The 550700-nt window shown below is 43.8% G+C and overlaps 2 protein-coding genes and 2 non-coding genes across 9 annotated transcripts; 2 read left to right on the top strand and 2 right to left on the bottom strand.

Annotated features, from left to right (window-relative positions):
• Positions 1–175407: 175407 nt before the first annotated feature.
• kcnj15 (potassium inwardly rectifying channel subfamily J member 15) lies at positions 175408–206193 on the top strand. Of its 2 annotated transcripts, XM_080203723.1 has the most exons (3): positions 175408–175461; positions 176649–176827; positions 204610–206192. In XM_080203723.1, exon 3 carries the CDS (start codon positions 204626–204628, stop codon positions 205730–205732), a length of 1107 nt encoding a protein of 368 aa, XP_080059849.1. In that variant the 5' UTR covers positions 175408–175461; positions 176649–176827; positions 204610–204625; the 3' UTR covers positions 205733–206192. The 2 variants fall into 2 exon arrangements, with proteins under 2 accessions (XP_080059849.1, XP_080059848.1); XM_080203722.1 differs by lacking the exons at positions 175408–175461; positions 176649–176827 and adding an exon at positions 188114–188498 and having other exon boundaries at positions 204610–206193.
• A 10015-nt stretch (positions 206194–216208) lies between these two features.
• Positions 216209–216397, top strand: LOC145353564 (U2 spliceosomal RNA). The gene has a single exon (XR_013888735.1). It is a non-coding gene; the product is annotated as a U2 spliceosomal RNA (small nuclear RNA).
• A 26327-nt stretch (positions 216398–242724) lies between these two features.
• Positions 242725–499220, bottom strand: erg (ETS transcription factor ERG). Of its 5 annotated transcripts, XM_080203717.1 has the most exons (12): positions 499152–499220; positions 448937–449025; positions 400151–400253; positions 329412–329629; positions 272802–272953; positions 269211–269414; positions 262707–262787; positions 258884–258955; positions 255531–255593; positions 249959–250018; positions 245113–245160; positions 242725–244777 (listed from the first exon to the last, which is right to left on the bottom strand). In XM_080203717.1, exons 3-12 carry the CDS (start codon positions 400205–400207, stop codon positions 244257–244259), a joined length of 1476 nt encoding a protein of 491 aa, XP_080059843.1. In that variant the 5' UTR covers positions 400208–400253; positions 448937–449025; positions 499152–499220; the 3' UTR covers positions 242725–244256. The 5 variants fall into 5 exon arrangements, with proteins under 5 accessions (XP_080059843.1, XP_080059844.1, XP_080059845.1 ...); XM_080203718.1 differs by lacking the exon at positions 448937–449025 and having other exon boundaries at positions 499152–499206; XM_080203719.1 differs by lacking the exons at positions 448937–449025; positions 499152–499220 and adding an exon at positions 425588–425659.
• Positions 499221–538581: 39361 nt separating this feature from the next.
• LOC145353558 (U2 spliceosomal RNA) lies at positions 538582–538773 on the bottom strand. Its single transcript, XR_013888730.1, has one exon. It is a non-coding gene; the product is annotated as a U2 spliceosomal RNA (small nuclear RNA).
• Between the last annotated feature and the right edge of the window lie 11927 nt (positions 538774–550700).

Genomic DNA, 550700 nt, shown 5'->3' with positions numbered 1-550700 from the left:
ACAGTGCTGACTCCAAGAACAAAGCATAATTCTCTGTGAAATCTGCTAGACAAGCTTAAAACTAACAATCGCTGCATCACAGAATCACAGAATTATTAAGGTGCACAAACAGGCCTCTTAACCCATCATCTCTGTATGAGATTTCCGAATAAGAAGTGATACATTTCAGACCTTAACCCCTCATTGCATCAGCAACATTCTCTTCATGTCATCTTTGTTTCTTTTGTGAAATCGTAGAATCATAGAATTCCCTACAGTACAGAGGAGGCCATTCAGCCTGTTGAATCTGTACTGACCACGATCTCCCCCAGCCCTATTCTCACAACCCTCATTTACCCTGTTAATCCCCCTGATACTAGGGCCAATTTAGCACAGCCAATCAACCTAACCCGCAATTCTTTGGAATTACTTTCAATCTGTGCCCTCGTACCTTGAATTATTTTATGAGTGGGAGCACTTTCTCCCTATTACTCTGTCCAGACCCATCATGATCCTGAAAACCTCTCTCAAATTTTTATCAAATGCAATACTAGTTTTTTTTAAGATACCATTAATGGCTACTATTACTAAGCAAGAATGAACGTTCATTCATTTAATAGCTTTTTGTGTGACCTTCACCATTTCAAACTAATTACCGAGAAAAGGCTCTGATGGTTTGAAACTGTTTTGTAATCATGATAGTGTAGAAATGAAAAATGGGGAGATGAATGAGTTCTTCATTGCTTTCCATTTTCCTCCTGGTGTTTAACAAAACAAACAAATTTTCCGAAACTCGCTTTCCCAGCCATATTTTCTTCCTCAGCGACAGTCTCCGTCTCTGATTCACTCCATGTGGATTCCTTCATCATCACCATTTACATTTGCTTTGTCCAATTACAGTCCCCTCCCTCATAGAATAAATCTTGCCAGTTCTCCTTTGTTTTCAGCTGGGTCAAAGGGTCATCCTCTCTCTCTCACCACAGACGCTGTCAGTCCTGCTGAGATTTTCTAGTATTTTCTGCTTTTGTTTCAGATTCCAGCGTGCACAGTATTTTGCCTTTATCTCAGGATTCTAACATTATCTTGTTTTTCTTCAGTGGATTTATTGATTTGGCTGTGTGGAGAGTGGACATGAAGCACTGTCTCATTCACTCTTCAATCTTGTCCTTCAGATGAGAAGTCAATAACATCCTAATGCCACCAGCAAAGATAATGGGCCTCTAATGATACCCACAAGATTATGGGGAGGTGGTGGCCTCAGTGGTATTGTCAATAACCTGATAATAGAGACTCAGGGCAAGCTATGGGGACCCGGGTTCGAATCCTACCATGGCAGATGGTGAAATCTATATCTGGATTAAAAGTTTAATGATAATCATGAAACCATTGCCGATTGTTATATAAACCCATCTGGAAATCTGCTGTCCTTATCTGGTCTGGCCTATGTGTGACCCCAGATCCACAGCAATGTGGTTGACTCTCAAAATGCCCACTGAAATGGTTCAAGGGCAATTAGGGATGGACAATAAATGAATGCTGGTCCAGCCAGTGATGCCTACATCCCCTGAACAAATTTAAAAAAAAAGTGATGATAAGAAGCAACTTTGGATTGTGTTTGCTTCTTTGAAGTTTTTATTTGAAGTGCTGTGACCAAATATCAAAGCACGTTATTGTCAGTGGCTTACTGTTCACACTCTATGAGGTAAAACATTCTCCTTGTACAGAAACATCAGCTTCATTGTGAGAGACAAACCTCCCAAAGCCCTCCCAACAAGGTGGGTGAAGGGGAGGGGGGGAGGTGATGGTCCAGGACTTGGTTTGCAGAGGATTGTTCACCCTTCTGAATCACCAAGAGTTAAAGCATCTCAGATTGGTTAGTTTGCCTGAAGAGGCCAGTGGACTATTGAGCATGACTTCTTGTTAGAATGTAACCAGTGACAACTTTGTATTGGATGTAATGTGACCAATGGTAACAAGATGTAAGAGTCAGCTGGCCCAGTAAACCATGGAACCAATTACAGAGTGATGTAATAATCAGCTGACTCACTATAAATAAAAACCTGTGTAGAATTGTGTAGAACTTGGATTGGTCCAGGGCAAGGCCCCAAGTTTGGAGTAATGATGTTTCCTTATTAAATCCTTTCTTTGATTTATAAGTTGGAGTAAGTTTTGTTCTATTTTTATTGTCTGCATTTGAAGAGTTACTTCTGATGAAATAATTGTAAGAGTAGATTGCCCTTGACTGTGGCCATAACATAAAGTTTCACGTGCTGCTGGTGCTTTTGAGATACAATTCCAGACCTTTTCCCATAGGATCTTCTGTTCTTAGCTTTAATGGGAAGAAATGTCTGCAGGCCAACTGAGCTTTGAACCTGGATTCCCAGCACCCGCAAAGCTCCTCATTCTGAATATAAACCACGGAATCTCCAGTTTGGACATGTTCTTGATTCTCTTCCCGCAGTTAGAGATGCACAGGCAAACAAAGCATTTGTTCTTTCCGCAGCTAGTATTTTTTTTCCTGGTACAGGTCAGTAGCCTGTAGCTTGAAGTAATAGCTTGAGGGGCACCATTCTACATTAAGCATGACTGACCTGGACACTCTCCCACTCCTTGCCACCTGACATATGTATAGTGGAAGGATTTTAGAATCCCTGCAGTGCAGAAGAGGCCATTGAGTCTGCAATGACTCTCACAGAATAACTTATCCAGACCCTCTCCCCCAACCTATTCCCATAACTCCACACATTTACTATGGCTAATCCATTTAACTTATATATCTTTGGACACTGAGGGGCAATTTTGCATGGCCAATCCAACTAACCTATATGGTTACATGGGTATGATGGGTGTAGAGGGATATGGGCCAAATGTGGGCAATTGGGATTAGCTTAGGTGTTTTTTTAAAACAGGGCATCATGGACTTGGGCTGAAGGGCCTGTTTCCATGCTGTGAACTTCTATGACTCTAACCTATATATCTTTGGATACCAAGGGACAATTTAGCATGGCCAATCAACCTAACCTGCACATCTTTGGAGTGTGGGAGGAAACTGGAGTACAGAGAAGAAACCCATGCAGACGCGGGGAGAATGTGCAAACTCCGCACAGACAGTGAGTGACCCAAGACTGGAACTGAACCTGTGTCCTTGGCACTGTGAGGCAGCAATGCTAACCATTGATAAAACAATTTACAGGTTTAACCTGTTTTGCCATGTTATAAATGTGCGTTCCATGGTCGTCAAGTCCTGGGATGGGACTCGAACCCAGAGCTCCTGACTTATTGGCAGGGCCTCCACCCACTGTGCCACAGGACCTCTTCATTGCATATAATACTTTGCTCGTGTTCTTTAGAGAAAGTACTGAGTTGTGATAGTCATTATGAGCTTTCCTGTTCCGATACTCACTTGACTACCGTGCTTTTCCTGGTGATGCAGACAGGGTGTTAATTATTCTCTAGACAGTAACACATATGCTAAAAACATAACTGAGAATTGAGAAAACTCATCATTTTCCGAGGTGTACAATTTCCCATGTTAGTTCATGCAAAGGTGGAGCTCACATTGAAAGTGGCAAGGCAAGTGGAGTGCTAATTATTTTTTTATTTTTACAATGACCCTGTGAGTTTTATTGAAAGGTTGAATAATGTGAAATGTTAATACAAATTCATAATCAGTCATAAATAATGTTGAACGACCATCTGGGTGAAAGGCAGTAGAGCAAAGTTCATATAAAATGTAAAATGGTGAGAACCATAATTATCTGAAAGGAGAATTGGCAGACTAGTGTGCTGCATAGAAACCCTTCATCAGAATGTAAAACATTGATTTTCTTTTGTTTTCTCTCAGGGTGTTGCTGGGTCAGAGTTCTGGAACTTCTTCCCTAACAGCACCTTGGGGTGTACCCGCACCACATGGGCTACAGCTGTTCAAGAAGGCAGGTCCCCACCTTCTCAAGGGCAATTATGGATGGGCAGCAAATATTGGCAAGGACGTTCAAGTCCTGTGGAAAAAATAAACAAAAACGGTACTGGTAAAGTTGCATTTCACTAGCTATCTCCAGCTGCCGTCGAATTCTGTCACCAGTAATAAACTCACACCAAGTCCTGTTCGCCCATCATCCCTGTTTTCGATGATCGACATTGGCTCCTGCTTTGGCAACACCCTGAGCGGATTTTACAGCTTCTCTTGGGTGAGATTGTAAAATCCTGCCCGGGGCCAATGGAGATTTCCGTTCTGGGAACCTCACCCATTCTGGAATCGGGGCAGGCGAGGTGGTAAGTTTTCAGCCCTTGACTTTGAAATTCTCAGCCTTATTTTAACATCTCTTCAATGCCGCTCCCTTATTTTTCCCTAATCTCTTCCGAGCCTACAGCCCTCTGAAATCTCTATGCTCCTCCAATACCTTCAGCTGTCTAGACCCTATGCTCTGGTGTTGGTTTAGCTCAGTTGGCAGGGCAGCTGGTTTGTGATGCAGACTAATACCAATAGTGTGGGTTCAATTCCAGTACCAGCTGTGGTTATTGATGAAGGTCCTGTCTTCTCAACCTTGTTGCTGCCTGAGCTGTGGTGATCCTCAGGTTAAATCACCACCAGTCAGCTCTCCCCCTCAAAGGGGAGCAGAGCCTACAGTCACCTGGACAATGGCAACTTTACCTGTAATTCTCTTACTAAACTTATCCACTAATCTCTTGATCTCACTCTCCTCCTACAAGAAACTCTTTGACCAGGTTTTTGACTTCATGCCATATTAACTCTTTACGTGTCTGTTTGTTAAATTTGATAATCACTTGAATAATGGAAATTGGAAACAGTTCTTTGTTTTTATCTGGAAAGGGCAATGCTGACAAGTTGGAATTTATTAGCTACCCTTAGCTATCCTGAGGGCAAGTACGAATTAAAAATCTATTGCTAGAGTCATGTAAGGACCAGGCAGGATAATGGGTGACAGGTTCCTTTCCTTGAAAGCAATTAGTAAACTAGTTGAGTTTTTATAGCTATTGTAATGTAAGGATTTGGCACATATAAGGTTAATCTGGGGCAGAATACAGTGCCAACCACACAGTGATGTTAGAAAACATATGACCCACACTTAGGCGTCAGTCTAGTGTTGGACAGAGCTGTGTGTACAAGCAAGCATGGAGACAGCTTCGAGCTTGAATCCTTTGCTTTATATAGTACGTATGTACGTAGTCCTTGTCGATAGTAAATATAGACAGTTAAGGGACTTAAGCCTGCAGAGATTGCATTAAAACCTACTAAAGGATATCCAACACCTGACAACTGACATTTTATCCAATGCCATCTCCAATAGTGTACCAGGAAGAGAGCTATGATGAGGCGAAATGACAGGAAGTTTAGGTGGAGTTACAAAAGCAATTAGGAATGCAAAGAGGGAGCATGAGAAAGCTCTGGCTAGTAAAAGTAGGGACAATCCCAAGATATTCTATAAGTATATCAATGGGAAGAGGATAACCAGGGAAAGGTTAGGGACTAAGGGAGCAATCTGTGGGTGGAGCCAGAGGACATTGTAGAGTGTTGAATGAATACTTCACATCTGTCTTCACCCAAGAAAATGAGGAGAATTGTATAGAATTCAGACAGAGAGACTATGAGGTTCTTGTGCAAATTGACATAGGGAAGGACAAGGTAATGGGGGTTTTGGCAGCCTTAAAAGTGAATAAGTCCACATGAATTGTGCCTTTGGCTGCTATGAGGTCATAGAGGTTTACAGCATGGAAACAGACCCTTCAGCCCAACTCGTCCATGCTGCCCTTTTTTCTAAAACCCCTAAGCTAATCTCAATTGCCTGCATTTGGCCCATATCCCTCTATACCCATCTTACCCCTGTAACTATCTAAATGCTTTTTAAAAGAAAAAATTGTACCCGCCTCTACTACTACCTCTGGCAGCTTGTTCCAGGCGCTCACCATCCTCTATGAAAAAATTGCCCCTCCGGGCACTTTTGTATCTCTTAGAGATAAACCAGGGAACTACGGACCAGTGAATCCCATGTCAGTGGTAGGGAAACTATTAGAGAAACTTCTGAAGAAGATTATATATCTCCACTTAGAGAGGCAAAGCTTGGTCAGGGATAGTCAACATGGCTTCATCAAAGGGAAGTCATACCTAACAGATTTGATTGAATTTTTTTAGGAGATGACCAGGTGTGTAGATTAGGGTAGTGCTGCAGATATGGTTGATATGGATTTGAGCAACGCCTTTCACAAGGTCCCACATGGGAGATTTGTAAAAAAGATAAATTCACATGGGATACAGAGTAATTTCATAAAGCGGATTCAAGATTGGCTCAGTTGTAGGAGACAAAGGATGATGACAGAAGGCTGCTTTAGTGACTGGAAGCCAGTGTCCAGTGGCATACTACATGGATCTGTGTTGGGCCTCCTATTATATAAATTACATTGATGACTATGTGGGGGGCAGAATTAGTAAGTTTTTGGATGACACAAAGATTGGATGGGTGGTTAACAGCGAGGTACAGTGTCTTGGCCTACAAGAAGATGTAGCTGGAATGGTCAAATGGGTAGATAAGTAGCAGATGGAAATTAACTCTGAAAAATGTGAGGTGATACACTTTGGAAGGAGTAATTTGACAAGAAAAGTATTAAAAGAATGGTATGACACTAAGAAGCTCTGTGGAGTAAAGGGAGCTTGACGTGTTTGCCTACAGATCTCTGAAGGCGGAAAGGCACATTAGTAGGGTGGTGAGAAAGGCATATGGGACACTTGCTTTTATTAATCAAAGCATAGTTGACAAAAGTAGGGGAGTCATGTTGGAGTTGTATAGAAATTTGGCGAGGCCACAGTTAAAGTACTGTATGCAACTCTGGTCATCACATTATCAGAAGGATGTGATTGTACTGAAAGGGGGGGCAGAGGAGATTCATCAAGGATGGAACATTTAAGTTATGAAGAGAGGTTGGGTAGGCTTGGATTATTTTCATTGGAGCAGAGAGGAGGCAGAGAGTGGGGGTCAATGGGTGCTATTCGGATTGGCGGTTGGTGACTAGTGGGGTGCCCCAGGGGTCGGTGCTGGGGCCTCAGCTATTTACCATTTATATAGATGATCTGGAGGAGGGAACCGAGTGCAGGGTGTCGAAATTTGCTGATGACACCAAGATTGGGGGAAAGGCAAATTGTGCGGAGGGTGTGGAGAGTCTGCAGAAGGATCTAGATAGGCTGGGCGAATGGGCCAGGAAATGGCAAATGGAATTTAATGTTGGCAAGTGTGAGGTGGTCCACTTTGGTAGGAAGAATGGTAGGAAGGACTATTACTTACGTGGCGAAAAACTGCAGCAGGCGACGGTGCAGAGGGACCTCGGGGTCCTTGTGCATGAGTCGCAAAAACCCAGCTTGCAGGTGCAGCAGGTGGTCAGGAAGGCAAATGGGATGCTGGCCTTCATAGCGAGGGGGATTGAATATAAAAGTAGGGAGGTCTTGCTGCAGCTGTATAGGGCATTGGTGAGGCCGCAGCTGGAGTACTGTGTGCAGTTTTGGGCGCCGCACCTGCGCAAGGATATTTTGGCCCTGGAGGGAGTGCAGAGGAGGTTTACTAGGCTGATACCGGAGTTGAGGGGATTGAGCTATGAGGAGAGGCTGAATAAACTAGGCTTGTACTCGTTAGAGTTTAGAAGAATGAGGGGAGATCTCATTGAGACGTATAAGATGATGAATGGGATGGATAGGATAGAGGTGGAGAGACTCTTCCCGCTCAAAAAAGACAGTAGGACTAGGGGGCACAGCCTCAAGATAAAGGGGAGGCGGTTTAGAACGGAGTTGAGGAGGAACTTCTTCACTCAAAGGGTGGTGAATCTCTGGAATTCTCTGCCCGTTGAAGTGGTGGAGGCTGCCTCGCTAAATATTTTTAAGAAGCGGGTTGATGGGTTTTTGATAAGAGAGGGGATTAAGGGTTATGGGGAGAGGGCGGGAAAGTGGAACTGAGCCACAACAGATCAGCCATGATCTTATTGAATGGCGGGGCAGGCTCGAAGGGCTAGATGGCCTACTCCTGCTCCTATTTCTTATGTTCTTATGTTCTTATGTAGAAGACTGAGGAGGTGTACAAAATTATGAGAGACATGGACAGAATGGATAAGGAGCTGCTTAGTTGAAGGGTCAGTCCCAAGGGAACACAGGTTCAAGGTGAGGGGCACAAGGTTTAGGGAGGATATGAGGAAAAACTTCTTTACCCAGAGCGTGGTGAAGGTTTGGAATGCGCTGCCTGGGAGGATGGTAGAGGCGGGTTGTCTCACATCCTTTAAAAATTATTTGGATGAGCATTTGGAACATTCAGAGCTATGGATCAAGTGCTGGCAGATGAGATTAGTTGGGAGTTCAGGTGTTTCTAAGGTGTTGGTATGAACTCGATGGGCTGAAGAGCCTCTTCTGCACTGTATGATTCTATGATTCTATAAGAGGGCCAGTGATGTAGTGGGGTAGGAGTGTGAGGAGAATGGAATGGGATGCAGCTAAGATCAGCAAGAGAGTGTTTGGGAAAGCAATAGAAGGAGATGCTAAACGAGTGAGAAAATATGACATTAGAAGGCAGAAACACAGGAAGGATACACAATTTTAAGATTAAGTTTATCTATTAGTATCATAAATAGGCTTACATTAACACTGCAATGAAGTGACTGTGAAAATCCTCTGGTTACCATACTCTGGCCCCTGTTTGGATACACTGAGAGAGAATTTAGCATGGCCAATGCACCTAACCTGCATATCTTTCAGGCTGTGGGAGGAGCACCCGGAGGAAACCCATGTAGACATGTGGAGAACGAGCAGACTCAGCATAGAGAGTAACCCAAGCCAGGAATCGAATCAGGGTCCCTGATGCAGTACTAACCATTGCCAAGGGCAATGGGGAATGGGCACAGAGAAGATGCAGGGTTGGTAGCAGTGGATAGTTCATTAAGAAAAGATGGTGAGAGCAGGCTGATTGTGATGAGAAAAAGAATGAGAAGAGGGATAGAAAAGGTAGGGTAGCAAGGGAAGGGTTCCATAGGAGAGCAGTTGCCAAACCCTGAATAAATCCACTGGACATTAATGAATGAAATGAGTAATGGCAAATAATAATTTTGGTCACTATGTACAGACAAATCCCTGATTAGTCCCCCATCTATGCTTCAAATGTTAACTTTATTGAGAGTGACAGCTAGCGTGACACAATGGTTAGCACTGCTGCTTCACAGCACCAGGGACCCGGGTTTGATCCCCAGCTTGGGTCACTGACTGTGTGGAGTTTCATATTCTCCCTGTGTCTGCGTGGGTTTCCTCCGGCTGCTCCAGTTTCCTCCCACATCTGAGAGACATGCTGGTTAGGCGCATTGGCCCGAACAGGCATCAGAGTGTGGCAACCAGGGGAATTTCACTGTAACTTCATTGCAGTGTTAATGTAAGCCTTACTTGTGGCTAATACATAAATAAACTCTTTCCCTCTCTTCCTGCAGTAGGCTTACACTTACTTCAATATTAAGCACAGAATCTGAATGTGGTCAATTGAGCAGGCCACACGCTGCATACAATATGGTCAGAACCTGTGTCTTGTGGTGCATTAGACTTAACAAAGAGAACACTGATTGGAAATGACCTGCATGTTTCCTCAGTATATGGGCAGATGGTGAAGCATATGTGAAGATAGTGATAAACTGGCAGGGATTCATTCAACAAATGCACCAGAGAGTGCTAGTTAAGTGGTTTCCTCAGAATTGGTGATGGGTATTACCATTGTCACTAACGAAAACATGTTAAATGGAAGTTTGTATTATGAATTTGCCATTTTTATCAGAAACTGTAACAAATGAATTTGTGGTTCAATAAAAGTGCACCAGCAGTCAATTGGAAAGTAGTGGAGATTTGCGCTCCCATAAAACAGCTGAGATCCCATCAGGAGTTCCATGGCACAGTGCACCTGGAATTTTATCAGCATTACAAGCAGATGTCACCTCCTCGATTCAATTACAATTAAAGGGACAATGGGGATGAAATCGGTCTGCGGGGAATTGGGCTCATTGCAAATCAACAATGTGTTTTACACCCTCTCCATTGAGGTCTTGCCTAATTTCAAGAAGAAATTAGGTATAGGTCTTGGGGTTAAAGGGATCAAGGGATAAGGAGAGGGGGGAATAAGGATATTGAATTTGATGATCAACCTTGATGATAATGAATGGCAGAGCAGGCTCAAATGGTCTTCTCCTGCTTCTAGTCTCAATGTTTCTATGTTAAGTCAATGGAAAAGATAGTGGAGCATGGGGTCAAATGAGCTGCCAATTCGGTTCAAACACATTTTGTAATTGTAGACCTATCTTAAACCTTATTTTTTTGATGGGTTGTGTTTCAAACAGCTATGGCACAGAGTAAAACCCAGCGGTGTCTTAGCAGCAACAATTTACATTTATATAGCGCCTTTAACGGAATAAAACATCCCGGGGGGACTTTTCCCATTCTGTCCACCACAGGAATTGTAGCATGTGGGGATGGACCATGCAAAGGTCTGTTGACCTCGGGCGGGCTTTTCCGGTTTTGGGATGAGTGTGGCCGGAAAATCCCATCCTCCCCGAGATGCTTTTCTGCACCATTATAAAACACAATATAACCATGAGCTACATAAAGAGATAGAAAGACAGATGACCCAAAGATTGGAAAAACAAGTAGGTTTTAATTGTGATTTCCACAGCATTAGTTTATTATTATGTCAGAGGCGTATCTGAAACACAAATGTGATGTACAATAGGTAATGTGTAAGTTTTGGAATGACCTTAACTATCCAAATCCCATCAAGGCCAGTTATGAAATTTGGTAATTCATATACACTGGTTGTCAATTTACACAAAACAATTTTAGAGATTTTTGATATGTTTCTTCTCTCTTTCCTTCCAGAGTTGACAACCCAGAAGTCATATGTTCAAAGTGCATCATTGCATGTTGTGAAGCCAGATTCAATGTTTGGGATTTTTTAGCCGTGCTCACCCCAAGACCGGAAAATCCCGAGGTTTGTAGACCTTTGCAAAATTCATGTCCTATCTGCTACGTCTCCCGTGGTGGACAGGATGGGAAAATTCTGCACTATGGGTCTGATTATTCATTTTAAAGTTTATTTATTAGCGTCAGTAGTAGGCTTAGATTAACACTGCAATGAAGTCACTGTGAAAATCCCCTAGTCGCCAGACTCCGGCGTCTGTTCGGGTACACTGAGGGAGAATTTAGAATGGCCATTACTCCTAACCAGCATGTCTTTCAGACTGTGGGAAGAAACCAGAGCATTGGAGGAAACCCACGCAGACACAGAGAGAACGTGTAGACTCTGCACAGACAGTGACCCAAACTGGGAATTCGATCCCGGGCCCTGGCACAGTGAGGCAGCAGTGTTAACCACTGTGCTGCCCATTATTTGTGACCAAACACTGAAAAAAGTGCCTGTGAAAACTGCCAGATTGTCGTCAGAGCCCAACCGGTTCATTAACACTCTGCAGGGCATGAACATACTATCCCTACCAAACTAGCCTGCCCATTACTCACTATGGCCTGGACCTCTGCCTGATTGTACTGTTTTTCTCAGTGCAGTTTCCCCCCAATGTAACCAGCACAAAACGTTGTGGAATTTTAATTGCAAAGTACATTCAGCACAACTCAATCCGTGTCCATGATCTTTTGCGTTAGATTTAGATGCTAGAAGTAGGCCCTACCAGAAAACTGGGCACATTCCAAGAATGAATATTGTATCCAGTTCTGAGTGCCAAACCTTAGGAAGGATGTGAACACTTGCAGAAAATATATCCAAGAATGGTTCCAGGGATGGGAAACTTCAGTTGTGAGGACAGATTGAAGATGTTGAGACTGTTCTTCTTAGAGAGAAGAAGGCTAAGAGGAGATTTGATAGAGATGTTCAAAATCATGAGGGAGCTGAATGGAGGGGGATTGTTCCTGGTTATAAAAGAATCAAGAAGAAGAAGGCACAGAATTAATGTGAATCACAAAAGAAGCAAATATGATGTGAGAATAAACCTTTTCACCCAGCGAGTGGTTCAGGTCTGGAATGCTCTGCCTGGAAATGTGGTAGAGACAGGTTCAATCAGGCATTCAAGAGGGATTAGGTAGCTATTTAAATAGAAACAATTTGACGAGTTACAGAGAAAGGGCAGGGCAGCGGCAGTAAGTGATGATGCTCGTTTAGAGAACTGGAACAGACACAAAGGGCCAAATGGCCTCCTTCTGTGACATAACAATTCTGTGATTCTGTGCAGTTTCTGTGAATTAAGTTTATCTATAGGTCTTCCAAGAGGCTCCAAAAATTAAACTGGATCTTATGAATGCAAGGACACTAATAGGTATATTTTGAATGAAATTGTTAAGAAGAATCACTACAGAACAGGCTTCTGTACTCCAATTTAAATAGAACATAGTTAGTATATTTTTTAGAAGTAACAGTCATTTTAAATGGCCTTCATTAGTACGTGATGGATTGACATTGCAACTTAAAGTGCTTTTTCTGCGATAAACCCATTTTTAGCTGCATTAATCAAAACACACCGAGTTACCACTCTTAAATATATAAAACATCACTTTTTAAAGCAAAACTTGTTTGAAAAAAAGTGTTTTAAAGTGCTGCCTGACTGTTTTGGAGTCAGTGTTTGTCGATGCACAAATGAATTTGCACGAACAATTTTTGGAATGGGTAAAATTTCGGGGCACAATTTACACCAAGATTTTTGATTACACCCAAAAATGGAAGCGCTAGCCTTGGGTTTGACTTACAATCCCTCTGCAGTAGCATAGCGAAACAGTCAGCTGGAAAGACAATTGCTTAGAAAGGTTTATCATCTTCTCAGGGCAACTGGGAATGGACAATAAAAAAATCCACATCCCAAGAACAAACCAATCAAATAAAACAAAAACAGACCATATCCTTAATCAGTTCAAAAAAGACATTTCCAGTGCTGGTTCTAACTCTGAAGCAGGATAAATTATGTGATTTGACATAATGATAACACTAAGGGATGGTCTCAGTGAACTAATTATGGAGCTTATAGAGAATGTCAAGCCAACAGTGCTGCCCTAGAAATTATTTAAGTTTTATTGGGTGAAAAAAGTCACACATTAAATAATACAAGCTTATTAAAGGACATGTTGATTTCATACCCACCTGTGCTAAAGACTGGGATTCCCACGGGGATGAATAAATATGGTGGGCTTGGACTGTGATTGCGGTCCTCAGCAGAGGTCAGTTCCGTGGGTAAGTGGCAATGGGTGAATGCGTATGGGCCATCTGTGGCTTTCTCTTTAGTTTTGTTTTCACTGAATACTGACCTTTATTCTCCAATGTTTCCATCCCAACTGCCATGGGAATCATAGCAGGTAAGAACGGACCATGCAAACGTCCATTGACCTTGGGCGGGAATTTCCCGCCTTGGGACAAGCGTGGCCGGGGAATCCTGCTCTCTGCTCATAAATTAACTACACTTTTAGTCACAATAGAAAGCTAAAATAGGAAAAAACTTTTATTGATTTACACCTTTCACAACCTCAGGAAGTCCCAAAACATTTTATACCCATGTACTTCTTCAAGTGTGGTGACTGTTGTAATGTAGATAATGTGACATTAAAGTTGTGCACAGCAAGATCCATGAAAAGTAGTATGTCAACAACTTCAGTTACAAAGAAAATGGGGCTGTTCTGCTTGGAGAAGTGAAGATTAAGTGGCAATTTGACAGATGTGTTCAAAATGAACCATAGAATTCCTACAACATAGAAGGAGGTCTATTGAGTCTGCACCAACTCTCTGAAAGAGCAGCTTACCCAGAATGTCACCAACCCCATACCATTCCCGTAACCCCACACATTTATCATGGCTAATTCATCTAACCTATGCATCTTTGGACTATGGAAGGAAACATATACAGATACGGGGAAAACATGCAAATTTCACGCAGTCACCCAAAACTGGAATTGAACCCGGGTCTATGGCACTGTGAGGCAGCAGTGGTAACAAACCATAAGGGATCTGGACAAACTAGATAGGGAGAAACTGTCCCCTTTTGCAGGAGGATCAAGAACCCGAGGGCACCAATTTAAGGTGATTTGCAAGATAAGTAATGTTGACCTGAGGAAAAACCTTCTCACACAGCGAATGATTAGAATGGGTAATGAACACTGGCTTAGCCAGCAAAGCTCACATCCCGTGAATGAATAAAACAAAAGGATATGAATTGCATTTCCTGAGAGTGTGGTGGAGGAAGATTCGATTGTAACTTTCAACAGGGAATTGGATAATTATCTGAAGAGAAACTAATTGCAGAGTTTTGGGGGAAGACCAGGCATTGGCACACAGTGAGTTGCACTTCAGAGAACTGGCAATGACTCCTGCTGCATTGTAAAAATTTTACAACTCTGCGACATGGTAAACGTATGGGATAGTACAGGGTGGTGGTGAGGTTCTGGGGTAAGCTACTCTTTCAGAGAGTTGGTGCAGATTCAGTGGGCCTCTTTCTGTGCTGTAGGGTTCATTTTGAATATGTCTGTCAAATTGCCACTTAATCTTCAGTTCTCCAAACAAAACAGCCCCATGTTCTTTGTAACCGCAGTTGTTATCACTTCTCGCAGTGGTGTGGGTTGACAAGTAAATGTTCATCAGATACCAGAATAATTCCCAATCCTTTTTAAAAATCATGCAAAGGAGCCTTTTGTGTGAAGAGGCTTGGCAGGATTTGACTTAATACCTTATTAAAAAAAATTCTTAATAATAATGTAACTCTCCCTCAGTACTGCATTGACAGTGAGAATTTGTGCTCAAGTCTTGGGAGTAAGAATGAACTCTAATTCATAGTTGAGAGTATTCTCACCTACAGTTGAAAAAAGCTTTTGGCTAATCAACTCATCATCTTCTCTTACTAAAAATCCACTGCGACTTTCTTTCACGTAAGGCATTTCATGATTTCCGTATTCTTTCTAAATAAAAATTGCTTCACAAGTTTCTCAGAATTTTTGCAGAAGGAGGTAAGAACTAAAATATTGCCATTCAGTTGCTCAAGTCTTTTTGTTTCCATCTCTTTTGCTTGGTTCATATTTTATTCATTTGTGAGACATGGGTGTTGCTGGCTGGCCAGCATTTATTGCCCATCTCTAGTTGCCCGAGAGCAGTTGAGAATCAACCACATTGCTGTGGGTCCGGAGTCACACATAGGCCAGACCAGGTAAGGACGACAGATTTTCCTTCCCTTAAGGACATTAGTGAATCAGATGGGTTTTTACGACAATTGACAATGGTTTCATGGTCATCAGTAGATTCTTAATTCCAGATACTTTTATTGAATTCAAATTCTAGCATCTGTTGTGGTGGGATTCAAACCCAGATTCCCAGAACATTAGCTGAGTTTCTGAATTAGTAGTCCAGCAATAACACCATTAGGCCGTCGCCTCCCCCATAATAACTAGTTTGATTCAGAATCTGTACATTTCCTTTATGTTTGAGTGCTTAACCAGGTTCCCCTAGATGGCAGGCCATACCATAATTTTACTGAATAAAGTAAAACTTTTGGAAGGCTGCGCTACAATATAAATGAAGTGGTGTAAAGGGACAGGGAACTGCCATCATACAAATTGTGTTTGTTAGCTCTTGCAGTGGTAAAAAGTGAGCAGTGGCAATGCTAAATGGCTGCCACTAGTACCTTTACCATTTGGTCCATAATTTCTTTGTTTTTGGCTGGGAATAAACTTATCTCTCAGCCTGTTCATTCAAACCATTTGGATGCTTCTCAGTGAAGATGTGAAAGTCAGAGTTATAACCCTAGTAATGTATGATTTTTCATCCTGTATTATTTTGCTCCAACATAAATGAGGAAGTTTAAGGGAATGAGAATGGACAGTTTGGCACCCCTTAATTCTTTGATTGATAATCCTGTCTCTACATTCCCTTTTCCTTCTGAACGCAAAAGGGCTATCTTGTGACCTTCTTCTCTCGATTTATTTCATTATTTTTATGATTGATTTCTCTCGGTGTGTTCCCGTCAGTCATTAGCTAGAGAGCCAACAATGCCTTGCAGGTCTTTGAATCCTTTCTAGCCTCCCTTATTATCAGTGCTATGCTAAAAGCAAATACAATAATCCTTCAGGTAATGCTGTGTGGATCTCTTAATCCACTGTGGAGAAACTGCTTATCTTGCTTAATGTCATGTATTTAAACACTGATTATTTTTGAGGGAAATGCCACATTATTGAACATCAGCGGATTGCAAATCCTATTCTAATTCGGTAAAAAGGACGAATTATCAATATAGACCGGAACATTTCAGCCGTTCATGCAGAAGGATTTTCCAGTCCCGCCAATGGCGCACCCCCGCCACCGGTTTACAGTGGGGGCAGGGTGCATTCAATGGGGAACTCTGTTGACAACGATGGGGCCAGAAGATCCCGCCACCAGCCAAAGCAGGCCATCTCCTGTCACCATGGATCACGTGGTGGGTTGGGTGGTAAATCCCGTCCTTTATATTTAGAAATATTGAATTAAGGATAGTATTCTGGACATGATCTTGGCATTATCAACAGTTAAACGCTGAGTTAGGCTAATTTTTATTTGACAAAAGAGTCAACTCAGGTTAGGTAGGGCAGGGAGGAAAGTGGAACTAAAGCTACAAAAAAGATTAGCCATGATCTTATTAACTGATGGAGCAGGCTCGAGGGGCAAAATGGCCCACTCCTGTTCCTATTTCTTATATTCTTGCCTCCTCAATGGGCTCTTTTCTCAGTGATTCTTTTGATAATCCAGTAGCTGAAATGGGCGTTACTAATTTGCTAATGGAAGTGGGAGGGGTGGGCCCATTAGGAACCGAAAGACCATTGCCTTATTGAATAGTATGTGTTGGACTAGAGGTGGGTAGCTTGCTAGTGCACCATGCTGAAATGTGCAGCTTCAGTCGATGATGCTCCAGGTGTATTTGACATGCACCTGAGTTCCCCTATGGCTTTGACTCAACCAACCTACACCTAAACCCTCTGGACTTAGGAAACTGGGATAGAGTGCTAAACATGTAAATGACCATGGTGCGTATCTCAGTAGTCATGTCTGGAGAGCCTTTCTCATGGCAACAAACCTCTGCCTGACACCCCATCTGATCAAAAGAAACATGGACTAAAAGATATGATTATTAGTCTTAATCAGCTGTTTCTCAAGGTTTTGATTTGATTTGATTTGTTATCGTCATATGTATTAGTATGCAGTGAAAAGTATTGTTCCTTGCACACTATACAGACAAAGCATGCCATGCATAGAGAAGGAAGGAGAGGATGCAGAATGTAGTGTTACAATCATAGCTAGGGTGTAGAGAAAGATCAACTTAATGCGAGGCAGGTCTATTCAGAAGTCTGCTTGCAGCAGGGAAAAAGCTGTTTTTGAGTCGGTTGGTACGTGACCTCAGACTTTTGCATCTTTTTCCCAATGGAAGAAGGTGAAAGAGAGAATGTCTGGGGTACGTGGGGTCTTTGATTATGCTGACTGCTTTTCCGAGGCAGCAGGAAGTGTCAACAATGTCAGTATCAGTATGGCATTAAAAATGACCTGGAGTCTCTTGCATAAATAAGACAAATAATTTTTCAAATATAATTCCCTGTTAATACATTCATTATTTCTATGCATTGCTGCTCTCCATTACCATGCTAAAATGTAGGCGACTGTTAACCGCCCCACTGCATCATAAATAAAGTTTATTGGAAGGAAGGGTTAAATCTGTGCATTTGAATTTGGCTCAAGACATCTCAAGTGGAATGCAGTTAGAGATTGTGCAATTCCTGCTCTGACAAAGCGGATGGAGGCAGAGTTAGAGAAATATACGAATTAAATGAAAGATGAAGATTAAATTAAAGCTAGCTCAGAACCATGCCTTGCTGCAATACCTTGTGAATGTACTGCAGAAAAAGCCAGTGGTTTCCTCACAATCTCAGTGCTGTAAAGAGAAGCAACAAGCAGAAATCATCCATGCTTTCCTACAGTGAAGGAGACAAAATCTCATCCTGTCATGACATTGTCGGAGATCTGTAAGAAGGTCAGCCACTTGCCGCTGACCTGAATTGTCTATGGTTCAAGAGGTCATTGGATAAGGAAAGGAAGACAAATATAGTACAATGGGGAGAGGAAGGGGGCCTCTCAGAATTGATGTAGAAAAACAAGCCTTGAACATCAATATCAGAGAATTGTTTCTCTGTAATGTCTTTCATGATTTCAGGACATCCCAAAGTGCACAAATGAAGCACTTTTGAAGTGTAGTCACTGTATCAATAGAGAACATTCAGCAGTCAATGTCCACACAGCATGGCTCCGTCAGTGTCAAATGTAAGTGTTGATTTAGGGACAGATTATAGTCAGGATACTGGAGAAAACTTCGCTGGTTTCCTTCGAAATAGTGACTTGGAATCTTTTGCATCCATATGAAAGGGAAGACAGGCCTGATAAATTGTAAACTTTGGACCTACCTTAACATGGCATTGGAGGACATGACAACAGTGAAGTCTTCATTACCCTGCACAGCTCAACATGATAACTTGCTGTTACACATAAAACGGCAGCTAAAAAAGTGTATTGAAACTCCTAGTATTGTATTGCGCTCCCTGTATAGTACAAAGATTGAAATCTTGCAGAATTTACTTTAATCTTTATTTATGAATCCTAGAATATCCCTCTTCTACACATTTTTAAGGGTTTCAGCAACAGCAGCATGAGCACAACCTCCAACACCTCAAGGAAAAATGCAAAATGCCATGAAGTTTAAAAAAGTCACAGCTCGCAGACGTAAGCACAGGCAGTATCATATATAGCTCAATACCTTATTCAGAAATCAGTCTCTACTCATTTCTCCTTCCCTGTATGTCTGAGCTAGTCTCAGATTGTAAAGATAAACAAGTTGCTCAAGATAATTAAATTGACTCCAGTCATTTTCTTCACAATAGAAAACAGCTGAGCACTCAGTCAAAGAGAGACAAGTTGCTGTTGCGTACCATAGAATCATAGAATTCTACAGTGCAGAAGAAAGCCATTCGGCCCATCGAGTCTGCACCAACCATGATCCCATCCAGGCCCTAACCCCAATAAATCCATGTATTTACCCTAGCTAGTCCCCCTACACTCAGGGGCAATTTAGCATGGCCTAACCCGCACATCTTTGGACACTATAGGGGAAGCTTTCCCATCATACCCACCATAGGAATCGTCACACCCACACAGTTGTTTCTTTCAGCCTTTGGGGAGTGGTGGGTGAAGTGGCAGAAGAGTTTCCAAGCTGCTTAGCCATGTTAAACACTCTTTCCATGGCCAATAGGTCCTGGCATTGGACTCAAACACAGACTTGAACTCAAACCCAGAGCTTCTGGTGCAGTGGAGAGCACAAGGACTCAATGCACAAGGCAGCACGGTAGCACAGTGGTTAGCACTGCTGCTTCACAGCTCCAGGGACCTGGGTTTGATTCCCGGCTCGGGGCACTGTCTGTGTGGAGTTTGCACATTCTTCTCGTGTCTGCATAGGTTTCCTCTGGGTGCTGGGGTTTCCTCCCACAGTCCAAAGATGTGCGGGTTAGGTTGATTGGCCATGCTAAATTAACCGTAGATGCATAGGTTAGAGGGTTAGTGGATAAAGTACGTATGGATATGGGGGTAGGGTTTGGGTGGGATTGTGGTCGGTGCAGACTCGACGGGCCAAATGGCCTCTTTCTGTACTGTAGGGTTTCTATGATTTCTATGATATACAAGTAAGAATAGAAATCAGAGGAAAGTTTTCCCTCCAGGAGGGTAACAAATTTTCATTTAAATCATGAGGAAGGAAAGTATAAATGGTCCAAGGAACTCTTGGTTCTGTCTACGGAGAGAGAAACTATCGAGGATTAAAGGGAGAGGTAGGTGGATAAGGTTAACCATGACAGAAATGTTTGTTTGTTTATTTATTAGTGACACAAGCAGGCTTACATTAACAGTGCAAGACAGTTAGCTCTGTTCCAATAAAATGATGTTCTGGTATTGCTGTATAGAGTGGAGCAATGCATGAGGGGACAGCTTTTAATCTGTTCTCAGTGATGAAAATTGTGATTGAGAAGAAATTAAGAGGGTAGGGGAATTTTAAAGGCTATTTATTAGTATCATAAGTAGGCTGACCTTAATACTGCATTGAAGGTACTGTGAAAATCCCCCGGTCGCCACATTCCAATGCTTATTTGGATACAATGAGGGAGAATTTAGTGCGTCTTTCGGACTGTGGGAGGAGACCAGTGCACCCAGAGGAAAGCCACACAAATACGGGGAGCACATGCAGAGTCCGCACAGATAGTCACCAAAACTGGGAATCTATCCCCTGTCCCTGGCGCTGTGAGGCAGCAGCGTTAACGAATATGCCATCACACCATAGGGGAAAGGGAAAGAATGATTAGCCCACTGAAGCTCATAACCTTTGCTGCCTTACCTGACCATCGTAGCAACCAACTGTATTTCTGAGTGGCCTCAATATTTTAGCCTTAACTATTCCTTTCAGCAACTTATCCTGAGCACTTAACATTCTCTGAGATGAGGAAGTTCTGCCACATGCTTGTTTTAAATTTTCCACAACTTCAGATTTTTGTCCTTTCGACCTTCTCATCTAAATGACTGTGAAGTCGGACTATTTGATATCTTGGTGAGCTCCCCTAATTTGTGTTGGACCAAAGGGCATTATCAGGTGGAAGCACAAATGCAAAGTTTGTCAAGCATGAAGTGTGCTGCTTTTATAGTGCAAGGCAGAAAAATCACAGCGGGATAGAATTCGCCCTGAAAATTTCCAGCAATTAAATAGATAAGTAGGCCCCAGATTTTATATCACCAAGAATTTGTAGTGAACCAGCTCTATTTGGCCCAATTCCAAATTTCTATTTCTTAAAAAAACAAATCCCAACCGTGCATATTTAGAACCCTGCGGTCTACCATATCACATGGATGGAGGCTTGTTCATGCTTAAAACAGCCCAAACAATTCACATTGGGTTATATAATCTTTATATTTTCTCCTACATTAACTGGTGTTGCTAGAATGAAAAATGTGGACTATTATCCACATAGCTTTGAATCCATTTCTCTCTTCATATCACATAGTGCACGCTTATTTGTTATTGTTGCTTGTTATTATAAAACTATGACAATTCAGAAGGACGAACAACAATGAAACCTATTCTATCGTGAAGCACCAAAAACAACTTGCTGTTGGTTATGGGGGACAGTGACACAGTGGTTAGCCCTGCTGCCTCACTGCACCAGACTACTGGCTTCAATTCTGGCCTCCGGTCACCGTTTGTGTGAAGGTTGCACACTCTCCTGTGTTTGTGTGGGTTTCCTCCGAGAGCTCTGGTTTTCACCTGCAGTTCAAAGATATGCAGGTTAGGTGGATTAGGCATACTAAATTGTCCCTTAAGCTCACCCTTAAACTGGAAAATTCTGCCCGACTCAACGGACCTTTGCATGATCCGACCCTCACCCGCTATGATTCCCATAGTGGGCAGGGTGGGAAAATTCCCCCCAATACTGTCCAAAGATGTGTCACTTAGATGGATTTGCCATGGTAAATGTGTGGGGTTGTGGGGATAGGGTAGGGGAGAGAGACTGACTGACATACTTTGTCAGAGAGTCAGTATAGACTCGATGGGCCGAATGGTCTTTTTCTGTACTGTAGAGATTCTATCACTTCTACTTCCAGCGTGTTTTAGGTACATATGCCATTTATGCCATTCAAAAGCTACTTGACGCAGAAATGTTATGACAAAAATCAGCAGGCAATCAGCTTAGATACTAATTTTTTTTACTATCTTTAGATAAAGAAATGTCTCAATTCTGCTAAGCAATCGTAGTCTGAATCTAAATGGCTTCTTGGTGCAACATGCCAAAATGACCGAAAAAAAGACCAGGAAACATGCACAAACTGGTTTTATGAAATTTATTATGTGGAGATACCGGCGTAAACACAGTAAGGAGTCTCACAACACCAGGTTAAAGTCCACCTCCAGACACTGAAAGATGCCCTCATAAGAACAGGATATGGCACTCGACTCATCGATCGACAGTTCCGATGTGCCACAGTGAAAAACCGCACCGACCACCTCAGAAGACAAACACAGGACACAGTGGACGGAGTACCCTTCGTCGTCCATTACTTCCCTGGAGTGGAGAAGCTACGACATCTTCTTTGGAGTCTTCAACATGTCATTGATGAAGACGAACATCTCGCCAAGGCCATCCCCGCACCCCCACTCCTTGCCTTCAAACAACCACACAGCCTCAAACAGACCATTGTCCGCAGCAAACATCCCAGCCTTCAGGAGAACAGTGACTACGACACCACACAACCCTGCCACAGCAACCTCTGCAAGACATGCCGGATCATCGACATGGATGCCACCATCTCACGTGAGAACACCATCCACCAGGTACACGGCACATATTCTTGCAACTCAGCCAGCATTGTCTACCTGATACGCTGCAAGAAAGGATGTCCCGAGGCCTGGTACATTGGGGAGACCACGCAGACCATGCAGACGCTACAACAACGGATGAATGAACACCGCTCGACAAACACCAGGCAAGACTGTTCCCTTCCTGTTGGTGAGCACTTCAGTGGTCATGGGCATTCAGCCTCTGATCTTCGGGTAAACATTCTCCAAGGTGGTCTTCACGACATACAACAGCACAGAGTCGCTGAGCAGAAACTGATAGCCAAGTTCCGCACACACGAGGATGGCCTCAACCGGGATCTTGGGTTCATGTCACACTATCTGTAACCCCCATTACTTGCCTGGGCTTGCAAAATCTCACTTACTGTCCTGTCTGGAGACAATACACACCTCTTTAACCTATGCTTAACGCTATCTCCACTCACATTGTCTGCACCTTTAAGACTTGATTAGCTGGAAGGACTCACATTCTAATCAGTATTCTGTAAACTGTGTGTGCCTTTATATGCTCTGTTTGAGGCCAGAACTCTCCACTCACCTGACGAAGGGACAAACCCTGAAAACGTGTGGGTTTAATATCAAATAAACTTTATGAAATTTAGCCAGCCTCTCTATTGATGTTACATTACTAACTTTACACTGGAGAATTATTTCTATAGTGAAATGCAAGTTGATCCCAACCAGTTAAATGTGGAATATATGGAGAAAATAAAAATCTGGGAGGGGATACATACCTGGAGACAAGCACAGTTGCTTTACCTGCTACTACCTGCAATGTTAACGGGATGTTTCTTTTCTGAAACAGGTTACGAGGAATGGAAAGCTGTTCTACATACCAAGTGTAGGCTAATATTGTATGAAGGAAGATGAGGAAAGAGGGAATTGCAATTGAACGCTCAATAAGGTTAATGAAAAGCGTTGTGTTAACCACTTGAGAGAAGCACTGTGTATGAGATTTAATACCTGTTCAAAGCAAATATGTGGAAATGTTCAATGTTGATGGAACTGTCAAGTCAAGTTAATCAGTGGGGCATCTCGTAAAGGCTGAGGGAGCATTCAGAAAGAAAGGAATGGGACATTAAATAGCTTATGCTTTATTAAACCAATTACCTTTACTGAACAGTTACATTGTGTGAATCCACATGTTATGATATATGTTATGTTCAAGGGGGGAAAGGGGGCCAGTGTTATGTTCAGAGGACTCCAATTGTGATATATGTTTTGTACACGGGCATCCAGTTGTGATATATGTTATGTATCGGGGGATCCAATTGTGATATATGTTATGTACAGGGGTGTATATATGTTATGTATAGGGGGCTCCGGTTGTGATATATATTAGGTACAGGGGGACTCCAGTTGTGATATATATCATGTAGAGGGGGCTTCAGTTGTGATATGTGTTATGTATAGGGGCATCCAGTTGTGATATATATTGTGTACAGGGGGCTCCAGTTATGATATATATTGTGTACAGGGGACTCCAATTGTGATATGTGTTACGCACAGGGGGCACCAGTTGTGATATATGTTATGTACAGGGGGCTCCAGCTGTGATATATGTTATGTACAGGAGGCTCCAGTTGTGATATATGTTATCTATAGGGGATTCCAGCTGTGATATGTGAAATGCACAGGGGGCTCCAGTTGTGATGTATGTTACGTACATGGGGCTCCAGCTGTGATATATGTTATGTGCAGGGGGCTCCAGCTGTGATATATGTTATGTACAGGGGGCTCCAGCTGTGATATATGTTATGTACAGGGGGCTCCAGCTGTGATATATATTATGTACAGGGGGCTCCAGCTGTGATATATATTATGTACAGGGGGCTCCAGCTGTGATATATGTTATGTACAGGGGGCTCCAGCTGTGATATATGTTATGTACAGGGGGCTCCAGCTGTGATATATGTTATGTACAGGGGACTCCAGCTGTGATATATATTATGTACAGGGGGCTCCAGCTGTGATATATATTATGTACAGGGGGCTCCAGCTGTGATATATGTTATGTACAGGGGGCTCCAGCTGTGATATATGTTATGTACAGGGGGCTCCAGCTGTGATATATATTACGTACAGGGGGCTCCAGCTGTGATATATATTACGTACAGGGGGCTCCAGCTGTGATATATGTTATGTACAGGGGGCTCCAGCTGTGATATATGTTATGTACAGGGGGCTCCAGCTGTGATATATATTACGTACAGGGGGCTCCAGCTGTGATATATGTTATGTACAGGGGGCTCCAGCTGTGATATATGTTATGTACAGGGGGCTCCAGCTGTGATATATGTTATGTACAGGGGGCTCCAGCTGTGATATATATTATGTACAGGGGGCTCCAGCTGTGATATATATTATGTACAGGGGGCTCCAGCTGTGATATATGCTATTTTCACATTGTGAAAAAATGCGTCATATCAATAAATGGATATTTTAATAATTTTTTTATTTGTTAGTGTTCCTCATCAATATCCCTCCTGCATTTCTGAATGAAGGAAGACAAAGAGCGGAATTTTATCATCAGTCGTCAGCATCAGGCTCTGGCTGAAAACAGACCTACTTCTCTCCAATTTTCACACAAGATTTTCTGGCGCTTAGTGCAATATAATCTGGGGGCGTGGTTTGCACCATCATTCTGATGGGCCAGGGCCTGAAAGGCCCACAGCAAAGCTGAGCCCATAGAGATTGAGGTGTCCTGATCAGTGCTGGAAATAAACTCCTCTACCCTTCACGGATGCTGTGGAGTACCCCCATAAGCTTCAGAGTGACCCCCACCATGGTATCAGGGACTCTCTTCCCCCACCCTACCACTGTGGCAATATTGACAACCATCTCCCCCCACCACCCTTACTGCCATCACCGCCCCCTTTCACATGCAAATACTCCACCCCTTCACAGTCATTGGAGCTCCATCCCACCACACAGAAGGGGAATCCTCTCAATGGGGCTTCTGAGAAAGCCCGGCCAGCAGTGTCAACCTGAACCAGGGGCAACGCCAACCTGTGTCAAAGCTGGAGCAGAGCCAACCTGTGTAAGGGCCAATGCTGGAGCAATGCCCACCTGTGCCAAGGGCAGTGCCAATCTGTGCTGGATGCAGTGCCAACCTGTGTTAAGTGGCAATGCCAGGGGCAGTGTCAACCTGTGCCAAGTGCAGTGCCAATCTGTACAAAGTGGCAGTGCCGGGGCAGTGCCAATCTTGCCAAAGGTCAATGCCAACCTGTGCCAAGTGCAATGTGAACCTATGCTAAGAGGCAGTGCCAGGGGACAGTGCCAATCTGGACCAGGGGTCAGTGCTAACTTGTGCTAAGAGGCAATGCCAGGGACCCTCTCCTGTGGTCTATACTTAGCTTGGCCATCCTCAGCTGAATCCCTCAACTGAATCCTGTTTTTATACAGCTGCTGTAAATCTGCCCGACATGATGTCACATCAGTGAGATATAAATATTCACTGAGGGGGGATGATGTTGTGGGTGGGGGTATTATAATATTAAAATATATTTAAGTGTAGGGTCCTGGCCACACCACCATTTATGCTCGTGATGGCTGTGGGGTCCAAAATTCCTACCAAAGGGGGAAATTTTCCAGCCCTTCCTGCTAGTGGCATCTTCTGGTCCTGCTGAAAGTGATTCCACCCCGCCATGGCAGGAAACCAGCGGCAGGACTGACAAGCCACTCAAAACACTGCAGACATCGGTGGGACTGGAAGATCCTGCTGACAACCAATGGTGAGCTGCCTCCACTGGAAAAGATGCTGTGGGGGTGGTGGTGGAAAATCCCAACCAGAGTTTCTCTTTTCAGGCTAAACCTCACTTCTAATCTCTCTTGAAATCATTATTTCCTTCGTTCTTTCAAAACCCAAGCTTGATATCAGCCAACACCACTTCCTGATTGAGCTCATCAGCCTTTCTGAATCTGTGTGAATACACACAAGCTAGAACATTACAGCCAGATGTGAGAGTTACTGCTGACTGCACTTGCCTGCCCATTGAACCTTAAGCTTCAGATCCACTGAGGCTTCTGAAGGGAGTACTTGTTCACTAGTAGCTGACGATAATTTAAAGGACTCTGGCAGCCATTTACATGCTGTATTCTCACCTGCAAGACATGGAAAATGGGTTTTAAGTGGACAACAAGGTGGAAGGTGGTGTAAAATTTGGGAAGTGTGAAATTATACACTTTGGCAGTAAGAATAAAAAAGCAGAGTATTGCTTAAAGATGCGTTAAACTTTCAAACGTTAATAGCGAGAAAGCCCACCAATGCCTCTACTTTCTCAGAAGACTAAGGAAATTTGGCACGTCAGCTATGATTCTCATCAACTCTTACAGATGCACCACAGAAAGCATTCTTTCCAGTTGTATCACAGTTTGGTATGGCTTCTGCCCTGCCCAACACCGCAAGGAACTACAAAAGGTCGTGAATGTAGCCCAATCCATCACACAAACCAACCTCCCATCCATTGACTCTGTCTACACTTCCCGCTGCCTCAGCAAAGCAGCCAGCATAATAAAGGACTCAACGTACCCAGACATTCTCTCTTTCACCTTCTTCTTTCAGGAGAAAGATACAAAAGCCTGAGGTCATGTATCGGCCAACTCAAGAACAGCTTCTTCCCTGCTACCATCAGACTTTTGAATGAACCTACATTGCATTAAGTTGATATTTCTCTACACTTTAGCTATGACTGTAATACTACATTCTGCACTGTCTCCTTTCCTTCTCTATGAATGGTACGCTTTGCCTGTATAGCACGCAAGAAACAATACTTTTCACTGTATGTTAATACATGTGACAACAATAAATCAAATCTAATCAAATCAAAACTTGGGTATACTCAGCTAAGGAACACAGAAAATTAGCATGCATATCCAGTAAGCAATTGAAAGGGCAAATGGAATACCCAAGCTGATTCCTGGGCTGGCATGCCTGTCATTTGAGGAGAGATTAAATTGGTTAGGATTGTATTCACTGAAGTTTATAGAACTATGAGAATCTCATAGAAACTTATAATATTCTAACAGTGTTAGACAGGGTAGATTCAGAAAGAATGTTTCCAATGGTGAGGGAGTTCAGAACTAGGGGTCATAGTTTGAGGATAAGGGGTGAACCTTTTAGAACTGAGGTGAGGAGAAATTTCTTTACCGGGAGGGTGGCAAATGTATGGAATTCACAACTACAGAAAGTGGTTGAGTCCAAAATGTTGTCTAATTTCAAGCAGCAATTAGATATAGCTCTTAGGGTTAAAGGGATCAAGGGATGGGGGAGGGCAAGGGGGGGATCAGAATATTGAATTTGATGGTCAGCCATAATCAAAATGAATGACAGAGCAGGCTTGAAGAGTCAAATGGCCTACTCCTGCTTCTAGTTTCTATGTTCATTGAAAGGGTATTAGTATACAATGGGTTCCCTCCCACAGTCCAAAGATATGCAGTTAGGTGGCTAGGCCATGCTCAATTACACCTTAGTGCCCAGAGGTATGGAAGTTAGGGGGACCAGTGGGGTAAATACAGGTGGTTACGGGGATAGGGCCCTGGTCAGATGTTCTGCTGGAGAGTTGGTGCAGACTCGATGGCCAAATGGCCTTCTGCACTGTAGCAGTTCTATGGCTCTATAAGTCTTGCTACAGTTGTATTGGGTTTTGGTGAGACCATCCGTAGAGTACTGTGCAAAGCCTTTGGGGCAGAAATTTCAATTCTGGACAGAGCAGTTGCAGGCTGGAAAGATGGTATGATTCCCACTGGGCAATCAGGCAAATGTTTGTGCTCGATTTTCCATTTTTCAGCTCATTCATTATGCATCGACAAGGACACTGTCGAATCTCGTGGTGGGACAGTCAGGGATGTATCCTCCCAAACGTTACCTCAAATGGTCAAAGGCCCTGGCGCCATATTTAAATATTATCCACACAGGCATTTGCTTACTGTAGCCTGGTTCAGTGGTGATCTTCGACATTATCCTGGCAACCAAACACAACAAGCCCTCAGCTCCATGGCCTTGCTGGGGATTATCCTCCGAGCTTGCCTAGAAAGACAGGAGATCCTCCTTCCTTGGGTTGGGAAGATGAGGTTCCCCCACCTGACCACACTGGCCTGGCGAGATGTTTCTAAGGAGCCCTGGACCTGTGGTACCTGGACCACCTTGCAGTGCTGGAAACCAATGAAGATCTGATGTACCTGACCAGGGTCAGTGAACTCTCTCCTCATTCCAAACTCTCCCTGTCAGGCTAAGGGTTAGAGTCCATAAGGGTGTCAGACATTACCAGCAGATGGGACATCAGCACTGAATGTAAAGTAAAAGGAAAGTTTATTTATTAGTCGTAAGTAAGGCTTACATTAACACTACAATGAAGTTACTGTGAAGTTCTCCTAATTGCCACACTCCGGCACCTGTTCAAGTCAATGCACCTAACCCAGCATGTCTTTCAGGCTGTGGGAGGAAACCAGAGCCCCTGGAGGAAACCCACACAGACATGGGGAGAATGTGCAGACTCCACACAGGCAATGACCCAAGCTGGGAATTGAACCTGTGTCCCTGGTGCTGTGAGGCAGCAATGCCAATCACTGTGCCACTGTACTGCCCATGTCTGCCAGTCACTTCAAGATCATTATCTCATGTACAGCCCTGCACAAATGGCATTTTGACCCAGGGCTCAGCACACACAGCAGCCATGCATGCTTCTGGAATGTTCTTTAATTCATAGTGTTCACAGTCAACCAGCCTGCCTTTATCCATGATGAGACTGCCCACAGCCAATGAGAGGCAGTGAAGACAAGAGGGAGGTTGGAGGGAATCCCCAAAGCTCAGAACACCCTCCTCCCACGAGGAATAGAGCTCCTGGAGAGGACAGAGATCCGTCCTGCATGGAAGATATTATCGGCCTGCTCAACAAACCAAAATCCATCCAGTGTACATCAGCCCAGGTGGACAATGACCCAGAGTATTAGAGTCTGTCTTGTTGACCAGTATTATCTCTGATCTCTATTCCAGCTACCAGCAAGCAAAGGCAGGGAAAGATGCCAAGCAAACGCCTAGCACCAGCCCCAAAGCATCTCAGATGAGGAAACATAGAAGATAGTTGCAGGAGGAGGCCATTTGGCCCTTCGAGCCTGCTCTGCCATTCATCATGATCATGGCTGATCATCCAACTCAATAGTCTAATCCAGCTTTCTCCCCATAACCGTTGATCCCATTTGCCCCAAATGCTCTGTCTAGCCACCTTTTGAATACATTCAATGTTTTGGCATCAATTACTTCCTGCGGAAATAAATTCCACAGCTCATCACTCTTTGTCACAACACACATTGTCTCCTCATCTCTGTCCTAAATGATCTACCCTGAATCCACAATGAAGCTGAATAAGCATCGAAAGGAGACTTGTCACCTTGTTCACCTGCGCTGCAAATACACACACACACACACACACACACACACACACACACACACACACACACACACACACACACACACACACACACACACACACACACCTTGCAGTAGGCTCAGGATCACAATAATCTGGTGATAACCTTGTGAATACATGTCCACAGCAGGTGGAGGCAGCAGCAGCCAAGTTCTCTGACACTCAGAGGACTGCTGGAGACCAGGCCCCGGCTGAGTGTGGGTCCAATGACTAACTGACCCTGAGAGAGAAGTTGGAGATGCAAAGGCTGGCAGGGGAACATCCGGCAGAGTTGTCAGAGGCAGTCAACAAATTAGAATGAAGGATGGAGGAGACCATTAATTCTCCCAGATGTCATACCTCGGATATGTGAGCACTTGGAGACCCAGGGTCCAGCAGTCTTTGCCAGGCTTACCCTGCACACCATTGCTCAAACCATGGGCACATTCCAGCAGTGGCTAGGCAACTGACCTCTCTCAAGGAGTCACGGTGGGGCCTTCATGCACCCAAAGTGAGGAGGAGCACCAGCCAGATGCCCTGTGTGCATCCACCTAGCAAACTGCAGGAGTGTCCTTTCACTCCGACTCCCTGTCTGTCTGTGGCCCCATCAACTCCAGCAGCTCAGGCCCAGGAAGGTTCACCTGCCCCAGAGCAGGAGACCAACAGTAGACTGGCACCATTCAGGCATCAGACCATCTGAGGGCACCTGCCAAAGTAATCTCAGATAGCAGGGCATTGAAGCTCAGGCTGCATCCACCTTTGCTGTGGATGTGGAGGAGGCTGCACCTAGGCATGGTGATGGACTTTGGAAAATTGAGTAATCCTGAATGCACAATGGTAGCATGGGTGTAGAATCTGCATGATTGTGAATATATTTTAAATTCATCCCTCTTCAAGTCTTACATATTGAACAGCTAATTGATGTGATGCAAGGTCCCCATATTGACTCAAGAGTACCAAATGACACACACCTTGGGGTAGGCTGAGGCTCTGTGAGGCAGAGTGTGCCATCATGCTGCGGATATGGTGGGTAAAGCCACCTTTGCCAATGGTGGGCGCAAGGCTGCTTCTTTTGCCCGACATTGTTCTTCGCCAAAATTGGAGAAAATCCCACGCCAAAAGTTGAATGATCTCAGCCTTAAAATACATCCAGCAATGAATCACCATGGAAAGCTCTACAGGTAATCTGCAGCCTGTGCCAGCAGGCTGCGATAAATAAGAACTTCTTCAACCAATCAGATTGAAGAGTTGTTACGGAGCTGAACTCCAGGGAGAAGGCCGATCAGGAAATTGGAAGGAATCTCCAATTCATGATCTCCCCCACTCTCCCCCCACTGTGCCCTACTTTCCCACCTCCACTCCACCACCCGCACTGTGGTGTTTTACCCCTGCAGCATGTCAATGGTATCAGTGATTGGTGCCTCGCTGGGAGGCCCCAGCTCATTGAGAGTTAGGCCCCCAGCTGAGCAGGGTGCAGTCAGTGAGGACTACAGCAGCAGGTAACTAGGAACATGGGTAGGCCATTCAGCCCTCCAAGACTGCCCTGCCATTTATTATGATCATGGCTGATCATCCAAGTCAATAATCTGACCTCATCTCTACCCCCGACCCCCCATATCCTTTGATCCCTTTGCCCCAAGAGTTAGATCTAACTCATATTAGTCACAAATAAGGCTTACATTAACACTGCAATGAAGCTACTGTGAAATTCCCCTAGTCACCACACTCCAGTGCCTGTTAGGGTCAATGCATCTAAACAGCACGTCTTTCAGAATGTGGGAGGAAACCAGAGTACCCAGAGGAAACCCACGCAAACATGGGGAGAATATGCAGACTCCACATGGACAATGACCCAAGCCGGGAATCAAACCTGAGTCCCTGGCACAGTAAGGCAGCAGTGCTAATCACTGTGCCAGCATGCCACCTTCTTTCTTGAAAACATACAGTGTTTTGGCCTCAACTGTTTTCTCTGGTAATGGATTCCATAGGTTTTCCAATCTCTGGGTGAAGTAATTTCTCTTCATCTCTGTCCTAAATGATTTACTCCGTATCCTTAGGCTGTGACCCCTGGTTCTGGACACCCCTGCCTTCGGGGACATCCTTCCTGCATTTACCCTGTCTAGACCTGTTTGAATTTTATAGGTTCCTACAAGATCCTCCCTTATTGTTTTGAACTCCAGCGGAGATAATCCTAATTGACTCAATCTCTCCTCATCAGTCTCACCATCCCAGGAATCAGTGTGGCAAACCTTCTCTTGACTTGCTGGCTGAATAATGGCTGGAGTGTCAGCCAAGTCATACAAGGAAACCTCCAGGAATAAATTTAATGCACTTGGCAACCCTAGTTAGTGGCAACTGGTAGTGGTGTTGGCATGGTTTTGGGGGTAGAATTCAGTATAGCCAACCACCCACCGGTGATTGCCACCCTGAGGAAGTTATGGACCCATAGGTATGAGTACTCCAATTTACTCTCTAACATCAGCTTCACTATTAGCGTCAAGGCAAAATCTGGGACATGAAAACCCCAAAGGCATAAAATATAAGCAGTTAGTGAAAGGTCAGTGAATTTGTCCAATTCCACAAAATATATACAGTTGCATGCAATAATGTCTGAATTGTGAGGGTTGACAAATGGTCGTTCAGCTATTAGTCAGTTCATTAGTTCAGCCCTTCAGTCTCCAACAGCTGTGGAAGTAAGTCTTTGCTAACTCGTTGATCAGAAGGATGGTCTGGATCTTTACCATCCCGCCTGCCACAGGAATCAGAGCGGGTGAGGGGCGGACAATGGGAAGGTCCATTAATCAGGACTTTATGGTTTTGGGATGAGCAAGGCTGTAAAATCCCGCCCCATATCTTCCTCTCCCCAAAGGAAGAATGAGTGAAAAGGCTGTCTTTCTTTATAACTTACAAAATTGAATTCTGACAAATAATTCCTATTCACTCAATCTGGCAACGATATTGTATTTTGGCCAACTGTTGGCCAACTCCAACTGACGCTGAAAGTTGAGGATAGGGAGTGAACATTTTCGGACAACTAAATGGGGGTTGGTTAGTGGGGTGCAGCACCAAAGGAAGTGGCCAACAAGTAGGTATTTAAAAATACCTACTGTAGCAAATCAAAGTCTCAATATAGGTTTTTGTTCCAATTTGGAGGTTATGGAGACCTCTGGTGTTGCTATGTCTGCCACACAATTTGTTTTAACCCTTATAAGGTGGACAAAGAATTGCGAATAGACTTCTTGTTAGTGCAATAATATTTATTTACACACCCCCATTAATCACCCCCCAAATCAACAACAAGTTATCTTATAAAATACTAAAGTTCAAGTCCAATACTAGACCTTGACTTAATTTTTACGTGACTGGCAAGTACGCAGGCAGATATTGGCCTTTATCCGTGTGTTGGCTTCCGTAGTCCTCTGTGTAGCCTGGTTCTTCAGTCTGGTCTGATACTCTGGCTCTGATCTTCCTTCCTTTTTGGGTGTGGTGGCTCTCCTTGTGCTGGTCATTGCTGGTGGTGGTCACCGTTGTTGTCTTTCGTTTGTTGGGAGAAAGAGAGAGTGAGAGATTCTTTTGTTGCGCAGCACCCTTTATACCTTGTTGGTTTTCGTGCCCTTTTTGGCCATTGCCAATCAATCGATCAGGACTTGATCACCCTGATCGATAAGGTCCAATTAGGTGCTGCTACACCAATCTGTGGGTATGTACCCAACGGCCATGCCTGTAAGTGCTGGAGGCGCATAGGTCACATACCTCCCTCCCAAATAAGGAGTTGAGGCGCTCCTATGTCTGGTAAATAACCCAGATTGACCAGAAAGCATCCTTTACCCTGGAGATGGCCCACATCCTGTGTATTCCAGTTCTTGCAACTGCAGCCAGCTTCTCTCTGTCCAATTTTTTTTGAGACTGTTTCAGTGCTTGTCCAATTATCCCAGCATACTCTTGCAAACTACCATCTTAGGTGGCCTGTTTGGCCACATCTAACACCATAACAGGTACCATTTCCCACTCACAGATTCCTGTTTTCTGGTGAATTTAGTGCTATTGGCAATGGGTGCTGGCCTGAATGAGAGATCGAGTTGCACTTGGGAAAATAACTTGAGCTTCCACATGTTTTGCTTTGATGGCTGTGCACAAAACAAGGAGCTTAGCAGAAAATCATGGACTATAAGCCACCAACTGTTTGCCAAGTCCTGTGGAGCTTATTTCAATACATTTTACAAATAGTCTAATTTCCATATTGGCAATTCTCCCCTTAACAATCAATGAGATATACTCATTGTCCAAGTGCTCTTTGAGGAATCGTTTTACATGTTAACTCTTCCAGTCTGCAGCCTTGTTCACTGAAATTGGGGATCGTACAATCACCATGGATTCTTGGCATTGGCAAGTTTCCAGTTTATAATCAAATATTCAGGATGGTAGTTAATTGGATCAATTATCTATGTTTAATCTACTCCACTGTAAAAATGACTGTACTCCAGGGGAATTAGGTCGTAAGAGCTAGCCCATATTATAATAGTGGGGAGGGGGGGTCAGGGAGGTCCTCAAGAGCAAAGATCATCCTCTGCCCTCATTTATCACACTGCTGTTTAAGCAACCTTCATATATGTCAGCTGACTGGCAGGGATGGGACAGTGGCATGATGGTTAGCACTGCTGCTTCACAACGCCAGGGACCCAGGTTCGATTCCTGGCTTGAATCACTGTCTGTGGAGTTTGCACGTTCTCCCTGTGTCTGCATGGGTTTCCTCAGGGTGTTCCGCATTCCTCCCACAGTCTGAAAGATGTGCTCATCAAGTGCATTGGCCACGTTAAATTCTCTCTCAGTGTACCCGAACAGGTGCCAAAGTATGAGCGACTAGGGGATTTTCACAGTAACTTCTTTGCAGTATGAATGTAAGCCTACTTATGACAATATTAAATAAACACTTCCCTGCATTACAATAGCGACTACACTTCTAAAGTACTGAATAGGCTGAAGGAATTTGGGATGTCCTGTTATGAAGGACACTCTATCCAATGTTTGTTTCTTTACAGTCATTCAATGCACAAAACATGACACTGAGTTATGAGAATATTATGATGGATGATGCCTTAAATCAGGATGCAGTGGGCTGATACCAGGATAGATTCAAAGGAGAGGGAAAGTTAACAGGAAATCTGCAACTTTAAATTGATGGCACAGTTCTACAGAAGCAGCAACTTTTAGGCAAATTACTTCGAGTTGTAAAAGGACTTCTCAAAATTGACTCTAATATACTTACAGGACAGTCCTTGCATAATGCAATGTGCTGACTTATTGGGTCTCTTCAATGTTGATGGTAGTGAAAGATGATAATAAAATGCACTGGTGGCCTGGTCCAGGGCCACGTAAAGGCAGCCTTTAAATGTAATAATCACAGACGGTGTTTCTACTTAGCACATAGAATTCCTACAGTGTAGAAGGAGGGCACCTGACTCATCAAATCTGCACTGACCAGAATCCCACCCAGGCCCAATCCCCATAACACAATGTATTTACCTTGCTAATCCTCCTGACACTAAGAGTTAATTTAGCACAGCTGATCAACCTAACCTGCACATCTTTGGACTGTAGCAGGAAACCGGAGCACCTGGAGGAAACCCACGCAGACATGAAGAGAATGTGCAAACTCCATATAGACAGCGACCCAAGCTGGGAATTGAATCAGGGTCCCTGGAGCTGTGAGGCAGTGCTAACCACTGTGCTACTGTGCTGCCCACCTAAACTAGCAAAAGCAAAGCTTTTCACCATTATGGATGCAAAGAATTGCGTTTTGCATTGGGTGAAGAATTACAGATGCTATCTATCCAGCACCAATGGGAAGATACAGAAAGCTGCAGAGCTTTTCAGAACCTCACTCAGAAGCTTCACTATCCACTTGAAAAAAGTTGCTGTCATGGTAGATGACGTTGTACTTTTCAGTCCAGATGAACAGAACCAAAACTGGAATCACAATTGAAACAATGGCAACAAAAATCCATCAAGCTGAATAAATAAAAGAATGAAAGAGAAGTGAAATATTTGATTCATTGACATCTTGAAGATGACCCAAAAACCGGGCCATCCCCTCCATAAAGAGAAGAAAGGTTCCCACTCCACCTGGCCAAATTTCAGTGTCTGTTTTTCAAGTAGCAGTGACAATTATTTCATTTTAAAGTGAATATCTATAGATTGTAAAGATGATTCTTCAGAGACCAAGGCTGCTCATTCCTGACCAAAGACATGATTGCAGCAATCATGAATGAACAATGAGGTACATAGAGCTATGAGGTTTAGTTGATGTTTATTTATTAGTGTGGCAAGTAGCCTTATATTAATACTGCAATGAAATTACTGTCAGAATCACCTTGTCGCCACTATCTGATGCCTATTCAGGTACACTGAGGGAGATTTTACCATGGACAATGCGCCTAACCAGCATGCCTCTCACACTGTGGGAGGAAACCGGAGCACCTGGAGAAACCCACACAAACATGGGGAGAACATGCAGACTCCACACGGGCGGTGACCCAAGCTGGGAATCAAACCTGGGTCTCTACATATTATCCATACAAATCAGAAGCAGCCAAATCTCCGTTCACTGCAGCGGGATCAGAAAATTCCATCATGGTGAACGGTCGGAGATTGTGCCCGACGTTTTGAATATAACTCTTCTTCAGAACTACTCGCACCTTCCCTCCCACCCCTTTTTGCTGACCCCAACCCCTTCCACACCCTCCACCCCACTGCCCTCTGACTTGGCTTTGATTTTGGGAGGGGTTTGTTCTGATTTAGGAAAGGCTAGGTTGAAATTTCCTTTCGTAGTTTGAGTGAGTTCTTGTTGTGATGTTGCTCTCATCCCTGGCCATTTCATATCAACATGTCTTCACTGCTTTGTAAATGTTTTCTTTGATGAGTCTCCACTGTTTAAGTGTGTTATGTAAGATAGGTGGGTCGCATCTGACAAGTCCCTTGTCAGGCTCACTTACTGGTCGCCTCTGCTTAATTTTCACATTCTCCATTAGTGTCTCCTACTTTCCAACATTTACATTTTGATTCAAGGTCACAGTGCATTACATCTACACTGGTCTTTTCTCCCATCTTTCCATTAGCATTCCTTCTTCCCCTACTGCAGACGAGAAGGAGCCAAGCTTCTCTCAGATCTCTGCCAACCCTCCTCTGCAACAATCTGTTTAGCCGTGACCTTGGGTAGCTCACCTGCTGCTTCCCACCTCTTGCCTGATGGTGACTTGCGGCTCATCCAACAATCTAGCTTGAAATGTTTTACTTAACGTGACAGGCTTCATTAGCATGCACTTGCTTTGCACCGCTCTGCTGCGCACTGTCTGACTACACCCACCTACTGTGTAGCTCCAGAGCTGAAACTGTTTGATTGTAAAGCAGTTGGTATCCTGTAATTATATTTAGCAACATCTTTGCCTTTTTTGTTCAATTTACTGTTATGGTTGTGTCACGTGGCTATGTAGATCAGCATCTGTCATCCCGATCAGAAGATGGAATCAAGCCAATCTGTGGAAATTTGGGCCACTGCCTGCACTCCAGGGCAGTATTCAGTGTTACAGACATCAAGGTAGAAATCGGCATTGCTGCTGTTTTATACAACCATTTCCACATCATTCCTCTCTCTGCTATGTTTAACAAAGGTATTAACCTATTCAATAATGGTTACCTTTAAATAACAGAGAGGAATTTGACATGTTCAGGTCAGGCACTAATTGGAATTTCTGCCTTCCAGCTCTCAAGATGAAATGTTAAATTAAAAGAATTTTTCTTGTTACGGCACTAACTACAGCACTAGCAATTAAAGATAAAGTCAGCAAGTCCCAAACCCATGACTTCTACCATCTAGTAGAACAAAGACAGTAGAAGTATAGGAACCCCACCTCCTCCAAGTCCCACACTATTCTGAACTGGACTTGTTTCACGGTTGATAGAAACATTGAAGAAAGGAGCAGCAGGAGGCCATTTGGCCCCTCAAACCTGCATTCATTACGATCATGGTTGATCATCCAACTCAATAGTCTCATCCTGCTTTCTCCCCATAACCTTTGATCCCATTCGCCACAAGTGCTATATTTAGCTGCCTCTTGAATACATTCAGTATTTTGGCATTAACTACTTCCTGTGGTAATGAATTCCACAGCCTCACCACACTTTGGGTGAAGAAATGTCTCCTCACCTCTGGATCAAACTCCCAGTTGGTATACCTTTCCTGCATATGGTTTGAAGAAAGAAACTCATCACTAACAGCTCTGACGAAGGGTCATCCAGACTCAAAGCGTTGGCTCTATTCTCTCTCCACAGATGCTGTTAGACCTGCTGAGATTTTTCCAGAATTTTCTAGCTTTTGTTTCAGATTCTGGCATCTGTAGTATTTTGCCTTTATCATCACCACCTTTTCCTGGGCAATTTGGAACGGCAATGAACACTAGCCTTGCCCATCATACCCATATCCTGAGAATAAATTAAAAGAAAACAAGAGCTAGTGCCCAATATTTGACCGGACTCTGTCCAGGCCTCCTCAGCAACCCAGTATAAACAAAATGTTGGCCACAATTCTCCCATCTCGCTGTGCTAATTTTTTGAGTGCAGTGGGCTGGAAGGTTCTTGCACGGCTGATTCGCAGGGTTCATGCATGTTCCCACCGCAATAGCATCTCCCAGCACCGGATTTCCAGCAGTGTCAGCTCCATGCCGGAAATCGGTGGCTGATCATCCAACTTAATCGTCTAATCCTGCTTTCTCCCCATAACCTTTGATTCCATTTGTCCCCATTAAATATGACTTAAATTTAATTAGCGGGTCCAGGACTGAAATCTTCGGGTCTGCTAGCATCTCCTCTGGCCAGAGGGGTCCATCCAGTGGGGATTACAGTAGCTCCCCACTTTCGGGGACCTAGCGGCCCGACCCCACAGGGGTGAAGTATGGCAATGGCCAGATGGCAGAAGTAGGGCCTGATGGGGAGGGGCCTGCTGGGTCAGTTGGTGGGGTTGAGAGGGTCTGCTGCCTCTCTATAGACACGATCAATGGAGGAGGAGGGAGGCCAGCGATCAGGGCGGGCTGGGGGGGTTCAGCCTGCTTGGGTTGTCAGGACTGCTGGGGGGCTGTGAGGGTTGTTGAAACTCCAGGGGGATCAGGACTACGGGGGTGTGGAATGGTGGGAGGAACTGGAGATTGGTGCAGGCCAGGAGGAGGGTTTTGGGACTGGCTTGGGATTGGTCGGGAGTGGGAGGGCAGCGATTGAGCTGTGGGGTATTGAATGATTTTTGGGAGAATCCCGGCCGTGGACTCTGTGCTGTACCTCATTTAGGTGCAGAATGTCTCTGAGCAGAATATTACATTTTCTCATTCCACACGTGTTTTGAGTGCCATTGTGAAAATTTGCCAGAGTGTTGAAGACTTTCTGGAAACACAGTGACATACAGTTGCGACCAACCTTCTCAGATTCAGTCTCAAAGCTCATGTGTGTGATATAAAGATAATTTGCCTGAGTTTTGCAGATTCCACATTCAGGATGAGCAGAAAACCTAATTCTGAAGCCTAATTTGAGGCTTATTTCCATTCTATTTTCCATTGCAATTACCCAATGTTAGCATGAAGGCTACTACCAATTGATCTATTAGCCTTGATATTGTACAATACTGAGTTGCAGGCACCAGTTGCAAGTCTCAGAGGCAGCCTGCCAATCAGGGGGAAATCAGAGGGAGAGGTGAGTGGCCCGCCAGCACGGTACCTTGATGTTAAGAAGAAACAATTGCCTCATGCCATCCATAGAATCCATAGAATCCCTACAGTGCAAAAGAGGCCATTCGGTCCAATAAGCCTGCATTGACTCTCTGACAGAGTATGTTACTCAGGTCCCTTCCTCCCCTCCAGACCCCACAACCCCACACACTTGTCATGGCTAATCAATCTAACCTATACATTTTGGGGCTGTAAGGGGCTCTTTAGAGTGGCCACCTGACCTGCACATCTGTGGGAGGAAACCGGAGCGCCCGGAGGAAACCCACGCAGATACAAGGAGAACATACAAATGCCACACAGACAGTGACCCAAGGCTGGAATTGAAGTCCAGTCCTTGGTGCTGTGAGGCAGCAGTGCTAACCACTGTGCCACAAAGCCCTGTTCTCTCTGTTGGCCATCTGACAACTTTCACTGGTTTCTGGTGCACGATGTAGAGTGGGGACCAAGGAGTTAAAATCTTTGCTGGCCTCACTCCTGCATTGTGCAATGTGAGCTTGCTGCCTGACCTGGCCCCCACAGGTCATAGTCGCTACCCCCAAGCAAGAGTTATTCATGTAACAGGAACTGATTTTACATTTATGCAGCTAATTAATGGGAGCACAATTCATAAGACTGAACTGATGTTTAAATAAGCAGAAAGAACACATGTCTTCTGTCTGATTATTTATTACTTTGATTCATCAGCACAGCAGCCTAATTTTTAAATCCAAAAGCCTGTAAATGATGGATGGGTGCATGTGATTCAGCTCCTAACACTCTATAATCTTCTGCTATACCTGCTGAATTCAGATAACAGTGTTCATTTTAACTTGACAGGTAAGTCATTAATGAGCCTAAAAACATTCTGAGCCACTGACAAGTTGACTAAAACTGTGAGTGTGAAGCTTGCTGGTTTGGAAAGATCCAGCAATCCAAGAAGACAGATAGATTTACTGTGAAGTTCCCTCAACGACATGGACATACTGGCTGTATAAAATGTTGAATCAGGACATATTAAAATAATTTTTCTTGGAATGTCAGTGTATTTGCCGAGTAACCATTCTCACTTAAAACCACAATCTCATTGTGATTAAGTTGCACAACGTGTGTCGAAGACAGCCGGTGTTCACTTGGGCAGGATTTCTGACACTGAAGCAACTCTGAAACCACTTGCAAAGTCATTGGAGACTCGTAAACAGGACTTCAAAACAACTGCACCATGAACTTGTGTATGAATGATTTCTTAGTAGTCATGTTTGGGTTTGAAGATTCTGGTTGAGTATATTCCCTAAAGCTCAGGGTTCCAGGGGTCAGCACTGTGTAAAGCACGTTGTTGCCATATGCAGATATGTTGATAACAGCTCTGAACACGCATTCATTGAAAATGGAATAATACAGACTCCATGTTGGCTTGAGTCAGCCTTAGCTCAGTGGTAGCACTTATTCCTCGAGCCCAAAGGCTGTACATTCCAGTTCTACATAGAATCCTTGCAGTGCAGAAGAAGGCCATTTGGCCCATCGAGCCTGAACTGACCACAGTCCCACCCAGGCCCCACTCCCATAACCCCCATCTATACCCTACTAATCCCCTGACACTAAGGGCAATTTAGCATGGTCAATCAGCCTAACCCAAATATCTTTGGACTGTGGGAGGAAACTGGAGCACCCAGAGGAAACCCACACAGACATAGGGGGAATGTGTAAAATCCACACAGACTGTCACCTGAGGCTGGAATTGAACCCGTGTCATAGAGTCACAAAGGTTTACAGCATAGAAATAGGTCCTTTGGCCCAACTTGTCCATGCCACCTTTTTTTTAAACCCCTGAGCTAATCCCAATTACCTGATTTTGGCCCACATCCCTCTATACCCATCATATCCATGTAACTGTCTAAATGCTTTTTAAAAGATAAAATTGCACCCATCTACTACCTCTGACAGCTTATTCCAGACACCCTCTGTGTGAAAAAATTGCCCCTCTGGACAATTTTGTACCTCTCCCCTCTCACCTTAAACCTATGCCCTCTAGTTTTAGACTCCCCTATCTTTGGCAAAAGATATTGACTATCTAGTTGATCTGTGCCTCTCATTATTTTATAGACATCTATAGGATCACACCTCAGCCTCCTATGCTCCAGAGAAAAAAGTGCCAGTCCATCCAGTCTCTCTTAGAACTCAAACCATCAAGTCCCAGTAATATCCTAGTAAATCTTTTCTGCACTCTTTCCAATTTAATAATATCCATTCTATAATAGGGTGACCAGAACTATACACAGTATTCCAAGTGTGGCCTTAACAATGTCTTGTACAACTCCAATAAGCCGTCCCAACTCCTGTATTCAATGTTCTGATCAATGAAACCAAGCATGCTGAATGCTTTCTTCACTACTCTGTCCACGTGAGACTCCACTTTCAAGGAGTTATGTATATGTACCCCTAGACCTCTTTGTTCTGTAACTCTCCCCAATGCCCTACCATCCCTGACAATTCAAAACCTTGAGCACAAAATCTAAGCTGACACTTCACTGTGGTGCTGAGAGAATGCTGCACAGTCAGAGGTCCTGCCTTTCAGATGAAATGTTAGACTGAGATCCTGGGTGGGATTTTACCACACCTTTGCATTAATTAAGTAGCAATATCCTTGGATGGGGGTGGGGGTGGAATTGACAATTCTTCCAGTACACTGTATACATTTGTACACAGTGATCTCCCAATATACTGTACACAGTAGACTGGGAGATCAGGACACATGCACAATAGCGCAACTAGCAGTCTGCAGCCAGCTTCCTGGCATGATTAGGCTCTGTCCGCTCCCCCCGCTGGCAGGATTCAGATTACGGCCTCTCAATTGTACAAAGTGCCATAAATTGATGAGACTCAGCTCGCTGGACCAGAAAACTTCTGTTTTCTTGCCTGTTTGACAATAAGAATTTTTCTGAGAAAACTCTGGCCCTGTCAGTCCAATGTAAAAGACCCCACATATGTTACAATTTTCATGAACTGAAGCAACATTATTTATTCTCAGCAATCTCACCCGTCACCTCTCAATCAGATCACAAAAATTGGCTATGTGGTCATTATCTCGTTGCTTTAGTGGAAGCTTGCTGCATGCAAACTAGTTGCCGTGTTTCCTACTTTACAACAGTGTGTTCACTTAAAAATTCACTTTAGAAATACTTTCTGGCTGTAAAGGACCTCTGGATAGTTTGTGAAAGGTGCTATGTAAGTGCAAGTTTTTCTTTCTGGCCAAAAGACCCATCCAGTTGCTGGATGAATTAAAATGGGTTCCTTGGCTTTCCTGTCTGTGCCTGTCTTACCAAGTCTGTTTTGTTTGGTGCTGTTGTACTTCACCAATTCTCATCAAATAGAATACTTTTTGATAATCATAGCTCATTTTCATAGAATCATTGAATCCCTACAGTGTAGAAAGAGGCCATTTGGCCCATTGAGCCTGTATGGACAACAATCCCACCCAGACCCTATCCCTGTAACCCCAGACATTTACCCTGCTTGTGTCCCTGACACGAAGGAGCAATAGAGCATGGCCAATCCATCTAACCCATACATCTTTAGATTGTGGGAGGAAACCGGAGCACCCAGAGGAAACCCACACAAACATAGGGAGAACATACAAACCCCATACAGAGAGTGAACCGAGGCCAGAATTGAACCCGGGTGCCTGGCGCCGTGAAGCATCAGTGTTAACCACTGTGCCACCCATTTTAAAAGATGGTTTCACTGGTGCACACTGCTCATGTTATAAAGAAGAATCCTTGACGTGTTTCAAGGAATTGTTTAGTTAAAATAATCATTTTTATTTTTGATTTGAACCTCACCAATTCTGAGGTACCGTTCATTAGAATTTGTAAGTCTGTGCAAAAGACTAAATGCCTTCTGATTGGGTGTTTTAACTTTAAATCAGTTGAATTTCTTTTGCATGGTGAAGATAGAATGCATTTAGCAAAGAAAGAATTTAGCAGCCAATAATTTAGTAGCCCATAATGAAACAGAGCGAGATGTGCAGCTAAGGTGGTTGGCCATGCAAAATTGCTGCTTATTGTCAGGGGGATCAGCAGGGTAAATGTATGGGGATACAGGGATTGGGCCTGGATGGGATTGTTGTTGGTGAAAACTCGATGGGCTGAATGGCTCCCTCCTGCACTGTAGGATTCTATGATTCTAACTTCAAGCACCTTCAGCAACTCTATCATTTGCCCTTCTTCGGCCAACATCAATGTGAACTAAGTCTTCCAACATGACTATTTTCTTCTTTACAATCATAAAAAAGCTCTCTGAGCAAAATTCAAAGGTACGACAACAAATTTATTCACTTACTTTGTATCATGCTTCAGTAGTAGGTGGCACGGTGACACAATGGCTAGCACTGCTGACTCACAGTGTCAGGAACTTGTGTTTGATTCCCAGCTTGGGTGGCTATCTGTGCGGAGTCTGCACATTCTCCCCATGTCTACGTGGGTTTCCTTTGGATGCTCAAGTTTCTTCCAACAGTCCAAAGATGTGTGGGTTAAGTAGATTGGCCATGCTAGATTGACCCTTAGGGTGGTATTTTACCATTTTATGTCTAAGTGCTGGGCGGACTTGAAACTGGGAGAGTTTCAGATCCATCTTTTGAGCCTGTTTTTAAGCATCCCCTGTGCCCCCCCCACCCCGCCACCATAAACACTCTGCCTACAAAATTTTCAATGAATCTGATTCTTGCTGCAGAAGCCTGTGGGTGGGGCTTACTGCGCCTGAAACCCTGCAGCTCCAAACGGAGCTTCCAACTGCGCATGCGCAGAAAGAAAATTAATGCTGCTCCCCTGCCACATCCCTCTGGGGAAGGATGATGCCTCCTTCTGACCCCCATGGACATTGGAACCTCCCAACATTACTGACCTCCTTATGCCCCCACGCCTTCCCTGCCATCTAGACAGATCGTGATACCCAATCCCTCAGGAACACTGCCCCGCCATGAACACACACCCAGAACTCATGCAGTAGTGAGCACAAACACTGCTGCTTGAAAAGTCCTCAGGCTGCAGCACTGCCATTTCCAAGAGTTTCCAACACATAATCCAGCTGGAGAAGTGCTGCATGCACTAGAACCCAGCAGCATCCCCAGGACAATGCAGAGACCAGGATCCATGCTGTAAATCGGACATTCTGCTGAGTAACAGCTTCCCTGCCCCTCCCCCACACTTGCAGAGCCCTTCAGATCCAAAACGCAACATGGCCACCAAGAAAGAGCCCCCCACTGTGAGCAGCACAGAGCCATCCGAATGTAAGCATTTACTTCCTCACTAATCCTCAATGCTGGAGCTCCAGAATTGGACTTTTATTGAGCATGTCTGTTCCAGGCTGATTCTGGATTGGGCAAATGGGGTGGTTATGGCAGGCATGCTGGTAAAGTGGGGTGTGCAGCTTGTTAAGTGGATTAAAGTACATGCAGAATTATTTAAATTGATGTCTTGCCCATTTTGGGCCAGTTCCCGATTTTGCTGCGTTTTTGGCCTTGATAAAGGGGGAACCGGCACGGAGGCAATTGCGGTTCGCAGTATTCGCCTCATGCCCAACTTTACCAAATTTTTGTGCTCGAAAATGGGCGCAACGCAATGATAAAAAGCCGTCCTTAGTGTCAGGAGGTGTTAGCAGGGTAAATACATGGGATTACAGGGATAGGGCCGAGGCTGGATTGTTGTCAGTACAGGCTTGATGGGCTGAATGGCCTTCTTCTGCACTGTCAGAATTCTATAATTCTATGGAAGGGAGAAGGAGCTTTCCACACACATATGCTCTCATATTATTAAGTTGTTCACACTGCTAACAGGTGAACTTGTGTCTCCACTTGTCTCCACAAGACTCTTGATGCCTGACTCTGCCTTTAGCTACTAATTGCTCTCACAGGGATGATCGTCTGAAACTCTGAACTCCTCTGTACACCATCCAATGAGAATTGTCGCACATTCATGCAAGAAAAGAGCAGCTGGGGAGTGAGCGAAACCCTGTAATTTGCGAGTGGTAGCACACACAGTTCTGACTGTCACAGTTGTTATAGCAGATTAGGTTTGTGAAGAGCAGAATTGACAATGTGATGTGCCAGTCAGGAACAGCTACTTTCCAGTGAAGACCAGTTTGAACGCAGGCCAATCAGAGCAAGCAGGGACTTCCAAGATAGCCACGCTGTTGAGGCTGTTGCTTGCTCATATGTTATTCCAAATTCCTCAGAAATGTTAATGAGAGGAAATGGGAAGTAAATTCACATGACATTGATGCATACAATGAAAGGAAGGGGACTGACGGTGTGGTGGAGCATCGCTGCACGCTGCTATTCCACTGGGACAACTCGGGCTTCATTCTTTTGCTTCACTGAATGACTGATCCTGGTCCTGTTGCTGTAAGGAGATCTGATTTGTCTCCACAAGGGAGAAGGGAAATTCAGTGGGTGACTCATCTTTGGACTGGTCTGACTCTCATCTCCGCTGTTTTAAGTGAGAGAGACGTGGACATTCATTGTGCTGGATAACATAAAGCATTATTGGGTCTAGCTCTGGTCTGCCAAACAGATGTCCATTCCTACTTCTAAAGTTTATTTTATTAGTGTCACAAGTAGGTTTACAATAACAATGCAACGAAGTTACTGTGAAAATCCCCTAGTTGCCACATTCCGGCACCTGTTCGGGTACACTGAGGGAGAATTTAGCATGGCCAATGCAGCTAACCAGCACGCCTTTGGGGTGCGGAAAGAAACCCACGCAGACATGAGGAGAATGTGCAAAGTCTGCACAGACAGTCACTCAAGCCAGGAATCGAACCCGGATCCCTGGCACGCCATGAGGCAGCATTACCAACCACGTTGCCACCTTGCCACCCATATTATCCTGGAATGCAAAGATACACGGCTACTTTTCTTTACGGCAAACCTTCTTCTTAAGTCACTGCCCCCTACCTACTCCACTCTCACCTCCAACAGCATGCGCAAGGGCCTGATAAACTTTTTTATAACATCGATGAATACAAATTAAGGACTCCACACACCCCGGACATACAATCTTCCATCTTCTTCTGTCGGGAAAAAGAATCAGAAGTTGAAGATCACACACCAACCGACTCAAGAACAGCTTCTTCCCCACTGCCATCAGACTTTTCAATCGACCTGCCCTATATTAGGCTGATCTTTCTTTTTACCCTAGCTATGACTCTTATGCCATATTCTGCACCTCTCCTTTCCTTCTCCTGCATGTAATTTATGAACAGTATGTGCTCACAGAAACAATACTTTTCATTGTATACAAATACACGTGACAATAATAAATCAAATCAAAATTTCATGTGAGCCTCTAAGTGAGCCTCCTGACATTATACACTCATCCCTCTGATATCAGAATACAGTGAGGACTTACTCTCTCCTGGGCAATCACAGTCAAATTGCTGCTGTTTCTCAATTTTTCCTCTCAGATGTCACTCACTGTTAAGTTGCTCAGCTAGATGCTCCATCATCTGACCTCAATAAAATTTTAAAATACCCACAGCAGGAAATCCTACATATAGTTACACAGAATGAAAAATACATGGAAGTGGTTTCCAAGGCTGCAAACATCACAGGTTCAGATGACGTTCATGGCCCCACTTGAGATTTGCTTTGCTTAAGCAATGCGTATCTGAGTATCTGTTGCTGTATGCATTACGCTGCGGAGAGGAAGCACAGACTGATGAGATGCGGGCATTGCTGGTAAGGCTGGTTATTGCCGACCCCTAACTGTCCCTGAGACAGTGGTGGTGTGCCATCTTCTCAAATACTGAATGGCTCACTGGGCTATTTCAGAGAGTGGTTAAATGTCATCACATTTCTGTGGGTCGAGAGTCTCAACTAATGTATTCAAATATTCAATTAGTATTCAATTAGTATTCAATACTAATGTATTCTAAGACAGCTAGGTACAGCACTTGGGGCAAATGGGATCAAAAGTTATGGGGAGAAAGGAGGATCAGTTAGACGATCAGCAATGAACATGGTGAATGGTGGAGCAGGCTCAAAAGACCAAACGGCCTTTTCCTGCTCCAATCTTTTATGTTTCTCTGTTTCTAATCAGAGCAGATGAGGATGACAGGTTTTCTTCCCACAGTAAGGACGCTAATGGGCATTAACAAACCAGCAGAGTTTTAATCGCAACCTCGTCATTTCACTTTCTGATGCATTTCATTAACTGAATTTAAAGTCTGCGTTTGAAATCATGGCCGTGGTTCTCCCATTGCGACCCACAACCTTTCTATCGGGTCAGGCCGGGAGATTTGTGTGACGGCCATTTCGCAGGTTCCCCGATAGCTTTTACAATCCGCGCGCATCTCCCAGCCAGAGAAGAATGGCGTCGCTGGGAACCCGCTGAAAATCGGCAGGCCGCTGTCTAGCATGAGTTCACATATCTTTGCATACCATTATCGGATTCCACACAGCAATCTCCGCCCACTCTGCATCTCCCGCCCCTTTGGCGTGATGTAATTTTGGCGCGAATCAGAATAGGTATTTAAAAGTTGCAACCTGGTGTGGCAGCCTTGAACTGGTGAGAGGAGGTAAGTGCTGCGAGCAGAGTGTGGGGGATGTTGCAGGCTGGCCCTGGAGACGCCTGGTGGCCTTCCTCCTGCTGCCTTCAGGTTTTGGCCCATGGACCAGTGATATGTTAGGGTTCTATTCTTCACAGCTCTCTGGGTGTGGTTCTGTCAGAGAGTCCCATAATCTGTGCCAGCATTTGTCATGATGGGACTCTCACACAACCCTAATCAGGCCACATATGGCCCCATGGATTGTGTGGGGACTGGGGAGGTGCTGGGTCTGTCATTCTATACTCTTTCCAAACTGCACTGTGGAGATGGATCTTGGTTTGCTCGATTTGGAGTTGGCCATGTTGGTGGCAGCAGGGGTAGAGGAGGAGGAGAAGGAGGAGGAGGCAGTTCAGGAGGTTGGGTGCGTGGAGAGACCACCACAGGAACAGCCACTACAGATCCTCAAGAAGGAGGGCAGGGAGCTGCCGCTAAGGACCAGGAGGTGCGTGGGCAGGCTCCTGAGAAGTGCACAGGAGGCGGAGGGTACTGATGCCAAGGGGGTGCAGGCCCCACAATTCCTTCGAAGCCCTCTCAGAGGAGTTGTGCTGTTGCTAGCTGCGCCTGTCTAAGACCACAGTGCGACACCTTTGTGAGGTCCCCGGCACCTCGGGGGAGTGGCAGCCACTCGATCCCTGTGGGTGTGAAGGTGATGGCAACCCTCAATTTCTATACCCCCGGATCATTCCATGCTCCCAGTTGGGATCTCCCAGGCCTCTGAGCACAGATCTGTGCGGCAGGTCACAGATGCCCTGTATGCTCGGGCAGGGCAGTTCATTAATTTCAATGTGGGCTGTGCACAACAGGAGGCCCCAGCTCTCAGCTTCACATCCATTGCCAGGATTCTGAATGTTCAGGGTGCAGTGGATGGCACACACATCGCTTTGTGGGCCCCCCATGCAGGACCACAGCAATTTTTGAATTGGAAAGTGCTCCACTCCCTGAACGTCCAAATTGCCTGCGACCATTGGCTGAAGATCATGCAAATCGATGCACGCCATCCAGGGAGTGCCCATGACAGCTTTGTCCTCAGGCAGTCGGACATCCCTGGGCTCTTTGAAGACCAGCCCAGGCTCCCGGGATGGCTACTGGGTGACAAGGTTTATCCGCTAAGGTCATGGCTGGTAACGTCTGTACAGAGACCCGAGACTGAGGAGGAGACCCGCTACAACGAGGCCCATGCAATCGCCCGGTCCATCATATAGCAGTGCATCGGCCTGCTGAAGATGCGGTTCTGCTGCTTGGACCACTCTGCAGGGGGCCCTCCAGTATGACCCTGTGCATACTTCACCCATCATTATCGTTGCTGCGCTCTTCACAACATCACCCAGCAGCGGGGAGACCAGCTGGAGTAGGAGGAGGAGGGGAAGGTGGACGTCCCACCATATGACGAGCTGGAGGAAAGATGGCTTGCAGCAATGGCAGGGGTCTAGCGGGGAAGGACAGTGAGGGACACCTTGATTGCAGCCGGCTTCACTGAGCTGGTGCTGTGCAGGGAGGGGACTGCAACCACCACACCCCAGGAGCAAGTGCAGCTGCGATTCGCCCTCCAAACCGACCTGGGCCCTGAGACCACCACATCACCCTTCCCCAGCATCTCTCATCCCACCATCCTATCCCCCAGAAACATCCAAACCTGTTAATGTGGCTGGGCTGGCAATGGTTGTGAGTCTTGGTTGAAGGCTGGAGGATGATGATGACTTGTTGTTGTGCACACTGGGATCTTGCCCCTGGTGCCACTCATGTCTGACTCCTACCTGTACTCCGAATGCACGCTGCCACCCTGGCCCATGTAGCTGTAAGGGTTGGGGACACATGTTTTTGGCCAATCGAGAGAAAGGAGGCGGGCACGTACACCAAGGGTCTGGTGGATGTTGGGGAAGGTAGGGCAGGCACTCTGAAACATGTGGCTGAGTCCACAAGACTCAACAGACTGTACCACTATGTTTGGGAGTTGGGAACACTGAGCTCTGGAAGGGGTGGGGGAAGAGAATCAGAGACACATTAGCCACAGCATGATGTGCAATTAACAGTTTATTGTGTTCTTAACATAAATGATTACCAAAGCCTGACTAATGCTGACCTTCACCTGTGCCATCTAGTGAACTACAACTTTCTAACGTTGTGCTGTCTATGCTTTTTCTAGGTGCTACCCCAGGATGCACATCGAAGGTGGAGGTATCCATGCCCCATTGCCTGTGATACCCTTGGCAGATGTCCCCTGGGAGGCCAGGATCTTGAGGGCCCCAGCTGACATGCAGGTGGCACTGTTTTGGTGCCACTCTGTTCATCTCACTGGCCTTGAGATGCCCCGGTGTGAGGAAGGGGGGAATTGGAAGGTCTCTGGATGTCCGGGATCTCCTGGGTGGAAGACCCCGACATGGACTCAAAGCCCTTCCTCCTCCCTTGGGGTGCCCAGAGGCCCCGGGGGCACTCCATGGGATGCCAGGGTAGCTGGACTGAGCTCCAGAAGCTCCGGTGTCACCTGGCTCTGCCAGTCCTGGAGACCTAGATACCCCATGATGTGTGATACCTCAGCCCTGGACCTCTGAGACTTGGCCAAATTTTGGAGCCCCTTCGCTACAGCATTCTGTGAGCGAGCCAGACTCTGGAGCCCCTCAGCAGTAGCTCTCTGAGCCTGGCTAAGTTGTCAAGGCTCACAGCCACAGCCTACCTTGTCTCCAGAATGCCAGTGAGAGTCCCAGACATGGCCAGCAGTGTCTCCCACATACCTCTGATAACCATGGCCATTGAATGCGGTGCCTCCTGAATGCTGGAAACACACTCGCCTGTGGCCCGTGGTGTCTCTAGGATGGCCCAGACCCTGTTAGCCATGAGAACAGACCTCTGAGCCAGACTTTCCACTGTGATCACCATCCTTGCAGTGTTGGCCTGAGTTTCTCACTGTGTCAGCATCACCTCCTGCAAAAGCACTCTGTTGGACTCCCCTTGCAGTTGCAGCCTGGTTGCTGACAGCCCTTCCTCAACTCCCCGGGGTTCCTGATGGATCTCCACCAGCCTTGGGATGAACATACCTCGAGGCCTGGCATCTGTCATGGGGACAGCTGAATCCTGGCCTCTGGCTGTCCTCTGTGTGCCTGAGCCCTCAGGATGTGCCTGCCTCCACCTGATGTGCATCAGTGTCTGTGATATACTCACCAGTTAGTGACCCAGAAACCTCAACACTAACGGTACCCACTGTGCTGATCGTCTCTGTGTTGGTGGGTTGTGTGGTACATGCCATTGTCGCTTCAGTGATGTTCCCTTGGAGGATTCCTCGGTGTCATCCAGGGGATCGTGGACAATTTGTTCCAGAGCAGCAGGGGCGGTGGCAACACCCAAAGGGCCAGGTTCCCCTGGGTGCAGAGCTGGACAAAAGAATACACATTAGGGGGAGGTAAAATATTCTATACAGCATCGCACTTACTTTGAAGAGGACCTAGGTTGAGGGTGCGCTTCTGCTCTCTTGTGTGCTGGATGATGTCCTGGCTGTTGGTGACCATTCGGGATGGCCCATCACCCCCTGCCAGCTCCATGGCACGCTCCTCCATGCTGGTTAGTTGCCACAAGTCAGGCACACCACCATCAGTCTGTGTGTCTCCCATGCGTTGCAGGCTTTCTTTTCCTGTGGGAATATACGATGGATAGGAAGCATTAATATATTGCAGTGCGTGGTGCGCAATGCATGCCTGTACCTTGGGTGTTGTGCTGGCAGTTTCGGGGAAAGTGGTCACCTTTGAAGGGTGCTCATTGAGGGGGTTAGATTCTGTTCCTGGGGGAAGGGTCAGTCATTGCATGCCCTTCAGGTGTCTGCGCTGGGTTGGAGATCTGTGCCAAGCATGTGCAGGTTCCAAGTGGGATGCTCACTCACCCTTGCAAATCGAAGAAGGTCATACAGTTTTTTTGTGATGCTGCCGGCCAGAGCGCGGTGTCAGGCTCCTGGCATTCACCGCATCTGCCACCTCCTCCCACAATGCCGTGGCAGCTGCATCTCTGGGTTGGGGCCCTGGCCGGGGAAGAGATGATCACGCTCTCCTCCATGGCATCTTGCAAGCGTTCCTGGTCAGCCTCACCAAATCTTGGTGCTGCTTTCCTCAAAGACATTTTCATGGTGTGACTGGCTGCGTGTCCATTCCTGCAGCTTCTATACAGCTCTAGCTTATTAGGGGAGTGCAGGTGCAGTGAGTGTGGCCAGTCCAGGGCCCATTGGCAACAAATCCTCGTGAGAAATTTTGAAGGCTGCTTTCAGTTGAGTGTCATTCATCCGTCAGGATGCTGATTGGCTGCCATTCAATAGGCTGCTGTGTAATACTCAGGGCTCCCATTCAAGAGAGGGAATGATCACAAACTGGGGTTGTGCATGTCAGCATGACGCAAGTTCTCTGCAGGGCAGCAGGGGCAAGGCGGCACAATAGCACAGTGGTTAGCACTGCTGCCTCACAGCGCCAGGGACCCAGGATCCCTTCTGCACTGTAGGGATTCTATGAGCAATGAGGATAGTATGTTCAAGGGATGGTAGGATTGCATACCCACATTATCTGGATCCATGGGAGCATGAGGTGAGTGGGCAGCCATGACTGTGTGTGGGGAGGGACATGGGGGGTGAGGGGCAGCAATGATGCCAGCAGTGTCTCGGGGGAGGGTGCTGAGAGCGCCAGCAATGAGGCTAGCAATGTCTTTGTGGGAGGATTGAGAAGACCAGCGACGTCTCTGTAGGGGTTGTGGGGGCCAGTGATGAGGCCAGCATTGCCTCTGTGAGGTCCAGCAATGAGGCTAGCAATGTCTCTGTAGGGGATTGTGCGGGCCAGTAATGAAGCTAGTAATGTCCAGCAATGTCTCTGTGGGGGCTTGTGGGAGCCAGCAACGAGGCTAGCAATGTCTCTGTGGGGGCTTGTGGGGGCCAGCAATGAGGCTAGCAATGTCTCTGTGGGGGCTTGTGGGGGCCAGCAATGAGGCTAGCAATGTCTCTGTGGGGGCTTGTGGGGGCCAGCAATGAGGCTAGCAATGTCTCTGTGGGGGCTTGTGGGGGCCAGCAATGAGGCTAGCAATGTCTCTGTGGGGGCTTGTGGGGGCCAGCGATGAGACGAGCAATGTCGCTGTGGAAGGGCTGTGGGGGCCAGTGATGAGGCCAGTGATGTGTGTGGGAGGGTTGTGGGGGCCAGCAATGTGTGTGGGGGTGGGGTTGTGGGGACCAACGATACGTATGGGGGGGTTGTGTGGGCCAATTATGCCTATGGGGGTTGGATGGCAGTGATCTGGATGTTAGGAGGTCTTTTCAGCGATCTCCCAGCGATGCACGCATGCACGGGTCCCCGCTTATCCTGCCGATTTGAGGTTCTTTGGTGTGAATAGACCCTGCTCCCCCAAGCATTTAATGATATTCATGATTGGGACCTCTGCAATACACAGAGTGCGGCGATTCCGGTGAGAAGCTGAGAAAACAATCGGAATTTAGAACAGTTCTCCCACGAATTCAGCACTTCTGGGAGAATCCCTCCCCCCATATCTCTGGGAACTCAATCCAGTAATATAACCACTTTGTTAGTTAGTATAGTCTCTAATTATGTTGTTTTTATCACTAAAGTGAGTGTCTGTGACCTGAAGCACTATCCAGAGGAAGATGGGGAAGGGTATGAGAATTGTAGGGAAATGGGTGTTAGACAGAGAGGTGAGTACACTAATTCCTCTATGTTCATTCTGAAACCATTGCTTCACCAAATTTCCAATGTCAGGATTTTACAGTGATCCATGTGCTCAGAGTCTTAAATGCTTCTGGAAATTCAAGTATAGTTTTCCTCCCTTGGATGGGCCATCCTCCAGATCACTGAATGACCTAAAAAACTCTCTAGTAACATCAGAGGATGTTGTCCAGCCAGATGCACCCGCATCACATCCTGTCTCTGCAACTTGAACCACTTCAGATCCAGGCACCTCTGTGGGTCTAAGTGTTCCAGGACAGATAGAGGGCGCATTGCAGAAGGCAATTCACACTCACCTAAGGAACTGTTGGGGGAAGAGAGTCCACAAGGCACCAACAATGGAAGGATTGCTGGAGACATGACGGTGCTGAACCCCAAGCAGATGATGTGCTTCTGGAGTAGTCTCTTAGGCAGCAAATGCTGGATGTCCAATGTGATGCTGGTCCAGTGAAGATATGGCAGAAGGTCCTGAGGGTATGTGCACCATGATCTCTGAGCTTCCTCCCTAACAGCACTGTAGGTGTACCTTGATTTGATGTGTTTTATTATTGTCACATGTACTGGTTTACAGTGAAAAGTATTGTTTCATGCTCGCTGTACAGACAAAGTATACCATTCATAGAGAAGGAAAGGAGACAGTGCAGAATGTAATATTACAATCATAGCTAGGGTGTAGAGAAAGATCAATTTAATGCAAAGTAGGTCCATTCAAAAGTCTGGTGGCATTAGGGAAGAAGGTTACCCCAACCACATGGACTGCAGTGGTTCAAGGAGGCAACACACCATCACCTTCTGAAGGGCAATTAAGGATGGGCAATGAATGCTAGCCTTGCTAGTGAAGCCCACACCCCTTGAATGAATATTAAACAAAAAATCTGCAAGCGCATGTAATCTCACGATGTGATGCAATGATGTCAGGAATCCCTTCTGAAGTCACCGTGTGCAATACAATGTTGAGTGGGCTGCTGAGTGCCAGCTTGAACCATGTGAAACCCACCCCATGCTGATCAGAGTGCCCTCTCGAGTAGAATTCCCCCAGTTCAAAGTAAAATCAACAGGTTTAACCCTCGATAATGTCAAGCTGGGCTGATCTCTCAGCGTTTGTCGGGGTCCTACTTTGACATCATGAGGAACTCCCTGTCCAGCACAGTGGTAGGAAAAAGGGGGCTGGGGGAGGGGGCTGGGAACTTGTATGAGCAAGCAACCTTTAAAGATCTGCCAGGAAATGTTAACAAGTTGTGATACTTGCCTTGTCGACCGGAAAACTGACACGTACATTTCCTGCTTTCCTGCCAGCTTCCTGGATTTTAAAGCCAGGAAGATGAGTGATAGCACTAATAATCCATGGCCTGTTCCAACAACGTAAAAAGTCTGACAACACCAGGTTTTAGTCCAACCGATTTATTTGATAATAGACTCACAAGCTTTCGGGGTTAGCCCTGAAAGCTTGTGAGTCTATTATCAAATAAATCGGTTGGACTAAAACCTGGTGTTGTCAGACTTTTTACTGTGTTTACGCCAGTCCAACGCCGGCATACCCACATCATGTCTGTTCCAACAAGCCATCAGCCAGGATATTTCCAACACTTGCTCTGTTAGCGGTGGCTCGCTAGAATAGAACACTGGGGACATTTTAAAAGGGTGATTCTGGACACTTATCTTCTCAGGCAAAAGTCTCTTTCATTTTAATCTTCAGTAAAGCAAAATATCCCATCGAATAAAAACAAAAATCACCTCATGCTCAGAATGAGTACTGAGAGGAAAGAATGAATAGAGTGGAATTCTTTTCTCCAGAAAAGAGAAGACCGATCAGTGACTTAATCAAAGTTTTTTTAGTTATGGAGCGTTTTAAAGGATAAATGGTTGGGTTTAGTGTGACCTAAAATCCTAGAAGCCCTACAGCGCAAAATGAGGCCATTTAGCCTATCGAGCCTGCACTGACAACAATCCCACCTAGACCTGAATCCTGTAACCACACATATTTACCCTGCTAACCCCCTGATGCTAAGGTCAATTTTAGAATGGCCAATCAACCTAACCCGCACGTCTTTGGACTGTGGGAGGAAACCAGAGCACCAGGAGGAAACCCTTGCAGACACAGGGAGAATGTGCAAACTCCACACAGATATTCATGCAAGGGTGGAATTGAACCCGGGTCCCTGGAGCTGTGAGGCAGCAGTGCTAATGACTATGCCGCCCTTTGATGGGTTTGGGGGTTATTGTCGATGAAGCAGAAACTTGTCAAAGGCTCTTCCACTCTGACCACCACCCCCAACAGAGCCACAACAGTTGCCACCTCCCTACACTCAACCCTGGAACATCTAGATAACAATAATGTTAGACTCCAATTTATTGACTATAGCTCAGCCTTCAATACCATTATTCCTATGAAGCTCTTCTCCAAACTCCACGGCCTGGGGTTTGGCTCCTCCCTTTGCAACTGGATCCTAGACTTCCTAACCCACAGACCACACTCAGTAAGAATAGGCAACAACACTTCCATGATCATCCTCAACACCGATGCCCCACAAGGCTGTGTGCTCAGCCCCTTATTATACTCCTTATACACCAATGACTGTGTGGCCAAATTCCCCTCCAACTCAATTTTCAAGTTTGCTGATGACACCATCGTAGTGGGTTGGAAGTCAAACAATGACGACCCACAGGTACAGGAGTACAGGAAAGTACTCCTGTACTTTCAGGAATACGGGAAAGGGAGAATCTAGTGAACTTGTGCAGCAACAATAATCTCCCCAAAAGAAACTACAAAATCTTGTCCGTCATGCAAACCAGCCTCCTAACCACTGACTCTGTCTGCACTCCCCACTGCCTTGGAAGAGCCGTCAGCATAATTAAGGATGCCATGCACTCCGTACATTCTCTCTTCCACCTTCTTTAGTTGAGAAAGCTATACTTTTCACTGTACACCAATGCATATGACGATAATAAATCAAATCAAATCAATTACAATTGACAACCATCTGGCCAATTAGCAACTGGTCAGCATGACTGCTGGCAAATAGGGGTGTTGGATTGGCAGGATGGGCAGCAGCATGACCCGGAAGAAGTGACTGGCCAGCCACGCATAGAGCTGCCAGCATCCAACATGATTGCAAACTTTCAGAGTTATTAGCAGCAGTTCTGCCTATCAGGTTGAGGAAGTTTGACCTGAGTGATGACAAGCAATTGAGCCCTCATCAAAATCAGACCACCCACTCTGGATACATTGAACCTGAAATCACTCCTCAAAGCCCGGTGTCCCTGCATCAGATTCCCTTTATTTACAAACCTGCCTCCATTCCTATCTGTGCTTCAAGTATAAACTCAGAATCCGAGTGTCTGTAGACGTGACACTCCTCGTAATATATACAGTTGAGACTCCCTGATTGGGCAGGCAATCATTAACTCAATCAGGGAGCTCATTCTCCAAGTAACCAACCTCATGGGTCTCATTCAGGTAAGTGCAGAATGTATCCTCAAACCAGCTGTCTTGGAGCATCCAATGATTTGACATTCAGCAATAGACACTCCAGCAGAGCCACAGCTTCCCCACCCAGTCACCAACCCAGCCCCTGACCCCTCTTCCCGATCCCCTCAAAGAAGAAGCTGAGGTCTCTGCAATCTTGTGATCTTGACAGAGGCAAGGAGTCAGGTTAGTTCCATAGTTCAGCAATGTCCTCATTGTCCTCCTCAAGACTGCTGGGGGAAGCTGATCACTATATCCATAACAATCATCCAGGATTCCTGTTCCCGATCACTGTCTGATATCCAGGACAATCATCCAGTATTCCTGTTCCTGATTACTGTCCGATATCCAGGACAAGCATCTAGAATGCCTATTCCTGATCACTGTCTAATATCCGGGACAATCATCCAGGATTCCTGTTTCCAATCGCTGACCGATATCCAGGGCAATCATCTAGAATTCTGTTCCTGATCATTGTCTGTGATCCAGGACAATCATCCAGGATTCCAGTTCCCAATCACTGTCCAATATTCAGGGTAATCATCTAGAATTCTTGTTCCTGATCATTGTCTGTGATCCAGGACAATCATCCAGGATTCCAGTTCCCAATCACTGTCCGATATTCAGGGTAATCATCTAGAATTCTTGTTCCTGATCATTGTCTGTGATCCAGGACAATCATCCAGGATTCCAGTTCCCAATCACTGTCTGATATTCAGGGTAATCATCTAGAATTCTGGTTCCTGATCACTGTCCGGTGTCTAGGACAAGCATCTAGAATTCTGGTTCCTGATCACTGTCCGGTGTCTAGGACAAGCATCTAGAATTCTGGTTCCTGATCACTGTCTGGTGTCTAGGACAAGCATCTAGAATTCTGGTTCCTGATCACTGTCCGGTGTCTAGGACATGCACCTAGAATTCTGGTTCCTGCTCGCTGTCCGGTGTCTAGGACAAGCATCTAGAATTCTGGTTCCTGATCACTGTCTGGTGTCTAGGACAAGCATCTAGAATTCTGGTTCCTGATCACTGTCTGGTGTCTAGGACATGCACCTAGAATTCTGGTTCCTGCTCGCTGTCCGGTGTCTAGGACAAGCATCTAGAATTCTGGTTCCTGATCACTGTCCGGTGTCTAGGACAAGCATCTAGAATTCTGGTTCCTGATCACTGTCCGGTGTCTAGGACAAGCATCTAGAATTCTGGTTCCTGCTCGCTGTCCGACAAACAGGAAAATTACCAACTTCTCGGGAGTATTATTTCTGGTTATGAAGAGACTAAATTCACAAATGGCTGATAATCAACATTTTGATTTAGGTTTGATATATTATTGTCACATGTATTAGTATACAGTGAAAAATATTGTTTCTTCTGTGCTATACGGACAAAGCATACTGTTCATAAAGAAGAAAAGGAGAGAGTGCAGAATGTCGTGTTACAGTCATAACTAGGGTGTAGTGAAAGATCAACTTAATGTGAGGTAGGTCCATTCAAAAGTCTGATGGCATAACAGTCCACATGTTATCACTGAACCGTGGTCAATGGGTCAAATATTACATGTTTCATTATCTTTTTACATTGTCTGTTGCTAAACCCTTCATTCCTGCTGGATTACCACTTATCAAAGGGCCTCCCTGGCACCTTTCCTGTCAGTGACATAATCTAAGGGTGTAACAAAACAATACAACAGGAAATGTCCTTTAACATGTACACTTACTTAAAGTCATTTTTTTCACACGGTTCCTTTCAAGTCATCAGGACATCCCAAAAGAGAACTACTTCTGAAGTATAGTCCTGCGCTTCGACAACTTCTCCCAGTCCCACGGTCTCTATCATTGACGAGGACAAGAGAAGCACTGTCGTGGGAACGGCTGAACTATTTTCTACACCTTCCTGATCAAGGCATATGTCACTCTTTGTTCTCCATTATTTGCTCAACATTCTGGAAATCTGCATCCAAATGGCTTATTGGATTGTCAGCAGCATTGCCGATATTCCAGGAGAAAGCCCATTCCCATGACAACTGAGGATAGAGTGTCAATGAGGCTTTGCCAGTGTCGCCCACATGCTGAGAATAGAACATCATAAAAAATGCTTCTGAATGTGGAAAAGCACAGAAGTTTCATTTTGTAAGGCCCCACAAATAGCAAATGATAAGTTAATCAGTTTGTGGTAACAATGATTAAGGGAGGAAAGCCAGTCAGGAAAAAGGGAGCCGTTGTTGTGATAATGTCTCGGTAGACCCAGCCCATGTTGCTGAGTGCGAGCAGTGTGTGCTAAGTATCCGTCACTGACACAAGCACCAGGTCTGTTGATGACTGAGAGCAAAGGTCGTCACTGCTGGAAGTACTTACATGCTTGTATCTTGGAAACCCTACATTGCAGAAGGAGACTATTTGGCCCATCGAAACTGCACCGACTGTCTGACAGAGCATCTTACTTTCTCCCCTGCCAGTTCCTGTAATCCCACACATTTATCATGGCTAATTCGTTTAACCCATATAACTTGGGACACTTAGACAATTTTACTATGGCCAAGATGGGTCAGGATACTAAGATTGAGGAAATCTGGGCCTTAAAGGGGGCAATAACATTAATGAGGCAGGTGAAGTAGAAGCTGTTTGGGAGAGCTCAAAACCCTCTACCAGAAATGGGACTTTTTTTTTTAGAACATGTTCCGCTTTTACTTTAAGTTTTGCCTATCAGAAGAAATGATTTTTTTTGTCAGTGATTCTCCTGGCACCTTGTGTAAAAAACTTCTGTTGTTGCACCAATGTTAGTGATATGATAATTCTCAACTCTACTTTCCCGCCTTATTCCCATACCCTTTGATTTCCTTACTGAGTAAAATCTATCTATCTCAGCCTTGAACATACTGAATGACCCAACCTTTACAGCCCTCTGCGGCAAAGAGTTCCACAGATTCACTGTCTACCAGGGGAATAAATTCCTCCTCAGTTCTGTCTTAAATGAGTGACTCCTTACTCTGAGATTATGACTTCTGATCTTAGACTCTCCCACAAGGGGGAAACAATCTCTCAGCATCTATCCTGTCAATCATCCTGAGAATCTGATATGTCTCAATAAGATCACCTCTCATTCTTCTAAACTCCAATGAGAACAGACCCAACCTACTCAACCTCTCCTCATAAGAAAATCCCTCCATACATCAATCTAGTGAACTGTCTCCGGAGAACATTTCATTTGCCTTCCCTGTTACCTTCTGAACCTACATGCTAGTCTTTATGATTAATGCACGAGGACCCCCAATCCCTCTGTGCTACAGCTTCCTGCAATCTTTCTCCATTTAAATAATATTCAGCTCCTTTATTCTTCCTATAAAAGTGCATAACTTTAAATTTCCTACCTTATGTTCCATTTGTCACTCACTTAACCTGTCTATATCCCTCTGTAGGCTATTTGTATCTATTTGGCATAGTACAGTCACTTTCCTCGTCCAAACCATTCCTATATATTGTCAATAATTGTAGCCCCAGCACTGATCCCTGTGGAACTCCACTAATTACAGGTTGCCATCCTGAATATGCTGTTCTTATTCCAAATCTGTCTCCTATAGGTTAGCCAACCTTCTATCCATGCTAATATATAACCCCAACATTATAGCCTCTGACGTTATTTAGTATCTTTTTGCACAGTACCTTATTGAACAGCTAAGAAATCCAAGTACATTACATCTACTGGTACCTCTTTATCTATCCTGCTCATTACTGCCTTAAAGAATTCTAATGAAGTTGTTATAGACACCCACTGAAAAGAGAAATTGGGTAGGCTGGAAATCAGACCAGTGATAAACCATTGGCCATTTCCACCTCTACTGGCTTAACATCAGTGCAATATGAGTCAGATGTGAAAATATCTGAATTGTACTGAGGCAATTTATTACCACTATCATTCCTAGCAACCATTCCCATTGCTGCAGCTTCACACTTGACTGCGGTGTGAGTGCAATTATCCTGAGACACCATGCCAGTGCCAATAGGTAGCAAACTGGAAAAGAAAGGAAGTACAGAACTATGAGGGGACGGTGGAGGAGAGGCACTTGTTGAATGACTCCTCTGTGTCATAACCATGCAATAAGTTTATAGCTTACCAAAACATTTGGAGTGCACAGATCACCATTTCTATTTGTGGATGGACTGTGAGCAGCACAACAACCATTTCTACTTCACTGTGAACTGCAGGTAAGGCAATGTTAATAAATTTTTCTCAGCTCCTCCATTGGTCAACTGCATCCTTTGGAAATTAGGCAGCGTGATGGCACAGTGGTTAGCACTTGTGCCTCACAGCTCACAGTGCCAGGGACCCTGGTTCGATTCCCAGCTTGGGTCATTGTCTGTGCGGAGTTTGCATGTTCTCTCTGTGTCTGCGTGGGTTTCCTCCAGGTGCTCCGGTTTCCTCCCACAGTCCAAAGACATGCGGTGCAATGTTAGGTGCATTGGCCATGCTTAATTCTCCCTCAGTGTATTCAAATAAGGCCGGAGTGTGGCGCCCAATGGATTTTCACAGTAACTTCATTGCAGTATTAATGTAAGCCAACTTGTGATACTAATAATTAAACTTTAAACTTAAAGAAATCACTATTCTCTCATCAGCCTGCTCTGGGGTGAGTAACACCCATCCAGCCAACCACTGGCGTAGGCCTGAGCATTGTTTCTCAGCAGAAGAATATCAGAACTGAAGTTCAAAATCTCTTTAATGTTAGCAGAAAGAGTGATGCATTTCTGCGTGGGACCAGTCTTGGACCAGCAATGAAGTTGATTTTAAATTAACAACAGTGAGCAGAGCGTGTTCTCTGTTCCCCTGAACAATGTGGAGCTGGCCGTAAAATATGATGGTTGTTGTTGGCCCTGTGTGTCCTTCTAAGCAGGTACTGCTCTCAAACGTGCCGTGTAACAATCCTTTTCCATTCTGTGCAATTTTAGGAATTCTGCTTGACCAAATTTAATTCCCATTTTGGGAACATAATGGTCTCCCATTCTGGCAGAGAATAGACTCACCAAGGTTTTAAGACCCTAATCGCTCTCACATACATCAAATGAGCTGCAGGGAGCAAAATAGGACATAACAATGCAGCACGGCTGACTTGACAAAGGAAAACACACCAGAGTTGTTGCCAGAAAGGTGAACCATGGTGTGACAGTCACAAAGAGGCAGGGGGCTCCAAAGGGCCTGGACCTGCAAGTGCAAGTGCAAGTGCACAAGTCTTTGAAGGTGGCAGTACAAGTGGAGAAGGTAGTGAAGAAAGCTTATGGTATGTCAGCCTTTATAAGAAGGGGTATAGAGTATAAGAGCTGGAGTCTAATGTTGCAGTTGTATAGAACGTTGGTTTGGCCTCATTTGGAGTACTGCATCCAGTTCTACAAAGAACAAACAAACAAAGAACAAAATCAGCCTGGGAAACAGGCCCTTCGGCCCAACGAGCCCACGCTGCCATCTCAACACCACCTGTCTACCCATGACCCCTGGTCACCTTACTACTGGAAAGACGTGGAGACCCTGGAGAGAGTGCAGAGGAGGTTTACCAGGATGCTGCCTGGTATGGAAGGACTGGGTTATGAGGAAAGATTGGGTAAATTGGGGCTGTTTTCCCTTGAAAGAAGGTGACTGAGGGGAGATCTAATAGAGGTGTATAAGATTATGAAGGGTATAGATAGAGTAAACAGTGGTAAACTTTTTCCTATGTTAGAAATGCACACTACGAGGGGCCACGGGCTTAGGGTGAGGGGAGGGAGGTATAACAAGGACGTTAGAGGGAGGTTTTTCACACAGAGGGTAGCGGGGGTATGGAATGCTCTGCCAAGCAGGGTGGTGGAGGCAGGCACGCTGGAGTTGTTTAAGAGTTACTTAGACAGGCACATGAGTGGGCTGGAGATGGAGGGATATAGGAGATTGTTTTAAATAAGGTTCAGTAGCCTTGGGACGTCCCTGGTAATGTAAAAGGATGTGGATGATACTAATGTTTTTCTCTTTTAATTCACAGATGCTTCGGTCCGCCTTGTTGTCCAACGAGGGGCATACATGTGATGGGTTGTACGAGGGCTGCTCTTGGTTGTTTCGAGAATAGCCTAGTGCTTCATGTCGTTAGTGTGTGCTTAAACTGGACCACATGCTGGGCAACACAACAGCTCAGTGACTATCACTGTTTGCTGTGCAGATACATGGATTTGGGCCTGTGTCTGTGGGAGTTTGCGCATTCTCCCTGTGCTTGCGTGGGTTTTCTCCGGGTGCTCCGGTTTCCTCCCACACCCCAAAGATGTGCTATTAGGCTGATTGGTGAAATAAATTGTCCCTAAATTAGTTTTGCCATAACTATATGGAACATATGGAATGCCATAAGCATAGATAAGGGTCATGGGTAGAGGACGGACTCATAATGTTAAAATGGTGGCGTGGGCTCGTTGGGCCAAAGAGCCTGTTTCCCGGGCTGTTTTGTTCTTTGTTCTTTGATTATTTTGGGTACATCCTCAAGGCTCACAGAGATATTCCTAGATTTATTTTTGGCAGGCACCTTCTCCTCCGCAACCCACGTAACTGATAGCAACCTATCTAAAAAGGGAATTGGGGCCTGTCATAGGATGCCATTTTCTTATCAGGCTTTTCACCTAAAGTAGGTGGATGCTTTGGACAACCAGAGGTAGGCCCTTTTAATATGAAAATGGAATCAGTTGCCTACCATTATGGCAAAGCGAAGGGAGTGACATCAAACCCCACTACGCTCTAAATAAAGTTTGCTGTGCCATATTGCTTCTGAGGTGATCACCAGAACTGAGTCCAGAATCATAAAAACAAACTTGTGACTCAGCTCACTGCTGGAGTGATGCTGGCTTGGCCCGTTAGCTTCCCTGCACCATGTGCTTCCCCTATTGGCAGCACTGTCAGTGAGAGGCAGGCAGGAACTTCCTTATTCACAGGGAAAGTCCAAAGGGGCTGGCCTCCAACTTTGGCTGGGTCTCGGAATTGGACATGAACTGCTCTGGGAAAGAAACAAAGTGCCTCTCCCTATTTTGAAGGATATCACACCTCAAGTCATTGTAACACATCCTATGGAAAAGCTGAGGTGAGTAATGTAGGTGTCATTTGAGAAAGCCAGATAAATGGATGCAGGGGAAAGAAACAAGAAGAAGAATCTCTACAGTGCAGAAAGAGGCCATTAAGCCCATCGAACCTGCAAAAATCCCACCCAGGCCCTATCCCTGTAGCCCCGAGTATTTACCCTGCCAGTCTCCCTGACACTAAGGGGCAATTTAGCGTGGCCAATCCGCCTAATCCGCACAATCTTCGACAGTGGGAAGAAACCGGAGCACCCGGAGGAAACCCATGCAGACATGGGGAGAACTTTCAAACTGCACACAGACAGTCACCTGAGGCCGGAATTGAACCCAGGCACTTTGAGGCAGCTGTGCTAACTACTGTGTCACCGTGCCGCCCCACAGAAGGATAATTTGGTAAGGTGCAATAGTGTAAGGGAGGAGAGGAAGGAGATGCGTGTGGACCTGTTGGGTCAAATGGCCCATTTCTGTACTATAAATGCTGTGGTCACTTACTGGATCATCCACATTGGTGCGTAAGTCAAGCAGCTAATCAATGTGCACAATTATTTTAATCTTTTAGCCTCTTTACAAGTGTATTTCTGCTTGACTGCACCACTGAGACTTTCCAGCAATCCCACACAGTCCAGCTATAAAAGAAACATTGGCTGCACAACACCAACAAGTTACACATACCCTGTCACAACATTTACTCAAATAGATTTACAGTGAATGAGTTATAAACAAGCCTTTACCCTTCTCCTTTTCTAACTTTGCCACTAAACAGCCCATCTGTGTGTACACTTGCTTTCTGGTCCTTATTCCAATACAGGTGCTATTTATGTTCAAATCCATCTGCTATTTCTCTTCCCATCTGTCAGGTCAATTGGGAAACAGACAGATATCAATTATAGAATCTTAGTTAAAGTTTTTTTATTAATTACAAGTAAGGCTTACATTAACACCGCAATGAAGTTACTGTGAAATTCTCTTAAGTCACCACACTCTGGCACCTGTTCGGGTCAATACTCCTCACCAGCATGTCTTTCAGACTGTGAGAGGAAACCGGAACACGTGGAGGAAACCCACGCAGACGTGGAGAGAATGTGCAACTCCACACAGAAAGTGGCCCAAGCCAGGAACTGAACTCATGGCCCTGGTGCTGTGAAGCAGCAATGCTAACCACTGTACCACCATGCCCCCCGTAACAGAATTAAAGCAAAGAAGTAGGCCATTCAGCCCATCCATGCTTAAGCCGAATGCAGTATAACATTACAAGGATGAATTCATATGTCAAACAAATTATTGAGCAAAAGCCTGTTGTTGTGCAATTTTTTTAACAGCAAAGTATCTTAATCATTTTCTATCGTGTATCTTTGCCAGATTAATAAGTAATGAGTCATATAATGACTTATCTCCATTCGATAGCTGAACTTGTTTATCTGAATTATCTCTATTTCCCATGTTCTTGAACTGAATTCAAGAACAAATATTTCATGGCTGAATACTTTTGGAATAACATTGTGCATACAGGTGAATGCAGTCTTGTGGTCATAGCTGTTGTTCATGTAATGTCACTTAACTCCTGGCCATGCATTCATGTGAACAATGAAGTTGGCAAATTAAGAAAGGCAATCATTTCCTCAAGAAATTGCTCCAGGAAATAAGATTGCACCTGAAGCGGAGCAATTTTTTAAAAGTTTTCAAATTATTTCTCTCCCATGCAAATCACAATAAAGAGAATTTGAGTAAGAGAATTCCCTTCCAATTAGAAGTAAGAACAGGTTACATGGATAGGAATTGATGCTATAGGTCAGAAAGCCCACCAATGCCTCTACTTTCGCAGAAAGCTAAGGAAATTTGGCATGTCCACTAAGACATGCACCAATTTCTGCAGCTACACCATAGAAAGCATCCATTCCAGATATATCACAGCTTGGTGTGGCTCCTGCTCTGACCAACACCACAAGAAACTACAAAGTCTTAAGAACGTAGCCCAGTCCATCACGCAAATCATCATCCTATCCATTGACTCTATCTATACTTCCTACTGCCTTGGAAAAGCAGGCAGCATAATTAAGTCCCCACACACCCCAGACATCCTCTCTTCCACCTTCTTTGGTCAGGGAAAAAAATACAGACGTCAGAGATCATGTACCAACAGACTACAAGAACAGCTTCTTCCCTGTTGCCGTCAGACTTGTGAATGGACCTATCACACGTTAAGCTGATCTTTCTCTTCATCCGATCGGTACCTGCTACACTACATTCTGCATCCTATACTTTTCTTCTCCTTTATGTACTCAATGAACAGTATGCTTTGTCCACGTAGCATGCAAGAAACAATACTTCTCACCGTATACTAATACATGTGGCGATAATAATGAATCAGTGTCAGAGTGAATTCTGAAATCGTTCCCCACTGCAGTGAGTTAAAGAAAGAATCTCCATTTACATAATGTCAGAAACTCAAAATGTCCCATAGTGCTTTACAGACAATTGAACATCTTTTAAAATGTAGAGACTGTTCTAACATGAGAAATGCCAGTTTCTGCAGGACAAGTTCCGACAAACAGCAATGTGTTAATAACCAGCTAAACTATTTCGGTGGCTAAGAGATATTGATTGGGAAACTGAGTTGAGTTGTTTTATATGGTGCCATGGGAACCTGACAGCCCAGCTGAAAGAGCAGACAAAGTCTTGAGTTAAAATCACCTTAAGGAGACACCTCTGACAGTACAGTGCTCCCTCAGCACTGTCCACCTAGAATACGTGTTCAAGAATTTTGAACTTCTGACTCAGAGTCAAGCATGGCAGCACAGTGGCTAGCACTGCTGCTTCACAGTTCCAGGGACCTGGGTTCAATTCGCGGCTTGGGTCACTGTCTGTGTGGAGTTTGCACATTCTCCTTGTGTCTGCATGGATTTCCTCTGGGTGCTCTGGTTTCCTCCCACAGTCCAAAGGTGTGTGGGTTAGGTTGATTGGCCATGCTAAAATTGCTTCTTAGTGTTCTGAGATGTGAAGGTTAGAGAGATTAGCGGGTAAATGTATAGGGATATGGAGGTAGGGTATAGGTGGGATTGTGGTCAGTGCAGACTCGATGGGCCAAATGGCCTCTTTCTGTACAGTAGGGTTTCTATGATTCTTTCTGTGAGCACATTATTCCTGGACCATAGTTGACACCAAACAGCCTGTCAGGGTGAATTAGCAAGCTGAGGCTGGATACTCCTTTTGTGTTTTTGGAAATCTCATAGTTGGACCACATTGTAAATCACTCTAAGCCTGCCTATTGACTATTAAGTACATCATCGCATAGAATCATAGAATCCCTACAGTACAGAAGGAGGCCATTTGGCCTATTGAGTCTGCAGTGACCTCAATCCCACTCAGGCTCTATTCCCATAACACCACATATTTACCCTGCTAATCCCGTGACACTAGAGTCAATTTAGCGTGGCCAACCAACCTAGCCTGCACATGTTTGAACTGTGGGAGGAAACCGGAGCACCCAGAGGAAACCCACGCAGACATGGGGAGAATGTGCAAACTCCACATAGACAGTCACCCAAGGTTGGAATCGAATTGGGGCCCCTGGTGCTGTGAGGCCGCAGTGCTAACCACTGTGTCACCATGACACCCTTAGAGAGCTGGGATTAGCTTATATTCGTGTGTCCGGATAATGATAATTTGTGCAGGGTGAGATGAAAAGGGGAAATGAAAATCAAGAACTATTAAAATATTTGGGGAATGGGAGTTACTGTGGTGGTGGGATTTAAAAACTGGAGCAGGATAAAGGAAAATCTCAATAGGTGCTTTTTGTCAGTGAATGACTGCTGGCCATCTCAGGTCTGACGTAGGAGCCCCTGAACAGTACAAAGGACTGAGGGAATGAAGGAGTAAATGGCTTACACCATTAATTGTGCCATTCCATATAGGAGCGAGTAGGTCATTCAACACTTATTGTTCCATTCAATGGTTAATCTGTTTCCTAACTCCATCCACCCTAGGCTCTGCAGCTCCATATAACCTTATAATCTTGCCGAGCAAAAATCTAAGGATCTCAGTTTTAAGACTTTTCATATAAATTAGCATCTATTGGTTCTTGTGGGAGAGAGATTACCAGTTCCCACCAGTGGAAAAATTGTGGTGCGCCAATTCTTTTCAAAATCTTAAAAACCTCAATCAGGTCACTCCTCATCTTTCTGTGTTTCAAAGGATACTTGTCGTATTTGATAAACACTGAAGTGTTTGGGTGGCACAGTGGTTACACTGCTGCCTCACAGCGCCAGGTTCAATTCTGGCCTCGGGTGACTGCCCGGAGTTTGCATGTTCTCCCCGTGTCTGCGTGGGTTTCTTCCAGTTGCTCAGGTTTCCTCCATCACTCCAAAGATGTGTGGGTTATGCGCATTGGCCATGTTAAATTGCCCCTGAGTGTCAGGGAGATTAATAGTGTAAATATGTGGGGTGATGGGGATAGGACTTGGATGGGATTGTTGTCAATGTAGGCTCAATGGGCTGAATGGTCTCCTTCTGCACGCTAGGGATTTTGTGATTCTATGATTCTAAGTCAAGCATTATGGGGGAAAGGCAGGAAGATGGAGTTGTGACCACAACCAGATCAGTCATGATGTGACTGAATGGCAGAGAAGGCTCATGGGGCTAGATCTCTTATTCCTGCTCCTAAATCCTATTGTCCTCAAACCCAGTTTATCTAATCTCTGCTCCCAGTCTAACCCTAAAAGCCTTGATAACATTCAGGTGAATCTACATTTCACTCCTCCCAAGGTCAATATAACTTTTCTAAAATAACCCAGATACATACTGTTGTCTAGGTATGTTCTTTCCAGGGCAGTATATAGCGGGAGCAAAGTTAAGGCTACGGGAATAGGGCCTGAGTAGGCTCTGATCGGTGCAGACTCAACGGGCTGAATGGCCTCCTTCTGCACTGTAGGGATTCTATGATACTATGATTCTTCCTCTCCTTTATTTTACATAATGTTACATAGTTATTTTTATTCATTCATAGAATGTGGCCAGCCAGCATTTAATGCCCATTTCTAATTGCCCTTGAGAAGGTGATGGTGAATCTTCTTGGACATTTGCAGTCCATGTGGTGTAGGCACAGCCACAGTGCTGTTAGGGATGGAACTCCAGGATTTTGATCCAGCGACAGTGAAGGAAACAGCGATACATTTCCAAGACAGGATGATGAGTGACTTGGAGACGAAGGTGGCGGTGTTCCCACATATCTGCTGCCCTTCCCCTTCTGGATGGTAGAGGTCATGGGTTTGAAAGGTGCTGCCTAAGGAGCTTCCTGCAGTGCATCTTGCAAATAGTACACACGGCTGCTACTGTGTGTCGATAATGGAGGGAGTAAATGTTTGTGATTGGGGTAGTAATCAAATGGGCTGCATTGTCCTGAATGGTGTCAAGTTTCTTGTGTTTTCTTGGAGCTGCATTCATCCAGGCAAGGAGAATATTCTACCACACTCCTGATGTGTGCATTGTAGATTGTGGATAGGCTTTGGATGTCAAAAGGTGCGTCATTCACTGCAGGATTCCTAGCCTCTGACCTGCTCCGGTAGGCACAGCATTTATATGACTAGTCTAGTTCAAGTTGTGAGTAATGGTAGCCCCAGAATGTTGATGGTGCTGGATTCAGTGATGGTAATGCCATTGAATGTGAAGGGGTGATGGTTAGATTCTCTCTTGTTGGAGATGGCCATTGCCTGGCACTTAAGTGATGGAAACATTACTTGCCACTTATCAGCTCAGGGCTGCATATATTCCAGGTCTTACTGCATTTGGACATGGACAGCTTCAATATCTGAAGAGTCATGAATGGTGCTAAATGCTGGAAGAGGGTCATTGATGAAGCAATTGAAGATGGTGGGGCCTAGGACACTACCCTGAGGAACTCCTGCAGAGATGTCCTGGCATGAGATGATTCACCTCCACCAAGCATATCCAACGTCCTTTGTGCCAAATATGACTTGTGGAATTAAGGCTGCAATCAGTCATCCATGAATTTATCGAATAGTGAAACAGACTTGAAGGGATTCCAGCTCCTGTTTCTTCTCTCCTTATGTTCTTACATCCCAGCTTTCCCTTAGATGTGTCCACATAGGTTTGGTCAACTACTCCCTGTGCCAGTGAGTTCCACATTTCATATTGTCTGATTAAAGAAGTTTCTCCTCAAATCTCTTTTGGATTTATGCATCCCAATTCCAATTCTCTTCTCAGGAGTAGTGTAAGATGCAACAAATCCATCATTTGGATGAACACCATAGGATACACAGACATTATATTAAACCTGATACAACATGGCCAATTTTAAGTGAAACAATGGACATTTTAAAAACAGTCTTATTTTAAAAGGCTACATTCAAGCAAAATGGCTGCAAAGCAGCCATCGGAATATACAACACCACCAGACAATCCAAGGAGTGAACAAAGGGGCCCATGACTCATGGAAAAGCGACCTGACAAGATTATGCAGAGCGGTATTGATAGCTCTGACTAACTACAGGACAGGCAATGGAATTGGAAACAAGTTTTACCCCTGCTATGTAGAATAATGCCTCCACTAATGGGAAAACAATTAGCAGTTCCAGGAAACCATCTTGGAACACTTAGCAGCCCCTCAGATACCTCCTAAAACAGTTTGGGCTCTTTGTCATTGAAACTGATCAATATCAGTTTCATCCTGTAAGCGCTTTGCACCCCATTGTTCTGAAACTGACTGGCGGGAGGAGTCAGCCAATTTGATTAAGGAGCTGCCTTCTAAAAAATATCAAATTCTGGCCAAGAGGACTCACAAGGCAGAGAGGTGGCTGACCTTCCAGCAGTTAGCTCAGAAAGGGGTTCTGTGAAGCTTGGGGCAGGAGAGTTGTGAAGTCAGGAAGGAGTGAATTCAGGTGTTCATCCAGAGAAATACTTTGTGGCAGAGAAAAGAACAAGGAAGATCCAACAGCAAGGCTAGACACCAACTATTTTCTCAGCAGCAGCAAGGACCTTTTGTTTTTAAAACCATCGGAGGAATTGTGAGTATATTCTCAGCCTTCAGAAATTCCCCAATTCGGGAAAGGTTGAGGAGGGATCTGGGTTCTTCTTGTTTTTGTATAAATTATGTAAATTATAATGCTAAGAATTTACATTGTGCCATTTTCTTTTTGTAGTTTTCTTTCGATAGCATAGTATTGTAGTGTCTGTTTTTTTATTGATTGAGCTTGGTTGGAGTTATTCTTGAATAAATCATTTTTAAATTAACTTTGACTAGTCTCTCTCTCTCTCTAGCTCTCTCATCATCCATCTTGGTGAGTCACTAAGAAGCCAGAACATAATTCCGGGGTACAGAACTGTAAAGGGAGCGAGCACTTCAAAACTGCTCACTCAAGGGGGTCCACTAGTCAGGAATAAACAGTGGTCCCTCTCCCTCTTCTCTCTTGTAAAGCCATCCCAGTGTGGCACTTCTGTTTTGTATTTTACTACCTGCAATGAAAGAGAGACACACGGTCGTAGGTGGCAGCCAGGGTAACTCATGTGGTATAAGGGTGAGCTCACTGGTCAGGAATAAACAGTGAGTGTTTCTCCCTTTTGCTAAGCTGTCACTTCTGAGCATGACACTTCCGAGTTGTGAGTTGAACACTGGCAGGAGAGAGACACCCACAGTTATCAGTGACATCCAAGACCAGTGAGAAGGACCTTTACACTAGTGATGCTCTAAGGCAGACATTCTTCTGTTTCCATAGTTAGACATTCCCAGAACAGGTTGCTGGTCTGTTGCCAGAGGGTTATAGCTTGAGGGCCACCATTCCACATCAAGTGTGTCTGACCAGGAGTCACTCCCGCTCTTACTGCCAGGCAATGGTATGTTTGGAAAGATTTTGCAGGTTAACACTCAACTTATTAGACCACATTATGAATGAACCTTCTTGGCCATCCTGGAGTGGGACTCATGCCCAGAGCTTCTGGCTCAGAGGCAGGGATGCTACCTACTGCACCAGAAGACCTGGATTTATTAATGCCTATCTCATATTTATTGTTCCTAGTTCTAGTCCCCTAGTTATAAAGGTTAACCTTCCATATGGCTTATGAAATTATATTTTTCTATTTGATTACTACATTATAATGATGTATTCATTTCCAAGGGTCAGTGCAGACTCAATGGGCTGAATGATTTGATGATTGTCACATGTATTAGTATACAGTGGAAAGTATTGTTTCTTGCGCTAAACAGACAAAACATAATATTCGCAGAGAAGGAAAGGAAAGAGTGCAGAATATATTGTTTCAGTCATAGCTAGGGTGTAGAGAAAGATCAAATTAATGTGAGGTTGGCCCATTGATGGCAGCAAGGACGGAGCTTTTCTCGAGTTGATTGGTACATGTCCTCAGACTTTTGTATTTTTTTCCCAATGGAAGAGATAGAAGAGAGAATGCGTGGGGTGGGTGGGTCCTTGATTATGCTGGCTGCTTTTCTGAGGCAGCAGGAAGTGTAGACAGCATCAGTGGATGGAAGGCTGGTTTGAATGATGGGCTGGGCTTTGTTCATGAGCCTTCATAGTTTCTTGTGCTCTTGAACAGCAGAGCCATACCAATCTGTGATATAACCAGAAAGATTGCTTCCTATGGGGTATCTGCAAAAGTTGTTGAGAGTTGTAGCGGACATGCCAAATTTCCTTTGTCTCCTGAGAAAGTAGAGGCATTAGTGGGCTTTCTCAACTATTGTGTTGGCATGGGGGGACCAGGACAGGTTGGTTGTTGGTGATCTGGACACTTAAAAACCTGAAGCTCTCTATCATTTCTACCTCAAGCTCATTGATGTCGAGAGGGGCATGTTCTCCACTCTGCTTCCTGAAGTCGATGACTATCTCCATTTTGTTGACATTGAGGGAGAGATTATTGGCCTCTTCCTGCAATCTAGGGATTCTATGGAATTGCCAAAGTCCTGGAACTGAGATGTTTGACCTCCAACCACCGCAGCTATCTTCCTTCATGCTAGGTATGACACCAGCCAATGTAAGCTTTTCTCCCTTATTCCCGCTGATTCCAGATTTTCTAGGGCTCCTTGATGCCACACTTCCAATCTCACCTCACCTCTAGAGATCAGGAGTTTTCTCCTTCAGTTAGTTGTTTAATTGTCCACTGCCATTCATGGCTGGATGTAGCAGACTCTGACAGAAGCATGGAAAATAGAAGCAAAAATAGGCCATTCAGCCCTCTGTAGGTTCAAGACCCACCTGCGCATAGGACTCTGGACTGGCATTCCAGTACAGTACCGAAGGTGTGCTGCACTGTCAGAACAGTTGCTGCTCAGATGAGGTGTTGACTATGGCACCATCTGCCTGTCAGGTGGATGTAAAGATCCAATGGCTCTATTTCGAAGATGACTAGGTGAGTTCTCCCTGGTACTCTGGCCAATATTGATCCACCAATCAACATCACAGAAAGAGACAGGTTGCTTCATTATGGAATTGCGATGTGCGGGAGCTTGCTGCACACAAAATTGACCATTGTGTTTCCAGTATTGCAGCAAAGGAATTCATTGGTTGTAAAAAGCACTTTGAGACATTTTGTCACCAAGGAAGGCTTTGTATGAATGCAAAATCTTTTGTGACAGATTGACTGGTCTGCTGCATCTAGCGATCCATGTAGAATGTTAGAAAATAAACAGAATGCGTGATCTGAATATTAAAAAAGGTACAGATTCCATAGAATGAACTTCTATTCTTTATTGTCTAGAAGATTGCAGGATGATCTAATTGAGGTGTTTGAAACGATATAGCAGATAGCAGGTGGTATTTTATGCTCTGAAGGGGAGATCTTATCAAAAAAATTCTAAATACCAAATGAGTGTGAAAATGGGTGAAACTCGCACCGTTTTTTGGGGAACTTAAAGATCAAATCTTGTCTGAATCTGTCAAAAAAAAAGTCAAACCGGTTTCTTGGCAGTGGGGGGAGGGGGGGAGGTGCTAGCTTGCCTGAAAGCTGGTTGATAGCAGCAGAGGGCACAACTGCACATGAACACAGAAGTCTGTGACCGTTTCCCCAAGTTATAGCTGGGATTTGTCATCAATCTACCACCTGCTATCACAGAGCTCTGCAGCTGATTGTGTCCCCCCCCAACTCCTGACACCTCCAACCCACCCATCCCGTGTGCCCGGACCAATCACAGCCAAACTGTCACTCCTCAGCATGGTCTGGCTGAGCGCTGGCTGCAGAGTGTGCAGCAATCCGCCTTCCCCCAATCATTGTTGCAGAATACGTGGCAGTCCCAGCCCCAATCACTGTTGCAGAGAGTGCAGCAGTCCATTCTCTCCTCCAGTTGTTGCAGAGTGCATAGAGATGTCCCCCCTCTCCCTTATCGCTATTGCAGAATGTGCAGTACTTCCCCCCTCCAATCAGCCCACGCTATCTGGCCTCACCTCCCAGTTGGCTCTGTCCCCTTGGGCCCCATCCCCTTGGCACTGCCCAGTGCTCAGTGGGCAATACCAGTGTGCCAGGTTGGCAGTGCTAGGGTGTCTGGTGGGCCGTGCCAGTGTGTCAGGCTGGCAATGACAGGGTGCCAGACTGGCACTACCAGACTGGAACTGGCAAAGACCCCCCCCCCCCCCCCCACCCCCGGTCCTTGACCTCCCGAGGAGGCCTCAAAGTTCTCCAGTCCTACTGGCGAGGTCATCATGTTGGTCCCCATTAATGGAGAAACCACATGTGATCCTTGCCGGTAAGGACCTTCATTAGTGAACTACATCTCTCTTTTCTCTCTTACAGGCATCAGCAAGCCCAGACAAACCATCAGAGCTGCCTTCAGCTCCAGCACTCAGGCCATCTCAGAGAAGGATGTTGAGGATGCATCAGATGAAGACCCATACCTGTATTCAGCTGCATCCTCCATTGGGGCAGGGACACCTATCCCAATGGATCGTGGATCTAGATTAGGCTCGGGGTCACATTACAGGGGACACCTGTAATGAATGTGCTCCTAAATCAGGTCAAAAAAGCAATTTGACCAGAGATATCTAACTAAAAAAACATTGTGAATATACGGAAGCTTAAGAGGAGACAATCATATCTGTTCTCATCTTCTAGCAGATGATATAACAGGCTCATTTTGTAATATACACTACATGTTTTAATGATAGCCTAATAACAGGATTTGTGTAACACGTACAGCACTTTTCATTGTGCTGCAGAACATTAAAATCAATCAAAAACTTATGAAACTGCCAATGAAAAGTTATTTAAACCACCTCCTTTGTTGAATGAGAAAGATAATACTGGAGATATGGAAAGAGAAATGATGATCCTTTGGCATACTGTGTCGAGTGCTTAAAGGTATACCTGGTAATAGCTATCCTTAAGTGGGTTAAAATACTAAAAAGTAGGAATTTATTGAAACTTAAGGCTTCACCCCTTACTAAACAAGGTCATATTATCACATAAAGTAATTTCAATCCTTTCCTGACTGAGTAACAGTTTCTTTCTGAAGCATTAGTAGGTTATGATCACCATACAATATACATTTTTATTTGATTTGATTTAGTATTGGCACATATATTAGTATACAGTGAAAGCACTGTTTCTTGTGCTATACGGACAAAGCATACTATTCATAGATAAGGAAATGAGAGAGTGCAGAATGTAATGTTTCAGTCATAGCTGGGGTGTGGAGAAAGATCAACTTAATGCAAGGTAGGTCCATTCAAAAGTCTGACTGCAGCAGGGAAGAAACTGTTCTAGAGTCGGTTGGTACCTGACCTCAGACTCTCGTATTTTTTCCCAACGAAAGAAGGTGGAAGAGAGAATGTCCGGGGACCGTGGGGTCCTTAATTATGCTGGCTGCTTTGCCGAGGCAGCAGGAAGTGTAGACAGAGTCAATGGGTGGTAGGCTGGTTTGTGTGTTGGATAAGGTTGCATTCATGACCTTTCGTTGTTCCTTGCAGTATTGGGCAGAACAAAATCAAATCAAATAGGGATGGGCTGCACCCAAAGTCAATGTGTGGAGTGGGTATGGTGCATACTCTGCCCAGGTTCTTCTGAATGCTGGGGTGGAGCGCTGAAACAAATATTAAGACCATGACTAGTGTAGTCAAAGGGACATAGTGGCAGTTTTAGGTTGTGTCCTCATCTTCAGAATTCATCAGTTTCCAATGTGGCTGCCGCGGACTTACAGAGGAACAGGGTGTGACAGACCTCATTGAAATCCAACCCAAATCATCATTCTCTGCCCACAGAATGGGAGTGAATGGGCCAAATCCTCCCCCATAATTTACCACATCTTCCCTCCTCTAAATGATATAACTGGGCTATTTCATGTTAGAATTCCTCTCAAGTCACATATACACTGCATATTATAGATCAACTCATGAACATCGTTAACTGCAGGAAATCACCAAGGTTCCTTAGGCAGCACCTTCCAAACCCAAGACCACCACCATCTAGAAGGATGAGAACAGCAGATCTTTGGGAATACTACCACCCACAAGTTCTCCTCAAAGCCACCTACCAACCTGACTTGGGAATATATCGCCATTGGTTCACCGCATCAAAATCCAGGAATTCCCTCCCTAACAGCACTGTGGGTGTACTTACATCACAAGGGCTGCAACATTGCAAGAAGGCAGCTCACTACCACTTTCTCAAAAGCAACTAGGGATAGGCAATAAATGCTGGCCTCACCAGCGACATCCATATCCTGTAAATGAATTTACAAAATAACCCGTGGAGACCAAGCTGGGGGGTTTTGATTCTGGAAATTGGAAATTCATGGTCGCATGTCAGTTGATATAATTACCTGCTGAAGTCTAGTGCCATTTGATAGATAGACGGTGATTGTCCCTTTATTCTTTCCTAGCAGAGCTTTCCTTATTTAACATGTGCTGTTTTTCTCTAGCTGATGTGAGTGAGATGCCCAACTAATGACAAAAAATACTGGGAACAACATCGAAGATAGGTGCAGGAGTATGTCATTCAACCCATTGAGCCTGTACTCACCATTCAAGATGATCATGGTTGATTATGCACTTTCATTATCCCAATCCCAGTTTTTCTCCATACCCCTTGATCCTTTTAGCTGCAAGGGCCACGTCCAGCTCCCTCTTGAACATATCTAACAAACTGGCCCCAGCAGATTCCTGCGGTAGAGAATTCCACAGGTTCACAACTCTCTGAGTGAAGAAGTTCTTCCTCACCTCAGTCCTAAATGGCTTACTCTTTATTCTTAGTCTGTGAGCTCTAGTTCTGCATGTCCCCAACATTGGAATCATTCTTTCCCCCATCTAGCTTGTCCAGTTCCATCAGGATTTTATATGTTTCGATGAGATCCTCTCTCATTCTTATAAATTCTACTGAGTACAAGCCCAGTTGATCCAGTCTCTCTTCATATGTAAGTCCTGCCTTTCCAGGAATCAGTCTGGTGAACCTTTGCTGGACTCCCTCAATAGCAAGAATGTCCTTCCTCAGACTAGGAGACCAAACCTGCACACAATACTCAAAGTGTGGCCTTACCAAGGCCCTGTATAACTGCAGCAAGGCATCTTTGTTCCTATATTAAATCCTCTTTCTATGAAGGCCCTCATGCCATTAGCTTTCTTCCCCCCAAGCTTACCTGCATGCCAACCTTCAGCAACTGTTCCACCATGACACCCAGGTCATGTTTCACTTCCACTTTTCCTAAACTGCTACCATTCACATAATCTTCCTTTCTGTTTTTGTCACCAAAGTAGATAAGTTCACATTTATCCACATGATATTGCATTTGCCAAGTGTTTGCCCACTCAACCAACTGTCCAAGTTAGCCTGCAGCCTTGTGGCATCCTCACAGCAAGCACTGCTACACAGCTTAGTGTCCTCTGCAAATTTGGAGATATTACTTTCAATTCCTTCATCCAAATCATTAATATATTGTGAATAGCTGGGGTCCCAGCACTGAACTCTGTGGTATCTCAACCAGTCACTGCTTGCCGCCCTGAAAAGGACTCGTTTATTCCTATTCTCTGCTTCCTGTCTGCCAACCAGTTCTCTATCCATGTAAATACATTACCCTCAATACCACGAGCTTTAATTTTGCTCACTAATCTCATGTATCGATGAGTAACCTGATGGACATGATGTGGGTATGCCGGCGTTGGACTGGCGTAAACACAGTAAAAAGTCTGACAACATCAGGTTTTAGTCCAACCTATTTATTTGATAATATACTCACACAAAGCTTGTGAGTATATTATCAAATAAATAGGCTGGACTAAAACCTGGTGTTGTCAGACTTTTTACTGTGTTAACCTGATGGAGACAGACCAAAGATATTTTATATTTGTCCATTATGAGTACCAGACAGATAGGAGATTTATCCAAGAATCTGGTCCAGATTTCAACTCAGGTACTAAAATTTAAAAAACTTATGTCGAACCTACTGAAACAGCCACTCTCTTTCTTGGATTTGGATTTATTATTGTCACATATATTGGTAACAGTGAAGAGTATTGTTTCTTGTGCATTATACAGACAAAACATGCCATTCCTAGAGTACATGGGGGAGCTGGAAAAAAGAGGTGCGGAATGTAGTGTTACAGTCATAGCCAGGGTGTAGAGAAAGATCAATTTAATATAAGGTAGATTCATTCAAAAGTCCAGTGGCAGCAGGGAAGAAGATCCCTCTTTTCCTCTCCCCTTTTTCCCAAAATTTTGTTTCTCGCGTTTTTTTTAACTTCAGGTGCGCTTTGCTGGGAGGGTTAATATCATTAATAGAAGTCACTTGCTGGTCCTTTCAAGGTTTTTTGCTAATTGATTGATGGTATATAAGAACATATAGGGCAGGATTGTCCAGCTTCGATTGCCCCGAAACTGTAAAATCCTGCCCGAGGTCATTGAATCCTTCCAATTCCCATGGCGAACGGGACGGTAAAATCCTGGCCATGATATCAGTGAGTTGACATCAATCGGTTTATAAGGTATTGTGGTTACAAGAACATAAGAACATAAGAAGTAGATGCAGGAGTGGGCCATTTAGCCCTTTGAGCCTGCCCTGCCATTCAGTAAGATCATGGTTGATCTGAAGTGGATCAGTTCCACTTTCCTGCTTTCTCCCCATAACCCTTAATTCCCCTGTCTATCAGAAACCCATCTACCCATGTCTTAAATATATTTAGCGAGATAGCCTCCACCACTTCAACGGGCAGAGAATTCCAGAGATTCACCACCCTTTGAGTGAAGAAGTTCCTCCTCAACTCCGTTCTAAACTGCACCCCCCTTATCTTGAGGCTGTGCCCTCTAGTCCTGTTGTCCTTTCTGAGCAGGAAGAACCTCTCTACCTCTACCCTTTCTATCCCCTTCATTATCTTATACGTCTCTACAAGATCCCCCCTCATCCTTCTAAACTCTAACGAGTACAGAGCCAGTCTATTTAGTCTCTCTTCATAGTCCAACCCCCTCATCTCCAATATCAGCCTAGTGAACCTCCTCTGCACTCCCTCCAAGGCCAAAATATCCTTGCGCAAGTGTGACAACCAAAACTGCACACAGTGCTCCAGCTGCAGCCTCACCAGTGCCCTGTACAGTTGCAGCAAGACCTCCCTACTTTTATATTCTATCCCCCTCGCTATAAAGGCCAGCATCCCATTCGCCTTCTTGATCACCTGCTGCACCTGCAGACTAGGTTTTTGCGACTCATGAACAAGGGTCCCCAGGTCCCTCTGCACCGTAGCATGCTGCAGCTTTTCGCTGTTTAAAGAGTAATCCCCCCTACTATTATTCCTGCCAAAGTGGATAACCTCACACTTGCTAACATTGTACTCCATCTGCCAGGTCCTCGCCCACTCGTTCAGCCTATCTAGATGCCTCTGCAGACTTTCCACACCCTCCACACAATTTGCTTTTCCACTCATCTTCGTGTCATCAGCAAATTTCGTCACCCTACACTCAGCCCCCTCTTCCAGATCATCTATATAAATGGTAAATAGCTGAGGCCCCAGCACTGATCCCTGTGGCACTCCACTAGTCACCAACCGCCAATCAGAATAGCACCCATTGATACCAACTCTCTGCCTCCTATTAGACAACCAATCCTCTGTCCACACTAACACCTTACCCCCAACTCCATGCCCCCTAACCTTCTGAAGCAACCTTTTGTGTGGCACCTTATCAAGCGCCTTTTGAAAATCGAGAAACACCACATTCACCAGTTCCCCTCTGTCTACCGCACTAGTCACATCCTCATAGAATTCCAATAAATTTGTCAAACACGACTTCCCCTTAACGAATCTGTGCTGCGTCTGCTCTATCAAACAATTCTTCTCTAGGTGCCTCGTTATTGCTTCTTTGTTGGATGTTGGTTGTCCAACATCCAGTCTTGGATGAGATATAGCTTCCCCCAAATAATTGTTAGGAAGATTATCAATGGCCAAGATTTTGCATTTGTGATAACAATGAAATTATCAACAGTCATACTCCCTGTGAAACTGGCAGCAACCTCTGACCACGATTTACCAGCTGCGTTGCAACTGGCACAGATCATGCTAACCTGGGAAAGTTGTGTGCAGTTGAATTTCTTGAGCCTATCAGCAAATGCAGATCTATCAGGGTCTGACTGGAGCCCCCACAGCTTCCGGCAAGCATAGGCCCCCCTACTGGTGGGGTCCCATTCCGAGGCATGGTGTGCTTCATTGTAAGTTGACCTCTGGATTGGGAAGATGATGTTGAAGGACCTGTGCTTCAGTACATCTTGTACATGGTGCACACGGTTATCGCTGTCCCTCAGTGGTGGACGGAGTGAATACTTGTGGGAGGGGTGCCAATCAAGTGGGCTGATATGTCCTGGATGGTGTTGAAATTCTTGAGCATTGTTGGAGCAATAGGGGGTGAATTCAAAGAACTGGGGTAGCATGGTGGCAGAGTGGTTAGCACTACTGTCTCATAGCACCAGAGACCCAAGTTCGATACCTGTCTTGGGTCACTATCTGTGCGGAGTCTGCACATTCTCCCTGTGTCTGCGTGGGTTTCCTCCGGTTTCCTCCCACGGTCTGAAAGACGTGCTGGTTAGGTGCATTGGCCATGCTAAATTCAGTATACTTAAACAGGCACTGGAATGTGGTGACTAGTGGGTTTTCACAGTAACTTCATTGCAGTGTTAATGTAAGGCTACCTGTGACATTAATAAGTAAATTAAAAAAAAAACTTGCTTAGGTGAAGTCATTAAATGTATTCATGTGCTGTATTGGAGTCCTGATAATGGACTGCTCGCTTTGACAGCAATGCTCTCTCTGCCTTTCCAACATTTAGCTGAAGTGAGCTTGGTCCCCGGTGGATAGAGGATCTCATGTAAATCTCCTCCGTTCAATCCTTTGCTGTTGCTTCAGAGAATCTTGAGTCCCATCGAGGTTGGGAACAGGGCTCAAAAGTACTGGCATTGGCCATTGTCCCAGTTGTTCCAAAGTTGTTCCCAGGACTGATCATTTTAGCCAAGTTCAGGGACCAGGGAGGCTGCCTGCCCCCAGTGAGGCAGGTAGCCAATTAAAAGCCTTGTTAAGGGTGGTTGGAAGCAGTTGGCCTCCAGTTTCCTGCACACAACGAGGGGCAGTTTAATTGCCTACAAATTGCTACCCAGCTGAGGGCAGAGTTCCAGCTTTCCAGGCTCAGGAGTGGGTACAGACGAAGGCCAATAAGGAAGAATTTCTTTCCGCAAAGAGTGGCAAATCTTTGGAACTCTTCAGCCCAGGGAGCTGTGAAGGCCAAGATCATGAACACTTCAAAGCCAAGATCACCTTGATTCTCCTTAACTTCCCCTTAATTTTCCCCTTAATCCTCCAACTGAAATAAAAACCAAGGCAGGAAAGTGGCTTTAGTGACTTCTAGATAAACAATGATCTTATTGAATGACAGAACAGACTCGAAAAACTCCTGTTCCTTTTTCTTGTGGTCTTATGGGCACCATATTGGTGGCCTGGCTACTTTTTCTATTTTTGAGTCATTTTTTTCAAGTTAATGAGAGAGTTCTTCAAGTTGAAATGCCTTGCAGTTATTCTTTATGCTTTACTGCTACAAAAAGGACCTTTGCTTGGTCCTTCAGCTTCAAAAACCGACCTCTGCCCTTAATTGGCAGAGAGCATCTCTACATAATTAAGGGAATGTCCCAGTCAAAATCCGAAAGAGTGCCTCCAGCCACCAGCATCCACACCCCCACCCCTCCCCAGGGCAGATTCACAATCCAGAAACAGCTCTGGTGACTGTCTCTAAGCCCAAAGTAAAACTGAAGGCCTTGAAGTAAATATCAGTCCTGTCAGGCCACATTCAATCTTCTTGTACCAGAGACAGTGATGCCTAGTGACCTCCAACAGTGACTGCAGCCAGAATGGGCCGCCCCTTTGAGAGGTGCAGTTAGGCTCTAACAGTGAAGGCTTTCCCGTCGCTGACAAACCTGGACACCTGCAACTTGGACACGGTCAGCATCAGATGGAAAATCTACAGGACATTCCCAGTTTGGTGAACCCAATTTCATAGAATTTTGCCCCTGAGGTCTGGGAAGGGAAATGAAGCAAAACTTTTTTTGACCCCTAAATGGTAGCAGAATGGTGAAATAAATAAACATGGAAACCCACTGAAACAAGCAGTGAAAATGCTCACAACACAACAAGGTCTGTGTGGAACCAGAAGAAATGGCAGAGGTGCTTAATGAGTACTTTGCCTCAGTATTCACAGTGGAAACTGATCTGGGAGATTTTGCTACGGATTTGCAGCAGATGGAAAAGATTGAGTATGTGGATATTAAGGAGGAGGATGTGTTAGAACTTTTGAATTCTATCAAGATAGATAAGTCGCCGGGACCAGATGGGATGTACCCCAGGATACTGTGGGAGGTGAGGGAAGTGATTGCAGAGCCCCTGGTGATGATCTTTGCGTCGTCAATGGAGACGGGAGAGGTTCTGGAAGATTGGAGGATTGCGGATGTAGTTCCTATTTTCAAGAAAGGGAACAGAGATAGCCCGGGAAATTACCGACCGGTGAGTCTGACCTCAGTGGTTGGTAAGCTGATGGAGAGGCTTCTGAGGGACAAGATTTACGAGCATTTGGAGAGGTTTGACATGATCAGAAATAGTCAGCATGGATTTGTCAAGGGCAGGTCGTGCCTTACGAGCCTAGTTGAGTTCTTCGAAAATGTGACTAAACACATTGACGAAGGAAGTGCATTGGACGTGGTGTACATGGACTTCAGCAAAAACATAAGAACATAAGAACATAAGAAATAGGAGCAGGAGTAGGCCATCTAGCCCTTCGAGCCTGCCCCACCATTCAACAAGATCATGACTGATCTGTCATGGCTCAGTTCCACATTCCCGCCCTCTCCCCATAACCCTTAATCCCCTCTCTTATCAAAAACCCATCAACCCGCGTCTTAAAAATATTTAGCGAGGCAGCCTCCACCACTTCGACGGGCAGAGAATTCCAGAGATTCACCACCCTTTGAGTGAAGAAGTTCCTCCTCATCTCCGTTCTAAACTGCCTCCCCTTTATCTTGAGGCTGTGCCCCCTAGTCCTACTATCCTTTCTGAGTGGGAAGAGTCTCTCCACCTCTATCCTATCCATCCCATTCATCATCTTATACGTCTCAATGAGATCTCCCCTCATTCTTCTAAACTCTAACGAGTACAAGCCTAATTTATTCAGCCTCTCCTTATAGCTCAACCCCCTCAACTCCGGCGTCAGCCTAGTAAACCTCCTCTGCACTCCCTCCAAGGCCAAAATATCCTTGCGTAAGGCATTTGATAAGGTCCCCCATGCAAGACTTCTTGAGAAGGTGAGAGGGCATGGGATCCAAGGGCCTTTGGCCTGTGGATCCAGAACTGGCTTGCCTGCAGAAGGCAGAGAGCGGTTGTGGGTGGGTCTTTTTCGGCATGGAGGTCAGTCACCAGTGGAGTGCCCCAGGGATCTGTTCTAGGACCCTTGCTGTTTGTCATTTTCATAAATGACCTGGATGAGGAAGTGGAGGGATGGGTTAGTAAGTTCGCTGATGACACGAAGGTCGGTGGTGTTGTGGATGGTCTGGAAGGATGTCAAAAGTTGCAGCAGGACATAAATAGGATGCAGGACTGGGCGGAGAAGTGGCAGATGGACTTCAATGTGGATAAATGTGTAGTCGTCCATTTTGGCAGGACCAACGGGATGGACGAGTACACTATCAAGGGCAGGAGTCTTAGTAGTGTTGAAGAGCAGAAGGATCTTGGGGTCCGGGTCCACAGGACTCTTAAATCGGCCTCGCAGGTGAAGGATGTGGTCAAGAAGGCGTATGGTGTACTGGCCTTCATTAATCGAGGGATTGAGTTTAGGAATCAGGAGGTAATGCTGCAACTTTATAAGACCCTTGTCAGGCCTCACTTGGAGTACTGTGCGCAGTTCTGGTTGCCTCACTATAGGAAAGACATAGAAGCTATTGAAAGGGTACAGAGGAGATTTACAAGGATGTTGCCTGGACTGGGAGGCATGCCTTATGAAGTTAGGTTGAGGGAGCTGGGACTCTTTTCCCTGGAGAGACGAAGGTTGAGAGGCGACCTGATAAAAGTTTATAAAATGTTGAGAGGAATAGATAGGGTGGATTCTCAGAGGCTATTTCCCCGGGTTGAAATGGTCGCTACGAGAGGACACAGATTTAAGGTGCGGGGAGGCAAGTACAGAAGTGATGTTAGGGGTAAGTTTTTCACTCAGAGGGTGGTGAGTGAATGGAATCGGCTGCCGTCAGTGGTGGTGGAGGCGAACTCGCTGGGGTCTTTTAAAAGACTTCTGGAGGAGTATATGGGATTTAATGGGATTGGGGGTTATAGATAGGTCTATGGATTGGTAGGTGTTGATGTGATCGGCGCAACTCGTGGGCCGAAGGGCCTGTTTGTGTTGTAGTGTTCTATGTTCTATGTGTTTTGTAAATTGGTTGTTTTGATTTGATTTGTATTATTGTTACGTGTATTAAAAGTATTTTTTTTACATGCTATATAGACAAAGCATACTATACATCGAGTACGTAGGAGAGTAGGAAAGGAGAGAGTGCAGATCATAGTGTTACAGTCATAACTAGATTGTAGAGAAAAGTCAGCTTAATATATGATAGGTCCATTCAAAACTCTGATGGCAGCAGGGAAGAAGCTGTTCTTGAGTTGGTTGGTGTATGATCTCAGACTTTTGTATCTTTTTCCCGATGGAAGAAGGTAGAAGAGAGAATGCCCAGGCTGCCTAGGGTTCTTGATAATGCTGGCTACTTTTTGAGGCAGCGGGAAATGTAGACAGAGTCAATGTATGGGAGGCTGGTTTGTATGAGGTACTGGGCTATGTTCATAACTCTTTGTGGTTTCTTGCAGTCTTGGTCAGAGCAGGAGCCATACCAAGCTATCAAACATCTGGAAAGGATGTATTCTATGGTGCAATATGTAGAAATTGGAAAGAACCATAGCAGACATGCAAATTTCCTTAGCTTCCTGTGACAGTAGAGGCATTGGTGGGCTTTCTTAACTATTGTGTCAGCAAGAGGGATCAGAGCAACTGGATTAGTCGGTCCACCTTGTGTCCAACGAGGGGCATACACGCGATGGGTTGTACTTGGGCTGCTCTTGGTTGTTCGAGATTGGCCTAGTGCTTCATGTCGTTAGTGTGTGCCTAAACTGGACCAGATACTGGGCAACACGACAGCTCAGTGACTATCACTGTTTGCTGTGCAGACACATGGATTTGGGCCGGTGTCTGTGGGAGTTTGCGCATTCTCCCCGTGCTTGCGTGGGTTTTCTCCGGGTGCTCCGGTTTCCTCCCACACCCCAAAGATGTGCTGTTAGGCTGATTGGCAGTAATAAATTGTCCCTAAATTAGTTTCCCTCAATGTGGATTGCCATAAAAACAATAGACAAGGGTCATGGGCGGAGAGGGGGACTGGTGGTGTTAAGATGGCGGCGTGGGCTCGTTGGGCCAAAGGGCCTGTTTCCCGGGCTGTTTTTGTTCTTTGTTCTTTGATTGATCTATCAAAAAAGATGCAAACTTTTCTCATTCCTGAAATATTCCGAGGAAATTAAATATCATCTGTGAGGGTAGATGAGTTGGTGGCCAAATATGGGAACTTCAGTAAAACTGATACCGACAGAGATTTACAGGTAAAGGGAAGTGTGCACTTCTGACAGACTGGTTAGGAATGAGTGGGGTTGTGTTCTTGTAGATATAAATGACACCCAGTAATAAGCTGTTGTCTTGTTACTTCTTTCCTGTATGTCAAAGATCTATACATGGTGACTATGATTGATTCTGCTGCTACTTCGAGTGAAATGCAGTTTGGAGGTTATTTTTAATGAGATGATGTGCAGTTTTCTTTATAGATGCATTCTCAAGTGACTCATGAACCCTATCAGATGCAGCTAGTCATTAAGTGAAAATTAACTGCAATTAAATATTATCTTGAGTGTGTTTAATTGTTAAGTTCCCAACAATTCTCCAGCATCCATATCATTAATGTGTTATACTCCTTTTCTCGATGCCAGCACATTATGCCTGATCTCTGTATTGTAACCCTGCATACAGGAGCAGGCTTCATTGAAAAGAGGTACATGAAGTAAAGGGCTGGTAAAGAACTTAATGCAGGTTAGTAAGTTGTTAAAGATAATGAGGTTACATAGAAACTAGGAGAAGGAGGAGGCCATTCAGCCCTTCAAGTCTGCTTTGGCATCCAATATGATCATGGCTGATCTTCCTTCTCAGTAGCCTGATCCTTCCCCACTCCCATACCCCACCCCACATCCTTTGATTCCCTTCTCCAAAAATGCTGTATCCAACTGCTTCTTTTAAACATATCTTTTGACATTAACTACTTTCTGTAGTAGCGAATTCCACAGATTGACCAGTCTCTGGGTGAAGAAATTTCTCCTCATCTCCGTCCTGAACTGTCTATCCTGTACCTTCAGACTGTGATCCCTGGTGTGGACACCCCCAACTTCAGGAACATCCTTATTGCATCGAGAGAGAACGCTCTCTAGAGAGCATAGTCTTAACATTTCAGATTCCAAGAGCCCGATCCTCTTGTTTTGAGACTAAGGCTGGAATTTTACGGCCTCGTCCACCCAAGGCTTGTATGGGGCCAGTGGAGAATGCTGCTCTGTGAGTCTCACTCGCCCTGATTCCAGGCCAGGCGTGCCAGTAAAATCATGGCCTAAGGGTGGGATTTTCTGGCTGTGCTCACTCCAAGACTGGAAAATCCCACCCGAGTTCAATGATTCCTGTGGCAGGTGGGATGAGAAAAGTCAGTCCTAAGTGTCCCCATCAGCAGGACAGTGGGAACGATTGGCACTTCTGCTGTCAAAAGACCAAAGAACAAAGAACAACCCAGCACGGGAAACAGGCCCAACGAGCCCGCGCCGCCATTTCAACAAAGCATTTTCCTACACCTACCCTGCCCCGTGTGTATGTGAATGGTACCCCTAACGTAGCCAGATTCAGGGGAGAATAGTGTAGGGTCAATTTGGTACACCAATCAGCCTAAGAGCACACCTTTGGGGTGTGGGAGGAAATCGGAACACCCGGAGGAAACCCACGCAACCACAGGGAGAATGAGCAAACTCCCACAGACACAGGCCCAAATCCATGTATCTGCACAGCCTACTCAAATGGGCTAGACCATCCCCAACACGAAACGTGCAAATTGTCCTGCTCCAGGAATGGTTGATTCACGGGAGTCGGGAACCAACTGAATGAGCAACAAGCGGCAACAGCTTAAAAGCGCCTCCCTGCACACTCCACCATCACATGACCAGGGAAGGAAACCAGCCGCATGCTTCCTGGTTACGGACCTTAACCGGATGTTGGACGCCATTGAGGGGAGGAGGGCCACCCTGTTCCGTTGAGTAGGTAGGAGACTACCTCCCAATGTGGTCGCAGAAACCTGGGAGGGAGGTGGTTGAGGACTGGGAGGTAGCGGCTGAGTGTCAACAGCAACAGTTGGACCCGGAGAACAGCCATTCAGTGCAGGAAGAAAATTAACGATCTTCTTAGAACTGCAAGAGTGAGCACCCACCTATCCTCCTCAGCGTTATTCCCAATACTAATGCAGCCATGCTCCAACCAGCATTTCCAGTCTTCAACCAACCGGCCTACCAGCACATTCTTCGGAACCCCTCATTCCCTCCCAGTCTCCCATCAGTCTCACTCCCTCCCCCCTCCTAGACCCACCTTGATCCTTCATCGGCTTGCCCCAGGTCCCACACATCGCACTGATATTAAGCCCCCAAAGCCTCTGAAAATCTCCTTTCCTTCTCTTCAGAGCTTATGGCATCACATAACAGGAGGGAAAGAGGGAAGATGGATGGGGGTGTACCCATGCTGACCGTCCTTACGTCCTTCGAAGAAAGGGTACTGGAAATTGCAGGGGAGGGTCAGGGCGGTCAGTAGCTAAATGCGAGGTTTGGGTTCCCTAAGCAAGTGAGAGCCCAAAGCAACTTTATTTATATCTCAAATGTGTTTATCATTCTCCACACCACTAAGCTTCCCAAAATCTAACCCATGTCCCCCCTTTTCCAGGTTCACAATCCGATGAGGCCATGCTATCTGGGATCACACCTCTTCCTCCAGCCTCTCAAAGTTCAAGATTCTCACGGGCAAGATCCAATTTGCCAATTTTCCACGCATTTAATGAGATTTCAAAAGAATGGGGACTGCATTTCAATAGAGTCATAAAGTTTACAGCATGAAAACAAGCCCAAATTGTTCATGCTGCCCTTTTTGTTTACCACAAAGCTAATTCCAATTGCCCGTGCTTGGCCCATGTCTCTCTGTACCTATCTTACCCATGTAACTGTCTAAATTATTTTTAAAAGACAAAATTGTACCCGCCTCTATTACTACCTCTGGCAGTTTGTTTCAGACAAGCACCATCCTCTGTGTGAAAAAAATGCCCTCTGGGTCTTTTGTGTCTCTCCCCGCTCATCTTACACCTAAGCCTCTAGTTTTAGACTCCTTTGTCTTTGGGAAAAAGATGTTGACCATTCAGCTGATTTATGCCCCTGTAATTTTATAGACTTCTATAAGATCATCCCTAAACCTCCTACGCTCCAGGGGAAAAAGTCCCAGTCTATCCAGCCTCTCCTTATAACGCAAACCATTAGGTCCCTATAGCATCCCAGTAAATCCTTTCTGCACTCTTTCTAATTTAATAAGATTTTAATGAATTCACATCTCATTATAGGGCTACCCTGCAATATGTTTCCCCTCCTCCACTCAATATTCATATCACACCATTGTGATGTACATCGGCAAGGTTCACAATAGCTATTTAAAAACCTGAAGCATTGAGAGGTGCCCACTGGGGGTGCACAAGTAAGTATAGCCCCCAGAGGGAAAGGGTCAGTGCCAATGTGGCAGTGTCAGGGTGGCAATGCCAAAGACAGGCTCTCTGGGGAGCCCCATTGTGTGTGTGTGTGTGTGTGTGTGTGTGTGTGTGTGGTGGGGGGGAGGGGGATGGGTGGGTTCCCCTCCTGTGGGGTAGGAGGAAGGAGAGTGACATACACTAGTACTACCCCTTGGTACCTGGTAGTGACAACCTGGCAGTACGAGGGCATCAATGCCAAGGACATATCTTCAGAGGAGTCCCATTGGGCAGGTTCCCCTCCTGTGGGGTGGGGAGGGGGAGCCCAATGCTTGTGGGCAGCGTGCGCACCCTAATATCTGTCCTCCTTGTTTGTGGCAGGGTGCAGAGGAGTTTATTTTTCTCACAGATCAAGGCACTCTTTCAAGATGGCAGTCTGATCTCTGTTGCAGTCACTATCAGGGCCTGCCCTGCCAGAATGAGAGCAGAAACCACAGCTCCAGATTTTTGAACAGAGTGAACCAAAATCTGGAGAGAAAACTCAGCTGTGCAACTGGAGAGCTGCGTGCCGGTTTTCTCACCTTAGCCAGTGCTCTGTGCACTAAGGGGAAGATTCCACTGTGCTCGAAAATGGGCTAGATTCTCCTACCTCGTCCACAGCTGGGATTTTCCAGTCCCGCTGCAGTGAACGGTGATTTGGTTGAGCGCCAAATTCTCCACTTTCACTGATTGTGGCATGAACATCCAGGGCATTCTGGACAATGACTTTCTAACCCAACATGTAAAAAACCCACCAAGGGAAGATTTGCTATTGGGCCCAGCAGTGGAGGGAAAACTTGAGCTAATAAGAGGAATAAAGCTAAGGGAATATCAAGCCATAATAGCGATAATAAAATGCATTTAAGATGATAATAGAAAGAACTTAAGTAAGATGAAAACCAAGTCAAAAGATTGGAGAAAAACTGGTTCTGTGAATAGAACTTGGGAAAATAAAACGGACAAATTAATGAAATGGATAAATAAAAGCACTGAAAAACAATGATGTGGAACAACAAAGGGAAACGTTTAAAATGATGTTCAACAGAGTGCAGGAAAATTACACTGTTTGCCACACTCCGGTATCTGGGTATACTGAGGAAGAATTTAGCTTGCCCAATGCACTAACTAGCATGTCTTCCAGGAAACAGGAAACCAGAGCATCCAGAGGAAATCCAGGCAGACATGGAGAGAACATGCAGAATCCCCACAGACAGAAACTCCAGGAATGGGTCCCTAGCGCTGTGAGGCAGCAGTGCTAATCACTGTGCCACCATGCCACCCCAAATAGGGAATTTAGAAGAAATTCCTTTACCCAAAGAATAGTGAAAATGTGAAATTGCTACCACAGGGAGTGGTTGAAGTAAATAGTATTTAAGGGGAAATGTGAGAGAGAAAAGAATAATGGTTACATTGGTGGATGGTGAGAAAATATGAGAGGAGTTAAGACTGTGGACTGTCCTATTTCTGTGTAGCCATCCTATGTAATCTTATACCATTAGTGAACCAGTTAGGTTTTTCTGACATCCTGACAACTTTTACTGACACCAGCTTTTTATTCCTAGAACTTAAAAACCTGAATTCATATTCCACAACTCCCACCATAGGATTTGAATTCACATTCTCTGGATTATTAGTCCAGGCCTGTTTGGTAAATCCCATGTATAATGGGCAATGGGATGGCACAGTTGCCTCACAAAACCAGGGTTCAATTCCCAGCTTGAGTCACTGTCTGTGTGGAGTCTGCACATGATCTGTGTGGATTTCCTCCAGGCACTCTGGTTTTCCCCTATAATCCAAAAGATGTCCTGACTAGGAGTATTGGGCAAGCTAAATTCTCCCTCAGTGAATCCGAACAGGCGCTGGAGTGTGGTGGCCGGGGGATTTTCATAATAACTTCACTGCAGTGTTAATGTACACGTTCTTGTGACACTCAGCCCTTTGAACCTGTTCCACCATTCATCTTGATCGCGGCTGACGATTGAATTCAATATCCTGATCTCCCCTTTGTCCCTTGATCCCTTTAGCCCGAAGAGCTATATGTAATTTCTTCTTGAAATCACACAATGTTTTGGCCTCAACTACTTTCTGTAGTAGTGAATTCCACACATTCACCACCTACTGAGTCAAGAAATTTCTCCTCATCTCAGTTCTAAAAGGTTTACTCCTTATTGTCAAGCTATGACACCTAGTTCTGGACTCCCCCACCATTGGGAACATTCTTTTATAATTGACCCTATTAGAATTTTATAAGTTTCTACGAGCTCCCGACTCACTCTTCTAAACTCCAGTGAATATAATCCTAACCGGCTTCGTTTCTCCTCATATGACAGACCTGCCATCCCAGGGATCAGCCTGGTAAAGCTTCGCTATACTCTCTCTATAGCAGGGATATCCTTCCTCAGACAAGGACACCAAAACTGCACACAGATATTTTCTGCAACATTTGAGTTACAGCTGCTTTCTTTATTACAAACTATGCCAGCCCATGATAGGATGAGCCAATGATTTGTTGAACCCTCACCATAGCCATGCAAAAAGAGTTTAACCAGTTCCCTTTCACTTTGATCCTTGTATATTAAACTAGTTTTTGATAAACCGTTCTCATATTCAAACTGGAAGCTTCCGTTCTCCATTGCGATTTATCACAGATGCAAAAATATGTTCCAAACTGTCATTTTTCAAAAGAGATTAAGAACTGTCCATCGGTGTCATGATCCAGCCCAGCAGCTTTCATTGCTCCTGTTACGAGGACACCCACAAGATTGAGTGGGACTAATCCAATTAGACATGTAAGAGCATGTAAATTCCATGTCAGATCAAAGACAGGTGAAGGCGAGGAAAAATAACTGCAGAATGAATTGGAGGCGGAAAAGTCAAATATCAAAATGTGGCACAGATTCCAACAACTTTAAAGCTCTTGCTGCTGGCAACAGAAAGTTGTTGGGGAGGAGTTACATCATAACAAAATCATTAAGCCATTCTGTATAAATATGCTTTGCATTTTGTAACAATGGATGCAACAGAGTAAATTACCACCCCAGCCTCCCATTCCTCAACATATAAACCACAACATTTCAAACAAGGTAAGTAACAACAGTTAATACCCCCTATCATCCCCCACACAACATCTCTTTACAATTACATGGTCTGCTTTAAAGATGATATCTGATCTCCACCTTGATTGCTGAGGAGGTTAGAGAGTATTTGTATAACGTTACAGATTGCACGTTGTATCTGAGGGATTGACACTTTAATTTGATGGTTTAAGATGAGACATCTATGACATGAAACAGTGGAACTGTAATTTTAGGATAATTTTAAACCTCTGTTTGTCTGTTGCAGGGAATATTCAATGGGGTACTGAGGGAGTGCTGCACTGCCAGAGGCGCTGTCTTTCAAATGGGACATCTGCCATCTCAGGTAGATGTGAAAGATCTCATGGCACTATTTTGACGAACAGTAGAGACGTTCTCATTGAAACTGAGATTTTCCAGTATTTTCTGTTTTTGTTCCTGTCTATCACTTGTTTTGTCACTCAGATTAAAAATTGATTTCCCTGGTGAGTTCTACAAAGCCTGGCAAATATGCATATGCAAGATTGAGGATCTACTCCTCAACTTTTAAAGTTTACTCAGCTGTCCCATGATGGGTTCCCCTTTGTTATAGTTCCTGTTCAGATTAAACCTGGAAGTTGGTGGGTTGCTGCCAACTTCCTGGTGTGTGGGCACTTTCAACCCTTTTGAACTCCTCCTGATGGCAAACCCACTCATTTTTTTGCCCTTAAAAGGGTGGCACAGTGACACAGTGGTTAGCAGTGCTGCCTCAGAGCACCAAAGACATGGATTTGATTCCCAGCTTGGATCACTGTCTATGTGGAGTTTGCACATTCTCCCTGTGCCTGCGTGTGTTCCCTCTGGGTGCTCCAAATTCCTCCCACTGTCCAAAGATATGCGGGTTAGGTGGATTGGCCATGCTAAATTGCCCCTTATTGTCAGTGGGATTAGCTAGGATAAATGCATGGGGCTATGGGGATACAGCCTGAGTGGGATTATGGTCAGTGCAAACTTGATGGACCAAGTGGCCTCCTTCTGACTGTAGGGATCCTATGATTCTATGAAAACTCCACCTGTATCTTTTTCTTCTTCTTCTCAAAGACCATTTACTTCTACCTTCAAAAAATTGTCTACATTCCCTACACCATTGGAACTTCTCTTAAAGTTCTTCTTAAAGTTTATTTATTAATCACAAGTAGACTTACATTTACACTGCAATGAAGGAACTGTGAAAATCCCCTAGCCACCACAGTCCGGCACATGTTGTTCGGGTACACAGAGGGATAATTGTGCATGGCCAATCCACCTAACCAGCACATCTTTCAGATTGTGGGAGGAAACCGGAGCACCCGGAGGGAACCCATGCAGACATGAGGAAAATGTGCGAATTCCACACAGATAGTGACCCATTGGGAATTGAACCTGGATCCCGGGCACAGTGAGGCAGCAGTGCTAACCACTGTGCCATCATGTTATTCTTTCTTATCTTCCTTTACCTACAGGTAGCTATGCCAATGCTCTCTGCAATGGTTTCTTATCCTCTATGTTCTATAAACACATACCAGTCCAAATCTCTAATATACTGTCCTGCATTTGGCCCTGTCCTGGTTGCCTTTGCTCAAAACCTTAAAATTAAAATGATCAATCTCATCTTTCAGTGGCCACATATCATTGTCTGTGATCTTTGCAAGTCTTATTTCTATTGTAATATGCCTTTAGGGGATAGTGACATGCCATTGTAGTGTAAGAGTGTTTGGCAGAGCAAGGGTTAATGTTGGACTGGAGAACAGTACCACTCAAAGTATGCTGTAGAGAGTCACATGGGAGTAGCTGTGGAGTAGAATCTGGAAAGAGCCAGCATGAAGACATGTCTATGCATGGTAGGATTTTGGATAAAGGAAGAGTTATGGGTTAACAATAAATGTTAACAACGGTGCAAATCTCTTAATGAAACATGAAACAACATTTATAACCCTCACAATATGTCATTCCTTTGATTCCTGCCTCTTGTGAATAAATCCTCTTTGTTGGATCACTTTTAATCACCTTCAGGCCCAAATGTTTCTTTTCTAAAGCTTTCTGACCTCTTTGACCAACTTTTTTGATCACTGTGCCCTCATAATTTATCCTTTCCTAGTTATCTTGTCTGTGAAGCAACTTGGGTTGGCTGTTGCAACAAAGAAAGATGAAAGAACGTTGACACCCCTTCAATGGATCATGAATGCATAAAATAAATCTAGCCTTGTGTTAAAGAAACAGAAAAATATTACATGTGAACATGCATACTTTGTAGTGTTTAGTCTCAGATTGCAGAAGAAACCTTCTCTTGCCTGGAAAATTCAGTGTTGTTCCACCAGTGTTTCATGCATTTTTAATGCCCAAGTTGACGTCACTGTGACCTTGGAATGTGTGAAGATGGAGAATGATTAAAGGGAGAAACAGCCACTGCTGTTAGAATAACCATCAGCTGTAAGGCTAGTATGCTGAGTGCTTATTGTGCAAGTCACGTTATGTTCGTCATTTTCAACACACATTGTTCTCAATGAAATACCTCTGCTAAACCCACTAAACTGGTACGCAGACCCAATGAATAGAATAGGCAAAAGAATGAAAGGCAGCAAGAGGAGAACCTTTTTTACGTGGTGAGTGATTAGGATCTGGAATGTAGGGTGGATCAAATAATGGCTTTCAGCGGGAGATAGGATAAGTATCTGGAGAAAAGAAAATGCAGGGAGGGGGAACGGTTCGGAGAATGGGATAACCATAATTGCCCTTGCAGAGGATCTGCACAGGCTCAATGGGCTGAAGGGCCTCCATCTGTGTTGTAACCATGGCATGCAAAGCACCAGATTAATTTATTTTTATTAATTTGTGAGACATGGGTATCACTGCCTGGCCAGCATTTATTTCCCATCCCTAATCGTCCAAGAGCAGTTGAGAGTCAACCACATTGCTGTGCTCTGGAGTCGCATTAGGCCAAACCAGGTAAGGACGGCAGATTTCCTGCCCTAAGGGATATTGGTGGACCAACAATTGATAATGATTTCATGGTTATCAGTAGATTTTTAATTCCAGATATTTTTTATTGAATTCTGATTCTAACATTTGTCATGGAGGGATTCAAACCCAAGTCCCCAGAACATTAAATGATTTTCTGGGTTAATAGTCTAGCAATAATACCACTAAGCCATCGGTTTCCCTCAAAGTGATAACATTAAATGTGCACAAGCAAATGAACTCGGCCCACTTGGGTAGTATTTACCAAGCAGTGCAATTTGGTTTGCGTTTAATAGGAAGTATAACAAAGACTTTGATTGAATTGAATAGCTTGGCATTGGAGACATTAAACTGCAGCTGGCACAGTGCCTATCCACCCCTTGATCAGGTGCTTGTCGATGTCACACTTAGAAGTAACACTATGTCAGCAGTTCAAGGCGTAATATTTCAAGCTGCACTTACGATCAGAATGACGTGAATGTGACAGTAAAGACGAGAGATTTGACAGGGTTTAAAAAAACAAATAGATGGAGGCAGGAAAATTGTGTTGAGTAATTGGCAATCAAAGACAGAATAAACTTTACCAAGCCATTAAAGAAGCCTATAAAATGAATAGTCATGGGCTGTGAATGTTGCAAGCCATGGACTTTGCACTGTAAAGTTAAAAATGATTTTTGCAGTAAAATATTGACAGACCAGATTACATGAAAGCTAACCACTACATTGAAAATTTCAAATCATGAGTTGATGTTATTTAATTTGCGAGGAATTTTTTTCCTCTTTAAGTTTTAAAAGGAAAGTGATTTATTAGTATCACAAATAGGCTTACATGAATACTGCAATGAAGACACTGTGAAAATCCCCTAGTTGGCACACTCCGGCACCTGTTTGGGCACACTGAGAGAGAATTTAGCATGGTCATTACACTTAACCAGCACATCTCTTGGACTGTGGGAGGAAACTGGAACACCTGGAGCAAATCTGCATAGACATGAGGAGAATGTGCAAACTCCACACAGCCAGTGACCCGAGGCTGGAATCAAATTTTGGTCCCTGGTTCTGTGATCACCCTTTCCTTTCAGAAGGCTTCATCAGACTGGAAAAGCCATGTTGTCAGGATTTCAAGGTATAAAAGTCTTTTTATCTTAAATCTCTTAAATTCCGAATTTTTAATTCCTAACAATGGGGTCCTCAGTTGTATCTGACTTAACAAGGTATGAATCAAATAGAATTTACTAGGCAACATTTTATATATACTTAACAAAAAAACCAGTGAAGACAACATGGAGGTTTCCAATCCCTCAAGTATTCCTCAAGTTCAGCCAGCATTTTCTTCTCTTTGAGGTGATATTACTGTGCCTCAGAGGAATCATATCACAGAAGCCATGGTAAAACAGTGCCAAAAAAGACTCTGATTTTCAACTTGTATCCTTACTTCTCATTATTTGTAAATAGTCCAAATTCACTTTGTCCATTGGCATAGGATGCTGGTCATCTCGTGTCACTCCACCTCTAACTAGAGTCATGGAAACTAAAGACAAATGTCCATCTCTTGTTCCCTGGGTCCCCAGAAGTACATTCCATTGTGAACAAATGACAAATCCTTACTGAGATGGAGCAATTAGAAACAAAATTACATCCTGTCAATAATACAAACTATTGTAAACATTCACATCAGCATATTTTTAATCCAAGTCTCATGGATACTAAAGCCATTAAAAACAAATATTAATAATACTTCCTATAGTAATAGCAAAATTGGTTTTTTTCCAGTACAGATGTTAATCAATTAAACCAGTACATAGTTTTGTTCAAGTCTAGGTATCATTCTAGATTCAGGCTACCTTTTAGCCATTTCTTCAAATAATAGAATAATAGAATCATAAAATCCCTACCATGCCGAAGGAAGCCATTTGGCCCATTGAGCCTGCACTGACAACAATCTCACCAAAGCCCTATCCTGTGACCCCACATATTTACCCTGCCAGGGGGTGGCACTGTGATACAGTGGTTAGCACTGCTGTCTCACAGCACCAGAGGCCTGGGCTCGATTCCCAGCTTAGGTCACTGTGTGGAGTTTGCACGTTCTCCCAGTGTCTGAGTGGGTTTCCTCCAGATACTCTGGTTTCCTCCTACAGTCCGAAAGATGTACTAGTTAGATGCATTGGCTATACTAAATTCTCCCTCATTATACCCGACCAGGCGCCAGAGTGTGACGACTAGGGGATTTTCACAGTAACTTCATTGCAGCGTTAATGTAAGCCTACTTGTGACACAAATAAATAAACTTATGTAACTGAAGCCCTTTATCTCTGAAAATAATCTTGTAAATCTTTTTTGCACTCTCTCTAATGCCTTCACATCCTTCCTAAAGTGTGGTGTCCTGCACTTGACACAATACTGTAGTTGAAACCAAACTAGTGTTTTCTAACACAACTTCCTTTCTTTTATATCCATTTATAAAGCTTATAAAGCTATATTAACAACCTTTTTCAACATATCCTGCCACCGTCTATGATTCCTGTATATATTTTGCAGGTTTGCTTCTGCATCCTGTATAGAATTGTATCCATCATTTTATATTGTCTCCCCTCACTCTTCTTATCAACATGAATCACTTCACGCTTCTCTGCATTAAATTTAATATGCTGCCCATCCAACCATTTGACCAGCCTGTCTTTATTCTCTTGAAGTCTATCTATCCTCCTCATGGTTCCAAGTTTTGCAACATCAGCAAATTTTGAAGTTGTATGATAATTCCATTATAAATGTTAACAATGACAGCTTGCATTTAGATAGTATCTTTCGTAGAGTCCCTACATTGCAGAAGGAGGCTATTTGGCCCATAGAGCCTGCACCCGTAACCCCATGTATTTACCCTGCAAATCTCCCTGACACTAAGAGGCAATTTAGTATGGCCAATCAACCTAACCTGCACACTTCTGTAGTGTGGGAGGAATGATTTATTTGATACTAAACTCACAAGCTTTCGAGGTTCCTCTCTTCCCTCCCTGAAGAGGGAAACCTCAAAAGCTTGTGAGTTTACTGTCAAATAAATCGGTTGGACTTAAACCGGGTGTTGTCAGACTTCTTACTGTGTTTACCCCAGTCCAACGCCGGCATCTCCACATCATGTGGGAGGAAACCAGAGCACCCCGAGCCAACCCATGCAGACACATGCAAACTCCACAAAGGCAGTCACCCAAGGCCGGAATCAAACCCGGGTCCTCGGCACTGTGAGGCAGCAGTGCTGACCACTGTGCCTCCGTGTCATCAGTGAAACTTCCCAAGGCTCTTCACAGGATTGTGATGAGACACAATTTGATACTAAGCCCCATGAGGAGATAGTGGGGCTTGATCAAAGAAGTAGATTTTAAGGAGTGTTTCAAATGAGAAACTTTAGAGCAAGAATTCCAGAGTTGAAGGCTAGGTAGCTCAAATAACTCATAGTAGAGAAATATATCAATATAAAATAAGGTTCTGCATACCGGAATTGCACCCAAATATAATGGCCTGGAAATTGTGACTGTGAGGCAAAAAGTTGCATGCATCTTCCTTACCTGTCTTTGTAATGTGTTTACAGTAGGGTTTCAATGAAGGGATGAACAGAATGGCCTCCCACATGTGTGCGTGTGTGTTTTAACCTCTTGCCCTGTGGAGGCGAAGTGCCTCCAATGACATTGCTAACCTTTTCAAGATGACAGAAGAGGTGGCAACACGGCATCATTAAGTATTCTATACTCGGCATTGTGTCATATAACATTAATAACATTTTAGCAGCTTGGTTTTTTTAACTACATTGTAATTACATTCAAGGTTGGCATTTGCTCACATCTGAAAAAAAATAAGAACCTTTCTATAAAAATAAATCCCACTCTCTGCATTTGAAAAAAAATTAGGTACTCGCAAACAAATAATTTTCCACCGTTTATTTTGAACCTCAGAAAGGTGCTATTGAAGAAAGAAATCAATGATTAAATTCCTCCAACACAATGCAATTTCTTTCTAATGATTTCTCTCTCTCTCTCTGGTCAGGAAGCGCTAGGTAACATTTTCAATTTCTTTTTTGCTTAAACATGAAACTAAACTAAACTAAACATTAAACTAAATTTATTCAGTGGCACTCTTCTCTCTGACTCTGAAGAACATGGACTCAAGCCCACTGCAGGACTTAATAGGAATGTTTTTAATTCACAAAACTTATTTTCCTGATTCTGTACAGTAACTTGGGCCAAAATCCTGCAGAAATTATGGCAATTACCAGGTGTTTCCATGGTGTAACTATAGAGACCTATAAGTTTTTAAAAAGAAATTCAAACCTTCTGCTAATTACGGAAACAATGACACGTTCAAAGATGTGCAGGGTAGGTGGCTTGGCCAAGCTAAATTGTCCCTTAGTGTCAGGGGAACTAGCTGGGGTAAATACATCGGGTCATGGAGAAAGGGTCTGAGTGGGATTATGTTCAGTGCAGACTCAATGGGCCAAATCGCCTCCTTCTGCACTAGATGATTCAATGATTGCATGATTCAATTCTAAGTCAAAATTTCACATTTTAGTACTTTCACTGTAGCAAATGACTAAAAGTACTATCGACAAAACTACTTTATTTCTGTTGGTAACGTATTCTTTAAAATGCAGAAAGGAACATTCCACTTTATCACACATTTCAATCTTCATAGAATTCTAGTCCTCATGGCAAACAGTCCAGAGTGATTCTCAGCTCCCAGTGGGTTTCCGGGTCACTATTTTGCGAAGTAGTAACTTTGAGGAACTACCCCCAGGCGCTTTCCTTGGTTTATGGAGAGTTTCTTTAGTCTATCACCAGCACAAAATTCTGTCCTGAAGTGAAATTGTCCATCTTGGCAGGAAGAATAAAATAGCAGTAGGTTACATCTAAATGGTGAGAGATTGCAAAGCTGTGCAATACAGAAGATTTCTGGTGTCCCCACACAAATGGTAGTATGCAGGCAGAAAATAAGTAATTAGAAATTTAAGAGAATGGTTTCATTTATAACAAGGGGTATTCAGTACAAAAGTGGAGAGGTTATGCCTCAGTTGCACAGGGCACTGTAACATGTAACCTCACAACTAACTAGGACAATAATAGGCGAGGCATAAATTACGCTATGCATCAAATAAATAAGTAAAAGGCACATAAATCAATTCAATTAACATCTTTATTAATTTAGCAGGCAAATGAATTTCATTTGGGCTTGTGACAACTATTACAACACAGTGTCATTTTATCGCAAAATGGTGATATACTGTACACAAATATTAAACAACTTAGAAGGTCTTAAAATACATTCTACGCATCAGCACTGAAATGTTGTGGCCTTGGTAGTTTCTTGGAATCTCAGGGTTATTATTTCAAGTGAAAACACCTCAAGGGCAGATGGATAACGAGACCATAAAAGATTCATGTTACTGCTAACATAATTAAACTTATTGGCTGCCATGTGACACAATGGAACAAACTTAGCATGCAGTAAAATATAGATTTTTTTCCACAGAAGTCTGTCCCAATGAAACTATTGTACTGTTGCACCACTTCCAAATATAACAAAGAGTTGGGGGGGTGGGGGGGTTTACTTTCTGCGAATGTTTCAGATGGACAACAAAGTGGCAACATGTTCTAAATTTCCCTCAATTTTTATCCCTATTGAAATAAAAACTGAGAGGAGGCTTAAACCAGGCAACCGATTTGCTGTTGTGTTTTACACTATCACACAAGGTCAAAATTACCTTGTAGATTGAAGGGCAGCATGATGACCCAGTGGTTAGGTCGGCTACCTCACAGCACCAGGGATCCAGGTTTAATTCCAGCCTCGGGTCACTACCTGTGCAGAGTCTGCATGTTCTCCCCATGTCTGCATGGGTTTCCTTCACATGCTCCGATTTCCTCCCACAATCCAAAGATGTGCTGGTTAGGGTGATTGGCTAAATTGCCACTTAGTGTCAGTGGGATTAGCAGGATAAAAGCATGGGGTTACGTGAATAGGGCCTGGGTGGGATTGTGGTCAGTACAGACTTGCTGAGTTGAATAGCCTCCTTCTGTACTGTAGGGGTTCTATGATTGCCCTTATTGTACAGGCATCATAGAATCATAGAAACCCTACAGTGCAGAAAGAGGCCATTTGGCCCATCGAGTCTGCACCGACCACAATCCCACCTCGGCCCTACCCCCATATCCCTACATATTTACCCACTAATCCCTCTAACCTACACATCTCAGGACACTAAGGGGCAATTTTATCATGGCCAATCAACCTAACCCATACACCTTTGGATTGTGGCAGGAAACTGGAGCACAACGAGGAAACCCACACAGACATGGGGAGAATGTGCAGACCCAAGCCCGGAATCAAACCCAGGTCCCTGGAGCTGTGAAGCAGCAGCGCTAACCACTGTGCTACCGTGCTGCCCATAGGATTGTCAGAAATGATTGGGTGGCCTAAGTTATGGCACTGCCTGCCATGTTGTTCATTATATAATCACTATGGTCACTGGAAGGGGACGTTAACAACAGGTGGGTGGATATACTGTGGTTTGGTTACATAAAGTGGTGCAGTTGGAAATGTTGCCATTTCATTTTGTCCTGACGTCAGGGGTCTGAACCTGAAGAGTCTCAGATCTCTGCTTTGAGTGGCATTGATTCCAAATTACAGCAAATTAATGAGTTCGAGAAACAGCTGCTTTACATTGTACCTTTTATGATTTTACAATGTCTTAAAGCCACTCACAAATCCAATTCTCTTCCCACACTGTGTGGTGCACTAAGGCAGACTTTTATCTCTTCCCATAGCTGGTAATTCCGAGAATAGGAATTTTTCCCATTCTAATAGCCAGCTATAAGCGTGTTTGGAATGATTTTTCAACCTGTTTGGCTGAATTATGAATGCACCTTTCTTGGCCATCAAGTCCTGGGGTGGGACTCGAACTGGGATCTTCTGATTCAGAGGTAGGGATGCTACTCACTGCATCACAAGTGCTCCAATAAAGCAACCCATCAGCCAACCAAATATTTCTGAAGCCTGGGCCAAGATTTTCATCCCCGGCAGGTTTTCCCATGGAGGCCATTGGCTATTGGTGGGATCTTCGGGTCCTGCTTAGGTCTATGGGCCTTTGCATGGCTTACTCCCCTACCCTGCTGCTGGGGAACCCACCGTGAGGGGGCAACTTTGATGGGAAAGATGCTGCTGGCGGAGGGCCTGGAAAACCCCACCCATAATTACTGTTGAAGTGGTGGAAAGACAACACCATTTAGATCTACATCAAAGTGCGACAAATGGCCTACGTGCTCGTACAGGTAATGTCTTTTTAGATGTTACCGGATAATTATTGTTGATGCCAACAAAGAGATCTCCCCTGTTCTTCATTCAAAGGGATTTTTTTAATACCTGAGAGAAAGACAAGGCCTTGCTTTAATGCCTCATTTAAAAGTCAGCACCTCTGACAGTGCAGCACTCATTCAGGACTGCTCTGGAATATCAACCGGGAACATGGAATTTTGTGCTCAAGTCTCTGGAACAGGACATGAACCAACAGCTTTTCTCATATAGAGGTGAGGCTGCCACTAATGACCAACCTCCGGCCTAGGAAATCATTGCAAGATAAAAATTCCAGTTTACAGAAAATAAAAATAAATCAATTAGTTACACCTGCATAACATTACACATTCAATATAATTGTCTGTATGTTTGAACCTGTAACATCTGATGAAAAGTCATCAACCTAATAATAGATGCATGTTTAACATAGCAAATCAGGCACCAGTAGCAGTCTTTTAATACTGTGTCCCCCCCATTTGGGATCTCCACTCCTTCATTCATATCATACGATTGCCAGGCATTGACCATGTCCACAAGAGAGAATCCAAACATCCCCCTTGACATTTCACTGAATCTCAAGCCATCAACATCCTGGGGGTTAGCGTTGACCAGGAACTGAACTGGGCTTGCCATATATAAACACTGTGGTTACAAGAGCAGGTCAGAGGCAGGGAATTCTGTGATAATTAACTCACCGCCTGATTCCCCAAAGCCTGACACTAGCTAAAAATAAAACAGGAGTGTGATGAAATATTCTCCACTTGCCTGGACAAGGGTACCTCCAACAGTGAGGAGCTTGACACCACCCAGGACAAAGCAGCTTGTTTGGTTGGCATGGCAACTACAACCATTCATTCCCTCCACCACTGAAGCACAGTAGCAGCAATGTGTATTACCTACAAGGTGCACTACAACAACTTGCCAAGTCTCCTTCTAAACCCATGATCCCATCCACCAAGAAGAGGAAGGTCAGCAGATGTATGGGCAAGTTCCCCTTAAAGTCACTCACCATCCTGACTTGAAAGTATATTGCTGTTCCTTCACTGTAGCTGGATCAAAATCCTGGACTTAGGAGTGGCACAGTGACACAGTGGTTAGCACTGCTGCCTCACAGCACCAGAGACCCGGGTTCAATTCTGGCCCTATGTGACTGTCTGTGCAAAATCTGCATGTTTGCCCCATGTCTATGTGGATTTCCTCCAGGTGATCCAGTTTTCTTCCACAGCCCAAAGATGTGCAGGTTAGATGGATTAGCCATGCTAAATTGCCCCTTACTGTCTAAAGATGCGTAGGTTAGGGGGATTAGCCATGGTAAATGTGTGGGTTTATGTTAATGGGTGGGGAGATGGCTTGTGTAAGACACTCTGTCAGAGAGTCAGTGCAGACTCAATGGGCCAAATAGCCTCCTTCTGCACTGTAGGGATTCTATGATTCTCACTCCTTTCCTAGCAGCACATGGGTGTATCTACACCACATAGCCTAGAGTGGTTCAAAAGCTCAAGGGCAATTAGGCATGGGTAATAATTGCTGGCTTAGCCAGTGATACCATATTCCATGAAAGAATTTTAAAAATTCTGTTTCCCATTATTAAATCAACAAAATGCCACTTGTAACTGTACTCTGGCTACGTGTCAACTTTCAAAATGCATGATCCTTTCAAACACGATGCAAAATCATGATAATTTTCTCTTTCTCTTTAAGCGTATTTTACACCATGACAACCAAATGGCAATCAATGTGTAACCAAAAATCCAATAACTGACCAGTTTGGACATGGAAATAATGAGATTGTCCACACATAATTTCAGTAGAAAATGTAATTCAGGAATTCAATATCCTTTGCACATTAGAGTTAAGGTTTAATTATTAGTCACAAGTAAAGCTTACCTTAACAGTGCAATGAAGTTACCGTGAAATTCCCCTGGTCACCACACTCTGGGACCTGTTCAGGTCAATGCACCTAACCTGTATATTTTTCAGACGGTGGGAGGAAGCTGGAGCACCCGGAGGAAACCCACGCAGACATGGGGGAACGTGCAAACTCCACACAGAAAGCGATCCAAGCTGGGAATCGAACCTAGGTCCCTGGCGCTGTGAGGCAGCAGTGCTAACCACTGTGTCACTGATTAACTAACATATTAAATTTCCTTAGAGATTCTGCATGTTTTACGGCGATGGAAATGGTTTGAGTGCCTTTAAGAGCGATTCACCAATTAGGATGCAAAAGCCTTTAACCCGAAAACTTGTATCTAATCAGCTCTAAAAGATTCCATGACTGTGTTTCAGTCGCGGGTGGGCGAGAGGTGGAGCAAGTTGAAGGATAAATTAGAGCTCGCTTTGGCAGGCACCTTTCATCTTTACAGGTCTGTGGTAGCTCACCGATTAACACAATTGCATAAAATTATTATGTGGCTTTTGAAAGCAGCCAATAACCTGTTTGAAATCAATGAAAGCATGAAGAAATGTAACCAGAAAACAATAGCCACAATCCTTGCAGAGATCACACAACCTTCTTGAATTTTAACACTGTTTTATGAAAATTTAGGTTTGCACTCTAATCCCTGTATTGAGAGGATTCATCACATTGCAGCCGATGAATTTGGATGTTTTGCTCAAAGAATTTCTTTTCTGTACCTAACATTCAATAAAAGGAACCACCTGAAAGAGTAACCTTATTTTGCTCTAGTTTGTCTGATGTATCTCAGTGGGAACCACCCTTGACTCTGCTGTAGTTTGAACTGATTCAGAAACTTAGGAGGGAATCTGACAGTCCTGTTGGGGTGGGGGGGGGAGCAAGACTGTAAAACATGGTGGGCCATTCAAAAGTCCATTGACCTCAGAGGGACTGGAAATTCCTGCCAAGGGGACGAGCTGTAAAATTCTGCCCTCAAGCATGAAACCCTCGCTGTCACTCCAGCATGGCTCTGAGGAAGTGCTGCACCCCTGGAGGTGCTGCCTTTCAGCTGAGGCATTGAACTGAGGCCTTGTCTCTCATGTCCATGTAAAAGGTCCCATGACATTGGCCAGAATTGTCCGGCCGTTCACGCCTCATTGCCGCTGTAGCAAGGACGAAGAATTTGACGCTCACGGTAACAGGACCAGAGAATCCCGCTTGAATGGCTGGAGAATCCCGGCCATTATTTCAGAAGCGCACATGTTGTCATTCTGGTGTCCTGGCCAATGTTTATCCCACAACAAACATCAGTAATAGTGATTATCTGGGTATCATTCCTCACTGCTGTTTGTTGAGCTTTTCTGTGTGCAAAGTGCTTACTATGTTTCCAATACATCAAAAAGCCTCTTTAAAAAATGCTTTGGACCACCCTGAGGTTTGGAAAAATGCAACATTTTTAAAATTCATTTTTGGGACAATGGGCGTCACTGCCTGGCCAGCATTTATTGCCCATCCCTATTTGCCCTTAATTGATACAATTGAGTGGCTTGCTAGGCCATTTCAGAAGGCATTTGTCAGTCAACAACATTGCTGTGGAATGGTATGATGGCACAGTTGTTAGTGCTCCTGCCTCTCAGCGCCAGGAACCCAGGTTCAATTCCTGGCTTGGGTGAGTTTCTGTGTGGAGTCTGTACATTCCTCCCATGTCTGCATGGGTTTCCTCCCACAATCCAAAAGATGTGCTGGTTAGGAGCATTGGTCATGCTAAGTTCTCCTTCAGTGCACCCGAACAGGCGCCGGAGCGTGACAACTAGGAGATTTTCATACTAACTTCATTGCAGTGTTAATGTAAGCGTACTTGTGACACTAATAAGAGAAAACTTTAACTAGAGTCACGTGTAGGCCAGACCAGGTAAGGACGGTAGATTTCCTTCCCTAAAGGACATTAGTGAACCAGGTGAGTTTTTCCGACAATGGTTTCATAGTCACCAGTAGATTCTTAATTCCAGATGTTTTCTATTGAATTCAAATTCCACCAGCTGCCGTGGCAGGATACAAACCCGGGCCCCAAGGACCTTAGCTGAGTTTCTGGTTTAACAGTTCAGCAATAATACCACTGGCCATTGCCTCTCCCACTGCTTCTTTCTGACTTTGATGTGCTGGTCAATGTGACATACATGTTCTGCTTAATCTAATTTTATTCCAGTTGTTTACAGAGCACTTTCTGGTGTGTTCATATTCTAAGTACCTGTTGGCATTTTTTTTCTGATTAACTTGATTGTACTGTGACTCTTTTTATATTTTTCAAACTTATGGCTAATCTTGTTTATGAATTGCTCCGTTCACACCATACAGTCTAGGCATCACACTGGAGCCCTTAGATGTTTGACTATAGCACAGCAGTATTTATCAGTGACAAGCACAGTCCTGTTATTAAGTCTCAAGACTACACTGGATAAGATTTGATGAAACGTTTAGTTCCCTAGATGACCCCAAATATCATCAAAGAAATCTATTTTCAGCACTGAGCAGGCCAATATAGTTTGACATAGAAGTTCACGAGTCCCTGAGGGAACAGCAGAAACTAATAACAAAAGCTCACAGCGAGATGCAATCAGTTCTGTTGACAGTACACTGTGTGTTGGGTAAAGCAACAACTTGCGCTTTTATAGTAACTTCAGTGTAATAAAAGGGATTCAAGGTGATTCACACGAATATTAATATTAAATAATATTTGATGCCAAGGGTAGGTTTTTTTGTCCCATTACAAGACAAGAACAGGAGGTTGGGCACATTACCTGCTGGTGTGCCGGTTTGCTGACACCAATTGACCCCCTCCCAATCCCCCATTTGCCCGGAAGAGGAAGCGGGGGCAGAAAGATTACTGGCCTACAAGCACTGGTAGCCAACGACACTAAGTAAAACACCAACTAAGGATGGAGGTCAACACCAATTTTCCACTTGGCCTGTTCGTCGCAGGGTCTTCAGAAAGAGGCCAGCATCCTGGAGGCAGCTTTCCGATTGGAGACTGGGGAAAGGTGTGAGGGGCGTGCAGTGTTGCTCCAGACAGGCGTTGAGGCCCTTCTCATCTGCTCACAGGCTGTGCTGCACTGCACTGTGGAGGGGCTCCCTTTCAGCCTGGAAGCTGTGGCCATTTTTAAATTCAAAACTCATTACAGTTTCTTTCACCCATCTCCTTAAGAATCATAGAATCCCTACAGTGCAGAAGGAGACCATTCAGCCCATTGTGTCTGCACTGACCACAATCCCACCCAGGCCCTGTAACCCCATATATTTACCCTGCTAATCCCCTGACACTAGGGTCAACTTAGCATGACCAATCAACCTAACCCACACATCTTTGTACTGTGGGAAGACACAAGAGCACCCAGAGGAAGGCTGCGCAAACACAGGGCAAATGTACAAACTCCAAACAGACAGAGGCTGGAATTGAACCTGGGTCTCTGACACCGTGAGGCAGCAGTGTTAACCACTGTGCCACCATGCCACCCAAATAGTAATTGAACAGTGAGCATGCCTTGGGCCACTGATTGGCCAATTTAAAGGCAATCACTGCCGTGTGATTGGCTTCTGCCGCAGAGCATGACTGGGATTTGATTTGGTCACCCAAACTCCAGCCCTGTAACACGTAAGGAGAGATTAGGAAAAGTGGCTAAAAGCTTAGTTCAAGAATTCTTCGACCTTGCCCACAGCTGTGATTCTCAGTCCCGCCACAGTGCATGGAGTTTTGACTGAACACTAGATTCTCCAATCTCACTGGCAATGGTGGCAGGGTGAACAAGATGGGGCAATCCTGACCATGGGCTCTCAGAATGCTATGGGTTAATATCCTCCATCAGAACCTGAGTACATGGTTTAGACTTAACACAGGACTGAAGGAGTGCCACAGGGCTGGAGATGCCAACGCTTCTGATGAGATGTTAAACCGTGGCCAAGAATTTCCCATCCCACCCACTGCAAAACCAGAAATTGCGCCAGAGTCAACAGACCTTTGACTGGTCTATCAAACTTTCCGTCACACCCACGATAATTCTGTTATGGTTGAGCCAGGAAAATAACGGCCCGTGTCTACTTTTCCAAGTCAGTGGCACACGTCAGTGCTCAAGAAAGTGGCATGGTGGCATAGTGGTTAGCACTGCTGCCTCACAGTGCCAGAGGCCTGGGTTCGATTCCCAGCTTGGGTCACTGTCTGTGTGGAGTTTGCACGTTCTCCCTGTGCCTGCATCGGTTTCCTCCGGGTGCTCTGGTTTCCTCCCACATTTCAAAGAGGTTAGATGCATCGACTTGAACAGGTGCCAAAGTGTGGCGACTAGGGGAATTTCACAGTAACTCCATTGCAGTGTTAATGTAAACCTTACTTGTGACTAATAAATAAACTTTAATTATCTTCCTTCGCGAGACAAAGTTCAACCCTGAGTCAAGACCAAGGGCAAGCAGACTGATCATTTGATTAATTTGTTACTTGAGGGATTCTTCTGTGCAGTGATGGTCTTCTAACTCTGTCCTCATTTCAAAGCTTAAAAGGCGTTCAGATGTTAGGGGGTGAAAGATTTTAGTGATTTCCTCTGTTCACTTACCAACTTTTATTTTATTTATTTGTGTCACAAGTTGGCTACATTAACACTGCAATGAAGTTACTGTGAAAATCCCCGAATTACCACGCTCCGGTGCCTGTTCAGATACAAAGAGGGAGAATTTAGCATGGCCAATCCACCTAACCAGCATGTCTTTCAGACTGTGGGAGGAAACAACAGGAAATTCATGTAGGCACAGAGCGAACGTGGAAACTTCACACAGTGACCCAAGCCAGGAATGTGATCCCGCGTCCCTGGCACTGTGAAGCAGCAATGCTAACCACTGTGCCACCATGGCCACCCTGTACGGCCTCCTGGTGCCTCTTGTACAAAGAGAGCTGGGATTGCTTGAGGGAATTCCTGTCCAATTCTAACGAGCTGCTATCAGTGTGTTGTAGGCAAAGATAGATGAAAATGCTAGAAGTAACCATTACTGAAGGATCCTCACACAAAACACATCTTTTCTCTTTTAGATTATGAAAGATCTACTGTGTATCACCAGCATTTTATTTGCCTTATTACAATGTTGTTGGGAAAAATTAAGCTGATAGTTAATTTGAAAATAGCCAAAGAACACTTAGTTATCTTACATGAGTTTAATTAAAAATATATTGTGGTTGTGATTGAATCTGCGGCGTGGTAGCACAGTGGTTAACACTGTTGCTTCACAGCGCCAGGAACCTGGGTTCCTGGCTTGGATGATAGTCTGTATGGAGTTTGCATGTTCTCCCTGTGCCTGTGTGGGTTTCCTCCAGGTGCTCCGGTTTCCTCCCACAGTCTGAAAAATGTGCTGGTTAGGTGCATTAACCCGAACAGGTGCCAGAGTGTGTTGACACTAGCGGAATTTCACTGTAACTTCATTGCAGTGTTAATATAAGCCTTACTTGTGACTAATAATAAATAAGCTTTGAATCTTTTGCATTCAAAATGGTTGCTCACAGTTTCCAGATTGGCCTTTTGGTATAAAAGGGCTCCACTCACAAAAGGCCACTTCTGATTAAAAATCTTGGCTGGAATTCTCTGGTTTCACACACCCCACTACCATTGCCAGCGAGAACAGAGAATTTGACACTCAGCCAAATCTCCGTTCACAGCAGTGGGATTGGATAATCCCAGCAATGGGCTAGGTCAGAGAATCCCAACCCTTATCTCATTTATAACCTTTGAACTAAATGAAATTCATTTCAAAATGTCAATGATGTACTAAGTACTTTAGAAGGCAACAATCTTGTGACCATTTTCAGTTGAACATATAAGGAGGAAAGTTAAAGTTTATTTATTAGTCACAAGTAAGGCTTGCATTAACACTGCAATGAAGTTACTGTGAAATTCCCCTAGTTGCCACACTCCGACACCTACTTGGGTCAATACACCTAACTAGCACGTCTTTCAGACTGTGGAAGGAAACTGGAAACTCACAGGGAGAACGTGCAAACACCACACAAACAATGATCCAAGCCGGGAATCAAACCCAGGTCACAGTGCCAGGACCCCAGGTTCGATTCCTAATGGTTACAAAAGGCTTGTGGGTGTTCATTTCTTACAGAATGAAAATCTTGTCCTAGCTTGTGGGAAGTACTCAGTTACACTGCATAGTTTGTATTATTTTCACAGATCAATCACACAAGACAACCTTCATCATCAAATCTTCCAATTCTATTTTCCTTTGAAAACTGTCGTTTGTTGCCTCCTTCGATTCATTCCTGATATTTGAATCCAAATTCTTTTAACTCTGGAGTGAATGAATTCCACCAAATATTACTTCTTAATCTTTGGATGGAATCTTACCAAAAAATGGCCATGTGTCCAGGTCTGACTGAAAAACGGTGTGTATAGCTGGTTTTCTCTCCAGATCTTCTGACACTTTGTGAAAATCAACAGGTGTGTGGGATTCACACAGCGGGGCGGGGCCTAACCATGCTGGGAAAGCTGGTTGCACAGAGATCGGGGTGCTGTTTTTGGAGGGCACTCGCTCAGATTAGAGGAGAGGAGAATCTCCCCCTGCCCCACCACCAAGGTCTCAGACCCACCCCACCTCTCCCCCCCATCCGCCCCCACAATCAGAGCCAGTGAAGGGCTGCAAAAATCAGAAATCGAAACGTCGCCAGTAAGATTCATGATTTTTGGGTTTCACCAGCTCTGGAGCCCTTCCGCCATTCCCGCATCTGGAAAGAGTGGGCTCAAGGTCTCACATAAATCTTCCTCTTTCATGCATCTCCTGTCCTTGAACTCAGTCAAACAAGTCTTCTAAAGCAATTTCCTTAATTTTCTGCATAATTCTGAAAACCTAAATTGAATCATCTCTAATTCTCCTTCAGCCTTTCATCATGACTTAAGTGACGCAGTGACATAGTATATTGTCACTGGTAGACCCAGCTTAATACTCTGGGGACCTGGGTACAAATCCCACCATGGCAAATGGTGAAACGTTAACTCAATAAAAACCTGAACTTACAACTCTAAAGATAACTATGAAACCAGTGTCGATTGTTATTAAAAGCAATCTGGTCCACTAAATTCCTTTAGGGAAGGAGATATGTCACCCTTGCATGGCCTGGCTCACAAATATCCCCATCCTCAACGATGGCGAAGCCCAGCACATCAGTGCAAAAGACAAGGATGAAGAATTTGTAGCAATCTTCAGCCGAAAGTGCTGAATGGATGATCCATCTCGGTCTTCTCCAGTGGTCTCCAGCATCTAAAATGTCAGTCTCCAGTCAATTTCATTCACTCCACATGATATCAAAAAATGGTTGGAGGCACTGGATACTGCAAAGGCAATGGGCCCTGATAACATTCCGGCAATAGTACTGAAGCCTTTACTTGAGAACTTGCTGCTCCCCTAGCCAAGCTCTTCCAGAACAGTTACAACTCTGGCATCTACCCAACAATGTGGAAAATTGCCCAGGTATGCCCTGTACACAAAAAACAGGAGAAATCTAACCTGGCCAGTTACCGCTCAATCAGTGTACACTTGATTATCAGTAAAATGATGGAAGGGTCATCGACAGTGCTATCAAGCAGCACCTGCTCACCAATAACCTGCTCAGTGACACTCTGTTTGGGTTTTGCCAGGGTCACTCAGCTCTTGACCTCATTACAGCCTTGGTTCAAACATGGATAAAAGAGCTGAATTCCAGAGGTGAGGTGGGAGTGACAGCCCTTGACATCAAGGCCGCATTAGGCCAAGTGTGGCATGAAGGAGCCCTCGCAAAACTGGAATCAACGCGTAACAGGGGGCAAACTCTCTGCTGGTTGGAGTCATACCTGGTACTCAGGAAGATGGTTATGGTTGTGGAGGGTTAGTCCTCTCAGCTCTGCGAAATCTCTGCAGAAGTCCCTCAGGGTAGTGTCCTAGGCCCAACAACCTTCAGCTGCTTCATCAATGACCTTTCCTCCGTCACAAGGTCAGAAGTGGGAATGTTTGCTGATGATTGCACAATGTTCAGTACCATTCACGACTCCTCAGATACTGAAGCAGTCCACGTTCAAATGCAAGAAGATCTGGACAATATCCAGACTTGGGCTGACAAGTGGCAAGCAACACTCGCGCCACACAAATGCCAGGCAATGACCGTCACTAATAAGAGACATCCTAACCACCACCTCTTGACATTCAATGGTGTAACCATCACTGAATCCCCCACTATCAACATCCTTGGGGTTACCATTGACCAGAAACTCAACTGAGCTCACCACATAAACACAATGGCTACAAGAGCAAGTTAGAGGCTAGGAATAATGCAGCGAGTAACTCACCCCTGACTCCCAAGACCCTATCCACCATTTGCAAGGCACAAGTCAAGAGTGTGATGGAATACTCCCCACTTGCACCCTGGATGGGTGCAGCTCCAACAACACTCAAGAATCTTGACACCATCCAGGACAAAGCAACCCGCTTGATTGGCACCACATCTACAAAACCCTCCACCACACTGTGTACTATCTACTAGTGTGTACTATCTACAAGGTGAACTGCAGCAATTCACCAAAGATCCTTAAACAGCATCTTCCAAACCCATGACCACTTCCATCTCAAAGAACAAGGGCAGCGGATTATTTGGGAACACCACCCCCTGCAAGTTCCCCTCCAAGCTACTCACTATCCTGACTAGGAGATATATCACCATTCCTTTGCAGTCAATGGGTCAAAAACCTGGAATTCCCTCCGCAATGGCATTGTGGATCAACCCACAGAACATAGACTGTAGCAGTTCAAGAAGGCAGCTCACAACCATCTTCTCAAGGGCCAGCCAGCTATGCCCATGTCCCATTAATGAATAAAAAAAAGGAACACCAGAGTTACAGCAATGTGGTTGACTTTTAGTTGAGATCAGGGATGAGCAATAAATGATGGCCCAGTCAGCAATGCCCACATCCCATGAACGAATAAAAAAAATCCTAATATTCTGTCTAATACCTTTGCTTTTTCATTCTTTGTCCCTTCACAAGGCAATAATATTCTATGTGTGTTTAGCTTAATAGAACTGTGCTGAGTGTCAGAATATATTTGACCAGCAGCCAATATAGTTACTTATCTTGTCATTTATTATCTGGGAAAACTTATCATTGCCCCTCATATATTTTAGCTTCTTTTGAAACTCATATAAAACTTTCAGGTATCAGTATATCTCTTCTTATTACTGAACTCTTCCATTGTTCTTGTAAATCAGGCTCTGTATTGGATTTCTCATTTATCCCCTTGGAAGAAATGTTCTCTGGATCATCACCTGTAAATTGTTAAAAGAGTTTGTCCCTTCCACTCTAAATGCTTTGAAAAATCAGGTGCAAGGAAACCCATTCAGCTAGTTCCATCAGAGTCTATATTAAACAATTCTCCTGTAGACCCATTTTCCATATACATCTGATGAACCTAACATCTGGGAACATTTGTTTACTTGCATAACCTCATTAAGAACATAAATATCCTTATATCTCAATCTAATTTCTCCCTTAATCCCTGCTCCTTTCTTTCTCCCAAGGTGCCAAATAACTTTGCATTAACATGGCATAGATTGTGCCTTTGACATGGCAGCATGTTGGCACGGTGGTTGGAGCGTGCGGATTGCACGTTCTCCCTGTATCTGTGTGGGTTTCCTACAGAAGCTCCAGTTTCTTCCCACAGTCTAAAGATGTGTAGGTTAGGTGAATTGACCATGTTAAATTGCCCCATAGTATCGCAAAATGTGTGGTTAGGCGGATTAACCATAGTAAATATGTGGGGTTATGGGATAGGGCAAAGGGAAGGGCGAGGTGGGGTGGTCTTTCAGAGGGTTGGTGCAAACTCGATGGGCTGAATGATCTCTTTCTGCACTGTAGGGATTCCATGATTCTCTGACTTTGTGATTGTGTAAAATTGGCAAGAGTGAAGTGGTGACCTTAATACCTCACTCCATATTCATTTATATTGACTTCAATGACAATCAAAATCTGGAAAGGTTTGCTATCCCTATTTTAGATTTGATGTGGACATGTTAGCATTGGGCTGGGGTGGATACAGTAAGAAGTCTTACAACACCAGGTTAAAGTCCAACAGGTTTATTTGAATTGTGAGCTTTCAGGGCACTGCTCCCTACTTACCTAATGAAGGAGCAGTGCTCTGAAAGCGGGTGTTGTGAGACTTCTTACTATTTCAGACGATCACATAAAGTCAAAATCTATTTTTTGTTTGCTATCCTATAAGCATCTCAAATCACTGGTTAGAATTTTACATATTATTTTCGGATGCACTGTCGACCTTTAAGTTTACTCTTTAGTGTCACAAGTAGACTTACATTAACACTGCAATTAAATTACTGTGAAAACCCTCTGGTTGCCACACTCCTTTGCCTGTTCAGGTACATTGAGGGAGAATTTAGCAAAGCCATTGCACCTAACCAGTTTTTCGGACTGTGGGAGTAAACTGGAGCACCCAAAGGAAACCTGGGGAGAACATGCAGACTCCATACAGACAGTGACCCAACCTGGGAATTGAACTCAGTTCGCTAGCATCGTGGGGCAGCAGTGCTAACCATTGTGCCACCATGCTGCCCCATTACGACCTGGGTGAATGTGAAATATTGCGAGAAGACCTCGGGCACACATCCTGACAGAATTGCACCCTCACGCAATATTTTGGTCAACAGATGTGCACACGAGACAATTAATCAACTAGTTAAGGGGATTTAAAGTCCAGTTGACTGCAATTTTACATTTACATTACATTTCACACTTCCTAACAACTTGGACAAAGGAGGGTTCTGTGGACCAGAAACATAGGCTGAAACCAATTGAGTAAACTGGCCCATTCATTCTGTAAATTCAATGTAATATTTGGACTGATTAGTACAGAAAAAATTACAAATATTCCATAAACTGCAAATGGCAAAGGTTGGTATGGGCTACAAGTGGAGTCCAAAAGTAGTTCCCCTTGTAGCAGGTGCCAGGTGTTCCTGACTCCACCAGAGTACATAATAATGATGTCCAGTTTTCTCATAAAGAAAAGTTACTGGGAACTAATACAACAATAGTTTGAGGAGTGAACCCAAAATTAAGTTTTCATATCCTTCCCCCAGTTTTCTATTTTTCACAGTCCTCATAACAATAGGCCGCCACCCTGAACTGGGTTCCGGTTTGGCCAAGTGTCAAGGTCTGGCTGTAAACAAGATTTAAAAATGAGAACAATCGCTATCCGGTGCATGGTATCACATCGCTGATAACACGTCAACTCTGTTCAGTGATAGCTTTGTGTGAAGTAATTGGGTTAAGCTTTGTTGAACTCAATATGAGATAAGGGGCATAAGTTTCAATTGGTGCACAAAAGTATGTGGCCAAAGCAGGATGCTCATGATAATGACCTCCTTCTGCACCGTGACAACTCGCTGATTCTAATCGAGGCATCCAAGAAGGCATGAGATGATTACTTGAATAGATGCAATGTGCAGGGGTATGCGCAAAGATATTTTGGCCCTGGAGGGAGTGCAGAGGAGGTTTACTAGGCTGATACTGGAGTTGAGGGGATTGAGCTATGAGGAGAGGCTGAATAAACTAGGCTTGTACTCGTTAGAGTTTAGAAGAATGAGAGGAGATCTCATTGAGACGTATAAGATGATGAATGGGATGGATAGGATAGAGGTGGAGAGACTCTTCCCGCTCAAAAAAGACAGTAGGACTAGGGGGCACAGCCTCAAGATAAAGGGGGGGTGGTTTAGAACGGAGTTGAGGAGGAACTTCTTCACTCAAAGGGTGGTGAATCTCTGGAATTCTCTGCCCGTTGAAGTGGTGGAGGCTGCCTCGCTAAATATTTTTAAGACGCGGGTTGATGGGTTCTTGATAAGAGAGGGGATTAAGGGTTATGGGGAGAGGGCGGGAAAGTGGAACTGAGCCACAACAGATCAGCCATGATCTTATTGAATGGCGGGGCAGGCTCGAAGGGCTAGATGGCCTACTCCTGCTCCTATTTCTTATGTTCTTATTTTCTTATTTCTTAAAAGCAGAGGAATGGCACCAAGTCATGATGCTCATTTGGGGAGCCAGTGCAGATCGATGGGCCAAACGGCCTCCTGCACCACAACAATTCTGTGATAATAAAAAGATTTCACTCATGCCAATAATAAGGATTGCCAGGGAGTTATAGAGCAGGATTTTCCGGCTGTGCTCGCCCAAGGTCAGGAAATCCCATCCGAGGTCAGCGGATCTTTGAATGTTCCATGTCCCACCTTCTACAACTCTCGTGGTGGACGGGATAGTAAAATTCTGCACATAGTATTTGTTTTCTTGCAGGTGTGTGTCTACAAAGCAATGCTGCTCATAACTGGACAATAATCACAATCTGAGACAGGGAGGAAAATGGAAATTGGAACAACATCATTTTAGTTTATTTATCAGTGTCACAAATATGCTTACATTGACACTGCAATGAAGTTACTGTGAAAATCCCCTGGTCGCCACACTCTGGCACCTGTTCGGGTACAGTGAGGGAGAATTTAGCATGGCCAATACACCTAACCAGCACGTTATTTGGTCCATGGGAGGAAACCGGAGCACCTGGAGGAAACTCACACAGACACAGGGAGAACATGCAAACTCTGCAAGACATTGACCCAAGCTGGGAATCAAACCCCTGTCCTTGGCCTTGTGAGGCAGCAGTGTTAACCACTGAGTCACCATGCCCTCCCATATGCCATATTAAATGAATGCAGTTTGCAATGTTCCTCCGAGGTTTATGTTGAGGGTTACGGGGACACTTCTCAAATTCAAACTCAAATCACACACCATCTATAGCGATTTCCCTTTAGGGCCAAAGAAGGTCACCTGACTTGAGAGACCAATCGGAACTGAGACTAGGTAATCACCCAAGGGGACGAAGTCTTCCCTTAGGCAAAAGACATCTGAAGACATGTAGTAGACATGTAGGGACTGGAGCAGCCGGGGGATGGGGGCGAGGGGGGAGCTGCTCCTGAGCAGTTGGGGGGCTCCCAGCCTACATTCAGTTTTTCCTTGTTAATAAGTATCCTTTGTGTTTCTGGCGAAGTTTGTGAGCATGCATCATGACACCATCCTAACCAGGATATGTACACATATCTTTCAACATCGCTGGTAGGTATTCCCTAACTCAACCCCATTGTGGGAATACCATCAGCACAAGGATTTCAAGGAAACGTCCAATCTCCACCTTCTCGGAACAATCTGGGATGGGCAATTAAAGTGGCCTTGCCAGTGTCATCCCAATGTTTAGAGCTAGATCTTAATCCACTGGTTAGTTCAGAATCTATCAGTCTATTTTCCTACTCTTTCCACATAGACATGGGAAATTCAGAATGTCTATGTGGAACAAGAAAATTTGGCCTTGTGTTTTAGGAAAGCACAAATTGAATCTTTGTTCTACTTAATCTCAGACGAGACCAGTAACAATAGCATTTAACAATACAACCTGTTTCCTGTTTTACTATTGATAAATTATTTAATTATGTATAGAAACAATAAATTATAATGTTATAGCAATGAGGAAATAAGACTATTCTTTCCATCCTGTGTCATGCATCAACTGAAAGGCATACAGAAACTAATGGTGTATTGAGTTCAAATTAATCTTTTAATGACTGAAGTGAGCTATTGTTATTGCTCACCTGCCTTGTGTAACAGGCAACAGACTGAAGCTCCATTAAAAAATAGCCCTGAGGATAAGCACAATCAAAACCAGTGTCTTTAAGGGTGTGACATTGAGCACTTACACTAGTCTTCTCCAGATTAGCCTTGTACCTTTCAGGATCACAGCACAAATGGAATCTAATCTCAGATATTCCAACCATTATATGGGTCATTGAGTTATGTTACATGGACATTTTGTCTCTGAAAATGCAAGGAGAGATCTCTTTTCATTCTATCTCGGGTTCCACAAGAATGCCAATTCATTCCAGTTCTACCACACCCCTCAATGTAACTCTTGACACCTGTTTTCAAGCCAAAGGCATCACCAGTCTCAGATTGTGCCTCAACTCATCCAGTGCTGATACAACCACCCATACCTTTGTCACCACTTGACCTAGCTATTGAATGACCTTCTAGCTGGCCTCCACTGGGGAACTGGAAACAAAGGTGACCGTCAATAAGCGATGAACGATAGGTCATTAAAAAGTTAAAGTTTGTTTAACAAGTAGGCTTACATTAACACTGCAATTAAGTTACTGTGAAAATCTCCATGTTGCTACACTCCAGTGCCTGTTCAGGTACACTGAGGGAGAACTTAGCATGGCCAATGCACCTAACCAGTGTACCTTTTGGACTGTGGGAGGAAACTGGAGCACTGGAAGAAGCCCATGCAGGCATGGCAAGAACATGTAAACTCCACATCGGCAGTCACCCAAGCCAGGAATTGAACCTGGGGCCCTAGCTCTGTGAGCCAGCAGCGCTAACCACTGTGCCACCATAGGCAGAGATGTTCCAGGTACAAAGCTAATGATAATATCAGATGGAGAAAAGATGAGGTCACACCCGCTAGCCCAGCCATTTATTGGTTAACCCATTGATCCAATGCCTTTCTATGCCAGGAAGAAAAGGGACTCATTCACCCGACTGGAGAATGCTTGGCTGTCAGCCAAACAATCGGTTTTCTCCTCCCATTTTCAATATTTTTATATCTGGGAAAGGGGAAATGTTCAAAGGAAATGACAAAACATCTTTCTATTTTTTAATGTCCCAATGAGCTTTTCTCCAGAATTGTACAAATCAGTGTCCTGGTGATTAATCTTCAATGCTTGGACACTCCAGGCCAATCCTAAAGGGTTGGGAACCCTCATTTCACACCAATTTTTTTTTAAGTTTAAGTATGTGCGACACAAGTAGGCTTACATTAACCCTGCAATAAAGTTACTGTGAAAATCCCCTGGTTTTTCTCTGGCGCCTGTGCAGTTACACTGAGGGAGAATTTAGCATGGCTGATGAACCTAGTCAGCAGGTCTTTCGGACTGTAGACTGTGGGAGGAAACCCACACAGACATGGGGAAAACTTGCAAACTCCACACCGACAGTGACTCAAGGTGGGAATCAAACCTAAGTCCCTGGCACCGTGAGGCAGCAGTTCTAACCACTGTGCTACCGTTGCTATCATGCCTGAGCCCATTGATCTGCGTAGACTCCCTGATAAAGCATCTCCTCATTTTTAAAATGTAGTCCTTGTTTTCAAATCCCACCCCGCACCTCATCTCATGTCTCACCCTACAAATCTCTGTAATCCCCACCTGCTCCATAACCCCCTGAAATATCTGCACTCATCTTATTCAGGCCTCTTCATCATTTCTGATGTAATTTGCTCCAGCATTGCCAGCTGTGAGTTCAGTTTCCAAAGTCTCAGCTTGAAATTTCCTCCTTTGAACCTCTCTATATACCTTTCCTCCTTGAGGTCCAAATCTTTGGTAACCTGACCTAAAGATCCTTAAGTAGCTTAACATCAAATTTTGTTTGATAATGCTTCAGTGAAGCGCTCTGGGATGTTTTACTACATTGAGTGTACTATAGAAATGCATAATTGTTGTTGATTTTGGCTCCATACACGTCTCCCCAAAGTCATATACGTGACCACACCTTGTTCCTTTAACGGGGAAGAGAGTTTTCTACCAATTTGTACTTGCTTTCTTTCTGAATCTCATCACACTGTCTTTCCATTTTACTTACTACACTTTGGCAAAACCGGTTGGACGTTAATGAAGCGTGTCTAACTGCAGGTGTAAGGTCGGCTCACACGCTTCATCTAAATCGCCTAACCTTTAGAGCCAATGGCATCAAAAGCATATTTCCCCAGTCCTTCCAAGCTGCCCTGAGGGCTGCGGTTAATGTTAAAATCAGAGAGCTGGATTCTCTCTCCTGCAGCAATGGAAATCACAAGTTTCTGACCTTGGGTTTGGGATGACAATGAGAGGGGAAGATAAATAGGGGAAGGTGATACAGAGCTTGGACTTCGATCTGTAAAGCCCTGGCTCAGTTCCTCTTCATGGAGAGTTTTGAACTTGGCAAGTTTTAAATAGACCATCAATCTCCAAAATAAGTTTCAAAAAGAAAATTGGGAAACACAGTAAAGGCGGAAAACAATGGGAATTGGCAACTGGTCATTCAGTTCAGAAAAGCACCTTGTTACAAAGATCCAGACCTGGAGTCAGCATCATAGCTGATCACAACCTGTCATTTCCTCCAGTGACTTTCCCTGGGTTAAAAATGCCATCCTTGCTTTGAAATATTAAATCCACTTTTCCTCACTGGTTTTGTTTTTAGTTTCCAGAATAAATATCACCAACTCTCTTCATTAAAATGAATCGACCCTTTCTTTTCTGTTCCATCCAGTCTTCCCTTAATTAGCTAAACCCATAGTTTCCTTAATGAAAATGATTCTTCCCAAAGTACTGAGATTATGATTTGGATTTTCATTTGTGGGCCCCAGTCCTGCTGTCATGATGAGGATATGAATCAGGAAACCATGGAAGATGACATGGGGACCGAGAGGCTGATTTCTAAGGAGGCAGCAAATTAAGTGCCCACTTCTGGGTGCCCTGTCCAGTTAAGGATGGAGGGTGGCCTCTCAGGGCGAGAGAAATCCTTGCAGCATTGACAGATTGCAGCACACCAGTTCAGGTAGGCAGAGGACCTTGAGGCCTGGTCCTTCCCATGCCAACATTATAGTTAAGAAAGCTCACCAACGCTTCTACTTTCTCAGGAGGCTAAAGAAATTCAGCATGTCAGCGATGACTCTCACCAATTTTTACAGATGAAACTTAGAAAGCATCCTTTACAGATGTATCACAGCACGGTATGGCTCCTGCTTTGTCCAAGTCCGCAAGAAACTATTAAAGGCTCATGAATGAAGCCCAGTCCATCACGCAAACCAGCCTCCTATCTATTGATTCTGTCTACACTTCCAGCTGCCTCGGAAAAGCAGCCAACATAATCACGCTCCCCAAATATACTCTCTTCCATCTTCTTCCGTTGGAAAAAGATACAAATGTCTGAGGACACGTACCAAGCAACTCAAGAACAGCTACATCCCTGCTGTCATCAGACTTTTGAATGGACTTATCTCATATTAAATTGTGATGTGGAGACACCAGCATGGGACTAGGTGGGCACAGTAAGAAGTCTCACAATACCAGGTTAAAGTCGAACAGGTATATTTGGAATCACAAGCTTTTAGAGTGCTGCTCCTTCATCAGATGAGTGGAGAAGTAGGTTTCACAAACACGGCATCTCTAAACAAAGATACAATTGCAAGATAATGGTTGGAATGTGACTCTTATATTAAGTTCATTGCTCTACACTATAGATGTGACTATAACACAATATTCTGCACCTTCTCCTTTCCTTCTCCCCTATGTACTCTATGAATGGTATGCTTTATCTGTATAGCGCAAGAAATAATGCTCTTCATTAAGAACATAAGAAATAGGAGCAGGAGTAGGCCATCTAGCCCTTTGAGCCTGCCCCGCCATTCAATAAGATCATGGCTGATCTGAAGTGGATCAGTTCCACTTTCCCGCTTTCTCCCCATAACCCTTAATTCCCTTGTCTGTCAAAAACCTACCTACCCGTGACTTAAATATATTTAGTGAGGCAGCCTCCACCACTTCAACAGGCAGAGAATTCCAGAGATTCACCACCCTTTGAGTGAAGAAGTTCCTCCTCAACTCTGATCTAAACTGCCCCCCCTTATCTTGAGGCTGTGCCCTCTAGTCCTGCTATCCTTTCTAAGCGGGAAGAAAGCCGCAAAAATTTATTGCATCCCATTACATGACAATAATAAATCAAAACAAAGATAGCAGTACCTTCTGGCAACTTTTCAAAACACCCAAAACAGGGGCTGTTATTGTGAAGGGGAAACCCATCGTTTGGGTAGACTATGCTCAGAACTGTGACCCGATGACAATGGTGGGTGGAGGGGGTTTGGTATTCCCAGCGGGATGTAGTGCGGACCTCTCAGTCAGTGTGGCACCGAGGGCCACCTCCATCCATTGGCCATGCTGACAGGAAAATTCCAGTCAGTCGTGGAGAGTGACATTAAAGTGGTCAATTGGAAGGTGCACCATCACCAACAGGGAGCTTTCACTCTTCCAATCGTGCCTCAATGAAACCTGCTTAGGATGGATCCATAGTGGGAGTCCAGCATGCTGGCCAGTAACAGGGCATTGTGAGCCCATCTGCCTTTACTGAGAAAGAAAGTTCAGCTCCATCCTCTCCTTACTTTGCCAGGGAGTTCAATCTGACATTTTCTCCTGCATGATCTGCTCTCTTAATGTTCCCTTTGTGTCTTGTTAGTCCATTTTCCTGACTCGCCCTTTCATTTACCGTTACACAATGTTGAAAGACATCATTCTGCCTGAAGTTTGTTTTACACCTCCAGCATTTCCCTCTGTCCTCTTCTGTGTTATCTTCTTGGATACAGGATTAATCCATTTATACCCAAAGGATCCCTGCAATACTAAGAACTGAAATAAAACCTAACGGTGCATGTGCTGCAACTGGCTAGCAAGTGGATCAGAAACAGTAGAGATTCAAATTGGCCTTGGGTATAGAATCATTCTCTGTACAAATGCAAACAAGCTTGTTGCTTTCTCTTTCTGGCACAGTGGTTGGCACCGATGGCTCACAGTGCCAAGGATCCGGCTGCAACTCTAGCCTTGGGTCACTGTCTGTGTGGAGTATGCACGTTCTCCCCGCGTCAGCATGGGTTTCCTCTGGGTGCTCCGGTTATCTTCCACAGTTCAAAGATATGCAGGTTAAGTCGATTGGCCATGTTCAATAACCTCTTAACTTCGCAAGATGTGCAGGTTAGTTGGATTAACCACGGTAAATATGTAAGGTTACAGAGATAGGGCAGGGGAGAAGGCCTGGGTGAGATAATCTGTCAGAGAGTTGGCAAATACGTGACGGGCTGAATGGCCTCTTCAGCACTGTAGGGTTTCTATGATTTCCTGGAATTCATTGTTTAGTTTTAAAGTTTGTTTATTAGTGTCACAAGTAGGCTTACATTAACACTGCAATGAAGTTACTGTGAAAATGCCCTAGTCGCCACACTCCGGTGCCTGTTCTGGCACGTTGAGGGAGAACTTAGCATGGCCAATGCACCTAACCAGCATGTCTTTTTGACTGTGTGAGGAAACTGGAGCACCTGGAGAAAACTCACACGGACACGGACAGAACATGCAAACTCCACACAGACAGTGATCCAAGCCGGGAATTGAACCTGGGTCCCCGGTGCTGTGAGGCAGCAGAGCTAACCGTTGTGCCACCATGCCACCCACAAAAAAAACCCACTGCTGTCAAATATATTTTATATGTAAATATATACAAATGTATAAATATATATTGTTTTTTGTCAACGCCCACATTAGTTGGTGGAACTCTCACCTGAGACAAGGCTGGAGATTTATGATCCACTCCAGTGATTTGAGCACGAGATCTCAGATCACACTCTAGTGCTGCACTGTTGGAAGTTCTATCTTTCAGATATGACTTTGGACCAAGGTGCCTGCTGCCCTCTCAGCTGCAAGTAAAATGTTGCATAGCACTACTCCAAAGAAGAACAGGGGAGTTAGTGACCCAATACATATTATGAATCTAAGATTACATGAGGCAATTATGTTTCTTTTAATTTCATGCAAAATCGGGTGGCCTGAATAGGGAAATGATAATAAATGTTTGTGGAAGGGGTAGCAATCAAGCCAGCTGCTTTATCCTGGATGGTGTTGAGCTTCTGGAGTGTACTTGGAGCTGTACCCATCCAGGCAAGTGGGGGGTATTCCATTGCACTTCTGACTTGTGCCTTGTAGATGATGGACAGGCTTCGGGGGGGCAGATTGTGAGTTATTTGCTGCAGGATTCCTAGCTTTTGACCTGCTTTGGTAGTCACAGTATTTGTGTGGCTAGTCCCATTCAGTTTCTGGTCAATGGTAACCCCCCCCAGGATGTTGAAAGTGGGGGATTCACTGATGGCAAAGTCGCTGAACCACAGGGGGCGATGGTTAGATTTTCTCTTGTTGGAGATGGTCATTGCCTGGCACTTGTGTGGCGTGAATATTACTCGCCACTTGTCAGTCCAAGCCTGAATATTGTCCAGGTCTTGCTGCATGTGGGCTCATATGCTTTGAATTGCTTCAATACCAGGAGACGTGAATGGTGCTGAACATTGTGCAGATATGTGTGAATATCCCACTCCTGAGCTTATGATGGTAGAAAGACATTGATGAAGCAGTTGGTTGGTCTAAGACACTACCCCAAGGAAATCCTGTAGTGAAGTCCTGGAGCGAAGATGATTTGGCTTCCAATCACCACAACCATTTTCCTTTATGCTAGGTATCACTTCAACCAGCAAAGAGTTTTCCCCCTGATTCCTGTTGATTTTAGTTTTTCTTGGGATCCTTGATGCCATGCTTGGTCAAATGCTGCCTTGTTGGCAAGGGCAGTCACTCTCACTTCACCTCTGGAATTCAACTCTTTTATCCATGTTTGAATCAAGGTTCAGTAAGAAGTCTCACAACACCAGGTTAAAGTTCAACAGGTTTATTTGGTAGCACAAGCTTTTGGAGCGCTGCTCCTTCATTAGGTGAGTGCACTCACCTGATGAAGAAGCAGTGCTCTGAAAGCTCATGCTACCAAATAAATCTGTTGAACTTTAACCCGGTGTTGTGAGACTTCTTATTGTGCCTACCTCAGTCCAATGCCGGCATCTCCACATCATGAATCTAGGTTGTAATGAGGTCAGGAGCTGAGTGACCCCGGCAGAACCCAAACAGAGCATTAGTGAGGAGGTTATTGCTGTGTAAGTGCCATCTGATAGTACTGCTGATAACCTCTTCCATTACTTTGTTGTTAATTAAAAGTAGACTAATGGGACAGTAGTTGACCAGGATGTAGCTATTCTGTTTCTTGTGTACAGAACATACCCAGCTATTTTTCCACATTAGTGGGTAAATGTCAGTTTTGTAGCTGTACTGGAACAGCAGCAGTCAACCAGGATGTGTTTGTTCTGTTTCTTGTGTACAGAACATTGCTGGGCATTTTTCCACATTACTGGGTAAATGCCAGTTTTGTAGCTGTACCGGAACAGCTTGGCTAGGGGCCAAAACCGAGGGGCCAAATCCGTGACCGCTACCGCCTAGAAGGACAAGGACAGCAGATGCATGGGAACACCATACCTGCAAGCTCCCCACTGTGCCACACACCATCCTTACTTGGTAATACACTGTTCCCTCACTGCCGCTGGGTCAAAATCCTGGAACTCCCTCCCTAGCAACACTGTGGGTGCACATACATCACAGAGACTGCAGTGGTTCAAGAGGCAGCTCAAGGACAATTAAGGATGGGCAATAAATGCTGGCCTAGCCAGTGACACCCTCATCCTGCGAGAAAATGAAAAAAAAGCTTCAGAATTTAGACCACCATCCCAACTTCCATTTTACTCATACCCCACACCCTCCCCCACCCAATCACATACTCAACTAAAATAAGAGGCAACTCTAATTCCTGCGAGCTTTCTGTGAGTGTTGATCGACTGCCTCATTGTTGCGATCCATGAGAAGTTTTCAGAATGTTCCAGCGCGGATAACTGGCAAGCTGAACGGGCTGGACTGGTTTCCAAAACACTTGTGCTCAAATGCCAGTCACCCGATTCTGGTAGCTTAACCAGAGCATTTCAAGACATCTCTTTCAAGCAGCCACGCGATAAAAATCAGCTCATTGCAGGCTGTCAAGTCCATCGCCCCAGATGTGAAGATCGCCTTACATAAACCAGCTCAAAACCGGACTGAAGCTGAAAGCACTGGCTGGAATGCCAGCTCACACATCAATAGTGGGAGGGATGTTTAGACTATTATAGCCACACAGAGGCCAGACCTGCTTGGCAGGTATAACAACTGAAACTTTCAGATGAATTCTTTTCTTTCAGTTAATAACAAAAAAAAACACCTCCATTGTCAGGATTACTGGAACGTTTGTGAGAAAAATGAAGGAAGTTTCGTGTTGAGGCAGATCGCAGAAGGGTCGATAGCACTGCGAACAAACATGGCACGGTTCAAATTTGAAAGATCAGAAGGCAAGCAATGTTTGCAAGCCACAATTAGTGATTACCACTTCAGATAAATGGCACTTGGCAAATCTGTAACGATGGATGTGATAAGGAATTCTCCCTCAGTCACCATAGATTGCCCACTGTTTTCAAAAGTAGTTATATGACAGGCTGTTTCACCTCCTCCTGTTCAAAGCCACTTGTTCGTTGTTCTATATTGTTTTATCTTTTAGCGCTGGGGTTGTGTGCAAAGCTGATCTTTCTCTTCACTCTATCAGTAACTGCAATACCACTGCCAGAATTCTGCCAATCGGAGCGGCGAGGGGCGGACACCGGAAATATCCTTTGACCTCGGGTGGGAATTTCCGATCTCGCTTGAGTGAGGCTGTAAAATTCTGCCTTACGTTCTGCACCCTCGCCTTTCCTTCTCCGTATGTACTCTATGAAACACTACTTATCACTGTACCCCAACACGTGACTATAATAAACCAAAACAATCCAAAGTGATGGTGACACTTGAAAACTTTTGCTCTTGCATTCTTGTGTGCCGGGCTATTGATTATCCATGACACTCATAGCCCCTTCCCCCACATCACGACACCCCGCACCCCCATATTCTGAGCCCCTTCCCCACCCATACTCCTTCCCATCCACACTGTTACTGGGATGACTCCGAAGGAAGGTTCAGGGGATTTTCGCAGTAACTTCATTGCTTTGTTAATGTAAGCCTACTTGTGACACTAATAAATAAGAATGTAAGAAATAGGAGCAGGAGTGGGCCATCTAGCCCTTCGAGCCTGCCCCGCCATTCAATAAGATCATGGCTGATCTGAAGTGGATCAGTTCCAATTACCCGCCTGCTCCCCATTACCCTTAATTCCCTTATCGATCAGAAATCTATCTACCTGTGACTTAAACATATTCAACGAGGTAGCCTCCACCACTTCAATGGGCAGAGAATTCCAGAGATTCACCACCCTCTGAGAGAAGAAGTTCCTCCTCCTCAACAAATAGGCTTTAAATAATTAGCACCAATTTATTCTATTGATAGAACAAGATTTCAGTACAGCAGACAAATGACTAATCCCTGGAAACAATTATAGAACAGGATTCTCATCAAGAGATTTAGAGTGAAATTAATGTTTTATACATTGAAAATAGCTAGAAAGCTCTCACTGAGGCATCCGGCAATTGACCTGCATTGTGCGAGTGAAGCCTAAACTTCGATACCTCCAAGCTTCGGATGCTGGTTTCGAGTTTGCAGCCCAGTTGTCCCCTTGACTTGACCGCCCCTTGTGAAGAGTTTAAAGCTCAGGGTCATAAATAGAAAGTACTCACAAACATAGGTAGGATAATTTACAGGAAGGCAGTGGAACATCCTTGTCACTGGACTTACAATACAGAGATGCAGGGCAAAACCTGGGCTCGAATCCCACCATGGCAGAGGGTGAAATTTGAATGCAATAAACACTTGGAATTAATTGTTGATAAAAGCAGAGAAGGGAATTTGTCACCTTTACCTGTTCTGGACTCCACGACAAAGGATGGCCCTTTAGAACTGAGATGAGGAGGGATTTCTTCAGCTAGAGGGTGGTGAATCTATGGAATTCACTGCCATAGAAGGTTGTGATGACCGGGTCATTGAGTATATTTAAGACAGAGACAGATAGGTTGGTAAGAGAATCAAAGGTTATGGGGAAAAGAAAGGAGAATGGGATTGAGAAACTTATCAGCCACGATTGAATGGCAGAGCAGGCTTGATGGGCTGAATGGCCTAATTCTGTTCCTGTCCCTTCTGGTCTTATGGATTCCAGATCCACAGAAATGTGGTTGACTCTCAAATTTTTCTGAAATGGAGGGCTGGTAGGGACAGGCAATCATTGGTCCAGCCAACGACGCACTCGTCCTGTAACTGAACTTCTAAAAATTTAGGAGAAATCCCTTTATCCAAAAAGTGGCTAGGAACTGCTGCCTCTGGTACTAGTGAGGCAAATAACCTGGATAAATATAAGGGAAGATGGATAAGGACATGATTCGGTAGGGAACGTGGAGACAAAAAACACATGTGTAACTCAGTTGGGTCATGCAGCCATGTAAGATGATGGAGTACTCTGTGGTGGTGAACTGCTAATCTAGCATCCACTGGTATGGAAAGTGAACCCCAGTCTCGTCTCGTGCTATGCCCCTCCAGTGAAGGGCAACGGGTGAGCAGTGGGGGCTCAGACTACGGCTCAGCCACTTTGTGGATCTCAAAGTGCTGGTGCCCAGAAAATAGAGAGCTGAATTTCGATTGATGAGCATGAGCTAGATAAGATGCATGTGAGTCATCTGGCTGTCGGACATGATGAAGTGATGGAGCTGTTATCCACACAGGGCTGCTGGGAGCGTCCAGTCTCCCTTTCCCTGCAAGAGCAACCCCTCTCCTTCACAACAAATTTGCAGCCTCTTTGAACTCAGTGAAGGCAACAATGTCAGCCACACCCCCACCCCCAGGCTTGTTGATACTGAGTTTGATATTGGACTTAATATAAGGAAGGTCCATTCAAAGTCAGATGGCCACAGGGAAGGAGCTGTTCTTGAGTCGGTCGGTACATGACCTCTGACTTTTGGATCTTTTTCCCAATGGAAGAAGGTGGAAGAGAGTGTGTCCAGGGTGTGTGGGGTCCTTGATAACGCTGGCTGCTTTTCTCAGGCAGTGGGAAGTGTAGACAGAGTGAATGAATGGACTGGGCCACAGATGCAGTTGCTGCAGGACTGTTGGCTTCCTGTGCTTTATGATCTCAAGGAATATGGATTCAGCACTTGGAGCTTGGCCCATGACAAACGTGTCAATAACGTTGCTAAGTTCCTCCACTATCCAATATCCAGCGTTGCTGTGACAGGCAGGATTCTGTGGTGTCTGGTACTGACAGTGCTGTCCCTTGCGGGCAACTCAAAGTCAGATTCCACCCTATCTATTTGTTGCAATGGATGATTGGCTCAATGAAGATAATTTATTTGCTGATGGATCAGTTGCCTTTTCGATCCCTCCACACAGGCCCCTAGAATTCCCTGTGTTGAAAGACATCTGGATTTTCTGGCAAAGTTGTAAGCAGTAGTCACTGGCACACCGCCTAGCAGTATATTGGATTTTACTTCAAGCAGTTCCTCATGTATTCAGAGCCTCCTTGCTTGGGTCTCTATTGTAATTTATGGGAGTTGACCACTTGGCTTCATGACAGGTTCCATTACAATGATTTTTAGCTTTGAAACAGCTCTTGCTTCTTATAGATTGAGAGTGCAGTGCTGTAGATGGTTATTTTATAAGGAAAGGTTGAGCAGGTTATATAGAAATATAAAAACTAGAAGCAGGAGGAGGCCATTTAGCCCTTTGAGCCTCCTCCGCCATTCACTATGATCATGGCTGATCAGCAAATTCAACATCCTGATTCCCCCCTTCCCCCCAGACCCCTTGATCCTTTAAGCCCCAAGAACTAGGTCTAATTATTTTTCTTGGGCTGAGAACCACTGGTGCTTTGAGGAATGGGAGCTGATCTTCTTGAAACACATCAGGCCTTGAGGGAATTTGACAGGGTTGATGTTGAAGGGATATTTTTCCATGTGAGAGAGACTAGAACCAGGAGATATGGTTTGAAAAATAGTGATTTTTTATTTGAGACTGAGATAAAGAGAAAATCCTTCTTTTATTGGGTTTTCCGTTTGTGGAATTCTTTACCCCAGTGATTTGTAGAGATTGGGCCATTGAATACATTCAAGGTCGATTGGACTGATATTGATTTGATTTGATTTATTATTGTTACATATATTAGTAAACAGTGAAAAGTATTGTTTCCTGCACGCTACACAGACAAAGCATACTGTTCATAGAAAATGAAAGGAGAGGGTGCAGAATGCAAGGTCTGATTTTACTTTCAAGTTACGCCAATTTTCAGGCGCAAAAACTTGGTAAAGTTGGGTGTGAGGCGAGTATCGCGATCCGCACCCACCTCTGCACCAATTCCCCCTTTGCCAAGACCCAAAAATGGCTGCGATCGGGACCGCACCTGAAACTTGAATGCATTTAAATTGAATTAATGGGCTGCATGCCCAACTTTACCGGCACTTCCCCCTTTACCATTGCATTCGCCAATCCAGATTTGGTGTGAAACAGGCATGCTCCATTTAAGTCCAATACGGGCGCGCCATCACGAAGAGTTAGTGAGGAAGTAATTGTAAAGTGCTCGACAGCTCAGTTGCTCACTGGTATCATTTTGTTGCAAACATTTTCTGTCTCGGGTCGGCGGGGGCTCTGCAAGTGTATGGGGGGTTGTTTCTCAGCAGGGTCTCCGATGTCCGATTTGCAGCAGGGACCCAGGTCTCAGCACTGACCTCGGGTCTTGTGGTGCTGCTGGGTCCTAGTGCACACAGCACTTTTCCAGCTGAAGGATGTGCACAAAGCCCTTCCAAATTGCATTGCTGCAGCCTCTCAACCTTGCAAGGAGCTGTGATTGTGGGGAGCATGTGGCTGGGGGAATTGGGGGGACTGTGATTGTGGGGAGCATGTGGCTGGGGGAATTGGGGGGGCTGTGATTGTGGGCAGCATGTGGCTGGGGGAATTGGGGGGACTGTGATTGTGGGCAGCATGTGGCTGGGGGAATTGGGGGGCTGTGATTGTGGGCAGCATGTGGCTGGGGGAATTGGGGGGGCTGTGATTGTGGGGAGCATGTGGCTGGGGGAATTGGGGGGGCTGTGATTGTGGGGAGTGTGTGGCTGGGGGAATTGGGGGGGCTGTGATTGTGGGGAGCATGTGGCTGGGGGAATTGGGGGGACTGTGATTGTGGGCAGCATGTGGCTGGGGGAATTGGGGGGCTGTGATTGTGGGCAGCATGTGGCTGGGGGAATTGGGGGGGCTGTGATTGTGGGGAGCATGTGGCTGGGGGAATTGGGGGGGCTGTGATTGTGGGGAGCATGTGGCTGGGGGAATTGGGGGGGCTGTGATTGTGGGGAGTGTGTGGCTGGGGGAATTGGGGGGGCTGTGATTGTGGGGAGCATGTGGCTGGGGGAATTGGGGGGGCTGTGATTGTGGGGAGCATGTGGCTGGGGGAATTGGGGGGGCTGTGATTGTGGGGAGCATGTGGCTGGGGGAATTGGGGGGACTGTGATTGTGGGGAACATGTGGCTGGGGGAATTGGGGGGGCTGTGATTGTGGGGAGCATGTGGCTGGGGGAATTGGGGGGGCTGTGATTGTGGGGAGCATGTGGCTGGGGGAATTGGGGGGGCTGTGATTGTGGGGAGCATGTGGCTGGGGGAATTGGGGGGACTGTGATTGTGGGGAACATGTGGCTGGGGGAATTGGGGGGGCTGTGATTGTGGGGAGTGTGTGGCTGGGGGAATTGGGGGGCTGTGATTGTGGGGAGCATGTGGCTGGGGGAATTGGGGGGCTGTGATTGTGGGGAGCATGTGGCTGGGGGAATTGGGGGGCTGTGATTGTGGGGAGCATGTGGCTGGGGGAATTGGGGGGGCTGTGATTGTGGGGAGCATGTGGCTGGGGGAATTGGGGGGCTGTGATTGTGGGGAGTGTGTGGCTGGGGGAATTGGGGGGGCTGTGATTGTGGGGAGCATGTGGCTGGGGGAATTGGGGGGGCTGTGATTGTGGGGAGCGTGTGGCTGGGGGATTTGGGGGGGCTGTGATTGTGGGGAGTGTGTGGCTGGGGGAATTGGGGGGGCTGTGATTGTGGGGAGCATGTGGCTGAGGGAATTGGGGGGGCTGTGATTGTGGGGAGTGTGTGGCTGGGGGAATTGGGGGGGCTGTGATTGTGGGGAGCATGTGGCTGAGGGAATTGGGGGGGCTGTGATTGTGGGGAGTGTGTGGCTGGGGGAATTGGGGGGCTGTGATTGTGGGGAGCATGTGGCTGGGGGAATTGGGGGGGCTGTGATTGTGGGGAGTGTGTGGCTGGGGGAATTGGGGGGGCTGTGATTGTGGGGAGCGTGTGGCTGGGGGAATTGGGGGGGCTGTGATTGTGGGGAGTGTGTGGCTGGGGGAATTGGGGGGGCTGTGATTGTGGGGAGTGTGTGGCTGGGGGAATTGGGGGGGCTGTGATTGTGGGGAGCGTGTGGCTGGGGGAATTGGGGGGGCTGTGATTGTGGGGAGCGTGTGGCTGGGGGAATTGGGGGGGCTGTGATTGTGGGGAGTGTGTGGCTGGGGGAATTGGGGGGGCTGTGATTGTGGGGAGTGTGTGGCTGGGGGAATTGGGGGGCTGTGATTGTGGGGAGTGTGTGGCTGGGGGAATTGGGGGGGCTGTGATTGTGGGGAGCGTGTGGCTGGGGGAATTGGGGGGCTGTGATTGTGGGGAGTATGTGGCTGGGGGAATTGGGGGGGCTGTGATTGTGGGCAGCATGTGGCTGGGGGAATTGGGGGGGCTGTGATTGTGGGGAGCGTGTGGCTGGGGGAATTGGGGGGCTGTGATTGTGGGGAGTATGTGGCTGAGGGAATTGGGGGGGCTGTGACTGTGGGGAGCGTGTGTCTGGGGGAATTGGGGGGGCTGTGATTGTGGGGAGCGTGTGGCTGGGGGAATTGGGGGGGCTGTGATTGTGGGGAGCATGTGGCTGGGGGAATTGGGGGGGCTGTGATTGTGGGGAGAATGTGACTGGGGGAATTGGGGGGATTGTGATTGTGGGGAGCGTGTGACTGGGGGAATTGGGGGGGCTGTGATTGTGGGGAGTGTGTGGCTGGGGGAATTGGGGGGGCTGTGATTGTGGGGAGTGTGTGGCTGGGGGAATTGGGGGGGCTGTGATTGTGGGGAGTGTGTGGCTGGGGGAATTGGGGGGGCTGTGATTGTGGGGGGCATGTGGCTGTGGGAATTGGGGGGGCTGTGATTGTGGGGAGCGTGTGGCTGGGGGAATTGGGGGGGCTGTGATTGTGGGGAGCGTGTGGCTGGGGGAATTGGGGGGGCTGTGATTGTGGGGAGAATGTGACTGGGGGAATTGGGGGGGCTGTGATTGTGGGGAGCATGTGGCTGGGGGAATTGGGGGGACTGTGATTGTGGGGAGTGTGTGGCTGGGGGAATTGGGGGGGGCTGTGATTGTGGGGAGTGTGTGGCTGGGGGAATTGGGGGGGGCTGTGATTGTGGGGAGTGTGTGGCTGGGGGAATTGGGGGGGCTGTGATTGTGGGGAGTGTGTGGCTGGGGGAATTGGGGGGGCTGTGATTGTGGGGAGAATGTGACTGGGGGAATTGGGGGGGCTGTGATTGTGGGGAGCATGTGGCTGGGGGAATTGGGGGGGGCTGTGATTGTGGGGAGCATGTGGCTGGGGGAATTGGGGGGGCTGTGATTGTGGGGAGCATGTGGCTGGGGGAATTGGGGGGGCTGTGATTGTGGGGAGTGTGTGGCTGGGGGAATTGGGGGGCTGTGATTGTGGGGAGTGTGTGGCTGGGGGAATTGGGGGGACTGTGATTGTGGGGAGCATGTGGCTGGGGGAATTGGGGGGGCTGTGATTGTGGGGAGCATGTGGCTGGGGGAATTGGGGGGCTGTGATTGTGGGGAGTGTGTGGCTGGGGGAATTGGGGGGACTGTGATTGTGGGGAGCATGTGGCTGGGGGAATTGGGGGGGCTGTGATTGTGGGGAGCATGTGGGTGGGGGAATTGGGGGGCTGTGACTGTGGGGAGGATGTGGCTGGGGGAATTGGGGGGACTGTGATTGTGGGGAGCATGTGGCTGGGGGAATTGGGGGGGCTGTGATTGTGGGGAGTGTGTGGCTGGGGGAATTGGGGGGGCTGTGATTGTGGGGAGTGTGTGGCTGGGGGAATTGGGGGTCTGTGACTGTGGGGAGGATGTGGCTGGGGGAATTGGGGGGCTGTGATTGTGGGGAGGATGTGGCTGGGGGAATTGGGGGGCTGTGATTGTGGGGAGGATGTGGCTGGGGGAATTGGGGGGACTGTGATTGTGGGGAGCATGTGGCTGGGGGAATTGGGGGGGGCTGTGATTGTGGGGAGCATGTGGCTGGGGGAATTGGGGGGGCTGTGATTGTGGGGAGCATGTGGCTGGGGGAATTGGGGGGGCTGTGATTGTGGGGAGCATGTGGCTGGGGGAATTGGGGGGGCTGTGATTGTGGGGAGTGTGTGGCTGGGGGAATTGGGGGGCTGTGATTGTGGGGAGCATGTGGCTGGGGGAATTGGGGGGGCTGTGATTGTGGGGAGTGTGTGGCTGGGGGAATTGGGGGTCTGTGATTGTGGGGAGTGTGTGGCTGGGGGAATTGGGGGGGGCTGTGATTGTGGGGAGTGTGTGGCTGGGGGAATTGGGGGGGGCTGTGATTGTGGGGGGCATGTGGCTGGGGGAATTGGGGGGCTGTGATTGTGGGGAGTGTGTGGCTGGGGGAATTGGGGGGTCTGTGATTGTGGGGAGTGTGTGGCTGGGGGAATTGGGGGGTCTGTGATTGTGGGGAGCATGTGGCTGGGGGAATTGGGGGGGCTGTGATTGTGGGGAGCATGTGGCTGGGGGAATTGGGGGGTCTGTGATTGTGGGGAGCATGTGGCTGGAGGAATTGGGGGGCTGTGATTGTGGGGGGCATGTGGCTGGGGGAATTGGGGGGCTGTGATTGTGGGGAGCATGTGGCTGGAGGAATTGGGGGGCTGTGATTGTGGGGAGTGTGTGGCTGGGGGAATTGGGGGGCTGTGACTGTGGGGAGTGTGTGGCTGGGGGAATTGGGGGGCTGTGACTGTGGGGAGCATGTGGCTGAGGGAATTGGGGGGGCTGTGATTGTGGGGAGCATGTGGCTGGGGGAGCTGGGGGGGCTGTGACTGTGGGGAGAATGTGGCTGGGGGAGCTGGGGGGGCTGTGATTGTGGGGAGAATGTGGCTGGGGGAGCTGGGGTATGTACAGTGACTATTGGGAGAAGCAGCATTCCTTAACCTCTACATGTCTTCCTCTCTATCTCCCTGCCCCCAACCCCTTCAGAGTGACAAACTGGCTTTTGTGATGTAATCGATGGATCTTGCTGCTCTTTTGGTTGCTGCTGGAGCTGAGGAGGAGGAACTGGAGGAAGAATTGCAGGCATAGGAGGCCTGGGCCTTACCACTTGTGGGAGTAGACGGAGATGACCACCAGAGACAAGAGATGCCTGCTATTCATCTTGGGGGGGGCGTAGGGTGGGTGCAGGAGAAGGAGGGAGCAGAGCCCCTGGCAGTTCCATGCACGAGTGTCATTTGAACAGATGTTGGACACCGTGTGTTGCTGGTAGTTCCGCCTTTGTAAGGAGATGGTGCAATACTGTGCCACTTGTGGTAGGGCCTGGCACCTGGCAATGGTGGGGAGGGGGTGGGGTTACCCACTGTCAATGGCTGCCAAATTGACGGCCGCTCTGAACTTTTATGTGACTGGCTCCTTCCAGGCCCCCAGCAGAGATAGTTTGTGGCATCATCAAATCAGCCATTCACACTTGTGTCAAGCAGATCACAGAAGCCTTGTATGGCTGAGCTGGGCAGTGCATCAAATTTAACCTGGACCAGGCCCAGCGGGAAGCCCAGGTGGCAGGGTTCGCTGCAATTGCAGGGATGCCTAACGTTCAGGGAGCCATCAACTGCACACACATCGCTCTCAAGGTCCTGCTGCAGAATCCGTGGAGATTCATCAACAGAAAAGCTGAATGTCCAACTGGTGTGTGGCCACAATATGAACATTATGCATATCTGCAGAAGGCACCCTGGCAGCGTACACGACAGGCTCATTGTCAGGCGCTCAGACATCCCAGAGGTATTTGAGGAGGAGTCCAGGCTGCGGGAAGAGTGCCTCCTGGGTGATGTGGGTTACCCACTTCAGACATGGCTGTTGACGCCTGTGCGAAGGCCTGTGTCTGAGGCAGAGACCCACTTTAATGAGGCCCATGTAGCCACCCGCACAATAGTGGAGAGGTACATTGGGCTTCTCAAAATGCAATTCTGGTGCCTGCACTAATCTGGCAGGGCACTCCAATACAACCCAGTGATCTGTTCCCGAACAGTGGTCATTTGTTGTGCCCTGCACAATCTGGCACAATTATTGGAGGAGGAGCAGGATGTGGAGGTTGACCAGCTGGGCGTCAATGAAGAGGATTACCAGCAGGAGGAGGAGGCAGAGGAGAAGGAGGAAGAAGAGGAAGTGCATGCCAAGGAAAATCAACCAGGCACTGGAGGGCTGGCAGCTCAAATGAGGCATGTGGGCCTGCGCACTCTGTGCTAGTGAGTTTTTTGGCAGGCAAGAGGATGATGATGACTCACTAAGCAACATTATGATGATGCCCTGGTGCAAACTAGTCTGACTCCTACCTGAGCTCCACATGCACGTTGGCACCTGGGCTCATGTCTGTGTGGTGGGAAGGAAACCCCCATATAGGGCCCTGGCACTGGTGGGGTAGGGTATGGGAAGGAATTGGTTCTGAGGAACCAATGGCTTCCATTTCTCAGTGACACAGCATTGAGGGGCCTCCCCAGCTGACATCAACATGAAGCAACCCTCTGGCGATCAGTGGAAGATGATTCCTATTCGAGACAAATCTGAGACAAATTAGTCACAGATGGGTAGTGAAAAAACATTTGATTGCAATAAAGGTGTTTCAATAAGACATACTTACATAGAAACTTGTGAACAGAGAAACCTCGGAGGTCCCTTCACCCATTTGCGTTCTACCAACTTTGGTCGAGCTCTCTGCAATGATTACTTGAGTCAGGGGCCATCTCTCAATGGCCGCAGCAAGTGCCCCCTGAGACTGGGCCACACTCTGCAGCCCCTCAGCCATGACTCTCTGTGATTGGGCTATGTTCTAATAGGCTGCAGCCATAGCTCTCTGTGTCTCAGCGCTGTTCTGCTGTGTTTCCTGCAAACTTTCAAGCCTCGAGAATCCTGTTCAGTCCCTCAACTGTGGCCTGCTGTGACTCAGCTATCGCTTGGAGCTTGCCACCCATGGTGAGGATCCCCTGCCCCAGGCTTTCCATTGCAGACGCCACCCTTGCAGTGTTGGCCTGGGAAGCACCCAATGCAGGCAATAGCTGGTCCTCCTGAAAGCTTTGGAACTCCTCTCAACAGCCTCACAGTTGGTCCAGTGTGGCCATCAGCCCCTCCTGCATTCCCTGGCTCTGATGCTGCATTTACATGATTAATGATCGGAATGTGAGTCTTTACAGCTAATCAAGTCTTAAAGGTACAAACAATGTGAATGGAGAGAGCATTAAGCACAGGTTAAAAAGATGTGTATTGTTTCCAGACAGGAAAGTAAGTGAGATTTTGCAAGCCCAGGCAAGTTGTGGGGGTTACGGATAGTGTGACATGATCTCAAGATCCTGGTTGAGGCCATCCTCATGTGTGCAGAACTTGGCTATCAGTTTCTGCTCAGAGACCCTGCGCTGTTGTGTGTCGTGAAGGCCGCCTTGGAGAACATTTACCCGAAGATCAGAGGCCGAATGCCCATGACCGCTAAACCGTTCCCCAGCAGGATGATAACACTCTTGCTTGGTGATTGTCAAGTGGTGTTCATTCATCCATTGCTGTATCATCTGCATGGTGTCCCCAGTGTACCATGCCTCAGGATATCTTTTCTTGCAGCGTATCAGGGAGACAACATTGGCCGAGTTGCAAGAGTATGTACCACGTACCTGGTGGATGGTGTTCTCACGTGAGATGGTGGCATCCATGTCGATGATCCAGCACGTCTTGCAGAGGTTGCTGTGGCAGGGTTGTGTGGTGTCGTAGTCACTGTTCTCCTGAAGGCTGGGTAGTTTGCTGTGAACAATGGTCTGTTTGAGGCTGTGCAGTTGTTTGAAGGCAAGAAGTGGGGGTGGGGGGATGGCCTTGGCAAGATGTTCGTCTTCATCAATGACATGTTGAAGGCACTGGACAAGATGTCGTAGCTTCTCTGCTCTGGGGAAGTACTGGACGACGAAGGGTACTCTGTCCATTGTGTCCCGTGTTTGTCTTCTGAGGAAGTTGATGCGGCTTTTCGCTGTGGCGCATCAGAACTGTTGATCAATGAGTCGAGCGCCATATCCTGTTCTTATGAGGGCATCTTTCAGCATCTGGAGGTGTCAGTTGCGATCCTCCTCCTCTGAGCAGATCCTGTGTATACGGAGGGCTTGTCCGTAGGGGATGGCTTCTGTAACGTGTTTAAGGTGGAAGCTGGAGAAGTGGAGCATTGTGAGGTTATCTGTGGGCTTGCGGTACAGTGAGGTGCTGAGGTGACCGTCCTTAATGGAGGTGTGTGTGTCCAGGAATGTAACTGATTCCGGAGAGTAGTCCATAGTGAGTCTGATGGTGGGATGGAACTTATTGATGTCATCATATAGATTGTTCGCCATGAGTCCAAAGGAAGAAAATGTTTCTACATCCCCAGCAGCTGAGGAAGAAGTGATCTCAGAGGCCCAGCATGTAGCCTGGGGCCAGCTGAGTCCTTGCCTCCCGCAGACCCCCGCATGCCAGAGGCCTCGGACATTCCCTCCTCCACCCGATGTACATCAGCAGATGTGTCATGCCCACCAGAAGCCTCAACAGTAACTGGACCCAGCGACATGTCAGTCTCTGGGATGGTAAGTTGTGAGGTGGAAGCTGATGCCAGAACTGTGCCACGCTCAGAGCTCCCTTCGCCCATATCCTCCGAGGACTCGTTTGAGCTGTCTGGAGCTGGATGGGTGGGAGTTTCAGTCAGAGCCTGCAGTCCAGAAGGCCCTGGGGCATCCAGATCTGTCCCTGCAACACAGGACACAAGGTTAAGTGCAAAGGAGGGGGAGGAATCCAGGATGCTAAACACATGATTCACATTTCTCCATTGAACAGAGAACAAAGCACCAAAAAATGATATCACAGGAACAGGCCCTTTGGCCCTCTAAGCCTGCAGCAACCAGGCTGCCCATCTGATTTGTTACCCCCTCCCCTTCCAGGGACCATATGCCTCTATAATCATCCCATTCACATAGCTGTAGAGATGTCCCTTAAAGGTCACTATCGTATCTGCATCCGCAACACCCCCCGGCAGCGAGTTCCAGGCACCTACCCCCCTCTCCCGTACATCTCCTTTAAACCTTTCCCCTGCACCCGAAACTCGTGCCCTGAGAAGTTGCCTCAACGTGAGTGGAGGAATGACAGGTGCTCACAACCATGCTGCTGCTGACAGTCCACATCTCCCCTTCCCTGGACAGCTCTAGCACCCACTCCTCAAAGGGGGCGAGGACCCGGAGATCTGGCTCACCAGCCCTTGTCTTCGACCTCTCATGGGCGTTATGGTTGGTCTTCCCTCTATGGAGACAGATGGAGTCATGAAAGAAATGATGGTGTCACTCCTGCAGAGTATCAGATAGTAGCCCTTGGAGGGCAAGTGCAGTGGGACTCTTGGGGGAGAGAGGAAGGGGGTGCTTGAGGGTCAGGAGCTGGAAGCACGCAGGGTGCTGGGGGTGGGAGAATCTGGGGGAGATTTGGGGGAAGATGCAAGGTGGGGCTCAGCACTCTCACCCTTGCCGCATGGATGAGGTAGTTGACTTTTTTCAGGCACTGCTACGTGGTTCGGGGGGGGCAGTGCCCTGGCACTGACCAACCCACTGACTTCCTCCCAGGCCGCATTTCCATCAACCCTGCGCCCTCCTGTGGGGAGGGGGGTGTCCTGCCTCACCAAGTCATCCTTGGAAAATTGGGGAGCTGATTGTACACATATTTTGTGCAGGAATACCTGCCTGCCTGTCCATTCTTGAGTTTTTAATGGAGCTGCCCCTCATTAGGGCAGACCAGCTGCAGGCAGTTTGGCAGAACATTCCAGCAAATTACATACAGTTTGCTTGTTAGCATTGCGGGGAAGGCAAGTGAGCACTTACAAGTGTGCTGATGGGGAGGGGGATGGGGGTCTGGGGGGTGTGGGGGGGGGGGCGGTTGTGGGGCGGGGATCAGTGCCTCAATGATGGTGGACAGGGGAGAGAGAGGGAGGTGTCACGTAGCCATCGGAGCCCAGAGGAGATGGGGGCTTGTGCGGGAGGGTCTGTGGTGGGGGGAGGGGGATCACTCTATCTGATATCTGTAGGGTGGAGGTGGAGGTGGATCTCTCTGCCTGAGATCAGTGTGGGGGAAGGGGAGTCTGCCGCCACTCTGCCTGAGATCGTTGGGGGGAAGAGGGAGAGGGGCCCGGGGTCGTTCTGGGTGGCGGAGGAGGTGGGGGGGGGAATTAGGGGGTCAGTAATGTTGTGGAGGTGGGGCAATGTCTGTGGGGCCAGGGGATGGCATCATAAGAACATAAGAAATAGGAGCAGGAGTAGGCCATCTAGCCCTTCGAGCCTGCCCCGCCATTCAATAAGATCATGGCTGAAGTGTCGTGGCTCAGTTCCACATTCCCGCCCTCTCCCCATAACCCTTAATCCCCTCTCTTATCAAAAACCCATCAACCCGCGTCTTGAAAATATTTAGCGAGGCAGCCTCCACCACTTCAACGGGCAGAGAATTCCAGAGATTCACCACCCTTTGAGTGAAGAAGTTCCTCCTCAACTCCGTTCTAAACCGCCCCCCCTTTATCTTGAGGCTGTGCCCCCTAGTCCTGTTATCCTTTCTGAGCAGGAAGAGTCTCTCCACCTCTATCCTATCCATCCCATTCATCATCTTATACATCTCAATGAGATCTCCCCTCATTCTTCTAAACTCTAACGAGTACAAGCCCAGTTTATTCAGCCTCTCCTCATAGCTCAACCCCCTCAACTCCGGTATTAGCCTAGTAAACCTCCTCTGCACTCCCTCCAAGGCCAAAATATCCTTGCGTAAGTATGGCGCCCAAAACTGCACACAGTACTCCAGCTGCGGCCTCACCAATGCCCTATACAGCTGCAGCAAGACCTCCCTACTTTTATATTCAATCCCCCTTGCTATGAAGGCCAGCATCCCATTTGCCTTCCTGACCACCTGCTGCACCTGCAGGCTGGCCAAGGAGCAAAGTGGTAGGGGAGAGTTATTCTATATCTTTTCTCTATGCTTGTGCAATTAGAGGCACCGATCAGAGCTGCAGGGTTTCGGCTTGCGCAGTGTGATTCAGACTCGCTAATATTTTTACAGGCGGAGGGTGCCTGAGAACAGGTGTGAAAGTCAGATCTGAAATACTCCCAGTTTCAAGTCCGCTCAGCACTTAGAATCGAAATGGTAAAATAGGGCCCATAGCATTACACTCATAGCTAGGGTGTAGAGAAAGATCAATTTAATGTGAGGTAGGTCCATTCAAAAGTCTGACAGCAGCAGGGAAGAAGCTGTTCTTGAGTCAGTTGGTATGTGACCTCAGACAGGAAAGTGGAATTGAGGCCACAATCAGATCTGCCGTGATCTATTGAATGGCCAAAGGATCCAAATTGCCTACTCCTGCTCCTAATCCCTGTGATCTTGTTCTTGTGTCTTGAAGATTCTTTCTTTATTGGCACTCTGAGTAGGAATGCCAGAGAGCAGCAGAGCAAATGACACAAGGATGTTGGTCTTTATCTTGGTTGGGCAGTGTTGCTGATGTTGATATGAGGATGGCATTTCTGCTTTGTATGAACAAAGCTTCAGGGTTTGCATTCTAACCCTAGTGCACAGTGGAGAGCGGTTCATATCATGGTCAGCAATTTGTGGCAATGCTATCCAGAGAGTCACATCCACTGATGATCTGGTCCATCCAGGAATAATGGGCTGATCTTGGATGTTTTGAGGACAATTTATGGCATGGTTTGTTCTGAAAGAAAGTGGTAGTTATGCAAAGATCATGGTACCAGCAAAGCTCAAAGAGCCTCTGTGCATTCTCATTTATCTTCCCCAGGGCAGCACGGTGGCACAGTGGTTAGCACTGCTGCCTCACAGCACCAGGGACCCGGGTTCGATTCCAACCTTGGGTGACTGTCTGTGCGGAGTTTGCACATTCTCTCCATGTCTGCATGGGTTTCTTCCGAGTGCTTCAGTTTCCTCCCACAGTCCTAATATGTGCTAGGTTGATTGGTTGTGGTAAATTGCCCCTTAGTGTCCCAAGATGAGTCAGTTAGGTGGCCTAGCCATGCTAAATGCACAGGGTAACACGGATAGAGCAAGGGGAGGGCCTGGGTGGGCTGCTCTTTCAGTGAGTGGGCTGAATAGCCTCTTTCTGCGCTGTAGGACTCTATGGTTCTATGATAGAAGCAGGATCCATGCCCTGTTGGTTCAGAAGCTCTGGTTATGCAGCTAATATCTCTGTTACAGCTCAGAGCAAACATTCAAGTGCATGCAAACAAATCTAAACTTGTATCTTTACAATCGAAATGAAAGATACAAGACCAAACAACAACAATGCCTATATTTAAGCTACTTATTACCACATTGTTCAGATATTTCTAAGCCTTTCACACAATGAATAGCTGTTTGACATGTTGTGATTGTTACATAAACAGATGTACGAGTCATTCTATACTCCCAGCACACCCTGAGTGTCAAGCAGATCTGAGTTCTATCTTGGTTGTGTTGATTGAGGAATTAGTGATGATTGGAACAACAAAAGAACCACCCGTATTGAAATAGTGTTATGTGAATTTTGAAATATATCTGAACTATTGGTACAGATCACACTGTGAAGGACTACAGCAAATACCTCATTTAAAGGACAGATGTGTAACATTTATTCAAGTCAAAACTCATTGAAATTAAACTGAATATTTGAATTTAACCCAAATCAGTTTCATAAGCTGCCAGGAAAGATGCGCAAGTCTCCTTCTGTTGTCTGACCCTCCACAGCATAAGGCCTAGGTGATTTTAACTCCTAAGTCTCACCTGCCTGGACTCTGCCTGAACCCATCCTGTAGTCTGGGCAGCAAGTGTCCATCACTGTGAACTCAAAGTGGTCCTCAACATGGGGGGGGGGAGGGGGGAGGAGTGGCCACTGGAGAGAGAAAGAAGGACAGGGTGGGAGACTCGGGGCTAATGTTTCTTCCTGGGGCCTAGAAAAAACATTTCTGCCCACACAGAAATAAACAAAAGACTTGCACACATCTCTGGTATTCCCCAAACAATTCTCACATTAAGTTTGTAACCAGACCCCATGACATCACTGGATCCTTCTCTATCTATTTAATCCTGGTGGGTGTCCCTTTTTGCCCACTCATACAAGCAGGTTAAAAAGGCAGTGGAATCACAGTGCAGTTCCTCTGCTAATTAGGAGAACAAATCTTCCAATTTTAATTACCAGGGTTAGAGTTTCCCAGCCTCACCAACTTGCTAAATGTTCATCTACTTTCAGCGGAACCAGGCAATCTGTCAATCTGAAAATCCCACCCCATGTTCCAATAGTCAGGCAGGGCTGAAATCGGCCATTTTGGTTCACTTCTGTCATTCGTCACCGAAACCAATCAGCTTTTAACAGGAGCAGAGAGCTGAGGAGAATCATGGTCACCTGTTCTTCACAGGTTACCAAGGATCTTTAGTCAATCAATCACTCTGTACACCAGCAGATAGATCCCATCAAGCCAGTTCCTCCAGAATATTGGAGGTTATAATTTACAGAATCGAAATGTAGGCCGTAAGTTCAATAAAATGCAGAACACAAAATTTCACACCTTCCTCTGCTAATTACGAGAATGAATCTTCCAATTATACAGTATTTTTAACATGTTAAAGCATCCCAAGGTGCTTTGCAGGAATGTGAGCAGACAGAATTTGACACTGAGCCGCATGGAGACATTAGGCCACCTTGATCAAAGAGGGGGGCTGATATGTCATGGTTGTTCACACCAGCAGGATTTTCCTATCGCACTGTAGTGAATGCAGATTTGGCTGGCCGCCATATTTTCTGACCTCGCCACAGCAGGAGTGTGGCATGAATGGCCGTTAAGATCACGTCCAGTGTCTATACAAAGTCTTAAAGGAAGATAGAGGGGCAGAGAGGCCCTCTGAGGGAGTTCAAAAGCTTAAGACCACAAGACCGTAAGACATAAGAGCAGAATTAGGCCACTCGGCCCATCGAGTCTGTTCAGCTATTCAATCATGGTTGATATTTTTCTCATCCCTATTCCGCTGCCTTTTCCCCACAACCACTGACCCCTTATTAGTAGGATCTTATCTATCTCTGTCTTAAAGACACTCAATGACCTGGCCTCCACAGTCCTCCATGGTAAGGAGTTCCACAGATTCACCACCCTCTGGCTGAAGAAATTCCTCCTCATCTCTGTTCTAAAGCCTGAGGTTGTGCTGTCTGGTTCTAATTTTTCCTACTAGTGGAAACATCCTCATTAAACATTAAGATCCTAGTCATCTGATGACCATGCCTGCTATTGGTGGAGCATTGGAAATTGGGGCAAGTAAGTGGGGAAGATGTGAAAATAAAGGTGAGAATGATACAATCAGATGGGATCCAAGAGAGTGAACAAAGGGGTGATGGCTGCGAGTTATGTACGGAAAGCAGTGTTTTTAATAAGCTGAAGTTTAAGGAAGGTTGACGATGGGCACCCAGCCAGGAAAGCATTAGAGTCGTCACGTCTGAGAAAGTTAACCAAGCTTGGCTGCAAGTAAAGAATCATAGGCAGTGGATGGGGGTGGGGGACACGCAGTTACTGCACAGACTCGGCAATTGGCAAACGCTATCAGTCAAAAGTCAGGAATTTGGACAAAGGAATAAGTGGGAGAAAGGAGATACTAGGTGCATTGAGGATAGAGGTGGCAAGTCTATCAAGTCTCGGGTCTACCAACTGGATTAAAGCTGCTGCAGCACAATCAGCTTTCTAAAGCTCACATATGATCATTGTCCAAGGAAAGAATACACAGATTGACCTGGAATGCAAGCAGGCTAGAGTTGGCTCCCAAATGCGAGACAGCATTCAGATTATCCACAGTTCCAGATTAGTCAGCCTCAGAACACTCCAGGACATATAGAATTTTTCCACATTCCAACACACAGCAAGATCCAGCAGAGTTCCTGTTTGGACCTGTATTTGGACTGCTAATTTCAAATGAGGCCCAAAAGATTGAGGCCTACTGACACTGGCTTCGGGGGGCTGTCATTGCACCTATATCAGACGAGGGTGCAAAACACTGTCACCATGAGTTTAAATCCCACCATGACTAATTGTGAAATTAAATTCAATAAGTCTGACATGCAGGAATGTTGTAAAAAAAACTACAGGTGGAGTAGTAACGTCCTTCAGGCCATTATCTTATCTGGTTTGAGGTAACTTGTTGTTTACACAATGTCGTTGATTCCTAAAGCCATCTCAAGTATCTCTTAAATTGATTTAAGGAGAAGGGCTACATCTATCCTTTCAGAGGAATGTTCCTATCAACACTGCCCACATTCCAACAATAAATAGTGATTAAGAAATGGATGGATTGCTTTTATTTTAAACTCATTTGCTTATGTTCATTTGTGAGACCTGTGCATCGCTGGATGGCCTGTGTTTATTTCCCATTCTTAGTGCCCTTGTTCAGACGACAGTTGAGAATAAAGCACATTGCTGCGGCTCTGGAGTTACATGTAAGCCAGACCAGGTGAGGATGGCAGATTCCCTTCCCTGAAGGACATTAGTGAACCAGATGGGTTTTTCCAACAATCTGCAATGGTTTCAATGGTCATCGATAGATTCTTAATTCCTGATATTTTTATTGAATTAACATTCCACCGTCTGCTGTGGTGAGGTACAAAATCTGTCACCAGAACATTAGCTGAATTTCTAGATTAATAGTCTAGCGATAATACCACCAGGCCATCGCTTTCCCAATTTGTTGGTGACACTGGCCAGGCTAGCATTTATTGCCCTTCCCAAGATGCCTTTAAGAAGGTGGTGGTGAACTGCCTTTTTGAACTACTGCAGTCCCTGAGGTATAGGTACACCCACAATGCTGTTTGAGAGGGAGTTCCAGGGTTTTGACCCAGTGACAGTGAAGGAACAGCTTCATATTTCCAAATCAGGATGGTGAGTGGTTTGGATCGACACCCCTTGGTGGTCATGTTCCCAGGTACTTGATGCCCTTGACCTAGATGATGGTAGTCATGGGTTTGGAAGATGCTGCCTAAGGAACTTCGTTGAGCTCCTGCAGTGCATCTTGTAGGTAGTACACACTGCTGTTACTGTTCATCAGTGGTGGAGGGACTGAATTTCTGGATGGGGCAGCAATCCAATGAGTATTTGATTTCCAAAGCTGGCATGTGTGCAGTGGCATAAGGGCGTCTTCTCAAATTGATGTGAGCCTTTCCATTCTATTTTTGATCATATGACAGAAGAATATACAGAAAGGATGTGACCTACCACAGTTGTACAATATGTTACATTTTTTAATGTGCAAGCCCAACATGAGTAAACTAATTTATCAATCTACATCTGTAATGAGCACAGGAATCAAGTTTCCAGGTGCTAAGCAACTTAAGCTTGTGTTCCCTTTAGAGGCTGTTGGAGGAGAGAAACATAGAAATAGAAGCAGGAGTAGGCCATTTGGTTCTTTGAGCCTGCTTCATCATTTCACAGAAGAACATAGAATCATAGAAACCCTACAGTGCAAAAGAGGCCATTCAACCCATCTAGTCTGCACCGACTCTGTCAGAGTATCTTACCCAGGCCCTCTCCCTTGCCTTATCCCTGTAAACCCACATGTTCACCATGGCTAATCCATCTAACCTGCACATCTTTGGACACTGAGGGGCAATTTAACATGGCTAATTACCTCACTCACTCATCTTTGGGCTGTGGGAGGAAATTGGAGCACTCGGGGGAAACCCACGCAGACACGGGGAGAACGTGCAAACTCCACACAAACGTCCAATTGAGAATTGTGAATGAACATGGGGCTCGATTTCTCAGGTCTCATCAGGATGAGTTAGGAGCACTATGGGCATCAATCAGGTACCTCACTGGTAAAGGGCCATACCAATTCTGCCCCTTGCTAAGGTGGCCCAAGGCCAGAATTGAACCTGGGTCCCTGTAGCCATGAGGCAGTAGTGCGAACCACTGTGCCACCGTGCCATCCATTTGCTCAAGGAAGGTTCCAAAACTTTGAAAATGTTTTTATTTCAAGGAGCCTGGAGAAGCAGAAGTCGTCTTCTATCCACCTTGCCCCCTCAACCCCAGCCACCCCTTGCGTTCTTTGTCTGACTGGCCTCGGCGCCTTAGCACAGGGCAGAATTGGTATGGCTCTTTACCAGTGAGGTACCTGATTGATGCCCATAGTGCTCCTAACTCATTCTGATGAGGCCTGAGAAATTGAGCCCCATGTTCATTCGCAATTCTCAGTTGGGCGCAACTCGTATTCCACTAAACTTTAAAGAGCAGTTCAGAAATCCAAATTAATTTCAATTGGACAAGTTAAGAAGGAATATGATCAAAGACTTAAAAATAGTAGAAGGTACTGATTATTAGAGCCTAAATAATTTATACAGTAATTACCAAATAGGAGAATATAAGTAGAGATTTAGTATGCTTCAGGCATGCCTGGGGATTGGAATTATCAGCATCAGTTAATGCGATACACTGGCTCTCATTAAAATGTACTGAGTGAGCGCCTGAATTAAAATGGGAATGTGTTCACAAGGATAAGTACGGACATGAATGATTAAATGCAGAACGTGGCAATGAAATCTGAGAAACCTAACTTGTCAGGGTTAAACAATGTGAATTTTAACGTTTAACCAAAAATACATCCATTAAAAACAAGTCAACAGAGTTTTACCTTGTAGGATTAAATCTATCAGCTTCTGACTCAGAAAATAGAGTGTGCCTAACGGAGTTACTTGATAATACTTTAGTTTTAGTGTAACGGAGGGAACTTTAAACAGAGGTAGCAAAACCACCAGCACCAAATGGGTTTTTTTATCTAATCTGGGCTCTGAGATTACATTATTACGTTCAAATTATCCTTTGTTGCTTTTTCTTAAAGGTATGCAGAATATTTAACATCTTGATGAACCTCATTGAGCCATGGACAAAGCAGATTCACAAGAATGATACCAGGCTTGAGGCAATACAGTTATAACAACAGACAGCTAAGCGCTGGGGCTATGTTCATTAGAACAGAAATGATTCTATTAAAAGTCTTCAAAACATTGCAAGACTAATTAAAGAATGGTTGTTGCCAACTGGCCTGCAAATCAGTGACAAAACATCATAATTTAGAATAGTTGTTGAAGCTCCAAGACTGGAATGGTTATTCGAATATTAAATATCATCAGCCATTGAATCCAATTCCCTCCCGGCCATTTAAAGAAAATTAGAAAATAAAAGTGGAGAGAAAGAAGAAATGGGATAAGATTGTTAATCTGTGCAGCCAGAATTGATATAACCAAAGCGAACTAAGTGGCCTTTTAATGAACTGATTCTTATTTATCCTTTGCAATCCTAAATTATGGTAAAAATGCAGGCTGATTCCAGGCTGGCTGTTAGGGCAATTGTAAGAGTTGACAGTGAGAATGATGACACAGGTGAAAAATTCAGGGAGAATCAGAAAACATTGTTGTATTTGTCCAATTCAGATTCTTCAACTAGCTCCTTAGTCAAAGTTTTACCCAGGTGCCTTTATTTATGAGAAGAAAAAGTCCGGACACAGATATTTAATGCAACAGACTTTCTTAAATACAGTTAACCTGTAAATTACCCACTATGTAAACAAGAAACACCCAGGATTCAGCCATACTACCCTTAAAAGTGATTTGGTAGGCTGTAGATCCGGTCTGTGAGTCCCTCTCATTCGTCTTCGTGAAAGTGATTCTCACTGGCTGTTTCTGGGCAGCATGGTGTCACAGTGCTTAACACTGCTGCTTCACAGCTCCATAGACCCAGGTTCAATTCTCAACTTGGGTCACTGTCTGCATGGAGTTTGCACATTCTCCACCTGGCTGTGTCAGTTTCCTCTGGGTGCTCCGGTTTCCTCCGTGCTCCAAAGATGTGCAGTTAGGTGCATTGGCCATGCTAAATTGCCTCTTAGCGTCCTGGGATGTGTAGGTTATAGAGATTAGCTGGCTAAATATGTGGGGTTACAGGGATAAGGCATGGGTGGGATTGTTGTTGGTTCAGACTCGATGGGCTGAATGGCTGCCTTCTGCACTGTCGGGATTTTATGATTTCTTGCTTGTTTCCTTCCTTCCAACTCTGGTCTGATCCAGTCTCGGTCTTCTCCTGACTTGAGTCATCACTCCCAAGGTGTCCTGAGTGCCTATTTTATCCCTACTAAGAATATTTGCTCCCCAGCCCAACACCGGCATCTCCATATCATATTTTATCCCCCTGTGGCCTTGCATTTTTTTCCCACCTTTCCTCGCCCTTCTGCCAATAGGGTCTCGGGACTGGGGGGGGGTGGGTCTCAGTGCCCAATGGTCTAGTTGATGAGATGTTGACAGGACACTCGAGCCTGCCCCAGGCACCTTGGAGCCTGGCCCCATCTGGGCTGCGGACAATAGGTAGGTGCATGTCAAAGAGGAGCGATGATCACTTGATGTGTTATCGATAGGGTGGATCCAGACATGCCCCAGCAGCCTGTCTGGGTTTTGTATATTTGAACTTTGGCCAGGTCTGATTTTCTGCAGGCTATTTGTTGCAGCTGACTGTAGTTTAATTTAGAGGCCCAATTCTTGAATTTCAAACATCCGATTTTATTTTGGGTTCAGCACCACAGCATGATTCTTGCCGATGGGCTCGCAATTTCTAATTTTCCAGGCCCCTCGCTGGAGTTGTAACAAGAAATCCACTATGGAAGGTCGGGAACATTGTTCTAATATCATTAACGACTTATCTCTACTAGTCCCTAGAGTCACCCATGTCCACTTGGAGCCTAAAATTTCTTATTCTTCCTTTGATTTGATTTGATTTGGTTTATTATTGTCATGTGTTGGAATACAGTGAAAAGTATTGTTTCTTGTGCACTGTACAGACAAAGCATACCATTCATAGAGAAGGAAATGACAGAGTGTAGAATATAGTGTTACAGTCATAGCTAAGGTGCAGAGAATGGTCAACTTAATGCAAGGGGAGTCCGTTCAAAAGTCTGGCGGGCAGCAGGTAAGAAGCTGTTCTTGAGTCAGTTGGTATGTGACCTCAGACTTTTGTATCTTTTTCCCAAAAGGTGGAACAGAGAACATCCAGGATGAATGGGGTCCTTAATTATGCTGGCTGCTTTGCCAAGGCAATGGGAAGTGTAGACAAGGTCAATGGATGGGAGGCTAGTTTGCATGATGGATTAGGCTACATTCTTGACCTTTTGTAGTTTCTTGCGGTCTTGGCCAGAGCAGGAGTCATACCAAGCTGTGATATAACCAGAAAGAATGCTTTCTAAGGTGCACCTGTAAAAATTGGTGAAAGTTTCCTTAGTCTTCTGAGAAAGTAGAGGCGTTGGTGGGCTTTCTTAACTATAATGTCAGCATGGGGGGACCAGGACAGGTTGCTGGTGATCTGAACCACTTGAAGCTCTCGACTCTTTCTATTTCATCCCCGTTGATGTAGACAAGTGCATGTTCTTTTTATGCTTCCTGAAGTCGATGAGAATCTCCTTCATTTTGTTGATATTGAGGGAGAGATTATTGTTGCTGCACTAGTTCACCAGATGCTCCTTTTCATTCCTGTACTTTGCCTCGTCATTGTTTGAGATCCGACCCACCATGGTGGTTCATAGCAAACTTGAAAATCGAACTGGAGGGGAATTTGGCCACATCATCATAGGTGTATAAGGAGTATAGCAGGGGGCTGAGAACATAGCCTTGTGGGCACCGGTGTTGAGGATAATCATGGAGGAGGTGTTGTTGCCTATCCTTACTGATTGTGATCTGTGAGTTAGGAAGTTCAGGATCCAGTCACAGAGGGAGGTGCCAAGGCTCAGGCCATGGGGTTTGGAGATGCTTTTCATGGGAATAATAATAAGAACATAAGAACATAAGAAATAGGAGCAGGAGTAGGCCATCTCGCCCTTCGAGCCTGCCCCGCCATTCAGTAAGATCATGGCTGATCTGTCGTGGCTCAGTTCCACATTCCCGCCCTCTCCCCATAACCCTTAATCCCCTCGCTTATCAAAAACCCATCAACCCGCGTCTTAAAAATATTTAGCGAGGCAGCCTCCACCACTTCAACGGGCAGAGAATTCCAGAGATTCACCACCCTTTGAGTGAAAAAGTTCCTCCTCAACTCCGTTCTAAACCGCCCCCCCTTTATCTTGAGGCTGTGCCCTCTAGTCCTACTGTCCTTTCTGAGCGGGAAGAGTCTCTCCACCTCTATCCTATCCATACCATTCATCATCTTATATGTCTCAATGAGATTTCCCCTCATTCTTCTAAACTCTAACGAGTACAAGCCTAGTTTATTCAGCCTCTCCTCATAGCTCAACCCCCTCAACTCCGGTATCAGCCTAGTAAACCTCCTCTGCACTCCCTCCAAGGCCAAAATATCCTTGCGTAAGTGCGGCGGCCAAAACTGCACACAGTACTCCAGCTGCGGCCTCACCAGTGCCCTATACAGCTGCAGCAAGACCTCCCTACTTTTATATTCAATCCCCCTCGCTATGAAGGCCAGCATCCCATTCGCCTTCCTGACCACCTGCTGCACCTGCAGGCTGGGTTTTTGCGACTCATGCACAAGGACCCCGAGGTCCCTCTGCACCGTCGCCTGCTGCAGTTTACTTACGTGGCGAATAATAATGTTGAAGGCTGAACTGTAGTCAATATGTAAGAGTCTGACATAGATGTCCTTGTTATCTAGGTGTTCCAGGGTTAAGTGCAGGGCCAGGGAGACAGCATCTGCTGTGGACTTGTTGCAGTGATAAGCATTCAAGTCAGACAACACTGACCTATACAAGAAAGTAAGAAGTCTCCCAACACCAGGTTAGAGTCCTACCAGCTTATTTGATAATAATCTCACAAGCTTTTGGAAACAGTGTTCCTTTGTCAGGTGTGTGGAAGGTGTGTAGAACATTCCACACACCTGACGAAGGAACACCATTTCCGAAAGCTTGTGAGATTACTATCAAATAAACTGGTTGGACTCTAACCTGGTGTTGGGAGACTTCTTACTGTGTTTACCCCAGTCCAACACCAGCATCTCTACATCATGACTATACAAGAAAGCCAGATATGATCTAAGGAGATCCATCAAAGATGCCACCACCTCACCATCCTATGTCTTGCTGCATCCACAGCTGCGGTTGAGGGTGTGTCAGATCCTTCATTATGCTGGCTGCTTCTCTGGAGCAGTGGAACGTGTAGACAGAGTGAATGGTGGAAGGCTGGTTTGTGTGATGGATTGGGCTACATTCACGATCCTTTGTAGTTTCTTGCAGTCTTGGACTGAGCAGGAGCCATATCAAGCTGTGATACAGTTAGAAAGAATGCTTTCTATTAGTGCATCACAGGGGTGAATGCTGGAAGGAAGTTAACTCACCTGGGACTTGATCCAAGACTGCGCATGTTGAGGGTTCTTATTTTCTTTCTGCCACCCCCACTTTGCCCTCTGCCCAGGTACGGTCGTGCACCTTGCCAGCCAGCTCAAGACTCTTTCCTCATACGGCATTAGACATCTCTGTGCCTGCTCATACCAGTTATGCTGAAGTTTGTCCTGCAATGAGATAGATAGGGAGATTGTAGGAGGGAGTCCTGCCAGGTCCAATGGTGATAAAGGTTGGCACATGCAGGACATGGGGTGTGAGGAGCAGAATGGCTACGAGGCAGGCCAGAAGAGGAGTGGAAAGATCCCCATGGCCTTCCCATTATGTTTGCTTCCCATCAAAAGCCCTGTTCCCTGTCCATCAATTCTATTCCTCTCTCCGATAACTGTCTGAAGCTGAACCAGCCACATTGGTGTCATGCTTAAATCTAGAGTTGAGCTTCCAAACACATATGCATTCCATCACACAGACTGTCTCCTTCCACCTGCATAACGGTGCTCATGTGGCTCATTGCTCATGACTAACTCTAGTGCAGACTGCCCTCTTGCTGGTCCTAAAGTCAACGGATCCTCATGTTACTTAAGTCCAAAAATCTGCTGGTTAGGTTGATTGGCCATGCTCATTTGCCTCTTAGTGTCAGTGGAATTAGCAGAGTAAATACATGGGATCATGGGGATAGGGCCTGTCGAGATTGTTGTGGGTGCAGGCTTGATGGGCTGAATGGCCTCTTTCTATATCATAAAGTCATGGAATCCTACAGTGCAGCAGGATGCCTTAAACTGGACCAGCTGATGGGCAACATGACATCTCAGTGACTATCACTGTTTGCTGTGCAGATACATGGATTTGGGCCAGTGTCTGTGGGAGTTTGCACATTCTCCCTTCGCTTGCGTGGGTTTTCTCTGTGTGCTCCAGTTTCCTCCCACACCCCAAAACCATGCTCTTAGGCTGATTGGTGTTAACAAATTGTCCCTAAATTAGGCATCCCTCAATCTGGGTATAATTCCTTTATTGTGGACTCCAATAGGCGTAGAGAAAAGTCATAGGTAGAAGAGGGCACTCACAATGTTAAAATGGCAGCGCGGGCTTGTTGGGCCGAAGGGCCTGTTTCCTGTGTTGCGTTGTTCTTTGTTCTTTGCCATTTGGCCCATTGAGTCTACACCAACCACAATCCCACCCAGGCCCTATCCCCACAACCCCATGCATTTACCCTAGCTAATCCCCCTGACACTAATGGGCTAATTTAGCATGGCCAATCCAACTAACCCCACATCTTTGGACTGTGGGAGGAAAGCAATGCACCTGAAGGAAACCCACACAGACACGGGGAGAACGTGTAAACTCCAAACAGACAGTAACCCGAGCCGAGAATCAAACCTGAGTGTCTGGCACTGTGCGGTAGCGGTGCTAACCACTGTGCCACCGTGCCACCCCCATACTATAGGAATTCTATGAATTGATATTTCATTAATTAGATTCAGATTAGATTTATATAAATGCTTCAATCCTCCACTGTTAAGACTATAAGAGGGAAAATACCAAACATCATTCCAACAAAAGAAAAAAGTCCATCAATGCTACAGCGTGCATCTGCACCTGTTTATGCGTGTTATTTCTCAGTAAAGTCTCCCCTTACTGCTGACTGACATCGATCGTAGTGTGATATTTAGTGTGACAAGATGTCTGTTCATCAGAGCATTGGATTTCTTCCTTTCCAAGTGACTGATAGGCAAATGGAACTATGCCCATAGCTAGCAGCTAAGGCTGTACAACTAACAATGGGCTGATTTAGTAGTCTAATCTTGTTTGCTTAAATAACTCCTGCAGGCAATATATAGCAATCAAGAATGTCAGATTTCTCAAGACTACACATGGCTAATTTTTTTACTTGAACAATAATCACACTCAAGTTATAATTGACTTCTAAAGAAGAGCATTAGGGCGTCAGGAAAGTTGACAAGATTTTAAAGAGGATCATTGTCTCCATACAAAAGAGCTCGACTTAAGGTGTTGTAATTTATCTTCAAGATTGGGGGCAATTTACCTCAAGGCAATAAAAATTAGATCCATGAATTTAGGTTGTTCATCAAAGACATTAAACCATTACTGCTAATAGGACATCAGCCTAAATATCAGGCTACAGTTAAAATAGCACTGCTTCCTCACAGCGCCAGGGACCCAAGTTCGATTCCCGGCTTGGGTCACTGTCTGTGTGGAGTTTGCACATTCACCCCATGTCTGGGTGGATTTCGTCCGGGTGCTCTGGTTTTCTCCCACAGTCTGAAAGACGTGCTGGTTAGGTGCATTGACCCATACAGGCGCCAGAGTGTGGCGTCTAGAGGAATTTCACATTAACTTTATTGCAATGTTCATGTAAGCCTTAAGTGTGACTAATAAATAAACTTTAAACTGATTGTCAACTAGTGACCGATTCTCCAATACTGGCAAGTCTAACAGCCTTTCTTTCCAGTTTATTGGCTGTGACAGTGGTGACTTTGGCAAATTTTGCATTTTAGCAAGGAAAGAAATATTGAAACCTTGAAGGGAAGTGTATAAATTATGTGTAGACTAACAAAAATGAACAGAATTTTACAGGTAACAATGTTAGTTCCAGGGTAACAACAACTTAATTTTATATAGCGCCTTTAATTTAAGGAACTGTAAGCAGGCAAAAAATTGACACTGAGCTGAAAAAGGAGATATTATGAGAGGACTAAGAAGTGAATCAAAGTGAATGGTCTTTAGAAGGTTCTTTATTGGACAAGAAATGGGTGCAACAAAGAAAGAAAGATTTGTAATTCTGTGATGATGCAGAGTATTTATTAAAAAAGAAAAAATTGAACAGAGACTGGCAGCCTCCATGGTTATTTTCTGTTCCTTCTCGTATGTGGAGCAGGCCTCGAAATTAGAATCCTAACCACACCCGTACCAGTGATGGATCCCTCTGATCCCTCTATTTCTCTTCCCATTACTGACTGACCTGCTCTTCCAGCATTTCATTTCTGATTTTGGATTTTTCTTTCATCCTTTAAGGAAAGTTCATGGAGGCTGAAACAGAAGCCCTCAGTTCCTTTAAAAGGTACATGGATCTGCAGCTGCAGAGTTAGGGTCTGGGTGCTGGAAGGTGGGATTAGAATAGGCAAACTTTTATTCCAGCCAGTGCAGTCATGATGGGCTGAATGGCCCGTATCTGTGCTGTCACCTTCCTATGGTTCCAATTGCCTTTGGGAATTGGTGTCACATTAAAAGGGAGTCTTGGGCAGATGCCTTGTGGGTTATCGACTGCAATTTTCTGAATATCCCTCTATATTTCTGATGTATAATGTTGTGCTGCACAAGATGTGGCGTGTTATGTAGGAGGTTAAGAGGTGCTGGGGTCAAATCTGAACAAAAGTGCAATGTTAATTGAACTTGATTGAGTTGAACCTGTAGTAGTGAAATGTATTGTGCACATCTTTTGTAGTTTGTGTAAATAGGTGCAGCTAAACACAAGATCAAAAAGAAAGGTTGGCTGCGTATTCTTATACAACACATTAAACGCTTGCAACTCACTCAAACCTTGCAGTAACTTCTTCACTGGTGTACAGCAGTTATTAATGCGCCGTTTCTTCTGCTTCCACAGACGGAGCCAGGAAAACTCTCATTCCGTCCCAGGTTCCCTTCCAAAGCAGAATCTTCACTTGTATGGGCCACAAAAGAAGCGAGTATCCACTTTGTGCGCAATATTAGCCACACCTTAAAGCACGCAAGAAATTGGAAAGGTTCCAAAGACCCAATTGCAGTGTAAACAAGGAATAGGTGAAAGGAGAAAATAGCTTTGTTACATTGTCATTAGCTGAGTTTAACACTTCCGCTTGGCAGTCTCAACCGCTTCATCTGTCATCTAGAGTTGTCATCTCTGCTCAAATCTTAATTTTCCTATGTCATTCTCATTAATTTAACTTCCTTATTGACCCTACCAGTATTCTAATTGACGACAGAATTTTAGGATCCTCTCTCACCAAACCCAATTTCATGCTTGAGTGGCAATGGCCTAGGCAGGAAGCCCACCCATTAAGCTATTAAAACCCTTAAATTGCCACTTAGTGACCTCTTAATGGCCTTATCTCGTCCAGCCTCAGGTTTTAGGATGGCAAGAGTGGGTAGGGTGAGAAAGTGGCATTTACATTTTTCCTCAAGTCGGATGGGAAGTAAGGGGAGCTTACTTATTCCCACCCTCCTTCTCCCAGGACGTTGGAGCTCCAGAAACCGCTCTCCTTGGTCTGGACCCTATAGCCGCAATCATGCCCTCTCCCACCTCCTGAGCACCATACCACCCTCCCCCCATCCCCTGACACCCAGCTGTCCCCTGTCCTCACACCCCTAGAACTTCTGGTACTTATTTTTCAAATATCTCAGGACTTAATCCCAGGCAGACTTTAGCTCGGTTGGCTGCACAACTGGGTTAGTGATGCAGAGCAACGCCAACAGTGGGGTTCAATTCCCGCATTGGCTGAGATTATTCATGAAGGCCCCACCTTCTTAACCTTGCTGCTCACCTGAGGTGTGGTGACCCTCAGGTTAAATCACCACCAGTCAGTTCTCCAACTCAAAAGGGAGAATAGCCTTTGGTGATCAGGGACTATAGCGACATTACCTTACAATTGGGGAGTGTGAGGCAAAGGACGTTTTTATGCAGTGAGTGGCAATGATGCTGTCCCTGAGGGTGGTGGAAGCAAAAATAATCAATGATTTCAAAAGCAAATTGAGCTCTTTGAGGAAATAAACTTGTAGGGCTACAGGGATTGAGTGAGGAAATGAGACTGACTGTATTGCACTACAGGAAGCCAATAAATATTTGATGGGCCGACTGGCCTCCTTCCAATGCTGTAAATGCCTTGATGACACTATGAATCCAGGACCTGCCAAACTGCTCACCCTGTATCCTGTGAGATGTAACCTTACGCAACAACTTACCTACCATACAATACCATGTCAAAAGCCTTGCTAAAGCCCATGTAGACAACTTTGACTGCACTGCCCTCATCTACCTTCTTAGTTACCCCTTCAAAAAACTCAATCAAATTCGTGAAACATGATTTTCCACTCACTGCACATCCAGACCTCTGTGATTTCCAGCCTGACAGAGCTATGTTTGCATCCCTGATTTTCCTTAGAGTCATAGAGGTTTACAGCATGGAAACAGGCCAGCCCAACTTGTCCACGTCGCCCAGTTTTTACCACTAAGCTACTGCGGATGTGAAGCTCACTGGCCTGTAGTTCCCCAGCTTTTCCTTGTAGCCCCTTTTTAAACAAAGACACAACATTTGCCACCCTCTAATCTTCAGGCACCTCACCCGTGGCTATCGATGATTCAAACTTCCCTGCTAAAGGACTTATAATTTCCTCCCTCGTCTCCCACAATGTCCTGGGATATAATTTATCAGGTCCCAGGGATTTATCTATCTTGATGTGCTTTACGGCTTCTAGAACCTCCTGTGTAATGTGTACACTTCTCAAGACATCACTAATTATTTCCCCAAGTTCCCTAACATCCATGCCTTTCTCAATAGTAAATTATGATCAGAAATATTCATTTAGGATCACACTCATCACTTGTGGATCAACTAATAAATGATCTTGTTGATCCTTAGGAGGTCCTACTCTCTGTAGTTACTCTTTTGCCCTTTATGTATTTGTAGAAGCTTTGATGGTGAGTCTTGATGAAGGAACAGCGCTCCAAAAGCTTGTTATTCCAAATAAACCTGTTGGACTTTAACCTGGTGTTGTGAGACTTCTTACAGACCAGGTAAGGATGGTAGATTTCCTTCCCTAAAGGACATTATTGAACCAGATGGGATTTTCTGACAATCAACAACAGTTTGTTGTAGTATTCTGGGCCATATCTTTCTCTCAACTAACATCAACAAAATAGATTTCTCTCTTTACATTTAGTGGGATCGTGTTATGTGTAAATTTTCTTAATACACAACATTGACAACATTTGAAAAAACTGTGGAGTGCTTCGGGGCATCCTGTTTGGATGTTGTCTCTCTTGGCACTCATTCATCTTGTGTTCGCTCTGTCACAAAATAAATGTGAATGATTTTCATCCACCTAGAACAGCATACAGGACAATTGCAGCACCAGAGCACTCTTGGAAGCATTCTTCCTGAGCTTCCCATCCAACCTTTTCAATGGACAAACAACTGCAAGTCAGTGCTCCTGATTTACTTGTACACTCTGCATCCAGACAACCCAGCAGGTACTGGATCCTTCCACACAGTATTTGACTGCTTCAAATTACTCAAAGGTTTCTTCAGTCTCCACCAACCTCCTGGAAGAGGCCATTCTGGGTGTTGCCATTCTTCTGACGCTGAAAGATTTTTGTTAGTTTAAACCCCTGTTTCCTTGATGCAACACCATGCGAACAAAAGAATCCATGGCCAGAATTTTGCATTGCCTGAGAGGTCATGGGAAAAATCGGATGAGATGATGAGATGACATTGGGCACATGTGTCGATGCCAATGCATCTTCACACTTTATTTCAATCGGGTAGGCACAAGTGCAAGTCAGAAGGTGCCACTGACAATCAAGAAACCAATTTTGGTTAATTAAACAGCAATTGACTAGGATTTTATGGAAGATTCCAGTCCTGGGGGTGGGGGTAGGGGGTGGTAGGGGCGTGGGGGTAATATGTGTACGGGGGGGCCACCACAGTGGCAGAGTGATTAGCACTGCTGCATTATAGTGCCAGGGACCCGTGTTCAATTTCCAGCTTTGGATCACTGTCTGTGTGGAGTTTGCATGTTTCCTCTCCATGTGCTCCGGTTTCCTCCCACAGTCCGAAAGACATGTTGGTTAGGAGCATTGGCCATACTAAATTCTCCCTCAGCGAATCTGAACAGGCGCCGGAATGAGTGGCGAATAGGGGATTTTGCAGTTTTAATGGAAGCCTACATGTGACACTAATAAATAAACTTTAAACTGATAATTAATTTTAATGACATTAGAAATGAATCAGGAACGAAGAAGCTTTGATCGGTAATATGGGCTTTTATGGTTGGTGGAAGTTCAATTGGCAAGATGGTCTTTAAATTTAAGCTTCATTCTTGGGCGACACGGTGACACAGTGGTTAGCACTGCTGCCTCACAGCACCAGGGACCCGGTTTCAATTCCAGCCTTGGGTCACTCTGTGTGGAGTTTGCACATTCTCCCTGTGTCTGTGTGGGTTCCCTCCAGGTACTCTGGTTTCCTCCCACAATCCAAAGATGTGCAGGTTAGGTTGATTGGCCATGATAAATTGTCCCTTACTGTCAGGGGGAATAACTGGGTAAATACTTTGGGTTATGGGGATAGAACCTGGGTGGGATTGTTGTTGGTGCAGGCTCGATGGGCCAAATGGCCTCTTTTTGCACTGTAGATTCTATGACTCCATCTCAATCCGGGGGGGATGGAGGTCAGAGATCAAGTCCAATTACCAAATGTGTCTGGGGACTGACGTCTGTGTATGGTAGTGTTGTCTCAACACTCATGGCACAGTTCTTCAGCTGATATTTATTTTTTAAGTTTCAGCAGCTCCGTCAGATAGCCCCGCAGTGGCTGTCCCCCTTAGGGAGCACATTGGAAGTGCCAACCCGCACGATTCCTTTACCAGCTACCTGCCCTCCTCCTGCCCACCCCGGTTGCTCTCTGCCTGTCACAGAGTGCACTTCACACCGGGTGGCCATTAATTTACCAGCCAGCGTGACATCGTGTCAATAACAATCTCGGGTGGGAAGGGATCTTGCCCTCATCAGGCGTGCCCGAATGTAAAATTCATGTCTGATCAAAGCTTCCTAGTGTCCTGACTAACACGTAGCCCACTTCTAATGCCATTCAAATCAATTATCTGGGCAGGAATCCTCCAATGGTTCATGCCAGCAGGGATCTTCTGGCCCTGCCTATGGTGTGCCCCCACCGCAGGTTTGCTGATGGTGAACAGTGCATGCCTTCAACTGGAAAGTCTGTTGATAATGGCAGGACGATGAGATCCTGCCATCGGACAAAGACAAACCACCTTTTATGGTGAATTGCATGGAAAATCCCACTCCCGGTCTTTTGCCTCAGCGCCCTTTTGTGGGATCTTGCTGTGTATAAATGGGCAGGTGTGTTTCTCTATAATGCGACACTGACCACACTTCAAAGATACTTCCCAGGACAGGGAGTACTTTGGACAGCCTAAAGTGATGGATGGTGCAACAGAAATGTAAGTTCTTTCTTAATTATTTGGTGTTTAATCATGAGAACAAGACGGGGAAAGCACAATTAAGGAAAGATGCCGACCTGAGTTGTTCAACTTGCTTTAAATCCTTCAACGTGCAATTATTCCTACAACTTCAATATGTTTTACATTGACCACATTTCCCTCAGATCATAGCGAATCCCCGACTGACTAGTTAACTATTAGAGGACAGGAGATCAAAGAAAGAGTTTAACTATCAGTTCCTTAAAAATCAAAGCATTCAAGAATAATTCTTAATTAAGATTGTAATGGATCATAGAACAAGAAAATGATATTCAACTCAATTTCTTTCCAGGGCAGGAATCTGGTTTTTAATAGATTCCACAATTTTAATAAATATGCCATAAAATTGCTTCCCTCAGGAACATTATGGCCTGAGTAGCTATTTTCTCTACAGATACTTATATTATTTTTAATCCTGAGGTGGAGGTGCCGGTGTTGGACTGGGGTGGGCACAGTAAGAAGTCTCACAACACCAGGTCAAAGTCCAACAGGTTTATTTGGAATCATGATCTTTCAGAGCGCTGTTCCTTTATCAGGTCTCTTAGTCTTGTTTCTATCCCAATGACTGCCAAGACTCAGTTCAGTTTCACTTTCGTGCTTTTTGATACAATCTAGATCTGTTGATTGTTTTGCAACCAAGTGCAGCACAGTGGCACACTGCTGCCTCAAAGCACCAGAGACCCTGGTTCGATTCCCAGCCTGGGTCACTGCCTGTGCGGAGCCTGCATGGTCTTCTTATGCCTGTGTGCGTTTCCTCCAGTGCTCCGGTCTCCTCCCACAGTCCAAAAGATATGCCAGTTAAGTGCATTGGCCAAGTTAAAACCTCCCTCAGTGTACTCAAACAGGTGCTAGAGTGTGGCGATGAGGGGATTTTCGCAGTAACTTCATTGCAGAGTTATAGAATCATAGAATCCTACAGGGCAGAAAGAGGACATTCAGCCCATCAAGCCTGCACCAACCACAATCCCACCCAGGCCCTATCCCTACATATTTACCCACTAATCCCTCTAACCTATGCATCCTGGGACACTAAGGGACAATTTAGAATGGCCAATCAACCTAGCCCACACATCTTTGGACTATGGGATGAAACCAGAGCACCCGGAGGAAACCCATGCAGACGTAGGGAGAATGTGCAAACTCCACACAGTGACCCGAGCCAGGATTTGAACCCAGGTCCCTGGAGCTGTGAAGCAGTAGTGCTAACCACTGTGTACCATGCTACCCCGCATAATGTAAGTTTACTTGTGAGAATAATAAATAAAATCATTCTAAGTCAGCTGCTATTCTCCAGTTATCCAACTCTTTCCCACAGAGTTTTTTTTTAAAGAAATCTTGCTAATTTGCCTCATCCAATTTACAATTCTTCCCCTTTCCTCTTTCTGAAGCTGTTGGCACGTGTGGTGGGGCATTGTGCTACAGATATGGATCTTCCTCTAATACCTCACCCCAAATAGATCTGAATTGAGTGTCAGCATTTTTGCAGGTGGATGCGTCAGGAAGAACATACATTTGTTTAGTGTCTGTAACTCACCAAGGTTCCCAAGGCAGTACCTCCCAAACCCAAGGCATTTCATTTAGAACTCAAGGGCAGCTCCTTCTCTGCCGCCATCAGACTTTTGAATGGACTTACCTTGCATTAAGTTGATCTTTCTCTGCACCCTAGCTATGACTGTAACACTATATTCTGCACTCTCTCCTATCCTTCTCTATGAATGGTATGCTTTATCTGTATGACACACAGGAAACAATACTTTTCACAGTATACTAATAGATGTGACAATAATAAATCAAATCAAATCAAATCAAAATTCTTATAAATTCCAATGAATGTAGTCCGAGTCTACTCAGTCTCCTCTCTAAAATTTCCAATATTAGCCATCAGATCATTTGGAAGGCAGATGGGGAAAGCTCAGTGTACACTAATATTAATCGCCTCCTAAAACACATCCAATCCTTTGACTTGAATGCCAAATCCAATCAACTGTGTCTTACGAGGTTGAATCAGTTGTTTCCTGTTGTTCCAAAGTCCAAACAATTAAGTTCAGGCATATTGAAATCCATTCAGATCTATATTTGCCAAGGCAGCTTCAAAATGAAACTACTCTAAAGCATTTCCTGAATTCTGCTTAATCCAAAGTAATCAGGGCCTCAATTTTCAGGCTGGTGAACTCTCGGTGCACATAATCCGTCCCTGTGGCACGGTGGTATAGTGGTTAGCACTGCTGCCTCACAGTGCCAGAGACCAGATTTCAATTCCCGGCTTGAGTCTCGGTCTATGTGGAGTCTGCACATTCTCCCCATGTCTATATAGGTTTCCTCCAGGTGCTTCCGTTTCTTCCTGCAGTCCAAAGATGTGTGGATTGGGTGGATTGGCCGTGCTAAATTGCCCCTTAGTGTCAAGGGGACTAACAAGTGTAAATACGCAGTGTTCTGGAGATAGGGCCTGGGTGGGATTGTAGTTGGTGCAGTCTTAATGGACCAGATAGCCTCATTCTGCACTGTAGGGATTCTATGACTCTGACAGTGGCCATCTTATGCTCAACTCAGTATTGACTGGCAGCAGGCAAGCTTTGTGCCTGCCCTTGGACAGAGGACCCATCTTGGCAAGCTGTCAGCTGATTAGATTGACCAACAGCTGTCCAGCCATCCAGGCACAGCGCTGCAGTGGCCAGAAGAGGTGCTGTAGGGCTGTGCCTGAGCCAAAGTCCCAGAACTGCACTTCAGGTAAGTTAATATGTGAAATCAGTTTGATGGGGATAGCAAATCCATTCCATAGAGATCAACTTTGTGACAACTTAAGATGCTGGAACTGCTCAGCAGCTTAGGCAGACTGAAAGAAGAGTTAAAATTTGGGCCGATGAACATCAGAACTGGAAAATGGCAGTGATGACCAGCTTTCAAAAAAAGACAGAATCAGAGAACCAGTTCAGTTGGCAGGGAAGGGACAAAAGGGAAATGTGATACGAGGTATGAACAAACAGCGAACAGAATAATGATACAAGTCAAAATTTGGTGGTAACAGGATAAAACATGGAAACAAATGATGGGCAGACAGGAGGTGTAAGTAGTTTCAGAATGTTTCAAATGATCAAAGATGTGCGGGCTAGGTTGACTGGCCATGATTAATTGACCCTACTGTCAAGGGATTAGCAGGGTAAATATGTGCGGTTATGGGAATAGGGACTGATGGGATTGTGGTCAGTACAGACTTGATGGGCCGAATGGTCTTCCTTCTGCACTGTGGGGATTCTATGATTCTCTGATTCTAAAGCTGCACCTTTTAGACTACTGAGCTAAATACTCATCAGCAGTATTGTAAAAGTCAGGAATTGACCTCAGGAATTTCAAGTCACGAGCCTGGTTTATTCAGATTGCCTGGATGATTTTGGAGCCACAGCCAGCATCTCTTCATTTTCCATTGCCCAGCCTTGCAACTGACTAATGTGGCAGAATCTATTGACTACTTGAGTTTTCAACAATGTAGATCTTTTGCAATCATAATGAGTTTATAATTCAGTTGGAACATATTTTGCTTTGCACTCATCTTGACAACTGCAAGAATGCCAATGTCTGGGGAAACAACAACTTCAAACTTTATGAGGAAAGAGTGGAAATTTTGATTTGATTTGATTTATTATTGTTCCATGTATTGGCATACGGTGAAAAGCATTGTTCCCTGCGTGTTATAAAGACAAGGCATCCCGTTCATAGAGTACATAGCGGAGAAGGAAAGGAGAGGGTGCAGTATATAGTGTTACAGTCAGAGCTAGGCTGTAGAAAAAGATCCATGTAATATCAGATAGGTCTGATGGCGGCAGGGAAGGAGCTGTTCTTGAATCGGTTGGTATATGGCCTCAGATTTTTGTATCTTTTTCCCAATGGAAGAAGGTGGAAGGGAATATATCCGGGCGTGTGGATCCTGATTATGCTGGCTGTTTTTCTGAGGTAGCAGGAAGTGTAGACAGAGTCAATGGATGGGAGGCTGATTTGTGATGGATTGGGCTTTGTTCAAAACCTGTTGTTATTTTTTGCGGTCTTGGGCAGAGCAGGATCTATACCAAGCTGTGGTACAACCAGAAAGAATGCTTTCTATGGTGCATCTGTAAAAGTTTGTGAGAGTCATAATGGACATGCTAAATTTCCTTAGCCTCCTGAGAAAGTAGCGGCTTTGGTCAGCTTTGTTAACTGTAGCATCAGCATAGAGAGACCAGGACATGTTGTTGGTGATCTGGACACCGAGAAACTCGATAGTCTCGACCACTTCACTTCATCCCCGCTGATGTAGATGGGGGCATGTCCTTCACAATGCTTCCTGAAGTCGATGCAGATTGGTTGGCATTTAAACTCAAATTGATAGAGGTATTACCATGGAGAATGGAGAATGTACCAGTTAATGGTGACTGACAGTCAACTGCCAAGCATTGTTTAAAAATTTAAACTGGACAGCTTGATTCTGATTGACTAAGGCATTTCCCTGCGGAGTGAACCAGCAAATGGCTATCACTTATTTTATTTAGCAGAAACAGGTGCAATATTTTTACATGTATTTTGCATGTCTGTAAAGAAAAGCTTCCAGTATGCATTAATGTGCCACAGTCTGAGCCTGACTGACAATGTTTTAGTTTTTTCTTAATGTCACAAGTAGGCTTACATTAATATTAAGTTATTGTGAAAATCTCCTAGTCACCACACTCTGGCGCCTGTTCGGGTACACTGAGGGAGAATTTGGCATGGCCAGTGCATCTAACAGCATGTCTTTTGGACTGTGGGAGGAAACCAGAGCACTTGGAGGAAACCTACGCAGACATGGGGAAAATGTGCAAACTCCACACAGACAGCAACCCGAGGCAGGAATTGAACCCAGGTCCCTGGCACTGTGAGCCAGCAGTGCTAACCACTGTGTTACCCCGGCTGTTCAAACATCTTCTGGTTGTGGAGCACCATCTTCATGGTAAAAGAAAACTTTACATCTTGCAGTTTTAAATGCCAGAACACTCACAGATAATCTCAAGAGCGAATCCCCAGAAAGAAGAATTGGAATTGTTTGTTCTGAACTCTTGTGGCACCAAATGGGCATTGCTGCTCTCCTTGAGACCTACCCTCCTGGGAGCTGTCACAGCTATCAATGCTTATTCATCAGTTATTGACTCAGATGAAGACGGTAAAGTTCCCATTCTGATCTTGATGAAGTCCTCCATTGTCCAGACCACTGGATTCGAGTATCATCATCACTGGGACTGCTTTGATGGAAACACTGCTGGAACATCAGATATCCTGGAGGAGCTTCATTGCCTGGCAGAACATCCCAAAGCTGCAACTCAAGAAGGCAAAGAATTCAAGTCTGAGATCCAAGGACAATTCCGGAAGATAAAGGACAAGAGGATGCAAAGAAAAAGACCTGAGAGATCCCACAATACACTGATCACCGCAACATGCAAAGGTTTTTTAAAGCCACCAAGGCCATCTATAGCGCAAGATCAAAGGGACAAAATCCCCTTAAAATGGGTCACTCCACTAAATAAGCAAAGACACTGGCTTAAATGCCAATTTGTATTGAAGTAGCCACACTCCATTTCATGGACATGTGGGGTCCATGGAGGCCCCAGCAGCGGATCCGTCAGCCCTGCCGATAGTGAACACCTGCCATGGATTCCCCAGCGATGGAAGTGAATTAAATGGGAAACTCTGTTGACAGCAGTGGGACCAAAAGATCCTGCCGCTGGCCAATGGTGGGCCACCTCCATTGCCAATAAACCTGCCATAGGGGACATGGAAAATCCCAGCTATGTCTTCCTTAAGGATATGATCCTTCTGGTCTCATTCAGATGGAAGAATGAACCATTCAAGAGTTAAATGCTAGAAAATTAAAAATAAATTTCACTATCACAACGGCTAAAAGGAGTTGTGCCAAGCATGAACCGATCCTCTTTATTTTAGAATGTATAACCAACGTGGAGAGAGGTCATACAACCTTTTGTGTGGATGCTTGAATTTGGGATTTGACAGAGATATTCTAACTACTGAAAGGAGCAGCCGTCTCTCACGCTCCCCCCACTCTCTCTCTACAATAGTCCATTTCAGCTTTGAACCCTGTTTTGTTGAGTTAAAAGTGTGTCCACATTCCTCCAACAGAAGGAGATTCTTGAATGAAAACCATTGGATTTCTACACCAGTGTGTCCAGGAGGAAAAGGTCGTACCAACCATAACTTTAAACCAACTGCTCACCTGAAGAAGCCACTGCTCCAAATACAATCAACGAACTGTTTCCAATTTTCCCTTTTTTAAAGATTAATCTGCGCTTTCCTTAGCCCAGCTTAACATCTGATAGTTCATAAAATTGTTTTTTTCTGCATGCTTGCGAGTCTGAGTGTGTGCTTGCGGGTGTTACTGGTGCACAGGGCGTATCTGTATATTTTAAACATTTTTCATGCATTTACTTGGGTAAGTTTTCATAGAATAAAATGAATCTTATTTATTTCACTGGCTTAATTCTTCAAAACTGTAGTCACGCACATTTTGAATTAGCAATATGGCATCATTTTAAAATGCAAGATGTCTGCTATAAGCATATGAGGAATGGAAAAGAAGAAACACAAAGTTATTCCCCATCACCAACTGGTAACAATACTTTTAATTCAGATTTACACCAACTTACTTTTCTTTCCATTTTAGAAATTATTGGCATTAGGGATTGTATTTTTCAAAATTGGGACAATCCTTCCGAGATCTTTGATGTTCCAAACTGACTTGAAAACTTGGCTGTAACAGTTTGGATACTGGTTGCTGGCTTGGCATATGTCACAAAGCTGCAACACTTTGAAGAGATTGATAAACCGCAAAAGTGAAGCTCATTTGCTCTTTTGGATTTTATATATAAATGACCTGGACTTAACTTCATTGCAGTGTTAATGTAAGCCTTACTTGTGACTAATAAATAAATAAACATACAGGGCATAATTCCAATGTTTGAAGCTGACATAAAAATAGGAAAGGAGTAAACAATTGGGAGAATAGTGACAGACTTTGGGAAAAATTTAATGAAAGCAAACTAGTGCAGATCCTGGAAACCTGAAATAAAAGCAGAAAATGCTAGAAAGACTCAGCAGATCTGGCAGCATTTGTGGGGAGTGAAACAGGCTCCACAGGTGCTGCCAAACCTGCATTTTCCGTTTTGATTTCAGGAAGAAAATTTGACTGACTGGCTAAGTGATATGGAAAGGGCTATTAGGGGAATCTCAATTGCATTAGTTGGTTAATACAAAAGTGTGTTTCCTTCAGCGTGGTGTTTTAATTAGCTGTTACTTAATGTTTGACCTATGTTGCTTTTAGCTTGTTTGTTACAAAGAAAGTATTAAAACTCAAAGTCTTGTCATTCAGTTATGTCTGTCAGTTGCTTGTGATTCTCATTTTGTTGTAAACGTTGTAGGTCTCTCCGAGTATTGTAACAAGTGTCAGTCCAGATGTTGTGCTCCAGTCTCAGGGGATGGGACTTAAACCTACAAGCTCTTGACTTGGGCGGCACGGTGGCAAAGTGGTTAGTACCACTTTCTCACAGCACCAGGGACCCAGGTTTGATCCTGGCTTTGTGAGGAGTCTGCACATTCTCTCCGTGTCTGCGTGTCCTCCCGGTGCTCCAGTTTCCTTCTATAGTCCAAAGATGTGCAGGTTAGGTGCATATTGCCCCTTCGTATCCCAGGATGTGTGGGGTAAATATATGGGGTTACGGGCATAGGACATATGTGGGATTGTGCTCGGTGCAGGCTTGATGGGTTGAATGGCATCCTTCTGCACTGTAGGGATTCTATGATCCTACAGTGTCTTTAGGAATTCTATGACTCAGAGGTGAAAATGCTACCCACTGTGTGACAGTTGACACTGCTGTATTGTACATGGTATATTCAATTACATGATAATTCCATCCAATGGTTTCTGAGCATGTTTTCAATTTATACCATGGATTACATTAGCATTAAACCCTAACATTATAGTAAATATTACAGTTTAATAGCACACTCAAGCAATAGAAATGAAATGGAGGCGGTCTTTATTGTTTGGAATGGATTAGTGCTCCAATATCATGGAATATAATAATATGCTGACGCAGTAAAGACTGTCAGTTACAGATCTGAGTACAGAGGCTGTCCAGCAAATGAAAATTGGACTGCTTTCATGTAGAGTTTTGTTCAAATCCATGGGAACTCAAATCAGAGAATTGAAAATGGAAGTTAGAGCATCTGGTGACAGAATGGCTGATTTCCAGCTGTTTTAATAACTGAATAAAAAGTTGGGAGCAGCACAGACCAGCTTTGAAAATCTCAGCTGTTGAAATGTCTGATCTTTTATGTTTTAAAGTTTATTTATTTGTCACAAGTAGCCTTACACCAACATTACAATGAAGTTACTGTGAAAATCCTCTAGTCGCCTCACTCTAACACTTGTTCAGGTACACTGAGGGAGAATTTAGCATGGCCAATGCGCCTAACCAGCACATCTTTTGGAGTGTGGGAGGAAACCGGAGCACCTGGAGGAAACCCACACAGACATGGGAAGAACATGCAGACTCCACACAGACAGTGACCCAAGCCGAGAGTTGAACCCTGTCAAGCAGGACTTCACATGTCAGGTTTTAGAATTCCAGACCTTGCGATTCAGGGTGATGTCTTTGCAATTGATCTATCTCTTTGCCTGCATTGTTCTCTTTCCCTCTTATTGTCTGTGCTGAGATTGTTCAAATTATGCAGCTGACCCATGAGCCCAGATAATACATCTCAGGAAGCCAAGGACTGCCTTCTATTCATACTTGTGTGTTGCTTATTAATTCACTTACTCTGTTTACATTTCGTGGTCACAGAGATTTGTAAAGTGCTGTTGCCACAATGGTGGAAAGCGCCAAAGTTAGAATGGCAATGTAACATTGCAATACTTAAGCCCAACTCTGCACCATCTGAGATAGAAGCAAACTTTATGGATATTAATATGAATTAAATGCCTCCAAATTTCTAGCATTAATACCCGGGAAACATTTATTCCCCACTTATATGACATGATATATGGCAATGATGCTGGGTCTCTGTGCTTTTTTTTATCTTAGCTATCTGGGGCTTCCCCTATGCCACTATGGAGCGTCCTGACCCCAGCAGTTAACTGGAAACCATGGATGAACAGTGATATCCACTGCTTGCTGAAGTCCAGGTCTGAGGCGTTCAAGTCAGGTGACACTGACATATACAAAAAAGCCAGATATGATCTAAGGAGATCCATCAAAGATGCCAAAAGACAGTAGCGGACCAAGCTAGAGTCCCAGGCGAGTCACACTGACCCCCATCGACTATGGCAAGGTTTGCAAGACATAACAGGCTACAAGGTGAAGGCATGTAAAATCACCAGCTCCAACGCACCCCTCCCTGATAAGCTCAAAGCATTCTACACCCATTTTGAGCAAGAGGTCAGCGAGAGCATGCCCTTCACCCAGGAAGTCCTGGATGAACCTATATCTGGGGTTACCACTGCAGATGCCAGGGCAGCTTTCGTGAAGGTCAACCCATGGAAAGCGACTGGTCCAGATGGGGTACCCAGACAAGCACTCAGATCCTGTGCAGACCCGCTGGCGGGGGTATTTGCACATACCTTCAATCTCTCTTTACAACAATCTGAGATCCCTATCTGCTTCAAGAAGATGACCATCATCCTGGTACCTAAGAAAAGCCAAGCAATGTGTCTTAATGACTATCAGCTTGTGGCTCTGACATCCATTATTATGAAGTGCTTCAAAAGGCTAGTCATGGCACAAATCAATTCCAGCCTCCCGGACTACCTGGATCCATTACAGTTTGCCTATCGCCGCAACAAGTCCACAGCAGATGCCATTTCCCTGGCCCTGCACTCAACCCTGGAACACCTTGATAACAAGGACACCTATGTCAGATTCCTATTTATTGACTACAGGTCAGCCTTCAACATCATTATTCTCACAAAACTCATCTCCAAATTCTGTGGTCTAGGGCCTCGGCTGTCCCTCTGAGACTGGATCCTGAACTTCCTAACTCACAGATCACAATCATTAACGATAGGCAACAACTCCTCTTCCTCGATCATCTTCAACAAGGCTGTGTTCTTAGCTCCCTTTTATATTCCTTCTATACCTACGGCTGTGTGGCCAAATTCCTCTCCAATTCAATTGTCAAGTTTGCTGACAACATCACCCCAGTGGGTCGGATCTCAATGACAAGGCAGAGTACAGGAATGAGATAGAGAATCTGGTGAACTGGAGCGGCAACAATAATCTCTCCCTCAATGTCAACAAAACAAAGGAGATTGTCATCAACTTCAGGAAGCATAAAGGAGAACATGCTCCTGTCTACATCAACAGGGACAAAGTAGAAAGGGCCGAGAGCTTCGGGTTTTTAGGTGTTCAGATCACCAACAACCTGTTCTGGTCCGCCCATGCTGACAATATAGTTAAGAAAGCCCACCAACGCCTCTACTTTCTCAGAAGACGAAGGAAATTTGGCATGTCAGCTACAACTCTCACCAACATTTACAGACCACCATAGAAAGCATTCTTTCTGGTTGTATCACAGCTTGGTATGGCTCCTGCTCTGCCCAAGGCCGCAAGGAGCTACAAAAGATTGTGAATGTGGCCCAATCCATCATGCAAACCAGCCTCCCACCCACTGATTCTGTCTACACTTTCCACTGCCTCGGCAAAGCAGCCAGCATAATTAAGGACCCCATTCACCCTGGACATTCTCTCTTCCACCTTCTTCCATCGGGAAAAAGATATAAAAATCTGAGGTTACATACCAACCGACTCAAGAACAGCTTCTTCCCCGTTGCTGTCAGACTTTTGAAAGGCCTTACCTTGCATTAAGTTGATCTTTCTCTGCACCATAACTATGACTGTAACACTACATTCTGCAGTCTCTCATTTCCTTTTCTATGAATGGTATGCATTGTCTATATAGCACGCAAGAAACAATACTTTTCACTGTATGTTAATGCATGTGACATTAATAAATCAAATCAAACCAAAATGTTATTGCCACCAACGTAAGCTTTCTCAAGCCCATCGTGAGTTTGAGTTTTCATGCTAGGTGGATGGATTCAGCAAAAGCAATACAGAGTCAACTCAACACATCCCAAATCTTTACTGCTGCCCTTTTGTCTATTGTGGATGATTGAACAGCCCTGCCTCCTAGTGACATACCCTTAGCTTTCTTTATCCTACTGAAGAGCAAAAAGATGCAGAAGAGTGCTGAATCACAGCTCTATCAGCCCATAAACAAAAAGGCTTTGACTGGAGGTCAGTAACCAAATGGAACAGGACACATGCTTTGCCTCTCTGTCCTAGATTTTGGGAAAGTAACCTAAATACAGCACTGGCTCATATTTACTAGTAGACAGTATCGTTCATTTTCCTACGAACTAGCGACACAATAAGGGCTTGTTAATATTGTACATGTGCACGACACCTTGGTCAACTGATAGGTGCAACGTATTGGTATCATGCTGTCACTACCAGCCACAATCAGAGCAGTACACGTACTATCCCAGAAATGGCACAAGAACTACAGGAACCTTAATATTGGTTAGGCTGCATTTGGAGTATTGCGTGCAGTTCTGGTCACCATACTACCAGAACGATGTGAAAACTTTGGGCAGAGTGTAAGGAAGGTTCACCAGTATGTTGCCTGGTCTTGAGTGTGTTGGCTATGAAGAGAGCTTGAATAAACTAGGATTGTTTTCACTGCAAAGACGGAGGTTGAGAGGAGACCTGATAGAGGTCTACAAAATTGAGAGGCACAGACAGGGTGGATAGTCAGAGGCTTTTGCCCAGGATAGAAGTGTCAATTACAAGAGGGAATAGTTTCAAGGTGAGAGGAGGAAAGTTTAAGGGAGGTGTGCAGAGGAAGTTTTTTGCATGGAGAGTAGTGGGTGCCTGGAATGTGCTGCCAGAGGAGGTGTTGGAAGCAGACACATTAGCAACATTTAAGAGTCATATGAATGGATATATGAATAAGGAGGGAATACAGGGATATGGATTGAATAAGGGAGAAGGTTTTTTCTTTAGTTTAGGGCACCATGATCAGCATGGGCTTGGAGCACCAAACAGCCTCTTTCTGTGCTGTACTTTTCTTTGTTCTACATGAAAAAAACTGGACCTTACGGTCTGACAAAATCTGTTTAGTTTGCTACATGTTGAATTGTTCGAAAAACAACATTAAAAATATCAGTCCATAGAGCAGCCTCTCTAGGATGATGGTGGAAGCTGTTAAAATTGATTCATTCAGGGAATATTACTTTGGGATACAATCGCCAGGATTCTGCTGGGCTGGTGGGGTCTCACCAACGGGTCAGAGATCCAGAGGACAACCTCCTTCAGTTGCAAGAGGGGGGCCTAATGGAATCAAATTTCAGGCACTTAGGTGGCCATGGTTGGACCTTCCTCCTGATCGAGAATCCCAATGGTGGAAATCCCATCCACCAAAAGCTGCTGCCCAATCACAGGCTGTCATTGTTGAGTCTACCTGACATCCTGTAGCCAATGGCTGGGAATTCCATGTCAGCCTCCTACTAGTGAAGAGAGACTGGATCGAGTGGGCTTGTACTCACTGGAATTTAGAAGTATGAGAACCTAACCTAAATCAACCTAACCCGCACATCTTTGGACTGTGGGAGGAAACCAGAGCACCCCCCTATTCTCCTATTGAATACAAGTATGTCAACATCCTGGAGTGTTAGCATTGACCAAAAACTCAATTAGACTCACCACATAAACACAGTGGCTACAACAGCAGCTCAGAGGCTTGATTGGCAGCGCATTCACAAATATCCACTCCCTCCACCACCAATGCCCAGTGACAACCATGTGTACTATCGACAAGATGCACTGAAGCAATTCAACAAGGATCCTTAGACAGCACCTTCCAATCCCATGACCACTTCCATTTAGAAGGACAGGGGCAGCAGATACATGGGAGCATCTGCACCTGCAAGTTCCCTCCCAACCACTCACCATCCTGACTTGGAAAATATATCCCCAATCCTCTGCAGTTGCTGGATCAAAATCCTAGAGTTCTCTCTCTAATGACATTGTTAGTTAACCTAAGGCACACGGACTGCAGAGTTTCAACAGGGCAGTTCACCACCACCTTCTCAAGGGCAACTAGGGATGGGCAATAAATGCTGGCCAACCAGCGACGCTCATGTCCCAAGAATGAATCTGAAAAAAATCAAAATCAAAAAAGCCGAAAATATTGAAATAAAAAGGGGAAATTTTGGAAATGTTTATCAGGTTAATTTGTGGGGCTGACAAGAACAATTAAATTATCATATCAGACCATATTATTATGAACTAAAATATAAACTTGTCCATTCTCTAATTCCAGGCTTACTGAACTGCTGAGTTTTACAGCACTTTCTGCTTTCGAAACAGCTAAAGGTGAAGGTGACACAGGCTGGAAACAGCCCAAAGGCAGTGGTTTGAGTTTTATGACTCCTACAGCTGCACTTGCTGACTGGACGAGTTCTCACCAAAACGCACTTCGGGCAGTATCCAGCCAGCAGGTAAGAAAATCTCTGCAGGACAAAACTGCAATCATTGACAGTCTCACACTCAGACAGGGCTGCAGGAATGGCTCCTGGAAGGCAATGGAAAATGAGTAAAGGTTAAACAAAGGTTACACAGTGGCTGGAACCATCTGATTAAGAAACCAAGGACTGTGGCAAGACTACGAGGAGGCTTCTTCTGCATTTCGTCTGTGTTACGCCAGGCCCCGGTGTGCTTAGCAATGTTCTTAAAGCAGCCACAATGGTCCATTCCCCAAAACGAAAATGTTAAGATGAATATATGGTGATAAGAAACACCTCTGTCTCCTCATCACCATGAAAAATGTTAACTACTGGTTTGTGAAAAATCATACAGGATTTAAAAACTTCTGTAAAACTTTATTTGAAACAATGGTGACAGGTTAAATGGAATTGTGATATCAAATTTCATTGAACAACTTAGAATATTTCAGAATTCTAATGGATTATTTTTTGTTGATAAAACTTGAATGATATTTAAAGAAACATTTGATTCCTGATACTTGGTATTAAATATAAATCTTACACATGACGCTAAAGTCAACGATTTTTTTCCTTTTTATATGTTCGAATGTGGCATTCCTAATCTGAGCCATTGCTGAGATTTTAAATGTTTCTTTTAAATAAATAAAGCTTTAAATAAATTATTTTGAGGGGGGAAAATCATTACTGGAGTTGAAGAGTGCTTGCAACCTTACGTCCTGTGTTGCCAACGCCAAGTTTCCCAGTCACATTCTGACAAAAATAGTGTTATTGAAAGAAGTCTTTACATCTTTCCTGTTTGGCATACACAGGGCTTCGAAACTTGCCAAAACATCCCAGTAATCCGTTTATTTTCGTGCTTGAGAACTCACTTCCCGGGCTGATAAAATTGTAGATTTTCCCCTTAAATATAAAGAAGCAAACTTTGCTGACTGTATTAGACTGGGTATACTTTTTCCAATATACATTAATTTTGAATGTGGCTCTCCCCCCTTTCCCTCTTAAAACAATTCTGCTAGTTTTCCATGGACTCTTTTCCGCATACTTTCTGATTTGGCTGCTTGTGACCAAAGGGGGCGGGGGGGGGGTGGTGTTGGGGGCGGAATGGTGTAGAGTTTGTTTGAGGGATTCTCAAGGTGAAAATTGAAATTAAGTGTTAAGTGATATCAGGGAACAACGGGGCTGGGCGTTGTTGTTGTGTTGTTTCATTCTACCAAAAGTTCAGCCTGGCGTGGCACTTTTTATTCCCTCCCTCCTTCTTCCCCCCCAAAACAAAATAATCCTTAATGGTTCAGTGACATCACTAGGAGAGGAGGGGGGTATTAAATAAAAACTCCTATTTATTTCTTCCCCTCTCCATGCCTCTCTCTGCAGGTAGCTCCCGTCCGGGGACTGACTTGTGTGTGTGTGTGGTGTGTGTACTTCTACCCAGCCCTTTGAGCCCCAGTCTCTTCCCTGGTGTGAGATCGACCCGATCTACAACAACTTGTCGCCGCCTTCTAACCCACCGCAGCCCTGTAACAATGACCCTCTGACTCCCTTCTCCCGACAAGGTAAGAGACTCTTTTCAACTCAATTATCTACTTTTTAATCCCCCCATTTTTTAACTCTTAAAAAAGTCTTTTTCTCCTTTTTTTCAGTTAAATCGAATTTCCTTTGAGGAAAAGCCCTGATTTCTTACAAAATTACAGTGCTTTGATCTCTTACAGCATTCTTATGTTTTGTGGGACTTGTTGCATCTTAAGCCGGCGGAGATTCATTCTTTTTATGTCTTGTAACTTCCATTTCAGGATCGTGTGTTGAAATGAGTACAGAACGATCATTTCTTTTTAAAATAAATTGTTCTGAAAATTTATTAATGAATCAGTCTAGCGGGTGGGGGGGTTAACCTCCTCTGATGGCGAATTGGTGGAGTTTCATAAGTTAATACGCGACCTGATTTGTTTACGTCCTGTGTTGGGACTGGAGTAAGAGAGAAATGTGACTACAATACAATGACTTCCTGCCTTCAACCACCCCCCTTCCCCCTTTCCTCATTCACTCAGTGTGGGAATTGAGCTGAAACTGAAGGGTTCCCCTCCCTACCCCCTACCCTCCCTAACCCTCTCTAGCAGAAACCTATGCATTGCTTCCTGACGTGTTTTAGTTACGAAGAGAGATTGGATAAGCTGGGGTTGTGTTCCGAGGAGCAGAGGGGGGTAGGGAGGGGGTGGGGGGGGAGGTGTGCGGTGGCGAGGGGTTCAGGACTGAGATGTATAAATTTATGAGGGGCATAGATGGAGTGGACAGAAAGAAACTTTCTCCTCTTGCTGGAGGGATCAATGACCACGGGGCATCGGTTTAACGTAAGGGGATAGGAGATTTCAGGGGATGTGAGGAGGGTGGTGGGAGTCTGGAATTCACTGTCTGAAAGGCTGCTGGAGGCAGAGACCCTCATAACATTTAAGAGGGCGGCACGTTGGTTAGCAGTGCTGTCTTACAGCACCAGTTCGATTCCCAGCTTGGGTCTGTGCGAAGTTTACACATTCTCCCTCTGTGCACATGGGTTGCTCCAGGTGCTCAGGTTTTCTCCCACCATCCAAAGGATGTGCAGCTGAGGTGCATTGGCCATGCTAAATTCTCCCTCAGTGTACCCGAACAGGTGCCAGAGTGTGACAACTAGGGGATTTTCACAGCAACGTTATTGCAGCGTTAATGTAAGCCTATTTGTAACAATAATAAAGTTTAAGAATTATTTAGATGGGCACTTGTTGATGCCAAGGCATACAAGGCTATGGACTAAGTGCTGGAAAGTGGGATGAGAATAGTTAGATGATTATTTTTGACTGGTGCCAAAGTGATGGGCCGAAGGGCCTTTTCTGTGCTGCAGACCTGTCTGACTCTGTGAAGGTGTTGAGGTTTGGAATTCTGAAATGCAAGGAAGCAGCTGAGTGAGTGTATGCGGCACAGACAGATTGGTCAGTTGTGTAATAAAGTTAAATATTACCATACAGTTGCAGTCTGTTTTAAAGAAGTCACTGTTAACCCCTTCTCCAGTATAACATTTCAAATTTAAACTAAAAAAAAAATTTAAACACTTCAAAAGTAGATGCCCAATTCAATATTTATTTTGCATGGTGGGCAGTGCACAGGCAGCCACCTGCTCCCAGATCCCTAGAAATATCAAAGACTTGCATCTCTGTAGCATCTTTCTCAATTGCCACTGTGCTTTACAGCTGAATGAAGCACTTTTGGTGATAATCACAGCAGCCAGTTTGTGCGCAGCAAGATCCCACAAGCAGCAATGTAATAGTGAAAGAAAAACCTGCATTTTATGTAACATTTTGCCATGGTCACCGGAGGACTCAAAGAATTTTACAAGGCAGTGAAGTTATTTTGAAATGTGGTGAAAAATGAGGCAGCCAGTGTGTGTGTGCATAGGAAGCTCCCATAAACAGCATTGTGATAATGAACAGATAATCTGCTTTTTTTTGCGATGGGACAGCGCAGTGGCACAATGGTTAGCACTGCTGCCTCACAGCGCCAGGGACCTGGGTTCGATTCCTGGCTTAGATCACTGTCTGTATGGAGTTTGCATGTTCTCCCTGTGTCTGTGTGGGTTTCCTCCAGGTGCTCTGGTTTCCTCCCACAGTCTGAAAGATGTGCTGGTTAGGTGCATTGACCCAAACAGGCGCTAGAATATGGTGACTAGGGGAATTTCACAGCAGCTTCATTGCAATGTTAATGTAATCCTTACTTGTGATTAATAAATAAACTTTATTGTACAAGAATGGGACAGATCCCAAAACCTTGTGATTCAGAGGCATGTATTTTCCATCCCTAATTGCCCTTGAGAAGGTGGTGAGTAGCCTTCTTGAACCACTGGAGTCCACAGGGTAGACCCACAGGGTTGTTGGGGAGGGAGTTACAGGATTTTGACCTAGTGCAAGAACAGTGATATAATTGCAAGTCAGGATAGTGCATGACTTGGAGGGTAACTTTCAGGTGGAGGTGCACCCATGTGTCCACTGCCCTTGTCCTTCTAGGTGGCAGAGGTCACCAGTTTGGAAAGAGTTGTTGAAGAAGCAATGGTGTGTTACTCCATCTTGTAGATGATGCTGCCATTGTGCGTTGGCGATGGAGGGAGTGAGTGATGAATGTGGTGGACAAGGATCATATCAAGCAGGTTGCTACATCCTGGATGATATTGTGTTTCTTGGATGTTGGTGCTGCAGTCATCCAGTCAAGTAGTTGAGGGAAGAATGTTGACCCAGGCATTATGTTCATACTCCCAAAATGAAAGTGGGATTTCTCTAGTCAAAAGTGATGCTGTTGTCAAGAATTGGCTGTATTTGAATGAAGGCAAAAGCCAAGCCTATATTTTAAATTAAGAGCAAGACAGCTAGGATGAGAAAAAAGATCATAAGGGAGAAAAATAAAGAATGTCAGACTACCAGCAAAGCAGTGAAGATTTATTAGTTAGGGGCAAAATACAAATAGTCAAAATAAGAATGGAAATTAGAAATGGAGGAAGGGAAAAGTAAATCTTTTTAATTGAAAATGATTGTTAAATGATCACCAGGCTTATCACATTAATATTAATGGCCCTGACAACGTAGAACTTATCCCAATGTGGGAGAGGTAAACTTTAAAAACAATGGCTGCCCCAGCAGCTCAAAATTCCTTGGATACGCTCCGATTAAAAGGCAAACATTGAATTGAAGGCTCAAGTTCATTGTGGGCTCACGGAACCAATTTGCAGTGGCTCTTTCAAAGCACTTCTGGCTTCCTCCTTCTGAGGCAGGTTTCGTGATATCCTGAGGCTGCTTGGAAACGGGGAAAAGAGCTGGGATATCGACTTGTTAAAGAGACTGCATTCACACTGCTGGGGGTTTCACTATACCAGATACAAATGGGATTAGGACATAGAGCAGTTTTGCCCTTTATATTTCATTGTTGTAGCCAAGTGGGAACTTGCACTGCAGTGATAAATTCGGCGTATAATTGCACCAGAAGAGTTAAAATGCCATTAGTTCTGTATCAGTTGTTAGAGGTTATGGGAGTCAGGATATACTGTAAGACTGTAAGAGTTTGTTCTGGTGGAGTTATGCCTTTGCTATTGCTGTGATTCAGATATGTTTTGGAGTAGTGAAAGAAAGCAGTATAAAATGATGCAAGTTTATCCCTACACTGTTTTTACATTGAACCATTTCAAGGAGCTATGCAAATTGATTCTTTTTCCAGCAATTTCTAGAGGGAAAATAATTGAAAAGTAAGAATTCAATGTTAAACTTGTAAAGAACATTGGTTAGATCACTCTTAATGTGCCTGCTACAATTCTGATTGATGTATTACAAAAGTGACATAGAGACACTGGATAAGGTGCAGAAAGGCTTTACGAGGATGATACCAAGGAGAGGCACACAGATGGGTGGGAGGGTGAGCTATGAGAAGGATGCATAGATGCTTCAATGTAATTTGGACAAGCTGAGTGAGTGGGCAAGTACATGGCAGATGCAGTATGATGTGGGTAAACCTGGGGTTATCCACTTTGTTGGCAAAAACAGGAAGGCAGATTATTATCTGAATGGCTATGAATTAGGAGAGGGGAATCTGCAATGAGACCTGGATTAATTTGGCCATGCTAAATTAACCCTAGTGTCGGGGGATTAACAGGATAAATATGAGGGTTTACGGGAACAGGGCCTGGGTGGAATTGTGGTTGGTGCAGACTCGATGGGCTGCATGGCCTCCTTCTGAACTGTAGGGATTCTAGGATTCTATGGGAGTCCTCATACATCAGTCACTGAGGGTAAGCATGCAGATGCAGCAGGCGGTAAAGAAGGCAACTAGTATGTTAACCCTAGTAACAAGAGGATTTGAGTACAGGAGCAGGGATGTCTTGCTGCAATTATACAGGACCTTGGTAAGGCCACACCTGGAATATTTTGTTCAGTTTTGGTCCCCTTATATGAGGATGTTCTTGCTATAGAAAGACTGCAGCAAAGGTTTACCATACTGATTGCTGGCGGGACTAATGTATAAAGAGAAATTGGATCAGTTAGGATTATATTCGCTGGAGTTCAGAAGGATGAGAGGGGAACCTCATAGAAATCCATAAAATTCAAACGGAACTAGACAGGGTTGATATAGGAAGGACTTTTTACATGATGGGAGTGTCCCACACCAGAGGTTTAAGGATATATCTAAGATCTAAGAACAGGTCTAAGAACTGAGATGAGGAGAAATTTCTCCGTCCAGAAAGTCATAAACCTGTGGAATTCATTACCACAGAAAGGAGTTGAGGCCAAAACAAAAAAATTCTAAGGGCCCGATTTTACCATTTTGATTCCAGGTTCTGGCGGACTTGAAGGACTGTTTCAGATCTGACTTTTAGACCCGTTCTCTGGCGCCCCCATGCACACTCTGCCTGAAAAAGTATCAATGATTTTGAATCGTGCTGTAGAAGCCGGTGGGCCGGGTTTAACGCGCCCAAAATCCTGCACCTCTGATCGGCACCTCCAATTGTACATGCACGGAACAAAATGATAGAATGCTGCTCCGCTGCCACATCCCTCCCAAGCCAAATAGTGCCTACCCCTGGCCCCTACAGACATTGCTGCACCCCCTAAACATTGCTGACCCCCTTATCCCCCCACACACCCTGCCACCCAAACCGATCGTGGGCCTCTCCCTGGGAAGTGCTGTTAAATTAATTTAAATGCATGCAGGTGCATTTAAATGGCCATCGCGCCTGTTTTGGGCGCAGTCCCGATCGTGGTCATTTTCAGGCCTTGGTAAAGGGGGAACCGGCACGGAGTCGGGCGCGGATCGCGATACTCACCTCACGCTAGACTTTACCAAATCTTCGTGCCTGAAAACATGCGCAATGTGATAGTAAAATCGGGCCCTAAGTGTGGAATTTGCGTAAGAACCAGACTAAATCCTGTTGGTTTTTTCAGCAGGTGTTTCAACATGAATCTCCCACATTCTATGCACCGCACTGGCATGAGTCACCCAAAAACAAGGGGCAAGGCCCACTCCTGCTGGATAGGCAGCGTAGCATTGAGCAGGCCACTGCACGTGAATCGATCTGTTAGGGCGGAAATCAATGCATTCATAGTAGCCCTGCACTGCCAGTCTCCCAATCGCTGGCCAGCCTTGCGACCTTGCATTGCTGCCCTCCGACATCCCCACAGCCCGATTGCTGGTCCCCAGAACATGTCTGGACCAGCCTCAGCACCTCTGGCCCCGCCCACCTCCCTGGCCACAGCCCACCACAATCCCCCCCCTCTCCATGGCAGGCCTGATCTCCCAATCCGCCCCCCACCTGCAGCCCCGGCACTCCCTCCACAGTCCCCCACTGCTGCCCCCCCTCCCCCCCCTCCCCCCCAACCCCGATGCCCAGCCCTGATCACTGACTTCCATCCCTCTGCTCGTGACCCCAAGTACAGAGTGGCTGGGGAACCCTCCCACCCCCACTGATCTTCCCCAGAGCTTCCACCCCCCCCATTACGCCCCTCCCCCTTGGCACTGCCTGATGTCCAGTGGGCAGTGCCAAGGTGCATCCTGGGCATTGGCACTTTCCCCCTTGGGCAATGCCAGGGGGCCCAGGCTGGCACTACCAGGGGGCATTCCCCCATACCCCAAATCTCTAGGGGGGCCTTGATGGCCCCCTTTGCTCCAGCAGGGTTGAACCGTTAGTTGTAAACTCTGCTGTTGTAAACTCCACTGGAGTGAAATACTCCTGGTGGGGGGCAAGGGTACAAGTCTCGCCGGGCCTGTTGGTTATATGTTAAATCCATTTAAATACCGGTTTAAATATTTTATGTAGCTCTGCGCCAGATTTTGGCATGAATCTGACTGCACTGGAAATCCAGCTGTTAGAGACTTGCAGAGGCCCTGGCGCCCATTGGGGAGCCCGCTACATGGCTTCCACTTGAGTTTCCTGGCCCAGAAGCAGTGCAGTGGGCTGGGAGAATCTCCTCCTGTATGTTTTCAAGAAGCAGTTTGATATAGTTCTTGGGGCAAAGGGGATCAAAGGACATGGGGAAGAAGGCAGGATCTGGCTGATGAGTTGGGTGATCAGTCATGATCATAATGAATGGCGGAGCAGGCTCGAAGGGCTGAATGGCCTTCTTCTGCTCCTGTTTTCTGTGAGAACTTTCAGGAATACTTTTTTTTCTTTAGAAAAGACTGAGAAGTGATTTAATAGACCTACTTAAAATTATGGAGGGTTTTGATAAGATATTGAAGTTTCAAGTTTCCAGCTATGGGGCTTCTAGAACCAGGGTTCATAAATATAAATAATGGAAACGTTACCTCTGTGCCTCTCTCCACAGATGCTGCCAGATCTGATCAGTATTTCTAGTCATTTTATTGCAATAAATATAAGTCATGAATATGTTCAATTAAAAAATCTGGAGAATTTTCAGTCAATGTTGTTAAGATGTGGAACTTGTTTTCACAAGGAGTAGCTGAGGGAGATAGTATAGGTGCATTAAAAGAGGTAAACTACAGGAGGGAGAATGGAAATGAAGGATACATAGGTGGGACTTGTTGAAGTAATGTGGAAGTAGGAACACATGGAACATGAACACTGATGTAGACCAGTTGGCTGAATGGCTTGATTCTGTGCTGATATTGGATGTAATTGGGAAAAGGAGATAGGGGAAATGGCTGAAGATGTAATCAAAATGAGGATCTTCTGAAGGAAAGAGCTATTGAATAAGATGGAGGGGCCTAGACACAGTACCCTAGCATATGCAACACTAAAGGCAGTACATGGGGAAGAAGGCAGATCATCACACAAAACTACAGGAAGAATTTGTAAATGAAGACAAGGATTTTGCACACAGCAAGTTGAGGGATGGAGAGCCAGGTAAAGTTGCTGCCCACTCAAATCATTCTTCACTTATTGCTGTGGTCCTGTGCTCACAGTGCTGCCTCAAAGTCAGAATATCATTGCTTCAAATGTCACTTTTAGTGATTGAGAGCAAAATCTAGACTGACACCTCATTGTGACACTGCTAGCGTGCCGCACAGTCAGAGGTGCCGCACAGTCAGAGGTGCCGCACAGTCAGAGGTGCCACACAGTCAGAGGTGCCGCACAGTCAGAGGTGCCATCTTTCAGCTGAGATATTAAACCAAAGCCCTGTCTGTTCCCTTCAGGAATGCTGTAGGACATGCCACGCTCATGTTTCAAAGAACAGTGAGAGTGTCCTATCAGACATTTATCCTTTGACCATTCTCTGAAACAAATGATCTGCCTCTTTGAACAAGTCTTTGAGCATTTGCCATAATATTTCCTTATGTGTCTCAGTGTCATACGTTATTTTATAATGTCCCTTTGGAGTACTTTGTGAAGTTATGTTATGTGAAAAGATACAAGATAAATTCAAGATATTATTGTATTGCAGCTTGCAGAATCTTGCTGTATATAAATTGTAACATTGCATAAGTGACTATTTCAACCGCACAAGGGTGACCTGAGCTTGCGAAATGCATCACTGAATGAGCAAGTATAAAGTATGGTGCACTTGCATTTAAATATATTTACTCAGGACTCTCCTACTGGCTTCTCACTGCCAGCAGGACTTATAAAGTTAGGAGAGAAGATAGGACTTGCATTTATATGACCTCAGGACATCCTCAAATACTTTACAACCAATTACGTGCATTTTTTTAAAGTGTAGTCACTTGTAATGTGGGGAAATATTTACTTAAAGAAAACTCCTGCAAACGCTCAGGTGATAAAGGTCACTTAATCTGATTATTTTTTCAGTTATTGATTGAGGGATAAATAGTGGCCAGGGCATCAGAGATAACTTCCTTACTTGACTTCAAATTATGCCATGGAATCTTATACCTTTTTAAAAAATGTATTCTTTCATGGAATGTGGGAATTGCTGGCAGGGCCAGTATTTATTGCGCATTTCCAATTGTCCACGGTAGCAGTGAGCTGCCTTCTTGAACCACGGCACTCCCCGAGGTGTGGGCACACCCACAGTGCTGTTAGTGAGGGAGTTCCAGGATTTTGACAGCGAAGGAACAGCGATCTATTTCCAAATCAGGATGATGAGTGATTTGGTGGACAACTTGCAGCTGGTGACCTCCCCATGTATCTGCCGCCCTTGACCTTTGAGGTGGTAGTGTGCGAGTTTGGAAGGTGATGTCAGAGGATCTTTGGGAAGCTTCTGCTGCCATTATGCATTGGTGGTGACGGGAGTGAATTTTTAATGTGGCGGATGGGGTGTCAGTCAAATGGGTCACTTTGAGCTGGATGATGTTGAGCTTCTTGAGTGTTGTTGGAGCTGCAGTTATCAAGACAAGCGGAAAGTATTTCATCACACCTTTGACTTGCGCCTTGTAGATAGCGGACAGGCTTTGGTGAATCAGGATGTGAGTCACTCATTGCACAATTCCCACCCAAGAAGATAGACAGAGCCCCAGTTTATCATCTCACCATGAAGACATGACCACCAACAGTGCAGCATTCTTTCCGCATTGTACTGCAGTTTTAGTCTAGGTTTTTCTCCTGGGAGCGGAACTTGAATCACAATTTTCCGACATAGGTGTGGATGATACCGACTGAGCTATGGATAAGTCTCTGGATGGCATGATGGCACAGTGGTTAGCACTCACAGCTCCAGAGACCTGGGTTCAATTCCCGGCTTGGATCACTGTCTGTGTGGAGTCTGCACATTCTCCCTGTATCTGAGTGGGTTCCCTCCGACTGCTCCGGTTTCCTCTCACAGTTCAAAGATGTGCAAGTTAGGCGTGTCAGCCATACTGAATTTCCCCTTAGTGTCCTGGGATGCGTAGGTTAGGGGGATTAGCGAGGTAAATTTGCAGGGATAGTGCCGAGTGAGATTGTTATCAGTGCAGGCTCGATGGGCTGAATGGCCTCCGCCTGCACTACAGAGTTTCTATGATTCTATGAACAGGTTTTGATCATCAAAAACCTCAGTGGGTCAGCTGACCTGCTGAGAGTTTCTTAAATTTGAATTTTAAAAGTTGGTTTTACACTGCAGCTCACTCAGTGCTTGCACACATTGCAAGGCCATTTGTTTCTGCAGCCAGTGCAAAGTTTTGCTCAGTTGGCTGGACGGCTGGTTAGTGATGCAGAGCTTTGCCAACAGCACAGGTTCAATTCCTTAACCGGTTGAGGTTAATCATGAAGGCCCCGCCTTCTCAACCTTGCCCCTGGCTTGAGGCGTGGTGACCCTCAGGTTAAATCACCATCAGTTGGCTCTTTCGGTCAAAGGGGAGAGAGCAGCCTATGGTCATCTGCAATCATGGCGACTTTAGTGCAATGTGTAAAACCCAGAGAAGTGACAATGTTACTGAAAATGGCTTTACAACAACACAAAGTGTGGACCTTTAGAAGAGTGTGTGTAATTATTAAAGGGTGCCAGAAATTTGAATTAATTAATCATTCCTGCCTAAAAACCTGCTCCAGGTAAACCTTTTAGGACTGAGCTGAGGAGAAATTTCTTCATCCAGAGAGTGGTGAATGTGTGGAATTCACCACCACAGAATGTAGTTGAAGCCAAAACATTGTCTGACTTCAAGAAGACATTAGATATAGATCTTGGGGCTAAAGTGATCAGGGATATGAAGGGGAAGGCAGGATCAGGATATTGAATTTGTTGATTAGCCATGATCAAAATGAATGGTGGAGCAGACTCAAAGGGTCAAAGGGCCTACTCTGTCTTCTAGTTTTTATGTTTCTATCCTTTCCCATTCAGACACTGAGAACCAGCTGCCAAGGCATCTTGCCTTTACTTCAACATTTTCAGCTTTTGGGCTTTTGATTTTTTTTAATCTTACTGAATGACTATTGGGTGGCAAATGCAGAACTTTCAGAAGAAAAGTAGTAAGAATATAGCATTCATTCAGACAACGGAGATAATGGGAGGACAGGAAAATGGTATCTACCCCAGATATTTAATACGATCATGAGAGTAGGAGCAGAATTAGGCCATTCAGCCCATCGAGTCCACCCTGGCTGATATGCTCCTCATCCCCATTTTCCTGCCTTCTCCCCATAGCCCTTCAACCCATTACCAATTAAGAATCTAACTCCTTCTTAAATTTACTTACTGTCCCAGCATCCACCGCACTTTGGGGTAATGAATTCCACACAGATTCACAACCCTTTGGAAGAAGTATTTTCTCCTCTGTTTTAAATTTGCTATCCCTTATCCTTATTCTATGACTTCTTGTCTACTATGATCTCTCTCCCTAGAGGTAAATACATAATATGCATAATCGTGTGCAGAGATAAACAAATAATATGAGCCCAATTTCATTGATGGTGCAAGACCTGGCCAAATGAAAGAAGCATGTGCTTTTGCAATCAGGTGTGTGTGTCTGCACAAAAAGAATTCGCCTTCAATCTCAAAGTGTGAGTGAGATTGCAAGAGAATGGGAGGAGTTCTAATCCGCCAATAAATAAATCGATGCAGATGATAGAGGCTTTGAATATGGAGCAGGTTTTTCGGCTTAGGTTTCTCGATGAAGGGAATGCTGTAGAAGCTCCTAGTCTAAGAGGAGACCATGAGTATGCAGGAAGGAGGAACCTGCTGTGAAGACCATCAACAGTGCAAAGGATTGAGGTTGAATAAAATGAGGAAGCATTGTGCAGGGTAAGCAGGAGCATTCCCTGATGACAGACTTTTAAAAAACAAAATGTTAAAGCTGTGCAAAACAAAACAAAAGGTTTACCCCTTATCCTCAAAAAATAACCCCTAGTGCTGGACTCCCTCACCATTGGGAACATTCTTTCTGAATCGAGCCTATCTAATCCTGTTGGAATTTTATAAGTTTCTATGAGATCCCCTCTCACTCTTCTAAACTCCAGTGAATATCATCCTAACCGACTTAGTCTCTCCTCATATGACAGATTTGCCACCCCAGACTCATATGATAGACTGCTTTGTGTCTCAGCCTCCTTCAGATCTGGAATGGATAGTCTGGAAGATTCCTGATGTAGTCCCAAAGGAACAAATCAGAACCTGCTCAAGGGAGCATAGTTCTCGCATTCCTAGGCAAGTCCTGACTTTTCTTGCTTGAGGGATCCCACCTCTTGGATCGTGCGATGAAAGCTCGCTCCTGAAGTGTTATGTTTGTAATCGCTCTGCTGGTGGTGATTTACCTGCTCTTCACGTCCAAGTATTTTCCGCATTCGATGCCAATGATCACTTTCAACGTGCCCTCTTATGTGGCGGAAAAAATTACAAGGTAAGCTCTTTTTTAAAGCTTTCAGCTTCAGCACAGCTCCCTGATTGCACTGTTCCTGTTTCTGAGTCAGAAGCTCGTGGTTTCAAATTCCATTCCTGGATCAGAGTGCAGAATCTAAACTGACACTTCTGCGCAGTGCTGAGAGACTGCCACACTGGTCAAGCTGGCTTTTCACTGAGATTTTAAGCCAAGGCCAGAACCACCGTTCAGGGTCCCGAAAAGCAGTTGAAGATGGAGGGAGTTCGTCTGGTCTGACGGGCAAAAATCATCCTTCGGTCAACATCAGGTGGCTTAGAGGCCCTGGAAAAGGCTCAAGGCTAATCCCTAGTTCAAAGCTTTTCATAGAATCATAGAATCCCTGCAGTGCAGAAGGAGGCCATTCAGCCCATTGAGTCTGCACCGACCACAATCCCACCCAGGCGCTATCCCCATAATCCCATGCATTTACCGTAGCTAGTCCCCGTGACTGTAAGGGACAATTTAGCATGGACAATCCACCTAACCTGCACATCTTTGGACTGTGGGAGGAAACTGGAGCACCCAGAAGAAACCCACGCAAACACAGGGAGAACGTGCAGACTCCACACAGACAGTGACCCAAGCCGAGAGTCAAACCCGGGGCCCTGGCACTGTGAGGCAGTAGTGCTAACCTTTGTGCCACCATACCATCCTTTTTAGTTATCATAGAGAATTAACTAAGCAGAGACTTCTTGGTGATTTCATAGAAGTATTTAAATGAATCAAGGGATTCGAGTATGGTATGAGTATGCAGCATAACTGTATTTCCATGGGTTCTGATTTGCAATCCAGATCAGCAGCATCCTGGGTTGAAGAAAGAACAAAGAACAAAAGAAAATTACAGCACAGGAACAAGCCATTCGGCTCTCCAAGCATGCACCGATCATGCTGCCTGACTTAACTAAAACCCCCTGCCCTTTCAGGGAGCATATCCTTCTATTCCCATCTCATTTATGTACTTGTCAAGAAGCCCCTTAAAAGTCACTACCGTATCCGCTTCCGCTACCTCCCCTGGCAACGAGTTCCAGGCACCTGACACTCTCTGTGTAAAAAATCTGCATCGTACATCTCCTTTAAAACTTGCCTCTCACACCTTAAACCTGTGCCCCCTAGTAATTGACTCTTCCACCCTGGGAAAAAGCTTCTGACCATTCACTCTGTCCATGCCCCTCATAATCTTGTAGCCTTCTATCAGGTCTCACCTCAACCTCCCTTGCTCCAATGAGAACAAACCAAGTTTCTCCAACCTCTCCTCATAGCTAATGCCCTTCATACCAGGCAACATCCTGGTAAATCTTTTCTGTACCCCCTCCAAAGCCTCCACATCCTTTTGGTAATGTGGCGACCAGAATTGAACATTACATTCCAAGTGCACCCTAAGGTTCTATAAATCTGCAACGTGACTTGCCAATTTTTAAACTCAATACCTCAGCTGAAGGCATGCCATATGCCTTCTTGACTACCTGCGTTGCCACTTTCAGTGACCTGTATAACTGTACACCCAGATCCCTTGGCCTATTAATACACTTAAGGGTTCTGCCATTTACTGTATATTTCCTATCTGTATTAGACCTTACAAAATGCATTACTTCACATTTGTCCAGATTAAACTCCATTTGCCATGTCTTCACTCAAATCTCCAACTGATCTATACTTTGTTGTTTCCTCTGATGGTCCTCATCGCTATCTGCAAAGCTTTGTGTCATCCGCAAACTTACTAATCAATCCAGTTACATTTTGCTCCAAATCATTGATATATATTACAAACAGCAAAGGTCCCAGCACTGATCTCTGAGAAACACCATTTGTCACAGCCCTTGGTTCAGAAACACACCCTCCCACTGCTACCCTCTATCTTCTTTGACTAAGCCAGTTTTGTATCCACCTTGCCAGCTCACCTCTGATCCCATGCAACTTCACCTTCTGCACCAGTCTGCCATGAGGGACCTTGTCAAAGGCCTTACTGAAGTCCATGTAGACAACATCCACTGCCTTAACCACGTCAATCATTTTCGTTACTTTCTTGAAAAACTCAGTCAAGTTATTGAGACATGACCTCCCCTTCACAAAACCATGTTGCTTCTCACTAATACGTCCACTTATTTCCAAGTGGGAATAAACCCTGTCTCGGAGAATCCTCTCCAATAATTTCCCAATCACTGATGTAAAGTTCACCTGCCTGTAATTACCTGGATTATTCTCGCTACCCTTCTTAAACAAAGGAACAACATTGGCTATTCTCCAATCTACTGGGTCTTTCCCTGTAGCCATGAAGATACAAAGATTTCTCTCAAGGCCCCAGCAATTTCCTCCCTTGCCTCTCTCAGTATTCTGGGATCTCTCCCGTTAGACCCTGGGGACTTGTCTATCTTAATGTTTCTCAAGAACCCCAATACCTCCTTTTTGATCTCAACATGACTCAAACTATCTAGACATCCTCTCCCAGACTCATCATCCATCAAGTCCTTCTCTTTGGTGAACACTGATGCAAAGTACTCATTTAATATCTCACCCATTTCCTCTGGCTGCATACAAGTAGAGTTCCTTTGGCCGCAATATATTTGAAGTTTATATTTTTAAATAGAATATTGAGACATTTTAAGAATTAACACCTAGAAGAGATACTAGTAAATGAGAATGCATTCTCATAATATTTATCTAACATTTTAAAAGAGCCATTAGCTACTTATACTGAATTGGTTAATACCGGCATTAAAACAGCGGATGGACGATGGGTGATCTGCTACAATGAGCAGCAGTATTTGTTAGCCTTATAGTTTTATCAGTGCTTTTTTTTATCCATCTGTGGGACATGAGCGTTGCTGGTTGGCCAGTATTTATTACCCATCCCTAGTTGCCCGAGGGCAGTTGAGAGTTAATCACATTGCTGTGGCTCTGGAATCACATGTAGGCCAGACCAGGTAAGGATGGCAGACTTCCTTCTCGAAAGGACAGTATTGAACCAGATGGGTTTTTCAGACAATCGACAATGGTTTCATGCTCATCAGTAGATTCTTAATTCCAAATTTTTAAAATTGCGTTCAAATTCCACTATGTGCTGTGCGGGATTCAAACCCAGGTCCTCAGAACACCAGCTAAGTTTCTGGATTAATTGTCCAGCAATAATACCACTAGGCCATCACCTCCCCATAAAGGTGTGACAGCATTTATATCAGAAAGACCCCTTCCCCCCACTTTATGTACCTTTGCTCCTTATGCTGAATTACTTTTGGACTAATTACCATGGAACCCCATCAAATTAACTTGCAGTCTTCACTACCTTCTGTTCTGCTAAGAGCAGCCTTAGTCCATCTTCTTATTTGTGATATAATATCTGAAAGGAGGCGTGCTTGGACTTGCTCACAGCCACAGCAAGTATCCCTCACCTCAGCAATTTAAGAGCATTTATTCAAAGCTCTTCATACTTTCTCAGCACAACCCTTTCTGAGAGGATCATCCAGATGAGATATGTATTACTCATCCACTCTCTGTGCGTTCCTTTGAGAAATGCACAGGCTGGGATCACTCCAGAATATACAGTACAGTGTGTTCAGCAGCTGTGTTTCCTAACAGTACCCATACATTATCTAAGCAGACTATGAACATTTTCTACATTTGTTGACTTAATGCATACAACAACCAATTGTATTTATATTGTGCTTTTAATGTCATAAAAAATCCCAAACCGCTGTTTTATAAACCAACATTTGACAATGAGACTCAAGGCACATGGTCATGTTAGGACATCGAAGCAAGTTTTAACAAGCATCTTAAAAGAGGAAAGAGAGGTCTATGGTATGGGAGGGAATTCTGGAACCTATAGGGAGCTGAAGGCACCGGCAGCAACGGTGGGGCAATTAAATAAGTGCAGAACAAAGGCTTATAATTATAAACTGCGTCAAGAGGATTGTGATTAAAAAGTGAAATATTGTGAAAATCTGAAATAAAAAAGAAAGTGCTGGATAAGCTCAACAGATCTGGCAGCATCTGTGGAGAGAGAAAAAGACTTAACATTTGAATCTATTTGTCTCAGAGTTAAAGAGAGGCGAGAATGTGATGGATTTTATTCTGTTGAAGAGTGGGTAGGAACAACTGGAGCAAAATGGAAGGTCAGGAATAGGTGGGAATTAGGAGAGATTTGACAAGGATATCATGGAACTCAAGTCAAAGGACACTGCAAGTTGTGGGACTGGAAGAGATTACAGAAAAAGGACAGGATAGATTTGATTTATTATTGGCGCATGTATTAGTATACAGTGAAAATTATTGTTTCTTGTGCGTTATACAGACAAAGCGTATTGTTCATAGAGAAGAAAAGGAGAGAGTGTAGAATGTAGTGTTACAATCACAGCTAGGGTGTAATGAAAGATCAACTTAGTGCAAGATGAGTCCATTCAAAAGTCTGATAGCAGCAGGGAAGCAGCTGTTCTTGAGTTGGTCGGTACATAACCTCGGAATTTTGTATTTTTTTCTGATGGAAGAAGGTGGAAAAGAGTATGTCCAGTGTGCGTGTTTCCTAATTATGCTGGCTGCTTTTCTGAGGCAATGAGAAGTGTAGACAGAGTCAGTGGGTGGATTGGGCTACACATGGATATGTGTTTCTTCCTCATTCATTCCTTTCCATGGAATGTGAGTGCGAAATGTTGCCTTTAGACATTTTCACACTTGCAGACACTGACCTCAGTGAGTGGAAGACTTGACCAGATTAGAAAGCTAAAGGTGCAGGGAACCACTATTGCCGGCACCGTGGTTAGCACTGCTACCTCACAGTGCAAGGGACCTGGGTTCAATTTCATCCTTAGTGGACTGTTTATGTGTTGAATATGCACATTCTCCCTGTGTCTGTGTGGGTTTCCTCCAGATGCCCCAGTTTCCCCCCACAGCGCAAAGAGATGCAGGTTAGGTTGATTGGCCATACTAAATTTCCCCTTAGTGTCCCAAGGTGTATAGGTTAGAGGGATTAATGGGTTAGTCCGAAAGTGCTGGTTAGGTGCATTGGCCATGCTAAATTCTCCCTCAATGTACCCGAATGGGTGCCACAGTATGCTGACTAGGGAATTTTCACAGTAACTTCATTGCTGTGTTAATGTAAGCTGACTAATAAATAAAGTAATAAATATGTGGGGTTAAGGGACTGAGGGGGTGGGGGTTGGGGGGGCCTGGGTAAGATGCTTTGCTAGAGAGTGAATGCAGACTTGAAGGGCTGAATGGCCCTCTTCTGCACTGTCGGAATTCTATGATTGCCGTAGTTGCTATTTTAAATTATTTAAGGACAGGAGCTGAAGCAGCCTGTGTGTAAGTGACTTTTTTTTGGTCTGAACAAGTGTGTCATTTGAGATGTTGCCCTCCCATCATTTTAGTTCTCAACCTGACTCCCAGTCTGACCTGTCCGTATTTAGCTTCCTGTGCTATTCGAATGAGGGTCAATGGAAGTTCGAGGAACAAGTACCTCAGCCTTTGATTAGACTGACCATTGAGTACAACAATTTCTGACTAGTGCTACTCCTCCCATTTGTCTTTGGACAGCATATAATGATAATGATATCTTTCACACCGTCTCAACATTTTAAAACACTTTTCCCCTTGTATAATCACTTTTGTGATTTAATCACTCCACCTTCCACCCTGTCACAGGCCTTTCATTTTGTTCTTTCTCTCCCCTTCTTCTGCACTTGATTATAACTTGCTGGCCCTCTAACGTTTTCCCAGTTCTGAAGAAGGCCACCATCCTGAAACATTGGGTGGGATTTTCTGAGGCCCCTGCATCATTTACCACGGCGGTGGCCCACTATTGCCCACGGCTTTCCCATTAAATTTGCCTGCTGGGGGTTTGCCATCAGCGAAACCAGAAGATCCCGCTGGAAAGAACAACGGGATATTCTGACCATTGAGGCAGCTTATCTCTCTGTAGAGCTCCTCAGAGCTGCCAAGTCTTTCCAGCACTTTCTGCCTTTATTTCAGAATTGCAGCATCCACAACATTTTGTTTTTGGTATCAAAGTTAGTTCCAGAGAGTTCTTTTCTCTAGCTGTTTTTGAATACTTGCTTCAGGCCTCACCTGACTTTGACTCTTTATAATAAGAAGTCTTACAACACCAGGTTAAAGTCTAACGGGTTTATTTGGTGGCAAAACTCACTAGCTTTCAGAGTGCTGGCTGCCCCTTCACCTGACTTACCTGACAAAGGGGCAGCCAGCGCTCCGAAAGCTAGTGGCCTTTGCTACCAGATAAACCTGTTAGACTTTAACCTGGTGTTGTAAGACTTCTTACTGTGTTTACCCCAGTCCAACGCTGGCATCTCCACATTTTGACTCTTTATTCCAGGAAAGATGACCAACTCTAATAATAGAAAATAAGGCACGCTTTGGCCTTGGGAGTGGAGGGGTGGTGGGGCGGAGCGGGGGGTGAGATGGGGTGTAATGCTGGTGAGAGGGGGGGAAAGTCATCATAAGAGAGGACTGAGGGTGACCATAAGTCCGGTCCAGGGATCATTAGAGTTGGTATGGCGGTGGTGGCGGGGTGGGGGTGCGGGTGGGGTGGTGTGGGGTGGGAGGGGGGGTGCAGGGGGTGGTGCAGTGGTAGGGGGATGGGAATGAGCATGTGTGTGTGTCCCCCTGGTGGCTGACAAGGCAAACAGTCAAAATGAGAGACCCACGTCCACATCCAGGCAGCTGCTGACCCCTGGGCTCTATTGACTCTCCAGTCCTCAGTCCAGTCGTTTATTGAATGCTATTTTTCCTTTCTCCCTCGAGCTCTGTTCAGTTCTGCTTTTAGTTGCTGACAGCAGCTCAAGGGTGAAAGGTCTCATTCAACAAAATGAACACGTTGTAATCGGCCTGGTACAGAATGTCCTCACGATGGGTGTGGGATGGAGGAGGGGTTCCAGGAAGCATGAGGTAGAAGTTTTAGAACAAAAAGCTTTTAGGGCATGGCTGCATTTAGCCAAATCTATTAATGATTTTTCTCATTGGGCAGCAGATCAGTTTTCTCAAGAAAATAGTTTCATGTTTCGTGTTGGGATTGCCTTCATGTCCAATTATGTATGTGTTAAATGTTTATCCCTATGTAACCTTGAATTGTGAAGAATTCTGGGGAAACTGGGGAATCAACTATTTGCACATAATGTATAAATATTCCCACACAAACACGCACACACACGCACGCATGCACGTATAATGTTTCATAGCTTCTGTTTGCAAAGGCTGTCTTGTGCCATACAAAATTATATTGAAGAATTTTTGTCACAGTTCAGTCATGGGTAACTTTTAAAGTTTATTTATTAGTTTCACAAGTAGGCTTATATTAATACTGCAATGAAGTTACTGTGAAAATCACTAGTCACCACACTTTGGCACCTGTTCGGGTACACTGAGGGAAATTTAGCATGGCCAGTGCACCCAACCTGCACATCTTTGGACTGTAGGGGGAAACTGCAGTGCCCGGAGGAAACCCACACAGACACAGGGAGAATGTGCAAACTCCACACAGATAGTGATCCAAGCTGGGAATTGAACCCGGGTTCCTTGCACTGTGAGGCAGCAGTGCTAACCACTGTGCTACTGTGCCTGTTTTTGTTGCTTTTTATTCATTCACTGGATGTGGGCATCACTGACAAGGCCAGCATTTAATTCCCATCCCTAAGTAACTGATTGCTCGGCCATTTCAGAGGGCACTAATACAAAATCTGGAAATGTGAAATAAAAACAGAAAATGCTGGAAATACTCAATCACGATGGCTGCATCGTGGCGAGAGAGCAGTGTTAACGTTTCAGATCTTTGACCTGCTGAGTGTTTGCTGCATCATCTGTTTCCATTTCAGAGAGCAGTTCAGAGTCAGCCCACACTGCTGCAGTCTGGGTCACACATAGACCTGGCTAAATAAGGATTGCTGGTTTTCTTTTTTCTAGGTCATAAGTGAACCAAATGGGTTTCGGTTACAACAACTGGTAGTTTCATGGTTCCTACTAAAATACAATGCAATACAATACAGTACAATACAATACAGTCAAGTAAATACAGTGCAATACAGTACAGTACATATAATACTGCACAGTACAGTACAACACCATACAGTACAGTACAATACAATAGAACAGAATACAGTACAATACAGTGTCTCAAATCCAGCTGTCCAATATTGGAGTTGTTGCAAATGGGTATTTTTTTAAATGGCCATGCACCAATTTTAATTGAGTGAAATAAAAAAAACTTACCTGGCTAATTGGGCTAGGAGCTGCATTGGTGTGATATGGTGTCTAACTTGTGTACCTCTCTATTCGCGCTCATCAAGTGACCCTTGAACTCACCTGATCTGGTCTGACCCAAACCAGCGATGGTCCTAACCGCCCAACTCAAAATCTGTCCAGATCCAAAATGTGGCGCAGCCTCGTTCCTAGGGTTTCCTGTTCTGGGACACTGTACTGGTGCTATCCTTTATAATCCAGATTTTATTTATCAACTGAATTTAAGTTTCACAGATGCCACAGTAGAATTTAAAGTCATGTCTTGGTATCAGTAATGCAGCCTTCTGGATTCCTAGTGCAGTAACGTACCTACTACACTACCATTCCCAAAAGAGCAACAGCTAATTTGAGGCTGCAATCCACTACTGGAGTAAGGCTACATTTAAAGTAAAGATAATTTGCTGTCAGACAGTCCCCTAGAAGTCAGTGTGCAGTTTGCACATTCTCCCTGTGTCTGCATGGGTTTCCTCCTGGTGCTTCGGTTTCCTTCCACACTCCAAGGAAATGCGGGTTAGGTGGATTGGCCATGCTAAATTGACCCTGGTGTCAGGGGGATTAGCAGGGTAAAAGAAGGTTACAGGGATGGGGCCAGGGTGGGATTGTGATTGGTACAGACTCAATGGGCCGAATTGCCTCCTTCTGCACTGTTAAGGATTCTATGATTCTAAGTGGGGCTGATATCCCTGGGCTTTACTGTCCCCAGTACTCTGAGTTTACCTGAACTTCTTAGTTGGAACAACACGTTTAATTGCAACATATACGATTGCACAAGTGCTGTCTAAGAGCATCACACATTTATTAAGGTTTGTTTCCTTGAATGGGACTTTTCTCATATTGCCAGTAGTTGTCTAATCTAAATAAGTTAGCTCTCCATCCTGCGTTTTGTGTGTTAAGTGATTACCAGCCTAACATCCCCCAGAACACTGCCTGCACATGATGTTGATATGACCACAAGCTTTGTAGCGCTTTAAACACAGAATGTGATCACCTAAAGAGATGAATGCTGGAAACCTCTGACCTTGTCCGTGGCTGGGACTCTTCAGTCCCATTGCTGTGAACGGCATTTTTTTTTAAGTTAAAGTTTATTTATTAGTCACAAGTAAGGCTTACATTAACACTGCAGTGAAGTTACTGTGAAATTCCCCTAGTCACCACACTCTGGCGCCTGTTCGAGTCTATGCACCTAACCAGCACCTAACTATAGACTGTGGGAGGAAACCGGAGCACCCGGACACAGGGAGAACGTGCAGACTCCACACAGACAGTGATCTGAACCTGGGTTCCTGTCGCTGTGGGGCAGCAGTGCTAACCACCGTGCCACCCAGAGGTTTGGCTGAACACCAAACTACATTCTCACTGGCAGCAGGGGAGGAATGAATGAGATCAGAGAACCCTGCGTGAAGTGTTTGTTTGATGTTGCTGAGTGTGCCTCGAAAGCTTTATTTAGAGGCAACATTTTGGAAATCAATCATTTGTTTTTATATTAGAGTAACCTTTCTGTCTGTACCATCATCTGCTCACGACTACTTTCCTTGCACGTATTTTCGCAGCAAGGAGGATGTTTGTCCTGCTGTTGGCTATTCCGATTTGCAGGTTGAATTAGTGGAAGTAAAGGCCAGGAAAGACATTATATAGTACATTTCACCCCTTTGGAACATCCCTTCCAGCCAGTGAAGTACTTTGAAGCGTAGCCACTGCTATAATGTAGGAAAAGTTTATTATAATGAAGTTTCTTTATTAGTCACAAGTAGGCTTACATTAACACTGCATGAAGGTGCTGTGAAGATCCCCTAGTCGTTACACTCTGGCGCCTGTTCAAATCAATGCACCTAACCAGTACATCATTCAGACTGTGGGAGGAAATTGAAGTACCCGGAGGAAACCCATGCAGATGCGGGGAGAACATGCCAACTCTACATAGTCACCCAAGTCAGGAATAGAATCCAGGTCCTGGTGCTGTGAGGCAGCAGTGCTAACAACTGTGCCACCATGACTCCCCCATGAACTAAAGGTTCTACACATATACTGCAAGCATTTCTTAGCAAAGCTAATAATGGGGGTTCATACACCCCCATTACACATGGAACTTAATTCAGTGTGGAGAGAAAGGATAATGGTTTGCAAATCTCAAATGGCATCAGTATTTGTACCAATCTGCGAAAGTTTACCTGAATTAACTTTGTGAATTCACTGGGAATAATTAGGAGCAGCTCTCATTTATGTGCAACCAAATGACATTTTTGCCAACCGTACTGATCAAACTGTAGTAATAAAATTCACCTTCTGTTTAAAACTGACCAGTTAGAGCCAAGCCACTCATAACTCACACAGGTTAAAAAGAGTCAAAGACAAGGAAGGACTTACTGAAGTTTGTCTCTCCAGCATTCCAGTTCTTCAAGCCGCTCTAATTTGTACACTATATTTTGAATGCCCTAACGTGATTGGAATTTTCATTTTGCGTTTAGGCTTATACACTCTGCACTTGACACAGTTTTAGATAATATTCTGGATTTTAAACAATGGCGTAACACACCATGATACAAAAAGATGACAAATAAATATTTGATTTAGTAAGTGTTTTATGGTATCATCAGAATGAGTCGTGGTCATTTGCCCAAGGAAGCACTAGGTAAGTAATGACAGACTCAGATCAATGGCAACTCTTTATCACTTCTAAATCCCAGAAGGATTGTTTGTGTCCTGCTGAAGAAATTTAGGAGCAGGGAAAGGCCATTCAGCCCCTTGAGTCTGTTCCATCAGTTTCATCATTGGCTGATCTGTACCTTAAATTTCCTTAGCCATTAACTTCCAGAACTAAATTTACAGACTTAATGGCCTTGCTCCATATCCACTCATGTCAAAGTTAGACACTGGAGTGCAAGTTATGGTTCAGTAATCTTGAGCCCTGCTCCTTCAACTCCCTAAGGTTCTCCAACCCCCAAACATTGGAGTCCCACCCCAGCCCCTGCCAACCCTCTGACCCTCAGACACCTCCGTATTTCCCCATTCCCCCAAATCCCCCAACTTCTGACTGCCCCATTTCTCTGACCACCTGAACCCACATGTTCTCACCACCCTACCCACCCTGCCACCTCTCACCCTGCCACCTATCCAACCTAACCAACTTACCACCCGCCCATCCTACCACTCTGGCACTTACCCATTCTGCCACCATACCTATTCTGCCATGTCCCCATTCTCCCACTCTGACAGTTACCCACCCTGCCACACCCTACTCACCCTTACCGTCCGAACACCCACCCACTCTGTGACCTACCCAACCTAACACCTGCCACTCACTACCCTACACACTTCACCCACATTCATTCACTAACACATGGAAAAACTCTTTAAATGTCACAAAGCTTTTCCATGTGTTAGTCAATGTGGAGTCTCCAGAATTCACAGTTAGTAACACAAAATAATGGTCATAACTTGGCTTCCCCTGCAATCTTGCACTGTGAGGAAAGACTTTGAGAACAGCTACTCTCTTGAATCCTGAAGAGGCCGGGTTTAGAAGTTTAGAATCCTTACAGTGCAGAAGGAGGCCATTTGGCCCATCAAGTCTGTACCAACTCATATTTGGGCTTACTCCAGAACCCCAGGTATTTACCCCACTAATCCCCAGGGAAGAACGGGGAAGTTCTCCTAATGTCCCGGCCAACATTTATGCCTTAACTAACCCAACAAAACAGTTTAATTGGCCATGAAATCAGTTGCATATGTGCAAATTATCTGCCATTTTAATTTCTACTTTCCAGCAGTTAATCATTGGCCTCAAAGTATTTTGGAATGTTCAAAGGTTGTGCTGTACACAGGCAGGTTCTTTCTTCTCATAAGTACAGCAGTCATTCTGTACAAAAACACCCTACCAAGCGAGCAGCTAAATTTTACTCTGCCAGTGTTCATTGAGAGAGGAGTATTGGGCAGCTCATTGTGCAAAATCTTAGCTTTTCTTTGAACAGGGTCACAGAATCTTTAGATGATTTTGCACTGGAGAATAGCTGTGTTAGATGCACTGCCCAGCTCAGCATGTTTAGAGAGCTCACTTGTACCACTAAATGTGGGGACACAGTCCAGGAATTCCGTTACTTTAAAAAAACACATTACATTGATATAGCACCTTTCTTGATTTTCAGTCTTCTCAAGCGCTTTAGAAGGTGATGAAATATGCTGTATAATTGTAGACAGGATGGTGAAGAAGGCCTTTGGCCTTCATCAATCAGAGTATTGAGTGCAGGAATTAGGACATTATGTTATAACTGTACAAGACATTGGTAAGTCCACATTTGGAGTACTGCATACAATTCTGATCATCATGATATTATAAGAAGGATGTTGTTAAGTTGGAAAGGGTGCAAGAAAGATTTACAAGGATGTTACCAGGACTGAAAGGTTTGAATAGGGGGGAGGTAATGGCCCAGTGGTATTATCGCTAGACAATTTATCCAGAAACTCAGCTACTGTTCTGGAGACATGGGTTCAAATCCTACCATGGCAGCTGGTGAAATTTAAATTCAGTAAAAAAAAATCTGGAATTAAGAATCAACTGATGACCGTGAAACCATTGTCACTAATGCCCTTTAGGGAAGGAAATCTTCTGTCCTTACTTCGTCTGGCCTAAATGTGACTCCAGATCCACAGCAATGTGGTTAACTCTCAACTGCCCTCCAAAGGCAACTAACGATGGGCAATAAATGTTGGCCAGCCAGCGACGCCCATGCCCCATAAATGAATAAAAAAAATTATAAGGATGGGCTGTGAGTTTTTCCCCTGGAGCATATGAGGGTGACCTTATTATAAAATCATGAAGGACATAGATAAGGTGAAAAGCCAAAGTCTTTTCCTCAGGGTAGGGAAGTCCAAAAGGAGACAGCATAGGTTTAAGGTGAGAGGGAAAAGATTTAACAGGGTCCTGAGGGGCAACTTTTTCACACAGAGAATGGTGCTTTTATGGAATGAGCTGCCAGAGGGGCTGGTAGAAGCAGGTACAGTTGCAACATTTAAAAGACATTGAGACAGGTACATGGATAGGAAAGGTTTAGAAGGAAATGGGCCAGACGCAAGCAAATGGGCTGAGTTCAGTTTAGGAAATCTGATCTGCATGGATGAATTGGGCCGATGGGCCTGTTTCCAAGCTGTATATCTCTCTGACTCCAGGGCTGGAATTTTCCTGTCCCGCCCGCCATGGGAATTGTAGCAAGCGGGAGAAGACCGTGAAAAGTCCATTGACCTTGAGTGGGATTTTCTGATCTTGGGGTGAGCGTGGCTGGAAAATCCCTACCCGATGACTCTCGCCAATGAAGTACTTTTGAAATATAGTTACCATTGCACTGTTGGAAGTGCAGGAGCCAATTTGTGCACAACAAGGTCTTGCAAATATTAATGTGGTAATGACCAGATAAACTCTTATTGAGAGATGATAGTTACTGTCCAGAATACCAGCGATAACTCTCCTCCTCTTCTTTGGAATAGTACCATGGAATCTCTTATATCCACAGGAGAGAGCATGTAAGACTTCTATCCTAACAAAAGAACCATCAATGTAAAAGCACCTTTAATAATTCACCGGGGACAGGAGTTCAGGTTAGCATGTCATCTGGGGGATGACATCTCTGGAAAGGTGGCACTCCTTCAATGCTGGACGATGGCACCCCTGGTGAGGTGGCACTCCTTTAATGCTGCATTGGAATGTATCAACTAGCTAAACAATCGATGAAGCCAGTGATTGTGTAACAATGTAGAGATGGGCTGCACCTTAGTCTGCATTTTTTGAAATCCTGGCATTCCTACGCAAACTGAATGTAAGATTTTATCACGATCTATCAGGTAAACTGCGTTATAGTCACAGACCTAAACTTATTCAGACACCTAGGGGTAGGACTTGTACTCGTACAGCTCAGATGTGAAAATGTTACCAATGGAGCAATGTTTGACCACGCTCAAACAGCAGTTCTGCAAAGTTTCAGCCGATTATTTCATTGTTATTGGGTTAAAATACTGGAACCTCCAATAAAATCATCAAATCCTCACAGTGCAGAAGGAGGCTATTCAGCTCATCAAGTTTGCACTGACTCTCCAACAGAGCACCTGATCCTGACTCTATCCCTGTAACCTCGCTAATCCCTCTACCTACGCATCTTGGGACACCAAGGGGCAATTTAGCGTGGCCAATCCAGCTAACCAGCACATCGTTGGAGTATGGGAGGAAACTAGAGCACCCGGAAGAAACCCACACACACATGGGGAGAACGTGTAAATGCCACACAATCACTCAAGGACGGAATTGAACCCAGGTCCCTGGTGCTCTGAGTCAGCAGTGCTAACCGCTGTGCCACTGTGTTGGAAATGACAAGGCCCTAAAAATATATTTGGCAACTCTGTTTGAGTATGGGCCTGTGTCAGATGACTGCAGATTACTAACATAGCACCATTTTAAATAATGTAGATGGAGTAATATGGTAATTACAGGCTGATTAGTTTAAATAGTGTGGAAGGGAATATTTTAGAGACTTTAATAATAAATCAAATAGCAACAAATCGAGATAAGAAGGCAATTGGACAAGCCAGCATGGATTTGAAAAGAGAAAAGACAAATTTTATGAAGCTTGTATTTAGCTTCGCAAAATTTGTCCAGCAGGTCACAGGCATGGATGGGGGAAATGTCAAGTCCTGTACACGGAGTTTTGGAATCCCGACATTCCTGAGCAATGTGCAACATGGGAGATTATAACAGTAGATAAATGGGTGATAGGATAGCAAAAAATTGGGTTGAAGGGAGAAAACATGAGGAAATATAAAGATGGTCTTTGTCTTATAAGGGTAGCGCACAGTAGAGAATCCTACCTTAGAAATGATTAAAAACATGCAATGATGCGACAGGATCTGTTTGAGTTTGATGGTCTCTTAAGCAGACTACTTCCAGTTTCCTGTAGTTGAGAGGTGAAGAATCAGTGTCCATAGATGTAGGATTAAGAAATTTCAAAGTGAGGGTACTTTACACAAAAGGGAGAATTTTACAGCCTCCCACCGGCCTATCTGAAGGCGGGAAGGGGTCTGGGTAAAATAAAGCAGGTTGCCAACATGTCGCCCTCTCGCCCACCCCCAGCCTGCAGATATATTACAGGGGCCTGTCTAAGGAATCAGGCAGCCCACCCACCCTTTGGCCTTATGAGGCTGTCAAGTGACCAAAAAAACTGACACTTAAAGGCCACAATCTGCCTCTGATATGATTTTTGGTCTGTGGAGGAAGGTAGGTAAATAGCTGGCAGCTTTCGCAGCAGGCAAGAAGGGGGGATAGCTTCTGGGTGCCCCTGCCTGCATTTGGGGGCACCCACCTCCATCCCAGGATGATACTGCTCATTGTGGAAGCTCTGGAGTGAGGCTTCCTGTGCTTTCAGGGTAGAAATCTCACTCCTAATGAATTAGCACTGTCCTCAACGTACCGATCACCTGGTTTTCTGGTTGGCAGCCTGGGGGAAGGGAGTGTGAGAAGTTGGGGGTGTGGTGGCAGAGGTGGTGGTGTGGGTAATACATACCCCCCACACATAAAATTCATGCCAAACAGTTGTGAGGCTGTGGAAATCATTTCCAGAGTCAGCAGTGGAGGTGAATACTGTCACGTTCAAGATTAGCTTGTATAGGTGAGTGAAATAAAACGGGTTTAAGGAATTTGGGAATTGATTAAGGAAATGGGAATTGAACTGTGTGCAGGGTAATGGTGACATGGACTGTATTAGGTAAAGCGTCATTTTTCCCTGTGTATTTCTACATGAGTTACTTTGCTGTACATCTACAGTACAGTTCAATTTTCCCAATAACAAACCTTTTCCTTGTCTTTATGCCCTTGTAGGTATTGGCCATTCAAGATGGAGAATTCTGAGCAGATTAGCATGATCTCCCAAGTTGCGAGACGGCGTGTGGTGTCAAAGGATGGCCACAATAATGTGAAAATTGACCAAGTGGATGGCTGGGCCTTCCTTTACCTGCAGGATCTCTGGACCACCGTTATTGACATGAAGTGGCGTTACAAGTTAACTCTCTTCACAGCAACATTTGTGATAACATGGTTCCTTTTTGGGATTCTCTGGTATGCTATAGCATTTGTACATGGAGATTTAGAGTTATTGCATCCCCCAGCCAACCACACACCCTGCGTGGTGAACATTGAAACCCTAACAGGGGCATTCCTGTTTTCCCTGGAGTCCCAGACGACCATTGGCTATGGCTTCCGCTGCATCACAGAGGAGTGCCCGTTTGCCATTATCCTGCTAATTGTTCAGTTGGTCATTACCACCTTGGCAGAGATCTTCGTCACTGGTACTTTTCTGGCAAAGATTGCAAGGCCAAAGAAGCGTTCTGAGACGATCAGGTTTAGCTACCACGCTGCCATCGCCATACACAATAACAAGCTCTGCCTCATGATCCGTGTGGCAAACATGAGGAAGAGTCTGCTTCTTCAGTGTCAGCTATCTGGGAAGTTCCTGCACAACCACATCACTGAGGAAGGCGAGACCATCAAACTCAAGCAGGCAAATGTGAATTTTCGGGTGGACACTGGCTCTGAGAGCCCATTCCTCACCTTCCCCTTGACTTTTTATCACATTATTGATGAGAAAAGCCCACTGAACAGATACGCTTCAGCAAACCTGAGGGATAAAGACTTTGAGCTGGTTGTCATTTTAAATGCCACAGTGGAGTCCACAGGTTCTGCTTGCCAGATCAGAACCTCATACGTTCCAGAGGAGATACTTTGGGGCTATGAATTTGTGCCTCTTATGTCACTGTCCCCTGGTGGGAAATATCTGGTTGACTTCAGTTTCTTTGACAAGCTTAGGAAGAGCTCAAACCCTTATTTTGCCTCTGAAGCACTGAGGTATGGAGACATTGATAAGCTAAAACTTGAAGAAAAATATAGAGAGGACGAACAGAAAAAATTGTTCAGTAGAATCCAAACCGTTCACAGCAATGTTTAGCAAAACATTCATACAGAACATGATATGAATAATACCAGCATCCTTTGGAAGTTTCATAATCAATAAACATCTATCTGGTACATAATAGGTCTTCAGTAAAGCCATTAGAGTACATCCAAAGAGTACATTTAGTCAAAGCCAGTATCAGGAAGTCCCCAATGATCTTATATAACAAGAACAACGTAATTATGTTAAGGAAAACTGTATTATTTTTATTTGATTGTTCACTTTGCTAAAACATAATGATGCAACTGATCCAAGAGTGTCATCAGATGATGTTCTGGTTTCTGCTGCTCAGAACCTTTCTCCCTTATTTCTGCTAAATTTCAAACATGCCTTCCTACTGATTGTCTTTTTCCACCTTAAAGTTAAAGTTTATTCATTAGCCACAAGTAGAGCCGACATTAACACTGCAATGAAGTTACTGTGAAATTCCTCTAGTCACCACAATCCACACCCGTTTGGGTCAATGCACCTAACCTGCATGTCTTTCAGAATGTGGGAGGAAACCAGAACACCTGGAGGAAACCCACAGAGACATGGGGAGAATGTGCAAGCTCCACACAGACAGTGACCCAAGCCAGGAATCGAATCCAGGTCCTGGCGCTGTGAAACAGCAGTCCTATGCACTGTGCTACAGCACCACCCTTGTATCCTTGCTTTGTTAATACCATGATTCTTCACATTGTCTCATATTCAAATTTGGGGAGGCAGTGACTTAGTGGTATTATCGCTGATTGGTAATCCGGAGACCCAGTGTAATGCTCTGGGGACCTGGGTTTGAATCCTGCCACGGCAGATGGTGAAATTTGAATTCAATAAAAATCTGGACATGAAGATTTACTGATGACCATGAAATCATTGTCGATTATGAACCTGTTTGGTTCACTAACATTCTTTAGGGAAGGAAATCTGCCATGTTTACCTGGTCTGGCCTACATGTGACTCCAGACCCACAGCAAGTGGTTGACTCTTAAATGCCTTCAAGGATGAACAAAAAGTGCTGGCCCTGGCAGTGACACCTGCATCCCATGAATGAACAAAAAAAAAGTATTCTTTCCCAGGACCTCAAAACTGTATAATCACCTCCCTCCCTTAATTTGGGTGGCATGATGGCACGTCTTTCAGAATGTGGGAGAAAACCAGAACACCTGGTTAGCACTACTGCTTCACAACGCCAGGGACCCAGGTTCAATACTTGACTTGGGTCACTGCCCGTGCGGAGTCTGCATGTTCTCCCTGTGGGTTTCCTCCGGATGCTCCAGTTTCCTCCCACAATCCGAAAGGTATGCTGGTTAGGTACATTGGCCATGCTAAATTCTCCTTTCGTGTATGTGAACAAGTGTGAGGTGTGACGACTAGAGGATCTTCACAGTAATTTCATTGCAGTGTTAATGTAAGCAAACTTGTGATATTAATAAATAAACTTTAAAGACATTCATTTTACAATCTATCAGGTTTTAAAATCCAGGGTGGGTGTTACCTAACTCAACTCTGTCCAATCAAAATCATTGACTAATCAGGCTCTTACTCATTTTTTTTAGTTACTAATCAGAACCAAAGTTTGACCCATCTGGATTCTTCGGCTAATGGCTCATATATTGGATTACAGTGACCTAACCACAATGTCTTCATTACGCTGATTCTACCGCACTTACTCTGTTCAATCTTAATGGGGTGTCCTTTACAATGATGTATAGCCCAGTATTCCTCAACTGGTAGAATATAAATGTGATTTATGTACTTGAATAGGAGATTTTTTTAAATGTTTAATCTCTTAGAAATAACTAATTCTTTTGGTGACATGTTGGTGGGATACGTACTTGTTAAAGTCTTATACTGATCTTGAAAAACACCTGAGGTGACTAATTAGAATATCCTATTAGTGGCATGTCACACTATTATTAAATGGAAAACATTTTACAGTTCCTTTAATATGTATGGTTATTGTTTATTTTTACACTTGCGTCAAACTGAGAGATTTATTTAAATTACACTTCATGCTTCCACCTATTTATGTCAATGTCTAATAAACTGAATAATTAATTGTAAATATATGAAGCATTACTCTCTGTGAGCTACAATAGAAATGGAATCACGTTCTGACTTAAATCTGGTCTTAAAGGCAAAATACTGCGGATGCTGGAATCTGAAACAAAAACAGAAAATTCTGGGGAAGCTCAGCAGGTCTGACAGCATCTGTGGGGAAAGAATGGAGCCAATGTTTCAAGTCGAGATGATCCTCTCCCCCTTCCCCTCATCTTCACAGTATAAATCTTGTCCAATTTTCGTTGTCTTCAGCCTTGACGAAGGGTCATCCAGACCCGAAATGTTGGCTCTATTCTCTCTCCACAGATGCTGTCAGACCTGCTGAGCTTCCGCAGCAGTTTTTGTTGTTGTTTTAAATGTGGTATTATATTGCTTCCCAGAGGAATAGGTGAAAATGTATTCTGTGTTTTGCTATCCCAAGTAGCAAAAGATTGGTTTTGATGTACTTGTACATATTATTGTTTGCATGTTCATTGCTAGGATCTTGCTTTGTTAAATAACCTGGTTGATCAGATTTCAGAGTAGCACGCGTCACTGTCTTTAGAGACGGAATTCAAATTAGGGTAATAATATGAAGTGGATGATGTAGGCTGGGCTGCCCGTTATAGCATAGTCCTGGTTCTTCCAGTTTGCATTTTGAGTGACCACAATCAGGTGAAGTGTTTAATGTGGACAGGCCGAGCCAATATCATTTGTTTTTGACTGTGGCCAGTAGCCATACTGACCCATTTACTCTTTACGAGCAATTTTGATGTATATAAAAAAGTTCAATTTCTAATGCTGTAGCATGGGATAAGAATCCAACGTGCACTTCTACTGTTGGCATTTGCAAAATGCACAGGCACCTTTTAGCTGTGTTGCTGTCACAGTGGAAGGTGGAAATGGGAGGATGTTACTGTGTGCAAGTGTGAGCGAGAGATGAAAGCATCTAGATTCTTGTCTCTTGAGTGATTATTTGATTTTGCAGCTTCTCTTCGGAGAAGTTAGTTGTCAAGTGAGTCCAAATTTTAAAACATAGAGTAAGTTATTGAAGTAGGAATTATTCATAATAGTACAAATATATCAAAGGCAGGATTGCCCTGATCCCTGTGTATGGTGAGGTTGTAAGTGCATTCAGAAAGATACATGTGAAGATTTATGATAAAGAAGAAAACCATTCAGCCCATCATGTGCCTGCCTGAAAGCATGTTTTGCTACACGGTGACCAGAGCAAGTCTCCAGCCTAAGTGGCAATTTTAATTCTATTTAAAGATGTATTTAATAATAAATATCCTGAATATTCTTACTGGTAGCTAATCAGAAGTTCTGGGTTCTCAGTTGGGCCAACCAGAACTTTCTTTGAAGGTCTCCTGTTTTGTTACTGCTGAACACTGTCGATCTTTGACAGACTGAGGTTCACTTGGCTATTTACTTGTTCATTCTGGTTACTTACAGTGACATTTCTTAGTCAGAATATTGTGCTCTGTAATGTATTTCCATTGTTGACTACGTACTGGGTTGCATTTGATCAACTCATCAATTTGTATAACAGAAGGATTTTAGACCCAAGACTCAAGAGTGCCCCTAATATTAGTTGGTCTCACTGAAAATGCCTTTAGCACATTTTCCTACCTTTTATAGAATCATAAAATCCTATAGTGCAGAAGGAGGCCCTTTGGCCCATTGAGTCTGCACTGACCAGAATCCCACCCAGGCCCTATTCCCATAGCCCCATTTATTTACCCTGCTAATCCCCCTAACACTAAGGGTCAACTTAGCATGACCAATCAACCTACCCTGCACATCTTTGGACTGTGGGCGAGCACTGGAGCACCTGGAGAAACCCACACAGACACGGGAAGAAAGTGCAAACTCCACACAGACAGTGACCCGAGGTCAGGATTAAACTTGGATCCTGGTGCTGTGAGACAGAAGTACTAACCACTGTGCCACCATGCCTCCCTTCGCTAAAGTATTGCCATCTTTATTGCATTCTTCACTCCACTTGTTACTTCACATGTCACTTTAGCCTAGACCTTCTGCTCTTCAGATTGCTGGAGACCAGACATATGACCCAAAATTCACACCAGGACTCTGCAGAAACCCTGATGCATGGACCATCAATGGAATTTCTCATAAAGTTTGAAATTTCAAAGAACAAAGAAGAAAGAAAAGTACAACACAGGAACAGGCCCTTCGGCCCTCTAAGCCTACACCGATCATGACACCTGCCTAAACTAAAAGCATATGCACTTACAGAGTCCGTGTCCTTCTACTCCCATCCTACTCAAGTATTTGTCTACTGGCTCTTAAATGCTGCTATCATACCTGCTCCCACCATTTCCGCAGGCAGTGCATCCAGCCATTCATCACCCTCTGTGTGAAAAAACTTGCTTGGCATATCTTGTTTAAACTTTTCCTCACGCACCTTAAACTTATGTCTCCAGAAGTACCTGACTTTTCTATCCTAGGAAAGAGCATCTGACTATCCATTCTGTCCATGCCACTTATAATCTTGTAAACCTCTATCAGGTCACCCCTCAACCTCCATTATTCTAGTGAGAACAAAGTGAGTTTATTCAACCTCTCCTCATAGCTAATACCCTCCAGATCAAGCAACATCCTGGTAAACCTCTTTCACCAGGCAACATCCTGGTAAACCTCTTTCACCAGGCAACATCCTGGTAAACCTCTTTCACCAGGCAACATCCTGGTAAACCTCTTTCACCAGGCAACATCCTGGTAAACCTCTTTCACCAGGCAACATCCTGGTAAACCTCTTTCATTGCAGAGAACAATATTTCACCAGGTAATTGCCCTGCTCCCTGGCAATCTCCATAAATGTTTCCAAATTATAGGGCAGAATTTTGTGCTCCTCCCAAGGCAGGTTAGAACCATAGAATCCTGACAGTGCAGAGGGAGGCTGTTTGGCCCATCCAGGTGGGAGGTGCTTTAAATTGCACTGACAGGACTCCTCCCAGAATCCTGCTAGCATAAACCCAGATACCTCAACCTTACGGCCCCTCAGAGTGGGTTAGTCCTCTGTCCCACCTCTGCCAACAGCTCTCATGAGCGGACCTCCTTCCAAAGTGGAAGGAAATTCCGTCCATTGCCATTCAATGCTCAGTCAGTGTTAAATCCACTCTACCCACTCTACCACCTTCCCATTCACTAACATTCCCCCATTCATTAACATGGCACACCATGGCACAGTGGTTAGGATTGCTGCCTCACAGCGCCAGGGACCTGGGTTCAATTCCCAGTGTGGGTCACTGTGGGGAGTTTGCACGTTACCGGGTGCTCCGGTTTCCTCCCATAGTTCAAAGATGCGTGGGTTAGCTGGATTGACTATGCTAAACTGGGGACTAGCAAGGGTAAATGAATGGGATTATGGGGATGGGGCCTGGGTGGAATTGTGGTTGGTGCAGACTTGATGGGCTGAATGACCTTCTTCTGCACTGTAGGATTCAATGACTCTATGAGCATTTACCTGTTCACTAACATTCACCCATTTATTAACATTCAAAGTAAAATTACCATACAGCAGCTAGTGCCATAAAAAGGGGATGTGACTGGTCTTCCCCTCATTGCTTCAGCAATGAAGCTCTTCGATTGAAGGGAGGCTTTGTATCTCTGAAGAATTTGAACTTGGAAGACTCCGTCAGGATGCAGAAAAATAGGAGCACAGAGACAACCTAATGATGATTGCCACCTTGTGGAAGATCCAGGTTTGTGTTTACACTTTGTGTTTACCAATGCCTGTGCCAAAAACTTCTTTATTGACATGAACACAGTCTACAAAGCCGTGTAGATTTAATCCATCTGCCCTTCAGTGCAAATGGATTGTCATAGCAACCTAAGTGTCTGCTTCCAAAATGTTTAAGGACACACTTCTGTCTCAAAATGTTTTACAGATGACCAAGTAAGGTTGAAGTCCAGTCACAGTGGCAGTTCAGAGCAGGGGAAGCTCATTTGAACACTGCAAGGTGCCACAGTGAGGTAACGACCAGATAACCCGGTCCACATCGGTTAGGGAATATAGACAGCAGGAAAACTGTTGTTCAAAATAGTTCTGAGGATTTTTCACATTCACCTGAGAGGGTGTGCGGGCAACCAGTTCACCATTTCATTTGAAGGACTGCACCTCCAACAGTGCAGCACCCCTTCAGTATTGCATTGGAGTGTCAGGGTACATTATGTGTTCAAATTACTGCAAATTCAATGGCAGGGCCTGATGTTCAAAAGAAAATCTGACTTCCAGCCATATTTAGCCAGATTGAAGGGGGATCTGGCACTGACAGCAAGGTAAGTGATCAGGAATGGGGGGTGCAAGTAGGTTGGTCAGGCCATGGAATGTATCACATGAAGGGAGAAATCAGGGTGCATGGGTTGTGCTGGTTGGGTTGTGGGGTTAGGGCAGTCGGATTCACTACCAGGAGGTAGGGACGGAAGAGGGGATGGCGGGAGGAATGTACAAGTTTGCTTGTTGAGCTGGGAGATTATAGATTCCCTGCAGTGCAAAAGAAGTCCATTTGGCCCATTGTTTCTGCACTGTCTCTCTGACAGACTATCTTACCCAGGACCCCTGCTCTGCCCTATCCCAGGAACCCCTCACATTTGCCATTGCTAATCCATCTAACCTCGACATCTTTGGACACTAAAGCACAATTTAACATGGCCAATCCATCTAATTTGTGCAATTCTGGGAGGAAACCAGAACACCCGGCGGAAAACCACGCAGACACGGGGAGAACATACAAACACCACACAGACAGTCACCCAAGGCTGGCATCGAACTCGGATCTCTGGAGCTGTGAGACAGCAGTGCTAACCACGATGCCACTGTGCTGCCCAAAACATTTACTTATTTCACTTGGTCCTTAATGCCTCCCTTCATTTGACAACTTTCTGGATACTCGGGAATCCTAGCCTGCAGACAGGAATAAACATAACATTAAATTTGAAGCACTTAGATTCAAAGAACAAAGAACAAAAACAGCTCGGGAAACAGGCCCTTCGGCCCAAAGAGCCTGCGCCGCCATATTAACATTACCAGTGCCCCCCCTCCCCCCTCACCCCCCCCCCCCCCCCCCCCCCCGCCCCCCCCCAATGACCCTTATCTATTGTTTTTATGGCAATCCACATTGAGGGAAACTAATTTAGGGACAATTTATTTCTTCCAATCAGCCTAATAGCACATCTTTGGGGTGTGGGAGGAAACTGGAGCACCCGGAGAAAACCCATGCAAGCACGGGGAGAATGCGCAAACTCCCACAGACACTGGCCCAAATCCATGTGTCTGCACAGCAATCAGTGATAGTCACTGAGCTGTCGTGCTGCCCAGCATCTGGTCCAGTTTAAGCGTACACTAACGACATGAAGCACTAGGCCAATCTCGAACATTCAAGAGTAGCCCAAGTACGACACATCACGAGTATGCCCCTCGTTGGACAACAAGGCGGACCGACTTAAAACCTGTGAATTAAAAGAGAAAAAAACGCTATTATCATACCATATCCTTTTACATTACCAGGGACATCCCAATGCTAATGAACAGCCCCAATTTGTTCAATCTTTCCTCATAAGAACCAATCCACTGACCAAGAACTGATAGAGCACAAGAACGTAAGAATTAGGAGCAGGAGTAGGCCATCTGGCCCCTTGAGCCTGCTCCGCCATTCAATAAGATCATGGCTGATTAGTGCCTTTTGTTTAAACTGGAATTGGGCTAGTTGGTATCTTATCATTTTTAATGTTGTACTAAAGGATAAATTAGGAAACAATTTAAGTTTATAGGATGTAGAACATTGTACCTGCGTTAGAATTGTGGCATTCTGTAATCCCATGCAAAAGTATTGAAACAATTAAAAAATGCCACATGGGATTCACCTCCTCTCTTTATTGGCTAAATGCACCTTAAGGATAAAGACAAAATTTGGTTGACCTGAAACGCCCTACACAACCAAATAGTCTGACAGCACAGACTTGGTTCCCACCGGAAGAATGGCCACTTGGTTAAGTTAGCAGAAAGTTGCTGGTACCTACTGCCACTCCCAAGTAGTACATGGTAGGAAATTGAGAGCACAAATGCACTTACAAACATGGAAAATGAGGGTTAGCCATCAGAAATTTGTTGTAGGTCTTTGCCAAATTTGGATGAGAGGCATTTGTAAAGGGCTTTGAGTTTTCTGTAAAAATACACTGTGTAACGTATGATGTACATCTAGTCATATGTCTGCCAAGGTGGCCTTCTGAAGATGGTTGTTGTCATTCTGTGAGATGATCTTGTTGATGCATATGAGACTCTACGGAGGTTTGACACACCAGGAGGATGTTTCCCTTTGTGGGGAGACTACAACTAGGGGGCAGAATTTAAACATAAGGACCCTCCTATTAAAGATGGAGATGAGAAGAATTATTTTCTGTTTGAGGGTCACTGAACATTTGGATTCTCTTCCTCAGAGAGCAGTGGAGGCCGGATCATCGAATATATTCAAGGTTGAATTAGATTTTTGATTACACGAAAATCAAATGTGATGACGGCATGACAGGAAAATGGAATGAAGTCCACAATCAGATTAGCCAGTTCCGGCTTTGAGGGGCCGAATGGCCTACCCTTATTCCCATTTCTTACGATCCCTGAAGGATGATGGGATTGGGGAATTGGAAGTATGGGGAAGACCTCCAAGAGTTACAAAGACAATTCATCAGTCATCAGTTATCATGAAAGGACAGCAGTATATGAGTGTCCTTGCTGTTGTAACTGAAAGAGCTTGAAAGCCAATCTATATCACAAATATTAGCAGAAGTACAGAATTATGTCATAACTAATGTAGCAATAGACTATTTCAAAATGGCTTAATTGGGCAAGAGATCCTTGCATATTCATGTCAGGGAGTGTGGGTTTGTGTTTAGTTTTACATTACAGTCTGTAAGATAGTACATGGCATCATGGACTCAGATGCTTGTGAGGTGTTTTCTGCCCGACTGCTGTAATTTCGGTCTGTGGAAACCTCGGAAACAAGTTGGAGACCAAATTCTTTCAGGAAATGCTCTGAAGAAATTCACCCTCTGCATCTCAAACTGAAGGATTTAGTTGGAAGAAAATAACAATTCACATGAACAATGTAGCATGTCACAAACAGATGTATAATTACAAAGTAAAACTATTTTCCTCAATATCTTGTCATGTCTCATATGTTAGGACTACATGAGAAGTACTCAAATGGTTCCCCCCTTTTCCCACTTCTCATTTGACCACACCAGGTTTATTTTGTAAAAGAAATATGTTTGCCAATTCAGTGAATGTTTAACTGTGAGTGTAAAAGACACACAGCCAGGTTTTCTCGTAGGTTCTTAGAAGGAAAGAAAGTAGTATTTATTGTACTTAACACCCAATCCAAATAAAAATATGAAAAATGCTCCAACTCTCATACACAGAAACATGATGTGGAGACACTGGCATTGGACTGAGGTGGGACAGTAAGAAATCTCACAACACCAGATTAAAGTTCAACACTGAGTCACCTAATAAGGCAGCAGCACTCCGAAAGCTTGTGATTCCAAATAAACCTGTTGGACTTTAACCTGGTGTTATGAGGCTTCTTACTGTGCCTATAGAAACATAGAAGATAGGAGCAGGAGGAGACCATTTGGCCCTTCGACCTGCTCCACAACTCATCACAATCATGGCCGATCGTCCAACTCAATAGCATAATCCTACTTTCCCCTCATAACCTTTGATCCTGTTCACCCCAAGTGCTATATCTAGCCACTTCTTGAATACATTCAATGTTTTGGCATCAACTACTTTCTGTGGTAATGAATTCCACAGGCTCACCACTCTTTGGTTGAAGAAATGTCTCTTCATCTCTGTCCTAAATGGTCTGCCCTGTGTCCTCCGATTGTGACCCCTGGCACATGCATTCAAGGGTTCTCTCTCGCACACACACACACACACACACAGACACACACAAATTACAACATGGAGAACGGGTGAAATGGTTTTAAAACTCAATGAGATACAGAACTTGTTGATTAATGACTTGGATGATTATAGATGGAGTTTGGTGTCTCTGGATTCAGCATCGAGATGTTTAAAAGACATTGAAGAATGATATATCTACTTTTCGAACACAGCAGCTGCTGGCTTGATTTTTATGACACTGCCTCTAGTGTTTGGATGGTCAAAGAGTGGGCAGAATTCAGACTTGCAGGGTGAATGAAGAGATGAAGATAAGTTATTTGAGGGAAAGGAATATAGAATTGAGGCCACAATCAGATCAATAATGATTTTATTGACCAGCAGAGCAAGCTTGAAGGGGCCGAATGGTCTACTAATTGAGATGTTCTACTGTTTGTTTGTGTGTAGAGAGAGAGGGATTATTCTGAGTTCCTGCTTCTTCAGTGTCTCCCCTTCCTCTGTTCCATGCTGGGTAAAAGAAATTACTGACTTCTCGGCCTTTTGGCTAAGATCAAGTGTAGTATCGACATGCTGCACTTGGTTGAAGTCATTTCAGCTTCATTGGAAACAATTTTTAAAAGCGGCATCTCGGCCTTTTGGCTAAGATGCAAATGAGATCAAGTCTTGGAGGAGGAGCTATGCCTACTCCAATCAGCTTGGATCATGTAGGTCAAGCCCAAGACAGGAGGTGAGAGCCCTGACTTGTAAGCTTGGATCAGGAATGTCTCAACTTTTTGGGACTCTGAATTGGACCTGATTAGATTAAATTGGAATAAAAACAAAAGAAAATTTAAAAAAGCAATTACTTAAACACAATAGATTAGCTGACTCATCACATAATCCCCTTTCATCAATTACCCAAACAAGCTCATAGCAAGTTCCTGAGATATATGTCTCAGTGAACACCATACAGCATCATTAACCATGCGGGAGGCACTGGATTTTGGGGTTGCATTGATTTTTCGGGATAGAAAGAGATAATTTGGCCCAACTGGTGTAAGCTGCTGTTTAAACTCTCTACATGAGTCTCCTCTGCCCCACTTCATTTCTCACTATTATCATTGTGTTCAAATTCATTTCTACAAAATAGACCTGTCCGGTGGCATTTTCCATGCCTCCTGTTGTGTGTTTCATGGAGGTAGCCTGCCATTAACCAGCGGCAGAAGAGGAAACATCCTTTCCACGTCCAATTTAACAAGACCATTCAAGACCTTATATAAGAACATAAGAACATAAGAAATAGGAGCAGGAGTAGGCCATCTAGCCCCTCGAGTCTGCCCCGCCATTCAATAAGATCATGGCTGATCTGTCGTGGCTCAGTTCCACATTCCTGCCCTCTCCCCATAACCCTTAATCCCCTTGCCTATCAAAAACCTATCTACCCGCATCTTAAAAATATTTAGCGAGGCAGCCTCCACCACTTCAACAGGCAGAGAATTCCAGAGATTCACCACCCTTTGAGTGAAGAAGTTCCTCCTCAACTCCGTTCTAAACCGCCCCCCCTTTATCCTGAGGCTGTGCCCTCTAGTCCTACTGTCCTTTCTGAGCGGGAAGAGCCTCTCCACCTCTATCCTATCCATCCCATTCAACATCTTATACGTCTCAATGAGATCTCCCCTCATTCTTCTAAACTCTAACGAGTACAAGCCTAGTTTATTCAGCCTCTCCTCACAGTTCAACCCCCTCAACTCCGGAATCAGCCTAGTAAACCTCGTCTGCACTCCCTCCAAGGCCAACATATCCTTGCGTAAGTGCAGCGCCCAAAACTGCCCACAGTACTCCAGCTGCGGCCTCACCAGTGCCCTATACAGCTGCAGCAAGACCTCCCTACTTTTATATTCAATCCCCCTTGCTATGAAGGCCAGCATCCCATTCGCCTTCCTGACCACCTGCTGCACCTGCAGGCTGGGTTTTTGTGACTCATGCACAAGGACTCCGAGGTCCCTCTGCACCGTCACATGCTGCAGTTTTTCGCCATGTAAGTAATAGTCCTTCCTACCATTATTCCTACCAAAGTGGACAACCTCACATTTGCCAACATTAAATTCCATTTGCCAGTTCCTGGCCCATTCGCCCAGCCTGTCTAGATCCTTCTGCAGACTCTCCACACCCTCTGCGCAATTTGCCGTTCCACCGATCTTGGTGTCATCAGCAAATTTCGACACCATACACTCGGTTCCCTCCTCCAGATCATCTATATAAATGGTGAATAGCTGAGGCCCCAGCACCGACCCCTGAGGCACTCCACTAGTCACCAACTGCCAATCCGAATAGCACCCATTGACCCCCACTCTCTGTCTCCTATTTGACAGCCAATCCTCTATCCACGCTAACACCCTACCCCCAACTCCATGTCCCCTGACCTTCTGCAATAACCTCTTGTGAGGCACCTTGTCAAACACCTTCTGAAAATCAAGAAAGACCACATCCACTGGCTCTCCTCTACTTCAATCAAGTCACCCCTCACTCTTCTAAAATCCAGGAATACTTCAGAATACTCACTGAATAAAATCGGGAGGAATTTCCAGGCGTAACTTATTGGTAATTGTAGGAAACTAATACATTCATATGAAGTTCATCTTTATATTATTTTTGTGTATTCACTAATAAATACTGTTAAGAATTGAGGAAAATCAAGATTAAAATACTAAATTGGGATAAAATAAAGAAATGCAATAAAAGAGGAACTGGTAAGCACAGCTGCCAGAAGGAGATTTTTGATATACAAGTTAGTGCAGCAATATAGAACCAGGCTGATACCGGAGATGAGGGGGTTGAACTATGAAGAGAGGCTGAATAGACTGGGTTTGTACTCGTTGGAATTTAGAAGGATGAGGGGGGATCTTATAGAGACGTATAAGATAATGAAGGGGATGGATAGGGTAGAGGTAGAGAGATTCTTCCCGCTCACAAGGGACAGCAGGACTACAGGGCACAGCCTCAAGATAAGGGGGGGCCAGTTTAGAACGGAGTTGAGGAGGAACTTCTTCACTCAAAGGGTGGTGAATCTCTGGAATTCTCTGCCCATTGATGTGGTAGAGGCTACCTCGCTAAATATATTTAAGACATGGGTGGATAGGTTTTTGGTAGGCAAGGGGATTAAGGGTTATGGGGAGAAAGCAGGAAAGTGGAACTGAGCCACTTCAGATCAGCCATGATCTTTTTGAATGGCGGGGCAGGCTCGAAGGGCTAGATGGCCTACTCCTGCTCCTATTTCTTATGTTCTTATGTTCTTAACATAGAACATTACAGCGCAGTACAGGCCCTTCGGCCCTTGATGTTTTACCGACCTGTGAAACCAGTCTAAAGCCCATCTAACCTACACTATACCAATATCGTCCATACGTTTGTCCAATGATCATTTAAATGCCCTCAATGTTGGCAAATCCACTACTGTTGCAGGCAGGGCATTCCCTGCTCTTACTACTCTCTGAGTAAAGAATTTACCTCTGACACCTGTCCTGTATCTATCACCCCTCAATTTAAAGCTATGTCCCTTCGTGCTAGCCACCTCCATCCAAGGAAAAAGGTTCACATTGTCCACCCTGTCTAATCCTCTGATGATCTTATATGCCTCTACTAAGTCACCTCTTAATCTTCTTCTCTCTAACGAAAACAGTCTCAAGTCCCTCAGCCTTTCCTCATAAGACCTTCCCACCATACCAGGTAACATCCTGGTAAATCTCCTCTGCACCCTTTCCAATGCTTCCACATCCTTCCTATAATGCGGCGACCAGAACTGTACACAATACTCCAAATGCAGCTGCACCAGAGTTTTGTACAGTTGCAACATGACCTCATGGCTCCTAAACTCAATCCCTCTACCAATAAAAGCTAACAAACTGTACGCTTTCTTAACAAACCTATCAACCTGGGTGCCAACTTTCAGGGATCTATGCACATGGAAACCGAGATTGCTCTGCTTAACGACACTACCAAGTAACTTACCATTAGCCCAGCACTCTGTATTCCTGTTACTCCTTCCAAAGTGAATCACTTCATACTTTTCCGCATTAAACTCCATTTACCACCTCCCAGTCCAGCTCTGCAGCTTATCTATGTCCATCTGTATCCTTCCACATTGTCCACAACTCCACTGACTTTAGTGTCATCTTCAAATTTACTAACCCATCCTTCTACACCTTTATCCGGGTCATTTATAAAAATGACAAACAGCAGTGGCTCCAAACAGATCCTTGTGGTACAGCACTAGTAACTGAACTCCAGGATGAACATTTCCCATTAGTCACCATCTGTCTTCTTGCAGCTAGCCAATTTCTGATCCAAACCATTAAATCACCCTCAATCCCATGCCTCCATATCTTCTGCAATACCTTACCATGGGGAACCTTATCAAATGCTTCACTGAAATCCATGTACACCACATCAACTGTTTTACCCTCATCTGCCTCTTTGGTCACCTCAAAGAATTCAATAAGGTTTGTGACTGGGAAAATATATATTATCAATAGGAAAACAAATGTTTACCTACGTGACTAAGGGAAAACAATGGCGAATAGGAGAGGTGACTTCTAAGTGAAGAGATAAAGGAATAATTTGCACTTTTTTATTAAAAGCCTGGTCCATGGTGTGGGTAACATCAAAGGGAAAAGTAATATATTCATAGCAAGATAAGTGGAGAAGAGGGCAGAGAAGTGGCTAACATCACAGCAACACCCAACTGCAGAAAGCAGGCACTCCTGAAAGCAATTTGTTGCCAACAGGCTGCAGTTTAAAATCAAAACCTGTAACAGAGAAGAATTTCTATACTGAAAATGAAGGCAGCTTTCCCAAACAAGGAAAATCACAAGTGTGGTAGCTAAATGTTGGATTTAGCTCATAGAGTCGTATAATATTGGATAATGTTTGGGAAAACAGTTGAGGAAACATAGGCAGTTGAGAATAAGGGATAACTTCATGTGATACTCTATTATTTTACTGTCATTATTGTAGATAAGCATACTGTTGTAGTGTATTACTGCCAGTCTTGTCCTGTCTTTTATTTTGTTAATAAATATTCTTTATTAAATGATTACAACGAGACCTAGCTGTTTCTCACTGGTTTGCATATCTTTGCTCACATTATACCAAATTAAAAATGTATACCATGAAGAAACAGTGTTCCAAGTTATCCTTCTGGGTTTTGGAATATACTTCCATTTAATAACAGTGAGGTTCTTAATAGAATTTCAAGAGAATGGCCCAATATATTCACTTGGATTGTTTTTTCTAGTAACCTCTCTGTTTAAATCAGTTCCACAGTAGTCAGAAGGAGATCATTCAGTCCATCTCAGCCTGTGCTGGCTCCTTGAAACAGCAATCCAATTGATCACCTCCTCTTTCCCCTGAACCCCACAGTTTTGTTTTCCTTCCATCTATTTCTAAATGTTACTATTTAATCTGCTCCTGGCACACTTTTGGGCAATGTTCTCCAGACTGCAAAAGCTCATGGTATGATAAAGATTCTCCTGATTATCCTTCTCTGGTGAGTTTGCCAATAACTTTACATCCAAAAATTTGTGGGTTAGGTTGATTGGTCATGCTAAACTGACCCTTTAGTGTTAGGCGGAGGGTGGAGGGGTGTTGGTGGGGTAAATAAGTGGCTATGGGGATGGGGCTGGGTGGGATTGTCATCATGTGGACTCGATGGGCTGAATGGCTTCCTTCTGCATTGTAGGGATTCAATGGTTTCTATGATCTGCAACGCACAGTTGCCAGCCACTCTCTCAGTGGAAACGGTTCCTCCCAGAAAAATCTATCAAAACCCTCATAATTTTGAACGCTTCCATCAAATTTCCTCTGCTTTGTTCGAAGGAGGTTGAATCTTAGCCTTTTTCTTCAGTCTGATTTTATTTCCTTTATTCTATTGCTTATTTGTCCCAGATTCAAATAAGGAAACTGCATCCCTCTGTCTGGTACAAGAGAACAGTGTAGCTTTTTCCGTGTACAACTTCACTTTTGTTTTCCTTTCCACATTACCCTCTTCTCAAGGCAAGTTTAGCTTTCCATGTTTGTTTGTTTTGGATTAAAAATTGAACCTGATACTAGAATAGCTAAAAAGAAAGCTTGACGCGCTGTTGATATTGTAAACGTATTCTATTTTGGTTAAATGCCGTTACAATACAGGGGAGATTCTGCAAAGTATGCAAAGCAGGCAGAAAGAGGTCATTCAGTCCATCTCAACCTGTGCTGGCTCTTTGAAAGAGCAATCCAATTCATCACCTGCTCTTTCCTCTGAGCCCCACAATTTTGTTTCCCTTCAATCCTTTCTAAAAGTTGTATTCAATCTGCTTCTGACATTCTTTCAGGCAATGCTCTCCAGACTTTAACAACTCACAGTATGAAAAAGATTCTTCTAATTTTCCTTCTCTGGTTTGTTTGCCAATAACTTTACATCCATAAGATTTGTGGGTTAGGTTGATTGGCCATGTTAAACTGACCCTTAAATGTTGAGGGGTGGGTAGGTAGGTGGGGGCAGGGGAGAGTCATTTTGCATTGGCTGCTGGGTTCCATAAGATTTATCGGACAGCATGAAGCTGGGTATTCCATCAGCCTCCTACTTTAACTCTAGCAGGTAAGCAGCAGATTCCTACTGCTAAATAAGAGCCTTCTGCAACACTCCAATGATCTCCAACACAAGCTGGCAGTGCAGCTTCTCCTCTTCCACTCAGGCACTCTGCAGCCCTCAAGACTCAATGTGGAGTTCAACTATTTCAGACACTGATCTTTCTCCTCCAACTTCAACCCTTTTCTTTCAATGTCCCTTATATTTATTGTCTTGATACAAAAATATTCCCTCTCAGGTGAACTTTAAAGATCCCACTGCACTTTGTTAAAGAACCTGGGCATTATCTCCAGTCTCCTGATCAATATGTACCCTTCATTCAACATCAGAAAAACAGATTGGGCGGGAGTTTCCTGGAAACTGGAGATTCCTGCCTGACTTCAATGGATCTTTACATAGTCCGCCCCCTGCCCCCTAGAATTCCAGTGGCGAGTGGGATGGGACAATTCCAGCCATTATCTGGTTTGTGGAGATGTTGCTGTGTGAAAACTTCCTGCCATTTTCCCTGCATTACAAAGATGACTACATGTCAAAAATGCTTCATCCGCCAGTATTCTCTGGCTTCCCTGTGGCATTTTTCTTGGCAACGCGCCATCGGCCACTATCTGTGGATTTTCCATCGATTCCACCACACACGCTGGGAAACCCACAGTAGGAATGTGCCATCAGCAGGACCAGAAGATCCCGCTGGAAGCTGACACCCATAGGCTGCAAAGCACATTGAGACATCATGAGGTCATGAAGGTGCAAAATGAAGCTTTCCCCCCTTCCTCCCTCCATTCCTCCCTCCCTGCTTCCTCCCTTCCATCTTCCCTCCCTCCCTTCCTTCCTTTGTCCCTCTTTTCCTTCCTCCTTCCCTCTTTCCTTACCTTCCTCCCTCCCTTTCTCAGATAATCAAGGATTTTCAGACTTCAAGAACCTGCAACAATAAAATAACGAGAGAAAGAATGCAAACACAAAGATCTGATAGCAATCAGCGACAAGAAGGCGAATTGTTGGCAGAGAAACCACTTGTGCTTTCATTCTCCAATCGGTTAGTGTAGGTCTTCAGGAGAAAGCTGTGCGGTTACCTCTGGGCAAGCCACTCCTTCAGGTGCCATATTTAAAACGTTGGTGATCGTGGCTCTCTAACCTTCATAGTCCTTGATAGCATGCAAATTTGTGTTAGCTCTGGCTCTTAAGCTGTCAGTATGTTTCCTCTTTGTTCCCCTCAATTTTCTCAGTCACTACCAGGTATCCCACTTACCTCTCCTAAGCACGTGGTCCAGGAACATTAGTTGTCGCTTCGTGATCATCTGAAAAAGTTCTTCTTGTGTGCCTACTTTCACCTTCTGCATTAGTTGTGTCTGTTGGTGAGTTCATCCCCTTCATCTGCCCCAGAAATCACAGCCCAAAATTTTTTTGTCGTTAAAATTCTAAGCTCTGCCCCTGAAGCTGACATTTCACACCTTTGTGGGAGTAGGACTGGAGGCAGGCTGGGATTCATGTCTGTGTAATTTGTGGAGGAAGTTGGCCATTTAAATCACCAGCTGCATCCACTCAAATAGGATTTTGGAATGTCAGAAGTGTGAAAACCAGTGTGTGCAGTTTTGGTGCCCTTATCTGAGGAAGAATGTCCTTGCTATAGAAAGAGTACAGCGAAGGTTTGCCAGGCTAATTCCTGGGATGGCAGGTCTGTGATATGAGGAGAGATTAATTCAGTTATGATTACATTCACTGGAGTTTAGAAGAGTGAAAGGGGATCACATAGAAACTTATAAAATTCTAACAGGGTTATACAGAAGGGATTCAAAAAGAATGTTCCCAGTGGTGGGGGAGTCCAGGTCAGAGTTCGAGGATAAGGGGTAAACCTTTCAGAGCTGAGGAAAGGAGAAATTTCTTCATCCAGAGGGTGGTGAATGTGTGGAATTCACTACTACAGAAAGTAGTTGAGGCCAAAACATTGTTTGATTTCAAGAAAGACAATTAGATATAGCTCTCGGAGCTGAAGGGATCAAGGGATATGGGGGAAGGCACAATCAGGATATTGAATTTGATGATCAGCTATGATCAAAATGAATAGTGGAGCAAGCTCGAAGGGCCGAATTTCTGTTTCTATTTATGAATGTCAATTGTTCAGCTAGCAAGGAGAGTCATTGCAGCATTTGGAAACATTATCAATAAACATATGCTGCAGGTCACACAGGGATCACACTCCAACTTCTTACAGCTGTAAGCCATATTTACTCTAAAGAAATTCTGAAACCAGGAGTGCTTTGATCACAAAAGAAAAATCAAACAAGAGCTAGTGAACTATTAACTGCAAACAGTGCAGATGATTAAGTCAATCCAATGCAATGTTAACAAGGGAGTGTTGCTTACTATAAATGTTAAACACTCTCGCACTTACTGGAATTAAGGGCAGTCTGGGAACATAAAACATTAAACCTTTAGAGAGGTGATGCACTCAGTAGACGATTGCTTTAAGGTGAAATAGCATCTTTAATGATCATCTCGAAGTGCTTTACATTACCTTTCAGCTGTAGGCACCGTTGTGTAATGTAGGAAACACAAAAGGAGGAAATGTAACAAAAATTTATACATAGCAATGTCCCACAAATAATAATGCGATATCAAATTGAAGTAAAAAGGTATGATTCTGCAAAAATAAGTGTAGGGGATGAAGATTGAGCAGTACATAAAAGGCAGCGAAGAATGATGAAAATATTAATAAGGAGAGAGAAATTAGAATCTGAGGGAAAGTGAACTAGAAATATAACAACAAAGAATAAGGGAATGATTCTCCAATCTCACCTGCAGCTGAGATTCTCCAGTCCCGCCATTAAGCACCAAATTCTCCGTTCTCGCTGGCAGCTGCAAGTGAGGTGTGAATGGCCAGAGAATTCTGGCCTAAGTTTCTAAAGGGATTTTAAAATGAACAGAAGAAGTAAAGTGGGAGTGAGAATGGAGAATTAATGATGTAAAATAAGGAAATGGTGGATAAATTGAACAGATAATTTGGCCGGGATTTTATGACCTCGCTCAATCAAGGCTTGTAAAATCCCACCCGTGGCCAAAGGAGAATTCCATCCTGTTGCCAGTAAAATTCCAGCCTTTGTGTCTGTCTTCACTGTAGAGGAAGAAAATAACATCCCAGAGATAATTATGAATCAGGAGGTGAAAGGGAGGGAAGAACTTAAAATAATTATAATCACCAGGGGAAGGACACTAAGAAAATTATCACAACTAAATGCTGATAAGACCCCAGATCCTAAACTTCATGCTAAGGTCTTAAACAAAGTGACTGCTGAAATAGCAGATGAGTTGGTACTCATTTTCTGGAACTCCCTAAATTCTGGAAAGATCCCATCAGATTGGAAAAAACAGTGAATGCGACTCCTCTGATCAAGAAAGCATGAAGGCAGAAAACAAGAAATTACAGGCTGATTAGCTCAGTGTCTGTCATCGGGAAAATGCTGCAATTATTAAGGAAGCTATAGTGGGACACTTAGAAAATCTCAATGAAATGAGACAGTCAGCGTGCTTAAGTGAAAGAGACATCATGTTTGACTAACTTATTGGAGTTGAGGAAGTAACAAGCAAAGTGGATGGTACTTGGATAGTACTTAGAGTTCTTCAAGGTATTTGACAAGGTGCCACATCAAAGATTATTCCCTGAAATAAGAGCTCAAGGTATAGGGGGGTAATGGGATAGAGGATTTCTTAACCAACAGAAAGATAATTAATCAGCAAGGAAGATGGTGGGGAGAGACCACTCTGTATTCCTGCTCCTACCCCGATTAAGGAAAGGGGAGGTGATGGCCTAGTGGTATTATCGCTAGACTATTAATCCAGAAACTCAGCTAACGTTCTGGGGACTAGGTTCGAATCCCACTACGGCAGATGGTGGGATTTGAACTCAATAACAAAAATCTGGAATTAAGAATCTACTGATGACCATGAAACCATTGTTGATTGATGGAAAGACTCATTTGGTTAATAAATGTCCTTTAGGGAAGGAAATCTGCCGTCCTTCCCTGGTCTGGCCTACATGTGACTCTAGAACTACACTAATGTGATTGACTCTCAACTGCCCTCTAAGGGCAACTAGGGAGGGGCAATAAATGCTGGACAGACAGCCACATCCATATCACATGAATGAAGAGAAAAAGGAACCAGAGAGTCGGCACAAATGCGTAATTTGCAGGTTGGCCATGGACTTCATTGGGGTAGTAGCTGGAAGGTGGGGTGGTTCATCCCCCCCACCATCTTCCTTGCTGATTAATTGGCTTCCCATCACCAGACCATGAGGAGTAAAAGTAAAGTAAAGCTTATTTATTAGTCACAAGTTGTCTTACATTCATACTGCGATGAAGTTACGGTGAAAATCCCCTAGTCATTGCACTCCAGCGTCTGTTCGAGTACACTAAGGGGCAATTTAGCATGGCTAATCCACCTAACCTGCACACTTTTGGACTGTGGAAGGAAACCTGAGCACCCAGAGGAAACCCACACAGACACAGGGAGAATGTGCAAACTCCACACAGACAGTGACCCAAGCTGGGAATCGAACCCAGGTCCCTAGTGCTATGAGGCAGCAGCGCTAACCACTGTGCCACCATGTTACAGTGATCAGTGCTGAGACACCAACTATTTAAAATTTATACAAATTACTTGGATGAAGGGATTGAAGGTATGGTTGCTAAATTTGCTGGTCACGCAGAGATAGGGAAGATAGTTAGTTGTGAAGAGGACATACTGGAGCCTGCAAAGGGGTAAAGATATGTTAAATTGGGGCAGCACGGTAGCACAGTGGTTAGCACTGCTGCTTCACAGCTCCAGAAACCTGGGTTTGATTCCTGGCTCGGGTCACTGTCTGTGTGGCTTTCCTCCGGGTGCTCTGGTTTCCTCCCACAGTCCAAAGATGTACGGGTTAGGTTGATTGGCCATACTAAAATTGCCCCTTAGTGTCCTGAGATGCATAGATTAGTGGGATTAGGGGGTAAAACATATAGGGATATGGGGGTAGGGCCTGGGTGGGATTGTGGTCGGTGCAGACTCGATGGGCCGAAGGGCCTCTTTCTACACTGTAGGGTTCTATGATTCTATGAAATGAGTGGGCAAAAAGTTGTCAGATGGAATATATAATGTGGGAAAATGTGAACTTGTCTATTTTGACAGGAAGACCAAAAAAACAGCAGAATGGAACTCTGAGGTGCAGGGGGCTCTGGTGACAGGTTGCATGAGTCACAAAACATTAGTATCCGTGTTTAACAAGCGATTAAGAAGTGGAATGGTGTGGTTTATTGCAAAAGGAATGGAACACAAAGGTAAGTCTGTTTTGCTACTGTTGTACAGGGAATTGGTGAGACCACTCCTGGAGCACTGTGAGCAGCACGCGTCTCCCCAGGTTTAGAAAGAATATAAACATATTAAAAGTAGTTCAGAGAAGATCCACTTGACTGATACCTGGGATGGGACTGGTTACCTTATTAAAAAATTGGACAGATTGGGCCTGTATCCACTAAGTTCATAAGAATGAGAGGTGATCTTATTGAAACAGAAGAAATTGTGGGCACTTGATGGGGTGCATCCTGAGAGGATGGTTCCCCTAATGGACATCTAGGGGACATAGTTTTAAAATGTAAATTTATTTGTGACCAATAAATAAACTTTTAACCTTTATATTTATCCTGCTAATCCCCCTAACACTAATGGACGATTTAGTATGGCCAATCCACCTAACCAACATGACTTTTGGTTTGTGGGAGGAAACCGGAAAGGGAGCCCATGCAGGCATGGGGAGAACATACAAAATCCACATAGACAGTTACCCAAGCTGGGAATTGAACCCAGATCCCTGGCACTGTAAGGCAGCAGTACTAACCATTGTGCCACCATGCTGCCCTAACGACCAGTTAATCCCTTTCTATTCTGGGCAGGAAGTTGGTACATGGCTCTTCTGGCCGTGGGCTTAATCGGGGTAGGAGCAGGAAGGATATGCGGTCCCCCACCCACTGCCTTCCTGGCTGATTAAATGTTCTTCTGTCACCAATTCCGCCATAGTAGAAGGTATTAAATTCTGTCCTTTGTTACTCTACACACTAAGGGCCCGATTTTACCATTTTGATTCTAAGTTTTGAATCTGGGCACAATTCAGATCCAACTTGGAAACCTGTTCTTAGCACTTAGCCTAAAAAAAAATTGTGAGTCTGAATCGTACTGTAGATGGGGCTTATCACACCCTAAACGCTTTGAGACTTTGAGTGTGAGGCTGTAGATGTGGTAATTTGGGTATAGCTGAATGGATTGGATGCAGCAAAGGTCTTGACAGCATCCTGGCTGCAGCACTGAAGACTCGTGCTCCTGAACGAGCAGCACCCCTAGGCAAGCTGTTCCAGTCCAGCTCAGACATGTAACCGACAATATGGGAAGTTATCCAGGTCTGCAGAAATTAGAGCAAAGAAAATCCAATCAACTAATATCAAATCAGCTCATTTCCCCTCAATCCTCATTATGGCGATGGGAGCTGTTACTAACAGTGCAAGGTGATGGGAGCTGTTACTGACAGTGCAAGGCGATGGGAGCTGTTACTGACAGTGCAAGGCGATGGGAGCTATTACTGACAGTGCAAGGCGATGGGAGCTGTTACTGACAGTGCAAGGCGATGGGAGCTGTTACTGACAGTGCAAGGCGATGGGAGCTATTACTGACAGTGCAAGGCGATGGGAGCTGTTACTGACAGTGCAAGGCGATGGGAGCTGTTACTGACAGTGCAAGGCGATGGGAGCTGTTACTGACAGTGCAAGGCGATGGGAGCTGTTACTAACAGTGCAAGGCGATGGGAGCTGTTACTGACAGTGCAAGGTGATGGGAGCTGTTACTGACAGTGCAAGGCGATGGGAGCTGTTACTGACAGTGCAAGGCGATGGGAGCTGTTACTGACAGTGCAAGGCGATGGGAGCTGTTACAGTGCAAGGCGATGGGAGCTGTTACAGTGCAAGGCGATGGGAGCTGTTACTGACAGTGCAAGGCGATGGGAGCTGTTACTGACAGTGCAAGGCGATGGGAGCTGTTACAGTGCAAGGCGATGGGAGCTGTTACAGTGCAAGGCGATGGGAGCTGTTACTGACAGTGCAAGGCGATGGGAGCTGTTACTGACAGTGCAAGGTGATGGGAGCTGTTACTGACAGTGCAAGGTGATGGGAGCTGTTACTGACAGTGCAAGGTGATGGGAGCTGTTACTGACAGTGCAGGGTGATGGGAGCTGTTACTGACAGTGCAAGGCGATGGGAGCTATTACTGACAGTGCAAGGCGATGGGAGCTGTTACTGACAGTGCAAGGCGATGGGAGCTGTTACTGACAGTGCAAGGCGATGGGAGCTATTACTGACAGTGCAAGGTGATGGGAGCTATTACTGACAGTGCAAGGCGATGGGAGCTGTTACTGACAGTGCAAGGCGATGGGAGCTGTTACTGACAGTGCAAGGCGATGGGAGCTGTTACTGACAGTGTAAGGCGATGGGAGCTGTTACTGACAGTGCAAGGTGATGGGAGCTGTTACTGACAGTGCAAGGTGATGGGAGCTATTACTGACAGTGCAAGGCGATGGGAGCTGTTACTGACAGTGCAAGGCGATGGGAGCTGTTACTGACAGTGCAAGGCGATGGGAGCTGTTACTGACAGTGCAAGGCGATGGGAGCTGTTACTGACAGTGCAAGGCGATGGGAGCTGTTACTGACAGTGCAAGGTGATGGGAGCTGTTACTGACAGTGCAAGGTGATGGGAGCTGTTACTGACAGTGCAAGGTGATGGGAGCTATTACTGACAGTGCAAGGCGATGGGAGCTGTTACTGACAGTGCAAGGCGATGGGAGCTGTTACAGTGCAAGGCGATGGGAGCTGTTACTGACAGTGCAAGGCGATGGGAGCTATTACTGACAGTGCAAGGCGATGGGAGCTATTACTGACAGTGCAAGGCGATGGGAGCTGTTACTGACAGTGCAAGGTGATGGGAGCTGTTACTGACAGTGCAAGGTGATGGGAGCTGTTACTGACAGTGCAAGGTGATGGGAGCTATTACTGACAGTGCAAGGCGATGGGAGCTGTTACTGACAGTGCAAGGCGATGGGAGCTGTTACAGTGCAAGGCGATGGGAGCTGTTACTGACAGTGCAAGGCGATGGGAGCTATTACTGACAGTGCAAGGCGATGGGAGCTATTACTGACAGTGCAAGGCGATGGGAGCTGTTACTGACAGTGCAAGGCGATGGGAGCTGTTACTGACAGTGCAAGGCGATGGGAGCTGTTACTGACAGTGCAAGGCTGGCTCATCAGTTTGCTTAGCACTCATTCATTCAGCACCAGATTATGAAATTTGATACAAGCATGGACAAAAGACCTGAATTCCAGAGTTGAAGTGAGACATCAAGCAGCCTAGCAAAATTGAAATCAAGGGGAAAACTCTCCACTGATTGGGATCATACCTGGCACAAAGGAAGATGGCGGTTGTTGTTGGAGTCAATCATCTCAGCTCCTGGACCTCGCTGCAGGATTTCCTCAGGTTAAAGTTCTACGCCCAACCATCTTCAGCTGCTTCTTCAACAACCTTCCCTCCATTATAAGGTCAGGAGCAGGGAGGCGTGTTGATGATTGCACAATGTTAAGCAGCTCCTCAGGTACTGAAGGAGTTCCTCCATATGCAGCAAGACCTGGACCATATTCAGATCTGGGCTGAGTGAGTGGCAATTACCATACATGCCACACAAAGCAATGATCAGTTCCAATTAGAGAGAATCTAACCATCTCCGCCTTGGCATTACTGTTGCTGCAACTCCATATCCTGCCAGTCTATTGAACCAGTCTAGCCATGTCAATAATATGGCGACAAAAGATGTCAGGAACTGGAAATCCTGTGGAGAGTACCTCACCTCCTGACTTCTCAGAGCTTGTCCACCATCTACAAGGCACAAGGCAGGAGTGTGATGTAATACTCTCCACTTGCCTGGATGGGTGCAGCTCCAGCAACACTCAAGAAGTTTGACATCATCCAGCCCATTTGATCAGCACCTATCCACCACCTTAAACATTTGCTTGCCAGACTAGTTTTCAGTGACAGCTTTCTGTACCATCTACAAGACGCACTGAGACAACTTGCCAAGTCTCTCTCAAAGCACCTTCCAAACGTCAATCTCCACCACCCTAGAGAAGATCAAGGGGAGAAGTTACATGGGAACATCATCGCCTGCAAGTTCCTCTCAAAGCCACACACCATCTTGACCTGACTCCTTCACAGTCACTGGGTCAAAATCCTGGAACTCCCTCCCTATCAGCACTGTGGGTATACCTGCAGCCATCTGTTGTAGTTCAAGAAGGTGGTTCATCACTACATTCTCAAGGGCTATTTACCCCACTTGTTCCCCTTACACTAAGGCAAATTTAGCATGGCCAATCAACCTAACCCGCACATCTTCGGACTTTGGGAGGAAACTGGAGCACCCGGAGGAAAACCCACGGAGACACAAGAGAATGTGCAAACTCCATACAGACAGTGACCCTAGCTGGGAATCAAACCTGGTTCCCTGGCGCTGTGAAGCAGTAGTGCTAATCACTGTGCCACCATGTTACCCTAATCTGAATTAGGGACAATGCCAATTGTAGAGAGAGGACCTCTTCCTGCCTCTCAGCCATGGTTAACCTTCATGCATCAGAGACTCATAGAATCACAGAATTCCTGCAGTGCAGAAGGATTCCATTCAGCTTATTGAGTCTGCACCAATAACAATCCCATCCAAGCCCTGTCCCCATAACCTCACATATATACCCTGCTAATCCTGCAAAACCAAGGGGCAATTTAGCATGACCAATCAACCTAACCCACACATCTTTGAAATGTGGGAGGAAATCGGAACACCCGGAGGAAACCCACGCAGACACAGGGAGAACATGCAGACTCCACACAGACAGTGACCCAAGGCTGGAACTGAACTCCAGCAGGGTTTTACCAATAGATCACTCCTGATCTCTCAGGGCATTTGAAGATGTTTCTTTTCAGTGCAGAATTATTAACCCCACATATAAATCCCCGGTAGCAGCTGCTGATTAAGAGAAGCACCAGATTAACAGTTCAAAAATTTGAAGTGGGCTGCACGAATGTGCTACCTCCAGTAGATGGCAGTGTCAGTCTGCAACATCAGCTCTGTCAGTTCGCGTACCGCCCCCCCCTCCCCCCACCCCACAGCATTAAATAACCAAACTGTTCACAGTTAATTTGATGTGAAATACTAGCCGCCAAGGTGCTGCAAACAGTGGGCTTTATATTTGCTCTGATGACTAAAAAGCTATTCATGAGGCTGCTCATGGAATTTCTTTGACTCCAAAATGACTTCATAAATATTAGCCAAGAGGGAGAATTAAACCAAATTTATTTGTCACAGTTTTGAAAGATTGGTGCAGAATGATGGAGCTGCAGAGGTCATAGGGGAAGAAATTACAGGCCTGCAGTGGCACAGAGATCAGTGAGGTTTCAAAGACTGGCAATGTCAGAATGGCGAAAGGTTTTGGTCGAGTTCGTGGTGAGAGGTCATTTCCATGAGGGGGGCAGACGGGGGCAGTTGGTAACCAGACAGACAGTGACCCTTGCCCCATTCCCCCTCCCTCCAACCCAGAAGTTGTTATGATCTGAAATGCACTGCTTCAGAAGACAATGGGATTTGGCGTGTCAGCTACGACTCTCACCAACTTTTACAGATGCACCATAGAAAGCATTCTTTCTGGATGTATCACAGCTTGGTATGGCTCCTGCTCTGCCCAAGACCGCAAGAAGGGTCATGAATGTAGCCTAATCCATCATGCAAACCAACCTCTCATCCATTGACTCTGTCTGCACTTCCCACTGCCTTGGCAAAGCAGCCAGCATAATTAAGGACATCATGCACCCCGGACTTTCTCTCTTCCACCTTCTTCCTTTGGGAAAAAGATACAAAAGTCCGAGGTCACGTACAACTGACTCAAAAACAGCTTCTTCCCTGCTGCCATCAGACTTTTGAATGGACCTACGTTGCGTTAAGTTGATCTTTCTCTACACCCTAGTTATAACTTTAACACTATAATCTGCACTCTCTCTCTATGTACGGTATGTTTTGTCTGTATAGTGTGCAAGAAACAATACTTTTTACAGTATACTAATACATGTGGCAATAATAAATCAAATCAAATCAAATATTGAACAGGAACCGTCAGAAGACAATCAGATTTTTTAAATTCATTCGTGGGACATGGGCCAACATTTCTTGCCCATCCTTAGTTGCTCTAACTGAATGGCCATTTCAGTGAGCAGTTGAAAGTCAACCACATTGCTGTGGCTTTGGAATCACATGTAGGCCAGAGCAGATAGGGATGGCAAATTTCCTTTCCAAACAACATAAATGAACCAGGTGGGTTTTTCCTGACAATGGACAATGGTTTCATGGTCATCAATAGATTCTTAATTCCAGATTTTTTTTTACCAAGTTCAAATTCCACCACCTACCCTAGAGGGATTTGAACCTGGCTCCCCAGAATGTTAACAGAGTTTGTCAAATACTAGTCCAGCAATAATACCGCTAGGCCATCGCCTCTTGAAAAGGGGAATGTTGTGCAGGGAAATGGGTCAAGAGCAGGGGAATGGGATTTGGGAGATCTTTCAAAAAACTAGCACAGGAACAGTGGGCAGAATGGCCTCCCCCAATGCTGAGGACTCCATGACCTGAATCTGAGCAATTGTTACTAGTGCCTATCTTTGGGAACAGTTTAGCGATCAAAGGTAGAAGGTCAGCTGGCAGAAGAGGGCAGACATGCCAGTCAAGGTGTGAAGTCATCATTCCTCGCAATAGTGAGCTGATGTCAAGGGGGAGCTCTAAGTGACTGCAATGGGACAAAGTGAGTTTGCTGTGTCTGAAATGTGAGTCAGAAGGCTCTGTTGAATCTGTCTGCTATACACATGGCTTTGTTAGAAACAGTCAAACTCACCTCCTCTTCTGAACAAAGCAAGATAGTGAGTGAAAAATAATCCCATTAGTTAGGTTGGACCAAACTTGTATATTCAGGTCAAGCCATAAAACCTTCTGCAGACCATCTCTCTCTCTCTCTCTCCTAGGATGCAATGGTCTGCAACCAATAGTAGAGACAAGCACTGAAATTTGATACAATACACTTCAAGGACATCTATGCCAAACTCGCAACATTTGTTGTGCCCTGAATATGGTCAGAGGTGGCACATTTACTGGCGATCCCTCTCTGCCCGCCCCCAACTGCCCCCATCCCACAAGTACTAACTGCCAATTCAGTGGATGCACAAGCCCATACCCACCCCACACCAGACCCTTCGGCGGTGCGAGAATCTGTAGAAGGCGATGAAATCATTTACAGCTTGGATGTACTCAAACAACAGGGAGTCTACCCTGAACCAATACTCTACAGCTTACACCACAAGTGCCTTCCAGGGTCAAGCAGAGGACACCTTGAGTGCAGGTCACCCTTCAATTGGTTAATCGCATGAAGAGGGAGATGCACAGGGCATTTAATGTTTGCAGCCCCAAACATCTCCCCTTTCAATCAGTCAGAAAGTAATTAAAGCCTTGGTATGAGATACACAGTTAAATAGATGTCTTTTATGGTTGCCAACCCTCCAGGATTGACCTGTTCTCTTTGGGATTTAGCCAACTAGAGGCAGGGCTTATGCGCCTCAGGAAGAGGAAGTACTATCTCAGAGGCCAATCAGAGATTGGCATGTCTCCAGCACTAACAGTGACCCCAGAAGTAGTGGCCATGCCAGTATTGCCAAGGCTCATTGCTGGGTCTCTGGAGAATGTGGGCAGGGTGGGTGGGGTGCGGTAGTAGAGAGGGGTCAGGCCAGGCGATCAGGGCAGGATGGAATCTTGAGGTGGGGAGGCTGATTACAACCTGGGTGCTTGGTGGGGGGGCAGCGTGGGGGTGGCTACACCTTGGGTATGGGGCTGGTAAAGGAGGTCAGCACTACCATTCCCCCCCCTCCCCGCGCTGCCCAGCACCAGCCCATGTAGTGAAACCTGCCAGGCTGGCCTGGGTCTCTCAATGGCTGGTTAAATTGTGGTGGTGACAGGATGGGACCTAGCAGTGGGAATTTATTGCCTAGTTTCTCAGTTGGTCGGCTGGCTGCCAAACTTCCCACCTCTCCTCCCCACCCCACCCCTGAGGTCAGCTGGTATAATGGTAGTGGGAGTGGAGTGGGTGGGTGAGTAGGCAGTGGGTAAACTATCCGACGGATTTAATGTACCCTCTCATCCCCTGCCTTCAAACCTGCCAACTGGCAAGTGTCAAAGGTACAACTTCTAGGTCTTCGAGGGATATGTTATCTAAAAGGTACATTAGCAGGCAATACAAATTTTGGTCAATTAAGACTGCATGGGTAAGCATCTTTCTCTGCTTTACTGTGTAAATGGTGTTGTTTGATAACAATGCGCTGAGTGGAAATGCTGGATGCAATGACGGAGGATCTTGGTAATTCTAAGTCGTGGTTGGGGAGCAGTTGTGTGGGGACAATGCACACTCTCATGGCCAATACCAGTTATTACCAATACCATAACTGGGGCCTAGCAACAAATCAAACTTCACATTTTACTGAACACTAATACTGTATAACGTACTACCCTAGACTTGGCCAAAAGTCAAAGTTTATTTGTTAGTGTCACAAGTAGGCTTACATTAACACTGCAATGAAGTTACTGTGAAAATCCCCTAGTCGCCACACTCCAGCATCTGTTTGGGTACGTTGAGGGAGAATTTAGCATGGACTATGCACCTAACCAGCACGTCTTTCGGAGTGTGGGAGAAACGCATACAGAGAACATGAAAATTTTGCACAGCCAGTGACCCAAGCCGTGAATCAAACCTGGGTCCCTGGCTGTGTGGCAGCAGTGCTAACCACTGTGCTACCGTGCCATCCAAAGACAAATATTTCCATATCCATCCCCTTTAGTCCAGTGAACATATTTGTCCTGCTACATTAATAAAGAGACTGGTAATACAATGGTGCTCTTCATCTCCTTCAGTGTTCCTAAAATATTAACATGTCAAAGAAAATCGGAGGAGGGCCTGTTGAGACTTAACAAAGAAACTTCTGTCAGCAAGAAAAACAAAGAATATTGAAAAGAGTGTTAAATAATGATCAATGTTACACAGCAACAACTTACGCTGAAACAACTTACACATAGAGTGGCACAGTAGTTAGCACTGCTGCCTCACTGCGCCAGGGACCTAGGTTCAATTCTTAGCTTGGGTCACTGTCAGTGCAGAGTCTGCATGTTCTCCCCATGTCTGCATGGGCTTCCTCCCACAATCCAAAAGATGTGCTGGTTTGGTGCATTGGCCATGCTAAATTCTCCCTCACGTTATCCAAACAGGTTCTATAGTGTGGTGACTAAGGGGTTTTGAAAGTAACTTCAAGGCAGTGTTAATGTAAGCCTATTTGTGACTAATAAATAAACTGTACTTTAAGAAATGTCCAGTGCCATGGTATACACCCTGAGCTATCTCATTATAAAGATTTCCTGATCATTATCACATTGATGTTTGTTGGAGCTTGCTATGTATAAATTGGAGGCCTTGTTTCCTACATTACAACAATGACTGCACTACAAAAGTTGGCTGTAAGTGATTTTTGGAGATCTCTGTGAGAAGCATTATACAAGTGAAAGTCCTTCTTTTTATATTGTGCTTCTAACGTGCATAGCATCCTGAGAATCAGACACTGAGCAGAAAGCGGAAGAAAAATGGTGGCAAAGGTCGCTATTAATGCCCCCTAAATCAGTGTTACCGGGGCTGTAACAGCCTCAATATGGAGTCAGTAGCCTTAGTGCACTTGTGGCACTAATACAATGGTATAGGTGCCATTTTGAAAAGGGACTTATCCCTGGGCCTCCAAAGCGTTCACCTGAAAGGGGCAATTTGGCCCATTTGAATTGACAAATCATTGTCTCTTGGCAAACACTGGCTTTAGAGGAAGCTGTAATCAGTCAGTAAAATGGACGACCAATTCATCAATTGTATAACTCCAGCACCAAACCCCAATTTCACAGCAAACCTAAAGGAGACTTTCGAAAGTTGGAGTAATGGTACAAGGCAGGAGGGTACATACCCAGTTTGCCCATTTACAATGTGCTGCTGTCATGTACAGGCAGACAGAAAGATATCACCACAGTGGCCATCAACACCATCCCTTGATGAATTTACCAAGAGGGAAAGCTCCATGTTCATATTCTACCTCCCCCGCCCCCTCTGCTCATAAGCATCTTTTACACACAGTCTGTGGTTGGTCTTGTCACATCCGCTGAGGCCTGGATGTTAATGTTTTTGTGTAAGGAGAATTCTTCCCCCACCCCCGTTTACTGTGGCTAACCTCAAATGTTTCCAGCCTATGTACTCACCTTCATGAATGTTGTTTACATAATGAAAGAGAAAATGAGTACCACTGCTGTTCTTTATTTTCAAGGAAAACATGATTCTTCAATTCAAAGAATAACCCCTGACATTGCACAGCATAATGGAGTAGAATCACAGGATCCTCACAGTACAGAAGGAAGCCATTCTGTCCATTGAGTCCATACCGACCGCAATCCCGTCTAGGCCCTATTCCTGTAACCCGACACATTTACGCTGCTAACCCCTGACACAGCAAACTGCCAGGTTGACACTTGCTGGGGTATATATACCCGCTTCTTACCCCTGAACACCTGGGGGGGGGAACTTCATGGCTCCCCCCCTTCACTCCAGCAGGGCCAGGCTGCCAGCTCCCCGTTAGTGGGGAGCTGTTGTAAACCCCACCGGAGTGAACCACTCCTGGTGGTGGGGGAGAGGCTCATGGGCCCAGAGACTTCAGTCAATGGGAATTTTAATATGGAAATCAGCTCCATGCCGATTTTTGACAAGGAGTTGACGGCTCTGTAAATCCTGACCCTAGAGACGCACAGAGGCCATGGCGCCCAACGGGGAACCTGCTAAATGGCCTGCGCTGATGCCTCCCAGCCTGTTGTGCTGTAACAGACTGGGAAATTTACCACCCCCCCCACCCCAGTCTTAATTGACTTCATAAAACACCTTGATATTTCTGACCTGGATTATAACACTGCGGAAAACTTCCATAATCTTCTTCAAAATATTTCCTATCCACCTGGGATGCTTGAGGGAATCTCGGATTAACATCCAATTCAAAGACAGCACCTCCAATAGCACAGAACTTCAAAGTAATCTGTGCTCAACCCTCTGAAGTTGGATTTGGACTGATAGCATTCAGACTGAGCATTCAGAGTGCCACAGCTGACCAAGGTTATAGTGCACATTCTAGACATTGTCTTTGGTCCCATTTCTTCAGCAGCAACATCTTGCATTGATCTCGTGTTGTTAATGTAGTGTGGATGATTGGATTCAAAAGGCACAGTCACAAGAATCAAATTTGAATGAGGGCATTGGTCACAACAGTTCACTGACTTTCAGGATGAATCTGTAGAATCCCTATAATGCAGAAGAAAGCCCTTCAGCTTTCATTTGTATCTGAAATTCTATCCGTAGACATGGGGACAGTTTTTACGCCCAGTTTTACCTCCTCCCCATCCCTTAACTTTTTAACCGCTAGTGCATTATCAGCCTGTATTTCAGACATCAGGATATAGATAAGTTGGAACTTCCTCAACTGAATAATTGCAAATAATCTTATTTGGCAGCTGGCAGAATTCCTGTCTCCAATTTATTTCCAACTCCATTATTTCTTGCTCAATCTGAGCCAGATGCTAACATAACTTAGACATCCTGTTGGCCCCTCAGTTGACACCCAATATCCTATCCCTCATTATGACCTTGTACTTTCACCTTTTCATCATCACTCACTATTATCCTAATTTCCAAAGATGTACAGGTTTGGCCATACTAAATTGCCCCTTAGTGTCCCATGATGTGCAGGTTACATGGATTGGCCACTGTAGGAATAATGGTAGGAAGGACTATTACTTACGTGGCGAAAAACTGCAGCAGGCGACGGTGCAGAGGGACCTCGGGGTCCTTGTGCATGAGTCGCAAAAACCCAGCTTGCAGGTGCAGCATGTGGTCAGGAAGGCGAATGGGGTGCTGGCCTTCATAGCGAGGGGGATTGAATATAAAAGTAGGGAGGTCTTGCTGCAGCTGTATAGGGCATTGGTGAGGCCGCAGCTGGAGTACTGTGTGCAGTTTTGGGCGCTGCACCTGCGCAAAGATATTTTGGCCTTGGAGGGAGTGCAGAGGAGGTTTACTAGGCTGATACCGGAGTTGAGGGGGTTGAACTATGAGGAGAGGCTGAATAAACTGGGCTTGTACTCGTTAGAGTTTAGAAGAATGAGGGGAGATCTCATTGAGACGTATAAGATGATGAATGGGATGGATAGGATAGAGGTGGAGAGACTCTTCCCGCTCAAAAAAGACAGTAGGACTAGGGGGTACAGCCTCAGGATAAACGGGGGGCGGTTTAGAACGGAGTTGAGGAGGAACTTCTTCACTCAAAGGGTGGTGAATCTCTGGAATTCTCTGCCCGTTGAAGTGGTGGAGGCTACCTCGCTAAATATTTTTAAGACGCGGGTTGATGGGTTTTTGATAGGAGAGGGGATTAAGGGTTATGGGGAGAGGGCGGGAAAGTGGAACTGAGCCGCGACAGATCAGCCATGATCTTATTGAATGGCGGGGCAGGCTCGAAGGGCTAGATGGCCTACTCCTGCTCCTATTTCTTATGTTCTTATGTTCTTATGTTAATGCCCAAGATGTGTGAGTTAGGTGGATTGGCTATACTAAATTGTCCTTTATATCCAATGATGTGTATTAGATAGATTAGCCATGATAAATGCACAGGGATATAGGGATAGGGCAGAGGGATGGGCTTGAATAAGATGCTCTTTCGGAGAATCAGTGCAGAGTTGATGGGCTGAAGGGCTTTCTTATGCATTGTAGGGATTCTATGGATTCATCCTGAAAGTCAGTGAACTGTTGTGATCAATGCCCTCATTCAAATTTGATTTTTGTGACTGCCTTTTGAATCCAATCATCCAGAGAGAGGTTACAGAGCGTGGAGCTGGCTAGCACATGGAGTAATTGAAAAGGTGGATTCGCAAAGTATGTGAGGGAAAAAGGAAGGATATACGGGTAGAATAAGATGAAGTATGATGGGAGAGGGCTCATGTGGTGAATAAAAACCGACAAAGACATGTTGGCATGAACGACCTGTGCTTTGAACCTAGGAATTAATCAGCCAATCTTAACTGAGCAGATTTGTTTTGGAAAACAAAGTTCTAAATATTCCATTTCCTAAGTGAAGTTGAATACGAGACAGATTGTGACACTGCACGTTTCATTGCGCTGTGTTGTCGTCCACTTAAAGTCAGGATGTGCATCTTCAAAATGTAATCTTTACCCATTGTCTACATAACAGCTTTTGTTTTGGAAACAATGGCAGCCAAAGTTTAAAAGCACTTTTTTTTCAATTCTGTGTTCTTCAGGCTATGTAGCATCAAGGCAGCTGCCATATGGTTCCACTTCCTGTCAGCGCAACAGAAATAGATGTGGTGGAGATTTCTCCCATTTCTTGCAATGTCAGAAACACTTTATCTCCTGGACTTTATGCTCTACCTTTGTAAGACTTCTCTGAGGGGCGTTAGCATGCATCTTGGGTGGTGGGCTGTCAATTAACTTGACTCTAGAAGTTTCTTCAGGGAAAAGAAGTGTTTAGAGAATAAATTAACAGCTCTGAACATCCCATTCTCCTGACTAGGTTGGGGGTTTTGTGTGTGTTCTATTCGCAAATAAAAAACAAACCAAAAAAAGGGGGACATTTTACTATAAACGTAGCCAAGAGGGCAGATGTTTCACATTGACACCACTGTGGTTGTGTAAAGGTAAGATATGCCCAAAGTTAGGATCTGGCTTGTTGCCAGGGCACAGTAAGATTGGCATCTGCCTATTCTTTGGCCTATAATCAAGATAGTCCTTTACTCTAGATTTTACATGACAACAATGCAGCAGATAACCATTTGTTTTTATTCATTTGTGGGATATGGGCATCGCAGGCAAGGCCAGCATTTATTGTCCATCTCTAGTTGCTTCTTGAGAAGGTGGTGGTGAGCTGCCTTCTTGAAACACTGATCCAACAGAATGCCTTGCACGGCCATTTCAGAAGGCAGTTGAGAATCAACCATATTGCTGCAGCTCTGAAGTCACATGCAGGCCAGAATGGCAGATTTTCTTCCCTAAAGGACATTAATGAACCGGATGCATTTTCCCAACAATCGACAATGGTTTCATGGTCATCATCGGATTCTTAATTCCAGGTTTTTTTTAGTAAATTCAAATTCCGCCATATGCTGTAGCGGGATTCAAGTCCGGGTCCTCAGAACATTAGCTAATTTTCTGGATTAATATTCGCCTCCCCAAACACGGGCTATAAATTCAAAAAGAAAATTAATGTAGCACGAACATTTTCCCAATTGTTATTCATCCAAATTAGAAAGATCAGTGGCTATGTGGACTTAGGCAGTGAAAGCTTTAGAACTCACCCTCTTCTGTTGACCCTACTCTCACTGGGTCAAAATCCTGGAACTCCACCCCTCATTGTATTTTGGGTGTGCCTAATCCTTGTGGATTGCCACAGTTCAAGAAGAAGGCTCACTACCAGCTTCTCAAGGGCATTCAGGAATGGGCAATGAATGCTGTCTTTGCCTCACAGGCCATGAACAAATGTAAAAAAAAATTCCTTTTTCTTTCTCTATTATTTTCACGTTGTTTCCTAATGGCATGTTAAAAGCTGCATGATTTTGACCAGCATTTCAGAAAATCCAGACAGAGTATGGAATGAGTTTCCACTAGAAAGAAATTACCTCACGTAAATGGTTAATCTGGCATTTTACATAATGATAAAACTAATTTCATTGAAAAATAATGATTCATTTGTTTTTAGAGTCAATTCAGCCTTTCTTAACTGTTTTGGACAATGTCCCATCAAGTAAGGTGAGAGAAAAACAGAAAAGTGCTGGAAAATCACAGCAGGTCTGGCAGCATCCTTGGACAGAGAATAGAGCCAATGTTTCGAGTCTAGGTGACTCTTATTGAAGGGTCATCCGGACTCCAAACATTGGCTCTATTCTCTCTCCACAAATGCTGTCAGACCTGCTGTGATCTTCCAGCACTTTTCTGTTTTTGTTTCAGGTTCCAGCATCCACAGTACTTTATGTAAACTTGAGTGAGGTGACAGTCTGCATTAGTCAGGAAAGTAAACAGTTATCAATACAGAATTAGGGTTGTCATCCCTTCAACTGATTCTTGCCTCCCGAGAACCCACACACCCCATCTCCCAATCCCCTTCAACTTCCATGACCGAAAATTTCACCATTAGGTTTAGGTATAAGTAACAATGTGAAAAACAAACTCTGAAATGAAAGCCAGGCTTATTTTAATACATATATAAATCGCATCCTATGTGCTAAGAGTTCCATATGTAAACATAAAGCATATTTCATTAAAAAGAGTTATAAATCAAGGCCAATGTTTAATTGCATATCAGTTTTTTTTCTCTTTTTTGCTTTCTTTTCTGTTTTTTGTTTTCTTTTTCCGTTTTGAGTCCATGGTTGGCCGAGGTCAACTCGTAGTGTCAGAAACAAAGGAATATATAAATGCATAAGTTACATAATAAGTTTACAATATAAAATGCAAAATAACCTTGATTTGAATACTTATTTCTTACAAACGCACAGCGTTCGCGACTCTTCACATCTGGCGATCGCCTAGGTTTAAAAAAAAATGCATTTGAGATCTCCTTAAAGGTTTGATGGTGGGTTCGCCCCGGCACAGGAGTGCAGGATAAAGAAAAATGGGAGTAACCTCCCAAGTTTCAGGTCCCGATCAGTTTTACATCAAGCACATTCACAAGATCCCGGTTTTTTTCAAAATGAAATTATTCCAGACAATCCCAGTTTTCCAATTCTTAAGAGATGTGTTTTTTTTTAACTAGATGATGAAGTGTTTTGGCTCCAGATCTCTCTTTTGTTCCCTTCTCCTATTTCACCCTTCATTTCAGTGATCATGTCGTTTGTGACTCTTTCTGGAGAATCCATTTTATATCCAATTGATACGGTCCTCTTTTTTTGCATGTCCATTTAAAAAACAAGTGCACACTTAAGACACCAGTTTGTTCCTTTTCATCAATCTCATTCATTTCTCCTTTTCTCATAGGCATTGCTTAATTTCTAATCCATCACGTAGCTTTCCGCACATACTCAAATCCAAATGCTTGGCTCAAGCCATGCAAAGTAAGAAATCATTGTACCAAATCATGCAGTATTGTCCAAGTCTCCCAAGTCTTGGAGAGATCTTACACAATTTTGTTTTTTTTCCTAATATACTTAGATGATAAATCCTGTTAACAAATAAATTCCAGAAGGTATAAATACTTCTTTTCAGAGAGCAAGAGTTTAACTGCTGAAGAACATCCGAGATGTTACACGTCAAGTCTCTGGTTTGTAGATTCTACATTTACATAATTTCTGACATGTTTTGTCTTCTCTTGCCCGTGCGTCGATCTTTGCTTTTTAAGTTCCATTATCTCAATATCTTGTTCCATGCAACACTCTTTGTCTTTCCAACATTGGTGTTTTTGTTCCTGATTGTCAACAGTGACCAGTTAATTAATCTGTAAATCTTGTTTCAGTTTGTACACTCTCCATAAGGCACTTGTCTTTTAATAACTCAACTCTAATCGGTTAACCAGTCTTCAATAGACACGTGTCAAGCTTATTTCTTATATGTCAACACATGGTTTTACCACATCCAGTATTCGAGACTTATCACATCTTCAGTACGGTTTGAATCTACACTTTGTTTTTTTTTCCAATTTAAATTCATAGTTATTAACCCAGTGTTCCATTCCCAGAGCAGTAACCCAAGTCTTAATTGAGAACATGAGCATTGTTCAATAGTAAGTTCCAAGATGAGGTGGCATGTGGGTGGCAGGATGTCTGGCATTTGGATAGATGCCTCCAGTTGGTGAATTCCAGTATGGACTCGGAGCTGCAAAGAAACTAGAGGATGTCACAGGTAGAGTGGGAGGGTGGGGAGCCACAAAATTCACCTTTTGCTGGTGCGCGTGGTAGGTACTCATGTATGAGATATCTGTTGGGTACTTGTACATGGAGGACTCGGGGGGATGGGGTTGCAGGGCTTGTGCAATCCCGTGGAAGTCAAATTTGTAAGCGTAGCGCTTGCCGTGGACTTTGGTCATGATGTTCTTGTCGTAGTAGTAACGCAAGGCCCTGCTCAGCTTGTCGTAGTTCATGTTGGGCTTGCTCTTCCTCTCTCCCCAACGTCTGGCCACCTCGTCGGGGTCCGTCATTTTGAACTCTCCATTCGTCCCCTCCCAGGTAATGCAGTTGGCGTTGGAGCTATCAGACAGGAGCTCCAGCAGGAACTGCCACAGCTGAATCTGCCCACTTCCTGGAGTGGAGTAAAGAACTGTGTTACATCAATGTGCTCCCAAAAGGATTTATTTGAATTGAGAGATGCAGGTGAGTGCTAAGGGCTAGAGTGCAGGACGCTACAGAGGTTGATATAGGTTAACCAGAAAAATGAAATACATCAAGAAGGCTTGGTAGCAGGAAGAAGGTCGAGAGGTAAGGAATTCCATAGTGCTAGGGAGAAAATATGATGGGACAGACGATCTTGATAGTGCAGTAAGGAAAAAGAGCGAAAGAAGATATTTTAATCAAGCAACACAATCATTATTAAACTTCTGTTAAAACTGCTTTTTACTACTGCTAAATTCAACATACCTGGATTTGCAAGACGGCTACTTGTAGGGCCAAGAATTTGATAAGGATCTGTTAAAATCAGAATAACTATTAACATATTGACCTCAGATGCCCTGGTTTCTGCAACTTTTTAAGTAAGTTTATTCCAGTTTATGAAGACTTTAGAATTGTAATATTCATCTCTGCTTTTCTGGTGATCCAATGCTTTAATGTATCTTCATGGTCTGATGCTCAGCCATCCAGACCAGACAGGTAGAAGGAGTGAGCTACTTAATATCAACGAAGGCAGCAGTCAGGGCACTACAGACAATCTTAGTGCCCTTTGCACCAAACAAGTGTGTGAACTGTGAGGATAGTGATAGACGTCAAATCATAGGCTGGTGGAATGGGCAGACTTTTTACTGGGAATGGGCAGGCACATGGCAGGCACAATTTAATTCATCCAAGTATGACCTGATGCTTAAATAAAAGTAAAATACTGCAAATGCTGGAGATCTGCCATAGAAACAGGGTCAGATCACTGTTTGTACTATAAACTTCTAGGAAGCAGGGGAAAAAAATGAGGTAAATAAAATGATGATGGTTCATCATGGTGGTCACACGCTTGATGTGTTTGTGTAGCAATTGTCTCTTTACTCCTTTAATGGAGAAGATAGACGTTAACATTTTCATTTTGAGTGCAATTGTCAATTTGGGGCATCTTGAGCTTGAATTTATATTCGTTTCCCCAAGCAAAATTGAAAGCTGAGTTTTACAGCCTACTTGTGGACAGGAAAACAGGTAGCTGGATTCTAGGCTCTTGGGCATCATGCCAACTAGGGTATGGTACCCATTGTCAGTCCATCTGCCACCACCACACGCACACAGACAGACAGATACACACACACACACACACACACACACACACACACACACACACACACACACACACACACACACACACACACAATCTTATAGATGGCTGGGGAACTTTTAGAAGGATCATCCACTACTTGAAGCCCTTAGATGGCAATGGGCAATTCATGTCTTATCCCACTGCTATTCCGACACAATGGATGGGGAGAGAGAGGGATCGGTGTCCAGTGTGTTGCTTGTCAGTTTAACTTTGTGGGCAACTGGTCAGTGAAAGTGATGGGGCTGGGCGGAGGGGTGTGGGGAAGAGGGAGAGGGGCGAGGACAGGGAAGGGTGGAGAGAGGGGGAGGGGAAAGTAGGGCAGGAGAGGATGGGGACAAGGTGTGATGGGAGGAGGGGTTGGCTCCTTTCCAGCCCTCTGTGTGAACTGAAAACCAACCCTCCTCCCCTTTACAGTTTAACCTCCCCACATTCATCCTCTTCTTGGTCCAAAAGGCTCCCTCAACCTAGGTCGTGTTAGATTGGCTCAATGAGATGTCCAGGTCTATCACTTGAACATCACCTTCTTGGCGTACCAGCAGTGACCACAGCTCCTGCTTGATGTTGCCCCTGTACAAAGCTGCCAGCCTTTGATTGGCTGACAGCACTGTGAGGCAAGATGTCCTCTTGGGGCTGAATAGAGGTTATGCTTCAGACTCATTAATGGACTATTTCCCACAATATCAAATGGGGATGGGCTGGGGAGTGGGGGTGGGGGGGGGGGGGCGGTGGTGGTGGTGGTGGTAGTTGGCTAAATGGGAATGGGCTGACCCCTAGAATTGATGCAGCGTGTGGGCAGCCCACTCTCAGTGTAAATTTTTGTTTCTATTCTTAGGATTGAGGTGAGGAGAAATTTCTTCACCCAGAGGGTGGTGAATGCATGGAGCAACTACAATGGCAAGTAGTTGAGGCCAAAACATTGTGCAACTTCAGGGGCTAAAGGAATCAACGGATTAGGGAGGATCAGGATATTGAATTTGATGATCAGTCATAATCATAATGAATGGCGGAGCAGGCTCGAAGGGCTGAAAGGCCTACTCCTTCTTCTAGTTTCTATTCAAGTCCCATTGTTCAGGTTCCCACTCAAACTCATTTACACAATTGTAAATACTATCGCTCCACCCTCATTCACGCCTGGGATTCTCCGGTGCAGCTGGAAGTGAATAATTTTTTGCTGGAATGCCAAATCTTCTGTTTCCACTTGCAGTGGGGTGGCCACGGAGGAGATTGGAGAATCTCGCCCAATATCTGCCTTGATCCAACGCAATCTGGCAGTGTACGAGAGAATAATTGTTTGTTGTTTCTTTCTTTGAACTAAAAAATATTCACAAACATATTTTGGAATGGTAATCTGAAACAGTTGTACTGGAGTAGCTGAAAATGGGTCTATCACAAAGTCTGGGGATTCTGACTAAGTTTCTGGTCAATTCCTGTGAGTAGCCAGGTTTGAAATCACCAAAATTGAGAGAAACGGAGCCGCTTAATAGTTCTATTCATGACCACTAGACAGTCTCTTAGTTAAATTAAGTGCGACCCAGCCTCAGGTCACTGTCTGTGTGGAATTTGCACTTTCTCCCCATTTCTGTGTGGGTTTTGTTCCAGTGCTCCAGTTCTGTCCATAGTCCAAAGATGTGCAGGTTAGGTTGATTGGCCATGCTAAATTGACCGTAGTGTCAGAAGGATTAGCAGGGTAAAAGCATGGGGTTATGGGGAAAGACCCTGGGTGGGATTGAGGTCAGTACAGACTTAATGGGCCGAATGACCTCCTTCTGCAGTATAGGGATTCTATGAATATTTAACACTTTTAAAATACGCACATCAGCAATATTTAAGAGGCATCTGAATGGATATGTGAATAAAATAAAGTTAAAGTTAAAGTTTATTTATCAGTCACAAGTAGACTTACATTCACACTGCAATGAAGTTACTATGAAAATCCCCTAGTCGCCACACTCCTGTTTAGGCACTGAAGGAGAATTTAGCATGGTCAATCCACTTAACCTGCACATCTTTGGACTGATAAGGAAATTGGAGCATCCAGCGGAAACCCACATAAACATGAGGAGAATGTGCAAACTCCACACAGACAATGACCCAAGCCGGGAATTGAATCCGTGTCCCTGGCACTGTGAGGCAGCTGTGCTAACTTCTGTGCCACCCTGGGGAGGGAATAGAGGGATACAGACCAAGTAAGGGTAGAATGTTTTATTTTAGTCTAGTTAGGGCATCATGATCGGCACGGGCTTGCAGGGTCAAAAGACCTGTTCCTGTGATGTACTTTTCCATGTTCTATGTCTGCTGTTGCTTTTACTCCCTAAAAATGAGCTCAATTTGAAGAGACTATTCAAACCATTGCATACAAATCAACAGCATGGGGATTAGCAGAGTAAACGTATGGGTTACGGAAACTGGGTGGGATTGTTGTCGGTACAGGCTCAATGGGCTGAATGGACTCTTTCTGCACTGTAGGGAGTCTATGATTCTAAGATGGCAGAAGGGAAAGACCTTTAAGTGTTGGTTGTGTGAATCCAAGGTTTACTCAAAGAACCCAGCCAAAGGCCCATATTATTGAATATTATATCTGCCACCTTCCAATTAAAATCATTCAATCAATTATCTGTTAACTGAACTCTGAAGATATGCAGATTGGCCACTATTTTTGGCCCCATAATAATAGTGATTTCAATAATCCATTAGACTAAAGAGAAAGACTTGCATTTATATGGCACTTTTCATGACCACTCGATATCTCAAATAACTCAACAACCAATGATATAATTTTTGAAATTAAGTCACTATTGTACTACAGGAAACATGTTAATAACCAGTTAAAATGCTTTTTGTGACGTTGATTGAATATTGACTGGGCAACTGAGGATAACTACCTTGCTTTTCTTTGAAATAGTGCTATGGGATCTTTTGCACCCTCCTGAGCAGGCAATTGGGACTCGTTTTAATGTCTTGTCCAAAAGATGACATCTCCGAGAATGCAACACTTTAATACTGCATTGCAACGTTGGACTTGATTTTTGTGCTAAAACCCTGGCATGGGGCTTGAACCTGGAATCTTCTGATTTAGAGATCAATGTGTTACCAACTTAATCACGGATGGGAAGCATTTTGAGATAGTCAGAGGATGTGAAAGTATGTAAATTCAGGTGTTTTATTTTTCCCAAACACCATGATGGCTCAAATGATCCAACTCCATACAGATTGGAAAGTGACAATAAGATATTCTGGTGTGTATGGTTCCGTATTTGCATATTAGCTTACGAGCTACAGACGTTACTGGTGCATTGTTCTGCTTCCATTACCTCAGTCTTCTTGTCTTAGTCTAATGATGTGCTTCTGATTTGTATAACATTTTCTAACAGCTTGATTACCTAGATTGTTTGTGCTAGTTTTATCACTGTAATCTGAATGAAATTGGCTGAACCAGTGTAAACGATTGGACAGTTTGAGACATAAATTGCATAACAGTTTAACAATCTGTTTGTTGAAACTGGACAAGACCCCAGATCACAGTGAGAATGAAGAATTTCCTCTGCTTGCACGTATTTGCAGTTGGTTGCAGATTGAGGTCAGACAAACTGACAAAAGGGGTCAGCTTTTAAAAGATTTTAATGTTTACTAATGGATTAATGTACATGAATGAAACTAGCAGATGGTTTCATTGAGTCATTTTTAGTCATTTTCAGTGATTTCAAACTTGGGTTACTCACATGTGAATATCCAAGATGGCATTGGAGCGTGGTGCCTTCTCGCAAGCTGTGCCCAGCATACCTTCTAATTCTATCTATTACTCTCGTTCTATGCTTACATTCTGCACTCTCTCCTTTCCTTCCTTTTGTACGGTATGCTTTGTCTGTATAGCGCACAAGAAACAATACTTTTCACTGTATACTAACACATGGATCAACAATAAATCAAATCAAGGAGGTAAGCAGCATTATTTAAGTCCGAAATTGCAATTACCTATCTGGTGACGAGGTTGGTCTTCCACTTTTGTTACATTTGAGGAAGATGAAGCAGTTCCTGTAGAGGAATCGAAGAAGAAAATGAAGTCAAAAAGGACATTTCCTGAGAACAACTGATCTTAGTTTTTTCTGCTTAAATTGGAGCTGAAAGCTTTTTACAAGATTATGATGCAGTCATGATTAGGACTGAATGTTAACCCTTTCCACTTGAGGGGAATGGGTGATTAAATCTTCAATAGCGGGCTTATCATTGAATACCCAACATGTTCCCACCTGCTAAGATCCTTCGGAGGTAAAAGTAAAATTTATTCGTTCATGTCCTAAGTAGGCTTACATTAACACTGCAATGAAGTTACTGTGAAAATCCCTAGTCGCTACACTCTGGCGCTGTTTGGGTATGCTGAGGGAGAATCTAGCATGGTCAATGCACCTTAACCAACACATATTTGGGACAGTGGGAGGAAACCAGAGCACCCAGAGGAAACCCATGCAGACACAGGGAGAATATGCAGGTTCTGCATGGTGACCTGGAATTGAACCTGGATCCCTGGTGTTGTGAGGCACCGTACCTGCCACAGGTGGACCGTTAAACAACTAATGGGAGGAGGAGGCTCTATGAACATGATGATGGAGGAGCTGAGCATATGTGTGTGAGAAACAAGGGTTTGCAACAATAGTCAGCTGGAAACACGAAGTGAGTGATCCACCCAGCCTCCTCCTGAGGTCCCTGGTATGACTGAGATACAGTTCAGCTAATCGATTCACTTCGAAGAACCTGAGGGATATTGACCGGGTGGGTGTGAGGAGGATGTTTCTTCTTGTTGGAGAATCAAGGACCTGGATCACTGTTTTAAAACAAAAGGGGTTGCCCACTCAAAATAGAAATGAGGTGAAATTCTTCTCACGCAGATGGCCGTGAGTCTTTGAAATTCTCTTCCTGAAAAGGTGGTGGATGCAGAATGTTTGGATATTTTCAAGGCAGAGGTGGATAGATTCTTGGTTAGCAAGGGGGTGATAGGTTATTGTAGGTAGGCGAGATTCAGGTGACTATCAGATTTTATTAAATGACAGAGTAGGCTTGAGGGGCTGAACGGCCTACTCTTGCCTCTTATGTGACTCATCTGATAGAAAGAATTTGCTGAGAATATTGGATAAGAAGGGAACCCAAGCGCGATTTCATGATGGCTGCCAACTAGCAGGCAGCTGGCATGAAACACATACTGAGAAAAGCTTGGCATTGCTGGGCAAGGGGGTGGTGGTGGTGTGGGGTGCTGTGGGGGAGGGCTGGGTGGGCAGGCAGGCTGTGGAGTTGCCTCAGGGAGCCAGAGACCTGTGCACATTAAATGAGTTTTTACAAACTGCAGCAAACTGTGTCTGTGTAACACATTCAAACACCTGACATCAGAACTCAAAATCATCAGTCCCAAGGCATCTTTTTTTTGCTGTATTTCACCCCGGACATTTCATTCTGCCCGGGATCGAGGTTGTCATGAAAACTGCTTGCCAATGTAAAGGTGGACAGACCGTCTAAAATCACTTTCAAGTGAATCCTTCATGGACTTAATTGCTGGCTCAATTGTCAGTGGTTGTGCCTCCGACTGCTGTGCGCATCCAACAAGCGAGGTGTTTATCAAGGGGTGCGTGATGATGTCAGGACGCATGCCCAAGGTCTTCACATATAACTTCCTGGCCCTCATTACAAACATGGAATATAGAACTGATGAGGTGAGCATGACCCTCCTAGACATCAAGACAACATTGAATGGAATGTGAAGGCCTCATAAAATTGAAGTGAATCAGAATCAAGGGAAAAATTCTCCACAGGCTGAAGTCATATGTAGTAGGCGAAAGAAAGACTTGCATCTATATAAATGTATTTTTTTTTCATACCTAGTACAAAGGAAGGTGGTTCTTGGAGGTCAATCACCTCAGCCCCAGGATATCAATGCAGGAGTTCCTCAGGGCAGTGTCCTAGGCCCAAACATCTGGAGGTGCTTCAGAAATGTCCTTTCTTCCATTGTGAAGTCACACTGCGGATTGTTGTCATCATCATTGTCACTTGATTCAAGGAAGATGTCTGCATGGTTCGCAGGTTTCTGCCATGGGCCATCATGTGACTGAGGAGGCCAACCCTCAACCCACAGATCTTTAGCCACATGAGGTAGGATGTCCCATGAGGAAGTGGGGTCTGGGACACAGGATTTGTTCCTTATCCTTTCCTTCACTCGCTCTGCCTCATCATTTTGAGGTTGTGACATTCAGGGAAATGCAGCTTGATGGACAAGTTGCAGCCATTTTGAATGATCGGTAGCAAGCTCGTCCCTCGGCTTGATAGCTGCATATTGTTCAGTTCCATTTGCAATTGTGCGGACAGCGAAGCTGTTTGTTCCCATGTGCAGCAAGGACATTCAGTGCCTTGTAAAGTGCCAGGCAATGGCCATCTCCATCTCAAAGTAAAAAGAGACTAACCACCACCCCTTGATAAATATTAGTGATATTAGTGATACTAGATAACTATCATCCATCATCACTGGTTTGGATTCACACTGAGTGGAAATTTAACTGAACCATCCATAGAAACACTGGGACTACAGAGTAGGTCAGTGACTCTCCAAATCTTGTCCAATATCTACAAAGCACAAGTCAGGAGCATGAGTATAAACTCTCCATTTCCAAGATTAGTGCTGCTCCAACAACACTCAGAGAACCATACAGGACTAAGCAGCTCAGTTGATCAGCACCTCATCTACCACCTTAGACATTCAATCCCTCCACCATCAGCACAATGTGGCTGCAATATTTATCATTTACAAGGTGCATTGTAGCAAATTGGCAGCACACTGGCCCAGTGGTTAGCACTGCTGCCTCACAACGCCAGGTATCTAGGTTCGATTCCCAGCTTGGGTCACTGTCTGTATGGAGTTTGCACATTTTCCCCCATGGGATTCCTCCAGGTGCTCCAGTTTCCTTCCACAGTGCAAAGATTGGCCATGCTAAATTGTGCCTTAATGTCGGGGGACTAGATAGGGTAAATGCATGGGGTTATGGGGATGGGTGGGATTGTGGTCAGTGCAGACTCGATGGGCAAATGGCCTCCTTTTGCACTGTAGGATTTTATGATTCTACGAAATTTCCAAGCCTCCTGCAATCTCCCAAACCCATGTTTAGGACTCTCTCCCTCAAATGCCAATCGATATTGGATTAATTGTTGATTCTTTAATAGATTTCTTTCCCCAGAGGTATGAAGGAACAAGGGGCAAAGGTGGGTATATGGAGTTAGGTCACAGATTAACAATGAGCTTTTGAATGGTGGAGCAGACTTGACAGGTTTACTGGTCAACTCCTCCTCCTAAATTCCTGTATTTCTAATAGCAGCTGGGAATAACCTTCACAACCCAAATTATGCTTCTTCTAGAAAAGATGGTTCATCATTACCTCTCAAGGGAAATTAGGGAAGAACAGTAAATGTTTGATTGGCCAGAGACACCCATTAATGAATTGACTAATGAAACTTAGAAAAAAAATCACAACACTGCAGTAATAGGGCATTTTTATAAGATTGAGGCTAAGGTACATTGATAAGAGAGAGCAGAAGGAGCTTTACTATGTGTTTAGTAGTTCGAACCAGGGCAGGACTTACTCAGTTAATGGTTGGGTGTTGGGGAGAGTTATAGAACAAAGAGATCTATGGGTACAGGTTCATAATTCGTTGAAAGTGGAGTCATTGGTGGACAGAGTGGTGAAGAAGGTATTCGGCATGCTTGGTTTCATTGGTCAGAGCACTTAATACAGGAATTGATACATCTTGTTGAAGTTGTACAAGACATTAATAAGGCCACATTTAGAATACTGTGTACAGTTCTGGTCAGCCTATTATAAAAAGGATATTATTAAACTAGAAAGAGTGCAGAAAATATTTACCAGGATGCTACCGGAACTTGATGGTTTGAGTTATAAGGAGAGGCTGGATAGATTGGGACTTTTTTCCCTGGAGCATAGGAGACTTAGGGGTGATCTTATAGAGGTCTATAAAATAACGAGGGGCATTGATAAGGTAGATTGTCAATATCTTTTCCCAAAGGTAGCGGAGTCTAAAACTAGAGGGCTTAGAATTAAGGTGACTTTGATTTTATTTATTATTGTTACATGTATTAACATACAGTGAAAAGTATTGTTTCTTGCGCGCTGTACAGACAAAGCATACCATTCATAGAGAAGGAAACGAGAGAGTGCAGAATGTAGTGTTACAGTCAGAGCTAAGGTGTAGACAAAGATCAACTTAACGCAAGGTAAGTCCATTCATAAGTCTGACGGGAAGAAACTGTTCTTGAGTCGGTTGGTATGCGACCTCAGACTTTTGTAAATTTTTCCTGATGGAAGGAAGTGGAAAAGAGAATGTCCGGGGTGCATGGGGTCTTTAATTATGCTGGTTGCTTTGCTGAGGCAGCGGGAAATGTAGACAGAGTCAATGAATGGGAAGCTGGTTTGCGGGATGGATTGGGCTACATTCACAACCTTTTGTAATTTCTTGCAGTCTTGGGTAGAGCAGGAACCATACCAAACTGTGATACAACCCAGAAAGAATGCTTTCTATGGTGCAGCTGTAAAAAGTTAGCCAGAGTCATAGCTGACATGCCAAATTTCCTTAGTCTTCTGAGAAAGCAGAGGCGTTGTTGGGCTTTCTTAACTATAGTGTTGGTAATCTGGAAACTTAACAACTTGAAGCTCTTGACCCTTTCTACTTCGTCCCCATTATATAGACAGGGTATGTTCTCCTTTACACTTCCTGAAATCAATGACAAACTCCTTCATTTTGTTGACATTGAGGGAGTGATTATTGTCGCCGCACCAGTTCAAAAGATTCTCTATCTCATTCCTGTGCTCTGTCTCGTCATTGTTTGAAATCCGACCCACTACAGTGGTATCGTCAGCAAATTTGAAAATCAAATTGGAGGGAAATTTGGCCACACAGTCATAGGTGTAAAATGAGTATAATAGGGGGCTGAGAACACATACTTGCGGGGCACTGCTGTTGAGGATGATCATGGAGGACGTGTTGTTGCCTGTCCTTACTGATTGTGAGTTAGGAAGTTTGGGATCCAGTTGCAGAGCGAGGAGCCCTCTGAGAGGGGAGAGATACAAAATGGTCCAGAGGGGCAATTTTTTCACTCAGAGGGTGATGAGTGTCTGAAGCAAGCTGCCAGAGATAGTGGTAGAGGCAGGTACAATTCTGGCTTTTAAAAAGCATTTAGATAATTATATGGGCAAGGTGGGTATAGAGGGATATGGGACAAACACGAGCGATTGGGACGAGCTTAGTGGTTAACAAAGAAGGATGGCATAGACAAGTTGGGCTGAAGGGCCTGTTTCCATGCTGTAACCTTTCTCTGACCCTACGACTGTCATTTCAATATTTTGATTTGAAATGCACTGGCAGAGATCCATTTCCCAGTATTAACCTGGATGAGCACAGGTTTTACCAAAAGCTTTGCCTTCTACAACCTCATTTCATTATCTTACAAGAACAAAGATCCTCTCTGAGCAATGTTACAGTAAAGTAGAAGTGTTACCCTTTGGCGGGACTCCAGGATGACTTGTCCACCCTGATCGTCTGGTCGCTTCGTAAGCCAGATCTAAAAATAGAAAGCAGAATGAATGAAATGCTCACCAATTAAAAAGCAATCTGACAGACTGGCTTGCAGACCACCAGACCACTGCTGAACACTCAGCCCGCTGATAGTCCGAGACATCTGGTGTTAAGAAAACACATCTGGGTTATTCTTTTATGGAATAAAAATGTGGGCGGCTGGTGTTGCAATCAGACTCCGATCCCACCCGACAGAGAAATAAAATTGCTGTTGGTTTTAACTGTTTCCAGTTAAGGAATTCCCCTCGTTATTGGAGCTTCCAGTTTTTACCCTTTACTGAATTCCTAGAATCCTATTTAAATCAGTTTTCTCCTCTGCCAGAGACGGTAGCCTCCCTTAGCCCTTCCCCCAAATAACCACTCTTCAGGTACATTTTACTTTTATTCCTTCATGGGACATGGGAGTCACTGGCTAGCCAGCATTTATTGCCCATCCCTAGTTGTCCGAGGATAGTTGAAAGCCAACCACGTTGCTGTGACTCTGGAGTTACATGTAGGCCAGACCAGGTAAAGATGGTAGATCTCCTTCCCTAAGTGACATTACTGAACCAGGTGGTTTTTCCTGACAATCTGTTTCATGATCATCATTAGATTCTTAATTCCAGATTTCTTTTATTGAACTCAAATTTCATTATCTGCCATGGTGGGACTCGAACTCAGATGCCCAAAACATTAACTGAGTTCCTACATTAATAGTCTAGTGATAATACCACTAGGCTACTGCCTCACCTAACGTTAAGAGTGAACTATACAACTATGTAGAGCATCACAGCCAGGTGCAACCTTGTTTGACATCTTAACATCAGCACATCCATTTGCCATCAAGGGTCACTGAATAACAATGAGGAATGCCAGTTAACTTCCACCATCCCCTCAGCCTGCATCCCCCCTTGTCCACCACCCCATTCTCTGCCCTTTGAACCCACGGATGCAGAGGTCAATTACTGAACCCTAATCAGAAGCTTGACTAAGACCAGAGAACAGAGTATCAACCAAAGATCAAGCAAATCTTTTAGCCTATAATGGCTCTGCACTTTTGCCACATTGATGTCCTTTTGGGAAGGAAATGTGCACCTTTACCTAAATGTGGCTCCAGAGCCACAGCAATGCGGTTGGCTCTTAACTGCCCTCTGAAATGGCCGAGCATGTCACTCAGTTCAAAGGCAAGTTGAGATGGACAACATGTGCGGGCCTTGCCAATGATGGCCATGTCCCATGGTAGGATTTTATAAAAAGTTGCCAGCCAGTAACTGGTCAGGCCCAAACTGACAAAAACCTCAGAGAAACTGAGTGGTTGCATTGTATGAAGCGTGAGAATCAAATATGAGATGATTTTCTTCTTCAAGTCCTGCTTTCATTTAACAATAAAAACTTGCATTTATATAGTGCCTTCAGCAGGAGCAAATATCTGACATTGACACACAGTCGCCTAGGAATTAGGTCAGCTGACCAAAAACTTGGTCAAAATGCTAGATAAGGAGAGAGAGAGAGTGATAGGGAGGCATAAAGATTGAGAAAATGAATTTCAGAGATTAGCTGAGAGAATAAAAGATTTAGTCACCAATGGTGCAATGAAACATAGAATCATTGAAACTAGAAGCAGGAGTAGGCCATTTGGCCCTTTGAGCCTGATCCACCATTCATTTTTTATCACACTGTTTGTCAAATTCAATATCCTGATGCCACCCCCACAGCGATCCCCCCCCCCCCACCCTGCTTCCTTTGATCCCTTTAGCTCCAAGAGTTATATCTAATTTTTTCTTGAAATCAGGCAACGTTTTGGCCTGAACTACATCCTGTGGTAGTGAATTCCACATATTCACCACTCTCTGGGTGAAGAAATTTCTCCTCACCTCAGTTCTAAAAAGTTTATCCCTTATCCTCAAACTATGACCGCTAGTTCTGGATTCCCCCACCATCAGAAACATTGGAGGCAATTCTGCCATCGAGACCTGCAAATCTTCTGACGGGTCGGGTTGGGAGAATTGCATATCGGCGATTTCACGGGATTCGCACATACATTCCCGATGCATGCGCATCTCCCAGAGCCAGGGAACAGACACAGTCGGGACCATGCTGGAAACCGGTGGGAAGGGAGGTTAGTGATTTTAATCTGTTTTAAATGTATTTTAAATCTGTTTTAAATGTCATTATTGGGCCCAGCACGGAACTTGCCGGGCCTGGTAGCATTTCCCACCCCGTCAGTGTTTCCCTCCAGCTGGGTTTAGAGGAGCTCTCTATGTTCGGGGAACTAGCAGGAGACCCCGCCAGAGTGAAGGGAGGGCAATCAGGGCCACTCAGGGGGTTGTGTGGCGGGGGATGGTCCCCCTTGGGCATGGGCCTCCTGGCAGTGTCCAAAGAGTAAAGTGCTCATGCTCAGAGATACCTTGGCACTGCCCATCGGGCATTGGGCAGTGCCAAGTGGGGCTCTACTGTGGGCGGGGCCTAGGGGTGATCGCTGCCACTCTGCATGGGGATGGTCTGGATTGCAGTGATGTCAGTGATTGGGGCAGACTGGGGGTGGGTGCCCTGCTGGGGGGTTCCGTCTCCTGTTGGGGGTGTTCTGCTTCCGGGGGAGTTGTTCTGCCGGGGGTAGATCAGTGGGGTGGTGGGGAGCATTGCCACTGCTGGGGGGCTGGGTTGGGCATTGGGATGCTCCTGGATGAGGGCTGATCTGGGAATTGTCATGGGGATAATGGTCGGGCCATGGGGGGGGGGAGGTGAGGGGGGTGCGGGGTGGAGGGGCAGCACTGCAGGGATCCCAGGCTGGCCAGTGATCGAGCTGAGTTCCAGAACTGTCAAACTCCAGTGCGATTAGGCCCCGCCACCCTGGATTTTTAATGAGATTCTTGATTATGACCTCTGCATTGCACAGAGTGGGGAGATTCAGGTCTGAAGACACACTGAAAAAACAGGTGTGATCTAGACAAGTTTTCTCGCAAATTTAGCACTTTTGGGAGAATCACCCCCATTCTTTCTTAATCTACCCTGTCTAACCCAGTTAGAATTTAATAAGCTTCTATGAGATTCCCTCTCACTCTTCTAAACTCCAGTGAATATCATCCTAACCGACTTAGTCTATCCTCATATGACAGGCCTACCATCCCCCAGGGAACAGCCTGGTAAACATTTGCTGCATTCTCTCTGTAGTAAGGAAGTTTTATTCTGCATGTATGAGTTAGCTGGCTCTCATTAAAACTCACATAATAAATGTGAACACCGATTAGTTATAGCCGGAGGCCTCTGGCCGGTTCTGTTGACCTTGTTTATTCCTACCTGGTCTCACTGTGAGTCTCTGGGAAGGTTCCGGATAAACTGCTGCATTTGGAAAGATGAATGTTGCACCCCCTGAAAGGAAAGAGAAAACAAGAGGGATGAAACTGAGTTACTGCATCCTTCAGATTAGTCACACTCTGTAATGAGCCTTGATTTAAGTTGACCTTTGGAATCACTGTGATTGGGCCTTCGAACCCTGTTTTAAGAAGGGAAGGATTAACAAGATTCCAGACTGCTATTTAATGATCAGCACTGGAAAATATGAATGAAGCTGGAGCTGAAATCTTTTTACAAGATTATTATGATGCAGTCACGATTAGGACTGAATCTCAACCCTTTCCGCTTGAGGGAAATGGGTGATTAACCCAGCAATGGAGGGCTTATCGTTGAATACCTAGCATGTTCCCATCTCCTGTGGACTTTCAAAGGTAAAAGTAAAGTTTATTCATTCATGTCACAAGTAGGCTTACACTATCACCAGTTTACTGTGAAAATCCCCGAGTGGACACATTCCAGCACCTGTTTGGGAACACTGAGGGAGAGTTTAGCATAGCCAATTCAGCTAACCAGCATGTCTTTCGCCTGTGGGAGGAAACTGGAGCACCCGGTGGAAACCCATGGAGTCACGGAGAGAATGTGAAGATTCTACACAGACAGTGACCCAAGCTGGGAATCAAACCCAGGTCCCTGGTACCGTGAAGCAGCATTGCTAACCACTGTACCACTATGCTGCCCTGGTTTCATGGTTATCATTAAGCTTTGAATTCCAGATTTTTATCGAATTCAAATTTCACCATCTGCCCTGGTGGGATTTGAACCCGAATCCCGAGGTCTTGCCTGGGGTCTCTGGCTTGCTAATATAACAGCAATACCATTACTCCACCGGTGACTGAGAGCTTGGCTGGAGCTCTGAGGGATCAGGATAGGAGCCTGCAAAGGGTTTTGGAGGGGCAGAAACATGAAGGAGGTCACAACAGTGTCCATTTAGTCCTTGATGAAGCTGGTGCCTGTCTTTTTCAATCCAGTAGAAATGTATCGGGTAAACTTCTGCAGTTTGTTAATCCAAAGAAGCAATATTAAAGAAAAAGAGGCCATTAGACAATGGTAAACCTATTATGCAGTGGGCTGACTCCATGTTGCAGTGGACTCATCCCTTTTTGCAAATAATTTATGAAGGATAATTATGAGGGGTAATTCTGGAAAGCATGGGAAAGGGGATTATAATTCAACAGCAATTGATCATCTTTATTCAAAACATAGAGGTGAAGACCTATTGCAAAAAATTACTTATAAAAGCACGATAACATACAACTTTCAACATTTACATCGAATCTACTGCACAGGATCAGGTCATTCAGACACACTCATCTATGTTGGTGTTTATATTCCATACAAAACTTGTCCCATGCTGACTGTATTCTCTCCCCCCTCACATATCCATGAAACCTCTCTGAAAAGGCATCGAATACCATCTGATTCAGCCACTCCATTTGATAGTGAGTTCTATAGCCTCGCTGCTTTGTGTAAAAACAAATTCTCTTAAATTATTTATTTAATTTGACCTCGGTGTTATAGCACCTTATCCCCATGTTAATGTCTTGTCAATTACATTGCTAAATTCAAGAGAAACGGATGATTGATATTCATTGTCTTTGAACACAAATGAATAGGGAATCACCAGGGGCCATCACCCCTGCTTATTAGTTTATTGATTATTTGTTCTATATTAAAATAGGGGATAGCTGAGACACTGGGGGAAATGGGAAGAGAGTTGTGAGATTGACCAACTTGATAAATTCTCTCGACGAAGAACTCCTCTGTCCCTTGGTTTTGACTTGTGTGTGATTAACACTTACTGTTCTGCATTTACCCACAAGTGGAAACAATTTTGCTATGTCCACCCCATGGAATCCCTCAATAATGTTAAAGATCTTTATTTGGTTTCCTCTTTGTCACCTTGTTTTCAGGTAAAATAGCCACAACCTGCTCAATCCTTCCTGGGTAGTTACATCTTCTCAATTCATGGCATGGAGACCAGAACCGCACACAGTACTTCAAGTTTAATCTAACCAAGGTTCGATATTATCTTCATCCTTCTGTATCCTATTACTCGTGAATTTAACCCAATACTTTAGTCTCATTCTTTATGTCCTTATCAACTTACTTTGCTATACGTAATCATTTATCTTTCTGTCATCCCTATCCAGTCTATTTCCTCACATGTAATCGTTTCTAGTTGCTGTGATTGTTAATGATGATGTGGAGATGCCGGCATTGGGCTGAGATAAACACAGTAAGAAGTCTCACAACACCAGGTTAAAGTCCAACAGATTTATTTGGTAGCAAACGCCATTGGCTTTTGGAGCGCTGATGAAAGGAGCAGCACTCCGAAAGCTAGTGGCGTTTGCTACCAAATAAATTTGTAGGACTTTAACCTGGTGTTGTGAAACTTCTTACTTTGTTAATGATGCCCTCTTTATTGCTACACTGGGATAGAAACATGCTCTTTGTTTTGAATATACGGGTAGTACAAATCTTCTACTATAAGGTGTGTTTGATGGAGAAATGACATCCATGGGTGTTTACAGTTTGCAGTTTTGTCAGGTAACCTTTAATTTCCATGTAAGTATTAGTAAGAGCAAAGAACAGAGAGTGAATCTTGATGGAGCTCCATCTTTATAGGCAGGGAAAAAAATTGACCAGTCCACAGAAAACAATTTTGGTCACTGTCTTTTACACTAGTTGAAAATGAGCCAGCTCCAACAAGGAACATCAATACTCTGCAGATACCCTTGTTACTGGAGATAACACAGTCCTGCTCACTAGACTGAACTTCTGAATTTATACAAATTGCAAGGATGCTTCGCACAAGATAGGTGTCCTGCCTACAACATTAGTACCAGACATGCATTGAATAATCACAATTATTGAAAAAATGCTCTAACCTCTTCTTCTGCTATCTCCCTCCCATAGCAAACACCATTTGCCCAAGAACAGAGAAGTGCAAAAGCCCATTTCCCCAGTACCATTTTGTAAACGGCTACTTGGCAATGCACAAGTGAAGCGTCCCTACCTACAGGAGTTTCAAAGGATGAGGGTGGATCTCATTGAAACTCACAGAATATTGAAAGGCCTGGATAGAGTGGACATGGGGAAGAAGTTTCCATTAATCGGAGAGATTAGGACCCGAGGGCACAGCCTCGGAGTTAAGGGACAACACTTTAGAACTGAGATGGAAAGAAATTCCTTCAGCTAGAGGGTAATGAGTCTGTGGAATTCATTGTCATAGAAGGTTGTGGAGGCCAAGTCATTGAGTGCATTTAAGACAGAGATAGATAGCTTCTTGATTGGTAAGGGGATCAAGGGTTACTGGAAAAAGCAGAAGAATGGGATTGAGAAACTTATCAGGCATGATTGAAAGGCAGAGCAGACTTGATGGGCCAAATGGCCTAATTCTGCTCCTATATCTTGTGATCTTATGGTCTTACACTTGTTCCCTGCAACACAGCATCAGACCTCACCCCCGCAACCATAATAATTCTGCAGAAATGTAAAAATCGTCAGTTAAGGGGAGTTTGTGGGGAGCTATTCAGGTCCTACCGACCTTTGCCTCAGCATCGCAACTGTCTTGTGGCTTTCGTCTGTATGTGAGGAAGAGAGAATGACCCAGAAAAGGATCTCACAAATCCTTTAGCAGTTTCTACTTTTGGGTGGTGCTAATATTGCTAGCTATGGTTTATTATATAGGTTACTGTAAACCCTCATGTCGGATGGTGGCGGATTGAGTGGCAATGTGGATGACCGCACAGCTTTAATATATTACCTGTGTTTCTGGCGTGCATCAGACGTGGTGAGTTTTGCAAGGCTTTATCGACATCATCTGAAGTCAAATGAGGAAGTGGCGCTGCAAAATAGGAAATGATTTGATTCAACAGTCACCAAAACATTCACCTATTGAAAAGTGACAGTTACAAAGGAAGATGTTTGTGCCAAAGATTTAATAAAAAATGTTCTGGCCTGTGAACGATTTGGCTCAACAGGGCCTCTCAGTCATCTTGTAGTTCAGCACTAAAGTCTCTGCGGCTGAAGGTTGTAGGTTCAAGTCCCTCTCTGGGACTTAAGCAAAAAAATTCGAGGCTAACAGTTCAATCCAGCTGAAGGAGTGCTGCACTGTAGGAGGGGCTGTTATTAAGATGACAATTTAAACCAAGTGTCAGGTAGGTGGGAAAAATCCTATGAGTGCTATTTTGAATTAGAGCAAGGCAGTTATCATTGATGTCTTCGTCAATACCTACTCCTTAATTAAGTTCTTGTCATTAGCACATTGCTGTTTGTGGGAGTGTATTGTGTGCCAAGTATCTGCTGAATGCGGACATTCGAATTAGGAGCAAGAGTAGAGTCTACCCCACCATACAATAAGATCATGGCTGAACTGATTGTAACCTTCTGCCTACCCCCAATAATCAAATTGTCTCCACTGCAACAGTGTTCACTCTTCAAAAGTACTTCATTGCTGGTAAAGTGCTCTGGGGCATCCTGAGGTCATGAAAGGTACTATATAAATGCAAGTCTTTCTCCTATGTTTTTCTGAAGTAACAATGTCCAATTTTCTACCGCGGCCAAACCGACAATGGCCAGTGTGCAATTTTGCAAAGCTCCAATTTCTGTGTGGATCACACCACTTGAGTGAGCTGGAAATGTTGAATTGCACTTAGTGAGGGAAAAGGTTAATCCACTCTCTTTAAGCTTGCATAACTTAGCTGAAGGGCCAAGATCCTTTGTGTAGAAACCATCAGGACTGAGAAAAATAGAAGATATGCTAAATGCTTGCAGGTAGAGAGAGGGAAAGGGTTTCCCAAGTTTTGAGGTCCTGCCAACGGATGTGTTGAAAGAAGTAGGAGATGATCCATTGAGTCTTCATGTCAAGAAGGGCAGAATGAAGTCTGAGGGAACTTGGCAGGTTTAATACTCATTCAAATTGAATTTGATGATCAGCCATGAACATAATGAATGGCAGAGCAGGCTCGGAGGGCTGAGTGGCCTACGCCTGCTTCTAGTTTCTAATCAACAAAGTGACTAGGCAGCTGTACTATCCAGCCAAACTTGCTGCACATAGGTTGGAGGAAGTCCTGCTTGGACCATGGAGTGAAATAGGGTCATCTGGACTCAAAACGTCAACTCTTTTTTCTCCTTACAGATGCTGCCAGACCTGCTGAGATTTTCCAGCATGTCTTTTTTTGTACCATGGAATGATCTGTTCAGCCTGCACTTTGAGTACTGCATGCAGTCCTGGTCAATGAGACGCAGGGAGACACAAGTCCTGAGGTCATGCAGAGAAGATCTATAATATTAATGAATAGCATGAGAGGACTGAATATAAAGAAGAATTGAAGGAACATGACACTTTCAGCCATCAGAGAAGAGCAGGATACAAGCACATTATGAGTAAGTGAAGATTAATTAATGCATGGAGTAGGAAGTTCTACATTTGACCAATTTGTAATGTGTGGACAAGACAAAGGAAGCAAAAGCTCTGGAATTTGCAGGGAACAGTTGGGTATAGTGATGGGCAAAAGCTCTCTGGATTCTCGAGAAGCGTCCTATGAACCCAAAACATTAACTCTGTTTCTTCTCCTCAGATGCTGTTGTGTTTACCCAGCATTCTCTGTGTGTATATTATTTATCATTATACCCTCTGGTTTGAATCTTGTGGTACCAAGAATTGGCAAAATGTTACCAAATAAGTTCCCCTCCTATGACACTGCTGCAGATTCCTTTGACTGCTTACTTCCTATAGATCCCAACTGGGAAGTTCAAGATATACCTGAGAGACATGTCACCCATTTTTTTGTTATTCATTTGTGGGACATGGATTTTGCCGGCTAGCCAGTATTTATTGCCCGTCCCTAGTTGCCCTTGAACTGAGTATCTCGATCAGCCATTTCAGAGGGCAGTTGAGAGTCAACCACATTGCTGTGGCTCTGGAGTCACTTGTAGGCCAGACAATGGCAGATTTCCTTCCCTAAAGGACATTAGTGAACGAGATGGGTTTTCCTGATAATCGACAATGGTTTCATGGTCATCAGTAGATTCTTAATTCCAGATTTTTTTTATCAAATTCAAATTCCATCATCTGCCACGGTGGGATTTGAACCTGCGCCCCCAGAACATTAGCTGGGTTTCTGGGTTAATAGTCTAATGATAATACCACTAGGCCATCATCTCTCCTATTATAAACAGATGAATCCTGGGTGCTTTATGTCACTGCCAACAGTCCTCAATCCTCAAGTAATCCAGCAGGATTCAGGATGGGGGACTGGGCAGGTGTGAAGATGGATGGGGAAGTGTGGGGCGATATTACAGGCTAACATGAGGCTTTCAGAAGTGTTGTGGAGCTGGGAGGACCACCCTCGCTCCTGATGGCTCTGCATTTGGTTAAATAAAGAAAAACGTACCTTTTCAGCAGTGCCCACTGCTCACACATTTATCTCTAGATGTCATTTCACTTCCAACCTTTGCCATTAATCAAATCATTGCAGCAAAGAGTGTTTTCCACTTCAATCCTATTGCGCATTTTACAGCTCATGTTAGCTGATTAAAAAGCATGAAAATAAAACAGATTTGACTTGCTTCTCAACATGTGTGAGGAAGCTGTACAATGAGGCATAGAGAAACCAAATCATTGGCAGCCAATTTAACCAAATAATTCCATGATGTTTGTGATCATGTAAGCTGTATTAGGAACAACGGCCTAGAAATCTGTCAACACTGTCCTTTTGACACTAAACAACTTTCTCAGCCAACAAAATGGCTGACAGGAATTGGATGCTGAGTATCAGGCATTGGCAAAAGTCAAAATGCTAGCATGCAGGCTCAAACCTGCAAACACAGATAAGGCCCTTTGTAGATGAAATGCTAACCACCTCCCCCCACCACCCCCACACCATCAGCCCTAATACCAGATTGCTTTGCCCTGAGGCAACCAACACCAACTGCAGCTGCATTCAGCTGCATTACATAGGGGCTAACAGGTGGCTTTTAAAATGTGTCATGTTAGGCCACAGTTAACGAAATGTTTAAAAGTTACTGACCTGAATGTGAAGCTTGAAGAAGCAGATGAAGAGTGTAAGCTCAGCTCACCAAAACCTACCCCAATTACCTTAACTAACCCTCATCCCTACTCCTTTCCCAAACTCACCTCTACTTCTAATCACAAATCTCTATTACTTACCCCCATCACTGAAACCTCTCACTACCTCTCAACATAGGTACTCCTCCCTTCCCAATCGCCCCTTTTTCCAATGCCCCCTTCAAATTATAGAAACATAGAATATAGAAGAGGCCATTCAGCCCATTGAGTCTGCACCAACCCTTTGAAAGAGCATCTTACCCAAGCCTATCCCCATCCCCACATGCTTACTCTGCCAATTCTTCTAATTCCCTACACATCTTGGGACACCAAGGGAAAATTTGGTATGACCAATCCACCTAACCTGTACATCTTTGGACTGTGGGAGGAAACCAGAGCACCCAGAGGAAACCCAGGCAGACACGGAGAAAACATGCAAACTCCACACAGTCAGTGACCCTAGGCAGGAATCGAATCTGGGTATCTAGTGCTGTGAGGCAGTAGTGCTAATCACGGTGCCATCTTGTCACTCTTTTCTAGGCTTGTATGTGTTGCTGAGGCAGAGGTGGCCTAACCTGGATCGTGATATATTCAATATAAAGTGTCAGTAACTGTAAGTCCTATAAAACACCAACATTGCTGCCTGTGGTATAATTTCAGTCTCATCCGACTCTATCTACAATAATTATTTTGTGTCTTATATTGTATGAATTTTTTAACCATGCCAGTTCTGACCCTTATGTATTACCTGAAAATTTTATAGAATGGACAAAGATGGAAGCTTTAAAACATAGCTTTGAAAGACTTAGGGCCTTATTGAGTTAATATACTCCTAGTATGATATACACAAACAAATGAAACATCACAGGCAAGGAAAGACCCTCTACTCAATCCAACCCATCCCACTCAGCAGCAAAATCTTGCCTTTTTGTTTTATCATGGGACATTGGTGTCATTAGCAAGGTCAGTACTTGTTGCTCATCCCTAGTTGCCTTTAACAGATGTACTTTCTATCCTACTCACAACCAAGTGATGTCCTGGGGCGAACAAGAGAACAGATAACAACACAGGCAAATTCATAGAATCCCTACAGAGCAGACTATCTGGCCCATTGAGTCTGCACAGATCACAATCCCTCCCAGGCCCTGTCCCCATACCATCACTTATTTACCCTGCTAAATCCCTGACAATAAGGGGCAAGTTAGCATAGCCAGAGCACCAGAGGAATCCCACCCGAGGGAATGTGCGAACTCCACATGGACAGTCACCCAAGCTGGGAATCGAACCCGGGCCTCTGGCACTGTGAGGCAGCAGTGCTAACCACCCTCCAAAGATGTGCAGGTTAGGTGGATTGGCCATGATAAACTGCTCCGTAGTGTCAGGGGGACTAGCTAGGGTAAATGCATGGGGTTATGGGGATAGGGACTGGGTGGGATTGTGGTCAGTGCAGACTCAATGGGCTGAATGGCCTCCTTCTGCACTGTAAGAGTCTATGAAATTCGGGGAATAAAATCTGGGAAATCCTTCTCCACAGTTGAGAAAAGTTGTGGGGACAAACTGACCAAAAAAGACCAAGGTTGGCCCATCATCTGAGCTTTGCATTGCAGGGTGGCATGGTAGCACAGTTGTTAACACTGCTGCTTCACAGCTCCAGGGACCTGGGTTCGATTCCTAGCTTGGGTCACTGTGTGGAGTTTGCACATTCTCCTCGTGTCTGTGTGGATTTCCTCCGGGTGCTCTGGTTTCCTCCCACAGTCCAAAGATGTGCAGGTTAGGTTGATTGGCCATGCTAAAATTGCCCTTTAGTATCCTGAGATGCTTAGGTTAGAGGGATTAGTGGGTAAAATATGTAGGGATATGGGGATAGAGCCTGGGTGGGATTGTAGTCGGTGCAGACTCGATGGCTGAAGGGCCTCTTTCTGCATTGTAGGGTTCTATGATTGCTTGCTCTCGTTTAGAAGAAGTTATTGCAATTTATCCTGAGCTGGAAAGATTCAATGAAAACCTAGTCACTAAGGGGCACTGCATTTGTGTGGGTTTCAGGTAAAGGCAGAGAATTGTCATGTTAGTATGTGAACCTGATACCAATGGAGTGGTTGAGACAATAGTTACAGACACGTTTAAGAGGAACCTGGATGAGGGAGAAATAAATAGAAGGTTAAGCTGATAAATTTAGATGTTGTGTGGCGAAATAGGCATGTGTGGAGCATAAACACCAGCATTGACCTGTGAGCCAAATGGCCTGTTTCTGCACGCAAAACTCTGTGTAACTCTCATGTTATGCCCTCTGGCCTTTCCTTTGTGCTGAACAGCCTGCAACTTCTCATTCTCCAGTCTGAATGTTAAAAATATCCTCTTGGCCAAGATACGGAAGAACAAGTGAAGAGACATGGAACCGCATCCCAGAATAAGTCAGTGACTTTGGCCAAAAAGAAAAGCTAAGATGGAGCAAAGGAAGCATGGTTATTTCAAGCAAGTATTAGGAGTGTGTTTGCTTGATGCAAAGACAATAGAATTTTCTTGCAAACTACTGTTAATTGTGTCTTAACATCCACTTAGTCTGAGCATTAACTTTCCAACTGACAATCAGAGCAACAGAAACAGGGACTAAAAATTGTGGAAATACTAGGCAGGTCAGGCAGCATCGGCAGAGGATGAAAGGTATTGATGTTTTAAGCTTAGCCCTTCATTGGAATTGTTAAGAATGGGATAGATTGTGTGATAGTGGAAGATGGATAATAGTGAATGGACTTTATTGGAAAAAAAATTGGGAAAGATGCAAAACAACTGGCTATCGGTTACTTTACAGCGTTGTGAAAAGTTAAGATTGAGCCTGTTCAAACTTAAAGGAAGTCACTATGCATTGTTTGCATGATGTGGGCCAACATTTATTGCCCACTCCTAATTGCCCTTGAGTGGTGAGCCAAATTCTTGAGCCACTGCAGTCCATGTGGTGTAAGTACACCCACAGTGCTGTGAAGTCTTAGACATCTTCATAGTGCCTTGCTATACCAATTCAGAAAACAGCTAAGAATTAATCATATTGCTATGGGTTTATAATCACAACTGGGTCAGGGAAGCAGATTATTTTCTGAAAGAACATTAGTGAACCAGTTGATTTTCTGTTAAGGCAGTTGGTATCTTTATAGTCACAAGTAGTGATAGAAGCATTTTATTTCAGATTGACTGCTTGCTTACTCTCTCTCAGGTAGTGCAGGTGTGACATGAGGATGTCAGCATTGTAGCTTGGGGTGAGGCGCTGAAAATCCTCTTTGGTCATTTTGCAGAGTTCCTTCCCATCGATATTCTGGAAGAGCGGCACCTCGACATCCATCAAGCCATATTCCTTCACTGCCCACTCCAGCCACTGCCTCACGTGATCTGTGGACCATAGTGTAGGGTCTATGTGTGGGCGGGAGGGAGGTGGGGTGGGTCAGAGAAAGAAAACACACGCATTAGCAATGTTATCTCAACGAGCAAGCTTTATTTGACACACAACAATTTTATACCTAACTTTAATGCTTCATGCTGACGCTGAGCCTTTGAGTTAAAACGGATCCATTCATGGCACTAAGATCCTCCCCTTAACTAGTACAAACGTTGCAAAAAACTTAATAAAATGGGTTAGTTATGTGGTCATTGAATGAGTTTGTGTATCACAGAATCACAGAATCCCTACAGTGTAGATGGAGGCCATTTGGCCCGTCAATCCTGCACTGACAACAATTCCACCCAGGCCCTATCCCCATAACCCCACGTACTTACCCTGCTAACCTCCTGACACTAAGGGGCAATTTAGCATGGCCAATCAACTTAACCCGCACATCTTTGGACTATGGGAGGAAACTGGAGCATCCAGAGGAAATTCCCAACAGACATGGGGAGAACATGCAAACTCCACACAGACAGTGACCCAAGGCTGGAATTGAGACAGCAGTGCTAACCACTGTGCCACCCACAACTGATGTCTTTCAAAGTAAAGTCCAGGATACCCTAAACTTGGACAGAGCATGCTGGAAGAAAACAGAGAAAGCATCTTTCTCCTTCCTCCACAGATGTGTGTCACCTCACCAACATCTATAGGAAAACCTGGAACAAATGTTCCATCCATCATCTATTCTCTCCATCCTACTCTCCCAGCAAATTCATGCATAATTATCAGTTGGAGCAGAGATTAGAACCTGTTTACTCTAACTCAGAGTTAGCTTTAGAGTATCTGTGTTAATCAGGGACAGAAAGTGAACAGACAATGATACCCATGATATCCAGTCAGGTAATATCCCAATACCCTTTGCTAAGGCTACTGTGACAACCATAAGAACCATATGTGACCAAGCTATCAAAACATTTTGAACTCTCTGTAGGCCTCTTCTGTATCATAGAATCCCTTTAGTGCAGAAGGAGGCCATTTAGCCCATCAAGCCTGCACCGATAACAATCCCACTCAGGCCCCGCAAGCCCAGGTATTTACTCTGCTAATCCCCCTGATACTAAGGAGCAACTTAATTTGACCAATCAACCTAACCCACACATCTTTGGAGTGTGGGAGGAAACACTCCAGAGCACCCAGAGGAAACTCATACAGACAGTGGGAGAACATGCAAATTTCACACAGTGACCCAAGGCTGGAATCAAACCCGAGTTCCTGGTGCTGTAAGGCAGCAGTGTTAACCACTGTAGTAAAGGGTCTGAGTACAATACCGTCCACGCAGTGATGTAAGAAGGCACGTGGCCCAGATCTAAGGTCAGTGTGGTGCTGCGCAGAGATGTGTTAAAATCCAAACATGGAGATAGCTCCTTGCCTGTACCCTTTACTGTATATAGTTACAAGCAGTTAACAAAAACTTGCTGTTGTAAAAACAATAATAGCAATAAATTTGAAATAGCACTTAGACAGTAACAAGATAAATGCACAAGACTAAGAACTATGTAAGACATGAAGTAAAGCTAGTGTAACTATGCAGCACAGTAGCACAGTGGCACAGTGGTTAGCAATGCTGCCTCACAATGCCAGGGACCCGGGTTCAATTCCCGGCTGGGGTTACTGTGTGGAATCTGTACATTCTCCCTGTACCTGCATGGGTTTCCTCCAGGTGCTCCGGTTTCCTCCCATAGTCTGAAAGACATGCTGGTTAGGTGCATTGGCTGTTCTAAATTCTCCCTCATTGTACCCAAATAAGCACTGGAGTGCGTCAACTAGGGGATTTTCACAGTAACTTCATTGCAGTGTGAATGTAAGCCAACTTGTGACACTAATAAATAAATACTAAAACCATTAGGTAAAGATTTTGGGGGTTGTGCAGTATAAGGCTCTGGCACGCACAGGATTAATGTCAGACTGAGTACAGTACCACCTACACAGTGATGTAAGAAGACACATGACCCAGAGTTAGGATCAGTGTGGTTTTGAGCAAAGGTGGATTAAGACTCAACCTGGAGAAGGCTTCTTGGCCAATTCCCTTTACAGTATATTTGTGTATAGTTACACATGTTGAACAAAAACTTGCTGTAAACATACAGCAGACTACAAAGACTTCTTTAACACACATGTTCTGCAGCCAACACCATCCCAACATCTTACAGAATCTTTCATATGATATTTTTCCATTTATTTGAAAAACATTGCCAACACTTTTAATTTCAAGCCAAACAAAGGCAATAGGCTAGGAAGCAAAACTTCAAAAAAGGTTTGAAGTATTACTTTGTGAAATTCAACAGATTGACATTTGTATGTGTTCTCCAATCAACTGTTGATTTGTTACAGCCTTGCTCATGCTACCTGCAGAAATCCTTTCCAGAAACAATCAACAGGAACCTACAACAACTTATCATTTACTATGTAATGGAAACATAAAGGCAAAAAGAGCAGAGGAGAGTTTGACAGCAATACAGAATCACTTCCACTTTTCAAAAATCTCTGGTCTTGCTACAAGTTAAAAGGCAGAATATAACGTGAAACCTTGAAAACTTTGTTTCTGCGCAGCCTCACATTTTTACAACATAACGGGAGAAGCATAGTACGTTCATCACCCCATATAATCACATAGGTCCTTCCTCAGATTAGTGCCTTGTTCCTACCTTGACACCAAAGCTCACTTTCTGTCCCGATGAATCCAGGATGCAGGCAGGGGATGAGATTGCATCGCTCACCAGTCATACACCCCACCATGTCCTCAGCTCCATTGACCTCAATGGACCTGACAGCAAATTTATTTGCACCTACTTGACACCTTGTTCAAAAGACCATAAGATATAGGAGCAGAATTAGGCCATTCAGCCCATTGAGTTTGCTCTACCATTCAATCATGACTGACAAGTTTCTAAACCCTATTCTTCTGCCTTTTCCCCATAAGCTTTTTAATCCCCTTACCAATCAAGAACTTTTTTATCTCTGTTTTAAATATACTCAATGACTTGGGTTCCATGGCCTTCTGTGGCAATAAATTTTGCAGATTCACTACCCTCTGGCTGAAGAAATTCCTCCTCATCTCTGTTCTCATCCCTTTACTCTGAGGCAGTGCTCTCGGATCCTAGTTTCTCCTACTGATGGAAACATCTTCTCTAAGTCCACTTTATCCAGGCCTTTCAGTATTCTGTAAGTTTCAATGAGATCCCCCCCTTCATCCCTTTAATCTCCATCAAGTACAGACCCAGAATCCTCAAAAACTCAAGTGTAATTCCATTCCTCCCTGAGTAGCTGACTATTTCTGGTTTTGTGTTTGTCTCTGTGGCCGTCTGCTCGGCAACTTAACAGCGACAAGTAGAAAGAGCATCCTTTGCAACAATTACCTGCTGGCACAATCACTCTCCGCTCATTAGTTGTCATGTTGGGAGGTGGCACGTGCTTCTCCTCCATGTAGCTGCTGTAGCTCATTGGAACGCTGTCCGAACCACTGACCATCTTCCCTGCTTTCGCTATGCTGCAGTGCTCTGGCGAATTTCTGCACAAGTTAGAAAAAAGATTACATTACATGAAAATCAATGGAATATTTACGAGCCTAATGCAGGTGCTGTGTGGCTGGGGCACCTGGGGGTGGCTGGAGGAGGGAGAAGGAGCTTGGCATTGTGCAAGAACATATAGCCCTTCGAAATCTCTCACACACACACACTTCGGTGTTAAACAGGGGGAATGTTTTATTGGTGTGGTGTATATTTCACATCCCTTTAAAACACCAGATGCATTGCATAAAATTCTGCGTAGGGGGTTCTTTCGGCGGAACAGAATGTTAGTGATTTGGGGTCTGCGCAGGGCATTAAACAATTTAACGAGAGGCCTTTTAGCAGAGGCAACATGAGATGCAGAGATCAGGTTCTGGTCAAAGATACAAGGATTGATTGGTTGGAATGAATGGATTCCCTCTCTGAGTGTCAACTTGACGACACACTTTCAAAGCATGGCAGTTGTCAAGAACTGCGCCATCTTTATTTTATCAGTTTTATGGCAAAGCTCCAATCTTAACCCGCACTGATGAGAAAGAGGAAATGTGGGTGGTTTGAATTATAGCAGCTTGGCGCTCACTTTGCTCGCTCAACACTTGTTCCTCATGCCATTTTAACGGCCAGCATTCTCATCCCAGAGAAGGTGAGAACCTTATTAACCTGCAAGAGTGTGGAGTCTGCTAATGTCACTCAGCTCCTCGTCATGACTTTTAGGTTACGTTGTTGCTCCGTCAAGTAGCAAAGACCAGCAGCTAGGTCTAGAATAGGGTCAAGAATATAAAGTTAATTTTTTAAGAAAAGATTTCCCTGTGTGCCAGGAGGAGAAGAAGTGGTTCTTCCAATCCCAAAAGGACATTAAGGGCTTCACCTGAGATAGAAACAGAAACTGGAAGCTGGAGTAGGCCATTAGGCCTAGTTTCATCGGTGTTCTGACAAAGGGTCAACTAGACTTGAAATGTTGGCTCTATTTTCTCCCCACAGATGCTGTCAGACCTGCTGAGATTTTCCAGCATTTTCTGTTTTTGTTTCAGATTCCAACATCTGCAATGTTTTGCTTTTAATCTATAGTAAGAGTGTTGGCTCATCTCTCCCCTCCCCTCATCCAGAAGCTTTGAGGTCAATTGCTAAAACCACAATATTTTCCGGATGAAGTCTGAACTATCAGAAAAGTTTGGCACAGTGCAGGTATAAAATCAAATATCAAAGCAACCGAGGAACAAACTTCCTTTCATCCCGTTCCCTCAGAGAGATAGGAACAGCAATGTCATGGAACACTATCACCATCAAGTCACACATCATGATAATTGGGATTTTTTTTTTGATTTTATTTGTTTATGGGACATAGGCTTCGCTGGATGGCCAGCATTTATTGCCCATCCCCAGTTGCCCTTGAGAAGGTGGTGGTGAACAGCTTTCTTGAACAACTGAGTGACTTGCTAGGCCATTTCAGATGGCAATTGAGAGTCAACCACATTGCTGTGGCTCTGGAGTCACATGTAGGCCAGACCAGGTAAGGATGGCAGATTTCCTTCCCTAAAGGACATTAGTGAACCAGATGGGTTTTTTTGACAATCGACAATGTTTTCATGATCATCAGTAGATTGTTAATTCCAGATTTTTTTTAATGGAATTCAAATTCCACCATCTGCCTTGGCGGGATCTGAATCCAGCCCCCAGAATATTATCTGAGTTTCTGAATTAATAATCCAGTGATAATACCACCAGGTGGGCCATCGCTCAATTATCAAAGCTGGGTGAACATCTTGGAATTCTCTCTCTAAAACAATTATGGTAGCAGTTTTTTTTAAAAAAGTCTAATTATTTGTGTCTGAAGTTGGCTTACATTGACATTGCAATGAAGTTACTGTGAAAATCCCCTAGTCGGCACACTCCAGCTCCTGTTCGGGTACACTGAGGGAGGATTTAGCTTTGCCAATGCACCTGACCTGCATGTCTTTCGGACTGTGGGATGAAACTGGAGCATCTGGAGGAAACCCACACAGACACAGGGAAAACATGCAGACTCTGCACAGACAGTGACCCAAGCCGGGAATTGTACCTGGGTCTCCGGCACTGTGAGGCAGCAGTGCTAACCATTTTGCCACCATAATGCTCTATTGTGGTCTTTCCAGAAAAATATTTGAATCGGCTGTTTTTAATGGGTCTTTCAAGCTTTTGGCTGTGCAATGCATTGCTTGGGAAATGGAACAGATTAAAAACAGATGATCAGAGCGCAACCTGCAACATTGGAGTACTGTGAGAGGGTTTCAGGAGAGGTGAAATATGGTGAGAGCTTTCAGCACTGAGCAAAGCCTAGCTGAGGCACCTGATCCACAAATGCTGCATCACCTCACACCACAACACGTGGATGTCTGTCTAAAATCCATGGGGAGAGGGGTACGGAGAGTCATTTTCACTTTATGTGATAATGTAGAATGGCTGATATGGCATAAGCCTCAATGAATACACCTTCCCCAATTTCCAATTCCCATTGAGGTCACTCACCATGGAAATTGGTCAAGTTTTCAAGTGGCCAGCCAGCCTAATATCTCTCACATTATGCCATCACTTACAGTTAAAGTTTCCCACAGGGGTGAATGTAATTTCAAGAAAGCCTGAGCTCATAAGCCAGAGATCAGAATATTGATAACTATCCTGAGGTTGGCACTGGGATAAGCCTAATGCAGCCTCACAAACAGAGTAAATCCAAATTTTGTACTCATACTTCTCAATAACCCCACTGAAAACATAAAAAATAAGCAACAGTACATTTAAAGTATATTGTGGTGAAGTAACAAGATGCTTTGGTCACAAACAAAATGCTGTTCTTTTTAATGGGTGGTTTTCTTGCTTGATATGATTAAGATCGAGGTTGCCAAGTCTTACTGAGCTAAGTGGGCTTTTTTTTAGTTGCCTGAAATCAAGAGATGGCCTAGAAGTGACAGTGTTTGTGGTGTATGGTAATTTTGACCGTATTCAATGTGAGAAGTTTATATAAATCAGGTTCGCGAGTAGCAGTTGCTGGAATTACATCCGTTTGCTGAGGGTTGCCAATCTTCCAGAGCTGCCCTGGATTATCCAGAAATTAAGGATTAATCTCCCTGGACATTGCTGCCAGCAACCCAGGAGAAAAATCATAAGAGGCATTAAGAATATATATTTTGCTTTCATTTTCTTTAATGCGCTTGTGGTAAGAATATTTAAGAAAAGACTGAGGGGGTGGGATGAGGCAGGCTGGGGGGCAGTTGGAGATAGGTGGGAATGTATAGACACATCCAAGAACACTTCCAATCAGACCGAGCTGATAGGCCAACGTTCAGAGCTGTGATTGAGGTTAGGCCAACACAGACCTGACTGTGTTCATACAAGGAACATTGGCAAGTTAGTATGCAGCTACAGCAAACAATTCGGAAGGCAAATAACATGATAACCTTTATTGCAAGGGGATCAGAGTACAAGAATAAAGAAGCCTTGCTACAATTATGCAGAATTTTGGTGAGACCACATCTGGAGTTCTTGTGGTGCAGTGGGTAGCATCCCTGCCTCTGAGCCAGAAGCTCTGTAGTCCAGTCCCATCCCATGAATTGATGGCCAAGGAAGGTTTGTTTATAACCACAGTCAAATAGGTTGAGTGTCAACCTGCAAATCCTTCCAAACACGCCAGTGGCTGACAATAAGAGTAGGAGAGACTCCTGGTCAGTCACACATGATGAGGTGTGGAGTCCCTCAAGCTATAAGCCTCAAGCAATGGATTAGCGATCTGCTCTGGGAATTATTAGCTTTGAAAACAGGTAAAAGAAATGGATAGACGGACACCAGGAATACTGTGTGCAGTGTTGGTTTCCATATTTAAGGAAGGATACACTTACATTGGAGGTGGTACAGTGAAGGTTCATTAGATTGTTCTCTAGGGTGAAGGGGTTGTTCTCTGATGAGAGACTGAGTAAATAGAGCCTTTATTCTCTGGAGTTTAGAAGAATGAGAGGTGATTTCATTGAAGATTTTGAGTGGTCCTGAGACAATAAACACAGAGGTTGGTACTACTGGCTGAAAATCTAGAACATGGGGGTACAGACTCAGGATGAGGGGTAAACATGTAGAACTGAGATGGGGGGACATGCCTTCACTGAAAGAGTTGTGAATCTTGATTGTGGATGTGCTATTGTTGACTATATTAAATTTGAGATTGACAGGTCTTTAGTCTCTCAGAGAATCAAGGGATATGGGGATGGGTGGGAATGTGAATTTGAAAGCCAAGATCAGCCATGACCACACTGAGTGAAGAAGCAGGCTAGACAAGTCCAGTGGTCTAAACCTGACTTCTCCTGTCTTGTTGTGTGTTTGTGTGAGAGGAGGGAAGGAAATGTCAGCATGGGAGATTTCAGTATTTTAATATCAAATGAATTTAAACGGACATGGAAAATGTGACTTGTAAATTGGTGCCAGCCACATGTGTATCCTTGAAATGGTAGTTTCCATGGCAATTGAACACCAATAAATGCAACGAGCTATGTGCATAGCAGCTAGAAATCAAATCTAAATGAGTTCCTCATCAATACATGGAGCAGGCAGCACTGGTTATTTGCCTGCAATATTTCCCACCATAGCCTCTGAGCTGTCACACTCTGAAAGTACATTCTAATTAGTGCCTTGTTCCCTATCCCTTTCAAACAGGCATCAGTTTGTGTTGACTGAGCACTAAGAGGAATCGAGACCCTCCTCATGACTCATATATCAAGGCGTAACTGAGTCTCCTCCATTTGCTTGATAATGCAGAGGACAGAGAAGGTTGCTTTCCCTAATGGAAGAGGATGGGGAGAAGAAGGTTGGTGGCTTCCCTTCTGATGTTAGCTTTGTTACAGCTGAAATCATATGTCAACATAATGTTGTCAGATTTTAAATAGAAGGAATAGGGATGGCACAGTTAAGGCAGTGATTAGCACTGCTACCTCACAGCACCAGGGACCCGGGTTCAATTGAGTAACTGTTAGTGTGGAGTTTTAATGTTCTCTCCGTGTATGCGTGAGTTTCCTCCGGCTGCTCCAATTTCCTTCCACAGTCCAGTAAGAAGTCTCACAACACCAGGTTAAAGTCCAATAGGTTCATTTGGAATCATGAGTTTTTGGAGCACTGCCCCTCATCAGGTGCTCCTTCACTCACCTGACGAAGGGGCAGGACTCCGAAAGCTCGTGATTCCAAATAAACCTGTTGCACTTCAACCTGGTGTGTTGAGACCTCTTACTGAACCCACCCCAGTCCAATGCTGGCAACTCCACATCATGGCTCTCATAGTCTGAAAGACATGCTGGTTAGATGGATTGGCCGTGTTAAATTCTCCCTTAGAGTCCACGATGTGTGCTTTGGGCTTATTGGCCATGCTAAATTGTCCTTTAATGTCAGGGGGATTAGCAGGGTAAATACATGGGGTTACGAGGATAGGATCTGGGTGGGATTGTTGCCAGTGCAGTCTTGGTGGGCTGAATGGCCCCGTTCTGCACTGTAGGGATTCTATGATTCGATTTAAAATAAATACAGATTCCTGGTCCTTCAGTATGTAGCTTAGACATTTCCCAAAAGCCCACTTACAAACAAGGCTGTCTGGATCAAAATCCTTCAGCAACAGCAGGCACACAGTGGAGCAGCGCTGCAGAATGCCCAGAGGAATGCACAGTTAAAATGTGCGTGTTCGCTGTTGTGTGCCAAGTGGGTGAGCTGGTGCATTTGGAGAGCTGAGTAACAACTCACCGACAGGAATTTGACTTGTTTCCGTATGACTGCGGTCAGTTTGTGATTTGACTCACGACAGACTTGACATCATTGACTTTGGTCAAGGATATGTAATGTCTTCCAGTAAAGGAGGAGGGAAAGAAATCAGTGCGGGGACTTACTGTCCAATCCCAAAAACAAAGCTCGTTTATTTTTGCGACATTCCAAGCTTAAACCTAAAATCCATTTGCATTTTTCACAAAATTGCCTTTAGAGTAGGCTAAACACAAACAAGGATACCAATCAGGCCTGGGGATTTGGGGCTGGGTTATAGGTTACAGTGGAATTGCAGGGGGGAGACATTATTTCAAATATCGTTGTGACCTTCAGCTGGCCCCACTGCTCCTTCTCCATTGCAGGATTTCCTGCCATCAACCTTCTCAGCAGCCCTTCACTGAGATGCTGCATCATTACACATAGTGCTGTTCACTCTGAAGTGACTGCTCCCTCTCTTTGCCCGAGGTGTCGAAATTTCACTTCAAGGCCCCAGCCTTTTCAGTGCCACAGGAATGTTCCAAATCAGACCTGCTTTCAAAATGTTTCCGTAAATCTCCTAATACCAGGTGACCAGATCTGCTAAAATAAAGTGCAGACGTATCCAAGAAAGCCAAACTTACACCATCACAGATTCCAACCTCCTTTGTGTTTGTGTCTCTCTGATTTGATTAGGTTTACCTTTGTTTCTTGCATGCCAGACAAACAAAATATGCTGTTTATAAAGAAGGAAAGGAGACAGTGCAGAATGTACTGTTACAGTCATAGCTAGGGTGTAGAGAAAGATCAACTTAATATAAGGTAAGTTCATTCAAATGTCTGATGGCAGCAGAGCAGATGTCATTTTTTATTCATTAATGGGACATGAGTGTCGCTGGCAGGCCAGAATTTATTGCCCATCCCTAGTTGTCCAAGGGCAGTTGAGAGTCAACCACATTGCGGTGGCTCTGGAGTCACGTGTAGGCCAGATCAGGTGACGATGGCAGATTTCCTTCCCTGAAGGACATTAGTGAACCAGATGGGTTTTTGCAACAATGGTTTCATGGCCTTCAGTATATTCTTAATTCCAGATTTTTTTTATTGAACTCAAATCCCAACATCTGCTGTGGTGGGATTCGAACCCAAGTCCCCAGAACATTGGCTGAGTTTCTGGATTAACAGTCTAGCAATAATACCAAAAGGGAGTTGGTTGGTACGTGACCTCAGATTTTTGTATCTTTTTCCTGACGGAAGAAGGTGGAAGAGAGTATGTCCAGTGTGCATGTGATCCTTAAGTATGCTGGCTGCGTTTCCGAGGCAGTGGGGGGTGTAGACAGAGTCAATGGATGGGAGGTTGGTTTGTGTGATGGATTGGGCTACATTCACGACCCATTGTAATTTCTTGTGGTTTTGGACAGAGCAGGAGCCATGCCAAGCTGTGATGCAGCCAGGGACAATAGTACTTCTAGAAAAAAAATCAATGTCAAAGTAATAAATTGATCATTTAAAAATGAGTAATTAATAAAAATGATCATTGAAAAATGCCAAGCAGTGTGTATAAGTGTGTGCATGGGCTTGTGTGTGTGTATATGTGCATGTGTGTGTACATGTGTATTTGTGCATGTGTTGGGTGCACACACACACGTGTGCATGTGTGTGTGCATGTGTGTGTGCCCCCGCACCAAGTAGCCTGTGTCTGTTTGTGTGTTTCCCACTGGAGGGAAGGTGGTGCATTGTTTACTAGCAGCAGGATTCTCTGCTCCCGCCGCTATCAATGGGAATTCCCAGTGATGTCACCCCAAGCTGCAGGAAACTCACGGATGCAATGTCGGTGGGACGGAGAATCCCGCCAGTGTGAACAGCTGCAAAATCCCAGCCACTCACTCTCACACTCACTCACTCTCACACTCACTCACTCTCACACTCACTCTCACATGCTCACTCTCGCACACACACACTCTTGCACACACCCACTCGCATACACTCATTCTCACACTGTCACTCTTGCACTCACTCTCACACTCTTGCACTCACTCTCACACTCTCTCAGTCTCACACTCACTCATTCACACTCACTCATTCTCACACTCTCTCACACTCACTCTCACACTTTTGCACTCACTCTCACACTCTCTCTCAGTCTCACACTCTCTCACTCTCACACTCACTCATTCACACTCACTCATTCTCACACTCTCTCACACTTGCTCACTCTCACACTCTCTTACTCTCACACTCGCTCACTTTCACATTCGCTCACTCTCACACTCATTCACTCTCACACTCACTCTCATACTCGCTCGTTCTCACTTTCACAGTCACTCATTCTCACACTCACTCTCATTCACTGTCATACTCACTCACTCTCACACTCAGTCTCACACTCTTTCACAGTCTCATACTTGCTCACTCTCACACTCACTCTTGCACTCTCTCACATGCTCATTCTCTCACACGCTCACTCTCTCACATGCTCACTCTCGCATACATTCACTTTCTCATGTTTTCACTCTCTTGCATGCTTAATCTCTTGCATGCTCAGTCCCTCACATGTTCACTCTCTTAAACCCTCACACTCTGCTACAGAAGGTCAGTACTGAGGGAGTGCTGCACTGTCTGAGGGTCGGTGATGAGGGAGTGCTACACTGTCTGAGGGTCATTACCGAGGGAAAGCTGCATTTTCAGAGGGTCAGTACTGAGGGAGTGCTGCACTGTCAGACGGTCAATATTCAGGGAGTGCTGCATTGTCATAGGGTCAGTATTGAGGGAGTGCCGCACTGTCATAGGGTCAGTATTGAGGGAGTGCCGCACTGCCATAGGGTCAGTATTGAGGGAGTGCCGCACTGTCAGAGGGTCAGTATTGAGGGGGTGCTGCACTGTCAGAGGGTCAGTACTGAGAGAGAGCCGCACTGTCAGAGGGTCAGTGCTGTGGGAGTGCTGCACTGTCAGAAAGCCAGTACTGAGGGAGTGCTGCACTGTTAGAAGTGATAACTTTTCGATGTGACACAAAACCATTCCTCACTTGGACACAAATAGAAATCATGGAATAATTTGAAGAAAATTAGAAGATTTCCCTGGTGCCTTAGTCAATATTTATCCCTCAACCAATAATATAAAAGCAGATAATGCTGTTGGTGCAACCTTTGCCTCTTTTTAAAAAATATCTGTAGATTAGTGTGATGGCACTGTCACTAACTAGAATTACATTTAATTTCCATATCTGTTTGCAATTTGGCTGCTGTGCTTCCTATATTGCAACAGTTTGTAATTGGCTGCAAAGTGCTTTGAGATGTTAGGAGGTCATCAAAGGCACTACATAAATGCAAACTGTTCCTTTCCTGATGTGATCAAGGACAGTTACTTTATGAGAGACATGACAGTAATGCCTCTTCCAATCACTGCAGCAACTCTGGGGTTTGTTTATATGCATGGCTGGTCTAAAGTAGCCCAAGTTTAATGAACTCTTAAAAAGAGTCTTTCCCTTTTTTTTCTGAAACAGCAAATTGTTAATGCGAATGGGTCATGTTACCTAATGTGTGGTTAACAAGAATACAGTGCTGCTTTGAATCAGAGTTCAGAGTGAGTCAAGTATTTAAGAGAAATGAGTACGGCTGCGTATAAATGTGAACTCTGAGATCTGTTAGAGTGCAGCACAGTTAAACACAATGCCAGAAGCCACTTCTGTTCATTGATTCAAAAGTCCTTAATATTATCCATTTGTAACATAACTCAAAAAGAACAAGCAGATATTAGGATAGACCTAGTCACAGACCTGATTCACCTGGGCAGAACATACACTGCTCTGACATCCAGCACCATCTAGTGGTAGTAAGTAGAATATTCCTGTGCATCCCCAAGTCAAGACTGTGGGCTACATTCATGGATTGAATTAATTTTGCTGTAGGCATTTATTAGTGAGTATGCTAACTCTGTCATTGTTTGCACCATTGGTGGTTCTGAACTACATGGGAGATAGAATAGGAAAAATTGTTATCCTCAAATTAAAAACATATACACATCCTGGGACGTTGTTGATGGATGGTTATTGGTCTGGAAGAAAGTCTGTTATGGCTTACTCATAAGATGGAGTTGCTTTTCAACTTAGCATGTCCTTTAATATTAGTCACAGGTCAGCAGCTTCCTACGGAAAAGTGGACTGCATAGATACATCCTGAGGCCTATTCAAAGATAGCTGCGTATAAATCCCTGGCTCCTGTTTTTGGGTAGAAGCCAAGTTATCCTGGTCCAAAAAAAACAACAGGAAATGACTGGCTTATGTTGTCTTTTTTTGCAGTCCTTTGGGCTGTTCGGAACGTGATGTCTGAGGTTGAGTCGGACGCGCTCGAGATGCGAGACTTTAATACTGAGTGAACCAATCTCAGCGTTGGCCTGGAGCTACCGGATAACTTTTGTCCCTTGGTTCCTATCCCCAGTGGAATGCTGCATCCTGTTGGAGAGTTGCTCATATCGGAACAAAACCTTGTGAAACTCACTTCCTTTGTAACCTTTTTATGCCTGTTGACAAGTTCACAGTGATAGTCAAAGGCGCCCGTGGTTGTTCATATTGCCTGTAGCTGAGGAACTTGGGATTGCTTTGGAAACCGTGTGTACCTCTTTGACCTCACATCCACTCAACCCACTAACAAAGCATTCACTGCCATTTCCAGATCAAAAGAGCTTAAGCACCCAATTGTCTGGAGTAGAATCATAGAATGTACAGCATGGAGACAGGCCCTTTGGTTCAAACTGGACCATGCCGACCAAAAAGTTCATCTAAGATAACCTTGCATTTGGCCCATATCTCTCTTAACCTTTCCTATCCATGCATCTGTCCAAATACCTTTGAAATGTTGTCAATGTCCCTGTCTCGATCACTTCCTCTGCCAGCTCTTTTTCTGTGTGAAAAAAGTTGCTCCTTAGGTTCCTCAGAGTCTTCTGTAAATATGTTTTCTTTCTTGCGGTATAGATCCCCCTTCAGCAGCAGCCCTCCAACATTTCAATGAAGTGTTTTTTCAAGATAATGCGTGCATGACATTGATTGTTTGTGTGGGTAACAGTGCAGAGGAGTTTTTGCAGCCTGTATTGAACACATCACCTTAAGTTCATTGAACCTCCATGGCCTCCTAACTTCAATCCTGTGAATACCAATCATGTATCTGCTGCCCTTGTCCTTCTAAATGGCAAAGGTCACAGACTTGGAAGGTGTTGACTAAGAAATCCTGCTGAGTTCCTGCAGTCCTACACACAGGTGCTACTATCTGCTGGTGGTGGAGGAAGTGAATGTTTGTGGAAGGGGTAGCTTGGGATGGCACCAGGAATCTGTCCCAAGGCTGATCACAACTAATCCTTTCAAATACAGTGACTGATTTTGATCTGATCATGTTTCTGTGGAGTGTCTTGGAGCATGTTTCTATATTAAAGTTTTCCACATTAAAGGGCAGCACGTTGGCACAGTGGTTAGCACTGCTGCCTCACAGTGCTAGGGATCTGGGTTCGAATCCCAGCTTGGGCCACTGTCGGTGTGGAGTTTGCACGTTCTCCCCGTCTCTATGTGGGTTTCTTCTGCGTGCTCCAGTTTCCTCCCACGCTCCAAAGACGTGCGGGTTAGGTGGATTGGCCATGCTAAATTAACCATTGTGTCAGGGAACTAGCGGAGTAAAGAAGTGGGGTTATGGGGAGGGGGCCCAGGTGGGATTGTTGTCGGTGCAAACTCAATGGGCCGAATAGCCTCCTCCTGCACTGTAGGATTCTATGATTAAAGATGGAATGTTGTTGTTGTTCACGGGGTTGCCACAGGTGGGTGGTTTCCAAGCTGTTAGTTGTGGTGTCTGCTATACTAATCACCATCAAATGAAAGGAGAGAAAGAAAGACCTAAGGGGTGGGGTTGGGGTGGGGGGGGGGGGGGGGGGGGGGAGCGGGGTGCGGTGGTCTATAACCTTCGGATATTCAAAAGTGCTTTACAGCGAGTGAAGTATGTTTGCAGAGTTGTTACCTTTCTGATGTAGTAAGTATTGCATCCAATTCACACAGAGCAAACAGCAAAGAAATAAATGAGTGGATAATCTGATTTGCTGCTGAGGGACAAACATTGATCAGGACACAGGGAAAATTCCCCTGCACTCCCCAGCAAAGTGCTTTCACATCTATCTGAGAGGGAAGGGCATTGTCACTTTCAGCTTAAAGTGGGTTTAGACGCACCATGAGGACTGGAAGTGCATAGGCACTTGTATTTGTTGCCTAGGCGTACCAAAAGGTTCACAGGGGAACGTTTAAATTGAAAATCGCAAAGCAAAATAAATACCGACCGTGGAAAATAAAGGAAAACACAAACTACACATTTTAAAACTATCACAAAAAAGCTGTACTGAAGTTGATTTGAGTGGAACATCTTTTGGGCACTTTTTCTGGATGACTGTATAAATAAAAAGAGTAAAAAGTCTGACAACACCAGGTTTTAGTCCAACCTATTTATTTGATAATATACTCACAAGCTTTCGGGGTTAGCCCCTTCGTCAGGTGAATGGAGAGTTCTGGCCTCAGACAGAGCATATAAAGCACAGACAGTTTAGAGATTACTGATTAGAATGCGAATCCTTACACCTAACCTGCTGTTCAAGACCTGAAGTGGCTGATAATGTGAGTGGAAGGAGCACTGATCACAGGTTAAAGAGATGTGTATTGTCTCCAGACAGTACAGTAAGTGAGGTTTTGCAAACCCAGGCAAGTCACGGGGGTTACAGATAGTGCGACATGATCCCTGTTGAGACCGTCCTCATGTGTGCGGAACTTGCTATCAGTCTCTGTTCAGCGACTCTGCGCTGTCGTGTGTCGTGAAGGCCGCCTTGGAGAATGCTTACCCGAAGGTCAGAGGCTGAATGCCCGTGACCACTGAAGTGTTCGCCAACAGGAAGGGAACAGTCTTGCCTGGTGACTGTTGAGCGATGTTCATTCATCCGTTGTCGTAGCGTCTGCATGATCTCCCCAATGTACCATGCTTCGGGACATCCTTTCTTGCAACGTATCAGGTAGACAATGTTGGCCGAGTTGCAAGAGTATTTACCATGTACCTGGTGGATGGTATTCTCACGTGTGATGATGGTATCCATGTCGATGATCCGGCATGTCTTGCAGAGGTTGCTGTGGCAGGGTTGTGTGGTATTGTGGTCACTGTTCTCCTGAAGGCTGGGTAGTTTGCTGCGAACAATGGTCTGTTTGAGGTTGTGTGGTTGTCTGAAAGCAAGAAGTGGGGGTGTGGGGATAGCCCTGGCGAGATGTTCGTTTTCATCAATGATATGTTGAAGACTCCGGAGAAGATGTCGTAGCTTCTCCGCTCCGGGGAAGTACTGGACGACGAAGGGTACTCTGTCCACTGTGTCCTGTGTTTGCCTCCTGAGGAGATCGGTGCGGTTTTTCGCTATGGCGCATCGGAACTGCCGATCTATGAGTCGAGCACCATATCCTGTTCTTATGAGGGCATCTTTCAGGATCTGGAGGTGTCTGTCACGATCCTCCTCATCTGAGCAAATCCTGTGTATACGGAGGGCTTGTCCATAGGGAATGGCTTCTTTAACATGTTTAGGGTGGAAACTGGAGAAGTGGAGCATTGTGAGATTGTCAGTGGGCTTGCGGTACAGTGAGGTGCTGAGGTGACCGTCCTTAATGGAGATGCGTGTGTCCAAGAATGCAACTGATTCTGGGGAATAGTCCATGGTGAGTCTGATGGTGGGGTGGAATTTGTTGATATCATCATATAGTTGTTTCAGTGATTGTTCACCATGAGGCCAAAGGAAGAAAATGTCATCGATGTATCTAGTGTACAGCATCGGTTGAAGATTCTGTGCAGTGAAGAAGTCTTGTTCGAACCTGTGCATGAAGATGTTGGCATATTGAGGTGCAAATTTGGTCCCCATGGCTGTTCCATGTGTCTGGATGAAAAACTGGTTGTTGAAGGTGAAGACATTGTGGTCCAGGATAAAGCGGATGAGTTGTAAAATTGCATCTGGAAACTGGCAGTTGTCAGCATTGAGTACTGAGGCAGTCGCAGCAATGCCATCGTTGTGGGGGATGTTGGTGTAGAGCGCTGAGACATCCATTGTGACGAGGAGTGTCCCTGGTTCAACTGCTCCGTGTGCTCCAAAGATACACAAGGCAAACACACCTGGCCGTCCCATCGTATCGGGCAATGGAACTCTGTGTGAGAACCTCTCCGGCTACGTCGAGGGCATCCTGAAACCCATTGTACAAAGAACCCCCAGCTTTTGTCGCGACACTACGGACTTCCTACTGAAACTCAGCACACACGGAGCAGTTGAACCAGGGACACTCCTCGTCACAATGGATGTCTCAGCGCTCTACACCAACATCCCCCACAACGATGGCATTGCTGCGACTGCCTCAGTACTCAATGCTGACAACTGCCAGTTTCCAGATGCAATTTTACAACTCATCTGCTTTATCCTGGACCACAATGTCTTCACCTTCAACAACCAGTTTTTCATCCAGACACATGGAACAGCCATGGGGACCAAATTTGCACCTCAATATGCCAACATCTTCATGCACAGGTTCGAACAAGACTTCTTCACTGCACAGAATCTTCAACCGATGCTGTACACTAGATACATCGATGACATTTTCTTCCTTTGGCCTCATGGTGAACAATCACTGAAACAACTATATGATGATATCAACAAATTCCACCCCACCATCAGACTCACCATGGACTATTCCCCAGAATCAGTTGCATTCTTGGACACACGCATCTCCATTAAGGACGGTCACCTCAGCACCTCACTGTACCGCAAGCCCACTGACAATCTCACAATGCTCCACTTCTCCAGTTTCCACCCTAAACATGTTAAAGAAGCCATTCCCTATGGACAAGCCCTCCGTATACACAGGATTTGCTCAGATGAGGAGGATCGTGACAGACACCTCCAGACCCTGAAAGATGCCCTCATAAGAACAGGATATGGTGCTCGACTCATAGATCGGCAGTTCCGATGCTCCACAGCGAAAAACCGCACCGATCTCCTCAGAAGGCAAACACAGGACACAGTGGACAGAGTACCCTTCGTCGTCCAGTACTTCCCCAGAGCGGAGAAGCTACGACATCTTCCCCGGAGTCTTCAACATATCATTGATGAAGACGAACATCTCACCAGGGCCATCCCCACACCCCCACTTCTTGCTTTCAGGCAACCACACAACCTCAAACAGACCATTGTTCGCAGCAAACTACCCAGCCTTCAGGAGAACAGTGACCACAATACCACACAACCCTGCCACAGCAACCTCTGCAAGACATGCCGGATCATCAACATGGATACCATCATCACACGTGAGAATACCATCCACCAGGTACACGGGAAATACTCTTGCAACTCGGCCAACATTGTCTACCTGATACGTTGCAAGAAAGGATGTCCCGAAGCATGGTACATTGGGGAGGCCATGCAGACGCTACGACAATGGATGAATGAACATCGCTCGACAGTCACCAGGCAAGACTGTTCCCTTCCTGTTGGCGAACACTTCAGTGGTCACGGGCATTCAGCCTCTGACCTTCGGGTAAGCATTCTCCAAGGCGGCCTTCACGACACACGACAGCGCAGAGTCGCTGAGCAGAGACTGATAGCCAAGTTCCGCACACATGAGGACGGTCTCAACAGGGATCATGTCGCACTATCTGTAACCCCCGTGACTTGCCTGGGTTTGCAAAACCTCACTCACTGTACTGTCTGGAGACAATACACATCTCTTTAAACTGTGATCAGTGCTCCTTCCACTCACATTATCAGCCACTTCAGGTCTTGAACAGCAGGTTAGGTGTAAGGATTCGCATTCTAATCAGTAATCTCTAACTGTCTGTGCTTTATATGCTCTGTCTGAGGCCAGAACTCTCCATTCACCTGACGAAGGGGCTAGCCCCGAAAGCTTGTGAGTTTACTATCAAATAAATCGGTTGGACTAAAACCTGGAGTCGTCAGGCTTTTTACTGTGTTTACGCCAGTCCAACGCCGGCATACCCACATCATAAATAAAAAGATGCAGGAAGAAAGGAAAAAAGTGCCTGCAAAAAGGGGAAAGGTGATCTAAGTTTATTTATTAGTGTCACAAGTAGGCTTACATTAACACTGCAATGAAGTTACCGTGAAAATCCCCTCATCGCAACATCCCGGCACCTGTTCAGGTACACTGAAGGAGAATTCAGCATGGCCAATTCACCTAACTGGCACGTCTTTCTGAATGTGAGAGGAAACAGGAGCACCCAGATGAAACCCATGCAGTCACAGGGAAAAGGTGCAAACTCCACAAAGACAGTGACCCAAGCCAGGAATCGAACCCAGGTCCCTGGCACTGTGAGGCAGCAAAGCTAACCACTGTGCCACCGTGCTGCTCTCAAGGGGAGTAGAGAGAGAGATAGGAATGAAAAGGGAAAACAACATGACATAACTCTTTCACTTCCTACAATTTTTGCCTTTATTAAAATAACTTGCTTAGTTTATAATTAACACTTCAGGGACAGAAGCTTAAATTGGGCTGAATGTGGGTTTTGATAAAGTTTGTATCCACAGGAAATGTCCCTTTGTGATGTAAAAGACTCCCTTTGTCGTTGTGTGGGGTGAAAAATAAATTTATTATGAGCATATTCATGATTTATAAGGAACACGTCTCGTCACACTACGTAGAACAATTGCTCCCTCTCCCCCTTTAACGTGCACATTGATGATGAATTAACTTAGAGTCAATGTGAACGCAGGGGCAATAATTGCAAGCAAGCTTTAGCTAACTGGCCCTTTGCAGTGTTTTACAGCCCATGGTGCCAGTTACATAAAGCGCTGTGCTCAGGACTTTAATAACACAATACATCTAAAATAAGGAGTTAAATTAAACAAGTTGTCATTTACAAGCTGTGGGACAAAACAGTGGAGCAAGTGTGTTCCTGCTAATTGTCAATGAGCTCTAGCCACTGGCAACTCTCAGAGGAATTCAACAGCCCAGCACTTAAAAGGGTGATATTTTGGTAGCACAGTGGTTAGCACTGCTGTCTCACAGCGCTAGGGACCTGGGTTCAGTTCCCAGCTTGGGTCACTGTGTAGAGTTTGCAAGTTCTCCCTGAGTCTGCATGGGTTTCTCCTGGGTGCTCTGGTTTCCTCTCACAGTCTGAAAGATGTGCTTGTTAGGCGCATTGGCCATGCTACATTCTCCCTCAGTGTATCTGAACAGATGCCGGAGAGTGGCTACTAGGAGATTTTCACAGCAACTTCATTGCAGTGTAATTGTAAGCCTACTTGTGACTAATAAATAAACTTTTTAAAAACTTTTATTTCAAACAAAAATGGTTGCAGAGTTAAAATCCTCCAGCCAGAATGTTTATTATTTGCTCCCAACATCATCCCAACATGAAGCAATCCCACCCTTGAGATAAAAATGCCCGCTAGCAATGGTAACTAGGAATGGGCAATAAATAATGGGTTCTGATGAAGAGTCATCCTAACTCAAAATGTTGGCTCAATTCTCTCTCCATGGATGCTGTCAGACCCGTCGTTTTTATTTCAGAATCTGGCACCTGTGCTATTTTGCCTTTATCTTAATGGGCAATAAATTTTATTGTTGCCACCAGTCCAACATCCGGGGAACTAATGTTGAGAAATTATTGTCAGCTAGGTAAGGTGGCCATTCTTCATGTGAGAGCCAAAGTTGACAGATCATTGGTGGAGCTGGCATAACGCCTGAACAACATGACCAAACTAAATGCATTACTGTGCTGTCAGAGGCGCCAGCTTTAATAAGAGTTGGGTAGTTCCTGGGCTATATTTATCTCTTAACCACTGTCACTAAAATCAGCTATCTTGTCATTATCACATTGCTTTCTGAGAGACCTTCCAATTGGATTTCCTTCATTTATAATAGTGACTGTGTTCCCACCGTGGCTGTATAATACATTGGGATGCACTGAAGTCATGAAAATTGCGGGTTCTTTCTTCAATTAAATAAAAGAAGACGCCTTTACTGTCAATATGAGGAACTGTGAGCTCCTTCCCTGATAGGTTGCTCCATCAACATCAACTATAAGGAGCTCTCACTCACATGCCCCCTGAAGTAGTTCCACAGCAATTAGTGAAGGGGCAGGGACAGAACTGCAGTCTGTAATGGGGCTGTGTCTAATGGAGTTTAAGTTTATTTATTTATTAGTGTCACAAGTAGGGTTACACTAACATTGCAATGAAGTTACTGTGAAATTCCCCTAGTTGCCACACTCTCGTGCGGGTACACTGAGGAAGAATTTAGCATGGCCAATGGACCTAACCAGCATGTCTTTCAAACTGTGGGAGGAAACCGGAGCACCTGGAGGAAACCCATGCAGACACAGAGAGGACGCGCAAACTCCACACAGACAGTGACCCAAACTAGGAATCGAACCTGGGTCCTCTGGCGCTGTGAGGCAGCACTGCTAACCACTGTGCCATGGTGCCGTATAGGTGCTGTGGAGCTACATGGGATGCATGTTGAAACATCCCATAAATCAAGTCAAGCAGGAAATGCTTTTGCATCAACAGTACATTTTGTGGTATAAATTCTTGAGAGATAGAGAGCATTTCTATCATTATGAAAATGACTGGAGGCCCAGATCCAGAGGCCTGGAACTGGACATCTGGCCCCTGAGCACACAGCTTCTCACATTTTTGAGGGAGGGGAGGATGTTTTGAAATGAGGTGTGGCAGGGGAGGGAAGGATTGGATGAGGTGACACATTCCAAGTTGTGCATCTGTGGTTTGTGGAAGCCACTGCCCTTATTAGTCAATAGATTACTCCAGTCATGTCAAATTTTTTGTCAGCTAGGTAAAGTGAACACAATGTGTGCAGAATAAACCTAGTAGGAGGAGGTCCAAACTTTGTGGATTTGCTTGGATAGGTGAGGAATGGTACCCTTTTAGATATGGTTCTGGGACACCTTTTGGGGAGAGGTCCTTTGGGAGAAGTAATATGCCTTTTGAGAGAGGGAACATTCCTTTTGGAATTGTTAGACATGAACGTAAATGTGCATAAGGAGTGCATAATCTCATTGGAACTGTCATAAGGAACTATCAAAAGGAATTGTCATCTGTCAAGACTTTTAAAACTCCTGCCTTTTAAACATTTGAAAAAAAAACTGTGTGCATTGTTGAAAATATCAGTGCTTGCTATTTCAGTTGGCATAAGGTTGAGAGAGATTATTACTGCATTAGTGTTGTGTGGCTAATTTCATAACCTGTCATTGCCACAGTGGAGTGCCTCTCAGTTCATTGTTAGATTGACAGTTCCAAACAGACATGGGCTCTTTAAAATGGAATTATGAACTTTAATCCTTGTTCTTATAAGGGATATGAGAATGCTAATGTAATGAATAACAAAAATCCAGGACAATCTTTTTAAAAGAGTAAGTCTCCGAAATTCTGATTTGCATTGTCTTTGCATTGTGTTTGCATCAAAGTGAGTGCAGTGGCAGCACTTAGCTGGAAGAGAACAGTCCAGCAGTGAAAAGGGTCATATTCTGAGAAAAGATAGTTTAAGAGTTAAAATATTCTGCCTGCCTGATTTATCATTTATCCCAGCCCAACAGGCACCCTGAGATAAAAGTACCCTCATAAATGGTACGTAGATTCTTGTATTTCCTCTGTGCCAGTGTGCCACTTCTGCTGGCATGAATGGTCAGGAATGCAGAATTAGCCCACAGATGTAGGTGAGATTCAGAAATGCCTTTCCTACAGCAGGAATTTCCTTCCCTCTAGCTTGCCCATCAACATGGCTGTGGAGATGCATCCAGTGTATAGGCCAACTGTGAGGCATAAGTGAGGCCGATTGGGATTTCCAAACTGTTGTCATGACCCAGAAGACACCAAATTTATTTTTAGTGAATGGTCTAAGCCCTCCTACAAAAGCTTCTAACCTATTTGTCTACCTAGACTTCTGGGCAGAGGCCTGTCAGTGGCCACCTCCCAAGTGGCCACTGTGCACCACATATCCTTCCTTCAGCAGCTCACATTACTGTGGGCTTCCACCAACTTTATTATAAATGACCTAACCCTGACTAACCCAAAAAAAACTTTCCTCTTCCTTTTAACAGCCTATTCGTCAATGTCTTATCAAGTACATTGTTCAGGTTTGTTAACGTCAACTACATTGTGATGGGTGTTTGAATGCATATAAATAGGGGAAAGCTGAGATACTGGATGCAGGTGAGAATTGTTGATGTGGAACTAAGTCAATAGCTAATTGCAGCAATAGTGTTTGATTGTGCCACTTGGTGTGGATCATGTTAATACCATTGAACTTTTATTTCTTAAATGTTAGCTCCTAACATGTAATGATTTTGGTCGCAATCAGTTTGAAACATGGGAGGGTCAAGAATCTCTTGCCAACTCAAACTTATACATTCCTGTAAGTCTGGTAAACCTTACAAACCACACTTCTGACCTAATTGTTACTGAAGAAAATGTTCCTTTGTATCTGCAGTACAAGGTTTGAAGTATTTATGCTTCCCAATTCATCCCTGTAAGTTATTGGAAATCCACAAAATTTCAACTGAAAATCAACATCTCTGAACTGCTAATTGGTTAACTCAAATTATGGTTCAAATAGAATTCTATAGCACAGAGAATGCAACTTGTCCTGTATGCCCCCATGTCAGTTTTTTTGAAGAGCTTTCAAATTAATCTTACTTTGTTGCCCTTTGTGTCCAGCCTCCAATTGGCTTCCTAAGTGTAATACACAATGGTGACAAATTGTGTCTGATTGTTGTTGTAATATGCCTTTAAAGGTAGCAGTTGCCATCATTAGAGGGAAAGTGTGTAATGTGATCCAGTCTCAGTTTCACTTTTGTCTATGACTAGAATGCAGCATGCCCAGCTCTGCTGCTGATGTCAGTATTTAGCAATTGGCATCAACATTGGTTCACTTTCAATCCTTTCTACCACTATTTCCGGAAAAGCTCTGCAGTTTTTGTTTGTAAGTACTCATGCCTTGTCTAAATTGGTTGCGGTAGCAACATAGATTAGAATCGTGACCATGCAGAAGGAGGCCATTCAGCCTATTGAGCCTGCACTATTAGAACTCTGCCAAGACCCTATTATCCCATAACCCCACGTACTTATCCTATTTATCCCTGTGCCATTAAGGGGTAATTTAGCATGGTCAATCCACCCAACCTGCACATCTTTGGAGTGTGGGAGGAAACTGGAGCACCCGGAGGACACCCACCCACTCACACAATAACCTGAGGCCTGGGTCCCTGGAGCTGTGAGGAAGCAGTGCTAACCACTGTTGAGAGGTCACATGATTCCAGGTTAACATCCAATAGGTTTATTTGAAATCATGAGCTTCTGGAGCGCTACTCCTTCATCAGATGAAGTCCTTGTCTACCCCAGTCCAAGACCGGCATCTCCACATCATGGCTAACCACTGTGCCATCTACATGTTAAATCTTTCAACACCACAATCCCTTGGCATAATTTTTTTAATGAGAAATGTTCCTATTGCTCGACGGCAACAGGAACGGTGGCACAGTGGTTAGCACTGTGACATCACAGCGCCAGGGACCTGGGTTCAAATCCAGCCTAGACTCACTGTCAGTGTGGAGTTTGCACATTCTCCCTGTGTCTGCCTGAGTTTCCACCGGATGCTCCAGTTTCCTCCCACAGTCCAAGATGCATGGATCAGGTGGATTGGCCATGCTAAATTGCCCCTTAGTGTTGCGGGGGTGGGGGTGGCAGTGAGGATAAATGCATAGGATTGCGGGCATAGGGCCTGGATGGGATTGTGGTCGGTATGGGCTCGATGGGTCAAATGGTCTCCTTCTACACTGTTGGGATTCTATGTTGACGTGTTTCTATATATCTATTTTTCTTAAATCAGGCCAGAATCCTCCAGCCCAAGGTGGGTTTTCCTGCGGCAGAGGTGGCTCGCCATTGGATCTTCCAGTCTCACCGAAGTGTACGGTGTTTTGCATGACTCATCCATCCTGCTGCTGGGAAACCTGCGACGGAGATTGGCCTTGGCGGGACTGGAAGATCATCAGCGGTGGCAAAAGCTGGAAAATCACACTTGGTCATTTCTGACAAATCAATCTTTTGAATTTAAGCTTTTTATTGCTTGAAAAGCAGTCTTGATAGCCATTTTTTTTGTGTCAACTAAAAACTCACTTTTAAAACAAGAAAGTTGAACACACCTCAAGGGGGCAGCATGGAAACAGGAGGTTGTAATAGATTTAAAAGTAGTTGGTCGGTATTGGAGTTAAACTAGCGATACAAATGATAGAAGATAGATGCTTATTAAAAACTCTGTTATCTGTAAGAAGAGAGGGAAGCTTGCCTTATGAAGAAAAGAAGCTGGCAAATAGTCCTGAAAATGAGGTCTTGCACATATGGTACAGCAATGCCACTGACTCAGGAATGAAGAAAAGTGAAATACAAATAACAAAAGAATGCTGTGTGGTTTTATTCATCAAAAGGAGGAAATGAAACATAAAGAACAAAGAGAATCAAGAGGAGAGGCACAAAGTAAAGTTCCACGAATACTCTGATAGATAACTGAAGCATAGCAAATGGAGAGATATCAAACATCCTAAAATGGAGGAAGAGAGTTGAAGTATTTCCTATTTGTGAGAGAGCTGAAGTAAAATGCTATATTCAACAAAACTGAATATTGGCCCTCCAAGTCTGTGCCAATTATGATGCCCTAACTAAACTAGAAAAAAACTTTCTGCCCTTACTTGGTCCATATCCCTCTAATGGCGGCACAGTGGTTAGAATTGCTGCCTCACAGTACCAGGGAGCACAGGTTCAATTCCAGCATTGGGTCACTGCCTGTGTGGAGTTTGTACGTTCTCTTCGTGTCTGCATGGATTTTCTCCAAGTGCTCCTGTTTCCTCCCACACTATGTGGGTTAGGCTGATTGGCCATGTTAAATTGACCCTAGTGTTAGGGGATTAGCAGGGTAAATGTGTGGGGTTACAAGAATAGGGCCCTCGGTGAGATGTGGTCGGTGCAGACTTGATGGGCTGAACGGCCTCCTTCTGTATTATAGGGATTCTATGACTCTCTATTCCCTCCCTATTCATGTACCCATCCAGGTGCCTCCCAAATGTTGCTAATGTGCCCACTTCCACTATCTCCTCTTGCAGTGCAATCCAGTTGTTTCCGGGGACAAGGGCAATGGGACTGGGGTATGGGCGTGCTGGGAGAGTGGCCTAGTTTCCATGGGTATGGGATGAGCATACAGCCTGTCATGGGCATGAGCCTGCTGGATCCGTGTTACTGATGCCTTCTGCCTCCTCAAAGCCAACATAGTTGGAACTGAAGTGACAACTGGAACCAAGAAATGTTGGCACCAGATTCTGGTAGAAATCAGGCGCTCTTACTTTGGCAATGAGAGCCTTGGTTTATTATTTTAAGGAAGTGGGAACTCTCATACTTGTAATGGGTTAACTCTTTTGTTAACAAGACAAACCGAGGAATTTTACGAAAATGTGTTAACAGGTTTATGATTAACTTTTCATGGTGAAATTTGAAGCGTGCCTGATTTTAAGTTCCAATATAATTTACTGGCACAGAACTTTGAAAAAAAGGCCTTTGATCTCATTAAGATGAGAGATGTCTGTGCTGGAGAATGGAATTTTCTTCCTTCTTCCATAATTATTTCCATGATTCAAGTTCAGTGGAAGAGGCTGTGAGAGCGATGTGGAAAATGGAAAAAAAACTGACATTGGTACACTGGAGAGATTGTGATTCAGAAAATGATGGAAGGGCAGAGTAATGAAAGCTTTACCCTGCAGATGGCCTGTGCTGTATCGGAGTTGGGAATGTTTGATGCTAGTGGTGTGGGAAATGAAGAGAGAATTTGCATTCTTGGACCTTGCACAACAACAACAATAAAAATTTAAAATGTAATTAAAATAAGAGGATTTTCATTCCCTTCAACTGAGCACAATTGTGTAGATAGATGTAAAGGGGCAAAACCAGCCTAAACAGAGTACAGGCTACCCCATTATCATCAGCCCTGTGATAGTGTGGCCCCTTTAAGGGGCCATCATTCATGGATCACAAAATCTTCCTGGGATCTATTGGAATGGAACGTGTGAACCTTGGCCTATTGAGTGGTAGGGTGCAGGCCTGGGTAGATGGAACCCGCAGCATGATCCCAGGAGTCAGTGGGTTGTACTTGTCTGTATACAGTTACTGCTGTTGTTATTAAATCACCGTTGCCATTTAAAGCTTCCTCATCATATTACAATAGGCCTCCCTCATGGCTTTATGTGATATTTGCACCGCAGGTGCCAGTTAATGCCCATCCCAAACAAAAGAGAGGCCAACTATCTCCTCTTGACTTTCAACAGCCTCACTATCACCATCATCATCAACATCTTGGGGTTACCAGGGAGATTCACTATTGAAGAGAAGCTGAACGGGACCATCTATATATGAACATCAAACTACAAGAGCAAAAGAGGATCTGCTACCCTGTGTCAGGTAATTTGCATCCCGACTCCTCATTGTCCTCATGAGTCAGGAGTCTCATGGGATACTCTAGACGAGGGTTTCCTCTCGAGGCTATGTATAGCTACTAAAGCTAATACAAAGACTCAAAATGCAGTGTACTGATTTTGAAGAAGTGACTTTATTTAACCAAATGATTGAATGGGAGAATGATATGAGGAAGCCCTGCACTCAAGAGATAGAATGCAGGCAGCCGGATATCAGTCTGAAGAACAATGTCCCTGTGAAGGCAATTATACATTCCCAAAATCATATTGCCTACCTTTCTGGTGGACATTATCCAGTAAACATTAATACAAATCAGTCGATAATCATCCTGTCATTAACTTCAGCCAGTAACAATACACATCATGACCTGATGAGATTTCATTTGTTATTAAATTATGGACGTTACCTCCCTTCTGCTGCCCAGTAATATGGGACGCTGGACAGTGAAATGAGAGAATGATTCCCACTGAATTGAACCCACGTGACTCTCGTCGTACTCTGAGAAATTCTTCATGTCTACTCACCACCTATGTTATCTCTCGGAGTTGTATGAACTTATTCACAAGGCTAGCATTGGTAGCCATCTTATTCCCGACCACTGCTGATAGTATTACTGCTTTCAGTAAATCTATTGTTCCTTCCCTCTCCCTGTATTTTGTCACTGACTGAAGTTTCACAAAATGTAACCAAAAGCAAAACACATCCATCTTGTAAATTCAAAATACATGTTTTAAATGAGAAACATTTGTTAATCATATAGAGCTGTCTTCTATGGCAACAGTCCTGGCTGGCTCATTCTAAAGTTAGTGTTGTGTTAGTGTTTGTAAATCTATGGTTGTGTGTTTATTAGTCTAATTAATGCCCCTACATCAAATATTCACCACTGCAGCCAGATGGGTATTCATAAAGACACCAGTAAAGTGAAGACGCCAGCAAAGCCTGATGGTTAAAAGGGCTAACTCTGCATCAGGCTAAGGACTGTGGGAGCAGCAAGGATGTGCAGCTATGGAACAAACATGGGAATTGATTGGACAGTGGCTGTTGCTACGCCTTGAAAAGACAGTGACTGAATGCAGACCCTGTTTGTCGTGTTCCTGAGAAAATTACGACCTCTGACAGAGGCACGACTCTAGAGTACTTGTGACTGAAAAGGCAGTGATTAATTAATGCCGGTCCTATGAGTATGTGACTGGCAGCGTGATCAGCATCTGCAGAACTTGCATAAGAAGGATAAATTTGAAGGAGAATCATAAGAACACAAGAAGTAGGAGCAGGAGTAGGCCATCTAGCCCTTCGAGCCTGCCCTGCCATTCAATAAGATCATGGCTGATCTGAAGTGGCTCAGTTCCACATTCCCGCTAAATCGGCAGCAGTAACCCCGGATCAACCACTGTAGAAGGAGAGGCGTGACCCCCGAGTCTGGGACTTGGAGACATCAGAACAAAGCCATCAGGAGCAAATCTGATCAGTTTGCCTTGCCACGGGTAGTATCTTTAGGTCCAAGTCGCGAGTTTAGATATTTTGTGAAGTTTTAATACCTTTTGAACACTTTGTGTATAACAAAGTAGGTCAGAGGTTAGTTACTTTGTGTATAATGAAATTGGTCAGGGGTTAGTTACTTAGTGTATAACAAAGTAAGTCAGAGAATAAATACTTTGTGTATAATGCAGTTGATGCCTGGTGCACTAAATTTTTGTAGTAGAGTTTGATACTTTTGTGATAATTTGGTAGAGTACAATAAAGCAGATTTGTTGTACAATGATTTAAGAATTTGAGTGCCTTTGTCCATGGCATCAGTTGACCCATAGAAGAGGATTGACAATGTCCAGGAAAGATCAGTTTACTTGATTGTTGGCCTTACCACGGGACCCAATATGCATCTCTTCCACCACTAACACATTAAGCAGAATTCTCTGGCCACGCTGGACTAAAAGCTGGAAATTCCCACCCAACCATCAATGGTGTTTCATATTCTCCACAACCCGCCTGCTAAAATTCCAGTGGCAGGCGGCATGGGAGAATTCCGGCCATTATTCCTGCTGTCAATAACTTGTATTAGATGCCCTGTAGCAACTTCACTCCAAAAACTCTCTGATATGTCATGGAAACACCTTCACTTCCAAGTTCCTCGACAAGTATCATCACACAATCCCAACTTGGACATGGATTACTATTCCTTCACAGCTGCTGAGTCAATAGTCAGGAATTCCATATGTAAACATTCACCACAATAACAGAAATGATTCAAAGAGGAGCCACTATGACCTGTGGCTGAAAACTAGGAAGGCAGAATAAATGTTAACCTTCCCCGCTAAAGAACAAAAACAAATCTCAGTGACAAATTAAATCCAATCAGATGATATTGGATTTGACCAATCTGTGGAAGTAACATTAAGGATCATTCCATGACTTCATTATTTAAAATCTCCTGAATATTGCCTGGTGACAAAACATTATGTAAAAGACAAATAAAGGCATTAGCCACTGAATTACATCAAATGTATTGTGATGAAGTTTAAAGTCACTGCCAATAGTTTGGGCTCAAGGTTTGAGTGGGTGATGGCAGCCACTGATGTCACAGGTGTCCCTTATTGAATAACTTGGCAAAGGGGTTATAAAAACCAATACCTTATCAATTGTGTATTATATTTATTCTTTGTAATGAATCTTTGTGACCCAACAATGAAGTATGAGGACTGCTATACTACCTTTCATTGGCTACGTTGATTTGGTATTGAGATTATGATAGGGTGATATAAGGGCTAGCTACCCTGACACATGGGCTACACTGTGGTACAGTACACTGCTGCCTCACAGCACCAGGGACCCGGGTTTGATTCCTGGCTTAGGTCGCTGTCTGTGTGGAGTCTGCACGTTCTCCCCATGTCTGTGTGGGTTTCCCTCTGAGTGCTCTAGTTTCCTCCCACGGTCTGAAATACGCACCGGTTAGGTGCAATGGCCATGCTAAATTCTCCCTCAGTGTACCTGAACAGGCACCGGAGTGTGGTGACTAGGGGATTTCCACAGTAACTTCATTGCAGTGTTAATGTAAACCTACTTGTGACACTAACAAATAAACTTTAAAATACTTTATTTGATCGTAGTGCCTATTTCCACACGATGTACTAGATGTTGTGTATGTTGGGGCATGCCCCTTTAAGAGAATGGGTCAGGTACCTGGGACTCAAGCTCCACCCTGGATGAAGCCTGCCAAGCCAGTCTTGAGATGACTGTGTTAGAGGATAGACACATTAATAAACAATTCCAGCAGTTTACTTCCACTAACCTTGAGGTCTTGTATTAGTCTTCGTACTAAATATTACTTAATACTAGGGGTCATTATAGGATCTAAGCAGCCTCATACTTGCCTTTGCAGCAGAATAATACACAGTGAATTATGTGATGCTGCGCTGTTGTCATCATTGTGAGAAATAGCACCATAGTTACACTGCGGCGAATTTTACCGTACTATCTGCCGCGGGAATCAGAGCAGGTGAGAGACAGACCTTGGGCGAGATTTACCAGTTTTGGGGCGAGTGAGGCCAGAAGATCCCACCCATTAGGCCTGATCCTTTTCTCTGTACCCAATTCTCATTGTGTCTTAGACGCAGTTCTGAGTCGCTATCCATCTATCACTAGAACTGCCCATATGCCGATGACACCATGTTAATACAAGGTTAGACGTGCTGTGATGGCCTCCCCAACTGAACAGCTTCATGAGATTCAAGGCCCAAACTGGTTGGAACTTGAAATGGCAAAAAGCCTATTTTGCAGGGGACAGGGAACTGGGGTCGAACCCGGTTACTCCAGGATTCTGCTCATTGCTGTACTCCTTTGAATCCTGCTGGGAGAAGAACTTTCTTTCAGTGTCTCTCCTGCACCTGTGAAAGTGATAAGAAGTCTCACAACACCAGGTTAAAGTCCAACAGGTTTATTTGATGAGCTTTTGGAGTGCTGCTCCTTCACCAAGTGAGTGGTACCAAATAAATCTGTTGAACTTTAACCTGCTGTTGTGAGACTTCTTACTGTGCCTGCCCCAGTCTATTGCCAGCATCTCCATATCATGGCCTGTGAAAGTGGTACAGGATCAGCAAACTGTTTGCAAAGCTGTTCGTGTTGATGTGACTGCTCTTTGACCAGTCTAGCTGTCACTTCCTGAGTGGTATCAAAAGGAATGCTGGTCGCTGATTTTCCCTCTTGACCCATCATTGGCCGACCCACGAAAGGTGAGTGAGAGGAAATACCTCTGGGGAAAAAAGGAATCTCACATTTGGGAATAATTAAAGGGTTGATTAAAAAGTAGCATAACTGTCACTTAGAAAAGCCACACTAAAAGCTTTGTTCATTTGTCTGAAACATAGATTTATTAGCGCAATGAAAGACAATTCATTGAGGACAGCTGATACTGCGTTCCATCAACAAGGAGTATGGTTGTGGGTTTTATGAGAACGATTTTGTGGTGCACCACTGTCTGAAGTGATTATTTAACATGAGTGAGCCAGAATTGTTAATGAAAAGCTGACTTTGACCCTGGAGATTTTATTGCTAGCACTAGCTGGCTGAAATGTTTAGAAGAATGTTGTGGTTCTTGTAAGCTACAGGTTATGGAGGAACCCTCATTTGGCAGACAGATCAGAAACTGGCGATTCAGTGATCAGAGGAGGCGCAGGTCGGAGGTGGTTCTGCAACATCCATCTCCCCAGTTCTCTGATGTATTTGTCATTGTCAAGAGGCAGTGAGGGGGTCCCTCAGGGCAGATCTGCAACACTGGTGACAACAAGCTGATTTGGAAATGTTGTCACATAAGACAGCCACATAAACACAATGGCTACAAGAGCAGGTTAGAGGCTAGGAAGACTGCAGCGAGTAACTCATCTCTTTACTCCGCAGAGCCTATCCACCATCTACAAGGCACAAGTCAAGGGTGTGATGGAATACTCCCCACTTGGGTGCAGCTCCAACAGCTCAAAAAGCTTGACACCACCCAGGAAAAAGTAGTCTGCTTGATTGGCACCACATCCACAAACATTCAATCCCTCCACCACCGACACTCAGTATTTACAAGCTGCCCTGCAGCAATTCACTAACGATCCTTAGACAGCACCTTCCAAACCCAAGACCACTTCCATCTAGAAGCACAAGGGCAACAGATACACGGGAACAGCATCATCTGTAAGCTCCTTCCAAGCCACTCACCACCCTGACTTTGAAATATATCACCATTCCTTCACAGTCACTGGGTCAAAGTTCTGGAATTCCCTCCCAAACATCATTGTGGGTCAACCCATAGAACATGGGCTGCAGCGATTCAAGAAGGTGGCTCACCCCCATCTTCTCAAGGGCAACTAGAAATGGCCTGCCAGCGATGCCCACGTCCCACAAATGAATAAAAGGAAAAGCACCACACGGATTACAACTTTCTAAGGAAGCTCACCAGCATCTTCTCAAGGGCAATTATGAATGGGCGATAAAAACTTCCAAACCAACTTCCTTTCTCACCTTCTTTTCCAATTCATTTCCAAAAAAAAAGTGCCAGGTTTTGACTGAAAATCAGGGTGTTTCTCTGCAGAAACACAGCCATATTTTCACTCCAGATTTGCCTGAAACTTTGTCAAAAAAAAGTTGGCGGTGGGGGGTGGCCTGGGGGGGCGATTGTGCTATCATTCTGGTGAGGCAACGTCTGATAGAACCGGCAAGGCCAACTTCATGGAAACTGGAGTGCGGTTTATTAAAGGTGGCCTGATGTCAAAGTAAAGTGAGGGACCATCTCCCCCCCCAAATTGCCCTGCCAACTGCACCCACACCATTGCCAGAATCCATCCCCCTCCACCTCCCATTATCACCTGTATCAGTGCTCCCCTCCCCCCATCATTGCCGGAATCAATTCCCCTCCCCTTGCATTAGTCCCATCTTCCACCCCATCATCATGCCCCTCCCCCAACATAAGGCCATAAGATACAGGAGCAGAGTTAGGCCATTCAGCCCATTGAGTCTGCTTTGCCATTTAATCATGGCAGATACAATTTTCATCCTCATTCTCCTCCCTTCTCTCCGTAGTCCTTATTGATCAAGAACCTATCTATCTTTGTCTTAAAGACACTCAATGACCTGACCTTTCTATTGTGAAGAGTTCCACAGATTCACCACCCTCTGGCTGAAGAAATTCCTCCTAATCTCATTTTAAAGAAGCGTCCCTTCAGTCCGAGGTTGTGCCCCCAAGTTTTAGTCTCTCCCACTAGTGGAAACATTCTCTCCACGTCCACTCTATCTAGGCCTCTCGGTATTCTGTAAGTTTCAATTAGATCCCCCCTCATCCTTCTAAACTCCATTGAATATAGACCCAGCCTCCTCAGCCGCTCCTCATATAGCTAAACCTTAATTCCTGGCATCATTCTTGTTAACCTCCTCTGGACCCCCTCCAAGGCCAGCTCATCCTTCCTTAGGAATGGGGCCCAAAACTGTTCACAATATTCCATAAGGGGTCTGACCAGAGCCTTATACAGCCTCAGCAGTACAGCCCCGCTCTAGTATTCTAGCCCTCTCAATATGAATGCTAACATTGTATTTGCCTTGCTAACTGCCAACTGAACCTGCTTGTTAACCTTAAGAGAGTCCTGAACCAGGACTTCCAAGTCCTTTTGTCCTCCAACCTGGCACTGTCCTGGCATGCCCCTGACCACCTAGGGGCTATACGGGCCTCTGCACCCTTGACGTGGCTATCATGACTGCTGGAGAGTGTAGACACACTGCAGTTACACTTCAGGGGACAACATTTCACACCCCCAGAACCAATGGTGTTAAACCGTTTAAGAATTTAAATCTATGCAAATTGTTCTCCTGGCTGGGCATCCACCTGATTATGTCATTGGCCATGAGCGAGGAAAATCTCAATCTGAGATCTCTCAGAAAACTCATTACACGCTCTCTGGAGAATTGGCAGCAATAATGGGATTTGCAACCGTGGCAAATGGGCACAAAAAATCTCCCCCATTGGTTCTGCAATGTTTCAAGCACTTGAGGATGTCTTTTTAATTGGAAGTTTGATCGATCTTTCCTTTGAAGATTCCAAGATGCTGATCGGGTACAGTTCCACTGGGACTAGCACGCTACACCTGTAACTGACTATTTTTCGTAATAGAGTCTGGGCATTGAGTACTGGCAGGCAAGGTAACCACAGCAGGCTTAACAGTCGATCTCAATCCCTGCATCACCCAAAAGCCACACATCAGTTTCCAATAGGAATCAGCGCCATAAAATTGTCTCTCCGCCTTTATAACTGCCATTGTGGTCCTGCTCCTCAAAAAGCCTATCCCAACTGATTGTTACTAATTACTGCTGGTTTTCTGTCTCCTAATTTATTAAATTTAAAATCTGTTATCTTAAAATACAAATATTTTCCTCCAGCCTCATGTGGTCATCTGAGTCTCCATCTCCTCTCCATCTTCAAAAATCTTCTCAAGATACATCTTGTTGATGAGCTGTTCCCCTTTTCTGAGTCATTCATGAAGACTTTCTTGCAGTGAGAGATGTCTCGGGACATCCGCTGGCTGAAGTCATGCCTGCTACATAAGAAGATGATTGTAATTGTGGAGGGTCAGTCATCTCACCTCCAGGACATCTCTGCAGGAGTCCCTCAGGGTAGTGTCCTGGGCCCAACAATCTTCAGCCACTTCATCAATGAACTTCCCACTGTCATAAGGCCAGAAGTGAGATTTTTGTCGATGATTGCACAATGTTCAGCACCATTCATGACTCCTCCAATACTGAAGCAGTCCATGTTCAAATGCAACATGATCTGGACAATATCCAGGCTTGGGCTGACAAGTGGCAAGTAATATTCATGCCACACAAATGCCAGGCAATAACCATCACCAGTAAGAGACACTATAAGCACCTCCTCTTGATATTCAATGGTGTAATGATCACTGAATTCCCCACTGTCAACAACATCCTTGGGGTAACCATTGACCAGAAATTCAACTGGACTCACCACATAAACACAGTGGCTACAAGAGCAGGTCAGAGGCTAGGAATACTGTGGCGAGTGACTCATCTCCTGACTCTCCAAAGCCTATCCAACATCTACAAGGCGTAAGTCAGGAATGTGATGGAATATTCCCCACTTGCCTGGATGGGTGCAGCTCCAACAACACTCAAGAAGCTTGACATCATCCAGGTCAAAGCAGCCCGCTTGATTGGCACCACATCCGCAAGCATTCACTCTCTCCATCACCGACACTCAGTCGCAGTAGTGTGTGCTATCTACAAGATGCACTGCAGCAATTCACCAAAGATCTTTAGACAGCACCTTCCAAACCCACGACCTCTTCCATTTTGATGCACAAAGGCAGCAGATGTATGGGAACAGCTGGGCTTGACAGTCACTAGGTCAAAATCCAGGAATTCCATCTCTAATGGCATTTGGGTCAACCCCCATCACATGGACTGCAGTGATTCAAGAAGGCAGCTCACCACCACCTTCTTGAGGGCAACTAGAAATGGGCAATAAATGCTGGCCAGCTAGTGATACCCATGTCCCACGAATGAATAAAAAAACTAACAACTTTAAAAGCCCAACATTTTTGCAGCAATCAGAAATGGGAAATCTAACCAGAGTTTTTTTTCCCCTGTCTCACCTCAGCATCCCAACGTTTGCCCTGGTTGGCATGAACTAATTCAGCTCTGGCCTTTTGACCTTAGGCTGGAACCTTTCACCCATGACAGCTCAGCGTTACTCAAGGAAATGTTACCATTCCGTTGAAGGGAGATTAAAATTTTATTTGAGGAAATGAGCCTTGACATTTCCCAAGGCGTAAACCTGTGTAAAATAAACAACTTCAGTGTCCCCTAATTGCATCTGTGGTGAAATTCTTTGGAGCTCCCACGAATAGCCAAAGGTCCAAAATCATAATGTGCGCTCTTCCTCCATTTCTCTGCTCTAGCCACTTGTATGTTCTGAATAGCTCTGTCCCCCGTTGTGGCCATTTGAGTGATAATGAAAGGCAGATGAGTAATCGTTGTTTTTAAATTCCACCCTAGTCAAAAATCCCAATTGCAAACGGTAGAATTATCACCAACAATACCTCAAACAAATGAGGTCCCATCTGCCGCAATTCACACCTTTTTCTGATTTTGGTTCTCTTTCGAGACGGGCAGATAGATGAATCGAAGGATATCAAATCTCCAGGGACATGAGCAAAGCAGAAGTAGATTCTTTTCATTATTATTATCACTGAATGAATTCCAGATGACAATAATGGAACTTGTGCAGCAGGCTTCTCTGCAGCACATTTGCTTACTACAATGTGCGCCTGACACATTATAAATCTCTAATCAGCCTGGGTACTGGCCGCAATTAAAAATAGATCACTATGTGCCTTTTTTCTTGACAAATTCCAAAAACAACCCACAACTGCACTCATCCTGGGCTGTCCCTGAGCTCAGGCATACGGGTGTCTGCCTTCAGTACAACCAGACGTGCTATAAATATCAGTAGTAGGCCTGATGTTAACAGTGCACAGGAGCAGCTGTTTTAAGTTTGACCACACACTATAATTCCTTCTTGTCTCGGTGCAGACAATGTGGCAGCTTTTGTTTTCATATGTGACACTGAGCTAAAACAATTAAACTAGCACGGAAAACTTGAATAGTATGCTGGGTGAAAATACTTTCAGATGAGATTTTTAACCAGATGTTTATTTTATCCGGCTATCTGGAAAAACACAGACAAATAAGCTTTGATTTGCAGAAAGCAAAGTTAATTTTCTTTTATATCTTACAAACCACAGTGAACTCCTGAGGAAAGCCGTGGGCAGTATGGTAGCACAGTGGTTAACACTGCTGCTTCACAGCTCTAGGGACCTGGGTTTGATTCCTGGCTTGGGTCACTATCTGTGTGGAGGTGGCACATTCTTCTCATGTCTGCATGGGTTTGCTCTGGTTTTCTCCCACAGTCCAAAGGTGTGCAATTAGGTTGATTGGCCATGTTAAAATTCCCCTTTGTGTCCTAAGATGCATAGGTGAGAGGGATTAGTGCATAAATGTGTAGGGATATGGGTGTAGGGCCTGGGTGGGATTGTGGTTGGTGCAGACTTGATGAGCCAAATGGCCTCTTTCTGCACTTAAGAGTTTCTATGACTCTATGAAAAGTAAACTCATTTTTATTCTTTCATAGGATGTGTGCATCATTGACGAGGCCGGCATTTATTGCCCATCCCTAATCGAATTGAATTGAATTGATTTGATTTATTATTGTATTCAGATACAGTGAAAAGGACTGTTTCTTGTGAGATATACGGATGAAACATACTGTTCATAAAGTACATAGGGGAGAAGGAAAGGATAGGGTGCCGATATGGTGTTGCAGTTGCTGTCAGGATAAAGAGAAAGATCAGCTTCATATGTGATTGAATCATTCAAAAGTCAGCTGGCAGCAAGGAAGAAGCTGTCTTTGAGTCAGCTTTCTTGAACTGCTGCAGCTGATGTGGTGTAGGGTGGCACAATGGCATGGCGTTTAGCATTGCTGCCTCACAGTGCCAGGGACCCAGATTCAATTCCCAGCTTGGGTCATTGTCTATGTGGAGTCTGCGCATTCTCCCCATGTCTGTGTGGGTTTCCTCCAGGTGCTCTGGTTTCCTCTCACAGTCCAAAAGATGTGTTGGTTAGGTGCATTGGCCATGCTAAATTCTTCCTCAGTGTACCTGAATAGACAGCAGAGAGTGGTGACCACGGGATTTTCACAGTAACTTTACTGCAGTGTTAATGTGAGCCTACTTGTGACACTAATAAACTTTAAAACTAGGTACACAGACTGTGCTGTTAAGGAAGGAGTTCCGAGATTTTAACCCTGTGACAGTGAAGGAACGGCAATATATGTCCAAGTCAGGGAAAGGTATGACTTGGAGGTGAACTTGTGGTGTTCCCATGTGTTTATTGCTTTTGTTTTCCTAAGTGGTAGAGGTTGTGGATTTGAATGGTACTGTTAAAGGAGCCTTGGCGAATTGCTGCTACTATGGTATGGTTATGGTCCAGTGAGTTAGTGCATTACAATAGGTTAGAACACTGTTTTCTGGGACTTGAATTCAAACCTAAGCCAAACTCTTGGGATGAAAGTGTTCACTATTCATAGGTGGTGTTTTCAACTTCTCACAATTTCAGGCAGGGGTCAAGCAAGGGTTTGAGTTTGAGTTCTGTTGCTAAGGAGGAACTATCAGAGACGATCTCAATAACAAATGCTTTCATGTCATAAGGCACAAAAGCAATGAAAAATTGATTTCGGTTTTAAAGGTGGGACTTTATGAAGTGTCTGATTTATGTTAAAATTTCCAGACATCTTGCTAAAAAAAAATTCAAGTTTAAACATAAGCAGATGACAATCTGAAAGGGTCCCACTGTCTCAATCTAGTTTCTAATGGATGGGTACTCAGTTACATTGGGTGGAATTGTGAGCCCATGTTAGCCTGGCAGGAACCCCATTTCAATACATTTTAATAAATTTCAATATAAAGGAATTCCCAGTTATGTGAGGCTCTCTTATTGATTATCCATATCTCGCCAAATTGTCATCGTGACAGCAAGGTTTACAATAGGCAAATAAAAATAAGAATCAGTCGAGAGGAGCCCCAGTTAGGGTGCCAAGGTAAGTGAAGTTGGGGTGGGGGAACAGGGACATGCCTAAGGCTCTTGACACTGCCATCTGACAGTGTCACCCTGACAATGCCACTCTGCCAGGGATGGGCCCCTGAGGGAGCCCCCTCATGTGTGTTTCTGGGGGAGGGGAGGGTGGCCCAATACTTGTGTGGTGGGTGAGGAGAGTGGAGGAGGAAGTTCACTAACAGGTAGTGCACCCTTTAACAGTAGCATCCTTATCTGTGTGGAGCTAGCCTTGTCAGCTCTATCAAGCCCCACCCCACCAGAGTGACGGCACAAATCACTTCCCCCGATTCTCTGTGTACAGAGTGCAAGAAAATCTGGAGTGCAAACTCAGCTGTAAAGCTGGAGAGATACACGTCGGTTTTCCATCAGAACTTGAGACAAAATTTTGGGTAAATTCCCCCTTGGCAGAGGCAGGAATGTGGAGTGCTTCCCACTGCAGAGGTTGCTGGGAAAACACATCAGATCTTCCGGCCTAACCTCATTCATGATGCAATCGGCTGTTTTGCGCCATATTCCATGGCGGGGACGCCTGATAATGCATAGTCTGCTATCCTATCTGGCTGCCATATTGAAAAGATGTCCAACGCCGCAGGCCCGCTATTGAAAAAAGAAGGAGGGCATTCTAACGTGTTATAGATCTCTGGGACCACTGTGAGGCCAGAAGATGGACCACCTGAGAATGAAAATGGACCTCCAGGAACATTCTGAGGCTGCCTCACAGCACCAGGGACCCAGTTAAATTCCAGGCTCGTGTCACTGTCAGTATGAAGTTTGCATATTTTCCCCATGTCTGCGTGGATTTCCTTTGGGTGCTCTCGTTTCTCCCACACTCCAAAGATTTGTAAGTTAGGTGCACTGGCCATGCTATATTGTCCCTTAGTGTCAGGGGGACTAGTAGGGTAAATACGTGGGGTTATAGGGATAGCGTGTGGGTAGGATAGTGCTGGTGCAGGCTCAATGGGCTGAATGACCTCCTTCTGTACTGTAGAGATTCTATGGAAGATGGACCATTTCCAGGACACTGAATCTAGAGGGTCACCTGTCTATGCTCCCCTCACCCACTACAGTGGTGTTCCGAGTTAATGGCAGTCTCCATCCTGAACTCCCGACGAAGCTCCTGGCATTGTTCAGGTTTATCCCAAATCTGCATGCACGTTGTTCCAAACATGTTTTGCACCGATGTGTTTACCTATCGGCGCTGCGGAGAATCGGGCAAGTGTGGTTGGATCATCATCTGCATCCCATTAGTATTCTCCACTAGCCTCCTACAGCATGCCTGATCCGCCATGGCAGGTACCAGTGGAAGATCAGGCAGAAAATTCATGATGGCATAAAACCTATTTTTGGACCTCCCGCCAAACAGAAAAAGACAAAGGTGCTGCGAGGAGGCAGACGATGTTGTTCTAAGCTTATTTTAATATATTAATTAGCTGGATGCTGCTGCCACTGGCTTATCCCTAAGACCCTGAAGTTTCATGCAACTGAATGTCTTGCTAGGACATGTCAGAGCACAGGTTAGTCGAACATGTTGGTGTAGGACTGGAGTCATATATGTGACAGACCAAATAAAAACTGTGGTCTTCCTTCTCTGTGGGTCATTTGTTGACTCTTCTAGGCACAGTGTTAAGTTGTGTGTTGGCTGTTTTCACTCTGCTTCTAACCTGTCGTAGAATTATAGAATTTCTACAGTGCAGAAGGAGGCCATTTGGCCCTTTGAGTCTGCACTGCCTCTCTGACAGAGCATCTTACCCGGGCCTTCTCTCCTTCCCACTACCAGTCTCTGTAACCCCACACATTTATCATGGCTAATTCACCTAATCTGCACATCTTGAGACACCTAGGGGCAATTTAGCATGGTCAATCTACTTAACCCACACATCTTTGAAATGTGGGAGGAAACTAATGCAGGTATGGGGACAACATGCAATCTTAACACAGACAGTCACTCGGGTCCCTGGCTCTGTGAGGCAGCAGTGCTAACCACTGTGCCACCCTACAACTGTTACCTGGGATTGGCAAGATAAATAATTGTTATTCTGGTTCTTTAATGAATCTGAGATGCCCAAAAATATTTCAAATGTTGAAAATGTCAGTCAATGCTATCTTTTAAAATAAAATAAAGAATGTTCCTATTTATCTTTTCTCTTGATAGAATTTTTAAAAATTCTTTTGTGAGATGTGGCAAGGCCAGCTTTTATCACCCATCCCCAGTGCCTTTGAATCCAAATGATCTGAAAGGAAAAGTGGACCCACCTTTCATGAGTTGCACACAGAGCACTTCCCATACAGTTTCTCCTGCCCACATCATCATCTTACTCTGAATAATGGGACTGATCCCAGAAAACTCCACAGCCTCTACATTTCACTGAGATCACTGTTCCCAACCATTCTTTCTGTGTTGTCAGGACTGGAAGATTCATTCTAATATCTAAAGTTCACATATTGATTGTTTCTTGAAGGCTTTTCAGGTCTAACGCTAAATCATATGAACCAAGTTCAGCTCCCAGCTTTTGTCCAGTTTGTTGGTATCATCTGAGGAAGCAGGATTATGATAGTTCAATTAACCTCCGTGCCCCTGACACTGGGAGATGAAAAATCATGGAGCTGGGGTTATCCAGGTCCATGTTACCCAAATCCCCTCACATCCCTGATGCCAAGTGAGACTTTTGATCCTTCTCTAAGTAATGACTGCAGATCCAGCAATACTACATCTAACAATGAGAAATTTACCAGCCATGATAGAATGGCAGAGCAGACTTGGTGGTCCAGATGACCTAATTCTGCTCCTATATCTTATGGTTTTAATGAAGCCATACAGAACTATACAAGCTTCTCAAAGCATCTAAGCTGCAATCCAACACATCCAACACAACTTACAAATTGTTAAAATTCAATTTAAGAAAACACAGTTATTTAAGTGTTACACTCCAACACCCCCCCCAACCCCCCAACATCCACCCCGTCACTATCCCTTCATCCCCAGTGCATCGAACCGCAAGACATGTACTTATTCAGAATTTAATTTTATCTGTGCAAAAAGTGTGAGAGTTTTCAGCTTTGATTAATAGGCGGAAGCATTTTTATTCCCAAAAATTAAGACCTTCTGTAAGGTTTAGAGCAGAAAGTATTGTTGAACTTGAAGTAAGTAAGTCAAACATTACTTGTAGGATACAGTGATGGATCCATTGGATTTCCTCATCTGATTCTTTGCCTAGTCCCCGTCATCCATTCGTTACTAAATTTCAACACAATTCTGAATAAAATTATGTTTCATTTTCATGGTTATTAGTATCTGCCCTGTTAGGCCAATATCAGATCCAATATCCAGACCTACAGTATAAGATTTAAATGAAATCATTCATTTGAAATGCATGCAGGCTCGTCTGGCACTGTCAAAGCTTGTGCCAAATATTTATTTCTTAACAAAGGCATTCTCTTCATTTGCCCAAAATAAGCCTCGCTTTGTCCACAACTGAAAAAGCCTGAAGCCAAAAAGCATGCCTGCAACACCAGTGAATCTTACACGTCAACTGTCAGCATTTTCACCATTTTGCCAGCTTTGCACAAGGAAATAAAATCAGCCTCCCTTTATATGCATTAAGGTTTGTCAATATCAATCAATGAGATGACTTGGGCTGTCAGAACGAATCAGATCAGCAGGAGCGTGGGATTGAAGGTTATGAAGACTAATCATATTGGTTAAAGGGTGGGACTGGAATTTGTCAAGACCAATCATATCAGCTAAATGTCAGGTACAGAGGTTGTGGCTCCCTCGGTGGGAACATTTTTAAGATGAGTCGATGGTTTTGTAGAATTATAGTTCATGGATGTTTTTCCTTTGAGGGTGAATTTGCGGTGGCACAATGGTTAGCACTGCTGCCTCACAGTGCCAGGGACTCGGATTCAATTCCAGCTTGGGCTGTGTGGAGTTTGCACATTCCCCAAGTGTCTATGTGGGTTTCCTCCGGGTGCACTGGTTTCCTCCCATACTCCAAAGATGTGCAGATTAGGTGGATTGGCCATGCTAAATTGCCCTTTAGTGTCAGAGGGACTAGGTAGGGTATATGCGTGGGGTTATGGGGATAGGGCCTGGGGGGGATTGTGGTTGGTGCAGACTCGATAGGCCGAATGGTCTCTTTCTTCACTGTAGGATTCTATGATTCTATAAATTTGATTAGTGCTCCTTACATTCTGCTGCTGCAACTTAGTGAACGTTGATTTGAAACCCCGTGTCTAGCCACAAACTGGGTTTCTACCAATTTGCACTGATTTTATAGGAACAGAAACAGGGATGAAGAAATTCACCCCACCCCTTTACTTTTGTCCCCAAAGAAGTTATGCACAACAAAAAAATGACTGAAATAAAGCCTCCCAGGTAGGGGTTACTTATAAACAGACAGAATCCAATGGGAATCCATACATTCCAAAGGAGAATAGTCAAGATCAAAAGGAAATGTGAAAAGTACCATCAGTACAGTGTCTGAACGATTGTATGACTAGACCAGCAATCCAGAAGCCTGAATTAATAGCCCAGAGTCATGGATTCCAATCCCACCATAGCACATGGGGAATTAAATAAATCTGGAAATTGAAAAGCTAGTATTTGTATTGGGGGCTGTGAAACTTCCAAATGTTTGTAAAAAAAAAACCCACAAGTGCCCTTTAGGAAAAGGAAACCTGCTGTCAATATCCACTTTGGTCCATTCATGACTTTGGACCCAGGACAATATGGTTGATTCTGAAATGGCTTTGCAAGTCACTCAGTGACATTTATCAGGTGGTTCACCAGCTGCTCAGGGTCAATTAAAACTGAAAAGTAAATGTTGGTCTCTCCAGTGATACTGTGGAATCTGGAAATAGATGCAACACTGGCTGAAATGCCAGTTTGCTGGCATCATCCCCCAACAGAACCATTCTCCTGGAGACCAAGGGCAGAATTGAACCAAGGACAGAATGAATCCCCAGTATCAGGTTTTCAGCTCAACATAAGAAGTTTATTTATTTATTAGTCACAAGTAAAGCTTGCATTAACACTGCAATGCAATTACTGTGAAATTCCATTAGTCGCTATACTCCGGCGCCTGTTCAGGTCAATGTACCTAACCTGCCCTTAGGCATTCGTCCAACGTTCTAGAACTGGGGGAATGCTTTAAATGGCAGACTTAAAGGGGGGAATTTTCCCATCCTGTCTGTCACAGGAATTGTAACAGGTCTTGGACAGCCCATGTAAATGTCCATTGACCTTGGGTGGGACTCTCCAGTTTTGGGGCGAGCATGGCTGGAAATTCCTGTCTAAAGTATCCCACAATTATAATTCTCCTCAGTAATTTCCAGTCTAATCATTTAATGTTCCAAAAACAGAAAAGCCAGGACTGTTAATCAGGGGCTTGAAGTACGTGGTGAGCAAGGGCCTAATATGCAAACAGCAATCCATTTGCACTTCCCCCCACATCTCTCCCCACACTACCAACCCCTCCTCCATCTCCCGGCACCCCCATCATCTCCTCGCCCAGCTTGAGGGCAAAGGCATTTTTTAAATCCCGCTCTCATTTAAATGGGGATCCTGATTAAAGCTGGCGTGAAGGAAGTGGAGGTTGATGGACAGGAATTTGGAAGTCACCCTCTTGAAATGGAGCGAGTGGTCACATCACAATGAATGCCTTGCCCTGACTGATTATTTCTCACAGCAAAACAGAGATGGAATAAACGTTTGGTGGAGCACTTTCTTTAATATTATATAAATATTTACTACAGCTTCTGAAAAGGTTAATCAACATCATGAATGACTATGTCAATTACATTTACAAAACCATTTAAAGCCAATTACTAAGCCAACTACAAAGAGTTGTGACGTAACCCAGTCCATCACGCAAACCACTCTCCCATCCATTGACCCGGCCAACACTTCCCACTGCCTCGGAAAAGCAGCCAGCATAATCAGGGTCTCCACGCACCCCAGACATACTCTCTTCCACTTTCTTCCATTGGGAAAAAGATACAAAACTCTGAGATCATGTACCAACCAACTCAAGACCAGCTTCTTCCCTGCTGCCATCAGACTTTTGAACGGGCCTAACATATATTAAGTTGATCTTTCCTTACAGTCTAGCTATGACTGTAACACTTCATTCTGCACACTTTCCTTTCAAAAAACAAAGAAAAGCAGAGGAACAGGCCCTTTGGCCCTCCAACCCTGCATCGGCCATGCTGCCCGACTGAACTGAAACCCCCTACCCTTTTGAGGATCATATCTCTGTATTCCCATCCTATTCATGTATTTGTCGTGACGGCCCTTAAAAGTTTCCTTCTCTATGCATGTTTTGTTTGTACAATGTGCAATAAACAATACTTTTCACTGTATCCCAATACATGTGCAGGTTAGGTGGATTGGCCATGGTAAATTGCCTCTTGGTGTCAGGGGGACTAGCAGAGTAAATATGTGGGGCTACGGAGATAAGGCCTGAGTGGGATTGTGGTCGGTTCAGATTGATGGGCCAAATAGCCTCCTTCTGCACTGTAGGAGTTTTATGATTCTACGTGACAATAATAAATCAAATCCAATCAAATCCCATTTCTCTTCCGTTTTTGCTATTAATACTTATCCATCATGGCTCATTGTTTCCAGTTCCGATATAAATTTCTATTCATCCAGATTAAATAACACCTCTCATTCTTGGGAAACGCAATCATTCTTTTAGGGATCCGGGTTCGATTCCCGGCTTGGGTCACTGTCTGTGTGGAATTTGTACATTCTCCTTCATAGAAATCATAGAAACCCTACAGCGAAGAAAGGGGCCATTTGGCCCATCAATTCTGCACCGACCACAATCCCAGCAGGCCCTACTCCCATATCCCTATATATTTACCCGCTAATCCCTCTAACCTACACATCTTAGGACACTAAGGGGCAATTTTTTTAGCATGGCCAATCAACCTAACCTGCACATCTTTGGACTGTGGAAGGAAACTGGAGTACCTAGAGGAAACCCATGCGTGTCTGTGTGGGTTTCTTCTGGGTGCTCTGGTTTCCTCCTATAGTCTAAAAATGTGCAGGTCAGGTGGATTGGCCATGCTAAATTATCCCTTAGTGTTGGGGGGACTAGCTAGGGTAAACGCATGGAGTTGTGGGGATCACGTGGGATTGTGGTCAGTGCAGACTCGCTGGGCTGAGTGGCCACCTTCTGCACTGTTAGATTCTATGATTCCCATAGACATAGAATCTTGAAGCAGGAGGAGGGCGTTCGGCCCTTTGAGCCATTCATTTTGTTCATGGCTGATCATGGAATTCAGTATCCTTATTCCCCATCTCCCACCGTCCCCATATCTCTTGATTCTTTAGCTCCAAGGGCGATATCTAATTTTTCCTTGAAATCAGACAATGTTTTGGCCTCAACTATATTCTGTGGTAGAGAATTCCACACATTTACCACCCTCTGGATGAAGAAATTTCTCCTCCCCTCAGTCCTAAAAGGTTTACCCCTTATCCTCAAACTATGACCCCTAGTTCTGGACTTCCTCACCATTGGGAACATTCTTTCTAAATCAACACTGTCCAGCTCGGATTGACATTCTCAGGATAACAATCAGAAGTAGGAAGGCTGAATGAATCCTTCCCAGGAACACCAAGGCCAATTACCTTGCCTCTATTGAGACTGTTAGATGATCTTTAATTCTAATATCAATGCAAATATTTTCCTGTCTCACTTTAGTTTATTATATCTCTTTTTAGTTTGCTTTGTGCCTCATAGTGGTGACCATGTATGAGATTGGATATGGATTTTCTGGAGAATGGTGGTGTATGACTCAGATGCTTTGTTATTTGAATATCCAAAGCTCATCAGCCTGGTAGACTGGGAATAATGGCAGCCTATGGCAAGTAAGGGACAGATCCACAGTCTAGTCTCCCTGAATTACACTGAGCATCATTGACCCTGTTGTAGCTGCAGTGGTCCCACTCCAGTTGTCATTTAAAAAGTGTCATATTCTGGAGAGCCTATACTTGAGTATGCGTGTTAGGAATTTTCTCAGGCCCACCATAAGTTAAGTCAGACACTGACAGAACTGCTCGATCAGGGCTACGGAGGTTTGTTGCTAGTCAGTGTGGGCGGAATGGAGCATGAATCTAAATCATCAGCACTTCATTTATCCAGAGCAATTAAAAATGTGCCACTAGTGCTCTGCTGAAGGAGTGCTGCACTGTTAGGGGTGACACCTTTGAGATGAGAATTGAAGCCAAAGCACCTTCTGGGATCTCTTTACAACCTTGGCAAGAGTATTTCCGATGCTGCTCGGCACATTAGTTAGTGGCTACTTCGCCGAGATGAAATGAGACACCAAAGCATGGGAACGTATAGGCTGCATCAGTCTCTTCCAACCCTATTAGCCTCAACATATCTGACTGTAATTAAAATCAGTACTCTGACAAAGGTTGGGAACTGCAGCTGAAACTTTGGAGAATTCACCCTCACCATTCTTAAAATAGAAGAAAGACTTACAGGCGCCTTCCATGACGTCCCAAAGCGCTTTATAACTAGTCAAGTACTTTTGAAGTATAGTCACAGTTGTAAAGTAGGAATGGAGCAAAATGTGAAGAATAGCAATCCAGCAAGCTGAGATATTTTATTCAATTCCATTGCATTCCACACATGGCATTTCCATGATCCCAACAGGACTGAAGCCATAATATTCCACAGAGAATTTCCACTTGGAATGGTTGCTATGATTCTGTCAAACGCAACTCACACATTACCTTCATTATGGGCTTTCAGGCTATTTCCAGGATATCACGAGGGAATCAATGGAAATAACGGTGCTGATGAAATGCATTACTCAAGACTTATCCATGTTTTATTCCTATTCATGCATTCCACAAATGCCATTCCTGTCAGTTAAATTATACTTTCCCTATTTCATCCTGTACAAGGTAATAGGCAGACTAATTTCCCAACTACGCTTTATCCACACGAATAAATAACATATCCATCTAAATATACCACTGTTGTCTTTCCTACATTACCCTCAGTTATTACCCTTAAGGATGTAATTGATATGAAAACACTTGGGGATATCTGGAGGGTGGAAAATGAACTGTAGAAATGCAAATCTTCCTTTCATTTTTATCCCCAGAATAATTCTACGTGGAATCATCCACAAATTTATACAAATCAACATTTTGTCACTTCCAAAGAGTTCTCACTGATTCTATCATGTAAGGGACTTCAGCAGATACTTTAAATTTAACAATTAGTGGAATTAAACAAAAACGACCCCTCAGACCAAGAGAAACAACTCTTGTTCATTTTGTTCATAACTCAAGTTTTTTGATTTAATTTGAGGTTTTAAAATGATTCTCCTTTTCTTTTAAAACTCATCCAGCCCATGCAGCATTGAGCAAGTGGATGGATGAATGTCCTAACAACACCACTTGTTTCTGCTATCACAAGTCTGGGACAGGGAGCGGGAATGGAGCAGAAAAACCCTTACTCTTGGCTAAAGAGTTTCCTGCAAAATCTCCACCCAGGTAATCAGAATCTCTATGAACATACGTTGAGCATGCATACACAAGAACATGAGTAGACCAATCAGCCCTGTGATTCTGTTCCATTACTCAACGAAACAATGCTTACTTTATATCCCTACTCTGTCAACATCCTTGGGGTTACCATTGACCAGAAATTCATCTGGACTCACCACATAAACACGGTGGCTACAAGAGTAGGTCAGAGGCTAGGAATACTGTGGCGAATGACTCACCTCCTGACTCCCCAAAGCCTATCCACTATCTACAAGGCTTAAGTCAGGAATGTGATGGAATACTCCCCACTTGCCTGGATGAGTGCAGCTCCAACAACACTCAAGAAGCTTGACATCATCCAGGATAAAGCAGCCCGCTTAATTGGCACCACATCTACAAACATCCACTCCCCCCACCACTGACATTCAGTAGCAGCATCGCAGAAATTCACCAAAGATCCTTAGATGGCACCTTCCAAACACATGACCACTCCCCATCTAGAAGGATAAGGACAGCAGATACATGGGAACACACTGCCACCTGCAAGTTCCCTTCCAAGTCACGCACCATCCTGACTTGGAAAAATATTCCTATTCCTTTGTAGTCATTGGGTCAAAATTTTGATGGGTACATGGGATTTAATAGGATTGAGGGTTATAGATAGACCTGGTAGGTAGGGATATGATCAGCGCAACCTGTGGGCCAAAGGGCCTGTTTGTGCTGTAGCATTCTATGTTCCAGAATTCCCTCCCTAATGGCATTGTGGGTCAACCCATAGCATATGGACTGCAGCGATTCAAGAATGTGGCTTACCACCACGCTCTCAAAGACAACTAGGGATGGGAAAGAAATGCTGGCCAGACAGCGATGCCCATGTCCCATGAATGAATCAAAAAATATACCCTCCATCTATATCTCGATGGATTTGGGCTCTATTAATAAAGGCACTGAGTACAAGAGTAAGGAGATTGTGTTGAACTTGTATAAGACATTAGTTAGGCCTCATCTAGCGTACTGTATCCAGATATGGGTGCTATGTGTGAGCAGTGATCTGAAGGCATTAGAGAGAGTTCAGAGGAGATTCACAAGAATGATTCCAGGGATAAACAACTATAGCTATGAGAATAAATTGGAGAATTTAGAACTGTTTTCCTTGGAAAAAAAAGGTTGAGAGATGATTTGTTAGCGGTTTCAAGATCCTGAGGGGAATAGATGGGGTAGATAGTGAGAACTTGTTCCCACTCAAGAGAACATCAAGAACTAAAGTGCACAGATTCAAAATAACAGGCAAAAGGAGTAGAAGGAATGTGTGGGGAAACAAATTCACCCAGAGAGTGGTTGGAGTGTGTAACGAACATCTCGAGAGGGTTTTGGAGGCATGTTCAATCATGGTATTCCAAAGGGAACTGGATTTCTTTCTGAGAATAGTGTATAAGGCTACAGGGATAGGGCAGGGGAGCGGGACTAGGTAGAATGTTCTTTCAGAGAGCCAGCGCAGACTAGATGGGCCAAACAGCCCCCTTCTGCTCTGTAAGATTCTGTGATCTATATAGCAACAGACTCAAAGGGTTGATTGGTCTATTACTGCTTCTAAGTACTATGTTCCTATGTTTTTATATAAATAAAACACGCAGGTAAACATGTTGGTGTCAGCCATTGCACATTCTAGTCACTTAAACTCTCCCAGTGATTGAAGAAAATAAAATATGTTTCACAGGTAAACACAGATAGTTACCATTTTTCATCAGCTGACCATCACCTGGATATCCAAATGGATAGGAAAGCTAGGAGAACAGACCGGTGTGCGGTGCAGGATAGAGAAGGGAAAGTTTCACAGAAGGGAAAGTTTCATTCCTATTGGGATGAGAGAGAAGAGAGAAGAACAGTTCAGTGGATTTAAGAATCAAGGGAGAGAGATAGCAAAGAGAACATAGAAAATAGATTGCTTGAATAAGGAAGGGGCAGAGCCCACGACATACCAAACATCATCCAACCTCTCAGTGAGTAAAACCACACCTTGATTCGCACAATCATAGCATTATACAGCACAGAAGGAGGCCATTCAGCCCATCTTGCCAGTGAATGAGCTAATCAATTGGTTGCATTACCCACACTCTTTCCACATAACCTGGCAATGTGTTTATGTGCAAACTTTATATCCAATTCCCCTTGAGACTTACTCTTCAATCTGCTTCCACTGCCCTTTCAGGCAATGCATTCCAGATTATAACATCTCACTATGTAAAAAAAAATCTCCCCTCTGGTTCTTTTGCCAATTACCTTCAATTGGTAACTTCAGGTAACCAACCCTCTTGCCATTGGAAACAAAGATGTGTGAGTTAGGTTGATTGGCCATGCTCAATGCCCCTTAGTTTCAGGGGGATTAGCAGGGTAAATACATGGGGTTACAGGGATAGGGCCTGGCTGGGATTGTTGTCAGTACAGGCTCATTGGGTCGAATGGCCTCCTTCTGCTCTGTAGGATTCTATGAACCCAATTTTAAAGTTATGCAAGCGCATGGAGTTTGTATGAGTTCAAATCTCTCCCAGTTTCTCCCCATTTATTCAAACAAAATCCTATATCATTTTGAAGAGAAAAATAAGAGTCTCTTAAAAAAAATGCACCTTTTTGCTGATATCTTCCTTTGTGGCTCATTCTGTGTAAAAGTAATACATTTCTACAAGCTTAGAATCATAGAATAGAATCTTTACAGTGCAAAAGGAGGCCATTCAGCTCATTGAGCCTGCACTGACCACAATCACACCCAGGCCCTATTCCCATAACCCCACATATTTACCCTGCAAATCTCCCTGGTACTAGAGTCAATTTAAAATGGCCAATCAACCTAACCCGCACATCTTTGGACTATGGAAGGAAATCAGAGCCCCCGGAGGAAACCCATGCAGACACGGGGAACATGTGTAAACTCCATGCAGACAGTGACCCAAAGCTAGAATTGAACCCGGGTTTCTGACCACTCTGCCACTGTGTCGCCCTGTATATATGCCTGATAGCTTGTATTTGTCCGCTTTTCACATTAGAATCTCATTGTGCCAATTAATTACTTGAGCTCTGTAACTGAAAGTAATTGGCAGGCGTTGTTAAGCAAGAAATGCTTAAAAGTAAGTTATCTTTGCAGTTCTCTAATTCTGTAATAAATGTTAAATATTTAAATTTTGCTGTGTTCATTTGCCCCTAGAAAAGCACCCAGAAGATTGCTTTTATTAAAGCAATCCATCCATTGTCCTCTTGACACATACTCACACAGCTGTCAATGTTGGAGTAATGTTGGGATTTACTATCAGACTGAGACAGAGCCAGACACACGTTTAAACACATGGAACTGTGCTCATCTTTAGGAGACCAGTGAATCTCGTTTTCATTAAAAATCAAAACAACTGGGCCCAGGAGGTAACCGAATGAGTTGACAGATTTGGAGCAGCACACTTCACACAAACAGATTGTCCTGGTAATATTTTGAGTTGTAACTGGCTTCCCCACACTTAAAAACATATTGCAATGCCCAATGGGAGAATTCAATTTCAATCAGCAAGATGCCAACTTTTGAAAGAGATGCTTGCAGCGCACACAGGCTCGACTTACAGGGTCAATTGGCAGTGCTCAATGCATCTAGACTTAGAGAGGCAATCCATGAAACACCATTTGTTTCCACATTATTAGTGCTAATCAGATTATTCTTTTGCTTTTGCAATTGTCTGCCATATGCAGAAGAGTAATGGATTAGAACAATGCTACTCAGTTCCTTTATAAAGGTGTTTGTTTTGCAAGTTGACATTTGAGAGGGTAATTTCACTGATCCTACATTCAAATGAAACATTTATTAGGGAATCGGAGTTGTAGCCTTGTCGCCAAACCACGTTCCCTTTGTGCAAAAACTTTATAGAATAATTCTCCTTTGATGTGCAACTTAATGGAAATAGGAAAGTCAAATTTCATGGAGGAAAAGGTACTTCTAGCATTCAGTGTTAGTTATTGATAGGTTTAGGCAGGCTGTACACAAAACTGGACCCTTGAGCTCACATCAATTTGCTATGCCAAGAAAATGGGCAACAGACTTGATGCTTGGAAACAGTGGCCACGGTAGTCTCTCCCTGACCCTGCTAACTTGAAGCCAATGCATTCACCAATATAAAGATTGAGTGCAGAATGAGCATCTATCGACTACAGGAGAGGGGAAACAGTCAAGAGAATGATTGCCAATGAGGACAGAGGTTTTTAGGCTGTTAATTCTGTTTCTCTCCACAGATGGGAACTTCTTCACTCAAAGGGTGGTGAATCTCTGGAATTCTCTGCCCGTTGAGGTGGTGGAGGCTGCCTCGCTAAATATTTTTAAGACGCGGGTTGATGGGTTTTTGATAAGAGAGGGGATTAAGGGTTATGGGGAGAGGGCGGGAATGTGGAACTGAGCCACGACAGATCAGCCATGATCTTATTGAATGGCGGGGCAGGCTCGAAGGGCTAGATGGCCTACTCCTGCTCCTATTTCTTATGTTCTTATGTTCTTATTCTGCCTGACCTGCTGAGTATTTCCAGCATTTGTTGTTTTTAGTTCCAGCAGCTCTAAACAGCTGGAACATTGTTCACGCAATGTCCCGTTGAATGAGGTAAGCAACACAAAAGAAACTCCTTATCCTAAAAATGGCCCCATCTATTTCATATGCTCAATGTGTCCATATTCAAGAGTGTACAGTTGTTATTCAGTGTCATCAGCAAAAGTTCCCCAGTTCAGCGATGTTACGGCAGGTTGTAATACTCTAACTCAAGATGTGGCTCAACCTCAGGATAGAGTTCCTTATTGCAGAATTGGGCCTTGCTATATTCCATGGGGACTATTTTCATCTTGGATGGTAAATTGTTAGCAGCAACCTTACTGGCTTGTCACATTGATTGATCGGTGTGGCGAGCCCAGCAAGAGAGGTGAAAAATCGGGTTGGCACCCAGTTTCTCATGCCTTGTGATATTACCAGCCCTGTTAAGCTGGGAGTGACAATCTCCAAATGCACCATGTACTTTTGTACGGTATTGTGGAAGATCATGGCGCCTGTGCAATACCGCTCTCTATCAGACAGCAGCCAGCTTCCTGGCATGAATAGCCTCTGTCCACTCCCCCCACTAGCGAGAATTTTTGCCTTTCTAAGAGTCAAAAGATTTGATTTGTATTGTTGCCAAAACTTTCTGAAACTTTCCCATTTTCTCGCTTGTTCAGCAATTAGAATTATTTTAGTAAGATTGTTCCCTAAGTGCATTATGGTGCATTATAAAGTGTGCACAGCTTTTGTTTCCATTTGATGGGTTCTATAACAAGTGTCACATTCACTTTGTCAACTTAAATCTCAAATGACAAAGGTGAAAATGACCCCCTGTACCCCATATCTTTATAGTCTCTTCCACCTTCCAATTTAATCTCACTTTGCCGATAGTTTATCGTGGTGGGTGCACTGGGAGTTGACCTGTGACTGGCACAAACTTCTTTCATGATGGATCTTTACAGTTGACAAAGAAAGGGGAAAATTTCCTGTTCCTCCCGCCATGGGAATCTTAGTGGGTGAGAGGTGGTCTGTGCAAAAATCCATTGACTACGGGCTGGAATTTCCAGTTTTGAAGTGAACACAGCCTGAAAATCCTGCCCGAAGTCTTTCACTTAGTCAGTCTAGGCTAAATTCAACCAGACTGTAAATGTAAGCTTCATCATTCTTCCACTTACTGCTATGAAGACTTCAAAAATTAAAGCACTGTAAAGAATTTGTTTGGCGGTAATATAATTTATTTTTCTCCATTTTGTTTAACTTAAAAAAAAGTGTTCCTAATATCATTGGCAAACTGGTCAGCAAGAGGTGGTGACTCTGAGGGTCAGTGTGAGAGAACATGCATACATTGATTGAACTCTTTTATGTAATGAGACCCATTTATTTTCTTAAGTTGTTGTTTAAATGCTTATTATTCAGAAGGAATGTGGCACCAAGATTTGTAGCCGCTGCTCTAATTGTTTTTTAGATTGTGGGTGCTGGTAATGGTTCTGCAGTTGTCACTGACATACCTATTAGATCCATCTTTTATACTTTATTCATCGCATTGCCCAACCTGTGGCTTTGTATCATCATCCCTTTTATCGTTGAATCTCTCCTGCCTTCCACCTGATCATAGACCTTCCCTTTCATTCTTTCCGCCCTGCCTCCACATTCCCTGTCTCTGAATTTATTTAAAACCTGTTATGTCTCTAATCTCTGCCAATTCTCTGAGAAGGTCATCAACCTCAAATGTTAACTGCGTTTCTCTCTCGCTATTGGTGCTGCCAGAACTGCTGAGTATTTCCAGCATTTTCTGTTTCAGTTTCAGATTTCCAGAATTAACAGTATTTTATTTTTGTTTTACGCTAAACTGAGAGCCTGTTTGTCCATTCAGATGACTGGAACACATCTCGTGGCACTTGATTCAAGGAACGTAGTGTTCCCTGTGTTCTAGTCAACATTTACCGCCTAACCAATGTCAATCAAAAGAGATTAACAGGCTAATCATCTCATTGCTGTTTCTGGGACCTTGCTGTGCACAAATTGGCTTCCACATTTCATAGAATCATAAAATTGTTACAAAGCAGAAAGAGGCCATTTGGCCCATCATGTCTGTGCTGGCTCTCCAAACAAACATCATGACTTAGTGCCGATAGCTGCTTCCTTGAAGCCTCTCTCCACCCAACACTCCCATCCTTCCCTCACACAGCAGATAGCTGCTTCCTTACAGCCTGTTCCCTCCCACACCATCTCCCACCCAGCAAATAGCTTATTATCACTGCATCATCCCCCTGGTCACACCCATTCACTATCACTGCATCATCCCCCTGCTCACACCCATTCACTATCACTGCATCATCCGCCTGCTCACACTGACTCACTATCACCGCATCATCTCCTACTCACACCCACTCACTATCATTGCATCATCCTCCCATGCACATTCACTATCGCTGCATCATCCTCCCACTCACTCATTTACTATCACTGCATCACCCCCTGCTCACACCCACTCACTATCACCGCATCGCCCCCTGCTTGCACCCGCTCACTATCACTGCATCATCTCCCTGCTCACACCCACTCACTATCACTGCATCATCCCCCTGCTCACACCCACACTATCACTGCATCATCCCCCTGCTCACACCCACTCACTATCACTGCATCATCCCCCTGCTCACACCCACTCACTATCACTACATCCTCCAGCTCACACCAATTCACTATCACTGCATCACCCCCTGCCCATACTCACTCACTATCACTGCATCATCCCCCTGCTCACACCCACTCACTATCTGCATCATCTCCTGCTCACACTCACTTACTATCACTGCATCATCGCCCTGCTCACACCCGCTCACTCACTGCATCATCACCCTGCTCATACTCACTATCACTGCATCATCGCCCTGCTCACACCCGCTCACTCACTGCATCATCACCCTGCTCACACTGACTCACTATAACTGCATCATCCCCTTACTCACACCCACTCACTATTACTACATCATCCTCCAGCTCACACCCACTCACTATCCCTGCATCATCCCCTTGCGCACTCACTCACTATTACTGCATCATCCCCCAGCTCACACCCACTCACTATTACTGCATCATCCCCTTGCTCACACACACTCACTATTACTGCATCATCCCCTTGCTCACACCCACTCACTATTACTGCATCATCCCCTTACTCACACCCACTCACTATTACTACATCATCCTCCAGCTCACACCCACTCACTATCCCTGCATCATCCCCTTGCGCACTCACTCACTATTACTGCATCATCCCCCAGCTCACACCCACTCACTATTACTGCATCATCCCCTTGCTCACACACACTCACTATTACTGCATCATCCCCTTGCTCACACCCACTCACTATTACTGCATCATCCCCTTGCTCACACCTACTCACTATCACTGCATCATCCTCCAGCTCACACCCACTCACTATCACTGCATCATCCCCTTGCTCACACTCACTCACTATTAATGCATCATCCCCTTGCTCACACCTACTCACTATTATTGCATCAGCCTCCAGCTCACACCCACTCACTATTATTGCGTTACCCTCCAGTTCACACCCACTCACTATCACTGCATCATCCCCCTACTTACACCCACACTATCACTGCATCATCGCCCTGCTCACACCCACTCACTATCTCTGATTGCATCATAACCTGCTCACCCCCACTCAATCACTGCATCTTCCCCCTGCTCACATCCACTCACTACCACTACATCAACCCCCTGCTCACACCCACTCACTATCACTGCATCATCGCCCTGCTCACACCCACTAACTATCTCTGCATCATAACCTGCTCACACCCACTCACTATCACTGCATCTTGCCCCTGCTCACATCCACTCACTACCACTACATCAACCTCCTGCTCACACCCACTCACTATCACTGCATCATCCCCCTGGTCACACCCACTATCATCCTCCTGTTCACATCACTCACTATCACTTCATGATCCTCCTGCTCACACCCACTATCACTGCGTCACCCCTCTGCTCACACCCACTCACTATCACTGCATCATCCTCCCACTCACACCCACTCACTATCACTGCGTCACCCCCCTGCTCACACCCACTCACTATCACTGCATCATCCTCCCACTCACACCCACTCACTATCACTGCGTCACCCCCCTGCTCACACCCACTCACTATCACTGCATCATCCTCCCACTCACACCCACTCACTATCACTGCGTCACCCCCCTGCTCACACCCACTCACTATCACTGCATCATCCTCCCACTCACACCCACTCACTATCACTGCGTCACCCCCCTGCTCACACCCACTCACTATCACTGCATCGTCGTCCCACTCACCCCCACTCCTTATCACTGCATCATGCCCCTGCTCACACCCACTCACTATCACTCCATCAACCTCTTGCTCACACCCACTCACTATCACTGCATCGTCGTCCCACTCACCCCCACTCCTTATCACTGCATCATGCCCCTGCTCACACCCACTCACTATCACTCCATCAACCTCCTGCTCACACCCACTCACTATCACTGCGTCGTCCCCCCAGCTCACATCCACTCATTATCACTGCATCATCCCCCCTGCTCATACATTCACTATCACTGCATCATCCTCCCACTCACTTTCATTCACTGTCACTGCATCATTCTCCTGCTCACCCCCCACTCACTATTACTGCATCATCGCCCTGCTCACCACCACTATCACTGCATTACCCCCCTGCTTACACCCACATACTATCACTGCATTATCCTCCCATTCACACCCATTCACCATCACTGTATCATCCTTCCATTCACACCCACTCACAATCACTGCATCACCCTCCCGCTCACACCCAGTCACCAGCACTGACACCATTCCTACTCACACCCACTCACTATCACTGATTGTTACATTATTTGAGGTAATTTTAGAATTATGAATACGATTTTTAGGCTGCTGTAAACTGCTTTCCCAGATTAGTCCAGCTAACAGTACTGCTCCATGGACAATTAACAATTATGCACCTCTGGAGAAACATTAATATTTGTTTGCAAATTGAAAACTTCACAATTTGAAAACAGTCGACATTTGCCTTTTGGTTCCAAATCCCAGGAATATTAAATTGAATGCGTGTGCTTTGATGATAGTGCGAATTAGCAAAGTTTGCAAATATCAGGATTGTACTAATTAGCAAGGAAAATACAATCAGGCAAAAACTTTCCCTGACTTTTCTCTGTATTGTTTGAAAACATTAAATTATTCCAATCAGAAGAAAACAGTTTCAAAGGAATGGATGCAACCAGTCATTGCACATTTGAGATACAGTCAGATAGGTTGTGGAATCAAGCTTCGGAGGTTTTGGGGTCATAAACTCTCCATTTGGCACAACATATATGGAAAGAATTGGGGAATTGTAGGTTGTCATTGGTGAAATAAGGGATTGTTGGAATGTTTGGATTATTAATCACATCCGCTGTCTCTTAAAAAAAGGTCTCATCATCTTGTAGCAATATGTTTTTTCTATTCCTTTGTGCAATATGGACATTGCTAGCTGGGCCAGCATTTATTGCCCATCCCTCGTTGCCCTTGGAGAGCAATCGAGAGTCAACCACATTTCTGTGGCTCTGGAGTCACATCTAGGCCAGACCAGGTAAGGACGGCAGATTTCCTTCTCAAAAGAACATTAGTGAACCAGATGGGTTCTTCCAATAATCGACAATGGTTTGATGGTCATTAGTAGATTCTTAAATCCAGATATTTTGTATTTAACTCAAATTCCATCACCTGCTGCTGTGGGATTTGAATCCAGGTCCCCAGAACATTAACTGAGTTTCTGGATTAATAGTCTAGCGATAATACCACTAGACCATCGCATCCTCCAACATGTACACTTTCACACAATATTCCATGCAAGATGCTTATTACTTTTCGCTGCTTGTCTAGATGGGGAACTTTAGTGATGAGGAATGGGATGGTTTCCACTTCAGGAGCCTAATATCAGTGCTAAGCATTCCCAATCAATACTGCCACAGAACTGCACAGCAATGAGCAAACTATTCAATACATCCTGCCTTTGATAGCCAATCAGTTTCACTCCTCTATCACCTCAGCCCTGAAAATATTCTCTTTTTAATCCAACAGAATTCCTCACCCCTCAATCCCAATTCCAACGTGACTTCTTTCAGTATTGCACACTAATCTTCCTTTAACCTTCTCCAGGTGAGACTGTGCAATTTAGTGCACAATTAAAATCAATTGGCATTGTGGGCCATGCTCACTAGAGAAGACCAAACTTATTTAAATTCAGCAGTCAGGAAAGATTTTGTCACATCAGTCACAGTTGGATTCAAATACAATTGCTGAAGAGTGAGGTGTGTGTCTCATTCTACAATATCTGAAATTCTAGCAATTTCTTATCTGGTGCATGGTTCAAAGTTGCAGCTTCAGTCAAGTTGCCTGCACGAGATCATTACCTGGATCCATTGACCTGATTAGGGTTGTATTCCATCTTGATGGCCACTCGGGTTGGTGGCTGTGCCAACCACTCTTGCTGAGGAACCCGTGGACTAATCTTTGAGGTCTGTCCATAGTCACCCGACGAAGAAGCCGTCATTTCTGTTTTGGCTAGGTGTGGCGTTCCGTAGGCACACTCAAATAAGGACTGGTCTTCACTGACTACTGATAATGCTTCCTGTGGGAAAGAAAGGTTTGCAGATCAAACTCACAGTCTGCTTTACAATTTCAATTGGTAGTTCAACTGTTAAACTATCATTTTCTTGCTTAGTTTAGTAAGACTGCATTTAAAACAGTTCTGTAAGCCCTTTCGGAGAATTAGAACTAACGTAAATATTCACAAAGGAAACCTTATGCTTTTTTATTAGTTAACTTCAATCATTGGTCAACTCTTGATCAATTGGGTCAGTGGGCTGATGAATGGCAGATGGAGTTTAATTTAGATAAATGCAAGGTGATGCATTTTGGTAGATCGAACCAGGGCAGGACTCACTCAGTTAGTGATAGGGCATTAGGGAGAGTTACAGAACAAAGAGATCCAGGGGTACATATTCATAGCTCCTTGAAAGTGGAGTCAAAGATGGACAGAGTGGTGAAGAAGGCATTCAGCATTCTTGGATTCATCGGTCAGAACGTTGAATACAAGAGTTGGAACATCTCGTTGAAGTTATACAAGACATTGGTAAGACCACACTTGGATTATTGTGTACAGTTCTGGTCACCCTATCACAGAACGGATATTATTAAACTAGAAAAAATGTAGAAAAGATTTACTAGGATGCGACTGGGACTTGATGGTTGGAGTTACAAGGAGAGGCTGGATAGACTGGGACTTTTTTCTCTAGAGTGTAGAAGGCTGAGGGCTGATCTTATAGAGATCTGTAAAATAATGAGGGGCGCAGATCAGCTAGATAACCAATATCTTTTTCCAAAGGGAGGGGAATCTAAAGCTAGAGGGCATACGTTTAAGGTGAGAGGGGAGAGATACATTAGTGTCCAGGGGGCAGTTTTCTCACACAGAGGGTGGTGAGTGTCTGGAACAAGCTGCCAGGTACAATTTTGTCTTTTAAAAAGCAGTTAGACAGTTACATGGGAACGATGGGTATTGAGGGATATGGGCCAAATGCGGGCAATTGGGATTAGTTTAGGAGTTTAAAAAAAAACGGTGGCATGGACAAGTTGGGCCGAAGGGCCTTTTTCATGCTGTAAACCTCCATGACCCTATAACTCAAATTTTGCAATGGAACTTTAAATTATCAGTATTAAGTTTAGTTTTCATGGAGCTGGCTGATTGTAATGATATTGAATTAACATTTGTAGAATTCCTACACTTCAGTATGTGTTTTTGGTTATGTCTGCTTGAATGTAAATCTAGACGTTCCATCAATAATCAATTTTTTCAGCAATATTTTTTCATTTCTAATTGTCTTACTTCCCCACTATGGACTCCATGTCTGCTCCAGGAGTTCAGTGGTTGTAATCTCAATTAACTTGTTCACTGATTCTTCTTTGCTTCTCTCAGATAGTGCAGTTGAGTTCAAAAGTTTGCTATGTTTGGCATCACAGGAACTAGCATCCTTTTATTCTATTGCACTATATAAGTTTAGTTATTAGTGTCACAAATAGCCTTATATTAACACTGCAATGACGTTATTGAAAAAATCCCTTAATCACCACCGGTACCTGTTCAGGTGCACTGAGGGTGAATTTAGATGACCAACGCACCTAACCAGCATGCCTTTCAGGCTGTGGGAGGAAACCAGAGCACCCATTCAGACATGAGGAGAACATGCAGACTCCACACAGAGCATGACCCAAACCAGTAATCGAACCTGGATCCCTGGTGCTGCAAGGCAGCAGTGCTAACCACTGTGCCACATTGCCATATACACTAGGAGCGAAGTATGTAGGAAGTCAGTCTAGATCCTAGACCTCTTGGACTGCAGGTGCAGGGTGACATTACGGTAGCACAGTGGTTAACATTGCTGCTTCACAGTGCCAGGGATCTGGGTTCAATTCCCAGCTTGTCCCTGTCTGTGCGGAGGTTACACGTTCTCCATGTGTCTGCATGGACTTCCTTCAGGTGGTCCAGTTTCCTCCCACATTCTGAAAGATGTGCTGGTTAGATGCATTGACCCACACAACCACTGAAGTGTGGTGACTCGGGGAATTTCACAGTAACTTCACTGCAATGTTAATGTAAGCCTTACTTGTAACTAATAAGTAAACTTTACTTTACACTAAACATTGAACAGGGTCTGTTTTCCTGATAAAGATCATCAACCTGAAATGGTTAGCTCTCTTTCTCTTTCCACGGATGTTGCCTGATCTGCTGAATATTTCCAGCACTTTCTGTTTCTATGACTGTTTTATTTCCCCTTCTCCAGTCTGAAGAATGGTGTGCAGCATGGGGGCTAAAGACCAGGAGAAAGAAATGTAAGAAGAAACTTTTAATCTCTGTCTCCATCTGCCATAAACATGTGATAAGGTCGATTGGAAAAGTTAGCCATCACTGTTAATTCAGGAATAGATATCCCTCAGGCAAGAATAGCAGTAAATAATCTACAAAATGATTACACAACATGATACAAAGGAAACGAGAGTCCATTCTCTAATTTCCTGTCTCTGTAAATTTTACTTTACAGCAGTAAATAGCATTATATACATAGGTGCTAATTTAACAAATCTGATTATGCATGGAAAAATATATTACTAAATACTGAGCAATAGCAAAACAATCACTAAAAGTATCTCAGGCAACAGCTTGTTATCGTTGAGATCATTCAGAATGCAGCACTTTCAAAGCCATACTTTCTACGAGAAACTGTAGTATTTTGCCAAAGAATTTATTAGACATCTACGAATTAGACCATTATTTATTGGTCTAATTCATTAGGGAAGAGTTAATAATAGAAGGGTCAACATAGGTCAATGTGGGATTGAGTAGGGTAACGCCCACACAGTGATATAAGGGAATACATGACTTACACCAAGGAGTTAGTCTAGTGTTGGACAGAGTTGTGTGCACAAGCAAGCATGGAGACAACTCATTGCCTGAACTCTTCCTGTATACCTATGCATCCATTCTTATGGTTAATAAGTATGTAACAGTTAAACTATTTAAGACTATGCAGGGCTTCATATAACACACTGAATGGCATCCATCACCCTACAACAGAGAACTACCAAAATAATTGAGTGTGATTGATGTGATAACGATATTAAGCACAAAAATGCAGTGCCATTTTTACAATCCAGGACAGTAAAGCCATATTATATCATCATGCCCCAACAACTGTTGGGAGCTGTTAACACAGGGAGAACTTCAGCGAATAATGTGCTTCTCGGATATTCTAAATGCAATTGATGGATTCCCCAGACCAACAGCAGCAGGGTTGGTGCAAAAGAGAATTGCAAGTGACCAGTGAAAGTCACATTATAGTGGCACAGAATCTAGAGCACATTGACAGAATGACTATAGAGATTAAAAAACTGTTTTACATTCATATGTTGTTATAAAACTCCCAATTTTAATTGTGCCGCTATTGGTAGCTGTGTCTTCAGGTGCCAAGATCCCTAAGCTCCAGAATCCCTTCCCTACACCTTCCTGTCTCCAACTCACTTTCCTCCTTCAAGACGTTTTAAGACAAGGACAGCACTGCTGCCTCATAGTGGGTTCGATTCCAGCTTGGGTTACTGTGCAGAGCCTGAACATTCTCCCAATGTCTGTGTGGGTTTCCTCTGGGTGCTCTGGTTTCCTCCCACAATCTGAAAGACGTGTTGGTTAGATGGATTGGCAATGCGTAATTCTCCCTCACTGCACCCAAACAGGCGCTGGATGCCTAGGGGATTTTTACAGTAACTTCATTGCAGTGTTAATGTAAGCCTACTTGTGACAACAATAAATAAATTTAAAATCTACCTCTTTGACCAACTTCTGATCATTCAACTTAATTGCTGGAATTTTACTACCAAGGGTCGCAAAACGGATTCTCCATTGGTCTCGGGCAGGATTTTACGAGCCTTGCTCAAGCAAGGTCGTAAAATCCAGGCCTATTTCTCATTATCTGATTCAGTGTCAAAATTTGTTTTATAACACTGCTGTGAAGTTCTGTGGGATGTTTTACTGTGTTAACAGTGCTCTAGAATACAATTTTCTATTGTAAATGTTACACTCACATTTGGTATCAGTAGTCCACTAAATGAAATCATTATTGTTTATTTCTTTCAGCCCTAAAACAGTGTGAAACATTACACCTAATTCCCACCTTGTTTTCAATAAGGAGGTCAGAATGGAAAATCTGTTGTGGAACAAAATTTATCAAATTCAGCAGCTAACTGTGGCCAAGATCAGTCAAGTTGCCAGTTCTCTCCATCAGTGTTCCTGTTAACAATAAAACAGCAAGATCTCCCACTGTGAAGGAGAACAGAGCAGTGCTATGAATCAAATTGTTTTGTATGTCTGTTCCTTGTAGAGTTAGATTGGAGGGCACTTACACTGAAATGGAGGTTAAGCTATTTTTCTGCTGCTGTTTGTAACATCAGTTTGTAAGACTGGAACCTTTTACATTCATGTGCACAAGTGGAATGCGAGAGTGCCATACTGGGGTGACAACCACAAGAGAATACAGTGTGAGGAAATACATGCTCCTAAGTAATTAAACTACAGGGACGGCAAGGTGGTACAGTGGTTAGTCCTGCTGCCTCACACCATCAGGGACATGTTCAATTTTGGCCTTGGATGTCTGTGTGGAGTTTGCACATTTATCTTCATGGGTTTCTCTGGGTGCTCCGGTTTTCTCCCACACTCCAAAGTTTTGATGGATTTGTAGTTTCAGTGGATTGGCCACGCTAAATGATGGGGGTGACGGAAATAGGCTAGAATGGAGGCCCTGGGTGGGATGCTCTCTCGGAGAGTCAGCGCAGACTCGATGGGCCAAATGGTTTATTTCTGCACTGTAGGGATTCTAAACATAGATTATGATGGACTTGTGTTTCCCCACTCTAGATTGGACCATTGGTTGAGATGTTGAGCAAAGAGCAGGTTCTCCCTCAAAAGTAGAGGTTGAAATCTAAAGGGAGACTCAGGCTAGATCCTTCAAGAACTGTCCAGAATCAAGGTTATTAAGCCAAGCTCTTGGTGAAGAGTCTGTGGCAGTCATAACCAACATAAAGAAGAAAATATAAACTATTCGTAATTTTAGACATTGTGAGGACATAAGGGGCTCAGATAATATGCAGTCCTGAACAATCCATTCATCAGTGATTCAATATTACAACATCATCCAGCTTCCCATCTCCCAGTGTCAACATAACTACAAGGTAATAAAAAAAGAACTTGCATTTATATAGCACCCTTCATGACCACTGTACATCCAAAGTATTTTCCAGCTAATTTAGTACATTTGAAGTGTTATCATTGTTGTAATTTAGAAATCATAAAATCCTACAGTGCAGAATTTGGCCCATCGAGTCCGCACTGACTACAATCCCACCTGTGACGTATCCCTATAACTCCATGCATTTACCGTAGTTAGTCCCCTGACATTAAGGGGTAATTTAGCATGGTCAATCCACCTAACCCGCACATTTTTGGATTGTGAGAGGAAATTGGAATCCCTGGAGGAAACTCACGCAGACACGAGGAGAATGTGCAAACTCCACACAGACAAGCTGGGAATTGAACCTGAATCCCTGGCACTGTGAGGCAGCAGTGCTACCTGCTGTGCCACCCACATTGTGGTAGTCATTTTGCACACAGCAAGCTCCCACACACAACAATGTAATAATGGCCAGATTATTTGTTTATTCCACTGTGATTAAGGGAGGAAATTGGCCGGGAAGCCAGGGATAACTGCTGGTCTTTTTCACATAGAGCCATAGAATCTTCTGTGTTGACTTGAAATGGCAAAGGTGTCCTCTCTTTCATGTCAGACCCATAAGATGCAATGCAGCAGTCTGACAGTGCAGCAGCTCCTCGGTACTGCCTTGGAGTGTCAGTCTTAATTCTTCATGCTGAAGATTTTTCACGCTTTAAATTTTCATGCTTGGCACATTCAAGGCCAAATGCTGGGAAATGGGGTTAGGTGGGAGGTCAGATGTTCACTAGGCAGTGCCAAGGGGGTGTGGCCTGGATGGGGACAAAGCAGAGGGGAACGAGGGAGAAGCTGTACACTTTGCAACCGGGATTGAGGGGAATAAACTTTGCACTCATAACTGGGATCTAGGGGAGGGGGATGGTACATGTTCTGCAACTAGGATAAGGGGGCGGGGGGAAGCTACAGACTCGGCAATCAGTGATCAACCAGGGTGGGGCAGGCTGAAGTGGGGGGGGGGGGAAATCAACTGGACCGAGGAGGTATTCAACCAGGGAGTGGGGGAGAGGTGTGTGGAGCTGATTGGCCAGGGAGACCAGTGATCGCAGATGTGTGATATGCAAGTGGTGAAGATTGCCCAGAATGGAGAGATCTGCATGTGCATGATTGCACCCGCTATTGTCAGCTGCTGGCATTTCGGTGAGTTTAGTTCCTGCCCCCTCCCTCTACTGGCAGGAAACAGAATTAGCATTTTTTTTGGAACAGAGCGGCGTAAGATTGGACTTGTGGCCTTGCCAAAGAGACAGATCTGAAACTCTCCTGTTTTCATGCTGGTTCAGGACTAAGATCATCCCCTATAATTCCATGATACTATAAATCCTGGAGTGGGTCTGATTCAGAGGCAAGAATACTACCAGTTGAGCTATAATCAAAGTCAGATGCCTGTGGCTCTAACACATTCGGTGCAATATTTGTATGAGAACAATTAAGTGCTAGTTATTCCTGATTCTGAAACAATTTTGTCACATCACGCTATCGATGCACAGACGAACTCAGATCTTCCATACCTAAGCTGATGGATCATTCAGTTCCTTATTTATCACGGGCCCTGGCCTTTATGCTCCCAGAGAGTTTTATGACATCCAACTTATGAAGTAGAGGTGCTTTTGAAAAGTTTTCAAAGCATATTTATGTTGAAAAAACAAACTTAAAATGACATTTGAGATTTTAAGTTTATTTTCCTTTGCAGCACATGGAATAGACTCCCTGTTAAAAAAAACCTGATGCTGTGCCAATTAAAAACATTCACATACATAAAGCATGCAATGAGTAAAGGCTGGACAGCAGATTTGTGACTGCCGCATGATAATTTAATCTTTGAGAAATCCTTCAGCGTGAATATTCACTGCCCAATTGCAATCAAGCAAAACTACAGATTATTTATGCTGTCTGATGTCTTCACAATTGAACACTGCCTGGCCTCCTTCCAAAGGTAACAACTCCCACCCAATCCACACTCCCGGAGTATCAAATCCACCATATTCCATTTCAGTCCAGAATTATTCGATTAAATAACTCCTGTTACCAAGTAGATATTTATCCTGTTCTTAAAGAAGTTAACCAACAAAACATTAACATTTGAGTGGCATGGTGGCACTGCTGCCTCACAGTGTCAAAGTCCCAGGTTCGATTCCAGCCTCGGATCACTGTCTGTGTGGAGTTTGCACATTCTCCTCGTGTCCGTGTGGGTTTCCTCCAGGTGCTTCGGTTTCCTCCCACAGTCCAAAGATGTGTGGGTTAGGTTGATTGGCCATGCTAAATTGCCCTGTAGTGTCAGGGAGATTAGTAAGGTAAGTGCATGGGAATAGGGCCGAGGTGGGATTGCGGTCGGTGCAGACTCAATGGGTTGAATGGCCTCCTTCTGTTCTGTTGGGATTCAACTGCCATTGTTCAGGATGTTATTTCAATACACGATGCTACTCTTTAGTTTTACTTGAAGTTAATAGCCACTATCAACTTGTTCTGTTAATGCGGTGACAGTTAAAAGGCTGTATATCTAATGCCTGCCAGCAATTAATAGGATTGGGGCTGAAATTCTCTGGTTGTTCACTGGTGGTGGATTCTTTGGTCCTGCTGGCAGCGCACCCCTTGCCGCAGGTTTGCCAGTGATGATTGATGGCTGCAATGGAAAATCCCAGCAGCAGGTCCTGAAAGATTCCACCTGTAGTGAATGGCGGGGCATCGCCGCCCGCTGCCAGGAAAACTCCCTGCTGGGAGGCCTGAGGAATCCAGTCTGGGATAATGTTCCTCTTCCTTTGGGCAAAATTCACCCATTTTGAGATCAGGGCCAGAATCCTCTGACCCCGGCCGAGGCTGGGATTCATTGGTCTCGCTGCAGTGAATGGAGAGCGCCAAATTCAATCCATTCTCACTGGGAGTGGTGGTGTGGCTTACAGGGTCAGAGAATCCTGGCTTAAATCCCGTGTTGAAGGCAGTGATGTGGAGTGTTGCAGCAAAACACACCAAATCTTCCAGCCCCAATCATATTAATTATGCAGCTGTATGTTTTTGGTTGCATTCCGTGCGGGGCAGGTCTGGATGACACCTATTCTGCTATCATGCCTGGGTGCCTTATTGAAAAGGTGCAAAACATCACTAACGTACTGGTCGGAATTTTCCGGCAGGATCTTCTGGTTCATCGATGGCAACTCCCACCATGCGTTCCCCAGCACTGGGAGGAAGTGCATGGAAAGGGGAAACCCCATTGACAATAATAGGATGAGAAGATCTCACCTCCAAGCATGAAATGTGCTGTGGGGGAAGAGGAAAATCCCACCTTCTATTGAAGAAAGAAGGTACTGCTCCTGAAAATGGAGATAGATCTCTCAGGGCCCTCTGAGAATAGAAGAGGGACTTCCTGAGAACAAAGGTGGATCTCCAGGAACACTCTGAGGCTAGAAGATGAACTCTCTCCAGAAGATCTAATCTGGATGATTAATCTGTAGATGCTCCCTCACCTAGTGCTTGGAGTTCCAGGGTCCAGGGTTGTGAAAAGCCTCTATTCAGTACCCCGGAGGCAACCCCAGGCATTGCTCAGGTGACATCTGTTTGCCAATTGATTCATAGATTAGATTCCCTACAATGCAGAACGAGGCCATTCAGCCTATCAAGCCTCACCAAAAGTAATCTCACCCAGGCCCTAACCCTGTGACCATACGATTCACCCTGGTAATCCCCCTGACCCTAAGGGGCAATTTAGCGTGGCCAATCAACCTAACCCGTACGTGTCTGAAGTGTGAGACGAAACCAGAGCACCTGGAGGAAACCCATGCAGACATGGGGAGAATGTACAAACTCTACACAGTCAACCTAGAATTGAACCCAGGTCCCTGGCACTGTGAGGCAATAGAACTACCCACTGTGCCACTATGCCACCAAAATGTTTCATGCCAGAGTGTTTCTCATTAACATGGGTGAGAATCTGGTGTTGGAAGGTTGGGCCTTTATCTGCAGTACGCAGCTGAGGTTTACACCAGCCTCTGTGGGGTTTTCCAACCCATCATGATGGGTACCTGTGGAAGACCCGAGTAAATGTCTGCGTAAAACAGACTTCTGGGCCTCCCACCATTTTTTCCTCCCATGGTCACCATTGAACCCATTGGCAGGGGTATGGAGAATCCTGATAAAAACTGGAATTCTCTCCTCATAGAATCATCTTCATTGCTCTTCTCCAAATTGTTTACAATCACTTCTTGAACAGAAACTATTGAAATCTCTACTCTATTATAATCATGAATAATCTATTAAGCCACAGGTAACTAGCTTCGATTACAGTTAGTGAGGCAACTCTGTAATGCAACAGGTGACACAGTGGCACAGTTGTTAGCACTGCTACCTCACAGCACCAGGGACCCAGGTTCGATTCCCAACTTGGGTCATTGTCTGTGGGGATTCTGCACGTTCTTCCCATGTCTGCGTGGGTTTCCTCCAGGTGCTGTGGTTTCCTCCCTCAGTGATGGTTAGGTGCATTGGTCAGACTAAATTTGCTCCTCAGTATACTCGAACTGGAGTATGGCGATAAGAGGATTTTCACAGTACATTGCAGTGTTAATGTAAGCCTACTTGTGACACTAATAAATAAATTCTGGTTAAATGCATCAAAATCATTTTGTTGATAAACTTCAAATTGTTCAATGAGTGATCAATGGTCAGACCTTAGATTTTGGAAGGCAGAAAGTCTATTATTCCAAATACAAAGGCTGCAATTCATACAGAAAATGCCAGAAATATTATTCCATTCTGTTAACCATACTCTCCAAGTTTTATTTTTGATTAAGAAAGACACCCTGCCCAAAATAATGTCGTGTTATGTCCTTCTTCAGGGTGAGATACACCTGTTAAAAAACCTATTGGAACATTCTGTCTGTTCGTGCCAGCATGATCTTCTGGTCCTGCCAATAGTGCATCCCCACTGGGAGATGTCACCAGAAGTTCCTGCCATCTTTGCAAAATACGCAGTGGGTTGTATGGAAAATCCCACCGCTGTTTTGTGACATTATTCATGGAAGGATTGAGGTTCTGGTGGGAGTGAGATTTTCCTGCTATATCTCAGCAACTGACAATTTACAGAGAAAGAGAACGAGATGAAATGGATACATAGTTGGTGAAATTTTCCAATCAGCATACCACTAGTGCTGTTCCTTTACAAATGCAAGATGAGCTTTATATTACTTTAAAAAGCATCATCCCCTCATTCACGATGGATGAAGTGCACATTACTCTCAGATATAGTCTAATGTGATTCACACACGATATTCCATTGGACATTTTACATGAACCAGTGGGGCAGACCTCCTGGTGCTTACTATGCCATGGCATCTGGGTACCAAATTGAAATGGTGCCCAACATGACTGAGCCACTATTGAAGAAAGTGAACCAGCCGTCTGGCCAACTGCATAAAGGCCCCGCCTTCTCAATCTTGCCCCTTGCCTGAGGTGTGGTGACCAACAGATTAAAATCACCATCCAGTCAGCTCTCAAAGGTAAGAGCAGCATTTGGTCCTCTGGGACTGTGGCAACATTGACATTTATTGACAAAAGAAGATGCACCTCTTGCAAATGAAAATGGATCTCCAGGAACATCATGTGGCCTGAGTATAGACCATCTCCAGGATAACAAACCTGTAGATACTTCCCTCACCCACTGCTATGGTGTTCCAGGTCACAAGATTGCTGGCAGCCTCCATCCTGAACTCCGGAGGCAGCCCCAGGAATCTTTCAGATGAGTCCCGATATCAGAATGCCTTGTTGTTCTGGACATGAGTAGCACCGCTGTGTTTTCCTGCTGACGCCTTGGAGAATTGGGTTTAGGTGGTCAGGCCTTCATCTGAATCCCATCAGTAGACTCCAGTGGGTTTCCCAATCCGCCATGGAGAGCACCAGTGGAAGATCCCACGGGAAATTCACACCGCGTAAACAAATCATTGAGCCTCCCGCTGAGTTCATAGAATCATAGAATCCCTACAGTATATTCAGCCCATCGAGTCTGCACTGACAGCAATCCCACCCTATCCCGGTAACCACAAATATTTACTCTGCTAATCCCCCTGAAACTAGGGTCAATTTAGCATGACCAATCAACCTAACACCCACATCTTTGGACTACAGGAGCAAATTGGAACACCCGGAGGAAACCCACACAGACATGGGAAGAATGTGCAAACTTCACACAGACAGTGACCCAAGCCAGGAATCAAACCCAGGTCTTTGATGCTGTGAGGCAGCATTGCTAACCAGTGTCCTACCGTGCTGCCCCACCCTGGCCACTACTGAACCCACCAGCAGAGGCATGGGAGAGTTCACCCTGTATTGTTAACACAAAAGCCGGATGTGATAGTGGATAAACATCAGAAGATAAAAAATTGTCTATTGTAAAAAAGCTGGCTGGATTAGTTGTACTTGAATTGTGTGGTCAGGTTACTGATGTGCAACTTACTTAAACTACTCAGAAAACTGCAGTTTCTTTCTGCAATGAACAAGCTGACTGACAATAATGGAAATTGGTTCAAGCTAATTACCCGTTTTCAACGATTGCCCGATTTAACTGGTGGTGACTGCACTAGCGATGTGGAAATGACTGACTGCTCTTCAAAGTGTTCTGCTTTCCTAGCCAAAGATGTGTGTTGCACAAGGTTATTTCACAAAGCGATACTCCTGTGATATGTTTTGTAAACACTTACAAGAAATGTGTGTGGAAATCAAGGCTGAACTTAGAGTCTCCTATTTTTTCTTCCTCAGAGACTAAAAATATTCCTTTTACAAACTCTGACTTTCAGAAAGCAAGCTTAAGGCACGATGTCATTTGCCTTCCAAACCGTTATTTTCAGCCTAGGTTCTGTTCTTCACCGAGTTTCTCAGTGTAAAAGAAAGGGAGAATTTCCTTCAGATTATCACTGACCTTTATCACCAGGGTTCTTCCTGCTATATTTCATATGCTATCTGAACCCTGGACAAGGATATTAACAAATGTCAACTGCAACTTATCTTTATAAAACACATCAAAGATAAAGAAAGCAAGCTACTTCTTAAGTAGAGAGAAGGACAAAGACACTCAGCCAATAAGAGAACAATTAGAAGGAGTGATAGATAATTTGGCTCAAAAGGAGTTTTTTTCATTCATTCAAGGGATGAGGACTTCGCTGACTAGGCCAACAATTATTGCCCATCCCTAATTGTCCATGCAAAGGGCAGAGATGGCAGGGAGACAGAGGTGGGACTTTCCAGCCATGCTCGCCCCAAAAACCAGAAATTCCCACTCGAGGTCAACAGAACTTTGCATGGTCACCCTCTACAATTGCTGTGGCAGGCAGCATGGGAAAACTCCCCCTAGAGACATCAAACAAGGGAGCTTTAAACAGTATGGGCAATCAGCCAAAAGTTTTACCGTATCATTCATCTACACACATTGCTCTGTTCCAACATAAAATTTATGCCAAGTAAGCTACATTATTTATTCCTCCTGTTAAACAGTGTTGATTCATAGTGGGTTTAGTACCATGATTTCTAAGGAGGCAATCCAGTTTATTCTTCATCGAATCCCTGCAGTTCAGAAGGAGGCCATTTGGCTCGACGAGTCTGTATCATTCACAATCCCATCCTGTCTGTACCGACTACAGTCCCTTCCAGCCCCTAATCCTTTAACCCCACGTATTTATCCTGCTAATCCCCTATCACTAGGGTCAATTTAGCATGGCCAATCAATCTAACCTACACATCTTTGGACTGTTGGAGGAAACCAGGACATCTGGAAGTAACCCACACAGACAAGGAGAGAAAGTGCAAACATAGATTTTACCCATGGCCAGAATTGAATGTGGGACCCTGGCGCTGTGAGGCAGCAGTGCTAACCACCATACTGCCCTTATTTAATGGGAATACATCAGTTACAAAGGCATCTCTGACACATTGATCAAAACTGTGCACTGAACAGGTTTGAGGGGCTGAATGGCCTACTCCGATTCCTAACTTCTGAATGTGAAAAAGTTGCTTTGAGACAGTACACCATCATGTATTTAAGATGGCTTTGGAAGTATGGTCACAGTCCCTCTGTGAGGAAATGTGTCAGCCAATTTACACGCACCATGACCCCGTGAACTCAGTGCTGGTTCAGTTCATCTATAAAAGGCTGCCTTTGCAGGAGTTGCACATGGCTGTGATGACATGGAGCATACATGGCAACATCTAATTTCTCTGGAAATGTGGGATTGTGCTGCTGTTCATTTTCCTCTGAGCACTGAAGGTGAGGATCAACAAGTGCATCAGCCTTTACCAAGGTGCCAGTGTGTCGAAAGAGTCCCCAGGAGCAAACTATAAATGCCAAACCATTCACCAGCTCTCCATTTCACCTGCTTTCCCCCTTTTTATTTCCTTCCATCTTCCTGCTATATTGCTAGAAGACTGTGGGAAAGTTCATTTCCTTTAAAGTTTAAGTTTATTTATTAGTGTCACAAGTAGGCTTACATTAACACTGCAATGAAGTTACTACGAAAATCCTCTAGTTGCCGCACTCTGGCGCCTGTTCGGGTACACTGAGGGAGATAATTAGCATGGCCAATCCACCTAATCAGTTCATTTTTCGGATTTGGATACAAAGCCAGACTCTAATCAGTCTGCCCGACAGGTTTCAGCAGAATTGTCTTCATATCAGTTTAAGTATGAGACAGGGATAGCACCTTCTGAGTTTCTGACCATGCTTCACTGATCCCAGTAAGCAAAACTGAGGGGGTGATCTTACCGCCCATTCATGCCATGCTCCCACTTCAGCAAAGACAGAGAATTTGGTGACCAGCCAAATCTGCATTCACTGCAGCGGGATGGAAAAATCCCGCTGGCATGAATGGTCGGAAAAGTCTTCAAACAAAGACTGAACTGTTGAAAGTTGCATGAATTTTTATAAACTTTCATCAATGCTGAGTGATGAGAAAGCCAGGAATGAGATCAAACAAATGACATTAGTACGGTGGACTCAAACAAATGAATACTATCCATTTCTTGCCTGAACTTCATGACATCACATGTTTTGCAATTTGCACTCACAGGAAATGGCAAATGAAGCACACTTGCATGAGTTGAAATTGCACTGGGGTGGCACGGTGGCACAATAATTAACATTGCTGCCTCACAGCGTTAGTGACCCAGGTTCAATTCCTGACTTGGGTCACTGCCTGCGTGGAGTCTGCACCATCTCCCTGTGTCTGCATGGGTTTCCTCTGGATGCTTCGGTTTCCTCCCAAAGTCCAAAGATGTGCAGGTTAGGTGAATTGGCCACATTAAATTCTCCCTCAGTGAACAGGCGCTGGAGTGTGATAACTATGGAATTTTCACAATAGCTTCATTGCAATGTTAACATAAGCCTACTTGTGACTAATAATAAACTTGTGTGTGTGTGTGTGTGTAATAAATGCTGACCAGTGAGTGACACCCATGTCCCATGAATGAGTAAAAGACTCCAAGCCAATCCTGGAGGGTTGGCAATGTGAAGAATGAGTAGTCTCTGACACTCACAATCCATTGGTAAAAAGCAAATTAGCTATGGTGTTGAGTGTAGCTTCATTGTAACCTCTTTTAGATTATTCAGGAGCTGAAAATTGTGCAAGTGATTACCCCCTTCAAACCAACCACATATGACTGATCTTAAAACCCACAACCTCTTTGCTTCCCTTGACTTCCGCTCTTTCCACCCTTGCTGGTATTGCATATTGTTGATTCTACGTTCCTTAAGCAATACTGAGTTTGATGTTTCACTTGGGCTTGTTTTAAAACCTCAGGGACTTCTTGCTGTCCAACTGTCCATTTCCCATTATGGTGAGATTGAGGTGTTTCGATTAACCATGTGGTATGCCACATGTGGAATTGTTCACTGCCATTGCTGTGGCCTTTCATGGATAAAATGAGCAATATTGTTAAAAACTGTACATATTTGCATATCATATTTTATTTTACAATAGCACTAAATGTGAAGAATGACTATTTTAAAATGAGTGTGTGGAGGGGTTTGCAAGGTGAGGAAAACACTCCCATTTTAAAAATTTATTAGTGTCACAGGCAACACGGTAGCACAGTGGTTCGCACTGCTGCCTCACAGCGCCAGAGGCCTGGGTTCGATTCCCGGTTTGGGTCACTGTCTGTGTGAAGTCTGCACTTTTTCCCCAATGTCTGCGTGGGCTCCCTCCGGGTGCTCCGGTTTCCTCCCACAGTCCGAAAGATGTGTTGGTTAGATGCTTTGGCCATGCTAAATTCTCCCTCAGTTGTATCTGAACAGAAGCTAGAGTGTGGTGACCAGAGGATTTTCACAGTAACTTCATTGCAGTGTTAGTGTAAGTTTGCTTGTGACGCTAATAAACTTTTTAAAAATATGTCCTGATGGGCTTTATGCCAGTGGGATATGAGGAAGGTGGAATAAAAGGTTAAATCAGGATGGGTTAGAGGCGGGGGAGATTAAATACCAGGATGTTATGAAATAAAAGGCAAACGAAATGGCAATGAAACTAAGTAATAAAGAAACAAAGTGTCGATTCAGTGTAAGTGTTCATAGCAAAATGAAGTTTGAAAGCAAAAACAAAGTGCAGACTGACACTCTGCAAAAAAAAATCAAAATACAGCACAGAGTCAATAGTCTGAAATTGTTGAATTTGGTGTTGGGTCCAGATAGCTGTAAAGTGCCTAGCCAAACCAAGAGTTCAGAAACTGGGGTCGGGGTGACTGCTTGGCAGAACATTTCTGCTCAGTCTGCAAGCATGACACCGACCTTCCAGTGGCTGGCCACTTCAATTTACCATCTATTGCTCTTTATATTTCTGTCCTTGGCCTGCGACAGCGCTCTACTGGAGCCCAAAGCAAGCTGTAGGATTAATGCCTCATCTTTTAATTAGGCATTGGACAGCCTTCTGGACTCAAGATTGAGGCCTGCAGTTTGGCCCTGGTGGAAGGGCTCTCCACCTGCATGAAAATGCCAAACTAGGTTCAAATACAGGAGTCTCACTTGCTCCCCTCCTCCCCCCGCAAACTGAGCCACTACTATTTCTGCAGGGGAGGTTCGGAGGGCTGTAGTTCCAAATAGCCTGTAGTTCCCAGAGGCAGCAGCCCACATAAATCAACTACAAGCTCCATTCATGTGCAATTTTGATCATGTACGTCTCCGAAACGCAAAGTATTCCTGGGATGATAGTTTTGCCGTGTGAGGAGGGATTGGGTCAACTGGGCCTGTATTCACTGGAAGCCTGATAAATGAGGTGGGTGTCTCATTGAAACCGATTACAGTCTGACAGGGCTAGACAGGTTGGATGCAGGGATGTTGATTCTTCTGGCTGGGAGTCCATAGAAGGGGTCACTGTCTCAGCATATGGGATCGGCCATTTAGGACTGAGATGATGAGAAATTTCTTCATTCAGAAGTGTTGGACCTGAGAAATTCTCCAGCATAGAAGGTTGTAGAAGCCAAATCACTGAATATATTTAAGAAGGAAATAGATATCTACACTCCAGGAATTCTTAGTAGCACTTGCCATCCTGAGCATCAGCATGCTATACACTCCTGCTGAATTCTCAGAAGCCCACTGCCATTTTCTTCTCAATTGAAAGTTAATTGGTGATTCTCACAAAAAGTGACTGTGGTGGAAGAATCAGTCCAGACTGGTCTTCAGTTCAAATTGGTTTATTCTAAGACACCACGTCAGTGCTACTAGCTTACAAGAAACTCTCTTCTAAAATATTCCAGTTGTTTTTATTCTCCTGAGCTAGTTGATAGAACTTCCTTTTGAAGATTTATGAGAAATTAAAGTTAGCTACATGTCAATTACACATTGAAGGGACTCTATTTGTGCTTAAAGCCAGCTCTCTCCTAACCCATTCAAGCTTTATTGACCTTGAACATTTTTTTGTGGTCATTTATTTTTTTACAAACCGTTACCACGCAAACACACTTCCTTTCCACCTCATCCAAACCCCCAAGAAAACAGCAGGAAGAGCAAGTGAGAAACTTGAAAACAAATGACTTCCACAGAACAATAAGCAGCAAACAGTAGAAAAGAAAACTACCGCCGTCAGGGGACTTGGGGAGCTGCTGGTTAGGGTCAGAAATGTTAACCTCTCTCACAGGAAGCTTGGAGCACAATTGTAATGTAAATGATGCCGACGCAAGGCCCTGTTTTTTTTTGCAACCAATTATTAGCAGCTCATTATCAAATATGCATTATAACTTATAATATTTTTACTGATGCAAATATTCATGTGTGTATTAGGGCGAGGCAATAGCCTAGACTATTAATCCAAAAACTCAGCTAATGTTCTGGGGACCTGTGTTTGAATCTGTCATGACAGATGATGGAATTTGAATTCAATAAAAAATATCTGGAATTAAGAATCTACTGATGATCATGAAACCATTGTCAATTGTCAGAAAAACCCATCTGGTTCACTAATGTCCTTCAAGGAAGGAAATTTGCCATCCTTACCTGATCTGGCTTACATGGGATTCCAGAGCCACAGCAATGTGGTTGACTCTTAACTACCCTCGGGCAACCAGGAATGGGCAACAAATGCTGGCCTGCTAGCAATACCCATGTCCCATGAACGAATAAAAAAAAATATTTATTTTCGTGGATCAGGTTGCTGAGCAGGATGCAGGGAAAACGCTCATTAAATTTTCTTTCAGGTTCCTCTGCCAACTATTTCCTCTACCTCAAACTTATTAGTTTTCTTAATTTTCTCCATTTATTGTGTCTGTGCTCTTTGAAACTTCGAAACTTTCTCCAGCTACTGTCCTGACCAATACAGATCCCTCAACCAACACCAGCTAAACCAAACTTTGGCCACTTATCTTGTCATTTGTGGGGCCTTGCTGTTTTTGGCTGCTGTATTTAACCACATTGCAACAGAGATGATACTTCAGAATTACTTCATTGACTGCAAAGCACTTTGGAGCATCCTTATTTTTAAATGGCATTTACCAAACAAATGCATCAATCAGTAAATTCTCTATCTGTTGCAGTCTGTGCTTTCTAGTGTTGGACATCAGGGGTTGTTTATCTCACGCTGGAAGAAATAGCTGAGTCATTGGCCCCGATTTTAACTGATGGCATTTTGCAAATCAGGGACAATTTTTAACTCATATTAAATTGTTTAGTTTAAAATTTTATTTATTAGTGTCACAAGTATGCTTACATTAACACTGCAATGAAGTTACTGTGAAAATTCCCTAGTCCCATGCTCCAGCGCCTCTTCAGGTACACTGAGGGAGAATTTAGCATGGTCAATGAACCTAACCAGCACGTCTTTCAGACTGTGAGAGGAAACCAGAGTACCCGGAGAAAACACACACAGACACAGGGACAGCGTGCAAGCTCCACACAGACAGTGACTCAAGCCGGAATTGAACTCAGGTCTCTGACACTGTGAGGCAACAGTACTGACAACAGTGCCACTGTGCTGCTGAGAGGGTCCGAAGAGACCCTGCTTGATTAGCATGGCCGGTCGGGTGCTAAATTAGCATTCAACACCATTTATCATTACAGCCTGCGACTCTGTATATCCTTCCAGCTCGTGAATGACAGGCCCACTTTAGCACCGTCCTAGGCATGACACAGTATGTGGGCCACATCAGATGTGCTGAGATGCCATTCAGCCAGGGCTTTGAGATCTCTGGGCTGAATTTGGATTTCTTTGTGTTTTACCTCAGTCCAACGTCGGCATCTCCACATCCTGAATTTGGAGGCCTTGGTTTCTCTACATTTTAAAGAAGCAAGTAAATTCATTCACATCCACAACCTGCACAATCAAATTAAACAATAATAAACTACCCGGCAATTAAAGGGTTTCTAATAAAGTGTGGACAGGGATTTCGACTTCAATTTAATTTCCTAGACTGGGTCCTGTGGTTAAAAATGAGGACATGTTACAGACTGAGATGTGGAGAACATTTGGGTTTCCTATATTGGTCGCCCACATTTACGCTTAGTAACCAATGTGATATGACCTCTTTCTATTAAAAACAGCACATGGTCATACCTCTGACAAACTGAAAATACGTTGTATTGTGATCAGTTGCTCGTGCTCACTATTGACAAAAATGTATTAGATATTAATGGCTCATTTCTCTGATGGAGCATTTCTATAGAGACTGATTTCAGAAACTCCATGGTTAATGTTAAGGGAGATGGATCATGCCGGCGGGATTCTCTGGTTCTGCCGGCGGCACATGCCCTGCAATGGGTTTCCCAGTGGCATGGGGGTGGCTTCAATGAAATTCCCATTAACAGCAGCTGGGGCCAGGGGATTCCGTCACCACCTCCTGTTGCTGAGGAAACTGCTGAGGGACGGCTAGAGAATCCCATCCAATATTCATCAAGTTTTCTTTGATTGAACAGTCAGAAAATCACTGTGATGTTCTTTGCCTCTTGCAAGCCTTTCTGATACCTATTCCTTTAACAAAAACCAAAATATCTGCTAACTGCTTTTGTTTCTGCATCTACTGGTGTACATGACAGATTTTCATCTGTTCCCATGCAGATATTTTCCTGGAACAGGTCTCTAGCCTATTGCCAGAGGCTTATAGCTTGAGGGGCACCACTCCACATCAAGGAGTCTCTCGCTCTTACCACCTGCCATTGGTGTTTGTTGGAAGGATTTGTAAGTTGACACTCGATCTGTTTAACAGTATTATAAACACACCTTCCTTAGTCATCAAGTCCTGCAGTGGGACTCAAACTCAGAGATTTTGGCTCAGAGGCTGGGATACTACCCACTGCATCACAAGACCTCCAGCTATTTCTCTAGACTTAATCTTGAGACTAACAAGGCATTTTATAATCTCTGGGCTGTCCATTTGATCTTTCTTTTACAGTTTACTCATGATACAAGACTTGAGCATCATGTAATTTGATATTAATAATGAAACTGAGCTGTTAGGAATGGTTTTAATACTGCATGTCTTTATATTAGTAACTTCAGCACCTGAAAAGCTTAAAAATAATTGCAAGAAGTTATTGCTTTCATTCTATCGTTACTTTGATGATGTTATCTCCTCTCCCTTCTTGTCTTTACTCCCTTCCGCATTTTTGTTGTGTCTTTTATTTTATATATTATTTCTCAACTATATCGCAATGTTGATTATTTATTTCTGAATGCTATTATTCACTGGTTTTGCTAAACGAACCTGGTTCCATCTGATTAGCGTCAGCCTGTTCTCTCATTTCAAATGATAATCTGTTTCTGATTGGCTGCAGTCCCAGTTTAAAGTCCAAAGATGTGCAGATCAGGTAGATTGGCTATGCTAAATTGCCCCATAGGTAGTGCCCCAAGATGTATAGGTTACAGGGATAAGCAGGGTAGATGTGTTAGGTTATGGGGAAAGGCCATGGGGAAGGGGATGGGCCTGGGTAAAGTGCTCTGTCGGGGGGTTGGTGCAGACTCAATGGGCCGAATGGCCCCCTTCTGCACTGTAGGGATTCCACGGAATCTATGATTCTTCCTTTTTCAGAAAATAAAACAATGTTTGGAAGGGAGTTGAGTCTGGTGATGTCATTCATCATGAGTCAAGCTTTTTATGTCATTTTCTGTGGAAAAACAATCGCTGCACAAAATAATCTGTTGGACAGCCCAGTCGGAAATAGTGATCTTGATCACGGTATTAGGGGTGGGGGTGAGGGGGAGGGGAGGGGATGTGGATCAGAAGAAGGTATGTGACTGTCCAGCTCTTTTAATTGATTTCAGTAAGGCCACATGACGATTGCTAATGTATTGTTCATTGCTCAGGTGATTCAGATGGAAAAGGTTTGATTCCTGTTCTTTATGAAGGAAATCTGGTTGTGGCGTTTCCATTGAGGCAGTCACTAAGTCTGTGGAGACAGTAAGAAGTTTCTCAATACCAGGTTAAAATCCAACAGGTTTATTTGGGATCACAAGCTTTCGGACCACTGCTCCTTCATAAATCACCTAATGAAAGAGCAGTGCTCTGAAAGCTCATGATTCCAGATGAACCTGCTGGACTTTAACCTAGTGTTGTGAGACTTCTTACTGTGCTCACCCTAGTCCAATGCTGGCATTTCCACATTAGGTCTATGCAGCTGGGTGATAACTCTGGTGTGATATCACTGTTATACTCCAGACACAGTACGATGTCACCCATGTGCAGTGGCACAATAGTCAACACTGCTGCCTCACAGCACCAGGGGTCCCAGGTTCGATTCCCGGCTTGGGTCACTGTCTGTGTGGAGTTCTCCCCATGCCTGTGTGGATTTCCTCTTGGTGTCTCTGGTTTCCTCCCACAGTCTAAAAGCCGTGCTGGTTAGATGCATTGGCCGTACTAAATTCTCCATCTGTGTACCCAAAAAGGTGCTGGAATATGGCAACAAGGGGATTTTCACTGTAACTTCATTGCAATATTAATGTAAGCCTACTTGTGGCAACAATAAAGTAAACTTAAACTTTAAACGCAGTATGCTGCTTCCCAAGCAAAGCAGAAGAACCCAAGAGCCCTTATCAGTGCCAGTGAAGAAAACAAAAATAAACCCCTAAAACTCAGAAAAAATTTTGTTTACAGGCTGATTTATGGGATGGCAGGTCTGTCATATGAGGAGAGATTAAGTCGGTTAGGATTATATTCATTGGAGTTTGGAAGGGTTGAGGGGGAATCTCATAGAAACTTATAAAATTCTAACAGTATTAGACTGAGTAGATTCAGAAAAGATGTTCCCAATGGTGATGGAGTCCAAAACTAGGAGTCATAGTTTGAGGATGAGGGGTAAACCTTTTAGAACTGAGGTGAGGGGAAATTTCTTCACACAGAGGGTGGTGAATGTGTGGAATTCACTACCACAGAAAGTAGTTGACGCCACAATGTTGTCTGATTTTAAAAATAAATTAGCTCTCGGGGCTAAATGAGTCAAGGGATACTGTGGGGGAGGGGGAGTCAGAATATATTGCATTTAATGATCAACCATCATCAAAATGAATGGCAGAGCAGGCTCAAAGGGCCAAATGGCTTACTCCTGCTTCTAGTTTCTAAGTTTCTATTTTTGTCTATCTTGACTCCCTCCCAGATCTACTCCACGACTCCTACCCTGTTGAACTTACACATTCCCTTCTGAAGGTTTCTTTTGCATATAATTTTGCTTTTCTTCTGTCTCCTATCCACTCCCCCCGCCGCCGCTCCCCCCACCCAGACACACACACACACCCAGGCTCTCTTCATGGCTTGAAGTCCATCACATTCCTGCTTCACTCTGAGTCTTGAGCTTTACTCCATTGCAAACAATGATGCTTTCCAATTCTCTAACACTGCTTTCTCCACACACCTCCTCTTTGTCATCACACAGAAGCTCAGTATAAATCACCGAGGTTGATTTTAAGTCCCAGGTGAGATTGCAGCCTCGCATTTGTTAACATTCCACTGGCTGACTTCCTGACCAAAAACAGCCTGGATATCTGCGGGAAGCAGCTGCCTGACTGTTAGAGTCTAGCGCCAGGAGGCCATTAAGAACCAGAGAGTCCGATCCTTGGCGCTCACACTGATCAGAAGGAAATGTCTGACAGGGATCGTAGTAGGGTCAGGGGAGAGAAGCCCCAGGGCAAGGCAGGTTAACGTTTGCTTGTGGGGCCTGGAGCAGCACACTTGCTCCTCCTAACCCACAAGGAAACACAAGAAGATTTAGCAGTTACACTACTTGTTACGTAGTGAAACAGGAGTAGGCAATTCTGTTCCTTGACTTTACTCCAGCATATAATTAATATCGGCTGATCAGTGACTCTATTTTTCTGCCTTCCCTGTTCCTTGATGCCCTCATTCAAAATCCTGAAATTCAGTCCTGAAATCTCCAAATTCCCTCCAGAGCCATTTGGAGGACAGAGTTCCATATTTCCAGTGCCCTTTCTATGAAAGTAATGATTACTCTCCTAAATGGCCTCATTCGATTTTTAAGATGATGTCTCCTCGCTCTTAAATCCTGAACAGAGAAAATTCCGCATATCTAGAAAGAACAAAGAACAGGAACAGGCCCTTCAGCCCACCATGTCTGTGCTGACACATGACACCTTTCTAAAGACCTTTTGCCTCTAACTGGTCCATGACCCTCTATTCCCTGCCTATTCCTGTATAGGTCTAGACACCTCTTAAATGTTGCTATTCTATCTGCTTCTACCACCTCTTCTGGCAGCACATTCCAGGCACTTACCACCTTCTGTGTAAAAGATCTTGCCTCTCACATCACCTTTAAACTTTCCCTTTTACCTTAAACCCATGTCCCCCAGTAATTGGCATTTCTACACTTTGAATCCTTTTAGCATTTTCAACACTTCAGGTTAGATCACTTCTTGATTTAGTGCACTCAAAGTGATACAAGCCAACTGACAATCTGTAAGGCTTTCAAAATCAAAGTCTGATGTATAACCTGACTTAATAGAACTGGATTTACCTCAGCATCTTGTTCTGTTGTCTGCCGCACTCTCATATTTGGCCCAAGATAATTTAAACACCAAAAATTTCAAAGCTTGTTCTTTCTTTTTAAACTCTATTCAAAAAATGTTGTGAAGGCATTACAAGCGTCCTTAACAGCAACTGTAAAACCAGGACTGGCCAAAATAACTGCAGGATGCCAAGGAAAAGCAGCAGACTAATGGATACACCAGCTATGTATATACTGAAGTATATAGTTTGAGAAGTCAACATTTCCTCCATTTGTTTATCTGGAAGCCTGTTCTCTTAAGTATATAATAACAAGAAGTCCTTTCTTCTCATTAAATATTTCCACTCTATTCTAAGAACAAAGATTAATCTTATGTTATTTACCTGTCAAAATCCAAGACAGTATAAATGTAGTACTCTGAACTTTTAAAATAAGCTTAAACTGACATGTTACAAACAAATAATGCCCTTTTCCCAAATAAATCATTGTGAAATGTACTACAGAATACTCTGAAGTCATTGTCTGACTAAATTAGCATCTAATGTTTCAAAAAAAGGCATTGGCAAGCTTACCCATACATCTCAGTGTCTTCTTATATTTAATGCGCTTTTTAAAACTGCTAGTCGGAGGTGACCTGGGAATAGACATTTTGGTGCAGAATCCTTTCCTCAAAGATGTCATGAAGTTCCATTCCAAGTGATATCATGAATGAGAGATGTTAGCCACACCCCATTCATGACATCATTGGAGAAGAGTTTTGTGATGCCACCAGGGAAGTTATTAGAAAAGTCCAATTTCATTCATTCATGCAGCATTGAGCCTTACAAACAATATCTCCATTGTGAGCTGATGTCAAGAGGGTGTTTTTTTGCTGTGTGATACTAGGGGAGAGCAGCACTATCAGAGGTATTGAATGAAACCAGGAATGTCCACTCCACTGAACACGAAAGATCAAGGAAGAGCATGGCAGTTCTCCCCAGTGTTCTGGCCAACATTTAGGAGAGAAGATGGCCTAGTGCTGTTATTAATACAGAAACTCAGCTAACATTCCAGCGACCTGGGTTCAAATCCCGCCACAGCAAATGGTGGAATTTAAATTCAATGAAAAATATCTGGAATTAAGAATCTACTGGTGACCATGAAACCATTGTTGATTGTCAGAAAAACCCCATCTGATTCACTAATGTCCTTTAGCAAAGGAATTTGCCATCCTTACCTGCTCTGGCCTACATGTAGTTGACTCTCAACTGCCCTCTGAAATGGCCAAGCAAGTCATTCAGTTCAAGCAACTAGGAATGGGCAATAAATGCTGGCCAGCCAGTGATACCCATCTCCCCCGAATGAATAAAGGAAACTTAAAAAATTATTCCTCAACCAATATCAGAAAAACAGATAATCTGGCCAATTATCTTATTACAACTTGTTAGGTGCTCTTGCATTACTTAAATTAAAACAGGGCTACACTTCACAAAGTACTGGCTAAGTTCATGAAAGGTGCTATATAAATTCTGTTTAACTTTCATTTCAGTATTTTCAGACATGGAGAACAAAAAATCAGCTGATTGCTAGCAGTGATCTATTGCTGTAAAATACGCACACAGACATTCACATACTGAGCAAATTCTCTTTCTCTTTACAGATTTCCATCATTGACTGTTCTTTGTTACCTTGCTTTATACCTGCTTTGCACAAGGTGCTGGCAGTTTAACTGGCACGGATAGATCATCAGACTCTCATCAATGCATCTTCACACATAGTGGTTGGGGCACCATGGTTAGCACTGCTGCCTCACAGCGTCAGGGATCTGGTTCAATTCCCAGCTTGGATCACTGTCGGTGCAGAGTCTGCACATTCTCCCTGTGTCTGTGTGCATATCCTTTGGTCACTCCGGTTTCCTCTCACAGTCAGAAGACATGCTAGATTGATGCATTGGCCATGCTAAGTTGTGGTGACTAGGGGATTTTTCACAGTAACTTCATTGCAGAGTTAATGTAAGCCTACTGTGTGACACTTATAAATAAGCTTTTCACAGCAGCAATTTTATTTCAAAAATTATTCCAACCTATCTAACCAAAACAATTTGTCACATGTTTCAAAATGTGATCCATTACACACAGCCATTGAATTTGGTCCAGCTTGGCCTTGGCACTCGGAATGCTTTGGAAAAGAAAAGCCTGTGGCCCAGCCAGTATTGGCCCTTGGGCCTTATTGACACCAGTCCACTCAGTTCCATGTGCCTGCTCAATCTCTCCAGGCAGCTCAGAACTTAAAGTGACATGAGTGTCCTGAGGTTACTGCACTCCAGAAGTAGCCCTCCATGTTGGAAGTGGCTGATGTGCATTTTATCCGGAGGTGGAGTTAGGGTGGGGCAAGCAAGTGAATAGGAGAGGGAAGACGGGAGAGAGGGGCACTGAGCATAAAGGTTAACCATGAGACATTATTCATTACACCTCAAATGGGAACTGCTCATCATTCAGTGGGTCAAATATGTGGACACTGGTTTCATTCTGAGAAAATGACTGAAATATTAACAGCTCTATTAAATATGTTTAAAGTTATTCAGCAAAAATCTCCAACCTTGTCCGCAGCTAGGATTCACTGGTGCTGTTGAGGGAATGGAGTTTTGGTCGAACGCCAAATTCTCCATTCTCGCTGACAGTGGGCCGGGAACAGATGAGATCGTAAAATCCCATCCATAGTATCTCCTCAAAACCCATGTGAGATGAATATTTTACTTGTGAGCTAACTGATGACACATTGCTGTCATTGCTATACACAGCATGACTCCTTTGCCCACTCTTTTCCCACATGGTAAGTCTTAAACAGGAAATTGCCTTTCACACGCAGGAGAGGAAAACATGGCAGCAAATTAAAAGTAACTTGACACATAAGTAAATTGGTCGGAATTGTTCGAAAGCAGAGGCACAAAATAGATGGTGTCGGATCCGCTGCACATTATATGCAGTGCCTGATATTTAAATTCATTTAGTGCAGTAGAACATTAGGGAGGAGTGCAAAGAATGAATGCTAGAATCCCTACAGTGCAGATAGAGCAGATAGAGGCCATTTAGCCCATCAAGCCTGCACCGACAACAATCCTACCCAGGCCGTATTCCCGTAACCCCACAAATTTAACCTGATAATTCCCCTGACACTAAGGAGCAATTGTGCATGGCCAGTCAATCTCACTCACATATCTTTGGACTGTGGGAGAAAACAGTAGCACCCGGAGGAAACCCATGCATACATGGGGAAAATCTCCACACAGACAGTTACCCAAGTCCCTGGCGCTGTAAGGCAACTGCTAACAACTATACCGCTGCACCCATAATCCAAATGAAAAGAATCTCTATAGCAAACTCTCTTTTCTGCTGATATACATAGGGCACATATCTTTTCTAGGAATGTAAGGTTTGAGAATGTTAGATTCTATGGGGATAATTTTGACTTTGGCTAATTGCATAAAGTGGGTGATATTAACTTGGTGGCCCATTCTTCTTCTCTCCTGATTTATTATTGAAATAAGTGGAAATGAAATTCAGGAGAGATCTATAACAGGTGGCCACCTGTTTTACAATATTACCCAAAAATCAAAATGAGACCATCGTGTGCAGCACACACCTGCAAAAGACTAAACATGCCCTCCAAGCAAGTAATATGCAATTTTTCATGCCAAGAGCAATTCTTTGGTACTTCTTGTAATCTGCATGGGCCGTATATTGAGTATAGCACAAAAACCCAACGGTTTGAGAGCAGAACAAGTTGCGTAAGTGATTGAAGGGCTAGGATTCATTTGCCAAGTATCTGGGTAGCTACAACTCCCTAAACATGAAATATGGTTTCCATAATGATGCAGCTGAGTAATTGTCATCCACAGAACCCTCACTGGTATTTTGTAAACAGTCATTTTGGCTTGCAGTTCAAATATTTCTGATGACATGCAGCCTTTGATTCTGAGAAGGAACTAAACATCGATAGGGTCGTGACAAATACATTATGCATTTCGGAGTAATCGGCTATGTTATTGTATAATCGGAAAACAGGCAGCGCTTTAGCGGGCAGTAAGTCAACCTCACTCAAATGACTGACAATAGACCCACAGGCTGAGTAAGAATCAGTTTAAGGAAGAGGAAGTGGTGTCGGAAATGAGATTAGACCTGTTCAAAGTGTTGGGGTCTGATAACCCATCTGTGCAAAGAACTGCTTTAACCAAAAGAGTAATTAACCTTCACCGGACTGGCTCAAGCCAACCGTTAAACAGAACACAAAATCGGGAGGCCAAGAGAGAAAGAGAGAGAGAGAGAGATTAACCAATGTTGATTATGCAAACGCCCTTTTGGGCTCCCTGATGACTGCCCACTGCTTGATTGCACTATGCACAGAACCATCAAATATATGAATCATTCCATGTCTTGCGGTAACCACAGTTCAGTTCAGCCAGTTTGATGAAAAAGATGCAGTAGCCTTTATTAATAGTCTCACATTTTTAGTCGCTGTTAACACGAGTTATAACATTCTCAGAATATTCCATTTCGTAAAGGTTTTCACCAAATATTTTCTAGGATTAATAAAACTGCATCCCATTTTGTTTGTTTTTACTGGGAAGGATGCAGGCTGGAACCCATGACCCCATGGAGGGTGAGTTTACACTCTGTGGGCAGGGCCAAACAATAGCTGAAAGGATTCCCACAGAATAGAGAGGAAACTTCGAGGGCCAGTCACCCTGGGCCACTCTCATGCATATCCCAGTAACTGGTGCAAGGACACGCTCCAGAGAAGTCTCTTTCCTGCCCTTTCTGACCAGTTGGTAGTGCATTTGGTAGGGAAAGCAGCAAAAATAAGCCAATATCTGAATGTATCATCACTTGGAATCATGTTACGCGCTTTCAGATCATACTTATTACAGAATTTCCCATTGAGCTGAACAGTCAACCTAAAGAAAGAGAGACCTTGCAATTTATATAACCTTTTGGGCTGTTCCAAAACAATTAATAGCAATAAAGTACTTATAAAGTTCAGTCTGTTGTCATTTAGTGGTGTGGGGGGGGGGGGTGGGGGGGTGGTGGTGGCATGGCGGCACAATGATGGGGGCAGCATAGTAGCACAGTGGTTAGCACTGTTGCTTCACAGCACCAGGGACCCGGGTTCGATTCCCGGCTTGGGTCACTGTCTGTGTGGAGTTTGCGTGTTCTCTTTGCGTCTGCATGGGTTTCCTCCGGGTGCTTTGATTTCCTCCCACAGTCTGAAAGATGTGCTGGTTGGGTACGTTGACTCGAACGAGTGCCGTAATGTGGCAACCAGGAGAATTTCACACTAACTTCATTGCAGTGTTAATGTAAGCCTTACTTGTGACCAATGAATAAACTTTACCTTTGGATAACTTCAGATAATTCAAATCCCTTTTCATTCAAAATGTGAAATCTTTATGCACCCATCAATCTTAACATGAAATAGAACTCCACCAGCATTCAATGTAAATCAGTGGCCCAGTGGACATACGGCAGAGTTCACACCAGCTGGATTTTCTGGTCTTGCCACTGTGGATTTCCTAGTGGCATGGGGTGACTTCAATGGGGATTCCCATTGACAGTGGCAGGAATGGAAGATCCCACACCAACAAAAGGCACACTGCCTCCTGCAACCAAGAAACCACACTAAGGGGAGGCTGAAGAATCTTGCCCCTTGAGAAATAATCAGGAATCTTCATATTTTAGCCTCTGTGTACAGCACAGCAACAGGTTTGGCACAGGAATAAAGACAAACACAATACATAAATGGAAAGTCAAATAAAAAAAATACTGCGGATGCTGGAATCTGAAACAAGAGCAGAGAATGCTGGAAAAAACCCAGCAGGTCTGGCAGCATCTGTAGAGAAACAGTTTTGAGTCTGTTTAATGATTCATTAGAACTGAGAGAGAGGGAGGGAAAATCTGTTAGATACTACACTGTGGCTGGAAGAGATTACCAAAAGAAAGTGCAGCAATCTTAAGATCATGAGCTTTCTCCTCCATCTTAATCCTTTTTATATATCCCGCACATTTTTGTCTCAATGCAAAAGTACTCCTTCCCCCTCCCTCCGCCCCTGGTCATCTATCTTGTTCTTCAGATTGCGACGCATTTTTTGCAATCTCTTCCAGCCACAATATAGTGTCTAACAGATTTTCCTTCCCCTTCTCTCAGTTCTGATCAAGAGTCAAATGGACTGGAAATGTTAACTCTATTTTCTCTATTCCTACAGATGCTGTCGGGCCTGCTGAGTTTTTACAGCTTTCTCTGTAAAATTGAATGTAATTTGTCTTGAGTTATGAGATAAGCATATGACAGGACAAGAGGAGATTGCTGTTAATGGACTATTGAAGCAGGTAATATCTTGCAGCAGGGGATTCGGGCATATAATAGGAGTATGGGTTATAGTCGTTGATGTTTATGTATCTCATCCCACACACTCTCTTCCACCTTCATCCGTTGGGAAAAAGATACAAAAGTACCGACCGACTCAAGAGCAGCTTCTTCTCTGCTGCCATCAGACTTTTGAATGGACCTACCTCGCATTGAGTTGATCTTTCACTACACCCTACCTATGACTGTAGCACTGCATTCTGCACTCTCTCCTTTCCTTCTATATGAATGGTATGCTCTGTTTGTATAGCGCGCAAGAAACAATGCTTTTCACTGTATACTAATACATGTGACAATAATAAATCAAATCTAATATGGTTATAATTCAAGTAATTATGAAATGCTTCTGTGCAAGTAACTCTTATCTAGCCAAAACAAATGCACATATGGTAAAAATGTGATGGATTGGGGAAGTATAAGCCCTGAGTGAATGTTACTCTAGATGCTCTAAAGAATAAATTGCAGAATAATTTTTTGTCGATACGTATTACAGGAGATGATTTTTATATATGCTGTGAAGATGTTGGGTAACAGAATCAGTTTGGAGTTTAGTTTCCCTAATCACTGTTGTTGGGAATTAAAGATGGGGATGGGGCCTGGGTGGGATTGTTATCGGAGAATTGGTGCAAGTTCAATGGGCCGAATGGGCTCCTTCTGCACTGTCAGAAATCTATGAAATCAGGTTTGCAGCAGATATCACAATAGTTCCAAAATTTGTAATAATGTTCCTGGATGTCCCTAATTGATTAACATTCAAGATGGGTCCACCTCTATTCCTAGTTATAATTATCAATGACCTCAAACCCATTTGAGTAAGGAAGAAGTTTGAGCCCACAATCCTTGACCTGTAACGGTAGTGGGCTGCGTCTGGCTTTTCCAGAGGGAGTTTGCTCGATGGCTGGTAATGAAACTCCTATCCAAGCAAGATTCTAAATATCAGGTGTAGTATTCAGCTAAAGAAGGCCCTACCGGGGATTTGGACCCATAAAGAAACTCCAGGATAAAAAATGTAATGATGTGAATAAGAGGGGGAGAGGCTGTTTGGAATTTTTTTCTAAGGCTCTCCAGTCAAACATTTTGCATCAGGACCCACCATTTTCACTCAAATGACGACACTTCATCAGCACACAAACACATAAATGGTGGCAACCATGGAATGTCACTGCACTGGACATTAAAATTGGGCTGTCTGTCCAACATTCCTTCCACCTTCTCCCATTGATTTTTATGCCTCTGGTTCTTTTATTCAGCTTAATCCTTGTGGGTGGCATAAAAAAATCACAATGACAAACATGTCATGGGGTAATACTGAATAAATCACTTTGCACAGCATGGCAGGGTGGAACAATACGTACTAGGGACTCGAATGTTTAGGAGTTCATCAAATTGAAGAGTGACTGTGCAATGGAATCACGATCATTGTAAGAACAGTGGTTACTGCACTTTGTTTCAATCCTGCAGAACCTTGTTTGTAAAGTGTAACTTTGAATCCTGCTCTCATAGCTGCACCTAAACACATACAGAAAGCTCTGATCTATCTATAAATGTTCGTCAATTCCACAAAGCTCTTTAAACAGTTCTTAATCAATTGCTTTAGAAAGCAGAATCAGCAGCGGCGTAACTGCTCCTATGAAAATAATGTAAAAGGAGAGTTTTTGGATCTTCACTCTACAATCTTCTATTCACAAATTACATTTTTGAAATAGGAAAGATGATCACCATATGGAAGCCATTAATTCCGCACTATCCTCCAATGGTACAAGAGGTCAGAGTCATAGAGTCATAGATGTTTACAGCATGGAAACAGGCCCTTAGGCCCAACTTGTCCATGCAGCCACTTTTTTTTAACCGCTAAGCTAGTTCCAATTTCCTGCGTTTGGCCTGTATCCCTCTTCCCATAAGAACATAAGAAATAGGAGCAGGAGTAGGCCATCTAGCCCTTCGAGCCTGCCTCACCATTCAATAAGATCATGGCTGATCTGTCGTGGCTCAGTTCCACATTCCCGCCCTCTCCCCATAACCCTTAATCCCCTCGCCTATCAAAAACCTATCAACCCGCGTCTTAAATATATTTAGCGAGGCAGCCTCCACCACTTCAACGGGCAGAGAATTCCAGAGATTCACCACCCTTTGAGTGAAGAAGTTCCTCCTCAACTCCGTTCTAAACCGCCCTCCCCTTTATCTTGAGGCTGTGCCCTCTAGTCCTACTGTCCTTTCTGAGCGGGAAGAGTCTCTCCACCTCTATCCTATCCATCCCATTCATCATCTTATACGTCTCAATGAGATCTCCCCTCATTCTTCTAAACTCTAACGAGTACAAGCCAAGTTTATTCAGCCACTCCTCATAGTTCAACCCCCTCAACTCCGGTATCAGCCTAGTAAACCTCCTCTGCACTCCCTCCAAGGCCAAAATATCCTTGCGTAAGTGCGGCGACCAAAACTGCACACAGTACTCCAGCTGCAGCCTCACCAGTGCCCTGTACAGTTGCAGCAAGACCTCCCTACTTTTATATTCAATCCCCCTCGCTATGAAGGCCAGCATCCCATTTGCCTTCCTGACCACCTGCTGCACCTGCAAGCTGGGTTTTTGCGACTCATGCACAAGGACCCCGAGGTCCCTCTGCACCGTCGCATGCTGCAGTTTTTTGCCATGTAAGTAATAGTCCTTCCTACCATTATTCCTACCAAAGTGGACAACTTCACACTTGCCAACATTAAATTCCATTTGCCAGTTCCTGGCCCATTCACCCAGCCTATCTAGATCCTTCTGCAGACTCTCCACACCCTCCGCGCAATTTGCCGTTCTACCAATCTTGGTGTCATCAGCAAATTTCGACACCATACACTCGGTTCCCTCCTCCAGATCATCTTTATAAATGGTAAATAGCTGAGGCCCCAGAACCAACCCCTGGGGCACTCCACTAGTCACCAACTGCCAATCCGAATAGCACCCATTGACCCCCACTCTCTGCCTCCTATTTGACCGCCAATCCCCTATCCACGCTAACACCCTACCCCCAACTCCATGTCCCCTGACCTTCTGTAATAACCTCTTGTGTGGCACCTTATCAAACTCCTTCTGAAAATCAAGAAAGACCACATCCACCGGCTCTCCTCTATCCACCGCCCTAGACACATCCTCATAGAACTCCAATAAATTCGTCAGACACGACTTCCCCTTAATGAAACCGTGCTGCGTCTGCTCTATCAAACAATTCTCCTCAAGATGCCTCGCTATTTTCTCCTTGATCACGGATTCTAACATTTTACCTACAACAGACATTAAACTAACCGGCCTATAATTTCTTGCCTTTTGCCTGCCACCCTTCTTAAACAACGGTGTAACATTAGCCGTTTTCCAATCTTCCGGTACTTCCCCAGAATCCAGCGACGTTTGGAAAATAATCACCATGCTCCCCATGTAACTGTCTAAATGCTTTTTAAAAGACAAAGTTGTGCCTGTCTCTACTATTAACTCTGGCAGCTTCTTCCAGACACTCAGCACCCTCTGTGTGAAAAAATTGCCCCCTGAATCCTTTTGTATTTCTCCTCTCTCACCTTAAGCCTATGCCCTCTAGTTTTAGACTCACCTACTTTTAGGAAAAGATATTGACTATCTACCTCAACTATGCCCCTCATTATTTTATAGATTTCTATAAAATCACCTCTAAGCCTCCTACACTCCAGGGAAAATTCCCCAGTCTACCCAGCCTTTCCTGATAATTCAAACCATAAAGTCCAGTAGCATCCTAGTAAATTTTCTTTGCACCCTTTCTAGCTTAATAATATCCTTTCTATAATAGGGTGACCAGAACTGTGCATAGTATTCCAAATGTGGCCTTACCAATGTCTTGTACAACTTCAACAAGACATCCCAACTCCTGTATTCAATGTTCTGACCAATGAAGCCAAGCATGCTGAATGCCTTCTTCACCATCCTGTCCATCTGTGACTCCACTTTCAAGGAGCTATGAACCTATGAAGCTCAGTGGTTGAGTATGTTCAAAGCAGATGTCAGTAGGTTTCTCAATACTAATGACATTAAGGGATATGAACATAATGTGGGAAGATGAGATTGAAGATTAGACATAATCTAGTTAAGTAGCAGCGCAGGCTCAAGGGTCTGAAAGGCCAACTGCCCCAACATGCCTATGGCTGGAATTTTCCAGCCCTGTGTTAGGGACCAGTGAGCCATTGAAATTTCCGTTCACATTGGCAGAACTGGAAGATTTCGCTGGCATGAAAATTCCAGTCTATGTTCCTCTGATCCTATCTTGTGCCTTGGGCCTGGTCCCAAATTTAGTAAGATTATGGCTGATCTGATTGTGATTGCAACTCCACTTTGCTGCCTGCACACTCCCAAAATCCTGAACTCCCTTATCTATCAAAAATCCACCTAACTCTGTCTTGAATAAATCCAGTGACAGGATTTACTGTGCTCTGGTGAGGAGAATTCCACACTAACCACCCTTATTCTTAAACTGTTGCTTAGTACCCCCTACAAGCGGAAACATCTTCCCAGTCTCCACCACATCAAATCCCATCAAGATCTTTGAAATATTGAAATACTTTCTATCATTTTCCACTCTCTAAAACTACCCAAACTACTTACGGTTATTCCCACTGAATTGGAGTCCCATAGGACAAATCAGGTTTGAGTATTAACTTGGGCGACACGGTAGCACAGTGTTTAGCACTGCTGCCTCATAGCTTCAGGGACCCAGGTGCGATTCTGACCTGGGGTGACTGTGTGGAGTTTGTACATTCTCCTTGTGTCTCTGTGGATTTCTTCTGGGTGCTCCGGTTTCCTCCTCCAAAGATGTGCAGATTAAGTGGATTGGCCATGCTAAATTGTCCTTAGTGACAGAAAGATTAGCTGGGTAAACCTGTGGGATGGGGCCTGGGTGGGATTGTTAACACTGCTGGCTCAATGGGCCCAATGGCCTCCTCCTGCACTGCAGGGATTCTATAATATTCCCATTCTAAGTACAAGCATGAAATATAAAATGGCAGTACAAGGATATAGCATAAGAGGTAATCTGGATTTTACTATTCAAACTCTACTGTTATATTTCACAAAAAGACAAGATATGTCTCACAGGTCTATTTCCTTCTGTGTAAAATCTATTTGTTCAGTATTTTCTGAATCGCAGAGTGATTGATTGCATGGCTGCTACATTTTTTATTCTGAACTTTTATCAATCTACTGCTCCAAGCACAGGACATGTTGGCAAATGATTTGACTGTTGATCAGGAATTTAATGTTGGCAAGTGCGAGGAGGTCCACTTGGTAGGAATAATGGTAGGAAGGATTATTACTTACGTGGAGAAAAATTGCAGCAGGCGACGGTGCAGAGGGACCTCGGGGTCCTTGTGCATGAGTCGCAAAAACCCAGCTTGCAGGTGCAGCAGGTGGTCAGGAAGGCGAATAGGGTGCTGGCCTTCATCGCGAGGGGGATTTAATATACAAGTAGGGAGGTCTTGCTACGGCTGTATAGGGCATTGGTGAGGCCGCAGCTGGAGTACTGTGTGCAGTTTTGGGCGCCGTACTTACGCAAGGATATTTTGGCCTTGGAGGGAGTGCAGAGGAGGTTTACTAGGCTGATGCCGGAGTTGAGGGGGTTGAGCTATGAGGAGAGGCTGAATAAACTAGGCTTGTACTCGTTAGAGTTTAGAAGAATGAGGGGAGATCTCATTGAGACGTATAAGATGATGAATGGGATGGATAGGATAGAGGTGGAGAGACTCTTCCTGCTCAGAAAGGATAGTAGGACTAGGGGGCACAGCCTCAAGATAAAGGGGGGGCGGTTTAGAACAGAGTTGAGGAGGAACTTCTTCACTCAAAGGGTGGTGAATCTCTGGAATTCTCTGCCTGTTGAAGTGGTGGAGGCTACCTCGCTAAATATTTTTAAGATGCGGGTTGATGGGTTTTTGATAAGAGAGGGGATTAAGGGTTATGGGGAGAGGGGGGAACGTGGAACTGAGCCAAGACAGATCAGCCATGATCTTATTGAATGGCGGGGCAGGCTCGAGGGGCTGGTTGGCCTACTCCTGCTCCTATTTCTTATGTTAGGACTTTAAGAGGCTTGTTACTTTGTGATACTTTTTGCAGCATCAAGAAACAAACGATATTGAACAGACTCAAATAGAGACTTAAGTTAAAATTGCCTGATGGAAGCAAATTAGGGGATTTAACAAACTATGAGGAGGAATGTTGAAAATTTCCAAAGGAAAAAGATAAAGCAGGGGAGAGGCCACATATATAGGAGATAGTTGAAAGCAATCTATGGTCATCTGGGACTATAGCGACTTTACTTTTCTACAATTGGAGATAAATAATGTCAAATGGCACAATTTGGGAAAAAAACCCCAAAGTATGTACTGATAAGTATGGTGCAACAGAGATGTAAGATGGAGGTGAAAAGGGTTACGTTATGCTGTCAGATTGCACAAACTTGACTTGAATTTCCTTGAGTGAGAAGTTTGAGTGATATGCTATAGAATGTAGAACAGTACAGCATAGAAACAGGCCCTTCAGTGCACAATTTTGAGCTGAATTTGACGCCAAATTAAACTAATCCCTTCTACCTGCCCTTGGTCCATATTCCTCCATTCCTTGCATATTCACGTGCTTATCTAAAAGCCCCATAAACACCTCTATACTATCTGCCTACACCACCACCCCTGACAGCACATTTCAGACACTTACCACTGTCTGTGTAAAACACTTGCCCTTCACATCTCCTAACTTTTTCCTCCCTTACCTTAAATGCATGCCCCTTAATTTTAGACATTTCAGCTCCCAGCAAAAGATTCTGACTGTCATCCCTATCTATGCCTCTCATAACTTTAAAGACTTCTATCAGGTCTCCCTTGAGCCTCCGCCACTCCAGAGAAAACAACACTGGTTTGTCCAGCCTCCCATTATAGCTCAGGCCTTCTAATCTGGGCAGCATCCTAGCAAACTTCTTCTGCACCCTCTCCAAAGCCTCCACATCCTTCCTGTAATGTGGCGACCAGAATTGAATGCAATACTCTAAGTGTGGACACAATACTCTAATTGAAATGTGTAAACAATGAAGGAATTTGATAAACTAGACAAATAGGAACCAGAGCAAAGGGGAATTCTGGATTAATCGTAACATTAGAACGATTTAGGATTGAAATGACAATAAATCTGACACTCTCTCCCCAAAAGACTGTGATGTTGGATCAATTAATAATTTGAAAATGGACATTAATAGAGTTTTATTAGGTAGTGGTATCAAGGGGTATGAATCAAAGTCATATAAATGGATTAAAGTCCAAATCAGCCATGATCTGATCCAATGGTGCACAGGCTCAAGGGGCTAAATGGCAAATGGAGTTTATATAGAAGGGCATGAAGACGAACATGAGAAGGTGATGATGAATTGGCACAAGACACAGGCTAAAGTTGAAGCACTTTTGTAGTTTTGGGAACTCCATTATATAAACGCCGGAAATCTCTGACCTTGCCTGCGGCTGGGATTCTCCTGCCCCGCTACAGTGAATGGAGATTTGGCTGAGGGTGAAATTCTCCGATCTCGCTGGCAGTGGGTAGCAGGGCAGTTGCGAGACTGGAGAATTCCAGCCCGGATGTCACTACTTTGAAAAAGAGCCAGGAAATTAACCCCTGTGTCCTGACCAATTTTGATCTGCCAGTAAGCATCACCAAAACAGAAAGAAAAATAGATTATCTGGTCATTCTTAAATTGCCATCTGTGGAAGTTTGCTGCATGCAATTTAGCTGCTGCATTTACAACAGTGACTACACTTCAAAAGGTGCTCCACTGACTGTAAAACACTTTGAACACACGAGCCATGAAAAGCACTATATAAACACAAGCCTTCCTTTTGCTATCCCATCACTGCTATAGAAGTCAATCATGGGCAACATTCTGATATGTTAAAGAATTTCCAGAAGGAAGTAAGTTCAAAAATTCATTGCAAATAAATACTTTGAGACGCATAAATGACCAATGACAGAATCATCAGTGTTCCTAATGTTCGCCAATAGCCTGATTTTTTGCTCTATTAAGAGAATAACATCAACCCTGCAACAATATCTCTGCTTTAAGCAATACCAAAGATGTAGACTTAATTGCTAATTCATTTTAATTGTTATGTTTTTTTTGTCCTGATCTGACTATTGCACTGTTCCCATGACAGTTATGATTTGCAAGAAAAATAGTAGTTCTTTTTCTAAATGAGGGAAAGAAAACGTCATTGGCTATACAAAAACAAGTAGACCAGCTTTGAGGAAAAAGAGAAGTGAAAATTACATCTTCTTCAGGCTAAGATTTTCGGTTCTCAGGCAAGGCAACTCAGTCACAGTATGTGCTGTGCTTCTGTAGAAAGTACTAAAGGATTCACTAAAGCCCATCTTACCTGTAGCATGTTGTCTGTTTCTCGGAGTAGATGATTTTGTCCTGAACTATGAGCACAATCGATAACCCTGCACTATTATTATCACTAAATAATAGTGATTTATTCAAGTCACTGTTTGATTCAATCAGCTTGAATCAAAGCTGATTCAAAGCAAATCAGCTTTGAGTTTCCAGTTAATAAAGATTTGCAGCTGCTGTGTAAATCGGACTGACCTGTAATTGCAGGTCCCCATTGCTTTTTGACAGCTAGTAAACTCCAACCATACACCGTGGCACGGGACTAGGACCTCAGCATCTTCCTGTCATGAGCAAAGAGGATATTCCAGCAGAAACACTGTCATTATCTGACTCTAATCAATCGACACAGTCGCATCTTTGTTGACATTTGATCACGGAATGAATGCAGAGAGGAAAATGGAGTAGATTACAGGAAAGAGGAAATAAGTCTTAAAGCAGCCTCTTCTCCTCAAGCAGGTTGAGTCCACTTTACTGTGACCCTATGCAAACTCTTTCATTTATGTGTAACAGAGGCATATTGATATCTGATGGATATCACCTCTATGGATATGCTTAATGACTCTACTTTCTCAGAAGACTAAGGAAATTTGGCAAGTCCACTACAAGTCTCACTGATTTTTACAAATGCACCATAGAAAGCATTCTTTCTGGTTGTATCACAGCTTCTGCTCTGCCCAAGGCCACAAGAAGGTACAAATAGTCGTGAGTGTAGCCCAATCATCACGCAAACCAGCCTCCCACCCATTAACTCTGTCTACACTTCCTGTTGCTCCTGCAAAGCAATCAGCAAAATCAAGGACCCCTTGCACCCTGGACATTCTCCCTTCCACCTTCTTCCACTTGGAAAAAGATACAGAAGTCTGAGGTCACGTACCAACCAACTCAAGAACAGCTTCTTCTCTGCTGCCATCAAACTTTTGAATGGACCAACTTCGCATTAAGGTAATCTTTCTCTACACCCTACCTATGACCGTAACACTACATTCTGCAGTTTCTTGTTTCCTTCTCTATGAACAGTATGCTTTGTCTGTATAGCGTGTAAGAAACAATCTTTTTCACTGTATACTAATACATGTGACAATAATGAACCAAATCAAATCAAAATTCTGTGGTATGTGTTGTCAACAACAACAAAAGCTCAAACTTATATTTGCTCTTTAACATGGCTAAGAATCCCAAAGAAGCTGATCCAAATGTGCAAAGAGAGGAGCAAGACAATGCGGTCAGGTCCCACATCTACCACACAATCCTTCCTCATTCACTGCCCACCCAATCTTCAGTCATGCTCAATTTTCCAGGTAAACAAAAAAGTGAAGGCAACCTGTGATTAATTTCAGTATGAGTCAGAAATTCATTCCCAACTCGATTAGCCAATTAAACAGGACCTTGGCAAAGAAATACTCATTGATAATAATTATTAGTCGCCTCTTGCTGGGGGAAGACGGGTTAAAGTTTATTTATTAATCACAAGTAAGCTTACATCAACACTGCAATGAAGTAACTGTGAAATTCCCCTAATTGCCACACTCTGGCGCCTGTTCAGGTCAACGCACCTAACCAGCACGTCTTTCAGACAGTGGGAGGAGACAGGAGGAAACCCAAACAGATACAAGGAGAATGAGCAAACTCCACACAGACAGTGACCCAAGCAGGGAATTGAACCTCGATCCCTGATGCTGTGAGGCAGTGGTGCTAACCATTGTGCCACTGTGCTGCCCATGGTCAGAAAGAGCCAGTAGTCCTTTGTTACCTTAGCCATTTCTTCCTTGCTTTTTCAACTGCTGATAGGGGCAAAAGCCTAAATCTGACCTTACCCCTTCCGTACGCTTTCTAACAGGAATCTGCAGGGTGTGATTAGGAGCAGGAAGTTGAATTGATTATTTTCCTTCTAACCCAGTGGCACGGAGGCCAATTGCAGTGTCCCTCCCTCCTCACCATCCCTCCTTCCACAGTTATCCAGGTAACCGTGCAGACCAAACATTCATGCAAGAGACTTTCCTGCGTCGTTCCACTCTTTATCATGCAAAGTAAACAGGATCTTTGACTCTAATTTAACGCAACTTGTATGTTTCAGCAAGACAAGAGTTGCAGAAACATGATTTGTTTTTAATTAGTTGAGGTCCGGCTGATGTAAAAATAATGACAAGTGATTCCAAAAATTGGTTATATTAAAACAAAGCGTATAAGAATAGACAGCTTCTCAGCCTTTGAGATATACTTAAGAGGAGATTTAAGGCTGATTCCTAAGGACCCGCACTGGAAAAGCTGGAATTCTTCATCTTTGAAGGAAGTTTAGAACAAGAAACATTATAAAAGTAAATAAGATACGAGGGTTAATTCTGAGTTTATGTTTTCAAGTTACATACTAGAACTTACAACGGTGAAGCAAGCCTTCTGGTCATAGTCATAGAGGTTTACAGCATGGAAACAGGCCCTTTGGCCCAACTTGTTCATGCTGCCCTTTTTTTAACCACTAAGCTAGTCCCAGTTGCCTGCATTTGATCCATATCGCTCTATTCCCATCTGTCTAAGTAGTCCAATTTGTGCATGTAGGTGTTTATTGTCCACACAAGCAGCAGTCCTCCCATGTTACTATTTTGCTTCCATCATTTCTTTCCCAACTGTCCGAGCTCAGGCAAACCCAATCTGCTCACTTTCATGGCTGACAAAATATGGATCCAACCTGTCTGGCTTTATAAGGGGCTGTCCTCCTTTCATGCAAAGCCCAGGTTTCACTACATTTTGTGAACAGCAATGAGGGGTGTGGGTGCGGAGACAAGCTAGTTAGAGGGTCCACTGACACAGCAGCCCAGTATGCGATATAACTTAAAGACCCTCTCAAGCTCATCCACCACCCACATCGTTCCCACCAACCCCCACCCACCCATAGTCTCTATACCACTTCTGTCCCCTCAGATTCCCCCACAAAACCTCACATTTCCCATGCCACCACATCCCACCTCCGTGCTGTCCTCCTTCCATACGTCCTCCAGAGCCTTGCACTATATGCACTTCTCATTAGCCATGTGATGGCAATGGGAATCATTTTAAAATCATCACAAAATCATTAAAACTCAAACAATCAACCACACTATGAATTCCAACTCACCCACTGATACACAGGGAAAAAGTTGTAGCCTTTGACTGCCTATTGAGTTTGGAAACAAACAAATCAATCGCATAAAAGATATTTCACCCCTGGGAAGAGTCAGGAAATTTCTCAAATTGGCAGCTCCACCTGAGCAGAAAATATCCTGTCAGACCTAATCTTTGCTCTGGGGGGACGGGCTGATATGGGAGGGATTAGGACTGGCTGCCCCCAGAGAAAGGTCAGAGGTGAACACAGGACACCTGAGTGCTGAGGTTCAATGTTGAAAAGGCCTGTCTCAGTTCCCCAGGATCTCATCCCAGTGAATTCCCTATATCGAAGGTCCTTTAACCCATGTCCCTCAGATTCCCACCCACTTCCCATGCCCCCTTCATGCTGACATGTCCCCCACATACTCCATTGACCCCTTGTGCCTTCCATGCCAATTAATGGTACTTCCATGACCATTCATCTAGTATATACTCTGTACATACCAATGAATCCTATTGTAGCAATGCCGTGTATGGAACTGCTTAAAAACACTCATTCAAAAATTTATTTTAAAAAAACTGCTCTTGCAAGAAGCCAATAAAATGCATTCAAATGATCAATTACTGCAGTTATTAGCACTTCAAATGATCAATTACTGCAGTTATTAGCACTTGACACTTCTTTAGCATGTACAGATAGATATTGAACCATTGACAAAAGAGGACTCAGAAGAATAGCTTATTATAACATGGTAATGATGTCAATCAGCTGTTTTAACAAAGTAGACATTTATGGGAGTCTGGGCTCTCAGACAACGAATATATCACCATAATGCAATTGAAAAGTTACATTCAGGGGTTTCTGAGATTGTTAGTGGTTTAATGTATTTCCAATGATGATAAAATAATTCCCATTGCTATTGCATGGCTGTTGAGAGATGTACATACTGCATAAAGGATGAATGACTCACAGCGCTATGGGGTAGCATGGGGATGGGGTGCTGGGATGAGGGGAGTGGGATGAGCTTTAGGGGGGCTTTTCACAAGGTTGGCACCTGAGTTGGAAAATGAAGGCAGGCCTTTTAACTGGCCTGGTGCCACCCTTTCTCCTCACACTCTCCATTGTGGCTCGCTAAATCAACCACTCTGTGTGAAAAGACAAAAATGAAATGAGAAATCACACATAGTTTGGGTGAGTCATGAACGTAGCAGTTAGGTTTTCCTGGTCCCAGATAACGATTTGTTCCTGGGGCTTAATTGCTGTTATGAGTTAATCAGGATGGTTGAGATGTAAAATATTGAACCTCTGAAAATGAGTGGCAGAACAAACCCTATAATAAAGACACCAATAAGAGATTAAACATAGAAACATAGAAAATAGGTGCATGTGTAGGCCATTTGGCCCTTCGAGCTTGCACCATGATTCAGTATGATCAAGGTTGATCATGCACTTTCATTATCCCACTCCACTTTATCTCCATTCTCCTTGATCCCTTTAGCCACAAGGGCCATGGTTCAACTCCCTGTTGAACGCATCTAATGAAATGGCCCCAATAGATTTCTGTGGTAGAGAATTCCACAGGTTCACAACTCTCTGAATGAAGACGTTCTTCATTACCTCAATCCTGAATGGCTTACCTCTTAATCTTAGATATGATCCCTATCCAGTTCTTTACCCTCAATACCATATGATTTAATTTTGTTCACAAATCTCATGTGTGGGTCCTTGTCAAAAGCTTTTTCAAAGTCCAGATACACAACATCCACTGGTTCACCCTTGTCCATTCTACTGGTCACATCCTCAAAAAATTCCAGATGATCTGTCAAGCAAGATTTCTTTTTAGTGAATGCATGCTCACTGGGATCAACTGCTTTCCAAATGCTCATTTATTACATCCTTAATGATTGACTCCAGCATTTTCCCCACCACCAATGTCAGGCTAACTGGTCTATAATTCCCTGTTTTCTCTCTCTCTCCTTTTGAAAAAGTAAGGTTACATTAACTACCCTCCAATCCACTGGAACCCTTCCAGAATCTGTAGAATACTGGAAAATGATCACCAAAGCATCCACTATTTCTAAGGCAACTTCCTTGAGTACTTTGGGATGCAGAGCATCAGACCCTGGGGACTTATCGGATGTTAATCCCAGCAATTCCCCCAATACAATTTCCTGACTAATAAGGATTTCTTTCAGCTCCTCCTTCACACTAGACGCTCTGTCCTTTAGTACTTCAGGAAGGTCATTTGAGTTAGCAGAGGGTAGATGTGCAGGTGTAGAAGGGATTTGATTTGACTTATTATTGTCACATGTACACAGAAAAAAGCATGCTAGACCCACTATCCCCTAGCATTATTGGAAGGTTCAGAGGTCTGATCAATTAAATTATATATATTCTTTCCCCACAGGTAGTCTTTGCATATCTTCCGTTCGTTTTATAGGTGTCCTTTTTTTATTATTCATTCGGGGGATATGGGAGTCGCTGGCTGCCAGCATTTATTGCCTATCCCTAGTTGCCCTTGGAGGGGCAGTTGAGGATCAACCACATTGCTGTGGCTCTGGGGTCATATGTAGGCCAGACCATGTAAGAATGGCAGATTTCCTTCCCCAAGGACATTAGCGAACCAGTTGGGTTTTTCCAACAATCGGCAATGGTTTCACGGTCATTGGTAGATTCTTAATTCCATGCTTTTTGTTGAATTTAAATTCTGCTGTGGCAGGTTTTGAACCCAGGTCCCCAGAACATTAGTTGAGTTTCTGGATTAATAGACTAGCGATAACACCATTACATCATTGCCTCACCCTATTCTGACACAATTTCAATTGATGAATCCTTACTCCCATTTCTAGGTGGTCCATCTCACTGAAAGCACCGTGTGCTTATTGAGACCTATAGAATCATAGAATCTCTACAATATGAAAGGAGGCCATTTGTCCCATTGAGTCTGCACCAACAACAATTCCACCCAGTCCCTATCCCCGCAACCCCATGCATTTACCCTAGTTAATCCCCCTAACACTGAGTGGCAATTTAGCACGGCCAATCAACCTAACCCACACATCTTTGCACTGTGGGAGGAAACCGCGGCACCCAGATAAACCCATGTGGACACGGGGAGAATGTGCAAACTCCACACTGACAATGACCCAAGGCTGGAATTGAACAGGGTCCCCAGGTTCCTGCTAGCCACTGTGCTGTCCCCGATTGCTGATGTTTATAAGAATTAAGTCACCAACTCCATCTGAAACTTCTTACAATTCTCTACAACGTGTCTGTTAACCTGGTTATTTTCAGCAGGTTAATGAATGAGTAAAAACAGCACACAAAAAAGTTTCATTAACCAGCATTAAGCCATTTGTAATAAATGTTACTAACAGAAACCACGCTATTGATGTCTACAAAAATAATTTTAAAGTTTTGTGTAGAGTAATAAAGGGTATTGGGGAGATGCGCTTCACTGTATTTATTACAGTCTGTTGCATTAATACAAATGTAAAGGATAATCAGTGGGGTATAATAGAAACTTAAAAGCAAAAAAACTACAACATGTTGTAAATGTCAATACGTAGAGAAAATATTTGGAGCAATGTTTGTTGTAAAAGAATATTTTCCTATTGGCTAGACTAAGACATGCTCTGAAGGTGATTGAATATTTTCAACATTAGATGTGATAGTTTACATTTCAGATTGCTAATTTAGAATCTTCCAGTGAAATAGTCCATTCAGCCTCTCAAGCCTGTTCTATTGTTCAATCAGATTATGGAATTGGTCTGTATCTCAACACCATTTACCTGTCTTGGTTCCATATCACTAACTATCTTCCCTCAACATCTTTTTGGAGGAGAGTGTTCCAGATTTTCACTATTCTTTGTGTGAAAAATAATGCTTCCTGACATCACCCCCTTACACAGCTGAAACTCCAACTGTAAGGTTATGCCCCCTTTACAAGAACTTGCCCTGCCTGAGGAAATAGTTTCTTTCCATCTGCACAGTCAAATTCTTTAATGATCTTTAAAAAAAACTCTATTAGATCACTTGTTAATCTTCAATACTCCTAGTTTAAAGATTTGAACTGTTACAGCCTGAAGGTATCGTTCTACTCGAATTAATTCCTGGCAGAGATTGGAGAAGCTCGATTCAGCACTTGATGAGTTGGAATCACAGAGGACGAATTTTAAAGTTTCATGGGTGCCAGTTAGAATTTGCAATATCTCATCTCTGGCTGCGTTGTAAAGCGAATCCAATCTGTGGACTCTCTGGTTTGGCACTGCACTGGTGTAATATTGCTTGCCCCAGTGTCTTCAACGTAGAAGCAAATTTGCACCTTTGTTTCTGGAAACACCCGAGAATCAAATCATTCAAACATAGGACGGGATTTTGTGGCCCCGCCCACCACTGGATTCATCTGGTCCTGCCGCAAGCCAATGGAGTTTTGGCTGATCTGCTCCAACAAGTCCAGAAGGAAAGCGACAAAACAGAATCAGAATGTTACTGTCTCTGTCTGTCAGAAACTGTTACCTGCAACAATAAGTTGCATTTAAAAACTGCCTTTGACGTACAGAAAGAACTCATCACAGTGATGTTAACAATCGAAAAGTGACACCAAGCCATGTATTTGGGCGGGTGACCCAAATCTTAGTGAAAGAGATAGGTTCTACAGAACATGGTGGCACAGTGGTTAGCATTGCTGCCTCATAGCACTAGGGGCTCAAGTTCGAATCCTGGCTTGGGTCACTGTCTGTGTGGAGTTTAACGTTTTCCCTGAGCCCTCCGAGTGCTCCAATTCCTCCCACAATCCAAAGATGCATGGATTAGGTGGATTGACCATGCTAAATTGCCCCTTAATTTTAGGGGGACTAACAGGCTAAATACATGGGGTTAAGGGAAGAGGACCTGGGTGGGATTGTTGTTGGTGTAGACATGTTGGGCTGTAAGGCCTCTTTCTGCACTGTAAGGATTAAAGGAAGAGGGAGCATTAGAGACATAGGTTGGAATGTTACCCTCCCACCTACCATGAGAATCGGAGCAGGCAAAGGGCGGACTTGGAAAGATTTGTTGACCTCAGGCAGGATTTTACGGTTTCAGGATGAGCAAGGCCATAAAATCCCACCAGTGGAGAGGTTTAGAGAGAGAGATCCAGTGCTTATGGCTTAAGCAGCTGAAGGTAAAGCTGCTGACATGGGGGCATTGAAAACTGTGGATGCATTAAGAGGCTCAAATTGGTGGCACACAGACAGCTCAGAGAGATATGGAGCTGAAGGACATTATAGAGATGGAGAAAGGCAAGACCCTGTAGAGACTCAGAAGCAATGAATAGAATTTTAAATTAGAGGCATGACTGACTGCATGCTAATGCAATTCGACAAGTACAGGAATGAGGGGTGAATGGGATATAGTACAAGGTAGGCTATGGGCTCATGGAGGGTGCAAGGTGAGAGGCCAGGCAGGAGAGCATTGGAATAGCCAGTTATTGTTAAGACATTTACTCAACTAGTGCTAAAATTAACAGAGTAGAATACCTTAACTGTTGGGTTCCTACGTGTGGAATTGAATATATATAACCCAACTCCAGATTTGAATCAGCATTTCCAAATGTACACACAGACTATTCATCAATTTAATTATTACTGGTGCCACATAGTCTTCAGTAATAAAATCCTGCTGAGATTTGGGATTGCACCTCAGGGCATTATGAAGCCATAACATAGTTTTGCTCAGTGTTGTTAAAACGAGAGTATTTATTCATTTCTTTCCCAAATAATTCTTGACGTGGTTAAAAATGTCACTGGTTGTCATCTGGTGATTTGATAATCTGTGTTGAGAATGGCACGGGGAGGTGTCGTATTAGTACTTGCTGATGGGGAAAGGAGGGAATGTCTCAGGGGGATTACTTGGTTCAGTGACCGGTCATCCCTTTGCATTTCCCAGCAGATGGGTAGAGCATGGGTAACTGGTCAGCTGTCCACCATTTTAGTCAAAGGGAATGGGTGTGACTTTGAAAAAATAAATACCTCCATTAAAGTAACAGAAACAGCATATTTTACACAAGAGAGATCGTACAACACAATTGTCAGCGGCACCTTAGAAATACTTCAGGGGGTGTGGGGGAGGGAGGGAAGAAAGTTAACCATATTTGCTTAAAAAAAATACACTTAAGCAAAATGCATTCGTCCAAAAATATAAGGAGATCTTTCAAGCTAAGCTGTCAAAGTGAAACCAGAAGAAGGATTCTGATAGTGTGTCTTTGCTACGCATTCAAGCACTCTTTAGATTTTTTTTCGTACACATCAGCTGCTTTGCTGATTAAATAACAGTTCCAGTTTTCGTTGCCAGAACCTTCTGAATGGCACACTCTTCCAACAAGCAAAAGCATGAAGCTGAAAGCTGGGCCACCGAGCATTTATCCCACACACGCAGACTGTGTAGGGAGAAAAAAAACAGCCTGCAAGTGCTGGAATACTCGACTCAAGCAAAGTTGGCATCGGCTGCCTTCAGAATGATTTCTTGCTTACTCCGCTCAAGTTCTCCAACTTGACCTGGAATAGCATAGCCTTCAATGAAATATGACATACCTCCACGCCAAATGCACTGTATTTAATCTGTGGAGATAACATATTTATTCCTAGTGAGTTATACTTTCATTCTTTTCTCCCCCTGTTTTCAAGCTGATGGCTATACGATGGCCAACAGCCTGCCTGTCAGTGGTGCATACAAATTCATCAAAGTGGAAAAGATTGCTGAAAACTATTGGAACGGAGTTCAATTCTGACTTTAAACAGACTGACCCATGACAGTTTAAACTTTCCATAAAATGGACCGCACATAAATGTTTCCCATTTCTCGACATTGACAAGGAAAAGGGTTTTGGAAACTCTGATGTTGACTTCATGTGAGTTCAGTCCAGAACTTAAAAAGAAAATTCCATCTGCTTAGTCCTTGGGCACCATTAGGTGATGGTTTATAAGAATGAAAATGTTTGTAACTGTGGTAAAACCCAAGAGAAGAACTGTTCTCCATGAAGTATTTTCAATAAGTACATGTGAAGATATAAATACACGCCCCACAGAAATCCTTCTTAAATTCATAATATTCTATAAAGTTGAAATAATGCATAAAAAAAACTGCACACATGTTTAAACTTACCTCAGCAACTTTGATCAACCAGATGCCTCAATCAAGCAGAAATTTAGGATTCAGGATAAATAAATGAATGCCCTTCGGAATGAATCAATTGAAAATTGAGATACATTCAGATGTCCATGCACTTTTACCCGTGCTGATGTTAAGGAAAACACCTTTCATTCAGCTTCAAAGATGGTGCTTATTGTTTTTGGTTCAAAGCAAAAACACCTTGTAAATAAAATTATGGCTTTTACCGTTACAAGGCTAAGCTGAGTGAGGCTAATAGTGGCAACATCTCAGCACAGTAACTTCTGATTACTAAACCGAGAAACACAGCCCGTTTTTACAAAAGCCCAAATTACATTTTGAGATCTTTCAACAGCTTTCATCCATACAGGCGCGTTGACAAAGTGGCTTTACCAAAACATGTCTTTGCAAATGCATCCAACAATTTATCATCAGTTAACTCTGGCTCAAGTGTCATGACCAATCTAGAGTACATACCGGGTGCAAGGTAATTATACTTTAAATTAGCAATGAGAGTCCATCTTCATGTTCGAACATCTCAGGGCAGTGCCTCGCCTGGGTCTTGCACTTAATTCTTTCAAGCAACCACCCAGCCAAACCCCCAAGAAACTGGCACCAAGAAAGCAAAAAAAAGTAGAGAAGGAAGAAAGTAATGATTAAGTGCCTCACTTCTGTCCAGGGCGTGTGTGAAAACCTCTATCTTTTCCTCAGAAAAGGTTTTTCAAATGAGCCGGACAGTTGAAGTAGGAAAGAGGAAATTTTACAGGCAGCACAAAGGAAATCTGCTCATCGCCTTCCATTGTGGAAAAGAGGGTGTTGCTTCATTTGCTGTTTAACACATCTGGCGGAAAGCAATGGTTTTGTCGCCCAACGTTTAAAACATAGAAAAATAATCCAGCAACTCTTACCTTTATTGTACTGGCCATTTGAACTCAGAAGTACGTTTTTGTTTTAAATCTTATATTTTGTTAAAGAAGCTTATGCCCAGTCAGGGCTGTTGAAGTTTTTTTTTCGAGGCGGCGAGATTGTGCTAAGTCTGGGAAATGAAGTCAGCCTGTAGCAGGAAGAGGTTTCTATTGGTTCTGGCTGGCTTAGCTCTAAGAAACAGGATATTTTGGAGTGCAGAGATAAGAGTGATCAGAAAACAATGTTGTTTTTCTTGATGCGTAGTCGATGATTTCTTTTGCTTTCCCCTCTCTGCTGAGCTTCAGAAGCCGATCTTCAAGGCAGGTGCCAGATGATGGTTACGTGTCTAATTTGTACAGCTTTACCACAGGATACAGATGTCACATTGAAGCAAGGGCTTAAAAATCTGACCTTAACTCATCTGAAATGGAGGGTCTGTGAACATTATTATTACGATGATTTTTATTATTATTCCCTCTTTGCCCCCACTAGCATTTCCCTCCCCCTCCTAGTTTGAAGGTGCAAATACACATTGGTATACAGCTCTACAGATGCTCTAGTTAAGAAAGCCCATCAACAATTCTCCTTTCTCAGGAGGCTTAGAAATTTCGACATGTCCACTACAGCTCTCAACAGTTTTTATAGATGCACCATAGAAAGCATTCTTTCTGGTTGTACCACAGCTTGGTATGTCTCCTGCTCTGTCTGAGACTGCAACAAACTATAAAGAGTCATGAACGTAGCCCAGTCCATCATGCAAACCAGTCTCCGATCCATTGATTCTGTCTACATTTGGAAAAGCAGTCAACATAATTAAGGACCCCATGCACCCCAGAAATACTCTCTTCCACCTTCTTCCAATAAGAAAAAGATACAAAAGTCTGAGGTCACGTACCAACTGACTCAAGAACAGCTTCTTCCCTGTTGCCATCAGGCTTTTGAATGGACCTGCTTTATATTAAGTTGATCTTTCTACACCCTAGCTATGATTGTAACACTAAATTCTGCACCGTCTCCTTTCCTTCTCCACAATGTACTCTATGAATGGTAGGTTCTGTCTGTATCCCAATACATGTGACAATAGTAAATCAAATCAAAGATACTTGATGTGCAATAGATCCTTAATGTGTTGTCCAAGTGACCTTTCTTGTCGGTGGGACACACTACAGTTGCCCTAACTCTGCTAAATTCGACATCCAGGTTAAACTGCTTTCCAACATGGGAGAAGTAGTGTGCAGTTAAACTAGGTCACATACAGATTCGAGCCAATCACTTATGCTACATTAAAGTCCTGCAGGATCACATTCTGCTGTATAACAGCCACAAGCCTGAAACTATATTATGGGATCATCTAAAATTCCTCCTTCTACTATTTTTGTATCTATTTTAAAATTTGAAACAGTTTATTCTCAAGATCTGGGTGATGTTATTCAAAGAAACATCAACTCTCCACGTGAAGATGATTTTTTTTCTATTGGACAATGAGGGAAATGTAATCAGGTGATAGATTCATTACCCACTGAGTATTTCAAAGCCTTTTGATGGGAATTAAAGCGTGCCAGGATGTTAACTCTTTCCTTGCCCATCATTAGGATGACACGGTGGCACAGTGAGTATGGCTGCCTCAATGTGCCAGGGGCCAGGGTTCGATTCCTGGGTCACTGTCTGTGTAGTGTCTGCATGGGTTTCCCCCGGGTGCTCAGGTTTCCTCCCACAGTCCAAAGATGTGTGGGTTAAGTGGATTGGCCAAACTAAATCGCCCCTTAGTGTCAGGGGGACAAACTAGGGTAAATGCATGAGGTTCTGGGATTGTGGTAGGTGCAGACTCGAAGAGCCAAATGGCCTCCTTCTGCACAGTAGGGATTCTTGTATTAGTAATTTTATCTATCCATTTGTATCCTGCAATGTCTGGTCTATCACTGCCTATTGGTGCAGCAAGAGCAGTCTGTAGTCAACTTTTTAAACTTCCTAAGTTGACATAAAATTGTTGAGTATTTCAGGGTAAAGTGATATTGCTGAGGATTGATGTTTCCTTTATAAAGACGCTCCTCTTTGATACTATTTGCAATGACAGAGTAAGGATTTGCTTGTTGCCCTCAGTGTTTTGGTGAATGTTACTTTGCTGTGATGAATGTATCCACAATCAAAATCATTGATAAATTGTGAAGGAATTTTGGAAGAGGAAGTGGGTGAGGTTGTTGTGAAAGATTCTGTACATCACTGAACTAAAGGCATTGTAATTTTATGGGCTGGCCTGAGGAAATGTACAAAGGAAGAAGCAGCTCTCTATTGAAAGATTGAATGATTTTGTTCTGTAGTCAGGTCCAGCGCTTTTAGTTTTATTGCTTTCACAACCAATTCTGCTTTTAGAGGAGGCAATGGCCAAGTGGTATTATTGCTTGAATATTAATCTAGAAACTCAACTAATGTTCTGGGGACCCGGGTTCCAACGCCGGCATCTCCACTTCAAATCCCACCACAGCAGATGGTAGAATTTGAATTTAATAAAACAAAATCTTTCAGAGGAACTTTAGGTTGTGGAATTCTTTCCCCCAGAAATCAGTGTTGTTTGGGGCATTGAATACATTCGAAGCTGCGATAAGTTTCTGAGAGAGTTGTGGGTGGGGGAGTGGGGAGTGGGAGACGGTGGAGAGGGGGGATGCGTAGACAGAAAAGTGCATCACGGCCATAATCAGATCATGGAATCTTATCAAATGGCAGTGCAAGTTCAGGAGTGGTGTGGATGGGTGGGGGGGGCGTGGGTGGTGAATGGCCTACCCCTGCTTTTGATTCTTAGTTTGTGTTCTTGGTTATATCATTGAAATTGTGAACAAGAAGCCTAGACTAATAATTCCGTCAAATGTGAGTTCAAATCCCATCATGCCAATTTTAGGACTTCTTCAAAATAATCTGGAAATATAAATCTTAGAGCTGTATCCTCCGACATCACCCACAGCTGGGATTCCCTGGTCCCACTGCAGTGTATGGAGATTAGGCTGAGTGCCAAGTTCTCTGTTCTCGCTGGCAAAGGCAGCGGGGCATAAATGGCTAGAGAATTTTTGCTGATATCAGTAAAACTATTTTAACCGTGAAACTATTGTAAAATCAAACTACTGGCTGCTTAGGAAGGGCAAACAGTCTTTCTCATTTACTCTGCACTTATCTGCCTCTCCCACATCAGTGGGGTTGATGTTATATTCTCCGCTGAACTGCCCACTCAGATGTATCATCACCTTCCCAGGATGGACAATAATTACTGGCTTTACCAATGGTGCTCACAATCTGCAAATAATAATTGAAGAGTCTTTCAGGAGGCAATGCGAAACCAGATCATTATGGACTTGTGACAAAGTGAAATAATCGACCATTTCTTGCCAAATTAGTTCCCTATGTTCTCCCAGCTGAGGTGTACAATCGCATAAAGAATTCATTGCACTTTGATATGGTCCCCAGAAGGGTAGGGGGTTTTAATTCACATGGGCAGCATGGTCAGTGTGGGCTTGGAGGGCCAAAGGGCCTGCTCCTGTGCTGTAATTTTCTTTGTTCTTTTCTTTGCTCTTTGATCAATTACATTGTTCAGTCACCATAGACTGAAGAACCACAGTGAAGAGCCGGAGCTCAGTCTGACTGCACCATCAAAGCTGCTCGGAATAGAATACAGAATCAATCAATAAATAATGGTCAGGTGTATCGTGAAATTGTAACCATTAGTGTAAAGAATATACCCATACTTTACCTAGAAACACACATCAGCAATCTACTACCAAGTGTGTCTCAAGACTTTAAACGTTGAGTTTATCTTTTTTTCAGAGCACAATGATTGCGATGGGGCCGTGGGAATGTCACATTATGGAAAGCAGCTCATAAGGCTGTCAATTATAGTTTGTATGTCAGATAGTATTCCAGAACTTTGACTTACTTCCTGTGAGGCAGGGAATGAATGTGAAGAGTCTTCTCTCAGGACGTTCAATAAATTGGGTAAAAGTCAGTTGCAGAAACACACTAGAGGACTAACGGAGATCCTGTGACATAATGGTCGCATCCCTGCCTCTGGACTAGAAGCTCCGGGTTCAAGTCCAAAGTTACATAGAAAAAAAATCATAGAAACCCTACGGTGCAGAAAGAGGCCATTTGGCCCATTGAGTCTGCACTGACCACAATCCCACCCAGGCCCTTCCCCTGTATCTCTACACATTTACCCGCTAACCTACCATCTCGGGACACTAAGAGGCAATTTTAGCATGGCCAATCAACCTAACCTGTGTATTTTTGGACTGTAGGAGGAAACTGGAGCACCCGGAGGAAACCCACGCAGACATGAGGAGAATATGCAAACTCCACATAGACAGTAACCCAAGCCGGGAATCGAACCCAGGTCCCTGGAGCTGTGAAACAGTAGTGCTAATCACTGTGCTACTGTGCCATACCCCCCAGTAGCACAGTGGTTATGATTGGTTGGTCATTAGTCCTCTAGTGTGCTTCTGCAACTGACTTTACATGGTAGTTACGATTGGTTGGCCACAGAAGGACAATTCATAATGCAGTTCAACGGGCTTATAATCAGCTCGGAATCCTTCCCCCGCTTATTCCCCAGAGGTAAAACTGTGTGCATGTGAAAATGGGCTTAAATAAAGATAAAGGATTAAATATTCCTGGGACGGAATTTTCCCATCCCGTCCACTGTGTGAATAATAGCGCCAGAGACAGAACATTCGGTGGACCACGCAAAGGTCTTGGGGCGAGCGCAGCTGGAAAATCCTGCCCTTAGTGGCAGCCATGGTCCAATTGGCTTGTCCCTGAGTCACAAGGTTGTGTGCTCAAATCCCACTTCAGGACTTGAATACAAAATTAAAGGCTGACATTTTGGTATTGAATTTTAAAATTAATTATTTATTAATATCACAAGCAGGTTTACGTTAACATTGCAATGAAGTTACAGTAAAATAGTCACCACACTCTGGCGCCTGTTCGGTGGGGTGGGGGGAGTTTAGCATGGCCAATGCACCTAACAAGTACGCCTTTCTGAATGTAGGAGGAAAGTGAAGCATTTGGAGGAAATTCATGCAGACACAGAGAGAACTTGCACACTGTGCATAGACAGTCACCCAAACTGGGAATCAAACCCAGGTTCCTGGTGCTGGCCACCCTATCGCCTGGTATTGAGGATGTCTGTATTGTTGGAATTTGGGTGAGTGGTTTAACTAACCATCTCGGGCAACCTCGGATAGTGAGTGGGCCACATGACTGACCCTCCTTTGTCTCAGTGGGCTGCAAGATTGAAATCAGGCTTGTTCACTAATCATGACATTTGAATAAGATTGAATGCATTTAATACATGCCAGATATGTTGTGACAAGTTATAAAAAATACTTGATCATTCATATATTAATAGAACTATCACCAACTTCAAGTGGTTAAAAACAAAAGAAATATTCACGCTTGATTAGACACAGGGGGAACATATGGCTCTCACGGTCACTGTTGTGTGCAATCAGCATGCACCTCATTTGACCTTGCTTTACATGTGTTTAACTTTAATTATACCAATAGAAACAAAGCTACATGGATGGAAACCAGCAGAATGTAGCAATACTGCACATGGACAACAGGCAACAAAATGTTTTGTGGGCTGCACTCAGAACTCTGACGGGAAACATGTGGCCTGCAGGCCACAGGCTGCCCACCACTGGGTTAAACAAAAGGCAATTCTGCCTTCTCAGGTGGGTATACAAAATCCCATGGTGTCTTTCTAAAACCTCAAACACATCATTGTCCGCAGCAAACTACCCAGCCTTCAGGAGAAAAGTAACCACGACACCACACAACCCTGCCACAGCAACCTCTGTAAGACATGCCAGATCATCGACACAGATGCCATCATCTCACATGAAAACACCATCCACTAAGTACACAATACATGCTCTTGCAACTCGGCGAACATTGTCTACCTGGTGTGCTGCAGGAAAGGATGTCCCGAGGCATGGTACATTGAGGAGACCATGCAGATACTACAACAATGGATGAATGAACACCACTCGACAATCACCAAGCAAGACTGTTCCCTTCCTGTTAGCGAACACTTCAGCGGTCACGGGCATTTGGCCTCTGATCTTTGGGTAAGCGTTCTCCAAAGCAGCCTTCATGATACACAACAGTACAGAGTCGCTGAGCAGAGACTGATAGCCAAATTCTGCACACATGAGGACGGTCTCAGCTGGGATCTTCGGTTCATGTCACACTATCTGTAACCCCCATGGCTTGCCTGGACTTGCAAAGTCTCACTAATTTTCCTGTCTGGAAACAATACACATCCTTTTAACCTGTGCTTAATGCTCTCTCCACTCACATTGTCTGTACCTTTAAGACTTGATTAGCTGTAAAGACTCACATTCCAATCATTATTCATGTAAATTGAGTTTGTGTTTTTGTGCCCATTCCCACCCACCTATCGAAGAGACAGCCTGTTCCGAAAGCTTGTGGCATTTGCTACCTATAAACCTGTTGGACTTTAAGCTGGTGTTGTGAGACTTCTTTCTGTTTTTATCCCAGTCCAATGCCGGCATCTCCACATCACGTTCTTTCTAGAAGGACAGGGCAGTTGTCCTGGCTAATGCTTATTCCTCATGGCAAAAACAGATTATTATCACAATGATGTTGTTGGGAGTTGGCTGTGTACAAAAGAATGCCACAATAAGCAATCTAGCCTGGGGAATTTCTCTGAGTTTTCTTAGTCAGAAGAAGTGTACAATGGACTAACTTGCAGCCACTGAAGCAACCATGTAAATTAGAAGGACAAATTTACACTTGTGCAATCAATAGTCAACTACCTTCTGAGCCTTTATTACTGTCCTGCTTCCCAGATAGACCATGGGAAAGACTGGAACTAGACCTCTTCAATTTTTACAGAAAAGCATCCCTCGTTATCACTGTTTGTCACTGTAGGTGGTTAGAAACTACCAGATTCCATACTACAATGGCAAAAACTGTGCTAAGAATGTTACAGAACATAGGGCAAAATTTTCTGGGTGCACTCGCTCCAAGGCCAGAAATTCCTGCCTGACATCAATGGGTCTTTGCACGGTCCACCCCCACCCACTACAATTCCTGTGACGGGGGGACAGGGAAATTCCGTCCATGATCTCCACGTACAGGCTTCAAGATGGAATTGTCTTGGAAAACAGGCCACAATTTGTGAATGAGCATTTCAAACAAGTTACAGTTGACAGCGAATCACCCAAGTTACCAGTTCTCCGCTCTACTCACAACCCATAGACTGCAATCAGTAAGGATAGGCGACAACACCTCCTCCATGATCATCCTCAGTACTGGTGCCCCACAAGGTTGTGTTCTTAACCCACTACTATATTCCTTATAAACCTATGACTGTGTGGCCAAAATCCCCTCCAACTCAATTTTCAAGTTTGCTGGTGACACCACCGTTGTGGGTCAGATCTCAAACAATGACGAGACAAAGCACAGGAATGAGATAGAGAATCTGGTGAACTGGTGTGACAACAGTAATCTCTCAGTCAATGTCAACAAAATGAAGGAGATAGTCATTAACTTGAGGAAGCGTAATGGAGGACATGCCCCTGGACTTCACGTATCCCAGACATTCTCTCTTCCACTTTCGTCCATCAGGAAAAAGATACAAAAGTCTGAGGGCACGTATCAACCAACTCAAAAGCAGCTTCTTTCCTGCTGCAGTCAGACTTTTGAATGGACCTACCTCACCTTAATTTGATTTTTCTTTACACCCTCGCTATGACTATAACACTACATTCTGCACTCTCTCCTTTCCTTCTCTATGAACAGTACGCTTTCTCTGTACAGCGTACAAGAAACAATACTTTTCACTGGATGCCAATTATGTAACAATAGTAAATCAAATCAAATCAAACGCCAATGGAGAAGTTGACACAGTGGTGAAAAGCATCAAAATGTTAATGACCAAGAATTCTGACTAGAATTCAACTCTGCTGAATTACAGAGCTAAACTTTAAATAATTAATTTTCACCAGTGCTAATTGGCCAATGACTGAAGGCACAAGTCAATTTTCTGCAACAGAACTTGTAACCCAACATTACAATAGTTGCCCATACAGTAGAGAAAGGCCTATGTGAAAAACAAAAGAAAACAAAAAATCATAGGCATGAAGCTCGATCAGACTGGCTGTTCTCATGAGGCTTCTGCTGCAGCGAGGTCAGAGAATTTGGCGTACAGCTAAATCTCCGATCATTGCAGCAGCATGGAAAAATCCCACGGCTGTGAACAGCCACAAGATTCCAGTTATAGAGTCAACGCTCTAGCCCCATTAGCAAGTTAGAAGGTCTGGATTCAGGATCGAAAATCTGAAAGCACAGTCCTTCAATGAACCAATCACATTTCCTGTCTCATCTAAATACATTTGGCACTTACAGGAGAAATAGGAAAACTCTGATGTAACTGGAGTCTGTGAAAATATACATGTTTGATTACCGTACGCCTTAAGATGATGATCCAAAAACTACATCAACCAACTCACAGAATGCGGACCCATCCAACCAACTATTTCAAGATTATCACACTCAATCTATGGTGGCATCAAGACCAGGGAGGGTTGTGAAGGCACCGCAAAAGCCTTCACTTCAGAACTTCAGATTCTGGGGGAAGGTGATGGTCGGATAACTTTAATGTAAATAACTTAAGAAATAGTTCAACAGTGTTATTGAAGAAGTTAGTATACTTGGGGGGAGGTGTAACATGGTTAAAGTTTTTTATTTATTAGTCACAAGTCAGCAGACATTAACACTGCAATGAATTTACTGCAAAAATACCCTAGTCGTCACACTCTGGAGCCTGTTTGGGTACACTCAGGGAGAATTTAGAATGACCAGTGCTCCTAACCAGCACGTCTTTCAGACTGTGGGAGGAAACTGGAGCATCTGGAGGAGACCTACGTAGACATGGGGAGAACATGCAGATGCTGCATGGACAGTGACCCCAGCCGGGAATCGAACCTGGGTCCCTGGCGCTGTGAGGCAGGAGTGCTGACCACTGTGCCACTGTGTCTTCAAATGAGTTAATATTCATGGTAATGAGTTACTGATGGATGTCATAATGTAACAATGACATCAACAGTCATGTTGAGCCAATGGAATAATAGTCCAAAAGAGCTGTGCTTATTTGGGAGCTCATTATGTATTTGGGCAGAATTTTCTCATTCTTCGATTAAGGGGTAAATTTTCCACTTCTGCCCACCAGGGGAGTTGTCACTGATGGGACAGCCAATTTAATGGACCATTGAAAGATCCATTGACCTTGGACAGGAATTTCGATTCACATGGGGAGGGGGCTAGAGGGCAGGACAGGACAGGAATGTCCCACCCTAATGTGTCAGCTCAGGCTGGGGAACTATGGTGCAACCCACCAGCTCCACTGCTGCCTTTTCCCATCATCTCTTTGACACTTAGTCAAAAGAAATCCAGGTGGTGGGTCCCAGGACATCATTGAATGATCCCACCCTGCCAACAGCCTTGACTCTTAACAGATTTAGGTGCCATTTTTAAAGGGTCCTCTGATGTAAAGAAGATCAAAATAAAGGAATTCCATCCCCCAGCCCACTAAGGAACACCACCCCCACACCCATCTCACAGTGTGCACTGCCAGGGTACTAGCCAGGCATGAACTTCTCCCCCCTGGGGGGGTATACTTTCCTGAGCACCCTGTCAAGTTCTGTTTACCAGCATTGTGGAGACCTGTTGTAATCTCTGGAGATTGGGGGGGAGGGGGGGCGCTGTGGGAGGGGGTCACGCAATGATACAGTGGGAAGGCCTACTAAGAGTATCAGTGTATGCTAATGGAGTTCAGGATCTTTCTCGGAGGGGACACCATTATGTCATTGATGGGGGGGGTGGGGACAATCAAGCGAGGAAATCCCACTAGCATGATTGCTGTTTTGGGTCTCCCCCTTAATTCGCCGTCCTTGCCGAAAATGGGGGTGCCGCCCCACTTCCATAGTGTATGTAGTGTAAATAATGTAGCTACAAAGTAACCTATCTCAGTCCGATTGTAGTTATTTATGTTAAGATTGGCCACAAGACCACATTTCCTTCCGGATGATCGAAATTTTTACTGATGGTGTACCAGGTGAACTTGGATACTGGTTTAAGTACTTTTGCCATCACTTAATGGTTATTATGAATCAGGGAGAAAGAAGTTGGTGTGAGTTCAAATCACTCTGGAATGCAAAAAGCAAAATGAAATGTCAGGGATTAGTTTTAGTCCAAGAGGAGTGAAAATTTGACTTTGAGATTAGGGAGGATGAAGGGTAAGCTATATAGAGGTGCTTATTTTTGCAGAAGAACCATTGACCGTGTAGAATAAACTCCCAGAAGGTAGATCAGTCATGAGGCTCTGTGTCATCAGCCACTGGCCTCCTAGAAGTTGAAGGAACTCAAATGCATATTTGAGTTGATGGATGGGAGGTTGGTTTGCGTGATGGACTGGGCTTCGTTCATGACCTACTGTAGTTTTGAAAGAATTGGGGACAGGATTTCCACGTCCGAATCTTACTGGTCATGTTGAAAGGTCTCCAGAGTCAACCAGACCCCTTGAAAATCTTCCCTTATGTGCTTGGTTGATTTGGAAGTAAAGGGAGTCGATAGCGTGTAAAAGTTGTAATGCATGAGAAGTTTGATGAACCAAATGTTCTTTACCTGTGCTATTATTGTATATCAGTATCGCTGTATGCCACTTACATGTCAATTGTACCATCAGGGGCCCAGAAGAGGGAGCCTTGCTTAACTCTCTTTGTATCATTGTGAAAGAGCATCTCTTTGCACCAATGCTATAGTTAATAGAGCAAATGTAATCTCGGGTAACACTAGTCATAAAACTAAAGGAGCTGTTGGTGGGGCGAGCAGCAGACAGGGGTTGCAAACAAGCAGTTTATGCTTAAATATAACTGGTACACATGCACGACTCACGCCAGCATGTATCTTAAGCAGCATTGCCACTTGAACAATGAAGGAATCTGCAGTAAAGTTGGGGGCCCTAATCAATTCCATTGCTCAGCTTTCATGAATAAATGTTCTCACAGAATCATCAACACTCACAAGTCAATGTGATTTCAATTTTCTTTTGAATGAAGCATGTAATTTTTGTTATTAACATTGCTTTCGCTCTGAATACCATAACTGTGAAAAGTTATATAAAATTAGACCGACGTTTTATAGTTGAAGGTTAAAAATAATAACTTCCTCATTTCTAACAATTTCAACACAATTGACCCTGAGACTTGCAGTTAGAAGCAAAAAAAAACACAGCAGTGTTTTGTAATAACTGCTACAGGCCATACTTCACGTTTCCTGCTGATTAGGAAGCTGGACTAAACCGGGCAGCAAACTGAAGCAGACAGGTGAAAAAGGTACACCAGCTCCCCCCGGACACACACACAGGTTGTAAGAACCTCCCACTGTCCAGAACTGACTTCATTCATCCAGACTGGATACAGAGGCTGTTGTGAGGTTACAACAGGAAATGTGGCGCTTAACTACTGAATAAATTCTGAAATCCATGAGATCCTGGGAATGCTCTGTGGCTGAAACATGAACTTCCCTGAACACTACATTAACACAAACTTGCACCGCGTTTGCAGAATTTTCAGCTTTTATTTCAGTATTTCTGCGGCAGTGTCTTCAGGGTTTAGAAATTAAAATTCTCACATGGGCCCCCTCAGCTTAAATGAAAGGCCTCACTGCACTATTGTATTACAGAATGTGTAGGTACCATACAAAGGGGTTTTTCTACAAGCATCTCAAACATTTGTATCAGGAAGGTTCTGAGTTTCATTTCTTTTCTCTCAATCTCTGATCTTCCTAGTATCTGTTCTGGCCAGAATTCTGCACTAACAACTCTCCATTTAGGTGAAGGGTTTAATTTCTCCTTATATTAGGGGAGAAACTTGACTTACAGACAAGGGGAGAGTTCAACTGACATTTTTTGCAACAAGGACTGCTCTATAAATAAAGTTTATTTATTAGTCGCAAATAAGGCTTACGTTAACACTGCAATGAAGTTACTGTGAAATTCTGCTAGTTGTCACATTCCGGCGCCTGTTCGGGTTAATGCACCACGCCAGCACGTCGTTCAGACTGTGGGAGGAAACCGGACCAGCTGGATACCCATACAGACATGGGGAGAATCAAATGGCACTATGAGGCAGCAGTGCTAACCACTGTGCCATTGTGTTGTCCAATAATGTATTGGTTTGCAGGGTTATCTGGAAGTAAGCAGGGAAAAATGCTAGTCCAATGTGATGAGCCTAATCCTTTATGTCTCGTTGATGAGTTGGTGACTCGTTAACCATCATTTTTTTAATTCATTCATAGAACATTGGCATTGCTGGCTGGCCAGCATTTATTGCCCATTTCTAGTTGAAAATCAACCACATTGCTGTGGCTCTGGAGTCACATGTAGGCCAGACCAAGTAAGGCCAGCAGATTTCCTTCCCTAGAGGACATTAGTGAACCGGATGGGATTTTCTGATAATCGACAATGGTTCAGCAGTAGATTCTTAATTCCACAGTTTTTTATTGAATTCAAATTCTACTATTTGCCATGGTGGGATTCAAACCCAGGTCCCCAGAACATTAGCTAAGTTTCTGGATTAATAGACAAGCATTAATACCACTAGGCCATCAGCTCCCCATTTCCAGGCATGTCATCTTGGATCCAACATAACCCCAAGAGTCAATGATTCACAATGTGATACAATAAGCTAATTTTGATTCCTTAATTCCCCAAGTTAAATGATCTCAGTGGAACAAGTTAATTTTGAAGAGCTGGAAGAACAATGGGGGAAAAATAAAAGAGAGATTGAAGCCTAGGTTTTTATCTAGGTTTGGCAAAACCCAACTTGTGCATTTTTGTGACTTCTGAACTACATACCGGGTTCATGTGTGACTTTTCTTTCCCTTTGATGCACAGTGCAGTTTGCAAGCTGTAATGGAGTGTGGGAGGAATGGGGAGGAGAGGGGTGCAGGATGCCCACCAGGATTCTCAGACACAGCAACTGAGCTCACAACATCATTTTAAAGGACTCTTCAATCTCATCCCTGCCCACCCACCCATGCCACATTTATGCCTCTCAGATTCAGCATGCACCCCATATCCCCTCATGAATCCCCTGTAGCTCCTCACAGTCCACAGGAACCATGTAATGGCACTGGGAGTTATTTTAACTTTGACAACGTAATAAAATTGTTATTCAGAAGCCTGTCATTGATATAGCAAAAAAAGCTGTTGTCCGTTAAAAAAGCTCATCTTTAAATCCATTAAGATGCGTTAAAATAATCCTAGTACTCTGAAACTCCACCAAAGGTACCAGAAGTTATTACAACCTCATAAAAGTGCCAATCATTCTGCTGATCAGTTGTGTCGAAAGAAATTAGTATTCAAGCAGATTTGGGAAGTCAGCCAAGCATTCATAATGTTCACAGCTATGAAAGCATTATCACTACTGCAAGAACCTTAAATTGGAAGAATAGGTGCCTTCCTGTCCATTTCGAAGCAGATTTCCTGGAGGGCAGCAATGTTTATATATTGTTTTACCATTAAAAAGCTTGGAATCTTTTTCCATACAGCTGCCTGTCCATTTTAATTCCAGCATCAAACATGTGATGTTGGCACAGTGCCAAACTGGCAGTGTCAACCTGTGCCAGGGGTCAGTGCCAGGGGGCAGAGTCCGGGCATGTCCCTTTCCCCCAGGTGCTATACCTCACCTTCGTACTCCCGGAGAGATCCCCTCAACAGGTTCACATCTGGATGGCCCTGTTGTAAACCACACCAATGCGATGCCATGTCAGTGAGGTTTGAAAGTATGGAGAGGGGGAGAAGTATGGGGGGGAGCCTGATAATGACATATGAATTCATTAAAATCCATTTAAATGAAGTTTTCACCCTACATGGGCGTGAACCTCAAGATGTCACCAGTGAGGGGTGGGGAAAATTGCAAAATATGAACTCTTTGGAGAGAATCATGTTTCCCCATTTTCTTCAGATTTTGAGCCTGGATCACCATTCTCTCTGACAGCAAACAAGGGTAAAAAAATTTCCCCCAAAATCTTTAATGGTCTGGCCCCTCAACGAAGCATGCATGATAACTAGGGCAGGTGGAAATTTAAATAACCAGTTTTTTTTGCCCAATTAATCAGCTAACCTGTCCTTAATTTGTTAACAGCAATTTTAACCTAACTCAACTTATTCTATTTGTCTTTCTTTTGCAATAATTAATTCAATTTTAAACTGTCCTCTTGGTTCCTTTCACCCATTTTAGAGGTAGGATCAGGTTTTCGAAGTAAAAATTATTTTCTGATTGGCTTAATACTGGTATTAAACACATAGGCTGGAATTTTACCATCCCACCCACCACAGGAATCTGAGCAGGCAAGGGGGCAGGACATGGAAAGCTCTGTTGATCTTTGGTGGGACTTTACGGTTTTGGGATGAGCAAGGCCATAAAATCCTAACTATAATTTCAGCTAACCACAAATTCTGATACTGAGTGACATCTTGAATGTGAAAAGATCAATTTGCGATGAGTATTAATATTTCAAATAGTGAAGCAGTTTGGCAAACAAATTAATTTCTCTTGAGTTTTGAAGAGTTATGGAAAGTATCCAGTTCCACACAATTAAATAGATTAAATTAGATAAATTAAATTAAATTAGATAGGGTGGATAGTGAGAGCCTTTTTCCTAGGCTGGTGATGGCTAACATGAGGGGACATAACTTTAAATTAACGGATGGTAATTATAGGACGGATGTCAGAGGTAGGTTCTTTACTCAGAGGGTAGTAAGGGCATGGAATGCCCTGCCTGCAGCAGTTGTGGACTTGCCAACTTTAAGGGCGTTCAGATGGTCAGTGGATAGGCATATGGATAACATTGGAATAGTTTAGGTTAGAGGGTCATTAGATTGGTTCCACTGGTCGCGCAACATCAAGGGCCGAAGGGCCCATACTGTGCTGTAATGTTCTATGTTCTATGTTCGAAATGTTCGGTTGAACAGATTTTAGCAATGCTGAGAAAAGGTGTTTTGTTGAATCTTTTCACCTTGTGCTCATTAGGACTATCAAGAATACCAATGTCAGGGAAAGCAACACCTTTATACTTCATGAAAAGAGGGCGTTAATTGGTTTACCAGTAGACTTTGATTGTTAGGGGCGTTGCCACAGAGAATGCACCAGTTGATGGCAATTGATTAACTACCAAGCATTTAGGTTATCTAGCATTTACCAAGAAAGTGTGATGTGAGTTTTCCGACATTTTCTTTGAAATAGGTATAGATATCAGACAGGATTGACAATTCTGGTTGGAGAGATCCATGGAGACTTTATCACATGACTGGCTGCCTGTAACTTGCTCTCATGATTGGTTGCCTGACATGATTATGTTCATGTTATATCAGCTTCCACACCAATCAGAAATTGGATAGACTCTTCATCATCCGATTGGATTATTCTTGACTGTCATTCAAAGAATTTTTCTTCCCATGTCCAATGCTTTTGTGTCTCATTAATGAAATTATTCGAAATAAAATTTTAAAATCCATTATTTTATTGCTTCCAATTTTTTTTCTGAATTACCTGCAATGTTCTCCTGAAGATGAATCTTTAATTCTTAGAGACTCCAGGGCAATCCTGGAGAGTATTTTTTTATTTGTTCATATGAATGAGCATTGCTGGCTATGCCAGCACTTATTGCCCATCCCTAATTGCCCTTGAGAAGGTTATGATCAACTGTTTTATTGAACAACTGCAGTCCATGTGGTGCAGGTACGTTCACAGAGTTGTTAGGAAGGGAGTTCCAAGAATTTGACCCAGTTCAGTGAAAGAACGGTGATATTGTTCCAATGAGGGTGATTTGGGTCTTGGAGAGGAACTTTCAGACAGTGTAATTCGCAAGCATCTGCTGCCCTTGTCTTTGTAGTTAGGAGAGGTCGCAGGTTTGTAAGGTGCTATCCAAGGAGCCTTGGTGAATTACTCTGGTGCATCTTATATTTTGTACACACTGCTGCCACTGAGCATTGGTGGTGGAGGGGGTGAATGTTTAAGGTGGTGATGGGGTGCCAATCAACTGGATTGGTTTGTCCTTACTGGTGCCAAGCTTCTTGAGTGTTGATGGAGTTGCGCTCATTCAGGCAAGTGTTCCATCATATTCCTGACTTGGCCCTTGTAGATAGTGGAGAGGCTTTGAAGAGTCGGGAGGTGAATTATTTGCCAAAGAATTAACAGACTCTGACCTTAGCAACTTTATCTGACAATTGTCAATCTTTCTGTGTCACTTGAGTCTCTAGAGCCACCAAGAGGTAAGAGTTCCTCTGACTGCCAGATGAAGGGGTATTCTGAGTACATGTGTGTAAATTTACTGGTGGAATAATGCAGAGGTGACAGCAGAGGGAGAGGGTTTAGATCTTGCCCCACAATTAGCAAAGAGCAGCCCCTAAACAGCATATTACTGGGGTCAATTGGCTTGAAAACAAGCCTGCTAAACCCTCGATTATTTATTTAAATTTGGTGTCAATCTGAGCATCCCCGGTATTATCCCCTGAGCATCCCCTGTCTTATTTTACATGCACCTCCACTGGAAACACACCCACCAAGGAAACATAAAACAAGCCCCCATTGGTATATTTTTCAAGTGAAATGGTTTCATTACTAAGTGCAAACAAAGGAATTCTTACTTGTGCCAGCCATTCCCCCCACAAATCCCCCAGTGCACGCTCATAGAAATATAGAAAATGGTAGGCCATTCAGCCCTTTGTTCATCAAATTCAATATCCTGATCCCCTCTTCTCTTTCCATATTTTGTAATAACTATGGTAAACACAAAATTCATGCAAACCAGCTTCCCATCCATTGACTCTGTCCACATTTCCCGCTGCCTCGGCAAAGCAGCCAGGATAATTAAGGACCCCACGCACCCCGGACATTCTCTCTTCCACTTTCTTCCATCAGGAAAAAGATACAAAAGTCTGAGGTCACGTACCAACCAACTCAAGAACAGCTTCTTCTCTGCTGTTGTCAGACTTCTGAATGGACCTACCTTGCATTAAGTTGATCTTTCTCTACATTCTAGCTATGACTGTAACACCACATTCTGCACTGTCTCGTTTCCTTCCCTATGAACAGTATGCTTTGCCTGTATAGTGCGCAAAAAACAATACTTTTCGCTGTATGTTAATACATGTGACAATAATAAATCAATTCAATTCAGAATTGTTATCAGGACAAATTTGATAATAAAATCTTCATTACTTTATAAATATTAAGCTTTATATTCTCTTCTCCTGAAATTCTGTATCCAATGTTCTACCTAGGATGCTGTTCCATTTCTTTCTGAATGCTAAACTATGAATATTGCATTCTACACACAGCCCCAAGGGGTAAATAGAAACAGGAAAAGAAACAGTGCTGTTCTAGTGTGGAACGCCACTGTGTGGTACCAGCGAGGCTTGCACCCAGGATTTTCTTAGTCTGGCTCTAAGTCATAGATAGTTGCTCATTCAAAAAAGTTGCATTTGTGTCGTCAGGACATCTCAAAATACTTCAAAGTCAATTAATCGTTCTTGAAATACAGGGCAGAATATTAACTGGCACGAGGTGCACATCTGGCCACATGTTGGGAGTGAATCATGGATTTGCAAACTACAACCTGTAGATTTAGAGTTCCAAGCAGAGCTGTCACGAGGCACTGTCACTCATTAGAAGCAGCAACATTATATTCAGCCAAAATCTGTAACCTTGTGGTCTGACATATCCACCACCTTACCATCACCATCAAGCCAGGGGACCAACCTTGCTTCAATCAGATATGGAGAAGAGCACTCAGGGGTGACACTGGGAATTCCTAAAAACAAGGTGCCAACACAGGACTACACGCATGAAAAATGTGGAAGCGGCATGGCACAGGCAGAGCTCAACACGAAAACAAATGGGTCAGCTCAAAGCTCTGCAGCCCTGAATCATGCTGGCTAATTAAAGATTTAAGTGGAGGAAGCAGCTCCATCCCCATTCCCATGCATAATGATGGGGCAACACAGCATGTTAGTACGTTCACGACAAGCTTCAGCTGGGAGTGTTGAGTGGATGACCCATCTCAGCCTCCCCCTGCAGTCTCCATCATCTCAGAAGTCAGTCTTCAGATATTTCGATTCTCTTCACATGATATCAAAAAATGGCTGATTACACCGGATACAACAAACAGTATGCCTCTAGCCAATCTGCTCCAGTATGGCTACAACATTAGTGCCTACCCAACAATGTGAAATATCGCCCAGGTTTGGGCTATCCACAGAAAGCAGGGCAAACCCACTTGTGACCAATTATTGCCTCATCAGTCTCCTCTTAATCATCAACTAAGTACGGAAGCATCACTGACAATGCTATCAAGTGACATGCGGATATCAGTAATCTCAGTTGTCTCTAGGCCCCCTCCAGGTGTGAGTGACTTCACTTGACATCAAGGCAGCTTTTGAGAGAATATGTCAGCAAGGACTCCTCATAGAATTAAAGTCAATGGAAATCAGAGGGAAACTGTCCAGTGACTGGAGTCATATCTAGCACAAAGGAAGGTGGTTGTTGCTGTTGGAGGCCAAACATCCCAACTCCAAGACATGATTGCAGGATTTCCTCAGGGTGGTGTTCTAGGGTGCCTCATCGATGACCGTCCAAAAGTACTCAGGATGGTTAACACCATCCAGGATAAAGCAGGCCTTTGACTGTCACCCAATCCACTATCTTAAACATTCACTCCATGGCCGGATTTTCATAGTCCTTCATGCTGGCAGGATCTTTCGGTCCAGCAAAAGTCAATGGACCTTTGAATTGCTTACGGCATTTTCAGCCCCTTCCCCATGAAATTCTACCCCATGTCTATGGTGTGTATAATCTACAAGGGGCACTGTACCAACATACCAAGTCCTCCTCAACAGCACCTTCTGAAGCCAAGACCTCTAATACCTTGAAGGACAAGGGTAGCTGGCACATGGAAACATCAACAAATGCAAGAGTCTCCTGCCAGTCACATGCCATCCTGACTTGGAACTATATCATCATCCCTTTAGTACCACTGGGTTAAACTGCAGAAATTCCCTCCCGATCAGCACTTCGGGTGCATCTATGTCACATGGAGTGCAGTTGTTCAAGGATTGGCTCATCACCACCTTCTCAATAGCAATTAGGGATAGGGACCAAATGCTGGCCTTGCTTAGAGATACCCCTCTCCCATAAATGAACCAAAAAAAGGAGGAGTAGAGGGACAAACAGATTGAGAGGTGGAGTAGGAACAATACAGTTGAAGGCTCTGTAATTTAATGGTAAAGAAACTATAAGATATTGAAAAGAGAAACAAGGTGGAGCTGACTTTTTAATCTCCAGGACTTGGATTTGAATCCAAGTGAGTCTGATGGATGAAACACGGCTGTACGAATCTTACATTAAATAAGTTGAAGCAGTTTCCACCCACTTCCTGATGGGCACAGGTCCACAGCGCAAAATTAACCAGCATTAGGCATACTCTTATCTTATTTATGAAGCAAATAATGTGGGGGATGTTCCCCTGAGATTGGATTTAAGCACAATTGGGGGAAATTTCCCTGTGTTAGCTGTCGCAAAATCAGAAACACATTCACAAAGAGGAAACTGATCTTATTGTTGGGGCATTGCTAAAAAGGAACTTTCAACAAATGATTGTACCAAACAATGCTGATATTTCTAAGGATAACTCCAAGTGTAATACATGGAATCAGATATTTTCTTCCACCTTAAACAGCTCTTAAATTGAGGGTGAAAGCTAAAAAATTAAAATCAGGTTTTTAGCTGTGGGCTACACTTTGTGACAGGCACTCTCTCATAAATACTTACCATATAATTTGACTCTGCACTTTTTTGTTTATTTTATTTTTTAATCTGCTTATTTTAGTCCACTGAGCCTGTGTTGGTATTCGCCTCAAGAGGAACCACCTTTTCTAATCCCATTCTACTGTTCGCTCCTCACACCTTTTAATGTTTCTCTGTCTCCACTAACTACAGAAACCCATTCTAAATTAAATTATTGACTTTGCTTCTAATTTTTAGCCTCTCTCAGCATAATATACATTTTTAAAAATCTCCCGTTTAATGCATTTTATTACTCGGCTTAGAATTTATCCTCATCATTAGTCCATAAAACCCAATCTTCAGTCAAGCGGCCCCTTTATTTCCCTTATGTGAGGGGAGGATACCATTTCTAATTACACATTTAAAGGGGGTGAAAGGACAGAGGGTCATGCCGGTGTTTGTTTGCAAATTGCTGAATGTGGAAGGGCAGTTTGAGTATGGGGTTGATAAAGCAGACAGCATGCTAGGCTTTTTAAACGGATGCATACGCCGGAATTCCACTACCTCGCCCACCGTGGAATCGGAGCAAGTGAAGGGAAGACAATGGAAATATCTGTTGACCTCAGGTGAGAATTTCTGCTGTTGCTGTGGTGGGGTCGTAAAATCCAACCGATAGAGTACGAAAGCCAGGAAGTTAGAGTGAATTTTGTCAAGCACTAGTTTTGCCTTATTTGGACTATGGTGTCCAATTCTAGGCACCAAACTTTAGGAAGGATGTCAAGGCATTAGAATGGGTGCAGGAAAGATTTATCATAATAGTTGCAGGGCATAGGGTTACAGGGACACGGCAAGGGAAAACGACAAGTTAAGTAGCTCTTGCAGAAACCCAGTACTAACATGATTGACGGAATGTCCTCTTCTCTGCTATAACCGTTCTTTGATTCTCGGTACAATGAGTTCAATGAAAAAGAAGAAAAAAGGTATAGAATTGATTGCCAATTGCCTATCCTGTGTCATCAGCAAAGAGGACTTTTTACCATTATCTTTGTTATATACACACCCATTTTGAGCAGTGCTAGATTATAACTATTAAACTGGAGTCTGACCTGTTGTTGCCGTGTGGAAGGCGGATTTTTTCCGACAGCAGGTGTCATGGTCAACATCGACAGCCTGGACTTTCCATTCAGTTCCTGTATGATGATGTCCTCACTGAAAGATTCAATTTTTGTTGACAGTCACCACAAGATCACTGATGCTCATACAACCTCCTGCCATGAAATAACACTGCTCTATATCTTGTAAATACATGTGGCAGGTAGGGCAATATTCCAAGATAATCTAGTGCAGAAAGATGGCCTACGGATGACCCTCTGGAGGGACCCTCGTCCACAGTCGTGCTTTTCGAATCATAGAATTTCTCCCGTGCAGAAAGAGGCTGTTCCACCCATCAAGTCTGCACCGACTCTCCGACAGAACATCCCACACAGGCCCTATCACTATAACTCTACGTATGTACTTCGCTAACCTCCTTAACCTACACATCTTTGGACCAAGGGAGGAAACCAGAGCACCCAGAGGAAACCCACACAGACAGGGGGGAGAACGTGAAAACTCCACACAGTCACCCGAGACCAGTATTGAACCCGGGTCCCTGGTGCCGTGAGGCAGCAGTGCTAATAGCTTGTAGCTATTGCCCTTTCAATAGTTTTAAAAGCGTCTCTTCACGTTGAAGAGCCCTCTCTCTTTCTCCCTCTCACTTGTATCGGTAGGCTGCAACTCTCTCATTATGTGGAGATGCTGGCGTTGGACTGGGGTAAACACAGTAAGAAGTCTGACAACCCCAGGTTAAAGTCCTTTAACCTGTTGGACTTTAACCTGGTGTTGTGAGACTTCTTACTCTCTCATTGCCAGAGGTTGTCTTATTGACCCTCCAGTGTCAGGAGCCTGCCCACCATCCTTAATCGGAGCTGTGTGCACCCTCTGGGTATTCTGTGGAAAATCATGCCAGCTGACTGTTTCTGACATGGAGCACAGACATTCATAATTGAGGCTCAGAGTCAAAGTTTCAACACTCCCATTTAAAGTAGCAGATGGATCTCCGGATCACATGTAATTTGATCCAACAAACTCCTTTTTCTGACTTTGGTCCTGGGTATAAGGTTAAAGGTGAAAGAATTTGCATTTACAGAGAAACTTCACAACCTCAAGACAACCCAAAGAGCTTCATAACTAATGGAATGCTTTAGTGAAGTTGACTCGTTGTAAATGCAGCCGATTTTTTTTTGTTAATTTGCGGGACGTGTGCATTGCTGGCTCACCAACATTTATTACCCATCCCTAGCCGCCCTTAAACCTGAGTGGCTTGCTCAGCCATTGCAGAGGGCAGTTGAGATCCAACCACATTGCTACGGCTCTGGAGTAGGCCAGACCAGGTAAGGGCTGCCAATTTCCTTTCCTAAAGGATTTAATGAACCAGATGTGTTTTTCCAACAATCAACAATGGTTTCATGGTCATCATTAGATACTTAATTCCAGACTTTTTAAAATTGAATTCAAATTCCACTCTCTGGTGGGATTCAAACCTGGGTCACTAGAACACTAGCTGAGTTTCTGGATTAATTGTCTAGTGATATTGCCACTAGCCATTGCCAATCCGCACATGGATAGGTCTCACAAACAACACAAATGATCAAGTAACTTGCTTTATTATGCTAGTCGAGGCACAGATATTGGCCATAACTTTCCGGCTCTTTGTGTCATGAGGTTTTTTGCATCTCCAGCAGAGTTTAAAGCTCCGGTGAATGATGGGAAGTGAATGTTTCCTCACTGATACGTCAGCACAGAAATTCTCCATGTTAGAATGACGGCTGGACCTATAATGTCTGACTCAAAAGGGAGGAGCTCTATCACAGTGCCAAGACTGACTCCCATGAGTAAACCTTGTCTGAACATTAAATTCAGGCTCGTAGTCATGCTCAGCAGAGGTGAACCTTGGCTGATATTTTTCCCTCGCTAACTCAAACCAGCCTCCCAACCATTCTCTCCATCTACACTTGCCGCTGCCTCGGCAAAGCAGCCAGCATAATTAAAGGCCCCGCACTCTCTGGACATACTCTTGTACCTTCTGCCGTCGGGAAAAAGATACAAAAGTCTGAGGTCACGTACCAACTGACTAAAGAAGAGCTCCTTCCCTGCTGCCATGAGACTTTTGAATGGACATACCTCATATTAAGTTGATCTTTCTCTACACCCTAGCTATGACTGTAACACTACATTCTGCACCCTCTCCTTTCCTTTTCTATAAATGGTATGCTTTGTCTGTACAGTGCGCAAGAAACAATAATTTCCACTGTATGCTAATACACGTGACAATAAAAATCAAATCAAATCATGGGCCTGAAGCCAATTAATGAACTTCAAACCATTTCTCCAGCAAAAGCAACAGGGACCAGGGCCAAATCTGGGATCTTCCTGCTCTGTGTAGTCACTCACTGCTTTAACTCACTGAGCAACTAGGAGATGAAGCGGTAACCTAATAGGGTTAATACCTGGTCAGGTCTGGCAGCACCTTAACAAAGAAGTGGCTGTTTGATCCTGAAAAAAAAGTAGCAACAACACCCTCTACAGGCAAGAAAAATCAGAGCTCCACATTCTCACTGCCACCTCACCTAGGGGCAATGAGGCTGATTGTAATGTCTCTAATCAGCACAGGTCTTGGATCAAACCTATGACGTGACTGTGAGTGTATGTTGGTTCTGAGGGATGGTTATCACTGCCACTCCATGTGTTGCATTCACCCACCTTGCTATTTGGGAAAACTGAAGCAATCCCGGCATGCCACAGCACTCGTACCGAAGAGAAAAAAAATCCTCAGTGACAAATTTACTCAGCAGAAAATCTGGCTTTACAAAACAGGAAAAGTCCAGATGAAGTGCATGTGCAGGAATTCATTACTGTCGCGTGCTGGATTATAAGCAGCTGGAAGAGATTTTCTGGTTAAACAATAATCGTATTACTTTGTGAAACGTGTCGGCCTTTATTCATGGGGCATATTTTATAAAATCAAAAAGGTCTGCAGTGCACTGACTCAATCCTGTGTGTGCACCAGGACTGTAGCCCAGATTCTTGATGTCTAAGTAGGACAGTATCTGACAAGTAATATTTATGAAGACTCATTCTCCTGTTTATCATGCTTTGTCAATATAATCTCTCACAAGTGAGTTTCCTTGTTGTGGTTTCCAATTATGATACTGGAAAGTGTTAAATGCTTCACATATCTCAGCTCCATAATCACCAGCAACCTGTCACTTGATGCTGAACTCAACATCTGTAGCATAAACCTTTAGTGGTTTTGTCCAAGATTAGTAAGCCAATGTAGAACAATAGAAAGCTAACTGAGAACATCAAATTGTGAGTCTACCAAGCTTACGTTCTTCAGTCCATTCCTCTACGATACAGAGAGCTGGACAACTTACTCTAAACAGGAGACTATCCCAAACAGCTTACACTTTCACTGTCTCAGGTATATCCTTGGCATATCTTGACAAGGCAAGGTCATTAATCCTGGAGTATGCTTATAATGTCAGCACTTTTTTTTATTCGTTTGCAAGACGTGGGCATTGCTACCAAATCCAGAATTCATTGCCCATCCCTGATTGCCTATGAGAAGGTGGCAGTAGGCCACCTTCTTGAACCAGTGCAGTCTACATGGTATAGATACACCCAGTACTATTAGGAAGGAGGTTCCAGGATTTTGAGCCAGCAACAGTGAATTGGGACAGTAATACAGTTCCAAGTCAGTATGTTGTGTTACTTGGAGGGAAGCTCATAGATGGTTGCATTCCTTATGCATCTGCCATCCTTGTCCTTCACGGTAGTGGAGGTTTGGAAGTTACTGTTGAAGGAACTTTGGCGAGTTGTTGCAGTGCATCTTGTAGATGATACACCTTGCTGCTACTGTACATCTATGGTAGAGGTAGAGAATGTTTAAGGTGGTAGATGGGGTGCCAATCAAGCAGACGATTTTGTCCTGGGTGGTGTTGAGATTTTTGGGTGTTTTGGAGCTGCACCCTTCCAGGTAAGTGGACAATATTCCATCACATTCCTGACTTGTGCCTTGTAGATGATGGACAGGCTTTGGAGAAAGTCAGGAGGTGAGTTACTCACTGCAAGATTCTCAGCCTCTGACCAGCTCTCATAGCAATGGTATTTATATGACTAGTCTAGCTCAGTTTCTGGTCAACGGTAACTTCCAGGATGTTGATAGTAAGCTAATGATGGCTGCCTCGGCTCAGCCACATTCATCAGATGGACAATGGCTATATAACCAAAGAGCTTCTGTAAAATGAACTGGTCACTGGGTCATGACCTCCTAGGCATCCATATCTCACCTTCATGAAGATATGAAGATGGCAGGCACTGAGACTTACAACTGGCAGACAGTTGCCAATGGCCATGATGTCTGGAGACTGACTATTTGGAAAGGCATTGAAAGAGGCAAATAGAAACAGCAATCTCAGCTGTCGAAGAGCCAAGTGTTGTCCTCTGTAGCAAATGTGGCAGAGACTGCCATGTCAGAATGGGCTTCTGAGCCACACAAGGTGATGCTTAATAGGATTGATGGCCATAGCACAAACCACCATCTTACCAGATGGAAGTCTATCTTATAATCATATAATGTAAAAGACTGGAACTTTCCATCTGGTCACGTTTGTGGGATCCTTTGGCCCCACTCACGGTACATGCCCACTGCAGTTATCCTGGATGCGAGGCGTGCATTCAACGGTAAACCTCATTGACATCAACAGAACCAGAGGATCCCACTGCCATCTAATGGTGGGCCACCTCCACATGGCAAGCTGTGCGGTAAATGCCACCCAAGTGTACAATATCACAACTGCAAAACCAAATGATAATTTAAAAAAAACAAGAGAGATAAAGGACTCTCCATGCTGAAGATTTTTATCCAAATAAGATCTTTACAAATTGAAGCACTGTGAAGCAAAGTATTTCACTAATTGCTGTAATTGCGTGGATAATACATTATGAATACCTGTTAGATATGATTATATCCCACCAGTGACTGAGCTCTGGGTTGGTGAATCTCAAAATTACAAGTGACTTATTGTCAGCACCACAAGTAGTTTATAATTAATAACTCGAACAATTTTATCTTCGAATTCTCCCAAAAAGAATTCTAAGTGCTGAATATGCGGGAAAACTGGGGTAATTCACACCGTTATTTTTCAGTGGAATTCACACTATAATCTCCCACACTCTGTGCAATGTAGACACCACCAGCATGAATATCCTTAGGTTTCAGGGAGCACGGCCTATTCCCGTCCATGAAGCTGAAACCAGTGAGTCTATGCGCATATGCAGTGGCCCTGAACTGTCAGCCTCCCGTTTGCTGGCTAGCTCAATCGCTGGCCAGCCTAGGACTCATGCTGTGGTGATGCTGGTGTTGGACTGGGATAAACACAAAAGTCTCACAACACCAGGTTAAAGTCCAACAGGTTTATGGTAGCAAAAGCCTTCGTCTTCACTCACCTGACGAAGGGTCAGAGGCCCGAAAGCTAGTGGCTTTTGCTATCAAATAAACCTGTTGGACTTTAACCTGGTGTTGTGGGACTTCTTACTGAGCCTGGGAGTCCACGTGCTGCTTCCCCCCAAACCCTCCACGCAGTCTGCCCGACCAATTCTGGGCCAGCCTCGACACCCCCATCCCGGCCAATCTCCAGCTGCCGTCCCCCCACCCCCACAAACAGTGGCAATCTCCCCCCCACCCAATTGTGACAGAAATCCAGAGCACCCAGAGGAAACCCACACAGGTAAGGGGAGAATGTGCAAACCCCACATAGGTATTGACCCAAGGCAGGAATCGAACTGATGCTGTGAGGCAGCAGTGCGGACCACCGTGCCACAAGCCACTCATGGAGCAACAATAAGCTACAAAGCCCCTTGAGCCTCCTCTGTTATTGTGTACGTCCATGTGGTGGATCTTCTACCTCAACTTCACTTTCCTGCCCTAACCCCGTATCTTTTGATTCCCTTCATTATCAGGTGATTCCAGCTGCAAAACTATGTACTATTGGATGGGATGCCCTTCAGGGACTATACTGAGATGCACACAGCCAGTAGAGAGAAGAGACTTTCATCCAGATGTTCAACTGAAGTTGCATTCAATTTCAAGGTTCTACTGATACATTTGGCACTGAGAGATAGGTATATAATAGATGCCCTCATCAGATGGTTACTCACCTCTGTCTGAGAGCTTGCATATTGCTATTTTAATCAAACATGCGTGCTTATGGTTTAAAAGAAAAAAGTGCAAAATGCTGAAAATCTGAAATATGAACAAAAAAATTCTGGAACTATGACGCCTGAAAAGAGAAATGACAAAGGACAGAGATCCTTTCTCAACATCAGCCTGCCTGAATCCTTTCATTAATAATCTGTCTAGATCCTTCACTGTCAGAAGCGTTGTGCGAGCCAATGGGAATGTGTTCCTTCCAAACTTTTTCCAAGTTCCAAAACCTTCAATGCAAAAATTCTCTCCAATTTTTGTATGTGGTTAATTCTGTACCAAAGATTTCCACCCAAAACAGCTACCTGTGATTCCACTTTGGAGCTGCTAATTGACCTGCTGTGTGTTTTCATCATTTTCTTATACATTCTGGTACATTCTTTCAGTAAAATCCCTCTAACAGAATTAACATGGAAGTAACTCTAGTAGAAAGTTTCCCATATTCAGGAGCAATACTTCTTTTTATTCATTTGTGGGACATGGGTGTCGCTGGCTGGCTAGTATTCATTGCCCAAACCTAGTTGCCCTTGAGAAGGTGGTAGTGAGCTGCCTTCTTGAATTGCTGCAGTCCACATGCTATGGATTGACCCACAATGTCGTTAGGGATGAAATTCCAGAATTTTGACCCAGCGGCTGCAAATGAACAGCAATATATTTCCAAGACAGTATGGTGAGTAGCTTAGAGAAGAATTTGCAAGCGGTGTTCCTACAAATTCCCATGTATCTGCTGCCCTTGTCCTTCCAGGTAGAAGTGGTCATGGGTTTGGAAGGAGCTGTCTAAGGATTTTTGGTGGCTTTAATCTGAACATATGAAATAGGAGTAGAAGTGGATGATTTGGCCTCTTACGTCTGCTCCACCATTCAATAAGATCATGGCGGAACTGTTCGTGTTGAGTTCCGCATTCCATCTTCCACTGATAACCTTTGACCCCTTTGCCTAACAAGAATTTATCTCCCTCTGCCTTAAAAATATTCTTCGATCCTACTTCTACCACCTTCTGAGGCAGAGTTCCGAAATCACTCAATTCTCTGAGACAGAAAAATTATCCTATCTCTGACCTAAAAAGGTGACCCTTAATTTTAAAACGGTGCCCCCTAGATCTGGACTCACCCCCAAGAGGAAACATCCTTTCCACATCCAATTGTCAGGACTGTTCAGGATCTTATATGCCTCAATCAAGTTACCCCTCACTCTTTTAAACTCCAGTGAAACCAGTCTGTCTGATCTTTCCTCATAAGACAATTTGCTCATTCAAGGTATCAATCTGGTAAACTTCCTCTGAACTGCCCCCAGCATGTTTACATACTTTAATATTGAAACTTTAAAAAAGTCATTGACCATTTAAGTGGGATTTTATGGCCTCACTCAAGCGAGACCAGACATTCCCACCAAGGTCAAATGGACATTTGTCCACCCCTTTCCCGATTCTGTGGCGGGCAAAGCGGTAGATTTCCGGTGATTAAGTCAAACATGACGGCACAGTGGTTAGCACTGCTACCTCACAGTGTTGGGGACCCGGGTTCAACTGTGTACTCAATGTGTATACAAATATGTATTCAAGAGGTGGCTAGATATAGCACTTGGGGCGAATGGGGTCAAATGTTATGGGGAAAAAGTAGGAATAGGCTGTTGAGTCAGACGATCAGCATGATCGTAATGAATGGTGGAGCAGGCCCAAAAGGCCTCCTCCTGCTCCTTTCTTCTTTGTTTCTATGCTAATTCTGGTTTCAGGTCACTGTCTGTATGGAGTTTGCACATTCTTCACGTGTCTGCATGGGTTTCCTCCGGGTGTTCCCGTTTCCTTCCACAGTCCAAAGATGTATGGGTTAGGTTGATTGGCCATGCTAAAATTGACCCTAGCATCAGAGGATTAGCAGGGTAAATATGTGAGGTTACAGGAATAGAGCCTGGATGGGATTGTGGTCATTGCAGACTCGATGGGCTAAATTGCCTCCTGCACTGTAGGGATTCTATGATTCTATTAATCTGTTTAAAATATTAGTGATGCGTTTAAATTATTTAACAATCTGATTAAAACAGCAGGCAGTGGAATGAAAATTGGAGGGCTGAAGGGTCTATTCCTGTGCTGTACCTTTTCTTTGAAAAGCAGAGACAGTTAAACGATATCACAAACGGTGATTTCTAAGGTATAAGATCTTTTCCCTTAAACGAGGAACCACATTAAACTTAAAATAGCCATGGTTTCCCTTCTGAAAACTTGGCTGCATTAACTTCTGATGGACATTTTCCATGGTCGAAGTGATTCATATAAAAAAAGAATTGGACAGTTTGGCAGAGAAAAAGTTTCAACCAATCTCAGTTTTGAAAGCTTCCAATAATTTCAACGAGGAGAAATATATCAATTTGAATGGAGATCTCTCCTGAAACTCTGGTATGGGGCTTGGCTCTTGGCCCTGAACACATGGTTAAGATTTACAGCAAAGAAACTCAGGTCCAAAGATATACGTGCTGCGCAAAATTATGGAGGTATTGCCTGGCGCAAGTTGCACAATAAATAGCCATAATAAATAGTACGTAGATGAAATCAATTATGAAATGCATTTCTTGGTGTGAACTGAAGCCTTGTAAATAGAAACATAGGCTGGAATTTTACTGGCACGCCCTGGCGAGGCTCGGAGAACAGCATTCTCCGGGCGGAATCGTACAAACCTCAGGCGGACGTGCCAGTAAAATTTCTCCCATAGAGCCAGATAGAGCTGGGAATCCAGACAACCAGATAAATTCTGGTTTCTGATTTCACATCTCAACCATTTTTAAGTGTTAACATCCTAATTGGGTTGGAGATGAGCTTGGTGCCCAATTAGTGGCGCCGAGCATCTCCGGGAGGCGAGAGCTGTCTGCAGAGCACTAGCAGCAAAGGCAGTTAGCAGCCACGATGGGGACTCATGCTGCCTTGTACAGCTGAGCAGGCAGCAACTCAGAAAGCATTAAAAGCTTGGAAAACTGTCCTCGCCAAAGAGTTATTCACACAGTATGGTGCAAGATCCCCCAGAGCTTAATCATTTTCATGTCATAAAAAAATTTTCCTTTCGCCCAATTTGAACTTGACAGCTTCCTATTAAGGTGCTCCAGACTGCTTAGGCTCACCTGAATCCCATCTGTAAAATTTCAGTACTAATGTCCCAAGCCCATAAGACTCCTCAAACAGCTCGTTGGACCATTAATTGGAGGCAAGTGGACTCCATGTTTCCTCCCCACCCCCCCACTTCACCCCACCTCAGCCCACCCTCCAATCCTTACGTTAGCACTTTGAAAATGGAAGTACATCCCAGATGCATTTAGAGATACCCTCTGGGGCCATGGTTTTTAAACCATAGACAATCCCAATCCTGCCAGCATTTGAAAATCTGGCCCATTGGAACAGGATTAAGCCATTCTGTCCCTCAAACCCATTTCACCATTCATTTTGGTTATTATTGAGTTGCCATAGGAACATAGGAATTAGGAGCAGGAGTAGGCAAATACAGCCCTTTAAGCCTGCTTCACTATTTAATCGGATCATGGCTGATCCCTTCCTGGTCTCGAATTCACCTCCCCATCTGATCCCCACATTCCTTTAACCCATATTTTCAATCAGAAAAATATCTATCTTCTTCCTGAAACCATTTAATGATTCAGACTCCACCACTCCATGGAGCAGCAAGTTGTACAAATTAACCATCATCTGAGAAGTAATTCCTCCTCATCTCAGTTTTAAACCTATCAGTTCATCTCAGTTTTAAACCTCGCAACCTATACCTGTAACCTCTTGTTCTAGGTTGCCCCACAAGGGGAAACGTTTAGAATACCTTTACTCTATCAATCCCTTTTACTGTTTTATTTACCTTAATCAGGTCCCCTCTCATCCTTCTGAACCCCAGTGAGTATAAAGTAAAGCTTATCTATTAGGTACAAGTAAGGCTTACATTAACACTGCAATGAAGTTACTGTGAAATTTCCTTAATTGCCACATTCTGGCACCCGTTCAGGTCAATGCACCTAACCAGCTTTCAGAGCCTAAGCTACTCAATCTCTCCTCATACGTCAACTCTTTTGATCCCTGGAATCAGTCTGGTGAACCTAGTGATGATATATGAGTCATCTTGCCTGGTAAAAAAAATCTATCGAACATCACTTTCAATTGATCCCCAGAATTGATATCTTTTTTGATGGAGACATTTTCAGATTTTCACTACTCTTTGTGTTCCATGTGGCACGGTGGCACTGCTGCCTCACAGCGCCAGGGACTCAGGTTCGATTCCCCACTTGGTTCACTGGCTGTGAGGAATCTTGTACATTCTCTCTGTCTGTGTGGGTTTCCTCCAGGTGCTCATATTTCCTGCCACAGTCCAAAAGATGTGCTGGTTAAATGCATTGACCCAAACAAGCATCAGAGTGTGACAACTAGTGGAATTTCACAGTAACTTCATTGCACTGTTAATGTAGGCCTTACTTGTGACTAATAAATAAACTTCAAAGCATTTTCTGACATTGCCCTAGATTATCTGAGCTCCAGTTAAAAAGTTATTTTTGTTCTAGAAACTGCCACCAGGAGAAATAACTTCATTACTAAAGTTTGGGGAAAAAAATGATATCATGACAAGATTGAAAGGAAAGGCCTTAATTTTAACCAAAGCCCATTACACTTGAAAACTAATTAATCAAGTTGAACATTTTGAGTTGTTTTCATGTGATCAGATGCTAGGTAAATGATGTTTGTACAACTATTTATAATTCCGGTGGTACACCTTTCAACAAGATCATTTTTATTTCCCTGTCTCAGTAACAAGGGCTGCCTTGTCAGTTCAGGCAAACCCTGTTGCCTTTATAAAAGGAAGGAAAGTAAAGGAGTCACATTCTTTTTGTTGACCTGTGCTGCTTTCAGAATGAAACTCTTCCAGCACAATCCAATCCATCTGTGCAATGTTAAATAATCCAACAGAAATGTTAGGCAAATGTCTTAGGGATCAATTTCCTTTCGAGACGAGGGCAGAATGTCACAGAATGTTTTTCTTCTTGGAAATGTTTTAAGAAGAGAAAAAGATGATTGAGTCCTTGTGAAAGATCAAATCCACTGAGCATATTTTATGTCATATCCTTACACCCCATCCCACCATAGAACGGCCTTACTGAGACCTATCGGTCAATAGCCTTCGAAAGGCCTCCCTTGTAACTTATTTCAGAGCCCATTGTATTTGGTTTTTCTTGACTTCCTTTCTCATTTTGAGCATAAAAACCTCACTAAAGCAGGTGATGTGGCATTTCTTGCCATTGTTGTGATGCAGGAACAACAGCAGCCTATTTATGTGCAACAAGTTTCCAAAAATGGCAATGGGATGAATGATCAATGTTTTGGTGATGGTCCACATTGGGACCAGTCTCCTGGAGAATTGTGGCTATAAGACTATAGAGAGGGCTTTAAACCAAACCATGGGAGAAATTTTGGAAAGATAAAGAGAAAGCATAGGCTATATGTAGGTATTGATAACTAAATGTGTTAGGAAGGCACAGGGTACAAATATATAAGACTGCACCAGTAAATTGGGTCAGACTAGAGAAAAATGATTAAAAAAAAGACAGAATTAAAGGCACATTATTTGAAAGCAGGCAGCATTCAGAACAAGATGAGTGGAAGTATAGCACGAATAAAAATAAATGAGTGTGATATAACAGCCATTGCAGAGTGGGGAATGCATGTCAAATATGATAAGTGGTTAGCCTGCTGTCTACCCACCAAACCCTCAACCCGATCCCCATCAAACAGTTAGTGGGGAGAGCTTCCAAATTGGCACCTGCCCACCATTTTTAAAAAATACTTAAAGACAATTAAGCTTGTTAACAAGCCAGCTGAGCTGAATATTATGCTGCCCTTGCCATGATATGGTTGTTTGGGCAGGCTGATCGGAGTGGGCTGACCATTTTTTTAACGCAATTGGTTAAAAGGCAGAGGAAAGGGGAGTACATCCTTTGTGGGGGACGTGAGGTACTTTTACAAATCAGGGGCACCCCAGGCAGGCTAAACCCCCCAGTCATGGCAACAGAACTGCAGGAGTTGTCATGCTGCCTGTTGGCACCTCCAGCGAAGGGCCACAGGGAAAGAAGCCCCTTCTCCCTGGGAGGTTATTGGGAGGCTGCTTCCATGTTGCTGATAGAAACATAGAAACTAGAAGCAGGAGCAGGCCATTTGGCCCTTTGAGCCTGCTCTGCCATTCATTTTGATCATGGCTGATCATCGAATTCAATGTCCTGATCCCCCTTTCCTCCTATGTCCTTTGATCCCTTCAATCCTAAGGGCGATATCTATTCTCTCCTTGAAATCAGACAACATTTTGGCCTCATCTACATGCTGTGGTAGTGAATTCCAATATTCACCACCCTCTGCGTGAAGAAATTTCTCCTCACCTCAGTTCTAAAAGGCTTATCCTCAAACTATGATCCCTAATTCTGGACTCCCCCATTGGGATGGACTCCTCAGAGAGCCGGTGGCAATTCCAGTGCCAGGAAAGTGGTGGGAGAGTGTCAAACCTTAAATGAGAACCCACCTTGAGTCAGTAGGCAGCTGAACTGCTAGCATTGCTGCCTTTGGAAATATTCTGAAACTGGGGGGGCTCCAGGTTTCCAGCACTGAATAACAGTGGAGGGGATGCAGCTCCAAGGAAATATCCACCTTAACTTATCCCCAAATGAAAAGGAGGATATGGTACAGAAAACAAGGTTAGTCGGGTCCCAGATTTAGTTTCTCTCACAATGGCCGCAATTCTCCCATCGCGCCCTGCAACTTTACTGGCAGGTCGCAGTGCGAGATGTGCATCGTCGGCCTTGTACTGGGATTTGTGCATGTGCCGGGAACACATGCGCATCTCCCAGAGCCGGTGAACAGTCACCAGTTAGACCACGCTGGAAACCAGTGGGAAGACAGGTAAGTAATTTGAATCTTTTTAAAATATATTTTAAATATGTTTTAAATGTGATTATCGGGAAATTTCTGGTCCCAATTGAATCTCCCACCTCGTCAGAAGTACTTCATTCCAGCGGGGTTTTCCCCATGTTCGGGGAATTAGCAGGAGACGCCACTGGGATGAAGGGAGGGCAAACACCAGGGGGTTGGGTGGCGAGGGGGTTGTACTCCCTGGACATGGGCACTCTGGCAGTGTCAACCTCTGCTCCCTGGCATTGCCCAAGAGCAAAGTGCCCATGTCCAAGAGGCACCTTGGCATTGTCCATTGGGCAATGGACAGTGCCAAGAGGGTGGGGCCTATTGTGGGAGGGGCCTATGGGGTGATTGGTGGGAATGTGGGATCCCGTTGCCACTCTGCAGACAGAATCAGTCTGGGATGGAGGGAGGGTAGCGATTGAGGTGGGCGGGGGCCTGCCTGGGGAGGGGGTTCTGATCATAGAATGGGGGATCAGCGAAGCAGTCTACCGAAGTGAGGGAGATGGGGGGATCATCACTGCTAGGAGGGGGGGTGACGGGCTGTGCATCAGGGCATCCCAGGGTTGGGGGGGGGGAGTTACGGCTGGTGTGAGAATTGCTGTGGGGGCTGCAATCAGGTCATGGGAGTGCTGGAGGGGCAGCACTGCAGGGATCCTGGGCTAGCCAGTGATTGAGCTGGACAGCAAATGGGGAATCTGACAGATCAAAGTCATTGCACATGTTCAGAGTTCCAGAACTATCAGACTCTGGTGCAAATAAGCCTCACCCCCCTGGTTTTTAATGATATTCACATGACCTCCGCAGTGCCCAGAATGCGGAGATTCGGGTAAGAAGCTGAACTGAGAAAACAATCGGGATTTAGAACAGTTTTTCCACTAATTCAGCACTTTTGGGAGAATCGTGGCCAATGTTTCTATTATTTGACACCTAAAGAAATGTCCAATTGAGTCAACCTCTGCAAACTAGTCATTGTTATCATATAGGATGTCTGATCGAAATTCACAACTTCAAGATTCAAACATATAATATTCCACCATTATCCCAGGATTTAATGTTCAGCCCTTGACATCTGATATGTTTATTCCCACTTTCTACTGAGAGGCAATAAAGTATTTTAGAAATCGAATCTCCCCTCTTTAAATATGGACTTATGCGATGAAGTTTGCCTAGATCATTGAATGAATGATTGAGTGTGCTCTGATTTACAAATTGTTCACTTTTTATGCAGTGCTTTTGAGTGTTCACTGACACTTTAATCCCAGCTGAACTTCAATCCAAAAATAAAATCTTAAGGAATACATGATGTACATTTAGCTGTCATAGAGTCATAGAGTATGGAAACAGGCAAATTCAGCATAATTTGTCTATGCCACTCATTTTTTTAACTGCTAAGCTAGTCCCAGTTGTCCACGTTTGGCCTATATCCCCCTTCACTAATCTTACCCATGTAACTGTCTAAATGATTTTTAAAAGCCTGATTGTACCCACTTCTACTACTAGCACTGGCAACTTGTTCCAGACACTCACCACCCTCTGTGTGAACAAAATTGCCCCTCAGGATCCTTTTGCATCTCTCCCCTCTCACCATAAACCTAAGCCCTGTAGTTTTAGACTCCCCTTTGGCAAAAGATGTTGACTATCTAGCTGATCTATGCCCCTCATTATTTTATAGACCTCTATAACATCACCCCTAATTCTTCTATACTCCAGGGAAAAAGTCGCAATCTATCCAACCTGTCCTTATAAATCAAAGCTTCAAAGAGTTCAAAGTGGAGACATAAAAATACAGTTCAGACTTGTATGCTAAAAGCCTGGCTTCTAAGCGAGTCATTTAGATAGAAGGAGATCAAAAGGGAAATATGGTATATCACAGTAGAAGGTAGCTCTGTACTGACAGGAGGAATAGGAGAGGAAGAGCTGGTAAACAGTTATGAACATAGCCATGCCCAATTAGAAAGGAAAAATTTCCCCAGAAAGCAGAATTCTAGGCTGGAAGCCTCTGATTTGAAAACCTCAAATAAAAATTATGCAGAACAAAAGAAAGCCCTCTTAAACTTAAAGATAACTCATGAGTGGTAACTATTTGCTGGATTTAGTTCATAGGGTTATGCTGGATGGAATGTTGTTTTGGGACAAAGGGCATTTCTCAGAGTGGAAGAATGTAGATAGATGAAAATCTGATTACTTCCAGAATAAATTGTGCGTGTAGACTTTATTGTAATTAAGTGTATCTAGGTTTGATATTGTAGCCTTTCCTGTTGTGTGGTTTTACATATTAATAAACATTCTTTCAGCTGAATTGTTACAAGAAAACTGGAACTTTCCTTCACTGGTTTGCAAATCTTTCCTCACATTATGGCAAATTGAAAGATACACGCTTGGGACACGATGTCCCAAATTACCCTTCAGGGTTTTGCAAACTGACATTTTTAAAAATTTATTCATGGGATGTGGATGCTGGGCCAGCATTTATTGTCCTGAGGGCAGCTAAGAGGCAATCACGTTGCTGTGGCTCTGGAGTCACATGTAGGCCAGACCAGGTAAGGACAGCCAATTTCCTTCCCTAAAGGACATTAGTGAACCAGATGGGATTTTACAAAAATCAGCAGCCGTTTCATAGTCATTTGTTAGACTTTCATTCCAAATTTTTATTAAATTCAAATTTGTTTAATTAAAATTACTTTACAATTCTCCCAAAGACAGGTTAGTCGTCTCACTGGCTGGTGACGCAAATACAAATTGCATTCATTTGCATGTCATGAATGCTCATTAAAATAGCTGCCCCCCAGTGTCCCATCAGGCCTTTCAATCTCATGTCACTCCCATGGGAAATCACATTGGCATCAAAACCAATTGCTGAAATGTGGTGTGCACAATGCAGCCTCAGTTCACCAGAGACTTTAAGGTGCAAAAAAGTTTATCTGCTATAGTGTTGCACTGTTCCTGATGTTCTGTAGACCACTCTGCCAGAGCAGACTAGTTCTTGCCCTCCATTTCCATGTTGAGATGGTCTTCATGGGCAGCATCATGTTGCTGGGCTCAGACCCTCCTGTTTCTATTCAGTACAGTGCCGGAGGCTAGGGAATACAGGGATCTCGTTCCCACCTCCCCCAACCCCCCGGTCCCACTAATATAGCCTGTGACACAGGCTCCACCGGAGCCACAGGAAATGGCAGAGTTGTGTCTTACAGGTGGCTTTTGCTTTTTTATATGAATACTTGGTATATTTTGCTGAAGTTAAATAGTTTTGCCTCACAGAATGTCTTCTCAAAGTTGAGACTATGGGGTGAATCTTCTGATTGTGGCCTTTCAGTGTGAAGCTTTGGCCACCAATCCACAAACACAAACACATGCAACCTAACTATTAAAATTACTGGGTGAAAATGAGAAGCTACATGCATGCATCGGAAGGACAAAGCAATTTTTTCATGTTTCAAATGTCCCTTTGAGGAATAAAAAACCTAGGACACTTTTGATATGCCAGTTGTTTGGTGATTTTGATACAGCTGCAATAAGACTGCATGTTGGCACAGTGGTTAGCAGCATAAATACGTGGGGCTATGGAGATTGGGTCTGGGGGGGATTGTTGTTGGTGAAGATCCGATGGGCCAAATGGCCTCCTTTTGCACCGTGGGGATTCTTTGAAGGCAAGGGCAAGGCCCAGCTCTATGGGTAACATCATCTTGAGATAAACTATAAGCAATTAGGTGGCTACCACTTTTCATAGAATCATAGAAATTGTGCAATCATGGCTTAGTTGGAACATAGAAGGAGTCATCCAGCCCTTTGTGTGTGTTAAGTCTGAGATTACATGAAAGGTAGCTGCAAAGAAGTCACACAGAAAGGTAAGCCACAGGAACAATAGGGTTTATTGATGAACTGTACTCCTCGCACTCCAGCCCTCAAGTGGCTGTATGGGCAGTTTCTGGGCAGATCACCCCATACCCCAGGTAACCTGATCCATCCTTTTAGAGGGGCTACACCTGTCTGTGCCAGCAAAGTAAAACAACTTGCTCTACTCCCACACCCTTTCCTCACAGTCCTCCAATTTTTCTTCAGATCATTAGCTACTTTTCTTTTGAGATTGAGCCTGCCTCCACCATATTCCCGAGCAGTACATTCCAGATCCTAATCACTCACTGCATTTAAGAGTTCTCCACAACTTGCCTTTGGTTTATTTGCCACTCAGCTTAATTCACTTCCCTGTAGATAGCAGGAACGGTCTTTCCCTCTATACTCTGCTCAGACCCCCTCATGATTTGAAAACCTCGACTAAAGCTCCTGTCAACCTCCTCTCCTCCAAGCCAAAAATCCCCAACTGCAACTATTTATCCATATGACTGAAACCCTTGCTCACTGAAACCATTTGTTATTCTGCACCCTCTCTATTATCTTCACATCCTCCATAAAATGTGATTTGATTTGATTTATTATTGTCATATGTATTAGTATACAGTGAAAAGTATTGTTTCTTGTGCAAGGATATTTTGACCCTGGAGGGAGTGCAGAGGAGGTTTACTAGGCTGATACCGGAGTTGAGGGGATTGAGCTACGAGGAGAGGCTGAATAAACTAGGCTTGTACTCGTTAGAGTTTAGAAGAATGAGGGGAGATCTCATTGAGACGTATAAGATGATGAATGGGATGGATAGGATAGAGGTGGAGAGACTCTTCCCGCTCAAAAAAGACAGTAGGACTAGGGGGCACAGCCTCAAGATAAAGGGGAGGCGGTTTAGAACGGAGTTGAGGAGGAACTTCTTCACTCAAAGGGTGGTGAATCTCTGGAATTCTCTGCCCGTTGAAGTGGTGGAGGCTGCCTCGCTAAATATTTTTAAGAAGCGGGTTGATGGGTTCTTGATAAGAGAGGGGATTAAGGGTTATGGGGAGAGGGCGGGAAAGTGGAACTGAGCTACAACAGATCAGCCATGATCTTATTGAATGGCGGGGCAGGCTCGAAGGGCTAGATGGCCTACTCCTGCTCCTATTTCTTATGTTCTTATGTTCTTATGTGTATAGAGAAGGAAAGGAGTGAGTGCAGAATGTAGTGTTACAGGCATAGCTAGGGTGTAATGAAAGAACAGCTTAATATTTGGTAGGTCCATTCAAACGTCTGATGGCAGCAGGGAAGAAGCTGTTCTTGAGTTGGTTGGTACATGTCCTCAGACTTTTGTATCTTTTTCCCGACGGAAGAAGGTGGAAGAGAGTATATCAGATGTGCGTAGGGTACTTGATTATACTGGCTGCTTTTCTGAGGCACTGGGAAATGTAGATGTTTTCAATGGATGGGAGACTGGTTTGCGTGATGGACTGGGCTACGTTCACATTCCTTTGTAGTTTTTGTGGTCTTGGTCAGAGCAGGAACCATACTTGGAATTGGACACATTACTCCATTTGAGACGAATCAGAGTTTTATAAAGTTCATAGTAATTTCCTTGCTGTTCCACATTCTGTTTTCTAAAGCCTAGATTGTCAAATGATTTGTGTACATTCCCTTAGGTCTCGCTGCTCCAGCACACTGCTTAGAATGTTGTCATTTATTTTACCTTGTCTCTTCTCATTCGTCCCACCAAAAATGCATCACTTCACTCTTCCCTGCATTAATTTCATCTGCTGTTGATCTGCCCATGCCAGAATGCTCTTGGCATCTATAATTCCAAGAAACATTTGTCCATCTTTGCTTGAAAGATCGCCAAAGCATGCAATTCATAAGAACTGAAATGTAAGGTTTGTCTGTTTAACACTTTCTAGGTTGCTGTTATTTGGAATTCTTTAAGAATTGTGTTATTACTTGTTGCTGCAAGTAAGCCTATTTGGGAATAGACCTTTCAACTGATTTAGTCTGCTGTAAATTAGCTGGTGTGACTGCTGTTAAATGCATCTGAATTGTTGAAGGTGTATAGTGAACATATTCTACAATGCAGAATATAAAAACTGGCCTGTATTTCACCCAAGGCAAACCAGCCACAATAACCTCTGCACACAAAGGATCATTCTTATTGAATGCTTTTTAATCAATGGTCAGATCTCACCTCAATCTCCTTTTCTCTTCAAGGGGAACAACCTCAGCTTTTCCAACCTGACCTTGTGGCTAAATTCCTTCATCTTTTGTACCTTCCTCTGTGCCGTCTCAGGGACCTACCCAATACTTCCTAAAATGTGGTGACCAGAACTGGGCACAATACTCCAGTTGTGGATTAACTGGATAACTTCACTGTTCAGCATAACTTCACTGTTTTTGTACTCAATGCATCCATTGATGAATCCCAGGAGTCCATATGTTTGGTTAATTGCTCTTCCAATATGTCCTGCCACCTTCAAAGATCGAAGCACAAGCATCTCCATCTCGTTCTGTCCCTGCACACTCTTTGGAACTATGTTATTAACTATATACTGCATCTCCTTGTTCAAAATGCATCCCTTTCTCTGTATTAACTTCCATCTGTGACTTGTCTGCCCATTCTGTTAACCTACCCATCTCCTTTTGCAGATCTTTGGTATCATCCTCATTGTGAACCAGGGACCCTACTCGTTAGAGTTTAGAAGAATGAGGGGAGATCTCATTGAGATGTATAAGATGATGAATGGGATGGATAGGATAGAGGTGGAGAGACTCTTCCCGCTCAAAAAAGACAGTAGGACTAGGGGGCACAGCCTCAAGATAAAAGGGGGGCGGTTTAGAACAGAGTTGAGGAGGAACTTCTTCACTCAAAGGGTGGTGGAATTCTCTGTGGTTGAAGTGGTGGAGGCTGCCTCGCTAAATATTTTTAAGACGCGGGTTGATGGGTTTTTGATAAGAGAGGGGATTAAGGGTTATGGGGAGAGGGCGGGAAAGTGGAACTGAGCAGTGACAGATCAGCCATGATCTTATTGAATGGCGGGGCAGGTTTGAAGGGCTAGATGGCTTACTCCTGCTCCTATTTCTTATGTTCTTATGTTCTTATGACCCGGATTCAATTCCTGCCTTGGTCACTGTCTGTGTGGAGTTTGTACATTCTCCCTGTCTCTGCGTGGATTTCTACCAGGTGCTCTGGTTTCCTCCCACAGTCCAAAAATGGTGGTTAGGTGGATTGGATGTGCTAAATTGACCGTTGTATCTCAGGATTAGCAGGGTAAGTAATGTGGGGTCACGGGAATAGAGTCTGGGTGGGATTGTTGTCAGTGCAGAGTCAATGGGCCAAATGGCCTTCTTCTGCACTGTAGATATTCAACGGCTTCTATGTTTGGCATTCTCAACACATTTTGAAGCCTTACTCTGTACTCCAATAACCAAATCATTTTTAAATATTTAATAAAAACAGTGATCCTAACATATACCCTTGGGAAACACCATTGTCTCCCGTTCTCCTGTCTGAAAATCGGCCACTTTCCATGCCTTGCTGTTTTCTGTCATGAAGCCAATGTTTCATCCATGCTGACAATGACCTTCCTATTCCATGACATTCAACTCTGCTGGCCAGGCTTTTATGTGGTAATTTGTTAAACACTTCTTTAAAATCTATATTGACAACATCTTTTGTATTCCCTTCAATAACATTCTTTGTTGCCTCATCAAAAAATTCAATTAGATTGGCCAGTCTGTTTTTTTCACAATCCTTTGCTGCCTCTCTGTAATTTACTCTGATTATTGTTCTAAAACCTTACTGATCACATTTTAAAGTTTATTTATTACTGTCACAAGTCGGTTTACATTAACACTGCAATTAAGCTGCTGTGAAGATTGCCTCAATGCTACACCCCGGCACCTGTTCTGATACACTGAAGGAGAATTTAGCATGGCCAATGCATATAACCAGCACAAACTGTGGGAAGAAGCCAGACCACCCAGGGGAAACCCACGCAGACACAGGGAGAACATGCAGATTCTGCACAGACAGTGACCCGAGTAGGGAATCAAACCCGGGTCCCTGGCGCTGTGAGGCAGCAGTGCCACCCACAGAACAGTCCATACTTACCAAAATAAGATGTCAAAATTGGCACTCTCCAGTCCTCCAGCCCCTCTCCCAATTCTAGGGAAGATGGGAAAATTATGGCACCTTTATCCCCACCCCTGACTTCCTGCAATAGCAGGCAAGATGGTTAACTGTGGTAAGTTACTGTCGATACTGCTACTGTTCAAAGTTGCTGAACACAAACTGAAACTTTTTTCATCATCCTGACATGATCAAGTCCTTGTTCACAGAATAACTTTTGTATCTTAAATATTTAGGTTAACGGCTGTTTATTGAAGTATTATTGGCCACTTGTATTTTATCATAGAATCAGAGAATCCCTAAAATGCAATAGAGTCTGCATCTACTACAATCCCACCCAAGCCCTCCTCCTGTAACCTTGCATATTTACCCCTGCAAATCCCCTGACATTAGGGTCAATTTAGCATGGCCAATCAACCTAACCTGTACATCTTTGGACTGTGGGAGGAAACAGGGACACCCGGAGGAAACCCACACAGACACAGGGAGAATGTGCAAACTCCACACAGACAGTGACCCAAGGCCAGAATTGAATCTGGGTCCCTGGCATTATGAGGCAGCAGTGTTAACCACTGTGCCACTGTGCCGTCCTAATGTAATGACCTTTATTACACAAAATTTGGTATCATCAGAGTGACAATTCTTTGTCAAATGCCCATAGCAGTACAATGAAAGTGTTTGATATTAGCCTTGATTAGGATTGATTCTTTATTATCACAGTGCAGGTTAGGGAAAGTAAATTGAATAAACCCTAAAACTGGGCAATGGCTATCACACTGGGTGATAAACTGGACCCAACAAATGAATGCAGGCGCCAGGTCAGCTTTGTGCTGCCTGTTTATTACAATGATTTCAATGTGTAACCGATTCTAAATGTGTCATGCATTTGTCTGCAGCAGGTCCAAAATTGTGAGTTCCTCCACCATTCAAAGCCAGCCTACATGGTTTAGAGGGGAGATGTATGGACCTCTGGCTCCAGAATTACTCAAGGTCATTTTTCCATGGACCAGGAAAGTACTGAGAGTTGTGCAGGAAGTGCATCTGTCCTGGGAAGCACCGAGGAATGGAACAATTGAGAGACAGGAGGCTCCAGGGTTTCTGGCCCTGCGCTGGAGATCTCGGTGGAGGACATGGAAAGGAGATGAGCCTTCAGACTGGATTTTCATCTGCAGGAAGGGTAGCAGGAGTTGGGAAACTTCCTGGTTCAGTCCTCCAACCTCAGCGAAAGTGCCAGCAGGTATGGCATTTTCATTCTGTGGTGGAGGTGGGGGTCAGGTGTTAGCAGGACCCAGCTGGGCTCACCAGCCCTAGAAAGAATTCAGATGCAGGGGCTGCCAAGCACCGAGGTAAGCTGTTTAAAAGACCCACAGCAGTGCTCCAGAACTTTATCCCAGTTGTAATAATAACAGTAAAATGTTCATCCCTCATTGCCCTTTCCCATCCATGCTATTTCAATCCCCCCAGCCACCTCATGGTCTTCCCCCATATCCGCACGCCAAACTATGCCCCCACCCACTCCCAAAGGCCCATCACGCTTTCTGTGCCAAGCTATGGTATATTCAACCATTAAATACTCTGTACAGAACAAGTAAATCCTATCGTGACAAATGGGATGTGTTTAAAATGCCTTCAAAACCTATAATTCATTTATACATTTCCACTTCCTTAAAATAATAAATCCTTCAGTGTAACCCAATAAAATTGTCAGTTACCCAGACTCATTAAATTATCGATAGTTGAAACTGTAAGCATTTGAAACTTCTTTGTCTTGTATAATTAAACATTACGCAGTTGACAGAATAGATCCCAGAGCAAGTGCTGTCACAGTATATTTCCTGGGATATGAAACAATGTATTCTTTGGGGTGTGAAACAATGTATTTCCTAGGATGTGAAACAATGTATTTCTGGGATGCAGCAGTTTTAATAGACTGATAGATGTCTGGTCTCTCAGCCATGCGCCCCAGTCTTAGCCTCTCTGTTAACTAATCCCGGATCCATGCCTCTGCCACCTTCAGACTTGACTATCCCAAAGCTTTTCTGGTTGGTCTCATGTCATCCATCAACATTAACTCATCTCAGCCAGCATCAGGATCCACTGAGCCATTATCTCACTGCTCGTACCAAATCCCACTCCTACTCACTGCCCTATATTAACTCCCAGTTCCCCAAACCCTCAGGTTATAATTCACATCCTCATGCTTAGTCACTTGAAAGCCTCGCCTTTCCCTATTCCTTAACTCTCCCCCAGACTGACAACTCACCGAGCACTATGCATCAGACAACTCTGGCTTCTGATGCACCCCCCATCCATTGTATACAGCACTGACAGATGTGCCTTCAGCCGTCCAGGCAATGAGCTCTAGAATTCCCTCCCTAAGCCTCTTTCTGCTGTTTTAAAGTTCTCCTTAAAAATGAATCATTTTGACACAACTTTTAATCACCCTTTTAAACATCTCCTTTCGTTCGGTGCCAACTGTTGTCAGATTTTGCTTCTGTGAATTACTTTCTTTATCTTTATCATAGAAGCATGAAATCAGGCATATTTAAATTGACTTAATGGGCTGCACGTCCAACCTTACTGGCACTTCCTCCTTTACCACCGTGTTCGCCCATCCAAGATCGATGTGAAACAGACATGCTCCACAAAGGTGTGCTTTGGCCTCTCCAGTTAGTGAGGAGGCAAGTGCCAAGCATCCGACAGCACTCTCTTGAGATCAGTGTGGTGGGAGGTGGGTCAATGGCTCTTTGCTTGAGATCAGTGGTGGGGGTAAAGGTGGGTCCAATGGCTCTCTGCTTGAGATTGGTGGTGTCGGTGAGAGGGGGGGAATGGTGGGTCTGATGGTTCTCCGCCAGAGATCAGTGGGGGGCAGGGGGGTTTGCTGCCATTCTGCCTGAGATCAGTGGGAGGGAAGAAGGAGTCTGCTGCCACGCTGCCTGAGATCAGTGGGGGCAAGGGAAGAGAGGCCCGTGATCAGTCTGGGTGGTGGAGGGGGTGGGAGGATAAAAGGGTCAGTAATGTTGGGGGGTGAGGCAATGTCTCTGGGCACCAGGGAGAGGCATTATCCGGACTGGGAGCCATGTGGTAGGGAGGCAGCATTCTATTATTTTTGCTTATGCGCAGTTGGAAGCGCCTATCGGAGCTACAGGGTTTTGCATTAAACTCCACCCACAGGCTTGTACAGCATGATTCGGAATCGCTGATATTTTTTCAGGCAGATTGTGTATGGGGGTGCCAGAGAATGGGTCTAAAAGTTGGATCTGGAACAGTCCCTGATTCAAGTCCGCCCAGCACTTAGAATCAAAATGGTAAAATAGGGCCCTTAGAATGCGTACAGTGCAGAAGGAGGCGATTTGGCCCATCGAGTCTGCACCAACCACAAACCCACCCAGGCCCTATCCCCATAACTCCATGCATTTACCCTAGCTAGTCTCCCTGACACTAAGAGGCAGGTTAGCATGGCCTATCCACCCTAACCTGCACATCTTTGGACTGTGGAAGAAACCGGAGCACCCAAGGGAAACCAACGTAGACACGGAGAGAATGTGCAAACTCCACACTGACCCAAGCCTGGAATCGAACCCCAGTTCCTGTGAGGAAGCAGTGCTAAGCACTGTGCCGCCATGCCACCTATGCTGCTCTTTAGGTGCTCATTTCTGTATCTTGCTCAAATTTTCACCATTCACAACCATACTTTTTATCTCTAACATTCCTAATGTTTCTATCATTCCAGCCTCCTTATCCATGGTGGTGAACTATAACTTCTACAAAAAAAATTGCTCCTGCTGTTACTTTACTTCCTCACACTGACTGATCCCATCAGCTCATGATCGACCAAACTGTTTCTGCTACGCCGGTTAGTCATTGAACTGGCAGGAGTTGAAGTGTACGAAACAAAAACAGCATGTAAAATATACAGAGTGGCAACACAGAAAACGTTTATGAAATGAATTGGGCAGCTAGAGCAGAATGGGCGTTCCCACGATAGGTGCCATGAAGTGGCTCAGCTTGGGTTGTGTAGTTATTGTGAAGTCACACAGAAAAATCCCATTCCAAAAGAAATCTGTTTCGAAAACCGTTTCCTAACTATGGATTCGTCCAGTTTTCACTATCATTTTACAGCAAACGTTCAGTCCAAGGATAAATAGAAGCCCTTTTATTTAACCCAAAAGGGCCAATCTGTTTTTGCACTAGATTATGAAGCGTTATTCTGATTATAGAAAACAGAAAGCAGTAGACGTTTTTCCCTTCCTCCCCCTGAACTCCCTCGCCCACTGGCCTCCCCTATCACACAGCAGAATAACAGTAATCAAGGGAATAACACGGTCTTTACCTTTTGTTGTGAGTGTGGCTGAGAGGAGCAGACAGCTGCAGTTAGTTGGACATCTGGAGTACAGAGTGAGCTGACTGGGCACGTGAAAATGTGTGTATGTGTCTGCCACATCTTGGCAATGACACTCCCCGCCCCCAACTCCCATCCCATAAAACTCACGCAGTATCTGTACAATGTCTGCCCATATTTTTCCCACATGAATACGATGGTTAGATCAGTGAACGTGACCAGGCCACGATTCCTTACCCCCCCCCCCCACAACCACCCCCGGAACGCACCGAGTATAATATGTACGATGCAAGAATATTCCCCAATATTGGAGAGGAGTTGCATTTTTAAATTAATTCCAACTTGGGCTTTACTTCTCCTCTGCCCCAACTCTTAAAGCAAAACAGCTACGGAAGCAGACACTGGTGTGAGCTGGCTATGCATGTTTAGTCCATTCCACTTACTAAAATACAAGTCTTGAGGTTTTCCTTTGTGGCATTTTTTTTTAAATAATTATAGTATGTGGTTCATATTATATACCTTTACTTAAAACTAACATTACAGATCACTACTTAGGAATCTAGGAACCTCTCTGGGTGGAAACCATGCTACACCCACAGAAAACACACTATTTACTGAGTTGAAAACACAGCGGACTTTGAAAAATATACATTTTTTTACTCCAAGTGTTGATTTTTCTTTCACTTCATTTATTTGGAGTTTTTTTTTTGAATTTAGGGAGTTCTTGTTTGAACGAGAAAAAGCACAGGAATCAATTCAAATCATCAGTTTTCATGGGGACATGGTCAACATGGTGGCACAGTAGTTAGCATTGCTGCCTCATAGCGCCAGGGATCCGGGTTCAGTTGGTCACTGTCTGTGTGGAATCTGCGCTTTTTCCCTGTCTTTGCATGGGTTTCCTCCGGGTGCTCCAATTTCCTTCCACAGTCCAAAGATGTGTGGATTGCCATGCTTAATTGCCCCTTAATTTCCCAAAATGTGTGGCTTAGATGGAATAACTGTGGGAAATAAGGCATATGGTGGGCCTGGATAAGATATTTGATCAGCAAATTGGTGCAAACTCAATGGTCCAACTGGCCTTGTTTTGCACTGTAGGGATTTTGTGGTAGTTGAGTGCACTGTTTCATCATAGATGAGGGAACATGGGTCTCTGTCAGTGATCAGACAGAGGAACTGGTTGAGTCAGTAATTGTATTGGAAGAATTGGATGGGTCTGTGTATGTCAGTGAAGGATTTTGGAACTTTTGACACTTGTTTCAGAGAAAACTAAAATATAGAATGAAGCAGAACCCCTGCGGTTTAATCAGAAGCACAGTTGTCAGGCTAACTGCAGTGGTGATGCTTACTGCCTGAACTGATGAGAGAGGGAAATGTCAGTGTTAGCCAGATGAAATGGAACCTTTGTAAGATTATAACTGAAGGAACTGATAAGAGCAAACAATAAGGAAGCAAGGCCTTCCAACTGATAAGAGATTCTTGATGTTTGATAATTAAACTGTGGAAGATTTTTTAAAGGAAGTGGCTTGGAAGGCAAAATGGCACAGTGGATAGCACTACTACTTCACAGTGCCAGGAATCTGGGTTCGATTCCCGGGTTGCACATTCTCCACATGTCTGCGCGGGTTTCCTTCGGGTGCTCCAGTTTCCTCTAATGCTCCAAAGATGTGAGGGTTAGGTTGATTGGCTATGCTAAATTGTGCCTTGGTATCTGACGACTGTGCTTCTGACCAAAAAGAAGGGGTTTTGTTTCATTCTGTATTTTAATTTTCTCTGAAACAAGTGTCAAAAGTCCCAAAATCCTTCACTGACACACACAGACCCATCCAATTCTTCCAGTACAATTACTGACTCAACCAGTTCCTCTGTCTGATCACTGACAGAGACCCATGTTCCCTCATCTATGATGGGTAATGAAACAGCGCACTAAACTACCATAGAATCCTACAGTGCAAAAGCTGGGTCAATAAGTGGGGTTACAGGGATAGGGCCTGGGTGGGATTATTGGTTCAGGCTCAATGGGCTGAATGGCTTCCTTCTGCACTGTAGGGATTCTATGAAGCAATTAAAAAGGGCTCAATGTACAAGAGCCTGCAGGATACGCACAGTCAGCATTAGAACAAGATGGCATATGAAAGGAATCTTCACTTTCTCCCCAAGAATTTGACCAATTCTTTTGCCCTGAGCTGCACTCGCTAGAAAGCGACAACTTCCATGTAAAATTACAGCTTCCTTTCTGAAAGCAGTCAGCCTGTATGTCAAATTAATTTGTTCAAAGTTTGAGAATAGCAACAGCATTCTTAGCTTCTTGTATTCTGGACACAAGAGTAAAGCAATTTCCCATCAGTATTTGTACAGGAGGAACTGTATGGGTCAGTATACAAAGAACAAAGTACAGCACAGGAACAGGCCCTTCGGCCCCCCAGGCCAGTGCTGATCACGTTGTCCTATCTAGACCAACTGCTTATGTCCTTCTATGCCCCATTTGTTCATGTGTCTACCCAGATAAGTCTTAAATGTTGCTGACGTATTTACCTCAAACAACTCACTTGGCAGTACACTCCAGGCCCCCACCACCCTCTGTATAGACAATTTCACCTGAACATCTCCACTGAACCTTTCCCACCTTACCTTGAATTTGTGCCCACCTGTAATTGTCATTTCTGCCCTGGGAAAAAGTTTCCAACTGTTCACCATATCTAAAGCCCTCATAATTTTATAAACATTTATCAAATCGCCCGTCAGCTAACATCTATGCAGGGAGAATAATCCCAGTTCATTCAATCTCTCCTCGTAGCAAATACCGTCCATACCAGACAACATCCTGGTAAAACATTTCTGTACCCCCTCCAAAACCTCCACATCCTTCTGGTAGTGTGGTGACCAGAATTGAACACAATATTCCAAACGTGGCCTAACCAACATTTTACATAACTGCGACATAATTTGGTATCAATCAGTAATGGAGTATTATACAGGGGGAACTGTATGGGTCGGTATCAATCAGTAATGGAGTATTATACAGGGGGAACTGTATGGGTCAGTATCTATCAGTAATGGAGTATTATACAGGGGGAACTGTATGGGTCAGTATCTATCAGTAATGGGGTATTGAACAGGGGGAACTGTATGGATCAGTATCTATCAGTAATGGAGTATTATACAGGAGGAACTGTATGGGTTGGTATCTATCAGTAATAGAGTATTATACAGGGGAAATCTATGGGTTGGTATCTCTCAGTAATAGAGTATTATACAGTAGGAACAGTATGGACAAGTATCTATCAGTAATGGAGTACTATACAGGAGGAACTGTATGGGTCGGTATCTATCAGTAATAGAGTATTATACAGGAAGAACTGCATGGACAAGTATCTATCAGTAATGGAGTATTATACAGGGGAAATCTATGGGTCGGTATCTATCAGTAATAGAGTATTATACAGGGGGAACCGTATGAACAAGTATCTATCAGTAATGGAGTATTACACAGGGGAACTCTATGGGTCGGTATCTATCAGTAATAGAGTATTATACAGGAAGAACTGTATGGACAAGTATCTATCAGTAATGGAGTATTATACAGGGGGAACTGTATGGGTCGGTATCTATCAGTAATAGAGTATTATACAGGAAGAACTGTATGGACAAGTATCTATCAATAATGGAGTATTATACAGGGGAAACTGTATGGGTCGGTATCTATCAGTAATAGAGTATTATACAGGAGGAGCTGTATGGGTCAGTATCTATCAGTAATGGAGTATTATACAGGAGGAACTGTATGGGCCGGTATCTATCAGTAATGGAGTATTATACAGGGGGAACTGTATGGGTCAGTATCTATCAGTAATGGAGCATTATACAGGAGGAACTGTATGGGTCGGTATCTATCAGTAATGGAGTATTATATCAGAGGAGCTGTATAAGTCGATACTATCAGTAATGGAGCATTATACAGGAAGAACTGTATGAGTCGGTATCTGTCAATAATAGAATATTATACAGAAGGAACTATATGGGTCAGTATTGATCAGTGATGGAGTATTATACAGGAGGAACTGTATGAACCATTAAACCATAGAACCCTACAATGCAGAAAGAGGCCCTTCGACCCATCGAATCCACACCAACCACAATCCCACCCAGGCCCTACCCCCATATCCCTTCACATTATACCCACTAATCCCTCTAACCTCAGCTACCCTGGACACTAAGGAACAATTTCTTAGCATGGCCAATCAACCGAACCTGCATATCTTTGGACTGTGGGAGGAAATCCACTCAGATACGAGGCGAATGTGCAAACTCCACACAGACAGTGACCTGAGCCGAGAATCAAACCCAGGACCCTGGAGCTGTGAAGCAACAGTTCTAACCACTGTGCTACCCTATGGGTCGGCATCTATCAGTAATGGAGTATTTTATCAGAGAAGCTGTATAAATCGATATCAGTTAGTAATGGAGTATTATATAGGAGGGATTGTATGGGTCAGTATCTATCAGTAATGGAGTATTATATCGGCGAAGCTGTATAAATCGATATCTATCAGTAATGGAGTATTATATAGGAGGAATTGTATGGGTCAGTATCTATCAGTAATGGAGTATTATATCGGCGAAGCTGTATAAATCGATATCTATCAGTAATGGAGTATTATATCGGCGAAGCTGTATAAATCAATATCTATCAGTAATGGAGTATTATATCGGCGAAGCTGTATAAATCAATATCTATCAGTAATGGAGTATTATATCGGCGAAGCTGTATAGATTGATATCTATCAGTAATGGAGTATTATATCGGCGAAGCTGTATAGATCGATATCTATCAGTAATGGAGTATTATATCGGCGAAGCTGTATAAATCAATATCTATCAGTAATGGAGTATTATATCGGCGAAGCTGTATAAATCAATATCTATCAGTAATGGAGTATTATACAGGAGGAATTGTATGGGTCAGTATCTATCAGTAATGGAGTATTATACAGGAGGAATTGTATGGACCAGTAGCTATCAGTAATACAGTAATATACAGGAGGAAGTGTATGGACCAGCAGCTATCAGTAATACAGTAATATACAGGAGGAAGTGTATATGTCAGTATCAATCAGTACTTGAGTATTATACAGGAGGAACTGTACAGTCAGTATCAATCAGTAATGGAGTATTACACAGGAGGAACTGTATATGTCGGTATCGATCAGTACTTGAGCATTATACAGGAGGAACTGTATGGGTCCGTATCAATCAGTAATGGAGTATTATACAGGAGGAACTGTATGGGTCAGTATCTATCAGTAATGGAGTATTATACAGGGGAACTGTATGGGTCGGTATCAATCAGTAATGGAGTATTATACAGGAGGAACGGTATGATCAGTTTCAATTAGTAATAGAGTATTATACAGGACGAAGTCGATGGGTCAGTATCAATCAGTAATGGAATATTATGCAGGAGGAACTGTATGGGTCAGTATCAACCAGTAATGGAGTAATGTACAGGAGGAACTGTACGGGTCAGTATCTATCAGTAATGGAGTATTATACAGGAGGAACTGTATGGGTCAGTATCAATCAGTAATGGAGTAATATACAGGAGGAACTGTATGGGTCAGTATCTATCAGTAATGGAGTATTATACAGGAGGAACTGTATGGGTCAGTATCAATCAGTAATGGAGTAATATACAGGAGGAACTGTATGGGTCAGTATCAATCAGTAATGGAGTATTATACAGGAGGAACTGTATGGGTCAGTATCTATCAGTAATGGAGTATTATACAGGAGGAACTGTATGGGTCAGTATCAATCAGTAATGGAGTATTATACAGGAGGAACTGTATGGGTCAGTATCAATCAGTAATGGAGTATTATACAGGAGGAACTGTATGGGTCAGTATCAATCAGTAATGGAGTATTATACAGGAGGAACTGTATGGGTCAGTATCTATCAGTAATGGAGTAATATACAGGAGGAACTGTATGGGTCAGTATCTATCAGTAATGGAGTAATATACAGGAGGAACTGTATGGGTCAGTATCTATCAGTAATGGAGTATTTTACAGGAGGAACTGTATGGGTCAGTATCTATCAGTAATGGAGTAATATACAGGAGGAACTGTATGGGTCAGTATCTATCAGTAATGGAGTATTCTACAGGAGGAACTGTATGGGTCAGTATCTATCAGTAATGGAGTATTATACAGGAGGAACTGTATGGGTCAGTATCTATCAGTAATGGAGTATTATACAGGAGGAACTGTATGGGTCAGTATCTATCAGTAATGGAGGAATATACAGGAGGAACTGTATGGGTCAGTATCTATCAGTAATGGAGTATTATACAGGAGGAACTGTATGGGTCAGTATCAATCAGTAATGGAGTATTATACAGGAGGAACTGTATGGGTCAGTATCTATCAGTAATGGAGTATTATACAGGAGGAACTGTATGGGTCAGTATCTATCAGTAATGGAGTATTATACAGGAGGAACTGTATGGGTCAGTATCAATCAGTAATGGAGTATTATACAGGAGGAACTTTATGGGTCAGTATCTATCAGTAATGGAGTATTATACAGGAGGAACTGTATGGGTCAGTATCAATCAGTAATGGAGTATTATACAGGAGGAACTGTATGGGTCAGTATCAATCAGTAATGGAGTATTATACAGGAGGAACTGTATGGGTCAGTATCTATCAGTAATGGAGTATTATACAGGAGGAACTGTATGGGTCAGTATCTATCAGTAATGGAGTAATATACAGGAGGAACTGTATGGGTCAGTATCTATCAGTAATGGAGTATTTTACAGGAGGAACTGTATGGGTCAGTATCTATCAGTAATGGAGTATTTTACAGGAGGAACTGTATGGGTCAGTATCTATCAGTAATGGAGTATTATACAGGAGGAACTGTATGGGTCAGTATCAATCAGTAATGGAGTATTATACAGGAGGAACTGTATGGGTCAGTATCTATCAGTAATGGAGTATTATACAGGAGGAACTGTATGGGTCAGTATCTATCAGTAATGGAGTAATATACAGGAGGAACTGTATGGGTCAGTATCTATCAGTAATGGAGTATTATACAGGAGGAACTGTATGGGTCAGTATCAATCAGTAATGGAGTAATATACAGGAGGAACTGTATGGGTCAGTATTAATCAGTAATGGAGTATTATACAGGAGGAACTGTATGGGTCAGTATCAATCAGTAATGGAGTAATATACAGGAGGAACTGTATGGGTCAGTATCTATCAGTAATGGAGTATTATACAGGAGGAACTGTATGGGTCAGTATCAATCAGTAATGGAGTATTATACAGGAGGAACTGTATGGGTCAGTATCAATCAGTAATGGAGTATTATACAGGAGGAACTGTATGGGTCAGTATCTATCAGTAATGGAGTATTATACAGGAGGAAGTGTATGGGTCAGTATCTATCAGTAATGGAGTAATATACAGGAGGAACTGTATGGGTCAGTATCTATCAGTAATGGAGTATTTTACAGGAGGAACTGTATGGGTCAGTATCTATCAGTAATGGAGTATTTTACAGGAGGAACTGTATGGGTCAGTATCTATCAGTAATGGAGTATTATACAGGAGGAACTGTATGGGTCAGTATCAATCAGTAATGGAGTATTATACAGGAGGAACTGTATGGGTCAGTATCAATCAGTAATGGAGTATTATACAGGAGGAACTGTATGGGTCAGTATCTATCAGTAATGGAGTAATATACAGGAGGAACTGTATGGGTCAGTATCTATCAGTAATGGAGTATTATACAGGAGGAACTGTATGGGTCAGTATCAATCAGTAATGGAGTAATATACAGGAGGAACTGTATGGGTCAGTATTAATCAGTAATGGAGTATTATACAGGAGGAACTGTATGGGTCAGTATCAATCAGTAATGGAGTAATATACAGGAGGAACTGTATGGGTCAGTATCTATCAGTAATGGAGTATTATACAGGAGGAACTGTATGGGTCAGTATCTATCAGTAATGGAGTATTATACAGGAGGAACTGTATGGGTCAGTATCTATCAGTAATGGAGTATTATACAGGAGGAACTGTATGGGTCAGTATCTATCAGTAATGGAGTATTATACAGGAGGAACTGTATGGGTCAGTATCTATCAGTAATGGAGTAATATACAGGAGGAACTGTATGGGTCAGTATCAATCAGTAATGGAGTATTATACAGGAGGAACTGTATGGGTCAGTATCAATCAGTAATGGAGTAATATACAGGAGGAACTGTATGGGTCAGTATCTATCAGTAATGGAGTATTATACAGGAGGAACTGTATGGGTCAGTGTCTATCAGTAATGGAGTATTATACAGGAGGAACTGTATGGGTCAGTATCAATCAGTAATGGAGTATTATACAGGAGGAACTGTATGGGTCAGTATCTATCAGTAATGGAGTAATATACAGGAGGAACTGTATGGGTCAGTATCAATCAGTAATGGAGTATTATACAGGAGGAACTGTATGGGTCAGTATCTATCAGTAATGGAGTATTGTACAGGAGGAACTGTATGGGTCAGTATCTATCAGTAATGGAGTATTGTGCAGGAGGAACTGTATGGATCAATACTTATCAGTAATGGAGTAAACAAGTCAGGAAAATTTAATGTTTTGAATAAGTTACAGATGACCAGATAAAGGAAATCTGCTGTGGTGTTGAAATGATGTGGTGTGAACACTCGGCAGAGGGAACAATGCGTAAAACCAGAATCAATGGGCCTGGGTGTGCCTCAATTAAATTAGACCTGAAGAGTGAACCTATGTATCAGGCTGACGCTGGAAATCAGGCACTGGGCCTCTCAGATCCAGAAGAGAAGGTTGGATCTTGTGACAGGATGTAGGTGTGGCCGGAAGGATTGGGGATTGAAATTGTGACACCTCCTGGGTTTTTTCACTTAAAAATAATTTTGAAAATTTGCCATTTGTTTGGCTGACATGTCGGCTGCTGACAAAGCCTGAGTGGGGTAGGCCGGCATCATTGAAATGACGAATGGATCTCTCAGCAGTTTGCTGTTTTCATTGGAAAAGCTCATTGAAAGCTGTCCACAAATTCTGAACACTCGCCAATTATTTAGTGTTTTACTTTGGCCTGTGGCTTATTGTCTGTGCACTATGTTAATATATCATGGAAACCAGCCATTAAGCAAAGGAAAAACACGTCTGCACCAAAAGGAAAGGGAAATCAAGAGAGAATCTCATCTCTTAAAGTTGCCCTTTTCTGCTGGCTTCAGTTAAGAGTACGTCCCATCTGCTACTATTTTTTTATTAGAATTCTATTAACAAAAAATTTTTTACACACCCGAAATGTTCCAAAATGCTTAACAGCCAATGAAGCACTTTGGAAATGTAGGGAGTAATTTTAACTCCCAAAATTTGGATGGCTTTGAAATACTTAGAAACTAAAATTTGTAAAAATTTCAAAACTGAATTTAACACATCCACTTCCAGGTGGCAGGTCACTGGGCAGACAATTAGTCTACCCCCCAGGAGATGGGTCAGTAACTGAATTAGGGTGGCACGGTGGCACAATGCTTAGCACTGCTGCCTCGCAGCTCCAGGGACCACGGTTTGATTCCGGCCTTGGGTCATGGTCTGTGCAGAGTTTACACATTCTTCCCGTGACTGCGTGGGCTTCCTCTGGGTGCTTCGGTTTCTTTCCACAGTACAAAAATGTGCGGGTTAGGTTGATTAGCCATGTTTTAGTCTATGCATAGGTTAGAGGGATTTGAGGGGAAATATATATGTGGTGATGGGGCTTGGGTGGGATTGTTAGTGCAGACCCAATGGGCCAAAACGCTTCCTTTTGCACTGTAGCGATTCTATGATTCTATGAAATTTTCTGAGGAGGCCATATTTTTAAAACGTTTGTATTGTACCTGATGTTGGCCAGATTTCCTGGCTTGGGAAATGGAGGTAAAAGGAGGTGATAGATTCCATTTACAGCAGAGCTTGTGGTCCAGCAGGAACAGGAGTGTATCCTCCAGGCCTCACAAACAAACCTCTGCACACATCTCACGATACTCCAAACCATCCCCTGGCAATCTCTCCCTCCATTCTCCCCAAACTTCACAATCTTATGCCAACAATTGCTCTCCCTTACTATCTCTTCCTTCGCTCCGTTTCACAGCTGTGACCGAGTGTCATTGGTTTTCCCATCCAAGACACCAACATTCCTAGAGGCAGGCTCTCAATTGGCCATTTCCAAGATCATCATCTTATTAAAGATAGATGGTGAGATTTAGATGCTACCAGCCCAGCCAGGAGGTCAACAGGATAGCTCCACTGAGAGAGGTAGAGGCAGAATGGGCACTGCAGTGGTATGCTGCACGGGGTTAAACTAAATTCATAAATTAGAAAGGCCAGACTGGAGAAACTTCGAACGGGCTGCAGGAGAGGCTTGCCCTACTCATGATCCCTTCACCCAGTGTGGAGATACCAACGTTGGACTGGAGTGGGCACAGTAAGAAGTCTCACAACACCAGATAAAAGTCCAACAGGTTTATTTAGAATCATGAGCTTTTGGAGCATTACTCCTTCCTCAGGTGAGTGGAGTCTACTCATTGTCCATACTGTCCTTCCAGGAGCCCCTGCCACTTTAACCCTCCACGCTGGGGCTGGGAAAGTCTGGGTTACTTTCAACAATCATACTAATTTTGAATGGCAATGTACCTTTTCATGTGGACCGTTAGGCCACAAGAAGCAGGGCTGGGCACCATTTCATTCAAAGCTGGGTTCCCTAGTCTTACCTTCAAAGTTCATCCAGTCCAATTCGAGCCATAATTTTTTTTTAGAGAGAGAAAAATTCTATCTGTCTGGCGGTTGCATTCACAGGCTTGATGTAAAATGCTGCAGAAAACCACTGGAATGAACTGGGAGCAAGTTGGGACTTTCTGAGAACATTCACAGATCTGCTTTTCATCGAACGAGAGTTGACGGTATTTCAAGTTCTGGAATTAATTATACAACTGACTGAATAGTTTGACAAGTGCGATATTAAAGTGAAATATAATCTGGTCCTCTGAAGGGTGCTTTAATTCTCATTTTAATGGCCCAAATCCAGCCGGTTCTCCTCCAACCTCCCCCTAATACACCACCACCCCCGCCTCCCTTCAATCCCACTCCCCCACTTCCAGATGGTTGATAGACCAAAGTGCAAGACCAATACCTGGACTGCAGGTGGGATGGAATGTTCACTGGCATTTCTGACATTAAACAGGGTTGTTCAAATGAGGAATCAGGAGTACTCAGCTCGTTTCAACTACATTTAGCTTTACGCATCGGTTCATTTGACTAATGCACCTTCCATGGACCCCACCACTTAGAAGGATATAGGTGACAGGTGCATGGGAACACTATCACATACAAAATCCGCAACAGCCACACTGACACACACACATACACACTGACACCAACACTCACACTGACACCGACACACACACACACCACCCTGATACACACACAGACACACACACATCGACATACATACTGACATTCACACACACACACTGACACCGACACGCACGCACACACACACACACACACACACACACACACACGCACACACACACACACACACACACACACAGACACCAACACTCATACTGATTCCGACACACACACATCAACACACGTATCCACATTCACACACACACACACACACACACACACACACACACACACACACACACACACACACACACACACACACACACACACACACACACACACACACACACACATTGACACTAACACTCACACCGATACTGACACACACACACACACCCTGACACACACATCGACACTCACACACATCGATGCACATACCAGCATTCCCACACAGACGCAGACACACAGCAGACACACAAACACAGCAGACACACACGCACACACCACACACACACTTTAAAGTTTATTTATTAGTGGTACAGGTAGGCTTACATTATCACTGCAATGAAGTTATGTGAAAGTTCCCTAGTCAACACGAGCCGGTGCCTGTTCAGGTCAATGCATCTAACCAGCATGTCATGCAGACTGTGGGAGGAAACCGGAGCACCTGGAGGAAACCCATTCAGACACAGAGAGAATGCGCAGACTCCACACGGACAGTGACCCAAGTTGGAAATCGAACCCGGGTTATGTGAGGTTATGGGTCACAATCCTGGAACTCCCTCCCTAACTGATGCCATGGACTGATGTGACACTGCCATAGGCTGCAACAGTTCGTGAAGAAGGCTGGATGGCAGCTGAAAATAGGAAACAAATATAACTCTTTCCAGCATCCCTCACTTTCAAAGAATGAGTAGACTGTTGACGCTAGAATGGTAAAGTTACATCATGACTCTGCGATGTCCTGCTAGAATGACTCTGTTGGATAGCTCAGTTGGAAAAAGCAGTATCCTGAACACTACCCACAAAGCATCTCGGAGCTCCGATATTGGAACCTATGCTGTTAATAAATCTCAGCCGGAGCAGCAGGAAAGAATACTGCACTGACAGTCTGGACTCAAGTATGAATAATGGAGAGTTGACTTGGGGGGGTGGTAGCAGAGAGCCGCAGTCACCCAGCAAATGCTGGGGTGGTAAAAAATGAGAAAGAAGGAAAACAATTAATGAATAAACCAAAATTATTAGACGGCAAACTACAAGCGGAATGCATTCAGTCACATACATGTGAATTCGAACACAATATTCTTTAATCATGTTTCAAGCAATCGGTTATGGCAATAATTTTAATGACAGTGCTGACTGCACACTTTCTCCATTATTGTGCCATGTTTTTGCATGATGTTCTGATTTGTAAATTATAACAAATTCAGAACTTCTGATAAGTTGGGATCTGAGGTTTATTTTTGTTTCAATCATTTTTCTTCATACAGGCACGTTTGACCAATACCTTCTACACACAATGCCTTCCAAAGCTGTCAATGTGCAGACTCTCCTGTTTCCAATTAAAAGACTCAGACAAGAGTATGTGGCACATGAGAGAATGCAACAACTCTGCTCGAAGTGTCATATAATGAAGTAAAAGAAAGCAGCAGTAAGAAAGTGGGGAAGATGTTTCCACCAGTAGGAGAGGCTAGGATCCATGGGCACAGTCTCAGGATAAAGGGACAACCCTTTAGAACAGAGGTAGTGAAGGATTTCTTCAGCCAGAGGGTGGTGACTCTATGAAATTCATTGCTGCAAGACGGTGGAGGCCAAGTCATTGAGTGTATTAAGACAGAGATAGATAGGTTCTTGATTGATCATAGGATCAAAGGTTATGGGGTTGAGAAATTTATCAGCAGATCATAGAATATACTGTGCAAAAGGAGACTATTTGGCCCATCGGGCCTACACCAACAACAATCCCACCCAGGACGTATCCCTGTAACCCCATATATTTATTCTCCTAATCCCCCTGACACTAAGGGGAAATTTAGCATAACCAATCAATCTAACCCGCACATCTTTAGACTGTGGGAGGAAACCCACACAGACACATGGAGAATGTGCAAACTCCACACATACAGCCATGATTGAATGGCAGACTCGATGGACCGAACGGCCTAATTCTGCTCCTATATCTTATGGTCTTGAGATTATTTTCAGGTGAGACAAGAGAAGGAAGGAAGGGGATAGATAGAATCACACAGCACAAAAGCAGACCATTTTGCCCGTGTTCGATCTTCATTATTCAGCTAGTCCCATTGTCCTTTTTCCACAGCATCCTACATTTATTTTCCCCTTCAAATATTTACCTAGTTTGCTTTCAAAAGACACCATTGAACCTGCTCCCACCATTCATTCAGATAGTGCATTTGCACCATGACAACTTGCTGCATGTTGACAAAAAAATCTCCTCATCTTCTGGTCTTCTGGCCAATGATCTTACATCTGACTCCACTGGCAATGGACCTTTCTCCCAATTGGAATCACTTCTCCTCATCTTCTCTATGAAAACATCTCATAACTGGGAAGATGGAGGAGAAAGGAGAGAGAGAGAAAGAAGAGACGATTATGGGTAGAGAGGGAAAACAAGATAAAGGGAAAAGAAAGGGATCACAAGAGATAGAGAAAGAGTGGTGAGTAAGTGAGAGTGGGAAGAACAGGAAGAGGAAGAGAGAAAGAGAATGGGATTGGAGAAAGGTAAGAGGGCTAGCAGAGAAGTGGAAGAGAAATTAGGGACATAAAGGAGCAAAGAGTAGGATGGAGTGTTTGCATCAGAGAAATGGCTGGGTTAATAAGGTGAGAGTGAGAGGGGCAAATAGAAAATAAAAGAGAATTTCAAAATGAAGGAGTGGTCAGCAGTGCTGCCTCACAGCGGCAGAGACCGGGGTTCAATTCTGGCCTTGGCTGTGTGGAGTTTGTACATTCTGTCAATTTCTGCGTAGGTTTCCTCCAGGTACTCCGGTTTCCTCCCACAGCCCAAAGATAAATTGCCCCTTAGTATCCCAGGATATATGGTTTAGGGGATTAGCAGGGAAAATATGTGGGTCTATGGGGATAAGGCCTGGATGTGATGCTCTGTTAGAGAGTCAGTGCAGACACAATGGGCTGAATGGCCTCCTTCGGCATGATAGGGATTCTATGATTCTATGAGCATGGTAAAAGGACTCATCTTAAAGGATTAAAAGTGAACAAAACATCCTGGAAAATTAGCACATATGTTTTTATCTGTTGCCCTCTGCCCTGTTCTAACTCGTGACCTATATGTCAGACCTAATTATCCTCACACTGCCAGAAAACTATTAAATCAATTTAACAACGAGTTTATCTGCTCAGCAAATATTAATTAATGTAAAAAAACATTTTACAATTAAGTGAAGTATAGCTACTGCCTAAACGAAACCTATCTCCCCTAAATCTCAAATTGCACACACACAATGCATACACACATATGTCCATATAATATAAAGTCAATTGTTGCTCAGAACAAAAGTAATTCGCCAAGAAAAGCTTTGCTTGTATCAGGGGTTGTTCTAATCCATAATTTACTTTTCCATTGTTAAAACTCTGAAGCTGACACACACAAACCACATACTTCAAACTGCAGAAGCACAGTCACTTCTTTTAAAACTGTGAAGCCAAATATTTAGCAATTAGAGCTTTTGTTCAGGCAATCCAAACTTTCATGCCAGTACTTTCTACTCACTTCAGTAGAAGGGAAAAAAAACATTTACCTTTCATTGGAATAGAAGTGAGCATGGAATCACTAAAAGGTTACTTGTCTCATCAAGCTCTGCCCCACAGATACTAGGGCATTATGCACCCAACCAATCATAGCCTCCTCTCCCAACCCAATTAAAAACCTGAGAAAGACTTCTGCATAAAAACTCGCAAATTCCCAAAGCCAAACTTCAAAATGTCCCTCTGCCTTCACATCTCCATCCTCAAGCTCAAAACACAATATCTTGCCTTCACCCAACAGACAGGAACCATAGTAACGTGTGCATGTTCTGTATTTGATTGGCTCATGTGACACCTAGCCCGAGGCCCTCGTATCTTTACCTGTTCCTTATTTGGTTCCTTTATTGAGAGGGTTAATTAATTGTAAGGCTTTTGCCAGGGAGCTGCTCCATTTGACTTGCTAACAATGATAATTTTGTAATTCGCAGGGATTCAGCTCCCCCTCAATCACATAAGTCTACACAATGGTGTGAAAGCAAGTCGTTAATCACAAGCATTGGCCATGCTGGCTATTCTGTGTAGAACAAAGAATTCCTTCCTCTCCTATGAAATGTCAGGTATTATCCTGTGCATACTTAACCCATTCATATCACACTTCGAATTTAAATCTTTAATGGAGACGGGGAGGGGGGACAGGACCTAGAAGGGGTGAACAATTTCAAAAATCTGAGTTCAGCTCTAACCTACCAGTTTTAATGGAGAGGGGTTGGGAGAGAATAACTAACCTGCCCATAAGAGGCAGGCAGCATTCTTATTTTATTCATTTGTGGGACATGGGCATCACTGCTGGCCAGCATTTATTGCCTATCCCTAGTTGCCCTTGGATGGCAGTTAAGAGTCACATGTAGGACAGACCGGGTAAGGATGGCAGATTTCCTTTCTTAAAGACATTAGTGAACCAGATGGGTTTTTACAACAATCGTCAATGCTTTCATGGTCACCAGTAGATTCATAATTCCAGATTTTTTTATTGAATTGAAATTCCACCGTCTACCATTGTAGGATTCAAATCCAGGGCCCCAGAACATTTACATAGTTTCTGGATTAATAGTCTAGCGATAATACCACGAGGCCATCACCTCCCCGATAAATGTTACCATATTAAATATGTTAATGTGCTTTATGATTTGTTTTGATTTGATTTGATTTATTATTGTCACATATATTAGTATATCATGAAAAGTATTGTTTCTTGCGTGCTATACAGACATAGCATACTGTTCATAGAGAAGGAAAGGAGAGGGTGCAGAATGTAGTGTTACAGTCATAGCTAGAGTGTAGAAAAAGATCAACTTAATGCAAGGTAGGTCCATTCAAAAGTCTGATGGCAGCAGGGAAGAAGGTATTTTTGAGTAAGTACATGACTTCAGGCTTTTGTATTTTTTCCTGATGGAAAAAGGTGGAAGAGAGTATGTCCGGGGTGCGTAGAGTTCTTAACTATGCCGGCTGCTTTGCTGCAGCAGCCGGAAGTGTAGACAGAGTCAATGGATGTGAGGCCGGTTTGTCTGATGGATTGGGCTACATTCACGACCTTTTATAGTTTCTTACGGTCTTGGGCAGAGCAGGATCCGTACCAAGCTGTGATACAACCAGAAAGAATGCTTTCTATGGTGTAACTGGTGAGAGTCGCAGCTGATATGCCAAATTTTCGTAGTTTTCTGAGGGAGTAGAGGCATTGATGGGCTTTCTTAACTATAATAGTTCTTAACTATAATATCGGCATGGAGGGACTTGAAGCTTATGACCATTCCTGCTTCATCCCGGTTAATGTAGACAGAGGCATGTTCTCCTCTATGATTCCTGAAGTCAATGACAATCTCTTTTATTTTGCTGACATTAAGAGAGAGATTATTGTCATTGTAACAGTTCACCAGATTCTCTATATCATTCCTGTACTCTGTCTCGTCAATGTTTGAGTCCAACCCACTACGATGATATCATCAGCAAACTTGAAAATTGAGTTGAAGGGGAATTCAGCTGCACCATCAAAGATGTGTAAGGAGTATAGTAGGGGGCTGAGAACACAGCTTTGTGGGGCACTGGTGTTGAGGATGATCATGGAGGAGGTGTTGTTGTCTATCTTTACTGATTGTGGCCTGTGAGTTAGGAAGTTCAGAGTCCAGTCACAGCGGGAGGAGCCAAGGCCCAGGCCATGGAGTTTAGAGATGAGTCTTGTAGCAATGATGGTGTTGAAGGCTGAGCTGTAGTCTATAAATCAGAGTCTGACATAGTGCCCTTGTTATCTAGGTGTTACAGAGTTGAGTGCGACGCCAGAGTGATGGCGTCTGCTGTGGATCTATTGCGGCAGTAGGCAAACTGTAGTGGATCCAGGCAATCCAGGAGGCTAGAATAAATTTGTGCTGTGACTAACTTTTTGAAGCACTTCATAATGATGAATGTCAGAGCCACCAGATGATAAGGCAATGGGAAAATTGAATAGCAAAAATGGCTGAATGCAACAGAGAAATGCTTCTCCAGCACTGCCTGGGCCAGAGGAACAGGAGCACTTCCCCTAAGCCCCTGGTTAGTCTTCTTTCCCTAAGCTGAAACCTTACAACCAACAATCTCTCCCATCCACAATCTTCCTCCAAACTCACAATCCCTCTGACCCTGTTCCCCCCTCCCCCCGCAATCCCCATCCAATGACCCTCCTGACTATCTGTCCCATAGCTGCACTGTTCCTGTGACTTAGTTTCTCTGTGGAAATAGCAGATAGAAAAATGACAACATCACAATGACAATCGTCTAGGTTTTAATGTCTCCCTTCACTTAAGACCTGCTCATTTTAAGCCTGTGGCACTCATTCCAGTGGAATGCTATTGAAGGGAAGTCTGCAGTAGGGATTTCCCCATTAAAGTACCATAGGGAAGATCCGGATTTGTTCTTAAACATAACAGTATAATTATAGCATAATGATGTGTATATGGGAGAAGGAATAACTCCCAAGGTTAGCAGACGAAATTCTCATTAAGGGATTTTGGTGACACCAATGATTGGAGTTCCAGTGGTTTTATAATCAATGTTGATGTTCCTGCAAGTTACTGTCTTTCACCCACTGCATTTCATTATGTTATTCACTATGGGGTTGTGATTGTGTGTGTGATTGTGAGTGTGAGTGTGTGTGTGTGTGTGTGTGTGTGTGTGGGGGGGCGGGGGGGCAGTGTTGGCAGGGATGTGGGTGGATGGGGATTGGGGGAGGGTCAGTGGAAGTGTGTACACTGGTGGATGGCATCACATTTAGCATGCTCCATGAACTTGTGTTGGTATCTTCACTGAAGGATTAGCAGCCTTGACATAACCACTGCACATTTCTAAAGTGATAATAGGACATTTGTGATGCTAAATATAGCTGGGTATTTTTAGCTGAAAAGAATTGGCCTTTCACTCTTGATGACAAAAATTGCTTCAAGTCACAGTATAATTTTATGGTTGCAACATTGTGCAGTGTGAATGCTCATTTACTATTCAAATAGGGATATTAAAAGTTACAAAACAAGTAGAGAAGAGATAGATGAGCCATGATCTAACTGAATGGTGGAACAGGCTCAAGGGGCCAAATGGCCTACTCCTGTCCCTGTGTATCCACTATGAGCTTGGACAAGTCACTCTACCAATAAAGATGCGTGAGTAAAATCTAGTAGCAAAAAAATTCTGCTCATCAAGACTATTACTTACGGGGCGAAAAACTGCAGCAGGCGACGGTGCAGAGGGACCTCGGGGTCCTTGTGCATGAGTCGCAAAAACCCAGCTTGCAGGTGCAGCAGGTGGTCAGGAAGGCGAATGGGATGCTGGCCTTCATAGCGAGGGGGATTGAATATAAAAGTAGGGAGGTCTTGCTGCAGCTGTATAGGGCATTGGTGAGGCCGCAGCTGGAGTACTGTGTGCAGTTTTGGGCGCCGCACCTGCGCAAAGATATTTTGGCCTTGGAGGGAGTGCAGAGGAGGTTTACTAGGCTGATACCGGAGTTGAGCGGGTTGAACTATGAGGAGAGGCTGAATAAACTAGGCTTGTACTCGTTGGAGTTTAGAAGAATGAGGGGAGATCTCATTGAGACGTATAAGATGATGAATGGGATGGATAGGATAGAGGTGGAGAGACTCTTCCCACTCAGAAAGGACAGTAGGACTAGGGGGCACAGCCTCAAGATAAAGGGGGGGGCGTTTTAGAACGGAGTTGAGGAGGAACTTCTTCACTCAAAGGGTGGTGAATCTCTGGAATTCTCTACCCGTTGAAGTGGTGGAGGCTGCCTCGCTAAATATTTTCAAGAAGCGGGTTGATGGGTTTTTGATAAGAGAGGGATTAAGGGTTATGGGGAGAGGGCCGGAAAGTGGAACTGAGCCACGACAGATCAGCCATGATCTTATTGAATGGCGGGGCAGGCTCGAAGGGCTAGATGGCCTACTCCTGCTCCTATTTCTTATGTTCTTATTAAGAAAAGAGAGTGGGAATTTCCTGAACATAGGATTTTTAAAAAAATTATGATATAGCGAGTCTGATGCTGATGGGGGAGTTTGATGGTAAAAGTGATTGAGGTAGACAAAGAATGATCTTTCTAAAGAGCCTAGCAATATGGTTGAATGTGCCACCATCAAAGACATCCATGGCTTGACAACAAAATTAACATGGTTGCCAATGCCTTGTTAGGGCCTATTAACTGAAGAGAGATCCACTATGATAAAAAAGTTCCATTGGTTATGGCCTTCTGAAGAGTAATAATTAAAAACCCATTTTCTAGGGTTGAAAGCTGTACAATAGAGGTCTGGCACAAATAGAGTTAATGTGGGACTGAGTATAGTAATGCTTAGTGACATAAGAGAACACATGCCCTGCACCTCAGTCTTGATTAGAGCCATGTTCACAAGCAAACATGGAGGCAGCTCCTAATTTGAATCCTTTACTGCACGCATTATATTTTCGGAGTGGCATGGGGGCACAGTGGTTAGCACTGTTGCCTCACAGCATCAAGGACCCGGGTTCTGATTCCCAACTTGGGTCAGTATCCGCGCAGAGTCTGTACGTTCTCTCCGTGTCTGCATGGGTTTCCTCCGGATCCTCCAATTTCCTCCTGGAGTCCGGAAGATGTGCTGGTTAGGTGCATTGGCCATGCTAAGTTCTCCCTGAGTATACCCGAACACGCGCCGGAGTGCGGTGACTAGGGGATTTTCACAGTAACTGCATTGCAGTGTTCATGTAAGCCTACTTGTGACACTAATAAAAAAAACATAGCCCTTAATAGTTAATAAATGCATACAATTAATCTACTTAAGACTATGAAGAGTTCATTGAGATCTACCAAATGAGTATCCAACACCCTACAATACAAGCTGAAACAAACAATTAGAAAATTCAGGGGAATGAGCACAGTGATCCTTGCTTCTTTTCTACCCTTCTCTCTGTGGATTTTTTTTATCTTTCCTTTGTACCTCTGTGTGGCTGATACCAAACTTGAAGAATGCAGGCGCTTTGAACTACGATATGGGTACAGCCTGCTCTGAAAAGTACGGCTATCTTTGATATGGCAGCAAGTATGTTATCCACCACTCTTTTCTTTCATATTTCTTGTGCCCAGCTTTCTGCCCTTCTCACTTGAGGATTTTGCAGCTCAGAAACATCAGTTTGTATTTATATAGTTTCATTAACAAAAAGGAGACATCAGCAAGTGTTTAACAGCATTGTTACCAAACTGTTTCACTGAAATTTTATTTAGCTTTCTGATGCCTTATCAAGTGGTCTTCCCTCATCTGTGGAGTATATGCAGCAAATCTCACCAGGAGGCGTCGTCACGGCTATGATTGATTTCATTAGTCACACATACACACACTCAGATACACGCAGGAACAAACACAGGTGCACACGTAGATATACACAGACATAGACACATGCAAACAGACACTGGCATATTCATAGAGGCAGGAAAAAGCAAAGTACTGTTGGAAGTCAGAGAAAAGTCTGACAACACCAGGTTTTAGTCCAACCGATTGGATTAATCAGTTGGACTAAAACCTGGTGTTGTCAGACTTTTTACTGTGTTTACCCCAGTCCAACGCCGGCACATCCACAACAGGAAGTCAGAGACACAGATACACAGACACACACTCACAAAGGCACATACAGCACTACACAAAGGAGTGAATAATACAGGTGGCAGATGCTCACCCCTTGTCCCACTTCCCCCAATCCCAGGCAGTAAAGTCAGTGTGGGGCTGAACATCTCCACACGAATCTCCCCATAGCTACAATGAGCTACAGGCAGACTAAACATGGGAAGTGCAGGACTTCCGCTATGCATAGGGAGGAAGTCCTGCCCTCTGAAGCTGCTAACCAATTGAATTGGTCAATTGACTATGAGAAGAAAAGTAAATAGGCTCAGGGAACTACAGAAGTGGTGGGTGTGGGGTTGTGGGCAGTGGGGTGTTCTCAGTGGCAGGGTGATGGGGAGTACAGGTTTAAGAATGGGGAGGTTACCATAAGATCATAACATATAGGAGCAGAATTAGATCGTTTGGCTCATCTAGTCCACTCCACCATTCAATCATGACTGATATGATTCTCATCCCCATTCTCCTGCCTTCTCCCCACAATCCTTGATTTCTTTATTGATCAAGAAGCTATCTATCTCTGTCTTAAAGGCACTCAATGACCTGGCCTCCATTGCTTTCTGTGGCAATGAATTCTACAGATTCACCACCCTCTGGCTGAAGAAATTCCTCCTCATCTCGGTTTTAAGTGCCCATCATTCAGAGGCTGCACCCTCGAGTTCTAGTCTCTCCCACTAGTGGAAATGTCCTCTCAATGTCCACTCGTTGTAAGTCTCTCAGTATTCTGTAAGTTTCAATTAGATCCCCCCTCATCCTTCTAAATTTCATTGAATGCAGACCCAGAGTCCCCAGCGACTCCTCATGTGACAAACCCTTCACTCCTGGGATCATTCTTGTGAACCTCCTCTGGACCCCCTCCAAGGCCAGTTCATTCTTCCATAGGTATGGGGCCCAAAACTGCTCACAATACTCCAGCAAGTGGGGTCTGACCAGAACATTATACAGCCTCAGCAGTCCATCCCTGCTGTTGTATTTGACCCCTCTAGAAATGAAGAATGGAGGTGTCAAGCTTGGTGGGATTGGGGGGGGTGGGGTTGCTGTGGGGTAAGGGCAGCCCCCAATGATTGTATACCCCTTCCTTCCCGTCCTTTGTAGGCTTTCCTTAAAATATTGGGATGGCTGTTCCCACCCAAATGCCCATGCCAAACGCTTTAAGGCATGGACAGCAGATTGTCAAAATCATTTGGCTTGGAGCTAAGTATAATTAACCTTTGATTAGCTATTTAAATACGGTGGGTGATGGCTGTAGATTTTTGCTCCCCTCACCACCATCCTCCTGCCCTGCCATGTATTATAAGGGCGAACTGGAGGGTGGACAGGAAGTGGTGGTCACCCACCCTCTTTTATGTGCTCCCCCACCAGAATATCACATTAAACGTGTCCCACAAATACATGCACAAGGGTGCTCAGCACAACTTTTGTAGCCAGTTAGCCGCACGAACTGAACTCTATAAATTCAAGGGCTTTGGTTCCGCAGCGCGTGATGCAGTCAAACCATTCAAACACATAAACAACTATCATTTCTTCATGGCACTCTTTAGGTACCAGCCTTGCTTCAGTTGGCAGCAGCCTCACATCTGAATCAGACATTTGTGACTTCAAATTCTACTTGAATACAAAATTCAACCCTGGCAGTGCAGAAGGAGTGCTGCACTGCCAAAGATGCTGTTTGTAGGTGTTCCCTGTGTACAAATTGGCTGCCATGTTTCCTACATTACAACAGTAACTACACAATTACTTATTTGGTTATAAGGCACTTTGGGACCTCCTGTGGCTGTGAAAGTCCTTCTTTCCTTCTTCCTCTTTGTAAACCAAAGGCAAGATACAAGAGTGGGTGTGGGACTGGCAGATATTCACTGTCACACGTTAGTGTTGCAATGTTTTGCAGGAACCTACTGCCAACACACAGTATATAAACAATTAAGCAGCACAAGAAAGCCTCCATAACAACTCCTGCACTCTCAACTCTCTTTCACAAGTAATAAGTCAACAGAAACGTATCTTACTGACATACTTTGATGTGAGCCGTTGAGTCTGGGACAGTCTGAACCATGTCTTTTTGCTGGGCTGCCTGGTGCAATGACAGAGCAGGCCTCACAGCTCCTGGAAAGGGAAAGGATGGATTAAACCAATGGTGAGATGAAGTCCTCTGCATGTGGAGCCAGATGAATTAACAATCCAGTACAACAAACAACTGCAGTACACACTGTGCCAGCCAATTCAGTGGCCAGATTTAAAGGGAACAGACTTAACTGTGGAAACATGTATTTGAAATGGCCAGCAGAGGATGATGTCAGTTGTATTCTAGACTAACTTCAGCATTGAGCCTTCCAATTTCATAAATAGCCCAATGACATCAGATGTTTTGAATTATTCAACCATTTCTGCTTAAGGAACTTGTCCAGTGATTTTTATTTTGTTTAACGCTACAAAAACCATGTTATTAATATGATAACCCATAGACATTCAGAAATATCTTCTAAAGACACTGAAGAATAAGTGAGCTCTGGTTTTAACCCTTCCTAGCAACATATTTACTTCAGGGAATGACAGGATTGTTAGGGCCAATCTAATCAAACCGAATCCCTATTTATTACTCACAGGTCAGGTTTGATATTCATTTGGTTGTATCTATGATACAAAGGGGAAGCTATGGCTTTGTGGTATTATCGCTAGACTATTAATCCAGAAACTCAGTTCTAGGAACTTGGATTCAAATCTTGCCATGGAGACAGGGTTGAATTCAATAAGAATATCTGGAATTAAGAATCGATAACCATGACACCATCGTCGATTGTCAGGAAAAACCCTATCTGGTTCACATTCACATTAGTGGTTCACAGTGTGAATTTGCCTGAAATATTGCAACAAACAAGAGACACTGGCAGACTTGAGAGTGATGACTGATGTCCTTCAGGGAAGGAAATCTGTTGTCCTTCCTTGGTCTGGCCTACATGTGACTCCAGAGTCCAGCAATATGGTTGACTTTCAACTGCCGTCTCAATTGGTGAACAAGCTATTGTGTTCTAGTTACCCTTGAACTAGAGATGAGCAATAAATGCTAGTCAGCCAGTCTTGCCCATGTTCCACGAATGAATAAAAAAATCAAACCTATCAGTCAGCAAAGCTGTTTAGGGGCAGTTTCTAGTCAGAGGTCAATACAGTCCTTGCTTTCAAATCAATTTGTTTTGAAAAGGTACTGAATAAAGAAATGAGAATAAGCTATCCAGTACTCAGGAGACTGTCCTGCCATTCAGTTTAATTATGACTGGTGTGTCCTAATCCCATTCATTTATTTTAGTTCTGTATCCCTTAGTTTGAATAATACGTTGAACGGAAATGTAAGCTGTCCTTTGTTAAAGACATGAATTCAAACTTTGGGTCTTGCCTATGCAAAGTTGGAGACTACAGATGAATTTTGTAAATGTTGTCCCTGCCAGGAATCTAAGTAGCTAATTTGTGTGTCTTGTGGTTGTTCATCCACCATTGGATTCTCTGACCAATCTGTGAGGGTGGCCAGAATGACCCAGATGATGAAATAATGAAAGATCTCCATTTAAAGGGACTCCATCGAGATTCACAATGGCACCAATGTCTTCAGCAAGCAAACTGGCGAGAAAGGGCAAAAGGTTGCAGAACAGCGGGAAGACTTGGAGAGGCTTTGCCTGGTTCTCAGATTCCTCTCTGGAGGTGATGATTAATGCCATGAGAGCACAAAAGCAAGTTGATTATTTTAATTTATTATAAAACAAGTCATGTCAACCAGAGTAGACCCTGGAGCTGGAAGTGTTAACATCGTGAAAGTACTCGGTACATTTATCTGCATGTAAATAAACTGTTATGGTTCGTTACACTAACTGGCGATCACCAATCATTGCAATTACTAGTCTTGTGAAGCGTCCTGATGAGAGCATGATGAAAAGCTTTGACATGTCTTTTTATTTCAGCAATACTCAAGCTTTGTACTACCAAATAACCTCATGAATGGTTCCAAACAATTCAAAAGATATTAAAATAAAGTTTCAAAATAATCCTCAGGCTTAGAAATTTGATTCATTTTTGAGTTTCAAGGACTCTGTGTTGACATTGAGGCACAACCTCCAATTTTAACCCAAGAACTCAAAAGTGTGGAAGTGTTTCCTTTCACCTATAATCAATGTCAGCAGTCCAATCCCAGCTTAAAGTAGCACTTTAATTCTTAATTCACTTCAAGTTCTCTTTGATTCTTCTCAGACTTGCTGGTACTGTGAACGATGGGCCCTTCACTTCATCTCCTCAATTTAAATCAGGTTTGGCAGCTTGTCCCAAAATCAATTTCCATACTTTCCATTCTCTGCTGAAGCTGACTTTGCCGAGTGAAGGTATTTTTTATATTAGAATGATGTGGTAAAACAGATTGCAGCTCCACAAAGAGTTCCAGCTGTACTAAATCAGACAGCAATTATATTTTGTCTACCGATGTCAAAGGAGTCACAATGCCCTGGTCATGTGCTGCTGATAATGTCTTTGTCGACCAATCAGAATCGAGTAAGCAAAAGAAGACGGATCATTGCCAATGGCTTGTGTTTTGAGGAACCATTCTGTATTTGCTTGTTAGTTTTCTTTAAAATTTAAATGAAACCAGGAAAGTCAAAAACTTAACATTAGTCATTTGGTAGCACAAAGCTTGAATATTGCCAAAACCATCGAAGCTTTTCATCTTGCACTCAGCAGGACTCTTCGCAAGTCTACTGATTGCAAGGATCACCAGTTAGTATAATGAATCATAACAGATTATTTACAAGCAGATAAATGTACAGAGTACTTAGATGTCAGGGGTAAGTTTTTCACTCAGAGGGTGGTGGGTGAGTGGAATCAGCTGCCGTTGGTGGTGGTGGAGGCGAACACATTGGGGTCTTTTAAGAGACTTCTGGATGAGTACATGGGATTTAATGGGATTGAGGGTTATAGATAGACCTGGTAGGTAGGGATATGATCAGCACAACTTATGGCCTGAAGGGCCTGTTTGTGCTGTAGTGTTCTATGTTCTTCTTTCACAATGTTAACACTTCCAACTTCAGGGTCTACTCTGGTTGACATGACTGGTTTTGTGATAAACTAAAATCATAAGCTTGCCTTTGTGCTCTCACTGCATTAATCATCACCCCCAGAGCAGAATCTATGAACCAAGGACTTCCCCCTATTCTGCAGTCCTTTGCTCTTTCCCACCAATTTGCTTGTTGAATTTAGTTGTGCGATTTAAATCAGATAAAATTTTCTCCTGAACTCTACTGGTAATAATGCTGCAAGCATCAGTATCAAGAACATTTTGATAATTTAGGAGAAAGGGGTGGCAGGAGATGTGACCCCTTTCACAGTGACTGATAGGGAAGTAAGACAGGAGATCCTTCTGCCTGCCTCATTACTGTGACAGTCAAACAATTCAGTGACATTCTTTGAAGATACTGGCACCATCTTGTGGCACAATCTTACCACCTGTTCACGCCACGCTCCTGCTGCCGCGAGGTTGGAGAATTTGGCGGTCAGCTAAATCTCAGTTCACTGCGGCAGGAGGGGAAAATTCTACTGGCGTAAACAGTGGTAAGATTCCAGTCATCATGAATGACATTATTATCCATTTAAAAAATGGTAATCATGTTCCAGTGATAACAATGTCCATTTTACACCTGACAATTTAAACCATTTTTATAAAGATCTTAATACTGTTCTGCAACTAAAATTAGGCTTTTACTTATTCCCTTTAAATGAAGAATGAGGTACTCATTGCTGCAGATCTAATTAGGCATATAACTTATTTTGTAGAATTACTGGATGCCGATAGAATTGTGTGCATTGACTATGTACTCTGAAATATACTTCAATTTACTAATAAACACTAATTAAATATCATATTGCTTAATATTTAATCTCACTGACAAAACAGGTCTGGTAAGATTGCATGCAGCTAAAATCTTTTGGCTTTGCATGCAGTCTTACCACCTCGCCACACTGATCGACAGGCAGGACAAAGTCGTAAAATTGCACCCACCATTTTTCTCGCCAGAATTCTTGCCATTTTTTGATAAGATTTTACCCAACATTCTATTGATTCTCAGGAAGTCAGAAGAAACTAATAAGGAGTGATGGCTTTCTTTCTAATTTTTTCCCTTAATCGAAACACTAATATTTGGATGAATAATTAAAGTGTGATCTGTGGAGTGTGGCATTCACACATCCGAACACTAATGAAGTAATGGACCCCCAATGGAGTAGCTCAGAAGATGGTGGCTGACATGTTTTGCTTTAAGGACAGCAGCATTAAAACATGTCATTTAGAAGGTAATACATTCTGCTGCCAGAGCAAAACAGTGTTGATTAACATCAGAAAATAGCTTTGTGGTTCAGTAGATCATGCATGATCTGATGCAAAGGTCAAGTAAGAAACTAAAGGTTATCCAACTTGTTGAGTGTTTTGATAGCCTTGAATTTTCCTTAGTTTCCTTCACTTTTTGGAAGTGCAATAGAGAAATTGAAATAGAACACTTGAAATGTGATGGTAAAAGCACCAGATCTAAGTTCTCAATATTGACAGGCTGAATCAACTCAAGAACCATATGGGGCCTCAGCCAACTGCCTCGTAGATAAGGGGCCACAACATAAAACTGCCCACCTGACTCAGTATAAAGTCAAAAGTCTTGGTACAGTATTATTGATATGCCAGAAGCACAGACTGCAAAATTGTTCAGACCTGGTCTACGCATTATCATCTGTTTAATATTCATGAATAGAAAACTGGCAGACTGCGAGTTCCCATGCAGAGAGGGGGTTAACCCTAGTCAGGTTTCTGAGCAAAAGAAAAACAGGTGGGGCAAGTGCAAAACACACTTGCTGGCCTAAATTTCAAGTAACATGTTTTTATACCAGGCCATGTTAAATGCCAGCAGTCACACATCTCACCCACTCTGGTCAGGAGGTGGATACAGAGCACTGGGAGATCAGAAGGCCTGATGTGGATATGCCGGCGTTGGACTGGGGTAAACACAGTAAAAAGTCTGACAACACCAGGTTTTAGTCCAACCGCTTTATTTGATAGTAAACTCACAAGCTTTCGGGTTAGTCCCTTCGTCGGGTGAATGGAGAGTTCTGGCCTCAGACAGAGCATATAAAGCACAGACAGTTTAGAGATTACTGATCAGAAGGCCCACAGGCACTCACTGGCTGTCTTCCAGGTGGAAGGGGGTAGATTTGAAAAGGTCTCATAGGAGGGATGGAGGGAGGGGTATTTGAGGGAATGGGAAGCTAGCATTTTCTTTGTGGTATCTGCAGCAGTTCACCTGATGGTCCTGGTCCCGCAGAAGAAATGTTTCCAGTTAAGTGAAGGATATCTTTCTCCTTCCACCAGCTGTCAATCTGCTTCACCCTCGTGGAAGGACCTCAGTAACTCTGCTGCTTGGGCAATCACGGTCTTATTTGAATTATAGTTCACCCTTTCGTAGAAAATATGACCCTTGGCCTCCAGCTTAAATTTAAAAATGTCACTCACTTGGTGGAGTTCCAAGCGAGTGAGAGCCAAGACATTGAGGGTTGGGTTAAAATTTGTTGGGTACGCCCTCTACCAGAATGCGTAGACAAGATGCTTTACGCTGCCAATGCAGTCACCTGAAAAGAAGCCAGAAGAGGGGAAAAGGAAAATCTCATGAATCAGGATTTGTGATACAACTAATTGGGGCATTAGTACCCTTTGGCGAATAAAGGCCGCTGTATCCATCACCCGTCCCATATTCATGTGGTTGTCTCTTCACTCCCCTTCACTCCTCTTCACAAGTAGCCAAGCAAGCCACTCAGTGAGATCAAACCAGTGCGAAAAGTCTACATGACTGCAGTTCAATGGAGTTTCAAAGGATGAGGATGGGATCTGATTGAAATTTACAGAATGCTGAAAGATCTGGATATTAGTAGAACCGAGATAGGGAGGAATTTCTTCAGCTAGAGGATGGTGAAGCTAAGGAATTCATTGCCAAAGAAAGCTATGAATGTCAGGTCATTGAGTATGTTTAAGACAGAGATAGATCGGTTCTTGATTGAAAAAGGGGATTAAAGGTTATGCAGAAAAGGCGGGAAATTTGAAATACTTATCAGCCATAATTGAATGGCAGAGCAGATTCGATGGACTATTTCAAAAGACCTAATTTGGGAGGCGAGGGAAGAGATTGCTGAGCCTCTGGTGATGATCTTTGCGTCATCAGTGGAGACGGAAGTGGTTCTGGAGTATTGGAGGATTGCGGATGTGGTTCCTTTATTCAGGAAAGGGAGAAGAAATAGCCCAGGGAATTATAGACCAGTGACTCTAACCTCAGTGGTTGGTAAGTTGATGGAGAAGGTCCTGAGAGGTAGGATTTATGAACATTTGGAGAGGTATAGTATGATCAAGAATAGTCAGCACGGCTTTGTCAAAGGCAGATCATGCCTTACGAGCCTGATTGAATTTTTTGAGGATGTGTCTAAACACATTGATGAAGAAAGAGCAGTAGATGTGGTTTATATGGACTTCAGCAAGGCATTCGATAAGGTGCCCCATGCAAGACTTGTTGAGAAAGTGAGGGGGCATGGGATCCAAGGGCACATTGCTTTGTGGATTCAAAACTGGCTTGCCCACAGAAGGCAAAGAGTGGTTGTAGGTGGGTCTTTTTCTGCACGGAGGTTGGTCACCAGTGGAGTGCCCCAGGGATCTGTTCTGGGACCCTTGCTCTTTGTGATTTTTATAAATGACCTGGATGAGGAAGTGGAGGGATGGGTTGGCAAGTTTGCTGATGACACAAAGGCTGGAGGTGTTTTGGATAGTGTGGAAGGATGTCAGAAGTTGCAGTGAGACATTGATAGGATGCAAGACTGGGTAGAGAAGTGGCAGATGGAGTTCAACCCAGATAAGTGTGTGGTGATTCATTTTGGCAGGTCAAATATGATGACAGATTATAATACTAAGGGTAAGACTCCTGGCAGTGTAGAAGATCAGAAGGATCTTGGGGTCCGGCTTCATAGGACGCTCAAAGTGGCTTCACTGGTAGAGGCTGTGATCAAGAAGGTGTATGGTGTACTGGCATTCATCAATCACGGAATTGAGTTTAGGAGTTGAGAGATAATGCTGCAGCTGTATAAGACTCTGGTCAGACCCCAATTGGAGTACTGTGCTCAGTTCTGGTTGCCTCTTTACAGAAAGGATATGGAAGCCATAGAAAGGGTGCAGAGGAGATTTACAAGGATGTTGCCTGGATTGGGTGGCACGCCTTATGAGGATCAGTTGAGAGAGCTTGGCCTTTTCTCTTTGGAGAGACAAAGGATGAGGGGTGACCTGATAGAGGTGTATAAAATGATGAGAGGTATTGCTCGAGTGGATTCTTAGAGGCTTTTTCCCAGAGCTGAAATGGTTGCCACAAGAGGACACAGGTTTAGGGTGCTGGGGAGTAGGTATAGAGGAGATGTCAGGGGTAAGTTTTTCACTCAGAGGGTGGTGGGTGGGTGGAATCGGCTGCCGGCAGTAGTGGTGGAGGCGGATTTGATAGGATCTTTTAAGAGACTTTTAGATAAGCACATGGAACTTAGTAAGATGGAGAGTTATAGGTAAGCCTAGTAGGTAGGGACATGTTCGGCGCAACTTGCAGGCCGAAGGGCCTGTTTGTGCTGTAGTTTTTCCATGTTCTATGTTTCTAATTCTGCTCCTATATCTCATGGTATTTTGGTGTTATGGAATAGGTATAATAATCTTCTCAGAGCAACATGAACAACAATGCCAGCTATCCCAAAAATGAATCTAGCAAAAAATACAGGTTTGGGGATGGAGTTGAGCTTCAGGTTGTGCTTTAAAACAAAGTAATTTTGCATGAGTTCATAAACAAAGGCTGTAGGCATTGGAGAATGTGTATTAAATCCAGATGAATTTAGAGAATGTGGCAATTCACAACCGATTTCAATTAACGTGGAACAACAACACAGGCCTGAAATGTTAGCTTTGTTTTTCTCTCCACAGATGCTGCCTGGTCTGTAGGGAATCTCCAGCTGGGATCTACTGCTTTAACTCGAGACCCATTAGCTAATCTAACCATAGTAATTAACCAACTCACCATCACTTTACTGAATGCCAAGTAACATTAACACCATTTCAGTCAGACTGCTTTTATTCACGTGGACCCAGCACGAGGTGCCTATGGATAATATAGTCCTGTGAGAAGAACTGGTGAGTTTGAATGGCAGGTCTGCACAGGAAGATATCACAGATACCCTTCCTTTCTGAGGACGGAATTCATAGGGAAGGAAAGAAAACCCCTCATAGGATGTATTCAGGTTTTAAATTAAAGACCCCAGGGCAGTGATTTAGTGGTCGTAGTAGAAATGGACACAAACCCCGTAATCACTGCTAAAGCTCACAAGAGATTGGAAATGGGATTTGTGTCACAAGCTTTGAGTTCAGGATATTCCCCACCCCGCCTGATGATGTGAGGCAAGAGTGTGAGCCTGAGTTGCATATATTAGCATACATTATCATCTCATTAGTGGGCTTGACGCTGCTACTTCCTCCCTCAACCTATCCTCCCACCCAGCAGCATGGCTCCACGCCACCAAGGATCACAACTGGTTTTCAAAAACAAAAACCAGTCATGAAGACTGCGCCCCAGGTAGACATAGCTCCCGGCTGGTGAGGGGACTGCCTCTTGGGGCAGTGCTGACCTGGCAGTGCCAGGGTGTCACTGCTAGGGGCAGGCTCTCTGGAGAGCCCCACAGTGTTGGGTTTCCCTTATGTGTATTAGGGGCATGCCGCCATGTTAGTGGGGGTGGGGTGTGCCAATGCTTTGGGGGATGGGGGGGCTGCTAATGCCTTTGGGGGGGTTGTGGAGAAATGATCTGATGCCTTCAGGGGGACGGTGGAGTGCCTTGATGCCTTTGGAGGTGGGTGTCACTCTAATGCTTGTATAGTGGTGGGGGGGTCACCCCAATCTTTGTGGGGGTGTCCTCTATGTCCATACGAGAATGGGAGTTTATTTTTTGCACAGATTGGGGCACCCTTTAAACTCCGATCTCTGTGGAGCCAGTCATGCTGGCTCTATCAGGCCCTGTCCCACCTTGCCAAACCATGCCCCCAGATTCTTGATGCACAGAGTGCCTGGGAATCTGAAGAGAAAACTCAGCTGTGCTGCTGGAGAGCTACACCCCTGTTTTCTCACTGAAATTGACACTGACAAATGTTGGGACGATTCCACCCCAGGTCTTAGACAGGACTGAAAAGTATAAATGTAGAAGATCAGGTTTTGTAATAACAAGGTATCGCGAGAAATTGGCGTACTAAATAAAACTAAGTCAGTTCTCAATAGGCATGGATTATCATTGTTTAAACAGTGAAGTGTGATGAATTAACTAAGTGATACATGCTCACTATTCTGCACATTCATTTCCTGCTTGTTAGATTAAGCAGCTGAACTATTTAGGCAGGACAGATACATTGCTAATAAAAGACACTCAGACAGCTTACTGGAGCAACCAGCAACACTGCACCCAAGAGACATTTAAGAGGGACCCTAAATTTAGAATCATAGAATCCCTACTATGCAGAAGGAGGCCATTAGGCCCAATGAGCCTGCACCAACAACAACCGCACGCAGGCCCCATCCCCGTAACCTCATATATTTACCCTGCTAATTCCCCTGACACTAGAGTCAATTTAGCATGAGCAATCAACCTGACCTGCAAATCTTTGGACTGTGGGTGGAAACTGGAGCACATGGAGGAAACTCACACAGACACGGGGAGAATGTGCAAACTCCACACAGACAGTGACCTGAGACCAGAATTGACCCCAGATCCCTGGCACCGTGAGGCAGCAGTGTTCACCACTGTGCCACCCCTTGCTATAGGAAAGTTCCACTGGTACTGCAGAACCTGCTATGTTGATGTTGGATGTAAAGAATATTGTTGTGGCAGAGCAAAGGCCACTTTGTTCTGCACATAACTGTGCAACAGCTAATGCTGGCGTGTTTAGTGCCAAGATTGTGTGCTTGATGTCAAAAATGTTCCATTTCACAATACTAGTAACTCTGCCTTGATGAAAACAAGATTTGCACACCAGAGAACAAATGCTCCTCCTGGTCTTTTTAGTATTTAATTCTCTGAACAATAATACCACTAATCACGGATGGCTATGTAGAATTTACAAAACTGAAACAAGCTTTTTGGCCCCCACAGGTTCAAGTCGGTGCTTATGCTCTATATGAGTCTCCCCCCAATTTATTTTTTTTCACCCTATCCCTCGATTATTTTGGCTGGATTTGGCAGTGGTTTAATTGTTTGTAGTCCACTAGCAATAGACTTCATCTTAGCCGCACAAAATTTTTGTTTAGCGTGGTTTTGAATATCCATTCATGAAGAAGGGATAATGTTGTAAGATATTGCCCTAAAGACTTCCTGGTCAGAAATTTACCGGCCTGTCCTGCCACGCAGAACAGAGAGGGGCAGAGCATGGGAAAGTCCGTTGGCATCAGGAGGGATTTTATGGTTTTGGGACAAGCGAGGTCATAAAATCCCGCCCCCTTTTTTACTCATATAGAGTTAGCCACTCTTTACTCTGCCTCAACAGGATCCTCACCTCCAACTGTATCTTAAGTATCGCACCCAGTCCCATTTGCCCATTAGCCCTGTGCTCTCTCACATGCACCGACTCTCACTTAAGTAATACTCTGATTTTAAAATTCTCATCCTTGTATTCAACCCCCTCCAAGGCCTCATCCATCTCTATCTCTGCAACCTCCCTCCAGACCAGCAACCCTCTAAGAAATCTGTGCTCTCCATATTCCAGCCTCTTCAGCATGCCCTATTTCAATTGTTGTACCTTTGTAGGCCATGCATTCAGCCACGTAAGCCCTAAGATCTAGAATCCCCTCCCTCAATCTTCCGGTTTCTCCATTTCCCTCTTCTTCTTCAAGACACTTTATAAAACCTATGTCATTGTCCAAGTTTGGGATAACCTAATATCTCTTTATCTCTCCTGTGAAGTGTCGCAAGATGACTTACTACATTTATGGCAATATAAATGTTGTTGGATTAGGAGTTTGTATAAATCTGGAACGGCTAAGCCATGAAGTAATTGGAATGCAAGAAAGAATCTTATAATCAAGGCATTCCAGAATCAGTCAATGAGCTGGAGACGCTATTTAATGCAAAGACTTGAGGAAGCAACTGATCTAGCAATGGTTCTACTGTATCAAAACTCATCCATTCACCCAGCTATGATTCCAGCCATTAAGTCTTTTCAGAAATCTCCCCTAATGGTAACCATCACATGGTGGCACAATGGTTAGCACTGCTGCCCCACAGTGCCTGGGACTTGGGTTCAATTCCCGGTTTGGGTAACTCTCTGGGCAGAGTCTGCATGTTCTCCCCATGTCTGTCTCGATGCTCTGGTTTCCTCCCACAGTCCAAAAGATGTGCTGGTTAGGTGGATTGACCATGCTAAATTCTCCCTCAGTCTATCAGAATGGGTGCCGGAATGTGGCGATAGGGGATTTTCACAATACGTAACTTCATTGCAGTGTTAATGTAAGCTTCCTTGTGACCTTAATAAATAAACTTTAAAAGTAAATCAACTTTAAACACCACTCCATAGCTTATGAATATTGGTAAATGTACCTCTCTATGTTAGAGATCACTTTGTGCTGATTCCCAAGCACTAACTACATTGTTAGCCATGTTCATTGACTTGTACATATCTACAGATGGTCAGAGCATCTTCATCAGTACAAACTTCACAGGTTCATGCAACCAAGTAGGTGTTGAACATATTACTATCACAGACAGCTCGAATGATCATGAACATTTGTGATATTAAAGACTAAGTGGTCACAGTGATTTCACACACCACCGTGAATCCTACTCTACACAAGGAGTTGAAGACAAAATCAGCAACCAACTGCAGAATGCAAGCCAATACCTAAAAGCCAGGAGACCTGGCAAAACAGGGGGAGAACTGATTGTGTACTAAAGAATGACACAATGCATTTGCATTGTTTGATGACAACTAAAAAGTTTATTTATTTATTTGTCACAAGTAAGACTTACATTAACACTGCAATGAAGCTACTGTGAAATTCCCCTAGTCACCACAGTGCAGCGCCTGTTTGGGTCAATGTACCTAACCAGCACATCTTTCCGAATGTGGGAGGAAACTGGAGCACCTGGAGGAAACCCACGCAGACACAGGGAGAATGTGCAAGCTTCACACAGACAGTGACCCCAAGCCAGAGATCAAACCTGGGTCTTTGGCACTGTGAAGCAGCAGTGCTGACCACTGTGCTACCATGTCACTCACAGAGCGTAAGCAATTTTTCCAAAAGCACATAACGTGGAATCCATCCTACCCACAAAGGACATCCAGCTATTAAGGTGGAACAACAATCCTGTGAAGCAGTCTCACTTCCAGTAATAGATCCCCACATAGAAAAGTTAATTAGAAAGCACACTGAAAATCTGTTAAACTATGTCTCTTATCTCTGCAACTGACCCCTTTTGCTAACAAAGATAAGGCAACAATTCCAAGTAGATATTTTTGGAGAATTGCAAGCAGTCCCTAGCAATTAATATTTTTATTTATTGTTCATTGATGATCCACATAGCAAATAGCCTCAATGCTACAACAAATTCCATAACCACCATCCTTCTCATTGACATTCTAGGCCATTTGTTTACAAAAAGGGGTTTGTTGGAGACTATAATTATGTAAGAAGTCTCACAACACCAGGTTAAAGTCCAACAGGTTTATTTGGTGGCAAAAGCCACTCGCTTTCGGGGCATTGTCCCTTCATCAGGCAAGTGGGAGTTCTGTTTACAAACAGGGCATATAAAGATACAAACTCAATTTACAAAATAACAATTGGAATGCTAGTCTTTACAGGTAATCAAGTCTTAACCTGGTGTTGTGAGACTTGTTACTGTGTTTACCCCAGTCCAACGCCGACATCTCCACATCATGACTATAATTATGGACAATGGACTGCAGTTTCTTCCAGTCAATTCACAAATGGCAAAATTCATCATTATCTGACATCGCAATACAACCCACCATCCAATGGTAGCATCAAAAAAATTCAACTTCAGAGAACCAAGGATAGTTTGAGAGCTAGTAAGTCAGAGGGGAAATCATTTGAAAAATCTATTCATGCCCCCTCCACACATGGGGAGGATATAGCCTAGTGGTATTATCATTAGACTATTAATCCAAAAACTCAGCTAATGTTCTGGGGATCTGGGTTTGAATCCCATCACAGCAGAATTTCAGTTCACTACAAAATATCTGGAATTAAGAATCTACTGATGACCATGAAATCATTGTTGATTGTTGGAAAAAAAAATCCGCTTCACTCATGTCCTTTTGGGAAGGAAATCTGCCATCCCTACCTGGTCTGGCCTACATTGACACCAGAGCCAGAGCAATGTGGGTGACTCTCAACTGCCCTCCAAGAACATTAGTGATTGGCAATAAATGCTAGTTATATATTTGATTTGATTTGATTTCATGGAATCCTGCAATGCAGAAGGAAGCCATTTGGTCCATTGAGTTTTACATCGACCATAATCCCATCCAGACCCTATCCCCATAAACTCATTCATTTTCCCTAGCTAGTCCCCCTGACACCAAAGGGAAGCTTAGCATGCCAGCTAACCTACACATCTTTAGACTGCGGGAGGAAACCGGAGCACCCGGAGGAAACCCAAGCAGACACTGGGAGAATGTGCAAACTCCACACGGACAGTGACCCAAGCTAGGAGTCGAACCCTGGTCCCTGACGCTGTGAGGCAGCAGTGCTAGCCACTGTGCCACCATGTCACTGTTAGTCAATGCTGCCAATGTCCCATGAATGAATTAAAAAAAAAATAGATCTACCCCACACAGGGGATTAGAGGAACAGAAACTAAACTGAAGCAAATTACTGAAATTGTGAAAGTGCAGGCATTTTAAAAGCACTACAAATAAGGCTCCTATTTAAACATGGAAAGGTGTGTCATCTCTGCAAATCTCCAAGGCAGAAAACACAGAAGGGATAGAGTGAACCATTCAGCCCATCAAGTCTGTTCCACCATTCAGTTAGATGATGGTGAATTTATATCTTAACGCCATATACATTCCTTAGTTCCAAATCCCTTAATGATCTTGCCTAAGTCTAACAATCATAGTTCTGAAGTGTCCAATTCACATAGCTTCAACAACATTTGCAGGGAGGGAATTCCAGATTTCCACTACCCTTTGTACATTGCCTCTAAACAGCCAAACTCAAATTTTAAGCTTGTGCCCACTTGTTCTGAACTCTCCCACTCTGGAAAATTGTTTCTCTCCACCCAGCCCATTAGCTCCTTTAATTATTTTAAATATCTCAAATAGATCAATCCTTCATCTTTTGTACTCACAGAAATACAAGCCCAGTTCACACAATCTATTCTTTTTATTTAATCTCTGTGTAACAGTATAATTCTGGTAAATCCATATTGCCACTCCCTCTGAGGTCAATTTTTCCAAAATATCCCTCAACAGGTCACTGTTTGAGGATAAGGGGTAAACCTTTTAGGACAGAGGAAAGGAGAAATTTCTTCACCCAGAGGGTGGTGAATGCGTGGAACTTACTACCACAGAAGGTAGTTGAGGCCAAAATGTTGTCTGATTTCAAGAAGAAATTGGATAGAGTTCTTGGGGCTGAAGGGATCAAGGGATATGTGGGAAAGGAAGATCAGGATATTGAATTTGCCAATCAGCCGTGGTCAAAATGAATGGCCTAAAGGGCTGAATGGCCTACTCCCGCCTGCTTCTAGTTTTTATGTTTCCAAATATAAACAAAAATTTTAATTTGAACTTTTTTATAACTGGCTTTCTCCCCCACATCGCATACAGTGGTGAAATGAAAACTTAGAATAGCTATTCAAGTTTTGCAGGAGAAAAAAAATTTGTGCGTGTTACATTGTAGCATATGCATGTTTTTTTTTAATTCATTCATGGGATGTGGGCACTGCTGCATTTGGTGCCCATCCCTAATTGCCTTTTAGAAGATGGTAGTGAGCAGCTTTCTTGAATTGCTGCAATCCACGTGGTGTAAATACCACCACAATGCTGTTAGGAAGTTGTGTGTGTCCACAGTTTTCAGGAATATGCACAATCTTTTGAAAACTTTTTTGCTTTTTGATTTTATTTTAGTTCCTAGGGAACTAAAGTAGAATGTGGTGAAAAAATCAATACGAAAGGGGGTGGGGGCACGTTGGCATAGTGGTTAGCACTGCTGCCTCACAATGCCGGGGACCCAAGTTCGATTCCCGGCTTGGGTCACTGTCTGTATGGAATCTGCACTTTCTCCCCATGTCTGCGTGTCTTTCCTCCGGGTACTCTGGTTTCCTTCCAGAGTCGGAAAGATGTGCTGGTTAGGTGCCTTGGCCACGCTAAATTGTTCCTCCGTGTGCCCAAACAGAAGTGTGGCGAGTAGGAGATTTTCACAGTAAACTTCATTGCAGTATGAATGCAAGCCTACTTGTGACATTAATAAATAAATAAGAGGAGTCACGCTATCAAAGGAGAGGAACAGTAGGAATGCATGAAGAGGCGCCATCTGTTGGCTGGCTATGAACAGCATCAGTTCAGGCCCTGAATGAGGCCTACTCCAATTGTGAATATTATTAAGCCTAGCTATGGAGCATTTCTCTCTTTTTCTAGCAAGTTTTATGAAGAAACTCAGTATTTTCAGTTGCTGCTGAAGTATTGTAACACCAGGGTCTTCACATAAACAAAGGGCAATGATATCATTTTGTAACTACTTGAATTTTTAAACATGATTCTCAGCCAAGTCACTTACAAAAATCAGTTGATCTACATATATCTCAAGAACTAGAATAGCTCTGAAGTTCTACATCAAGTAGTTATTAGATCATCAACATTTTAATATAACTGTGATTCATAAAGGAGCCCCCTGACAGTAATTCAGACATTTTTCAAGTTCATAATCAAGTTTAAAAATCAAAGGACATGGTTTACATTTCCTGTGGACAGAGTGAAAACACTCAGAACATTTTAGACTTCCATTATCACTACGGTTCAAGTAAAACTAAACAGATAGCTCAGGTCACACTAAACAGGCAGCTTAAGTCAATGTAAACACATGGCTCAAGTTATTCTAATTGTACCTCATGAGTCAAACAACTTTCTGTTCCTTAGAAAGAGTAAGCAGGTTAGAGTGGCATTTAACCAAGGTGCTGATCCATAATGCTGGCTTTGGGCCACCACTTTTCCCCCTTAAGTGGCTGTGAGATGTATGCTTTCTCCACTGCTCCTACTTTAGGAATTCTCTGGATACTGGAACTATAATGGTCTGGATACTGGAATTGTAATGGTCTCAGCTAATGTAACTACTGGACAATTAAAACCCCAGAGTGGAAGCTGACTTGATATTTCTTTTTATTTCATTTTATGTTTAGTTACGGGGGAGGAGGATACTGAACAGAGTCACAGGAGCCAGCTGATGAACAATTAACAAAAGAATAAAACATTTATTAAACAAGGAAAGATTAACTATAATACAGTACTCCATCGTTCCACCCTTTACAGATACATACAGATCTGTAAGGATAATACAAGACACAAAATCTATCTTAAACTCTAATAAGAACATAAGAACATAAGAAATAGGAGCAGGAGTAGGCCATCTAGCCCTTCGAGCCTGCCCCGCCATTCAATAAGATCATGGCTGATCTGTCGTGGCTCAGTTCCACATTCCCGCCCTCTCCCCATAACCCTTAATCCCCTCGCTTATCAAAAACCCATCAACCCGCGTCTTAAAAATATTTAGCGAGGCAGCCTCCACCACTTCAACGGGCAGAGAATTCCAGAGATTCACCACCCTTTGAGTGAAGAAGTTCCTTCTCAACTCCGTTCTAAACCGCCCCCCTTTTATCTTGAGGCTGTGCCCCCTAGTCCTACTGTCCTTTCTGAGCGGGAAGAGTCTCTCCACCTCTATCCTATCCATCCCATTCATCATCTTATATGTCTCAATGAGATCTCCCCTCATTCTTCTAAACTGTAACGAGTACAAGCCTAATTTATTCAGCCTCTCCTCATAGCTCAAGCCCCTCAACTCCGGTATCAGCCTAGTAAACCTCCTCTGCACTCCCTCCAAGGCCAAAATATCCTTGCGTAAGTGCGGCGACCAAAACTGCACACAGTACTCCAGCTGCGGCCTCACCAATGCCCTATACAGCCGCAGCAAGACCTCCCTACTTTTATATTCAATCCCCCTCGCTATGAAGGCCAGCATCCCATTCGCCTTCCTGACCACCTGCTGCACCTGCAGGCTGGGTTTTTGCGACTCATGCACAAGGAGCCCGAGGTCTGGTAAGTACACAGTCCTTGTGAACAGATAGGTGAACGATGGTCAGACACACCACTTGGTCTGAAACCAAGTGACAGTTGCCACTCAAAACAACTTCTATGGATTTCTCATTAATTCCCCCCCAGATGCTGTGAGGTAATTATTTTGATTCTAAGTGTTGGGTGGATTGAAACTGGGAGTGTTTCAGACCTGATTTTTAGACCAGTTCTCAGGTGCATCCATACACACTCTGCCTGAAAACATTGCACTGTAGAAACCTATGGGCAGCTCCGATCGGTGTCTCCGACTGTGCATGCACAGAGAAAAAGATAGAATGCGGCTTCCATGTCACTTCACTCCTGGGCTGGATAATGCCTTCCCCTGGCCCCACAGACATTGCCCCCCCCACCCCCACAACATTACTGACCCCCTTATCCTCCTACCCCCTCCGCCAACCAGACTGATCGTGGGCCCCTTCCCCTTTCTCCTCACTAATCACAGACAGAATGGTAGCAGACCCCCTTTCTCCTCACTGATCACAGGCAGAGTGGCAGCAGACACTGCCCCCACTGATCTCAAGCAGAGAGCTGTCGGATGCTCAGCACTGACCTCCTCACTAATGGAAGTGCTCAAATGGACTTTTGTGAAGCATGTCTTTTTGTGCTGTTTCTGTATGGGCAAATGTGGTGATAAAGGGGGAAATGCCAGTGAGGTTGGGCGTGCAGCCCATTAAGTCAAGTTAGATGCATGCAAATGATCGCGGCCATCTTCGGGCCTTGGTAAAGAGGGAACTGGCACAGAGTTGGGTGTAGATCATGCTACTCACCTCATGCCTGATTTTACCAAGTTTTTGCACCTGAAAATGGGCACAATGTGATGGTAAAATAAGGCCCTTTGTCTTCTACATGAAGGTTTCCAATCTCCATTCTCAAAGACTATGGGTGTAATTTTTCAGCCACATTTGCCCCAAGACTGGAAAATCTGTGTCCTGCCGGCTATGATTCCCATGGTAGGCAGGACAGGAAAGTTCCGCCCCATGCCTTGGAATCTTCTCCCAAATTACACTTTCTCTTGGATGTCTTCACCAAGGATCCACATCCAGGGTTTCAACTTCTCCTTCTCTGCCCTGGATCACAATGCATGTATTCACGGTTTGTCTTCCACATAATCTTTCAGGTACCCAGCCATGCCAACAGAACACCACTGTTTCACAGACCTATAGGAAGAAACCACCAATCTTCCGGTTACCTTGGATCTTTGGCTTTTTGCAAGCTGACATCCCAATTCTGGGCCTGGAAGCCTGGTCTTTAATTTGGAACCTCTCTGCTCATCACTCTTAATTTTACTAAACAGAATCCTTTTTTCAGCTTCCTGTTCTTTGTTTCTTGACTTTAGTCTTCCTGAAGATTTCTTCTGTCCATTCCCTGGTTTGTGACATTTTTCTGTTCTTTAACTTGGGATCTGCTCTCTACAGTCTCCCTTCATAGCTTGCTAGCTCCAGCAGTTTCTGTGAGAAGCTGCCTACTCCTGGGTTACCTTCTTTCAAATCTCAAACTGCTTTTTGTTCCTCAGTAGCCTCTCTGTTACTAGGCAACAGCCCAGTTTTTTATACCTGTTTGCTTTGGAGTCATAAAACCTCACTGTAGGCATCTATGTAAACCCACAAACTTGTAGGCAAGTTTTAAAAAATGAAACTAAAACTGAAGAAATATAAATTAAGCTTAAACTTAAAGTTATATTTTATTCCTCACACACATAAATACAAACATTTCTTACTTAAAACTATCTCTATTTCTTAACGGAAGCAATTCCTCTGTTATACCATGCCTGTGAGCCTTTCCTTGACAGCAAGATGCCTTGTTTACAGTACCCATTCAAGTGACATTTGATTTCAACTGTAATCAATTACAAGTTTGATTAGTAATTTAGAAAGCGAGTCTGCTTCTCAGCTGATCCTAATTGTTTGATACGTCAAGATGTGATGCTGCTGAGATTTCACTTTGAGGTGTTAACCCCCCCAACTTCTGAAGATGTCAGCTATCACAAGCCTGCTAGACTCAAGCCTTTTAAATTATCACAGTATCTGCTTATAGCAGAGAAAGAGGTCATTTGCCCCTTCAAATCCATGCCAACTTTCTGCAAGAGCAATTTAACTACTACCATTCACCTGCTGTCTCTTTTTTGTCCTTGTAAATCTGGTACCTTCAGCTGCTTATCCTACTCTTTTTTAAAAGCTGTGATTACATCTGACTCTAATGCTCCCTCGGACACTACATTTGAGACCCTAAGCATTTGGGGTGGCATGGTGGCACAGTGGTTAGCTGTCTCACAGCACCAGGGACCCAGGTTTGATTCCCAGCTTGGATTCCTGCCTGTGTGCAGTTTGTATGTTCTCCCTGTGTCTGTATGGGTTTCTTCCGGGTGCTCTGGTTTCCTCCCACAGTCTGAAAGACATGTTGGTTAGATGCATTGACCCAAACAGGCACGAGTGTAGCGATTAGGGGAATTTCTAAGTTAACTGCTGTGTTTATGTAAGCCTTATTTGCAACTAATAAACTTTTTTGCTACAAGAAAAGGTTTTTCTCATGTTACCCATAGCTCTTTTCCAACGACTTTAAATCTGTGTCCTCTGATTTTCAGTCCCTCTACCAAATGCAAACCATACACTCTAACTACTCTTAGATTCTTTATGATTTTGAACAACTTTCTCAAAGGAAAGCAACCCCAATTTCTCCGCTCTATCTATGTAACTGATGTCACTTATGCCTGGATGATTAAATATATTGGTGTGCAGTTATTTCCTGCGTACAGTACAGTAGAAACAATCTAACTACTAAAGGCCTGACAGTCTCATTCCATAAGCCAGCTTTTCTTTATTCATTCATGAGACATGAGCATCACTGGCTGGCCAGCATTTATTTCCCATCCCTAGTTGCCCTTGGAGGGCAGTCGAGAGTCAACTGCATTGATGTGGCTTTGGAGTCACATGTAGGCCAGAACAGGTAAGGACAGTAGATTTCCTTTCCTAAGGAGAACCAGGTGGGTTTTTCTGACAATCAACATTGGTCATCAGTAGATTCTTAATTCCAGATATCTTTTATTGAATTGAAGTTCCACCATGGCGGGATTCAAACATTAGGTCCCCAAAACATTAGCTGGGTTTTCTAGATTAATGATCTAGCGATAATACCACAAGGACTCTGTGTGCACTTAATCCTGCAGTAAAGTTATTGTTGTTGCTGCACAGCACACCAGCTTGTTTCCCTTCCTGGAGGTGTTAGCATGTGGTCACCACATTAGAGGAAGGAAGTGATTGCTCTGGAGAGAGTGTAGAGGAGGTTTACAAGAGTATTGCCAGGGCAGTGAAAGTCTAGCTACAAGGGGAGATTGGATAGGTTGGGGTTATTTCCCTTAGAACAAAGAAGGCGGAGGAGTGACTTGACTGAGGTGTATGAAATTATGAGGGGAAGAAATAGAATGGACAAGCTAAAATTGTTTCCCTTAGTGGAGAATTCTAGAACAAGGAGACATAGATTCAAGGTAAGCAGCAGTAGATTTGGAGCAGCCACAAGGAAGAACCTTTTTTTAATGCAGAGGGCAGTGGGTGTCTAGAATTCACTGCCTGAGTATGTGGTGGAGGCAAAGACCCTTACCCCTTAAAAAGTACCTCGATCTGCACCTTAAATGCAGTAGACTACAGGGCTATGGGCAGGGAGGTGGGATTGGAAAGGGCACCTGGATGTTCTTGGGCTTGCATGGACCAGATGGGCCAAATCATCTTTTTTTCTGTAACTTTTCTATGGCTCTAACTCCTGAAGCTATTGCTGAAGTTATTTGTTGAATCCTAGAAGAATAATCCATTCCTGAATTTTACCTGACCAGGAAATGCTTGTTGCTGACACTGGGTGAGAAATTTAGAAATTCTTCCATTCCCTCTTCTGACATTCTTAACCCTGATATCACATGAAAAAAGCATAAGAATTCAGCCAGTTTGTATCAGTTCAAGACCTATTCATTTTTTTCCTTAAGTTGAAATGTATTAATTTTACTTGGAAAGGACCAATAAAGGGGTATTACAAAAAGCATCTAGCTGCCTTAACTGGTCAAAAAGTCTTCAACAGCACCTTCCAGACCTTTGACAACCACCATCTAGAGGGACTGGTTCATGACAAAACAATTCATTACAGGTTCCCTTACTTGGGCATGTATTGTCATTCCCACCACTTGATCAAAATTGCAGAACTCCCTATCCAACAGTGCAGAAGAAGCACCTTCACCACATGGACTGTTGTTATTCAAGAATAAGGTTCAATGGCAACTAGGAATGGGTGATAAATGCTGACTTTGCCAGTGGCACCCACATCCTAGGGAGGAATAAACAAAACAGTGTTCTGGGTTTGATAATAGAAGGCACACAACCAACAAAACATAAACTCAATAACTGCACCACTTTAATGTCATCATTAATATAGATGTGGATCCACAGCTGTCAGCTGTGGTGCGAAGACTCCCCACCGCAGGTCAGCTTGAACAGTGAGCACTGAAGCCAAGAATGGGTTTTGCTGGTTAACTTCACAAGTGCAGCGGGCATGATTCCCTTACAGCAGCAGCACATGTTCTGTCATTGTGCTGTTATTTGTGGTGAATTTTTGACTCTGAGTGCTTAATCATTTTTGTTCATTTTTACTGATCACCAACCAGCAATGCTGCATATCCTATTGATATTGTGCGTATAAAATGAGAGACCATGCATTACATGGATGTACTTTATGTTGCACTTTCCCCATAATTTGTTCAAGTCTTTGGAAATAAACATTGGAAGAGATGAGTTGCACAAAGTCACCTTAGACCCCACTCAATATAATTCATAGGAGGACAGTTGGTATATATTGTAGAGTGCAATATATTACATGATATGCTCTGTGCAGTACACCAGTGTGTAACATAATGGAAATTGTATGGTATGGATTCCTGCATTGGGTGCAATCAGGAAATTGTACCTATAATTGTGCTAATTAGCTTCCACTCAAATAAATGTGCATAAATCACAAACGTGAAACCTCTTTGAACCAGCGTGATGGAAAGTACAGGACGGCATGGTGGCATAGTGGTTAGCACTGCTGCCTCTTAGTGCCAGGGACCCATGTTTGATTCCGGGCTTGGGTCACTGTCTATGTGGAGTTCGCAAATTCTCCCTGTGTCTGCGTGGGTTTCCTCCGGGTGCTCCGGTTTCCACCCACAGTGCAAAGATGTACAGGTTAGGTGGATTGGCCAGGCTAAATTGCTTCTTAGTGTCAGGAGGACTAGCTAGGGTAAATGTATGGGGTTTTGGGGATAGGGCCTGGGTGGGATTGTGGTTGGTGCAAGCTCGGTGGGCCGAATAGCCTCTTTCTGCACTGTAGGGATTCCATAATCCTATTAAAAATAGGGGATGTCATTGTTCAATCTTTTCTTTACCATTAAAACATTGGCCCGAATTCTCCAGCTGTTTGCGCCGGCAGGTTTCTCGGAACCCACCTGCAGTGCATTCCCGCTCCCGGATTTCCCATCGGTGTTGGATGTCATTGTTGGGAATTCCCACTGACAGCGGCGGGACCAGAGAATCCTGCCGCTAGCAAACAACGTGCCACCTCCCGCAGGCAGGAAACACGTGGCTGCGAGAGGGAGAATCTTGCCCAACTCTTTCATCTATCTGGGGGCTGTAACACAGTGCAGTTTTCTTAGTCCAGTTGAAAATGGATTAATCAGTAAAAAAATAAACATTTTTAGTAAGAGCATCCTGTCACCCATGGGTGAATGAAGTAAAGAAATCATTGAGGTTGATTTAACAAAGGCCACATTGAACCATTTCACTGATTTAGGCAAGTCAGTTTCATATTCTGTCAGACAGAGTCAGACACTTTAGGAACTTTCAAGCCGTTATTAGATAGACAAATGGAGCATATCAGAATGATAAGGAGTGGAATAGCTTGATCTTGGGTTTGGACATAGCTCGGCACAATATTGAGGGCCGAAGGGCCTGTACTGTGCTGTACTGTTCTATGTTTCTATATTACATTAGATTTATTTTTGATAGCAGAAAACTGTTAAAACATGACCTCTTGTGCCCTTATACCTAAGAAAATGAGAGCAATTTGAAAAGCCTGCCTGAACCTGGAGGCAATCAAGTGAAGTCTCACTAAGTTTGCTGCGGGGGTGTGTGGAGGGTAAGGTTGGTGGTTTGGTGGGGTGGGGGGGGGGGGGGGGGGGTGGGGGGGGCTGGGGTGGATGGTTCAGTAAGTTTAAAAGGCAAGGCCTAACCTTAAACCAGCAGAAAAGATCATGAAAATATGAACCTAAATTATTTTGAGTGAAACTTACATTTATTATTCTCAATCTTTTGTGCTACTCCACCACTTCCATACAGATTGTGTTGATATAACTAATGGAAATGCGGTTACTATTGTATCCAATAAAGAATGTAGCATATTAGAATATTAAAATGTACAGTGATGGCATACAGAAACAGTAAGAAGTCTAACAACACCAGGTTTAAGTCCAACCAAATTATTTGATAGTAAACTCACAAGCTTTCAGGGTTTGCCCCTTTGTCAGGTGAAGGAGCAAACCCTGAAAGCTTGTGAGTTTACTATCAAATAAATTGGTTGGACTTAAACCTGGTGTTGTTAGACTTCTTACTGTGTTTACCCCAGTCTAACACCGGCATATCTACATCATGACTAATACAGAAACAGATCATAGAATCCCGACAAGACAGAAGGAGGCCATTCAAGCCCATCGAGTCTGCACTGACCACAATCCCGTCAGTGATTGCCTATCCCATAACTACACATACTTACTCTGCTAATCCCTCTTACCTACACATCCCAGGACACAAAGGGGCAATTTTAGCATGGCCAATCCACCTAATCTGCACATCTTTGGACTGTGGGAGGAAACCGGAACACCCAGAGGAAACCCACGCAGACACAGGGAGAATGCTCAAACAGTGACCCAAGCCGGGAATCGAACTCAGGTCCCTGGAGCTGTGAGGCAGCAGTGCCTGGGTCACTATGTCACCATGCTGCCCATAACATAACCTACTGTGATACATTGCTGGGAATAAATCGGCATTTCTGGTACACCATAAAAAGACAGAATCATAGAAAATTGAGCACATTGTATATGTGTCAGCCCTTGGGCTGTAGCCCTGTAAGTTGTGACATCTGAAGTTTCTATCCAAATAGTCTTCACATTTGATGAAGATTTTTGCCTCTCCCACCCTCTCAGGACATGATTTCCAGATCATCATCACCCTCTGGGTGAAACAAATTGTGAGATTCTCTGGCCTCCCAGCCGCATGTTTCCCACCAGCTGGTGGCAGGATTCCCTGGGAATTCCTATTGATGTCACCCCATGCCGGCCAAAAACACGTTGAGGAGACCGGAGAATCCCGCAGCGTCATAGAATTCCGGCCATTGTCTCCGATGCCCCAAAAATCCTCTAGCTGTTTATTTAAATCTAAGCACCTTCATATAATGCAGCAAGACAGTTCCTTCACTGTCACTCCAGGTTTGTGGAACTCCCTTCCTAATAGCACAGTGGGTGCACCTGCAACACATGGACTTCAAGGAGCAGCTCCCCGCCACCTTCTCAAGAGCAATTAGGTATGAGGAATAAATGCTGGTCTAGCCAGTGATGCCAACATCCCTTTGAATGAGTAATAAAAAAATAAATAATAGGATTCTGAGAAGTGCAGAGAAAGGGAGAGGGACTTTTGGCCGAAGCTTCTTATGATTTTATACACCTCAACCAAATCTTCCATCAGCTTCCTCAGTTCCAAAGAACTTCAGTTCATCCAGTAGTTAAAATTATCGAGTGTCTTCCAATACCAGTATCCTCTCTCGAGCAATTATAATTCTTCAATCAACAAGATAAGCAGAGATTTACGCAGTGCCCTAGTTGTGGCCAAGTAGCATTTTTTTACAGTTCTAGCATAACCTCCCTGCTTTTATATTCTATGTCTGGGTCAACGAAGGTAAGTATCACATTGGCCTTCTCAAATCACCTTATCTATTTGTCTTGCTGTCATCATGCATGAAAGTCCCTCTCCCTTTCTCTGCACTTCTGAGAATCCTATTATTTATTTTTTTATTACTCAGTCAAAGGGATGTTGGTATCACTGGCTAGGCCAGCATTTATTCCTCATACCTAATTGCTCTTGAGAAGGTGGTGGGGAGCTGCTCCTTGAACCGTTGCAGTCCATGTGTTGCACGCGCACCCATTGTGCTATTAGGAAGGGAGTTCCACAAACCTGGAGTGAGTGACAGTGAAGGAACTGTCTTGCTGTATTATGTATGCTCTAGCCTTCTATGTCCTCCCCCATTTGAATTGCCTCACATTCACTGGATTGAATTTCAATTGTTACTTTTCCATCCAACTGACTAGGCCATTGATAGTCCCCTGTAGTCACCAGCTTTCTTTCTTTAATCATATGGCCAATGCTCATTTTGTAATAAAGCTTTGGAATCATATCAGTTATTTTTAGCACTCTATCCTCTATAGCATTGGAATAAACAGCCAAAATGGCTGTTTATTCCATGTCTGCTTAACAATGCTATGGAAACTAAGCATTGAGAAACATTATTTTTAAGTAAATATTAGCAAACACGACATAAAGAATTCCAAGTAGTCAGCAATGTTTAAGGCATCAATTCAACATTTTCTACTGTGCACTTGTGGTTTGTGAAATGGTTAGAGGTTAAAATGTCCTCCAGTTTCCCATAACCAGCCAGTTATTATGATATATAAATGAACACCAGAGCAGAGCTAACCTGCAGGAGGCAAATTAACTGTTAGCAAAGAATTCCACCTTGCAAATTGTAGAGAAGGTACAAGTTACAGTACAGGAGCAGGTCCTTTGACCCAACCAGCACAGTTGCTGTTTGCATTTATGCAAGAACTGACATTTATTTAGTACCTCAAGGCAAACCACAGCACTTTTTCATTAATGAAGTGCTTTTGAAGTGTAGTCACTGTTGGAATGTGGAGATATTCACACACATATTTATTTGTGTTTATGTGTGTTCATATAGACGTATGTATGTATGTGACTATGAGGTACCTCCTGTCTCCACAGTCCATGCAAAACATAGACCCTTATTTTCCTGGCATGCCCATCCTGATTTCAGGGCAGGCGAGGCTCACAGAACAGCATTCGCAGTTGGCGTCAGGCGCAATCATATGAGCCTTGGGTGGGCGTGCTGATAAAATTCCGGCCGCAGACTGGATTTTTGCTCCAATGGAGGGGACACCAACAACAAATCCAAAAGCTACTGACAAAATAACACAGCAGCTATAAAATGATGGGTGCTCCAGCCCATGCTTCCCTTTACCATTTTACTTGGCCCCACTGACTTCCTACTGCCTCCCCACCCACCCCCACTGTTCCTACTTCCCATCCATACTCAGGAGACTGGTAACATTCAGCTCACCATAGTACTTTCTTATTATTAATGAGGGCACTTTTATCCAACATGAATCAAAACATTAGACAGGATGACACCAAGTAGAAGAGAAATTGGACAAAAGTTGTTCGATGAGATCAAAGCTTTGAGATTCCAAGACGAATTGCCAAACACTCAGAAGTGATGTTCAAACTGTTTTCAGTCAGCAAGGTATCAAATGCCTCTTGAAGACTGCAGTGATTTATGCTGAACGAAAGGTGAAAGCAGACTAAGCTTTGGTCATTAACGATTGTAATGAACAGATGCCGGAGTGTGGCGACTAGGGGAATTTCAGAGTAACTTCATTGCAGTGTTACTGTAAGCCTTACTTGTGATTAATAAATAAACTTTAACTTTAACTTTATGTTGAATTTTTATCCACAGAATATAATTGTGACCTTTTTTTAGTTCCAGTTAAATTTAACTTTGGGAAGAAAAGCAAGCAATACAGAAAAGATTCCACACACCAGACATCGGAATATCTAATCATAATGAAGTTGCCCACGAGGTGACTGTTTGGTATGTGATAGAAGACTTTAAAGTGACACCAAACAACTATTGGATGAACAAAAATTTATATTTCGGTAACTGGAGCATATAGTGATCCAGGCCACACTCACTAATGGGGAAAAATTCATCATCATATGTTTTTAATCGTTACAAATTTCCAATTATATCTCTGTGACAAAATTTGAAAGTGTTACTAAGTCAAATTTGCACCATACCTCAGAAAAGATAAAAGATCTTGCTGGAGAAAATTGCATCATTTGTTAATTATCATATTTAACATTATAAAAGTGTAAATACAAATGTACAAAGAAGAACAAAGAACAAAACAACACAGGAACATGCCCCTTAGCCCACCAAGCCTGTGCCAATGCACGGTTTCTATCCCTCTGTTTGCCTCCCGTTCATGTGTCCATCAAGAAACACCTTGAATGTTGCTAATGTGCCAGCTTCCAATGCCTCCACTGGCAGTGCATTCCAGGCACCCATCATTCTCCATGTGAAAAACTTCCCTGCATGTCTCCCCTAAACTTATCTCTCACCTTAAATCTGTGCCCTTTGGTAGTCGACCCTTCCACCCTGGGAAAAAGCCTCTGACAATCACCCTATCCATTCCTCTCATAATTTTGTAGACTTCTATCAGGTATCCCCTCAGCCTCCATCTTTCCAGTGAAAACAGTCCGCATTTATTCAACCTCTCCTCATACCTAAAACTCTGCAGACTAGGCAACATCCAGTGGTACAGTGATTAGCACCACTATCTCACAGCACCAGGGACCCAGGTTTAATTCCCAGTTTGGGTCACTGTCTGTGTGGAGTATGCGCATTCTCCCCATGCCTGTGTGGGTTTCCTCCGGCTGTTCTGGTTTCCTTCCATAGTCCAAAAGACATGTTGGTTAGCTGCATTGGCCATGCCAAATTCTCCCTCAGTGTACCCGAACAGGTGCCAGTGTGTGGCAACTATGGGATTTTCATAATAACTTCATTGCAGTGTAAATGTAAGCCTAATTTTGAAACTAATAAATACATTTTAAAGATCCTGGTGAACCTTCTTTGCACCCTCTCCAAAGCAACCACATCCTCCTGGTGGTACAGCGACCAGAGCTGAACACGATATTCAAAATGTAGCCTAATTAAAGTTTTATAGAACTGCAACATAACTTGTCAAATATTATATTCAATGTCCCAGTCGATAATAATAATTAATCATTATTAATATTAATAATTTAGTGTGTATGACTGTCAGTTAATGAGTTTGTAAATAGAAGATATTATAATTACAAAATTCTGTTGGACTTGGTTAGGAATTAATTTTCCAGAAATGTGTTATTAGCTGCAAAACTCCACAAAGTTCAAATTTCTCATTAATTTGAGCAGAAGAAGATTCCACTTGAATCAAAGCTCACCAAAACACAGACATTAGGTAACACATTGCTACTTTCACTGTTCCTGGGCACCATCCAGAGATTTGAAGTTGTTTTTCTGACCTTTACTGGCTGGCTGAATGTGGTAGAATGGTTTCTTGTCAGCTATACTGTGTGCAGATGTGACTGTTTCAACTTAGATGTGCACTGGAGGATTTACAGTGCTCACAATAACCAGCCAGTCTTCTAAAGGGACAGGGACTAAAAGGGTCCCAAACTGTATAAGTACAAAGGAAAGTGAACCCCAATCAGCGCTGGGTGCATTGCTTGCCAACAGCAACAAAGGAGAAAGATAGAAACAGAAGGAAGAGAGGACAGAAACTCGGGGCAAGTGACAAAGTAAGTAAGTTTTAAAGTTTATTTATTAGTCACAAGTAAGTTTTATCTTAATGCAGCAATGAAGTTGCTGTGAAATTCCTCTAGTTGTCACACTCCGGTGCCTGTTCAGATCAATGCACCTAACCAGCACATCTTTCAGAATGTGGGAGGAAACTGGAGCACCAGGGGGAAACCCATGCAGACATGGAGAGAGCGTGCAGAGTCCACACAGGTAGTGACCCAAGACAGGAATCGAACCCGGGTCCCTGGTGCTGTGAGGCAGCAGTGCTAATCACTGTGCCACCGTGCCACCATAAGTAAATGCCAGTAACTCAGAGGAAGGAAACACAATAGATAGAGGAACAAGGGGGAAAAGGAAAGAATGGAGCAGCTGGAACAGAGGTGTATAGAGGGGAGTAAAGCAAAAATGGAACATGAAGATGCAACATAAAGAAGGAGGACATAGACAGGGGAAACAAGGGAAACCAGCCATGGGGAGAGAAAGAACATTACAGAGGAAATTGACATTGGAAATGAGCAGCCATCGTATGTATTTCCTTCTCCTACACAAAAGCGTTGATGGCATCAATATTATTCAGAGTATTTGGAGAATAACAACAATTAAAGAAAGTTGCAAGTACACTTTCCTTTGATATTCTTGCAACTTTGCCGGGTCTAACATGTCACCAAATCTTTCAAATAATTTTTAATATGGCAGCTGAAGAGAAGGTTGGCACACCCCAGTGTGCACTCAAAGGGTCATGCCGTTTCAAGTTAGTTGGCAGTTGTCCTTGTGAAGCTATGCCCGCTGACTTTTTCTTTGGCAGGGGAAATTGTGCATCATTTCTAATGATGACAGTAATGACCCTGTCTGGTGTTTCCAGGTAAACAGAGCCTACTAGCCTTTGTGCATGAAGGAGGAGGTGAGAAAGGAAAGGTTGGTGAAGTGTACAGACCTCAAAGCCAGCAAGAATATGGACATTCAGGAGATGGGGCGGCACAGTGGCATAGTGATTAGCACTGCTGCCTCAAAGCGCCAGGGATCTGAGTTCGATTCCCACTTGTGTTACTGTCTGTGCAGAATCTTCATTTTCTCCCTGTGTCTGCATGGGTTTCCTCCGGGTGCTCCCGTTTCCTCCCACAGTCTGAAAGATGTGCTTGTTAGGTGCATTGGCCATGCTAAATTCTACCTCAGTGTGCCCAAACAGACACCAGAGTGTGGTGACTGGAGGGTATTCACAGTTACTTCATTGCAGTTCTAATGTAAGCCTACTTGTAAATGAACTAAATAAACTAAACAAAATGAGGGGTGGGGGGCAGAGGGTTGGGAGAATGGAATTAGGCCAAGTGGAGGTACCACAGGTAAAACAAAAGGGGGTTAAATTTGACAGCACCCATTTCCGGGGGAATTGATCGCTGGATGAGAAAGTCCTTCCTGATGGATCTTCTCAGATATTCCTATCTTCACACCAACAAGCTGCAGGGACCAGGAAGATTCCTTAATGCAACTCACTATGTGAACATCACAAGGTATACTGTGTCCTGGAGGGCAATGGAACAAGGTAATCAGGAAGAGAGGGGTGAATTGGAGCCAGTAGCAACAAGAGGAGAGGTAACTATGGCCTGAACTCTACCATTTCACCCAGAACTCCCAGAACGGAAATTCTACATTGGCTTCGGGCAGGATTTTATGACCTCGCCCAAGCGAGGCCATCAAATCCCATCCCAAATGTTTAAAAAATGTGCCTGATGTTGACCTCACTGGCCCTTTGAAGTCCCCTTCAGGACTATTGGACAAACTGCTCCCAATTAAGATAAACAAGTTGGAGCCTGTGATGCTCATGTTCTGACTGGCCAGAATGGAGTGAGGAAACAGTTCCTGAAATGAATACAAGGCCTTAATTTCAATAATGAAATGGGGACTAGGATGGTTTCAGGTGGACACTGGGCTGCCTAAAATAAGGCCTCGATTGGCAATGGCCGACTGAGCACAACTTTAACCTTACTGAATTTATCATTACTGTACCTATTTTACAACCATAAAATAAGAGGCAATTTTATGCTGCATTTCTGCCTCAGTATTTCCAAGCATTTTCTTTTAACGAAAAGCGTGTTCCTTTAAAAAAAACTTCAAATGTTAAGAACATAAGACGTAGGAATCAAAGTAGGCCATTCGGCCCATTGGGTCTGCTCTACCATTTAATAAATTCATGACTGATTTGAACTGATAAGCCTTAACTCCACTTTCGTGCCTTATCCATATTTACCCTTGATTCCTTTACTGATTAAAAAATCTGTCTATCTCAGCTTCGTTGTTCCTATCTAAATAGTCTGAAACAATAGAGAGAGACTTGGATTCATATACTGCCTCTCACAAGTTCAGGATGTTCCAAAGTGTTTTATATTCAGTGAAGTATTTTGAATTATAGGCGCTTCAGTATATGCAGCGGCCAACTTCCTCACAGCAAGAGCTAACAAATGGCAGGGCGACAATGGCACAATAATCTGTTTCATGATACTGGGTGAGGGATAAATATTAGTCAGAACTCTTCTACTCTTCTTCAAATTATACCAGAGGATCCTTTACAATCTCCTGAGAGACTGGAACAGGCTTCAGTTTAATGCCTCAGCCCTCAGTGTGGTACTGAAGTTAATTTAGTCAAGTCTGTTGGAGCTGGATTCCAATCTATAACCTTCAGAGGTGAGAGTGTTACCACAAAGACAAACCAAAAGCTTTCATAGAACAAATTAAAGTCTTAGAATCACAAACCGGAAGAGGCCATTCCATCCGTCATGCCTGTGCCAGCTCTTTGAAAAATCCATCCAGTTAGTTCTATTTCCCCAGCCTTGCTATTTTCCCCCTTTACCCATTTGCCCCTTGAAGATTAGTGAAGAACTTGCTTCCACCACCATTTCGAGCAGTGCATTTCGGATCATAACCATTCTCTGTGCAGGAAAAACAAATCTCATCTCCTCTCTGGCTTTTTTTGTCAATTGTTTTTAACTTCTGGCTTCTGGTTTGTGACCCAGTGGAAACAGTTTTTGCCTATTGGTTCAAACAAAATCCTATCAAACTTCCCAAGAATCCTGCTTGACTCTCATTTTTAGTTTGATCATGGAATGATGAAATCTAGCATCCTCCTCAAAAAAAAACATGCATGTGGATTTCACTGCTGTCTCACAGTTCTAGGGACCTGGGTTCGATTCCCAGCTTGAGTCACTGTCTGTGCGGAGTCTGCATGTTCTCCCTGTGTCTGCATGGGTTTCCTCCAGGTACTCCGGTTTCCACTCACAGTCCAAGTATGTGCAAATTTGGTACATTGGCTATGCTAAATTTTCCCTCAGTGTATCCCAACAGGTGCAGAGTGTGGCGACTAGGGAATTTTCACAGTAACTTCATTGCAGTGTTAATGTAAGCCTACTTGTGACTAATAAATAAACTTTACTTTCCTTTTAATTTTTCAAAGAAATAGAATCAAACTTTGTCGCTTGCCATGAACCAGTGAGCTGTTTCAGGCACCAGCCCATGAACGCAACAAATCACGGCACCAACTCATGACTGTCCAGTGTGACTGACCCAAAACTGCCATCAACAGCAAAATCTCTGTCATTTCTCCCAGAAATCTAGATCGCATCTTCTGAACATCAACCACATCCTCTCCTCCTGCTGCACTGTCAACCATGATCAAATAAATAAGGTTATTGAGAGAAGTCATTGCTGAATAGAATAAAGATCCAGCGCAGAGGAAACTCAACAAACATTCCTTGTCTGTGTCAACCACATGTTACATACTTAGTGCAAATGTGATAATCTGATATCGACATTGTATTTATTTATTTGCTTTTGCAGAGGGGGTGGTTTTCCAATCTGTTTTTGTACATTTGCCCACTTTTGATGAATTGTTGTTGAACTCTTGTGTGAAATGACATTCTTGGCAAACGCAGGGCCGCTGACTCACCAAACAGTGAAGTGAAGTCACATCCCAACAAACATAACCCGATCTGTCATCTGAACACACAGCCAGTCAGCCTTACTATTCTGGGTTTACTTTTGGCTCCCTGAAATGGTGCGAGGACAATAATCTCTCTCTCAATGTCAGCAAAACGAAGGAGATAGTCATCGACTTCAGGAGGCGTAATGGATTACATGCCCCTGTCTACATCAACAGGGATGAGGTGGAAATGGTTGATAGCTTCAAGTTTTTAGGTGTCCAGATCACCAACAACCTGTCCTGGTCCATCCACGTCAAAGCTATTGTTAAGAAAGCTCACCAATGCCTCTACTTTCTCAAAGCTTTAAGGAAATTTGACATGTCCGCTGTGACTCTCACCAACTTTTACAAATGCACCATAGAAAGCATTCTTCCTAGATGTATCACAGCTTGGTATGGCTCCTGGCCTGTCTAAGACCGCAAGAAACTACAAGGTGTCATGAACAAAGCCCAGTCCATCCTACAAACCAGCCTTCTATTCTTTGACTCTGTCTACACTTCCTGCTGCCTCGGAAAAGCAGCCAGTGTAATCAAGGGCCCCATGTACCCCAGATATACTCTCTTCCACCGTCCTCCATTGGAAAAAAAATACAAACGTCTGAGGTCTTGTACCAACCGACTCAAGAACAGCTTCTTCCCTGCTGCCATCCGAGTTTTGAATGGCCCTACCTCATATTAAGTCAATCTTTCTCTGCACCCTAGCTATAACTGTAACACTACATTCTGCACCCTCTCCTTTCCTTCTCTGTGTACAGTGATCTTTGTCTGTATTGTGTGCAAGAAACAATACTTTTTGCTGTATACAAAGACAGGCAACAATAATAAATCAAACCAAATCAAAAATCTTTAGTGAAATCCAGTAACAGTGGGGGGTATAAATTCAAAGGCAACTTTCACTCCAAGGTAACTAATGAGGTTATTGTAGGCAAGCGATGGAGGGTGAGGTAGTTCAATGATTCAAGTCTACCAATGGGGAAGAGCGTGTTATCTGCATTGTGAACACAATGGGTATCATAAAGACAGGAGGATTCTGGTGAAATGGTAACTGAAAGGGGTGTGACCAATTCCTATAAGCATCATTTCGGACTTCGCCTTACACTCCCCACACCTCACCGAGCCTTCAATGTTAACCTAGAATTGATGATCAAAAAGTTTAAGTTTAATTATTAGTGTCACAAGTAGGCTTACACTAACACCGCAGTGAAGTTACTGTGAAAATCTACTACAAGCACACTCTGGTGCCTGTTTGGGTACACTAAGGGAGAATTTAGCACGGCCAATGTACCTAACCAAAAAGATGTTTTTTTTTCAAGATGGATGATTAGACGGTATAGAATTAATCCTACTTCTCTTTCTTCTTTACAGTTAGCTTTTGAAATACTTAAATACTTAAAAGCTTCCAATATATAACTAACAATGGCAGCAATGATAGAAAGTTAGATGTTCTAAATGATGCTATGTGGAATAATTTATAATCTTGTAGATGGGCAATAAAACATTTGAATATCAGATCTTCTTCAAACTTATATTTTTTTAATGAACTGACATTTGTCAATGAAAACCAGGCAGGACTCGAATATTTAAAAAGATGCTCTCCCTTCTCATTAGTCCAGTGGGTTCACCAGCATAGATGTCATGATGTAATCTGTAAACTGTCTGTGCTGTCATATGCACTGTCTAAGGCCAGAACTCTCCATTCATCTGACGAAGAGGGAAACCTCAAAAGCTTGTGAGTTTACCATCAAATAAATCGGTTGGACTTAAACTTGGTGTTGTCAGACTTCTTACTGTGTTCACCAGCATAGAGCCAGGCACTGAGTGTCAAAAGGATCAGTCACGGTTCTACAGTCAGCAATCTGATTTTACTCTCTGTTATGATATATGTAAATGACAATGACTGAGCTGCTTAACTCTGATCAAAATGTGGGTAAATGGAATCCCTACAGTACAGAAAGAGGCCATTCAGCCCATCAAGTCTGTCCTGACCACAATCCCAGCCAGGCCCTATACCATAATCCCACATCCATCCCCCTGACATTAGGATCAATTTAACATGGCCAATTTATCTAACTCACATATTTTTGGATTGTGGGAGGAAACTCACACAGACACAGGCAGAAAGTACAAACTTGAGTGCATGACCCAAGGCTGGAATTGAACCTGGGCCCCTGGATCTGTGAGGCAGCAGTGCTAACCACTGTGCCACCATGCCACCCCATTTGATGCAATCATCCGATTCCTGTTTCGTCAATAAATCTGCTTTTTTAAAAATACTCGCACGGTTCCAGTTCACCGTTGAAACGCAAAACTAAACACTGATACCACACAAAAACAGAAAATGCTGGAAAACCCCAGCAGATCTGACAGCATCTGTGGAGAGAGAATAGAGCCAACATTTTGAGTCTTGGTCAGGGCTCAAATTGTTTAAGCTTCCAGCATCCACAGTCATTTGCTTTTACCAATATCACATATTCTGATTTCCAAACACATTAGTATTCTATGCTTTTCAGTAGGTAGTGGAAGATTGTTCAATCCACTTTCTAGAAACATAGAAGCTAGAAGCAGGAGTAGGCCATTCGGTCCTTCAAACCTGTTCTGCCATTCATTTTGATCATGGCTGATCATCAAATTCAATATCCCACTATATCCCTTGATCCCTTTAGCCCCAATAGCCATAACTAATTCCTTATTGAAATCACACAAGGAGGCTGGTTACTATAATCCCATCTGCCATTTGATATTCATTGCCTCCCTCTGTGTTTTGGCTGTGTGTTGTTTTCACAAGATGTTAACTGAGGAGAAGCAGTCATTGGCTGACATCGGTGCCCTTAGTGCCAATCTTCAGTGAACACCATAGCCCAAAGTTGTGCTGACCCAGCTGTGGAAAGATGCACCCCGCCAATATCGAAGCAACATTAAAAGTGCAGAACAAATCAATACCAGGACACTTCAAAATTGTAATAATTGATGCAAGCACAGCCTGAGGAGACTATTTAAATATCTTAAAAGGTCAAAATTTCCTGCCCCTTTTTTGACATTTCCCTGTGAAAGGGTGATGGAGTTTCTCTTAGCTTGGACTTTAAAACAGTTTAATTCAATTATTTTGTGGTTATTTTATTGAACACGCATCTAAAAGCCACTGAATGGCATGCTTAAACTTTATTTATTACTGTCATAAGTAGGCTTACATTCACACTGCAATGAAGTTACTGTGAAAACCCCATAGTGATCACACTCCAGCATCTGTTTGGGCACTCTGAGGAAGAATTTAGCATGGCCAATGCACCTAACCAGCATGTCTTTCGGACTGTGGGAGGAAACCAGAGCACCCGGAGGAAACTTACGCAGACACAGAGAGAACATGCAGACTCCACACAGACAGTGAACCAAGCCGGGAATCGAATCCTGGCACTGTGGGACAGCAATGCTAACCACAGTGCCACCGTGCCATCCTTGGCGTCTGATCATATATAGAAGCCTGCTGTTTTCCCCATCCCCCTGGTCGATGTGAAGGGGCTGCTGCTGGTTTACACCGCTACGGGGCAGGTAGCAGTCTGAAACTGCTCCCAGCAGCTCTCCAGTCTACTCAGATAGTATGCTGGGACGGCAGGTATACTGTGGCACTGTTTGTGGGGCACTGCGAGGCAGTGGAGATTGTAGCATTAGCCTCAGTTGCGAAGCTGCAGGCAGTCGACACACTAACAGTAATGGAATTTTCAAAATACACACTAACCACACTATAAAATCCTGGGACTATGCTACGGAAAATAACAGCCACATGTTGGGAAATTAGGCAACAAAGGGGAAAGATGTGGGTATATCGGAAGGCTTTTATAATGCCAGAGATTGCTTTCGCAAACGAAGAAGTGTAAACCCTGAAATAATCGCCGGTTTTACAATGAGCTGTACACAGCTGTTTACAAAGGAATTCATTCGAAATGAATGTAATAATAGTTTTCAAACAATCATTATAAAAAAAAACTCAGCATCAATTTTCTTCAGAATTTGTTCAGCTGTGTTGGAGGAACTTAAACAGACCGAGGCAAACATATCCATTCATAAATTGAACCTCAATTTTGTTCCGATGTCAGAATCCTCACGGCTCTGATCACAGTGTACAGGACAGTGTGATCAGTCTGCGTGTCTCTATGGCACAGAATTGATCAACGTTTTCGCTCCTGATGTCAATTCAGCAACTAGTTTGTGTTTTAGCAATTTTCTTTGCTCTTTGGTCTGAGAGTTGCTGAGAAAGCCAAAACTAATTGCATTTTAAAAATAGATTTATGCGTCACTGATTAGGCTATTATTTATTGCCCATCCCTAGTTGCCCTTGAGAATGTTTTTGTAAGGTATACTCTTGAATGGCTACAGTCCCTGAGCTGTAGGTACATCCACAGTACTATTAAAGAATCATTTCCAGGATTTTAACTCAATGATAGTAAATGACTGGTGATATATTTCCAAATCAGGATGGTGAATGACTTGGAGTGCAACCAAGTATCCACTGCTCTTGTCCGTCTAGGAGGTAGTGGGCTTGGGTTTGGAAGATGCTGCCAAACGAACGTTGGTGAGTTCCTTTACCCTAATTTTCCTTGAACTGAACGAGTCAGAGAATGGTTAACGATCAACCACATTGCTTTGTGTCTGGATACACGTGTAGAACTGATCAGCTTTGGCCATCATCACAAATTTATTAATTGAATTTAAATTTTAATTGGATTTGAGCCCATGTCCCCAGAGCATTTGCTTTACCAGTTTGATGCCTTTGCGATTATGTCATGGTGCTGGCTAGGTGCGCCAATGGACATTGAATGAGAGGACAGGATTCTGCTCCTTGTCTGAATCCAGTGTGGCCAAGAAGACTCGAATTATCTGGATCTAAGCTACACCCATGAAGAATGATCACTTTTTCAAATGTACATGTGGTCAAGATAGCAAGTGGTGACCTTCACTCATGGAAAAGTATTCGCTGAGTCAATAATTCCAAGGCAGACAGAATAGTTGGGAGAAAATTGGAGGAAGAACAGAAAACTATTAAGTTCACACAAAAGAACTGTAATTAAAACTAAATGGTAGAAAAGAACATACTGTGACAGTGTGTTTTAACTTTAACACTAGCTGGTGAAGGGTCATATGGAAGCAAAACACAAATTCTGTTTCTCTCCTCAGATGCTGCCAGACCTGCTGAATTTATCCAACTCTTTGTTTTGATATCAGATTTCCAGCATCCACAGTATTTTGCTTTTACTTGACTTTAATATAAATGTTGTGGAGTAAAAAGAGACAACAGATAATGCTTGTTGTACCCAACAGGTCAAGCAGCAGCTATGGAGACTGAAACATATCCACTCTATTTCCCACATATGATGCTTTCCCTCACTATGATTTTCCTAGCATTTTCTGTTTTATTTCAGATTTCCAGTTTTGATAGGATTTTAAAAAGTTTATTTATTATTGCTGCAAGTATGCTTGCATTAACACTGCAACTATTCCCTAGTTGCCACACTCAAGGACCAGCTCGGGCACACTGAGGGAGAATTTAGCCTGGCCAATGCACCTAACCAGCGCATCTTTCAGACTGTAGGAGGAAACTGGAGCACCCAGAGAAAACCCACATAGACACAGGTAGAATGTGCAGATTCCACACAGACAGAATCAAACCCAGGTCCCTGGAGCTGTGAGGCAGCAGTGCTAACCACTGTGCCACTGTGCCACCCCATGGTGGAAACCTGCAGGACCTCTGTTTCCTAATAGAAATCATTTGCTTCCTTTAATCAGAAGGCATGAGAGGGAGAAAGAAAATTATTTGGAATCACGGACCTGGCAGCAGTTCATTGCAAGTTAGACTATAAATGAAAGAGTGCATGGTCCATCAGTTCCATTTAGAACAAGAGATGGGGCTGGGTGAAAGGTGGGTCACATGAAGGAATATCTTAATACTGAAATGAGAGTTTTCTTATTGTTTTCATTTGCTAAAATAAGTCTGCCATTTATCACACTGTCTGCAGTCAAAGTCTTTGCACAGATTCTCAGGAAAATGCAACAAAATAATCTAAACCTTGTGACTAGTATGGAGGAGGAATATGCATGTTATCATAAGACCACAAGACTTACGAGCAGAAATAGGCCATTCAGTCCATCAAGTCTTCTTCACCATTCAATGAGATCATGACTGATCTGATGTGATAATCCTCAACTCCACTTTCGCAACTTATTTCCATAACCTTTGGTTCCCTTCCTGATTAAAAATCTGGCTATCTCAGCCTTGATCATACTTAATGACCCAACCATCTGCAGTAAAGAATTCCACCAATTCACTATCTTCTGAGAGAAGAAGTTCCTCCTTGTCTCTGTCTTAAATGAGTGATTCCCCAAATCTGAAATGATGACCTCTGATCTTAGACTCTCCCACAAGGGGAAACAACCTTTTGGCATTTACCTTGTCAATCCCCCTGAGAATCCTATATGTCACAATTAGGTTGCCTCTCATTCTTCTAAATTCCAATGAGTACAGGCCCAACCTACTCAGCCTCTCCTCATAAGAAAATCCCTCCATACCTGGGATCAACCTAGTGAATCTTCTCTGGACCGCTTCCAATGTCTGTAAGTCTTCCTTTAGATAAAGGGACCAAAACTGTTCCAGGTGTGATCTAAATAATCTTGCACAGTGTTAGCAAGGTTTCCCTATTTTTATACTCCATTTCCTTTTGAAATAAAGGCCAACATTCCATTTGCCTTTCCTATTACCTATTGAACTCACAAGCTAGCTTTTTTGTGATTTATGTATGAGGGCTCCCAAATCATTCTGCTCTGCAGCTTTCTGCAGTCTTTCTCCATTTAAGTAAGGGTGTCAATACACCCTGTTTTAATTTCTCAATTAAGTAGTCTGAATCCAGGAGCATGAATGTTAGACGTGAGCTATCAGTTAGCTATGAAACAGTAACAGTTTATTCTGTGAAAGTGCTGAGAGATGTTGGAACATTTGTAGGTTTTAACCAGGACAATGTCTTCATCATTCTGCACTTGTCACAGGCACTAATGTAACAAGAACTGAGCTTGCTGCAATACTGCATATTCAAAGGCAGTTCATATTTATTTATAACACAATTACTTATTTCCTGTTAAAGAGATGTAGCTGTCAGAAATACATTTCCATGGACATTGCTGATGTGGGAGCTGTAAGGTGTAGTGGTTCCATTTCTGCCCTGGAAACTAAACTGCACATTGTTAATTTCTAAGAAAACCTGTGTATTTGTTAACGAATTTTGCAAAAAAGTGGTTATGTAGAATAGTTATTTGGGATAACTACATTTTGTAAGAAAAAGCATAGCTCCCTAATGGTTTAGAAGAAAAATGAGCTGTTTAATGTAATATTAAGCCATGGAGATAAGAGAAGCCTGGAATCAACCACAAGTCTGTGCAGAGTTAACTGTCTACAGCTAATATAGCATTGGTACTACTTGAGTGGTGAGGGGATCAAAGGTTACAGAGAAAAGGCAGGAGAGTGGGGTTGAGAAATTTATCAGCAATGATCAAATGGTGGAGCAGACTCAATGGGCTGAATGGTCTAATTTGGCCCCTATTTCATATGGTCTTATGGTCTTCTCCAGTGGAACTTCTGCAAGAGGAAATTTGCCAGGATTTTCTCTCCTGGTCATTGTTGATTGACACCCTTGTGAGTATAAAGATCAGGTTTATGTACGAATGTTGCCAACGTTCATATCATCCATGCCATTTGCTTGAGCAACTGAAATTGTCTTTTGAACCAGATACACCAGCTGGAGGTCAGAGTTTTAAAGAAAATGCAACAGAAAGCATATGGATACAGATGTTAACATAGCTTAGGGATTCAAATGGCTTTTTAATATTGGTCTATCATCTGAATCTTCATTCCTTTGAATACATCCACTGCGATGTTCCATTCTGGGCTAACAGATCTGCCCTTGTGTCACTCTTTGGTAGTCTTAGGGCTCCAATGCAGTTGCTACCTTGATGTGTCTTGAGAAAATAGGGAAAATAATCAAATTACCTGGCTGTAAGCCACCAAGGCCATTATAGAATGGATAAATCTACAGGTAAGTTTCAAGCTCCTAGTCAATAACTGTATTTTCATTATTTTCTTTTGCTTTTGTAATAAAGTAGGGCACTCTGAATTATGATGCTTGGTATGTTTGATGTTAGGTAAGATGAATATGCCCCAGATGTTTAAACGTACACTTATAAATCTCCCATGGCCCTGGATTTGATCAATTTTTAAAAAAGGTGCCCCATGGAATAACAAATTGATAATGAGAATCTTTGACCTCACGAACTACCGTACAATCCATTTCTTCAACCAATGGGGCAGGAACAACCGAAACAAAGATGGAGTAAACTGGAGTCAAATCAGATATGAAAAGAGAAACAAGGAGAGAGAAGCAAAAGTAGATTAGGGAAGATTTGAGAAAGAGAGATTAGAAAAGGGGACAGCAAAAGTCAAAAAATTAAACATTTTAGAAACTTTCCAGGAATCATCAATTGCTCCCTTTCCAAGCCTTGTGATGTTGAATAGGATTTCAGGACCATTGACATCCTCTTTACATTGTGTAATAGCAGCTTGAACTTTTATTGGCAAATTTAATTGATATTTATGGGCAGATCCAGTAATCTCTCAAAACCTACGGCGAGGCCGACTGCAAACTTTCAGTTTTCCAGAATAACAAACCATTCAGTAATTTGCGGCAATTTGCAACTCAGAGTATCTTCCTTGCCACAAATTGATGGAGGGATAGGGGTGGATTTTGCATTAGTAGCATTGATTGCCATGAATTCACTTTGTCTTCCCAGCAAATTCAGGGAAACTTTAAAAAACAATAACAGTGCCATCCCATGGAGAAATAAAGTATAGCAATTATTATTATTGTGATACAATGACCCACTGATTTCAATTGATTAGTGGTGTAGCCAAATCACAGATTCCTTGCATATATAAGATATATAGGTAAGTACTGGTTTCCACTTGTTTCTCCCTATTTGATGAGAGGACTTTTTGTTGGTGTTTGGTGTCCCTGATAACATTGAATCTGCAGCAATTGTTATTTTTGTAAATCAATATTATATTTAGAATGCAAAGAATCCTCACAGTGCAGAAGGAGGCCATTGGATCCATTGAACCTGCACTGACAACTATCCTATGCAGGCCCTACCCTCATAGCCGCACGTATTTACTCTGCTAATCCCCCTGACACTAAGGGGCAATTTAGCATGGTCCATCATCTAAACCACACGATTTTAGACTGTGGGAGGAAACCGGAGCACCCAGAGGAAACCCACACAGACACGAGGAGAACATGCAAACTCCACACAGACAGTCACCCAAGGCCGGAATTAAATCTGGATCGCGGGAGCTGTGAGACAGCGGTGCTAATCACTGTGCCGCCATGGCACATTTGTGCAGGTTAGGTGGATTAGAAACATAAAAACTAGAACCAGGAGTAGGCCACTCGACCATTTGACCATGCTCCAACATTCTTTATGAGCATGGTTGATCAACAAATTCAATATCCTGATCACCCATCCTCCCTTATCTTTTGATTCCTTTAGTCCCAAGAACTACATATAATTTCTTCTTGAAATCAGACAATATTTTGAAAATGTGCAAACTCTACACAGACTGAAACCAAATACACAACTCGACTGTTGTGAGGCAGCAGAGCTAAAGACTGCCAACGTGCCACCGAAAAAAAAGTTTAGAAACACTCACCAACACAACCAGAGTGAGGTAACTTCTTGTAAACTGGGCCCAGCATACTTTCCACTTCTATCTTTTACTCTCATTCTTTGTTTCTAAAACTTTATTCTAACTCTTTTAAACTCTCAAACAATGCTTTAATTCATTAAGTTGATCTTTCTCTGACCCCACCTATAACTGTAACACTACATCCTGCACCCTCTCCTTTCCTTCTCTATGTATGGTATGCTTTGTATAGCGCGCAAGAAACAATACTTCTCACTGTATGCTAATACAATAATAAATCAAATCAAATCAAAATGACTTTACTGAAACATCCACGAGGAAAAAGCATCATTGGCCATGCTAAATTGCCCCTTGGAGTCCAAAGATGTGTAGGTTAGGTGGATTGGCCCTGGTAAAAATGTGTAGGGTTACCGGGGTGAGGGGGGGCTGGAGGGTGGTGGGGGGGGGGTGAAATCTTGATAGCCTCCTTCTGCAATGTGGCAATTCTATGTAACCTCCACATTATGCTTAGCAGGTTATGGCATTTCATTGTCCATCATATATGGGGAAGGAGGAGGTTTATAGGTTTAAGGTGCTGAATTAGAGAAGATGGATTTTGCTGCAAAACAAATTGGGAGGTCTGTTCATGTAACTCAATGTTTATTTTAGTTGAAAATGTTCTACTGAGTTATATCTACTGTGTCCTATTATCTACAATCAAAGTACTAGTAATGTAATACAGTACAGCTAGAGACTTCCTTTTTTACCCTCCTATCTGTGACTTTCAGAATGTCAGTTTTATCCCCACATTGCCTCTCAGTAATTTCATTCAAAATGATGTATTCGATTATCATTCAACTGTAAGGAATACATGTATACAAACAAATGTTCAATAGAATATGTTGTAATGAATATGTTTTGTTTGGAGATTAATTAATCAGTGAATTAAATGGTTTTGCTAAAGATAAAACCTGTTCAAGCAAAGTTGAAACACAATGATAATATTATCTGTGACCAGGAATTTAAATAAATTATTCTGGCATTCTATATGCAAATATCATAACACATTTATTTATGTTGCTGTTTAATGGGGCAGATTGGCACTTGATGCAACATACTGTTGTAAGTCACATGCAACATTGGGTTGCAAGTCACTGAGTTCTGCATTGGTTCTGGAATGTATCAAGTAAGTATTTTGCTGTCAATGATCTGTTTCCGAAGTGTAGCCACTGTTTTAATGTCGGAAACGCAGCAGCCAATATGCAAGCTGTCTGTGTGGAGTTTGCACATTCTCCCCTCAACTGCGTGGGTTTCCTCTGGGTGCTTCGGTTTTCTCCCACACTCCAAAGATGTGCGGGTTAGGTGGATTGGCCACGCTAAGTTGGTATTTGCTATCCAAGATGTGTAAATTAGGTGGATTAGCCATGGGAAATGTGTGGGGTTCCAGGAATAGGATGGGGGAGAGGGCCTGGGTAAGATACTCTGTCAGAGAAATGGTGCAGACTCGATGGGCCAAATGGCCTCTTCTGCACCGTAGACTCACCTGATGAAGGAACAGCAATCCGAATGCTCATGATTCAAAATAAACCTATTAGATTTTAACTTGGTGTTGTGAGACTTCTTACTGTGCAGTGTAAGGATTCTACGATCTCACAAAAATCAGTGTGCTTATGATCAGAAAATCTGGTTTAGTAATATTGGTTGAGGGATAAATATTGTCCAGTTCAGAGCAGCAAGGGATGGAGGTGGAGGGCGGGGAGATCGGTTGGGGGGGGTGGTGGTGGATCTGGGGAGGGTGCAAAAATAAACCACTTTGTGTTATCAGAAATGGACTGTATCAGACTAGATAAAGAACTGTACCGTTAATATTATTTACTTTACATAATATCACTTCACAGTGCTGTAATGTAGATTGTTTAATATCTTATTTCACTTTCTGATATTTGTACTAACGTTTAAATTTTTATGACATTTATAATAAAAAGACTTTCGTATTGAATCTTCTGTTGTTTCAATGGATGTAAGGATTACTTAAGCAAATGCCTATTTCTCCCTTTTCTTCCTCTTTTGACGTGCTCATGCCAAGTTAGAATTCACGGTTGCTGACAGCCCTCAGTCTAACTTGACTGTTTAAAGGATGGCTTGGATTGGTGAAAATGTGGGCTATTTGATAGCATAGGAAGTCACAGTATAGCTCAATACTGAGTGTGAGAATTAATTGCCTTACTTTTTTTAATTGAAAATCTCACCCGAATGCCTTATTAATCTCTGTTACATTGTGTGTTATATTGGCATGCTGCAATTCACCATGTTATGGAATAATAGGATATAGGTTTCCAAGATCCTTTCCCCAGAGTAGGGGAGGCCAAAACTAGAGAGCATAGGTTTAAGGTGAGAGGGGAAAGATTTAAAAGGGAACCCAAGGCGCAACTTTTTCACAGAGGTTGGTGCATATATGGAATGAGCTGCCAGAGGAGATGGTGGAGGGGAGTACAATTACAATATTTGAAAAAGAATTGGACAGGTACATGGATAGGAAAGATTTAGAGGGATATAGACCAAACACAGGCAAATGGGACTTGTTCAGTGTAGGAAACCTGGTCGGCGTGAATAAGATGGGTTTTGGGCCCGTTTCCGTGCTGTATATCCCTATGACTCAATGGCCGGAACACTACCACCTTGCCGCCATGGAATCGGAATAGGCACGGGTTTAACTAAAGGAAATCTCCCTTGACGTTGGGTGGGAATTTCTGGTCTCGCTCGCGCGAAGCTGTAAAATCCTGCCCTATGACTATGACCTGGCTTTTCTCACACAGTGAGTTTCCATCCTAAACACACAGACATCGGACCACTTTGTATGTTTCTCAGCACCAGGACAGAGGCCATGGAGTAAATAGATCATCCTCCTGCTCCATCAAGCATAGGTGCCATATATCATAGGATGGCATTTGAGAAAAAGGCAGTAATAGGCTATTTTTTCAACAGAGCAACATTGTTTCGTAATTATAATAATATAATATAAACTGTTTGTCTCTCTCTCTCACTAGAAATAAAGGCTGGCATTTTTAAAAAACACTGTCATAGGATAAAGTATTAAAACTTATGGTAACAAAAACATCCTAAACGTTTTCCAAATATTTAAGTTGTTTGGGTCTTTACATTGAATGTTGAAGATTTAACATAAAGACTAAATGTGTTTCAGGTATAGTATTATCCAAAAATGGAGGGAGTACTTTCAGAAGTTCTGATGGAACAACATGACCCGAACTTTGTTTCACTCTCCAAAGATGCTGTCAGACCTGCTGAATATTTCCAGCATTTTCTGTTTTCATTTCAGATTTATAGCATCCTCAGTAATTTGTTTTGTGGAAAAGAAACAAAACTGGGCTTGATGCTTACCAGTTTGTACAAAATGTCAGAAGTATATTACTACTAACAAAAGGGTCCTCTCTGACAGATTTGTGACAATAGGAGGAAGCATACATTGCCAAGATGTTAGATAAACAATATCATATTGTCAGGCATTCCTAACGTACATGCTGGAGTGGGGAGAAAAACTGCTCAAAGTTCCCATTCCAAATCCCTGTTCAGTGTCTCCAAGTTGGAAGTGAGAAAGGCTGGACATTGGATGATGGATGGCAGGCCAATATACACTGTCCAGTTCACACATGGAAAATGAACATCTGAACAGATAGAAACATGGAAAATAAAAACGGGAGTAGGCCATTCAGACTTTCAAGCCTGCTCTGCTATTCATTCTGATTATGGCTGATCATCAAATTTAATATCCTGCCTTCCGCCATATCCCTTGATCCCTCTAGCCCCAATAGCTATATCTAATTTCTTCTTGAAATCACACAATTTTTGGCATCATCTATTTTCTGTGTCTGAGGTGGATACCAGAGAGAGGCCAAGCTTATAGGGCCATCTTCCAACAAAATTGTCACTTTTAACAAAGGAAGAACAGAGGCAGAGGGGAGAAAGAAGTATTGAATTTAAAAATGAAATCATTAAAATGATATGTTGCATGGATGTCCTCTTCCAAATGATGATGGTGCATGAGATGTTTCCATCAGGGAGCCAAATCTGATGATGCTGTATGACCTAGTCACCAGGGCTCCTGTGAGTCACTGACTTTCGAATATTTGTACCACTTTGCCACATGAGTAATTGTCTTCAATGGATCACATCTGGATATATTGGAGCACTGAAATTGATGGGGAGACAGCGGAATACAATGTAGGGAAGCCCAATATCTACTAAGGTTTCAGCTTGCATTCTTCTGACATCATTCTAAGAATTATTAAATACTTCCAGTTTCCAGGCAGCATTAATTAATACTACTATTGCCTTTGTGCTCCCTGACCTATATTGGCTCCCAGATCACCAGCACCTCAAATTTAAAATTCTCATCCTTGTACTTAATTCCTTCCATGCCCTCATCCCTTCCCAGCTCAGTAATCTGCTCCAGCCCCTACAAACCTCCAAGATCCAAGATCTCCAAGATTGTGTTCCTCCAAATATGGCTTCTTGAGCATCCCTGTTCTTTTTCTCCAACACTTAGTGCTAAAGCATTCAAGGGTTACTACAGTAAAGGTGCATTATAAATGCAAGTGCTATAGATAGTGGAAGAAAAGACTACTCAAGGATGTTCCCTCAGAAGGATATGACATTTTTATTTGTTTAATTTCCTGAGGAAATTATTGCGGATAAAAGATCCAAATCCCCATCACCGCTAAAGTAATTGGATAAAAACTACAAGATAACAATCCAATTGACTGATCTAGATTATCTAGCCCAGTCCAGTTGCTTTTGAAAGATTAGCAACAATAATCTATTTCTAACATCTTTAAATCAATTTTAACTAGATATTCAGCCAACGCCTCCAGAAAGAGACAAGCAACAAAATAACAGTCACTTTCATTCCAAATCTATTTCCATCTCGTGGTTCGGTTAGGGGCAGCATGATGGCACAGAGGTCAGCACTGTTGCCTCACAGTGCCAGGGATCTGGGTTGGATTGCCGCTTGGGTCACTGTCTGTGTGGAGTCTGCACATTCTCCCCATGTCTGTGTGGGTTTCCTCTGGGTATTCCAGTTTCCTCCCACAGTCCAAAAAATGTGCTGGTTAGGTGCATTGGTCATGCTAAATTCTTCCTCAGTTTACTCAACCTGGCGCCTGAGTGTGATGACCAGGGGATTTTCACAGGAACTTCATTGCAGTGTTAAATGTAAGCCTACTTGTGACACTAATAAGTAAATAATGAAAAATTGTGAGATGCTTCCTTAGTCCCTTTTCTTTTTCAATACAGCCAGGACAGTCTCATGCAACTGGATAAATAAACCATCGCACAGGTAGTGTGACACAAAAGAGAAAATGCTGGAAAATCTCAGCAGGTCTGGCAGTATTTTAAAGGAGAGAAAATAACTCAAAACATCAGCTTTTTTCTCTCCTTACAGATTCTGCCAGACCGCTAAGATTTTACAGCATTTTCTCTTTGCTAATATAGCCCATCTCGGCACAGACTTGGTGCACCGAAGGCCCTGTTCCTGTACTGTTCTTTAGAACTAACGATGATAAAATTTGGATTCATAAAGGGATGCATTTTGAATTCGGAAAAAAGTATACATACACACACACAGGTGAAGGGGGGGTTTATTTTACAACTGCAGCGGCAGGGGACTCCAGAACAAAATCTGAATTGTTAAAAGCCCATGAAGCATTGCCCTTTTAAGCCGTCGGGACATTCTTACAACTGGTAGCAATCAGGCGAACGGCTGCAATGGACAGGAAATCTAAAATTAGTTTTTACTACCTATAATAGAAGATTTACGGTATGGTTTAATTTGTCGTCTCCCAGCTGAAAGGGGGAACTAAAACAGCCGGTCCTGGACAGGGGTCCAGCCTTCTCACAGACTCAGACTCCCAGTATAGTGATCCCACACATCCTGACCGAACACACTCAAAACCAGCATGTTAAAAGTCCTCACCGGGACACCTCCAAACTTCTTTTTCGGACTCTTTCACCCCTTTTCCCTCCTTGCTTTCCTTCTTTTTTCAAAAAAAAACTTGTTTGAAATAAAGTATGTTTTAATCCAAAATCAGATTTTTTTTAACTTGCGTTTCCTTTCATGGAGGTGGTGGGGTGGGGGGGATGTGAAATTAATAACGAGAAGGAAGTTTGTCCAATTGCTGGTGCTACCTTGGTGCAAGTAACGGTGCTGTTAAGAGTAATTCGAAGCCGCAAGATTCCAGATGTATAAACTGAATAAATTATGTAAGAAATGTTACTTCAATTAATAACCCCAAACTGACTTTCATTTAATCCAACTCAATCAATTATTTCCCGCAACCCTCGATATTTATCCACTTTTGAATATGAAATAAGTGTTTTATTAAGCAGAAATATAATGCAACATGATGACAATCTCATCAAAAGATTTGAGACACGTTTGTTCCCTATTATCAAGAAAGCAGGAACAGCATCTGGATAGGATAACTCGAGCAAACGGATTCTTCCTGGCTTTTAGCTTTTTGAAATCCCAAGGAAATCTGATCCCCAAACTAACCCAGAAATTACTTTTTAAACACGTGTCGGATTAGTTCAGACAAGAGACTGGGTTTTGTTCTGTATATATCAGACAGTGAATGAGTGTCAAAACAAAGTTTGGGAGGGGTGCTTAAAATGGGAATTAAACAGGGAGAGGGGAGAAAGGGGGGTGGGCTGGGTAGAGGTAAGTGGGGGAGAATGTAAAAGTAACTGAGGAGGGGTGAAAGCGAGGAAAAGAGGCATCTGAAATAAAATGGCATCAGACACACTTTGAATTAAAAGTTGTTGTTACAAGGAAAGGTGTTGGGGAGGGGAGGGTTAAATGTGCAAACGATGGAGTTTGAAGGCTCTGAAGTAAATATTTAACATTGAGGTTTCAACACTTGCTGGGCAAAAAAAAATCTGCTAGGGAGAGGAGAAATGGGCTTGATCCAGCTCCTGACTCCTGAAGCGCTTCTGGATCCGTCCTAATGTGAAAGTCATTCCCTGAGCTTGGAACCGTTCGCTAGTCCGTTATTCCGCTCCCACTATCAACAGGGAACACCTTTTTTTTGCTGCTGTTTCTGTTTCTCAAACAAACAAAAACTCCTTAAGACTCTAATCAGGATATCACGTCACGACAGTGCCGACACTTTCACTTATATGGACAAACAGAGGTAAACATCAAACATCTGCACAACCATTTGAGCTGCATCCGATTCGCTGTAAATCATAAAATGACTGGGGGGGAGGTGGGGGGAGGACGTTGAAAATAACGTTTCTAGGCAAGTTGTAAAATGGTTAACAGTTGCAGATCGTGTAGTTAATACCCGTTTATTTCCTCTAGATGCAATTTAACATGAAGCCAGGCGGCTGTGTCGCTGGCTGTGTGGTGTACTTACAGAGTTAGAGCAGTCAGGCCGTCGGGTGGTGAAGGTGCTGCTTCTGCTGTGAATGGGAGAGTCGGTGAATGGAATTCCTTGTTTCCCTGAAATCTCCAATCACGGATCAGTGAGAGTGCCCAGACTTCCCATACACTGGGCAGCGTACAGCCAGACAAAAAAAAAACCGGGAGGGAGGGGAGGAGAGAGAGAGAGGGAGGGGAAGACAAGGAGAGTTAGACAGGAAAAGAGGAAAGAGAAAGGGAGAGTGTGCTTGGACAGGAAAAGAGATAGAGTCGACAGCAGGAGAGACAGAGAGAGCGCTAGGCAGGAAAAAAGAGAGAAAGAGAGAGAACACAAAATGTGAAAGGCACCTACACAAACAAAATGAAGTGAGAGAGTCGGAGTGAGATGAGTAGGAAAAGATTTACAGAAGGAAAGAAGATGTGTTAACAAAGTGACGGAACAGAAAACCACAAATGAATGAGTGTCGGAAGCAAGCTTTAGAGGAATGGAGTCAAAATGGGAAATGACTGAGGGGAGATGGGGTTGCAGTGAAAAAGCGATGACTTTAATGATCAGGAAAAAGTCAGATTGGCTGTGGAAATTCATTAAAAGTTGCATGTAGAACTGAACAGAGGCTTTTTGAATGAAATCTATAAACAGATGTTGGCAAAATTTGTTAATGGTACAATCAACCTACAACATTTCTGTTTTACTGGCCGCACTGGAGTTCCTACAAACAGAAGTCTGATTGTGGTACCTTGTGTGTTGAATGGCTTTTTCTCTCTTTTTCTCTGCAGACGTGTTTACATTTCTGCGGTTTAGTCTATAACTTTCTCCTTTTTTTCAGAATGTTAGACCACGCGCATGCCCCATTCCCTGAGCTCCCAGACATTCCTGAAGTCTGCCAAAAATTATTTTTAAAAAAAACCCTATCGACCCCCAAGACTGGGTCAGACACAGTGTTGGTGTAAGAGTGGTGTGTGTGGTTGCTTTTGCTAACACCAACCCCCCGCTCCTCCCTCACTCCTGCACCCCCATCCGCACGTAAAACGAACCTCTAGGACTCTGTTTCCTGTTTTTCAGCTAAAAAAGATCACGGGTCAAACACTGAAGAAATGAAACACGGTAGCGGGAATGAACCAACTAGCAACTGCGTGAAACCCCGGATTATTCCTTGCGTGTTTTTTTTGCTGTATTTCCTTTTATTAAATCCTTATCTCACGGTGCCCAATTTCTTTTTTCCCAATTTCCCCCCTCCCCTCTCTCTTTCATTTCGACCAGTGTCCCCTGACGCTGCATTTGCACTACCTTAAATACAATCAGACTACACCAGCAATTATGGAGTCAGTTTCTGTAACACTATTGGCTACCAGATATGGAAAAATGATTAAGGCCTGATATCTAAGTTTCATCCAACTCTAAATTGGACTGGGAATCGTTCGGAGTTTCATGTTTAAATTTGATATGACGCTCAGAAACGCGCAATGAAGATATTAATATCTTTCGCAAGTTAGTATTAAGTCTGGTTTAGAGACAGACAGATAGATAGATAGATAGGTAGACTGAGAGTGATAGATGGATAGATACACAAAAAGAAACAGATGGATAGACAGATAGATAGATGGATAGACTGATAGAGAGAGAGAGATGGATAGATACACAAAAAAGAGATAGATGAATAGATACACAAGAGATAGATGGACAGACTGATAGATAGGTAGACTGTTAGATAGATAGATAGATAGATAAGAGTATTGCAAGGAATTCCAACATGATAACGATTCTTCGGGTTATCTCTGTGACAGCAAGGCAAGCATTTGTGTCAAATTGAGTATTTTTTTATGATCCCTGTTCCTCCACTGCGTGCATTATCCTCCTGACTGGTCCTAAGTATTCAACGCCCATATTTTCGGTCGTAAATCCGGCTGTCAATATAGTCAACTGCATGCTTATGTATTTTAACTTACATTTATGTTTTCCAGGACCTCGGGAAAGCCAGAAGCCCTTTCGAAGTACGGACACTCTTGCGACGTATAAAATACAGCAGCCAATTTTCACTCAACAAATTCCCACAATGGGAGATGGAAAGATGGCCTCTTTTTACAGATGATGTAAGGGGGTGAATGTTGGCCAGGGTACTGGGAAAACGCATCTGCTCTTCTTGGACTATTGACATGGGACTTTTTTTTTCGCTCAACTGACAGGACAGATGGAGCCTACCTCTGACAGTGCGGCACTTCCTCAGCACTGCAACTAGGGGTACCCGGAATGATGATCGCCGGAATAGGCATGAACTATTCTCATGTTCAGAAGTTAGTGTTTATGTTCTGTACGTGCTTGTGCATGCATGGTTTTGCATACATAATTACTTATATATGTGTTTATATTAGCACATCATTTTAAAAAGACAGAGACTGATATGCCTAAGTGGGGCTTCCGAACCACATCAGCTGATGATTAACTGACTTTCCCCGTTTTGTGAAATAAAAGACATAGATGCATATAGGTGTATATTCCTGTAGATGGTTTTTGTTATATATTCGTAGTTTTATACTTATGTGTAAATGAATCTATACGTTACTTATATGAATTTGTGCAGATGAGTTACGTTAGGAACAATACTGGTATCTAAATAGCGGGAATAAGGCGATCCAATCCATGTTTTAAAAATGGGGTTCTGATTCTCTCCTCCAGTGTTTGTGCAACTTTTTTTATTAGACACAAGTAGGCTTACATTAACACTGCAATGAAGTTGCTGTGAAAGCCCACACTTCTGCCTCTGTTCTGGTACATTGAGGGAGAATTTAGCATTGCCAAGACAGCTGACCAATATGCCTTTCGGACAGTAGGAGGAAACCGCAGCACCCAGAGGAAACCCATATCGACACGGGGAGAACGTGCATACTCCAGACAGGCAGTGACCCAAGCCAGGAATCGAACCCTGCTCCCTGGCGCTGTGGGGCAGCAATGCCCTCGGTTGGTTGACGAAAAAAAACTTATATAAGGCGGAATATTAAAAGGAACTATATTCAATTTCAGACTTCATACAAGAGGAGTACTGTAAATGCAAAGTAATATCTTTAAAAAACTTCTAAAAAATTCCTCCATAAATTTTAGAGAAAGTTGAAACTTTCTACCTAGCCCACCTAGCCACCGTATAGCTGGTACATTTGTCAATGACTGTGGCATGTTTTGTCACACATATGTGGCATGCCTGTGTATGTGATCCATTCTGCGCGTACACAGTATACCTTATGTATATTTGATAGCGTGTATTTGTGTATACTGTGTCTAATTCTCCATTCCCGCGACACTTTAGAACGTAAAGCAGCATGAGCTTTGCAGCAAATCATTCCTGCAGATGTTGCAGAACAGGGAACAGTATAACCTCTCAAGAGCAGAGACGGGCACCCGGGAGAGAAAGAGTTAAAGGTAATAATTCAGTGCGGTGGAATGTTACTGATTACGTGAATTAGCCAAATAATTATTCGAGGTTGTTAGTATGGAGCCCTTGTTAAAATTATCTGGAATTGAATCACTCCTCGTTCACCATCAGCGTTTGAGGCACCCAGAGTGTGTTGTTCTTAATTCAAGATTCAATCAGTTCACATCCAGAACAATCTTTTCTTTGGCATAAAAAAGCGAGTGATCTTTATCAACATGCAAAAAAAAAGTTTCAACTTTCTCTAAAATTTATGGAGGAATTTTTTAGAAGTTTTTTAAAGATATTACTTTGCATTTACAGTACTCCTCTTGTATGAAGTCTGAAATTGAATACAGTTCCTTTTAATATTCCGCCTTATATAAGTTTTTTTTCGTCAACCAACCGAGGGGATTGAATGGAAAATCATTAAGTTCCAGATGATCAAACAACAGGACATTTTGCAAAGCTCTTGGGGGCAGAGACGTCGCGACTGTGAGGATCAGTCGCACATCTTTATGAGAACTTTTGAGGGATAGACAATTTCTAAATAATTTTTGGGGGGTTTTATTTTCCAATTTGTGCAGCTACATAGAAAAAAAAACTCGCAACGTAGAGTCTAGACAGGAGAGATCCTGTCCAAATCTGGAAGCCATTCGGCCAGGCTGGGAACACTTACTGTGCATTGGAATTATTTGGAGCAATGTGGAGCTCAGATTTCACCGGCCGGCTAGGCGCAAACTCCTTCTCTCAATTAATGATGAAAAATGGAAGAATCGGGTGTTTTTTATATTGAACGCGGAAAAAGCCAGCCACCTTTTGTTCACCCATAAAGTTAGTCTCAACATTTCAAAATATCTGTCCTACACATTGGAGGTCCAATTCAGCGACCAGTGAGTTAGCAGACTAGAGGTCGCCCTCCCGAGACGTTGTCCCTCAGTCACATTCACAGACTTGCAATGGGACAGAGTTTGCAATATTAGCACACCAACGCATTAACGGTCTGACTCGCCAAGTACTCCTGGAAGCCGGTGCCAGAGTTCTGCTAACATTCCACAAACACAAGAAAAAAAACCGTTTAACATCAAGTTTCAGAAAATATTTTGGCAGGTACAAAGTCACATTTGAAGCCGTTTCAGCCTTTGGGCAGACGGAGCCCTGTGAAACCCCTGTCTTGGATTTGACCAGATTCAGAGCATTTCACACCTTTGGCACGCTGCGCACCTCCTGTGCTTTCCAATTGAGGGGAAGACTGTGATTGCAGTCTGCTCTGCTCCAAACAGAGCAGGACAGCACCAGGGTCAGATTGGCTCGTTGGAGTTAGGCGACTGAGGAGATTCCTGTGGTAATTCTGCATCACTCTCGACCATAACACCATAAGGTACAGGAGCAGGGCCTATCTATTTCTGTCCTAAATGCACTCAATGACCTGGCCTCCACAGCTTTCTGTGGCAGTGAATTCCACAGATTCACCACCCTCTGGCTGCGGAAGTTCCTCTTCATCTGGGTTCTAAAGGGCCGTCCCTTTACTCTGAGGCCATGCCCTTGGGTCCTAGTCACTCATACTAATCAAAACTTCTTCTCCACGTCCACTCTATCCAGGCCTTTCGTTATTCTATAAGTTTCAGTGAGATTCCTCCCTCCTTCTTCTAAACTCCATCGAGTCCAAACCCAGAGTCCTCAGACACTCCTCATGTACCAAGCTTTTCATTCCTGGGATCATTCTCGTGAACATCCTCTGGACCCTTTCCAAGGCCAGCACATTCTTCGTTAGATATGGGGCCAAAAATTGCTCACAATATTCTAAATGTGGTCTGTCCAGAGCCTTATAAAGCCTCAGCAGTACATCCCTGCTTTTATATTCTGGTCCAGTTCTAGTGCAAAGCTTAATATCAGTCACCAGTTTTGAGAATGGATGACATTCTATCATGCTGTTGGCCATGGGTAGACCGAGAAATGGCTCTGCCCCCTGTGTTTCCCTGTGCAGAAGGAAATCTGTCCAATGTGTTGCATGGTAAAATGATGATGCTGCCTGAGACACCACTCAGGAAGAAAAAGTGGCAGTTTCCTCCCATACCCCACTTATAACCTATTGAACATGTTATTACTGGGCATGATACCAGATGCAGAAGGTCAAAGTCTAGCTGGCCAAGTTGTACATCAGAATATGTGTCAGTGCTCACATTATAGTGGCCACTGGAATTGCACCTTGTCTGTGTTATACTTTATTCTCCATCTCCCCTGAGCAGAATGACAGAATGGCATCCTTTCTCATACCTGTCAGGCTTATCTCCAATTTTCAGGGTGGGTTCTGGGAATTCAGAACCACAGCTCTCATGATTGATTAAAATTGCCTAGAAGCAGGAAATCCTGTTGTTCTGGGGATCCTGACACAGGAAGCTTTGGATGGAGCATTATTGTGCTTCACCAAGAATATCTTATTCATCCTTTCAACATTTCTCTATTACCAGGCTCCTCCAGTGGACTATTGCAGAAAGTCACACTGTCCAGATTGTAGTAATTAACTAAAGTTTCAGCTTAACATCAGCGCAGGGATGGAGGTTCCATACCACTCAATGTCTATATGTCAATAGAAATTTGACATGAATGGAACCCCCTGCTGCCAATGCACATTCCTGTGCCATTCTGCATTGGGATTCTTCCAACACTGCCCCACCATTCCGCAAACCCCACCATTCCCCAAACCCCACCATTCCCCACTTCTGCACCATTTCCCACTCCCCCACCATTCCCCACTCCCCCACCATTCCCCAAACCTCACCATTCCCCACTCCCCCACCATTCCCCACTCCCCCACCATTTCCCACTCACCCACATTCCCCAAACCCCACCATTCCCCAAACACCACCACCCCCACCATTCCCCACTCCCCCACCATTCCCCACTCACCCACATTCCCCAAACCCCATCATTCCCCAAACTCCACCATTCCTCACTTCCCCATCATTCCCCAAACCCCAACATTCCCCAAACCCCAACATTCCCCACACCCCCCCCATTTCTGACTACCCCAACATTCCCCAAATCCCACCAGTCCCCACTCCCCACCATTCCCCAAAAATCCACCATTCCCCACCCCCACCATTCTCCGCCCCCACCATTCTCCACTCTCCCATCATTCCTCAGTCCCCTACCATTCCCCAAACCCTTCGACTTCCCATTCCCCTGCCATTCCACAAACCTCACTATTCCCCGCACTCCTACCATTCCCCAAATCCCACCATTCACCAACATTCCCCATTCCCCACAATTCCCCAAACCCCACCATTCCCCATTTACCTATGATTCACCAATTCCCACCATTCTCCACTCCCCCATCATTCCCCACTCACCCATTCCCTAAACCCAACCATTTCCCACTCCCCACCATTCACTATTCCCCCACCATTCCCCAAACCCCACCAGTCCTCACTCCCCCACCATTCCCCAAACCCCAACATTCCCCACTCCCCCACCATTCCCCACTCCCCCACCATTCCCCAAACCCCACCAGCCCCCACTGTCTCACCCTTCCCCACTCTGCCTATTCCCCACTCCCCAACCATTCCCCAAATCCCACCATTCCCGACTAGCCCATCATTTCCCACTCCTGCACCATTCCCCAAACCCCACCACTCCCCCCATTCCCCACTCTGCTACCATTCCCACTCCCCTCCATTCCCCACTCCCCCACCATTCTCCATTCCCCCACCATTCCCCAGTGCCCCACCATTCCGCAAACTCCACCATTCCCCACTCCCCCACCATTCCCCACTCCCCCACCATTCCCCACTCCCCCACCATTCCATCATTCCCCACTCCCCCACCATTCCCCACTCCCCCACCATTCCCCACTCCCCCACCATTCCCCACTCCCCCACCATTCCCCACTCCCCACCATTCCCCAAACCCTGCCATTCCCCACTCCCCTGCCATTCCCACTCCTCCACCATTCCCCAATCCCCACCGTTACCCATTCCTCCACCATTCCCCACTCCCCCACCATTTCCCAACCCCCACCATCCCGCAAAAGGAAAAAGATGTGAAGAAATGCCAGAAGAAAATGATTCAATCAAGAAAGTAACATCCAGACATCCACAGATCTATAACTCATGAAAAGATGGTGGTGTAGTGCAATGTCACGGGATTAGTAATCCCACGACCGAGGCTAATAAACTGGGAACACAGGTTCAAATCCCACCACCACCACCTTATCTGGTGGAACTTGATTTCTATGAATAAGATTCCGGAATATAAAACTAATTGGTACAAATCCACTGGGTTCACTCATGCCCTTTAGGAAAGGAAATCATCTGGCCTGTATGTGACTCCAGATCCAGTAATCTGGCTAACTCTTAACTGCCCTCTGAAGTGGTTAAGATAGACATTCAGTTCAAATGGCCTAGGCAGTGATGTCCAGATTCCATGAACAAATGCACTAAAAAAACTGAGTCAAACAGAGAGAGTACTCCAGTGGACAGAGAGGATAACAACATGAGAGATGTGAGAAGTCTTAGTCAATTCACCTCTTCATGGTTTTACCTTTCACCTCCTTCTAGTTGCTTATTTTGTCAAAGCAGCTTTTTGTGAGGTACCTGTGGGGTGTTTTAATGTTTCTTGATTCTGTGTGAGACATTCATTTCTTGCGCAGTGTGCTTTCCTTCATTTTCCCTCTGCCGTCTTATCTTCATCTTCTATTTAAAGGAGGGAATTCCAGACCTTAGAGCCTTGGCAGATAAAAGCACTGCCATCAACAGCAGAGTGATTCAGATCGGAAATGGGAAAGGGGCCACAGATATTTCTGAGGATGATGGGGTTGGAAGAGATTAAAGAGAAGAGAGACCATGGAAGGATTTAAATGCAAAAATGGAAATTTTATGATTGAGGCATTGCGGGAATGGGATCCAACACAGGTCAGTAAGGGCAGGGTTGATGGGTGAACAGGATCTTTTGCGAGTTAAGATACTGGCAGCAGGATTTTGGATTAGCTCAAATTTATGAAGGTGGAAATTGGGAAGTTGGCCAGGAGAGCACATCAGATTAGGTCATCCAGTGGCATATAGGACACATCTTACAGTCAGGTCAATGAGTGCAATTTCCATGATTTCACATTTGCTGCTCTCGCTGCAGAGATAAAGACAGATCTCAGCCAAATGGACTCTGATCAAATTATTACAGATTGTTACTAAAAATCGAGCAGTTCTCAACCATTCCTAACACCACACAGTGTAATTTCAACCCTAGTACCTTTACAATTTTAAAAGGGAGCAAAGATCAGCCAAAGCAGTGTTTTTTAACAGTTGATTGGCTGTGTAATATTAGAAGGTTCTTTTTCCTGACAGGAAGAGGGAAATTTCAGCTATCTATGATCGAAGTATAGAGACTGTTAAAAAGTGTCTTTGAAACTCTCATTACAGCAGACACTACCTGTTACTGTGCAAATCAACCCCAGTTACACAGCACAACAAGAGCAACAATTGTTCTCACTATTAAACCTACTGGAAATTCCCAAATGTGGGCACAGAATGCCATATCCCTCCTTCTCAGACAAAATCAATTTGCTCTCTGTATGAAGTGTTGTCATCAATCTGTAGATTCCTTCAATTTTCCTTTAGGGTATTTTACAGTTTTGCTGGAAGCAGTGAACAGAGGATTTTCTTTTTAGCTTAAAGTTTATTTATTAGTGCCACAAGTAGCCTTAGCTTAACACGGCAAAGCAGTTAATGTGAAAGTCCCCTAGTCTCCACACTCCGGCGCCTGTTTGGGTACAGTGAGGGAGAATTTAGCACAGCCAATGCACCTAACCAGCACATCTTTCAGACTGCAGGAGGAAACCAGAGCACTCGGAGGAAACCAGAGCACTCGGACGCAGATACAAGGAGAACGTGCAGACTCCATACAGACAGTGACCCAAGCTGGGAATTGAACCCAGGTCCCTGACACTGTGAGACAACAGTGTTAACCACTGTGAATCGTCCTCAGAACAATCATGAAATTGCAACACCTAGGCTGGAAATTTCCACACAGTACGTCCAGTTAAACCAGGGAAACCTCCTGAATGGAGTTTCCACACAATTTGCAGTAGAATTGCAGAGTGAAATGGGAGAAGCCAGAGGAAATTCCCAGTGGTAGCAGCCACATTAATTATTCCTGTTCTCTTGTGCTCAAATGCTAGAACACTGATTGGCAATCCCAATTGACAAGCAGAGGTCATGCATCATGAAAACAAAGCTACTAATCAACCATTGCAAAAAAAAATGCCCTTTAAATGCCCTTTCCAATGGCTTAACAAGCTACTTAATTCTCGGGCAATCAGGGACGGTCAATAAATTATGGTCCAGCCAGCAACGCCCACATCCCATGAATGAATTTTAAAAGATGGTCAGGTAATCTGTCTTAACGATGCTGATTGAGGGATAAACATTAGCCAATAGATCAGGGAGACCTCCTCTATTCTTCCTTGAAACTGAGTTAAGAGGTCTTATAAATCTACCTGAGAGAGCAGTGAGGGACTTTGTTCAACAGCACCTGCTGATTGAATCGCACCGCACTGAAGTGTCAGCCTACAATTGTATGCTCAGATCTTTAGACAAGAGATCACAAACCTATGAGCAGTTGAGTCAGGCAAAATTGGTAGCACTGAATCTTGGCTGAGACAAAGTGCATGATGCAGACCTCAGTAAGGCAACATCATCTATACAGAGCAGTGCAGCCTCCAGTGGCGATCTTCATGAGAAAACCCAAATGGCCTCTTAGTTCACCGCCACTCCTTTGCCAATACCTGGTTCTGGACAACTAACAGCAGAAGCAGTCTCCCACAGCCAGAATCATAAAGGAATCATGGAATCAGAGAATTCCTACAGTGCAGAAGAAGGCCATTCAGCCCATTGAGTCTGCACCAATCACAATCCCACCCAGACCCTATTTCCATAAACCTACATATTCACCCTGCTAATCCCCCTGGCACTACAGTCAATTTATCATGGCCAATCAACCTAACCTGCACATCTTTGGATTGTGGGAGGAAACTGGAGCACCCGGAGAAAACCCACGCAGACATGGGGGAGTGTGCAAAATCCACACAGACAGTGACCTAAGGCCGGAATTGAATCCGGGTCTCTGGTGCTGTGAAGCAGCAGCGCTAACCACTGTGCTGCCCGAGAAGAGGACTGTCTATTCCTGTCAGATAGGCAGGATTTCAAAGAGTTCCTGAGAGGGCCCTTCAGCAATTCTTCACACTCACCTCTTCTAGTTAGGCATCACTGAAGAATAGCAAGGAGGAAAAAATGCTTCATTCGCACACTGGGAACCAAATCCTTCACTCACCTGGTGAAGGGACAGTGGCTTTCAATTTTAGGTATTTTTCACACATGCAGTCTTGCACTTATAATGTTCCACAAATTAGAGTCAATACTTCTGTAAAACCTGGGCATCTTCTGTGGCATTGTAAACAGGCACCATCTCGAAGTAGAGCTGGAAGACATGGGGGTGAGACTGCCCACCTGGGAGCAGAGTCAAAGGGCTCAGGATGACCAGCTGGATCAGAAGTGTGATGACAATTCATTGGTGGGTGTGGGGGTTGGAAATGGGGCACGAGCTTCATTTGTGTCAGGGTTAGAGGCTATATAGTTTTGCCACTGAAAAAGGCATATTTCTGAGGTAAGCCTTTTGCAATCTGGCTGGAGTTGGTTTAACTATCATATCCATTAAGAATCAATGAACTGTAACAAATCACAGTTGACCGAATGGCACTCATTGATCTGGATGCTGACTCTGGAAAAACCCTGCTAAGTGTCCTGGCTTGAGATAGTTCACACCTCTTTAACCTGTCATTATCCCTATCTCCACTCGCAATGTCTGTACTGTAAAGACTTCATTACCTGTTAAAACTTGCATTCCAACCATTGTCTTGTAATTGAGTTTGTGTCTATATATGCCCTGTTTGTGAACCAAATCCTGCACTCACCTGATGAAGGGACAATGGTCCAAAAGTGCGTGCCACCAAATAAACCTTTACATAAACATAAAATAAGAACATAAGAAATAGGAGCAGGAGTAGGCCATCTAGCCCTTTGAGCCCGCCCCGCCATTCGAGACTTCTTACTGTGCCTTCCTCAGTCCAATGCCAGCATCGCCACGTCATGTTTAGACAGTGACATGGGTAAACTGGGTATAGAGGGATATGGGCCAAACATGGGCAATTGGGACTAGCTTAGTGATTAAAAAAAGGGACGGTACGGGCAAGTTGGGCTGAAGCATTGTAAACCTCTATGAATCTATGATTCTATGTTCTGTTCCTTCTTTGTAAGTTCTACATTGTTCAGGCATTGAAAACAATTGATTTCTTACAATTCATTGATTCTTAATGGATTTCATTATATTTAAGTGAATTAAACAAGGGAGATCTGGTTGTCAAAAAATATTGAGGGTTTATAAAGAAAAAAAGGAATAGGTAAAGAGGATGAAAAAATATCACTGGCAGAAAAGATTAAGAAAAACCCTGAGGCATTTTATAAGCACATTAAGAGCAAGGGGATGATCAGGGAAAGAGTGGTGCCCATTAGAAACTAATGTCTAACCAATTTAACTGAGTTTTTTTTTAAAAAGGTGACTAAATACATTGATGAGGGTAACGCAGCTGATGCTGATACATGGACTTCAGCAAGGCATTTGACAAGGTCCCACATGGAAGGCTGATCTAAACAGTTAGAGCCCATTGGATCTAAGGCAAGTTGGCAAATTGGATTATCAATCGGATGCAAAGGGTGATGGTGGAGTGTTGCTTTTGTGATTGAAAACTTGGGACCACAGGGATTGGTGCTGGCTGTCTTGCAGTTTGGATATATATTAATGACTTGGATGTAAATGTAGAAGGTATGATTAGTAAGTTTACAGATGACACAAAAATTGGTGGTGTTGTTGATAGTGAGGAGGATAGTCTTAGGCTACAGACTGGTATTGATCAGCTGGTAAATTGAGCAAAGCAATGGCAGATAGAATTTAAACCTGATATATGTGAGGTGATGCATTTTGGGAGGTCTAATAAGGATAGAATATACACAATGTAAGGTCAGTCCCTAGGGAGTATTTGGGACCAAGGGGCCTTGGTGTACAAGTCCATAGATCCCTGATGGTGGCGACACAGGTAGACAGGGTGTTGAAGAAGACTTGTGAATGTTTGCCTTCTTAGCTGGGGTATGGCAGTCAGGAGATCTTGGTCTGACTTTAAAATACATTGGATAGACCACAGATGGAATATCATGTGCAGTTCTGGTCACCACACTATCGGAAGGACATGATGGTGGTGCAGAGGAGATCCACCAAGATGTTGCCTGGGATGGAAAGTTTCAGCTATGAGAAGAGACTTAATAAGTTGGGTTTGCTTTCCTTGGAGCAGAGGAGGCTGAGGGGGGATCTGATAGAGGCATACAAAATTATGAGAGGCATAGATAGGGTAGATCATAAGAATCTTTTCCCCCATGGCCAAGGTGTCTAAGACCAGAGGGATTAAGTTCAAGGTGAGGAGTATGTTGTTTAGAGGGGATCGGAGGAAAAGCTATTTCACCTAGGGAGTGATGGAAATATGGAATATGCTGCCTGAGAGGGTTGTGGAAACAGGTACTCTCACAACATTTAAGACTCCTACTGATGCACAGCTGACACTGAACTTGCATGTATCAGTGAGTGCAATTACTCTTTAAAGTGAAGCAATAATATGTTAAAGCATTATCAAAAATAAGTCAGCTGCAGAAATAAGAAACTACACGATGTCACAGATCTCAGCCCATCACTTTGCTTGCAATTGTGATGATACTGTGCTGTTTGGATATATTTTATGTTTAAGGTGGGCTTTAAGAGGACAGGTTTGTTACAAGAGTCTATTTGTCTGGCAAACATGCAGCAAATGCTGAGAGTGCAGGGCAATAAATGCCTTTAGCTAGGAAGTTGTTACTTTGTAGAGTTAATGGACCTTTTTGTTTACTTAGGTTCTCCTGTGATTTTAGACTGGGAATAGACTTGGGCAGTGCAGGCTTGGCGGGCTGAAGGGCCTATTCCTATGCTGTAGTTTTTTGTTCTTTGAATGTAGGTCATGTGAATGTTGATTAGGTTGATTGACAAGGACAGATTCATGTGATTAATGGGAGGAGCTAAGCTTGCCGAAAAGCCCAGTTTCGTTTTTATTTTAAAATACAAGGAGTTGCTGCCTGTAGCTGTCGAAGCAAGAAGTGTCTCACAATCTCTCTCTCCAGAAGCTTTTTGAAAGTTCCAAGACTGTTGACCCAAGTCATAAGCAAGTGTGCCTGTGTGTTGCTAACTAATTTTAAAGAGGGGTTTAAGTCCATAATGGAAATTTGCTCATCAGAGTGATAGTTTTAGCAGTTAAGAATTGTATCTTGTCATATTTAAGGATTGTTCAATTGTTGAAAGTTAAGCTAATTCATTTGTTGCAGTTAAACTGTGTTGTTAAATAAAATTTGTTTTGATGAAAGCTCCCTAGTAGAAACATGCCTGGAGTAAAACATTAATACCAAAATAGAAGAATTGTTGGGGTTGTCTGGCTTCATAATATACCTTGGGGTTTCTGACCTGGTACAATGACACAATGCAGCTTCAGCCTGTTTGAGAAGACCAGACAGCAACATCCCATGAGTTACTAATAGTGGTTCCCCTTTCCTTTCCTCTTGGCTTTCATTATTAGAAAATGTTTTCCCAAGGCACCCTGGGAGAGTTAGTGTCTCCCCTCTGAAGCCATGCTGCCTGTGGTTTAATAATCATTTCACAAATTATTGAGTGAAATATCCCACTTCAGCCACTCTGCAGTGCACTGGTAAGTCTAAGAAGGTCCCTGAGGCCTCGATTGGTAGGTAAAATGATTTCTTACCTATTCCAATGGAAGTCACCAGCAACAAGATAGGGCACGTGGTCACTTTGGGGTGGTGGATCCTTCAAGTGAATGGCCTCATCTCTGAGACCAAGCAGATCCCATCTCCCATTCTGCTACTCCTCATCTGTGCACCATGATTCATGCAGTATTATCTTCTTAGGCATCCAGTGAGATGTATGTAACTTTCGCAAGGGAATCTGTGGTGGATCTTGTTGATGAGTATCGTTGGTGTTGACTGACAGTTCTTCCAGCTCAACTAAAATAAAATAGGGACAAATGTTAGCATTCTGCCTATCATTGCAAGATATTGTATGTATGTATGGGTTTTGTGCACTTGTGTTCCTACTGCTGTGCGAGTGACGGAGAAAGCAGCCAGCATACGAGCAATTTGGTACAGACTGTCCAAAGGCTGAAATGGAAAGCAGGAATAAATTGTGACAGACAAGAATAAAGTCAACAAAACTTCCAAATATATAATAAAACATCCCAAGGCGGCTCACACAAGCTTTATCAAACAAACGTGACCGCGAGCCAGTTTCTTTTATTCATTCATGGGACATGGGCATCACTGGCTGTCCAGCATTTATTGCCCATCCCTAGTTGCCCAAGGGCGGTTAACAGCCACATTGTTATGGCACTTGAATCACATGTAGGCCAAACCAGGTAAGGACAGCAGATTTTCTACCCTAAAGTGAACCAAATGGGTTTTTCCAATCATGGTTTCATAGTCTTAATTCCAGATTTTTTTTTAAATTGTATTTAAATTTTAATCCTGCTGTGGCAGGATTCAAACCCCAGTCCCCAGAACATTAGCTGAATTTCTGGATTAATAATCTAGTGATAATACCACTAGGCCATCACCTCCCTTAAGATGTTAGGACAGATGACCAGAAGCTGGATTAAAAGTAGTTTTAAAAGGATCACCTTAAGGAAGGAGAGAAAGGTAAAGAGGCACAGAAATGTAAGCGGTGCTGTGATGGGGGTGAGGGGGGCAGAATACCAGGGTTTAGGGTAGAGGCAGCTAAAGGCAACTGCACCACTGGTGGTGTGATTTAAATTAAGGATGTGCAAATGGCCAGACTTGGAACAGAAATACAACATGGCTGAATAAAATGGAGGCCAAGGACAAGTGGGATGCTGCAGTGCAGCAACTGTACACATCCAGTAGTGAATGGAATGGATGATTTGTCCAGCCACAGTATCAGAAAAAGACCATTCATCATGCAGCTAGGTTCTGTTCTACTGATTTGAGGTGTGATTCTCTGATATGATAGATGGTGCCAAGAGTTTCAGCAGTAATTTACATTTTTGGATGCGTGCCCAGCTGTGGTATGAGCAAGCATGAAATGTAATGATATAGGGGTAACCGTTTCTGAGTGCTCAATATGGCAAACAGGTTGATGGACAGCAGGAACCATCAACCCAGTACGTTATACCGTTTAAGATAGCCTAACCGTGCTACATTCTCATTATGTGTTTACTGGTCGTGTCGTTTTTATATGGGCCATTGAACCAAGACATCACCTTAAGCCAGGCATGATGCTCTACTGCCCTCTGGGGATAGCCCTCTAGAATACCAAGTGTCCTCACATTCACCTCATCATTTCCACAACATTGACTATAGAAAAGGGCTGAGGTGCCAACCTGCCCCCATACTCACCCAACTTGGTATATCCCCACATGTATTTCTGTTCATTTCATCCTTGTACGGCATTAGTTTATCCCCCCTCCCATTTCAGCAATTTTAGCCTGGCAAAATGTCAAACAAATTTTGACCCTTGCAGCTGCTTCCCTTCAAGTTTCAGCTGTGGTGTGACTTTTCACTTGATCCGCAGAAATCTAAAGCTAGTTAGGCAGTCCCAAATAATTACAATGTTTAAATCAGTTGACCCGAGGAAGCAGTCAGCTCATTGTATCTTCAGCTGGGTTTGTGTCAACACCTAAGGCCAGAAAATCAGACCTTACTTTTCATCCTGTCACACGAAACATCAGAACTCAGCCAGCAACAAGGCAGGTGTTCCAAGCAACCCCACACAATGCTTAGCATCACCACCGTTTAACACGATGATCAGCCCCGGGAGCTGGAGCGTGGGGAACAAATTCTACTTTCAGCTTTTCCAACCCGTTCATGGAGGCCTGAGAGAGATTTGAGCTTGGCCCTCAATACCATGGTGCCCACAAGCTCAGGGTCCTAGTGGGCACCCTGCTACTGCTTGCCAGCTCCAAGTGGCACAATATGGGTGGCCGGTGGAATATGCGAGGGTGCGAGTAATCGATCATGTGATGAGTGGGGGTGGAAAGAAGCCGAAGACTAATTGTTCAGCTTATTCTAGCTCCTGATCATCCTTACCCATCACTTCCTCGCCATCACTTCCTCTTGCTTTCTGCTTAGGTAAGCTTCGAAAAGGCAGAAGATATGCTTATGTGTTAGGATAGTAAAAAGTCTGACAACACCAGGTTTAAGTCCAACCGATTTACTTGATAGTAAACTCACAAGTTTTTGGGGTTTGTCCCTTTGTCAGGTGAATGGAGAGTTCTGGGCTCAGACAGAGCATATAAAGGGGGGGGAGGAAGAAGCGGGTCAGATGTATCTCTAGAGGGGGGTGGGGTGAGAGGGCTGATTGTTGTCTGGTGGTGTGGGGGAGGCCCGATCGCTCACTGGTGGGAGGGAGGGGAGATGGATCTCTGGAGGGTGGGGGGCTGGTGGCAAGGGTTCCACTGCCACTCTACAGGCAATCAGTGGGGAGGGGTGGGGGGACAGAGGTGGCGATCGGTCTGGGTAGTGGGGGTGGTGGATAAAGGGGACAGTGATGTGTGTGGATAGTGGGGGGTTGGTGGGATAAGGGGGGCAGTGATGTGTGTGGGTAGTGGGGGGAGGGGGGACAAGGGACACACATATCACTGACCCTATTATCCACCCCCCACAACTACCCACACACATCACATGTCCACTCATGGAGGAGGGATTCGTTCCTCCAGTGAGGAGGAGGGGTCACCCGCAGAGTGGCAGCGGACCTCTCTGCCCCTCCCTCCCTCCCTCCCTCCAGAGATCCATCCAGCCCCCCTCCCACCACTGAGCGATCACGCCTCCCCCCCCCCAACATCACACAACGATCAGGCCTCTCGCCGCCCCCCCCAACCCCCAGGGATACATCTGACCCGCCTCTTCCTCCCCCCAAAAGGATGCTCTGACCCGCCTCCTCCTCCTCCCACCCCTCAGAGGATGCTCTGACCCATCTCCCGCCTACGCCACCACCACCACTCCCCCCCCCCACACACACACACACACACACACACACACACACACACACACACACACACACACAGAGGGTGATCTGGGTCAGAGAGCTGTTGCAGGCTCTGAAGCCGCTTTGAAGGTTTCCCTGCAAAATAAAAATTGGCTTTGGATTTTTATTTTGCAGGTCGCTTACAGCGCGGAACTGGAATGGACCAGAAGATGGTAAAGTGGGATTTGGTGGGAGAGTTGGGCACTTGGTTCATTAAATTGATTTAAATGTATGCTAATGCAGTTAAATTATCGGGTGGCCCGATTCAGGCACGGACCGGATCCGTACCCGAATCAGGTATCGGTAAAACTGCAATCTGCTCGGATTCGGGTGCAAATCACGTTAAAGGCCCGATGCCCAAATTCACTGAGATTTCGCGCCTGAAAACAGGCGTGAATGTTTGGTAAAATCTGGCCCTGTAACATCACATGTCATACGTATTATTTTATCAATTCTATGTGGGCCGTGTTGTCACATAGCACCGTACCCCACTGTTATTTAAAGACCTAACTAGCTGCTTGATGTTCCTATGGACTTCATTGTAATGTGTTACCATGGAGCCTAAGGCAAAAACGCGGAGTGCTGTCAATTTTGAAAAATGGAGTCACAGATGTCCTTAAAGGGAATAGAGCCTAAAAGTCCTCTGATTACTTGTTTTTATAAGCTTGCTGCTCTCTTTGAATATTTTGGGAGGCGATGGCCTAGTGGTATTAACATTGGACTATTAATCTAGAAACTCAGCTAATGTTCTGGGGACCTGGGTTTGAACCCCACCATGACAGATGGTGGAATTAAAATTCAATTTTAAAAAATCTGGAATTAAGAATCCACTGATGACCATGAAACCATTGCCAAGGTCGAGGGAAGGAAATCTGCTGTCCGTACCTGGCCTGCCTACAGGTCAACAAGCAGTTGACTCTCAACTGTCCTCTGAAATGGCCAAGCAAGCCATTCTGTTCAAGGGCAACAAGGGCAATAAATGCTGGCCAGCCAGTGACACCTATGTCTCCCAAATTAATAATAAAAAATAGATCCCTACATTTGACCAGGATTCTATCCACATTTATATTTAATGTATACATTAGTAAGGCCTGCTTGGTATCATTTATTATAACTTACTCTGGCCAACCTTTCCAATCCATTCAGCTTAATTCTGAAATGCTCTAGTCTGTGTATGAAGCTATCAAATTGCAACTAATCTGCTTTTGACTGGTTTCTTTGTTTCACCCATGTATTAATCAGCCAGGTTACAGAACGTGTTGCTATAAGAAGATGATAAATCAGGATTTAAGTTCAGCCAACCATGGTAAATGGGTATGGAATTGGAGAATCATAGACTCAAAGGGTGGGATTTTCTGGCCATGCTTGCCCTGAAACCAGAATGTCCCACCCAAGGTCAATGGACCTTTCCATGGTCCACCCATGGTCCACTCCAATTCCTGGGATTGGCAGAATGGGAAAATGTGCTCCAAGGAGTTTTACAACACAAAAAAAGGCATCCTTAGCCCATTGTGTCATTGACAGTCATCAAGTACCAATCTAATTTTCAGCACTTGGTCCATAGCCTTCTAAATATTTCTTAAACGTTGTGAGGGTTCCTGCCTCTAGCATCCTTTCAGGCAGTGACTTCCTCATTCCCACCACCCTCTGGATGAAAAACAGTTTCCTTAAATCCCCACTAAATTCTTCTGCCCCTTACCTTAAATCTATGCTCCTGTGTGTTGACTCCTCTACTAAGGGGAAAGTTTTTTTTCCTATCTACCCTATCTATGACCTTAATAATATTGTACACCTTGATCAAACTTGTAAATACATGGCTTTTCTCCCCCACTTCCCATCTAGAATAATGATACAACATTATCTATTCTCCTGTCCTCTGGCACCTTTCCTGTGGCCACAGAGGATTTCAAAATTCACACCAGAATCATGGAAACAAGTTGCTAAAATAAAGATAAGGACTAGGTTGATTTCATTTTGTCACCTGAAATCAGCGACGACATCTCAAAAATTTTTGGAATTTTAAGACTATGCAGTTTAACAGTAGGTTTCTGGCCAGAATTTCATTGATTCTCCTTAGGAGAATGACAAAATGGTTATCTGCATATCTTTTGTATAATCAGATTCAATCTCTATCTCTTTTGTGATAATCCAATCTGGGGAGATTTGATCATCTGAACTGCCTCTGCTTTTGGTGATTACAATGAATCATGAGATTCCACAGGTTGAGAGAGGAATTATTTTAATTCTTGTAACTCCTGGCCATAGCTTTCAAATCAAAGGGTCAATCATGTGTCATGTGACTTGTAGCAGCCGTCTTTATCAGTTCAGCAGAAAATCAATCTTTTTAAACGTAGCAAAAAAATGAAGTTTTGGATTTCTTTTCATGCCATAAGGACCCAACACTTCCGTCCTTACCTGGCTTGACCGACCCATGATTTCAGATCTACACTCATGTGATTGACTCTTAACTGTCCTCTCAAATGGCCATTCAGTTGAAGGACAATTTGGGATGGAAAATAAAGATTGACCTTGCCAGCGATGCTCACATGCCATGAAAGAACAAAAACAACTAGCTATTTTTCAGATCAAATTAATCACAAATACTAAGTTTCTGCTAACTGCATCCATTTACAAATCTTTCAAGGAGACTCTAAAAAATAACATTTATTTTAGGCACAAGGGCACACTTTTAAATGCATTTTAAACATTTCTGAGGTATAAATCTTTCTTACAAAACTAAAATACTGCAAGAACAGGAAATCTAAAATAAAAACAAAAAATGTTGGAAATGCTCAGCAAGTCAGGCAACATCTAAGGAAAGAAACAGAATTAATACTTCAGGAGATGATCTGATAACTAGCAAATGGTTCCAGATCATTTTCTGAAGACATTTTTCAAGTATCTAAAATCAGGTTACTCGCATTTCGTGGACAAGACAATCTGATTAAAAATGCTTGTTTTTTGTGATGAACCTTTGTCGTCTGTATGCTCATAGCTAATTTTCACTAATCACTAAGTTACCACTTTTAAAAATGAAGAAAATATTTTGAGCAAATTTATATATTTATAAAATACCTTGCCCTTAAATGCTCCTTTTATTTGCCTGCTTTATGAAAGATATGCATTTGGCAATATGCAGATGCGCTTGAGCAGAAGCTTGAGACATTGCCCTGTGAGATCTCTTTTAATGTGGACGTTTGGTAAGGGTAGGATTGTGATGATGGGCTCCCAGCCTAGATCTTCTGTCCTGCTCTGATAGAGGTATATATGTCAAGTCGTCAGCAGTTTGGAGATGAAATCCCCAGTCTTTACAGAATTTTCCCACAGGACAGGCCTGTATCACAAACAAAGGAAGGAACAAGGGGCAAGTCATGTGTTTGAATTTTGCAAATGGCAAGGGTTTGACTTTCCCCACCCCATAAGTCAGCAGAGAATGCCTCCTGCCATTTTACAGTCAAATGAGCATTTATTGGTGACAGGAGGGACTTCCCTTAGCACATGGAAGGAAGTCTTACTTTGGAGAGCAGTATGCCAGACAGACTGGCCAACGGCTCTCCAGCCCATCCACTGAGGCACAGTGCTACAGTGGCCAGAAGAGTCACTGCAGTGCCCTGCCTTGAGAAAGTACAGGTAATTGAAGATAACTGGTCGGCTAGGGGATGCCTTGGGGGCTTGCTGGGGTCGGGGGGGGAAGATGGGGTATGGAAGTGGGGAGGGGTCAGTTGGGTTAACATAAGAAATAGGAGCAGGAGTAGGCCATCTAGCCCTTCGAGCCTGCCCTGCCATTCAATAAGATCATGGCTGATCTGGTGAATCAGTTCCACTTTCTTGCTTTCTCCCCATAACCATTAATTCCCTTGTCTATCAGAAATCTATCTAACTGTGACTTAAACATATTCAATGAGGTAGCCTCCACCACTTCAATGGGCAGAGATTTCCAGAGATTCACCACCCTTTGAGTGAAGAAGTTCCTCCTCAGCTCTGTTCTAAACTGCACCCCCCTTATTTTGAGGCTGTGCCCTCTAGTTCTGCTATCCTTTCTATGTGGGAAGAATCTCTCTACCTCTACCCTATCTAGCCCTTTCATTATCTTGTAAGTCTCTATAAGATCCCCCCTCAGCCTTCTAAACTCTAACGAGTACAGGCCCAGTCTATTCAATCTCTCTTCATAAGCTAACCCCCTCATCTCCAGTATCAGCCTGGTGAACCTTCTCTGTACTCCTTCCAAGGCCAATATATCCATTCGCAAATACGGGGACCAAAACTGCACACAGTACTCCAGCTGCGGCCTCACCAGTACCATGTACAGTTGCAGCAAAACCTCCCTAATTTTATATTCTATCCCCCCTCACTATAAAGGCCAGCATCCCATTCGCCTTCTTGATCACCTGCTGCACCTGCAGACTGGGTTTTTGCGATTCGTGCACAAGGACCCCCAGGTCCCTCTGCACTGTAGCATGCTACAGCTTTTCACCCTTTAAATAATAATCCCTCCTACTATTTTTCCTACCAAAGTGAATAACCTCACATTTGCTAACATTGTACTCCATCTGCCAGGTCCTTACCCATTCATTCAGCCTATCCAGAACTCTCTGCAGACTTTCCACGCCCTCCACACAATTTGCTTTTCCACTCATCTTCATGTCATCAGCAAATTTTGTTACCCTACACTCAGCCCCCTCCTCCAAATCATCTATGTAAATGGTAAACAGTTGAGGCCCCAGCACCGATCCCTGTGGCACTCCACTAGTCACCAACTGCCAACCAGAAAAGCACCCATTGATTCCAACTCTCTGCTTCCTGTTAGATAACCAATCCTCAATCCATGCTAACACTTTACCCCCAACTCCATGTACCCTGATCTTCTGCAGTAACCTTTTGTGAGGCACCTTATCAAACGCCTTCTGGAGATCCAAAAACACCACATCCACCGGTTCCCCTCTGTCTACCGCGCTAGTCACATCCTCATAGAAATCCAGTAAATTCGTTAAACACGACTTTCCCTTCACAAATCCGTGCTTGATCAAGACTCTTCTAGGTGTCTTGCTATTTCTTCTCTGATGATGGATTCTAGCATTTACCAACTACAGATGTTAAACTAACCGGCCTATAATTCCCTGCCTTTTGTCTGCTACCTTTTTTAAAAAGCGGTGTAACATTAGCCATTTTCTAATCTTTTGGCACTTCCCCAGAGTCCAGCGAATTTTGGTAAATAATTACTAAGGCATCTGCTATCACCTCTGCCGTTTCTTTCAGAACCCTGGAATGCATTCCATCCGGTCCTGGGGACTTGTCTACCTTCAGTCCCATTAGTCTATCAAGCACAACCTCTCTAGTGACAGTAATTGCATTAAGGACCTCATCTCCTACCATCCCTCGATCTCTAATATTCAGTAAGCTATCTGTGTCCTCCTCCATGAAGACCATCATAAAAAACTTATTTAAAGCCTCAACCATTTCCTCATTATTCACCGCTAAATCCCCCATCTCATCCTCCAAGGGTCCAACATTCACCCTAGCCAGTCTCTTCTTCTTTACATATTTGTAAAAACTTTTACTATCGTTTTTTATATTTAGAGCTAGTTTAGCTTCATACTCTATCTTTCCTTCCTTTATTGCTTTCTTAGTCATTCTTTTTAAATCTTTCCCAATCTTCTAATTCCCCACTATTTTTAGCCGCTCTGTATGCATCAGCTTTTAATTTAATACTCTCCTTTGTTTCCTTCGATAACCACGGCTGGTTACCCCTTCTCTCACGGTCCTTCTTTACCGTCGGAATATATTTCTGCTGAGTACCGAAAAAGATCTCCTTAAAAATCCTCCACTGTTCCTCAGCTGTCCTACCAACCAATCTCTGCCCTCAATCTACATTCGCCAATTCCTCTCTCATCCTATCGTACTCCCCTCTGTTCAAACAGAGGACACGGGTTCGGGACCCTACTTTCTCACCTTCCATCTGCATCAGAAATTCAACCATACTATGATCACTCATCCCAGGAGGATCCCTCACAAGAAGACCCCTAATTCTACCTGCCTTGTTACACAGTACCAGATCTAAGATAACTCGCTCCCTCGTAGGTTCCGTTACATACTCAAGGAAACTATCCCAACAGCATTCCAGCAGCTATTGGGTAATAGGCCAGAGAGGGAGATGAGCGGGAGGGAGGTCCAGATGTATCCCTTTCTTGACAGGAGGGCACCTCCAATCAGAAGGAGCTAATGATGACAGCCTCACTACTCCGCGCCCCCCCCCACCTTCTCGTGAAATATTGAGGATGGTAAATATTTTTATTTCTTACCCTGCTGACCTGAACATTGGAGGGGAAAGGCCGTAATTGAAGGCCATTTATTGGGCACGGGTGGGCTTCATGTTCAAGACCTTGCTGTCCTACCATCAAATTGTGTCCAGGTCAGGGCGGGCAAGATCCTGCCCATGCAGTTTCAACCTTCCCTCACCCTCCTCGTAAGTTGCTGGGAGGGAGTCTAAAATTCAGGCCATGCAGGAGAGGGTACAAGCCCCAAATGTAACCCATCTAATGGGAGCACGATGGGTGGTAGTCAGTGGCCCCTTTTGTACTGCCTGGAAAGGTGGTGGAGACGGGATGCCTCCCATCCTTTAAAAAGTACCTGGATGAGTATTCGGCACACCATAACATTCAAGGCTTTGGGCCAAGTGGGATTAGGTGGGCAGGTCAGGGCCTTTTATGCATCGGTGCAGACTCGATGGGCCATAGGGCCTCTTCTTCACGGAGGTATTTTGTGGTTCTGTGATTCTGTTTACAGCCCCATTTTGTGCTCCATTAAAATCAATGCATAGAAATTTGTTGCGTATAAAATGAAAGTTCGACCTATTTCCACAGTTATGTTACAATCGAGGCTCTGCAGATGGATGCTTCTCAGTGAAATATAGACAGAGAGGCAGGACTGTGTTCATGTGAGAAGACATGATTACATTGAAATGAAATGTGCTGCCGACTCAGGTTATTTTTTTCCCCTCCATTTTTAGCCAAATATAACACACTAATACAAAACCTGAATACAGTAAAATAACCCTATCATACAATTAAATGAATGTTTAAATTCTTGCACCCACTTCACGCCAAGTACTGAAATAAGTTCTCTCCAGTGCTTGTAAAAGGCTCTTTGTGGCCATGTGTCAATCTACCATTCACCTGCTCCTTTTGCCAAAAATAATTACAAGTAAATCAAGTTTTTTTTTAATAGTTTGGATTTTTTAACAGTGGTCTGTTCTGTATTCCAACACACTCCTTACCGGGAGTGTCATTCTGTGGAATCAATTCTTATTTGTAAGCGTTAACTCTGTGTTGATTGGTGTACCCAACTGCTGTCACTTGAGGGTATGCAGCATTCCAGAAGCTCTGCTATTGGTTTGCTGTGAAACTTGATGAAGTTGCACCAGTAGATGGCAGCTGTACACTTTCCAAAGCCCTTAACCTTTCTGGATACTGCTTTCTCAACAATTGTTTCTCCCCCTCCCTCGACTTGGATTCTGGATTCTGGCCAGCAGCTTCGACACCGCAATTGGTCTTACTCCTAGTGCTGCCCTTGCTTGTGAATCACAAGATTGTGTGCTGAGGTTCCACTCCAGAGAACAGCATAAAATTGAGGCTGACACTTCAGTGCAACACTGAGGGAGCACTGCACTGTCGGAGGTGCCGTATCTCAGATGTGATGTTAAATCATGGCCCTGTCTGTTCTTTCAGGTGGACATTTATGGTTCTAGATTGAGGAGTGGAAGGGTTGGAGTGAGGGTGAGGGGAGAAAAGCAGGGGAGATGGAGGGGAATTACCCCAGTATGTGGGCCAATATTTATTCTTCAATTATCAAGCCTAAAACAAAACATACTGGGCAGAATTTTCCCATCCTGCCCACCTAGGGAATCATAGTGGGTGGGACACGGACCTGGCAAAGGTCCATTGATCTCGAGCAGATCTCCTGGCCTTCGGGTGAAAATCTTGCCCATTATCTGGCCATATCATTGCTGTTTGTGAAAGATTGACAGTAACATTACCACAAGCAACTAAACTTTGAAAGTACTTCACTTGTTTAAAGAGGGATAGGACATTTGTGAAAATGCTAGAGAAGGACAAGCATTTCTCCCAGTGCCCTGGACCACAGGGGAAAATAATTCAGGAAGAGGTATTGATTTACCCTGTGGCCCTTGTGTGTGGGCATTGGGTGAAGATAGGATTGATTCAGCTGTGATATCCTCACTGTCAACTTGTCTGTCTTCCCTGACTGTTCAAGGGTTTAGAATTGCCACTCGAACAAGGAACTGGAGGGCAGCTGGCCCTCAGGAACCATACCATGGCAACGGTCAGCACTATTGGGAAGGTGGAGAGACAAGTAGGGAACGAAATGGTGGCCGGGAGAGTTAAGTTAATTTTCTTTGGGCCTCCTCCCATCACTCATCCTTGGCAAGCCATTCAACTTTTGCATATTCTCTGACTGCATAACCCACGCAATAGAAGTGATTCCAAGGGTGACTCACTGCCTGTGGAAAAAAGAACAGTCGGGGCCATATTGATCTGGATTTGGAAGTGGTGCGACTGTCTGTTTTCACCATCACAACTGCAGTGAAATTGACAGCAACTAAAGGAGTCGAGACAGGCGCAGAACCTGGGAATTCAGAAGCTGCTGTCAATGACTATGCCTTCCTTCAGAAGATGTAGTGTAGAGACTCTTGTAAGTGCACTCTGTTTTGCAATCATTACTTGATGAGAACTTCCAACGCTGGTCTTCCTGTTAAAAGCCTCGAAAAAGGTTATATCTTGTTGAATGAGGTGTAACTGTGTTGTTAACGGCATACTAACTTCATAAACACTCTTACCAGACTTGAAAAGCTCATTTGATGTCTATGGAATGTCAGAACAATAAACAATCCATATTGTTAAAAACATTTTAAAAATATTTATTCAAACCTGTTTAATTTAGCTTCTATCTTAATATGGTCACACTTTTGTTTTTTCATTCTGAAAACTTCATAGAAATGGAAGATTTAAAGTGTTTTTAATTTCTTGGTTTGCTGTGTGTGAACGCTGAAATTTAATGGGGCATCTACCTGTTTGCAGACCTCAAGCTAAGGCATCCCTTTGACTTGGTGCCAGATTTGAACTATCATCATAAGAGAGAATAACTCTGGCATGGGGATCATTCGTACTTTGTGGTCAGTTTTTTTCAAGATCAGCAGGGAGCACTCTTGCTTCAACACTGACTGCCAAATCCCACCACATGTCAGGCGGCACGGTGGCACATTCCTTAGCACTGCTGCCTCACTGCATCAGGGGCAACTGGGTTCATTTCCAGCCTCGGGTCACTGGCTGCATGGAATTCACAGGCTGTCCCTGAGTCTGCGTGGGTTTCCTTCAGTTTCCTCTCACAGTATCAAAGATGTGCAGGTTAGGTGGATTGGCCATACTAAAATTGCTCCTTACGATCCAATGATGTGTAGGCTGGAGAGGATTTGTGAGGTAAATACATGGGATTAGCTGTGTAGGTTGGAGGATTAGTGAGGTAAATGCTTGGGATTACCCGGATAAGGTGGGCAGTGGGCCTCGGTAAGGTGCTCTGTCGGAGAGTTGATGCAGACTCAATGGGCCAAATTGCCGCCTTCTGCCTTGTAGGGATTCTATGATTGAAACGAGGGAGAGAAACAAAAGTAATTAGAGTTTATTTATTAGTGTCGCAAGTAGGCTTACATTCATACTGCAATGAAGTTACTGTGAAAATTCCTAGTCACCACTGGGTACACTGAGAGAGAATTTAGCATGGTCAATTCACCTAACCTGCACATCTTTGGACTGTGAGAGGAAACTGGAGTACCCGGAGGAAACCCACACAGACACAGGGAGAATGTGCAAACTCCACAGAGACCCAAGCCAGGAATTGAACCCAGTTCCCTAGTGTTGTGAGGCAGCAGTGCTAACCATTGTTCTACCATGGAGGCATTAATTAGTTCAAGGCAAACATATTTTTCCTTTTACAAAAGTAAGCTTTTTTTCCCATCATTTACTGCAGGATCAATTTGTGTCTGAATTATAAATATCTGGTCAGAAAATCCTGAAGTGTAACTTCATTCCATTTCTCAACATGAACTTTCTTTGACTCACAGTGGTCATTCTTCAATCATTAATTTCCAAAAGGAGTCTTTCTATTCTGGTAAGTGTAATAATTAAGCCAGTTTCCCAGACAATGGAGTCTGAATTCTTGAGTTAACTAGCATGTTCCATCACACAGGTCTGATGCCTGTACTAAAAGTCCAGTGAGCAACTGAAGTGTCTGGTTCAAAGAGGTATTGAAGTCCTGGTAAACAAAGTGACTCATGGTAATTAAAGTTGGTTGAGTTTCTGGAGAATCCATTTGCGTTAGTGATATCTTTACCCTACTTCTTGTAACAGCTGCTTTGTCAGATGCAAATGAGATGTGCAACTCAACGTCCAGCCTATCACAATCGTTCCAATCTGGATTATAATCACTCTGTGAAGCTGATGTCTATACCTGAATATCTTTGCTGTTAATTAGAGTGATACCTGATCTGTTTCTCAAAGGTAGGAAAATCTCCCCACACTAGATAAATGATGTGCTACATTACATTAATGATGTGCAGTCAGTATGAGCTCAGCTCTGCACCCTGGTCTTTGTGATGTTAATTGATTCATCTGGAGAGGATCGAGCCAATGTTTCTAGTCTAGATGATCCTTCCTCAGAGCTGATGAGGGTCAACTAGACTTGAAACGTTGACTCTATTCTCTCCCTACAGATGCTGTCAGACCTGTTGAGATTTCCCAGCATTTTCTGTTTTTGTTTCAGACTCCAGCATCCACAGTATTTTGCTTTCATATGATTTATCTGGAATTTGTGTTGAACATAGTTATAGGAATGGCTCCAGGGATGAGAAACTTCAGTTATGAGGATAAATTGGAGAGGTTGGAATTGTTCTCCTCTGAGAGAAGGTGGCTAAGATGAGGTTTGATGGAGATGCTCAAAATCATGAGGAGATTGGACAGAATAGATAGGTAGAAACTGTAAAAGGATCAGGAATGAGGGTGCACAGATTTAAACTGATTTGCAAAAGAGGCAAATATGATGTAAGAAAAATCTTCTTCGCTCAGCAAGTGGTCGGAGTCTGGAAGGCACTGCCTGCGAGTGTGGTGGAGGCAGGTTTATTCGAGGCACTCAAGATGCATTTGATGATTACTTGAATAGAAGCAAAGTGCAGGGGTACAGGGAAATGGCAGAAAATGACTTTAAGCAATGATGCTTATTTGGGAAACATGAGGGGCCAAATGGCCTCTTTCTGCTCTGTAACTATTCTGAGATTAGCCTCTGTTCCTCTGGGAGACATGTGTGCATGTCTGGCTCTTGGTTGTAATTCCATCTGGCAATGAATTAGGCCACTGACCAACTTAATATAGAACTGAATCTCAGGATGTGTTCTGAAGAGATGCTGTGAATATAGGTATATGTGAAATAAACCATAATTTTAAAAGTTAGCTAACTGAGGATGTTCTCTATTTAATTTTCATCTTGGAGGTAATGAGGTCGAGGTCACTAGCAGGGCCTGAACCCTGATATTTGGCAATAGCAACAAACAAAATCTTCTCACTACTCCAGAATGTAATGGTTGGGTCAGTAGGAATGAGGAGTTTTACCCAATGTACCATGATGTTGAGATTTTTTTGTCTTATTTAAAACATCAGAAATACCATTGTGAAGTTTAAAAAGTAGTAGCTACCTTTCCATCTGGCAACATTTTAAACTTTATTGTAAGCATTAAACATTCCAGTCAGCTAGCTCCCAAAGTTAGAATGTAATCAGAGTTCAGAAATTGCTGACTAATGTTCCTCATCTGGACTGCATTTCACGATAAAGATACAAACTGTGATCAGTGCTTGATATACAAGTAGTCCTTTGCTATCACGCTACAGTTGTGTTTTATTTATTACCACATCCGAACAGCAATTCTCAGTTTCTGTTGATTGATCTATTTGCTAAATCAGATAGATTAACAGCAAAATTAACAAGATTAATTGGATTGTGCTGACTGCAAGTTAAATTGAGGGTATGATGAAAGAGCTGCTAGGAGTTTCTGACTGAGTCACTAAGTTTGGTGCTCAGAGAGTGGTGTTTGTGGGGGACTTCATAATTGTGTGGTTGAACAGTTTGCTTTGCAGGCATGAGCTGGAATCCCAAATGATGGTGTTGTCTCTACAGTGCTGAGATATAGGATACAGTGTTGTGATCTCAACTGACGTATGTAATAAGTCTTCGGAGGCAGAAGTCCCTTCACCAAAATTTCTTTATTTACAAACGCTAACAGTGATACACAAAGAACTAGCAGTCAGCAGTCTATCTCCACGGACGTCAGAGAAACTGACACTCTGGTTAAGTACAAGGCAAAGACTCCTTGATAGGCCCATCAATTGGATCCTTAATCAGGGACTTCATACTCCAAAAGGCCATGCTCAATAGCCTGATTGAAGTAATTACAATGTATAACTGGACAGAAAGATCCCAGAATGGAACCCTGGCTCAAAAGACCGTGGGTGGAATTTTCCTGTCCCGCCAGCATGAGATGGTTCAAATTTCCATGGACTTCGGTCAGGGTTTTCTGGTTTTGGGGCGGCACGGTAGCACAGTGGTTAGCACTGCTGCTTCACAGCTCCAGGGTCCTGGGTTCGATTCTCGGCTCGGGTCACTGTCTGTGTGGAGTTTGCACATTCTCCTCGTGTGTGCATGGGTTCCCTCCGGGTGCTCCGGTTTTCTCCCACAGTCCAAAGACTGTTAGATTGATTGGCCATGCTAAAAGATTGCCCCTTAGTGTCCTGAGATGTGTAGGTTAGAGGGATTAGCGGGCAAAATGTGTGGGGATAGGGCCTGGGTGGGATTGTGGTCAGTGCAGACTCGATGGGCCGAAGGGCCTGTTTCTGCACTGTAGGGTTCTATAAAAATCCCACCTGACTTCTTTTAAAAAGCATAGCGGGATGGAATCACAGAACTAATAATTAGTTTTAGCAGCAAGAAAAAAAACATGAAAAATTAGATTATGATACCATACTCCTTTAAAGTTAGAGTTTATTTATTAGTCACAAGTAAGGCTTACATTAACACTGCAATGACGTTACTGTTAGAGTCTCCTTAATCCCTCTTATCTTAACAATTGTACACTGATTTTAAGATTAATGTGGGTTACATTAATGTACATCTTAGGGTTTAATGGTCTCATTAATAAGCAAATTCCCTTTTAAACACACAAGATGACTCTGGTTAAATACATGCACTCTGCTCTGAACCCAAGTAAGATTTCCCCTTAGAACCTCCCAGATGTTACTCACGTGAGAGTTTCCAAATGCCACTCCCAAAATCAAGTCTTCTCTCACATTAATATTTTCCCTTAGCAGTTTACATTCTGAAATCCCATCCAGGTTTTCTAAATTGCACTTTAAAAAAACTACTAGCCCCACTTTAAACACTGAATCCCGTCCAAGTTTTACATCACCACTTTTAAGATTTCTTTGTCTTTACTGCTGTACAAAACTGTTCATAATTGCTTTGATTCTCAATTCCCAGGCTATATTAAAATGGCATCAAACTTTCCATTAAGCTCTGAAGTCTGCTTTCCCCACTCTAAATCTGGTTACTGCAATTGTCTCTTTAACTCAGAACATCTTGTTTACCTTTCCTTGAATTCTTCTGAAAAATATGTTGGCCGCTGTTTTCTTAGTTTCATTCATCTTAAGTCCCAATTCCCTGGTTATCTGGACAGTAACTGTTTCTTTTTGGGAAGCCTGCCTCTTTGCCACTCCCATCCTGTCCAGTCTTTCTTCTGGCAGAGTTGAGAGATGTTCACTCCTTGATGTCCTGTCTCCAACTGCAGTAGAGTCATCTAGAACAGAAACTTAAAAGCTTTCTTATCTTACAAGTCCTCCAGTTGTTAAGCAACCACTCTTATCACTATTTATTCTTCACACCGTAACTATCTCTAAAAACAATAGAATCACAGTTGGAATTGAAATCAACCTCCATACATGCAAACATCTTTGTCCAGCATGAACTTAACTGTAATTTTTGTCCTTCCAGCCACAGAAACATTAAATTAAACACACTTAAATCTATACCTTATTTTGAATGTTTACCAATACAAATATAAATCCCTTAAAACTACCTTTGCTTTCCTGTCACCAGTGACACTTGTTGGAAAATTTAGGGACTTGTCAATCCTTGATTAGAAAGATAGCACAGTTCTGAGGACTGCTAGGGCATCAGGCTAATTTCTGTAATGGGTTTCATATACAGCTTGGATGGACCTCACCCAAAAGTGGCTAGTATCAATGTGTCTTCAGAGAATGTGCAAGGCAGTGTGGGAAGATCTTAAATTACTAAGGCAAGGAGAAACAAGAAGCAGCTATGGAAAAGAGAAAATAAAGAATGATAGGGGTAGTGGGTTTCATCCGGGTGCCCCTGTTCCATTCCACAATCCAAAGATATACAGGTTAGTTGGATTGGCCATGCTAAATTGCCCCTTAATGTCCAAAGATTTGTGGGTTAGATGGATTGGCCATGCTAAATTGCCGCTTAGTGTCCAAAGAAGTGTGGATTAGGTGGATTGGTCATGCTAAATTGCTCCTTAGTGTCCAAAGATGTACAGATTAAATGGATTGGCCAAGCTAAATTGCCCCTTAGTGTCCAAAGATGTGTAGGTTAAAGAGTGGAGAGGATGGCCTGGGTGGGATGCTCTGACGGAGATACAATGCAGACCCGATGGGCCGAATGGTCCCCTTCTCCACTGTAGGGATTCTATGATTCACTGATCTAGAAAATATGGTGAATGTAAATTTCAATCAATTGGGATCAAGGAAATCAAACATGAGGATATGTTTGAAAGGGTGGACTAATAAATGGTAATTATCATTTTGTGTTTACAAATATAAGACAATAAAATCTGGAAAGAAAGTAAACAAGGAAATACAAAGTTAATAGGTTGAGTCAACAGAACACATTATGGGAGAGGGATTGATAGATCATGGCAGAGAGCTAACTGAAACCAACATGTCAGTATACAACGAGAAGAACGCAAGCTGAGGTATATGGAAGACAGTTGCCGGAATTCTACTGTACCGTCCACCACGGAATCGGAGCGGTCGAGGGGCGGACAAAGGAAATGTCCGTAAACCTCAGGTGGGAGTTTCCAGTCTCGCTCAAGCAAGGCCATAAAATCTCATCCACTGTGTCCAGGGTGCATGGGGTCAGCTAAGGCTGTTATTAACCCGATCTCACTGGATGGTGCAAGAGTGGAAAGTGACCTCTCTGAGACCAGATGTTCCTATGTGTCTATGCGCTGACTGTTGCAGAAAGTTTGGCACTTAATTTATCTTACAGGGCATCTGGCTCCCAAGTAATTGTGCCCATACTCATGCCCATTATTATAAAAATGTATTTTATTATCATTCCTCCATTCTTCCAATGAAGCAGCATGGAAAATATTATTACCAGATTTGAAAGCTGTATCATGCACAATTAATGTTTTTTGGAATAATTTCATCACATTTGGCCTGCTCTGCTGTACACTTCAATACAGTTCCATTTTCTAAAGAACTAACCATTTCAAAAAAGGCACACTGTTTTCAACAGCGTCTTCTACAATTCAAACTTTCAACCCCAAATCTATTCTCAGTATCTTGAAAACTGCCCTACAATTTAGTAAATTGTTTTATAAGATAGAAACAAGAAGGACACAAGTTTTGATAGAAGCATCTTTTATTCTGTGGTCATTTATATCTGAAGGCCACAGTGTGGGTGCCCACCCCATTGGATTCAGTAGGGTTTTGAAGTGATGATCCATTGTGGCACTGGGGATTTATAAGGTCATTCTGCAATCTGTACCTTTATCACTGTTGCTCATAGGGCGCAGCTTCAAACCACTTGGAATCGATTGCTGTTTGATTTTTCTTCCTTTATTCTTTCATGGGATATGAGTAAAACTGGCAAAGCCGGTATTTCCTGCCTATCACTAATTGTCCTTGAAGAGGCTGGCTTGCTGGGCCATTTCAGAGGGCAGTTAAATCAACCACATGGTTGTGCGTTTAGAGTCCAATTTTGATTTGATTTGATCTGATTTATTATTGTCACATGGATTGGCATACAGTGGCATACAGATCTTGCGCACTGTACAGACAAAACATACAGTTCATAGAGAAGGAAAGGAGAGCGTGCAGAATGTAGTCTTACAGCCATACGTAGGGTGTAGATGCAGGGTCTACATGTAAGCAGACCAGTAAGGATGGCAGATTTCCTTCCCTAAAAGGACGTTAGTGAACCAAATGGGTTTTTACAACCAACAAGGGTATTTTTACCGTCGCCATCACTGAGACTAGCTTTCTATTCTAGATTTATTAATTGAATTTAAATTCCACCAGCTGCCATGGTGGGATTCAAATCCATGGTTGGCAAAGCTGATTCAAAATGTATAGCCCAGAACACTACTTACTGTCTTGCTGGCTATGAATGTCTATTACCAGCGTAGGTAATTGGGAGTGTCTGTGAATCCACCCCCCACTGCAATTCAACATGGCAGCTTTCAAGAGGTAGATATCTAGTGGAGATGGATCCATCCCAAATTCCAGCCTGTCTGCTGGCCTGGCAACCAAATTCCACCTATCGAAAGAGCAGAATGTCTGGAAGAGGAATAGACCATTTGATCCAAGCAGTCCACCATTGTTTGCCATCAGACCTATTTGTGCACCCAAGTAGTTATCAGTCATCAGTTATTCTTGACAGTAAATTTTGACAAATAATTCTATCATCTGAGATCACCGCCAAGCTGAATCATGTTCACACAAGGTTTGTATCTTATGCACTTCAAAATTTAAGTTTACTAGTGTCACAAAAAGGCTTACATTAACACTGCAATGAAGTTACTGTGAAAATACCCTAGTCACCACACTCCAGTGCCTGTTCGGGTACACTGGGGGAGAATTTAGCATGGCCAATGCACTTAACCAGCACATGGTTCAAACTGTGGGACGAAACCAGAGAACGTGGAGGAAACCCACGCAGACACGGGGAGAATGTGCAGACTCTGCGCAGACAGTGATCCAAACCAGGGATCGAATCCAGGTCCCTGGCACTGTGAGGCAGCAATGCTAACCACTGTGCCACTGTTCTAATAGAAGTCACTGAATAGTAATTAGGAGTGAAAATCTCTGAGATGAGTTTCCTCCCTCTGAAGCAGAGGCACCGTAACTAGCTCTGATCTACCCAGTTTCAACCATCAGAATGTAGTATTAGGAGTAGGTCATGCAGCCCCTCAATTCTGTCCTGTAATTGAAGCAAATCAAGGCTAATCTTTATCCCATAGTCTGCTTCAGCTCCCAATCCCTTGACACACTTACCTGAAATAAATCCATTGATCTCAGTTTTGAAATTTTCAACTGAGATTTCAGTAAGCTAATTCATCACAGATTTGAGGTCAAACCTGAGACTTTGCACATTCCCTGTATAAGTTTGCTGCAGCTGAATGCCTCATGTATTTTATTAAACAAGTGTGTCGGTGTTTATTGATGAAGACTTGCACATCATAGAATGTTCTTGCTTTTCTTGGGCAAAAATAAATCATAGAATCGCTGCAGTGCAGAAGGAAGCCATTCAGCCCATCAAGTCTGCACCAACAACAATCTCACCTAGGCCTTTCCCATCGTGTTTACCCCATTAATTCCTCTAAGCCACGCATCCTGGGATACTAAGGGTCAACTTAGCATGGCCAATGCACCTAACACGCACTTCTTTGGACTGTGGGAGGAAACTGGAGAACCCGGAGGGAATCCATGCAGACACGAGGAGAACATGCAGACTCCGCACCGTTACCCAAGCCAGGAATCGAGCCCGGGTTCATGGCACAATGAGACAGCAGGGCTAACCACTATGCCACTGTGCCGTGCTGTGTTTCAGCTCTGTGCAAGCTAGCCTTTGCATTTTTCTGGATACTTGTGTTAGAAAAGAAATGAAAGAACTTATATTAATATCATATCATTCATGTTCTGAAGGCATCCCAAATGGCTTTCCACATTTTTTGCAGAGCAATCATTGTAATGTGCAGAAACACAGCTGCTAATTTGTACACAGCAAGATCCCACGAGATAAATGACCAGGCAATCTATATTAGAAATGGTTTTTGTTGGGTGAATATTGACGAGGTCACTTGAATAAAGCCCCTGCTATTTTGCAAGGAGGACTATGGGATCTTTAACATTTACCTAAGAGGGAAGGTAGGGTTTCATTTCAACATCTCATCTGAGAGGTAGCATTTCCTCATTGTTCCAATGAAATCTCAGCCTAAGTCATGTGCTCTGGAATGAAACTCAAACGCTGACTCAAGAGGTGAGAATGCTACTAGATAACTGATGACAGCCAAAAAATAAACTGGTGAATTCACCTTAAAGATTCTCATCAATGTACTATTCACAAACAAAGAAAGAACAATCTCTCTCATTTCCAAATTTGGTTTTGGGGAGGGAATTGAAGTTTAACATTTATTTATTAGTGTCACAAGTAGGCACAAATTAACACTGCAATGAAGTTACTGTAAAAATCCCCCAGTCACCACACTCTGGTGCCCATTCAGGTACACTGAGGGAGAATTTAGCATAGCCAATGCACCCAATTAGCACGTCTTTCAGAAACCAGAGCACCCGGAGGAAACCCACACAGACACAGGGAGAACGTACTAACTCCACACAGACAGTAACACCAGGATTCAAATCCGGCTCCCTGGTGATATGAGACAGCAATGCTAACCACTGTGCAGGAGAAGAAATTGAAAGTATGTTTTCTGAAATCCCTAAATATATATATAGGTTGCTGTCGACCAGGAGGAGATGCTCAGTAGATTTTGAACATCTTGCTCAGAAGACTGTTAGATTTTAGCTGTACACAGTCAGAAATCCAATACTTGGCTGGCACCAACCCAAGCTGTGTGTTGAGTCATTATCTAATGCTATTTTTTGAAATAGATGAAAGCTTACATCTGCGTGGCACTCCTGAACAGGAAATATGAAGGAATGCATTGTGGATGTGGTTCAAATACTGCAAATTTCCTGTGGAGTCCAGGAAGGTGGTTGGGTGTCCAGCACGATTGCAGGATTCGGATAATTTAAACTGCAATAGTAATTCATACATTCACCAAACTGTAACCTACCCACTGGATTTTTAAATCTAATGTGATGATGAGGGCTTTACTCAGAAGTGAGGAATCACATCTACACTCACAGATTTAATAGGAACATAGTGACTGCACTACAGATCTGCCAGATCACATTCATCATGACCTCAGCTATAGCACTCACTTCTACGTGATTAGTTTGCCTTGAAGTTGGCTATATTGTTCTTAATTGCGTAAGTTTTTCCAGCAACTGCGGTAATCAAATCTGCCACACAGCTAGTTATATTCCAGAAAGCTCAAGATCCTTTAACTGTCGCTGGCTGTGTTATACTCTGGTGTTTGTGTTTAATTTAGATTATCAAAGTTCTGGTCTATTGTTACTTTAGCCATTACAGGGCAAAGGTTCCTGAGGTTTGAGGCTGCAAACCAACAGCAGAGTCTTGTAGTTATTGCCCTTGTTTAGCTAAGGAAATAACTGATTGCATTTCTCCCTCCTGACTTTTCCTGACAAGCTCAATCTAAGATTCCATCGCCAAATGACTTTTATTTATGTTTGATTTAAACAATGAGTGCTGATAGGCTCTTTGACCATGGGACATCACAGAAGAGTCTGATATTGTCCCCACCTAACCTTCATTAATGTCTGACAGAGATCAGGAGTCGGATAATAGACTAAGGAGACTAGTAGAGAATGCCTGTCTGAGTGCTGGAGCACGGTTCATCTGTCATGGCTAATCCATCACCAAGCAAGGCTTTGAATGTGCACCTTCTAACTTCATATGGTTAAGTATTACAGTGTGCCATATATTTACCCAACAAGCCTTCAGTGCGCTAAAGATATTTACAATTATTACAACCACTTGAAGATAGGTAAAAATGACTCCCCTATTCTACCACTCCAAGACCAACCACAACAAAGGTTGTTTGTAAATTTGGTAAGGATGTGCTTTGCCCAAATTGCAGGCATTGCACTATTTACACAAACAGATTGTAAAGAATTAGTCAGGCAACTTTTCTTAGGTTAAACAAGGAACAAGATAAGTTTATTGAAATTATTTAGTGAAAAAAAAGAGGTAAATCACAACCAACATTCCATGGGCCTACACACATATTAGTAAAGATGGTAGAATAAGAGTACAGGCTTAAAGATTGTTTCCAGTTTGTGAAAAAGATAAAATAAAGGGTATACAGTAAGCTATCCGCTAGATGGTCTTGATGTGGCGATTTCATAAAGTAGTTGTTTCATTCAGTTGTCTTCCTGGGTGTACTTGTATGGAACGGATTTCTGCATCTTATTACCCAAAAGATTTTGGTTTGCATTAGGATGGTTACTTTGCAAATCCAGGCACAATGCCTTTAAGAAAGAGAGCAAATAAATAGCTTTTTGCAGGCTGTTTTCAACACAGTGTTCTGATCGGTCTGCTTGGTAACCCAGACTAGGACTTTCAGCTCCCATTTTCATCAGGCTGGTTTGGCAAAAGGAGCAGAAAATCTTGAGAGATGGCCAAATTGCGTTGCAAACCGTGTAAAAGCTTGATGTAGTTCTCCTGCCCCCTCCCCACCAGTGACATAACATGTTTCCCAACATTCAACCAACGTGACGTTGTGGGACCCACCTCTTCCTGTGTTACGTTCTATGTTTCACAACACCAGGTTAAAATCCAACAGGTTTATTTGGAATCATGAGCTTTCGCAGCGCAATGCTCACAGCAATGAAGTTACTGCAAAATTCCCCTAGTTGCCACAATCCAGCGCCTGTTCGGGTCAACGCACCTAACCGGCACATTTTTCAAATAGTGGGAGGAAACCAGCGCACCTGGAGGAAGCCCTCACAGACAAAGGGAGAATGTGCAAACTCCACACAGACAGTGACCCAAGCCAGGAATTGAAACCAGATCCCTGGCACTGTGAAGCAGCAGTGCTAACCACTGTGCCACCGTGCCGCTCCAGTAGCTTGAGTAGTTGCTGTGTTTCATCCCAATGAAGGCTTGCAAATTGTAGCTGCCTGCAGTCCTCCATTGTCTTTAGAGGATTTCAGTTTATTCTTTTTAAATTTAGACAGAAAAAAACATAAGAAATTGTATATTTAAAAATCTACACATCCCTGTAACAATAATATAAGGTTATCATTTGGAAGCTTCACTATTGAGGAGAGCCATGGCCTCAGCAAATGCTAATCGGGAATCAGGCAGAGAATTCAGCATGCCCAATTCCTGATTATTTCACCATTAAAATTAATTACTAAAAAATTAGGAGCACTGTGGCTTTCACAACTAATCGTCCAGATTGTAACATCATTGAGTGAGCCTCAATGTTGGCAGCATAAACCTTGCAAAACTCACACAATTTTTTTTAAACTTTATTCCAATCCAATCTAGTCAAATTAAAGCCAATTCAGAGTCCCAACAAGTTGGGACATTCCCGATCCAAGCTGACAAGACAGGGCTCTCACCTCAGGCAACTTTTCATAGGTTAAACAAGGAACAAGATAAGTTTATTGAAATTATTTAGTGAAAAAAAAGAGGTATATCACAACCAACATTCCATGGGCCTACACACATATTAGTAAAGATGGTAGAATAAGAGTACAGGCTTAAAGATTGTTTCCAGTTTGTGAAAAAGATAAAATAAAGGGTATACAGTAAGGCTCTCACCTCCTGCCTTGGGCTTGATCTACATGATCCAAGCTGACTGGAGTAGGTGTAGCTCCTCCTCTAAGGCTTGATCTAATTTGCATCTTAGCCAAAAGGCCCAGATGCCGCTTTAAAAAATTGCTTCAAGTGAAGCTGAAATGTAACCCAATGACTTCAACCAAGGGCAGCATGTCGATACTACACTTGATCTTAGCCAAAAGGCCGAGAAGCGAAAACTCACACACTATTTGTCATCCTCAGCCTGTACTGCAGCAAACTTCACCATTCAAAGCTGTGCTGTTAGGCTCATGTCATTTATTACCATCCACATTATGCCAAGTGTGATTTGATGTTCAGCTTGGCCTTATGACAGGAAGAACAGATCTTCACAGATAATAAAACACTCCTGGAATAAAATTAGACATTTTACCTTTTCTTTAAGAAGCGTGTATTTTACAGAGATAGTCTTTTTCCTATATATGATTCCAAACATTGATACACAACGTCAGAACAATGCCCATAAAATGCACTAACCTGACGAAGGAGCAGCGCTGCGAAAAGCTTGTGGCTTTGCTACAAAATAAACCTGATGTTGAGACTTCTTACTGTGTTTACCCCAGTCCAATGCCGGCATCTCCACATCATTAAAATACTGGCAGTAGAAGTATCACTATTGGCTTCAGCACCACAAGGCCACAGGAGGTCGATTAGCCAACTCCTGATGGGAAACGCACATGTATGGGTATTCATAGAATCATAGAATCCATACAGTTGACATAAAGGTGTTAAGTAGATTTTCCCACGTTGGCAGCTATGGGATAAGCTTCTGTACTACTTTACTAAATGCTTCAAATATTGAAGCAGAAGGAGGCCAATTGGCCCATCGGGCTGCACCGACAACAATCTCACCCAGGCCCTATCGCCGTAACCCCATGTAGTTATCCTGCTCATTCCCCCGACACTAAGGGGAATTCTGCATGGCCAATCGACCTATCCTGCACATTGTTGGAGTGTGGGAGGAAACCGAAGCACCTGGAGGAAACACATGCAGATACGGTGAGAACGTGCAAACTCCACACAGACAATCACCTGAGGCTGGAATTGATCTCAGGTTCCTGACACTGAGGCAGCAGTGCTAACCACTGTGCCATCGTACCACCCCTATTGGGTAAGGACAAGATGGAGTTTGGTTATGATGTGTACCATGGCCAATTATGTCTCAAAATGACCTCAGTGAAATGCTCCAGGTTACTAAAGCTCTTGGGGCTATAGCTCAGTGGGATTTGGCAGCTTCAGGAACAGAAGAAGAAAATAAAATGGATATTTGCTGCCAACTTAAACAAGAAAAAACAAGCAGCTCAGTTACAAAAACAAAGATTGCCAAAAATAAGGGTGGCAACCCACAATTGCACAATAGGCTGACTTCTTATTGTTAGTGCTGCGTGTTTTACATGGCAGAAGAACACTGAAAAAAAAGTTCATTAGTCACAAGTAAGGCTTACATTAACGCTGCAATGATGTTACTATGAAATTCCCCTAGTTGCCACACTCCAGCGCCCCTTCGGGTCAATGTACCTAATCAAGATGTCTTTCAGGCCGTGGGAGGAAACTGGAGCATTCAGAGGAAAACCACACAGACACAAGGAGAATATGCAAACTCCACACAATAGTCACCCTAACTGGGAATCAAAGCCAGGTCCCTGGCGCTATGAGGCAATAGTGCTGACAACTGTGCCACCCCGGTGAAATGTGAAGGGGCAGATTTATACATAGTCAAAACCCAAGCCCTTCTTTATTTCTTGAATGCCATTTATCCCAAATGTTTCCCTGTGCCATAATGGTGAGAATAATGGAGTGATCCATGCCAGTCCCCCAGATGCACTGTGCACGGCAAGCCATCCACACTCAGACACTGTTTAGGGGAGTTGGGAATTCTGCCCTGGTACTGAGAGGGGTCTCGGGTGCCATTGCATAGGGCACCCCAATCTGAGTGCACTAGAAGATCCCCGCCTCCCCTTGGAGACCAGGACCTCCCCAATCATTGGTGGCATGTTCCCCTAACCCCACCCTGACACAGGTCACTGGCATCAGGACTTTTGAGCCCTCCTGATGAGTACCCCTGCCTGACCCCTGCCTGACCCCTCCATCAAGACCAACTTCACGATCCACCACTGCATTCCCATTCCTTCCATCAAACCGCCACCTGCCCTCCACACAGATTCCCCTCCCCACATTGCGCCTTTCCCCCCATTATGGCCCCCACTCAGGCCCCATCCCCTCAGCATTGCCCCAGCACACTAGCCAGGCTGTTCCCTGGCCACCGCCAGACACTGCCAGTGCAGCAGGTTGGCTCCGACCAGCAGGGCACTGCCAGATGGACACTGCCTGGACATGTCCCTGAGCACCTGAAGGCCTCAGTGGCCTCTGAGTCTCCGAGGGTGACCGTTGCACCAGATCTGTGTTAATGGAGGTATTCTCACCGTTATCATGACGCGCCCGAACACCGGTGAATTCAGTGTGCTGGGTTCTGAATGGTTGGTGCATTTTTAAATGCTACTTTACATCTGTTAATTGAGCTCGCACCATTAGGAAGGAGATGAGAGACTCACTGTTTGGCTCCAGCTGCTAAAACGGATTTTTAGGCTGTAACATTATTCTCCGGGACTGGCACGATCTAATACCAGCATGGTGAGATCTGAGAATCCTCATCTGACCCCCAAAACATTCGCTTCATGATTGAGAGGATTGGACATCAGGAGACGAGCTCGTGCAGCTTACACTAGATGCTTCTTCATAGATTGATTGGGAAAATCAAAGAGTGCATTATTCCAGTAATCTTTGCTTTTGAGATTGGTGGGTTTAGAATAAGTGCAAACTTTAGACAAGTTTTGCAAGGTATCCTTGTACTAACCTATCGAATCCACAGAGTGAACAGACCAACCCATCACTCAATAATTCCCCATGCACTGTGGTTCTGATCTCAAATGTGCTGCCTATCCTGCAGCCAGCGGAAACAAGTTATGATTTCAGATGAAAGGAGGGAAATTAATAAGTCAAATCAGCCAGCTTCCACGTAGCTGCTAGCTACCCAACTAATGAAACAGAACTGAAAGCTCATTTACTTCATTGGTCAGAGAATCGTGTCATTTAGACCACAGAATTACTTCAAAAGCAACAAACAGTCGCCTGTACAGTCATCACAAAAGGTAATGCCAATGGTCGCCAGACTTTGCTGCAAATGTGATGTAAAACACTGTAAAGACAAGAACACTAAAATTCAAGTGTTTCTTCATGTTGCTGCTAGGGATACTTTGATTGTTTTGCGAGGTTCCTGCCAATTTCAATACTCCTGCGTGGGCCTCTGTTTGAATTTGAGAGCTTTTGGCTTCCAAGAGCCATAATGCCACTTGAAATATGCAGCGCTCGCAATAAGAAGTCAGCTCATTCTGCAATTGCGGGTTGCCACGCATCTTTTTTTAGCAATACTACTTTTTTTACTGAGCTGCTTGTTTCTTTCTTATTTCAGCTGGCATGGCCATGCTACTTAATGTAGAGAGCTCAGTTTGGAGGTGATTCTCACCCACAGTAAACCTAAAAGGTCCCAACTTATAGTAAGGAGATGCTAAATTCTCTCCGAGATGCAATCTGGTGAGACATTAAATTCTACCCAATTTTGCAAGGCAGGGTAGCAGAGGCCAAAACTTTAGATTGATTCAATATATAGACCAGAATCTTACCACTGTTCCCATCTCACTGCAGTGAACGGAGATTTGGCAGGCCAACAAATTCTCTGACTTCACTGCAGTGGAGTGTTGTGTGAATGGCTGGTAAAATCCTGCCTGTAAACTGGGATTTTCAGGTTCTGTCATGGCAGGGGAACACCTGCGGGAGATTCGATAGCTCAGCCAAGAGTCCATTGACTTTCAGTGGGACCGTGATGGGCAGTGCTGGAAAACCCCTCCCAGAGTTAGCACAGCACACAATGGGGATGGGTGATAGTCTGCAGATTTATGGTGGTGGAAGTAATTGACCTTTCAGATAGCTGGCATCTGCATGTTGGGCTGATTGGCCTCCTTCAATGTTACATTGTTCTAGATTATTTTTCTCGATTGACAAATCCAAGATGCCACCTGGTCAGCTGGGCATGAACAAGAAACCAGTGTAAAAGTGACAGTAAAGATGCAAGGCTGTCAGAAACGTTTCTTTTCTCTGCTGCCATTTCAAATAACAGTGACTTCAATCAACACCTTTGACAGCAATATTTGCATCAGTATAACCAGACTACCAGCTAGGGTGGGCACTGAGCTACTTTCAGAAATGATTGCTTTGATATTCGACTGTAAGGGCAGGATTTTCCTTCAGAAAACCATCCCGTTTTCCAGAAAGCCTTAAAAAAGCTGCTGCAACAAAAGTGGGACAGGAAAATCAACTATCACACCGCCATCTCTTAAATCAACTGACAACATTCTCCCCACTGTCTCCCCAGCCCACAGCCACCAGTATGGGCTGTCCAGTCATCTTTTTTCTGCCCTGACATTAGGTAATACGGCAATGGTTTCAATCTTTCATTCCTTCTCCCGTCTGTCCCAGCAAGGGTGAATGAGAGCGATAAGCAGGTTGTGTTGGTGAAACACTATTACAGCATTTGAGGAGCTTAGTGGCAGAATGGTTCATTAAGAGCAACGTCACACTGTTAATATGTCTGCTACAACTCTCACCAACCTTTGCAGATGCACCATAGCAAGCATTCTTTCTGGTTGTATCATAGCTTGGTATGGCTCCTGCCCTGCCCAAAACCACAAGGAACTTCAAAGGGTCATGAACGAAGCCCAGTCCATCACGCAAACCAACCACCTATCCGCTGACTCTATCTACACTTCCAATGGCCTCGGAAAAGCAGTCAACAGAATTAAGGACCCCATGCACCCCGGACATTCTCTCTTCCACCTTCTTCCATTAGGAAAAAAGTACAAAAGTCTGAGATCATGAACCAAGCGACTCAAGAACAGCTTCTTCCCTGATGCTATCAGACTTTTGAATGGCCCTATCTCGCTTTATTTAAGTTGATCTTTCTCTACTCCATAAATATGACTGTAACACTACATTCGGCACTCTGTTTTTCCCTTCTCTATGAACAGTATGCTTTGTCTGTGTAGTGCTCGAGAAACAATACTTTTCACTGTACACCAATACGTGTGACAATAACAAATCAAATCAATACTGTCTGGTATACTCAGGAAGCTCTGGTCCTTTTAATCTTGGCCAAACTCAATAGTAGAACAGTTTCCTCTGTGGATACACTCTGTTGTTTGGGATAAGTGCTGAGAGCCTCCTAAATATGCAAACATTCACAACCAAAAAAAGTAACACACAGAGGTGGCTGCTGGACTGGAAGTCTGCACAAAGACCAATATGTTGCACATCTGGTGAAGAAAATGGGTGTCAGGAAAATAAACACATTTTAAGATTCCATGTTGGACTGCTACATTTTAGGAAATGGGGTGTGCTATGCAGATTTTTTTTTAAGTTTGCAGCTTCTCTCACTGATTGACAGGCTTAAGGCCTGGTTCTATGTCAGGGAAGAAAAACTGAGGAGAGGCCTGAAGCCCTGGAAACAGGTATGGACACTGCAGCTGAGTTTGAGTTGGGTGTCGGTGGTGGGATGGTGGTCCAAGATTCAAGGAATATCTTTGGTTAGGGAATGGTAAGTGACAAGAGAGAAACAAATCCCACTACCGATATTTCTATTTTGAGTGGCACAGTGGCACAATGGTTAGCACTTCTGCCTCACAGCGCCAGGGACCCATGTTCGATTCCAGCCTCAGGGCACTGCCTGTGTGGAGTTTGCACAATCTCCCCATGTCTGCGTGGGTTTCCTCCAGGTGTTCCAGTTTCCTCCCACAGAGCAAAATGTGCTGGTTTAGTGAATTGGCCATGCTAAATTGACCTTGGTGTCACAGGGATTAGCAGGGTAAATGTGTGGTGTTACGGGAATAGGGCCTGGATGTGATGTGTTCAGTACCGGCTCGATGGGCCGAATGGCCTTCTTCTGTACTGTAGTTTTCTATTCTAAATGGCAAACAGGGAAAAAAAGCTAAGCTTGGTGGGCTGCAAAGAAGCATTCCTGTTCCTCTTAACCCACAAGCAGTGCTGTAAAGGTATTTACCTTTCATAACAGAGCAGTCCACACATCCCCTCAGATTTCCCAAGGCACAGGAAACTCGGGGGGGTCACGATTAACCCTGGAAGGCAGGTTAAATATAAGATGGGCCTCTTCATTATAATATTTCTATCCTGAGAGGGGATTGGTCAGCCACCCAGCCCCAACATCCCACCTCCATTAAAACAGGAAGTAGGCTCATTGAGATCGGCTTTGAGATGTTTAAAATTTTAACATCCGGTCCTACCCCGGCCCAGCCATTTGTTGTGGATAAAATTACTCTTGTCAATTATTTTCTGCACAGATGTTTCCTGACCTGCTGAATGTTTATATCATTTTCTGTTTTTACGACAGGAACGGTGAGATGCTCTCTGTTGAAAATATTCCTTGCTGAAGGCACCAAGATGATCTCACAAGCTGGAGCATACACCACTTCTCCATGGGTGCAATGATGATGCCATCAGTCATTTTTGTGCTGATTTTGGGAACTGTACCAAGTGAAGCTATATATTTTTCACACTCCTTGCAATCTTCTCTTTATGTGGAGCCCATGAAGTTTCATGCAGCTGAAGGGGACCCAATAAATTGTTTTGCAAAGACTGTAAGGGATGCCTGTCACATCCATCAGGTTCCCCTCAACTTTATGAAGACCCCAGACAAGAGAAAGACAGCATTTTTAAATAAAAGACCACAGCCACAGTGTTAAAAGAAATGCCAATTTTTGAATAGATTTAGCTGTACCTAATAAAGGCAAGCTACCACATTTTTGGGATCTGCACTGATCTATAAGCCATCAAGGCTAAGGATTTATGATCACATTATACCCTGCTACACATTCTTGAACATATGCCATTTCACATGTGGGGACATGACTGCAACAGTACCAGCAATGGCAATTTCCCCATACTTAATAAGCGAAAGGGTAGGTTCAGATCCAGGCTCCTGAATGAGAAATTTACTGTGAGTGGTTTAGTTTTATTTTTCTTAATGATTCAGCACTTACTGAATGAGGCATTTGGGATGAGCGTTGGATGTTGAGGTCAAATGTGAACTGTTCCCAATTGATTCTTTTTGGTTTATTTAATGAAAATCCAGAGCTCTCTGACTATGGCTGAATTCCAATTTAGACTATACTCAGCTACTAAATAAAATAGTGATTCACAAGGACAAATTGTGCACCTACCATTCTGCAATTTTCGCATGGACGACACACTGTGCAGTTTCTTTTGTGTCTGGGGTCACAGTGTAATTTGGTTCTGCAAGATTATTGTTGCATCTCAGCTGCCTATGTGGAGTCAGTTCAATGTGTGGGGTCCAGAGCTGGCTACTTGCACGTGTCTAACTCCCTGAAGTCTGCTCCCAAGTTAGTGAGGCAGAATGTGTGCCATTTTCTGATGTTCAATCACAGTTTTGATGTGGCTGATCTGTTTATATCTGATGGATTTGTGGGCTGGCTTGCATCCAATGCTCAAATTCGACTGCAGATTTAGCATCCATCTAAATATTTTGTGGATTTGTGACTTATCGATTCAATTCGCATTGCAATTCATTAGATTCTAGTAGGCCGGTGATAGAAAATTTGATTTATGCTTTGAAAATGCAACAATTCATCCTTTTCAAACCAGAGTCAAAACATATATGAGTATCAGCCTTCACATTTGGTGGATGGTAGCGATTACTTAGCATTTTTCTCACTTTGTAAACCAAAGATGCCCATCAATACTGCCTTTCCCCTGTTTCAAGCTGGTATATGAAGGCTTTGAATCAAGAATTTGGCTAAAAATCAAGGCTCAGAGAAGAAGATGAGTAATGGGGACAGTGGCATAGTTAGCAGCAGTAGCAGCAATGTGTACCATCTACAAGATGAACTGTAGCAACTCATCAAGGCTCCTTTGACAGTATCTCCCAAACCAGCAACATCTACCATAGAGGAATAGAGATTTACAGCATGGAAATAGGCCCTTCGGCACAACTTATCCATGCTTCCCACATTTGGCCTATGTCCCTCTATACCTATCCCATCCATATAACTGCCTAAATGCTTTTTAAAAGACAAAATTGTACCCACCTCTACTACTGGTTCTGGCACCTAGATGAACAACAACAGCAACTGCAGGGGAACACAACAGCCCACAAGCTCCTCTCCAAGCCAAACACCACCTTAACTTGGAACTGTATCACTGTTCCTTTATTGTGACTGGGTCAAAATCCTGGGTCAAATTCCTAACAGCTCTATGGGTGTACATTGACTGTAGTGTTTCAAGAAGACACTGCCTTCTCAAGAGCAATTAGGGTTGAGCAATAAATGCTGGTCTGGCCAACAATGCCCACATTCCATGAATGAACATATAAATAAAAGACAAAAGATTCCATGATGCCACAATCAAAAAGATGAGTAATGGAAATAGTAAAAAAGCAAACTGAATGAGTTGTGAATCATTAGATAAAAATGCCAGAGCAAAATGAAGGGATAAATGAAGAAACAAAAAAGAGATAAAAGAAACACAAGATGAAGGTGGATTTTACAATGTAGAGTTGATGAACACGATGTTGAGAGGCTGCAGGGTGCCAAGCCGAAAGATACGTGGAGGTCATGGTGTCCAGTGTGAATCCCACGAAACCTGTTGATGTCTCCTGGTTTGCTGCACTACTCGAGAAGCACAGTGGGCTGGGAGAATCACTCCCTATATGTTTATCTGAGGTCTCACCTACTTACTCTTGTGGCTCAGATGGATAGTAGAATATTCACAATATGATTTGGATTCTTTCGGTGTCCTGGACAGCACTCATCCATCAACAAGTCATCTACTGCCAAAGAAGAAGACGATCAGCAAACTCCACCAGAACTAATGAAAGTGTTTATGGATCTAATTGCCCTTCGCAAAATCTTGATGTGTGGAAAATGGTTGCAGTGCTTGGCTATAAGTGTAGAATTCAATAGAACCAACCTCACATGGAAGCCACTCAGTCCAGTCTGTCAAACTCTTTGAAGGAGCTATCCAACTGGTCTCATTTCCCTGATCTTTCCCCATGGCCCTGGAAAGGTTTTCTTTTCAATGCTTTATACAATTTACTTTTGAAATTTACTGTTGAACTTACTTCCACCACTTCCCTTTCTTGTTGGAATCTCTCAAACTCTTAAAACTTTGATTTTAATATTCAAAAGTTGAGCATTTTGAATTAGCTGATTTTGACACGGGCCATAGCTCGTTACAATTACACAAGAAATCTCTGGCTTAGGAAGGGGACAATCAGTCACAGGGATCCTATATTTGATTGCTTTTGTTTTCATCCTTTGGCAGGATGGCATGGTGGCACAATGGTTAGCACTGCTGCCTCACAGTGCCTGGGATCCAGATTCAATTTCAGCTTCAGGTCATACTCTGTGTGGAATTTACACATTTTCCCCTTCTCTGCACGGGTTTCCTCCAGATGCTCCGGTTTCCTCCCACAGTTCAAAGATGTGCGGGTTAGGTTGATTGGCCATGCTAATTTGACCCTAGTGTCAAGGGGATTGGCAGAGTAAATTATGATGGGTTACAGGAATAGGACCAGGGTGGGATTATGGTCAGTGCAGACTCGAGGGGTCAAATGGCCTCCTTCTGCACTGCACTCTATGGTTCTATGGGTGTGGATGTTGCTGGCTAGGACAGCAATTGTTGCCCAGCCCTATCCAGTTAAATCTTCCAAGTGGCAATGCAGGTGGAGAAGGTATCAAGAAGGCATATGGCATGCTTACCTTCATTGGCCGGGGTATTAAGTTTAAAAATTGGCAAGCCATGTTGCAACTTTATAGAACCTTAATGAGGCCGCACTTGGAATATAGTGTTCAATTCTGGTCGCCACATTACCAGAAGGATGTGGAGGCTTTGGAGCGGATACAGAAAAGATTTACCAGGATGTTGCCTGGTATGGAGGGCATCAGCTATGAGGAAAGATTGGAAAAACTTGCTTTGTTCTCACTGGAACGATGGAGGTTGAGGGGAGGCGTGATAGAAGTCTACAAGATTATGAATGGCATGGACAGAATAGATAGTCAGATGCTTTTTCCCAGGGTGAAGAGTCAATTACGAGGGTGTTTAAGGTGCAAGGGGCAAGGTTTAAAAGAGATATACAAGGCAGATTTTTTACGCAGAGAGTGGTGGCCTGGAACTCCTTGCCAGGGGAGGTAGTGACTTTTAAGCAGCGTCTTGACAAGTATAGGAACGAGATGGGAATAGAGGGATATGGTCTCCAGAAGCATAGGGGGTTTTAGTTAAGTCAGGCAGCATGGTCGGTGCAGGCTTGGATGGCCGGACGGCTTGTTCCTGTGCTGTAATTTTCTTTGTTCTTTGCTCTTTGTATGCAGACTGATGTTTCTTGAAATCATGATTGGTAATAACTGTAGTGAACTAAAAGATTTTATTCATGTTCATTACTGACAGTCACAAATGATAGTGGAAGTGCCTTCGGGTTGCTAATGTCCACAGCACCACACTCCAACACAAAGAGAGGAGAAACAATGCAAGAGTCAAGCATAAAATAAATTGTTTACCCTTGCCAGTTTTTGAAAGGTTACCACTGACGCATGAAGCTATCTTGCCCTTTCAAATGAATAAGCTGTCATATCAAACACTTTCAGCTTTTGTGTATTTAAAACAAAGTGGTTAATCCAAGTCAAAAATGATCCTCTTACTTAAGTGAGATCATCAAAACAGGGCACTCAATTGACTATGAGTATGAAAAGAAAAAATAAATAAATATCATTGGTGTGATCTGTCAGAAGCAAACTACCTGCAAACCTTGTTGCTCTTTTTCAGCAAACTGCTTGAAAGAGAAAATGAACGCAGTACAAGTCAACACATGCTGAGAATCTGAGACACAGTAGACTGCTTGAGCTAAATGTCCCACGTGCATAACTGTATAAATTAAAATAAATACTAGGCCAGATGTGAATGAGTTCTCTGGTTAGCTGTGTGAACGTACATCTGTGACACGTATAGGATCTGATGGCCAGGGTGGGGTGGGGATGGGGTGGGGTGGCCGGATGGTTAATGTACACAGAGAGAGATCCTGCCTGCTTGTTCAGGTGTACATAAGAACACGAGCACATTAAGGTCCCGTGCTGGTACCTCCAAGAAAGTCAGGAGTTTCTCTCAATGGCCCAGCCAAACTTACTCCACAACCAAGTTAACCCATGATTCATCGTATCATTTCTTGTGAAATGTTGCCAGTTATTGTGTTTTTTTTAAATCTAAAAGTACTCACTGCATTCAAAGTGTAAATCTGAAGTACTTTGAGTCACTTAAACAATGTGGTCTGGTGCTATATAAATCTAAGAATGTCTTTCCATGCAAAAGCATCTGCTTCCTACTCTATTGAGTTTTTATTCAATTTTCACTTTAATTACCAGCCTTGAATGATGTGACTTGGTTTTTGAATCTGCTTTAATGGAGTGAAATGAACAAAGTTTACAACACTGCACTTTCCTTTGCAAAGATGTGAAAAATCACTGACAGATAAATTTGATAGCTGCTGAAAATGGCTATGGGAAATAAAGTTTATTTATTAGTCACAAGCCAGCTTACATTAACACTGCAATGAAGTTACTGTGAAAATCCCCCAGCTGTCACACTCCAACTCCTGTTTGGGTACACTGAGGGAGAATTTAGCATGGCCGATGTACCTCACCTGCACACCTTTGGACTGTGGGAGGAAACCGGAGCACCCAGAGGAAACCAGGGAGAATATGCAAACTCCACACAGGCAGTGATCCAAGCCGGGAATCAAACCTGAGTCCCTGGTGCTGTGAGGCAATAGTGCTAACCATTGTGCCACCGTGCTACCCTGAAATTGACTGCAGCATGCCAACTTATTGCTGCCCGCTTCTTTTCAGTGTTTGATTTGATTTGATTTGATTTATTATTGTCACATGTATTAGCATACAGTGAAAAATATTGTTTCTTGTGCGCTATACAGACAGAGCATACTGTTTGTAGAGAAGGAAAGGAGACAGTGCAGA

This window comes from Carcharhinus amblyrhynchos, chromosome 15 (genome assembly GCF_965287045.1).
Source record: "Carcharhinus amblyrhynchos chromosome 15, sCarAmb.v2.hapA, whole genome shotgun sequence".
NCBI lineage: Eukaryota > Metazoa > Chordata > Chondrichthyes > Carcharhiniformes > Carcharhinidae > Carcharhinus > Carcharhinus amblyrhynchos.
This window is presented reverse-complemented; position numbering and strand designations above follow the sequence as displayed.

Bases quoted from the DNA above. Each gene is read 5' to 3' on its own strand.
- erg (XM_080203717.1), bottom strand. From the start codon at position 400,207: ATGTTGACCATGACACCTGCTGTCGGAAAAAATCCGCCTTCCACACGG. The intron at 269,415-272,801 runs GTAATTGTTGCA...GCCCACACATAG, and splicing joins GAGAGTGATTGTGCCAGCAG to ACCCTACACTATGGTCCACA. The intron at 262,788-269,210 runs GTAAGCAAGCAG...CCTATTTTGCAG, and splicing joins CCTGCACTACCTGAGAGAGA to CGCCACTTCCTCATTTGACT.
- kcnj15 (XM_080203722.1), top strand. From the start codon at position 188,380: ATGTTTGTAATCGCTCTGCTGGTGGTGATTTACCTGCTCTTCACGTCC. The intron at 188,499-204,609 runs GTAAGCTCTTTT...ATGCCCTTGTAG, and splicing joins GTGGCGGAAAAAATTACAAG to GTATTGGCCATTCAAGATGG.